Source organism: Hermetia illucens, chromosome 4 (genome assembly GCF_905115235.1).
Source record: "Hermetia illucens chromosome 4, iHerIll2.2.curated.20191125, whole genome shotgun sequence".
NCBI lineage: Eukaryota > Metazoa > Arthropoda > Insecta > Diptera > Stratiomyidae > Hermetia > Hermetia illucens.
In genome coordinates this window covers 34,102,323-34,674,932 of record NC_051852.1, presented here as the reverse complement: position 1 = coordinate 34,674,932, position 572,610 = coordinate 34,102,323, and the positions used below count along the sequence as shown (strand labels likewise).

Below are 572,610 nucleotides of genomic sequence, written 5' to 3'. Positions count from 1 at the left end.
TCACGCATACAGTGAATTACATCCTCCGAAATACCTTCCATGCCTATATTTGATTGCAGTGATATAGGCTATAATATAGAGCATGATCTTACCAAGTTTGGTGGAAATTGCACTATTACTAACAAAGTTATAATACCTCAAATTTGTTGCTTCTTTGAAAATTGAAGACTATGCATGTCAATATCACCCGAAAGTGGATACTCTCACATAATATATGGATATATTACGTGCCACTAAGAAATACACAAAACCTTTCGTACCTGAAGCGTTCAGCTTCCGGTTTCCCGACTTGTTTGTAGTACTAAGCACTATATTTATGCGGTCGTCGTTGCCTTTGTAGATGCAAGGGTTGGCAAGCTTGTCCTTACTAATCCAGATCCTCAGCATGTAGATGACAGTGGACGGTCTTCTGAGAACCCCGTCGAATGGGATAATTTGGAGCCTCACGATCTTCCAGGTGTCACTGATCTTAACGAGGCGCAGACCGGAAAGTCCTTGGAAAACTGGCCCTTGCAGGCTATTACATGATACCCACTGGGTGGGGGAATCAAAATAAAGGATGCATCCTCTCTCTTCTTGCTTGACCTCCTGGAGATGCTTGATAACCAGCATCGATAGCTCGGCCTCAATACCACACAAGTTTGTTGCTGGCGAAGTTATCATTGACCGGCGTTGCTGGTTGCAGATATTGCGCGTCGTCTGAGTCTTTGCAGCCTCTGCTCTTATTGCCTTCCTGTTGTTCGTTATACTCGATTCTATTACAGGATTCTACTTACCCTCCTGGAAGTCCTTGTCGTTGGTTCCAACACAAGGGTGCTACAGCTGGCTTCTCTCTTCCACATTTATTGTTCTTATTGTGTGGTGTTTTAAGTGGATTTGGGATTCTAATAGAACATTTTACAGTGCAAGCGTGACCGTTCTCTTTCGCCCGCCAAACTCGCCTGTGTTCTAAAGGAATTACTAAGCAAATATATACTCGTCGATTGGATGAACCTGCTTCCCACCAGGCCGTACACCCTTCTGGGCCAGACAGTTTCCAGGTGCCCCTGCATGGAGATCGTATCAGGACTTGCCCACTTATGCAACTTTAACTTAAAGTATAGTCGGACTCTACCGCGAGCCAGAATTCCTCATAGCGAAACTTGCTCTTGTTTTAGCGCTCTCTTTCGGGGCCCATTTGTAAGAAATACAAGGACTTTGAAACAATCATCCACATTGTCAGCTACTGCGAGTGATTCCGGTCAAAACTCGCGAATTTGCTGGAACCAATTTTAGATCTGCTCTTGTTATTGGCAATGGTAGTATGAACGTTAGAGCATCCCCGAGCATAGGACCGCAGGACTGTGAAAAGATTACTTTTAGTGTCATTCACGCATAATAACTTTTCTCTTTACTCGCTGTAAAGATTGATAGGAGATGATGCAGTCGAATTGTCCGCAGATCTAATTAAAATTAAAAGATTCTTTTATATTTGAAAAGTTGGAGTTACCAATGGAATTTACCTAGACAAATCGACTACAAATTCATCGTAGTCTCCGCCAGATGGGACAGATGCTGATTATCAGCTCAGCAATATCAAATCTGTTGAAATATTTACAAGCTTTCAAATAAATTGATGTGGTTCATTCAAAGTGACAACATTTGGTCAGCGTGTAGCGAAGGATTCTACTTCACTCCCTAAAATACATAAATCCCTTTTACCCCATTCATTGATTATTTATCTCTAAGAAGGTTTCCCACTGTCAATATCAATTCAACCGAAGCAGTGAAACTCATCCATCCACCAGGATCCCATCCATCTGCTTCTACAATTCAACACTCTATTCCGCCTAGTGCCCTCCTGTGAAAAATCTTTTTTTCATTTGATTTCCAACTTGATGTGTTGATGGTGACGGCGCTGGTTACGGCCATGGTGATGACTTCCAGGCAATTTAACAGACTTTTATTTTGGGATATTTTATTTTACTTCCTTTGAATGGATTTCACCTCGAAAACATCGAGATAGTGCCTCCAATTTTTTTTCTGGTTGCGGTTGATGTGGTTGTTCGCGCGTCGGTCGTAATCCTGATTTTGATTTTCGATCCCTCTGGTTCTTGCTTGCTTTAAGACAAATCCACCAAAAGCGAAGGTTCTTTCGTTAGTAGTAATGGTATTGTTACCCTTGCAATAACTTATTTTGTATTAGATACAGTTCTAGGAAGCTTAACCTATTCAAATTCATCAAACGTAAGTAGAATGTTCTGCAACTGTTTTTTGATACACCAAGGAACGTATCATTTCTTTAAGGAATTTGTTGAGGTCCTATTTCGGTTGTGTTTAAAAGTGTTATTTGAGGCATAGTCACCACCACTGCTAAAATCTATAACACGGGAAAATTTCCATCAATGAAAAGCAAATTTTCCTTTACAGTGAAACGAACTAAAAACACTTCGAACGCTGTATCCATCTACAATCTGAAAGTATCGCTGCGACTGAAAGTTCTAGGCTACCAGCTTCACAACGTCCTATCTTTCATGCTATCCAAATTTCACTAGCAAGAAAACCCCCTAACAAATCCTTTGATTTCATGACGACGATAAAGGGAGTGAGTTGATCCTGATCCTTTCACTAAGATTTTTTCTTCATCGAATCGTTCCAATCCATTCCATAGAAGAGCCCGAAGCAAGAATGAGTGGTATTCCATTCTTTTCCTTTTTCCGGGAATGGTGGTAATTCGTTCTCACATTGAAAGTCAAATAAGGATATAATAAAATCGAAACTACGTGAGAGGAGTTTTTAATGATGGCCGAAATGCTGGAATGTGGCCGGACGACGAGAACAACACGAAGCAGGATGAAAGTGGATATTCAATGAACGACAAACGAAAAGGTCCTTGTTACCGGTGTGGAAATACCGTTTATCTTTCGACACATTTAATGGTTGTATTATGGTGTGCTTAATGAGACTGTAGGGAATAGCGAAGGGAAAGGATTCAATGATAGATACTGGGAAAAATGATTCAGGAAGTGATGTTGGAAGATATGATTTGTATGGATGAGATAACAGGCCATTAATAAATTGACGAATAGGCTGAAGATAATAGTGCTATATTTAGATTAAGAGTGAAATGAATGACAATTGGAATATCGGAATATGCAAGGGGGTATATGCTGTTTATGTATTGGTGATGCGTGAACAGAATATAAGGAGCTGAAAGGCATTAGTAGGAGTAAATCATGTAACTTAGAGAAAAATGGCCACTTAACTTAACTGTTAGACTAGAAAACTAGGTAAATCGCAGAATACGAGTATCTTTTCAACTAACCCATGACGGCTCACATCCTCATTTGTTTCGAAAAGTATACACACTTCAACTCGAATATCTGCATCGCCGGACCTGCCACGTGAGACTACCACTAAAGTGGAATTAAGCCCCGAGGGCCGGTCTTGGAGATTTTCACGTTGATAGCTCATTCGATTGCTTGTTCTAAATTTTTACAATTCCCGAGATATTTCTGTTCGGAGTGTCTTTTCAACAATGTTCTGAGGATTTTTTTTCGCTTTCAGCATTCTTCTCTCAGAACATATTTTAAATCTACCAGGACACTACTGCATTTAGGACATTTAGAAGAATCCAATACAAAACAATGCAGACACTGTATGTACCAGCCTTTGTGTTTTAATTTGCTTTCCTTCACTCAGTCAATCCTTTCGTTATGGTTAAGATTGGGCATCCATTTATCGAACAACAAGCGGCTCAACCTAATGTTGATGATGCTGTAAGCCTACTGTTTTTCTCTTTGATCCATGTTTGTAACTTCTTCCGTCTTTTCTTTCACCGAAATCAAAACACCCCTGTGTTAAAATAATGTTCTTATTCTAATCGCGATTATGATTATTATTATTATTCTGTCGAAAGGAGTAGCACTACTGTTCTCCTTTTACTAGTTATGGTGCACATATTAACTATCACATATCAAGCAAGCATATAACCGGCATTTTAATATATTCGCTATTTTCATGCATTTCAACTTGGCATCTCCTATTAGGTATTCTCCCAAGTGCCTCGGTCTACTATACACAAGTACCGGACGTCCTCCCTCCCTGCTCTCTTCGTGATCAGTTCATCCGCTGATTCATTGCCTTCTAACCCAACATGGGCTGAAATCTAAAGTATCCAGACTTATTGTGCGACCCGGGCGTGCTCAGTCTCTCGAGGCATTCCCATATCAGTTTGGAATTCACCTGATTTGGCCTAAGTGCCTTGATTGCCTTGGCTGTCGGTCAGAATAGTAAGGTTCCTCTCAAAGTTGCAGGAGGCACATCTGTCTATGGCGTGTATTTTCGCCTGGAATATACTTAGTGTGCTTATCTTTTGGTTTAAAATACGCTTTCCTTGGACGAATGACCCTGGCGCCAGCTCCCTCTACTGTGAGGGATCCATCAGTGTACCAGCTGCAGCTGGTTTAAACCGTATGTCCCTGCCACACTCTCCCAGTTTGCCCTGTTACTCCAACGTGTTCCAAGTTTCTTATAGAAATGGAAGTTCGTTGTCATGTTACCATTTCATATCAGCAATTTTGGATAACGCCTAAGGTAGTATCAATTTTCTTTCAATTTAAGTGGCTCACCGCCTCACTGATACTCCCGGCCATTTTGAAGATCGCCCTCCTCCTCCATCGGCATGTGCAGATGTGGTGGTGTTACTCCCAGAAGTGCCTTCAGTGATGCCTTTGGGCGTGCCACTGATGCTGAACCAGTCTTTGAAGTTTGTCTAACCCACTGGCTGTTATGCTGAGTTCAGTACTTTCTGCCTAGATTACCGTCTGCATTCTCATTTTTTCCTTGTTATGAACCTGCAAGTCAGCAGACCCCTCGTAGCTTTCCGACAAGTGTTTCAAACATGCGTCTTCCAAAGCAATTTTTGGTCTAATGTAATTCCCCTCTTGTTCCCCTCTCTGTGGGCAAACTTGATTAGTGACAATATAATTTTTACTTATATTTGCCTACTCTCTAACATTCTGCCCATCCAGAAGACCAGGGGTTTTTCCACTCGCTTGATGATCAGAGCATCTCGTATCTCTTTGTGCCATGTGTTATCGAATGCTCCTTCGATGTGCATGATGACATCCCGTAATACATCCGTCAGTTGATACACCTCCAACTCATCCAATATTCCTCACGCCAACAAGGTACTAAACCGTGTAAACCGCGCTTTCATGTCACTGTACCCTATCCTTCGATTTAATAAACCCATTCCACAAAAGGTCAACATTGCTGCCAGTACAAGCCTTGATATTTTCAAGGAAACCATGCATCGAGCCATTTGTTTGACTTCTTCGTAAGAACTGAAGTGCGGCTCGGCGAGCTAGTGATGCAAACAAGTGGGTCAGAAGGCGCCAAGTCTGTTAAGGGGGTCATCCGTGTGTCGGGTTGGAGAAATCGATTTTTTTTTTTTGCATGAATTGTATCTATATATAGTGGAGAATATGTGGGCAAAGGGATTTTCCGATATTCGGAGTCCTTGAGAAACTACAGGGTTAAACAGGTAAGGAGTTTGCAGCCGCGGCTAAAGTACTCGATGAGAAAGAGCATCGAATCTTTTTTTACCTGTTAGTTTTTTACCTGAGCCTTATAAATTTGAACACACGTATAAACATAAAAAGATGAAAAACCAATCAATTGTCTAAACTTATTTGCTGTTTGGAATAAAAAGGGTAATCCAGTCTAGAGTGAGCACTGAAAGGCTTTCAAGCTATACTCAGTTATATTTTGTTGTAAGTATTGTGCTGTTTGTGTGTTCAGTGATTTTTTTAAATGGATCTTACGAAGGGAGATCGCTTTAACGTTCAACGTCACGCTCGCACTAAAAAACGAGTATTTCATGGGAATCGATAGTTATCAGAGAAGAAAAAGGACTTCGCATCAACATCAGCAAAGAAACATTTAGCAAGCATGAACATGGATGTTCCAATTGCGACAAGTTTTGTATATTGTATATTGGATTTTGCTGGAGTTTTCTCCGGTATTTCTGCAAATTTCTGTATACGTAGTAGTAAAAAAGGAATACGAAGGACATGTCGAGAAAAGAATGGGAACGCGGCTTATAAATGCAAACTTCTTCTTCTATTCTTCAATCACAAACGCATTTGTGGAAAAGGGGCTGGAAAACTTACTGATAAGGACCTCGCTACATTTTCTGGGCTGGCTATTCGCACGCAAAGTCGATAGAAGGAATGAAGCAAGAAATTTTGGAAGCTTTCTCCCATAAATGTTCTACAGACGAAAATCCTCAGCATCAAAATTGTCCAGCAGTCGAGGGCAGTTGGTGCAAATGGCACAAAGCGGAAGCTAAAGGAGAACTGGATAGTTTTCACCAAGGGAAGGCACCTTTGACTGAAGAAGTTCAAACAGTCATCAAACCACTCTATGAAGATTTGTCACGAGATGATCTCTTGAACAGATGTTTAGGAGCAGAGACCCAGAATAACAATGAGTCGTTAAATGCATTAATCTGAACTTTCGCTCCTAAACACCTTCATTCTGGGGCCAAGGTCGTAGAAATAGCCACTTTTCTGGCTGTAATTATTTTCAATGAAGAATTCAATGGCATTCTCAAAATCCTAGTGACAATGGGATGTCAAGTTGGTCACATATGTCAGGTTTATACCGACCGCCGTAATGAAGCGCGAATTTGGCGGTCCGAACGACGATCGACTGACCTCACTAAAAGAGCCACAATTGACACCAGAGAGCAACAACCGGACTTACAAGACTTTGTTGAAGAAACGGAGGGTGCTCTCCATGGACCAGGTATAGCAGATTAATGGTGAGCTAAAATTTTACTGTTGATAATCACATTTAAATTTTCAAATGCGTTTTTCTCGAAACTGCATCTTGAAAATCGGCTGCCACCATAGCTAAAAATCTATCCAACCAAATTCTTTGAAATTTTCACGACTTCTTTAATACATATTTCTACGGTCCGCAAACTAGGATAATTGCAATCGGATGGGTAGTTATTTTTTATTCTTAAAAAAAGCCGTGAAAAAACACCAAAATCCAAAAAATTAAGTTTAAAAGCCCACCAAAAATTTACCTTTTAATATTCTCTAATTATCCTAGTTTGCGGACCGTGGAATATTGTCCACATTAAAATGCCGTTTAGTTTTTTCCCCTCAGATGAACACAGCGCCCTCCAGCGTGGCAGCAGAAAAACACCTTTTTTTGGAGATGGGTGCATAAATTAACACCTATTCCGAAAATAAGCTGCGAAATCAAGCTGAAAAATTTCTCACATATACTAGAGATATCAATAAACATATGATGAAAAAATCACGTTTCTATCTTTATCCAGTCCTTCAAAATAATTTTTCAAAAAAAGGCAAAAAAAAACGGCCTTCACACGGGATGACCCCCTTAAGTAAAATGGATGGGGTAGGACATCCTAGCGAAGGGCAATGGTATCCCGGACTGGTTTTCATGTGTGTGCTGGGGTATTATCGTGCTAGAATTACTTTTTCTTGCCTAATGTCCCATTTTCTCGGTCGTATTGCGTTTCAACAGTTTCACTTGGTTTCAGGAACCCGTAATAGATTAGACCCTTGTGATCCCACCAAACACAGAGCACTGTCTTCTTTCCAAAACAACTTAGCCGTCCAGTCGATGTTGATGGTTTACGTGGATCGACCCATGACTTTTTCCGTTTAGGATTTTCGAAATAGATACATTTTTCATTCCCCGTCACCATTCGATGAAAAAAGGTTTTCTTCCCTGCCTATCGAGAAGAATCTCATATGGCTTCCGTCAAAACCACTCATTGCACTGCGTCTGAGATAGAGAATGCTCTCCGTTCGCCTCCAATAATAAATGCCGACTTCCAGCGGCCCTTTCTTTCAAATGAAAGAAGGTTTTCAAAAATTCCCGCAAAACCATATTTTCTGGTGGTGGTTTTGACATTTTCAAAGCATTGAAAAGCAAGTCGGGAAACTGGAAGCTGGACGCTTCAGGTATGAAAGGTTTTGTGTATTTCTTTTATAAAGACAGTTGAGTGGGTTAGCAATAGTGCGATTTCGACCTAACTTCAAGCTCTATAGTAAAGCCTACATTGCTGTCTACATTGTGGTGCTAGGATGAACTTAAGGGGGTTCTGCAGCCAATTACTGAAAATTATAGTAATATACTATTAACTTTATTTGAAGGTATATCGGTGTGGAAGGTATTTCGGAGCCTAGCCACCATATAGTGGCAACCTCTTGATTTTTTTCAGATTCAGAGGCCTCATTAAATAAATGACTACTTTCAACCCTCGCACTCCCCGCCTTTACAACAAAAGTCAAAACTAAGACCAGTTTCGGAAAGTATTGACCTTTCATTTGATACCCCACATGACTACATTTGGTGAAAAAAAAGTTCGACGTAAAAGGATGTAACTCATTGTATGCGTGGGCGTTTATAGTTCCCACCTTTCCATCAAATTTGGTGTCAATTGCAGCTAGAGTCTCTGAGAAAAGTGCCTGTGAGGGACAGACAGACAGACAGGGGCAATCTTCTTTGGGCTATGGGTGGAGTCACCGGGCAGAAGACCATCATGCCTGAAACCGAGAAAGAATTCAGGCTAAAGCTCTGGATGAGCAGACCTTCATAGAGATGTGGTTAGACCTTCATAGAGATGTGGTTAGACCAACCTACTAAAGCAGGTGCCTCTACGGAAAGAGCTGCCCATGTGGCCCAATGCATCGCCAAAGCATGTGACGCGTCCATGCCTAGGAGGTGCTCATTCCCCAGTAGAAGACCAAACTACTGGCCAGCTTTCGATCACCGAGCCAGAAGAACGGCTCAGAGAGCGGTAGGCAGAATCGACCAAGGGCAAAAAGAGCATGCCTATAAGGAGGCCCGCAAAACCCTCAACCTCGCCATCCAACGGAGCAAGAAGAAAAGCTTTAAGGAGCTCTTTTCGGAAGCGGTCGTAAACCCGTGAGGGAGTGCCTATAAAATCGTGATGGGGCGATTCAGAGGCCGATCATCTCCGCAGATCACGTGCCTTTCACTCTTGTTAAAAATTATCTAGGGGTTATTCCCCCAGCAAGAGAAAGGCATAGACAGCTTCTAACGACCTCTGATTGCGACGGCAATACCACCAGTCACCAGTGACGAGCTGCTGGAGGTCTGCGGTAGGGTAGGCGATAACAAGGCTCCGGGTCTGGATGGCGTTCTAAATAGGGCCCTTAAACTTGCCGTGAAATCCAGACTGGACATGTTCGCTGAGTTGTTCGAAGCGTGCATGTCCGAGGGGATATTTCCTGCATCATGGAAACGACAGAAGTTGGTGCTATTGTCTAAGGCTGGCAAGCCTCCAGGTGAGCCAACCTCCTGTAGACCTATTTGTCTTTTGGAGACTATGGGCAAAATGCTAGAGCGAGTAATCTATAAAAGATTACTCCCGGTTGTTGAGAGCCAGGGAGGCCTCTCAGATCGGCAGTATGGGTTCCGTAAAGCCAAATCAACCATTGATGCCATCAAAATGGTTACTGGCTTGGCCGAAAATGCAACCTACGGAAAGGGCAGTACTAGCAAATATTGCATAATAGTGACCTTGGATGTGAGAAATGCATTCAATTCGGCCAATTGGAGCCTAATACGGGAATCTCTAGCGAAGATTGTTATTCCCGTTTATCTTGCAGCTATTGTCAACAGCTATTTACAAGAACGGAGGCTTTGATATCACACCGATGACGGACCCCATGAGTACGTTGTCTCTGCGGGTGTCCTACAGGGCTCCGTACTGGGCTCACTGCTGTGGAACATCATGTACAACGATGTACTTAATCTTCCTCTTCCGGAGGAAGTCACGGTGTTGGGCTACGCCGACGACATAGCGCTGGTTGTGGTCGCAAAGCACCTCGAAGATGCTGAGTTATATTCATGCAAAGCGATCAGTGCTGTTAATGGTTGGTTAGAGAGTTCTGGTCTGACACTTGCGGAGGAAAAAAACGGAAGCGGTCCTCATCACCAAGCCCCGTAAAAGAAATTTTGCCCGTATTCAAATTGGGAATCATATTGTCACTTCTAAGCCTGCCATCAAATACATGGGAGTGATGATAGACGGTAAGCTTAGCTATAAGCTATAAGCCGAACGTAGGAGTAGCTCCAGTTTGGGGAAAGGCATTGCAGGTTGCATTTAACGCTAACAAACTGAGTTCAGTCTACAGAAGAACAGCTCTAAGGGTGTGCTCGGCATTCAGGGCTGTCTCAGATTATGCAGCATTCGTCATCTCTGGAATGATGTCCATTGACATCTTGGCAGATGAGATGACGAATATATATAATGCGAAGTCTATCTCTCTTTTATCGCAGACGAGGAACGCCGAAAGGGAGAGATCTCTAAATAGATGGCAAGAGCGTTGGGAACGCTCGGAAAAGGGTCGGTGGACACATAGGCTCATCCCTGCCATCAAGGAGTGGTTGGAGAGACGGCACGGTGAGATTAATTATAATCTTACTCAGTTTCTCACGGGTCATGGAGGATATTGCCAGTACCTGCTCAGGTTTAAACTAGATACCTCACCCGGTTGTCCAAACTGCGATGGAGTCCCGGAGGACCCAGAGCATGTATTCTTCCACTGTGAAAGGTTTGTGGAGGAAAGGAAGAACTTATAGGAGAGTCTAGGAGAGGTGCTCGTACCAGAGAATCTGGTGCGAAGAATGTTAGCATGTCAGGAAGACTGGGACGCGATCAACTCCATGGTCGTATCTATCCAGAGCAAACTGCGAAAGGCAGAGGAGACTAGAAAAGCGCGGTTACGTACGTCGCATAGAGATGAAAGGGGACCAAGCTAAAATGAGTTGTTTTGTTTTACACAAAACCTTAATTATGTTGTCGTGGGGCAAAATCTCTCTGTTAAAAAGCATTTAGCCTGCAAATTTGTGGTGTCATTATTTCACAAATAGTTTAAAGGCGTTTTGATTTGAATTCACTCCATTGGCAAACAGATGGGTCATTTATATTTTAAATTATTGTGCTCAGCTACAGCAAAATGCTAGTTGTTGAACTTTGAAAGTGCAAAGACACGAAATAAAGATGGGAAATTTCAGAAGAAGGTGGGATAAAATTAGGAAGAAGATATTTTTCTTAATCTGTATAAAGCGAAAATGAACATAATTAATCCCTAGATATGCATATTAACTGACAAGGAATCCACATGAAATCGAAGGTAGTTAACTTTGAAATAGAGTTAGAAAAGATGATAAATAAGAAGATAAGGTCCTAATCACACCGGGTGGCTTAAAAGCATTATATGAATATCAAATATCTGAGCGGCATTGGAGCTGTCGATTTCAAAAGAGTTAGATTCCAAAAGGTGGCTTTCGATGCTGTTAATGTAGTGGTTAATGTTATGTGATACTATAAATGTGCTCTATAATATTGCCATACGTGACGTTGTAGGCTTTCTAATGAGCATATGGCTGCGCATATAGTTCTAGGCGTCATTCTCTGTATGCCATATATTGTCGTGGGAATTCAGGCTCTTTCAGACCTAAATAGTATAATTAAGTAGTTGCTTAAAAGTTCTTAACAGTGAGTAAATTCGGCATACATAATATAAAATAATAATGCTCACAATTATTCGCCGTTTTACCAGAGATGTTTGCTTGGTACATTTAACTTCATGCAGGCAAGCACTACAATGTCTTAGACGTAATTACTTTGACACCGAAACCAAGAAGTGTTCATATGAAAGCCATAATAACGAGCGCTTCCATAACTAGCCATAAACTAGTTTAATATATCACTTATAATTGTTACCATTATGGAGTATTCGCAGCTTCCCATCTACTAGCGCTCATTTCTACTTATTCCTCCACATATTCATGCGAGCGAGTAATGTTTGCACATCATTTTTGCTTGGTAACGTTTAAGTCCAAGATTTATTTTGTTATAATCGAAACGTACGTAAGTAAAACGCAAGCTTTCCTGACCCAGACTGGAGTGACCTTAGCTTGAACTCTACGAAACAAGTTTCAGCAAGGAAAGAGGTTAAGAGTTCAGCTATGTGGAGTTCTTGTGGAAGCAGTCGAGAGTATGAAAAGTGAGTTTCGAGCAAAGTAGAACACTTGCGATCAGAACTAATTCATAAAGTTCCAGTTTCAATCAAGGTTGCACGAAGATTCATATCACATGAATGTCTGGCTCGAATCAGGCATGTAAAGAAGTTTGCTTGACGGTAGAGGGTATGGTACTGTGCATGATGGAATTTGACAGGTATTTCAATTTCATCAGGAGTAATTAATAAATCTTGAGGTAGTCGTAGATACAGAAAATTGTTTGACAGCAAATTACGTACTGCAATTTACACATTGAACTTACTTCTAGTTAGTTCTAAAGATATTAGGAAGTTTGGTTCTGTTATGAGAACTTTGAGCTGCTTGCAACCAATTAGATTAGATTTTTGCCTGCTGCTTTTAGTCTAGTCTAAAATTGATAGGCAAGGGGTAGTTGCGATTCAATGACTTTATAGGGTGTAGTCCGTTAGCTACATCTGTGGCTCATCTTACCTTAAATGCGTTTCAACACCTTCAGAAGTTTCTCAGACGCCTGTACTCCTCTTTTATTGTTCTGGCGCAGATGCTCTTGGGCAGACCAACTTCTCGCCCATCTTGCGAAAGAAGGTACAACTGCATGGCATGGTCTGTAATGTAATTGTCGACCCTCCTTAATATGTGACCTATCCATTGCCATTTCGAGCTTCCGGTCGCATCTCCCACGGGTGGTGATTGGCCTGTGCGCCGACCAAGTTCATTGTTCGAAATAGTATCAGACCAGTGTGCTCCGATGATACGTCGCAGAAGTTCTCGAGTGGCATTGGTGGTCACTTTCTATGTGCTACTCCCATATAGCAACACAGAATGCATTTTAAACAAAGCAGCGAAAGCAAATCTAGTGCTGTTAGAGCGTCAGGCAACACCCAGTTCGGTGCCACCGGCAGTAGAAACCACACTACCGAAATACACAAATTGATCGATGCCTTCAATCCTCTGCCTTTTAAAACAGATAGAGGAAGTGTAATGACCCGTCAGATTGAGAACTTTGGTTTTGTTGGTGTTAATCTTCAGTCCAACTCTACTTACCTCTTTACCCAAATCTAAAGCCATCATCAGTATAGTAGGGATGTTTGAGGAAGGATATCATACTCCATTGAACTCTACCACGTCCTCTGGACAAAGCCGCATGAATACCTTCACGGATAAGAAGAAGAAATAATATCGGTGATATCTTATCTATCCACTTTACACCTCAAATTTTTGTGAGATTTTACCCCAATGAAGTGTGTGACAATTTGAGCCATCATATGCCGCTCTGATAATAACTATTAATTTCTGCAAAATGCCCCTCCTGTCTAGAGCATGTCAAATATTCTCCCTGTTCACCCTGTCGAAAGGTTTTTCGAAATCGGTGAAGGTGAAGGGTAAGTCTAAACTCCCCCACTTTAGTAAAATTATCCGCAGGCTGTTGTTGTGGTCAATACAGGAAGATCCCAAGCGAAAACCGGCCTACTTTGTACCGATCAAGCTTTCGATATGTTTTTTGATGTGTTGCGGTATTATTTTTTATTTATCTTTGCGACGAAAAAGCACGCAGATACCCCTCCAATTGTCTTCTTGGGAACCATGACGATTATCTCCTACTTTCGCTCTCTAAGTAAGGTCTCGGATCCCTAGGATTCTCGTAAAAATGGAAATAGTTGATCTGCAGGAACTCCTGTTACAGCGATAAATTATTCTGCGGACTTATCGTCGACCCCAGCGGCTTTACTTCGTTTGAGTGCACAGATGGTCGATATAATTTTTTCTTCTGCTTGGAGGAACAGTCCGTATCCGCATGTTACAGTGATTAGCCATTTCATCCACAAGAGGAGGTACTTTGCCGGATATGATACGGCTAAGAACCATGGTGAAATGCTCTTTCAGCAGCCAAAGGGTGTCGACGTTTATGTGACCTTGGTGAACAAGAAAACGGAAGCGCTCTTAATAACAAACGGTAGAAAGAACACTGTGAAAGTGAAAGTGGAAGTCAGTGGACATACGGTCAAAGGCGGCTATTAAATACCTGGAAATGATACTTAACGCCAAACTGAGGTTTAGGGAACACTTAGAGTGTGTATGCAGTGTCCAGATAGCTGAGTGGTTAGAACACAAGGCTGTCGTACGGAAGGTCGCGGTTCGAATTTCACTGGTGGCAATGGGATTTGTATCGTGATTTTACGTCCGATACCAGTCGACTCAGCTGTGAATGAGTACCTGAGTCAAATTGGGGTAATAATCTCGGACGAGCGCAATGCTGGCTACATTGCTTCCTACAGGGTACTTACTGTAATCTTTTAGTGTACCGTTACGGTCTTGAATGAAATGCTTTAACACACTTCAAGGCCCTGACCGTTGTCGATTGTTGCGCCAACGATTATTATTATTACTATGATCACTTCTGAAGGTCTCTCGCATTACTCTACGATCAACGAGCGCTTTAAGCTATCGGCAGATTGATTGATCCCATTCTCTAATTTTTGGTGTTAAAGATCCCTATTGACCGACTCTTGTAACGGGCGAAGATTCTAACTCGCTTTAGTTTACAGGATAATTTCCACTTGTTAGGTGAAAACTTTCATATATTGTTCGCTGGGGATGATTTGATTGTGTGGCTTATTCTTCGGAACGCTAAGATTTCGGGATGGAGAACAAAATGGATTCAATGGTCAGAACGGATGAGGAGGCGATGAGGAAATTCAAAAGGAAGTATTTAATTGACATGTCATGGAGCAAAGGTATTGATTAAGGAGGTCTTCCGTGGTGGATCTTTCTCACAATCGCGGCACTCTAATCACGAATTATTCGGGACTAGGCAGGTGGTCAAACTGACATTTTTTTATTTCCCACATTTAATTCGGCAGAATCTTGACGGTGCGATGATTGAGTGACTAGAGCGCTAGTCTCTCAATCTGGTTGGCCTGGGTTTGAATCTTAGTCATCATGAAAGTTCGTGTTTGCCTTGCAGCTATTAGTTTATCATGTCCACAGGATTAAGTGTGATGATAACAAAACTGAAGCACATTCTCGTTATAAATGGAAGAGGAAAAACACAAAGTAGTTAAAAGGAGGCCAACAGAATGAAGATTACCGACACATAGAAATTTTGTAAATGACATGTGAGGGATTGTAGTATCGAAAGGATCCCCCTCCCCCTCACATTGTCAAGGCTGGCTGACTGGCGTGTAACCACTTGATGCTAGCGGATCTACACGGTCAGTTTTCGCCGTTTCAGTTATTAGAATAACTCTGCTCTATGATCAACCAGGATAATTATTTTGGCCATTTTCTACTCATTACAAATTTACCCTCGAGGTAGCAATAAAGTAAGCCGTAATATGGAGTATATTGCTATAAAGGTTGATAGAAAACCTATTATTATTAGCAAAATTATGGCAAATAAAGTTTGTCACTTTCACGCATATATTGCCAAGTGAGCGTATATATGCTACAATGCAAACTATCGAGCACAAAAATATTTCTATATGAAAAATACACAACGTGAGGACTTGCCTCACGTTCTCCACTTGATATACAAGTAAATAACAGTTTAAAGATAAGTGTTGGTTTCTAGACTGCACTACAGATGCCTTGAGAATTAAAAAATTTCTAGGTTCGGAACTAGGATGTTCTGTCTAAATTTGCCTTAATAATTAACTCTAGACATACAGGTTTCGCGGGGAGATCCACCAATCCAACATCCAAAACATCTTTTGGAGGTTAAGGCCTACATCACCCATCAATCTGAAGCTTGGTCTACCACGTCTTCATTTCAGACCTGATATTGCCCTTAAAGACTTTGCAGTCTGGATTAACCTTACCCATATAGGCAAGGTAAGTCGACTACTACAGTTTATTGACCACCAAACGATCGGCATTCGTTCATAAATTCCATCCTTCTGCAGGGGAGCAAAAGTTTTTCTAAGGGTTCTTCTCTTGAACGTAACTACGAGTTCGCAATTTTTCTTGCGAAAAATCCAAGTCTCCGGGGAATACATGCGGACTGGCAAGATGATTGTTTTGTACAGTAAAAGTGTTAACCTAACCTTTATTAAATTCGGAGGAGAAAAAATGTCATGGTGCATTGACGTCCTCCGCGTTCTTCAGTCAAAGCACCATGAATCCTGTCTGATGCGATTGAGGTTAATTGCAGCTATTATTTTTGCGACTGCAAGGAACACGTGAATATCACTGCAATTGTTGCACTCAAAATGGGTGCCATTCCTCAGAAACGTAACGATTGTCTCCTTCTACCACCCGCTGGGAATGATCTCAGATTCTCAACATTTACGAATGGGTGAAAGTAGCTACCCTATTGAGACGGCAGAGGCATCAGGCCCAACGGCCTTGGCCACTTGAATGCATTGATAGCGGGGATAATTTCACTTTTGTTGGGAGGAGCCGCAACAATTCTCTCCTCTAAATCCGTATTTAGATTCGTTGGACATCACAAATCTTAGCAGACTATCATATAAGGTATTCCCAAGATTCGGGCACAAACAGGCCCGCCACCGCCTCCGTTGCGACCTTCATTTTGCCTTGTCCCTCTCAGGTCTGGTAACGTAGGATGCGTTCCCTTAAGTAGTGCTGAACACACGTCCGGCCATTACCATGATTGAGTGCCTTAGCTCGACCTGCCGTTTGCATTACTTTGATAATCAATTGTCATCAAATCTCTAAAACCACACTGCCTTGACGTCAAGTCTCCTACTGTGTGAATCATATCAGCCAGTCTCGTTTGATAAGCTTCTTGAGCAGCTTCCCCGCTGTGTCCTACACACAGATTTCAATCCTCTACCTTTGCCTTGAAAAATAGCTACTGACAAACCTACGTTGATTGCCCTAAGTAGCAAGTGCAGATTATTACTAAAAACAAGCGTTGGAACTTCGATGAGGATACCATTCCAACCCTAGCGTCGTAAGATTGTTTCTTCTAGTTTCTTTACATTGAAGATTCATAGGGTGCATAGAAAAAGTGCCTGCACGATTTCCTTGGTCTTAGCTGCTCCCATAGAACAACGTTACCAATTAACTCCGAATTTTTGGGTGATAAACTTATAACCGGAACTTCATGGGGTTTCCGATAATATAACCCACTAGACCCTATCAACGCGCCTTTCGGCTATTGAATTTTTGACGGAGTTTCTTCCCCACCATAGATCCATAGAATATAGGATCTGGTTTTGGCCTCTCGTTCACTGATCGATTAATCAAAATTTGAACAGGAATTGCTTCATTGCAAACTAGAAATTTTATTTTTCATCCAGTACGCAGGTGACTTCCCGTTATTCGATCTTCTTTTGAGCATTAAGGGACTTCAAAAAGCCGTGGTAACACTCGTCGTAGAATCCACTAGGATTAAGCGACTGCTCTTTTTTTCGCATCCATGTCTTGTGGCTCATTCACCCCTTTCGAGATATCTTTAGACCTGGGTAAGGCCCTCTAGGACTCCATCGCAGTTTGGAAAATCAGGTGAGGTATCTAGTTTAAACCTGAACAGGTACTGGCGATATCCTTCATGTCCCGTGAGAAACTGAGTAAGATTATAATTAATCTCATCGTATCGTCTCTCCAACCACTCCTTGATGGCAGGGATGAGCCTGTTTGTCCACCAACCTGGAAGCATACCGTGGCCCTCCCAGGCTCGGCATCAGCCTTGCCAGGGCCACACTTGCAACGGATCTTTTGGCATAAACACACTGCACGTGTGGCTTATAGCTAAGCTTCCCGTCTATCATCACTCCCAAGTATTTGATGGCAGGCTTAGAAGTGATGATATGATTCCCAATTTGAATACGGACAAAATTTATTTTACGGCGCTTGGTGATGAGGACCGCTTCCGTGTTTTCTTCCGCAAGTGTCAGACCAGAACTCTCTAGCCAACCATTAATAGCAGTGATTGCTTCGCATGAATATAACTCAGCATCTTCGAGGTGCTTTGCGACCACAACCAGCGCTATGTCGTCGGCGTAGCCCACCACCGCGGCTTCTTTCGGAAGAGGACGATTAAGTACATCGTTGTATATGATGTTCCACAGCAGTGGGCCCAGTACGGAGCCCTGTGGGACACCCGCAGAGATAGCGTACTCCTCGGGGCCGTTACAAACGTTAAGTCTACGATTGAGGTAGACCCCACTTTCTGAAAGGTGTTTACACATCCTTCGTTGGCCAGAATGATATCCAACTGTGCGAAAGCGTCTAATAGACTGCTGCCCCTTGCATTTTTCTCTCTGCTACCCCACGCACGGGCCCAACCCTTGGAGTCACCAGCAATCACCCTTAGACTACTACCCCTTGTGTCGAGATCAAGGCTGTCAACCATTTCCTCGAATTTGGGCAGTGTCAGGCTTGGTGGGGCGTAACAACTGTACACATATACCCCGTTTATTTTCGCCCACACAAAGCCGCTGTATATCTGACCCCCAGTACATTGTATGGCTTGCCTCATGTTTTTGGGTCCGTGCTGTGACATTCTCCCCAAGTGAGTTCTTAACCCGAGTTGGGAAGACATCAGTTTTCCCGAAGCTGGTTTTTTTCAGCTCAAACATGAGGTCATCCTTTTGGGTGACATTTCCGCCTAGATCTTTTAGGTGAGGGTTAGATTTTACCTTTTTCAGTATCTCCGCGTAGGACAAACTTCCATTGCTGGAGTTTACAAACGCTTCTGGGCGAACTCGCACTTTTGCCTTTTTCTTAAATACCTTGGTCCATCCATCGTTTTCATTCTCCATGGATTTTGTCTAATCGATTGCCGGAGCTCGCATTTGGGCGACCTGCTTTCTCTTTTCGGTGCTTTTAGTTCCGTTTTTCGGAACCATTTGTATGGCTTTTTGCCTCTTAGGTGCCTGCTGATTTCCCAGAGGATCCACATCTCTTTCCCGCACTTTCTTGTTTGGTGGCAGGTTGATTGCAATACGATTAGGTGTCACTTGGGTCGCCTGTGACGCCGTTGGGGCAACAGATTTCGACTTGTCGTTGGAATTTCGTTCCTCCTGCTGCGATTTGTTGTACAGCACTCTAACAACTCTCACCATATTTTTTATGGCTTGGTGCACGTTGTGCTTGTCCTCGATCAACTCATACAGCTCCACTATTTTTGCACCAAGCTGTGTGAAGGGTAATTCCTCTGCTCCAGGGCTCTGCTCTCCATGATTCCTAACCAGATTACTACTTTTAAATAGTCCTTCACATTTGGCATTCATTGACCTTGCCTCCGTTTTATCTTTTTAAGGTTTTGTTTGTAAAACAAAACCTTATTAAAATCGGTTCAATGTCTGTCTGTCTGTCCGTCTGTCTGTCTGTCTGTCTGTCTGCCTGTCACAGGCACTTTTCTCAAAAACGGCTATACTGATTGACACGAAATTTGGTGGGAACTGTGGACCCGCAGACATGCAGTCAGTAATAGCCTCCTACGTTGAGATTTAGGGGGGGGCGGGGTCCCCATACATGTAAAAGGGGGGTGTACAATTTTTTTTCAGCAAATATAGTCATGTGCGTATCAAATGAAAGGTCTCGATTAGTACTTTTCGAAACCGGTCTTAGTTTTGAGATTTGTTAAAAAGGCGAAGGGGTCGGAGGGGTAGAAAGTGATGATTTCTTTAACGGAGCCATTCTCAGAAACTACCCAACCGAAAAATCTGAAAAAAATCATGAAGCTGCCTCTATACGGTACCCAGGCCTCAACATATTCTCCATATCAATCTTTTCAAATTAAGTTAATAATGGTATATTACCGTATTTTTGGGGAAATTGAGTAAAACCCCCCTTAAGTTTATGTTAGAGTTATAAAAGTTGGTAGTAGTATAAAACATAATATGAAGCATATTATCTCGAAGTTTGATCAAAATCATACTATTAGTAACAAAGTTACAGTAGCTCAAAGTTGCCTTACCGTGTAAATTTACAAACCGAAGTACTAAATCTGATATGCTAAATACATATTCTTAACGGGCTACGTACAAATGGGATAGTTCTACATTCAAATATACTCACACAAGAAACAAACAAAACCTTTCATACCTGAAGCGCCCAGCTTCCGGTTTCCCGACTTGTTTGATGTTTGGGACTGGCGGAAGGGGTCCTTTTCCTGGTCCTGGCGTACCTCCGGCTGCTGCTCCTCTTGAATATGTGTCGGTGTTGTTGGTGTTTTTGTTGTCCAGGCATCTGTTTCCAATTCATCCTTCTTTGATTTTGTTACTCATTTTCTTGGCAGAGTGGTACTTCGCTTGAACATTTCCTTTTCCAAATCTAAAACAATTGTAGTATTAGATGTCACGGTGGCTAAGTTGTCCTCTACCGAGGCCCCAATCCACTAGCTGGGGTCGCGCCTGATGGGAGATCTGCCTCACAGGCAGCTTTTAACCGTTGAGTTGACAGTTCTAATTTGAAATTGGCCACAAATGGGCAGTCCCGTCTAATCAGCTCCTCTATCTCTTATTTATCCATAAAGCAGGGAGAAAAATAAAATAGAGTTCTCCAGGTCTTAACATTGTAGATGCTACATAAATTAGCCTTATTACCCTTTAAAAATTCATCACTTGAGACTAGCCGTCTTTATCCCTAAATTAGTTTCTTTTTCTAGTTTATTATGTTGGAGACCAGCTTTATTTTCTATTGTAAAGTATGAAAATGGCTGCATCTTATACCAAGTTTACCTCAAAACTATTATCTAGCACCGGATTGATTTCGGCACATTTTCTTTTTATTTTATAACCGTTTCGCAAGATATCTAGCTTCAGCTTCATTATATTTAAACAAATCGGAGGAATTTGCTTTCCGATTTGGAAGGCTTTAAGGATATTACGAAACACCTTTAAATACGTTCTTCAAGATTTATGCAACGTTTTAAAGAAACAATAATAGAAGCGTATGAGCAGTAAAACAATCAAATAAAAACGCGACAATATCGAACTTTCATTTTGACACCCTTCAAAATCATTGCTTAAATGGGACTTGCATACTTCCTTCTGTATTCTACTACGTGAAACCTGATTGGTGACATAAACATTGCACTTTCAATTGAGGAAGAAACCCACAACAAATTTTTGCAAAGATATCAAGTATCTGTCACACCTCAAGGGTTTTCACGCGCATTTCGGCCCATTCTACAGATGTGACTCCACCGCCTGTAGAGGTTTGCCACTTCAACGCATAACACTAACTTAAAAAGTGCAATGACTCATCAAAAATGCCTACTATTATTCAACTTCCGATGGATTCCCATTGAGCCCAACAGATCCGTGTGAACATACACAATGGTCATGGGAAATACACTTATGAATTGACGCTTAAATCCTCACACAACACCGGCCTATTATTTGACCCCATCGACACCTACCCGAAATTCGATATTGACGATACTTCGAACAAAACGGTTTATAATAGTATACTCGAACAAGTTAGCTATTTTTAAGCACCAAAAGAAAAGACAGGAGCCTTGACACCATGAAGACGGTATAATTTTAGGTAAATTAAGAAAAAATTACAGAAAGACGAAAGCAGTTTTGTATGAGCTATTGAAGTGAAAGTTCCCTACTTGAAGCGCGTTTATTGGCATCATCAATGCAAGCGGTAGGAAGTGTTCTTTTAATTATTGTTCATCCATCAAATACCAATGCTTTCTAGTATAAATGAAAAATTAATGAATAAGAAAGTCGTCGCTTACACTTAAGAGTATGTAGGCGTTAACCACACTTTTGGTCAGTATTGGAATCGCAATGTATCTGTCAGAGCTCTCGAGGTGATTTGTGAGTTTTTCAACCGCAAACGTGATTTATGCATGCCAGAAAGTCAAATATTTTGAAAAGTTTGGGTAGATTAAAAATTAATCAATTTTTATAGAGATACTCGCCGGCTATATTTAGAAAGGGTTGAAAAATTGTTTTCTCTAATTTACAAAATTATAAGATGTCTTCACGCATAGAAATGTACTTTCCGCAGAAAAACAACAACAGTTGGAAATTTTGGTTATTGTAACGTCATCGAATATAGACAAATTTAAGATTCAATATGACAAATAACTATCTGTTATGGGAAATTTTTAGTCGAGTAGGCTCTGAATCTTAGAACCACTGCATAAAGCTCACAAAAGATGGCAACTCACTCAACAGTTAAAAATGTCTTCGAGGTCGATGTTCGGCCTCCTCTACATTCCTGTGTGTAAGAACTTTAGTTAACCTACCCACTTCGAGGATCAAATGGCGGCTTCACTGTTGAAATGGTTATATTTCGCTTTCGAATTCCATATCGCCTGAAAGATATGTTATGTGCATTCGGGAAAACTCCCATTTCAGCTCCATAGTCCATTTTTTCATCAGCGAAAGGTACTGTGTCACAACCTTGCAACTCATCTCCTGTCTTCTTCTTGTCGCTGATTACGAATCATGTCGCAAAGTTCCTGCTGAATCTCAACCTACCTGCAACGAAGATACCGATAGTCTCCTCAATAGCAGGTCCAAAATCTCGCTATAGCCTAAAGCCGCAGCGCTAGAGATGGAAGCTTTGATGAGCTTCCTAATTGCTCATACGCTGATAACTTCCATACGTGATTATGGAGAGCCTTCAGAAGCAAAGTGCAAGGCAAGGATAAACTGCTCACGATCGGGGTAGATGGCCGATCCCAAGGGGTAATCAAACCTCAAAGTTGTCATGTCAACTATAAATTTGATAACATATCTGTGGACATGCACAGGGAAAAGCCGAGGAAAAATAATCCGGAGGAGAAATCGGTTTGAAAACTTGGTAGGAAGCAAACGCCCATCCGTGAATAAAAATTGGCTACGAGAACAGCAGCCAAAAATCAAACCAAATATGGAGGATAAGAAGGGGCTTCGGAAGCCCAGTACGTGCAGTTTTTGAGAGTGCACAAGCGGGCTCTCGACCGTCGAAATCCAACAACCGCGGTGCCCCAGTAGACGGAAACTTGGCTACTTTGGCATCTAATGCTACAAGAGATCTTAGTGGAGTGGAAATCAGATCTACACCGGATCCTTTTAGCAAAAGCTCAAAACTTGGGAGGTCACCACTGAGGGCAACATTGCCCCTAGGCAGTCGAGGTTCGTTGCGGGACTCGGAAAGGAGCTTGCATAGCCACCGGATTGATGTAATTATTGATGCTTTAAAAGACGAGCGTAGAAGGCAGCAAACTGCAACATAGTTTGTTTCATCACCCGGAGGCGGAATATTCACTAAAATATCAGGACACTGATACGTGACATTAAGTTGTCCTATATTAGGGCGGTGGAAGAGAAAAACACCCGAGCGTTATGTGGCAAGTAATGCCTCCTTAACATAAGGCAAGTGAGAACGCATGATACGCAGCAAGCGGCCAAGAAGAAAAAGGCCTTTTCGTCGAAGAAAGCTGGGCCGGGGAAAGTTCCGGGTAGTTCTTCGACTATGGGCACAACTTTGACAAAAGGGGAAGAGTCTACAACCCGAACAATGAACAAAGGTAGAACGCAAAAGCCGGCAGAAGGGAAAAAAGAAAATTCGCCCGAAAATAATTATTATTTTCAAGAATGGAGATATATCTTACGCCGATATCCTTCAAAGTCAAAGTCGATCCAGAATTGACAGACTTAGACGGCAGTGTGAATCATATCAGGGGGGATCTGATGCCACAACTTAACAAATCCAGCGAAAAGACAGTGGATAGCTTTCGCGGCCAGTTGAAGAAAGTGCTAGGTGAGCAAGCTGAAATAAAACTGGTGTTGAACTCTCTAGCGTCACAACCCTAAAATGATTGCCGGCGATTTCAACTCGTAGGCCTGGGGAAGCGGAGTGACGAACACAAGGGGCCAAATCCTGCTCGAAACCTTCGCTAGGCTCGATCGTCGATTTCACTTACCTGAGTACCTCGTTGGCGAGAGGGATGGTCTGGCGAGTTAGCAAACACTACACCCACAGTGACCATCAGGCCATATTTCTCGACATCAGGAACGGGAGAGGCAACAAGCAAGTGTACAACAGAAGTGGGAAAAGCAGGATAGTTTTCTAGGAAGAGACATTCCTGGCGGCTTTAGAAAGAGGCCACGACCCGAAGGGAACGGCGCTAGCAAAAGTGAGCTAGTTATGTTAACGCGTAACTGAGGCATGCGACTCTACCATGCCATTGCGCAAGTTCCACCACAGTAGGAAAGCAAACTACTGGTGGAACCAAGAAATCTCACTATTGAGAGCATCGTGCCTGCGAGCGAGGAGGTTTTGCCAAAGGACCAGAGGCAAGGGGAACATCGGCAGTCTTAGAAGGAATGCCGCGATCTGCGAAGTAGTCTCAAGAAAGCGGGAAAGTAAACGGAAGTCAGGCCCGCATGCTTCATAAGTACATTTGAATCGCGTATGGTCGACGGAATGTTTCTTGCTCAGGGGAAAAAGTGGAGGTTGGTTCTGCTACCGAAGCCCCAAAAACCACCGGGCCCAACCCTCTTCATATGGTCCTACCTGCCTTTTAGGCACTGTGGGGAGGATGGTGTACAACAGGCTGCTTCTGTTCGTCGAACTAGCGGGTGGTCTATCGGAGCGGCAGTATCGGCTTCGCAGAGCGTGGTCCACGGTCGATGCAATAGTTGTGGTCGTGAACCTGGCTCGAGAGACATTGGTGGTCAGTAAGTGCTGCGCGGTGGTGACGTTCGATGTCAAGAATGCCTTTAACTCAACCAACTGGGGTTAGATTAAGCGGACCCTGGCTAGACTGGGTTTCCCTGGTTACATAACTCGAATAATCGAGAGTTACCTCTCGAGAGGCTTCTTTGATACGAGACGAACAACAGGTCAAAAGAATATGTTGTGACAGTAGGTGTTCCCCAAGGCTCCGTATTGCGGCCCCTTCTGTGGAACATAATTTATGACGGAGTGCTCGGCCTTCGCGTCTATGCAAGTGAAACCATTCATGCTATCAAAACATAGTTCCAAATAGTGGGGAGATACGACGGAGGCTGTCCTGATTCCCAACCGCAGGAGAAACAACACTGTCAAAATCCGGGTTCATAATCACGAGACCGTTTCAAAATCGATCATTAGATTCCTGGGGGTAATGATCGATACCAAGTTGAGCTGCAAGGGGCACCTGGACTATGCGCGCGAAAAGGCAGTAAAGGCTGGCTCATCTCTAGCAAGGATGATGCTTAATATTAGAGGGCCAAAATCTAGTCGCCGGCTGCTTATCTCAGGGGTGGTGAAATAGATCTTACTATAGCCGGTCCCTATTTGGGAATGCGCACTGAATAACACAGTGAACCAAAGAAGGACGGTATCCGGTGAGGCAGTGTGTCACCTCATTCGCTAGAAGATCCAAGGGAATCGATCTTCTAGCGAATGAGGCACACTGTCTCTACCGAAGAGGAGGGGTGAATCCGGCTTGTGACTGCAAGCTTCCGAAAAGTCACTAGGAAGGATCTGCACAGATGATGGGAGCAACGATGGAATAATTCCGAAAAAGGCCGCTGAACCCGTACTGGGTGGATACTTGCATCGCTTCGGTTTGGATTAGTCCCCAGACTGTCTGCGTTGCTACACCCGAGAACCCGGAGTATGTTATATTTCACTGTCCGAGATTCGTGGTCGAAAGAAGGAGATTAAACGACGTCCTCAACGCAATTATCGGACCCCATAATTTCGTGGAGGAGATGCTGAGGTTCGCAGCAAACTGGAGTACAATAATCGCAAGAGTAACAACAGGAAAAGCTGCAGGAACTGGAATGAGCACGGAAAGTGTGACGGACGTATGACTTAATTGTGTTGGTGTAAACCAGAGCCCTCCTCGCGAAGTAATTCTTGACGGTGGTCTCGCGGGGATAAAGGCGGAGAAGTGGGGTGGTTTTAGTGGGTGCTGCTACAACCTTGTGCAGTAGTGTCATTTTAAGGTTTCCACCTCCATCCATAAAATTTATGCATATATATACATATCATTTGTTGATTGGAGACCTTGTGGTTCCACTGGTAGCCAGGAGAGGAGAGAAAATTCGGGAAGCAGTTGTGGCTTCGGGCTGCTTTTCAGGAGACGATATCCGGATCCCATCAGAGTTAGCCGTTAGACTGGTGAAGTTCTACGAGAAGAAGGCGCTTCTATTTCTCCTGGACTACGACGTCGACGATCATCACGTGGATAAGGTTTCGACTGTTAACGTTTTTCACAGATCATGGAAAGATTTGTGACCACACTACGTTGGACTTTCTGCGATTTCGCAAAGCATCAGAGATCAAGCGCGTCAAGCCCGCCTTCAACCCCTTCGTTGATCAATCCACTTTCATGATTCAGCAGTCACCTAGATCTTCTGACGCCCCTTCGAAGCGTAGCCGACGACCTACGCAGCAGCCGAGAAAAAAGCATTTTATTCAGTATATCTGTCGAGCGTCGATTTTGAACGTGGGGCGTCGCAGCTCTCCTATTCTGAGCGAAGTGACGGACGTAAAACGCAGCGCCTCTCTTGTTGCGTGTATCCAGAAAACAACTCCCAAATCTGCTGCTGATTGCAAACTGATCACTCAGATTGCTCATACGGGTGTCGATCAGTTGAAACCTAACTGACCTTATGGCGAACTCTGTGCTCGAACAATGTGATATCAGTGACGAGGCGGTGATCACCAACTGACCACGGTTACACGGTTTAGTACCTTGTTAACGTGAGTAATATTGAATGAGTTGGAGGTGATGGTGACGCCTAGATAGACGACTTATTTAACAGTAGGAACGGGAATTGAATTGATACTGAGAGACAGGTTCTTGGCAGCAGAATACATTTTCGGAGTCATCCTCATTCTATTCCGGCGGAAGACAATCGTTTGACATTTTTGAGGATTGAGGGTTAGGGTAAAGTAGGAAGAGAATTTTCTGCTAAACCATCTAGAAAGCTAAAGATTATCTTGCAGAGGTGCGGGTGGAAATTAACGATGTTGCTGAACTTATAGCCTAGTCCATATTGCCATATGGAGTCGAAAGCTTTCTTTATATCCAGGGGACAGGTTTTGCTGTTAATACTGAGCAAGATATCGGCTTTAAGAATTAAGAGGGCGTGTTCCACCGAATGGCCAGTTCGGTTGGCCAACTTGAAATCTGGGATAGTATTGTTCTTCTCACGTGTTCATCGATGATTAATTTGATGGTCCGCTCGAAGATTTTGGCGGAGGTTAAAAGGATGGAGATAGGCCTATAGCTATCAGCAAACAGTGGTTAATCAGAGAAGAGGGACTGATGGTTGCAGAGCATTTTTTGAGGATAATGGTTGGAATTTTATCAAGCCAAGTCGACTTTTTGTTGTCTATTGAATGGACATTGTGACCGTTTTGAGTTTAACGAAGTTAATTGGTGAGATCGAACCAGTGAGTTTGGGTGCAAATAGACCGAATTAATTGCTTGTTTGGAAGTATGATGATGTGGATTTAAGGGAAGCAATTGATGTATTAACTTCGGTTTCCAAGTATTGGTCACGCATGTTAATTGGGAAATGAAACAATTCGAGCTCAATCATTCTAACATCCATGTTCATATGGAAGGTTGATCATTGTGTTGAATATCATCTTGAACTACTGCGTTTGTTCGACGGTATGACGTAGATCTGGGGTAACTTAGCTTGGGGGAGTTTGTGGAGGTGGAGGAATTGAGTTGCTGCTGCGTAGCCCATCAGCGAATAAGATGGATGGTCAAGTGAAAGATGGCGTTGAGATAACGCCAGGCTTGTTGGGTTGGATCGCGTTAGCCCGGGATGGAGTGGCTCGTTTTTGAGCGTTACTCATTGCCAAAAAACCTTTTATACTTGAAGCGCGATTTGGAAATATTTTAAGGAGCTTCTCGCAGGGGCAGATTTGAATCTTTGGAAGATAAAATACATGATTATTATGATGATGTTGAAGAGACGAAAATCGCTGTTGGTTCCGCAGAAGGAACCGTAAAGGATGTAGGCCAGCGCTGAATTCCATTAGCATAGCAGCAATAACAAAGTTAAGTTCATTATGAATACAGGCTTGATGCTGAAAGGAGTTTTTCCCTCTTAATGGAAGACATAAATGCTGGCTTTGTTGCCGAAACTTAATAAATAAGTGGGAGGTATGGTTCTTCCATCTGATTTGCCTTGCATCTACGCTATTTAGAATGCTTGAGGGTTCATTTATACCAGGTTTTCTTTCTATCAAACATTTAAAGACCACCTATTTACATATATTGTCAATTGGCTTCTCAGTCAGCTCATTCAATGGTATCTATTCTCTCTTTGCTTTAAATGTAGCGAGATCCAGAGTCAAACGCGTTCCACTGACGGATTTCATCCAAAAAAGATGGTGTTTGGGAGACGCTTTTGAAGCTAGTATAATCTAATAAGACGTTTTCAGAGAAATGCTGCAATAAGAGAAAAACTAGGTCACGATAATAAAAAGCTCTCACGCCCTCAAGCGCTGCCTGTCGAAAACGGCTTATGATTCTTCTGGAATGTGAGAATGCTTGCCGACAATGTTATGAAGTGCCCCTAGAATGCTCGACTTCCCCAGTTCGAGCGAATATTCTACCGATATAGTTGGAAATTCTAGCCCCATGCGAAATGAGTCTAAAGGACTTTGTATATTCTATGCCAAAGAGGACTCCGACAATACATTGCTCGGCCAAGTGATGAAGAGCGTTGACCTTAGTGACCTTTACCGCCCCGTCATTGGTGGCACACTGTTCGAGTACAGAGCCTGCCACCATTTCATTTGTGTTTCTTCTACGAACATCTAATCAGATCGAGGAAATAGCTATCAGCTGTAGATTCAGGAGTTGTTTTCTTAATGTGCAGAACAAAAAAGGAATTGACATTCGCCCCCAAAAGAACACCATCTTATGGTCGCAGGTGAATCGAGCATTGTTCTTGCGAACCGGCTGTCGTCAAGCAGTGGGAAAGCTTTTTTGTTACGCAATCGACACAAACTTTAAAGAGTTTGGAGGATATTGATAAGCGCCGGGCCCCCATCAAAGGCGTCGTTTTTCAAAACCTGGTTGACTGATTGTTAGTAGCTACAAGTGATAGAGGGCATGAAATGTTGGGTTTTCGCTATTGTGAAAAAGTGCGAGAAGTGAAGCATAACATACATCGAGGCAAACGAAATTCCACTATTGCGTTGGCGAGGGAAGTAGAAGTTACCGCAAATAGTAATGATGTCGCTATCACATACCACAACGTGAAACAGCTCTCAGGTGGGCGTAAGCCTTTCGATGGTCCTATAAGGGACGTTTACGATAGGTCCCTCATTTACGATGCTGAGCAGTTGAGAGGCCAAAGAAGCGCTTCACCAATAGAGAAATCATTCATTTGATCATCGGATAACAGCTGCTCGACAAATGACGCCGGAAAGGGATTAATCCTTGCTCTGCATTGTTTAACCCACCTCATAATTGATGGAGGAGCACTTTGAGTTTTCCAAGATGGTCGCTGGTTAGCCTTCCAGAAAAGATGTAATTTGAAACGCAGAAAATACTGATCGGTAACATGCTTTGTTGTTGTGCAGGCTTTTGATATGGTTTCGCACGAATATCTCAACAAATTCGAACATAAGCTGCCTACGAATACTCATAAAACGTTCGAGTCGAATCTCAATAGCATTCAATTTGGCATTAAAGAAAGACATTTTATTGGACGTGAATTAAACATTAAAATAGGTTTAAGTTCCATTTGGAGTAATATCATGAATAAATCGAAATATTCCAGGGTCGATTCATGTCCATTTTTAGATCTGAATTTTCTTGGAGCATATGTTCTCAAAGGACCATCCTAATTTCCATGGTACCCCTCTGGTGAGACTTGGTGGCGGGACCCACTTCAGATGAGTCCCGTTCAGTTTCGGGTCTGGTCGCCCTCCTCGTGTATGTGGCGATGGCATTCCCAACAGATTGAGGAACGCGCTCCCAAAATGTCAAAAAAATACCGATCTGGTCTTCACTTCATCCGTTCAGTGAGTACCGGAAGGGACTCAGCTGCTGACTTGGAGCACCTTTCCTTTGATAATTTGCTATCAAGTGCGGTTAAAGTTTCTCCGTGATCCATGTTTGCGTTTTTGGACTTTAAACCATTAGCATGCTGCCCGTTTAGGTATCTTTACCCTGTTTTGTCTTTTCAACGTCGAAATGATTATAGAACCGAAAAGAAGATAAAAATTTCTTTGACCGTCTGATGATTCTGGGAATTTGCGTCGGTGTAGTAGGAGATTTATTTTCGACGATGAAGAAATTGGTAACGAAGTTTTGGGATTATTACCCGATTGACAGTCGTTTTAAAACTATGAATAAGACGGTTGATGAGTTGAGAGCATTCCTGTGAAACCGAGACGAGAGGAAGAGTTGAGAGCACTCTTACGAAATCGTTGGAATTAAATGCAAAGCGTTTGCTATTTTCTCAAAGTGAAGATAAGTTCCAAAAATCTGAAATTTTAATGTATCGCTGAAATTACAAGGCACGAATTCTCTTCTTATTTTGTAAGCCAATCAGAACAGAAACGTATATTTTTAATGTACTGTAAATGACCATTAGAGATAATGATTTTTTTTGTGTCTTAAAGCTGCTCTTGGAATTTCCCTTCGGTGTTTATCGATTCAGGGCACTATATGATTCGAATATCATAAATCACTGTCCGGTTTAAGTCCTACATCGGAATATACCTTATTTCCAAAAACTCGCACTATCATCCTCTGAAATCTCCACAATGAATAAAATTACGTTTATCGCACAAGGTATGGACCATATTATCCGCAGCATTTTATTGCGTCCACAATCACAGCCAATTACAAAATAATTCCGAGGAAACCGTGACTTGGTACTAACCACCGGCGGCAAATTCGTTACAAAGAGAATCTGAAGTTTGAAGTTTTTCAAGAAGGTCCTTCAAATTTAATTTGCATATCTTTACACGAGCGATTTCTAGTGTCTGATATACTCCAAAACTCCAAAGTGGTTACCGGGTCATGCTATCGAAGAAAGAAACGAAAAGAGAATAATTTGTTAACCTTGGAGAAAAAATGGCTGGCTGCATATTTATTTTCGTTATCTCAAGGAGGATTCCCCATGCAGCCAGACGGTTTTCGGACGTATACAGTTTGTTAAAAAGAAATGATATTCCATCATCATTTCTTGGGGCAGAAGTTTTTTAATTTTTTTTGTTTTTATTTCCTGATAATATTGATATTTCCCATATCTGGCCCGCTATTAGGTATGGAGTCCAATTCATTCCTTCTTAATAATTAGCTAGCAATCTTGACATATTTTCCTATATTCTCTGGTGTAAATGACATTTGAGAGGAAGGAGTCGCCAAATAAACTTGTCTCCGCAGTTAGGGTTGTTTGTTGGTCCGCCCGTGTATTTGAAGAAAGTGTATTTATAGTGTAGTTGCAAGGAGATTATCCCCCGAAAAAATGGTGAAGGCAAAACCAGTTAGAAACCGAATTACGGGTGCAATCTGGAAATTGGGAATTGTACGTAATGCAACAGAGTTCAGACACTGGTTGATAAGTTTTTACTACCAAAACAATAAAAACACCCGGGCTATTCTCTCCATATCTCCTATTTTATATGTTAGGTAGTTCAACCTGCAAACGTCGTGGATGAAAGAACTGTTGAATAGGCACACATTTTAAGTCCTTCCCATTCCTCTATGTTTCACCCAATATCAGAAATATTTTCGAAAAGTGCTAATCGAGTCCTTTCATTTGATACCCCACATGGCCATATTTGGCGAAAAGCAAATTTTACATCTTTCCTTTCCTTGTGATTTCGCTCGTTATCAGAGTTTTAGTTTTAGCCATCATTTTGAGCGGTCAATAGAGCCGTAAACCTCTTCCGATCATCGATCCGCTTCCCCGATTTCCCCGTCAGCCAGATTTTATGCCGCCTTTTTGGAACAAGGCCTGTATTGCAACCGTGGAAAAAAAACATTTTTGATTGTCCCCCAATGCTTATCGGTATTTTTTGTAGGTTACTAAGTATATCTGCCAACCGATCTCCTACTTCCGGGCGACAGCTAGATCATACAAGCGGTCGATGTTGAACTTGGGGGGTCGAAGCTCCCCACCCCTGCGACAAGTGACGGGTACAATGCACAAGCGAACGTAGTCAACCTTCAGATGGTCCTACAGTTAAAGTGCGCTGGTGGTGGTGGTAGCCGAGAAATGCAATCCGACACCGGATTCATAATATTAAAACACATTGTCCTAAGTGTGGCTAGAGGAAGAGAAGTACTCTTCAGAGTCCCACCATCTTACTTCGCTCAAGTCCAGAATGTCGTTGGAATCTCTGCTCAAAGTTGGAGAAAGAAATCTTTGTGAAGACAATCGCTACCGTTATCGAAGAGCATACGCACATTCCAGAAAAACAGTCATAGTTCGTTATCGATAGTCAAAGTTCGTAGTCGTGATCATGAGGTCAGTCCCTATCCGAGGCGTTGTCGACGTTTCGGTAGCAATAAAGTTTGAAAATTTGCAAGTTGCTAGCCGGAAAATTTTACGCCCTTTTAGTGGTCTCTTACGACATGCAAGGAAGACTTTCAGTGTATTCTTAAGCTCCATCTCCAGTATATAATTTTTTTTAAATAGTCGAATGTAGGGATTGTCATTTCACTCAGTGGTAGGGAAAGACAATCGTTCAAAGCTCTGATGGCAATATTTTTCAGTATATAGCTGGAAAGGCCCTCGATGGATAATAACTCTCATGACGAATACACCAATAGCAAACTTTCGTGGCATGCTAGCAAAAAAAAAAAAAAAATAGTAAAATCTACTCTACAAAGTGGGGCGAAAATAAGGAATACATGCTGCAAAGAAAATTACACATAACTGAAAACTTCAAAGCTGGAGAAAAGTTTAGTTGATGTCATCTCTATCCGGTAGACCGAAATCTAAGTTGGAGCCAAAATCTAGGTTTAGGGTCGTAGAACCGGACGTAAAGATTTTTAATGCCCTTAGGTGTTGTAGACAGTCAAAACGGTCATCATCATGACTGTAGTTAACCAGGTGGAATGCATTGTCCAGAAAAGTTTTAGTATTTATGGCTACCGAACCAAGTCATCAAATTGGAGGAATAAGAATATATGCAGCGCTTCCATTTATTCCCCTTCTTCCAAAAAAAACAAAGATAATGAGGGGAAAACGTGCAGCAAGAAGAGTCATCCATTGAAGTAATATTTGAACTTTGTTGGAAAAAAAAATAAGTGCAACAACTTTGGAAGCTACCGGGAGATGGTTAGTCCTGATGTGATGGTTTGAATTAGGAGATAATTAGTTAGTTGAAATTTTAGGTGAAAGATTTAGCTTTGAAGATTTTTGCCTTTATTTCTTTTATGTTCTGAAGGCAAAACACTGAATGAGGGGACAATTGGTCCCCGAAATACGTATTAGCATACATTTCAAAATCCTATTAGCCAATAAAGTAAACAAACAAGCATGGTTGTCATGTTCCGATCACATAGTCTACGGGTGTCAGCCGACCAAGTTCTTCGTTTATGATAGTATGAGGCCCTCGTACTCTGATGATACGACGCAGAGACGTGTTAACGAAGGCTTGGAACTTTTGAGTAATCGTGAGGTTTACTTTGTATGTCTGTGTGTGTGCTCCTCTCCCATATAGCAATATAGAAAGAACACTAGCACAGAACAGTCTCAACTTGTCCGTCGTCCTTCTAGGTCAGTAATTTCTAGAACAACAGCGTCCCTTAAGGAACTGTGCCAAGCGACAATCTAATTCTTTTCCGGCCCATTTCTCACTACAAGAGATTAAGCTATTTGACCAGTAGATTTTTGCAAAATTATCTCACCGTTGCTCCCTAGTCCTTCTTAGTGTCTTCACAGAAGTCCGCAGTTGCTTCAGACGTCTTCCTCAATGGCAAACACTGTCTCACCCCATACTACAATGCGTTGCACACTCTGGCTGGTATGCCCAACCCACATACCTCCCATTCTTTGCAATCTTCCTGGCCAGGAACCGCGGGTCGACAACACTTACACGTCTGATATACGTTTCAGCTTCCCCCAACGATTTGCGGAGACGACTGAACTACTTCTCTACTGCTCTGCACCAAGTGTCCTTGGGGTGACCCACTCGCCTGTCATCTTAGGAGAGTGAATTTCACTGCATGACGTCGCTAGCAATGGCATTGTCACCCCTCTTTCCATGACCTATCCACTGCCTCTCCCGCGTTTCGATCATATCGCGAGCGAGTGCCAGGCCTGTGAGCCGGCTATGTTCTTCGTTTGCGAGAGTATCAGGCCAGTGTCCCCGATGATGCGACGCAGACAAGCGTTAACGTTGGCTTGGAGCTTTCGAGTAAGAGTGGGGGTCACTTTCTATGTACTAATTTCATAGATCGCGTGCAAAAAATAGTCTTAGCTTGATCTTGGTGTCGAGATAACTGTATTTCCAGAATTTAGACAGGGCAGCGAAAGCGGATCTAGCGTTGAGAATGCATCGGCCAATATCCAGTTCATTGCCACTGTCGGCAGAAACCACGTATCTTATACGTATATACAAACTGATCGACACGTTTGGTGCTCTGTCCATTAATGCAGATAAGGAGAGTGCGATGACCCATGAGACTGAGAATGTTGGTTTTGTTGGTATTTATCTTTAGTTTAACTACTCTCTCTCTTTCCATTTGAGTCATTTGTCCAAGGTGCATGACCCCGTGAGAGGGTGGTGAGGAAAGATGCCACAGTCTACTAAACTCTTCCATGTCCTCCGGAGAAGGCAATATGGAGAACGTCACCGTTAACAAGAAGATATAAATCGCTGAAAAGATATAATCCTGGCGGACTCCGCTTTCGAGCTAAAAATCCTCGAGATTTTACCTCAGATACGTCAGATATCGGGAAAATTCCGTATGTTCTTTAATATGTTCTAGAATCAGTTTCCCTATTATCTTTACGACAGCACGCAGTTCGCAGATACCCTTCCAATTATTACACTCGAAACGAGTACCCTTCTTTGGAATTTTAAGGATCATCTTCTTCTTCCACTGCTCACTGGGAAAGGTCTCGAATTCCCAAGATTTCCACATGAGTGGAAGTAGCAGATCTACTTCGTTTGAGTGCATTAATTGTCGAAATGATTTCGCTTCTGCTTGGAGGAATAGTCCAACAGCTTGTTAACCACAAAAGGGGAATGTAATAGGTGAAAGACTTGACTTTCCACCTATTTAATTGTTCGTCATGGTACATGAGAAGTTGACCGTTATTGTCCTCCCCGGGACCATCGAAAGATGTGCATCCATATGCAGGCTCTTTCGTGATGCGGTATACACTTTTGAGATAATTGCGTTCTACGACATCTTCCCCTGTTCAGCGCCATAACAAATTTTCTTTTGTTACGGCGCACACTACGCTAAGCCTCTTGGGATTTCGCTCGGTATGGGAGTTCGAGCGCGTTACACCCGTTCATCGCTCGGCTTCCACGATTCTGGAGATTTATGATGCCCCTTTGGGAAGTGGCCCACGCCTGTGTAGCACCTGAAAAGAAGAACAGTTTTGATGGCAGCCCAATGCTCATCGATGTTCTCATGCGGATTACTCAGTATGTCTGCCGTCCGGGTAGCAAGATGGCTCTTTCAATGTTAAGCGGCAGCTGGCTCATACGAGCTGCCGATGTTGAACTTGGGGGCCGCAGTTCTCCTCTCCTGCGAGAAGTGGGGGCGCCTTTCAAGGCCGTTGCCTTGTTACGCACATCCACGAGGCGACTCCAAAATCTATTGCTGATCGCAAAGTGGTCGATCTGCTTGCTCGTATAGTGTCAGTCGGTTGAAATCCAACTGAATCAGGCTCTGTGCTCGAGTAATGTGCTGCCAATGATGAGGCGATGGAAGTTGCAGAAATCCACAAACCTCTCACTATTATGCTTACAATTGGCAAGACTGTGTTTCCCCATCACATGTCCGAGCAAGGTGCTGTCAGAGCCCACTTTGGAATTCAGGGCACCCATCACGATTACAATGTCACCTTTAGGAAGCCTCCCCAAAACTGAGTGGAAGTCGTCGTTGGTGTATAGCAGTGTAGAATTTTGAGGCGAGCGTAATGATGCCCACATTGCCTCCTAGTGTACCGTGACGGTTTTAAGGTGGCGAAGGGGTAGTTTCAAAATTTTAGGCAGGCTGAGTTTCGAAGGCCACTTAAATTATGCTTGTGAGAAGGCGGATCGAGTAAATTTTCAACAGGGAGAGGCAGAGTAAATCCATGAACCAGAGAAGAGTGTGTTTTGTATTCAAGTAAATTCTTATCTGTGATGTTTTATTTAAATATTCCGTCGTTATATGCAACAGTAGAGACTAGTCAACCACCCACATACCATAAGAAAATCAATTATAATGCTAAATGGGCAGTGGTTTGCTAAAACAGAGCGACCGATGTCTCCGTGCCCTGGCATTTTTGGAATTTTTCATTTCACCTGCAGCTTTTCTACAAAATATAAACTTATCTGATGGATCAGAAACAGTAACTTTAAAAACCAATCAAAACAACTAGGAACCCAGAATCTCAATCACGGAAATGCACTCCCCTTTTTCCTGATAGTCGACTCCTTCGCACGAAAGAAATTATACTTATATCCGCTTTTTTCCGATATACTGAATGCATAATTGGAAGGTCTCACAACTACCGCAGTAGACAATTACTAAGCTTGTAACATTCAGTATTCTAACATGTACCCAGTTACCACATTTTTTGCATCGAAAAGATGTAGTGAAGTGGTTAATCGTGAATTCCAATCACGATTTGACACTTCGTGACATCAGACCTAATGTGCTTCAATTCCTTTTCGCTGCTGAATCTGTTTTCCTCTCGTTTGCTAAAAAGATACTTTCAAGCATCAAAGATTGTTAACCTGAAGAGGGTCTCTATTGCTTTTTGTGAAGGTACACTCGTACATCGTCATACATATTTATCTTCATGTATATCTATTTTGTTGCATTCAACGACATCGCAGATTTTTTATCTGGCCTTTTGATGACTGCACAATATGGAGTACCGCGAAAACGAACGTAATACCGTGCAAGGGAGAAAGTGAAGAGGTGCACTTTTTGCAAAACAAAACTTTTTCCGTGATGGATGACGGTTCATCATTGAACTAGTTGTAAACTCGTGATATTTTTGGAAAAAGGTTAGATGTGAGCAAAAGATAGATACATAATTGTAGCAAGCAGAAAAAGTGCTTTATATGGAATAGCCAATCTTCCGGCTTCGTAATTATAATTCAATTAGCGAGCAATACCCAAATCAGCGCGAGAAGACTTATGTATATATGTTTATTCGAGTTTTTTTCCTTTAATAATTTAGATTCGATTTCGAAACTTACACAACGGATTACATATGTGTGAAAAATTGACTTGAAATTAATTGAAGTACTTTCGATATTTTATAGCGAATTTCCTGTTTGGAACTATACTGGAATGTATGTGAATTTTTAAATACGAAAATATATCGAGTAAAACCATGTAAATCTGTGCATAATCATGAAATAAGGTGCAGCCTATTCATCCTCGCAGTCATGGTAAATCTTCAATGAAAATTATAGTCAGGCAAATTACTCGGACCAATGGCCGTAAATTATAGCTGACGAAGGGGTGACACTTTTGAGATATAATAGGGGATACTTTTCAAATAATATGCGATGGCTGCTCTTTAAGCTTGCCCTCTTTGTCTCTATGTAGCGGATTCGAATCTCCGTTGGGCCATGAATGTTTATGTTTGCCTTGTGCTGTTCCTACTGTAAACTTGCAACACTTGCAAAAGCTTTAATACCCATGATGGATTGTCAATGATCAAAGGACCATCCTAAGTGGCCGTAAAACTCTGGATGCGAGTTTCGCGATCGAAAAAAGGATCCACGACGGGTCACATCCTCGATCCATGTTTTCTCTGCCCCAGCTATTTTGTGAGGCGCGGCTCTGAAGCTCCCGCCCAGCTTCAGAAAATATTCGAGGCAGGAGAAATATGGATCGAGGATGGGGTCCGTCGTAGATCCTCCTTTTCGATCGCGGCACTCGGGTCTAGAGTTTTACGGCTCCACGTGCGCGATCGAGCCATTTTTATTTTATTTATGTTATTTTCATATTTAGTTCGCGCGTTGGTTACTTCGTTAGGCACGCGTGAATCCCCGTGTTTGATTAATTTTTCAGATTCCCGTGCGAACCCACGCATTCGAAGAGACACGTGAATTTTGTCAGTGACACGTAGGGGATCGAAGTGCTTAGCGGACGCCCACACATTCCCGAATCTGGTTAGCACAGAGCCGTGGAAGCACCTGTCGACGGAGTGCTTCAAAAGAGCTTCGAAAGTTGTGGGTGAACTTTCACGGTCATTTTCGCCATCCTTTAAGGTTTTTGGGGCAGATGTCCCCTCTTGCTCGCCTCCGGCTACTTAAGATGGTCCTTTGATCGTCAACAATCCATTATGGGCATTGAAATGACGTCCGTCCTTAGTGGCCGGAGACGACCAAGAGGGAAGAGTTATCCCAAAATCCTAAAAAAATTGGTGAAATTGACCATGAAGATTCACTCACAAATATTGAAGTTCCATCGAAGCGCTTGAAGGAACCCGCCCCCCACATCCCCGAGCCTGGCTAGCGCAGAGGCGTGGCAGCACTTGTCGATAGAGTGCTGTGAATAATTGCGTTCCAGTTTCCCTTGCGTATAAGAATTTTCCTGGCTATTCCTATCACCCTGGGTTTTCTCTAGATTCTTGCTTTCACACAACCAGGACAAAGACAGGAGACTTGGTTCGTATGAATGCCGTCGTAGTTACGTTGGTGGTTTTTTGTTGGTGATCAGTCCAATTTAAGCATGTGCAGATATTTGCGGCATCCCCTAGGTCCATTGAGAAATTGAGTGAGTCTATAAGTTTAACCTTCAGTGCTTTCTCTGTGCCCAAACTTACAAATGTTGGCAACCAATTTGGAAAACCGTCGACACTATTCCGATCGTTACCACTGTTGCTGCAATCTACCTAACATTCAACTGTTGGACATTATTCGCTCCAGCATTTTTAAAATGGATGCGGGTCTGTATGAGGATGGTTAATTAGGCAGCAGCATTTCCTTCTGGCATTTGAATAACGAAGAAAAGACACCTATCTAGCATCTATGACTCGAACAGCTTCATACAGGGTGCGGCAGCATAACTTCCTTTTTTCAAAACTCAATAAAAACTATTGTATGCATCGGAAAATATTTATTTATTTTTTATAATGTAGGTACATGTCTAAAGGTTTTATTTACATTGTTTTGAAGATCAAATCTGTTAGGTGACGTCCCCCATTCTCCATACATTGCATAAACCGATTTCTGGCGTTTGTCATGACTCTTGTTAGCATAGCAGGTGTTATGTTGGCAATTTCTTCTTGGATGTTGGTCTTCAAATCTTGTAGACTTCTTGGACGGTTCACATAAACACGGGATTTCAAAAAACCCCATAGAAAAAAATCACAAGGGGACAGATCGGGAGAGCGTGCCGGCCAAATCGCCTCTAATTGAGATAAGGCGCTCTGGAAAGTGTTCCCTCAAAACAGCCATCGATGCTCTTGAAGTGTGTGCTGTTGCACCGTCTTGTTGGAACCATGTGTCCCCCAAATCCAAATTTTTTAGCCGTGGGAAAAAAAATTCTGTAGCATGTTTACATACCGGTCCGAATTCACTGTCACTGTAACCTCATTTTCCTCAAAAAACCAGGGACCAATAATTCCAGCTGAGGAAATTGCACACCACACTGTGACTTTGGGTGAATGCAAAGACTTTTGATGCAATTATCGAGGGTTGGTGTCAGCCCAGTAGCGCATGTTTTGTTTGTTAACCGACCCACACAAATGAAAATGGGCTTCATCGCTAAAAAAAACAATAACCGAACATCCGCTTGAAAAGTAAACCTCAACGGGAAAGGCACGCTCCTCACTATTCCAAAGCATGATGGCGACTGAGCCGTGTCGGGACAAAACTTTACAGTATCCCCTCTTGAACGAGACCACTAGCGCTCCGCTATGACATCAACTAACTGAGTGGCGCGCATTTTAAAAAAGGAAGTTATGCTGCCGCACCCTGTATGTCAGACGTCGCCTGTCATAAGGATATTGATTTATGAGGCCCGGCAGTTGTCCGTGTTCTATCTTGCTGAAAATTTTCCGCACCTCTTTCCTTGGTACTTTCGATTTTAATACTACCTACAAGGGTCTTCGGAGGCAACTATCTCTAATAATAATTGTTGGCGCAACAATCCATGTTGGATCAGGGCCTTGAAGTGTGTTAGAGCACTTCATTCAAGATCGTAACGGTACACTAGGAGGCAATGTGGTCAGCATTGCGCTCGCCCGAGATTATTACCCTGATTTGACGCAGGTACTCATTCACAGCTGAGCCGACTGGTATCCGACGTCAAATCACAAATTCCACTGCCACCAGTGAGATTTGAACCGCGACCTTCCATACGACAGCCTTGCGCTCTAACCACTCAGCTATCCGGACACTACCTCATTTAACCCACAAAGATATAAACTCTAAACGATTTCCAAAATGAATTTAGTACTGCTGCAAGGTTCCTCGTAAGCATGCTCTTTCACCTACTAGCTAGTCCTACCAATTGTTCTCTGGGCTGCCTACTTTGGATGGCGACATGTCGACCGAAGAGTGGACAATTTGCTCTTTCTACCGTGGAATGAGTATTGTCTCAGCTTGGATGAGTTGTGATGCACCATTTTATATGAAGATGTGCCTGGTGTACTATTCTGCTGCAGACAAACCTGCATAACGTTTCTGCATACCAACATGATGAGGGGAATCCTCATTGTTACGTCTTCAAAGTTCCAGTCTTGAGCTTGTTTGACAGATAGGGAACAAGACACAAGAATAACGATGACCAAAGTAAACTTGCCTTTGCGCAATGTATAAAAGGTCATCTAAAATGACCTTAACTGCAACTGCAATTATGAGGTTTGGGGAAATTTAGTGGTAAATGCAAATATTCATCACACGACCACAACTGGGCCTGCCTTACACATCCCTGTATATCTTGATTGCCGCACGGCAACAATGGCGCTAGTTTGTGCCCACCTAGAGTCTGTTTGCAAGGTATCCCAATCCTCCTGTGTAACTTACTTGCCATACCATAGTATTGCTTGACTGTCGAACATTTTCTAATATACTATTTCTAATATTGACTGACTAAGTGTGGTTGAAGCTGATTTGACTCAACTTCATTTCAAGTCAACGTCAACCCAAAGTGATACAGATATTGCTTGTAACAACCACCGTATCCCGTGAGCAACTGGGTAATATCGTTGTTTGTCTTCCTATGTTTCTGCACAAGTTACACCCTAATTTTGGGAATGCGCCTGTTCGTCCAGCGATCCTTCGTAAGCCCGTCTCATCTGCTTTGCCAGAGATCACTTCGCTCCGACTTTGCCACATTCCTGTCCTCCATATGTCTTCCACGGTAGAAAGCACTCATTTCTTTCGCCGTAAAATGAATTCACTCTCTTCCGTCTATGAGAGTTTGCAAGCGCCTCTTCCCACACAGGTGACGCGTAAACTAGAATGGATCGCACCACTTCGGCTAGAATCAACCTGTTGTTGGGGCTGCCAAAATTCAGTAACATTTTTCAAGTGACGCAATGGCACTGGCTGCTTTTGGTCATGCATACTCTAGGTGGCCCCTAAAGCTTAGTTTGACATCAATTACCACCCTCAGATATTTTATAGCTAGCTTTGAAACGACCATATATCCACCGACTTCCACTTTCACAGTGTTTTTCTCTCTCCGGTTCGTTATTAAGACCGCTTCCGTTTTCTCATCCGCAAAGGTTAGTCTGGCTCTTTCTAACCAAGACCATACCGTTTTTACTGTTTCTGTCGCGTACACCTCACATCCTCCACATCCTCTGCATGCTTTGCTGCAACAACTACAGTCAGGTCATCCACAAAGCCAAAAATCTCTGGGACGGGAGGAGCAAATACCCTTCAGCATATATGACATTTCACAACAGGGGACCTAGTATCAAACCTAATGATAACTTTGCTGTAACGACGTGCTCTTTAATGCCCTCATCTGTTCCGAACCACCTCTTTTCTGAGAGGTAATTTTCATCAAGGCTCCGTAAATATCCGGGAACACCTATGTCGTCCAATGTCCCCTTAATTTGGTGCTAGTGGACGGAGTTCAGTGCGTTTTTGACATTCGATGCCAACCAGAAATTAGTGCGCCAGAATGGCCTCATCTTGAACTTGGTGTTGAGATAACTGTTTTTCCTCATTTTTGGCAAGGCAGCGCAAGCGAATCTAGCGCTGTTAATGCAACGGGCAACACCCAGTTCAGTGCCAAATAGGGAGAGTGCGATGACTTGTCAGATTGAGAACCTTAGTTTTGCTGGTGTTTATCTTATCTACTTACGCCTCTTTGCAAACCCAGATAAATCGGCTAAGGCTCATGAAGCGGTGGAAGCGTAAACAGATGGCATCAATGTAGTCGAGATGTTTGAAGAAAAATGTCATTGTCCGTTGAACTTCGTCACGTTCTCCGGACAAGGCAACATAAGGAACGTCAAGGACAACAAGAAAAAATATTATCAGTGATAAGGGTTATACTGGTGGACTCGGCTTTGGACCTCAAAATCCTCCGAGATTTTACCTTGGTGCAGCACGTGACGTTTTGAACCATCTGTCGCTCTGATAGTAACTATTAGTTTCTCTGAAATACCCCTTTTCCGTAGAGCACTCCACATACACTCTTTGTTCTCGCCATTGGAAGCTTTCTCGAAATCAATGAAGAGCAGGTGCAGCGAAAATCTAAATTCCGGGCACTGATTCAAAATGATCCCTAGGATGTTGATGTGGTCAATGCAGAAGAATTTGAAACGAAAACCAGCATGCTCCCTGCCGATCAAGCCTTCGAGATGTTCTTCAATCCATTCCAGGATCCAGCCATTGTCTTGACGATGGCATTGAGCTTGTCGAAGTGTTCTTTCTATAATATCTCTTGAGTTGCTCGGAATTGTGGGTGAGAAGTCGACAGTTAACGTGCTTCAATCTCTTTCGTGATGCGGCATACATTTCTGAAATCATGGCGTGTTGCGGCATCTTCGCTTCCTTGACCAGCATAATAGCAAATTCTCTAGGGATCATACAAGCGGTCGATGTTGAACTTGGGGGTCCCAAATCTTCAATCCTGTGAAAAGTGGTGGACGCAATACGCAAGCGAATTTAAGCAACCATCAGATGGTGATCCCTTTCGAGCCCGATGCCAATGCCTATCTTGTTACACACATCCACGAGACAACTCCTAAATCTGCTCCTGAACACAAAGTGGTCAATCTTACTGCTCGTGCGGTGTCGGTCAGTTAAAACCCAACAGACCTTATAGCAGGTTCTGCACTCGAAAAATCTGCCTCCAAAGATGAGGTAGTGGAAGCTGCAGAAATCTACAAACACTATCGGTACAGTCACTAAGACCGAGGATAGTCCGAAAACGCAATACGCACAACTTTCACACACTTCGAGTTGATTAGGATTACTTTTGGACTGTGCAATGAAGTGCAAACATTTTAAAAAAATCATCCACACTGTGCTACGAAACTCCACTGTTGCTTCACTTATTTGGATGATGTTCTGATCCCGCTTTCCTCTGAGTTCGAGCATTGAGGGCATCTCCAGTGCATTTGCCAACGTTTGCCTGAGGCCAGTCCAGTACTCAACGCTGAGAAATGCAAATTTTTAAAATCGCAGGTGATATTCCTCGGCCATCTGACTACCATGTGAGACACCCAATCGGACCGAGTCAAAATGCAATCGATTTCGAGCTTCCCGCTTTCGAATACAGTTAAGAATTTAGGAAGGTTTCGTCGTTTCTTGCCCAAGGCCGCCCAACATGAATCGATCCTTAACGTCTATTTGTCTAGGCCGAAGACCAGAAGTTCCAGGCCTTCAAGCAACAGCTGGAGGAGGCAACACTTTTGTCATTGCCTCAGCAAAATGCAACCGATATTGCCTTGGGTGCTTTCTTTTACCAAAAGGTGGCCCAAACCTGGCAACTGTTGAGCGTCATTACCAAATAACCGAAACCCGTTCTAGAGACCTAGAATACTTTCGATCATCAGTTCCGATGTTCCCATGAAGGTAGGCCGTTCACAGTGCTCACAGATCTTAAGCCACTCACCTTTGCTTTGAAAAAGAAGCCCGACAAAGTGTCTCCCGCCAGCTTCGGTACCTGAACTTTATCAGCCGCTTCCGACATTCAAAACGTACCTGGAAAATTTGGCTATCTAAAGGGTTCCATCCTAGCTGACGGGCTAAGGAGATATTTGACTAAGTGAACCTAATCGGGTCCCTCTTCAGAGTTTCTTATTCCCCTGGTTGCGTGAGCTATTTTGATTGCTTACTTCTCGTATCAGTAAAACTCCATAAGGTGGCTTTTTCGTGGGTTTGGCCCCTTGAAATTTATGGGGCACACATTGACAGAGCTACGTTTTCACAGAACGCAACACGATAAAGTTGTTTTATCTTGGGAGCCGTAGAAACTAGATTTCATCGAAGAAACCAAGGAATTATATATTATATTGATTTCTGGTGAATTGTTGATTTGGTGTGAATTTACCAGGTATTTCGTCTAGGTATGTTAACTGATTAATAGGTGGTTGTTTACGATTTTTTAGTTATTGCTAGCATGTCCCATTCGACACAGCGAATGAAATTTAAAAGCAAAATTCAGGGTTCTAACAACAGTCATTAAACAGTTTTAGTTGGAGTATATTGTGAAAAACATAACTGGGCGGCCGTAAGTTTGTGGTCTATAGAAGTTCGACCGAACCCACATAGTATTGAAAGTGGAACACTAAAACCATTTCCTTTATAGTTATTTCGACATTATGAACTTCAGAGCAGTGCTGACTGGTCTTCTAATTGTTTTAAATATCCTGTGTTCCGTAAAGTCGACAGATGAGTATCATAGCAACTACCCTCAGAATTTGACAGCGCAGGATCCAATTCAAACTAGTTCGAGCCAAAATTCGCGCCAGAAGCGGTTTATTATTAGCGATGCTTTAAGGAGGCTCTTCGAACCAAATAATAAAGTAAACGTGCACGTACACTCTCATCCAACATCATCTAATGAATCTCCTGAAAATAAGGCTCTAAGTGAACACTCTCAGTTGGCATCCTCTCATGAAGAAGAGTCTGAGAATGTATACTCGTTGTTGCCATTAATTATTGATCAGTTTTATCAGTTGCCATCAGATCTCAGAGAAAAATTTATATCCAGATACCTAAAGATGATATCAGCAGACTATGGAAGTTCTGAAAGCAATGAAAGCGAAAGAAGCGAAATTAATAAAAAGAGTAGACGTCGAAGACACAGTGAAATGGATAGAGAGGATAAAAACAGGAATGATGTTGAAAAGGACGAAACTTCAGAAAGTTATGAACCCTATGAAAGGGATGAAAGCAATGACAGCGAGAAAAGTGATGAGAGCGACGAAATCCATGGACACGACGAAGCTAAAAACCATAAAAAACACAAAAAGAGGGCGCATTCTGAAGGGGAGGAAACTAGTGAAAGTTTTGAAGACTACGAAAGGAGTGAAAGCAACGAAGGCGAGAGAAGTGATGAGAGCCACGAAAGGGGTGAAATTCATAGACGCGATCACGTGAAAAAAGATAAAAGGAGGGAGGAGTTTGAAACTGATGAAAGTTATAGTGACTATACGGGGGATGAAAGCAACGAAAGCCACAGAAATGATGAGAGTCCTGAAAGGAGTAGAAGCCGTGGACGCGATAAGACTAAAAGTAATAAAGAGGACATAAAAAGGAAGGTTGGTGAAAGCGTCGAAATTGGTGAAAGTTATGAGAACTATGGAAATAACAAACGCGAAATAAGTCGTAAGGCAAATGGTAAAGGTCGTAGACTTGGTAAGGCCAAAAACCATAAGAAAGATAAAAGAAGAAAGGGTGGAGAAAGCAACGAAGTTGGTGGAAGCGATAAAGGTGAAATAAATGATTCAAACTTTACGGGCGATCGAGCGGACGACTAAGGAGAATAATTATTTTCAAAAAAGGACAACAGACGATGGCCTGCAAGAGGGTACAATAGAGAAAAATTAAACTATGAGAAGACTTTCGATTGAAGACAGCAAATTCAAAATAAACGACAGCATGAATGTTACTATTACTAATAAATTGAATCATTTCTCTTTGTATGTTTTTATATTGATAATTAATCATCATAACCAACGGCGCAACAACCGGTATCCAGTCTAGGCCTGTCTTAATAAGGAACTCCAGACAATTTGACATCCCTAATAGCGGTCTGCCGTCCTGGCCTACGCTGTCGCTTCATTTGAGGCAGGGACCATAGATATTGCCCTTATAGACTTTTCGGGCTGGATCATCTATACCCATACGGATTAAGTGACCCGCCCACTGCAACATATTGAGTCAGGTTTTGTCCGCAACCAGACGATCGTGGTACCGCAATTTTCATGCTAAGTTTCCGAGGAATAAATGAGGACTGGCAAGGTCATTATCTTGTGCGGTAAGAGCTTTCACCCTATTTTGAGATGTTTCGGAGCAGGTTTTGTAAGGAGAAATATATTCTGTAGGCTGCCAACAACCGTGCCCGAACTTCATCGTCATAGTTGTTATCGGTTTGGATTTTCGATGATATATAGGAAAAACTATTGTCATAGTCGAACCTCTACGGCTCATATCGGGCCTGGAACTTCAGGATGTTCTTCCTCCTACCATTTGCGTCCGTCTATCTCTAACAGGTCTTTGTCCTTCTGTCCTCTATTCGAATATCCTTTTTGGTAATGGACAACATGCGTTGAAGCCCATTGCAACTTCCGTAGTCTTATTAATTTGGAGACTTTAGAGCCGCCAAATAGTTGGTGTGACTCGTGGTTGTATCTGATGCACCATTGGTCTTCCTCTCGTTTAACTCCTACTACTCTGCTCAGGGCCCGCTCCTCGAAAATACCGACCAGTTTTTCGGAAGTTTGTGTTAGGGGTCCATGTTTCACATTCGTAGCATAGCACAGATTATTTTCCGTCAGTAATGCTCCTAAGTATAAAAAGTTATCTAGATTTTTCAAGTTGTACTCCTCAATCGTTATAATTTGTCAAGAGGGTGTCATTTTTCTTATACAGCGGCGTGACTTTTCTGTCCACACCTAACTTTCGTACAACCTGCTCCAGTCCAAAATTGATCAGTAGAGGCATCTTCTTGACGTTTGCCCCAAACGCATCTCTCAAGCTAGTATTGACCATGGTTTACGCTGTTATGTGGCACATTGTCATTCTGGTAAGGCTTACCAACCAGTTTTGCTGGAATTCTCAAGCGAAGCATTACTTTATATAGTACATTTTGGTCAATACTATCATATGCCTGCTCAAAATCCACGAATATTTGATGGGCATCGATGTTGAACTTCTAACTTTTTCTAGTGCTTGTTTCACTGTAAATAGCTGGTCAATGGTCAATCTTCCAGTCCGAAAACCTTCTTGGTATTCACCAATCCTCTTTTCGACGTATAGTCTAATTCCTCCCTCTAGACATACAAAGTAGTGAGATGTCTCCGTAATTGTCATATGTCAACTTGTCACCTTTTTTATTGGTAGGGCAAATCACACTCTTTGACTATCCTTACGGGATCTGTTCGTAGTTCCAGATGGAGAGTATCAAATTATGGATAGTTTTCATGGTGCATGGACCGCTTGATTCGATGAATTCAGGGGAGGGAGGATGTCATCTGTGTCCGGCGCCTTGTTCACGTTTTGACATTTGATTACTGACTCTATTCCTTCCTATGTTGACGGTTCAATGTTCCCATTATGTTCGATCATAATTTTTGTCCGTTCTGGTGACTAAGTTGCGTGTAAGGGGTTGAGGAGTTCTTAGAAATAAGACGCTTATCGCTCATGTGATCCACTTTCGTTTTGCCAAAATATTTTGCTTGGCAGTCAAAGTCCACTATAGCTTCCAAGGTGAAAAGTAGATTGGTTCCCACCATGTAGCACAAAACCTTACAAATACCGGCTCCAACAACTCAACTACCAAATTTTACCTCCAGCTCCACATAGTGATCGCTGGAAGTTCTTTCTTAATGAAAAACAGCAGAGGGAGAAAAATGAAGACGAGTCTCCCGCGCTTAAAAGCTGGACAAATTGAACACTTCTGATCCTCCAGGTTGGGAGTTGGGTAGGGTTGACAACCCGAATTCAGGCGATGTGTCGGTTCCCATAGCTCACATAAAGATATCAATGATAATGGACTGCGCATTATTCAGTTAGTAGTGTTATCATACGAAACGGTTGCTGGAAGTATCTGGTTTGCGCCGAAAGTGTTCCACAAACATACATGGGCCTCTCTAGACCGGACCACCTTCAAATAAATTGATCACGTGTTGATTGAACGCTGCCACCTTTCACCCTTGATTAATGAGCGAACGTATAGGTGGCCAATATAGTCTTGGATCAGTATCTCGTTGGCATATTGCTCCGGGCTCGAATTACACATACAACACCGCCTACAATCTTCTCTGACAATCAGCTGGGAGTGAATACTGAAGTCATCTACAACACAGCCCTCCATAACGCCGAGAGTAATGGATGTTGCAATAATCGCAGCTAATAGATGTCCTGAAGATGAAGCATCAACAAATCATTGATACGGTCACAAACATACTTGGCCCTAGCTGCAAGAAAAGTCAGAACGGCTGGTTCAATGATGAATGTAAGGTAGCAACGGGACGGAAGAATGCTGCATACAGAGCACTGCTGCACTCTCAACGGGCACGTTCAGAGGCCTAACACCAACTCCATCGGGTGGAGAAATGACTTCATAGACGGAAAAAGGAAGCCAGTAGGTCTGTGAACTCGAGAAGTACAGGGAGACACACCTCCAGGCGCGCAAGTTTTACCAACACGTCAGCAGAATGAAGCCTTATATACCTCGCTGCTCATCCTGCCGAGGCAAAGAGGGAAATCTGATTTCCGATAGAATGGGCATATCGGAACGATAGATTGAGTATTTTGACGGACTGCTAAACAATCAAAATATCAGTGAGTTGGAGATCTCGCCAACTGAAGACGACGGATAAATGCTGCCACCACCAAGAATAGAAGAATCAGTCCACGAAATCCACCGGCTTAAAAATATAAGTCGCCAGGAACCGATGGAATTACAGCCGAATTGGTTAAATATGGGGGCGGCCAAATACACCAAGTGGTTCATCAACTGATGCTCAAAGTGTGGGACAGTGAATTAATGCCTGACGATTGACAACCAGGCATTATCCGTCCCATACATAAAATGGGGGATATCACACAGTGCAGCAATTATAGATGTATCACGTTGACCCACGATGCAGATGTCAATGCAAGAGGCATCATTCTCTTCAAGTTCACCCAACTTCTCCATATTGACATCATGGGAAAAACTACCCGAAACGTAGAATCTACCTCCATTCAGATGGAGCACATGACCGAGTACATGATGTCAACGTCAGCACTAAAAACTAAAGAACGATTCGCACATCTAACGAGAATAACATTCCTTATGTATTCCTCGGAGACCTGGGTTCTTATCAAGAAAAAAGCGAGATCTTGACCGCTTTCAAGTTAAGAATCCTCCGAAGAATTTTTGGCTCCTTACATGAGGATGGACGATTTCGTAGCCTACATAATGACGAAATCTATGAGCTATACTACGACCGTCTGGTTGTGGATAAAATCCAGCTCAACAGGTTGCGTTGGGCGGGTCAGCTAATCTGAATGGATGAGGATGATCCATTCCGGAAAGTCTATAAAGGCAATATCTGTGGTAGAAAAACAAGACGGAGCAGACCATGTCTGAGATGAAGTGATGGTATAGGTCAGGACGCCAAACAGCTTTTAAGGATATCGAATAAATGGACCTCATCGCAAAGGATGCCCAGAAATGAAACCAAACTTGGGGGAACAAAAAAGAAATTAAGGTACGGTACAGGGCTTTGGAGACCCAGTGCCTGTGGTTTTTGGGAGTGGGCAAACGGGCTCTCGGCGTCGATATCCAACGGGCGTTGTGCCATGGTAGTGGGAACCTTGGCTGTTCATCTAATGTCATCATCGCGGGGAGGGATGAGTGACCCGTTCAGCAAAATCTCGACTCTTCGCAGATCCCCGCCCATACGAAACAATCGAAAACGCTACACCCAATGGGGATTGGGTAGCCAGGGGATATGAAAAGAAAGCAAGTTGGAGTCAGCAGCCAGTCGGAGGCTGCCTTCATCGCACTGGGTAAAAAAATAACTCCCAAAAAAAGTGAGGCACATCAGAAGGACGGCTGAAGCTTCTGGCTGCGTCTCCGGAAGTGAATTTTTGAAGGCGAGTGAGGAAGCCTGGAATAAGATGGCACCTTAAAAGACCAAAGATCGAAGAACGGTAATACCGGAGGTCACAATCATCTTGAAACAAGGTGAAGGATCATGTGCTGACATTTGCGGGAAAGTGAAGATAGACCCTGAACTCGCGACTACTATATCAGCCAGTCCTGCAACGGAGACCTTACGTTGGAGCTCAAGAAACACAGGGATGTAATCGCGAACAAATTGTTGAGCCAAATCGGGAAGTCGTTAGGGCCGGAATCCGCAAGGAAGTAGACGAGATCACTATGAAGGAGCAGGCTCGCCAGACCTTGCTAAAGCAATCTGGTCTTATGGGACTGCAAGAATCAGCGGTGAAAACGCTACAGAAATCCTACGGTGCATGGAAATCAAGGGTGAATCGGGCTCGAAAAGGAGCCCCCGCGGAATGCCGTGGGATATGTTTTCCGCGTCAAGATCGATGTATCCCACGAGACCGGTGGTGGTTTAGTGCGTGAGATGATCTCCAATGATCCAGAGAGCAGGCGCTTAGAATATAATGTTTCTAAACCCAAAGAAGGGCTTTCAGCCCATTTGCTCCAGCAACTTCATTTTGCTCACTTTCTAGACATCTGTAAACAAGAAAACTTGTGGCCTATTTTTTCATTAGGGTTAGTAGTACGCTCTTCAACAATATATTTTTTATAATTTTTATAATTGGCTAAAGACTTCCGCCTCATGCAACACGGTCTCAGATTGAATTTAAACAAAACTGAATTTTTGACGACCGATCCCCATGAAACAGGCACAATCACTGTCAGCGGCAGTGATCTGCCCAGAACTGAGCGATTTAAATACCTCGGGTCAACGCTATCAGCCAACGGAGAGCTGCACCGATCGTGGAAAAGTTGCGAGAGAGGCGTCTTCGATGGTATGGTCACGCAATTCGTGCAAACGAGAATTCACTTGCAAAGATTGGTCTGAACATCGAAGTCGATGGTAAACGACCAAAAGGCAGACCTAAGCAACGGTGGCTTGATACGCTGGATGGGGATTTGAAAGCCTTGAGATTGCACCCAGATCAGGCATTCGCTAGAGCCAAATGGCGAAGCCGATCACGACGAGCCGACCCCGCTTGTGAACGGGACAAAGGCTGAAGAAAAAGAAGAAGAAGAATTGGCTAAAGACTTCTAGAGAAAGCAAGTTGACCTCGAAAGAGCCACATTTCATTAAGACAAAATAGCTTGAACTTCTCGATACATCATCATATTTTGATACCTCTGATCACTTAGTTCCATCACAACAGTCACACTTTGATTATTGCTTAGCCTGAAGTTTTCCACGGAGTTCCCCCGGCGGTCTTCATAGAATGCATACCCGCGGCACAATATAGGTAATCCTTTCAAAAATGTTCATAGGGTATACGGAAGGAGTAGCTTCCAGATTTTAAACAAGCGTATTTGCAGAGAGTTTGTTCTTCTGATTGATTTCACTTGAACGAGATACAAACTTCTAGAATCAACTCTGATATGGGTATTTGCTATTTCCTGGTCATTGTAAATATGTCTCATTCGACACAGTTTCGGTTTAAAATACCAAGCTTTCATGCAACATTAATTGAACATGGATGGAGTCCATTTAAGGCGAAAGGCAGTTTCTTATTAGTAGCCACCAAACAGTTCCTGTTGAAGTAGGTTAGAGAAAAGACAATTAGGTGGTGGCTCCACACAGGTTTTGATATCATTTACAAGGTATTGAACGTGGAATGCTAAAGTCGTTTTAGTTATCTCGTCAAGTTCATCAAAGCAGGAATGGGTGGTTTTTTGACTCTTTTAAATATTATGTTGATCGTGCAATTGCAAGCTGAACACCACCACAACTGTAATCTGAATCGGGTATTTCAGAATCCCAGTGCAAGTAGCGCGAACGAAAAATCAAATTCGGAGAACACTGTGCGTCAAAAACGGGGTCTCATTAGAGACGCTTTAAAGCCTTTAGAGAATCTTTTCAAACCACCAAATTACGATACAAGCGTGCATATACGAGTATATCCATATCCAAAATCACCTAATAAAAAAAAGTCTGTATTTGCTATCCCTGAGGTATCACCATCTCCTAAAATAAAAGTTCTATACAGAGACCCTCAGGTACAATCACCTCTCAAAGGAATGGATATATATGGATACCCTCGATTTTTACAACCTCGCAAACAAAATGATCCATATAAATACCCCGAATTACCATCACCTACAGAAGGAAAGGTCAAGGATGTATATCCTCTGCACTCAGTATATGGCGCGAAGCATCGACTCCCTCAATTTCCACCGGAACTCAGAGAAAAGTTTCTAAGCAAATTCCGTCATCAGCAATCACCTCCGGAGAAAAACTTTGGAAGTTTCGAGGCGATCGAAAGGGTTGACGTCGACAAAAAAGAAAAAGTTGACAACAACGCTAAAAATAGTAAAAGTCGTAGATGCCATGGTAAGGCCAAATATAAGAAAAGGGGTAAAAGTTGCAAGCGCGGCGGTAAATCTACAAATAATAAAAGGAGGAAAAACCGTAAGAGTGGTCAAAAGAAAAAAACTGGTAAAAGTTATATAAGCAGCACCACTGATAGCAGCCTAAAAAACGAAAGGAATGGAATGGACAGGAAGGGTGAAAATCCGGAAATTCTTAAAAAGGATGATAACGGAAAAGACAACTCAGCCAAGGAGAAGGACCTTTTGGATGGGTTTTTAATTTATTAAACCAACTAAAACGGGGATAAAACCGATGATAGAATGAATGTGTCTAGGAATAAAATTGAACCTATCTTTGTTGGTACGCATTTATATTACTACTAAATAATTGGTTGTTTTAATAAACATTTAATATTGTGGCCTAAAAGTGAAGTATTCCTAGGTAGCAAGAGTCTTAGGGTGGATGCCCCTGATTTATACAAATGATTGGTATTCCGACTCCCGATTTGTAGAAGTTAATCCTAGAGAATACAGAAGAAATATTCACAAATACGTCTTCTGAAACTCTGAAGATGCGCGATAAATTAGGAGCTGAAAATTTAGTACTTTCTACTCAATGTATACTGTGATAAGGTTGATAAAAATTGTACTCTCTGCCACTTGTACTCTCACCACATTTCCGAAAGACTCAAAAGCTGCACAATTGAAAACTGAAATTTGGTTCGGATCTTTTAACATCAAGTATGAGCATAAGGATCCGTATTGCTTAACTCCAAAAGCTGCAGTCTCTTAGCGGGTCGCTCATGATACGGAAATTGGTGAACAGAGAACTCTAAATTGGCAGCTAACATTATATCTGGGTCGTAGATAATAATCTTGAGAAATTTTTTTTTCTGATACACACTGGGAGCCCCCAGAATCAGCCCTCTGACCACGTCCATGAGGTGATGTGAATCTGAATACACTAAGGTTGTACTTGCGACGTGTACAGGAGTTAGACCCTTTCGAGTGAGAGTAGTGTACGTTCAATACGAATTAGTAGACTGCGTTGCTCCGGGTAAGCGGCGGAGGTTCGAAGCCAGGTGAGCGTAGGTCAGGCTGCAGGTAACCAGGAGAAATGCTTTTTCCTAAAAGGTATACCCGCTGTTGCTGCTGCCATCCTTGCATACGCTGCACTGGTATAAATTCCACGGAAAAATGAATGCCAAGAAGATATAAGTTGAAGAGAAAGTACTGGCATCTTTGGGGTGCCTAACCAAAATACGTCGCTTGCTGCAGCATTTGTCAGAGAGGCTCCATGGTACGCACGGCCAAATACAACGGAAGGCTCGCAAAGCAATGCAACAGCCGGTATGGTACTCTTCCCAGAAACTAGGTTTTGCCCCACAGATGTATTATACATAAACTGGTATTTATAATTGGCCGGACTTACAGCTCAGCGATTCAACGCTTATCTAAAGGAGGGTATTTTTCTTTGAAAGGGGCAAATCATCCGGTGTTCAGTGCAGGTAAAAGAGACTCTGCACTTCTTCTTCCTAATCCTCTCTACTTAATGACTGTGTCCGCCTGTTGGTTATACCTTCATTATGTCGCCCTATTGTTTTCTCAGCTTCCTAAAATGTCTGGGGCCAACGTTCTCCCTGTGAATGTCCCTTTAATTATTCTCGTGTCGGCCTTTCATTCAACGTCATCCTTCACCATCTCGAATTGCTTCAAGGACTTTTCATAAATTTCCTTTTAAAAATGTTTATCAATTTTTCAGAAGTCTCAGTCAAAGGAGAATTTCGCATCCATAACATAACACAGGTCCCATCATTGTTTTATAGAACCGGTGATTCGTATGTGTATTTCAACTTCATGATGGGGAAGATAGAATTGTGACGGCACATCGGAGGGGTGAAGCTAGGCGATCTCGAGTTCACTTCTGATATCCAACATATGTCTGGAAAAGACAATGTTGTTGCAGACGCTTTGTCTCGAATCTCGGAGGTCGCAGTCCCCGCCGCAGTCGATTATACGGTAATCACCGAGGAACGAAAAGACGACCCAGAGCTTCAGAGCCTGAAGGCAAATTCCAAATACAAGTTTAAGGAGTCTTTTATTTTCTGCTCACACTCTTATTTACTCTGTGAGACCAGATAATGGACCCAGGCCATTCATTTCGGCTGATTTTCGCGATTCTGACGCAATACCCGATCTTGCGCACCCAGACATCAGGCCGACGAGCTCCTTGGTTTCAAACGGCATAAGACTGCTGCATAGCATCCTCAGTCCAATGGCATGCTGGAACGTTGGCATCGGCCGCTAAAGGCCGCAACGATCCGTCGTGGTCGCGGTTCCTGCCTTTCATCCTCCGTACAGCCCAACGACAGGAAATCTCGGCCACCCCCACGGAACTGTAACCATTCGCTCGAGACGCCAAATTTCTTTGCCGGTCCCAATAAAATTGTAAGCGGAACTATCAAGTACTGCTTACGGCTTATATCGGTAAACCGGACATGTTCCCGTGGTGAGCCCATGCTAGTATGCAAGGTTTTGATGCATCATGCATTTTGCCTGGTGGTGTATTGCACCGGTGCCATAACAGTGCAACCAGAAATGAGGAGGTCAAATGTCTCTAACGCCGAACCCCAAATTCTGCATTGGTCGTTTTCCACGTGTTCTTTCATGATTAGCTTTTTATGAGCTCGAGTGGCCACAAATGCAAATCGACACGTGTTTGCCGTGCATTGCCTTCAATTTCCATTCATCGATCCGCTCTTGGTCCAACTTCACCCCGCTCAGAGGATTGAAAGATTGATCCTTCACGTTAAGTGGGGCCCACAGTGTGCCTTACAAACAGCTGCATGCAAGGGACTAGCCTGCTATTGCTGTAAAAATAAGCGCGCAACGAGTCGACTTTGCGGTGATGTTGAGCAGCCACTTCAATCACACCCCTCCGATGTCACGAGCCAGGTTTATCCGCACTTGTCTAATCCAAATTCCATCCGAATATCATGGCTGAACATGTCTATTATTCACAACAGACTTCAAAAGTGGTCATCAGTACCAGTATACAGCTTGATGTCATCTAAGTACATCAAGTGTGTCAGCACGCATTTAGCACGTAGCCCATATTTGATTACGAAACCAGGCCCTCTAGCATCATTCAGTAGGCAGGAAAAGGGGGTTTGGTGCCATGCATAATCAAAGGGGACTTAACGAATCCTCCTGGAAGATACATCTCCATAAATGGATGGGCTCTGAGTTACTAGCACCCTCAGATGAACGCACTGATAAAGTGGTATGCCACCCTTCCATAACTGTCGCCAAGAACTTTATTAGTTTGAGATCAATGCGATACAGGCGTAGGATATCAATTAGTCAGGTATGCGGTACGCTGTCGAACGCCTTGGCATAATTGATATAGCAACTGGGAAAATAGTTTCCCAAAGAAAATTAATATTATTATTTGCAAACCCGTTATTATTTCTATGCATTTCGTATGCGTTCTTCGGTAGCAGACTCCCTAAATAAGCAGATAGCATGAGTTTCCTAGTTTTGGCCATAATCATGGTTTTTTGTTCATTAGTATAGAATCATATCTTCTTCGCTGCGTCATTGAGTTTCACCAGCTTTAGGTCCAAGGAGGCAAAGCGATAGACACTGATGTCATTGATGTACGTAGTCCCAAAGAAGCAACGTACCTTTGATATCAATAGGACTTTTTCTGACCGCTTGCTCAATATTCAAGTCCAAGTTGAGGGCACTCCATATAAAAGAAGGTCAGTCGCACTGTTGTTGCTGTAATGAGACGAAGTAGTTATGTGCCAAACTTTAAAACGACGCCATAGGTACTCCGTTATTCCCATTTCAGGAATTCGTGAATCCCTTCGAGACCGAACAAAACAGTGAGATTCCTAATAATTGTCGCATGCTAGACTCTCCAATTCGAGCGGGAATACAATCTAAGCTTGCCATTCTGGGCCTAAGAGAAGTAAAATGGTGGACAGTACTCCTCTCCCTCTTCCCATACTAATGACATTGTGCTTTCGTACTCTGGAAAGCCAAGTGGTAGCAGACGCGAATCCAGCATCGGGTAGTTTTTAACCTGAGAGCCAGTTCCTGACAGACTTCTTGCTGCAATGTTCCGCTCCAAGTTAAGGAACACTAAAATTGTACAGTGCTATGCACCAATGGAAATTTCCGCAGCTCAGGGGAGATTTCCAACAGGTGACATTGTGATTACGATGGATAATTTGAATACCAAGTGGGTTTTGACAACATTCTGTTCGGACATTTGATGGGGAAACACGGTCTCCACGACCGTAATGATAAGAGGGGGGAGGGAGATATGTGGATTTCCGTAGCTTCCATCGTCTCGTCATAGGTGGCACTTTGTTCGAGCACAGACTTGCCATAAGGTCGGTTGGGTTTCAATTGTACGAGCAACCAGATTAACCACTTTGCGATCAACAGTAAATTTAGGGATTGTCCCGTGGATGTGCGACAAGAGAGACGCTGACACCCGTTTCGAAAGGGATCACGATATGATCCACCGCTTCTCGCAGGGTTGGTGACTCCTTAAGTTCAACATTGACCGCTTGTATGGTCCAGCTGTTCCTCGATAATGGGAGAGCTATCTTGCTATCAGATGGCAGATACACTAAGTAACCTGCTGAGAATATCAATGAACATTGGGCTACCATCACAGCCATAAGATCTGGCTAATTGCGGAATCGTGGAACCGAGTCGATGAATGGAAGGAATTGATAACTTTATTGACGTGACGCGCTTGAACTTCGATGCCGAGCGAAATCACCAGAAGTTCAACATCGTGTTTGCCATGGTAAGAGCCTCCAAGCAGAAGAGAAATCATTTTGGCCATCAACACTCAAATGGAGCAAAGCCGCTGGGTTTCACGGTCTCCTCGCTCCACCTGCAGTTGCTGCAGATCTGGTATTTCCACTTGTACGGCAATTTCAGGAATCCAAAACCAAAGAAGGGGACCCGTCTGTGAAATTTAGAGGCGTATCTGCGTACTTCCTTCCGTCGCAAAGACAATAGTTAAAATAATCCTGTATCACATCAAAGAACATCACGAAAACTTGATCCTTCAGCAATGACCCCATCCACATTCTAGGGATCATTTTGAAACAGTGTGCGGAGTTTACATTTTCGCTGATTTCGAGAAAGCGTTCGATAGAGTGAATAAGGAGTGTATCTTGGGCGTTCGACGCAGGAAGGGCCTCTAACAACTATTATCAGAGCGACATATGATGCCGTAAAATGTCACGTGCTGGACCGAAGTAAAATCTCGTAGGATTTTGAGTTCCAAAGTGGATCTGCCAGGGCTGTATCCTCCCACCGATATTATTATTTTGTTGTTATCGGTGATATTCTTCATGTTCTCTTGGCCGGAGGACGTGGAGGAGTTCGACGGATGATTTCATTTTTCCTTAAACACCTCGACTATGCTTACAACGTCTCTCAGCGGGTCACAGACCTTGGCCAAACGGCTTGGATTTGGAAAAAGAGGCAAGTAGAGTTGGACTAAAGATAAACATCGGGTCATCGCACTTTCCCTATCTGCATTAATGAGCAGAGTATCGAAATAGTCGATCAATTTGTATATCTGGCAAACGTGTTTTCTGCCGATGACGCATTAACAGCGCTAGATCCGCTTTCGCTGTCCTGTCTAAAATCTGAAAATGCAGTTATCCATGATCATCAAGATCAAGTTGAGACTGTTTTGATCAAGTGTTTTTTCTGTGTTTATATATGGTAGCTGCACATAAAGAATGAACTCCGAGCTTTGGTCAATACCTGTCTGTGTCGTATCATCAGTGTGAGCTGGCCTGACATTATCTCAAACAAAGAACTTGGTCGGCGCACAGGTTTGGCACAGCAGTGGGTAGGTTATACTTTAGGGAGGAGTAGGTCATCTCGTGGGCACGTGGCGCGGATCAATAGAGGAGGAGTGCGAGCGTCTCGAGAAGTCATGTGGAGTGCGGAATGGCATTTCAGCGATGGCACGTAGGTGTGGTAGACGCGGTATACCCCACTTAGGGGTGAATGGCAACCATATTATATATTTCAGAAATGTTAAGATACTTTAGATCAGATTGCCGTGGACTGTGCACCTCCTTTACTGGTCTTGAGAGCCGGAATTGATAACTTGACTACCCGACAGTAGAGATGCCGGTATTCGAAAGAATTCCCATCCTATCAGTTCTTTTTCCTGCTTTGCTGTCCGGCTGCATCCGGATGGTAGTGTTAAGGTTGTTCCAGAGCCGGAAGTTAGAGAAAGTACTTGCTGTGCCCTGCATATGTACGTAACTTGAACGTTCTCACTTTCCAAATAAAGGAGGCCATGAGTATACAATTAACAGAACAAAATTTGCGTTACGACCTTGATAAGCTCATTATTAATGGAACCCCAGAGCGAGTCCTTAGCTCAAATTCAATTGAAAATATGTAGCACAGTACAACAATTAATTACACCACCTCCTCCTAACGTGAAACATCTTTCGTTTCCGCTCAAACTTTCCTTATTAAAACAATTAATCAGTATATCTTGCACTACATTTAAGTTCAAACTTAATCGAAAAATTCCACGTCCAATTAAAAAGTACAAGGCAAAACATTATATAAAATCAATAATTCAATTATTTTTCCCACCCATGCATCACTGGAAAGCTTCTGGTTCTGGCCACTTATGGGGATCTATACTTGGTGCCCGCGATCCTTATGAAATAATCGAGAACCCATGCAGGCTATTAGTGAATGAAAATGCAATTAAGATATCAATAACGACTGCATCAAATCGATCCCACACAATGTGTTCGAACGTATGTGCTCGCCTTTTTAAGTGTTTACTGCCCATGACGCTAAATATCGAAAAGTCGTGCTAACGCTGTGGGCGTGAATAATTGAAATATAACCTTTCATCGGACTCACTGAAACTCCATATCTAATCAAACAATCTTCACGCTGATTCCCGGCCGATATAGATGCTTTTTCCATGTATTTGAACTTCAATTCAGTCTGCTCCAGTGAAATTTTGATGCATGCATTTCATTATGCAATTTCATTATATGCACACATACTTGCAGGTAACGGTTGGTGTTACAAATATCCGTGAGAAGGCAAAGATTGAGACCTGTTACGCCTTCAGTGATTCAATACGTCCAGTCTACGACCTTCCTCGTTTTCGTCTTCGTTGTTAACAATAATAACAATAACATCATCATCCCATTTCGGCTTTTAATCGTCTTTTGAATATTGTTTATATGGCCATTGTGCTGACCGCGTTCGCTCCTCTGCTTCAGATAAATTATGCAATGTTTGGCTTAATCTCAGCACCTTTCGTCAGCCAACCTGCAACTTGCTAATATCTTTTTTGTTTTATGAGTACTCGAGATGCTCACAATGCATAAATAATAACAGCGATATGTAATTTGAGGAAAATTAGTGCTAGTAATACTTTGCAGCGTGCTAACTAGTTCGACCAAAGTCCAAGTTACATAGGGTCGGTCGGAGTTTCTCATGAAGGTATCTTATGAAACGTAGCTCCACTTTGGGTAGAAGAATATCAGCAGTTTTACAAAAATCAGTTTTTACGGGACACAACATGATTGAAAACTAGAGCAGAACCTTATTAGCTACATTGCAGTTTCCTCTGCAGACGCTGCTCAGAAGCTTCTGTGAAGGAGCAAGCGCGCAGATCGTCATTGAAAAAAACATATCCGACGCATATTCGTCAGAGAGCTGCATATAGTTTTCAAGCGTATCTCATCCTTTTGATCAAATTAACTACAAACAGCTGAATCCATTACAGAGATTTTCTCTAGATTTCAGTGTAATGTTCAACGCCTTGTTAGACGCCTTACTAAGGTAATCAAGTCTACCTTCTTAAGAGAAAATAGCAATGCCATTTTGTCGAAAGAAATTTAAATTATCCTATCCTATTACATGAATTCATTGTAAAGTTAGATCTCTGACGGCTGGCGTTTATCCTACAGTCGCTGCATTAGCACCACCGCACGCTTCCTCGTGTGTATCATCGATGCTCGCCACCGCGGAACTGCAGACATTTCCGACCTCATGTCGCCAGAGCGACCCCAATTGAATGTCGCCTCGCCACCGAAACAGTTGTTCGTGTCAAGGCTAGCGTACTCCACCACGCCCGAGAAATTCTGGCCTATATCAGAAGCAAAACCAACTCAACCTTGTCACCTCTTTCATGTGTGAAGCTGACGAAGGATGGCTCTCCTGACCAAGTGATCCTTCATTCCTTCAAAGTGACATATCCCCACGATATCGATGCTATCGACCAAACTTCCTTTTGGCCACAGGGGGTCTTCGTCAAGCCTTATCAAAGCTTAAGCTTCGTGAGAATTTCCGGCCCGCCCGCCTACCTCGCCGGACTTAAATGATTCCAATAACTATACACTATTTTATCAAAATGTAAGGGGTCTAAGGACCAAGCTGTCGGATTTCAAACTGTCTGCCTTAGTATTCGAACATCATGACATCTGCATTAATAAAACCTTGCTGGATGAGAGGATTTCAGATTCTGAGCTCCTCGAAGGTTACTTTGTCTTTCGTTATGACAGAGGCTGCGCTGCGCAAGACAACTGACCCTAATAGCTGTTAAGTCCCCTCTCCGTGCCGAAATAATCTTTTCCTTCTCCTCCTCCTACGATTCTGTTACCATACGTGTCATTCCGCCAAATGTATGTCCCTTTATCATATCGTGTGTATATTTTCCCTGCTTAAGCCCGCCTTCTCTGTACGAGGATTTCTTCGACAAATTATCAGAGGCTGTAATCGTTTTGTTTCCCTCACTTCCTTTCATCCTCAGTTGCGACTTTAATCTTCCTATGTTCTCGTGGCCCATTACTCCTGGCCTTCCTTTTCTCCTTAATAGCTCGACCCACCTTTCCCTTCCTATATCCACTTTCATGTACACCTGTGGCGCCCTCCAGTTTAATCTTTCTAGAAACCCCTTAGATCGCACTCTTGACCTTGCCCCCTCTAATCTTCCTGTGCGTTATCTTTCCCAATCCCTTCATGCTCCGTCTTACGTTGCCCTTGACGCCCATCATCTTGCTCTCAAGTTCGGTGTTCAGATATCCCGACTTCACTCTCCTGTCGCTCGCAAGCCTACCAAGTCCAACTTAAGTAAGGCGAACTTCGAAGGTCTGAACACAGCCCTGGTGTCCAGCGTGGAAGACTCACTAACGCGCGGAAACCTAAAACCCCTCTGGTCCCACATTCGCAACTCCCGCTGCCCTGCCCAGTTATCCCCTCCGTCTATTAAATTCTCTGGCTTCTCAGCTAACTCCCCCAACTATCTTGTGATTTACTCTGCCGCTACTTTTCGTCAGTCTATATTCGCCCTCCTTTCTACGAATCCCTCCCTATAGGGGATGTAGCCTGTCCCACATGGCCTATCATTTCCCTTCTTACCCCTGTCCTTGGCTACGGATGGTCTTCCAAACCTCTTTTTGCTCAAAACGGGTAAGTCTATCTCCCTTTCCCTATCTCTTATTTTCAACAAAAGCCTCGAAGAAAATCATTCCCCGGCTTGTGGAAAGAAGCTCTCGTCATCTCCATTCACAAAAGTAGCGATCGTTCGCTTGCCGAGAATTACCGTCCCATTTCCTTCCTCTCCTCCTGTTCCAAAATCCTGGAAAGATATTTCAGCGACTGGTTATACGCCCTCTTTGGCTAACACCTAGTGAAAGAGGACCACTACTTCGTTAAACGTAGGTCCACTGCCTCCAACCTGGTTGACTTTACCAACTTTGCCGCCAAATGTCTAAATTTACGGCAAGAAGTGCATACCATTTACACTGACTTCGGTAAAGCCTTCGACACTGTAAATCACAAGATACTTCTATCCAAATTCTCGTCTTTAAACGTTCCCATACCACTTGTTTTATGGCTTGCCTCTTACCTTTCCAACCGATCCTGCCGCACGTCTTTTGACGGCTGTACTTCTCGCTCCTTTTCCCCCTCTTCTGGCGTCCCACAGGGATCTATTCTGGGTCCTTTGCCCTTTGTTATTTTTATTTTTTATTAACGACCTTCCTCCCTTCCTTACTTGTCCTTGTTTGCTCTATGCAGACGACCTTAAGCTGTTTTCCGCTATATCGTCGCCTATGGACTGTGTTTCCCTTCAATCTAACGTGGACACTCTGATTCGTTGGTGCTGGACTAATGAGGATAGATATTGTCTTCTATTTGTAGTTAAGTCTAAAATTGATAGACCAGTAGCTTACTCCAAACTACAATTTTTTTTATTGTGTATATTTATATTTCGGGAGCAAGTTGTAAGTTGCATTTATGGTGTTAAATAAGGTGTGCCAAGCAAGCCTATAACCAGTATTATATTGCTTACTTCATAAGTATTTCAACTTGGCATCTGATATTAAGTATTCTCCGAGGTGCCTCACTACACTCACAACTTTCTACAAAAGGGGTTTAAACAATGCTTTAAGCGCTTGGGTTGGTATCCTCCTATGAATTCACTAGACCGCTCCATTTCTGGTCAGTTCACCCAGTATAGTTTGGGCAGCCGTCCCACTACATTTTTCAACATTGCAAAGGCCACTGCGACGCTATCCCAGCCTGCCCTGTTATTAAAACGTGTTTCAAACTTGTTATCGTAGCGAAATCTCCCTGAAATGTTACCCCCTAATAACACTGGGTCGAAATTGTCTATGAAGATTGAACCCTCACTGCAGATGCAGCGCTTGCATGGTGGTTTACCTGGGCTATTTCAGTACTGGCCATTGGCTCCATTAATGTTTGGAGTTCCACTGTTGGAATGTCATCTTCCTCATCCGACATGGCACTCCTCTGCGTATTGTATCGATTCAGGTCTAGGTCGTCCAGCTTCTCCACTCCACTTGCTTCTGAAGACTCTCCATAAATTCCAGCAGGTTTCTAGGTTCCTGCTTCCACCATTGGGTTAGCGCTTGAATTTCTTGGGAACATTTCCTCTGCCTGTCTCTTTCTCGAAGGCATCGTTAAAAACTAAGGTCTACACTGAACCTTCTGGCCCTCTTTAGATTCCAGGTCTTCCTTCAGATAGCGCAGATACCAGTGATCACATGCGCGACTGTGGCTTCTCTTCTCCTAACGTCCAACATCGTGATTTCAAACGTACTTTTGCTGGCCACTGTCTTCTAAACAAAGACATTTGTTGGATGTCGTCTTCCCAGTAGGCCAAGGTTGAGCTTAGCTGCTTGACTTCTGAGCTTCTCAGTATTGTGGAGATGGACCGGTTTGGGTATGGTACGCGGTCCCTCTTGTTTGTTGTTTATTTTTTTAGGGTTTTTAGTAGGCGTATTCATTTGATTCAATCGAATATAGGGGTTAAAAGCTGCGCCATGTCGTGAACCCCACAGCATGGTAAGGGCAAGCTCACTTATTGAAGCGACCAGATATCACCGCAAGACATCAGGTTTTGCTTCAAGTCAGCAGGTGTAGATAGATAGATGATATAGTGCTCTTCAGAAGCCTCATTTATCAAGACTGTTATTGAGAGCTGACAGCCACAATAAATAATAAATTTGCAAACTGAACGGGTCAGCAAAAGCGGCCTACGATAATAATTCCTTTTTGATCAAGGTGAAGTGTTCAATTTAAATCTAATTTAATTATTCACCCATTCTGCGTTCAATTGTGTGGGCACAGAGGAATATAAACCTGCATTCTATAATGCAGATTAGTTTTCCACTGTATGAAGGACTGGATAAAGATACAAATACCATTTTTTCACCGCATATTTACTAATACCTTGAGCATGCATAATAATTTTTCCTACTCGATATCGTAGTTCATTATTGAAATACAGCGCCAATTATACACCCATCTCTAAAAACAGGTGTTCTTCTGCTGCCATGCTAGAGGGGGGTGTGCTCATCTTAAAGAAAATAATAAACGGTATTTTAATATCCTGGAGGCCAAGGGTCAATTTGACCTATCGTGCCATTGAAGAAGAAGAATGTTTGATCACATTATTTATGCACTTTTTAAGTCTCTTCTAGGATTGGCTTCAGCTCTCAATAGTCTTAGAGCGAGTTCCGCGAAAAGCAAGACAAAATATAAGGTGGAAACATTAGCACCAAAAGCCAACCAACCAACAACATCAAACTGCTTTATACAAACGGCAAGAATAAAGATAGGAGACTACAACTTTGGGACCGTTGATAATTTCTCCTATCTAGGGTCGAAAATCACAACTGATAACAGCTACGACGATGAAATCGGCGCACGGTTGTTGGCTGCCAACAGAGCCTATTTCAGCTTACAAAAACTCACTATAGGGTCAAACCTTTTACTGTACAAGACAATGATCTTGCCAGTCCTCATATATTCCTCGACGAAATCTATGAGCAATACCACCACCGTCCGGTTGTGGATAAAATCCGGCTCAATAGGTTGCGGTGGGTGGGTCACTTAATCCATATGGAAGAGGATGATCCACCCCAGAAAATATATAAGAGTATCTATTGATCTATTGAAGAACACGAGGCAAACCCTGTCTGAGATGCAGCGATGGCGTACTTCAGGACGCCAGACAGCTTTTAGAGATATCGAATTGACATTGGCGCAAAAACCGGTATGTCTAGAGTTCCTTATAAAGGCAGACCTAGACCGGACACCGGTTGTTGCGCCGTTGATGATGATGATGATGAGTTCCGCGAAATAGCATTTTGTATATTGAGAATATAACCCACGCCTCGTCGCTCTTTGTCATGCGCTACATAGCAACTCAAAAAGACATGTTTTCTGCAAAAACTACAACTGACCGCACTGACTTGTGAAAAATATTCATTTGTAACGCTGACTTTCTCATGTTGCTACGCCAATTGGTGGGGACCAGCTCCTTTATTTCATCAACATTGTCGCTAATGGACGACTAGATTACGGGAATTTGCTAACCATGCTGTCACTGCATGACCTGTCCTTATTGATTGAAAAATAAACCGGGAGAGGGCGACAGGCGACCGTTACCCATTTTATGCAGGATGACCTCATTTGATGTCATTACCAGAAAGTATTCTTTTTGCATCAATGTAACGAGAGTCCTGTTGAAATCTCTTCATATTAAGTACTAACTTCTAAAAAGGGGGCTCCTGTGGACCAGAGAAGTAGGGAGAAAGTTGTTCTCCATTTGGTGAGGTCCGATATTAAGTGAATGCAAACTTAATGCTCCTATCGCTCGCTGGTATCGAAAATATGATTTCGAGTAAAACACGCTTGAACTTTAAAAACGCTGCTACTTTTCGAAATAATATTAATATGGTCCATAATTTTTTTTTTAATTTCGCTCTACTATCCCAGCATTAAACAGTTGCTCCACCACAGCCGTATGACGAAGTCTCTTTGCCATATCGGAAAGTGAGTTCTCAGCAGCTTGGATGCGGTTTTCTTCTTCGGGGTTGTATCAAAAAAATTAGGAAGTTGTTTTTATAAAAAGAGATTATTAATTATGACTCTAGGGATGTTTTAACGAATCTTAAGCAAAAAAAGCAAGTCGGAATTCCGGAAGCTAGGTTCGGGTATAAAAGTTTTGTGTTCATTTTGTATGAGAAATTTTCTTTGCACGGTTTCATATTCGTACCTGCCAAAAAAATTTTCATTGATCAATATGTATTTCCAAACTCCAATTCCTATGAGTACACTTAATACGAAGATGACGTCCTACGCATTTTAGAACGCGATAAATTCACAACTTTGACCTTCCATAACTTTATCAATAATAGTAACTTTCTAAAATTGTGTACTACATTATTACTCAAAATGGTGGAAAAGTTTGTACTTCTAAAGCGAACTTAAGGGGTGTTTTTTGCTAAAATTTCTAAAATATGATAATATACTATTATTAACTTGATTTGAACAGATATCGGAATGGGTTGTATTTTGAGGCCTAAATATAGGTATACCATTGAAATTTTTTTTCGATTCGGTTAGATAGGTTCTGAGAACGAGACCTGCTACACTTTTTCTATATTTTGAGCCCTAACTCGACTATGTTTCAGCCAGTATCAAAAGTACTAAGGCCTTTCTTTTCGTTTCATACCCCACATGACTATATTTGGTGAAAAAAAAATGTACATCCCCCTTTCGCATATATGAGGAGCCCCCTCAAAACTTAGTGCAAAATCATGCCACCCGTTGTATGTAAAGGATTCATAGGCCACACATCTTCGCCAAATTTCGTGACAATTGGTTCAGCCGTTTGCGAATAAATTGGGCGTGACAGACAGACAGACAACCGATTTTAATAAAGTTTGGTTTCCCACAGGGGGGGGGGGGGGGGACAAATTACAAACAGATGTAACCTTGAAGTTAGGAAGAATTCAATATGGTGAGAAGCAAGGAAACGAGGAAGCCGGTTTTTATTGGCCAAATAACTTATGCGTTTCAATGTTGATAACTTACTAAATCAATTTATCTAAATTTCTCACTGTTACTAAGAAAATATTTACTTAGGAAGCATCCACCAAAATCCAGACGGCTACAATAGAGGTGTAAGCTTGTTGAAGCTTCCTAGGAACCCAGAGGTCAGTTACATTTATTTTTTTGTCTTATTTTATTTTATTTATTCATAAGTTAGAAGAATCTGAAACCCACATATAATAATCAAGAAATTCCATTCACTATTTATTGTGTGAAAACTTTCATCTCAAAACATCACCTGCTATGAGAATAACACGTGAGAACTATTTTAAATGTAGGTTCATTAATTACCTCATATTTTATCTTCAGATATAAAATTCAGACGTCAGAAAACAAAATAACTTGTTTGTGATGAAAGCAAATTACACACATTTGCGTGTAGATATTTTATCATTTTTCCGCAATGAGATAGCACAAGATTTTTGAGTATAAACGAAATTCTGTGAATATTTTGCCGTACGTTACACTACTAAATGAATCACTCATTGTGTGCAGATATGTCATTATGGAAATTTGTAAGGCATCACACTATGCAATAACGCTAAGCTTTTGTAGAGATCGCGAAATCATAGACAGTTCGACTGAAAATAGCTGAACTGTCGCCTTGCCTGCAATTTTGGTCTAAAGTCACTGAAACTGCGGCTTTAATGAGCCGACAAATTCTTTGAAGAAAAAGGATAATAAAAACAAATAAAAATGTGTTGGCTTGTAGCTTTGGACTTTTTGGTTGCCCTGCGTTTCAATGAAACGAGAAGATTGTTTTTTAGTTAGGGGCAACTCTATTGTTTTAATTTGCGGATATGAACCGTCCTTTGATCGCTTCGATCCCTCACATGTCATTTCACAAAATCCACGTGTTTACACCGGATAGTGAGAAACGAACACATAAACAAGGGGATTCGCGTGAGTCTAACGAAATAAACAACACGCGAGCTAAAACCTGAAAGTTAAAATAAAAAAAATAAAACGCCGGCTCGATCGAATAAAAATAATCAAGTAAAAAATAAAAAAGCAAAGGACAACTCATTATCGACTCGGCAGTTGTAGGACAAGCAACTAGACGCTAAAGAAACCATTTTAGTTGCTATATCGATTATGCCAAGGTTTCCGATACCGTCCCGCATACCTGGCTAATCGATGTCCTAAATCTGTATCGCACTGATTCGAAACTAATAAAGTTTTTGGCGATAGTTATGGAAGGGTGACATACCACTTTATCAGTGCGTACATCTGAGGGTGCTAATATCTCAGAGCCCATCCGTATACGGAGGGGCATCTTTCGTTGATTCGTTGGGTCCCCTTTGGTTTTGTATGGCACTGAACTCCCTTTCATGGCTACTGAATGATGCTAGAGGGCATGGTTTCGCAATTAAATACGGCCTACGTGCTAAGTGCGAACTGACACACTTGATGTACTTAGATGACATCAAGCTGTATGCTGGCACTGACGACCATCTTGGAAGTCTGTTGCGAATAGTGGACATGTTCAGCCGTTATATTTGGAGCGAGTTTGAATTAGACAAGTGTCGAATCCAAGCCATCCACAAAGATCATCACGAGCCGCATGCCGGACATAGCGTTGATGATCTCCACATCGAAGCTATGACCGAGACAGACTTCTACAAGCACCTAGGAATTCTGCAAGGAAGCCATGCTCAAGTTGATGATCTGAAGGATGCTCTGCTGTCCGAATTCCTGCGACGTGTAAAGCTGGTACTGAAATCGCATCTCTCGGGGAAGAATGAAATAAGCGCGTTGAATGTATTCGTTATCCCTTCACTGGCCTATGCAGTCGGAATATTGCCGTGGACGAAGACCGATCTGGAAAACGTCCAGCGGTGGATACGGACAACTATGTCCAAATTCCGAATGCATCACCCAAAGTCTGCCGTGGAGCGGATGAACCTGCCTCGTGACATCGGAGGTAGAGGCGTGGTTGACGTGGCAGCACAATATCATAGTCAAATGGACTCGCTGTGCGCTTATTTTTACAGCAAAGATCAGGCGAGTCCCTTACTTGCGGCTGTCTGTAAGGCAGACTGTGGACTGACTCCACTTAACTTGAAGGATCGATTTTTCAATCCTGTGAGTGGGGTGAAGTCGGACCAAGAGCGGATCGATGTATGGAAGTCGAAGACAATGCACGGTAAACACGTGAATCGTTTTTGGCAGCCATTTGTCGATTTGCATTTGTCGAACAGATGACTATGTGCTGGAGAGCTCTTTGCTGAGACGGAGGGATTCATGTGTACCATTCAGGACGACGTTGTCGCCACCCGATCTTACGAAAAGCTCATCAAGAAAGAACGGGTGGAGAGCGACCAGTGCAGAATGTGTGGTTCGGCATTAGAGACGTTGGACCATCTCATTTCTGACTGTACTGTTATGGCACCGAAACAAAACATCATCAGGCATAATGCTGTATGTAAGGTTATCCATCAAAACCTTGCATACAGGCATGGGCTGATCACGGAAACATGCCCGGTTTACCGATATGAGGACCGGTAATTTCTGACTGATCGCCATACTCTACATAACAAGCCCGACGTACTGTTAGTTGAGGCGCTAAATCCGGCCTTAAACTTCGAAGTTTATGCCGGTTCTGCGTTGACAGCAGCGTACACAGTTGTGTTGACGGATGCAGCAGATCATTCCCCTCAGTCATGACTAATTTGCCTGCCTGCATTCAAGAATGTGCAATATGCTATGAATTTTAAGGTACATGAACCGGTGGATGGATTGTTGTAAAAAAAGATAGGGAACAAATTCAATTAATTGAAATATATATTTAAAGGAACGGCAGGATGGGAATTGTATAAAAAAGGATAAATAGGAACAGCTAAACGAGTAGAGAAAAACGTCAGGCTAGAGGGATTATTACACATGATCGAATGCATTATTTGGTCAAACTGACCCCGAAAAGGCGAATGAAACTCCGCTCCCGTCGCTGATCCGCGGCCACCACACTTTCTTTAATGTAACCCATGCTTTTTCTCTGATCCTGGGGGCCGCCAATCTTTTAGTTTGTCCAACGTAGACTTGGTCACGTCCCGGATAATCGATTTTGTAGTTCTCGCTCTCACTCTCATTCTATTGTAGGCAGTTCTTTGGGGAATCCAGTTTTTTTAGTTGTTGTTTCCCGCTCGTAGTTATCTGCACCACGTTTGTGTTCTGCATTAATATTTTAAAGCTTCGCGTTGCCCTGCAGTGGAACCTTTTTCTGCATTCTGGGTTTTCTTGTTGTTATTCGCTTAAGTGCGTTAGTTTCCTATTCTCCAGTTGTCTTTTTTCGCCAAATTATATGCTTCACTTTGTCTTCCTTGTAGCCGTTCATTTAAGCGGTGAACATGGATCTTGGGAACGTTCCATAATGGCTCTTTACCCTAATTTGAGGAAAAAAATCGGGACTGCGGCCACCAGGATCAGAGAGCATATAGGGGAAGCACGAGTTGCACTGAACAAAGGACGAGCAGCAACCAACATAAACTCGACAGTAGCCAAGCATATGGTGAACAGGAAACATAACATCACTGTAGATAACCACGAGATGCTTACGGGGTTTTCACTCAATTTCCAAAAAATAGTAATAGTCTGCTATTAACTTAATTTGAGCAAATATCGGTATTAAGCGTATTTTGACTTTATACAGCTTTGTTTCAGATTCGGTTTGGTATTTTCTGGGAATACCCTGTCAAATGTGTGATTATTTTCCAGTCCCGCACTCTCCATTCCCCCCTTTACAACTAGTACTGGCCTCAGGAAGTACTAATCGAAAGCTTTGATTTGATACGTCACCTGCTTATATTCGATGAACAAAAAATTTGTACACTCTTCCCTTCGATTCATGGATGAATTGGGTAGTTTCTGGGAATGGTACCTTAAAATATGTAACCTCCTTCTGAACCCCTTCCCCCTCTTGCAATTGGTTCCAAAACGTCACTTATTCGCTAGCTGTTTCCGTCGCTTGATCTCATGAGTCTCATTGGCGTCCTTTGACAGGCTGCCAGATATATAAAGCTGTCTACGAATTCGATATTGAGGTCTTCTACGCTGATGGCCGAATGAGCTGTCGTCCTACTTCTTAATTGCGTCATAATTTGTTGCTTTGTCCTCATTGATGCGCAGTCCAACTTCTTTCGCAGCAGTGTTAAGAGTATCCAGAACTTCCTCTGTGTCGATCAGTTTTGGGGACATGTTGATGTTATCTGTATCGTCTGTATATTGGTATCCATTGCTCGGATAGCGTATTCGAGTATTAGGTTGTAGAGTGTCGGCGCCAATTCGTCGCCCCGCTTTAAGCCAGTACGTGTATCAAAAGGATCAGTCAACCTGTTCTGGATCCTAACCTGTGAGATGGAGTAGGTCGTCAGTTGTCAGTTGTCCGGCGGATATACACTTGCTTCTGCCAGACTTTCTGGTGTACATAACGAACTTAGTGCCACAACAAGGAGAGCTGTAGTCTCCGGAATCCTGCTGCTTAATTTTACTCAATCCCTGGTAACGCTGCAACTCTAGCTGAAGTTGGAGAAAGCGAGCATTCTTGGGGGCAGTGGATGTCGTTATCGATGGATGTACGGACATTTCAAAAACCGACTCGTGTCCCGATATGACAACCGAACATTTTTACCGGCAGGTCCGTCCTTATCCAAGGCATGGATAATGTTTCTATAGTAAGAAAGTTTCGAAATCTGCTGATTGCTAGCCCACAGATTTCTATTCCTTTTTGTTGCCTTCAGTGGCAAGCAAGTAAATTGAATTCTTAATCCCCAACGGGGGACCACTATCTCAGTGGGATGAAGATGCAATAAATTAATAACGAATACTATTAACGCCCCACCTATGCCCTGAGATGTCTGTGTGTTACACAGCCATTCAGATTATAGTGACTCGTTTTTTCGCCTTTCTCAAAGGGACTTGGGACTATCTTTATCGTGTGAAAAATCAGCTCCAATTCAGTGAAGATACGATACACACAAAAGAGTATTTCTTGAATTTTTGAACTTCAAAATCCGCCATAGTGTGGTAATTAGTTTAGGACTTTATAGTGGTTTCATTCTGTCGTGATTGGCATTTCCATGTTTGGTTGTTGCCCACAAAAAATTCTAATGGAAATTGCTTAATTCTTTCCTTATTATATTTAATTACCAAGTAAGACCCTGCTTACGTGTGAATACATATTTAAATTAATATGCGTAATGACTGAGTAAAATATAGAAAATCTCAAAGATACAAATTATCACGATGACCTATTAAAAATGTATACAATCTATAGACTGGGCTCATAATTATGGATGCATAAGTTCTTTTCCCATATGAGTATCTGTTTTGACGGAAGTTGCAAGTTGAAGGTCGTTCTGAGCTGCTGTGCAAAATAATTAGATACTACACATGTTCATTCATCATCTATTGGACTTCATCGCGCATGGCTGCATCTTAGAAATTTTCTCAAGTATCAATTTTTTAGAAAATCATTTTAAATGGAAACTTTTTCCGTGTAATTATGGTCTTCTTCAGCTGAGTGCTCTTGAGCTAGTTATGTTGAGTTACTTGCAAAAGTGAATTTAATGATGGAAACTGCACGTGATATGCGACATGAGAATCTGATGCACCGAATACGGATGAGTTGCAGCTATTATTTCTGTGGAAGATTCATTCTGGATAGATTGAAAAGGAGAACTTGAATCTTATGGAATAATTTGAGCCTCGTTTGGTCGACACTCAACATGAATGGTATTCTGAATGCATTTTGCTTGTATGTTAGAAAAGTAGGGTTTCATTCATCAAAATCTGTCAGGTTGCAGAAATCGGCTTGTTAGTGACAAAAGAGTGCTCCTATTTTCTTATCCGGTCCGGATTGCCTCATTCTTCGACCTAGTTGATATACGCATAAGCGTAAAATTGTTACCACCTGAAACCCATTGCACCAAGTCCGATTCTAATCACGGGCACGAGGTCTTAATTTATGAGTTACCCAAGAGGTCTCCAAGATTGGAATCAAATCATACAATGGCCAACCACATATGTTCGTACCTTGCCCATTATCATGGGGTTCAAAAACAACGCATTTGAACTTGAAGTTACCTTCTTGGCTATCGTGTTTTTATACGTGCAATTCGGTTTACGTTTTAACAGCACCTTTCGGAAATAGCAACAGCTCTTGGTCGATCTTAGGCCATTACGTAACCTATGTGACCACAGTAGGTAGATATTCATTCCGCACATACTTACATATGTATATCAGCGCACATGTACGACATATGATCGTAATTACGTACATATATTTCGCGAGCGTTATTGTACAGTAGCCAGAGTTCATGTGCGACTTGAATTTGAATTTTTCAATTATCTAGCAGCGGGCGCCTTGTCTAATCTTTCAGCAATCCAACAGAGTCCAGGTAATTCCTGCGAAGGCGCATTACCCGCTAGTTTACTGTTAGTTGTTCAGCAAAAACTGGTTGTTGTTGTTATGGTTATGGTTAATGATCTTTGCTAATCGTGATCGTTTGGCGGTTATATTGATGCTTGATACTGAGTGGGTGGGTTGGTCATTGCGAGATAAATGTTTCAGTTCACTGTTTGTTCTTAAAATGTCAGTGCCTGAAATGATCTTAATGGAATTAATGTCGACAGTTTGATGGTGGGCATAATAAATGAATTTGGAATTGGATATGAAGTATGTGTGTAGCGTATATACGGCTACGGCTATACGGCTTGATGTTTTGAAAATTTGATAATTTCTCATTTTAATGGCAAAGTTTATAAACTTAATATTGAAGCGGATGCAAATAGAATAAATAATCTTCAAAACCATTATTACACTCATGTAAGGATTTCAGGTCTGTATCTTTTTAACAGATCGCTATTTTAGCCTACGTCAATTACTGGATACAAACCATACCAGCAACTTGTAGTCTCCAACATTTGTAGAGGTTTATACGAATAACATCTCGCCGTAGCTACATAGTTACTTCAATTCCAATTCTTGTGGGTAATTATCCAATAACTCAATATGTTGAACACCAGGTTTTGACGAGTGGTGACACATCTAGATTTTTCAAATTATCTGGTAGGCTATGTATGCATATATTCCCGAGATGTTCACACTTCTCCTCTACTATTCTGCACCAAGTTATCTTGGGGCGACCCAGCCATCGGATCTTGGAAGAGTGAATGCCACTGCATGGCGTAGCCAGCGATGCAATTGTCGCCCCTCCTTAATGTTTGACCTATCCACTGCTCCTTTTGCTTTCTGATTATCCGAGTGCCAGACCTGAGCGCCGATCAAATACTTCGTTTGAGATAGTGTCAGGCCAGTATACTCCGATGATACGACGAGACAATTACTGACGAACGCTTAGAGCTTCTGGCTAACAGTGCAGTTCACTTTCCATGTGCTGCTCCTATCTAGTAACACAGAAAGAACACTAGCACCGAACCATCTCAACTCAATTTTGGTGTTGAAATAATTGCATTTCCAGATTTACAACAAGGCAGTGAAAGCGAATCTAGCGCTCTTAATGCGTCGGGTAACATCAAGTTCGGTAGCACCGTCGACAGGAATCACGCTTCCTAGATAAACAATAGGAGAACGTTACCGATAACAAGAAGAAATAATATCGGTGATAGGATGCAGTCCTGGCGGAATCCCCTCTGAACCTCAAATTCCTCTGCATTCGGTGTATTCCGTCCTTACATGTCGCTCTGATAATAGCTATTAGTTTCTCTGGAATCCCTTTCCTGCGTAGAGCACACCAGATACACTCCTTGTTCACGGTGTCGAAAGTTTTCTCGAAATCGATGAAGAGCAGGTGTAATTATAGTCAGACCAGTTGCTTATATATGGTTCCCATTGAACCCTAAGTGGGGTGTTAACCTTAACTATGCGTTCGTGGTTACATGAACCGCCCTTCAGCTCCCCCCCACGATTTCCCAAGACGTTGGAACTCCTCCTCTGGTGTTCTGCGCCAAGTGCCCTGCCCTTCGGGCGACTCACTCGTCGCCCATTTTGGGAGAGCAGATTCCACTGCATGGCGTAGCCCGCAATTCAATTGCCGCCCCTCCTTAATGCGTATCTTTGACCACATCGCATACGAGTACAAAGCTTGTGCGCGACCAAGTTCTTCGTTTGAGATATCGTCAGGCCAGCGTATTCCGATGAAACGACGCCGTAAGGTATTAACAAAAGCTTTTGAGTAACAGTAGAGTTCACTTTACTACTCCCATATAGGAACCCAGAAAGAGCACTAGCACAGAACAGTCTCAACTTGATCTTGGTGTTAAGGTAACAGCGCTTCCAGAGCAGTGAAACTGAATCTAGTGATGCTGATGCGCCGGCAACATCCGGTTCGGTATCACCGTCGGCAGACACCACGCTTCGTAGGTATATAAATTGATTGACGCCTTCGATGCTCCACCCATTAATACAGATACAAAGAAGCGCATTCTCTCAATCTACAGAATGCAGCACGTGACATTTTACGTCATGATAGGTAGGTATGATATGTCGCTCTGATAATGGCTATTAGTTTCTCCGGAATGCCCCTCCTGCGTAGTGCACTTCAGATATACTCCCTGTTTACGTTGTCGAAAGCTTTTTCGGAGTCAATGAAGAGCAAGTGAAGCGAAGATCTAAAGTCCATTCACTGTTCATCATTCCCTTCGACCATTCTCTGGGAAAGGTTTTGGAATCCCAAGATCTCCGTACAAGTAGAAGCAGGGAATGTGCAGTAACTGCAGGTGCAGCGATAAATAACTATGCGGAGACACTGTCAAGTCCAGCGGGTTTATTCCATTTGAGTACATTGATTGCTGAAATGATTTCTCTTCTGCTTGGAGGAACAGTTCATAACCGTATGTTACGGTGACTAGTCATTTCATCCACAAGACGAGAAACCTCACCAGATGTGATACGGTTAAGCCATATAAACTATGAAGAATAATCGCCGGTGTCGCTGAATGGGAGATACAATGCGAAGACCAATGAGCGTAGAGTAGTAGAGACGAAACCTCTCTCTATGTTCGTGATTTCGCTAACAAACTACTGTTAGTGAAAGGTTAAATAAAATCAAACAAGTTGGTCCTTTATTGGTAAGGTCGGTCCTGTTTCGGTGAGAAAAACAAATACTTTATTTCGAAAAATAAGTCCCTTTCTTTAGTATATTCTGTTTTTGAATTTTTGGAATTTCATACATACACGTAAATCTCAAAATATCACAAATGAAGTTAACAATTCCCCTCAAAGAACAATGCCTTGGGGGATGCTGTTGATCCCAGGAATTCGACATGTCTGTAGAAATGCTGACAAACGAGAACATTAAAGCCTAAGGTTTGGAACGTATCATCATCATCAACGGCGTAATAACTGGAAACCGGTCTAGGCCTCCCTCAATAAGGAATTCCAGACATTCCGGTTTTGTGCCGAGGTTCACCAATTCGATATCCCTAAAAGCTGTCTGGCGTCCTGAACTACGCCATCGCTCCATTTCACGCAGGGTCTGCCTCGCCTTCTTTTTCTACCATAGATATTGCCCTTATATACTTTCGGGGCGGGACCATCCCTACCCATACGGATTAAGTGACCTGCCCATTTTGAGCCGGATTTTATCCACAATTTGACGGTCATCGCTCATAGATTTCGTCTTTATATAGGCTACGGAATCGTCTATCCTCATGTAGGGGGTTAAAAATTCTTCGGAGGATTCTTCTCTCGAACGCGGCCAAGAGTTCACAATTTTTCTCGCTTTGACGGGAGCCGAGCAGTTTTTGTCAGCTGAAATAGGCTCTGTTGGCTGCCAACAACCGTGCGCGGATTTTATCGTCGTAGCAGTTATCGGTTGTGATTTTAGACCCTAGATGGGAGAAATTATCAACGGTATCAAAGTTGTATTCTCCTATCTTTATTCGTTCCGTTTGACTAGTCCGGTTTGCTGCTGGTTGGTTAGTGTTTGGTGCTGATGTGCAGGCCAAGATTTCGCACCGCCTGCTTGATCTGGATGAAGGTAGTTTGTACGTATCGGGTCGTTCTTCCCAAGATGTGGATATCGTTAGCATAGGCCAGTAGTTGAGTGGACTTGAAGAGCATTAACCTCAGCATCATGGATCACTTTTTCAGGGCCAGGTGAAAGAGGACGCATGATACGGCATCCCCTTGTCGTAGACTGTTGTTGATGTCGACTGGTCTTGAGAGTCTTATACATTTCGTCGGGATACCGAATTCTTTCATGGCCACGTACCGTTTGACTATGGCTATGCTATCATAGGTGGCTTTAAAGTCGATGAATAGATGGTGCAACTGATGTCCATATTCCAACAGTTTTTCCATCGCTTGCCGCAGAGAGAAAAACTAATCTGTTGCTGATTTGCCTGGAGTGAAGCCTCTTTGGTATGGGCCAATGATGTTCTGACCATATGGGGCTATTCGGCCTAGCAAGATAGCGGAGAATATCGTAATAACGTGATACCTCTATAATTGCTGCACTGTGTGATATCTCCCTTATGTATGAGACAGATAATTCCTCTTTGCCAGTCGCAGGCTGTCCCACACCTTGAACGCAAGTTGAAGAACCACTCGGTGTAATTGGTCGCCTTCATATTTAACTAATTCGGCTGTAATTCCAACGGCTCCTGGCGACTTATGATTTCTAAGCCGATGAATTGCACGGACTGTTTCTTCTGCACTCAATGGTGGCAGTATTTGGCCGCCGTCTTCAATTGGCGGGACCTCCAATTCGCCGACGTTCTGGTTATTTAGTAGTTCATCAAAGTACTCAACCCATCGCTCCAATATGTTCATTCTGTCGGAAAACAGATTTCTCTGTTGACTGCGGTCATTGCGGCATCCATTTCCCTCTTATAGGTATTGCGGAGGTTCGTGTTGTAGATGGCTTCAGTGTTAATCCTCATCTGATTGTCAGATGGGATTCTGGGTGGTGTTGTTATTCGAGCTCGGAGCACCGTGCCAACAAAATAGTGATCCGAGTCTATATTGGCCCCCCTATATGTTCTGACATTCATTAAGGATGACAGGTGGCGGCGTTCGATCAACACGTAGTCAATTTGGTTGCAAGTGGTCCCGTCTGGAAAGGCCACGTAATAATTTCAGTGTTTTCAAATTATAGGCAGTTTTTGAATTAAGAGATGAGCAAACAAAAAATATCTCTTTAGAAGATTGGCATTTCATACAAACATCGAATTCCTGACAATCAAATTTTCCGATCATCAATAAAGAAATAATTCAAAAAATACAAATTCCAAAAATACAACTTCCTTGCATTTGACCAACTAACCCCGCCTTCCGCACTCCGGGAACACTAAGGTAGTGAAATCAGTACATCTTCCAGTCACCTACGAAGAAAACCTAAACCTGTTACCATAATTAACAAACTCAGAAAGAACTACAACATTTTCCAACGATATCTATACAAAATCATTGATTGGAGGGGATCCTTTGACATAGAAAATATGGTTTATTCAACCTCAAAACTGAACGCATTTAAAATAGCACTCACCTCCTACACCTCCTGGTGAAATGTAAGTAACATTCCATCTCTCTGAGAACAAATACTTCTTAAACTTATTTATCCTCAAGGTTACTTAAATTACAATGAAAAAACTAAGCATCTTTTCTTCTCCAAGAAATCTAAAACTAACACACTAAACAAAGGGGCCATTAAAGACGTTTAGGATTTGACCAAGAAGTTTATACACAGGAGGAGCAAGTCAAGTGAGTTATCGACGAAATAATTACTTGCCCGTGCCCCTTGTGGTAATGGCGCCTAGATGATTTTCTGGTGTGAGGGCTCTCAGCTATGTGCTTGCAACCACGTGGCCGCAAACCAATGCGCTGCATCATGTACACTAACCCTAGAGTAAACGCGCGGAATTTTTTCTCGCGCACGTGTCGAAGGAGGTCGAACATGTGTAATGATTCTTCCCCACCATACAAACTCAACCAATGCGCCGGGGATAAATCTTCTGTATATAGGTCTTTTTGGATTTGACCAGCACTCCAATCCCGTAGAAAGCCTGTGCCTTCAAACTACCTCAGATATCCTACGTTCCCTAATAATGCCAGTTACCTGTAAGCAGCAGCAGCAACTTCTAGTAACATAAACAAAATGAAATGATTTAAAAATGATTTTCCCCCCAACTCTACATAAAAGCTCAAACGGGGGGTACCATGCTTGAGGCCTTGCTTTAAAAAAATAGGACAACCCAGTCTTTTGAACACACATGAATATCGGGCAGCAATCTAATAAATATCATTCAGTTGGAAGCATCTCCCACCAGCCGCCTTCCTCCGTTAGTCAAAACTCCTTGAAACATTGACAGACAAATAATGAACTTCCTTTCTGGTAGAATTAGAGTTATTAAAACTTTGTTAATAATGATAAGGTTTTCACTAGGATCCTAAGATAAACGTGAGGTTCATTCTCTGGAATAGATACATATTTCCTGCTCCTGAAAAGTAATTTCCAAAAACAACTACTAAATTGAATTATTTTAGCCTGATTTCGACCAGCCATCAGCCAACAAAATGATATCATTGCACCATTGTCATCACTATCGTGAGCTAGTTGTTCAATTATGTTAATATTTCACCTTTGTTTTTGGTAGCTATTATCATGAATATCTGAGAGCAAAATCAACCATGAGGAAAATAGCAGTAATTTATAATCGTGTCACCTTTGAAACAAATCTGCTTGCAGACAGATTTGGGTCGCTGCTAGACAGAGTAATGCTTGGGGCTGCATTGATCATTTATGTACAGATTATATGGAAAAACTGTATCAGAAGTGCACCCTCGCCTTTCGATAATTTAAGGAAGACTGGCCAGATTTCAAGACCAGTAGGAGCAAAACCTTACAATTGGCGGAAAAAGCGCAGTTCTAGACAAGCTAAATGCTAGTGGATTTCTTTTGAAAAGTATCAAGAAGTTTTGTTTGGAAAATCTGTAATAAACTGTATACTACGTGCGGGGGTGAGTTGATATTATGGGATGATCTTTAAGACCACATCAGGCTCATTTAAATCGTATGTACAAATAATCATAGGATTTTTATCCCTCAACCAATTACTGTAGGGCTTGCCAATAAAATGCTAATTCTTTCTCAATTGTTTGGAAATCTATCTATATCTTTTCTTTATATAACATTGGAAAGTATACATTGTTTACCCTTTCTTTTCTATAGTTTTTCTCTAGAATATTCAGATATATCAACAATAGAGTATCACTTCCAACTACTTTTTTGTTCAGTTTAACAACAATTCCTACACAGACTTTATCTGTGGGTACCCACCGGCAACCGAGAGTCACAATTCCTTGACAAAAGTCAGCAGCACCTCCATGACTCGACCAGAAAATTAGATCCGGTGGTGGACAATGAGTAATATAACTTTTACAATAAACGAAGGCGCAACTTTAAATTATAAGTTTAGATTTATGAAACAGTCAAATTGTATTATAGATACAGCCATCAAGACGTTAGATACACAGCTCTCTCAGAGGTACAGCACAAACTATTCTATGCAGGCGATGCAATTACTTGGAAGAATGAAAGCAAAGCGAATTGGTCATATCGATTTCGTAACAAATAGATCTTTTTTGCAAGTGATTTGTGGGCTAATATTATGTTCAGGAGTGGGTATAGTGGCGCACAATTAGGGAACACATGCAAAATGTTCGTAATTGCTTTCGCCTTCATTTGAGATTTTGATTTTTCCATTGATTGCGATTTGCTCTAATGAATGGATGGGAAAGGAAGAAAGTATATCTACAGATATGGAGATATTTGCAAGTTGGATCATTTTTTCTTGGATAATTGTGAAATGTTAGATTGGGTAGTGAAGGTTGTGATTTTTAAAAGCAGATAGATTGGAATGTAAGAAAATATGTGTAATCGTATATACAATTACTTCATTGTTTGCTTAGAAAATAAGAGGCAACCAATAATTTCGCTTTTGTTAGTTCTTTGTGGTTACAGCATCTCACGAACTTATACAGTTTTTCAGGTTTTGTGTGAAACAAAATCTTATTAGAATCGATTCATTGTCTGTCTGCCCTTCAGTCTTTCAGTTTGCTTTGTTTTTAATGAATAGAGGTGGAAATCTTAGAAAGACACTGTCGCAGTGTGTGGTTTTCTCACCCACCAAAAACCACCCCAACCCGCTTGTTCCTTCTTCCACTACCCACGAACGCCCCCCCCCCCCTCCCCCATATTCTGCGGGCTTATGTTAATTTGCAGATTGTCTTCAAGACTCCTCCTATATGAGCAAAATCGTGGACAGTAGAACATGGCATGCCCGGGGCCTTAATTGCGCAACAATATTCAGAGAAATTATCCAATCTGAATTGCTGCAGACAATTCCTGAAACAACCATGCCCTGACAAGAATTGGGTCAGGTGGTAGCTAATCTTGCCGTATCGTTGGTGAATCCGCGCCTCAATACGGTGAATCAAAGTGTGGATCCCTCTGCAATGAAGCATGCTCGGTCATTTGCTAGAAAGTCCGTCGGGATCATTTCTACAATAACACACGCTAGTGCTTCCTCCCAAACCGGTACCCCACATAATATTGTCGACCGAAACACTCTGGCCTCAAGTAATCTGCGATTGTATCTTGGCCTTAAAATGACACACTACCTGCTTCCTACGGTCTACTATTGTGTACCGTTTCGGTCTTGAATGATGTGCTTTGACACACTTCAATGTCCTGATCCAATATGGATTACCGCGCCAACGATTATTATTATTATACTCCAGGTGTCCCTTGAATTGACCTTAGCGTTAATCATCTCCCTCAGGTATTTGATAACCGGATTGAAGTGATGATGTGGCCACCAACACGAACATTAATCAAATTCCTTTTCCTATGATTGGCAATCAAGATCGCCTTCGGCTTTTGTTTCACAAGGTCAAGCAGAACAATCTCCCGCTAACATCTTCAGGTTGGTTCGCAACAATCACGGCTAGATCATCTGCGAATTCGATTATTGTGGCCGCCTTTGGCACAGGAAAGACCAAGACCCCATTGTGCATCACGTTCCACAGGAGAGGACAAAACACTGAGCCCCGTGGTACTCCTGCTGAGACGGTGTACTGCTTGGGTCCCTCATCGTTATTGTAACTAAGTGCCCTTTCCTAAACGTAACTTCCGAGCTTAGTGAAGTAATTACGGACATCCTTTTTAGCCAAGGAGCTTTATATCCACTCCCAGTTGGCTGAATTGAACGTATTTTTGGAGTTCAACGTCGTCAGAGCATAGTATTTATAAGACGACATCGCTTCTCGAGCCAGCTTCAAAATGACGTCTACGGTATCGATCGTTGAGTGGGTTGTGGAAATCAAATTGTCATTCCAATACGTTATATTCTATGATAGGGAGACGTTTATTGTAAATGAACTTTTCAAGCGGTAGGAAAGCACTTCGATGTCTCAGTTGCTTATTGAACTTCTGGAAGGAAACTAGTTTTTGCCTCTTCCACCCATCGGGGAAAGCTCCTTTTACCATGCATGCTTCAAATACGCTAGTAAACGAGTGGTCTTTGGTCTGGCGAGTTTAAGAGCTCTATTGGGAAAAGCATCCAAACTAGGACCTTCATTATCATCGATTCTCCGGCAAATCTCCGTAAGTTCCTCCTCAGTTACCGCAGGTATGGTGTAAATGTCCACTGTGTGTTCATTTTTTATATATGCTTGTCCTTTCTCGTCGTAGTCTGGTCTTCCTCTAGATCGTGGGCAGATTCTTCTGCAGCCCGCGATCTCTTCATTTTTGCAATATCCTGACCGCCTATTTGCGAGATTATGCGTCTCATTATTGGCTCTACCTTTTCTGAAGCCACACCACAATAGCATCTATATGAATGCATCCTTTTAAAACTTGCTCATGGCCCATATTTGATCTGGAGAAAAATTGCCTGGTGGTCGCTCTGAGTATATTGTCAGTGAGCAACCAGATCATTTTCCTCGCCAATGTAGTACTAACATATGTCAGATCGACTATTGAAATGTACCTGTTCCGAGAAAGGTGGATACATTTCCGATCTTTGCAGGTACAAAGTTTACCTCTGCGAAAGTTTTGAGAAGGATATGGCCCCTGGTGTTCGTAGTTCGGCTGTCCCAATTCCAGGTTGGTTTCAAATAAACTCCTTTCTTTACTGCATACAAGGCTCTCCCAAAAACACTGCTGCTGCTGGCTGCAGCGTACAAACATACATTCAGGGTCAGTTTTGCACTCCCTGATCATATGACCTTCTCCCCCGCAATTTCTGCACCCTTTTGACCTCTCACAGTTACCGGTGCATTTCACCAAATTCAAGGCATCTAAAGCAGCGCTTGAGGGATACCTGTTCTGTAAGTCGACCCAACGACCCAACTTATTTTTACTTTATCAGCTGCTAACAGCTTGAACGCTGTTTCTGTTAGTTTGCTTCATTAATGCCTTTACATTGTATCACAATCTCCTATTTTTTGCCTAGTACTTGTGCCTCTTCCGCTAAGGACTTTTCCACCATGTCGAGGAAACTTTGGGCCGCTTTGCCCGGAGACTACTTCAGCTGCAGCAGTAAATCCCCTTTTTGGAAGCGTCTGATTCGGTTGACACTTTTTCCAAGGCCCATCAGCTCCGCATTTGGGCCGTATTCTTCTTTTAGGTGTCGCACTTTTCTTTGTACCAACCTTACCCCATGTTTCTCTAGTTTATTTTTGGAGTTTTACCTGCCTTGGGTCGATTGAAGCCGGCGCCGCTGTTTCTATCATTTTGGTCACGTTTTTGGCCTTCCTTTTTTATAGTGAGAGGCCTTCTGCTGTATACAAAGTGATCACAAACTTAGTGACAGTAATTTTACGTTACATACTTAAATAGTCGCCTGATTCGAAAGTGGAGATTGTCATAGTTAGGGATGACTGGAATCATCGAGGGTACACCGATGGATGTAAGATCAAAAGCGGTGCTGAGAGAATGATTCCCAGGTGCATAGCCTCACAGTCTGTAGGCTAACATTCCATCCTTTTCCAGACGAATGTGCACAGGTTCTGCAAATTCTGTTGACAGATGTTTGCCAAGCTTTATCTATTCTTAACCCCTTTGTAAAATTTTTATCGTTCCTAGTGAGGCACGCTGGCGAACAATTGAGATACAGGACAGGTTTTTCGGGAAGTTCTGAGATCTGAAGCACATTAGCAGAAACTAACAAGGATAGCGTGTGGCCTTTTCACTTTAAGAATAACAATAAATTCATGGTGGATACCACAAAAACCGTGGGTTGTTGGTGGGGTAGTCAGGTAAACTTCCAACATGCTGACCTGTTGTATGCCAATGGAGGCGATCGACCCCGCTCCTGCATGGTAGTCTCAAAAGACTTCCAGGCTAATTTGGTTAACGACCTATGTAATGGCGACACCACATCAGGTTATCAGGTGCTGCTGAAACTTAGCCTATAGGACGAAACATTCCTGATGTGGGTGTCGGGGCACTTTAACATCGCTGGTAATGAGTAGGCTGACAGACTGGCTCGCCGAGGGTCTGGATCCACAATGGTGGGGTCAAAACCAGCTGTTGGAATCCGACCATCTACTGTCAAGTTTGCTCTGAAGGGTGAAATTGCAAGGATTCACGCAAGCGAGTGGAGAAATTTGGACTGTTGTCGGCAAGCGAAAATCCTTGTGAAAGAGCCTAGGGCCACTAGAGCGGCATTTTTGTTGGGGACATGAAAACCCTTGTAGGGCTTTTGACGGGGCACTGCCCCTTAAACTACCATATGGGAAAGATTGGGGTAGTGGTTTCGGCTATGTGCAGCCAATGTGAGGAGGAGGAGGAAACAGCCCTGCACATTTTATGCAGCTGCCCGGCATCCTCAGATCTCAGACGAAGACACCTTGGCAAAGTTTTCTTCAATAAGGAATCTGCACACTCTCTGCCTCTGGAGAATGTTCTCAGATTCGCTAAAGCCTGCGAACACCGTAGGCGGACAGCCATTGAATAGGCGGTTTACGGAGACAGTACAATGGGCCTAACAAGGGCCTCAGTGTTCGGAGCTGCGGCTCTCCCCAGTAAACCAAACTAAACTAAACTTCATGGTGGAATTTTTATAGTAAAATGATTTATTAGGCGTCTCCGAAATTTGACAAATTTGAAATATTTCAACTTGATTAACGAATTTCAATTTGCAGATTTTTTCAAATATATATCTACTCTGGGAAATTGGTAATATATTTGATAAAAATATCTAATTCTTATCTTTATTGAGAGAGCTACATTTTGTTTTCAGCAGCTGATTTGACAAAAATAATTTTCTTGCCTTATATTTTTGTGTTTATACTACGAATTAGAGGGGCTTTCAACTAATCCTAGAGTAAGTAATTTGTATACCTGTTCATTTGTAACAGAACCACGAATTTCATTGAGACAAATTCAAATTTCACCTCAGTAGGAGCAATTACCCCTTTAAAACCGTATCTGTATGTTATAAAAAGACCATTAGATTAGGTTGGTGCTATCAGCAAAGTTGAAAATGAAAGTGATATTAACAGGTTAGTTGGAAATTCACATCTAGAGTGATCGGACGAATACAAACACATCATTCATCATCAATTGCAATCATGGATAAATTACAAATCGTCCTAATATTGGCATTCTTCCTTACCTACTGCAATACTCAAATTCGATATTGTGCTCCTGAGTTATGTCCTAGTGGTGTCCACATAGCTTGTCAAAACCAAAACAGAGTAAGAAAAAATAAATAATTTTACTTTTGATGGTAAAAGTGTAAACAATAAATATCTTTCTTAACTTAGTTATTCAGTCCCGACTGCAAGGCACCCCGTCACCTAGTGAACATAACTCGGTTCAAAAATCTAATTGTCTACAACCACAATTTGTACAGACATCGTGTTGCATCAGGAAGTATGAAGCGGTTCCGTCCAGCTGAAAGAATGACCACAATGGTAAGACGGTGATAGTGCTGCAGAATGCTGGGTAATCGAGGGTTCGAAAAAGGAAAAGTTTAGAGTTCTAAAATATTCTGACATTTTTCAAAATAATTATTGCGGTGATTCATATATCCTTTTAGAAAAGGGTTCGCAAGACCCATTGAAATGAAGAATTCATCTCCATTTTTCCGAATCAATTAAGTAGAGACTAGTGGTGTTATCTCAAACCATAGATATATGCTACTCACACGGATACAAAATGTATCTTGGACACTTTCAAAATCAAAACAAGTCCTCGAGAGAGCTTTTTAGTTATTTTTCGTTCATGTTTTTCTAACAAAAGTCGTCAGTGATGTATTCGCTTGCTTGAATTCGATTAGACTCACGCATCCACGGTTGCAATCCTTTTTAACATTTTCGTCTTTATTGACATCATAAATGGTCCTTTTCGGTTGCAAGCTCTGCCTTCATGAGAACGTTTATCTGTATGCCTTCCGATCTTAACGCTGGTTATAATTGTTAACACACTGAAACCATAACTCTTTGTTACTCCATAGTTACCAAATTTAATTGATCTTTAGTGAAAAAATTATTCTATTCGACAAGCTTCTTGCTTTATAGCTATGTAGAATGTAACCGATGCGAAGAGTCAGTAGAGCTTTTCCAAGTCGCTGGATCCCTTCAGATCATTCAGATAAAACAATATTGGCATGAACTTTGGACACCACATGCTTGTCACCTCGATCATACTAAGTCTACTCTATCAGAAAACTTCTTCAAGCCATGATAGCAAAAACCGGTATCTTCTCCGCTTAAAATATTAATTTTATGTGGACACATATTTCGGGAACTACTTACTCCTTTCTTCAGCAGTTTGGCTAGTTCGGCCCCTTGACTACTTTACTCTCTACTCCCAATTCCCAGTGAAAGTATTCTGTTGACCCGGCTTAGATTTTAGTGAGCACTTGTCGCGATATCAGGCGTTGATGGCTGATGGTGGTTGATAATGGCTTCCTGCCTTATGATTGAGTGTCGCCAACTCAGATTCCTGAAATATTCTGCTTATTACTCCGAACCCATTTAAATTGTTTTCAGATCAGAATAAAATCAGTATTTCAATGGGATTCCAGGCTCCCGGTTGGCCGCGATTTTGAACATAGTTGTTACACGCCAATTCCCTGGTAACCAATATATCATACTTTGTCTCATCCTCTCCCATCTTGTACAGTACAGTTTTCTATTATTTCCTTTCCAGTAAACTTCAAAAGTTGTATATTTGTCAGTATGTTCGAAATGCATTCTGAGGTTGATGTTGAAGGTTACACAAAAAGAGCCTCCCAGAACCAGAACTCAGAACAGGACCTTGTTTCCTTGCTTATAATAATTATTATATTGTCAAGTGAAGTCAAACTGCGTCCTAAAAGAACTATTGTGCCCATTTACTGGTCATAGTATACCTATAAACTTTGATACATCGTTTAAACCAATAACTGACAGAAACTTTATTATGTTCCCTACTTCCAAGTGTTTCAATGTGGCATCTGGTATTAAATATTCACTCAAGTGTGCCTAAATCTACTTTGCATAAGTGCCGGACACTGTTCCAGAACATGAGTGGAGGTCTCATCACTCTCCTCACAGAATCTGTAGACAGTGTCCATAGATATCCTTATCTTCACCAGATGATAATTTAGCCTACAATGGCTAGTGAGCGTTCCCACTATGATACCGAGGCTCTTCTTGGTAAGGTTTAAACAATCTTTCAAGCGCTTCGGTTCGTATCCTCTCAAGAGCACTGTGGACTCTCCCACTTCTAGTAAGTTCGCCCAGTAAAGTTCCCTCAGCCGTTTCTCGTCATTTTTCAATGAACCTGTCTCTAACTCCACAGAATGGCTCTGGGCCGTATAGCGACGTCGTTGATCTTTTCTGGCCAGTTAGTCTGCTGCTTCATTGCCTTCTAACCCAATGTGGCCTGGAACCCAGAGTATACAGACCTTGTTGAACGAAGCATTCCCATACCTGTTTGTAATTTATATGGTAGGACCTAACTGCTTTAATAGCCGCTTGACTGTTGGTTAGAATTACAATGTTCTGCCCAATATAATTAATTTCGAGGTTGAATGAGGCGCATCTGTTTATGGCGTATATTTTCGCTTGAAACATACTGACGTGCTTACCCATGGGTTCATAGTGCGTTTTCTTTGGATCAATGACCCCAGCGTCTGCTACCCCTCCTATAAGGGATCCATCAGTGTACCAGGTAATCAGTTGCTGGTGTAAGCCGTATGTCAATGCCATGCTCTCCCAGTTTGCCCTATTACTCCAACGTGTTTCAAATTTCTTACTGAAGTGAAAACTCGTTGTTATGTCTTGACATCAGTAATTCGCGATGCCACCTAGAAATAATATCAATTTTCCTTCGATTTAGGCCGCTCTCCGCCTCACTGGTGCACCCGGACATTCTGAAGGTCGTCTTCGTTGTCTGCATTTGCAGATGGAGAGGAGTTAATTCCAGAAGGACTTCTGGGGATGCCATAAGTAACCATTCGCCTTACTGTTGCAGTGTATATCCTGTGCAGCAGGTTATCTGAGCTCTTGTGGATTTCCGACATATTTTTTCAACATGGGTCTTCCAGAGAAGTTTTTGGTCTGGTTTAATTATGAAATATTTGATCTCTGCTACTAGTTTTACCTCTATCCCATGTAATCTAATGGCTTTCAGGTGATCAATATTGCGTTTCCTAGTGAACACTATGTTGGCCTTGACTGGGTTGATGCATAGTCCCGTCTTCATGCACCAGTTACTGGTGATTCGCGGTCCGATTTGGATTCTGTCACATAGTATATCCTCATATTTGACTTTAAAAAAAATAAAACAATGTCATCAGTGTAACCCTGGATCTGTATTTCAGTGTTTGCTAGCTCTCCTAGGAGTTTATCAACTACCATGCTCCATATTAACATTAGACAACCTTGAGTAGTGTTCATGACAATAGAATTTGTACCTGTTGGTAGTTCTATTTGCCTACTCTCTAACATTCTGTCTATCCAGAAGACTAGGGTGTTTCCCACTACCTTGCTCCTTAGATGTCCAAGAATGCACACAGTGCAAGTTCCTTTGTTTCTGTGGCATCCCGTAATACATCCTTCAGCTGATACGGTGTAATTTCTGTTTACCGTCCTGCTCGGTAAGCGTGCTTACATGGAAGTGGAGGATTACACATTAGAAAGTTAGTTCTAAAATAGTTGTCTATGACCTTCTTCATCTTTTAAGTACGATCGATGTGAGGCAAATTTATCTAAAAGATTTAGGGTGAAAATGATTCTTCTTACACACTTTTTGAATAAAGGCTAGTTTCCAGTTCTTCTCTCTTCCCCTTTTGTTTCTTCTTGAGGTGTCAGGCAAAATATTATCGTAAATATCCCATCTTGCTGTCTTTGGCTATAACTGGATTTTTCTGTAGTGTGTTCTATTTCTTCACAGAATTCCCTTAAGCTCTTTCGTTTTGCTTTCCTAATCGCGTTGCTATACACCGCCAGTGCTCTTTTTTACCTCACCCAATCCTCGGTTTATTTCGTCCGGTTGAAGAGTTTTGGCACCTCCTTCTCATTCTGGCTGGGTTCCGGTTCCATCAGGCTACGTCCCTTGATGACTTGATTTTTTTAGCTGGACACCCCACATGCGTCAATAACAACTTTGTTTAGGCCTGTTTCAGCTCTATTTCGTTCCTGATGTTACCCCTCACCTGTAGATGAGCCATGTCACTCACTCACGCGTCTTGTATAGAGGATTCCTTATCATTTTATCTATTTCCGAATTACCCGCAATATCGAATCTGACTATTCTGTGGTCCGACATAGAAAGCTCATCTGACTCCCTACAGTTCTTGACCCAGCCGCTCATCAGAGTGGTCCCTAGAACTATGTCTACTACCCTTTGCCTGGTGCTGGTCACGAATGTAGAAGTGTTCCCTACGTTATGTATTTCTAACTAGTTACTGAGGATGAATTCCAGAAAGTATTCACCTCACCTTGCCCAGACTTCATGGTGAGCGTTAGCCTTGCAGCTAAGAATAAGTGGTAGCGCCTTCCTCTCTTGGCAATCTAATAACTAACTGCGGAAGGATCTGGGTGTCGTCTCCTGGAAGTATCCTGATGCTATGACTGCCTTTCGAGTTCTTCCCTCGGCTTCCAATGAGAGTTGGACAGTCACGAGGTCTCCAGCTAGAAGCTCTTAAGTTTCTTCTGGGAATGATACAAGCTCTTAGTTTTTCATAAGAGGAATCCCAAATTACCTGCATACTAGCTCCTCGCATTCTATAGCATCCTCGATTCCTTCGGGAACCTTGGTAGGATGTTCAGCCGATATGTCCTCCGAAGTATACTTTGTTTGTTTCTCCCTATGCACGTGCACAAGTATGCTACCAAATCTGTAATTGATGAAGCAGTTACGACTTCGATCGTGAGGAGTTTGCCTTTGCCTTCTCTTTCCTTCTAAAAACTCTTAATAACCGTGCGTGGAGATCCATGTTTTGAGTAATGACGAGGCGTAGAAGCTTCGCCGTCTGTGTACTCCTGATATGTTAACCCCAACACATGATGATAGTTCTGCTTAATTCCACCCTGGCAGTCTAGTAACTTTTGTCCTAAACCAGTCCCCTGTATCCTCCGTCGCTTAGTCTACCAGTATAATATCTGGTCGAAAACGTATGCCATCACACATCTCAAGTCCTCAATTATTTCCTACTCGAGTGAGTATTTGCTCCGGAGATACTTTCACCAGTATGGCCAGTCAAATACTCTTTACCTCATAACCATAGCTAACGGTGGGTCAGCTGGTTCCTGCCTTCATCCCTGATCGGCATGAGATTTTCCCTTCTCTCTATTGCTTGGATTTATGTGTCTTGGGAATATTTCCCTCTTGCGGGTGATTTCCGCTGCTCCATGCCTTCTTTGTTCGGATACTGAAGGCTTAGGTCTGTCTTGAACCCTCTTAAGGGTCTCTTCTGATTTTATGGCATTCTGCCGGATAGCGTAGATAGTATTTAGCACCTGCCCCACTGAGGCCTGCATATACTTGAATGCCTGTCTGTGAGTATTAAGATGTAAGGAGTAATGTAGGGAGGTGCTGTCGTTCTCAATGCTTGTTTTTTGGTCAAGTCTTCTGAATCCAAACAAGCGCAGATTGTAGAAGTCTAATATCTGTTCTGAATAATTAATGGAAGGCCCATCTGGGCCAGGGTTATTGACCTCCGTCCGCACAGTGTACGTTTGAGAAGCTCTCTCTCAGATCTTCAAGTGAAAGTCACGCTAGGTGCACCAATCTGCGACTCAAATTGAAAGTATTTTGTACCACTAAACAATCCGTTCGTTCACGGGATAGGTACTGGCTAGGATTGAGACGCTAGTTTTCGGTAGTAGTGGAATTGTTCTTACTACAGATGTTGGTATAGATGGTCAAAGGTTTCCTATGCATCACCTCCTTGTCCCAACGCCGCGAACAGTCATATGTAGATATTTATTGTTGCAAACACCGATATTTCGGAATCCACTTGTTCCCTTCATTAGTGCTAACAAGTCTAGACCCCGAAATATCGGTATTTGCAAGAATAAATATCTACACCAGCGAAAGAGAAAATACAAGTTTTTTATTATTTCAAATGCACTTGAACTTTCTCTGCTACAATCAGTCGACCTAAAATTTGATAATTACGGGGGTAACTTAAAGCCAGTTCTATTCAGACCTAAACATTTCCCCAACTATGTTCTGAAGGCATACATGTGCCTTCGGTAAGCTTTTTTGCTTCTTTCTCCTCAGTGCCAAAGATGCCCTGTAAGTCAGCTAACCACCGTCCTGTATGCGACATTTCACTTACAAGTAATCTTCCGGTGAGTTTCATTCCAATGACATTCAGTAGCTTATTTGGAATTGCCGCTTTGACATTGACCACTTTTTGACAGGCATATTCTGTGGATCTAAGCTATTTGATAGCCATTTTAGTAGTGTTTTGCCTGCGATCCTTCATCATGACAACTTCCGTCTGCTCCCTTGACGAAGAAATTTTTCCCAATTTGAACTTCATCGTGCTTACTCAATCATGACCTCCTAGGGGACTGGAAGTATAATGACTCCAATATAAGTCATATTTCAGAACCTACTACTGAACCTGCTGTCACGATATACTCTCTGGTCTCTCAGGAAGGTGATTCTGAACTATACACGCCAAGTACACAGAGACACATATTTGAGCCAGTGTAACTTTGATTTGGTAGCAATTTGTTGAAGCATGTAGCCTGAATACGTTGTTGCTCTTTTCAGAACCATGTTTATTATATTCAGGGTGAAGTACACAGGATTGCTAATATAAGCCTTTGTTGTTTTGAAGGAAAACTAATAAATGATCCGTTATTTTATCTGTTGGGCGGCGACTGTTCTTTGTGATTATGATGAATTCTACATAGCTTCAGAGCTTTGTTCGAAATGCCATTGAAATATAAAGCCTTACTGCCGTTGATTCTCCAATATATTCCCTAACGTTACTCTGTGTTCAATGAAGATGTCATCACTTGCAGTCTTCAAATTTGGATTCAGTGAAGTAGTCCGCCGATCCTCTGATACAGCCGTCGGAAACAATTTATTTTGCTCGTTCCTTATGGGTACTCTATGCTGACTTGCAGTTGCAAATGTTTGCGTCCTCTCGTTCGATACCACTGGAACTCCGTTTCAATCGTTGACATAACCCCTTGAGCCCTAACTACATAAGGTGCTACCAAAGAAGTCCTCTCCAATGGTATATTGATAGCCAAGGCTTCAAAAGACATATCTTCATCAAAAAATTTTATCAGGCAATCCGTTAAGTATTTTGTAAATATTCCTAGACTTATTTCTGATCTGTATACTGATACACAGCTTGGTAGTTACTGTACGTGTGCTGCATGTCTAACAATTTTCTCCCCCACTAGCCTATGGGGGTTTGAATTGGTGCACCCTAGGCTTCTCCCTCAGAAAATGTTTGTGTTCCCGAAATTTTCAAGTGCCCCTTTCAACTCCAACCTTTGTCATTCGGCCACTCCATCCAAAGATCCATGCATTAAAATTGCCAGCTACTAAAGTGTTTAGCATCTCCTGGCTAGGAGGAGATCAGCAATTGCAGATAAGAATTCCCTCCAACTTCGCCCTTAGAAGCCCGACGTCTGAGTGAAGGGTCTTCTCTCTGATGTCCCACATTTTCTGCCCTCAGCATTGTATAGCGCATACAGTTATGCATATTCTACATAGCTTGGATCTACTGTCCGCGATTTGACACGTAGTTGCTATGCACTGCACAGGGATCTTTTTCGAACAAAATCAACTCAGTATTAATTGTCAAGCCTACCCCTAATTGAATGATATTAAATTAGAAATCTAGATATAAACGAGGTCAATACAACTCGGAATGTATTTCCAGCTTTGGGACGATGAACTTGCGTACTTGGCCGCACTTAACTCGATTACTTGTAAAATGGAGCATGACGAATGCCGTAATACATGGCGATTCAAATATTCTGGACAGAATCTGGCGCGACGATATTCCAAACCCAATATCTATACACCACGCGATATTATTGTCGCATCGATAGATGGTTGGTTCAATGAGTACAAGATAACCACCATGGCAGACATAAGAAACTATCAATCCAGCTCGTATGAAACTTCCAGCCTCGCCATCCTTTATTTAGATTTAATTCGTTGTTTCATTTTCAGGCGAATGATAGGACATTTCACTGTTATGATGAATGACAAAAATAATAGGGTCGGCTGCGCATTGACTAAACATAGCCCACATGGAGGTGCCGAGTATTATTTTGCCTGTAACTATGCCAGTACCAACGTAATCAACAAACCGGTGTATAAGGAAGGACGGGCGGCTTCTAAATGCACAACAGGAACCAACCATTTATTTTCGGGCCTTTGTAGAAGCTATGAACCGATTGACGTTAATAGATGGTTTTAGGATTGATTGTTTTATTGTATTTTTCGAAAACTTGCGACAGTTTATTTATTGAAATTCGTTTATTTTGATGTGATGATATATGTCGATTTTCTTCTTGTGAAAGCAAGTAATTATCCACTTTTTAGAAACTGACTACACTAATCCAATCTTGGGAACTCATTTCTTTGTCTAACTTCATTTTCATTGAATGACAAACATAGACTGTTATAGTTTGCATGTCTAGTCACAGGGTAGTATAGGTCCCAATGCGTGGATTGATACCCAACTACTCTGGTAATAAAACCTATCTCTTTATCCCCACCCGGTGACCCCTGGGAGTCCTTTCTTCACGAAAAAAGACAGAGAAGGATGAAGGTGAGTTTTCAACGCTTGAAAATGTTGCAAATTGTCTTCTAGGTTAGCGGTTGGGTAGGGCTGACAAGCATACCCGGGAAAATTGCCTGGTGCGAATCTACTGAAAGAGCCTCAGATTCGATCACGGTGAACCTGGCGGAGAAAATGGGCAAACGATTTGCGCGCCTTGTTTATGCAGATAGAAAGCTGCTCAGCAACAAGTCAATATCCTGTCCAAAATATAAGGCTTATGTAACTGCTTAAAGTGTTCAACACCTGCTTGAAGGAGGACATTTTTCCTTGTCGCTGGAAAGTGGGCCGACTCGCGTTGATCGGTAAGGGTAAAGGAGACCCGGAGCTCGCGCCTGCATACCGACCGCTGTGTATGCTTAACACGACCGGAAAAGTACTCGAGAAGCTCATCCGTGCTGCCGGGGACTTACCCGCAAGGAAGTTCAGGTTCAGAACAGGGAAATCTACAGTCGATGTTGTTATGGAGGTCGTAGATACGGTTAATCGTGACGAGGCACACAGCCGCCGATCTTAACGGATAGTGCTCCTCATAACGCTTGATGTCAGAAATGCCTTCAATTCCGTAAGATGGACAGATATGCTAGGAACACTAGAAAACTCCTTTCACGTGCCAAGCTATCTCTTGCGGATATTCTGATATCTGAAAGGCCGCTCCCTGGTCTATGAGACGCTAGAGGACCAAAGGAGGATGGAAATCACGTCAGAAGTAGCACAGGGATCCATTCTAGGGCCGGGCCTCTGCAACGCTTCCTACGATAGTCTGCTAAGACTTGATATGCCCGAAGAGTCGCGCCTGGTCGGTTATGTACACGACATTGCGGCACTTGTTGCCGGACGCACTGTTGAAGAGGCACAAAGCAGACGCACCAATATGCCAGATGCGACGGGTAAGCGGATGGATGACTGCTCATGGTTTCAACCTTGCGCTGGAAAAAACCGAAGTAGTCATCCTGACCAGAAGGAGAATCCCGACCCTGCGTCCCATATCGATCGGCGAGCTGACTATAGAGTCAAAGCAGCGGTTAAATATAATACCATAGTTTAATGCTCGACTCGAAGATGAGCTTCTTCGAGCAAATCAAAGCAGCAGCGGCCAGGGCTGCAACTGAAGTCGCGGCCTTGTGTCGGATAATGACGAATGGGGGGGGGGGGCCTATATCAACTAGGAGACGTCTCCTTATGGGGTATGGGCTAATGCCCTTGACAAGGAGGTGCATCGTAAACGCCTCGCTGTAGTGCAGAGGCGGGGTGCTTTGCGAGTGGCGTCTACTTATTGCACTGTCTCCGAACCAGCTGTGATGGTGATCGCGGGAGTGATCCCCGTTGCCCTCCTTGCCAAGGAGCGTAAAGCTATCTACCGCCGTAAGGGCGAAAACTTAAGAGAGGTGGTTGTCCGTGATGAACATCAACGCACCCTGACCGAGTGGCAACTTTCTTGGCGAAATGAGCCAAGGGGCAGATGGACTGCGCGACTCATCGACAGATTGATTACTTCCTTACCCAGCTTCTAAGTGGGCATGGAGGTTTTCAGTCTTACCTGCACAGGGTTGGGATTGTGTCTTCTGCAATGGAGTGGCGAACGACGCTGAACACACCTTTTTCTCTTGCGAGAGGTGGGACGGCTTCCGTTAGCAGCTTTATGCAGACACAGAGGAGCTCCCTCCAGATAACATTGTCTGAGAGATGCTGAAGAGCACTGGCAGTTGGAATCGTATTGTGCATTATGTTCGGGCTCTTTTTATCGCGAAGAAGATTGAACTCGACCGGCGAGGGATCGGACGGTAAGAGGTTTCCTGAACTAACAACAACTCCCTTCCTCCCCTCTCTTCCCGTTGGTGAAAGGAATTCCCTGACTTGAAGGCTCCCAAACCCGGGAGAGCGGGAGGGCTAGCCCGAAGTAATGTGTCAAACGGTTCCAGGCTAGTTCTCTGATGACAGGGAGGTGTTTAGTTGGTAGTCCACCCGCGTGCTGTTTTGGGGGGTCCAACACTTTGTGCGTAAACACATTCACCTACACTACACCCAACAAAAAAATGTAATTGGGTTGGAAGAGAAGCAGTGGATACCTATTGGATTTCTGGAGAAGACTATTTTAGCGGCCATTCAATAAACAATGTGTTCGGAGTAGATTTGCTAGTTAGTCAAAAAAAGCCAAAAAAATAAATCCTACTGTTATTGGTTTAAACCTACTGCTATGGGTTAAACGTTTTATGAACCAAATTTCGGAACATGAACCCCATTTATGTTGATGACCTTACATAGGAGGCTACGGGGTCGGAAAAGAATATCTTCTACTAGGCAGTGGACCCATCCCTCGAAGCCTGTCCCAGGTATGATATCCAGATCGTTTTTGGAGATTTTGACAGCCACAAAGGCATGGAGGCCATATTTGGGCGGTACATCGATTTCCATAGCTTGTATTAAGTTACCAATGAAAACGGACTACCATCGGATTCTCCAACTAACATTTCACACGAACTGATTGTTGGGAGGACTTTATGGGTTTTATGGAGAAAGAAATTCACAAATAAATGTGGCTTTCCCCAGAGGAGACTTTTTTCAATCTAATTGATCATACGCAACCTTGATGGACAATAACACCTCTTGAGTACGGTTGAAAATACGTTTGGGCCCAGTCGCAAAGAAAATCGAAACAACTGGTCCAATGATGATTGTAGGCTGGCAGACCAACTGAAGAATGCTGTATACGCGGTAATGCTGCAATGAGCGGAGAAGAGTTTTCACAGAAAGAAAAAAGGAAGTCTGGGAGGTCCAGCAGATCTGTGAACTCGAGGAGTACAGAGAGTAACCACACAAATCCCGATTACCACCTTGTGAACATAAAGAATATAGATGTGTGCTATTCATCGGCTTAAGAACTATAAGTCGCCAGGAGCTGATGGGATTGCAGCCGAATTGGTTAAACACGAAGTTGACCGATTACACTAAGCGGGTTGTCAACCTAAAGGTTAGGGACAATGAATCAGCACCTGATGACTGACAATAGCACATACATAAAAGAGGAGATGCCATTCAGTTCTACAATTATAGAGGCATTACATAACCGAGTTACATTTATAAGCTGTTCTCCCCCACCTTTCCAGGACAGATATTCCCATATTACCATCATCGGTCTATACTAAAGAGACTTCACTCCAGGCAAAGCAGCAACAGATCAGATTTTCTTTCTCTCTAAAAGAAACTGTTGTAATATAGCCTTCCGTCGCACTGTCTTTTCATCGGCCTCAAGGCCGCATATGATGGCAGCGCCAAGGAAAGTCTATACATCGCTATGGAGAGATCTAGTATCCCAAAAAAATGATAAAACTGACTAAGCTGACTCTGACCAAAGAGCAAGGCCAGTTAAAGGCACCAACAACGGTCTAAGGCAAGGGGATGCCCTATCATGCATCCTTTTTAACCTGTACTTGTAGAAAGTGATCGGTGAAACTGATGCAAATGCAGGAGGCACAATCCTCTTTAAGTCCACCTTACTGTTGGTCTATGTTGATGCCGTGGGAAAAACAACCATGGAAGAGTAGACATAGTGGCAAAGTAGCGCCGCTCTACTTAGAATGATAAATACAGCAGAATACTCTCTTTCCTATCAAGGATCGTAAATCGCATCCTGTAACAACTATGAGGATGAAATTGGGGCACAGTTTTTGGCAACCAATAGTGTCTATTTCAGTTTAAAAGAATTGTCCCGCTCTAAACGTCTCACTATAGAGCCAAAGCTCTTACTGTACAAGACAGTGATCTTGCCAGTCCTCATGTATTCCTCGGGGGAGCAGGAAATTGCCGCGTTCAAGAAAAAAATTTTCCGAAGATTTTTGACCCACAAGAGGCTGGACAATTCCACAGCCTATATAATGACGACATTTATGCGCGATAGCATAGTCGCGGGTAAAACTCGGCTGAATTAGCGGTGGTGGGTCGATCACCTAAACGGTCGGAGGACGCCCCAGCCCGAAAAATTTATAAGGACGATATATTTTATAGAAAAGAAAAACGTGGCAAATTCTGCCCCGGATGGAGCGATGAAATACTGTAGGGGTATGTTATGGGTTGTCTTATGCCGACGATTTAGTCATTTTGGTGTTCCATTATGAGCGGGCATGCTAGGAAAGATGTGTTTGCGGTCTGTAAAATGCGAACAAAATGCAACAAAACCGGAGTTGATGGGATTTACCAACGAGTTTAAGGTACCCGAATTCCACCTGTCGTGGCTAAATGGACAAAGGTTGCCACTTTCTTCCAATGTAAAAGTTCTGTAATTCTTGAGCCTTAATTAGGTGTACACAACCGTGATTTGCACCATATCAAGGCAGTGGACTTCAAGAGGAAGTTTGCTCTTTCCAGCCCGAGAGAGTGGAAACCCAGCGATGTATTCCAAGCGAAGGTATTGGCGAAAGTAGAGACGTATTGAAAACTGGATAATGATCTGGGTTCCATTCGAAAAATAGTCTTTTGGGCAAGACGCAGACAACCGCATCCAGTATTACGGTATTTTGCACAAGCCACTGGACTATAGAGGATCGTGCCGCCATACTCGGCATACCTTACAATTCATGTTGCCGATGTGGGGCGGGATGAGAGAGGAACGAGGAGCAAACATCAAGGCTGCATGTCCCTCGGGGCGACTACTGACACCTACCTACCTACTTAACACTGTTTATGTGTCCAGTGACATCAAGTTCCGTGCTCCCTATCATCTGGAAAGACGCTACCTGGATATAAAAATCGACATTCTCCATATTCTGCCCATAAATGGTGATTCATGAAAACGATTTTGTTAGTATTTATCATCAGTTCGATTTTCAAGACTTAATGAGAGAAAAATGTTAGTAGTAGATGTTAGCAGGATAGTCAGGGTCTACTATTAGGTCAAGGCAACATAAAGGACATTACCTGCAACAATAGAAGTAACATTGGTGGCCGAATATAATCCTGATGGGGTTTTGGCCTTCAACTTCCTCAATAATTTCATCTTGATGTAGAACGTTAAATTTTTATATCACAATGATCTGAAGGATGATAACGTGCTCAGCAAAAGAGGATTCAGAGTCTGCTCAGGTTGATAAGCCGCTCAAACGGTTGCAGGTACCTTTGCGACAGCAGGGATCATGCGAATACCCTTTCATTATCACACTTACAACGAATAACTTTTTTCGCTACAATCACTCCCTTATAACTCCCACTGGGGTTCTCAGTTGTTCTGAATAAGAGAAAAATTACCTCTGCAAGAGTTGGGGACGCTACAAGGAACGGTTCCGTGAGAACATTGATTAAACTGCAACATTACTATGCTTGAACGCATCAACGCCAGAAATGATTTTTGTGTTGAAAAACAGTGCGTTTCCCTAAGCAGTGGCTTTTCATTTTATCTATACAAGAAAGACACTTATCGTATATTATACGATTATGAAGGGAAGCAAAGTAGTCATTCCACCTTTTAAGCTGATAATTATCATGTTTGAGAAATTTCCCCTTAACAATACTGGGCTCATTTTTATTTCCGGGAACTTTAGTCCTCCTTTAGCGGACTTTTGGAGCGGTGCCACGTCCCTGAAAGGGTGCCAGGGATTCAGTGTCTTGCTTCGCCAATTCTTTAATTAATAAACCAAGAGAAATGGGGGTGTAGGTGAACTTTTCTACAGTGGAAAGACGCAGCCCTACCATGCGGGGGAATGCAAACAGTATACCATGAGGTGTCGGGTAGGCCCACCATGTTCTGCATAGTGGCTACTGACGCCTCGTGACGATTGTGGTTGGCATCAAGTACATAATGCATACTGTTGCGTTTTCCGACAGTTACGTTCTCTAAGATAATATTCAGGGACCTTTATCCTTCAAAAACTGCGTCCTCAGAAGAATATTTTTCATTGTGGGGCGCCCGTTTTTGGCGTGATGCCAGTTTTTCAAATTTAAATCAATTGCCTTAAACCCCCAAGTCTTATCCAACTCCTTAATGCGCAGATTGACATTTAGAAAGCCTCTTCAGGACCACTTGGGATCATATTAAAATTCAGCATTATCCAATTACCTTATTTGTTCAATTGATAGTCCTTCATCTATAAGTCTTTAGTAAAGTCGGCGCAATGCACCAAGATTCGAGACCTCCCTTACATACTGTTCCAGTTGGATGCCACACTAGAAGTATTGGCGGAAATATCGCAAATGGTGTAAATCTACCGGTGATAAGTCTTCCGTTGGTTCAACGGAAACCTTTCAAATAATAAAGACGTCAAAGAAGACGCAGGATACCAACTTGGAGCTAGCATTTCATTATTTGGTGAAGGCGACTGTATTGGTTCAGGTAGATCCAAGCGGTAGGCAAATATAGTCAAGCCATTAAGATGAGGGTAGTCTGGTTAAGCGTATTAAAATAATAAATGTTTACATAAGCAATTGTATTGTTTAATTTAATTAAATTTAATAATTGGTTTCCCTATGTTCCTTCGAATATCATCGCATGGTATAATGAACTCAGTTGAAGTTGTACCTCAAAGGAAAATCATATTTACATTTTTGAGTGTATTCTTAATGCTTCTTTTTAACTTTTTTCTTTGGTTTTTCCTCTATTTTACAGAATATTGCGGTGGTGTACCTGAATATGTAGCTGTCACAAGGCCCCTCTGAATGAGAATCTGAATTTTGTTGAGTTCCTGCAATACCACGAGTTCAGGTGAGTTAGTATTATACTATATGTTTATGAGTTGATTTATTGTTTGATAAGTTAAGAGTTAAGCGTTTCTGAACCCAGTTCTAATACGGACTTCGGTTTCTTGGAGCTATATATTGTATGTAGAACGCATGAGCCGCTGGGTTTTCTGGCATTGCGGATTCTACGCCTTTTTATTATCATCCCCTTATACACGGACGTAGTTGTTTATTAGAGGTTTTGTCAGAGACCCTATATCGATTGCAACTTAAATCGGAAATTACTTGTCAGTTAAGGCTCAAATCTCATTGGAAGTGATGGACAGAGAGTCAACTATGATGCATGATGCTCTATTTCTCTTAGCTTATTTTTTTGCACAAGTAAGCTGTTATTGATGGCGGGATGGTTGAGGGAGGAGAGCATCAGTTTCTTAATCTCGTTGTTCTGGGATCGAATCCCAGTGGTCATGGATGTCTATGTTTATATTGTGTTGTCTCGCTACTGTGAGCTTGTCACTTGCACAATATTAAGGTGGTAATAATGAAACTGAAACAAAGTCTCATCAGAAACTGTGTAAATACTCTACCCTCCACTAAGAAGTGAAAAGGAAACTAAGCTGTTATTAATGCTATGGGAAGGGCAAGGAAAACAGAATTCTGACGGATGAGAACTTCAGAACTAGCAAATAGCATTTGCGAAGGATAGCTCGTCTTCCCCACCTTGCAACTAGAGATTTCTTTGACGTCACCAATTCGGCAATGCGAATTGAAGAGTATGCCGAGTTTGGCGGGATGGCCTCCAAGAAAACAGTGCCCCGTGCAAACTGCCGTAATTCTGGACGTATTCGCAGGCGTCTGGCGTAAAAGCGCTGCCGATTGGGTCTTGTTATAGAAAGATTTCAACCAACAGAGGAACCGCTCTTGAAGCATGTAGGATATTGTGGTATAAGGCCTTAAATTGATGTTAAGTAACAAAGACTCATCTTCTCTTCAGGGCCCAGTTTGAAACGCTTCGAACTGTTTAGCTGAAATTTATTAGCTATTCCAAGGCTACCATAACTGTACAACAAAAATTTCAATTCCAAGAGGGGTAAACGTGGCGTTAAAACGGGGGCAAAGGCACTCAAAAAATGGAACGGTATTAGAACATTTACCTTAATTTGAGTTGGTTTGGTCTCTAGAACGACTGCATTGTGAAGGACTTCATGCATATCAACTGACAACTGGAAACTTCACTTTGTATATGAAGAATTGCTATCAACTAGAACAGCAAATCAATTGAAGGACAACAATAAAACATCATTAAAAATACAGCTCCTACATAATGACTTCTTCCTTACTTAAGCTGGCAGCCCTTTGGAACAAACATAGCTAAAGACCACTTTTAGTTTCCACTTCCATCTTTAGCACTATGCTTTTGTTGACCACCATGTCCCCTGGAACTACTGTTTCGCCCCACTTGATGCAAGTGCCACATTCTCCGTTCTCGTTCGGCTTTCCACCGTTCATATATTCACCACGCCCCTCACGATCCACTTGAATATTTATACGTTGCCAGCATCACTAGGCCCTTGTAGTTGCGCTACATCTTCTTATTTTACTTCTTCACCAAGGCGGTTACTGCGTCGTTGATGACGTTTTCACCAAGTTGATGGTTCACTAAACTTCCTTATAGGATAGTCCGATTTTTTCTTGTATCTTTGACCTTACACATGTTGTTCTTAGATGTTTGCGTTAATGCACTGTTATTTTCTGCATTGGTCAACATGAATTGCCTTACATGCCATAGAAGTAACTGCGTCGCAAATATATGGTTACTGTTTATCTCTTGGTAGGGTGTACACGCCACAGTTCGCGGATCCATAAGATGTGCTTCAGCTCCTTCCAAAGCTTTCCGAGACACCCCACTCCTCCTTCACTGTTATGCACCATATATTCCTGAGGTGGTCAATTCGTCGGCCATCTTAGGATAGAAGATTCCATTGCATAGCATAGCCAATAATGTTATCGCTCTTAATCAATGTATGAGTTCGGTGACATTGTCAGCAGAAACCACGCTTTTTAGATAAATACATTGTTCAACGCCTTCGATGCTCTGCTCATTAATTCACATAGGCAGATAACGATACCCCTTCCGACTGAAAACCTTGGTCTTCTTTGTGTTTATCTTTAGTCTAACTCTACCTGTTTTTGAGCCATTTGACCTAGGTCCATGATCTTTTAGTGAGTAAATGGATGCCATGAGCGTAATCGAGGTTTTTGAGGAAAGGTGTCATCGTCCATTGAACTCCTTCACGTAATCCGGACAAGGGAGCATCAAGAACATCATCGATAACAAGAAACAATACCGGTGACAAAATCCAACCATGAGGCACCCCGATTTGAATCTTAAATTCCACTGAGATTTTACCTCGATGCAACACAAGAGATTTGGCACTATCATATGCCGCTCTGATATTAACTGTTAGTTCCTCCGGAATGCCCCTCTTACGTAGAGCACCCCAGATACACTCCGCGTTCACGGTGCCGAAAGCCTTCTCGAAATTGCTGAATTGATGAAATCATCGAGCCAAGGATACTTTGTCTCGCTACCCAATTGGAAAAACTTTTTAAAGTCGAATTGCTACCGTACTGTCTTTGGTCTCCCACATACATTTGAAGCGCCGCCACTTGAAATTCATCTTTGAAACTTCGTCAACAACTGATAATACATTTATAGAAAGATTATTAGATCATATATTGAAAAATCATCGGAGTTAACGATACTCCAGAAGAAATTCTTACGGAATCCCACGTCAGTAGCCTTTTGTGCGTAGATGCATTTTCTTTTCAAGATGTTTCATCCGTCAGCAGCTGCATCAAGGCTTTTCTGCCTTACCGTTAAACACATGAAACAACTCCCTTGGTCTTGGTAGCCAATGGAATTGGTTAGGATTTTCAACTATCAAACATGGATTTTGATTAGTTATTGGAATATATGCATCCTACCCGATCATGATATCGAGTGTACCCAGGATGCTCGTTTTCTTCATCTTGACTGTAAATTTCAGCAGAGGCAGCTGGACGCAGCACAACCAACCTCTCCCTCTTCCATTGAGTGGGAAATTCATACGATTCTTCCACCATGCATGATTCAAATGCCTTTGTGAATTATATGGGTCTGATTTATCCTCAATTCGATCACCGCCTGCAATGTGCGGGTCGTCCTCTACTTTTTCTCCTTTTCACAACATACATCGTCGAACTCCAATGTATCTACCACCCAAGTCGCTCATTTTCCGAAGAATACAGGCATAAGACAAATCTCCTCTCTTGGAAATACCATAATGATTGCTTCCGAATGAATCTTCTTTTTCTTCTTTGACTGCTTCTTGTCCATTACTCGGGTTTGCAAACTGTCGATTCTTCCTCTTTCTCTCTTCCTCTCTCTGTGTCCACTCGTTCTCACCTACCTTATATCATCTGCATTTCTCACAGAGTTCATTTATGCGAGCTTCCAGTGGAGAAAATGCTTTTCGAGTTTACTGTCTTCCATGTTCCTCTTTTACCACAGTAGGATTAATCGATCCGGGGATTACTCCTGTCCGAGTTTAGGTGTGAACCACCTTTTCACTTCAATATTATCCCTAGTGGCATTAACTGCCAAAGTAGCCAAGTTTTCCAGTACTGGGACACTGTGTGGCATTGTAAAAGAACTTCCTTTTTCGTCTTCCATGTTTAGTCTGATCCCATAGCTAGTTTTTATCCAAGAGTGTGCGTTTGTTTCCACCTTCGCGGTTCTGGCATGAGCATTCCCGCATCCGCGGAGCTTCACTTATTCGCACGATGGAATGCGCCTGATGGGAGATTTGGTATATCCAAAGAGAAGACACTATGCCATTTGCGCTTATGATTAGCGGGGTACTAAAATGGTTTTTCCACCACGTTATAACTGGGGTATGCTGCTGGGTATCTACCAATTTGGTTCTACTTGGTCGAACTTCTACACTTTTCAGCCAAACCAATTTTATGGTTTTACTAATCAAACTTACGGAAGCCAGATTGTCGTTCTGACAAACTTTTAGGCCGCCAGTATGGAGTAGTATGTCTAGAAGATATTATGGGATGGTAAGGCAATGGCTTGCCTGAAGCTTTACTGGCTTTGGGTATCAAAACACACCTTTTCCATTCCCATTGTGCCGGAAAATCGCTCCGCACAATTCAGTAAACATTAAAAGTTTTGTCTTCACCAAAAGCGAACTTGAAAACCACATTAGACTTGCTTAGTGGGCCCGGCTTATCTTTTCTTTGATTATTGTGGCTACCCCTATTGTCTGCTGGATTTCTGATAGCGATCGATCCTTTGCTAAGAAACTACCTAACCTTTTAAGTGGCCCAATCATACTCCTCCAGGGGTCACCAGTGACCCAGTTCGCTTCTGAAGAGAATCCCTTCAATGCTCTCTCTTACTTTACGGTTCAGATAGCTGAAGTTCTGGAAGCTGGAAAGCTGGCAAAAAATGAAGAAATAATTATCATCAACTACGCAACAACAAGTATCTAGATTTGGTCGTTCTTAGTAAAAAAAAACTCGAGACATGCAGATTTTACGCCAAGGTTCAACGTCTTTCAATATCCCTGACAACCTATGCAATCGCTTGATTTAACATAGGCTACGGAATCGCCCATCCTTCTTTAAGGGGCCAAAAATTGGAAGGATTCTTTTTTAGAAGTCTCAAGTGTCCGAGGAATACACGAGTATTGACAAGTCTTGCTCACTAGAGCGGAACAGTTTTTGTGAGCTGATAATATCAATATTGTCAAGGAAAGTCGCACTAAAAAAATTACCCTTGAAACTTATAACCGATAGCAACTTTATTATGTTCCCTACTTCTAAGCGTTTTAACCTGGCATCGGACATTAGTATTTTCCCGGGTGCTTGAACCTACTTTGTACAAGTGCCAGAAACTATCCTAGAACATGTGCGGAGATTTCATCACTCTCCTCAGAGAATCTACAGACAGTGTCCGTAGATATCCCTAGCATTCCCAGGTGATAGTTTAGCCTGCAGCGACCAGTGAGTATTCCCACTATGATCAGGAGGTTCTTCTTGTTGAGGTTTAAACAATCTTTTATGCGCTTGGGTTTGTACTCCGCCATGAGCACTGTGGACTGTTCCATTCTTGATAAGTTTATCCAGTAAAGCTCCCTCAGCTATTCCTCTTCATTTTTCAATATCGTAAACCCATTTCCAACTCCACAGAATGGCCCGTATAGGGGCGTCGCCACTCCTTTCCTCAACAACCCGTCGGCTGCCGCAATGCCTTCAAACCCAATGGGGCCTGGAACTCAGAGTATCCAGACGTTATTGAACGAGCCGAGCATGTTCAGTTTGTTAAGGCATTCCGATACTAGTTGGGAATTTACTTGGTACGACCTAAGTGTCGTAATAGCCACCTGGCTGTCGGTTAGAATAGCAATGTTCTGCCCCCTATAATTCCTTTCGAAGGTGAAGGGGCACCCCATTTGCCCTGTTGCTCCAACGTGTTTCAAATTTTTTATCGAATTGCCTCACTGGTACTTCCGGACATACTGAAGATCACTCTCCTTGTCTACATCTGATGGTTCATTCAGATGGAGAGGAGTCAATCCCAGAAAGGTTTCCAGGAATGCTGGATTGCCATTGTGGAAGTACCTGGCTTTTATGCAGACAAGGGATTTCATAACCAACATCAGCAAGTAGACTCGCTCATTTCCTTAAGGGATATTGGTATTCGTCGACACATTAATTTTGTAACGGCTTGCGCTCCTGTTTCGTTCTAAAGCAGCCAGTTAAGTGGAATCTCCCTTCAAATATGTGGTCTATCTTTTAAAAAGCAAGGGTACTTTATACCTAATGTGAATCAGCGATTGAATTTTGAAGCAGGACTGAAAATTACAGCGTGGAACAATACAAAAATTATCAGATGAACAAAGAGTGTGACCTCTTCCAGGATTCTTTTGCAAATTTTTCCCAAATACTTGGTAAAACCCAGTTGCGAAATCCACAAGTATTGTTAGCAATTCTTAGTTTTTAACTTCTTTCGCGGTGTTGGGTTATTTAGTTAATTGGTTGCATGTCGCACTTGTCGTAGTTCTACTTCAGAAATCAATTCGTTTTCAATTTATTTGGTACACTAATTCAATTCGAACAAAACAAGCCAAACTTCATCATGCGATCTCAGTTCAGCTTATAACGTTCCCTTTTAAACTCGTTTTCGTGAATATAAGTCAACTCGGTAATATTTTAATCATTCGTGGTAATTGAGAAGTCAAAAACAACAAAAAAACTGGAGCGACTTAAACTTACTCCGGGAAAATCATCCAATATTGTGGACATCTAGATTGGATTTCTTCATCATGGATCTAGTTGCCATCCTGTGGCTTTTGCTCTTCCTTTCCAAGGTGACATTGCCTGTAGCCTCGGGCATCAAGGAGGGAAAAGAGTTAGATATGAAACGTTCTATACGTAGTGTAGCAGATCGACGTGCTCTGATTCCATTTCGCAAAATACTAGAGGCCATGTTACGGAAAAAATCAACAATAATACCGGTCATGCCATACATTGGAATTGACAATGGTCCCTTTTACGATAGTATGTCTGATTATGACTATTCCGAAAGTGATACAAATTACAAAAGCCCTAAATATGGAAAAACAAGAGAATCAAGCTTAAAGGGCCAGGAAGAATACGACTATAACGACCTCTACGAAGACAATGCCCGAGTCAAAGACAATAGCAAAAAATATATCGAATCTTCACGCCGGTGGCCACCTGTCAGACATGACACCAAACAGATCAGAGATGATGAAGATTTTAAACCTATCGGAATACCAGGCCGAAACTTCGTTCCGGTCGCAGCAAAACCATCATATATGACAGCCGAACCCGAAGATTATCCTGATTATAGCGACGAATTATCACAAAGCTCGGAAGAACCTGACACAACTACGACTACGTTGCAATCTGAGGCTTCAACAACAAACATTAGTTCAAGCACCAAACTCGATTCGGTGGAGGCAACAAGTTCGACCCGAATATGGAATCAAGCACAATCCAGCACAAAGGCAGCTTCAACAAAGTTTACGAAATTCTCCAGTCTCTCCGACTCTCTTTTCCAAAGATCCACGGACGGCACTGTTCCAGACGTAAACCCAAGCACTCAAACTGTCAAGAATCGCGAAAAAACATTATCACAATTTGAAACTACAACAGAGAAAAGAACTACAGTAAAAAGCCTTTACTCCAGCACTCAAATAGTCCCGAATTTAATTGACAAACATAACGAATCACACTACACACATTCATCGCGCTACGGATATTTCCAGGAGGTTACCACACCAGGCACTGCCACTAAGAGTAGAATCGAATCCCGTTCTACTGAAGATAAGAGTCTTTCCGGATCAACCAGAGCTGCATCACATACCACACAGTCCACGGGAACTAGTAGTTCTGAAAGGCACTCAAATGGTGAATCCGTTTTAGAAGAGAACCAACGCCTGAAATCGACATACAGCGAGAAAAAATCCACATCCACTGTTCCAGATATTAATTCAAAACGGCTTGGCACGAGTAGAGCAACAAGTTCACAACACGTCACAACAAGTCACTCCCAGCTCAAAGAGCGAACTTCACCTTCCCGAGAACTTCCGGTTGTCACATTTACTGGTGTCGATTCAAGTACCAAATATAGTCCAGAAGACCTAACGGGCATGGTAACAAGTACATCGACAGAAAAGCATTTCTCGCCATTCTCGAGTGCAACCGAGAAAGAACTCAAGGATTCTGCTACCCAGGAAATTTCAGATGCAACAAAAAGTCGCTGGTCTCCATCAACTACCCAGCAGTCAGATTTATTCTCCGGCACCTCGCACTACATTGAACCCTCCCGCAATAATGTATCAATTATGGTTCTCACCAGCACAACCGAATCCGGCTCTACCCACGGTATGAGTCACTCAACTTCAAGAACAACTGCGTCACACACCAAACGACCGGGGGGAAGTAGTAGTCCTGAAATCAATACAAACACTCAGATTATTCAGGAAGAAGAAATTTCTCCAGTAGCTACATCCAGTGGAAGTGAACCAAGGCAAGCCATGACACCTACGTCTATCAACGTCAATAGCCTCACATCCACCATGGAGACCAATGCGCATAGGTCTCCCTCAACCATCGGACAATTGAATCTAGTCTCAGCTTCGTCACATTCCAGTAAGCCCTCCAGCGATACTCTATCAACCACGGCTCCCACCGTTGCAATCGAATCGAGCTCTAGCCAGAGTCAGAGTCATTCAACATCAAGAACACCTACGTCACACACAGCAACACCTGGGGCAACTAGTAGTCTACAAATCGCTTCAAATGCGCAGACTATTTTGGAAGAGATAGAAAGTTTGCCAGTAGCTACATCCAGGGAACCAAAGTCAGCCATGCCACTTACGTACAGCAATGCGAATAGCGTCAGATCCACTGTTGCAGACATTGACTCAAGTAGGCAACCAGACACGAATAGGTCAATTACTTCACACACGAGCTCAATCCCAGCAAGTCACTCCAGTCCCACGGAGAAAATTTTGTTTTCACGGGTACCTTCGAAGGTGACAGTTGCTGGCATCGCAAGTCCCAAATCTGATATTACAGGCATCACAAATTTGGTCGCAAAAGAATCAACAAGCAGATATTCTTGGCCGTCGTCAAGTGTTTCCAAAGAAAAAGTCACCAAGGGCATCACAGTTTCTACTTCCCATAGCATTCCAAGTATAAACAAAAGTTCGCATACGTCTCCATCCACTGTAGGGCAGTTGCATCAATTGACAGCATCGTCACACTCCAGTGAACTGTCGCAAGTTACTCTACGAACAGTGGTTCCCGTCAAGGCAATCATGTCCAGCTCTAGCCAGAGCCACAGTGATTCCAAATCAAAACCAACTGTATCGCACACGGAACAAACTGGAAGACATAGTACCTTTCAAACTGGCTCAAATGGTCAGATTGTTCTCGAGGAGAGAACAAATTCACCAATAGTTACGTTCAGTGGAAGTGAACCAAGGTCAGTCACGACACCTACCTACAACAATGCACATAGCTCCAAATCCACCGTCATTGACTCAAGCACGCAACCCGGTACCGCCAGAGTAACTACTCCACACGCGCGCTCATCACCATCAAGTCTCTCTAACGTCATCGAGAGAATTTTACCTTCCCACGAACCTACGGGGGTGACAGTTGGCAGCGTTCATTCAAGTACCCAATTTGGCACCACAGAAGATACAAATTTTTCTACAAGCAAATTGACAGAAAGACATTCCCCGTCTTTCTCGTCTGTGTCTAAAGAAGAAGCCGCAAACGATATCAGCGATTCTACTCCCCATAGCATTCTCGGAATAGAAAACAGTCCGGGCAGGTCTTCCGAAGGTCAGTTGGATTTATTCTCAACTTCATCACACAACACTGGTTCTCCCAGGATTACTCCACTTGCCCCCAGTACAACCGAATTTAGCACTAGCGAGGATCACAACAATTCAGAATCAAGTACAATTGCATCACTTCTCGAGTTACCTTGGGGAACTAGCAGTCCTCAAATCGACTCAACTGTTCAGTTTCCTCTAGAAGCAACAAAATCCTTACCAGCAGCTACGTCCGGGGGAACTCAACCAAAGTCAGCCATGACACCTACGTACAGCAATGCCCTTAGCACCAAATTCTTCGTCGGAGATATTGATTCAAGTAGGCAACCTCATACGGGGAAAGTAACTACTTCATACGAGATCTCGTCACCAACAAGTCGCTCTAACCTCACCGAGGGAACTTTGCTTTCTCAAGGTACTTCAAGGGTGATAGAAACTAGCGCCGGTTCAAGTACACAACCTGGTATCACCGACGTTACAAATATGATCGGAAGTAAAGCATCAGAAAAATATTTCTCGTTGTTCTCAAGTTGGCCGAAAGAAGAAAGCACCAGGAAGGTCACTGATTCCAATTCCCATGAGAGAAAAAGTTCGCCGATAGTTACGTACAGTAGTAGTCAGCCAATGCCAACCATGATATCAACGTACAGGAGCACACATAGCCCTAAACCAACTATCTTCAACATCAACTTGAGTAGACAACCAAACAGAGGTAGAGTAACTACTTCACATGCGGTCTCGTCACCAACAAGTCATCCGAGTCTCGTGGAGAAAACCTTATCTTCCAAAATAGCTTCGCCGCCCTCGGTTACTGCCGCCGAACCAAATACCCAATCTAGTACCAGAAAGGTGATATATACGTCGTCAGGAGGACATTCCTCATCGTTCTCAAGTGCATCCAAGAAAGAAGCTACCGCGGAAATAACCGAACCTACTTTCCACGGAATTCCAAATACGAACAGCTCTCCCTCTACCATAACGCAGTTGATTTCATTCTCATCATCGTCACACTCTAGTGAGCACCCCCGGGTTACTCCGCCAACTAAGATTCTCACCAGTGCAATCGAACCCATCTCTAATGAAGGCCAGAGGCCTTCGGGGTTAAGCACAAGTGTACCACACACTGACCTGCCCGAGAGAACTGATAATCTACAAATCGACTCAAAAACTCAGATTATTCCCGAAGATCTAAAAATTTCCCAAGTAACTACGCCCAGTGAAAGTGAACCAAAGTCAGCCACGGCACCTATGCTCAGTAATGCGCATAGCTTCCCATCCACCGTCGCAGATATTGATTCAAGTAGACAACCTCACATGGGAAAAGTAACTGATTTGCACGCGGTCTTGACTCCCGCAAGTCACTCAAGTCTCATCGATAAACGATTGCATTCCCAAGTACCTTCAACGGTGACAGTTACTGGCATCGGTTCAAGTACCCAATTGAGTAACACGAGCCAAATAAATTTGATCGGAAACGATTCGACAGAGAGATATTCTTCGCCGTTCTCAAGTGTGTCCAGGAAAGAAGCCTCCACGAAGATGATCGATTCCGATTCGCATGTTACAGCCGATATAAAGATTAGTCCCCAGGAGTCTCCCTCCACCATGGGTCGGTTGCATTCGGTCTCACCTTCGTCACACTCCAGTGAATCTTCTCGCATTACCCTACCAACCAAGGTTTCCACAAGTGCAATCGAATCTAGCACTAATGAGGTTCTGAGTCATTCTGAATCAAGCATAACTGCATCATACACTGAATCACTTGGTAGTAGTCCTCAAATCGATTCAGTTGCTCAAATCGTTCGGGAACAAATAACAAGTCTGCCAGTAGCTACGTCCAGTGAAAGTGAATCATGGCCAGCGATGACACCTCCGTACAGTAGTGACTCAAGTAGGCAACCTGACACGGGCAGAGTAACTACTTCACACGCGATTACGTCATCAGCAAGTCGCTCTAACCTCACCGGGGGAACTTTGCCTTCCCGAGTACCTTCGATGGTGACAGTTAGTAGCGCCATTTCAAATACCCAAACTGATACCGCAGGGCATACAAACTTGATTGAAACTGAAGCGACAGAAATACTTTTCCCGTCGTTCTCAAGTTGGCCGAAGGAGAAAGCCACGACGAAGATTACCGATTCCAATTTCGACGGCATTCCCGGTCTAGAGAATAGCGCTCATGGGTCTACCTCCATCGTAGGTCATTCATTTACAGCTTCGTCGCAGACCAATGAGTACTCCCGAGATATCCTACCAACAGTGGTTCCCGCCAGTACAATTAAATCCATATCTAATGAAAGCAAGAATCATTTGGAGTCAAGCACGACTGCATCAGACACTAAACCACCTAGGGGAGCTAGTAGTCCCCAAATCGACTTAAGCAATCAATTTAATCAGGAGGAGATAATAAATATGTCAGTAGCCGCGATCAGTGGAAGTCAGCCAAGGCCAACCATGACACCAAAGTACAGCAACTCCGTATCGACTATCTCAGAGATTTACGGCAGTAGACAATCAGACATAGGCACGGTCTTGACACCAACTAGCCATTCCAACCTCACAGAAAAAATTTTGCCCTCTCAAGTACCTTCGGTGGTGACAGCTACTAGTGCCGGTCCAGACATTACAAATTTGATTGGAAGTGAATCGACGGCTCGTGGCATTTCCGATATAAATCAAAGCCTGCATAGTTCTCTCTCTATCATCGCTCAGTTGCATTCATTCTCTACTCCTCGGGTTATTCTAACAACCACGGCTCCCACCAGTTTAATCGAATCCAGTTCTAGAGAGAGTCAGGGTCATTCAGAATCAAAGAGAACTGGATCACCCACTGAAGCAGCTGGGGGAACTAGTAGTTCTCAAATCGATTCAAATGGTCAATTTGTTCTGGAGGAGAGAAAGAGTTCGCCAGCGTCTGCCTCCAGCAATAGTCAACAAAAGGCAACCATGACACCAATGTACAGGAACGTGCATAGTACCAAATCAACTATTCCGGAGATTGAATCAACTAAGCATCCAAGCAGAGACAGCGTAACTGCTTTACACACACTCTTGCCACCAGCAAATCATTCGAGTCATGCCGAGGGAACCTTACCTTCCAAAGTAGCTTCCACGTCTATAGTTACTAGTCTCGATTCAAGTACCCAATATAGTCCCTCTGACATGATACATTTGATCACAAGCACATCGACAGAAAGACGTCCCTCAACGTTTTCTTCAAATATATTCAAGGAGGAAAGCACTACGGAAATGACTGATTCCACTTTTCATGGAATTCCAGACACGCACGGGTCTAGCTCTATCATAGGCCAGTTGGTTTCATTCTCAGCCTCGTCACACGTCGGTGAACACTCCCCGGTTACTCTGTCAACCAAGGTTCCCACCAGTGCAATCGAATCCATCTCTAACCAAGGCCAAAGTCCGTCGGGGTTAATCACAACTACATCCCACAATGGAGGAACTAGTAATCTTCAAATCGACTCAAATGCCCCGGCGATTCTGGAAGATATAAAAATTTCGCAACTAGCTACTTCCAGGGAGAGTCAACCAAAGTCAGCTATGACACCTACATACAGCAATGTCCATAGCTCCAGTTCGTCGATTGCAGATATTGATTCAAGTAGGCAACCTGACACAGGCAAAGTAACTGCTTCATATGCGGTCTCGTCACCAGAAAGTCGCTTTATCCTCACTGAGAGGACTTTGCCTTCCCAAACTACATCGAAAGTAACCGAAACTAGCACCGGTATAAGTACCCAATTTGGTATTAGCGTTAAAAATATGATCGGTAGTGAATCAACCGAAAAATATTTCTCGTCGTTCTCAAGCTGGTCAAAGGAAGAAGGCGTCACGGGGGTCACCGATTCTAATCCCCACAGCATTACCGATCTAAATAAAGATCTGCACTGGTCTCCCTCCACCACAGGTCAGTTGCATTCTTTCTCAACTTCGTCAAACTCCAGTAAGTCCTCCCGGGTTATCCTACCAACCACGGTTCCCACCAGTGTAATCGAATCCAGCTCTAGAGACAGTGAGAGTCATTCGGAATCACGGAGAACTTCATCGCACATCGAACCACATAGGGGAACTAGTAGTCCTCAAATCGATTCAAGTGATCAATTTAATCTGGAGGAGAAATCAAGTTCGCCAGCATCAACGTTCAGAAGTAACCAACCAAGGGCGACCATGCCATTAACGTACAGGAGCCCGTATAGCCCCAAACCAACTAACCCAGATATCGACTCAACTAGGCATCCAAATAGAAACAGAGTAACTACTCCACACACAATCTTGTCACCAGTAAATGATTCAAGTGCCATCGACGGAACTTTACCTTCCGAAGTAGTTTCGATAGCCACAGTTACTAGCCTCGAATCAAGTACCCAATCTGGTCCCACAGACATGATACATTTGGTCACAAGTAAATCGACAGAAAGACATTCCTCGTCGTTTTCAAGTGTATCTAAGGAAGAACCCGATTCGAAAATCACCGAACCTACTTTCAATGGCATTACAGATATGCCCAGGTCTCCCTCTACCATAGATCAGTTGGTTTCATTACCAGCATCGTCACATTCAAGTGAAGAATTCCGGGTCACTCCGCCAACCAAGTTTCCCACCATTGCAACCGAATCCAGCTCCAACGAAGGTCAGAGTTCCTCGAAGTTAAGTACAACTGCATCACACACCGAACTTCCCGGGAGAACAGATAATTCACAAATCGACTCAAATACTCAGATTATTCTGGAAGATGTAAAAATTCCGCCGGTAGCTACATCCAGTGGAAGTAAACCAAGGCCAACCGTGACACCTACGTACAGCAATGTGTATGGCTTCAAATCCACCATCGCAGACATTGACTCAAGTAGACATCCTCACACGGGAAGAGTAACTGATTCGCAAACCATCACGCCTCCAGCAAGTCACTCTAGTCGTATCAAGGAAACATATTCACGAGTACCTTCAACGATAACAGTTACTAGTAGCAGTTCAAGTAACCAATTTGGTGACACAAGCCAAATAAGTTTGTTCGGGAACGAATCGGCCGGGAGGCATTCTTCGTCGTTCTCAAGTTTGCCCAGGAAAGAAGTTACTACAGATATCGATTCCACTTCACATGGCATTGCCGATGTAAAAATCAGTCTGCAGACATCTCCCTCAACCATGAGTCGGTTGTATTCATTCTCAGCTTCATCACCCTCCGGTGAGCCCTCCCGGGTTACTTTACAACCAGTGGTTCCCACCAGTCCAGTCAAATCCATCTCTAGCGAAGGTCAGACTCAATCAGCATCAGGCAAAGGTGCATCAAACACCGAATTACCTAGGGGCACTAGTAGTCTTGAAATCCATCCAAATGCGCAGATTACTCTGGAAGCTGTAAGAAATTTTCCAGTAGCTACGTCCAGTTTAAGTGAACCAAGTTCAGTCATGACACCTAAGTACAGCAATGCACATGACCTCAAATCCACCATCGCAAACATTGTCTTAACCAGCCAACTTGACACGGGAAGAGTAACTGATTCACACGCGATTTCGTCTCCTGCAAGTCACTCTAATCTCATTGAGAAAATTTTGCCTTCCCGAGTACCTATGACGGTAGCGATTACCGGCGTCGCTTCAAGTACCCAATCTGGTACCACAGGCACCATGCATTTGGTCGGGAGTGAATCGACAGAAGGACGTTTCTCGTCGTTCTCAAGTTGGCCGAAGGAAAAAAGCACCACGGAGATCACCGATTCTACTTCCCATGGCATTCCCAATGCAAACAAAAGTCTACACAGTTCTTCCTCCACCGTAGGTCGGTTTCATTCAGTCTTACCTTCATCACACTCCAGTGAGTCTTCTCGGACTACTTTACCAACTAGGGCTCCGGCAAGTGCAATCGAATCTAGTGCTAGTGAGATTCAGAACCATTCAGAATCAAACACAACCGCATCGCATACCGAATCACCTGGGGTAACTAGCAGCTCTCAAATCGACTCAAGTCCTCAGATCATTCTGGAAGAAATAACAAGTGGACCAGTAGCTACGGCCAGTGAAAGTGAACCAAGGTCAACCATAACAACTCCATACAGTAGTGCGCATAGCTTCAAATCTTCCGTCGCAGATATTGACTCAAGTAGGGAGCCTAACCCGGGTAGGTTAACTACTTCGTACGCAGTCTCGTCACCAGCAAGTCGCTCTAACCTCACCAAAAGAACTTTGCCTTCCCGAGTACCTCCGACGGGGACAGTTACTAGGGCCCTTTCAAATACCCAATCCGGTATCACAGACTATACAGATATAATCGGAACTGAATCGGCAAAAAGACTTGTCCCGCCGGTCTCAAGTTGGTCGAAGGAAGAAGTCACCACGGAGATTATCGACTCCTATTCCAACGGCATTCCCGGTGTAGAGAACAGTGCTGACTGGTCATCCACCACCATACCTCAGTTGCATTCATTCAAAACTTCGTCACAGTCCAGTGAACGCTCCCGAGATGCTCTACAAACAGCCGTCCCCACCAGTGCAATTGAATCCATATCTGACGAAGGCGAGAGTCATTTGGAGGCAAGCACAATTGTATCAAACACCAAACCACGTGGGGGAACTAGTAGTCCCCGAATCGGCTTAAACGATCAAATTGTTCTGGAAGAAATAACAAACGTGTCAGTAGCTACGACCAGCCGAAGTCAGCCAAGGCAAACACCAAAGTACAGCAACTCTGAAACCACTATCCCAGAGATTGAGGCAAGTAAGCAACCAGACATAGGCAGAGTAACTACTTCACATTTGATCCGGTCACCAACAAGTCGCTCAAGCCTCACCGAAAAAATTATACCTTCCCGAGTAGCGCCGGCAGTGACAGTTACTAGCGCTACCACAAAAGTTACAAATTTAATCAAGAGTGAATCGACAGAAGCTGCCATAGAGGCCACTGATTCCACTTCTCATGGCATTCCCGATGTAAATAAAAGTTCTCTCTCCACCATAAGTCAGTTGAATTCATTCTCTACTTCGTCACACTCCAGTAAGCACTCCCGGGCTACTCTACCACCCACGCTTCCTACCAGTATTGTCGAATCCAGCTCTAGAGAGAGTCAGAGTAATCCAGAATCAAAGAGAACTTCATCACACACTGAACCACCTGGGGGAACTAGTAGTCTTCCTATTGATTCAAATGGTCATTTTGTTCTGGAGCTGACAAAAGGTTCGCCAGCAGCTACGTCCAGAAGTAGTCGGCCACGGGCAACTATAGCATCAACGAACAGCAACACAGATTTCCCCGAATCAACTTTCCTCGACATCGACTCAAGTGGGCAATCAACACAATCAGACAGAAACAGAGTAGCTACTTCACACACGGTCTCATCACCAGCAAGCCTTTTGAATCTCGCCGAGAAAACTTTACCTGCCAAAGTAGCTCCGGTGGCCACAATTACTGTTGTCGAATCAAGTTCTCAATCTAGTCCCACACAGGTCATACTTTTGGTCCAAAATCAATCGACAACAAGACGTGCATCATCGTTTTCAAGTGTATTCAAGAAAGAAGCCACCACAGAAATTACCGATTTTACTTCCCATGACACTCCCGGTGTAGAGGAAAGTGTTCGCAGGACTCCGTCCACCGAAGGACATTTGGATTCATTCTCAACGCCGTTACAAACTAGTAGGTCCCGCATCAGTGCAATCGAATCGAGCTCTAGCGGGGTTCAGGGTCGTTCAGCTTCAAGCACAACTGCATCAGACACCGAACCACTTCGAGCTAGCAGTCTTCAAAGCGACTCAAATGGTCAGTTTATTCTAGAAGAAATAATAAGTTCGCCAGTAGTTACGTTTATTGGGAGTCAAAAAACCTCGGCCATGACACCTACGTACAGCAAGACACATAGTCCCAAATCCACCGTCGTAGAAATTGACTCAAGCAGGCAACCAGACAAGGGCAGGCTAACTACTTCATACGCGATCTCGTCTCCGGCAAGTCGCACTAACCTCATCGGAAGAACTTTGTTTTCCAGAGTACCTTCGACGTTGACAGTCACTAGCGCCGGTTCAAGTTCCCAATCTGATACCATAGGTATTGCACATTTGATTGGAGTCGAATCTTCAGAGGGACATTCCTCGTCGTTCTCAAGTGTGTCTCAGAGAGAAGCCACCACGGAGATCATCGATTCTACCTCGCATGGCATTGCCGATTTAAAAACCAATTCGCATAGGTCTCCCTCCACGACAAGTCGAATGGCTTCATTCTCTGCTTCGTCATACTCCAGTAAGCCCTCCTTGGTTACTACGCTAACCACGATTCCCAACAGAGCAACTGAATCTAGCACTAGCGAGGATCGGGGCTATTCAGAATCGAGCACAACAACATCACGTACAGAACTACCTAGGGGAACTAGTAGTCCTCAAATCGACTCAATTGTTCAGGTCCTTTTCGAAAGAAAAACAAGTTTGCCAGTTGGAACCCCCAGTGGAAGTCGACTAAGTCCTGTCATGACACCTAAGTACGGTGATGTGCGTAGCTTCAAATTCTCCGTTGCAGATATTGATGCGGTCAGAGTAACTACTCCCTACACGATCTCGTTGCCGGCAAGTCGCTTTAACCTCACCGAGAAAAGTTTGCCTTCGCGAATACCATCAGCGGCGACAGTTACTACGAGAGGTTCAAATACTCAACCTGGCACCACAGAAGTCACAAATTTGATCCGAAGTAAATTAACAGAAAGGACAGGTGCGCCCAAGGAAAAGGTCACCACGGAGATCATCGGTTCTACTTCCCATGGCAGTCCCGATGTAAAAAGCAGTCCGCGCAGGCCGCGTTCGACCATAGGTCTGTTAGATTCATTTTCAACATCATCACACTTTAGCGAGCACTCCTGGGTTACTACACCAACCAAGTTTGATCTTGAAGAAATAACAAGTTCGCCAGTAGTTGCGTCTAGTCGAAGTCAACCAAGGTCTGTCATGACACCTAAATACGCATATAGCTACACATCCACCGTCGCTGACATTGACTCAAGTAGACAACCTGGCACAAAAAAAGTGTCTACTTCACACGCGGTGTCTTCACCGGTAAGTCACTCTAGTCTCATCGAGGGAATTTTGACTTCCCGAGTGCCCATGGCGGTCAAAGGTACTAGCCTCGGTTCAAGCACCCATTCTGGTGCCAAACACGTTACAAATTTGGTCGGAAGGGAATCGACAGAGAAACATTCCTCGTCGTTTCCAAATGTCGCTAAGGATGAAGCCACAACGGAGATAATCGGTTCTTCTTCGTCTAGCATTGCCGATGAAAACACTAGTCCACACAGGTCTTCCTCCACAATGCGTCGCTCGGATTCATTCTCAGCTTCAACACACTCCAGTGAGCATTCCCGGGTTACTCCACTAACCACTGTTCCCACCAGTGCAATCGAATCTAGCATTAGCGGGGGCCAGAGCCTTTCAAAATCAAGCACAAGCGCATCGGTCACCAAACTACCTGGGGGAACTAGTAGTTCTCAAATCGACTCAATTGCTCAATTTGTTCCGGACGAACTAAGAAGTCTGCCAGTAGCTACGTATAGTGGCAGTCCGCCAAGGTCAGTCATGACACCTACGTACAGCAATTCGCATAGCTCCAAATCATCGGTGGCAGATATTGACTTAAGTAGGCAACCTGACAGAGGCAGAGTAACTACTTCACACACGGCCTCGTCACCACCAAGTCATTCGAGTCTCGCGGAGAAAACTTTACCATCCAAAGTAGCTTCGACGGCTGCAACTACTAACGTCGAATCAAGTACCCAATCTAGCCCCACAGAAGTGATTTATTTATCGACAGAGAAACATTCTTCATCGGTTACAAGTGTATCCAAAGAGGAAGTCACCACGATAATCGCCGATTCTACTTTCCATCACATCCCCGATACAGAGAGTAGTCTTCACAGGTCTTCTTCCACCGAAGGTCACTTGAATTCATTCTCAACACCGTCACAGACCAGCTCTAGCAAGGTTCACAGTCAGTCAGAGTCAAGCAGAACTGCATCGCAGACAGAACCACCTGGTGGAACTAGCAGTATTCAAATTGAGTCAAATGGTCAGTTTATTCTGGAAGAGATAACAAGTTCTCCAGTAGCTACGTCTAGTGGAAGTCAACTTAGGTTAGGCATGACATCTACTGCTCCTAAGAGTGAAATCAAATCCACGACAACAACAAGTCATTCCAGACTAATCGAGAGAGCTCCGAGTTCCCCGTTTCCTATGTCGGTCACATTCACTGGTATTGATTCGGGTAGTCAGCCTAGTCCGACAGGCGTAATGGACTTAATTATAAGTACATCGGGAGGAAGGCATCCCTCGTCGTCCTCAAGAATTCCCACGAAGATAGTGACCCCAAAGAGCATCGATTTAAGTACTCGGTACATTTCAGATGTCACAAGAAGTTATTCCAAGTCTCTGTCCACTATTGGTCACTCAGGCTCAGAAGACGAATCCACGTCGATCAATGGTCAAAGTGATTCTGGGTCAAACGCAACTGTATCACATACCGAACGACATTTGAGAGCCAGTAGTATCGGAATCGACTCAGGTGGTCAGTCTTTTCCAAGAAAGGTGACATATTCCCGACTGATAACTTCTGATAAACCTCATACCAAGGGAGCCGAAACCTCATCGGATGTCAGTGAATTTTCTAAACTGTCTACCAAAACAGTTGGCACATCTGAGCATTTAGTCAGTGAACCTATTCAATTGTCCCATTCATTGGGAGGTCAGTCAAGGTTAAGCGAAGTGACAAATGCTTCGCCCAACGGGACGTCTTCCGGAGCCTCTACTTCAACTTCACCGGTTGGTTCTATTTTACCCGCTAAATTCGCTTCTGATGCGAGGACTCGTGGAACTTTTTGGAACAGTCGTGCTGTCCTAAATAACACAGCAAATGTTTCCACGGTTAGCTACAGCAGGAATCGATTTGCATCAACTACTATTCTTCCACATCTCACAAAAGTAGCGGCTGCGACTCGTATTGTTTTTTATAATTGCACATGTGTTAAAGCTATACCGCTGATTGGAGCTACTAAAGCCATGGCGACCTCCGTATCTACCGAAAGTCCTGACAGTGCAAGCGTTGTTCCGCAAGAGGAGAACGTGAGTGCGAGTACTATTGACTTCTCCAGAATGACTGTGAGAACAGCTAGTTCCAAGTTTGGAAGCATCAGCGAACCTGGCCCTTCCCTGAATGACATTGTAGCTTCGTCGAGAAATTTAGAAATAAGCGATTTTCCCAGCACGATCGTTTTGAAACGCCATTTGACGGATGAAAGTATCCTCTGCTTTGGTAGCCTGATCACTTACAACTTTGTTTTGACAGCTGCGTCTTGTGTTGTAGATAAAGTACATCGCAAAGGTACGTTCAAAAACGGTTATTTATTGGCAGGGACTAGGTCCCAAATCGGATGCATTGGCCCTTGTCAATACCGGCGGGAAGAGAAAACCATGGTACAACCTGAATATTGGAAGCGAAAAATGGGGGTGAGCGACGTGGCGTTAGTTATGTTGGGTAGGCCATTTTGTCCTAGCGAATACGTACGTCCCGCGAGCCTTTCGATCAATTTGGGAGAATTAGGATCTCCAGTCGAGGTAATACGCAATTCCCCTTCTAGTTCTCATCTCGTCGAAGTAGTTAGTAGTAAAGTGAAACGCTGTACAGTTCGCCTATCGTCTGAGCACAGATTCTGCATTCCACTTTCCACAGGAGAGGTCGGCAGTCCAGTTTTCTCTAACGGATTATTGAGTGGAATAGTGACAAAGCAAACTCGGGTGGAATTAGTCGTGTTCAACTTGGTAGACTACCAAGGCTCCGTGCTTAACCATATTTATGAGTACGATGCGCAGAAGTTGAGTGGACGCATTTGTCATAGGCATAGACGAATCCGTAGGTCTATTTTAAATCTGTGAATCCTTATGTGCAGAATCAATGTAACTTAATGAAAATATAGATAAAACTGATTAATGAGGGTTTCAGCGTGGGTTTTCATCACCATTCTCTGTACAGAAGAAGGAGAAGCTGTCTTAGTATCTAGGAGTAACATAATTCATGGGTAAGTGAAAATTTTTTGGCCACGATGTTCAGATATTGTGGACAGAATATGATTGGTTTTCGGAATATGCGCGGTCTTTGTTGATAAACGTGCGCGATTTCAGTTCAGTTTGAGGAGTACCACAAGAGTACAGTGGATCGCCCCATAGTAGACATTTGCTTCAAAACAAAAGCAAAGTTTTTCTGGGGGCTCAAGTGACAGGTAGAAAAATAAAACAAGTAGTAACAATCAATGTTAGGTTAGGTCCAGTTAATTTATCGGAGGGAGCAGCGCTCAAAACTGTTATAAGGCCTTTGTACTATCACTTAAAATCGCCTCTTCAACTGCCTCCAGTTGGTAGTGTTCACAGACTTTGCGAAGAATCTCTCTGAGGGGTAGATGATGCACAGATTCTTTATCGAAGAAAACCATTCCAAACTATCTCCGACTAAGGTTTGAGGAAGCCGGATAGCTGGATGTGAAATGCTGGGCCTTAAATTGACTGGCCGAAATATATGTTCATAGTTGCCATTTATCCTTAGGTGGGGTATATCGCATCAATCACACCTAAGCGCCATCGTTCATGGTTCGTTGAAATGTACTTCAGCTCCTCTACGACTTCCGGAGATTTCCGTACTCCTCCTCTAGATTCTGCGCCAAGTGTTTTTGGGGCGACCCACTCGTCAGCCACCTTGATACAGTGGGTTTCACAACATGGCGCAATTCCTTCCAATCACACCGCGTCCGGGTGCCAGGTCTTTACACCGACGAATTTCTTTGTTTGAAATAGTATAAAGCCAGCGTACTCCGATGATATATCGCAGACAGGTGTTGATAAAGGCTTGGCACCTGTGAGTGGCAGTGTCCTACTACCATATAGCAACACAGAAAGAACATTAGCACAGAATAGTTTCAACTTGATTTTGGTATCGAGACAACTGCATTTCCAGACTTTTGACTAGGCAGCGAAAGCGAATCTAGCGCTGTTAATGTGTCAAGCGACATCCAGTTCGTTTCTACTGCTGGTAGAAACCGTGCTTCCTAGATACACAGATTAATTGACGTCTTCGATGCTTTGCCCATTATTGCAAAAAGGGAAAGTACGAACATCAGACTAAGAAGCCTGGTTCTGTTCGTGGCAAGTAGAGTTGCCTATCTTTCCAAATCACGAAACATTTGGCCAAGGTCCATCACCTGGTGAGAGAGCGAACAGATATCATCAGCATAGCCAAGGTATTTGAGAAAAGCCGTCATGATCCCTTCAACTCTTCCACGTCTTTTAGACAAGGCAATATAAGGAACGTCCCCGATAACATGAAGAAATAATACGAGTGATAAGATGCAACCCTGGTGGATTCTGCTTTCGATCTCAAAAGCCTCCGATATTTTATCGCGGTGCAGCGCGCGGCATTTTGCGCCATCATATATCGCTGTGCCCATAGCTATTAGTTAGCCTTCCCGCATAGTTACGCCAGATACACTCCTTGCTGACGCTGTCAAAACCTTTCTCAAAGTCAATGAAGAGCAGATGAAGCGAAGATCTAAATTCCACGCACTGTTCCAAAATGATACGTAGGGTGTTGACGTGTTTAATGCAGGAAGATCCGGAGCAGAAACCATCTCGCTCTATATCGGTCAACTTTTCTAGGTGTTTTTTGATGCTTTCCAGGAATATTTTAACTATTATCTTTGCGATGGCAGGAGGCACGCAGGTAACCCTCCAATTGTCACATTCAAAATGCGTGCCCTTCTTTGGAATTTTAACGACCACCATTCTTCAGCTCTATGGGAAAGGTCTGAGATTCTCAAGATTTCCATACGAGTTGAAGCAGCAGATTTGCAGTAACTACAGTTACGGCGATAAATAGCTCCGCGAGTAGATCGTAAAGCGCAGTGCTTTACTCGTTTGAGGGGGGGGGGGGGGGGATTAAGCTGGGTTTCGGAGCGCGTCACACTCGTCATTACTCGCAGCGGTCAGTAGAGCCTTCAAGCCCTTCCATTCGCCGATCGGCTCCCACGACTCCGCAGTCTGTCAGATTCTATGATACCCTTTGGAGACGTAACCGGCGGCCTGCTTAGCGCCCGAGGAAAAAGAATTTTTGATGGCGGTCCAATGCTTATCGACATCCTCACGTTATTCGCCGCTCGATCACCACGATAGTTCTTCCAATGCCGAGCGACAGTTGGCTCATACAACCGGTCGATGTTGAACTTGGGGCGTCGCAACTCCCCAACCCTGCGAGAAGTGGCGGACGAAACATGCAATCGAACATAACCGACCATCAGATGGTGATACCTTTACGGACATTCTGAAGACAACTCCTAAATCTACTGTGGTGAAGTGGTCGATCTGATTCCTCGTAGGGCTTCGATTAGTTGAAATCCAACTGACTTTATGGCAGGCTTTGTGCTCGAACAATGTGCTACCACCGACGAAGAGGTGGAAATTGCAGAAATCTACGGACCTCCCACCATTACCGTTGCATTTGCCAAGACTGTGCTTCCCCATCACATGCCTGAGCAAGGTGTAGTCAAATCCCACCTTAACATTCTCCAAATGTCACCTCTTGGAAGTTTTCCCTGAACTCAGTCCCACCATCTTACTTCGCTTAGGCCCAGAATGTGCAGTTTATATCGCTGGAAAATCCGCTCAAGTTGGAGAAAGCGAGCATTCTGAGGGCCCTCGATACCGTTGCCGAAACAAATCATAGTCCGTTTTCCACAGCTAAAGGTCGTTGCCTTGAAGTCAGTCCTTAACCGATGCGATGTTAATGTTTCGGTAGCAGTAAAGTTTCGAAGTTTGCAGGTTGCTAGCCCACAAATTTCTATCTCTTTTAGTCGCCTCTTAGGATAAGCACACAAAATTTCGAATACATTTTTAAGCCTCACCTCACACGGCACTGCTCATTGATATTCGCAAGTAGGTTACTCAGTGTAGTTTCCGGCCGATCAGCAAGATAGCTCCCCTACAGTGGAGCTGGATCATACAAGCGGTTAATGTTGAATTTGGGGGGTTGCGACTTTTCAACCCTACGAGAAGTGGCGGACGCAACACGCAAGCGATCGTAAGCGACCATCAGGTGTTGATCCCTTACGAGGCCGATGTCAGTGCGTATCTTGTTAGGCACCTTCAGAAGACAACTCCTAAGTATGCTGCTGATCGCAAAGTGTCCTCTGTCCTTTCGAAATAGAGCGGCTAGAAATGAATCCATGTTCATGATAATATCAATGCCCTTATGGTCTGAAAGAATGATAACGTTCGACATCCGTTGTTGTCCGACAAAAACCGTCATACCAGGGGATGCCATCGTGATGTCGACGAATTGACTATAATGAAGAGTGGAAGTTCACTACGTAAAGTTGTGATCTGCAGTTGGGTCATGTAGTCCAGAAGGGCGAGTCTGCAAAGAGCTCATCTTAAGTAGCTCTTGTCACAAAGCCTCAGAGGAGGTAATCTGGTAGCATGGGAATTGGCATCCCCCTCTGAGAGCACATGCTCCAGGAGAATTGCTTAGAGATGTGCTCTCGGCCCGGTTATTTGCGATTGCCCCTTGTCGGAGTTTCGTGCTGGTTGCGTCCAGATTGCGGGCAGAGCTCCTCGTGTACACAAGCGTGGAATTGCGCTGTACAACTCGGGCGCCGTACTCATTAGTTGCGGCATAGCTGTTAGATAGGCCTGAATACTGAGCCCCCACTCAGTATAAACCTGTACCCCTGTGACAGTTACGGCGGGGCTCTAATTGCGGGTTTACTCTTGACAAACTAGATAACTCTTATGTCTGTTCTACTGAGAATTTCGTGCTCATTCTAGAGAAATTAAGCAACGCCTCAAAGAATCTTCTCATATCTTCGTTTATTTTTTATTATTAATTTGACTGTTGTAATGTCGTCATCACATGACCAAGATTGGCTGAATTTCTCTTGAAATCATCATGTCCCATAAGTCAACATATCTTAAGTTTAAGCCCCTAATTTTCGCAGAGGCAACACGTCGCTCTTGCATGGTGTCTGTAATTGATTCGATAACAGGTTAGTGCAGTTATCACCTTACAATTGTACAAATTTATTTGAGAAATATTGCATCTCGCCTGTGCTAAGAAGTCTCTCCATGGAACGCTTGACTTAGCGGGTTGGCCTAGCCACACCTCTATGAAGGTTTGCTCATTCGATACCGTGTTGTATGCTGGTTGCCTACGTAAAATTCTTTCCTTTGTTCGAAAACAGGTATCTGGGGGTCACTGTGGATGTTGTTCTCGGTAATCTGTCAGGAGATAACACATTCGGATACAGGGTTGACAAAAATCAGTTCCGCAATTAAGCCAGTCCCGCTTTTCAGAAGGTGTTTAGATCATCTTCGTTGGCCAAAACTTTACAAAAGCTTCTCATAGACTTCGGCTTCTTGCATTGGTCTCTTTGCTTTCCCACTTGAGGGACCATGCATCCAAGCACCAGCAGGCTCCGTCCCTTGCGTCGAGAACACGATTGTCTAGCACATCTTCAGACAATATGAGACTGAGTAACAGTAGCAACTATACACGTATACGTCACATGATACATTATATGCCTTGGGGGGCGCATACCCATCGACATACCGGTCGAATCTGTGACTCGCACACCATTGTCACGATTTCTTCAGGGTTCATTAAACCCCTAAACGACCCTACAAGGACTGAATTTTATTAGAATAAACTTTACTTTCTCTTTGCAGTTAACGCCTTTCAATAATAAGGGCATCTACTGCTTTCGATAATATGCCTATTATCCCGTCTGTCTTTTCCTTCGCACAATATGCATTTGGCATCCCTGTTGCAACCCTTATCAATGTGGTCTTTCTCTCCACACCTTCTGCATCGATGGGACCGATGAAAGCCACTGGTTCCTGCCTTTGTGAAAAGTCCAAATTTGACGCATTTGAAGCTCTTCATTAATGAAATTTGCTCTCTCTGGCGGCAGACAACCCATCCGATTGGAGTTTTCCGGCCTCCAACAATTTTTGCACTGCCTCCTCAGATAGTCGCATTGGCTTTAGGCTTCTTTCAGGCTCACGATGGATTCTTATCGAAATTCCTTCAACTTAAATTGTCATTTCAAGGCATTTCAGATTCTCTGGATGACGAGGTGAGATATTTGTAGCATAAATAGATATTTTTAGAAATATACCGCGACATTCTCTCTAGGAGAGTTGGTTATACAAATCGTCAATTTTTCTCAAGCTGAATTTTTTAAGTCAAATATCAGATCCCCTTATTGAGTCCATCAGATCTTGTTGACATTTCCACCTAGTTCTGTTACGTCACGGTCAGATTTGATCCTTTTTAGTATATCCTTTGCTGGAGATGAAAATTGGCTCTGGGCGAATTCGCACTTTTAGCTTCTTCTTCCCCTCTTTCTCCGCGATTTAGGTCCATCCATCGGTTTCTTTTTGCTTGGGTTTTGCTGCGCTAGTGATTTTTCTCTTTCGAATTTTCAGTTTTTTCCTCCTAATCGCGCGCTGATTCTCTAGATGCTCCTTTTTTGTTTTTTCCGCCCCCTTTTATTAGGAAGGATATTGATGGCAGTACTACTTCGTGTCACATTTGTCGCTGTAACACTGTCGGGGCGAAAGATTTGAGCTTTTCCTAGGCCTTTTTTCTTCTTCCTGCCAGCTATTATATAGGACTCTAATAGCTCTCACCATGACCAGGTGCAAGTTGTGCTTGTTCCTGATAAACCCGGATACCCTAATTACTTTTACTCCACGCTGTATCAATGGTAGTTCTCTCGGATCGTGGCCGTGCTAGCTCGACTGGGCCGATGACATCTGGTTGCTTGGCCAAATAGTTATGGATTAAAAGGTTCTCAATCTGACGGGTCATCGCATCCAAGGAAGTGCCAGCTTGTGACAATGAGAAAGCGCGATAACTGCATGCAATGAAACCTAGGTTGCTTGGTAAGTGGGTCGCCCTACAAGTAGATGACATGGAACAGTGGAGGACCCAATAGCCACGGCACATCATTAACTATGCACCGCACATGGTTTTTTTTGTAACAGGTTCGATATGATCCCTGGCAATAATCCACTTCTTACTGATAGTATCCTTCGCTGACAGTAAACTAGATTCCAATTCTTCAGCGTTTTTTATTGCTGACTCTACCCTTCAGTAACCGAACATGAAAATCTGTGTCACGCTGAGGCTTTTATTAAAATGATTCGCGCTGGTAATAAACGGCATGGAAGCTGGTTTTGCCGTGAAATAGTATTCATGGAAATGCAACATTTCAATGTTGCGGAAACTATATAAACTGATAACAACGAAAATTCCTCTTTGGACCATTCCAATTGAAATAAACGCGAAAAGTTGAAACCCGAGCCATAGAAAGTGAAGCGGGTTTGCTTGTCCGGTTCGGTTTAATTTTTTTTTAATTCCAAAGATGAAGTTCACAGTACCGATATTTGTTGCAATCCTCTTGGTTACTGACGTGCTGGCCATCGATAATTTCGTTCGTAAGAGATCCATGGTTAAACCACTTTATTTAGGTAGTTTACCAGGAGTTGTGTTGCTGAAACATCACCTCAGTGATGATGGAGTGGTTGGCCTTGGTCACTTAATAACTCCGCACCATGTCCTTACTTCCGGAGCTGCTGTAGCTAATCGAACCGAGAAACGACTTACATTCTCTGGATTCGTGATCGGGGGGACAATTTTGCGCTCTCGACCGTCTTGGCCTAGTCAACATCGTGGCATTGTGAATCTTACAGTGCATCCAGGGTTCTTCTCAGATGATAACATTAACTACGACGACATCGCGATAATCACTTTGAATAAACCGTTCGTAGAAGATGCGAACATTAGACATTCACCGGCGGCCTTCCGCCCAGCAATCCTAAACAAGAGAGTTTTCTCACCGGGCTTTACTCTAACAGAGCAAATGGACTGGAGTGTGGAAAAATTGCATGTTGGTATCACCCATATAGATGGCAACTGGGGTTGCTCAAACGAACACATTAGTGCTGACAAGTACTTTTGCATTCACCTACGTACTGGCGAAATAGGTGGACCCGTTTATGAAGCTAGACATTTAGTAGGAATAGTATCTCGGAAAGAGTCAGATACAACCTTCGGAAACATTGTAAGTTCGTTGCATTATTATAAGGAATTCATAGAGAATAATACGGTCGTGGGGACTGGAACCCCTAATGAAATAGATGACTGGGTGCCGCAGTCAAATGATGAGTTTGAAGTAGTTGAATTGTAGATAACGTTTAATTGGATTTATATGATAATAAACTACATTATGAAAAGTAAGTGTGGGCGTGTTAATCATTTACTTAAATAATTGTTTGGTCTTTGGCCTCCCGAAGTTTTCGTCTTCATTCTTCTCGGTCCAGCGACTGCGGCCTTCAAATTCGGAAACCGAGCAGTCTGTAACTTGCACTGTCAACAGAGTCTGCTTATCTCTGTGGAAGTTTCTCAGCTGATCGTTTATCTTCCACCTTGCCTTTGAATAGGCTCTTGGAAATTCTTCTGACATACGTACACTCTACATGACCTGCTCACTGGAGCTTTCGAATATTAATACAGATACCGGCTGTTGTTTCTTGTTGGCCTTAAGCTGTCTATCTTCACAGGGTCTAAGACTCTTTTACGGACTGGAGATTTTTTCATGGTTCACGCTTTGCTATATATAGTGTGAGCTGTTGTTGTTTTGTTTTCCTACGTAGATTTTGATGTTTCAGAATTGGCAGTACAAGGTATCTTTCTTTGTTGGCAAGCATGATCCGTTTGTTGATTTCATCTATTTCGTTGTTGTCTTTTCTTCTAGTTTGTGGCAAGATATTAGTGTTCCCTTCATTTGTTTTCAGGCTAATTTCCTTCGCTACTTCGTGAAGGTTTACGGGGTCTCCTTCGCGCTCTCTTTCGATCATACCAGACTATTTATATAATTCACATGGGCCGTTATTTCAGATGAATTATACAGTGGCATCGTATAGTCTATGTATTCCAGAACGATGTTAAGTAATGTATGCGCTGATACCTTTCGTAAGTCAAGTGAAATAGCAAAAACAAGGTAACACCTCACAATATCTAGACTGAGGCCAAGTGAGTACCAGGCGGTTGAAGCCAGCATAAAACACATTCCACAGTAATTAAAAGAAACTGATCGTATGAGAAGGTTAGTCACGTTAGCAAAAGGAGTAACATTTGCTAGGTTACGAAAATTAACCAAAACAAGGTATCAACTAGTACTCAATAACCCAGGCTCGTTGAAGTCCTCCAACATAGTCGCCAGGTATCACCTAAAAGTGGATAGTATCTTCACAAGTTCTGCTATTGACAAACTGTCGATGAAGGTGTGGAACAGTGTGGAAACCAATCTGCCTGAAATTTAGTATATCCTTCATCATCATCAACGGTGCAACAACCGATATCCGGTCTAGGCCTGCCTTCATAAGGAACTCCAGATATCCCGGTTTTGCGCCGAGGTCCACCAATTCGATATCCCTAAAAGCTGCCTAGCGTTCTGACCTATGCCATCGCTCCATTTCAGGCAGGGTCTGACTCGTCATCTTTTCCTAGATATTGCCCTTATAGACTTTCCGGGTGGGATCATCCTAATCCATACGGATTAAGTGACCCGCCCACCGTAACCTATTGAACCGGAGTTTATCCACAACCTGACGGTCATGGTATCGCTCATAGATTTCGTCGTTATGTAGGCTACGGAATCGTCCATCCTCATGGAGCGGCCAAAAGTTCATAATTTTCCTTGCTAAGTACCCAAGTCTACTTGGGGACTGGCAAGATCATTGTCTTGTACAATAAGAGCTTTGACCTTATGGTAAGACGTTTCGAGCGAAACAGTTTTTGTAAGCTGAAATAGGCTCTGTTGGGTGCCAACAACCGTACGCGCATTTCATCATCGTAGCTGTTATCGGTTGTGATTTTCGACCCTAAATAGGAGAAATTATCAACGGTCTTAAAGTTGTACTCTCCTATCTTTATTCTTCCCGCATATCCTTGGCAGTACATTTTATCAGGGAAAACATATTCTGTATAACCTCCTCATAAGTGACCCACCTACGGTAGCCTATTGAACCGGATCCATGACCAGCCGGAGATGGTAATAATCCAGATTAACCTACAGCTTTCGAGATATGCCTCCGTTAATTTGCTAGTTCTGCTTAGGGTGAAAAGCCTCGACGTCGCCGGATTGAAGTAGGTATGACTACAAAAAGGGTTTCAAGGCAAAGAGTACAATATACCCTACAGCAAATGTCGATACGAAGGCGTCTAGAATCTGTGACATTACAAAAATAGCTTACACGCTTCACTGTGTCCTGATCTAAGTTCCAGCGATGTCACCGTGATTAGACGGAATTCAGTGGGAACTGACGGCTTATATACCTCTTGGTATATACGGTTCACACTTGCATCTAAAGCGCGATATGAACTATAGCATCGTAAAAACAAAGAAAGCGATTCTGCCTATAGGTTTGCGTTGTCAACACAAGGCGAACTAGACCAGATGATGGAAAAAAGGAGGACGCTTGGGTAAAATCTTTTTGAAGGACAGGGTATGGTCAACGAAATAGTTAGCGTGATCTGTGTGCACAATTTTTCTCTATCATGAACTCATCAAATAAGGAGCATCTGATGGCATTCATCAGAAAGACAGCTGCACATACCGTCATTTAGTTAAAACCTTGCGGTAAGAAACTCAGGGGAATCTTCAGGCTTATGTGAGGGCTCCAGAAACTGCCATAATCGAAAAGTAGATGACGGTAAGAGCTCAAGGTATCCAACCTTAATGAGCAGGCAACTGTTGCCGCTGTTCCATCGCCACGGATTTTTTGTCTTTCCCGTCGGTGTCCGCTGGCCGTGCCCTACGAGCATAACCACAACAGACGTTTACCCTGTCGTAGAAGTGTAGCAGCGCTATCCTCTGATATGGCCTAATTGATCTCATCAACCAAGCAGTGATAGTCAGGTCCTCGTTGTGACAGACAATTTAGCCTGCTGGTATCACATGATTCATAAACGCAAAAGTGCTGCCATCGCCTCACTAATTGTCATCTTCGTCACATATCACCTTGGGATCCACAACCTATCCATTGCTAGCAGCTCATCGTTACAACTGTCTGATAAGTTATCATTGATGCAAACTTCCTATCTTCCAACCGACACCCGAGATAAGAAGGTGACCGACCTGGCTCCGAACGGTGACTTTTATGTTCCATCTATCATCGTCACTGAAGTTATTACACCTTTGGAAAAACTCGTTACTCCGCTCTACCTTGTTGGTACCACATACACTCGTACTTCACGCGGTTTATACCACAGACCCTTTTATTTTTGCGTGACCACGGAAGTTCGTCAGCCCTCCTTTCAAGGCCACCAAGCAAGCATGTCCGAGCCCCACCCCAGCAAAGAATTAACCATGGCCTAGCCTGGCCATCTCGTGTCGTAGGTAGGCAACACATGGCGAATCACCGACTTATACGGGTGGTTGCACGCCTAAATGATTCCGGGCGATTAAATCCAGATTATCCTCAAATACTTAATCCAGGAGGTAAAATATAAGACTTGCTCTACAAGTCTTTCGACTAAACTGCGGTAGCAGAGAAAACCATCACAATAACGGCTACTACCACACTATTCGAACATGTTGCTAAGTTGTTTCAATGCATCAAGGACCATCCCTTGAATTGTAGATACTTTTCGTGTTACGTGGGTGACATTTTCGTAGCTACAGGTAACCAGAAGACGTACCTCCAGTGTATACGGTAATTTGGTACTCTATGGAATGACTGTCAACAAGATTTGTGTTTGAAAACTAGGAAGCGGACCTATGTGGCATTTTACAAAACAAAAGGTTGTTATTTGCACGTAACCAAGGCTCTTCGTCTCGATATTACATACCTGGACGCTTTGAGTGAGTCAGGGCTTAAGAATATATTCAAAGTCCTCCCTACGCGTCGTAAAAGGTAACAACAAGGATTTGAAATTTGTGGGTTTGCATCCTGCAAATTTTAAGTTTACTACTATTGAAACGTCAGAAACGTTTTTGGTTGGGACTGACCTCATGGCTGCGACCACTGCCTATCGAAAACGGACTATGATTGGTTGCTAGAATATGCGCAAGCTCCTCGACAACGATAACGAGGGTTCTCAGAATGTTTGCTTTCTCCAACTTGAGCGGGAATTCCAAAGATATAAGCAGTAAATGCTGGGTCTAAGCGAAGCAAGATTGTGGGAATCTGGAAAGTACTCCTCTCCCTCTTGCCGCACTTATGGTAATCTTCTTTTATACTCTGGAAAGCCAAGTTGTAGTAGACGCGAATTCGGTGTCGGGTTGTTTCTTATGGCTATTACAAGGTGTGCTCTCTTGATCTGGAAAGCGATTTTTGACAGACTTCTGATTACAAGATTCAGGTTCAGGTTAAGTAGCATCACAATTCTACAGTGCTATGCACCACCGGAGTTTTCCGGCATAGGGGAGAAGAATGTTTTCTATGGGCAATTACAGGCAGTTCAGCATAGGCTTCCTGAAAGTGACATTGTAATCATGATGAGTGATCTGAATACTTTGGCAACATCTTGCTCAGACATGTGATGGGGAACCACGATCTTCGCAACTGGGACGGTAATGGTGAAAAGTTTAAGGATTTTTGCAACTTCCACCGCCTTGTCACTGGTGGATTATTGTTCGAGCACAGAGTCTGTCCTAAGCCCAGTTGGTTTTCAACTGACCGACACCGCACGAGCTGTTTCACTCACACGGAGCAAAGCCATTGGCCACCCCGCAGAGCTATTTAGTTCAGTAACTGCGCTACACTACTACGAAAGTCCAGGGTATCCGATACCTTTCCAGAGAGGGATGGTCGTTAGGATTCGAAAGAAAGGCACTTGTTTTGAGGGTGACAATTAGAGAGGTATATGCGTGTTCCCTGCCGTCCCAAAGATAATAGCTAAAATAGTCCTGGAAGGCACCTAAGAGCATCTTGGAAGTTTGATCGACAGAGGGCGGGCTATTTTCCGTTCCGGATCCTCATGTATCGACCACCTCCACACCCCGGATCATTTTAGAACAGTTCGTAGAGTTTAGATATTCGCTTTACCTCTTCTTCATCGATTTCGAAAAAGTTTTGCGATAGTGTGAAGAGGGAGTGTATCTGGCGTGCCGTGCGCAGGAGGGACATTTAGGAAAAACTGGTGGTTGTTATAGGTGCAACATGTAATAGCACCAAATGTCACATGCTGCACTGGGGTAGAATCTCGGAGAATTTTGACGCCCAAAGCGGAGTCAGCGGAGTTGCATCTTGTCACCGATATGATTTATTCTTGCTATTAGTGACGTTCATCATGTCGCCTTGTACCCTCCGCTGCGCTGATGACATGATAGCAAACGTGGTTTCAACCGATCATGGCGCCAGATCACCTTTTGATGCCTTGTCTGAAATATAGAAATCCAGTTATCTCAACACCAAGATTAAGGTTGAGACTGTTATGTCCTTATGTTTTTTGTGTTGCTATATGGGAGCAGCACATGGAAAATGACTCCCACTGTCAGTCAAAGCTTTTGTCAATACCCATAGGCGTGGTATCATCGAAGTACGCTGGCCTGGTACTATTTAAAAGAATTTAGATTTTAGGCGCACCCGCCTGTCACCCGTGAGTAATGTGGTCGGAATGTGGAAGTAGCAGTGGATAGCATTACCCAGGGGCGACAATTGGTTTTCTAGCTACGCCATGCCATGGAACCCACTCTCCCAAAATGGCCAACGAGTAGGTCGCCCCAAGAGCTTTTGGTTCAGGACGGTAGAGGGTTAGTGCGGACGTCTCAGTTGAAAAGCGCGAAGGATAGCACATGGGCGTGGTTGACTCGACAAGGGTGAATGGTAACCATATATATATTCACTATCACCCGGTACTGGTTGACGACGTTCTGTTCCGGAACATGACTTAGCTCCGGAAATCGGGTTATGAACGCGTCATGTAGTCGATGTCTGTACCCTGATGGATTCCGTTCCAAATCCGTGACACGGTAATAGGCGCGGACGATAAATTCGTTGAGTTGGTTCGTCCAAACCATACGACGCCTAGGTCTCCCGTCCCTGGTGGTTGACGGCATAACCGCCAAAACATCCAAGGGCGAAGAGCCGCTCTGATGTTGTTGAACGACCCTTAACCGTGTTGGGTACTGTCTTCGTGTCCCTGGGGTCCCATTAAGAGAATTTAAATTGTTTTCCCCAATTTTTATTCCCACGAGTATTGGGGAAGCAGTCAACCCTGCAACAGAGCCCCAATGTTGCAATGCCCCATGGTTACCTCCAAAGGTAGGGAAGGTATTTGGAGGGGAGCCGCTGAAATACAGTGTAACGTCACTGCAATTCATCCGATAGGCGCGTCGATCCCTTCACCCCGGATTACGGATTTGTTAAGGAGGTTTACTCCCCCTGAACGGGAAGAATCGGTAAGGGAGGACGAACACAAAGGGAAACGTTCTGCTTGTCCGCGGCTACTTATTAACAAGATTAACTTGCGATATTCGTAGCTGACCCGGTGGGTCATGTCATTATCCGCAACCCATGACACGCGCCTGGTCGCATGCAGCTCTGCGTTTGCAACTCAGGTGAGGATAAACCTGGTACGCCAGGGATATATATATATTCTCCAATGAACAAGTCACTTTTGAGGATTGTTTGAGCCAGCAGTAGATAGTTTCAGGTGATGCTTGAAGAAACGATTATCAGTGGCAAATCTAGCGTATATTATGATGTCTTTTTTTGGGGGAAGTCATCCTCTGTTAGATAGCCATCAGGTTCTGATATCAGCAGATTTGTTAATTCAGCGCGGGCTCTTAATTTGCAAACGACATGATGGATCAACGAGCGTCGCGTCTCTTAGCATAGATAAAACCTATATGTCATGGGTAGAACCTTGCCTAGGGACCGCGTTCAAAAGAAACGTTGGAAAGATCACCATAGTTAGTAATAACAAGTAGTAGGAGCTACGGTTCTCTATCACTTTAGTGGATTTGTCATCTGAATGTAACTAGTTTTAACGAAATTGAGTTTCCCGGGAGTACTGGAATGAATTAGACAACCATTTCAAATAAATTCTCCCAAACAGCCATCATTGAGTAGTTAAGTCGCTTTCTGGAAGATTGATCTTTTCACAGAACATCTACCTCTAGTACACGCAGTGCATAAACGATCGGACAAAGTCTCGCTTAAACATACCTGCAGCCGTAATTCTAGCAATACCAGGTAACAACGGGATAGCTCGGGCACGTGCGTCATCGGTATGCCTTCCAACAATGGATACCTTTCCTAGACTTTATATATTCTTTTCCTTCTTTAGTTAAATAAAACTAGATGAAAATACGTTTCATTTTCTTATTCATCAACGTCTTTCGTAACAAATACGAAATCACATTCTTTTTCTTAATACTCATTTAAAAACCGACCATAACAGTCTTTTCGAGCTTCATGCGGAGGATTCAGATTTATTATATCACGGATCGCGGGTCTCAATAAAACGGTATCGGCGATTATGAATTTGCTAGAAGAATTCACAATTTCGTAGGACACCAAACCGGCTATTTCTCCGACTTGGTTAAAGATCGGGCTGCCAACGGAAAGGGGCACTGCCGGAATGCAAACTTCTTTTCGTTCTCTTCGTTGCTGTATCTGGTTTACATCACACTCTGTTGCCTCGAGTTCCACGATTCGTAGCACATCGTTGACCTCCACTAGTTTGACTGGGTCACCGATTCTTATTTGCTTTGATGTCAAGGATGCCGGCCGAAGTTCTTTAGTCATGCAGAAAGGTTTTCTAAGAACAACTATACTAACATCAGAATGACCATTATGATAGTTTCGGGATATGAATGCTGTTCTCACTTTTCGGGAGGGACACCCCGCGAATTTCCTGCATTGGTTTGGGTGGTCAGCCGCTGGAACAACGTCGCCCTGCCTAATTAAGTTCTTGTTAATCGTGACACAAGTAGCTGATGATAGGAAGTGAGTGTAGGTAATCAAGGCACCGAGGCACAAAATGTCTTTATCCACATGGTTGCGCTTGATGACAACCATGTTTGAATGTTTCTCCGGTGATACTGCGCCAATGTCATTCTTTGAATCAACTGGTGCTCTATTGTCAAACTCGCTGTCTGCGTATTCTTCACTACTTCTTGATAGTGGAACAGCTTCATAATATTCTTCGTCACTTTTGTCGTATCTGGTGTGATCCCCATAGTTTTCCGAATGGTTCGAATGGTCACCTTTTACGGTCCGTGATTCAGTTGAAGGATAGTCCTCATCATTATCTTGGTAGGAGTCGTAATCTTCTTTGTTAATGTCATCTTGCCTGCTAGGTTTTTTCATACTCACTGGCCTCTCAGAGAGGAATCCGTCTCCGCTACCTTCCCCTACAAGGGGGACAAAACGATTCTTATCAATGCGATGTAATTGAGAACCATGTAACCATAAACTAGAATCTGGACTGATTGGCGTTGCGGATTCCAGATTACTATCACCATTAGTTTTATTGAGTCTCAAGTGCCTTAAAATGTTCGGCGGTATTTGCGAATCAGTTGGATTGTTGAGGACTGCGGCGGCTCCCCACCATTTAGGCGCGGAGTCAGGAAGGATTTCACTTGCATTCTGTGCCACTTGTACTGGGACTGTTTCATTTACATCAACTCTGGCAGTTGTTTCGGTTAAGTTCACTGTAGTCGGAGAAGATGTTGCTGACACTAGGCAAAATAAGGTGCTGCAGAAGACTAACGAAAGCAAAATGAACCGCTCGAAGTGCATGATTGATTTATCTTTATGAGAACTACCGAATGTACACCTCGAGGCCGCCCTTCAAACTTTTTTTCGCGCGACTTTAAATGGAAATATCTTAACTCTAAAGAGTTACTGCTAGTCTTATACTATATTTATTCCGTCGACTTTTCGCTGTGAAACTCGCAGCACTACTCGGAATGCCAGCATCTGCGTCACTATAGGAAACTCCACCTTTGGCAACCACAACACTTTCAACTGCGGTAAGTTTACTTTTCCAATTAACACCCAGTTCATCCTTCAACTACAAAACTGATTGCATTTAGAAATCTAGCATTCATCTGAGTTAATAGCATTTTCCAGTTTATGGGGCATGTAATGAGAAAACGGTAGAATCAAGTTCCTTCTAATTTAAGGTTGAGCAAACTTGCCACAACCAGCGATCACCGCTTGGCACGAACTACGTATTACTTGAGAAATAAGCTTCGACAATTCTACTTCCTCCAGTCCCTAGTTCAGTTGAGTTCCAGAAATGTGAAAATTGGGTGTCATTTGTTCAAAGGCTTGTTAGTGGTGTCCATTGTGCACGAAGTTTGTCCCGGAGGGATAGTGAATTAAAAAAAGAAAATGGACCAAATTAAAACGAACAAAAAGTCCTATTTTATCTTAAGCTTCGGGATACAGTCGTTCATTTCAATTCCAATTCTTGTAATTGTGAACTGGACTGGTTTATAATTCCGCAAAACTCAAATATTGAAGCTATCTCAAGGAGCAAGTATTACAGAACATTTTTTTCACAGTTCATCGTTTACCAATGTGTCTGTTCACGGGGCTCTCTATTCGTACTTTTCTTTACGAGGTATTGGAGTCTGATAACCATATCTCTTCGCCCATATTCCCCCATTGGAACTACCTATTAACCAGCCATGATTCCCCCATCAGTTCCTCGTCATTCTTTGAGCTTAATATCACCTTACACCTCGTCATCTTACAGCTTCCGGATTTCCTATGCAAAGATGTGAATAGGTTTTCTTATGTCTAGTAAGAAGCTGTAGATATGTTAGCGTGAACGTATAAGATAAAGCGGAACCGCCAAACTTTTCTGCTCCGTATAATCGAAGAGTGTTTGGAGGCAATAAAAAAGGCGGATCACAAAGTGTAGTTTGAAGTCAAGGGCGCCAAGTTGAAAGTGTTCTGCTCCGCAAAGCCGAACGACGACCGGGATCCAATCGACTCCGCCAACGAGATGTTGGAGGAGATCGGCAGTCCAATGGAGCGCGAGCCCCTACGCAAATGAATTATTCTGAAGCTCGCCTCAGTTTATATGCACATCTTCCTCCTAGAGGAACACATCGACTTCGTATTAATACAGAAGTCCTATATCGGAAGAGACGGAACCATCAAAGAGCAAAGAGCTCCAAAGTAAATATTATAACTGATTCCACAGCACAGAAGGCTGATTGTAACAAACCTAGAACATGCATCCTCGCAGGAAGAGCCTGCACACTTTTCTGTGTCCGGACCTGAGTTTCTGCGATTTAGCCGTGGTCAAACTGGAGCAAGCAGGAGTGGAGGACGTGTATATTTCCTCAACCTACATGGCTCACGACCGACCAGCTCCGCCGTCTGCGACGCCAATGCAAGGCATATGCTTGATGGCAGCTCAGAAATCACCGAAGCTATTGGTGTGTAACAGGGGCAGTGCATCAATGTTCTATTTCCCCAACTTGGGGAACTGTGACGGTTGGGAGGAGGTCCCTGATGTCACCCTACTAACCGACAATGGGCTTCTTAGGGTCGAAAACTGGGGAATGTCCTCAGATTAAAGTTGGATATTTTTCAGTCTAGATCTCATTGTAAAGATCCAGCCCTTTAGGAGACCCCAGGAGGATCGACTAGAGGAACTCTGGTCAAATTATCAAGAACAAACTCTCCGGTGCGGAAATTGGTAAGATTGGCTCGTCAGACGAACTGGAGTCAAAGGTCGAGAATCTGGAAAAGACATTCAAAACCGCCTTTAAAGATGGAATAAAGATGTCCATCTTTTGAAAACTGACCAGGGAGATCATCAACATTTGCTACAGGCACAAATATTTTTCAGATATACATGGCCTGCCTGAAAAAGTGCAAGCTACCATGAAGACAGACAGAACATTGAAAGCACCAGCGAATGTGGAAGCCCCACAAAATTCTGCCCGAGGGACAAAGGAACCCATCTTTTCTCAAAAAGTTGGAAGGCTCCTGGACGGAATTTCCTGGTAAAACTCTAAAACTGCTGATTCAGACGCACTTCCCCGCCAGCGAAGAGGGGTACGAATCATAGTCTTGCTTGCAGGGTATGCAGCCCCGATCGTGACTAGATTTTCGAATCGGTAATTACCCAACACAAAACCGGCTAAGCTATAAACAGCTTCTCCGTATATAAATCTCCGGGCCCAGATGGCATAAGTCACGTTACATAAACAGCAAGAAGTGATTGTACCGTAACTTGTCAAAATTTACCGGAGTTCCATCTCTTTGGGATGCATACTACTCTCCTGGAGATTCGCGCATGGTTTTCATACCAAAAGCGGGCAGGCGGGCCATGGGGCTGCGAAGGACATTCGACCAAACAGCATCATCACTTTCGTGTTGAAGACTCCAAAGCCCGTCGTGGACATTCACTTAAGGACGATTATGGAGACAACACTTTCTCTAAGTCCCAGCATACCTACCTCAAAGGAAATTTACAAAAACTGTTCTCCGCAAGGTAATTTGTACGGTTGAGCGGTCACTACAGTACAAGCAGCACACTCTAACCGGCTCCCTGGATATAGAGAGAGCATTCAATAACGTTAGTACCTATGCCGTCATGGAAGCTTTACCCAATATTAAAATGGAAGGGTATTTTACGCATCGAATAATATCCATGCTTAGAACTACGAAAATCCAGTCTGATCGGGGATAGCCACTTGACCAGAGCTATGAATAAAAGTATGTACCAGGGTGGCACAATTTTCCCGGTGATCTGGTTAACAGTGATGGACGAAATTCTAAACATATAGGGCGGAAGCGATGTGGAGGTGGTGGCGTGTGCCGACGACTTGTTGGTATTTGTGTCAGGGATGTTTCCCTCGATTATGAGTGACATGAACAGAACGTTGAGAAAAGTGTGCCTACAGTTTCTAAGATGCAGACTTAGCGTAAACCTATCAAAACTGAGCTAATACTATTCACAACCAAGACAAGGGTACTCTAATTCCCCCTCCCGCGGCTAGAAGAACAAAGGCTGGTTCTTTCCTCCAATGTAAAGTATCTGGGTAGAATCCTGGATCCGACGCTAAATTGGAGATCGAACATAGAGCTGCGGGCCAAGAAGGCCTTTATAGCCTTAAATGCCTGCAAGAGGACCTTAGCACGAAAATGGGGCGAGGATGGTTTTCTGAATGTATACAGCCGTGGTATGTCGCATGCTAACGTATGTTCCATTGTGTGGGTGGCAGGCGCTTGGCAAAAAGTACAATAGAACAAGGCTGCTACCGGCGCTCTGCATTCGTGCCTGGGAGATGCTCTCAATGTATTCCTGAACCTGATTCCTCGGACCTCCACATTAAATTCGTTGTAGTGGGCAGTGCTGCCATACTATGTGAGTCCGAATGTTGAACAGCGCAGCCCTACGGCCATAATAACATCCTAAACGAAGTACATCAGGAACTCTGGGCATTCTCCACGGAATACGCCGCAGGTAAGCCGAACTTCATGGGAAATTTCATTGTGGACTTACCAACCAGAGCAATGTCGAAGACCGGTGGCGTGTTGCAAGGCTATGATGTAGTATTCTTTAGCAACGGATCAAAGATGGTTTGTGGAGTGGTGCTAGGTTTCGCTAATGTATTTCAAGTGGAAGTATTGGTTTAGTATCACCAATACTTCCACTTGGAATGTTGATGGCTGAAGCTCCAAGATAGCCAACCGTCCAAGCCATCCTGATCGTCAGTCAAGCGGCCATTATGAGCTTGTACTCAACGGCGACATCCTTCAGGCTGGTGGAGCAGTGCAGAATCGCGCCCAATAATGTGGGCAGGCGGCTCACTATCACTTTCCTCTGGGTTACCTGGCATAGGAAAATAGAGGGCTGACGGACTGGTCAGGCGGTCTCGGCTCTTGGTAGTCCTCCATGGGGAACAGTCTGTGTTCCGCTGACGAATGTTAAGGGTGGAATCTACTCGTACTACTTAGCAGCACGCAGAATCTGGGCCTCCTATAACAAAACCCAATCGCGAGAGCAACCGGCATTCGGTCTAGGCCTGTCTTAATAAGGAACTCCAGACACCCCGGTTTTACGCCGAGGTCCACCAATTCGATATCTCTAAAAGTTGTCTGGAGTCCTGACCTACCCCACCGTTCCATCTCAGGCAGGGCCTGCCTCGTCTTCTTTTTCTACCATGTATATTGCCCTTATCGACTTTCCGGGCTGGATCATCTTCATCCATACGGATTACGTGATTCGCCCATCGCAACCTGTTGAGCAGGATTTTATCCACAACCCGACGGTCATGGTATCGCTTATAGATTTAGTCGTTATGTATGCTACGGAATCATCCATCCTCATGTAGGGGCCAAAATGTGGCCAAGAATTCGCAATTTTTTGCTAAGAACCCAGGTCTCTGAGGAATACATGAAGATTGTCTTGCACAGTAAGAGCTTTGACCCTATGGTGAGACGTTTTGAGTGTTGGTAGGATGATAATAGTTGCCCGTGTCCTAGCTGTAACCTTTTTGACACTTATCTCTGAAGTTCCATAAAAGTTTAATTTCCTTTTTTATGGTGATTTCATCTATAACTCTCAACTGCATACCGTTCTTCATTATGTTAGCCCATATTTCTGCTTCCTGCCCTAAAAACTTTTCAACTTAACTCAAGGTTAAACCCTTCGATTTGTGGTGTTCCAAAATAACGTTTCCTTCCTGGTGCTGTCTGATACGGTGAACATATCGCCCAACTTGGTGAGCTCTGGATTTGCCCCCTTTTCCTGAAAAGCTCAACGTATCACCCTGTACATATGAAAATGCCCACAGAAGCATCCAAGCCAAGGAAGAGTATTGCAAGGAACTCTGCTCAAAGGCCGACGTAAATCGGATATCGCTTTTAGCCGATCATCTTTTTTTGCTTTTTTGTTGATAATGATCCAAGGATAATTCCTCCATAAGATGCTGTTACTGGTCCCTAAGATTGGTAAACTTCTAGGCGCGGCATCCCCCTAACGACTCAATTGTCTTCGTGATACGAGAGAGGAAACGGTGGGGCGTGGTGGGTGATTTGAATGCCAAGGTGAACTCTGACAACTCTAACATGCGATGGGGAAACATAGTGTTGGCGACTTACGACAATGGTGTCATGTTTGTGGGTTTGTGCAACTGCCACAGCCTTGTCATTGCTCAAGCGTAGAGCTGTCTTGCGAGGGGGGCGTGTCACGCTCAAACTCCACTATCGAGAGAAATTCTAAGAAACGTGTGCGCTGTGGCAGGGGAATTTCATTGCGCAGAACGCAATGATTTGAGAAGCGTACCCCGCATCACAAAAAAATGCATATGGTCGCAAATCTTTCGATGGTCCTGTGAAGGATATCCACGATCGACTTCTCATCTATGGTGACGAGCAGCTGCAGAGGTGGAAGGAACACTTTACCACGGTTGTTAACTGTATCACATTCGATGAATTTCCGCCTCTTGTAGATGAAGTGACCAGTCACCATAAGGTACGCATGCGGACTATTCCTCCAAGGAGAAGAGAAATTCAGCTCGGCCATAATCAGCTGGGTTTTCCGGCAAGGTTATTTATAGCTGCACCTGCAATTTCTGCAGATCGACTACTTCCACTTGTACGGAGATCTTGGGAATTCGAGATCTTTCCAAGAGAGTGGAAGAAAAGATGTTCGTTATAATGTTCTCTCTCGCGAAAGCTTGATCGACAGACAGCAGGTCGGTTTTCGCTCTTGATCCTCCTGCATTGACCACATCAACACTCTACAGATAAACAGAACAGTGCCTGGAGTTTACATCTTCGCTTCTCTTGCTGCTCATCGATTTGTAGAAAACTTTCGACAGCTTGAATGGGGAGTGTATCTGGCCTGCTCTACCCAGTATGAGGATAACTATTATCACGTTCCCCATCGAGGTAAAATCTCGGAGGATTTCGAGGAGCCAAATCCGCCAGGATTGCATCCTGTCACCGATATTATTTCTTTTTGTTATCGGTGGCATTCTTGATGCTTCCTTGCTCGAAGAATGTTCAATGGACGATGATATCATTCTTTAAACACCTCAATTATGCTGATGACATCTGCTTAGTTTGAAAAGTGGTCAAGTAGAGTTGGACTGAAGGCAAACGCCTAAAAAACCAAGGTTCTTAGTTTGTCGGATCGTCGCACCCTCTCTATCTACATCAATGGGCAAGGCATCGAAGTCGTCGATCAATTTGTGTTTCAAAGAATCGTCGTTTCGGTGGTGATAACAAACTGGATGTTGACCGTCGCATTAATAGCGCTAGATTCGCTTTTGCTGCCTGGTCTAAAAGCTCGAAATATATACCAAGAACAATTCGGGACTGTTCTGTGTTAGTGTTCTTATGTTGTTATATGGGAGTACCCCTTGGAAACTGACTCCCATTGTCCCACAAAAGCTCCAATCTTTGGTAAACACCCGCTGCGACGTACCATATTATTTCAAACGAGGGAATTGTTCGGCACAGAGGCCTGCCACCCGCGGACGATGTGATGTGATGAAGTTGCGAATAATAGGTTGAAAATGAGAGAGGGGGCAATTGTATTGCTGGCTACGCCATGCTGTGGAACCCATTCTCCCAGGATGGCCGGCGAGGGTGTCGCCCCAAGTACACTTGGCGCAAAACAGTGGAAAAGGAGTGCAGGCGTTTCAGGAAGCCTTGGAGGGAGTTGAAGTGCATACAGCGAACCATGGACGATGGCACGTAGGTGTTATTGACGCGTTATACCTCACCGAAGAGTGAATGGCAACCATATATAATTGTTTTAGGTTCAGATGATTAAGTAAGGTTAGGTAGTTCTTTGCAATAAGAGGTGTGGTTTTGGATTGATGTCTTTCAGACCAGCCATTTCCGTTATGCCGGGATTTATATTTAACCACTTCTTCCGCTGTTGTTTTAATAGCGCATTTTTGGTTCCACCAGGTGTCATCTTGCACATCACATATTTTGGTGATGAGAACGTGAACTGATTGACGGTAATGTCATTTGGGGACGCCCATGTCCTTTTGTGAATCCGCTAGCGTTGAAATCGCTTAGTAAAAAATTCGGAGGAAATGGGTCGTACAGTCTTTGCAGGCTATCCTGGTCTTTTTCTTCAGTTGAGGAGTGTATGTTGTGTAAAATTTGAAATCAATAACTTTTAACGATGAAAGTGATGTACAGCTAGAACCCTAAGGTTATACTTGCTGGTATGTTGGATAAGGTCATTGACAGCACGCGATTTGTTCAGTGATCTAATATTCCAGGATGCAAGAGTCGTTAAATCGTTTGTACGGTCATTTCTGTGGTATCAATCTTGTCCGAGGCTTTTCAGCCTATCTCTGTGCCTGATGTTTGGTTTTTTTGCTGAATGACGGGCCTCGGTTTATTTTTACGATTGTTTGTACTATTTATTTCATTGGCTCAATTGGAGGATGTGCCTAACCCGTATATTGTGGAAACAACGACCACACACTTTTCTGGTCCCCTACAAGAAGATGGAAAGATGGACGATTTCGTTGCGTACATAATAATAAACTTTATATGCGATACCACGACCGACTGCTTGTGGATAAAACCCCGCTGAATCGATTGCGGTGGGCGGATCGCTTAATCTGTATAGATGAGGATGACCTAGCCCAGGAAGTCTTTAAGGGCGATATGCATATATAGTCGAAAAAGAAGGCGTAGCAGATGGAGCGATGGCATACGCCAGGGAGCCAGAGAACTTTTAAAGATATCGAAGCGATGGACCCCAGTGTAAAGCTGGGATATCCGAAGTTTCTTACTAGGGCAGGCCTAGACCGGACACCAGTTATTGCGCCGTTGATGATTATGACGGGTGTTCAGCCCATTTCTTTGAGTAACCCCTTCTCGATGGATTGTCATCAGGCAGGATACAGTATGGTGTAATTATTCCAACTAAACTAGGCCCTCGCCTCTGCTATTTATTCACCTTCCCCGAGCAGGGGTTTTTACTGAAGATAGTGCTTACATTAAAGGCTACTTATTAACTGGGAGTCCCAGGGAAATGTTGTAAATTTGCTCAATCCCAATGAGGCAATAATATCCGCTGAACCTAATCTGAAATTAAGCCGGCCGGCTTGATCAAAAAAGAATGCAAGCGTAATTCTTATTTGTATTTCTTCAACTTTACGATATTGCAGTAGTCGCGATAGGCTTGCAGCTCGATTTTATATTGAACTTTTGCGGTTGGGGTTTTATCGTTTCTATGTTCAAGCCCCCTTACCTTTCCAGGGAGTTGCTAGATATTAACCTATGCATCAGAGAATACCGGAATATCTTATTCATTGCCACCTATTATACATAAGTATCGCTTTTACAATATGGACAGAATTAAAAATATTGTGATCTTGATCCAACAGTGCTTTTTCTGAATACCCAAAATTCTTCCACCGCTCAGTGCCATTCGTTTAGTATTTTCTACTTTCACATAATCATCAATGAAGGAACTATGGTGCAGAATATCAGTAGCAATCAACCCATACTTTTCATTTTCAACTGAAAAGGAGGCCAACCCTACAATTAATCCTTCATAGATTATTGGTCCGCCTCCTATTGTGAATCTAGAAGACAAGCAGATCAACTTCTCGTGATTTGTCGTGCGAGTATCAGCGCAAAATACGAAGGGCAACACCTTAACGATTCCGACCTGAAGGGTATCAACCAGTTTATTTCTATCGTTCAAAAAACCAAAACTAATCGCGAAATCCCAATTATATGGTCTTTCGTACGCTAAAGGTGATGACTCGCTTCCTGTTGCTCCTGAGAATCGTTCCATTAGCTTTACCAAAGCAATGTCGTCACTGCTGTTTGATGACCCTTTATAGAATCCTCCGTGAACGTGTATTTCCCCTACTCTTCGATATTCACAGCTATCAATGCAATTTGGATTCGTCCTTGACAAGGTACCACTGAGAATGTATCCTGTGAAATTGACACAACGGCACTTTATATCAGCAACACAATGAGCCGTTGTCAGAATGTACTCCTCAGTTACCAATGATCCCAGACAGGATACTTCTAGATGTAACTCCCTCTTGAAGAAGACGATACTTGGATATTCTGCGAAATCTGCGTCGTGAGTTTCCATGAACATTGAGTTTACTATGAAAGACTTTCTTAGAATTGCGGATATGCAAGAAGTGAGTAGAATAGGTAAAAAACTCATAGTGAAGGCAAATATCGGATTTTACTTGTCAATTTAGAGAATGCATGACTACTTTTCTAAGGAATGTGATAATGACCTTGACAGCAATTTGCCTAGATCCTTTTTGGAAGGCAATAATAAGAAATAATATTCTCTGCTCATATTCTTGGGGCGAAATTCGATCTGTCAGTTGCGTTTTGAACCGAAGAGCGTAAGCCACATCCTTATTGTCATAAGCCTTATTAACATTGGAAAACTTGAAAACGTTTCCAATAAATCAAAGTTGGTATGGAGACTGATAAAACTGACAATCTTCTGGGTGTTTGTCTTGTTCATTACCCATTGTAGCCCCTTCCACCATAATGGATAATTCACCAAACTGCGAGGACTTTTGCCTCTGGAAGCTCTAAATGCTGGGTTGTCCTTTGACCTGACGTGGCCCTAACTCCAGGAATATCCTCCAAGAGCTTTTAAGCGGTTCACCTTCTAGCTAACTGCACTATCCAACTTTTCTGGACTTCTTTTCTATCTAATCTAAGACTATCGTCGAATCATACCAGCAATTCACTGCTACCTCTTTCAGATCCATTACGGAAATCACCTATTACCTCCAGACACCTTTCCATGACTATCTTCTGTATTGCTATAGACCACCGCCGCATGGACTGCTTCTGAGGCATGACAAAAACCATGAAGCTAGCACCGGTACTTGTTTGAATAATGAATCCAGCGCGCCATCTGAATAGATTCCAGCTCTGGAAGCTCGGCTTCCTACCGTCGCCACTCTGTCAATATATCTTCCGGAGGAGCTTCAGGTCCCAACCAACTTCAGATTGCCCAATCTTTTGCAGGAGGATTTTCATTCATATCGTCGTTGGTGCAAGCCACTGCAGTGGATCGTAGATTACAGTAGTATTTGATAACATTTTCCGCTTGATTAGGTTTCAGTTGGACTATATTTCGCTGACATGAATCTGAGGTCATCCATCGATGGAATGGTTGCTTTTCACCAGATTTCATAAATGCTGGATAAACATAGCTGCTTCCGTCTTTGTCTCAACGCCGCTTAATAAATTATCATCCAAAAAACCCTTCTAAAATTTCTCCGGTGCACTAGAGAACCTATCCCCTTCATATAGTATATCGCCATCTGATACAATGTCTTGACTGAGAGGAATGTGCCGGAAGTTTCACTAACTGAAATTGCTGTGAGAATGAACTTCTGAATCGCTCTAGCCTTTGATGGCATATATTTATCTTTGATGGTCTATATAGTATATTTGTACTTCCTCCATCTCAACATTATCGTAGGTAAGTAATCCTGCATCTTGGGCCCTGCATGAAATCGGTTATTCAAACTGATTCTGGATGAAGTCTTCATCGAAGCGTCGAACAATGGTCGGACCTTGGTTTTAGCACTTGCTTTTTTGACTGCTGAGTGATGGCAAGGTGGTCTTCTCCTATGAGTGGACTTGCCGGTTTCATATGTCCTAAGTCAAGGTATTCTTGTGTAGCTTTATGGTATGCTATTCGCAATTCCTCGTCCTTATCAAGCCGCTTCTCTAGCTGTCTAAAACGTATCAGCGCCCTATTTCTAGAGTTTCCTAGCTGAGGAATGCTAGGATCATCCTCGGATGATAGAGTAACTGCATATCTTCCATCTGTTTCACGGCTGATCGTACTTTCATAAATGATTTCGCACCCGTTAGCAGACGGCGTTCATCTGGAACGTCTTCCATGCCGAAGTAACCTAGTAACCTTTAAGGACGACTTGGAATTCTATCGTATGGTACATATGTTGGATACTAACGTCGTTAAATCGGCCTCTATAATCTCCTCGAAGCCTTCAGCATCTACAATTAGATCTACGACCGATTTGATGTTGTAGGTTTGGTCTTCAAGTTATGACCTCTTCGTCCATTCAGGTTTAAGCTCACTCAGACTCTCACTTCGAAGAAATTTTGTTAGCTCCTCTAAAACGCATGCTATGACTGTAAGCCCCAAAGGATACAAATTTCGGTGTAATTCCAACTTTCACTGTTTTCCGAACGGTAGTGGCATGAACGTCACCAATGGCTGAAATCGAAGCCAGGTTATAGCTTTTTTGCAAGGCCTAATTCGCTGCCTTCAAAGAAATAAATGACGTTTGAAATCCGGGTCAATTAATGCGGGTAGAACAAACATTTTTCCGGATAGACCTGCCACCTTGACAAGTGCTATTCCAAGTAAAACATTATGCAGATCAGACTTTCGTGCTGGCTGGCAGTATTAGCGGTTAATTCTTTTTGGAAATGGAGCAAAGTGTGGTAATCCTTACTGTATTGGAGACAACGTATCTTGCTACCGCACTTCTGCTTTTCACTATGTGATAGGCAATTTCGGCATATCTTCTTTTTCTTCGCAAATCGACATCTTTTCCTTATAGAAAGTTTTTTGTAGTCACCACATGCGTATAACACATGAATTCCCTTGCAGTAAACGCATCTGTTATTCTTCAATATCATGAAAGATTTTTTCTTGAGGGGCTGAATAGGCGGATGACTGAGGTTGAATCGTCAAAAGCAGCTTGTATTTCTTTAGAAGGAAGTCACAAAACTTGTCGGCGAAAGGTAGCACCTGACTACCTTCAATGGACTCTTCAAAAGGCGGACAGTCTTTTTCCCATGACGATTCGGACTACCAATGGTTAGGTAATCCGGTTAAGCCATTTGGCAGTGTATTGTAGACAGTAATGATGTCACTGGCAGACTTGTCAATCATCCGTGAACTCCTCATAAATGTATGCAGAATTCGGCACTATGTACTTCTGCATGGCTTGAACCAGGCTGTGTGAAAGACCCATGAAATGAAGGGAGTCGTAATTGATTTTGGTACAATATCTGCAACTAGTAATATTATAGAAGCTGTAACCACCGGTGAGATGGGAAATTTACTTAGTTTTCAGACTCAGTAACTCATGGATAACCTTGTGCTACAAGTGTTTCTTTGACAGTGTTGTGATCGTACGTTTCAGTCTCAAGTTATAGCGCGTCAAAGATGGAGTCCACCAAGCAAGAAGTTCGTCATATTTTACGTTTTTACTACCTGAGAGGTAAAAATGCAACGAAGGCAAGTTTATCGGCCTGATACTGTAACGATTCGTACAGCACAGTGTTGGTTCGATCGATTTCGTTCTGGTGTCGTGGATCTTGAAAATACACCCCGTACTTATAGGCCAATCGCCGTAGAAACCGATAAAATCATCCTAGTAGATCGGCATGTGAGCATTCGCTCGATTGGCCAGGAACTGGGTAAGGATCATAAAACCGTCTGGAACCATTTGCAGAAGATTGGATTCCAAAAAAAATTGGATTTTTGGGTGCGACAAGAGTTGACGTAAAAAAATTTCTTGGACCGAATCAATGCCTGCGATGCACTGCTGAAACGGAACGAATTCGACCCATTTTCGAAGCGGATGGTGACTGGTGATGAAAAGTGGATCACGTACGATAATCTCAAGCGAAAAAGATCGTGGGAGAAGCGCGGCGAGCCGACCCAAACCATCGCCAAGCCCAGATTGACGGCCAGGAAGGTTTTGCTGTGTGTTTGGTGGGATAGGGAGGGAATCATCCACTATGAGCTGCTCAACTATGGCCAGACCCTCAGAATTGGTCAATAAGAGTGGTGTTGTGTTCCACCAGGACAACGCTCGGTCTCACACATCTTTGATGACCCGCCAGAAGCTACGGGAGCTCGGATGGGAGGTCCTATCGCACCTACCGTATAGTCCGGACCTGGCATCAAGTGATTACCATCTCTTCCGGTCCATGCAAAACGCTCTTGGTGCTACTAAGTTGGCCTCAAAAGAGGCTTGCGAAAAGTGGCTGTCTGAGTTTTTTGCAAAAAAAAGGGGGGGGGGGGGGGGGGGGGGGGGTAATGAAGTTGCCTTCTAAATGGCAACAAGTTTGCGAACAAAACGGCGTATATTTCACTTAAATCGGATAATTCTAAGTATGTTAAATAAAGCGTCAAATTTCGATCACAAAGACGACATTTCTTTATCCCCAACCCAATATATGCAATGAAATTTCGAGAGACTCAAAAGCCAAAGTTTGACACATAATCGGAAACTGTAAAGTTATTGAAAATATTTGATTGCTGTTTCATGCGTCCAAAGGAATACTGAAAATCGCTTAATGATAGGATATATTTATTTGGCTTTAATTCACTTCACTTCACATTTACATTCTCACTTTTTATATTGAATCTTCTCTTGAGCTTTCGTCCGCAAAATTAATATTAATAATAATCGTTTGTGCAAGAATCCAATTGGATCAGGGCCTTGAAGTATGTTAGAGCATTTCATTCATTTCATAGCCTGTAGGAGGCGCTCGCCCGAGATTATTACCCTAATTTGACTCAGGTACTCATCCACAGCTGAGCCGACTGGTATCCGACATCAAATCACGATATAAATTCGACTGCTACCAGTGAGATTTAAACAGCTCAGCTATCCGGACACGACCGAAAAATTGTATCTCCTTCAGAAAAGGTTACGTACATCTGTATCGTCAGCTGAGCGAAATATGTCCCTAGGTGTTCTCAAACTGTGCCGAGTTGAATTCAACTGCTGAATTGAAATCAGCTGAGGATGGGATTTATGTGCGCCATAAATTGCATGCACACACGGCCAGAGCTGCAGAAGTCTCCCTGCTGTAGCGCCCAATGTGGGATCATCGTGTATATCTCAAGTTGTGAGTTGCCTTGTAAAGGTCACGGAAGCGGGTGGTAGGTAATGATTACATGGTTGTGTTGCCATAAATTTCTTTTATCAATTGAGGTATTTTGTAGATTTTTATGCAATTCACGGAATTTACAAATTTCAACTGAACTACCGTTTGTTGAGAGTAAAATCATAGATGACTGAAGATTGGCTAAAACTAGCTGTTAGAAGTAGACATATTAAGCACAAAAATTATTACTGCAACAATCCTTTAGGTAGCAGGAAGCCTATATAGTGGTAGTATCGTGGCTCTTGAAATTGAAAATAATATGGACAATCAGGATAAATTATCATATCTTTGCTTTTTTTTCGTGGGGTAGGGTAGGTGGATGCATTTACACACTTAGTGTTGAATTCCCGGTTCGGTACGCCGTCGGACTACAAAGAAAACACCTCCCTATTGTCAGAGTGCTAGCCTGAAACCGTTTGTCACGGCTCTATGTGTCAGCACTCCTCAGCATCTCTTCGACAATGTTGTCTGGAGAGAGATCCCCTATCTTTAAATAGAGCTGCTGGCGAACTCCATCTCACCTTCTACAGGAAAAAAAAGTGTGATGGGCGGCGTCCACAACTCTATTGCAAAACACACAATCCGGAGATCGCGCCTTTTCAGTTTTGTGCAGATAAGATTGAAAACCTCCATGCCCACTTAAAAATTGCGTAAGAAAATAGTCAGTCTCACCAGGCTCCCGATTCAGCCGCGTACCTAAGTTGCTAATGAGCCACGCAGTCCATCTGCCTCTAGTTTCATTTTGCCAAGAGAGTTGCCATTCATCTAGGGTGCGTTGCCGTTTTTCGCGAGCAACCACCTCCCTTGCGCTTGTATATAGCTTGACGCTCCTTACCAAGAAGGGCAACGGGGATTACTCTCGCGATCACCATCACGGCCAGTTCAGAGACAGTGCGGTACGCAGACGCCACCCTTGTTCACTGCAGCTTTGATTTGCTCAAGAAAGCTTATCTTTGAGTCAAGAGTCAGCCCGAGGTACTTTACCGCTGGTTTCGACTCGATTATCGACTTACCGAACGATATAGGTCGCAAGGTCGGAATTCTCTTTTTAGTCACGATGCCTATTTCGGTTTTTTTCCAGTGCAAGGTTGAAACCATGAGTAGTCCATCCGCTTACCCATCGCATCAATATGCCGAGTATGCTTTGCGCCTGTTAGACAGTGCGTCCAGCAACAAGCGCTGCGATATCTTCTGCATAGCCGAACAGGCGCGACTCTTCTGACATGTCGAGTTTAAGTAGACTATCATAGGTAGCGTTCCAGGGTTCCGGTCCTAAGATAGAACCCTTTGCTACCCCCGACGTGACCTCCATCCTCCTCTGATTCTCTAGTGTTTCATAGAGCAGAGAACGGTTCCTCAGATAGTCCCTCAATATCTGTAAGAGATAGTTCGGCACGTGGAAAGTATTGTCTAGTGTGCCTAGAATGTCTTTCCATATTACAGAATTGAAGCCGTTTCTGACGTCAAGTCAAGTCCCTCTGCTCGGCTTAAGTGAACAGGGTTTCCGCAGAGCCCCGATTTTTCGGGTTACCAGATTTTAACTGAGCTTTTCGGATTCCCGGTGTTCACTTTCGCGACGTTCCATGCACAGAAAGAGCGCCCGGGTGGCACCCATTAAGAGTTTGTGTCCACTACTTCATAAGCAATGTATTGATGGTCGCTTGCCGAGATGTCTTCTAGAGCTCGCCAATCGTCCACCAGCGAAACTAGTGACTCCGACGCAAAGGTTACATCTGGAAGGCTTCCCTCGCAGCCTGGGCGCCAGAACGTTGGGGTGGATCCGGTGCTTAGAATTACCAGTCCTTCTCTCGCCGCCATTTCCAGAATTCGTTTCCATCTGGAGTCTGTGTGAGGCATGCATCACCCCCGATCAGGATCCGCCCATCTGTATCTAAAATAGTGTCCTCCAAAGCATCAAGCCTGCGTCGAAAGTCCGGCCTCGTCTCATTCGGCGGAAGATAGACACTGAAAAACGTTATCCCTGAACACCGCATCCAGACAAAGCCGTTTCCTCGGCCTTGGGTAAGAACTCTAAGGAGGGTGCAACCCGAACCCATATGGCCACGGTACCCTATATGTCAGGGTGCCATGAAACTGGGTCCTTGTTTCGGTACTGCTCACTGTTGAGTACTAAATCAGCTTTGGTCTCCGCACCGAACTGCACTAGCCCGCAGTGTGCGCAACGTTCTCATCAGTTGCGCCACGGTGCCTGCATAGGACGCAGCTTTCCTTTTCATTGCAGGTGTTCGCTGTATGGCCTGCCTGACCGCATTTACGGCATGTTGTCCTTCTGTCAGGTCCCCGACAGGTTGCAGATATGTGCCCATAATCTAAACATATGTAGCATATGGTTGGGGCGGCCCGGATTTGTATTCTACACACTACCTAACCAATTCTTGTTTTCTCGCTGTTTAGAAGCGTCCTCGCGTATTGCTCGGCAATACGGCGGCGCGACGTGTTGTTGTCTCTTGTTCCTCTTCGCCTTCTTCTTTTGAGCCCTGGAGAGTACCTGAGTGAATTCTCCTTCAGAGGTCCCTTCTTCCTTTGGTTTTTTCCCCACTTCGCACTGCAATGGGCTGTCTGCGATCCGTTTGTTACTCGTAGTGTTCTCGTCGGGAGAGTCGGTTGGTTCTGCTTCCTGTGGATTTTCTCTTATTCTCCATGTCCGCATATAATATGAAATCCTGTCCAGGAGCTCCTCCTTTTCCATTAGCCCGTTTTTCACTCCTTTTCTTACGTTTTTCTGGGGGAACCTCGCAGATCGCATGCGCTTCACAACTGCCGCGCATTTCCCAATAAGCCTTTCTGCTTTAGCTTCCGCCAGAGTAGTCAATAGCCTTCCCACTCGGCTTGTATTCGAAACCATTTGGTTATTTTCGGCATTTTCCACTGTGCCTCTTTTCGCATTTATAGCACTACGTGGTATGGTCCGGGTTCCCGTCTCCGTTGCAAGTGTACTTCACTTTGCGAGTCCTTTTCTTCGTCTGCGCGTCCCGGTGTCCTGTCGGATATTACAGCCCTTGTTGCGTCCTTCGCTGGGCGCTGCGGTTACCGGCGCATTTTCATGCTGCGAATAAACGCTCTCTACTTCCACTATCTTTTCGTTTGATTTGCTTTTGTCAGCGCATTGTGTGCATGGGAGTAGGTCGCAATAGTCAGGAACGGGTATACCCTCGGGGATAAAGCCCCTACCCCAGTTCATCATCATCATTATCAACGGCGCAACAACCGGTATCTTGTCTAGGTCTGCCTTAATAAGGAACTCCAGACATCCTGGTTTTGCGTCGAGGTCCACCAATTCGATATCCCTAAAAGCTGCCTGGCGTCCTGACCTACGTCATCGTTCCATCTTAGGCAGGGTCTGCCTCGTCTTCTTTTTCTACCATAGATATTGTCCTTATAGACTTTCCGGGCTGGAACATCCTCATCCATACGGATTAAGTGACAGTGTACAGTAAGAGCTTTGACCCTATGGTGAGACGAACAGACGAGCAGAACAGTTTTTGTAAGCTGAAATAGGCTCTGTTGGTTGACAACAACCGTGCGCGGATTTCATCATCGTAGCTGTTATCACTTGTGATTTTCGACCCTAGATAGGAGAAATTATCGACGGTCTCAAAGTTGTATTCTCCTATCTTTATTCTTCACGTTTGACCAGTGCGGTTTGATGTTGTTGGTTGGTTGGTTTTCGGTGCTGACGTTGCCACCATATATTTTGTCTTGCCTTCATTGATGTGCAGCCCAAGATCTCGCGCCGCCTGCTCGATCTGGATGAAGGCAGTTTGTATATCCTGGGTGGTTCTTCCTATGGTGTCTATATCGTCAGCATAGGCCAGTAGTTGGGTGAACTTAAAGAGGATCGTACCTCTTGCATTTACCTCAGCATCAAGGATCACTTTCTTGAGGGCCAGGTTAAATAGGACGCATGATAGGGCATCCCCTTGTCGTAGACCGTTGTTGATGTCGAATGGTCTTGAGAATGATCCTGCTGCTTTTATCTGGACTCGCACATTGGTCAGGGTCAGCCTAGTCAGTCTTATCAATTTCGTCGGGATACCGAATTCTCTCATGACCGTGTACAGTTTTACCCTGGCTATGCTATCATAGGCGGCTTTAAAGTCGATGAAGTGATGGTGCAACTGATGCCCATATTCGAACAGTATTTCCATCGCTTGCCGCAGAGAGGAAATCTGATCTGTTGCTGATTTGCCTGGAGTGAAGCCTCCTTGGTACGGGCCAATGTTGTTCTGGGCGTATGGGGCTATCCGGCCTAACAAGATAGCGGAGAATATCTTGCTGGGCTGTGTGATATCTCCCTTTTTATGAATGAGGTAGATAATGCCTCTTTGCCAGTAGTCGGGCATTGATTCGCTGTCCCACACCTTGAGTACAAGTTGATGAACCACTTGGTGTAACTGGTTGCCTCCATATTTAACCAATTCGGCTGAAATTCGATCAGCTCCTGGCGACTTATGATTTTTAAGCCGATGAATTGCACAGACTATTTCTTCTATACTTGGTGGTGGCAGTATTTGTCCGTCGTCTTCAGCTGGCGGGACTTCCAACTCGCCGATATTCTGGTTGTTCAGTAGTTCATCAAAGTACTCAATCCATCGCTTCAATATGCCCATTCTGTCGGAAATCAGATTTCTCTACCCCAGTTGCCTGATACCTAACCTACGATTAGCTGATCTCAGAGCTGACGGACGCATCAGCGCCCGCTCGGGACAACGCGGTCTACTAATACTGGTTCAATGCACACTACCCGACAAGGGTCCCGAAGGGACTGACTCCTGATACACGCTACAACTAACACCTTGGTAGAGCGAACCTCACACCACTCCACCTTTCGCCGACGATTCTGCTCCCTTGCGTCCAATTTCTCTAAATATTATCGCATCTGGTAATGCAGCCACGTACATGCCCCCATCCCCAAAGTGATTCATCTTCGTCCGCAGCCTTCTCCGGTGACCGAGCCGCTTGGCTCCATTTTCACGTACCGGCGTTAAACCAGTAGCGTCCACGTCACCAACTTCACTTTCTTCCGCTCTTCTAAAAGGCAGGATTCAGCAATGGGTTCCTTCCACCCGCCCCCCCCCCCCCCCTCTCCATATTGGCTGAAGTTTCCTTCTGCCGAGCCTTCTTCTTGCGCTTACAGATAGATGTAGTAACGCGGACGGGTCGGCCGTAGTTGGATTTTCAGTTATTCCCAAGGTGGGAGTTGTTGTGCCTTCCTTTCCGGCTGGATTAACTGTAGGCGAGTTTGAAAGCATGCCTTTTACAGATTGAAGAGAATTTAGTGAAGCCTCCTATATCCGCGCTCATGTTCGCGAGTGGAGTCGAAGTGTGTGACTTCTTACCACTTTGAGAGTCAAACTGATAGCTTCCATATTCATGTTTTTGAACAACCTTGGTATAGTACGGTCACGGTGGTGTCCGAGTGGAAGTTTTCTTCCTTTAGTTACCTAGGAATTGGAGCCTTCCTGCCTGTCTAAATGGCGGTGTCCCAGTGTTAGTTGGATTGCGTGATCATTGATTGTCGTTGTTTTGTATTATTGGTATATTGTCGCACAGAAAACGGTTCCAATCTCAGCACATTCCTCCTTCTCCAGTAAATTTCAAAGCTGTTTTGGAAGCAGTCTAAAAAGTTAGCCTTTGAAGATGTTAACTCAAGGCAAAAGTTCAAGATGGCTTTTTAAAGACTACAAGGGTATACTGTTTATGTATACTTCAAGGATATACTGTTTATGTAATCACATAAAATCCAAAGAGTGGCTTGCATGTGTATCAGTAGGGCAATGAGGACATGCCCAACGGTTTCCCTTGAGGTACTTCTGGGATTAACCCCTCTCTATCTGAACATACAGATGCAGGCAAAGAGGGCAATATTCAGGATGGCCAGTAAGATGGGTGAGGCGGGGAACTGTCTAAACCGAAGGAAGATTGATATTCTTTTTAGGCGGTATCCCGAATTACTGATACCGAGGGATAACATGACAACGAGGTTTCAGTTTGACAAGAAGTTTGAAACACCTTGGAGTAACAAGGCAAGCTGGGAGAGCGTGGCTGCGACATACGGCTTAAACCAGCAACTGATTACTTGGTACACTGACGTATCCTTCACAGCAGAGGGAGCGGGTGCCGGTGTCATTGGTACAAGGAAAATGTACTTTGAGCCAATGGGCAGGTACACTAGGATATTCTAGACGGAAATATACGCTATAGACAACAGACAGGGGGCAGAACATAGCTATTCTCACCGATAGCCAAGCAGCGATCAAGGCACTTAGGTCCAACCAGGTGAACTATAAACTGGTGTGGGTATGCCTTGAGAGACTGAGTACACTCGGCTCCTCCAACAAGGTCTGGATACTTTGGGTTCCAGGCCATGCTGGATTCGAAGACAACGAGGCAGTGGACGAACTAGCCAAGAAGGAAGCAGGGACGCCTTTACACGGGCCAGAACCCTTCCGTGGAATCGGAAACGGTTTCATTACTATGACGCTAAGAAATGAAGAGGAACGGTTGAGGGAACTATACGGGGCGGGCCAACAGTCCAGGGTGCTTATTGGGGGATACGAATCATGCGCACAAAGGATTGCTTAAACCTCAAGAGAAGGAACCTTGGAATAATAGGGGGAATTCTCATTGGTCACTGTCGGCTAAACTATCACTTAGGGAAGGTAGGGATAGCTACGGACACTGCCTGCAGGTTTTATGCGAAGGATGATGAAACTTCTATACACGTCCTGAGACAGTGTCCAGCACTTGTGCAAAGTAGGTCGATGTATCTAGGAGAGTACTTAATACCAGATGCAATGTTGAAAAATCTGGAAGTAGGGAATATACTAATAGGCTTGCTTGGAATACTATGATTAATAGGTACACTATAACCAGTAAAAAGGCACAATAGTTCTTTAAGGACGTGGTGCGACTTTCCCTTAACAGAATAATAATAATAATAATAATATTCTGGTTCTGGTATAAGAAATTTACCAGCGTACACAGTCGGTTGGCACGCAGTATAAATGAGGTCATGAGTCGGCCGGAGGAATTTCCACCTTTCCTCACTGCGGGAATTACCTACCTTATCCCTAAGAAGGACACGGTGCAGGACCCCGCAGACACAAGACCGATCACTTGCTTACCAACCCTCTACAAATTCATCACGTCCATTATTAGTGGAAGGATCAATGCGCACCTCGAGACCAACAACATTCTGACCGAGGAGCAGAAGGGCTGCCGAGTTGGGTCAAGGGGTTGCAAAGAGCAACTCATTATCGACTCGGTAGTTGTAGGACAAGCAACTAGAGGCCAAAGAAACCTCTTCAGTTGCTATATCGATTATGCCAAGGCTTTTGATAGCGTTCCGCATACCTGGCTAATCGACATCCTACATCTGTATCGCATTGATCCGAAACTAATAAAGTTTTTGGCGACAGTCATGGAAGGGTGGCATACCACCTTGTCAGTCCGTACATCTGAGGGTGCTAATACCTCAGAGCCCATCCGTATTCGGAGGGGCATCTTCCAGGGGAATTCATTGAGTCCTCTTTGGTTTTGTATGGCACTGAACCCCCTTTCATGGCTACTGAATGATGCTAGAGGGCATGGTTTTGCAATAAAATATGGCCTACGTGCTAAGTGCGAACTGACACACTTGATGTACCTAGATGACATCAAGCTGTATGCTGGTACTGACAACCATCTTAGAAGTCTGTTGAGAATAATAGACATGTTCAGCCGTGATATTCGGATGGAGTTTGGATTAGACAAATGTCGAATCCAAGCCATCCGCAAAGGTCATCACGAGCCGCATGCCGGACATAGCATTGGTGACCTCCACATCGAAGCTATGACCGAGACAGACTTCTACAAGTACCTAGGAATTCTGCAAGGAACCCATGCTCGAGTTGGTGATCTGAAGGAAGCTCTGCTGTCCGAATTCCTGCGACGTGTAAAGCTGGTGCTGAAATCGCATCTCTCGGGGAAGAATAAAATAAGCGCGTTGAATGTATTCGCTATCCCTTCACTGGCTTATGCATTCGGAATATTGCCGTGGACGAAGACCGACCTGGAAAACGTCCAGCGGCGGATACGGACAACTATGTCCAAATTCCGAATGCATCACCCAAAGTCTGCCGTGGAGCGGATGAACCTGCCTCGTGACATCGGAGGTAGGGGCGTGGTTGACGTGGCGGCACAACATCATCGCCAAGTCGACTCGCTGCGCGCTTATTTTTACAGTAAAGAGCAGGCGAGTCCCTTGCATGCGGCTGTCTGTAAGGCAGACTGTGGACTGACTCCACTTAACTTGAAGGATCGATCTTTCAATCCTCTGAGTGGGGTGAAGTCGGACCAGGAGCGGATCGAGGAATGGAAGTCGAAGGCAATGCACGGTAAACACGTGAATTGTCTTTGGCAGCCATTTGTCGATTTGCATCTGTCGAACAGGTGGCTGTGTGCTGGGGAGCTCTTTGCTGAGACGGAGGGGTTCATGTGTGCCATTCAGGATGGCGTGGTCGCCACCCGAGCTTATAAAAAGCTCATCATGAAAGAACGGGTGGAGAACGACCAGTGCAGAATGTGTGGTTCAGCATTAGAGACGTTGGACCATCTCATTTCTGGCTGTACTGTTATGGCACCGGTGCAATACATCACCAGGCATAATGCTGTATGTAAGGTTATCCATCAAAACCTTGCATATAAGCATGGGCTGATCACGGGAACATGTCCGGTTTACCGATATGAGCCGCAAGCAGTACTTGATAGTTCTGCTTACAGCATGTATTGGGACCGGCAAGTTCTGACTGATCGCCATACCGCACACAACAAGCCTGACGTACTGCTAGTTGACAAGACGGGTCGCTCCGCGTATATTATTGATGTTGCTATCCCCCATAATAGCAACATTGAACGGAAATACGTGGAGAAGAAGGTGAACTATGAGCCATTGGCTCGTGAAATCAAAGAAATTTGGCGTCTCGAGCGGGTGGTTGTAGTTCCCATAATATTGTCAGCTACAGGTATTGTACCTAAATCCCTGACGGCTTCCCTTGATGTCCTGGGACTTTCGCACAGTCTGGTTCAAACCATGCAGAAGTACACCATTCTGCATACGTGCTCGATGTTGCGGGGGGTACTCGACGGATTCTCCCACTGACCTACCACCGGCTACCACCACCAGTGCCCCTTTAGTTTTTAAGTAGGCAGGATCGTCCGAGCCTAAATGCTTGGCACTTAGTGCTAGTATTAGGTAAAATCCGGCATCTGCCGAGATTGTGATAACTCGGAAATAATAATAATAGTTTGGGGCATAGCACCCAAGCATTCAAAATTAAAAAAACAAAAAATGACTGACGGTTTCGTCCAGGGCAGAGGCAACTCTTCAGATGCTGCCTCACCTCTGCCCTGGGAGCAGCGTGACCAAAAGTGCCAACAAGTGGAAAAACGCTCTCTTATATCATCGCAAAAACACAAGAAGGTTGCGAATTATATTGGACTAAACCGTCAGTTGTTTTAGTTTAAGCTAGACTAAAGCTGGGTAGTTGTTTAGGATATGCGGGATCCTAAGTCCACATCCACATGATGGTGGACTGGACCAAATGAGGAGCAACTTAACTCTGCCCTGGACGAAACCGTCAGTCATTTTTTGTTTTTTGTTTTTTAATTTTTAATAATAATACTGTTTATGTATCAAAAGACTGGGATTTATTCAGAAAATTCAACTGGGAAATATCCATATTTCTGCAACTTAGTAATATAGTAAAGTTTGAAGATTTCAGAAAGGCAGGACACCTAAAATCCTTGCTGAAAATCACCCTCTCCATATATTTGCTGAGAGTGCACCTTGTTCAGTTAGCGTTGAATAATTCTTTTGTATTTGGCTTGAGTTAGAAAGTCGTTTGTTAACTTAGATTTAAATAAAATTAAACTTGTTCCAGGCAGTAACTTCTTTACTGGCAAAGGTTTTTGTCAAGAACACAAATGCAAGTATTTCGGGAATCAATTATCCCCTCGCTTCCCGATACACTGTATTTGTGTTCTTTATAAAGAAAATCCCCAAAAGAAAACTCTCTAGAACCTGTTCAATTTTATCTTTCGTATTGTTTTCCCAACCATCTTAGATTGAGGTTTTTTTTGCAATGGCTTACGTACTCCTGATGATACAATGACCAAAAGGGATAAACAGGAGCCCTTCAGTCCCGTGCCACGCCTTTGAATCCTGGTTGCGATAGTGAATATTTGTATTTGCCTTTGTACCTGCTGCGTTGCTGTAGGCTTATTATTAGCACGGCATTGGGATGAGCCAATATAAAAATAGTGAGTGAGTCTCATTAAAAAAGAAATGTAAGAAATAACCATCTTATCCAACGTTCCACAAATGAATGAACACAAGACATTGTTGAACATATCTTCAAGGCATATCTACCAGTGAGGGCTTGTCAAATTATACTGAAATGACTGAGTTCAACACCTGTGATGCCACGAGATCCTAATAGTATGTCGTCCCTGTCTGGAAACGCTTAACTCTCAACGCTTCTTCTGGATTTCCACTTGGCCGTGCCTGCATGTGCCATAGAAAACCATTCGCCTACTATGAACGGCAACACATCGCGCACTCTCCATTTCAACTCTGCAACATCTTTCAACTTTCCTATTACAGCACGATTCAATTCAATGCACTGCTCAGTTGTTCGCCGGCATTCGAACGCATCAGTTAGTCTAAGGGGAGATTCGCCATTTCGTCTTGGCTCGACACAGACGGTACCGAGTGGATTCTCGTCCCTGTGCAGTGAAAAGTTTCCCTAGGTCGCTATCACCTGTTGACGATAGTCGTTGGCAAGGACGACGTCTATGAATAGAGCCTCCAGGATCAAGTGAAATTTCCCTTTGCGTGTCAGAATCGCATTTACATGAATTTTTAATTTTTCTGATATTTTCCGGTGTTTTTTGTTCGTTCGTGTGCAGTAATATAACAGTTGAATGAATTAGTATAAAAGCTACATCAGATATTCCTGAGAGTCAACGGTAGTGATTTGACTTTTTTGGGAAGCAGTGAAAAGGCGTCGAGGGCCTTCTCGATCCCTTTCGCTAGGTCGCAGAGAAGTGGGAATAGAAAAGAAATTTTTAGTCAGATGTCATCCGTGAATCAAGTGCTTCTGAGAGAATAATTCGAGTGTGCCGGGGTGAAAAGTGTTTGGCGTTTTGAAAAGATTTCGTGGAAACGTGCCGCGCTGAACTGCGACTCCAATTACTTCAGTGCGGATCACAGGAATACCGCATCTAATTTGAGTGCAGATTGCAACCTTTGCAAGGAAATACTCTCCCGAACCCGAGGCAAACATATCCATGCCAGGTAAGTGCATGCTTTCGACAGGTTTGTCCCTCGAACACGCGAAGGCACGATTGCGTTCGTACACTCACACGTATTGCAGTACGTAATGTGCAAGCCAAGCACAATATCGAGTTACGCGACTTAACCAAGTCTTTCGTTTTTTCTGCCGTTGTCGCTCGACGTCTCGAGTTTGGCGGTCAAGTTGCAAAGGGATTCCGACTCCTCACTCACTTGTATTTGCTCGAGGAAGGCTGAATTGACTTTTCCACTTTTCCCTCGCATTCGTGGGGCTACAACGACCTGCACCGAATCCGTTCATTCAACAGCCAGAGGGACAAGAACGTCTTGAGGAACCGGTTCCTGACCTTCTTTGACTCGAGTCTCAAGACGTGATCTCCTGGTTGCATTGAATTGGTGGCAGTTTTTGCTCGGATCAAAGGAGAATGGGAAGAAATGATGCACACATTTACAGGCGAAAGAAGTTGCCGGGATAGAGGTGCATTGTTAGAATGGCCCCGGGGATTTCTTTGGCTTGGATGTTGCAGGGAAGCATTCACTTGAGTGGATGTTCAATATGAGTTTTTCGCATTGTGATTTGGTAGCAATATTTTGAAATATCATTTGAATGCATGACGGATGATGTGGAAGATAGTGCTTAGACAAAGGACCTAGGACTCTGTTCGATAAGAAATTGTTGAAGTTGAAGTTTTGGAATAGGTGAATGGTCGATGACATAATTTCTGTGATTTTAATTCTATGCTTGTTGTGGGGATTTAGTCCCAAAACTGCAATTGCTTTTGCAGATTTTGATTGTGATGGATTTGTGTGTTTCGAAGTCATTTCTTACAAAAATAGATCCAGCTGATGACAGAAGGCACAAATTGGGAAGAAAATGTCTGCCATGTTTTTGGTGCATCCTTCTTATGGACAATTTGTTTTTAAACCAAATACGCTTTATATCTGAAAATAGTCAACCTATGAGACGCTGCTTCATTTCAGTCATCATCATTATCAACGGCGCAACAATCGGTACCCGGTCTAGGCCTGCCTTAATAAGGAACTCCAGACATCCCGGTTTTGCGCCGAGGCACACCAAATCGATATCCCTAAAAGCTGTCTGGCGTCCTGACCTACGCCATCGCTCCATCTTAGGCAGGGTCTGCCTTGCCTTCTTTTTTTACCATAGATATTGCCCTTATAAACTTTCTGGGTGGGATCATCCTCATCCATACGGATTAAGTGACCCGCCCACCGTAACCTATTGAGCCGGATTTTATCCACAACCGGACGGTCATGGTATCGCTCATAGATTTCGTCATTGTGTAGGCTACGGAATCGTCCATCCTCATGTAGGGGGCCAAAAATTCTTCGGAGGATTCTTCTCTCGAACGCGGTCAAGAGTTCGTAATTCTTCTTGCTAAGAACCCAAGTTTCCAAGGAATACATGAGGACTGGCAAAATCATAATCTTGTACAGTAAGAGCCTTGACCCTATGGTGAGACATTTCGAGCGGAAAAGTCTTTGTAAGCTGAAATAGGCTCTGTTGGCTGACAACAACCGTGCGCGGATTTCATCATCGTAGCTGTTATCGGTTGTGATTTTCGACCGTAGATAGGAGAAATTCTCAACGGTCTCCAAGTTGTATTCTCCTATCCTTATTCTTCTTCGTGTTTGACCAGTGCGGTTTGATGTTGTTGATTGATTCGTCTTCGGTGCTGACGTTGCCACCATATATTTTGTCTTGCCTTCATTGATGTGCAGCCCAAGATCTCGCACCGCCTGCTCGATCTGGATGAAGGCAGTTTGCACGTCTCGGGTGGTTCTTCCCATGATGTCGATATCGTCAACATAGGCCAGTAGTTGGGTGGACTTAAAGAGGATCGTATCTCTTGCATTTACCTCAACATCACGGATCACTTTCTCGAAGGCCAGGTTAAAGAGGACGCATGGTAGGGCATCCCCTTGTCGTAGGCCGTTGTTGATGTCGAATGGTCTTGAAAGTGATCCTGCTACTTTTATCTGGCCTCGCATATTGGTCAGGGTCAGCCTAGTCAGTCTTATTAATTTCGTCGGGATACCGAATTCTCTCATGGCCCTGTACAGTTTCACCCTGGCTATGCTATCATAGGCGGCTTTAAAGTCGATTAACAGATGGTGTAACTGTTGTCCATATTCCAACAGTTTTTCCATCGCTTGCCGCAGAGAGAAAATTTGATCTGTCGCTGATTTGCCTGGAGTGAAGCCTCTTTGGTATGGTCAATGGTTATGTGTTGGGTCATCTTTTGGTGGTTTTTCTTCACAACTGCCCGGTTCTACTTGGGTCAGTGTAGCCCTTAATTAAGGGGGTCATCCCGTGTGAAGGCAGTTTTTTTTGCCTTTTTTGAAAAATTATTTTGAAGTACTGGATAAAGATAGAAACGTGTTTTTTCACCATATGTTTATTAATGTCTCTGGTATATGTGGTAAATTTTTCAGCTTAATATCGTAGCTAGTGTTCGGAATACGTGTCAGTTTATGCACTCATCTCCAAAAAAGGTGTTTTTCTGCTGCCACGCTGGAGGGCGCTGTGTTCATCTGAGGAAAAAAAACTAAACGGCATTTTAATGTGGACAATATTCCACGGTCCACAAACTAGGATAATTAGAAAATATTAAAAGGTAAATTTTTGGTGGGCTTTTAAACTTAATTTTTTGGATTTTGGTGTTTTTTTACGGCTTTTTTTATGAATAAAAAAAGTACCCATCCGATTGCAATTATCCTAGCTTGTGGACCGCAGAAATATATTTTAATGAAGTCGTGAAAATTTCAAAGAATTTGGTTGGATAGTTTTTGAGCTATGGTGGCAGCCTATTTTCAAGATGCAGTTTCGAGAAAAACGCATTTGAAAATTTAAATGTGATTATCAACAGTAAAATTTTAACTCGCCATTAATCTGCTATACCTGGTCCATAGAGAGCACCCACCGTTTCTTCAGAAAAGTGTTGTAAGGCTGATTGTTGCTCTCTGGTTTCAATTCTGGCTCTTTTAGCGAGGTCAGTCGATCGTCGTTCGGACGCCAAATTAGGCTATTTCTACGACCTTTGGCCTCAGAATGAAGGTGTTTAGGAGCGAAAGTCCAGAACAATCATCTCATTGTTATTCTGGGTCTCTGCTCCTAAACATATGTTCAAGAGATCATCTCGTGACAAATCTTCGTAGATTGGTTTGAACTGTTTGAACTTCTTCAGTCAAAGGTGCCTTCTCGTGGTGGAAACTATCCAGTTCTCCTTTAGCTTCCGCTTTGCGCCATTTGCCCCAACTGTCTTCGCCCGCTGGACAATTTTCGTCTGTAGAACATTTATGGAAGAAAGTTGCCCACATTTCTTGCTTCATTCCTTCTATCGAATTTGCGTGTCGACGAACAGCCAGGCCAGAAAATGTAGTGAGATCCTTATCAGTAAGTTTTCCAGCCCCTTTTCCACCAATGCCTTTGTGATTCTTCTTTGCATTTCTAAGCCGCGTTCCCATTCTTTTCTCGACATGTCCTACGTATTCCTTTTTTACTACTACGTACATTTTATTATTTGCAGAAATACCGGAAAAAACTCCAGCAAAATCCAATATATAATATACAAAACTTGTCGCAATTGGAACATCCATGTTCATGCTTGCTAAAAGTTTCTTTGCTGATGTTAATGCGAAGTCCTTTTTCTTCTCTGATAAGTATCGATTCCTATGAAATACTCATTTTTTAGTGCGAGCATGACGTTGACCGTTAAAGCGATCTCCCTTCGTACGCTCCATTTAAAAAAATCACTGAACACACAAACAGCACAATGCAAAAAATATAACTGAGTATAGGTTGAAAGCCTTTCAGTGCACACTCTAGACTGGATTATCCTTTTTATTTCAAACAGCAAATGAGTTTAGACAATTGATTGGTTTTCCATCCTTTTATATTTATACCTGTGTTCGAATTTATAAGGCTCAGGTAAAAAACTAACAGGTAAAAAAGATTCGATGCTCTTTCTCATGGAGTACTGTAGCCGCGGCTGCAAACCTCTTACCTGTTTAACACTGTAATTTCCGAACGACTTGGAATATCGGAAAATCCCTTTGCCCACATATTCTCCACCATATATAGATACAATTCATGTAAAAAAAATCGATTTCTCCAACCCGACACACGGGATGACCCCCTTAATTAAGCGATATAGGTTTCGTTATAATTTGTAATCGTACCATATTTGTGAATTTAAGGAAACAAAACACGTATTTTCACCGTTGGTCTCCTGGCAAAGGTGCGTCCCATTGTCAGTAGTTGATTTTTAAGGTTTTGTGTAAAACCTTCCGGCGTTTGAAGGTTCGAAACCTACAGCTGGTTCCTGCCACGCAGTTATGTGAGACTTCTACTCACTAAAACCACCTCCTTCTCATTCCACTCTCCCCGCGGAACTCCTATAAAGTATTGCGTCGCGGGACTGGATCAGCTTTTAACTGCGGCTCATTATGGTTCTCTCCCTTTCTTCTTTTCGTCGTAGTTCTTCCTGTCTAAACTTTTGGTGAATAGCTTGCAGTTTCTTTGCAACCTGGTTCCTGGCATCCGTTGACTCCAGCATGTTTTCAGGTGTTAAACGCCTGTCTGTCATCGCTTCCATTCTTGTTCGGTGCGCGGTGAACCTGGGGCAATCAAATATGACACGCTCCGCATTCTCACCCACGTTACTACATCTTGGGCAGCACGGCCATGACCAAATCGATGTAAATAAGCACGATAACCTCCATGTCCACTTAAGAATTGTGTTAACTCGTAGCTTAATTCCCCATGGCTTCGTTCAAACCATCTCCGAATATCCGGAATGATACGATATGTCCAACGACCAGTTTGTGGCTCGTCCCATCGCTTTTGCCACCCTTCAATAGATTCCCACCGTGCCAGCTCCCGTCGAAATGCGCTAGACTCCCCAGCTGCATACGTTTTGTCGTAGAGTCGCCGGCCTTCATTCGCCAATATGTCTATGGGGAGTATCCCTGCTAGTACATATGCTGCTTCCCCTAATATTGTCCGATACGCACTGTATACCCGGAGTGCACTTAGCCGATACGCCATTCCCAATTTTCGGCAGTTCACTTTCTTATCCAGAACAGTTGCCCAAACTGGCGCTGCATAGAATAGTACGGAGCTGACTACCCTAGAAAGCAGAAGACATCGACTTTGTCTTGGCCCACCAAAGTTCGGTAGTGTCCTCGAGATCGTTGCAGCGATGGAAGACGCTTTAGTTGCGGCGTACTCAATGTGTCTTTTGAAGTTGAGTCTTCTGTCAATAATTACTCCCAGTTCACTGTTGTGTTCTTTCTTCTCGTGCTAATGAGAACTACTTCTGTTTTATGTTCAGCAAGTGAAAGGCCAAGTTGATCTCCCATATCGCTTCATCTGCATAGATCTCGATCTCGTCTTGGTGCTTTGCAACCACTGTTATTCCGATATCATCGGCGAAGCCAATAGTTGTCACGTTGTCTGGAAGGCATAGCGTCAACACTCCATCATACATACTTAGCCACAGCAAGGGGCCCAGGACAGAGCCCTGTGGCACCCCTCAAGTTGTCGGGAATATTTTTGGCCCATCGTCCGAGTCGCAGTAAAGTCTTCTTCCAAGGAGAAACCCAACCACAATGCATACAGCGTACTTCGAGGCCTGTAACTTGCCGAGTGCCTCGATAATTTTTTTTTATTTTGCTTTTGCTTTTGATTGTGTCGACAGTTGATTTCGCCTTACGAAATCCGAATTGTTTGTTGTTTTCCGCAATTCAAATAGTTTGCCGATGGTATTGACCAGACATATCGGTCTATATGAGGAGGAGTCACCCAGTGGTTTACCTACCTTCGGAATGAGTATGAGCTTTTGTTGCTTCCATTGCTCGGGGGATTCTTCCCTAAGGCATACCGCTAAAAATTTGGGCAAACATACCTGGCGCTGTCCTGGCTGCTACCTTCAGGGTAATATTAGGGATTCCATCCGGTCCTGAAGCCTTTTTTTCAGTCAATCGTTTCGCTGCGTCTAGAACCTCCTCACTTACCACTACCGGAACTTCGTCGGGATTTAAATGTACTGCAGAAAGACATTTACAGTTCACATCTACTGGGAACAGAATGTTCACTATATTCTGTAACAACTCTGGGCAAGTAATCGGTGGGGTGCGCTCGCCTTTTAGTGATAACATCACCGACCTGTATGCGCCACCCCATGGGTCAGAGTCAGCTTCAGTACACATCCGCTTGAAATGTTCAGATTTGCTTTTTGCGATAGCTACCTGCAATTTTTTCCTCGCATTTTTATATTGCGCGTGTAGTTCCTCGAACTCAGGTCGGTTTCTTCTGCGCTGGGAGCCTCTCCTTGCTTTGAGGCACTTTTTCCGGCACTCCTCAATTTCCGAATTCCACCAAAAATTAGGATTTCGTCTTCGGAAAGTGCTAGCGCCGAGACATAGCGGCATTGCATGCCCGTTGCAATTTTTCCACGACCTGTGAAACTTTTTTTTGTCCGCTTCCCGTCAAATTTCTTGGTTATCCATAGATATAGAGCTTGATCTTACCAAGTTTGGTGGAAATCGCACTATCACTAACAAAGTTATAACAAGTCAAAATTGTCACTTCTTTGGAAATTCAAAATTTTGAATGTCAATATCACGTGTTACGTGCTAATGGGACAAATTTACACTCAAATGTCTTTATAAAAGAAATACAAATATGGAAGAAAAACGGATAGACTTCTTTATAGGGGACATCCTGAAGTGAATCGGTATGAGCCTACCACAAACCAATTAAAAATGGGGGAAAAAATAATCGATCTATACAGTTGCTGAAATAGAAACGGTCTTGTTTGACTGACTGGACAGACAAATAGACGAAACTCTAACCGGCGAGAATGCCAGATGCAGAAAGTTATGCGAGTGAAAATTCGTTGGTCTGTATCCTGAAGAACTCTGCACTATGTATTCGAAGTACTGCAGCAACTAGAAGTGAAAGTGACGTATTCTGCTATTAGTTAGCATTTTTATTTAAGCAGACCTGAAATACTGAAGAAGGGGACAAGTGGTCCTCGAAATATCCATGTTTCCAAATTTTAAAAGAAGATATTTGCTAATAAGCCTTATTAAAATCGTCTATCTGTCTATCGATTTTTTTCTCGTTGATGGTAAAATGCTTCAAAAGCTGCCGTAGACTCCTGCCTGATGGATATTCTCCTTACATTCCGCGGGGCTACCACATGATATTATGTCACGAGGCTGGATCAGAATTTATCTTGCACTCGTGTTCGCGCTTCGATTTCAATTCAACATGTGTTCAGGAGCGAAGTACTCTTCAGTTTTAACTTCTATTGAGGCTATTGAGGGTATTGCCCGAGCACATTGGACAATATGGCGACTCATCACACCCAAATCGACGGATGTATGCTCGATAACCTTTGTGTCTGCTCAAAACTTGTGTTAGGTCGAAACATATTTCGCCGCGGGGTCGCTCGATCGATCTCCGAATATCTCCCTCCATCTGTGTCTCCATCGGCCTTCCTCTGACTTGTTCCAACTCTCCTGTCACTGGGTGATAGTTTCACTCCGCGCGGACTACCACTTGTGGGCAGAAAGTTCTACCATGAGATACGTTCGATCATAAAGGCGTTATCCTTCTCTCGCCTGAATATCAATTGGGATCATCCCTGCTATAACGCAGGTCGCTTCGTAGGATATTGTTCGATAGGCGCAACATGCTCCGAGTGCAGCGAAGTAATATGCAGCTCTTATTTTCTTTGTATTTATTTTCATTCCCCGCCTACACTGGGGCTGCATATAGTAGGATCGAGCTGAATACCTTTGAAACAAGGAGGCGACTAATCGGCCTTGGAAAACTTGTATTCGGTAGCGTTTTCGACACCAGTGTTCCGAGTTATATGCCCTAGTTGCTGCACTTTCCACATGTAATTTGAAATTTAGTCTTTGGTCGATCATTACGTCTAAGTACTTGAGCGTAGGCCTGGAATGTATCTATGTCCCAACTTTGATCTTCATGCTTAGTGATAACTACTACTTCCGCCTCTGCAATTGATAGGGCTGCGTTCTCCAACCAGGACTTAATGTCGTGAACTGTTTCATTGGCGTAAATGTTGGCTTCTACGTGTAGGCGTGCAACAATCGTCAGCTCAATGCTCTCCGGAGAGAGATCTAACGTCAACACTCCATTATACATAATTATCCACAGGAGTGGTCCTAGGACGGACCCTTTTAGAATTCCGCATGCTGGTTGGTATGATTTAGTTCCTTCATCTGAATCGCAGTACAGAAGCCTATCAATTAAAAAGTCGCCAATAATTCGCACCAATTTAATTAGGGCCTCTAGTATTTTGCTTCATCTTGCGGAATTGAAGGAATTTTTCATGTCAAGTGTTACCAATGCACAGCATTTGTCCTTTTCGAGAACAGTTTTAGCTGTTTCTCAAACCTTTTCTTTCGAAAAGGATGAAGAGGACAACTATTCCTCGAACTACCGGTATATGAGGAATAAAAAATTCACTATTCGGCATTTAAAAAAATAAAATTTGTCCTTATTTTTCATTATAAAATAAGCCAAAGAAACGGCACACACAGCCAAAGAAATCGCCATTATTATTTAGATATGCTTATTGATCTGTAGGATGAACCTGAGGTTTGTCTGGCTTGGGGATGACAATCAGTCTCTGCCTTTTCCACTTTGTGAGAAACGCTCCTTTTTTAGGATATGCGGTAAATACCTGGGCAAACATATATGGAGCTATATTCTATATGCTATTATACCTTAAGGGTTTTATTGGGGATACTATCCAAGTCATTTTCTGTTATTTTTTTGCAGTTTTCAAGACCTCTTCCTCGCTTACCATTGGAATTTCGAGGGGGTCCACTTGGACAATAGAAAGGCTAGCAGCATTCATATTCTCGTCTAGCAGGTTTGGGCAAGTAATCGATGAAGAATGTTTACCGTTGACTTTGGACATCACTGATTTGTAGGTCCCGCCCCAAGGGTCCGAATCAGCTTCCTTACACAGCCGCTTGAAGTTTTTGCTTTTACTTCTTACTATAGCCACATCTGAGTGTAATTTCGCGGTATTTCTAGCGATTAATTATTTGAAATAATAAAAACTTGTTTTTTCCTATTCGCTAGTGTTGATTTATATTTTGCAAATACCGATATTTCGGGAACCACTTGTTCCCTTCATCAGTGCTAAAAAGACTAGTTTTGCTCGTAAAATACTGACATTTTTTAGCAGGAACCTTCTTGCTCAAACCTTCTCCAAACCGATTGTTTAGCTGTTGTATGTTTTTCATGGCGTTTTTGTCATGGACGTGAAGGAGGCGCAATGTGTTTGCGTGAAATTTTGCATTAAATTGGGCAAATTATTTACGGAAACTTTTCAAATGCTGCAGGAAGCTTTTGATAATGAAGTGGGTTGGTTATTCACGATGTCACCACTGATTTAAACGGTTCAAGGAAGGCGGAACATTACCCTCGTTTAGGAAGGCCTTCAACCTCAATTGACGACTTTCATGTGAGCAAGGTGAATGCGTCCCAATCGTCGTTTGGCGATTTGAGAGGTACCAGTGGAGTCGATATCTCGTTTGGGTCATGTCAGGAGATTTTGACCCAAAAATTGGAGATGAGAAGGGTTGCTCGTCGCCTGGAGGTTTGTCAGGAGCTCTTAGAAGTGACCAATACTAATGGAAACTTCTTCAAAATGTGTAATGTGACGAGTCTTGGGTGTATGGCTACGACGTGGAAACCAAGGTGCAGTCGTCCCAGCGGAAGGCGAAAAATTCACCAGAACCAAAAAAAGCTCAACAGGTAAAATCAATCGCTAAGGTGATGCTCACTATTTTCTTCGATTCGAAGGGTGTCATCCATCATGAACTCCTCCCACAAGGTGAAACAATCAATTGTTATCGATACTTCCAAACCCTGAGAACTTTACGCCAAAAGAAGGAAGGAAGAGGCCAGAATTATGGGCAACAGGCGAGCGGTTTTTCCACCACGACGCCTTGTCATACCGCACTCCTCATTCGCGAGTTTTTTGCTGAAAAGTCGATGACAATCCTTCCTCATCCCTCTATTCCCTTCGCCTGACTTCGTGTGATTTCTGGCTTTTCCCAAAACTGAAGTACCCAATGAAAGGACAACGGTTTCGAACGATAGAGGAGATCAAAGAAAAAATGCTGGAACAGCTGAACAGCATCCATGAAACAGAGTTTTCCAGATGCATGGAACAGTGGACACACCGGTGGGGGGAGTGTATTCGCTCTCAAGGGGAGTATTTTCAAGAGGATGAGTTCGAACAATTGTTAATACTTGTAATAGTTATTGAGAAAGTCCTGGAACTTTTTGATTAGATTTCGTACTTTCGCTCACGTGAAGCCATTCTTGGAGATCTCCATTGCTTCTTATCGCCATTTTTCCGTTCTCATTCGCAACCAAAATTACACTGTGTAGATCTTTGTACTGTTCGGAGACATGTCGATGTCGATTTGTCGATGTCGGCTGGGACAGCAGGTCCTGAGCTAATGGCAATGGTTCAAATTTAGTTGCAAGAACCTCATTCGCGCATAGTGTTGATCGCTTTTTTAAACATCAGGCATATGTTGCTGCCTGTGTTGTGACCCCTATTGATGTCATTCATTTGGCTGCAGAGCAAACAATTGATCCTTTGATTGCTAGTCTTAGCAATGTTCAAATTCAAAACACAGCTGTCAGGTACCCCTGCACAGTTTTTAGTCATGTACCCAAACTCCAGACACCCAAGGAATCTTTTCACTGAAATCTGCTCACACAGCCTGCAGACGACCCAACGGATCCGAATTTTGCTGGCAGTCATTGTTCTGTCGCCACTTCAAGAAATGGCCCTATCAACAGTTTGCGTACCACCATACGCTTTCCGTAGCAGCGGAATATCAGCCTCCTGAATTGTTGGTTTACCTAGCTGGGACCGTAGAACTTGGCAAATTTTCTCCTTCGCAGTAATGTCGTCTATGTCCTTACATTCAATGAGTACTTGAAGTCTACTCGTTTGACTTCTGTTGCTTCCCCCATTGATGACTGAATTTTCTTCTGCAAGTTTTCTAACTTTTCGCGTGGTTTACTTTCAAGTTGCGCTTCTGTGTTCACTTTATATGATTCACACCTTTACTGTCAACGAGGTTTGTCGTGACCTTGCACGGTTTTTTCGTCATGATGAGGACATTGGGTCGACTTTTCTTCTGCAGTTTTCTGCTGCGTTCGATTTTAGTGGAAGTGAAATCTTCAATATTCTTATCACCTTTTGCCGTAGGAACTGGTAGTCTTCTTGTTGGACAACTTTCTTGGTTTATCTGGAGGCGTTTTTTCAATTATTTGTTTTCAGCTTCGTTGAGGACATTCTTTTCTCATTAGACTCGCTCAGTCTTTTACGGCATCCGAATTTTTTTTCTGTCTGATGTTATTTGCATGGTTGCATCTAAAAGAGTGCTGGAGCTTCTCCTAGATAAGAGTGCTCTTGGCGGTAATTGCACCACTGCAATTTCTGCTATCTGCCTGTCCGACTGTCACACACACTTTCCTCAGAAACGATGATACCGATTAACTCGAAATTTGATGAGTGCAGTTTATTACATTTTGATGGGAGAATAAGGGGGGGGATCCTTATACATGCTAAAGGGAGGATGTATTATTTTTTTTCACCAAATATAGTCATGCTCTTAAGTTGCAGTAATGTAGACTATAGTATGCAGCATGATATCTCTAAGTTTGATTGAAAGTTACAGTAGCTCGAAATTGTCGTGTCCGTGTAAATTTACTGCAATCCAAAATATTAAATATGAAAACCACCCTAAAGTGCTACGTGCAAATCGGATAGTTTCGCCCTCAAATATACTTATATAAGAGGCAAACAAAACCTTGCATACCTGAAGCGCCGAGCAAGTGACGCAGTGTTGTGAATTTTTTTCACAGAATATGCTCATGTGGGGTACCAAATGAAAGGATTCGTTTAGTATTTTTCGGAACTGATCTTCTTTCTGATAATGGGTGAAACACAAGGGAACGAAAGCTGAAAAAGTTTGAAAATAATGCAACTATTATGTATTAACAAAGTTACAGAAGATCAAAAGTTTTGTATTTCACGTGAATTTATCTCAATTTAAAACGTGAATGACATCACGGTCATATAAAGCTAATTCATATGAACGGCGGAGTTAGATATGTCAGGGAATATTTTGAATTTGTAGCTAGCTATGTACGAATAGAGAAATGTGCATAGGAAATTTCTTACAAAAGATGAACACAAAACCTTTGTACCCGAAGCGTCCAGCTTTCAGTTTCCGACTTGTTTAAAAAAGGACGACTTGCAACCACTTTTGGTTATGGCTTTTTTTGCGAAACTTCAGTGCCTATACCAAAGAAAAGGATCTGCAGACTCCAGGAAAGTTTCTCTCCGCATCCTCCCAATTCTTTAACGAAGCAATTATCGCTGGGGCAATTCTCACCGGAGGTCCTACAATAAGGAATCACTTAATTAAACGCAACAGGTACTGTACTTGAGACTCTTTAGTCCTGCTGCCAATCAAACACTATTTTCGTTACTGTGTCCTTCCTAATCAGATCGTTAGATCATAAGGATTGAAAAAAGAAAAATCATTTCACATGTATGTAATCAAAGTAGTGAAGTCTTCCACATCATGGCTTGTACCACGAACCCAAATCATAATATGGCACTTCACTCCTCAGGAAACAAATGTAGAAATTTACCTTAGGGTAAGCAGAAAGTGGCATCACACTTGCTTACAAAAAAAACACAGCACACAAACGCTTATGTAGAGAATAAAGCGACTGATCACAACTTTGGGGTTACCTGGCAAAAAGGAAGTTTTCTTCTTTTTCTTCAGCCTTCGTCCCGTTCACAAGCGGAGTCGACTCGTCGAGATCGGTTCCACCATTTGGTTCTATCAAATGCCTGATCTGGATACAATCGTTAGGCTTTCAAATCCCTATCCAACGTTGTTTCGTCCGGCATTTTGGTCACTTACTATTGACTTCGATGTTCAGACCAATCTTAGCGAGGGAATTTTCGCGAATTGCGTGACCATACCATCGAATTTCGAAATTTTTCCACAATCGGTGCAACTCCATATCGATCGCAGATATGTTCATTTCGGCTGTGATCAAAACGTGTCACGCTACTAGTCCAACATAACATCTTCGTCTCCATTACTGCAAGACACCATTCATTGCCTTTTATAGTCGGCGAACACTCAGAACCAAATATCGCTCGATCGATGGTTACCTAGCATCCCCGTGTTCATCACAGTACCAATAGGGGTCGGTTCACAAAAGTTTGATTTCACGTGGATAAGCTGCAGACGCTCATCTAAAGTCCGAAAATCCTGAATTTCAAATGAAACGATTTAAAGAGCCAAGATGGCAACGTCGTATGTAATGTTCAGGTTCTCCTAAACTATCGCTGCCATGCTAATACAATCTGCCCACTTTTTTCATTTCCTTTGCGCATTTTACAAGTTTGAGCCAATTAGAACACCTTCAAATTACCCTAGACTAGACGATTTGCATCTTAACGGCTAGACTTTACAATGTTGGACACGTGCCAATATCGTCTCATCAGATCAATGTTTTTGTACTCACAATTAATTCTAATGTTGTATTCAAACTGAATCGCATTAAGTCTGGCAAATTCAGTCTGTCACGTAACCAAAAAATTCTTTAAGAATTCCGCCCGTGAAGCTCCTAATTCGGGTCCCATGAATTTCGAAGTAGAGCTTGAAGAATTCCCCTGGCGGCGTTTGAATTGCTTAGAGGAATTCAACGTCTCCTCTGCATCTAAATAGAAACAGATGTTAGCTCCCAATGCATTGTCAAGACAAATACTTCGCGGCAATGGGTAATGGCCTATCCCATATTGTTTTGAAATTCATTTTGAAAATAGAAGAATTGAAAGAAAGGTTGAATTCATGATGAATGCATAATGAAAGTGTGATCATAATAAAATTGTGATGATCGTTCATTAAAAAATGTATCTTTAAATATGTATTTCCTGAGATCATTAGTATCGTTTTATTTTATGGTATTTATTTGTTTCTATGAAAACTCTCCTCAAAAGGTTGGAGCCATATATCCATTACCGATCGAAACGATAATGATGCTAATGGCCCCAAAAGCTAGTAAGTACGAGCGCCTAGAAAGTACACATGACCGTATTCGAATTATACTAGATTTTTTCATTACATCTCCGAGATCTTCAGCAGTTTGCACGACAATACGGTATCTACCGTGGTCCGCGGAGTTATGCTATATGCTGCTGATTATGTACGCTGGAAATTTTAAGATAAAGATGATATTCAAAGAAAAGATGATCAGATAGTGATGCGATGGTCAAGAAAATCCGCATCATTTCTCGATCGCCACGATCATGATCAGCATCTCGAATGAATGTCAGATCAACAGTTTTGTGAAAGTTTTGTTAGCTTCGATTCAGTGGATTTTTTTTCTCCATTTTGTTAACAAAAAATGAATCAGCTTATAACGAGGGAACCGGTCGCCGTATAGTATATAAACAAACACTCATCGAAGAATTGGGAATGAACTTTGGTGGAGATTGCGATTGATAAAGATCATCAGTATCTTTTTCATCGAATTGAATTTTTGTTTACTGAAAACAATTAGTTTGTGCATTCGGTATTCAAAAATATACAATATCGATTTGCTTTTTAACAAGTTGTGAAAACTTTTACTTTCAACGAAAGATTCATTTGCAGTACGTAGTTGACTCTCTCTCTGGCGTGGTCTCTTCATGAAACTGCGATCGTATGGTACTTCAGTGGTTAATGATTGTTATTGCAAGACGGAATAAGAAACTGTCTGAAGGTATCTGCATATCTGAAGTGCAATATTAAGATGTATATTTGTATAACAATAGCACAAAAGGTGTAAGATCGTAGTGAGTGGGTTCAGTTTTGAAATTCCAGCGATCGTAACCAGTTTTTCATTATTAGTCACAGCTGTATAAGCATATTGGTAGTAGTGTGATATAAACCATGAAAACGGGTTCAATCTCGATAAACTTCGCAGCTGATCATAGACAATCGTGACTTTAAAAGACCAAGTTTCAAGATTGTGTATGTCACTGCAGGGTGACTTTTCATATTTTACCCAGCTATGCGGAATCCAATCGATACAAAATCATGGTAAAGGGCAATCCAATGTTCCTCTTATTTACCAAAAGAACTGTTATTTGACTACTTTATCATGTCAGTTACTCTGTGCTTTTAAGCTTGGTTAATTACAACATAAGGTCTTAACGATATCTATTTCGCGTTTGGTATATATTGACCGTTGACCATACAGCTGAACTGGTAGCTAAGTGTGATGTAGGCGCGTGCTTGCATGCTATTACGCTCGAAGTTCGAAGGTATGAACGGTGCTCAAAGTACTTTTGTCCCTCAGTATAATTCTAGAAAAAAATATATACAAGGTGAACCTAGAAAACTCGAAACGCCAAAACAGACAATTGTTACTGGCTAGACCAGACAATGAAGTTGAAAGTTGTAATTCCTAAATGGATAGGCTGTGGTTAAATCCAGGTAAGTCATATTTAAATTGTTGGACCGCTTTAATATGGTAACCTTTGGATTTATTGTGGAAGACGTCTTCCCAATGCCTTAGCAGTCACGTGCGTCCGAAACAGTAACGCCCTAATGAATAGGACTAACCTCTGAAATTCAAGATTGTGGACATACGGATTTGCGCGTGTTCAGGATCCTACAACCACAACAGAAGACTTTGGGATCCCCCCAACAGACCTCAAACAAATGTCCAATTTGCCGACATTTCCAGCAAACCAAGTCAGTGCTACCATCTTGATCATTAGACCCAGGATTTCCTAAGATATGCTTCATGCCCACCTCCTCCCTAGATTCCTAGTAGTTGGGTAGAGAACCTGCTTGAGAGACGCAACCCAAAAATTTCGTTCTGCTGGACTAACTTACGCAGCTCGCGAACCATACTAGCCGAAAAATAGAGAAGGTGCCTCAGAGCGTCGGGTTTCAGTAGTAGCAACTCTGCCAATTTGTCTTCCGTTAAGGAATTTTTTAGCCTATTGGCTAGAGAACGCAAAGCGTAGTAGCTGTGAAAATCTTCGGTTGGACCTTGCTTGCGGTCTCGCATCAGTTGAATGACATTCTAGTCATCTAGAGAGTCCTTAGCCTGCTGTTGAAAAGGAAAAGAGGTCGATTCGTCTGACAGACTGGTGGTAGTTGCAGTAACGATTTGCTGCTCGGTCTCTGAAAATGGTGTGTACATAAGTGCACAGCGGACCGAAATTCCCCTGTTGGGTTGAGTGGGTCAAAGTCTCCCCGCGAAAGAGGAACTTGTTTGGCAAAGATGTTGAAGAGCTATAAAAATCCAGCGCCCAGGATGTCATAATAGTGCAGACACTACCTACTGACATGTTATTAGGCGGTCGTGCTTGGCATCGTCGTCCGATTTATCAGAATTATGCATGTATTTAGATATGAATATGTCATCATGTCCGTATAAATTATCAGATCCGGACCTATCGTAAAAATTCACTTTACGTTTATCGTCATGCCTGTAAAAGTGGTTTATATTCCGTCCTTCGTCACGTCTGCCATTAAAATGTACTGCACGGCCTGAGGCAGGCTGATGTCGGGGTGCGTGATGGACTGAGTGCATATGTGGGTACGAGACCAGGAGCGCAACCAATCGCTCTCGGACCAATCATTCAACTCGTGAAGTGACATAGTCGTCGATCGCCCTAGCATCCTGCGTGGAAGGATTAATCCAACCCACAGAATCTCTCCTCGTGGCCTCATGTCACCATCAGTCCGTGCGATGTGCTGAAGGGTCAAGCTCAGCAGAGCTCGATTGACCTTGCAGGGCCTTGGATGGTGACATTGGCCGCGTCCAAGTTTATCTCGACGATATGACAACCAAGCAATTAAAATAATGTAAATAACTAAAAAAGTCAAATAATGTAATCAATCGAAAATAGCGACCAACCTATCAAACATTAGAAAAAAAACAAAATAATGAATTCCGAAAACTCCTCCATTCATAAATGTTCATGGCCAGACCTCAAAAATTGTTGTAATATATGCGCAGGAAAAGTCCCGCCTACGGTGCTTATCAACGGAGGAATATCAATCCAGTCGTTCCCGTCGCAGAGTGTTAGGTAAATAAAATCCAAAAAAAGGAATCGCGGAACTCCATCTTCTTCGTTTGAAATCAGAAAACAAAGTGAGGATGAATCATTGAGGACGGACGACACAGCATTTAACCGAATGCCTCCATATTGCATCGAAGATTCCTCTCACCAGTCCCTTCATCCCAATGAAGAGGAAAGAACATTCAATTTTGCCATTATCAGCGGAGATACTGCCTTTTTACATAATGGTAGGAAAGGGCACTCCTCAGAAGCTCGGATGGCAACATCTTTCAACATACAGCCGCAAAGGTCCGCAAATCCACTGACTTCTGGAAAACAATCACCCACGAGACACTAAGTCCCAAAGAAAAACACAAGAAACGATCAGCTCTTAAAGTATATTACCGAGGATACTCTACAAGTTGGGAAGAACAGCTGAAGCATAGGAACACTTGCTTCTGGGGAAAAAGGCGTAAAACCTAAAACTGAAAGATGAAGTTAAGTTCACGTCGAGCCTAGCCGGGAGCAACATCGAGAAACTTTTTGCTATCTGACACAACAAAACGAAGTTGTGAGCCGCAATAGGCTATCTTCAACTGGTTCAAGTAATTGGAACCTAAGAAATTTCATGTCTGAACCTTCTAGGTTCTGGGCCTCAAATGCACTTGAACGGTGCCGTGCAACTCTATATTGGATGTGCCCACCCAAAAGATGAATTCCGTAAATCCAGGTTGGCATTATGATGGTTTTGTAGAGTGGGCGCTGATAGTCGACTCTTTATTGCGAAGCAAAAACATTTTGTTTTGATTTTCGGCTCCATTTGTGTTTTTTTCTCGATATGTTTATTAGTCGTCTATCCAGGTGCAACCTCTACCCCATTCTGTTGAGGAACCATTACACCACATCACAGTTTTATCGCTCCAGAGTGAAAATGATCTGACAACATTGCTTTCGCCCACGCGAATTCTCTATTTTGTAACCCTCTTTTTAATTCGTCCTAGGTGGCCAATCAGGCAATAAGGCTCGGCTCTAGGACGCTGCCTTGGGAATCCCGAATTGTGTGTTATACTGTTGTGAGATGGGAGCTTTGGTATTTCACCTTCAATTTACGTTTTAATCAAAATGATTTCAAATCTCCATAGAACTGTTTTGGAAGCAGAAACTTTATTTTAAAAATCAGATCCTTGTTGCACACAAAAATACCGCTGAACCATGCTGTTATCCTCCACTGCACTCCTTTTCTGAGACGTTTCTATGGATTTGCTGATTATACCAGCTTCCCTCGAAAGTCAAATTGGCATACACGGCCTTTTCAACATACTATCCCTGTAAGAACCGATGGCATCGTTAAATGCAGACGAGCGACCGACTAAAGATTTAAATTGTGTGTTCGACTGACTGATTGTTGTTAACTCTAAGACAAATTTATCTCTTTTTGCTTGCAGCCCTTCATCTTCACCACGATGTAAAGAGTTAAACTTTTTAACATGAGAGCGATTACCAGTAGATCACCTAATTTTTGTTCCTGGGTTTAATTTCAATCCCGGTCGGTGAATTTCACCAGAAAAACTTTGTGATTAGATTATCCTTAACTGAAACCGCAGTCAAGACGATTTAATATTCACCTGAAATGTGGCCTAAATTGTTTCTTAGAAATCTAGATGATTTTGACTAGTCAATACACTACATTTATCCATGAAACCAAAGATTCTTAAATGTTCTGATCTTACGTTCTCAGCTGGCAGAATTCTATACAGTGCCCATGAAATTCGCTAGTTCCACTGTCAACCCGATTTATTTTGACCACACTTCATCCTCCTACTCTTTTTTCTAAATGCAAACTATTCCCATAACTCTTAATTTTTTTCTTGGTGAACCACCTTTATGTCAATATCTAAGTTTTGTGTTTTTTGCTGCTTTTTTGATAAACATTACACCTCGCATCTCCTTTCTTCTCAAAAAAGTGGCTCCCTAATCTTAGAAAAAGAATGCCTTTTCTGAGAGTTATCGCTGTATGCCAGTGCTCTCCCCTTGCTTTGAAATTCTTGAAAGATACACATGTCAATATGTTGACGGTGAACTATGGCCATTTAATATAAAACGAGTAGCATACGCTTCACTACCTTCAACCCATGTGGTTTTATCGGCTTATTTGTGTCAGCTTGCAGGAGTCACTTATTTAACCCGTACTTATCTTAGGCTGTGATTCAAACATTCAGGATGTATGACACTGAAAAAAGGAACAAGTCAGTTCCGAAATATTGGTATATGCATACCAGAATAAATTACCACTAGCGAAACCGTCAGAGCGCGCTTCACTTAACTATTCGCTATAATTTATCACGTGGATTACCTGCTACCATTCTACTCGATCTTACAGAATTTTTTACGACGACTATTCATCCCTTTTCACTTCTATGTACTAGGCAATATATTGTTTTTATTTTTCAATAATGTCTTGCACCTCCGCTGTAGATCTCAATTTGTTTGCAGCTGTTTCATCTCCATTAGATCGTGCCAAGAAAACTACATACAGTGAAGTCTCTGCCCCAATGCTTGAATTTGTATGGTATGAGAAAATCATTGCAGCTGTGTATCTTCCTGACTCATTGACATACCTATGATGCCCAGCTGCGGTTTTGGGCATCTTCATTTGGAAGGATTGGCGTCGTATCCGCGATAGTGTGCGATCATATGGTTGGGTGCCTATGGCTGCATGCGTCACAATGCACAGCTATTTATGACTTGCCACATGATTACACATCAACCTACAAGAAAACTATATTGGCGCCATCGGCACAACGGCATACCAATGCATGCAAAATATGCGCAGAACCCACGACGACTGCTGCCATAGTTAGAATTGGGTCTCCTGTCTGTAGTCTCCTTGGATTGTGCTTTCCGAAAATCAAACTTTAGACATTTTCCTACACTGGAGTTTTGTAGTGGATCCATCAACATGTGCGACTCAATCAATACTTAGTTGAATCCTCCTCTTCTAGAGGAGGCATACCCTAGCATGGCAGAGTACAGACCAGCGGCAAGGGTACTCTTCATCAGGATAAATTAAATCGTTGCTACGTTGGAGCTAGTCCATGAGGTGAATGAGTATTCATGGGGACTCTGTTATAAACTGATGAAAATCGGTACCCCGCAGGCTAAGTTCATTAACTAATGTCCCACCTTCCGCCGGACTTACTGCTCGGTGCATTCGACGCTTGGGTGAAGTGGGTCATTTTCCCTTATCACTGGATAAGGGGAAGCTGAAGTTGATCGGCAAAAATGTAGGGAACCTTGAGTTGCCATATGCTCGACGCAGCCGAGAATTATCCACAAAGGGGTTCGGTTTTAAGAGCATAGAGATTTATGGCCAATGCTGTCGTAGAGGTCACAGTGGCGGTTCATCGAGTAAAAGCGCACCGGTGTCTATTCGACGGGTAGTGTTCCTCGTAACGCTTGATGTCAGAAATGGCTTCTGCGCAGATAACCTAGGCGCATTAGGAAATTTATTGCATTTGTCGATTGCAGATTAAGTGAAATATTACCACTTTGTTGTTTCGCTTTAAAATATTTTTATTCTTTTATTAATTTAAGAATTTGAGGATTCCTAACTCCGCATCCACTTGATGTCGAACCAGACCAAATGAAGTGCAATTTACTCCCCATTCTTTTTAGTCCACTGACTATCATCCAAGGTTCAAAAATTAGAAGGGGTCGAAGACGGATCACAGTTTTGTACCAGGGAGGGAGGGAGTAAGTTGCTCTCAATTTGCTGTGGTCCGACATCAGTTGGATGCGGAGTTAGGACTTTTCAACCCCTAACCTAACATTTTTTCTAGATCCGGCCAAGCTTTGGTCTAAAGTGGGCGGATTTACATTCAAAATAATTCGGACTCATGTTTTCTTTTACGAATTATAAAAAGAGCGTAAAAAACCTGCGTTCCTTTTATATGAGACACTTTCTATGCACGTTTCATATATAGATAAACATTCAAAATATTCCTTCATTTCTTTTCAAACTCAAAAATACATATTTGTACATATTAGAAATATACGCACATATTATGCTCACCCTAACCAAACACACATTGCCTATTACCGAATACTGTACATGCACATATATATACAGTATTCGGTCATAGACGTACAATATTCGGTAATGTATGTATACGAGTTGATCGTATATTTTCGATTCATTTCGTGCACAAAAGTATACATATGTGTGCGCAGATGCGTATATTGAATACCGCTGATACTAACGTACATATATCTATCTGTTCATTAGCATATACATACATATGTCCGTAATTGATGCTGATATACAAATGCTTGACAAAAGGTAATGAGGGAGAAAGGATGTTTCCATTGTTGGTGTTCATCAAGGAAGCGCCATCTCACCACTCCTCTTTGTTCTTGTTATGGACACCGTCACACGGGACATCCAACGTTCAGCGCCCTATACACTGCTTTATGTAGATGATCCTTTCCTAGCATCTGATAGCAGAAATGATCTCGAGCAACGTGTCCAAAAATGGAATGACCGCCTCATGCAACACGGTCTCAGATTGAATTTAAACAAAATTGAATTTTTGACGACCGATCCCCATGAAACAGGTGTAATCACTGTCAGCGACAGTGATTTGCCCAGAACTGAGCCACTTAAATATCTCGGATCAAGGCTGTAGAAAATGAAGAACTGCGCTATGAAATTGCTTCACGCATTAACGCAACCTGGATGAAGTGACATTCCACAATTGTTGTTCTTTGTGATCGGCATATCAACGAATGTCTCAAATCGAAAATTTACCGCAATGTGGTCCGCCCTGTCGCTCTCTATGGTTCTGAGTGTTGGCCGACTATAAAAGACAATGAACGACGTTTTGCGGTAATGGAGACGAAGATGTTGCGTTGGACTAGTGGCGTGGCACGTTTTAATCACATACGAAATGAGGATATCCGCGATCGTTATGGGGTTGCACCGATCGGGAAAAAATTGCGGGAGAGGCGTCTTCGATAGTATGGTTACGCAATTAGTGCTAACGAGAATTCACTTGCCAAGATTGGTCTGAACATCAAAGTCAATGGTAAAGGACCAAAAGGCAGGCCTAAACAACGGTGGCTTGCTACGCTGGATGGGCATTTAAAAGCCTCGAGATTGTATCCAGATCAGGCATTTGATAGAGCCAGCTGGCGAAACCGATCATGACGAGCCGACGCCGCTTTTGAACGGGGCAAAGGCTGAAGAAAAAGAGGAGAAGATTCCATATATTATCTTTCAGATTGATTATGTACTTTTAAGATGAATTTAGGGGGGCTTTCAACTAAATTTCCAAAATATGGTAATATACCATTACTAAGTAAATTTGTGCGGATATTGCGGATTTGCAGCTTAGATTTTGATAGGTTTTGATAACGAGCCCTGTCTTACTTCTTGAGGATTACGCTTTGAGCCCTCACTTTCCTAAGTTTCACCCAATATAAAAAATAGGGCCGGGTTTGAAAAGTTCTATTATAATTGAGCCATTTTATTTGATACCCCACATCGCCATATTCTATGAAAAAAAGTGTTATACCCCTTTTCGCATGTATGGGGAGCTAGGAATGACGTCAGAAGTAGCACAGTAATTCATCCTATTATCGAAACTATGGAACATTTCCTATGCTATTCTGCTAAAACTCGACATGCCAGAAGAGCAGTACCTGGTCGGTTACACGGATTCTGTTGCTACGCTTCTTGCACTCTTGAACAGGCGCAAAGCAAACTAGGCACATTGATGAGACGTATAAAGAGATGAATGATGGATGATTAGTTGCATGTGAAGAATGATTGGCAACTCTTGTGTACGTCCTGTGCAGGTACTTGATGCCAGGGGGTTATTTGACCAAAAAAAAGATTCTTTCTCCTCTCGTCCCATTGGTAAAAGGTACGAGTATTTCCTTACTTGGAGGCTCCCTAAGTCCGGGGAGGGGAGGGTTTAGTTCGAAGTAGTATGTGAAAAGGTTCTAAGTTGGTTCACTGATAACGAAAAATTGTTTAGTTGGTAGTCTAAAGTCTTACCGTTGTGCAGCTCCAACACCCAGTGGGTAAACGTCTTACCCACCCTATCCAAAAAAAATATATATGTTGACGCCGAATGATAACATCGATTTTGATGAAGCAACAAAAATAGTCGATAACACCTTGAAATTCACTCATTGCATGAGAATTTCATATATCTAGACTACATGAAGAGCAAAAGAATGGAAAAGCTACTATGGAGTCGAAGCGTAATTGGAAGGCGAATAAGGCCTAAACCTTTAGATAATCTCGGTATACATTTCTAGATGATGCTCCTCAACTGACCCTAAAAGTCGTTCCATATTTGATAGTCCGTTACCAATGTGAGTGCGAGAAAACTTCATTAGATACTAGATAAAAGTATTTCGGTAAGTCAAGGACCTGCAGTGCCCCGAAGGAAGAATGGGTAGCGGGAATTTCAATTCAACAACCATTTCCTTTGTACATTTACCAAAGAGCACATAGCTCGGGTCAAAGCGTGGGTCCCAAAAGAGGTAAGGTCGAATGAGTACCTTGTGCTGCTTTACCAAAAAGGATCGGTGGATTAAGTTAAGAAACAATAATTCGATAGACCACAGGTAGCTAAGGTAACATATCTGTCTCAGCTCAGTATAGCTATCATCTCTTCCTTTTTGCATCTTTCTTTTTTATCACTTTCTTGAACTGAAATGTCCATCTCTATACGATTCCATACATACCTTTATGATCCAAATTCATGTCTAGAAGATACCTTCAGTTGAAGGTGCTTTTTGTACAATTCTAACCCCACGCACTTATAAAGGCAGATATGGGTCTGGAAACGTTGCAAGCAGGTGTTCAATGCAAAAAAATATTAAAACTTCAAGGTGCGAACAATATGCGCCCTCAAGGTATAATGTGGTTTCTTCGTTAAACAGCTGTCTAGGCCCTTTCCGGAATAAATAACTAAATTAAAGCAAACATAAAACTATCATCTATCTCTCATATTTCCCATACAACAGACTGTATTACTGCAAGAGTACAATTCCATGAACAGTGGTGGCCTTTTTTGTTATAATGCCAAACAAAGGTTGTGTATTCCATCGACTCCAATTCAATTTTGAGTTAAAACCCTCAACGGTTATGACCGGGAACGCGTGTCTCTATTATTTGTTCACATGTGTATATTCTATAATATTATTTGGTTGTCGGTAGTTTTCACGTTGTTTTGTTATTGTTAACATTTTATCGAGAGGAACGATCAGAAAGGGTGACTTTGATGAGTCCGACGTCCCCCTCATTATACGGATTCTATATGATTTATATCGTTCGAGGGATAATAGTAGCCGAGGGTTGTGTGTACAACTTGCTTTCCTATTCAACTCCTCTTGAGATAAAGTGCCAGATATTTAGTCGACCATTAGCAAGCGGACACGAACAGCCCATTAGATTACATTTCGGATATCATTCCATCTATCTGGATCATGTCGTGAAAAGTAATATTTCCTGGGAAAATAAAAATGCACTTTCCCCCGGACCCGTTGCGACCTAATGAATTTTTAGACTTGTCTGGGAGTTGCATCAGAAGTATGCCACACGTGTATGCGTTTTACATTTTCCCCGGTAACTCCAGAAAGAGGAAGTAGCTAAATTAAAATTCACTTAGTCGAATTCACCTGAAATCAAATTTTCGAAGAGTCATCGTCCGCACCATCATTGAAACCAACGTCAGCGGAAAATCGACCAATGATGGGTCTTATGCCTGGATATTTCAGTTTTCATAGGAAAATGTGCCAGACAAATCTTATTAGTATTGAACAATTTTTAATGTTTTTTTCTGCTGAATCTTCTTCAATGAATTATTCCGCGAAAGTGTTACACAATCGATTAAATGTGTGGCTTCCTTTCTATTTCGGTGCGGATTCAGATGGGAGTCGAGGCTTAGCATTCCGAAAACGATGCAAGATTGCGTTGTAAATTTTTGTAATGAAAGCAAGCTGAATTTCGTATCGATGATGACCTTAAGCGGACGTGAAAAATCGAAGGCTGAATGTGTACCTAGTTTAGTTGCAACAGATAAATCAGAGTCAATGAGCATGTTCACTGCAATGCTGCTGATTTGCCTTGCTATGACTTCAAAGCACTTCTGAGGTGATGCTACTAAACTGAATACAAATCGGACGATATTAATCGAATTTTATACCCAAATCACTTGGTTTTACTTCGTAATTATTTACGTCAATTGACTAATCTGCTAAGCAGGGGCAAGCACAGCTTATTCATGCTAAGAAGTCAATGCCAAAAGTGAAACCATTTCTTTCTTCCCCAATTATGTACTTTTCAATACAACGTTTGACTTCCATTACCGAGTTGCGAAAAAATCGTTGTACGTAAGTATGTCTGTTCAATCAAGAAATTCAAAGACACCATAATGTGCGCTACATTTAGCGATTTAGCCGAGATTAAAAACGAATGGCCTCCGGTTCAATCAGATTTCATACATTTCCGAGATATTTCATAAGATTATAAAGGCGAGCAAGCGAATGGATTTGACGGCTCAATTATGAACGGAAAAAGGTGGTTGATTGTGATGCACAGAAAGGTTACCAAGGATAAGTTGCTTTGAAAAGTTAAGGTGGGGCCCACCCGCTACACACTCTATTTACGTGTAATTATGATTGACTTCAATTGTTGCATAATAAAAGAAAATGTTATTTTCTCCTGAACAAGGAAGTAATAGCACAGCTGGAATTATAGAGATGTTGGTTGCATGAATGCTTTATTAGGCGCGGAATGTTCAGATACATCTTAAACTTGTCCAACTAGCTCCAACATCTAAGCATCCTCCTATTACATTTCCAACCCACCTGCAATCACTTTCAATTGCTCACTCAACAAGCTGTCGAAGATACTCTCACCTAAATTACACATTGTTATGTGTTGCTAACGAACACCTTATTTGACCTAAGCCAGTCCCCAATCGAAATTCAAAACTTGATCATTTACATTTTCTGTTTCGAGGCCGGCGTGTGGCAAGTCATGGTTGAGATATAGATACTATCACTTGCACTGTGCATCTCTGACGCGTACCAAACGCCATGGTCGAAAACTAGAAATTTCGAGTGCATTTACTATTATACTTATTTCCTGGAGTTTGTTTTTATGGAAGGTGAGATTTAAATGCACTTGGTAACTACCTCAACTGACTTGTAAGTGTTGCGTTGAGTTCGCTTGTTGCAAGTATTGTTGCAGTCCCCCGTCACTTTTTCCACACATAAATAATGAATGATTTCAGCGATCGTTGCACTATTTGTATGAATAAGCTAATATATATGCACCTACACAAAAGTGATGGTGCAACCTAGTGATCTTCCAAACTTTGGCATTATGTGGTTGATTCAAGCCTTTAGATACGTAATATAAATTTCAATGATACAGGGTGAGTGTCGAGGATTTAAGCTAAACAGTAGAGTTGTTTGGAACTACGTCTGGTGCTAGATCTTTAGATAATTTTGCATTCTTTTCATAGATACTACGTCGTGGACCCTGGCCAATTATAACCAGCACTGGTGTTGATGTGCCTTATTTCCTTTTGAAACTCTTTTTAACTAAGAGAACTGTGGATCGCCTTTGTGATTTTTTCGACCAGTTTCACTCCCTTCCGAAGCTTACCAAAATAAAGTGCTTCCCATATCCGTGACGACTTCGAATTTTAGAAAATATAGTAAACCCTTATTCCACAACTATAAAGAAATGTTCGATATACCCATTTTTCTCTCAGAGATTACTTTTCCACTTTAAAATAACCCCATAAATTTAGGGTATCCTTGTGAGCTCTCTTCCTCTCCAAAATAATATTAAGAGAGAGGTATTCTATTTATTCGGCATACTTTTACTTTTTCCGCGTGGAAATCTTCCCGCCAGACTCGGCAATCCCTAATATCTGAACTGGCTAGATTTTACTCCCCTTATCCTTCTCACAGCAGTCTTTGTCTGGTATCAAGACCGCGTAACATAGCACTAATTGAAATCTCCTCCTTATACCTACCTATCTACTTGTTCTACTTCGTCAAATGTCGTCCGATAGGCATAATATGCTGTCAGTACACTTATTTGATATGCGACCTGATTTTTCTTCGGTAAAATTCCTTTTCCAAAGGTCACTTTACTTTGAAGAATAACATCGCGGAGCTAGCCAAAAGCAATCTATCTTCAACCCCCTTAATAAGTGGTACTCGCACCAAGATGGACCTTACATCCAAACATTTTGAAGCAGTCAGGAACATACCACGTATTTGAATACGTCCTTTTGTTTATAATGCCAAAGATGCCAGCACATGCAACTCGGTTCTTGGAGTTGCTCTTTTTCAGGTTTTGTGTAAAACAAAATCTTATTAAAATCGGTTTACTGTCTGTCTGTCTGTCTTTTTTTTTGTGGAGGTGGAAATCTTCAAAAGACGCTATGGGATTTTTATCCACTAAAACCACCCCCGGCTCCCTCCTTGCCCCGTGGAACCACCATAAGGTATTACATCATGGGACGGAGTCAGCTCATTCTAGCTTAGTCACCTTTCTTCTATACGCGGCGCACGTGACCGCGCTTTTCTCCTTCTCTCTGCCTTTCGCAGTTTATTTTGGATAGATGCGATCATGGAGGTGACCGCATCCCAATCCTCTTCGCAATTTGGACAATCGGGTGAGGTCTCCAATTTAAACCTGTGCAGGTATTGGCGATGTCCTCCACCTCCGTGAGAAACTGGGTGAGATTATAATTAATCTCACCGTGTCGTCTTTCCAACTACTCCTTGATGGCAGGAATGAGCCTGTGAGCCCACCGACAATTTCCCAAGCGTTCCTTCCACCGCTCTTGTCATCTATTTATCGATCTCTCCCTCTCAGCGTTCTTCGTCTGTGATAAGGGAGAGATTGGCTTCGCATTGTATATATTCGCCATCTCATCTGCCAAGATGTCAATGGGCATCATTCCAGGGATGCGGATGCTGCATCGTCTGAAACAGTCTTGAAGGCAGAGCATATCCTCAGGGCTGACCTCCTGTAGACTCCACTCATTTAGTTAGTGTTAATTGACATCCGCAAAGCCTCCCTCCAAACTGAAGTCGCATCGAGCATGATTGAGGACACTACCTTGGCTATAAGCAACCTAGAGGTATGCCGTGGCCTTCCTACGTTCGGCACCATCCTTGCCAGGGCCATACTTGCAGTGAATGATAAGTCGCAAACATACTGCACATGTTGCTTATAGCTGCGCTTCCTGTCTATCACCACCCCCAAGTATTTGATTGGTCGGTTCTGTTGGCTGACAACAACCGTGCGCGGATTTCATCATCGCAGCTGTTATCGGTTGCAATTTTTGACCCTAGCTAGAAGAAATTATCAACGGTCTCAAAGTTGTAGTCTCCTATCTTTATTTAACCCGTTTAACCGGTGCGGTTTGATGTTGGTTGGTTGTTTTTTGGTGCTGACGTTCCCACCATTGATGTGATTGATTGATGTGAAGCCCAAGATCTCGCGCCAATTGTCGCCTGATCGATCTGGATGGAGGCCGTTTTTACGTCTCAGGTGGTTCTTCCCATGATGTCGATATCATCAGCATAGGCCAGTAGTTGCGTGGACTTAAAGAGGATCGTACCTCTTGCATTTACCTCAGCATCACGGATCACTTTCTCGAGGGCCAGATTAAAGAGGACGCATGAGAGGGCATCCCCTTGCCGTAGACCGTTGTTGATGTTGAATGGCCTCGAGAGTGATCCTGCTGCTTTCATCGTTGGTTTGGTTAGGGTCCGCCTAGTAAGTCTTATTAAAACTCTTCGTCGGGATACCGAATTCTCTCATGGCTGCCTTAAAGTCGATGAAAAGATGGTGCAACTGATGGCCATATTTCAACAGTTTTTCTCAACTTTTGCGAGACTTGTGGTTACGTGAAGAAAAATGAGCCTCACAATACTGGCATATACCCTATAACTCGAACGATGCAATCGTCTGGTAGTTTTTGTGGTCCAATTTTTAGTCCAGAATTTGGTATCATTCTATAATAAATTGTTGTTAGAGATTTTCAAAATGAGCATTCAAGTTCAGTATTGCCAACTATCACCATCTCGGCTTTACATCTCATGGGATGAGTCCTTAAATCGAAGGAGAATTCAAATTATTATTGCTCTAAATACCTAGGTGACAAAAGCTTTACCTTTCTAACAGATAAGCTGATTGCTGCATTGAACGTCTTAAAAAGAACCAGTAACTGTGTGGTCGTTAAAAAATTTAATTTGGAGCGGTCCGTGATTTATTGAAGCTGAACATTAACTATGACATCCCCCGTCAAGCACACAAAGTTGGACTTCTACAAACATCGAAATAGAAATGTCCTATTGTATGCAATGCTTTGCGACAATGTAGCGTGCAGTGCAGATTTTCCAATTGTTTAACGAATCCTATCAGAACGCCCAGATAGTTTTAACTATCGGAAGGGAAAGAATATTAGGGTGAACTTCTAGGACGCAAAGTATGCTGAGTGGATGGCCACCGAGGGCATCCACTACGTCATTGTTTTAGCAATGAAATTGGCGGATTTGCAAACGCACTGAAGCTTCAAAGAACCATTAAAAACTGAAAGGGTGCTGGCTTCGATCGGATGTAGAACTCGTGGTACAAGAAATTCACCAGTATAGAGAAACAAGGTCATCAGTAGCGTGAAGGAACATCCTCCGTTCAACGTTCGTCCTAAAAGAGAAATATTACAGGATCCTGCAGGTAGGAGACCTTTAACTGCAGATCCCCTTTAGATTTCATAACCCAACGATCAGTGGACAACTCAAACCTCACATCGAGTGCTTTCAAAGAGCAACTCATTCCAAATTCAGTATAGTACTGGCTGACAAGTAGAGGGCAAAGGAAATAGTTTAGTTGCTATATATACCTTGCTATAATGTACCGTATATCTCCATATTTAATCGACTAATCCGTGCCTAACGTGTATATCGCATGGATCCATAGTAAAATCTTCGGTAACAATAATGGATGGGTGGCCTTTGATTCGGATAATGCGAATGACTCAGACAATATTATGCCGCTGTCAAAATATATGATTACTGAGTTGTGCAAAAATCATTCTCTTGGCTTTCTAGATAAGTAACGGACTGACGCTGATGTTGGCGTCCAGAAATATCTTGTACTATTACCTTTATGATATTAGGCGAACAGACTTCGGAATGTAGCTGATAGGCAGGGAGAAGTTGGTTTCAATTGCGAAGAAGGATTGATGAAAAGGTTCTAGGAACTCTTGTCTAATTCCTACGGTTAGAGATGTGTAAAACAAAACCTTATGCAAACCGGTTCAATCTCTTTTTTATTTTGGTGGAAGATGGAAAGCTTCAAAAGCTACCGTTGACTCCTGCCAGATGGTTATGTGGAATTGTAAAATTTATCCTGTATTCATGTTCGTCGCTTGTTTCTTCTTCAGACTGATTTCTCCTTGTCTAAGCTTCTTATGGATGCCTGCTGATTGCAGTCCATATCCTGCTCGATTTCGGCGTATGATGCACGATGTTCTCGAGTGTCAGGTTCTTCCCGCTTGTAGCTTCCAATGCAGCCGTTTCAGCTGCGAACCTGCCCGTAACGTTTGAGTTGCATCTTTCTATGTTAAGTTTGAGTATGATTCATGCAAAAGGAGGGTGTAAAATTTTTTTTTCACTGAATATAGTCTGGTGTGGTATTAAATGAGAAGCCTCGATTATAACTTAATTTTGATATTTATTCGCAAGGTGGTGGAGTGCGAGAGCTGGAAAATGATCTTTTCTTTAACAGATCCATTCTCGGTTGGGTAGTTTCCAACCGAAAAATATGAAAAAAAAATATAAGGCTGCCTCTATATGGTGTCCAGGCCTCAATACGAGATGTGTTCAAAAAGTAAGGTAAATTTTCAAATTACATGGGCAACGTACAGATAGAAAAGTTAGACCTGTTTTAGTGTGCTCGGTGATTTTCCATTATTACAAAAAATGGAGCAAGGAATTTGCATCAAATTTTGTGTAGAAACTGGAATCAACATGCGCTGAAACACTTAAGGTGTTGACAATAGCATACGGTGAGTCTGCTCTAAGTGCAAAAATTATTTACAAATGGTACAAGCTCTTCCAAGATGACTGAGAAGATGTCAATGACGAACCTCGTTCTGGACGCCCCAGCACATCGACAAGAAATGATAACGTCAAAGCTGGAGAGAAAATTGTTTTGGAAAATCATCGAATTACCGTAAGAGAAGTTGCTGAGGATATTGGCATATCAGTCGGATCGGGTCATAAATTTTTTTCGGATATGTTGGGCATGAGACGTGACAGCGAAGTTTGTCCCAAAATTGTTAAATTTCGACCAAAAGAACCGTCGGATGAGCATTGTTCAGGAGCTGGTGAATGACATCAATGACAATCCAGATATGCTCAAAAGGGTCATATCTGTTGGATTTGGCACCTTGCGACTTTCCCCTGTTCCCAAAACTGACCTATGAAAGGATGGAGATTTGCAACGAATCACAACATAAAGACTGCATCATTGGAAGTGCTCAAGGCTACTCCACCTATTGATATTTATCATTAAATTACTATGTTTTGGGGAATTGACTAGCACCCCCCTTAAGCTTATTTTAAAGTCATAAAAATTTTCAGTAATGTAGACTATAGTATGAAGTGTGATATCCACAGGTTCTTATTATCTTGGTATATACAAAAAGAATAGTTCTACACTCAAATATACTCACACAGGAAATATACGAAACCTACGAAACAAATGTCAAACTTCGAAAGATTCAGTCTAATGTGATGGAGAAGTCAAAGGCTATCTATCTGACTGCTTGGTTGGATGGTTCTTTTTTAGAACGTAGTAATAATCTAACGTGTGTTTATAGGTAGTAAATTCTTCTCTTAAGTATCGCTTTCCCTCGAATTGAATCAGAATAAAGATCTGATTGCAGCCGCATTAGCGCCTAAAGAGTTCAAGGGCTGGAAAAAGCCGCTTGTCAAGGAAAACATGTTGATGAAACTTCTCCCACATTCAATAGCCTTAAGACGAAACCAAAACAATATCATTAGCTTTGGAGCATGACTTCCATTTTAAACTTTTTTTGTTCCTTAATTTATAGGCTGTATTCTAAAATGTTTATATTTCACCATCTTACCTTTCCTACAATGTTTCATTCATATCACATCGCATGCATGCATCGTACCTTGACACAGTGCACCGTCAGCTGCATATTGAGTAAACGCAGCTTTGTTCCACTGATTTATTATCAACAAAATGCATATTTGCATTAATTACTTCTAATGTGAGCAAAATTGTTTATTCCATTTTAAACATTCAAATTGTTTTACTGCCATTCAAATGGATGCCAGAAGATAGTAATATCCGCGTAATCATATGCATTTACCATAATAGCACAATGAATAATTCATCGATGAATTGTGGGATGTATTCCGAACCAGAAACGCACATTTGAATTGTGCAAGTAAATAGTTCAGATCTGCGTCATAATCTCAAGACGAGCAATTAATCTGACTTTGAATAATTAAACAATAACGAAATTTACATGTTTATGCACTTCTTTCCCGAAGTTTTCTTGAAAATTGTAGCTTCGAATTACATCAGATCAAGCTCCAATAAATTCCAAACATTTCACCTTAATAAATACTTTTGTGTAATTCGAAAAAATCATTACCTCGGAAGTACGTAATCATATGAAATAATAATAACTACGATACCGTGAATACCAGTATATATTTTAATAGATTAGTGAATTAAATAAAATATTGCTAGAGTAGAATTTGAAAGATACAAGTCCGCAATTATGCAAAATTCTTCCATGGAAAATGATGTCAATAAATTTATAGGCTTTTTGAATGCTATACCCATGATAGATACATCTAAACGATGGGAAAACTTCCTGTCATTCATTGTCAGACGGGCGTATTACAGATTCATGCGAAGATAAGGCAATCTTCCTATCTTTTCCAACCCCACTTCGAGGAGCTTTCCACATTGCGACCGCTTTCTGTCCCTTCCTTTCCAATTCATTCGCAATGTCTGATGAAAAAAATCCGATACGATTCACCTGCTTCAATATTTGATAGATGTTGTCGGAAGTTAAATTGATGGTTCCTCAATTCTCAGTCTACTGCTTCTTGTGTTCATACACACAGAACATCTCATTTCTCACTGACTCCTTGTTTTTTCCGTTGATTTTTCTGAGAGCGTTCCGGCTCATTTCATTTCAAGCAGCTTTTGCACAAGGCACAAAGTGTAGTTAAAAGAGTCGTTTTTTATTTTCTTAAAACATGACATTTTAGAGAAAAATTCGGGGTGAATGTCGACAGCGCTGTGGAAGTGGGAAACGTCAGGATTAGCGCGCAATGAATGACGAAGGCACGATTCAAGGCCTTCGGTGGGTTGATATGATAATCTCCTGACTAAACATTGATAAATTTGTAACTTTTTCTTTTATCTGACATCGGTGTATAATGAGGATATTTCCATTTGAGAAATTTTGTTATGAGGAACGCGCCGGTCGCATATCAATCAAATGAAAGATATTCTGTCCATTTGGCATTAGATTAGGGTTAGTTAGTGAATGACACGGAAGTTCTCTAATGACACAAAAGGTTTTGTAATAAAAAATCAAGCTATCGAACGGCAAATAGGGTTTCAGGGTGAACACTAATGAAAGCATAGAAATGACCCTACTTTCGAAGCCTACTCTTATCTCCCAATACATTGACTGCTGTCGTAGCATCTGGACTGCACATTAGATTAATGAAAATACCTTACATCTGATTGTGATTAGCAGGAAGTTCCACGTTTCAATGCAGATAATTACTTCCCCAAACTTACTTATGGTCTCCCTCTTCTCTCTTCTTTTAATTTATGATCAAGGGTTCGAACCAAGACGAGTACATACAGGAGATTAGTTTCCTTCCCCATTGTTTGAATTTGTATGGTAGAAGAAAAGCACTGCACATATTCGACGTTCTACAATCACTTGCGCGTGAATAGTTCTGCGCATAGTTTTGATGTTGGTGGTGTGTATATGATGTGATGTGATGTGATGGAGAAACATGAACAAGAAAACCATCTAGGCGTACCTAATCTGCATATGCATTATCATATTCTGTGCCGGCTAGAAACTCGATTTGTTCCTCCTATATGTAGTTTTCTTGGTATGAACCTGTCCTATTGAATGGTATTCTGTCAAACATTCTTTGCCTAGAGGCACTCCAATTGTTAGCTTAGTCTATTAAGTTGTTATTCGCAATCTAACCGCATTTTTGAACTGTTTGGAAGTCTTCAATTCGATGCGATAGCGGATATTGAGACAAACTGTCGATATGGTGGATCGTAACAAAGTAAAAAAAATAAAATGGTTCGTTGGGTTATTTATGCTGCTGGTGCTTGTGACTCTTTGAAACTCAGACATCGTGATAAACATGATTGAGAAACTGCAGGGCAACCTGAAGATACCCTGATACCCTCATTTCCCTATCTATCTCAGTAATATTCCTCCGTACAATTCTTCTCAAACATGGCTTGCTTTCATTAAAGCCAATCACCCTCATCATTTGTGAATAGAATAACCATTTATAAACATCCTTCACACTACCCCCTTTTAAACAAGAACTTAAATTTCATACAATTCCCCTTATTTAAATTTGGAGTAAAAATTGTTTACGTTTTTCACGAGTTTATGAGACAGCAGTTAGTTAGCAGTAATCAGCTGAACTGCTCGATTGCTGGTAGGTTCGCCTAGAAGATTTCTTTCTGCCAATCTTTTTAATTTTTCGACGCCGTAGCCATAAACCCATTTGCGATTCCACAGGAGGGTTCTGATCCGTGTAGAGACGTCCCTGTTTCGTTTCTGGCCAGTTCGTCCGCTGCCTCATTGCCTTCTAACCCAGTCTGCCCTGCAACCCAGGGCGTTCAGTCTCTTAAGGCATTCAGTTTGTAGTGCCCCTGCTTGGACTTAAGTGCCTTGATCGCCACTTGACTGTTGGTCGAAATAGCAATGTTCTGCGCCCTATAATCCCTTTGGAGGTTGAAGGAGGGAGATCCGTCTATGGCTTATATTTCCGCCTGCAATATGCTAAACGTGCTTACCCATTGCTTCGAAGTAAGTTTTCCTTGGACCAATGACCGCGACATTCGCTCCCTTTGTTGTGAGGGATCCGTCAGTACGCCAGGTAATGAGTTAGTGGTTTAAACCATACGCCATGGCCACGCTCTCCAAGTTTGCCCTGTTACTCTAATGTGTTTCAAATTTTTTATCGAAATAAATTCTCGTTGGCAATAATAATATGCCAAGAAAGAATATCAATCTTCCTTCGACTTAGCAGCTACCCGCCTCACTGGTACTCCCGGCCTTTCTGGAGATGGAGAGAAGTTAATCACAGAGGGATCTCCACGGATATAGTGGGGCATGTCTTCATTGTCACAATGATACACACGCAAGCTAGTCTTTAAAGTTTGTGTAACTCCCTGGTTGTTGTGCTGAGTTCAGTTCTCTCTGATCAAACTACCATCCATAGGTAATAAATGTACGAGTATCTTGGAGGTGCAACCCCAGTTTTTCTTGCTATGGACCTGCAAGTCATCATCGTAGCTTTCCGACAAGTGTCTTCGAGAGTAATTTTTGGTCTGGTGTAATTCAGAAATTTTTTACCTGTGTTTCTCGTTTCCTCTCAATGCCATGTAACCTAATGGCTCTCAGGTGATCAAGACTACGCTTCCTAGTGAATGACATTTTGGTAGCTTTGGCTGAATTTATGCGCAGGCCCGCCTTCCTGCACCAGGCACTAGTAACTCTTAGTCCAGCTAGGATCACATAGGTTGCCTTCATATTTGTCCCTACAGATAAAAACGACATCATCAGCGTAACCCTCGAAAGGTATTCCAGTCTTTTTTAGCTCTCCTAGCAGTTTTTCAACTACCGTATTCCATAGGAGCGGGGATAGTACCCCACCTTATGGACAGCCTTGAGTAGTTCTTCATGATAATTGGATTTGTATCTGCTGGTACTTCTATTTGCGAGTAGTCTCTAACATTCTGCCCATCCGGAAGCCCAGGGTGTCCCCCAATCCCTTTGCCGATTCGAGCATCTTGTATCTCTGTCTGCAATGAGTTATCGAACGCTCTTTTGGTGTTGCTATTTGGATTGTTTCACCCGGTTGAAAAGATTTCGGATCTCTGTTCTCATTCTGGCTGGGTTCCTGTTCCACCAGAGTAACCCCTTGATGACTTATGTTAACTGGCTTGTTCGGACAATTGGCCTCATCTGCATCAATGACGGTCCACACTCACTGACTGCTTCTTTGTAGGTGAATTATGTTGTTGCATAGGAGTCCCAATCCGTTTGGAATTCCTTACTATTCTTTTTATTTCGGGGTTGCTCTCATTGTCGAATTATTGACCAGCCCGTTCATCAGACTATTCCCTAGATCTATGTCTATTACCTATTGTCTAATACTGGTTACCAATGTTGGAGTGTTCCCAATGTTATTTATTTCGAACTTATCACTAAGAACAAATTCAAGAACGTTCTCATCTCTTCGATTTTTGTCCCTACTTCCCCACAGCAGCCGAGGAGAAGTAGTAGCAGCTTCCTTTCGCTACCTTTGATTGCCTGTCGAGTTCCAACAGCCCCCCCGAAATCTATAGTTGATATGACAATTTTTACGTCTGATTGCCTCCAAGGGCCAGTACCCCGATGGTGAGGAGCTTAACTTCGCCTAAGGCCTGGCCAATTCTCGTCCACGTACGGTCATCATGGGCCGGAGCAGAGAACTTAACTCTATCTGTTAGCCTGTCGGGAGGCCAAACGACAATTAAAACCTACAACAACTTTGCTCTCCACGTGTGGAAATTATCAATCTGAGCAATTAGGAGACTCCTCCTTCGTCCTGCAGTCCAGCAGTATGTGACTTGATCGAAAGCTTATGCCGGTGTAAACGAGCACTACATCCCTCGCACATCTGCCTGACGACAAGGTCTTCGATAATTTTCTGCTTCTCATGAGTGAGTGTTTGTTCCGAAAATATTTTTGGCAGTATGACCAGTCGAATGTCATTAACCGCACTAACATAGCCAATGGTGGGCCTCCTGGCTCCTGCCTTCACACCTAACCTACCCGAGATTCCTCCCCTTTTGGCTTCAGGTTTGGGTTTTTTGGGAGTATTAGCCTTATGTGGGCGAATATCCACTGCTCCCCGCTTTCTTGGCTCCGATAATGATGGCTTAGATTTGTTCTTAGCCTTCTCAAATGCTTCTTTTGGTTTCAGCGCTTCCTTGCACAACGCGGGTACCTTGGTTTTGTTTCGGATACTCATGTATTGTTCAGCATCTGCGCCATTAAAATCTGTCTCTTTTCTGACGTTTGATATACTGATCCTAGACGTGCTTTTGTTTGTCCCTACTTTTTGAGCAGTGGGCTTTGTTGGTTTCAGTCCTTGCAGTAGGCCAGCTCCATTGCTTAACGCTCTAACTTCTCCATTTTTGGATGTAATTACTTGCTTTTTAGTGTTTCGGGGATGTGCCTCCGTCTGGTGGGCCAATTTGTGTGTGGTACGGGGTCCTGCTTGATTGTTATTAGCTCTTTAAATATTTTTGACTTGTGTACTCATTTGGTTAGAGGATGGAGGTTAGGAGATCTGCCATGCCATATCCGCCCCTAGCACGGTAAAGTCGCACTTACTCACTGCGGTGACCAAGTATCAACGAGACTCCGTTGAAATACAGTCAGTTACCTCCGACTGCAAACTATCCAATTGGCACGGTTCGCATGAAAGCCTGGATTGGGGAAGATGTTTTTTGAGATGTCCGGTATAAGATGAAAGGCAGTATTTGAGATCTATCTCGAGAATTTTTGGCGTAAAGTAATTTAGCCATATAGCGCAACTGATTCTGAGAGTTACGTTGTTTTAAAAAAGACGTTAAAAAAACCATCAGGACGACAGCAGCCAAGAAAATTGGTAGGCATATGAGGCGTGTACCACGTACATTTCTAGACCTTTTTTGCTAGATCTTGCATTAATTTCTTTAGGACACAATTCACGTGGCTTTCTCTTTTTAGTTTAGCAAATTATCTAGGGAACGTTCATTCAACGCAATCGTTGTTAATTGTACGAATTAAATAATCTGTGGATTTTATCCTCGAAGTTCTAGGCCGTGCTTGACTTCTTAGGTCTGGGCTTGAAAGGGGTAACTATTACAGGAATACATCTTCCCGTGCTTCCGTTTTCTTCTGTCATTCTTTACTATTTGTAGGAACAACAAATAGTTAGTGAAATCCGATAGATCCCTTTTTCCAAAAAAAATTACATAAAAGAGACCGACTGCTTCCACTCATCTTATCCGGCTAAGTGCAATGTATCGCTGTTGGTTCGCCTTTTTCATTATATGCTAAATCGATAAATTTGTATAAAACTATGTATGTCTTTTTCCAGTAAGAATGCCTTTGATATGACGCCTTAGGAGAAGAATCACCTACCAAGTTTCCGAGACCCTACAAATCTAATATCATAGAATCAGTATCATGAATAAAACTAGATGAAACAATTTTCAGACTTGTTTTCAATTTCCTACACCACAACCATAGCTGGTTAGTGACATTTCGCTACAAAACTTTACATTTACTTCCCAAACCACAAAGTGGTTCATTCCGAGTCTATACACCTAACCAGAAAAAAAGAGTAGTTGTAACAAGCAATATAATAACTCTCAGCAACAGAAGCGGAAATTCTGCACGGGATGGAAGCATCCTTTGTAATGTAGGAAAGCAAAACACTGCAAAGAACTCCTTAATGGGTATTTTATCTGTTTGTGTATCCAGACAGGTAATTTGCAGATGCATATATGGAATAGTGTATCAACATATTTTTTAAATGCATCATGCGTGGATATGCATATTTTATAAGCACAGACATGCATATTTACTAGCATTAGTCGATTAATTTTCTGAATCGATTAACTAATCAATGAATATCTAATCGATAATCATCAGTCGTTAATCGCTGTTACATTTTTGCTAACATTGATTTCTTTAGGAGTTGCGGAATAAAAAAAGGGGCACGTATCGAGTGCAATTATTTTAACAACCAGTATCTGGGTTAGCCTACCAAGATGCAACTATATATACTATACGCGATTAAAAACAGCTACCACATAAATACTAGTTTCATGGACATTTACATAATTAAGATTTACTTTCCTCCTCTACTTTTTCTAATGCACTGCAGCCTGAACTCCTCTCAGTATCGATTTTCATACTAATTAGTCGAAATCCATACCTCACCGTCCAATTCCGATTTACTGGTGCAATCTATTGTAATTAAAAACCCAATAGATTGTATTGTTTCTATTTACACTTTACAGACTACGTTCCATACCTCATCGGCTTTTAATTATCCGAAACTTCTTCACGATGCACAAAGTTTAACGACCAGCACTTTCCAAATTACTTGCCAAAAGCTGAAACAATGTATCAACCATCAACATACTATTTTCTGTTAAATTTTGCGATTATTCCAATAAATTATTGCACCGACATCATCAATCAACCGCCTATCTACTGTTTAATTAAGTAATGAGAGTCTGATGAATTTGAACCTTTCACTATTTTCCAATGTTTGTATCTGCATCTGAATTTCCTATTAGATAGTGCAATAGATTGACGTAGTAAGTACTTGCTGAAAAATTCATCAAAATAGCGGTAGCCAAATTATAAAACCAATTTTAGGATCATTTACCGTAAAGAAATTTATTTTTGTTAGAAAGTATAATATAAATAAGTTGATACTGGTTGGCGTGCAGTTTTGTATCTTTTTATGATTTCGTAGCTTTTTCAACTGTTAATAGATAGTTTCGTAATGTTTTTAATTTTTCATTCAAGCAAACCATGATATTATTACAATGTTTGCATCTTAATGCAATAATTTGAGGCATTGAATGCTGAATGCAATAATCTTACACAATTTACACAATACTCGTACATGAAATATATACATCTTTCAAAAATGAAAAGAAAAAGGATGCGAAATACTTTATTTTGAATTTATTCCCTCAATTTTTCTTCATGTATCGTTAAATGATGAAGGTTCACACAAATGATTTACAAACTTTGAAGTGACCATCAAGGAAATGTGTAAATTGAAATGAACCATTCTCTTAAGAGAATATTAATTGCATCTGAGTGGAGAAAGATGTGAAATGCAACAAAATGAATTAGAAATGATGGGAAAATGGAAAAAAGATTTTATTTCCTTATTGTTTCCGAAGAAGTGAATGGAAGTTTCGAGGAACTTGTACAATCTTGTTTCTTGGATTTTAGAAAGATGCTATATTTCTATGGTTTTGATTAGGCTTTATGGATTGACTGCCGAAAAAATGAACAATACTTCCGTACAAAATCTTATGTAATTCATTTAGTGGCCGAGAGGCTTGGTGCTTAAAGCGTTAGACTGTCGTGGCAGAATGTCTCGATTCAAATGTCATTGGTGGCAGAGAGGTTTTTACCGTCGACACAGCTGTGAAGGGTTACCTGAGTCAAATCAGGGTAATAATCACGGGCGAGCGCAATGCGGAAAACATTAACGCCTACACTGTACTGTAGACTTGAAGAGTATCGTTACGGTCTTGAATAAAGGGCTCTAACACTCACCAAGCCTCAGATCCCACTGGATTGTCTCGTCAATGATTATTATTGTTATTATTATTAATCCATGCAAGTGTATAGTTTTGTGCAGGTTTCAGTCGTAACTAGAAGTCCTTTGTGTTCCTAATATCATAGATCCTACATTCCTGTAAACGGCTCTTGTACCTTTTTTCGAACTTTTGGGTATATTACATTTAATTGTATTGAATACTTTTCGGTTTTCAGAAAGTGATCTGAAACACTTTCCTTCTTCTTCTCGCAGAAAAATTTCAAAATACTCTCAGCTACCATGTCTGATCGAATAAAGTTAATAATAGTATATTTTACATTTTGTAAATTTTCTGTTAAATTTATTCTAGATCCATTAAATTGCAGTAGTATAGGCTCTTATATGGAACATCATACTGATGAGTTTGGTGAAAATCCTACTCTTGTTATAGTAAATCGAAGCTGCCTCTTTCGCGTCAAATTACTGCTCCTTACGAGTATCACATCGAATTGAATATTGATTGAATATCAGGGATATTCGACGCATATATACTGGCAACTATGTGCAAATGGCACCATCGTGTACTTAAATATTCTCACACAAGAGAATTCAAAAAATTTTTCATATCTAAAGCGCCTAGCTTCCAATTTCCGACTTGTTTATGCATGGAGTAAATAATGCTCCGTTGTCAATCATCTTTGATTTGCTGTCCAAAGTCATAAGCATAAGGTGATGGACAGTTTAGTGTAGTTGGTCGCTCAATATTTAACCAGTTCGGCTGTAATTCTATCAGGTAACACCATCCCAACTCGCAGATAGTCAACCTGACTCTCTCTTCAATATGCCCATCGATTGAGGTGTATGTGGTTTCATCCTTCTGTCTTATTGGTGAAACGTGGCCGTGTGGGGGGGGTTACTCCTTGACATCCGCAGCTCATAAACCTGTTCTTCTTCCCAGGCTCCTTTTTTCGTCTGTTAAGTCGTTTCTTCGTTCGACGGAATTAAGTCTCGGCGCAGGTTTGCCTTCTTTAAGATTGCTGCATGATTTTTCTGAAAATAATTTGTGGATCCTGCATCCATCCATCAATTTTCCCCTTATAGGTGACTAAAACTCACTGAGAAGGAAGACAACAGGTCCTCGAAATATCTATACGAAAAATAAAAAATCTTTTTTCGACACTCTAAGAAAATTCAGACTGTTCTTGGTTCTCTAACTGATTAGCCCTTATACATAGGTGTTTCAGAGGAATTTGTTATGGATGGCTTCAGTGTTTCCTCTCTACTGATTATCAGAGGAAATTTGAGATGTAGTTGCTATTCCGCCGCGAAGCACCATTCTAAAGGGATAGCGATTCGAGAGGTGGTAGCTGTCAATTAATACGTGTTCAATTTGACTGAAATCGGCCCCGTCTGGAATGACCCACGTTTGTGTACTTTACTTTGCAGAAATCGGGTATGAACAAGGACAATTTTGGAAATTAAGAAGTTTTTAATTGTCTAATTATAGGGTGAATTCCTCCAAATATAAGTTCAGATTAGCTTTAATATGCGTTTGCGAAGGTGTGTACATGTTGGAGAATCAGTATTTTCTTCCGATTCAGAGGTATATTCAGCAAAAATGCCTCGATTATTCGTAGTTTTTGCTAAACTTTTGCTTGGAATCGGCGAGGATGGGGGGTGTGACTCCAGGGTCCCGGAATGTTGATATAATTTTCATTCTTCGCGCGGGTCTCTGCAGCGCTAGCGTCATTTCGTCTACCGTTCTAGGGCATTAAGATTCATTTAGAGGTCCTATGTAGGACGTGATTTATCAAATTCTGCATAATCTTTGTCAAATTGCTCTGAACCTTACTTCCCTTTTGAAAAATGGAGGGGAAAGCCCTATCTATCTTTCATGGATTACTGCGAAGAAAGGGTAATCTTTTATTTGTTCCTCATAACCGATGAGTGCGATCAGAGTGCTGTTGGATAGGCAGCAGATCAGGGGCAGTTATCTCCTATCTTCCAGAGCACGAAGCCACACCTAAAATGACAGGATGCCATTTCGCGCAGTTCTTGTGACTTCCGAGCAGAGTCAGAGGTTGACAATCCCGGTCCTTGGTGAAAATTATGCCATCCCTCCTTCGCTCCCATCTTGAAACTAAACAATCAATATGATTTTGTTAGTCTCCGGAACACCCCTTTCTTGTCAGCGCGTGTTTAGATATCCTTCTTGCTTTTTTGGTAGCTGTTGGATTTTCACCCCCTGAGATGGCAGAGTTATGTTTTCTAAAGTTAAGAAATGTGTGATACTTATCTCAGTATGGATGATCTTGTTTTTTGCGCGCTGCCTGTAACTATCAGAAATTAAAGAATTCTCATTCCTGTTGGGAACGTATATGATCCACGAATATTTCAAGTTCCTAGCGATTGTATTTCAGGAAATGTATGTTTCCTGTATACTTCTTTGTGGAGTATAGGTCAACAAACTTCTTCGCAGGTGTCGATACAAGTGGCCTCTCAAGATGCTGTTCCATCCTAGAACTATGCTCTGGAGTGGCTTCCTACATCAGGGTTACTTCAACGGGTTCTGCATCAGCGGTTCAGGATCTATACGCGACGAGTTATAAACTCCATAGCAACTTCATTTATGCGCCATTCTGCCCCCAAATAACTCTTAGTTTTAAGATTGGCATCAAGAACCTCAACAAATCTGAAATGCAAAATTTATCATGCAGTCGTCTTCTAGTTTCATAATACATTTAAAAGACCTACTTCTTTTGTTCCCTTCGGTTTACCAGATGATTGCTTGTGTTCCTAACACCAGTCTCGGTTGCGATTCCGTCGTTAGGTACTGCCGAAGATCAACTTTGTAGTCTTAAGGTCGTCCACTAAAACTCTTATAGAAAAGCGCACAAACTCAGGTCACTCTGGTTATATATCCGCACCTCTCATTCCTCGCCTGATCCTCCCGCTGCTGCTCTCCAATTCGACGATTTTACTGCCAATTCTCCTGAGCTTCATCATCATCAACGGCGCAACAACCGGTATCCGGTCTAGGCCTGCCTTAATAAGGAACTCCAGACATCCCGGTTTTGCGCCGAGGTCCACCAATTCGATATCCCTAAAAGCTGTCTGGCGTCCTGGCCCACGCCATCGCTCCATCTTAGGCAGGGTCTGCCTCGTCTTCTTTTCCTACCATAGATATTGCCCTTATAGACTTTCCGGGTGGGATCATCTTCATCCATACGGATTAAGTGACCCGCCCACCGTAACCTATTGAGCCGGATTTTATCCACAACCGGACGGTCATGGTATCGCTCATAGATTTCGTCATTGTGTAGGCTACGGAATCGTCCATCCTCATGTAGGAGGCCAAAAATTCTTCGGAGGATTCTTCTCTCGAACGCGGCCAAGAGTTCGCAATTTTTCTTGCTAAGAACCCAAGTTTCCGAGGAATACATGAGGACTGGCAAGATCATAGTCTTGTACAGTAAGAGCTTTGACCCTATGGTGAGACGTTTCGAGCGGAACAGTCTTTGTAAGCTGAAGTAGGCTCTGTTGGCTGACAACAACCGTGCGCGGATTTCATCATCGTAGTTGTTATCGGTTGTGATTTTCGACCCTAGATAGGAGAAATTGTCAACGGTCTCAAAGTTGTATTCCCCTATCCTTATTCTTGTTCGTGCTTGTGTTTGACCAGTGCGGTTTGATGTTGTTGGTTTATTCGTCTTCGGTGCTGACGTTGCCACCATGTATTTTGTCTTGCCTTCATTGATGTGCAGCCCAAGATCTCGCGCCGCCTGCTCGATCTGGATGAAGGCAGTTTGAACGTCTCGGGTGGTTCTTCCCATGATGTCGATATCGTCAGCATAGGCCAGTAGTTGGGTGGACTTAAAGAGGATCGTACCTCTTGCATTCACCTCAGCATCACGGATCACCTTCTCGAGGGCCAGGTTAAAGAGGACGCATGATAGCGCATCCCCTTGTCGTAGACCGTTGTTGATGTCGAATGGTCTTGAGAGTGATCCTGCTGCTTTTATCTGGCCTCGCACATTGGTGAGGGTCAGCCTAGTCAGTCTTATTAATTTCGTCGGGATACCGAATTCTCTCATGGCCGTGTACAGTTTTACCCTGGCTATGCTATCATAGGCGGCTTTAAAGTCGATGAACAGATGGTGCAACTGTTGTCCATATTCCAACAGTTTTTCCATCGCCTGCCGCAGAGAGAAAATCTGATCTGTTGCTGATTTGCCTGGAGTGAAGCCTCTTTGGTATGAGCCAATGATGTTCTGGGCGTATGGGGCTATCCGGCCTAGCAAGATAGTGGAGAATATCTTATAGATGGTACTCAGCAACGTGATTCTTTCTCTTTCTCCTGAGCTTCCCCAAGATTATTTTTCTCTATTTATATTTCTATTCATTCGTGTCACACCTTTCCCGACTTAGATGATCCTTCCATATTCAGCACATCTTCCATTCCTCTTCTAAATCCTTTCATTGTTGAATTTTTTGTCGACAGTTCTGATGCTAAAGGTGTTTGCGGTCCTGACGGCCTATCAAATCTTCTCTTAAAAAGCATATGCCTTACTTTTCTCGACTCATTTTTACCATTTTTAATAAGAGTTTTTTCGAGGATATCTTACCGCACAAATGGTAGGAGACTCATATTATCCCTTTATATTCTTAGCTTCGCTTTCCTTGATCTCCAAGATTTTCGAGAAGTATGTAAAAAGCTGGCACTTGTATTGTTTCGAATGCTTTATTGTTAAGGAACATTATGGCTTTAAATCGAAGAGCTCAATTGTCACTAATTTGTTTTGCTTGTCTAACTTTATCGCAAAGTCTCAGAACAAAAGAAAAAATGACTCCCAAAAGCCTTTGATTTCGTTGACTATTCACTACTTCTGAACAACTATTCTTGCCTGGATGCGGTCGTACGTAAATGCTGGGTTCTGTACAATCTGCTTCAATGGTTTCAGCTTGACTTCTTTTGTTCCTTTATCTGAGGTCTTCGAAGGGTCTAATTTTGGCCCCTTCCTAATAAATTACTCGCCTTATTAACTTCCCCCGGTCTTCTATATCCTGACGATTTAGAACTATTTTCTGTCGTTGAATCCCCTACTAAACAAAGCTTCCTTCTGCCAAACCTGGATATCCTATTTCTGTAGTGCGCTTAAAATAAATTAGCACTGAATAGGGGCAAATGTTATACGTTATATTATTCATTGAAAACTTTCCCTCCGACACCCACTTATTTCCCTCATGGTCAACCTTCAACAGCGATTGAGTCTCACAAGGATTTTGGGGTGACGTTTGATACCAAGCCGCATTTAAGTCTGCATTATGTCGATATCTTCAGCTGAGGTTCCAGAATGTTTGACTTCGTCTTTTTTTCTTCTCGTCAGTTAGATATTCATTCCCTGGTTATCCTTTTTATTTTTTTGTCGGTAAGTTTCTCGAGTATGCTTCCGTCATATGGTTTCCTATCACAATTGTGGATGCCATACAATAAAATCAGCTCAAAAGAAGTTTTCATGTTCTCTCGCCTTCAGAAGAACTTTTCCTACTCATCTTGTTCCGATCATCTAGTTTTCTTTAATAGTGCATCTCTACAACACCAAAGTACTTCAATAGACGCTGGCAACCTGTTCAAGCTTTGTAACGGTCTGATGGAGAGTTCAATAGAATCCGAGATGCGTGACCGTGAATCATTGTATAACGTCTGCACCCTTAGGGAGCGCGCTCACTGGGAACGACACGACACATTGGCTAACGCCTACTGCCAGAATATTGTCTAGTGTATTTGCAATATGTTTATTGAAAACAGGATCATTAACTTATGTTTGACGTAGGAAAATGTCTTACCTACGACAATAGACAGAGTAATGTTTGTGCATACTTCAGACATCAGACAGGCAAATATATGTGTCTGTTTTACACATGAGACAGATATTAAATGTCTGAGTTGGCATCAGACAGACAACTGTGAGTTTCTGTTTCAGACGAATGGCTGGGTGTAGCTCTGATATTCGTCTAGCTGATGTGTCAGACAGACGCAGATATTTGCCTGTCTGATATCTGAAGCATGCACAGATATTTCTCTCTCGGTTCTCTGAGGCAGCCGGAGACATTTTCCTACGCCAAACATGAGTTAATGATATTGTTTTCAATATGTTTACCTTGCAAATACACTAGGCAATATTCTGCCGTGTCGTGTTATCCTCAGCGGGCGTTATCAACATTTTCGTGTTGTGTCAATCTTGGTGGGCGCGTCCCTTTAGTGTTTTCGGGGTGCTTTTCGCGTAGCTCTTGTGTTACTTTTATTCTTCAGTAGTTTGGCCGTTTCACGATTATCATCGCTTGTAAGTTGGTCCTTTGGCTTCATGCTATTCCTCATTTAAAAATAAGGTTATGGCTGCATTGTAAATTTTGATTGTACTTATGTTGGAATATGTGATTGGCGTTCCCACCCTTTACTGCATCATTTAATATAATAAATGATTTCGAATAAAATGATATAGTCTTTTCCTTATTATTCTTGTCATTTTTAAGGTTTTGTGTAAAACAAAACCTTATTTATTTTTGTGTAAAACAAAACCTTATTAAAATCGATTCAATGTCTGTCTGCCTGCCACACGCACTTTTCTCCAAAACCGCTAAACCGATCCGAACGAAATTTGGTGGACAGATGGGAAGTATAAAATCCCACGCATACAGCGGTGGAAATTTAGGTGGACTTTAAAGGAGGCTCCCCGTATATGCAGAGGAGGGATTCAAAAAATTTGTTCACCGGATATATTCGTGTAGGCTATCAGATGAAAGATCTCGATTTTCTACTTTCCGAAACTGACATTAGTTTTGGCGTGAATTGCAAAGTGCATGAGTAAGGAGTCACAATGTACGCACTTAAAGTAAGACAGGATTGATTTTCGGAAACTATCCAACCTAAAAATCGGAAAAAAAATCTGGGTGGTGCGCTTAGATGAAATCTAGGCCTCAAAATATGTCACATTCCTATAACTGCTCAAATAAACTTACTAATAGTGTATTACTGACTTTTAGAAATTTGCTGAAAACCCCCTTAAATTCATCCTAGGACTTCCGAATTTTGCACCCGCATAGAGGACAATATTTCGTATATACGTAAATACGTAAATTTCATGTAAATCTTGCCCTTATCGCCAAAGTTATGGCAGTTCAAACTTAGCAATTTCGCGCAAATTAAATGTTTCCAAAGATATGCAAATAAGACGCTCACGTCATAATTAACGGGAATAATTGACATTCGCGTGAAATATTAAATAAGGTTTTGTGTAAAATACTTATGTGAAATCTAATCTTCGAGAGATGTCTTATTCCGGTATCTGCTCAAATAAATTTACTGATAGTATAATATATTATCAACTTGTAGAAACTAACTAAAAACTCCCCTTAGGCTCATCCTAGGTGTACTAAATTTTGCACCGACATAGATAGCCTCGTGCATACACTAGCCAAGTTTCATGAAAATCCAACTATTAGTGTCAAAGTTATAGCAAATCAAACTTCAAAATCAATGCGAATTAACAGCATCCTAAGTCACACAAATAAGATGCTGACGTCCTAATTAACGAGAATAATTGACATTCGAGTGAAATATTAAAATTCCATTCAAGAAGAATCTAATTCTACCCAGCCTTTTTCTATATTTGATGTAGGTTACATTCTTGGCATTTGCTAATAATATTAAACTCAGAATGTGAAGCGTATGGAGTTGACAATTATCAATACAGGGGTTTCCATCCATTCCATTCCATTTAAAACGCTTTCTTAAAAATAGAGGGCAATGGAATTTTTGGCTATGTAACATGGAGCTGTCGTGCACTCGTCGCTCCTCACATTCTTTTCTTCGGCCTTTGTCCCGTTCACAAGCCGCATGATCGGCTCGTCTTGATTGGTTTCGTCATTTTATTTTATCAAATGCCTGATCAGGATGTAATCGCGAGGCCTTTAAATCCCCATCCAGTGTATCCACAGTGCCATCGTTGTTTCGGCCGGCTTTTTGGTTGCTTACCATTGACTTCGATGTTCAGACCAATATTGGTAAGTAAATTCTCGTTAGCGTGAATTACGTCACCACACCATCGAAAACGCTTCTCTCGCGGTTTTTCCACGATCGGTGCAAATCCATATCGATCGCGGATATTCTGATTTCAGACATGATCAAAACGTGCCAATGTGCAATGCGTGCGTGCAATGCAACATCTTCATTGCAGTAAATTTTAGATTTGGGACGTGCGTTGATACGTCGATCACAAAGAACACTAGTTGCAGAATGCAACTTCATCCAGGTTGCGTTAATGCGTGAAGCAATTTCATTACGCAGTTCTCCATTGGCTATTTATATATATTTATATTTAATTCTGGCAATGGCAGTAACCTGCCCAGAACTGAGCGATTTGAATATCTCGGGTCAATGCTATCAGCCAATGGAGAAGTACGCTATGCTCCTTACATAGGGAAACACAAAACATTTTATACCTGAAGCGTCCAGCTTTCGGATTGTTTTTAATGAGACTATGATTCAGTTTCAGTATTCAGCCAGTCAATGATAGGCTCGCAACGGCGGAGATAAGTAGAATGATGTACATGAACAGTATAGGATCATCTATGACGACCCGGATTTGAACTAGGGGCAGTGACATTAAAGATCGACGCTGCACCAGTTCAACCACCGCGACGTCATTCTCAGGAAAGGGGCACCCAGAAACTAAACTAAAAGGATAGCAAATAGGAACGAAACTCCCAGTTTGAGAGTTAGAATTGGCCTGTGTTGCGTTCTTCACTATCGACTGCGCTATTTTTTATTTCTAGTGGTTTTGGTGAATTCCTGGCCATTAATAAAATTCTTATTTTTCTACCTTTCGTGCTCATTATATCCCTCTGCTTTGTGTAGTTCTATTTGATTCATACCTTCCGGTGTGCGTTTTGAATAGTATCTTACAGGATTTTATTATCAAGCAAACGGAACTGGTGCGAGCTTGCAAATAGTGGAGTTCTAAAGCTATAAAAGGAAGGTTCATAGCATTAATGTGCAAAATCTAAGGTGACAATCACCTCACACACCAGCTGTTCAAGATATTAAGATTAAATTTTCCAATATAGGCTTAAGTTACATGCACACTTCAAATCCCTTCTCTAATACCATAATTTCTAAGCCACCCTCTTGAAAGAAGTCTCTGACGCAACATTTTTCAACAATACATATGTTATTGCCACGAGAAAATCTACCCCTGGCCTGTCCATCTGAATCCATTGTACAATGACACCAATCCCCTAACGGAAATGGCGTACGTTGCAATGTATTTCTTTAGCATTTTAATGCAAATTCGAATCATCTACAAGTGAAACGAGTATGCAAATCCGTTTAGCATAACCATTATTCAACAAAAAGTCATGACATCCACGATTAAATAACACAATCTCTTCTTTTACTATCCGCAGCAGTGCTGCATCGTTATTAGCGCCATTGTTTTTTCATTGTGGCGAATATTTCTTTTTTTTCACATAGTGCAGAACGAAACGTATAAACTTTGTTATAAATGATTATGTACACAAGTTTGTTAGTGCGTTATGTCTATCTTAGGAAGTTGAGTGTTGTTTAGGAGTAGATGAGTACGGGTAATTGGCGGATAGTGCGATTTTATCGGTGTATCATCGAAATTACTTGTATCTTATTGGATAATATCCGGGCAGAGAACGGAGGTATCGATTAAAATTCTATCGGAAAAGCAGAACCCAGGCGTGATGTCGGTTTATTATTACTACATCCACTACTGTTAGTGACAAGCACGTGAAATTCTGACTTTTAAATTCCTACGTTAGATAGAAATATCGGCGTCGTAAAGATTCGCAATTCTGGCTATTAGGAAGTAGCGCTACAGACGGGATATGGAAACCGGAATTTCTTGTTTCTTTTACTGGGTTAGATTAAATTATATTTTATAAAACGTGGCCGCATTCTAGTTTCATTCACAATATTTTGCTAATTAAATCGTGTATTCCTACTTGAGGCAATTTTTGTTGGGGAAATTCTCCCAAGAAGTCACCCTGCTTTGAATGACTGCAATTTAAGCCTTTTCTGGGCTCGTATGGTATAATGCAGACGGTCACTACCAGTCCTAAGCATCTATGCATTATATCTTTTGTGAAAGGCGTATTTTGGCTGGAAATTCGCGTGCTCATGCAAAATGATAATAAACATTTTGGAGCCAATTTAAAAGCCGAGGACGCTGTAATTTGCACCATTGGTCATGCCTACTGCAGTTGAGCGGAAGCAGCCAAAAAGACGATGCCACTGCAGAGATAATATCTAAATATTGCATCGTATACGCTGGCACTGGCAACATGATAAGGAATTTAATTCAATTTACAATGCTCCTTCACTTTCCTCTCGTTTGTTCGCAACATGTATCTGATGATGCATTAAATTAGTGTTAAACAGCATCCATGCATTGAAGCGAAGAAATTTATTTTGATTTCTTTAAGATATTTAAATTTTTCGAATTTTTTGGTTGCCTGGGTTTTGATTTGTTGTTTTCATTATGGCCTTGGTTTTGGCGGGGCGCATCTGATTGTTACATGGTTACCAAGATAAAAGATAAATCAGCTTTTTGCTGTCTGCGATGAACTTTCTCAACAACTTTTCTTGTTCGTGAAATGATGATGATGATAGTAGCGGTTGTGGTGATTTTTTAGCATATTTTTGAATTTATATGGGAAATTTCGGCTTCGTATTTGGCGTGCATATTTTTCAAAGCGAAGAAAACTTTTCTTTATCGAAAACCATAACCAGCTTCATCAAATCATCCGTTTTTTCCGGTTACTTCAATTCCAAAAAAAAATATTTATTATTCATTTTACATATCAACATAGTCTATTAGCATATCATCGACGCTTTGCAACAATTCCTGTTTTTTTTCAACCTTTCGTATTTTTAGTCATTCTTGTCTCAATGAACTCATCCACTTAATATTTTGCAGATGATTCCCTGCTGTTTTTCGATTTTCTTTAATTTTGTATTTCTTTCTATGTTTCAGGTTGAGGCTGATTTGTTATTATGGACTGCGATGTCTGAACGACCTTCGCGTTGGCACATATTCGCCCCCAGAATTTTTTGGAAGTGCTTATTTTGTAAGCTGATGGCGTAAAACCGCAAAATATTCGATTTTTTCCATGCAACCATGATTTTTTTCGGCTTGTAATCGATTATGCTTCTTACTATTGTTTTAATTGAAACACAGTTCGATCGGATTAGTTTTCGGTAGGTTCGGTAAACCTGATACGAGTTGTTGATTTTACTTTATTACTCTGATTTTTCAAAGTGATTTTTGCAATTTCACGGAATAAGTGATAAAAAAATTACAAATTTGTGTCCCGAAATTATTATGTTCAGTGATTTAAGAAGTGAGTTTTGAATTTTCGATAAAAAATTATTGTCCTTCCTTCATATTGTATGGATTATTGTGCAGCTGAAACCTACGTTGTCAGACTAACTGAATATTTATTAAGACAGGTAAGAATAAGCAATTGCCATAAAAAACTGAATCTGAATTTATTTTGAATTTGAATGAAATTTACTCTGATTAGTGGCTCCCTACTGAGGTCATTAATTTTTATCCATTCTTGGTTAAGTTGTGACGAAATAAATTATCAAATTTTTGGTAAAACATTATTAATATATTGACAACCAGTCTGGTGGGACGAATATGTATATGGATGAATGTATTTGAAATTATTTATGAATGTATGCACATTTACAATGTCGTGTATTAGCATTTTTCTGCAAAATAATTTCAAGAAGGAGTATCTGCTTGTTTTGTGTGTATCACGCTTATTGTTGTGCCGTCTGGAGAAATGACAATGACATTTGGTTTCACTCATTCAGTTATTCTTTAACCTCAGATTACTTTGTTATTTCGTCGTTAATCGTGCTTGCATCTTCCTTTGATAAGAAATTCAGGGATCAAATGTGACTCTTTTAATTAAATCTCCTCGCATTTTTACTGTGTGGAAATTCCCAGATGGATGAGATTCTATTCCTATATTACATTCGTATCATATCTATATTTTAAAGTCAGTCAAGACCATTTGAGTGCTTCATTGCTATTTTCTATCTTGCGCTCATTCCAGGGCTGTAGAAAGAAATTCAGGGCCCACGGCGAAAATTATGCAGAGCGTCTATTATCCTTTTAGCTTTCCAGGTAGCTCAGTGGTTAGAGCACAAGCCTGTCATACGGAAGGTGGCGGTTCGAATTTCATTGGTGGTAGTGGAATTTGTATCGTGATTTGACGTCGGATACCAGTCAACTCAGCTGTTAATGAGTACCTGAGTCAAATCAGGGTAATAATCTCGGGCGAGCGCGTTGCTGATCACATTGCCTTCTATAGGGTATCCTGTAGTGTATCGTTACGGTCTTGAATGAAGTGCTCTAACACACTTCAAGGCCCTGATCTAATATGAATTATTGCACCAACGATTACTATTATCTAGCTTTTTCGCTGCATGTTCCTCCCAAGCCTGAGGGAGTTCACTTCCTGTTTACCTTGTATATTGCAGCAGTCCACAGATTGGCCAACTTAAAGTAGGCGATGTGACTCTTTATGCTATTGAAAACTCTGCGGTTACCCGTAAAGACAATGTCCTCTTTGAGTTTGTCATCAATGTCGTGCCAGAGCCATGTTCCCTGGGGGTAGCTATCTACAAAAACGTCAAGATAACTAGGAGTATTGGTCGCCGCGAGAAATCTTTCAACCTAGCTCCAGTTGCCCGAATTCGGTGCATTCCTTACATCCACAAATTTTCAGTCAAGTCGGTAACCAATGTTGCGATTTCAATAGTGAAATCACTTCACGGAAATCAAACTATCAGTCTGAAAGCTTCCAGACCGTCAACTAATTAAAGCAATCATTACTTGCTTCAACACTTTCTCCTCTAATGAGAGGGAGGCATATATGGTACAACAAGAGGTTGGCTAGCCTGAAATTTTCCCAGGCCCAGTTCGTACTGACACAAGCTTCTGCCACTCCCATAATATTGGAAAGATTTGTTCCAATACTTGATCGACGTTTTCCGTCTGAGGTGAGGCAGCGTCTGTTGAGTTGCCTCTGCCCAGGACGAAACGGTCAGTCAAGATTTTTTCTTTTCTGTTTGAACTTTTTTTAATCCAAAAAGAGGAGTCCGTGAACCACAAGAGAGGAAGTAAGTTGCATCCCAAGTGGCCCGGCCGGATTCAGGACTCCGAGCATCCTCAACAGAAAAAAAATTCACTTCCGCCTGGTGCGGGTTTGAAGTTAGGATGGATTTGTTGTTGTGATTATATATAAATGGAGCGATTACCACCTGTCGCCACTTTCGGTCACGCTGCTCCCAGGACAGAAGTAAGGCAGCGTCTGATGAGTTGCCTCTGCCCTGCACGAAAGTTTCAGTCAAACATTTTTTCTTTTCTCCCTGAGTTATTCTTCAAAAATCGAATTAATTTCATTTTCCCATTCAGTTAACACCTATCACGGTTCTCGGTTTTAGGGGTATGTGTACGTGCACTTTATCCTCAAAACTTCTGCATTGAATGGACCAATCAATACACTTTTGTAAGATTCTACGAAGTATTCATATAAACACAAAATGCAGGCCGCTCCTGGAATACCCTTATCTGATCTTTTAACTCTTTACTCCGGGTCCGGAGAAAACTCCATGTTCCGGAGCAATTATTTTATGCTTTAAAAAGCATTAAGTAAAAAGTGCATACACGCCAATAAATGTGCCTTGAATAGAAAAATATACGAACTGTGCCGCCTTTTCTGAGCTTTATTAAAATAGTCTCATATTTATAGCCTTCCTCCGAAACTAGAAGTTTTGAAGTTATTATGTTTAATAACTTAGTACGGGGTCGAGTGTGGCAACCGTCGAGAGACAGTTCTCCATGTATTCGTCATGAGCGGCATACCAAAGACTTCCTTCCTTGGGAATACCAATCTTTGCTAGAATTTCCTTAAGATTCCAATTAGTCTAATTGATTGGGTATTTAGGGCATGGTCCACCTCGAAGTTTGCTAGTTGTAGGCAGTATAACCCAATTTATGCTACTCCCATCATGCCTCGAACAACTCAGCCAATACATCTGATCTGAACTTCACTGCATGCTGAAGGTTTTTACCCAGTATGTCATTCAGCTTTATTGTCCTCTACTCCGCTGCAGATTCTCAGCAGTTTATTTCCATCGTTTTCATAGATTTCTGGAGGCCGTCAATGCCCTTTTTGCTGTGAGAATAACCCGTTTTCCATTTTCAGCAAGAGTATGGGGACGCGATCTACGGATATGAAAAATATTTGAGTCATCCTGTAACAATCCTAGAGAGACCCCCGCGAACTATTAGCTTGAGGTTTTGCTGGCTTACCCATAGGTCTACTTTGTTTTCCTTTGATAGGTCATATGTACCGTCCTTTGAACCGTTTGTCTGGTCTGGTTTGGTGGCGAAGTGTGCATTTCTTAGTCATTGGCCCATCACATGCTTTTGGGATGTATTGAGTCAGGTCCTTTTTGTGGAGGCGCCTATCTCATTGGGTTGATCTAGCCACACCTCTATGGAAGTTTGCTGGTTGTTGTAGTTCTCGCTAAAGTACCAGAACATATCACGCACCAATGTAGCGATGATAAAAGTCAGGTCTACAATTAAGCCCGATCCCACTTTCCGAAAAGTGCTTATATCAATTTTGTTGGCTTCTAATGTACTTCGTTGTCGTGCATTAGTCTTTACTCAAAGCCCCATCATCTTCAATCGCCTTTGGACTTCGTTCCTCTTCCACGTAGCATGTCCCCAAATTCGGACAATGTGTGACTTGATAGCAGCTTCATATATAAACATTCACTACTTTCGTTCACACAAAGCCAAGTATGTTACATTGTATGGCAATTGACTTATATTACATTGTAGCGGCTGCACGGCAGAACGGCGTATGGGCCGTTCTGGGGCCGATTTGGGTAGAGTTCACTCATAATACCAATTCCATTGCGGATTAAGTAGTCCGCGCAAGTAAAATATAAGTGATACTATAATGATTTGAGTAAACTTCATTTTGTCATTGCCGGGAACGCCTTTTTAATTCCAGGCATCCATCACTTCCGGCAACATGCCGGCTAATCCGTCTCTTCTCTCCTTCACACAATACGCATTTGGGATCCGTGTTCTGCACTCTCACCACATTTACTGTTTCGATCGGAGGATCAAAACCCCTGATGCATAACTTAGCAAATTGTCCATACATGAGGCCCTTGAAGCACATGAGATCCAGACAACCTAGCCAATTCGAGCTTTTCCGCCGGCCAACAACATCTGCCTTGTCTCCACTGGTGGTCGCATTGTGGCTGTTTGAGTAGTACCATAGGTTTCTCTCAAACTCGCAATGAACTCGTCTGCAAGTTTTTCCAACTAAAATTGTTCTTCTTTCCTTGGATGTCACTTCTTTGCCTTTATGTTCCCGGCCTTAGTTCATTCATAATTTTATTTTTTCTCGGGTTTCGCTTCGCTGGATTAATTCAGACATACAACTACTGGACTGTATTGTCTATGAGCCCTTGCTGGATTACTTCTTTAAAGACACTTTTGGCATTTATTGAGCTTTCCGGAGTTTTATCTTTTTCAATTTTGGACATTAATGGCGATTTTAAAATTGATTGGAATTTCCTGAATGTCCATTCTTGAATAAATCCGGTGGATGTCAAAAATACCTTAATGTGCTACTAATCTCCTTTCAATCCATGTTATTTGCCTTTGATATTGGTCTTCTTGGTAGGTCATGATTCGCTTGAAAAACTCCAAACCTAAATCGCTGATAGAATTATATGCCTCGGTGGTCAACGTATCTACGACCAACGCATTGAAATCGAGAGATATCAACGGCCGACTGCGAGCCCCTATGTTCCCTTGTTGACACTAGAATTTCCATGTGCTGCCTCGTACATTTTTTCCCGTTTTCAACTATCGTTTTACTTTCTTGGCATTCTTCACGTAGACATTTTTGTTCACGCACCAAACATGAGCAAACATGCACAAATGCACAGCTGAAAAAGAGAATGAATACACCAGGGGATGCAGTGGAAGAGATCTGGTGACTCCTCATGTGTCTCTGCCTGCTACTCAGAAACGATGATAAGCACGACGCGAAGTCCATTGGGAAGGCTGAACTTGTTGGACTAGGATATGTTTACTTTAAGGGAGGAGTAAGGAGGGAAGGCATATATCGTTCATCGCAAGTGAGGAGTTTGCTACTATTGAAACATATATCACTATCCAGAAGATCAGTGGAATTCCTATAAAGGAAAGGCTGTTTTTCTTTAAAGAAAGGGCAGTAACCTCATTTGAATTGGTGATGGATAATAATACTAAAGAAACACCGTTTTGTAGGAGAGAATTGCACGTCTTTTTACAAGAATTGAAATTCTTGTTGATGTGTATTGCCTGAGACGTAACTTCTCCTTTGTTTATAAAACAGAGAGTACATCGCAAGCATTAAATTGTCTGCCAAGTCTGCCTTAAATCTGTTGAGGATCTTCCTGTTTTTCGTTTAGGGAGCGATCTGTAAGAAATATGGCAATGGCTTTCACTTCACAACTTACGTCAATCGTAAGGAACTAATCAATGCCATAGTGAACCCCAAGTTTATCTTCCTCATTGAAGATCATCGGTGCTTCTCCAAATATTTGTTTTGCCTAGTCTCAGGTCCGCAGCCTTGTATATCGACTAGCTGCTACTCTCTGTCTTTCTTATTACATTGTTCTTTGATAAAGGGCTGTCACACGGCTGCGTTCTATCTCTTTGTTAAAATTACCACAGCGTCTTTACCCTCTAAGATCTCCATAAAGTTTGACATCTTCCTGGATGAGGAGGTGGTTGATCTAGTTTGCGGAGGTGACAATGAAGGCTATCCGGAGCTAATGGCAAACCATCAAAGGCACATCAGAAAACAAAGATAAATCACAAGAGACTGATGAGACTGTGTTTACCTGACCAGTAAGTTTTTCCCGAACAGTAGCATCTGATGCCTGGGGCGTTACCCGAAATCAATTCCATGGAGAGTGTTATAAGGTGTGCCAAAGGATCTCGTTGTCCAAATCCAACCCCATTCTGAGCACATCTAAGGATAAAACCCTTCTTCTTTTCTTCCTCTTCTGTCTAATCACAAATTTTCATATTTTAATTCCTACTGGAACAGTACTTTCGGTGAATTGTATGCTATTCTGCAGAAACTGATCAAAATACGGAAACAATTCCAAATAAAATAAAGAATTTGGTTTCCTGGCGACTCTTTTTTAAAAAAAAGGACTCGGTACACTTGGAACATCTAGCTAGCATGGCAGGGTCTGAAATTAAGCTCTAAAGGCCGATGCATATTAGAACGTTTGCATACATACTACGAACAGGACGGCTAAAATACATCTTCCTCACTCGTTTCGCGCACGTCACATTCACACTAAAGAAGCATACTTGGTTAGATATAAGTCTGTCATCCGTCTATACGGGAGTTATCGTGAGCGTTATCAGTGTCCCACTGCTCCCGATGCCCATGCTTTCCCAGGAACGGGATAACAAAACAAGCATACACCGACGATAGTAAGATATCCTGACTGGACGTTCTTTCGAGTGAGAAGCTATCAAAACTAAAGCGATAATGGTTAGTCGGCAATTTGAAAGACATCAAAGCTTCTGTTGCGGCTACCTCCTTTATGCTAGACTTTAAAGTTTCACTCCGTCCTTCAGGCATAATCAGGAACATAGTCACCGTTTCCATAATCATATGATCACTCCTGACTCTTCTATGAAGCGTAGTAGGTCGACCACGTCTATGTGCGGTTTCTGCCAAATAACTTAATTCGAGAGGAATTTTGCTTCAAGGGATAAGGTAGTTATGTAGCTTATTTACTGATGACATTTTCGAACGGTTAGTAACTGAAGACATAAAATTTGGAAAAAACTATTTTATGAAGGTCCTATGAATATTTTATACGCTTTTCTAGTCACAGAGTTTTCCCTCCATCAAGTTGATCGCTGACATTTTTCTCCGTAATCCTCTTTTTACTACCACTCAGTTCCCTGACACAGCATTGGTGGACTATTCTACACAAAAATACGAATCAATCTCGTTACTTACTCTACCAAATGTCCCTTAATCTGTTTTATGGCTTCATAATTAATTGCTACCAGCACCCTACCATTTGCAGTTCTCCATTAAATTCAATATATCAAATTGCTGCAATTAGTTTCGCAAGGATACTATCATCATCCGATACACTTAACTATTAATTATCGGAGCAACTGTTCAACAATTTTCTCCAGAAGAGATGAGTTTCCCGGTGACATTCTCTCTCTCTGCTCGCCATGTACACACGCCCACATCCGTATCCAGAAAGGATAACGATAAGCCCACTTAATTTCTATTAATTAACCAAAACTGTTAAGTGGATCAAGTGACCTCTTGGAAAGTGGCTGGCAATTGAGTCTCGTGAACCACTAAAACTTGAACGAGACATATTCCAGGAAGCCACAAGAACCATCATCAACCATCAGTACTCACCTAACTACGTACTAAGATTGTTAGTTGTTGTGCTGGTTTCAGCCGTATCACAAGGATATGATTATGTGCTGACTATAAAACTAGGAAAACGGCAGAGCTTCGGTCTATTGTAATCAAGTCCTCAGTGGAGCATGATGTGAATGGATTTCTGGGTGGCAGGCCGCAATGATGTTACTCACGACTATATAACAAGATTGTGTGAATAATGGTTGGATTGAATAACGCCAAGGAGATTCTAGTTTCATCAATTTATTGATAGTTTTCTGCTGGGAAAGGATCAACGTGCTTCAGAGACTGTCTTGAATAGAACGAGTACTAATTGAATCGTTTGCCATGATTGGTTTCCGATAGGTCGAAGAAGTTCTGGGAAATTGTGTTTTTATTTCAATGCCAGACATGCTTGGAAGTTATTTGTTCCGACGAGAGTCATTATAGATAACCCAGTTTGATTCAGTTTAGAGGTTGCTAAAGAGTCCTTCCGAATTCTGATGCTGTGTTCCCATCTCCTGTCAACTTGTGGTTTAGTTCACTATTTTCTAATGCACCAGCCGAAAATTTGACAAAGGGGTTGGTAAATGGCGAATGGCAAACACCGTAGCTTGTAGAGACTAAGGAGGTAATTTTTTGTCACATGATTAACACTAAGGTACTATTATAAAAGTCGATTCTCCAAACATTGCTTGCCTTAAACAACTTTGCGAAGAATTTGATGAACGTGACCTTTCTGACAAAGGAAATGAGGACGACATCCCAGGCCTCGTAATCACTGCGTCAAACGATAACGATTTTCTCTTAAATTCACTTTGAAAACCCATTTTTTGGTTTCTAATAAAAACTGTTCGGATACTTGTTGTTACGCCCAATACAACCCAATTTTTTAAATTCTATTTTCCTTCTACCTGCAAAACAGAATAGAAATTCACTTAAATTTTTCTGAATAGCATTTAACGTGAAAGCTTTTTACCACCCCCAGCATGCATATTCAGTCCTCCTAGAAAGTTCCTCGCTCCTGTACCATTGCAACATCGTCCCAGTTTCGTCACAAACTAAATTTCGAGAAAACTAAAATTTTACTACATGAGAATAGGGCTGAGGCGAATATTGTGCCAACAAACTTTAGGCGCATTACTTCCCTGAACCTTTGACCTATTATTATCTCATCCCTTGGGAGAACGAAAACCAGGCAAAAGTATGTACTGCCATAATTCAACGAAATAGAGTCATTAGCAGAGCGCGTCAGTATGGAAACTCTCACCCAACGAATCCAATCCACAATGAGCGTGTGAAAAAAATCTCCCCGACAAAGGACGACTCTGAAAATCAAGTTAGCGTGAAAGGGATCCTTGCATACTTACCCACTCCTACCTCGATTGCTTCGTTTCCTTTCTTGTGAATTTCTCGGATTGTTATTCAAAAGTAAATGGGAGAACCTATAATTTGATTTGTATCTTATTAAGTCATGTGATTTATGACTTCCTCGGGGAGGAGGCCAGACTGGATCCGATTCTCTTTCTTGGTTTCTTTTGGGTTCGGATAAGTAGCATTACGTAGCTACTGTATGATTTTCGTGAGGGATTTTATATGGTTATTATTTATGGCTTATCTATAATTAATCTGATGAGAGGTTGTTTGTGTGTGAACGTGCTAAGGCTTTTTCTAAGGTGGAATTGTTACGGTTTGATTTATTAGGGAAATGAACGAATGGGGCGGAGATGGAATGACCTTATAATTTTCTGATTTAATAGTTAAGTGGATTAGTTCAAGTACTACATTTGTCGGAAAGTGGAGTAATTTTTTAAATGAGCTGTTGTTCATTTCAGAATCTAGGATTTTTTCGTGTAATTAAATCTTCATTAATGAAGTAAGGTGGATACCATCTGAAGGCTTGAAAATTGACCTAGAAAATCCACTAGTTAAGAGTAATAAGGACCTAATCATTTTTTTCAGCTCAATTGATTAATCTGTAAGGATGGGAATCGGTGAAAGTATAGGGGATCGTCGAGGTAACTACGAAATAAGTTCATGAAATGCATTCTAGTGACAGCTGTGTGTAATCCAACGGTTAGACCACAACGTCACCTGTTATCGTGGTGTTAGGAGTATCGACTTAGAACAGGACGGAAGAGCGCCTATCCCTCGAATTACATGGCACCGGACAATCGCCGAATGAGATTATTCGAGTAACGCCACAAATTAATGTTGACAGTTACATTCATGTCTTGGCTCGCTCTCAATGAACTTCGTGGTACCAGAAAAAACATAGTCCTCTCGTAATATAGGATTCTGCGGTGTCTCGCAAGACGGGGAAGATCTAATCATGGCCTTACAAAACTGCTTCACGATCGGCCTGCAGATTTGTGGGCACCATCTAGCCTAGATTCCAATACCATTAAGTATTATGTGTGGGGTGTACTTCAAGCAATGGTCAATGTAAAAGCTCATAACACTAAGGTCTTCCTAAAGGGTAATAGCCAGCATGGGCAAGGAAAAGTTGAAAAATGTATGTGGTTCGATCCGGCGCAAACAAGCAGGTCGAAACTAATTGCTGCTGCATCGAGTATTCGCCATGAAAAGTTATCCTTGAATTGGTTTTACCGGGGTTGTGTGTTTTTGCCCTTAAGGTCATAAGGAAGATTTTACATGCCACATCTCTAAGATAGGAAAGTAATCGTCGGGCTTCTTAAGGGAATTTTAGCTTTTTGTGAGCCTACTTAAAACTATTCGCGTCCATCATTTTTGCTGTTTACTGTGAGGGCTCTGCATAGTGTTAAATGAGCTTCTTGAAAAATACATGAAAATGGGTTTCCACCACTACTTTTGCTGCTTCGCTTGAGGAGGCACAGATCAAGTAATATATGTAACTGAAAAAGTTAAAGCATGTCGCACGCGAAAAGTATCACTTAATTCTCTCTCGTTCTAGGACCTTAATGAGGTTGATATAGTAAACAATTTTTTGTCTCTGTAGTTTCCACTGCTTCAGCTTCCAAGATGCTGATAGTTCTGTCGAATCATAAGATATTTGATTGAAGAGAGCTGTCAGGATCTTCTACAATGTGTATATAAGAACTAAAGATATAAAATTACTTCTGCCTTTCATGTCGATTAATTCAAGCTCACATCACAAAATTTGTTTCAACTAATGATGGACCGAAGGTCACCTGAACTGTAACTAAGAATGGACGGTCCTCAACTTGCTTCATTGCTTATCGGGCCGATGAACATGAAAACCCTGTTTGAGTCGCAATATCGACATTTTTTTTTGTATTTCAATTAGATATTAAAGGCTGTAATTCTCTCAAGGAAGGCGACGTCTTCTGTGGAAAATGATTTTGATGATGATGATTTTGCTGTTTGACCAATGTTGAATCTTAAAATTGTTACTTTGGGATTGAAGGTGTCCTGAGTATTTTTGTTAGCAAAAGTCGCTGACGTGAACGTTTCACGATCGGAAGATCCGCGTTTACCTACCTAACTACACCTTTGCACCTTTCAACCACTCATCCGGTGGAACCGCCATTAAACTGTCGGTTACCTTTCCCTTTCAACAAATGTGCAAATGCGACTATGCCATTCTGTCCGATTATAAGATATGCTTCACCACAACACTCGGAATGTTGGCCTTGCACCCAGCGAAGCCACTGCCAATTATGCTCTATGTTATTTTCCAAGCCTAGAAAGATAAGATACGCTACAGAATCATCCTACTTAAAGCTACATATGTAGATATTCGCGATAATTACCATGGCCACGTGAGGATTAACCCAAATGCTGATGATTGGAATTTACTTGGTGCCCATCGCCCTTGCGTTGAGCTCACATTTGTTCTGCTATTTAAATTGACACTGCCTTTTCCTAGTTTTTGATCATTTTCACATCATCTTGCGTTGTTTTTGTCCTGGTATAGATTCGCGACATCTCTTCAGTCAAAGCAACAGACTGTCTATGACTAACCCTGCGTCTTCCGATATCGACTGTAACCCGCTAATTGCGAGAAGCTTCCTTTGGATTCCTTGGTCGTTAATGTTGCAGCCTACCAAGAACAGCATAAAACGATTTACTGATTTAAGAGAGCAGCACTCTGCTGACATATCTAGGTCCACCGATATTTGGTAGCAAAAATTACGCCTTTTCTTACGCATTTCACGTCGGCAATACTGTCGAGTATAAATTCTAAGTATTTAACCGTATCCTTGCTTTTTGTGAAGTGGTTCCCATTTCGTGATGAATTTCACAGTCTTCCAGCTTCTTATTAAAATTTCTTCCGTTTTATGATAGTACTAGTCCGGTTTGAAGCTAACCTTGAATCCTCTGAATTGCTTCATTCGCTACTGACTTAATCTCGAAGATGTGCTTTCACATATCAATGGCGAACTTCTTTTATTTCTTCGGGTATAGGCAGGCATAAGACTTTATACTAGAGTGAACACAGTACCGACTCTTGAAGGACCTCATTCAAAACATGGTAGTAATCTGTGCCTCTATAGCTTTCGTATTTTAGCTCCTTGCCCGTGAAGCTAGTTACTATGCTACTCATTATATGGACAGCTTCGTCGTCCCTTCCTGATTTCAAAATGGATATCATATCTTCACTATTAATCGTAACATTGTCGAACAAGTTTCTTCCGGTGACTTCTTCCCCTTTATTTTAGACATCACCACTCTCTAGGCCGTTCCCAAAGGAATCATTTCAGCTTCTGTGCAGAGGTTTTAAGGCTTTTGTTTTTACTTTCTTTGATCGTTTACTGCAGATCATGCCATAGTTGTTTAAATATAGCGAGCTGCTCTCGGAAGTACAGTCTCCTTAACTATCATTGGGCGAATCTTTGCGCTTGCCGACATTTTGTGCTGAGTGCCTTTATTTCTCATTTCACCACCGGCAAGTCTGTCCTGCTTGGTGTTTTTCGTGACATTGCTGCATCGCAAGTATTGACTGAATTAACTGTTTGGAAAACTCTTCTGTTGATTCTTGCTTCACGCTGATGGAATTCGTCATCAGGTGGCACGCTTCTTATTCGAGGATGCTATCAATCTGCATATTTTGGACGTGTCACTTTGGGCTTCGGCGCCATTGTGTGTGTGCTCTTTGATTTCGAACATTACCGTCTGGTGATCACTAGTATAAATTCCTCACTCGCTGCTACTAACCTTTTGGTTACCTAATGTATCCATGCGATGAAGTCAACGCCGATAATCATGGGACCCCGTTTGTGTAAATCTGTCACTACTTTATCTTTCCCCTGTCTGGAGTTCATCTATTTTCCAATTAAGTCTTGCATAGTTATTGTCGATATTACCATTTATCAACCCTTTAATGGTAGAGCTGCCACAAAAGCCGGATTTCTGCTAAAAAACTGGGAGTTGTAATCATTTCAGTTTTTATCTGGCTTGCAGTGCTTAAAATGAGACAAAAATTGGGTAAATTTAATTCTCAATTGGCACCGAATGTTCTAGCTCTTAGCCTGGGCTCTAGCTCGGATTAAAATCGACACTACACTCTGCTTCAATTTCTGAATGAATAAAGAATAAAAGTTGGTTCTATGTCATTTATTTATTCAAGATGAAGTGACGTTGGTTAAAACTTGTATCTGAGACTTTCTAGGTTTGTCGGTCAAGCTGTCAAAATAAAAATACATTTGGAGTATCAAGTTATTAACTATACAGTGTCGATAGAAGGAAGCAGCAGGAGGAGGTGTTCGATACATTCCTCGCAGAAGAAAGCGTGATAACATACAATAATAACGTAGAGTTGGGTGTTGTTGAGTATTTCCAGAGCTCCGCTAAAACATGTTAAGGTTTCTCCAGTTACTATCAAGTATGGAAACTATAAACTTTCAGTAAATCAGTTCGAAGGATGCAGTAAAAAAATCAAGACTATATTCGGGTCGGAAACGACTTATGGTACAGTGAAACCTTAAACCCCAGACGTTAACCAATACAAGAAAACCTTACACAGGTTAGCTATTTAACTTGGATGCAGCGGCAACGGGTTCTCAGGTTCAGCCTCATCTGGAATTCAATACTCCGGATTTGAAGACATTAAAAAAAACTTCTACCTAGGTTAAAGTATTTTTGGTAAAAGTTTTCTTTTAATTTCTTTCGACCGTAAAATCTGTTTTTGTGCTTTAATTGGTGTTTATCTTAAATTCCTGTGCGGGATATAGTGTGTTGTACACATCTATGCGCCACCAACATCGAGAAGCTTGTATTTTTTCTCCACTCCTCTATGGCATGTAGTTTTACGTTGGCCTATCATAACAGTTCGTACGAGTGCAGACCTGTTTTTTCGTACACGTTCTAAGTTTGAGATTGTATTAGGCCAGTTTACTCCGAGGATATGATGCAGACAGGTGTTGACGAAGGCTTGGAGCTTTTGAGTAACAGTGGAGTCCATTTTCCATGTGCTACTCCCATATAGCAACACAGAAAAAACACTACAAAGCATTGAACAGTCTCAACTTGATCTTGGTGCTAAGTTAACTGCATTTCCAGATTTTAGACAGGACAGTGAAAGCGGATCTAGCGTTGCTAATGCGTCGGGCAACATCCAGTTCGGTGCCTCCGTCGGCAGAAACCACGTTACCTAGATATACAAATTGATCGACGCCTTCGATAATAATAATCGTTGGCGCAACAATCCATATTGGATCAGGGCCTTGAAGTGTGTTAGAGCACTTCATTCAAGACCGTAACGGTACACTAGGAGGCAATGTGGTCAGCATTGCGCTCGCCCGAGATTATTACCCTGATTTGACTCAGGTACTCATTCACAGCTGAGTCGACTGGTATCCGACGTCAAATCACGATACAAATTCCACTGCCACCAGTGAGATTTGAACCGCGACCTTCCGTACGACAACCTTGCGCTCTAACCACTCGGCTATCCGGACACGGGACACGCCTTCGATGCTCTGCCCATATATGCAGACAGGGAGACTGTGATGACCCGTCAGGCTGAGAATCTTGGTTTAGTTGGTGTTTATCTTTAATCCAACTCTACTTGACTTTTTTTTCAAATCTAGAGCAAACATATGTCGTTAGTGTAGTTGAGATTTTTGAGGAAAGATATTACAGTCCCTTGAATTCCTCCACGTCATCCAAACAAGGTAGCTTGAAGAAAGTAAGACAACGCTGAAGACCTCTTAGTTGATGAACAATTTTAATAAGTTTTTGAATTTCCTCGGACCTAGTAGAAGATGAAGGTAGTTTAAAACATAAATTCTACAAGCTCTCAGGGGTCTCCCAATTCTGTTTTGGGGCTATTTAACGTATTTCTTTTTCTGCAAACGATGATGTCATCATTTAAAATGACCATTGGCGTAAGTGTCCGGATAGCTGAGTGGTTAGAGCACAAGGCTATCAAATCTTACTGGTGGTAGTGGGCTTTGTATCGTGATTTGTATCGTGACGATACCAGTCGACTCAGCTGTGAATGAGTATGAGTCAAATCAAGGTAATAATCTCGGGCGAGCACAATGCTGACCACATTGCCTCCTAGTGTACCGTTACGGTCTTGAATGAAGTGCTCTAACACACTTCAAGGCCCTGATCCAATATGGATTGTTGCGCCAACGATTATTATTATTATTGGCGAAAGTAATTTTAAAAGTCACGAACATATCCATATTAACAGTGTAATGTTCCAAAAGTTGGATGATGGCTCCGAGCCAATCTATAAATAATTCCCTACGGTAGGAAATGTTCACAAATAATTGATAATAACTGTTGTTTTGTCTTTGCTTCGGAAGACGATGAAATCTTCCGAATTAATAGAGTTTTAATCCAGAAGCAGCATTTTTAGCTTTCAAATGATTGATCCTGTTGGGACAATTTTCTACCTTTTAACCTTCGACATTTGCATTCACCTTTTGATTTTATAGTGCATGACCGACTGACCTGATAAGTCCTACTTTCCAGTCCCTCTAAAATGTTCACTCCTTCTGTCTCCTTTTTAGTATTGGTCTCGCTTCTCGCTGGGGTCAGCCAGTAAATTTTCCTGGCTATGAGGCTACCATTTTTCCCTTATTTTCGGTTAATTTATCTGTGCCAACTCTGTATTAAAAATTCTTTTTCGCTTCCCGGCACCACCTGAGTTCACACTTTCGCGACGATCTCAGTGAATATCCTGGCATTTCTTCGGTACTTATTGCAGAACGTTTCAATGGATTATCGACATTAAGTCTTTTCTCCTGGTCCACATATGTGGAACATATCCTTAGGAAAAATAAAGTAGAATTCGGCATGGTGAAGATACACTACCTACACTTTATCTTATTTTTCTATCATATAATAATATCGAGTACGTAACCATAAACTCTCCTTCTTTACATGTGCTTAGGATCAAGATCCATTTTATCTTCAAGAGACAATTTTTCCGTTCCTTTTAGGTGAAAATCGGGTCATACTGATAATAGCAAGGGAGAAAAGGAAAAAGAAACTTATGTTTGGCCAGATTTCTGTACGAAGAGCTTGTTTAAGGATTTGGAAGTCCTAAGTCCACATCCACTTGACGCCGCACCGGACCAAATGGGGAGGAACTTACTCTCTTTTTTGGTCCACGGACTCCTCGTTTTGGACTTAGCACCCAAACTTCAAAAAATAGTGGGCGAAGGCGGATTTACAGTTTCTTACTAGGGCGGATTTATGCTCAATATAATTCTCAGTCAAGTGGTATTATTCGAATTATATATAGGAGGATTTACCATTTGCGAGCTGTTTTGGTCACACTGCTTCCAGGGCAGAGGTGAGGCAGCGTCTGACGAGTTGCCTCTCGCTGGTAAGAAACCGTAAAGCCATCTTTTCCTACTATATTATAATAGTCTTTTATTGACTCTGTTTGAGCGAGGCGATGGCGAGAATTTTAGGGTCTAGGATACCACATACATGGACTACCAAAACTTTCTTCAAACTCTTCGGATGTGTAGTTTGAAACTAATGTCAACGCTAACATTTGCTTTAAAACATACTAACCAATACCCCGCATGTCTGTATTCGGTGAAAATTGTTGCACCTCCTTTTTACGTGTATGGCCTTAAGTTCAACGTTGGACAATGGAATTCACCGTATATATTGGGGTTCACAGTTCCAAACTTATTACTAAATTTGGTGACAATAAATGTAACCTTTTCTGAGAAAAATACATGTGACAGACAGGCAGACAAACAGACACAGACAGTGAACCAATCCTTATAAGGTTTTCTTTTGAATAAAACCTGTTTAAGTTCGAAAACTCTCGAAAACACAACAACACACAAGTATCAAAGGTTTCGTTCATTTCTTATACATTTGAGTGGATATTTGTCCCTAGCTCGTACTTTGTGTTGTTAACTTTATTTAAACAGGTGTCGGTATGGAGGGTATTTCGAGGAGGAGGTTTTGACAACTTTCTGAGAATAGGTCTGGGAAAGAAATGATCATTTTCCAGCCCCGCGCTCGCCCCTTTTGCATTAAATGTCAGAACTGACGTAATAGCACTAATTAAGGCCAAGGAAAACATTCATACCTGCCTTTTGCATGGATGGTCCTCCATTCAACTCAACGTAAAAGGTTATTGCCTATTGCTACGATAGGCTTTACAGTTCCCGTTTTCCTATCAAATTTCTTATTAATAGGAGTAACCGTTTCTGAGAAAATGCGTGTGACAGGTAGACAGCAAGTCAATTTTATTAAGGCTTTCCTTTACACAAAACTTTAAAAATAGTAGAAGCGGATCTCATGCATCTCTGCAACATAACCAATTTCAGGCTAATGCCGCTTACGTAATCACAAATATGTAAGAAAGTGGTCATTCTTTTTCCGTTGGGAACTTCTTTTAGGGATTAACCTTCCCTTAACTTTTTCCTCAGAAACTGAAGCAGTTTTCCCCCATTCCTTTCCTTTTTTTCACACTGGAGAATAGTTGGGGGGTCCATGTGGCGACCTTCTCTTAATATTGCTGGCAGACCCCAGAGTGCCCCTTTTGTTCTTGACTATTTTTTTGAGATGGTGAAACATGGAATAAATTCAATACCTTCAGGGAGTATTTACCTCACTTTTAAGTAAGATGAGCTTAAATACGAACCGAATCACAGGTTTATTCTCGTAGGAGAGGAGAAATAAGGCGCACTTTTGCGAAAGACCTTTTGCGCGATTTGTTATCTTGATGGCGAAGAAAATCCTTTAATTCAACACTTTTCTCTTCATTTTTAAATCTGAAAGATGCGGAATTCATGAGCAGCCCACGTTGGGCGCTGGTTTGTGAATTCTCAAATTCTTTCTATATTGAAGCATTGATAGGTTTCTTAACTTTTTCTTAATGACGAAGTAGAGCGATGTACTTGTTGTGCTAAAAAAGAAAAAGGGAAAATACTTTCATCATAGTAAAACGGTATTTTGATGATTCACAGAAATGTATGGAATATTTAAAGCAATATGGGTTTGCATTTTTTTAGGTTCACTTTCAATTTTATTTCATTCAGCGAGAAGACCATGTTCTAGTGTAATTCAACTACTATTCAAGTGAAACCTGCTCGAATCAACTAAAATTCGGCATACTTTCAACCAGTTCTCGCGAAAATGACTTCCAACTTCCAACAATTTGACCCCAAAACCAGCAGCCAAATCCAGAGAAAACGTGAAGGCTTCCCAATGGACAATATATCACCGCATTGTAGTTGTTCTTGGAGCTTACCAAAACCATTTAAATGGTATGAATGCTCATCTTCTTGCCTTTTTCCCATGACTTTTCGAGCTCATCCCAATGCCTACGTACTCTAGCCCTGTTGGCGGCCACCATATGTTTACTCACCAAAAATTCATCCCAAGCAGAGAACACATGTAGCCGAGCCTACAGACATATCGTTTGAAAATTTATTGCTCATAATCGCATGTCGATAATTTGAAAAACAACAAGCGGTCGTGCCGACAACAAATCTACCGCAGAATTTTGGTATTTAGAAAAAAGATACCGCCAACCTATCTTTTTTCTCTCCTCTAGAAAGACCGGTTTGTCGGAAAACGATTGACCGGCGAATGCACGACCTCTGAGGGGGGCCGTGGGCTCTGTTAATTTCTTCTTCTTGTTTTCCGGTGAAGAATGTTTTTATTTTCAAATCGAATTTTTGTTTGAGTTTTAATTCTTTTTTTTTTTGTGAAGGTATTTTGAGGAAGATACGAGACTTGAGCCGGCGGCGGCTGGTACTAATAATCGGTTGGTAGGTGATTCTGGGTCGTGAAGTTTGTTTTCTTTGTAATTTTAGAAGAAAGGAGAGACGACCTATTAAATCTGTTTGCTTTTTGTCATGTCTGGATTACTGGTCTTTCAGTGAAAAAATTTCGTCCTCTTTTTATTGGATCATTGCCATTGTTATGAATTGCTTCAAACTGAACAAAGTGCTTAATGTTTCGCACAATTCCAAGTTCAATGACTGATTTTTGTGTGGTAATTGCTGTATTTCTTTCAATTCTTAGAAATGTGCAATTACTCACATCAGGCCTCGCAGCCATGAGTCCAGCGGTTGTGAATGTGCAGGTCAAACTTTCGAGCCCAATTGAGAATTTTACCTGTGTTTTTCCTTCGTAATGCAAGGAATAATGTAAAGTGTCAGTGAATCCTCCCGAAAACCTATCTCATTGTACTGTCTCACATTTTACATACTCATGTGTAATACTTTGCAGCAGAAGTTAATTGGTGAATCTACACTGCTAAACTAAGCTTGCAAAAAAGGTTGCAATTTGATACTTTCGCTATGGTCATTTGTAACATCGCAAATATTCTGATCCCCAAAAGGCGAACGAAGACCCAGCCCCCAGATAAAACCACACTTAAAATTCATCAAATGTGGTCTTAACGAATTGTTAGAGGATTTTTTATCTTATTTAGATAAATTTATGGGAATACACATCATTATACAATATATAAGCCGGGGGTTCAGAGGGACTACAAGAGATCAGTGTTGCGTGTAAGCTATAAGAACGGAAACTGCTGTCGGAGCTATGCAAAGTAATTAAGTTGATCTCCGCACTGATAAATTGGTTGCTACTGGAATAATAAAATCGCAAATTACTTGACGTTTGATGGAATGAATTTTAATTAATTCAAATGAAATGAGAGTTTTGACAAGATTAGCGTGAAAATTACTTGGATCAAGGCGCCTTAGGTGTTTTGCAAGTCGAATCCGGTCTTCAAAAACATTCACTTTGATGGAATGCTCAGCTTTCTTGAATGATGATAATAAGATAATTTTTCGGTAGTTTCGGATTATTTTTGACTGAGTTACTAGAATCTTAGAAAGATATCAATGATCTTAGCTGGTCTAAGCTGATTGTTTGAATAGCCGAGATGAAATCGGTCTCCCGGAATGAATAATCGGGCTTACATTTCTATGTATGAATTACGAAGAAAATGGACCTAAAATTCAGTGTTAATTGAAACAAGGAATGTACAAATATCCTATACATCACATTGGTGTGGTTTTCTTTGCAACCGTTATTGCTTTCAATCAATTTTCATATTGTCTGGTCACCTGCTACAATAAACTGAAAACATAGTTGCCTCTAATGGGGGACCTAGCAGGGTTCTAATATATTTTCACTCAACTGTACTATCAGTTTTAGTTTTTCGGACATTAAAGGCACTACACATCTTGTGTGTGTATGCATGGGGTGGGCAAGAGGCATAGCTCCTGAGCGATTAGACTGTGGTGGACTACTATAGATGGAGGAACTGGTCTGCATTCTCATTACTAGATAAGGACGTGTCATCCTGTAGAATTTCTGAACAATGCCCATATATTATTATAACCAACCAGAATGTTCACCATACTTCCGTAAGTTTTCATGCGACTAAACGGACTTTTTTTTCTCACAAGAAAAGTCTAACATGTCTAGCTTTATTTAAGCTCTGCCACTTGTCACAGTTTTTATTAGCAGCATTGGCCAATACTACTGCCTGTGTCAGCTTCTACATAGAGCAAAAAGTTGTTAGGTTTCTTCAAGTTGCTTTTAACGTCTGTAGGGATAGAGTTCTTTCGGTTTCATGTCTAATGCTCTAAACTAGGAAAGACGTAAAAACTATAATTGGCCCTGAGTCGGGGGCGTTTTCGTCCGATGAACCTCTTGAGCTCATCAGCCGGCGTTTCTCGGACATACATAGATTTTATTCGAAATTTGCAACTAGCATGCTTATCTAGCCATGGATTTTAGTTTTACCGCTGCCCCACACTTTAAAGTGGTTGCCTTCTACATCATCATCAACGGCGCAACACCTGGTCAGACCTGCGTTACTAAGGAACTCCAGACATCTTGGTTTTGCGCCGAGGTCTACAAATTCGATATACCTAAAAGCTGTCTGACGTCCTGGCCTACGCCATCACTTCATCTGAGGCAGGGTCTGCCTCGTCTTCTTTTTCTACTATATGTAGATATTGCCCGTGCAGACTTTTCGGGCTTTATCATCCTCATCCATTCGGATTAGGTGACCCGCCCACCGCAACCTGTGGAGCGCGATTTTATCCACAATCTGACGGTCCTGGTATCGCTCATAGATTTCGTCGTTATGTAGGCTACAGAATTGTCTTCGGAGGATTCTTCTCTCGAACGTGGCCAAGATTTCGCAATTCTTGCTAAGAGCCCAAGTTTCCGAGGAATACATGAGGACTGATAAGATCATAGTCTTGTACAGTAAGAGCTTTGACCCTATTCTGAGACGTTTCGAGCGAAACAGCTTTTGTAGGGCTCTATTGGCTGACAACAACCGTGCGCGGATTTCATCATCGTAACGGTTATCGGTTGTGATAGTGACCCTAGATAGGAGAAATTATCAACGGTCTCAAAGTTGTATTCTCCTATCCTTATTCTTCCCGTTCTACCGGTGCGGTTTGATGCTGTTAATTGGTTGGTTTTTGATGCTGACGTTCCCACCATATACTTTGTGTTGTCTTCTTTGATGTGCAGCCCGAGATCTCGCGCCGCCTGCTGGATCTGGATGAAGGCAGTTTGTACGTCTCGGGTGGTTCTTCCAATGATGTCGATATCGTCAGCATAGGCCAGTAGTTGGGTGGATTTAAAGAGGATCGTACCTCTTGAATTTACCTCAGCATCACTTTCTCGAGGGCTAGGTTAAAGAGGACGTATGATATACATCCTCTTGTCGTAAACCGTTGTTGATATCGAATAGTCTTGAGAGTGATCCTGCTGCTTTTATCTGATCTCGCACATTGGTCAGAGTCAGCCTACTCAGTCTTATCAATTTCGTCGGGATTCCGAATTCTCTCATTGCGGTGTACAGTTTTACCCTGGCTATGCTATCATGGGCGGCTTTAAAGTCGATGAATAGATGGTGCAACTGCTGTCCATATTCCAACAGTTTTTCCATCGCTTGCCGCAGAGAGAAAATCTGATCTGTTGCTGATTTGCCTGGAGTGAAGCCTCTTTGGTGTGGACCAATGATGTATGGGGCTATCCGGCCTAGCAAGATAGAGGAGAATATCTTATAGATGGTACTCAGCAACGTGATACCTCTATAATTACTGCACTGTGTGATATCTCCCTTTTTATGTATGAGGCAGATAATGCCTCGTTCCCAATCGTCAGGCATTGACTCGCTGTCCCATACCTTGAGCATCAGTTAATGAACAACTTGGTGTAACTGGTCGCCTCCAAATTTAACCAATTCGGCTCCTGGCGACTTATGATTTTTTAGCCGATAAATTGCACGGACTGTTTCTTCTTCGATACTTGGTGGTAGCAGTATTTGTCCGTCGTCTTCAGTTGGCGGAACCTCCAACTCGCTGATGTTCTGGCTGTTCAGTAGCTCATCAAAGTACTCAACACATCGCTCCAATATGCCTATTCTGTCGGAAATAAGATTTCCCTCTTTGTCTCGGCAGGATGAGCATCGAGGTGTATTAGGCTTCATCCTGCTGACTTGTTGGTAAAACTTCCGTGCCTGGTGCGGTTTCTGCCTGTTCTTTTCGAGTTCAGAGACCTGTTTCAGCGATCAATAGGAGCCTTCAATCTCTTTAGCTCCTCGACTTTCAGGCTTTCACGATTCTACAGTCAACTAGACCTTGTGACGCAATTGAGAACCTGAGTAGAATCCGAGAGAAAGCATGGTTCATTACTTGCCAATATTCTCAGCCAGACTACTCAGGACATCTGGTTAGCAAAATTGGTCTTCATTTTCCCTCTTTTCATCATTCGAATGACAACAGTGTCTTATAAACGGTCTATGTTGAACTTGGTGGGCGTAAGTTTTACGATCTTTCGAAAAGTTGGGGACGCAGCATGCAAACGAAGGCAATCAGGTGACGGTCCCTTTCAAGGCCGATATCAGCGCCTTTTCCGGTTTCACGATTCCGCAGTCAACCAGATTTTGTAACTCGACCGTAGACCTGAGTAACCTTCGAAAAAAGAACATGGTTTAGTTATTATCAACATTCGCAGCAAGACTATTCAAGGCATCTGCTGTCTGAATGGCAAGACAAGCCTTCCTCTGTCGATGACAACTGGATCATATAAATCGCCGTTTTAAACTTGGTGTTTGGATGTTTTCCAAGCAACCAGACTGCTCAGGACATTTTCTGTCCAATTAGAAAAATAGGCCTTCCTTTTTCGAATGACAACTGAATGATGTAAGCGGTCAACGTTGAACTTGGCAAGTTTTCCAAACTTAGGAGAAGTCTCGAGACCATCACGTAAACGGAGCTAGGCGACCGGTCCCCTTTGAAGCCAGTGTTAGCACCCCTTATGTTACGCATATTCTGAGTTCTATCTTCTGCCGGTCGTAATGTGGGAAATCTGACTCCTCGTACATTGCCGGTCGGTGGAAGCTCATGAAACACGTTGTGCTCGACAAATTTGCCGATAATGATGAGCTTCAGAAACTCATAAACCGCGGTCACTAAGACCATGTTTCCATATCATATATTCGAACAAGGTATTGTCAGAGTCAAACTTGGTATTAACGAAGCCCTCCTGGGCTGCATTCAGTTGCCTCCGTCTACTCCGGAATCGGAACTCTCCTTTGGTAGGTTTTGAAATGAGTCTCGCAGTCAGTATCCCTCCCGAAATTGGCTTCCAAGTAATAAGGACGTGCCCTGCGACTATTAATATGGCACCGGATTCAAGCTTACTTCCTGCAGGCTTACCGCAGTAAAGAAGAATCAAAGAATTTTCAGGTTGCTATCCCACAAAAATTCTGCCTAGAATCTTTTTTAAGTAAATTTCTAGTTACATATTCTAATTGGAAGTAGGAGCAAAAAAGTGGCTTAACTTGCTTAAAGTTAAACAAGGAGACAGAGCCGAAGAACCCAAGCTTCAGGGCGTTGTAGGACCGGCATAATCTGGGGATCGTAGAATATAAGTAGTTGTCGGGTTCCGGGAAGGGGGAATATAATATCGGAATTGGCAGAGCAATCCATCAGGCAATTACAGGCTTTGAAAAGGGTACAAATGCAGGAAAGGGAGATTGAGGATACGAACCTGAGAAGGACAGTTGACATGGGGAAAGTTCTTTTTCGAAAAAGATGGGTCGGATGAATTTGCACTATTATGCAGTTTCAAACGCGCAGCAGCTTCTATTGCTGAAAAGGGACCAGGCAACACATCGATATTCAAGGATGTTTCCAACAAGTTGAGTTGAAAAGCGTTATGGAGGGCTGGATTAAGGGAAAGTCGGAAGAGTGGGAGTTGCAATAGAGTTTGTCATCGAAGATTGCATCCAGGTATTGAGAGGAGGTCAGTAATGATAAGAGTTATCTACCAGGAGAGAGGGAAAAGGATTTTGGAGAGAGTTTAAGCGAATAGCTCAACTGGGGGCAATCGCTGTCATTTAGTGCCAGCTTGTTAACTTAGCACCAACGGACTAGATTACTAGGTTGGAAGAGAGCACAGTCCAGCAGAGACGAAACAGTGGCAAATAATTGCAGGTTGTCTGCGTAAAGCAAACACGAAGGAGCAAATGGGAAGGGAGGTTATTATTAAAAAATGCGAATGGTAGGGAGCGCAATAAAGAGTCTTGGGGAACACCAAAGGAAGGAAAGAAGGAATGGGATGAGTAATCATGAAAATAAACTCTGCAGGACCGGTTTGATGGGCAGGATGAGAGCCACGAGATGATTGAGGAGGAGAAATTGAGTAGAAAGAGTTTGGATCAACCAGTCGCTGATGTGTCTATCGAGGATCATAGAGCAAGAGGGGCGGTAGTTCATTATCTTGGTAACGTAAAGATGCGTTTGGTTAAGAGTGAATATTATTATACGCCTGAGTATAAAAAGGGTGTTCAGGCTGTAATGACTCCGCTCTCCACCTTTTCCCAACCAGCTTGGCTCCCGAATTGAAACGTATTGTTCACAATAGGCAGTGTAGTTGTAGGTGGCGTATAGCTGCTCACTTTTGGTCTATATTTTTAGCAGATGGGCGATAAATCCTCTACAGGAAATCGAAAATATGAACCAATATATCTATAACGTTTGCAAAGCTTTCCAGCAATTTTCTAGTCTGATAAACTACTTACAGCATACACCGGACTAAGTTTGTACTCATTATTTTCCAAGAATTAGACAATTTGGAATAGGGTCAAACGCTCCTAATCGGGGTGCGTGGGTTCAGCTACATCCATTCCGTCATAGATAAATTCCGATATTATTTACATGGTCTACTAAACTTTAACGATCATATTTGTATGACCTTAATTAACTTTCCTCACAAATGAATGCTTCTTCAAACATTGTCCAAAACGAAATAGAACTACGAAAAATGCCTCATTTTTCGATGGCCTTAATGATGTCTTAACTACTTCATAACAATACAATATCGTCTTTCGATAACAGAATATTTCGAACTCCATATCTCAAATTACCTTACCATTTACTTTATCGATAGGGTCATCGACATTCGCCGATACGTCCTGAAAATTATCTGACAGCATCGAACCCCCCAATGGAAGTCGGTCACATATGTACATTTTCAACCCCAAGTTCCTTGATATCAAAATGACATCTATTAGGTCTACCTTCGAACCATTTTGCCTAGCGATATGGCCAAAAGGAAGCGATAGGACAGGTGCACATTTTGGGAGTTATGTTTGCCTCCAAAGGAAGTAATTTGGTGGTCATATGTTGATCGCCATCAGCGCCCTCAATGGTTGCATTGAGTATCCTTCACCTACAAAGGCGGGGAAATTCAATATTCTAGTTTCGACCACATAATGTTCTTTGCTGAAGGAAAGTACCTACTTGTGAGAAATGGAAGCAATATTGTACAGTGGGTTTTGAATCTTTATCGAACGAATCTAGAAATAGGGAACATCAAAAAAATCAATAGGACATTCTACTCCTGTGCTGGGTGTAATATGTGGCATTGTTTGCAGCCCTCTATTGATATTTTTCATGACTTGAAAGTCTATGTAAGTGATTGGAGGTACAAAGGCATGTCTACGTTGAGAAATTTCGAACAACGTTTCTTAATTCTTGGTCCCAATCTATCAATTCGTATCAACCATGCGTAAATGCAATTTTTAAATTGAGATTGAAGGGGGGAGATTGACTTGTATTTGCCATCTACAAATTCTTCTCTATTCATTTGCTGATAAGACCAAACTAACCATCAGAGTACGAAATGGAATTCATGTTTAAACCACTCGAGCAAATCCTCAAGGGTAAAATTGGAGTGAAGACAATATGATTTTGCACCCAATGTGCACCAACCCTTAACCAGGTAAACATCTATTCCAGGTGAGTGAGGCGCAATGAAACTAGAACTCCAACAATTTCAAGCATCACATACGCTACGAACATGCATCATAGTAGCCTTTGCCACGACAAAACACAATATCGAGGCTAAGAGAAAACGGGTTGATTCCCAAGCCCTACGTACACATATCGGTGACGAGGTAATTTGACAACTGCTTATTGACTAACGTCGTATATTTCGGGTCTTGTGTGGTTTCATCAGATTAAGGTCGTTCTCACTGCCGTCCCGGCTGCCTGCCTGCACCCCCTAGTCAATTGACTGAATAGGGTAAGATTGGTGACATAACAACACAAGACATAAATTTCAAGTTCTAAATTGAACAGAAGGTTCTTCTCATGTTCTTCAAGTGGATTTTCCATACTGGAAAATTTATTTGCCCTGTACGTATGCAGTCATGTAGCCGGCTGACAAATACTCGTGACACGGGACTGAAATTTCTAGGCAAATTCTGGAGTGTCATGCTGTCATTCCTCAATGCGGACTTGAGGCGGACACCCAAGAAATCTGGAGAGTGAATTAGAGGATAACACATTTAGCATTCCCTAAATTTTTCGACTGATAGTTTGTCTTTGTCGCATTTTAGATTTGGTTTATTATTTATTTTTTGGGGCCCATTGTCAAGTTAATTTAGTTGAAGATGAGCCTGCATCAGAGATAATTGACGTGATACATGGAATAACACTTGATTTGCTATTAGCTTCCGTGATATGGAGGGCATAGCTCGATCTTATGGGGTTTGTCATAGTTAAGCGAGGCAGTCATTTCAATATATTATTTTTGGCTGGAAAATATGAGAGATTGATGCTTTGGAATTGGGAAGACAAAATAGTGAGAGACTAAATTAATTAGAGTTGATTGATACCATTTATGTTTTTAACACATAGTGTATGGCAGGCTGTGTGTATACACACAGTATCTTCTTAATTTTTGTGACTTTTGATTTCGGTGACATCTGCAAATAAATAATACTCTAAATAATGAGCGGCAATTTTACGTTCCATTAAGAGAGGCAATGTAGACTATTGGATTCCCCCTTTTCAAGAGCGACTTGGATGTTCAAAACAATTCTTCTATTGCAATTGGTCCAGAATGGGTGCACCCCATGCTGATGGCGGATATGACGACATGATCATAGCATGCTATGCTACTGATCAAACGGAACATTTTCGTTTCCATTATTGCGAGGCAGCGTTCACCATATTCGGCAGTCGGAACGCACTGGGAACCATAGAGAACAACAAAACGGACAACACTATAGTTGATTTGGATTTGAGCTGTTCGTTGATGCGATGATCGTGAAGGGCGCCAATTGTGGAAAGCCATTTCATCCAAGATGTACTGATGCGTGAAGCAATGTCATCGCACAGTTCACCACTGACTGAAAACATTAATCGATAGATAGATAGTTAAATCACTCAATTCTGGGTATGTTGAGAGTGTCTATATCACTGAGGCCACAAAAATTCTTTTTTATCTACATCTAGTCGCAAACTATGCTGCCCAAGGAAGCTGTTGCATTTGTGACAATTTGCTCGAGATCAGTCGAGTGGTGATTGCTCTGTAGCTTCCGCATGGCAGTACAGAAAGACTATTGGCACGGAACAACCTCAACTTGATATTGGCGTTGAGGTAGTTGCAGATTCTGATCAAAACAGCGATAGAGCGAGAGAGGATGTGATGGCCCATCAGACTGAGAACTTTGGTTTTGTTGGTATTTATCTTCAACCCGATTCTGCTTGCCTCCTTCTCCAAGTCCACAGCGATTTCAGCAGGGCTCATGAATCGGTGAGAGAAACAGATGTATGTCATCGAACCTTCGGCCAAGGCAGCATAAAGATAATGAAAAGAAAAGGTATCGGAAACTACATGTGACATTTTTCGTCATCATATATCGCTTTGAGAATAGCCATTATTTCCTCTCTCTCCTGCTCCTCGTACGCAGACACACTCCCTCGACAGGGTGAACTATTGAAAGTTTTGTCGAAGTTCCGAAATGATCCAAAGAGTATTAATCTGGTACAGAAGAATCGAGAGCCGAAACCAGCCTGCTCTCTATCGATCACACTCTCGAAGTGTTCCTTAACACGTTTCAGGATACTGTCATCTATCATCTTTGCATCAGCAAGAAACATGGAAATACCACCTCCGCTATGGTACTCTAGAGATCAACCTCTCCTTTTCAAGTCCCAAACATTTACGGTTAAGTGGAAGTAGCGAATCTGCTGAAATTCCAGAGGCTGAAAGGAACAGCTCTACAAGGAGACCATCAATCCCCGCCGCTTTATTCCGCTTGAGTGCACTGATGGCGAAGATGATTTCGTTTCTTTTTGAAAGGGCAGTCCGTATCCGCATGTAACGGTGGCTTGCGATATCTTCGACAAGAGATGTACTCTTGACCGTTCTTCAGCTGCTTATCATTATACCGTTACCGCCTTTCACAAAACTATTAAAAGGCCTATGACTGCCTGCAAGCTCTTTCTTGTTGCGGTATACGATAGCAAAGTGAATGGCTTTTGTGACAGCTTCTGCTTTCCTCACTAACGAAGTACTGAGTTTCTTTTGTCACTATGCATGATAAGCTGTGCTCTTTGTAACTTGTCGCTCTATTGAAGCCCCAACGCGTCGTCCGTCGATAACAGAGCCTTTGATATCAGTCCTATGCTTATCATATCCTGTCAAGGTGTTGCCAGAGGCCAGGCTACCATGAAGATCATCCATGGGGACCACACCTCCCCTAAAGTGCGTGTACATAGTTGCTCAGAGAATGTACTTGTACTTATAAGAGTGTTCTTATTCACAATCTCAGTGAGCGAGCGAGAGGGTTTCTTTCATTTGCCGGCTTCTGCTGTAGAATTTTCGGATGACTTACAACGTAGCTTTGCAATTTCCTACCAAAAATAATCAGTGTTTGCAGAAATGAAAAGCTTCTTTCTGGCTATATTTTTCGTTAAATACAACTTTGAACTGGTAAATCATTTCATAATGTGTAAGAGACGCTGGAAATTGTGACAGCTTTATGGTCTTCTCGCGGAAAACTCTAGAGAAAGCGAAATAGAATTGGGGTAAGTTGACTTTCAGAATGTCCTCCTTCAACCATCTCGATTGCGTCCTCCCATTTCGAAATCCGAGCAGTGATTTGCCCCAAAGTTTAATTAATTTGGAGACTTTATGGTACAGCTCATGACTATATCTGATTCGCCATTAGTTGCCCTCTATTTTGGCTCTCCTCAGGACCCTCCTTTCGAAGGTATTCACCAGATTTTCGGGGATTTGTGTTACGGTTTCACATCCGTAGCATAACACAGACCTTATTATCGTTCCGTGTCCACAGGCAACTTCCGCTCCAGATTGAACAGTGGCCCGTCTCTGTGCATCAATCTGACAGGTTGTCTCAAACGCATCTGTGATACTATTATTGCCGCTGACCTGCGTTGTTGTCTAGGACATTGTCACTCTGGTATTGCCTACTAATTTTGCTGGAACTCCTTAGTCAAGCATTACTTTGTACTGTACATTTCTGTCAATATTGTCATACGCCTGCTTGAACTCCACGAATATTTGATGGATATTGAATTGCCAGCATAAATCTAGTACCTGTTTGACTGTAAATAGCTAGTCAATGGTCGATCTTCCAGTCCCAAAACCTACTTGGCATTCATTAGAAATCATACACATGTCGTGTTTTTGAATGAATGTAAGGGAGCAAACGCCAATTTGTAACCATTTCGGTCACGCTGCTCCCAGGACAGAGGTGAGGCAGCTTCTGATGAGCTGCCTCTATCCTGGACGAAACCGCAGGTCATACATTTTGCAACTTGGGTGCTTGTTCAAGAGTGAGGGTTTGCTTTCCAACTGGCCCGGTCCGCCATTAAGTGGATGGTGGACTTAGGAATCTCTCTATTCTCAAACAAAACTCTATTTAGAATTTACTAATCATCTTATCGGCGTAGAGTCTTAATTTTCTCTCTAGAATTTTTTTGTGAAGGACGTACAAAGTAATGAGATGCCCTTTTTAATTTTCGCATGCCAACTTGTCACTTTTTTGTTGACAGGGAATATCACTCTTTTTGACCACTTTTCCGGAATCTGTTCGTGGTTCCAGGTGGATAGAACCAAATTATGGATAGATTTCATGGTCCATGGAACCCCTGATTAGATGAGTTCAGCGGGGCTGTCACGCATGCTCCATGCCTTGCAATTTTTTACTTTTGATTGCTGACTGTGCTTCTTCCAATGTCGTGGGTCCAATGTTCCCATTATGCTTGACCATCATTGTTGTAGGTTCTGGTGAGTGAGTTGTGTGTGAGGGGTTGAGGAGTTCTTTCAAATATGACGTCTATTTCTCATGTGTGTTACTTTCGTCCGTTTTTTTTACCAAGGGCGGTTTTGGGTTGATATCCATGCCTCAGTCTCCTCATTACTCTATAGGCTTTTCTTGTGTTGTTGCTCACAATGTTGTCGTAAATTTTCTTTGATACCTCTTCAACATGTTTTTGCTCCTTTGGCCTTAATATTTTATTAGCTACTCCCTTCATCCTTGTGTTTCGCTCTATATGTTGCTTGCATTCCTCGTTTTTCTTATGAATGGGACTTATTCGTTCTTCCAGTTTTGCCATGTGTTCACTTTTTAGCTCAGTTTCAAATTTTCGAAGTGGTTTGGTTTTTATTCCTTGAGTCCTTCACTTTGGCACCAGTAAACGGTTTTTACCGGAGTTCGTCGATGTTCTTCCTCGTTCCCATCCTTGCGGTGAAATCACCTAGTAATATCTTGACGTCATTCGGAAGCAATGGGTCGTACAGCCTTTTCAGGTTATTGTTAAATTGCGATGCTGATTTCGTTATCTTTTCTTTCAGTTGACGGGTGGATGTTGACAACCCATATATTAAAAGACTGCACTTGGTGCAATGCACAGACAATCTTTCGTGTGTAGATTTGAACTCGATAACATTTGCTTTAAAGTCCAGATCCACGATGAAGGTGACTCCAAACTTACATTTTCTTGCTAGCCTCTCACTTTTGAAGATTATTTGCGACCTCATGTCGGCTATCACGCAAGCATTCCAATATGCTTCCTAGGCTGCTAAAACCCCGACCTTGTACTTCCTGGCCGATTGAAGTTGGCCCTTGATTGCATCGAATTTGTTCAGTGATTTAACATTCCACCGTCCACCGTCCCTTCCGTGGTACCAATCCTGTCCGAAGCTGTTCATCCTGTTTCTATACATGATGTTTGGTTTTTGATGGATTACGAGTTGTAAGCTCATCGCTCATCTTGGAGAAGCAGATCCATTACATTAGACCCCCTTAATGAAGAGGTGTGAGCAGGTTCTCACTTTTCCCGATCACCAATTTTATGTTGTGGTGAGTAAACATAATCTCTTGTTTTGTAACTATACAACGGAAAAGTTTGATCTTTCTGCAGCAACACTGCCCCATACGTCGTCAGGGACCATCAGGACCTTGAAGTGAGGTATTTTTCCGTTCAAACTATGAATATAGGTGGCGCTGATAGACCATTTCAGCTCCAGTAGGTTTCAGTGGCCTAAGCGATAGAAACGCTAAGCTATCGATTTTTGGAAATGTCCGCTAACTTCCTACACACCACATATAGCAGAACAGGGAGCATTAGCACATCATCGTGGTGCAACAATCACTGGTTATTTGCTCACATGCTTAAAGCGGTGAAAATATGCGCAACATCCTTTGTGGCCACTTAAGAATCAGGTTAGATCGTAGCTAACCCCTTAATAGCGTCCTTTAATCCAATCTGCAACATCTGGGTTAGTTCTATGAGTCCAGGGTTTTTTAAGAGAATCGTCCCATCTCTTCTGTCATACTAATATTCTTTTAAGTCGGGTCAACTGTCGATGATAGGTGTAGAATTCACCGATTGCGTATTTTCGATCATAGAGTGGTCGACCCTCGTTCGCAAAGATTTCGATCGGGACCATGCTGCTTCGTCAGATATTGTACGGTATTTGCACGATTCCACAATGCATTTAATCGGTATGGGTGTGTAATCTTCTTTCTATTTGCTTCGTGTTCCAATCTCGAGGCCAGACAGGAGTTGCATAAAGCAAAATCTAGCTAGCGACTCTGGAGATAAGGAGCTGACGATCTTGAGCCGCCCATAAACGGGAACATTTTCAACAATAATTTAGTTGTTTAACTTTTAAAATGTGGCTTCGAGTTTAGTTTTTGGTCAGTCATGACTCCCAGGTATTTGACCGAGGATTGCAAATGTATGGTTTGTTCGCCAATTCTTATCTTTATCCTTCGTTTGGTGATGAGAACTACTTCCTTTTTATGGTGTGTGAGTAGCAACCAACATCTTCTAGCCAGGATCTGATTTGCGAAGTTGGCACGTTTGTCGAAATCTCGATCCCTTTGCTGTCATGTGCCATATGCCGGTAACGGTCACTCCAACAGCTTCTCGCGGAGAAACTTTATAATTATGCGCACCAGGTATTTGGGAGTACCTAATTTGACGAATGCCTCAGCCATTTTCAACCAGTTTGCAGAATCCTCACATTGAGCACAACTACCGCGCAGGATTTATTGGCCTCTATTGCTACCACTGCAACTTTCGTCATCGCACTGATTGCATTGACAGTAGATCTCATCTTCTGGAATCCAAACTGCCTGTCCGTCACACGGATTTTTGTTAGAAAGGGTCATACCAATTGAAACCAAATTTGGTGGGAAGGTGGGAATTGTGAACGCCCACCCATGCAGTGAGTTACATCGGTTTATGTGGAAAATAGCTACATGGGGTATTAAAATGGAAAGTTTCGATTAGTATTTTTCAAAGCTGGTTTCAGTTCTGACATTTAATACACAAGGCGGAGGGCGCGGGCTGAAAAGCAGTCATTTATTCCACTGGCCCATTTTTAAAACCTAGCCAACCGAAAATCTGAAAAAATTGCCAAACTGCCAACTAATAGTATTTTATTATAATTTTTCATAATTGACTGCAAGCCCCCTTAAGTTCATCCTAGAATCAAAGTGTCATCCTACTAAGTTTGGTGGAAATCGCACTATTACTAACAAATTTATAAAAGGGCAAAATTGTCGCTTCAGTGCAAATTCTAAGACTTCCCTCTCCTTCTCTTCTTGGCAAAGCCTTATGTGCCTTCGCCATTAATATTATAGATAGTGGATTTAAACACTTCTTTTCAAAGCTGCTTGTAACATTGGATGCGATGAGAGTTGCCCATCCAAGAAGTACTGCAGGCTACAGGCTACATGCTAAGATACAAAGAGGAAGAGTTTGTTTGTCCATCCATAAAAGCCGTCGCTACTGGACTTCTAAGCATGTGCACTGCAAATACGAGAGGTTCTATACGTCAAGGTATTTTGTCTTACTGTCTACTACCTTACTTCATTTTTTTACAGATAGTGCCTTTTTACTTTCAGTCACATGTTACATTTTGAAGCGACTGCATTTTAAATTCGTTTAGGTGTCATCATTCTTACTTCGCAAATCATTGTACAATACACTTATAGGCCACGCTACAATTGTTTGTGTCAAGGCCACTTACTTTACAAAACTCTCGAAAAACGAAACGCATTTTTCGCCCTATCTGATCGTTATTAAGCTCAGAGTCAAATTGAGACCGAAATCTCCTAAAACAACACCGTATTTCATAATTTCCTGTAAATTATGCGATTTTCTCATCATAATGAATTTCAATTACTCCGACTAGCAGACGCCATCACTTTCAATATCTTCTTCAACAGTGAATATAATTGATAACAATCTGAAGTGTATTTTGTAACTTAAGCTCAATAATCTCCGCGCTCAATGGAGCTTTAAGTGATTAGAAGGGTTCGCTGCGAAAATATTTATATTCATGGCTCTGCTTAGCCTCTCTAAAAACCATCCAGCACGAGCTAATCGTCTTTTAATCACTTTCTAATATTAACAACACCATTCCGTCAATTACACGCATCAAATTACGCATAATAGGCATATTTCGTTTGGCTTTAGTATCGTAAACCACGCGAGTACTTCTGCAATGAGCAGCCACAATATCGTAGGAAAACACATAAGGAAGCCAGCAGAGGACCATAATTCATTTGTAACTTTATCTAGTTAAAACTTCATTGCTAAAGTACTTAATGTTACATTAAAAAGAAGATGTAGCTAAACATCTCAAACCATCAGATACAACCAGTCCCGAGTTTATTACATGGCGCTACAGCTCGACCAGCCTCGAAGCTTTCATGGATTTCATGCATAACATTCATTACAACCAAAAGGTTGAATCAAAATTACATTTTTTACAGGTCATGTGCTCATTTTCTGCGTTACATTATGTTCGGAGTCAAGCCGTCAATGAGGGACAAAAGCGCATGTTGTAATGGGTAGGGTAAGGTAGAACATGGAGTGAATAGTAGTGGGAAAAGTGGACTAGAAACTGTTTCGCTTTCATTTGAATTCGAATTCACTGTCACGCACAACAGTGTACGATATGCAAAGTAGAAGATTGTTGGAAATGCTTCACGGGTTGGCAATGCAAGGAGTGGGTTTTCTTTAGAAGGACGTCCGGAGCCCATTTTTTGCTGCAAGTCTCATTGCATTCCTGGTTGTGCATATGTAGGTGCATACCAACCTTCCTGAAAAATGCTTATCCTTGAAAAATAGAGGATTTATGTTCCTGAATAATGCTGGAACTTAACAATTGTGCCCCAATATATAGTCCTTGGCACATTGCCTTCCTAACCGTCAAGGTTCAGTCTAGTCAACTTTTCAAAAGAAGCAGGAGTCCTTCAGGGATAGTCCATCATTCTGAGACTTAAGCACAACAAACATTCCGCAAAAGCCTACTAAAGCGACCACACTAACCTCTAAAAGCTACGACCCATAGTCCCATAGGGGCAGACCGCAACACCACAAACGTCAGTAGCAACACGAAAAACATAATCTTTCCCATAATCTATGATGTCACACTGGGTCATGATACTCCACGGCACAATAATAATGCTGGCAACAATTTAATTATGCTGTGCGCGTTATACAAATTATCTTTATCTGCACCTTCGAAATGCTTACAAAATGTTGGCGTAATTGACGTTTTAATGGCAACGATGGTGTCTACATCGGAATTAATATTATTGTCGCGGTCATTTAATAACAATAAGGTGTTAGCGTTGTACTTTTTTCGGAATGTGTAGCTTTTAATGGTCAGTGACTTAGTAATTTTGTAATGCAATTGTCAAGGTTAGTGCGGAAGTCATTTTAAGGAGATTCATTATTTGGTCTTTGGTATACATGGGGTCGCAAGGTGTTTCTTATTCATAAGGAAATTGAAATAAATGCTTGGCTACTGAATGAAGCAGGGTAGAAGCTAACGCCTTTAAAATGTGATAAGTAATATCTGTGTTAGCATATTGTGGGGGTAGTGTCGATTTCCTAAATCGAATTCTGTCAGCAGTATTTTCCAACATTCACAAGTGTGGGGTCAGCCTATATTCGAAAATCTTTGGCAGGTATCAAGCGCTACTAGGCAGTGAGGTGTTTTACTCTCGAATTCACACTATTTATAAAAGCGGAAATCTACAACATGAGAATGTGACAAACCTTTGGTGATCCCCAAAAATTTACATACATAGAAGGCCTAAGACCAATCAGTGATGGAACTGGTGAGCTTCGAACTAAAACTAAATTTTCTAATGTCTGACTAATCAACTCCTATGCTAGTACGGAAGACAAACACAACTCAGTAAAAGACGAATTCAATAGCCGTCTAGAATCAGTATTTGAATCACTGTCTCGGATGATGTGAAAACTTTGCTCAACGTCTAAAATCCGAAAATAGCTGGGACAACTGAGGGGCACGGTCTTCGCTATATGACTAACGAAAACGCAAGCTTTCCTAATCGCGAAATCCTCACGAGAGCGTGGGCCTTACCAAATAGGACGGTATTCAGCCAGATTGATAATGTTCGCAATGAAAAAGGAGCTACATCCTTAACGTGCGTTTATACTGAAGAGAAAATGATGATAGCGATTACTACCTTATCAGGACAAGATACTCATGTCGATGTTGAAACGCTCCAGAATGAAGAAATCATACCAAAATATGTACAATATTGGAGCGCTAGAAGAATAAATCCTACAGACACTGAACCCATACCAATAAGCTAATAGTATTGACATATAGTGAAGTCAGCTGGAAAATGTCATCAGGACCGCCTTAGAAAAAAAAAAGTACACGAACTTCGGCTCGAAAGCAACGAGTAGTTTTAAGAAGAACCCCAGAGCTGCATATATAAACAAAATGTAGAGTGATTCACAACAGCCCAACAACACAAATATGTTTAATTAAAAAGTACCGTAGGCAAGAACTACAAGAAAAAGAAAGAAGAAGGAGGATGAATGACAATAGGAATCCAATCCATGACCATATTTTGCAGGAATGCAGCTGGGAATCTTACTAGAGACATTAAGCAAATAAAAAAAGATGAGCTCAATGTTTCACACGCACATTAAAAGAATAGAGGCCCTATAAGCACCTGTCTCGTCCCCTGTACTCGAATAAGTTAAGCTTCTTCTTTCTCTTTAGCCTTTGTCCACAAGCGGGTTTGACTCGTCGTGATCGGTTTCGCCATTTGGCTCTATCAAATGCTTCATCTGAATGCAACCTCGAGGCTTTTAGATCCCCATCCAGCGTATCAAGCCACCATTGTTTCGGCCGGCCTTTTGGTCGTTTACCATCGACTTCGATGGTCAGACCAATCTTGGGAAGTGAATTTTCCTTAGCGCGAATTGCGACACCATACCTTCCAAGAAGCCTCTCTCGCAATTTTTCTACTATCGGTACAAACCCACAACGATCGCGGATATCCTCATTTCGGATATGACCAAAACGTGTCACGCCACTAGCCAAATGCAACATCTTCGTCTCCATTACCACAAGGCGCCGTTCATTGTCTTTTATAATCGGCCAACACTCAGAGTCATAGAGAGCAACAGGACGGACGACATTGCGGTAAATTTTAGATTTGAGATCTTCGTTGATATATCGATCACAAAGAATACCAATTGTGGAACGCCACTTCATCCAGGTTGCGGTAATGCGAGAAGTAATTTCATTATGCAGTTCTCCATTGGCTGATAGCCTTGAAGTATTTAAATCGCTGAGTTATCGGTAGATCACTGCCACTAACAGTGATTGTGCCTGTTTCATGGGGATCGGTAATCAAAAATTCAGTTTTGTTTAGATTGAATCTGAGACCGTGTTGGATGAGGCGATCTTTCCATTTTTGGACAAGTTGCTTGAGATTATTTTTGCTATTAGATGATAGGAAAGCATCATCTGCATAAAGCAGTGTATAGGGCGCTGGACGTTGGATGTCCCGTGTGACGGTATCCATAACAAGAACAAAGAGGATTGGTGAGAGGGTGCTTCCTTGATGAACATCAACTGAGACACGAAGCACTTTTGATACATCTGCCATACTTCGAACTTTACTTCTTGGATCGTGGTGGAGCATTTGAACCCAGCGCACGACTTCTTCTGGCAATGTTGTCGTAAAGCATACCAGATGAGTTCGTGTGGCACACGGTCAAACGCTTTTTCTAGATCCAGAAATGCAATGTAAAGAGGGCGATGCTTCTCACGGTGTTTTTCCATGAGTAACCGCGCAGCGTGCATTGCGTCAGTATTTCCGCAGCTTTTGACAAATCCAACTTGATTCACGGTTATTTCAACGATTTCGCGGATACGATTGTCAAGAATGCGTTCAAAAATCTTCATGGTATGGGAAAGTAACCGAATCGGACGTTAATTTGAACATTCCGCTGGATAACCTTTCTTTTTCCATATTGGAACAGTGGTACTTTCTTACTAGGCAGATGGTGTTCTTGCTTCCTTAGTAACCTGATAAAAGAATTCACTGAGCCACAGTGTTGGGTGCCAGCGGCAAGTGCGTTCCTCACGCTGCTTTATCATTTACCTGATTCGCAGGACGGCAATCAACGGCCGATGTTGAGGTGCGATGGTCTCATAGGGAACGGCTTTCAATCAGTGACAGTGGTAAAATGCGTTTGAGAAAATAGTCGATTTGCGTTTTACTCTCCCCTCGCCCCCCTATAAAATGTAGGAAGATGAGGCAATCGTTTGATGAACCATATATTCATAAGTACAAGATCATGGGTGTCCTCAAAATCGATTATACGCTCGCCACCCTCATTGCCCGCTTCGAACCCCTTTGACCCATGACACCTGTAAGCGTCTGCCTTTTAACCCACATGACCATTAAGATCGCCGGCCGTAATGATATAGTCGTCAGCAGGCACGTGAGAAGTCTTTTCATCGAGAAGTTGCCAGAAGACATATTTCTCGGCATCAGGTCGACCTGTCTGTGTGTGGTGCGTTCGCGGTGAAGAAGTGAAAAGTGCGATCAGTTGATATAATGGTGAACTTTATCACCCGATCATCAAATCGTTCGACTTCTTTAATGGCATCACGGAAACCCTTTGAGTGTGTGGGCTACCAGAATAGAGAAGTTTATAACCATTTCGTTCGCATTCAATGTTGCAGCTTTTGGCATCAAAACAACGGGTTTCTTGCAAAGCGTAGATATCAATGCGCCTTCTTCGAAGGGCTCTTGCGAGTTCGTCGGTCTTTCCAGCTAGGGTGACAACATTTAGCGTGCAGACACGTATTTGTTTTGTTCGTTTTGTTTTCGGACTAACTTGCTTATGTCCTGACGCAGTCAAGAACCCTTGCTCATTTCTCGATAGCACCGGGGCTCGTCCTACCGCGTCTACTGAGGTGGACGCCCTAGCATTTTTCCGAGGCTTGTGACTCAATCCGATCATCTTGTTTGTAACGACATTGTATGTATTTTCTTGGTAGGCCTGTCGCGGGACTTGCCACTAAGGGGGATCAGGTAGAATTTAGCAATTGAAATTGAAATTTAGAATAACTCCAACTGTACTCTATTTATCTCTGTCCCTGATCTCAGCATTTTATTTTTGTTTTACTGAGGATAGTACAGAGTACGTTGCCTCAAACCCTTCTCCTTTACCTCTGCTTAGGATCAGCATACTATGTTAATGGCAAGGCGGAGTTTACTCGAAGAAGTTAAGCATGCACTTAAAACGCTCAGAGACAACACGACGGCAGGTATGGATGAAAAGAAGGAGTAGGGTGTGGCGAGTAAGCTTCCTGAACTCCCAAATGCTCTGATCTGACAAAACAATGCTGGTAGATTGGCGTAAAAGTATCACTTTGTTTATTTATAAAAAAAAGTGACCAACTAAGCTGTAAGAACTATAAAGGGATATCGTTGCCGTATACATACTACAAAACGTTGGCAAAAGTAATCGGAAAAAGGCTTGAAATTAGAGGAAACTATAGCTGAAATGCTATCACTGAGAATTTTATCCGGAGAACGGTAGCTTGCCAGGAGATTGGAATGCGATCAACTCCATCATCGCAACTATCTAAAGTAAAATGCGGAAAGCGGAAGAGTTCTGAAATCCGCGGTTATGGTCGCCGCAGAAGGAAGGAGCCCTAGCTAAAGTTAGCTGTGTTCGCTAGTCGGAGGCGGTTTTTGGGGTAAAAACCCCCACACACAGACGAATCCTGATCGGTGCCTTTTGAAGATTTTCACCTCCTCGAAAAAAAAAGACTCAGGCACAGACAAGCAGATAATAAACCGATTTTAAAAATAGCACAGGAGAACCAAGTTCATAATATATAGATCTTTGGGCAAGTCATATGACGCTTGGATAAAGAACCAGGGCGGAGCGCCAAGTTTCAGGAGAACGTCAATGGAAGCGAAGACTTCGGGAAGTCAAGGACCGACATAGGATTAGATCGTCATAGAAAAAGAGTACTTTCCGCAGCAGGTTTTGGCATCAGCTGCAAAAGAAGAGAGTGCACGTGTTGAAAAATGGTCACTTCTTTCAAGAACCTGTTCTGATATTCTCGGGTGAAAAATATTGGCACGGCAACTAGGTCATATTCAGCTTTTAGTCTGAACACACGCAGCTACATACCGATGTTTCGAGAGAACATTTTTGGTAAAATACATCGCTCGCAGTATCCTGGCGGTCGCATCACTCTTTGGTAAATTCATACAGCCATCCCTGGTTAAAGAGTTCACCGGATGGGTTTGCTGGTACTTTCTCTTTTAGGAAAGTAAAAATTACCAGATACAGGAAACTACCTCATAGGAGCATTGGAGTTCCCGACCCTCGATACAGCCACATACACATCGTAATTGTCGATATCAGCTGGGAAGACGGAGGCGACATTTATGGAAGCAATGTTGAATGCGACAAGGATAGATCACACAATTTGCGAGACATTCACATGTCGTAGAAAACTACATAAAATCTGTTTCTCACCTGAAAGAAACTGTGTTTTTTTTAGAGTACTTGCTCTGGGATAGACGAAGGTTTTTAGGATTTATTATTGACGTGAAATATGATGCATGTATAACGGTATGATAGCGGCAACGATTTCTGCCCTTATGGACCACTTATCAATAATGATTAGTCACTGCTATAGCCCGGGGATGTTTGGACTTGATTTTCGAAGGAATGACTGCTCAAAATATGCTCTCTTGAAAACGGTAAACATCTCTTCTCTCTCAATAATAATTCTAACTAGAATAGTATATGGGTCGGCACGTTGACAAATCGCTAAAGCTGAAAATGGGAACTCCACCAAAAACGGTCCCAAGGCCTCTTCGAAAAGAAGGGGGGGGGGGGTAAATCATTATAGTTTGAATGGCTCTATTACACCCAGGCGTCTAAGAAGTCGCTAAGTGTCCTATTAATAGCATTTACAGTTAATATTCTGCATTTTTATCATATTGAAAAAATGATTCCCCTTTGATCTGGGAATTAAAAGTTTGTTTCAAGTAATTCCTGTTTGTTCGAAAAGGCGACTGAACAGAATAGAAATTTATGGACTATCAAACAGGACACGAATTGGTTTCTAAAATGTGCACAATCTCTTAGCCACCGGTTTACAACCTTGACATCCTGGACTTACATAAGATTAGATGGTAAGACTTCGGAGAGATATCCTCACCCTCTGGCGTTGTTGTGCTATGCTGTGCTATTGTACTTCGGATAGCCTTACGGAATTAAGCATAAATCCGGTGTAGGATTGATGTTTACGGCAATCGCAAAGCGCGCCCTCATTACTTGGAGGCTAGTTTCGGACAGGATGACTGCGTGATTCCGGCAAAAAATGAGAAACAATAAAACACTGCTATGCACCAACGAAGACTTCCGATACAGAGAAGTAGACAGCTTTCTGCGATCAGATGAACGCAGTCCACGAGAGGCTTCCTAGTGGTGACATTATAATCCACCTTGCTCGGGGAAAACACAGTCTTGGTCACCGTAATGATAATGGTGAAAGATTTGTGGATTTCTACAGCTTCGACCGCCTGGTCATTGGTAGCATATTGTTTGAGCATAGAGTCTGTCATAAGATGAAATGGGTTTCAACTGACCGGGAATGCATAAGCAATCTGATTGGCTATAGTGTTCGAACCCGACGAATTATCAGTGTCAGGTTCGTCGTTGCTGATGTGTCCAAAATGTGGAAATGCAGCTATCTCAACACCAACATCAAATTGAGACTTTTCTGTACTAATGCTTTTTCTGTTCCGTTATATGACTTTAGCACCGGGTGGATGAACTTCACTATTACTCAAAAATTCGAAGCCTTCGTCAACACTTGTCTGTGATGTATCATTAGGGTACTCTAACCTGACACGGTATCGATCGAACAGTTTTATTAATGCGCAGGCCAACTGCTCGTGGATGTCTTGTTTAGAAGACGCAAGTGGAAATGGATAAAACACTCAATAACGAAGGGCGATAATCACATTGCTGGCTAATATCATGCTTGCAAGAAGACTGCAACCTCCTGCGGCAAAGGCATTTCAGCAAACCATCAGCAAGGACACGTAAATGTCGTAGACGCGCTATGCCCTTGTAGAGTGAAGGGAGACCATATTTGCGAATATCTTTGTCGTTGTATCTACATGATTGGAGACAGTAGGTCTCAATTCAAAATATAAGGTTGTTTGAGCAATAATCGCATATGTTGTGAATTTCCACTTAAAACTTCGTATTGATGGAGGCTGCTGTTTCAACAAAGTTGCGCACACCTTTCACAAAAAAATTATTTTGAGAGAAATGCGTTTGAAGTTTAAAGTTGTTAAAGCTGAATAAATATTGTATGAAACAACTCACAAATATTGTATTAAACCACTTACTTACGTAACTCCTACCTCTTTGCGCCGCACAACCATCGTCATTTTTACGTAGTGTTTCTTGAATTTTAGTTACCCTTATGGGGGTCATCCCGTGTGAAGGCCGTTTTTTTTTGGCGAAGATAACACTATAATTTCCGAATGCCTCCGAATATCAAAAAAACACTTTGCCCATATATTCTACACTATATCTAGATACAATTGATGGCAAAAAAAAATTCGATTCCGCTGGTCCGACACACGGGATGACCTCCTCAACCCTCATACAGATATCCTCCTTTGACAAATATTTTGCGTACTGATAGCGTTTTGAGTACTATTGGAAGTTAATTGAACAACTTACTTTGAAAGTTTTGTCCATGCTCTGCAAAATCAACCTCTGAAAAATTTTCTGCCATTTTGCTTATATATTATTTATATTATTTGTCCGCAAGTTAAATAAGGACAATTTAATTAAACCTGGAACTAAAAAAATGTTTTTCTTTCAGGTATGTACAGATTCGTTGGAGGTTAATGCATGGGAACTCGTAAGTAACAGTCAGCAAAAGTACTTTTCGCTTTATAGGACGTCATGTTATTTGGAAGTAAATTTATCTCTTAGCTTAGAAATCTTAATGATTATATAAAGACAACATACCTCATCAAGAAGCTTATACGTCTAGTAGGCGACGTCTCCTGAAGAGCTCAAGGCAGTCTGTCCTGCTCTACGGCGCAGAGGTATGGGCTGGCGCTCTTAAAAAGGAGGTATGTCGTAAACGCCTCGCGCAAGTACAGAGACGGGGAGCTTTGCGGGTGGTGTCTGCGTACCGCACTGTCTCTGAACCGGCCATGATGGTGATCGCGGGAGTTATCCCCGTTGCCCTTCTTGCTAGGGAGCGTCAGGCCATATACAAGCGCAAGGGAGATGAGCCAAGGGAGGTGGTTGCTCACGAAGAACGGCAACACACTCTAGACCAGTGGCAGCTCTCTTGGCAAAATGAAACTAGAGGCAGATGGACTGCGCGGATCATCGGCAACTTAGGTGCGTGGCTGAATCGGAAGCATGGTGAGACTAACTATTTCCTTACCCAATTTTTAAGTGGACATGGAAGCTTTCAGTCTTACCTGCACAAGATTGGAAAGGCGCGTTCTCCGGATTGTGTGTTTTGCAATGGAGTTGTGGACGACGCCCACCACACTTTTTTTCCTTGTGGAAGGTGGGATGGGGTTCGTCAGCAGCTCTATTTAAATACAGGGGATCTCTCTCTAGACAACATTGTGGAAGAGATGCTGAGGACTGCTGACAGGTGGAACCGTGTTGCCCATTACGTTCGGTCCCTTCTCGTTGCTAAGAAGATAGAACTCGACCGGTGGAGGAGCCGGATGGCAGGGGGGTTCCTTGAACTGACAGTGCCCTTCCTCCTCTCCCCTCCCGTTGGTGAAAGGAATTCCCTGATTTGAAGGTTCCGCAAAGCGGAAGAGTTCGGGGACTAGCCCGAAGTAATGTGACAAACGGTTCCAGGCTAGCTCTCTGACGATGGGGAGGTGTTTAGTTGGTAGTCCGACGACGTACCGAATGGGGAGTCCAACACTGTGTGCGTAAATGCATTCACCTACCCTACCCCAAAATAAAAAAAAATATTTAGAAAAACGAGTTAGGAGGAAGTATAACATAGTGTCTTTTTGATGCCATTATCAAGAAGAATCGGAGAATGTCTAACTTGACGGCTAGATAACTTTTGACATTAATTCCCCAACTTAGATTCCTAAGCTGGGAAGCTGACTCCATTAAAATTGTCAGAAATTATTATTTGGCCTTGATACTCCTGTTTTGCGCAATTTCATTAGCATTGTTTCGATAATATCGTCCTAACATCCTACTTATACCCCTAATGAAAGTATTCAGAAACTGCATTGTAGACAGACAGACGGGCTTTCCCTTCGATCAAGAAGTCTGACATTTCTCATACCAAGGCCCATGGAAACATTTATAATTACTGGGTGGCGTCATGAAACCAACGAATCTGCTCAAGTTGACTCTTCCGACTGATCAGTGGGAAAACCGACCAAAATTAGTCCTTAGTATCGGAGGTAGTTTTGATAGATCCCGTCACTCCGTGGTCTGGAAAATTTTGTGTTATCATTGCGTAATATTATTGGGGACGAACGTTTTAGGCGTTTATCCTGGCTTCTTTCGTATTGGTCCTCATACAAAGGGTGTATAAAATAAAGTACCTTCTAATTAAAAGTGGGATTTGCGGCTTTCACTTTGCCTGAAAAATAAATTTATACTAAACTCTTAGGTTCGTCTTTCAGCACGTGTGTAATTGATGACCAGATAACCGAATTGATTGATTAACGACCTTTCAATCTCTTTATCCGGGTTGAATTAGGGGCAAATAGTGGATATTGGCGCACCACCCACAACGCGGCGATGCACGTTTTATTCTGCAAAATAGGCTCTCGCGGGGACAATAATCTCTTTCTCCCAGGGAAGCCTCTGTTCCTTCAATCCAACTTTAGAATCAGTAGTAAGAAATACACACAGGGGGCTAGACGGCTCAAGTTCAAAGTATAATTGGTGAATTTTGGCCATAGCGCCCGTTTTCTCTTGTGAAGGTCCCGTCAGTATACTAGTTAATCAGTTACTGGTTTAAGTCGTCACTTTTTTCCATTTCGCCCTGTTGCTCAATCCTGCTTCTAATTTCTTATTGAAAGGGAAATTCCTTATAACGCAACCACTTAGTATCAGTAATTCGGGATATCACTGGGGCCAATTTTAATCAGTCTGTCCAGACTTCCAATCCATAGGTAAACCTTGGGCTTACCATTGCAGTATATATCCAGCGTAGTATTTTCGAGGTGCACCCTCATTTCTTCCCCGATATTGATCTGCCAATCATCATAGGTCTTGTAGCTTTCCTATATATGTTTGCGTCTTCCAGTATAGGTTTTCATCTAATGTAATTCGCATTTGTTTAATTACTATACCGTGTAGTCCAAGATTTTATTCAAGACAACGGAATTGATACCGCTTGATACTTCTAGTTGCCGGTTTTGCAACATCTTGCCAATCTCGAAGGCTAGGCTTTTTCTGACTCCTTTGTAGATTAGGGCATCCTGCATTACCGCATACAATGTGTTGTCGGAAGCACCTTCGATATCCAAAAGCGCTCAAAAGGCTATTTTCTTTAAGCTTATTTTATATATATGTAAGTGACTGCATTAGAGCATTAGTTCTAATCTAATTGTCCAGGACCTTCTCCACAGTTTCTAGTACGAAGGATGACAAGCAAGTTGATCTGAAAAGTCCCGTTCAGAAGAATCATTTTTATCCACTTTCGGGATGAACACCACTTTGCCCGCCTTTATGCTCTTGGCATGCGTTCCAAGAATATGCTGCCGTTACCACCCTAACCACCGGGCAATTTTAGTAATATAAGGGCTCCCATACTCATCTTACTCTAGCTTCCTTTCGTAACTATTTTACTATTCTCTAGTTTGCTTTTTTCCACCGTTTGTGTGTCAGTGAGATATGAGACAAAATGTTACTGTCCTCCCCAGTAGGACTCGAAGAAATGAGTGCCGAGAAATATATATATCCTCTCCGTTGGCATTACAACCAGGAACAAGCGGTAGCATATTTCTTTCGCTGTACCTTTCCAGTTTAATGACTTGAGAGCCTAGGTGTCGTCTCCTGGGAAATAGTTCGATGCCACGTGTGTCTCCTAAGTTCTCACGCCGACTTCCAGCCACGAGATCTTCAATCAGAAACTCTGAAAGATTACTATATATATTTGAATTTCAATTTAAGAATGATGCAACCGTTTGGTTTTTCGCAAGAGTCCATTAAGTGTTTTTCCCTGCAGGCCTAGAATCTACCGCCGCTACAGCCACAGTTCTTGAGTTAGTGCTATTCCAATATCATCCTTTCAAATTACCCTTCCAATGATCGCATTCTTGGGGTTTACCTGGGCTACCTTAGTCCTGTCCTCTGGCTTCATTAATTTTTGGAGTTCTTCCCAACTGTTAAAGTACCTTCCTCTACTTTTACCATGATACCTTCATGTAACTCATTGTCCGCCTTGGATCTTACGATATCTACGTCCAGATCGTCCAGCCTTTCCTCGCAAATGAGCAGCAGGTCCACCGCTCCTGCCTCCATAATCGCCATGATTCCTCTAATAATAACTGCAGATTTTTTACCTTGTGTTTTCTGAAGTATCCATGTTCCCCTAGTGCGCGGCACTGGTTATTTTTAATTTTTCACCCCGATTGTGAGGGATTTATTTTTGCTTTCCGCTTTGTTTTGCACTCTACACACCTTTATGTGCAGACTCTCATTTTAAGTGATTATAAAATTTAAAAGGTCTGTTTTCATCGATGTATTTTTGAGAAGGTAGACTATCGTCTTATTTTTCCGTAGTATTTCATCCTCTGTACATGTTGACAGTTCTGCTCCCTTCCAGCCCACCAATTTAAGGACTATGGTCCTGAGACATTCCATGTCCTCTGTCATAGTTTACTACTACTACTAGGCCCGATTGAAAAATATATGCCATTGAGCGGCACATCATGCTTCAAGTATCTACCCCACGATATGGTTCATGATATTTCGTACTCCTTGCGCGTGCGAATTTGTTCCAGAAATGATGTAAATAGAATGGCAAGTTTTACCTTTTACCTCGCCAGCATTGCTAATGCTGGATCTCCGGGCTTTTCGCCCTCGACTTACACGAGTTTCTCTCTCAATTCGGTTCGCTCTTCTTGCCTTCTTGTGGGTTTATCCTGCTGCTCCCCACTTTTTGGGTGCCATTGCTGAAGATGTAGGTCTACCCCAAGTACCTTCCCTAGGTCTTCCTTGAGATAGTGCAGGTATCATTTGATGACCACTGAGGCCTGTTTTCTGTATGGCGTCTGATATAACAGACGTGCTTTTATAGGTCTCGGCTTTTTGATCCCAAGGAAGACCGAACTTCTTTTTTCTTGATTGTTATTACCTGGTTAATATTACTGCGGAAATGTGCATCCATTCACGTGCGAAATGGAGTCTCGGGTATTTGTTTTGGTTTTTGTTGTTATCTTTAATATTGGTATTCATCTGTATTTCACGATTTTGAGAGTGAGGAAGTCCAATAGTAAGGTGACTTATTGAACCAACCAGGTATTAGTGAAGCTCGGTCCAAATACAGCCAGTCCGACTTTACCCCTTAGGATACGGACTAGGTTAGCGTAATTCGGGCGATTTTTGAAGAAAGTACCATTTTCGAAAAGGTCGATATTCGGCGTCTCGGAGGGGAATTATTAAATTATCGCATTGTTCAGGAAATTTTAAATTGATTTGGAAAAGAGTGTTTCAATTGGCGAATTGCAACCTAATATAAATTAAGCTGTCGGGTTAGACTAAAACGTCCGCATACTGACTGTACCGTGAGGGTTCAACTATGCAATGAGCACGCTTCGCATATCGTCTTGGATTGAGGGAAGAGTTTTTGACTCCCCAATCTAAATCCATAACCGTTGGATACCTCTTTGGTAAACATTAGAATTTCAAGCTTTTCAAAGATCAAATTATTTTTACTACTTGTTAAAGGCTGTTTTGAAATAACGAAGGCTAATCACTGTGTCCAGATACGAGGACTAGTTAAGCTAATGCTCGAATGGAAGACTTCATTAGAGCGAACAGTATTAAATTGGTGATTTTCATGCGTGGGCTTTTGAATGGGGCAGCCGGACAACGTGAGGAGACGTGTTCCGCTCTTAACATTCGTAGAGCTAGACCTAGTGCCTGAGAATGTTGGGACCTCTAACACTTTCAGATGAAGGGTCCTGGGGTCTATAGTGGACCTTTAGTAATTACCAGGCGATCTGCATGGAAATCAAGGGCGATTGTAGCTCGAAAAAGAGCTTCACAGAATGCCGGATGGTTTGCTCGACTGGACAGCGGAAGCGTTTGAGGGCGATACGTTTCCCACAACGCCCAGAACCCGGCCGCTCGATGGGTGGTACGGAATTACACGGTGGGTAACGGAAGCATGCGATGCCCAGAAGACGACTGCTTCCTAGTTGACAACCCAACTACTGGTGGAACAAATAAATCGCAAGTTTGCGAGCGATCATGCTTCCGGCAAGAAGGTTTTACCAGATGCTCAAGGGAAAACTCGGTAGTGATACTCAAAAGGAAACACACAGGTAAGTGCGTGGTCGCTTAAAGGAAGCCATTTGAAGGAGTAAGAAGAACTGTTTGAAACAGTTGAGTGACCACGACGATATAAACCTTTGGAGTGGGGACTACTGGATGGTAACAAATAGACTACAAAGATCGCCCCAGGTAGCCTGTTTGCGCTTCCTCAGAGAAAATGTTACCACTCTGTTACCTCACCACAAAAACAGCCGTAGCAAACGGTTGTGCAGCTTGCGGTATACTACCTCCAGCAACTATGGAGGAGCTGCGGAAAATATTTGGTATGATGAGCGAAAACAAGGCCCCAGGTTTGGGTGACATCCTCAACAAAGTTTTGCAGCTGTCTGTGAAGAGTAGGCTAGTCCGTTCCACCTTCAAGACGTGCCTAAAAGAAGGATTATTCCTTGCTAAATGAAAGAAGCAAAAGTTGGTGTTTGCTTGCCAAACTTAATAAGCCACCTGGAGACCCAACATGAAATGGCCCGATTGGCTCGATTGAATACATTAGGGAAGATGATGAAGAGAGTCATCTATAACAGACTCCTACCTACCGCCGAAAACATCAATGGCTTGTCGGAACACCAGTATGGTTTTCGGCGCGCCCACTCTACGGATGCAATAAACATGGTCGCGAATCTGGGAAAAGGCCCCTTGATTTCTGGCGGTTGGTGTGCCTTGTTGGCATTGGATGTCAAAAAGGCATTCAACTCGGTTATGATACAGTTAACTGGAACAAAATTAGAGGGGCGTTGACTGACATAGGTGTTGCCGAGTATTTAGTGAATTTGGTCTAAAATTACCTCTCAGAGAGGACTCTCTGTTACGGGGCAGACGGAGGGCCCCAAAGAGTGTATTGTGACGACAGGAGTACCATAGACATCCGTAGTGGGTCTTCTGTTATGGAATGAAATACCTGGAAATGATACTTAACGCCAAACTGAGCTTTAGGGAGCACCTAGATTATGTACGCAGTGTCCAGATAGCTGAGTGCCAATAGGATTTGTATCGTGAATTGACGTTGGATACGAGTCGACTCAGTTGTGAATGAGTACTTGAGTCAAATCACCGTAATAATCTCGAGCTCAGTGAAATGCTGACCACATTGCCCCCTACAGGCTCTCCTGTAGTGTACCGTTACGGTCTTGAATGAAGTACTCTAACACACTTCAAGGCCCTGATCCAATATTGATTGTTGCGCCAACGATCGCCATCACGGCAATTGCAAAAATTTTGCCGAATATTGCTGGACCGAAACACTGTGGGAGGATGGTCCTAGCCGTAGTGGTGCCAGCCATCTGCTTTACTCGTCACCTGTGTGGGCAGACGCACTTGCAAACTCTCAGAGATAGAAGTGGGTCAATTCGATTTACCGGCTGACGGCTTTAAGGATTTGCAGTACTTTTAGAACCACGTCAGATGAGGCAGTACTAGTGGTGGCGGTTATAATCTCTGTTGAAATTCTGGCAAAAAAATGAGTTTGCCTTACCATGCAAAGCGTATAGAGAGCTACACAGAACGTAAGAATGCGGCAAGGTGAGAGTCGAATGATCTTTGGCAACGCAGTTGGAACAAGCCTACGAAGGGTTGGTGAACGCACAGGCTCATCCCCAATATTAGGGTATGGCTTGAACGGAAATTGGGGAAGACCAACTAGCGTAGTGTTCCCCACGGTGCACGGTGGTTGCTACAGGGAGTATCTCCGCCACTTTGGGCTGGATGATTTCACTGAATTGTCCTAGATGCGGTGCATGCCAGAAGATTCAGAGCATGTGATGTTTCACTGCCCAAGGTTCGCAATTGAAAGAAGGAATCTGAACCAAGCGCTGACCAGGAGTGGTTGATGTTGGTTTTCATTATAATACAGATGATCCCTTTTGAAGAGAAGATGATAAAACGATTGTGAATTATTTGATCGAAGCATTTAATTGTACCTAACTACTGCATTTTTGGCAAATATTTTTGTGTTATATGAAGGTATTCTGAGTTCAATATTCTTGTTAGACTTTAGGAGGTGCGTCGAAGCCTTTGGATTAGCGAAATGTCGATATTGATAGGCAATGATCACAAAGAGTAACTTTATTCGACAATCTTTACTTTCATGTGTGCAACTTAGCACCTTAATTTCAACTCTCTGACTACCAATGTTGGGTCATTGCTACTCAGTTCATCATGGGTTTCTTTCTTGGATATTTCTGTCCCTAGCAACAAAACTCCCCGATAGTGTCTGCTATTATCCATTCAACTCTAAACCATTGATATGGTAAAATATACCACCCGCTGTAACGGATACTCGGCTGTGAGTATTCCCAATAGAGAGAAATGCTGACTTATTTACATTGAGGCTTACGCTTGATATCCGTACCCTCATATGGACGAAGGATAACATGATTTCTTCGAAATTTTGTACGTTTCTCCAAAAGAATTCTACTGAGCCGCACGCAAGTTTATTCAAAAAGGATAATGACTGTATAATGCGTTCAGTGGCTTTCCAATCGTTGACTCGTGCGTATAATTTCTCTTCCGTTTCGTATAATAACCCGACAAAACAATTTCTACAATTTCTGTCAACAACCACCATAAACTTATCTCTGGATGTTTGTCTCCATTTTCCTATGACACCAGAAACATAAATAGCTGAAAGATACTTTCTAGGAATTCCCCTGTCAGTAGCAAATAATCCGGAGGAATTCCTCACTTGTCAACAAGATTTTCTTGTCGAAATTGTCTGTAGCATTTTTTATTGTTGTCGATAAACATCCATTGCTATTCGCCGCAATCGCCGGTACTGTGAGCTCCCCGAAGATTTCCTGCTGAGCGGGCGATATGTCCATTAATTCTATACTTCTGGTCTCTGTAGTGTCTCAGAGCATCGTTGAACCGGAGATGGAACAGACGACAGCTCATTAGTAAGCAGATCGACATTCCGCCACGACAGGCATAATACCTGCCATCCACTTAGCACTCACTTTTGAAAAGGATAAGTGCCGGAAATGTGTTGTCCCGATGCGGTAATGCCATTCGATGGTTGAAGCAGTAACGGCAGCACGTCTTCATTCCAATGAGGGGAACTGAAGCGTACGAGCACCAAATTGATCCGAAGTGAAAAGTGACATTGAATGCATTGAGGCTGTGCTGGTTGAAATTTTACTAAATTAATGCATGGATGAAGTATGCAGAGGAGTTTGCATGATGATGCTCTTTGTTCGGTCGGCAGTGCATGTTTAAGCTGATTACATCATGGAAGAGGTATGCAGGTGTCAACGTTGTCATATATGGTCCTGTTAGAGGCATACGTGCATGTTCTGTACTTTTCGCATCGTGGCATCTATGTCCCACACCTTTATTGTATTATATATATTCGCGATCAATAATTCACACCTGTCTGAAGGCAAATAACGTGAAAAACATATAAAAGCAAGTGGCTTTCTTGGAAAAAACAACCCTCTCACGAGTCAACATTTGCATGCGGTTCCAATCCAAATAATCGAGCCAGTGAGTCGTTTCATTGAGTCAATGAAATTGTTTTAACTTCATTTTCATTTCATTTCAATTCGGGCCCCCCTGCTGCCTGTCCGTCCCTCTGCAAATAATAGTGAAACTGCGAAGTGTGAATAATACAGCACTTGGAATGAAAATTAATCTTCTATGGCCAGCGGACCTGGAAAATGGTCCGAACGTCATGGATTGAAACATTCTGAAATGGAGGAGAATAGCAAACGGGACGAAGTGTTTAATAGCCACACCCGGAACACTACGGTGGTGGAATATATTAATACATTATGAGGGCGGTGCGGATGAGAACAACTCATGCAGACGGAAAATCCTGGCAAGTTGGGTCGAACGTCCAGGTTTGGGCAGGAATCGATATACTAACAAAAGCTTCTGCAACGCCATCAATGGATACATGGGCACAAATATTTTGCATTCAATTTTAATGGATTCAATAATGGCTGCAGTCGGATTATGGCAAAGAATTGGAGATACATGGTGTTGTGTTCAACTGTTTGGAGGCTGGCTATGCTTGAATAACTTTCAACATTTTTACATAAATATGAGAAAGTATGTTTACGCGACCGTGTGCCGTGTGATATGTACTCGCTTCGGGAGTCTTGTGGAAAATATTGACACTGTTGCTCAAAGGGGGGTTGTTCGGTTTAAGAAATTTCAAATTATATGTATGTTGACTTTGTATCAACACCCACATACTATATTTTCTGTCCAGAAAAAAACTGGAAAATTTGCTGAATTCGGGAATAATTTTAGCAACTGTGTATATTGTAATAGCAACTTTATCTTATAGTTTTTTACTGACGGTATAAGCTATGCTGTCGACTTTTAGCAGTGTTTGGAAATACATTTTCTTTCTAAAATTTATCCCAATTTGAAACCTAAATTAGGCTGAAGACTGCCTTGTCCTCTCAGTCCTCTGCTCTTTTTGATGGAAGTGAGTCGTGATCCTCCATTTTGCATCTACGATACTATTCTGGAACCATTTATCAGCACACAATCGGTTCTTTAAGTAGTCTCAACTATTCCGAAATTTCTCCTCCTCCTCATATTTTCCACCTTGGGAATGTCTCAGTCAGTGATCCATCTCTCCATGTCCTCACTTTTCCGCGTGATCTGATTTAAGGTGTCTGGAATTAGGGGAGGGGGTTACTCTAGAAAAAGGAAAGTTTAACAGGCATTCTCAATCATCACCTCGCAGTAAATACAGTCTGGGTATCATGATTTCCCGATCTTGTAAACGTAAGGCAGAAAATATCTGCATCTGCTGATTTATTGGGTTAAGTAATAATCAATCTGTTTGTGCCTTCGGAAGAATTACGAGTGCACTTCTAGAATTAATTTGTCTATCCATCGATTCACTCTCCTAGAACCGCTGCCACGTGTTGAGAATGCAGACCCTGCCTTCATAACAGCCGCTTCCTTGACCTCCTTACCTTTCCTCGGATATGTAGACCTTCGCATCGAAATAAATCTCTGCAATACCGTTGGCTCCGAGACAGTTCGGTTAGTGCGCTACTGGTAACGCTTTGTAATAACCAAATTGGTTGAGGATGGTAAATAGAGCATCCTGGATGACCGAAGACGACTTAGAGGAAAGAGCTATCACAAAAACCTAAAAAAATTAAGAAATGGCGCCCAACGTGGGGGTCGACATTTCCTAGTTTCTAATAACTTGGATCAGTGGAAGGTAGCCTATTCCTGCTCACAACTTTGACTTCATCTTTTAAGTTTTAGCTTTCACGCCTTTTTCCCCCCAAGAAGCAAGTGTTTCTAAGCCTCAATTTTCCTTTTCTGCCCTGTAGAGTTTCCTGCCCTAACCTTGGTAGTATACCACAAGAGTTAGTCGTTTGTTGTATTTGTTTTGGAGACGTAACGTTTCGTAGGTGATTTCCATCCAGAAGCCTCTGGATTTATGGGCCTTTGCGGCTATATGCTGAAAGGTATTGCCGTCCGAACTTCTGTAGAGTGCGTACTTCCCTACCTTTATGATAAATGGCTATCTCTTTGTTTCAGAATTTGGAAAATTTAATATTCTTTCTTCTTCGTAGTGATGAAGTTACGGGTGAGATGCAACTTGATGAAGTACGGAGTATACTACATGCTGTGCCATTCCATCCTTAATGATTCATCCTCACTTTATTCTCTGACTCCAAACGAGGAAGACTGAATTCTCATAACTCCTTTTGTTTGAATTGTCCTATCTCATTCTCTGCGACGCGGAACAACTCGATTGTTGTTCTTCGTTAAAAAGCACGGTGAGCGCAAGTTTTCTGCCCATTTGATGCGAACAATTTCATGAGGTTGGGATGGCATTTTGGTAATGCATGAGTTTTGCGGTGTTTGGATAAGAAAGTTGAGCATTTAGGGACATTCTCTAAAATAATGGCCTGAGGATGTCAAGGAAGGCCGGGAACCTGAGAGGCGCGCTTCGCTAAACATCTGAGGCAGGAGGGGCAATGATCGAGGTTGTGACCCGTCGTGGATCCTCCCTTCCAATCGCGGCATTCGGATCCGAAGATTTACGGCAGTCGAGCCGTCGTTTTTAATTTTCTCTAAAACGGCTTAACCCATCCGAACGAAATTTGGTTGGGAAACTGTGAAATCTCACGCATACAGTGAGTGACGTAAATTTAAGTGGACTACCATACATGCAAGGGGGGGTGGTTGAATTTCAAAAAAATTCACAAACATAGTCGTGTAGGGTATCAAATGAAAGGCCTCAATTAGTACTTTCCGAATCTGATATTAGTTTTGACGTCAACTGTAAAGTGCACGAGTAAGGAGTCAAATTGTACACATTTGAAGTGAAACAGGACTCATTTTCGGAAACTGCCCAACCCAAAAATTCGAAAAAAATCAGATGAAATCTAGGCCTAAAAATATGTGCCATTTCGATATCTGCGCAAATAAACTTACTAATAGTATATTACCAACTTTTAGAAATTTCCCGAAAGTTCATCCTAGGAATACCAAATTTTACAACAGCGTAAAGAGCAATATCTTTCGTACACGTGCCATTTCATAGAAATCTGGGAATCAACGCCAAAGTTGTGACAGTTCAAACTTAGCAATTTTGCGCGAATTTACTGCTTCTAAAGAAATGCAAATAAGATGCTGACGTCATAATTAACGAGAATAATTGACATTCGGGTGAAATATTAAAGTCGTATTTATGAAGAATCTCCTTCCCGACAGCCCTTTCTAAGGTTTTGTGTAAAGCACTTATGTGAAGTCTAAGTCTCGAAAGTAGTCCATTCCGGTATCTGCTCAAACAAAATTACCAATTGTCTATTACCAAGTTTTAGCAGTTGACTGGAAAATCCCCTCCTATCCTCCTATATTTGTGTAAAACAAAACAAAAATTGTCTGTCTGCCTGTCTGTTGGCCACTTGCATTTTTCTCGCAAGGGATTATACCTATTGACACCAAGTTTGGTGGGAAGGTGGGAATTGTTAACGCTTACGAACTTACGTAGAATTTAATGGAGGTCGCCATACATGCAAAAATAGGGTGGACAATTTTTTTTCATCAAATATGATCATGTGGGATGTCAAATGAGAGGTCTCAATTAGCACTTTTCAAAACTGGAATCAGTTTTCACATTTAATTCACAACGAGGGAGGGCGGGGGCTGGAGCAGGACCATTTCTTTCACGGGACCATTCTAAGAACCCAACCGATGAATCTGAAAATAATCAGGAAGCTGTCAATTTACGGTGCCTGGACTCCGAAATACCTTTCATACTGATATCTTTTTGAATAAAGTTAATAACATTATATTTCTATAATTTTTCGTAAGTTAAGTTAATAGAATCATGAAAAGCAGTAATATAGGCATGATCCTACCAAGTTACACAAAGTTACACAAAACTTTTCATACCTGAAGCGTTGAGCTTCTGGTTTCCCGACTTGTTTTAAATTTCGTTAGTAATGAGGCTGCATTTCAGTTCATCATCATTCTTAGTGCTGCGTAAAGGCGAGTACGACCATCTACAACCAACGGAATTCAAACAGTCTGACGGTTAATCGACTCAGCTAACGCATTCTCCTGTTGAGTTTTCTGCCCTTCCGTTATCGTTTAACACCATTAAAAAGCAATACCAACGGGCATCATGCTAGCGGCAAGATAATGTTTCTGTCTGGACAATTATCTACTCCCGACCTAGTAACCATGTATCCCTTTAAATCTTCCTAATCAAGGACACTTTAACTTCAACCAAGACTACCCAATATCATGCCAAATGTAGTTAGTATCACGATAGACCAACCGTTTTTAAGGTTTTGTATAAACACAAAATCTTATTAAAGTCGGTTTACTGCCTGTCTGTCCGTCTGTCTGTCTTTTTTTTTTGAAGAGGTGAAAATCTTCAAAGGATTCTTACCCACTAAAACCACCCCCGACACCCCCCAAGTCCCGTGGAACCACCGTACGATATTACATCACGGGGCGGAGTCAGCTCATTTTAACTTGGTCCCCTTTCGTCTCTACGCGGCGTACGTAACCGCGCTTTTCTGGTCTCCTTTGCCTTTCGCAGTTTGCTCTGGATAGATACGACCATGGAGTTGATCGCATTCCAGTCTTCCTGACATGCTAGCATTTTTCGCACCAGATTCTCTGGTACAAGCACCTCTCCTAGAGTTTCCTCTAGGTTCTTCTTTTCCTCCACAAACCTTGAACAGTGGAAGAATATATGCTCTGGGTCCTCTGGGACTCCATCGCAGTTTGGACAATCGGGTGAGGTATCTAGTTTAAACCTGAACAGGTACTGGCGATATCCTGCATACCCCGTGAGAAACTGAGTAAGATTGTAATTAATCTCACCGTGCCGTCTCTCCAATCACTCCCTGATGGCAGGGATGAGCCTGTGTGTCCACCGACCCTTTCCCGAGCGTTCCCAACGCTCTTGCCATCTATTTAGCAATCTCTCCCTTTCGGCGTTCTTCGTCTGCGATACAGGAGAGATAGACTTCGCATTATATATATTCGTCATCTCATCTGCCAAGATGTCAATTGGCATCATTCCAGAAATGACGAATGCTGCATCATCTGAGACAGTTCTGAATGCCGAGCACGCCCTTAGGGCTGTTCTTCTGTAGACTGAATTCAGTTTGTTGGCGTTAAATGTAACCTGCAACGCCTTTCCCCAAACTGGAGCTGCATAGAGCAGGATCGGACTCACTAGCCTAGCTATAAGCAACCTGGAAGCATGCCGTGGCTTTCCCACGTTCGGCATCATTCTTGCCAGGGCCACATTCGCAGTGGATAGACATGCTGCAATTGTGGCTTATAGCTAAGCTTCCCATCTATCATCACTCCCAAGTATTTGATGGCAGGCTTAGAAGTGGTATGATTCCCAATTTGAATCTGTCTGTCTGTCTTTCTGTCCGTCACACGCATTTTTCTCCGAGACGGTTACAGCGATTGACACTAAATTTGATAGAAAGGTGGAAACTATGAACGCTCACGCATACAGTGAGTTACTTCCTTTTACGTTGAATTTAAGGCGGGGGGGGGGGGGTGCCCATACATGCAAAAGAGGGGTGTACATTTTTTTTCATCAAATATTGTTATGTGAGGTGTCAGATGAAATGTCTCGATAAGTACTTTTCGAAGCCGTTCTTAGTTATGACATTTGCTAGAAAGGTGGGGAATTTGGGGGGGTTGAAAGTGATCATTTTTTTAACGAGGCCGTTCTCAGAAACTACCCAACCGAAAAATCTGAAAAAAATCAGAAGGCTGCCACTATATGGTGCCTAGGCTCTGAAATACCTACCCCATAATAATAGTATATTACCATAATTTTTAATAATTGACTGCAAAACCCCCCTTAAGTTTTTCGTAGCACCACGCAATTTTGCAGTAATATGGGCTACTCTATGTTGTAGATCTTATCAAGTTTCGTGAAAATCATACTATTACTAAGGAAGGTATATTCAAGACTATAAATGGCAATATCACCCGAAGGTGAATACTCTCCCATAATATATGCATATATTTGCGTGTTACGTACTAAGAAATACACAAAACCTTTCGTACCTGAAGCGTCCAGCTTCCGGTTTCCCGAATTGTTTTTGTAGTTTTTTCAGCTGGATGGCCGACTAAATGTGCCCTGAACCTCCGAGTACTCGTTTTCAGCCAGATCAAGTTAGTGGCCGAGGGAACTAGTGAACTCAATCCAAACGACCTCGCTAGCGAGTGGGAGAAAACCTCAAGAACAGAAATGGATGGGTACTTTGTAGCCTATAACCTAGATTATAGTTTTAGATTATCGCTCACAAACCTTCTACAAATGAAGCGAGTCGTGTTTTGAGTCTGATTTTAACCAGGCTAAGCTATTTGTTTTCAAAAGCAACCTTCTCCTATAATTAGTACGTCTCCATAATACGATCCAGAACAAATTCGTTCATTTTGCGTTGGGTGTCTACTGCATCGCTTGTAAACAATATTCAGGAAGTCCACTTACGTCTGTCGACAACCTTGAATCAAGAGCTTAGTACCAACTAATTGAAATAACTGGATCGATTTTTTCTCACCACACTTGAACGTACGTAACTTTAATCAACCTATTGTAATAACGCCGAAAGCGACGGAACTCTCTAATGAGTACTCAATCAAATGAAAATAATGGACCCTGTCCCTGAAAACCCCACTTGATATCTTTTACAATAATACTCCCAATTCCCAGAAGAAACAGCATAAAATTGATAGCAGTCGTTATCAGAGCTAATAATGAAATTCCGAACCATCGAACATACGTTTCTCTCCCAGACTTTCATCACAATTATAATGATCATGGCATCTTCATCACGGAATATGAATATTCGTGGTATACTGGCCGCTACCATTAATATCACGGCATATAATGGCCAGTATAATGCCGATGAGCCTCATAACATGAATCAAAATCAATGATCAAAGGAATTTTCTCCATAATGGAATGTCACTTGTTGGTTTCTTGTAGCGGCCGTCACCAAACAAGATCACATCACATATGCATGCATGATCCCCTCGGTGGGGTGAAAACTAGTCAGACCGGGCTTATTAGGCTCACCGATCACTGAGCTGGCTTTCAAGAAATATCTAAAAAATGCCGGTCTTGCCATTTACATCTCTCGCTCCGTATCTGAATTGATTGTAGTCTGTGTGTAAATAGACACAGTGCACCCATTCAGTTGATTGCATTCAAAGATATCAATCAGTGGCTTGACCAGATCTTTAATCTATTGAGTTGTTGCTAGATCGGTTCATTTGCATAGGCACCTTGTGGTTGGTGTTGTAAAATTGACCGTGAGCATCTTCGGCAATCTACAATGGTTTCAACTTTGCTTTCAGCGGCTGTATCTGCATTGATATGAGGATCAAATCCACACACGCGCGCGGATGTTGGAAAATCTAAATTCGATCTATTTAACGTTTACGGAATGGATAAAAGATCGTCACAGATCCACAAGATTGATGCCATCGCGGTTGGTTCAATTGAAATACCTGAGCATTTAACTGTACCTTCGCTATGCTTGCTATTATCATTCGCACAGTGGCTATGATCGCTTCCCAATTTCCGTACATTTTTCCATAAAACTGATTTTACAGTTGATTCTGTAAGGTCTGTTGGATGTGCGAAGATCTATCGATTCGCAAAAGATACGTACGCACTCCGATCTTTATATGTGAGAAATAGTTGGATGGCTCAGTTTACGGAGTGAGTGGCTCAGATTGAATGATGTGAATATCAGGCTGTTCGGTTATTGGGTCAGCAGTTTCTTAGATTCACATTTACTGGCTATGATTGCGCTGGAGGCTAATCTCTGGAACGGCCTTAACGTTCTTTGGGAATTCCTTTCGTGTATTGTAATTGGGTAGATAGTAAGATTGATTTGGATTAGGCACGAATTGAAAGGCATGTGACATTGCAAATATTGTGAGCCTTGTCAATTAAAGTGTTAACTCAAGACTTTTGTCTGGATTGAAGTGATGAGAGTCACGCTTTCTTGAGGAGTCGAGCAATAGAAAATGTATAATATTATGTTTAGGTATTTTGGTCTCTTATTAGTAAATACCAATTGAATTCGAGTTTTTTGTGGTCTAGCAAAGCTATTCGGATGAAATTTCGTTAGAAGCTGTCAATAAGATCGTAAGTGTGGAAGAGAGGATTTTATGGAATACCACCAGGAGGAGCTAATGAGGGCTTCGGTTGCTTCTATGTGCTCAACAAATGAAGCATAGCGTGTGCCACCTCAAATGAGAACAAATTATTATACTTTTAAGAAGTAAGCTACTTTAGTCCTGTGTGCTGCGCCGTGAAAGCACTTGCCTATGGTTTAAGCCTGTCGAGAAAATGAGAAAGCATGTTTACTGCAAGTGGTCTATGCATTCAATTGATTCAATTTACCTAGTTATGGTGGTTGCTATAATATTGGTTCCGCTACCCTTCCAGTGTAATTTTCTGCTTTCAGCTGAATAATCCTTGGATGAATTTCTTCAAAGCTGGGCTAGAAAAGAGGAGATTTATTTACTTTTCAGATTTCCTTGCGATGACGACTTCAACACTACTCAAAAATGTGTGGATCTTACATTCAGAGTATGATCAACATCATTACCAGAAGAAAGTGCTTTGGAGTACTTTGTATATTGGAGGATCAGTCTGGCTAAGTTCGAAGTTACCCTCGTTGCGACTTCTGACGCAAATTTTCATATCGCTCAAATTTAATCTTCTCACGTATAATATTTCTTTTTGAGTTTGGTAATGTAGGTAGGTATTTGGTTTGGTTTAAATGACGGTGTATTTAATGGCCGATGACAAGTGCCCCTTGATTTCTAACTGAGTCTTAGACTTTGGTAGTTTCATGCACCAGTACCACAGATATCTTAAAGGGAGGCGCATTGGCGAACATTAACAAAACCCTCTGATTATTATTGTGTATTAAAAGTGGAAGGGGATGTATAATATGGCTTGGACCAGGGTCTGAGAAATAGGTTAGGATTAACATGGGTCCTGTATTTAAGTGGTAAGATACGTATATGTTTGACATAAAAGTAGTAATCGCAGTATAGGAGTACGAGCCTCTTTCCTTGTCGAACAGTCGGATATCACGACGATCTTAAGGGGCTGGTTTGAATTGACTTCGTATAGGATTTGTATTTTTTTACTATCCTTGTTATTCAATATGTCAATCTTGTGGCAAAAGATTTGCTTCTCCCTGAAGAATAGTTTTTCTATTATATATGTCTTGGAAAGATATAATCAAAAGGCCAATTAATTGCTACTGCAGGAAAGGTTTATTGTATTATAGAGATTACAGACAACGTTATCAGATTTTGTGCTTCTTTAATGCGGGAGATATTGGGTTGGGGAAAAAGAAATGTCGTATTTGTGATCGAAATTTGACGCTTTATTTAACATACTTAGAATTATCCGATTTAAGTCAAATATGCGCCGTTTTGTTCGCAAACTTGTTGCCATTTAGAAGGCAACTTCATTATCCCTCCTTTATAAAACCCCCTCTCCTTATTTACAAAAAAAGCAGACAGCCAGTTTTCGCAAACCTCTTTTCAGGCCAACTTAGTAGCCAAGAGCGTTTTGCATGGACCGGAAGAGATGGTAATCACTTGGTGGCAGGTCCGGACTATATAGTGGGTGCGATAGGACATGCCATCCGAGCTGCCGTAGCTTTCGGCGGGTCATCAAAGATGGGTGAGGCAGAGCGTTGTCCTGGTGGAACACATCATCATTCCTATTGACCAATTCTGGCCGCTTCTGGTCAATCGCCTGTTTCAAACGGTCGAATTGCTCACAGTAGAGGACCAAATTGAGGGTCTGGCAATAGTTGAGCAGCTCATAGTGGATGATTCCCTTCCAATCCCACCAAACACACAGCAGAACCTTTCTGGCCGTTAATCCAGTCTTGGCGATAGTTTGGGCCGGCTCGCCGCGCTTCGGCCACGATCTTTTTCGCTTGAGGTTGTCTTACGTGATCCACTTTTCATCACCAGTCACCATCCGCTTCAAAAATGGGTCGAATTCGTTCCGTTTCAGCAGTGCATCGCAGGCGTTGATTCGGTCCAAGAGATTTTTTTCCGTCAACTCTTGTCGCACCCAAACATCCAGCTTTTTTTGGAATCCAATCTTCTGCAAATGGGTCCAAACGGTTTTATGATCCTTACCCAGTTCCTGGCCAATCGAGCGAATGCTCATATGCCGGTCTACTTGGATGATTTCGACTATTTTATCGGTTTCTACGACGATTGGCCTATAAGTACGGGGTGTTTGTTCAATATCCACTACACCAGAACGAAATCTATCGAACCAACGCCGTGCTGTGCGAATCGATACAGTATCGGGCCCATAAACTTCACAAATTTTATTCGGCCGCCTTCGTTGCATTCCTACCTCTCAGGTAGTAAAAAGGACGAATTTCTGGCTCGGTGGACTTCATCTTTGACGCGCTATAACTTGAGACTGAAAGTACGATCACAACACTGTCAAAGAGACACTTGTAGCACAGATTGTCGTCTTCCAATCGCCGTATAGTGTGACCCGATGTGATAAGTACAACACAAGATATGTTTAAGTGTCGTCATCTATTGACAAAATACGACATTTCTTTTTCCTCAACCTAATATTTCAAAGGTTGAAGGCAATGATGATGTTTAAGTACACGATATATTTTACAGCGATTTTTGGTGCTGGAAAATTACACAGTTGGTAATTTTTGAGATTGAATATATTTCGAATATAATTTCAGTCTGGCTTTATTACATACTTTGCCTGTCTTGAAGATGTCATGAGATCATCGGTATATTGCGAGAATTTGAGTGAGGTGGGCGGTTGAATAGGAAATGGAATTGCAGTCAAGATGAGATCTTGAGAGATCCCATCGCTTGTCTGCTCCATTTAGGAGATAAATGCTCGTCTCCTTATATGTATGCTCCGAGTGCTACCCTAGGATAAACGTAAACCTTGTACATCCATCTGGATTCCTTTTAATTTTGTCCTTACAAATCTAGCTTCAGATATCTTTCAGATCTCGTGCAGTGTCTGTTCTCTGCAGGTACATACAAAGTGTTCCACCTACGAATCATTTTCGCAGTTCTAATCCGGGTCGCTAGTTATGACCATGTCGTTATTTTTCTTGTGATTGGCTTACGAGAATAAATTCCTTTTAGCCTCGCAATGGTTGAGATTAATTTGTAACAGTTCCATTTTTAATTTGCGTTAAGGGCTTTTTTTATATTATTGCCTATATACTAAGCTACTGACAGCATTACCCCAACGACCCTCATTCTTCTTTTTTCTGATCGTATTTACGCAAGTCGTGTGACCAAAGCAATTGTGATATCACCTTTAATGTTCCCGAAATTCATACGGAAGGCTTTTATAGCCGACCTTGCGATTTCGTTTTTTCATGATCTCCTGCTGGCTAGTCCTTCCGCTCGATTCTGGCAGAAATCGCGCCTTTTATTCTCACAATTTTACTTTTTAACCTAGAATTCCGTTTCTCAGATTTCTGGTTGACGGTTTTTCCGATTGACGTGTTTTTATGAAAGGGAGAACCGTAGTTCCAGCACTCAGGCGTTTAGTAGGTCTATTGTACTATCCCTTTAGACTATCACAAACATTTATGACTATAGCCAGGATTCGAATACAGAGCACGACATTGAAATCGTGAAATTGACCCCCCAACTAAACGACCCCGAAGAATACTGGTGTACATTGCCTTTCTTTGTTTGGAGATAATGATCCCTTTTGATCTTATTCCCATTATATTTACCTTGTACTTGGCGGCTATCTTTCATTAGCCCTGCCTGCCTTCCCTTCGAAGTTGACTTCCAAGAGATATGCTGGGGCTATTTGTTCTTCTCAAAAACTTCCTGGCTGTTCTGTGTTGTTGGAAATGGAGACCGTTTATCCTTTGGAATAGGTGCCGACTGGCTTTTAAACATTTGGTTGGTATTCCTTTTTTTTTAATTTTGATTTTTAATGAATATGCTTCATTTTCTTTTTCATTACATTTAATACTGGCCAAGTGATGAGCATTCAGTTGCAGGAGCAACTCACAGATGAACACAAACATCCATGACGAACCGAGACTGGAACCTGGGGTAACGCGATTGAGAGACTGATGCTCCACCAACTAGGCCATCACACCGGAACTTTAAAGAGAAAATCCTGACCCGAGGAAAAATTATGTTGGTAAATTGGGCTGGGGTTGAAATTATGCGCCGCAGCGCTGTAATATCTTTTTCTATTATAATCTCGATTTCAGCGCTTCGAGAAAAGTGTGGGCCCTGGAGAATTCCCTATTTTTCCTGATTCTTATTAGGAATGTTCATGTTGTTCAACCGAGGCGATTGTGTTGGTCGATCGCTTTCGAAAAGTCAATCCTTCTTACTTTGGAACTTATTGAATCCGATTTCACGTAATCATTTAATTGCAAAATTCCATTCGATGCTTTCAGTAGTTTAATCCCTTAATCGAAATGTTCTTCATGTTCCATTTTATTTTAAATATTCATTTCCTATAAGTGAATGTCTGCTCGTATACAATCGAATTTAATCCTTGTAAAATGATGACTTCACGGACAACACCAATGCCTTTACATAATTTCAACCCAACCCCGAAGCAACAATCAGAGCAGATTTTCCGGATAAAATCCAACAATGTGGAAAACAACGTTCCACCACTTAACGACATCCTTCCTAATCCAAGGATTACGTTCGCTCCAACCACTGGGTTGTCTTTCACTCACTTACTTTCTATTATACATCCTATTACGCCGCATAAAAATGCCCAGCCTGAGTGTATAATTAGAGACACAATCAGCATGCCACCAACTTTTTCGTTACAGAGCCTTGAATTCTCCTTATCCCACCAGGTTTGAGCAGGCAGAGGAGCGTCTATTACAGTACACCCCTTCCTATCCAGACCCCTTTTGCATATATAATTAAGTCATTATTCACTCGTTTACTAGATTTTCCCACCGCCGTAATATTTCTCTGGCCGAAAAAAAACCCACAATCGACCTAAGGAAAAACGAGCGACGATAAAACCGAGAACTCCATCATTGAGTTTAGCAAAAACCCCAACAAGCACACATTTCTATCGAATTGTAGCAATCAAGAGCTCCAACAAGTTTATAGTCATCAGGAATGGAATTGGAGTTGAATATGAAAGTCTTTTTGCGCGTTCAACACCCATTGCCAGCACAACACAGCGCCAGGAGTATTTCGGTTGCTCGCTTTTCCGGCAACAGACGAAAAAACATATCCTGACGCCTGGCAGATAGGTTGGAAAACAATTCATGTGCTATGTATGTTGGGGTCGGGATTGTTATGAGAGTTGTAGAAAGTTCTCGAGTGAACAGAAAAGTGGAAAAGGTCACAGAATGGGTTGAAAGTATTGGGCGAAGGCTTTAAGAATGAAAAGCTTTAAATGTGTGAAGTTCCAGGATTGGAGGGTACAGAAATAGATTTCAAATGCTGAACCTTGAGTGGGTTTTATGAGTATGTCAATGAAAGCCACGATTGTGCTCAAATTTCAAAATTATGTGATTTGTCTAGAATGCTTTTATTCATTCTCATTAAACTTAATTCAATTAGAAAATAGATTGAAATTAATCGGTTGAGTCCTGATGAGCTTTACGATTATTCCCTTCCTATTTAATGATCTAGGGGAAGTGCAGGCTCCTCGTCTCTTCAAAAATGGTCAGCTACTTCCCTTAAACGTTCTACACTATACCCTCCTGATTGAATTACCAACCACCCGCTGAGACAACCGTTTGCTATATGACGGCGACTGAACCCTTCACTTAAAGGACAACGATCATCCTCGATATGCCGGGAAACGCTTTTGTTATTTGCTTCAATAGCGGCATCAACAAGCCCCTTGTTCTCTTATATCCTTTTATTCGACTGCGTTCTTCTGCTTATACCGTCGACGAGTAGAAACACTCATCCTCATGTAGTCCTAATAGTCCTTGTATAACTGTTTCGACTCTATCATGAATTTTCGGTTTCTATACCGTCGGTTTCCTCTCTTCACATTCAGCGAATGGTGCTTTCAAGTGGCACATGTCGTGCCGCGCCATTTGTGTCCTTTGATTTACGACCAAAAACGGACGCGTAGTCGCTAACTTTGTTATACCGTACATATGTACCTACTTACAGCGGCTGTTGAAGGATATTTAACATTGGCATGTTGAAGAATGTACGCATATGTGGCATATTCGCTGCCAAAACATGGTTCCCTTCTTCTCTGTACGTTCCTAATGGGAAGGGAGATGTGGAAAGACAAAAACGGATATTCGCGTCGAGAGCAATATATCCTTGTAAATCTGACGTGCAAAAAGTATAAGGGTCGAGAAAAAACACAAAAGATCCTTTCGCCACTGATGGAGATGTATGCATAGTATAGGCTCAGCCGAAATCAGGCTCCTCATTCACTTAACTCTCGAAACCAGTACAGTATTGGACGGTTGTAATTAAAAGCAGCCAACTAAAATCACTAATGAAAGGGGCATACTATTGTACATCCGGTCTGAAAGCGTGGGAGCTAAGGAAAAAAGGGTCTCTCTGGTATGTGTTCGATAATGAGATTTTTCTTGAGGCCGTTCAGGTCATATTACCAAAAAAGGATACGATTCAAGAGGGAATAGTTTATAGCCTGAAGTAATTTCGTTACGATTGTTCCCTATTCCATTCTTTTCCAGGACTAACTAGAATATCCTACAATGCTTTTTTATTTCTTTCATTTCAGAACGTCCATAATTCATCCGGAGAGAGAGTGTAATCTAACACAGCGGGCGTGTTTAGTTGGTTGTGCAATGGTATCTGTGCGATTTCCATTAATGATTGGCAGTTGTTAAGCCCAGGTGAGTTTTTTCAAAAATAATTTTTTTTGCTAAGATGAAGTGTTCATTAGTTCGCTTCTCCAGATAAAGAGCTTAGAGAAGTTTACTGTACTCGTATGTATTGGCATAAAGGGCTAGGACTAGAACTAATTTTGGGTAGTTCAACGAATGACGAAATATTGCAGATGAATTTTCCGTTGCTAGTTAGTGTTTGTTTTGTTATGTACAAACATATGATTTCGGGAACCACTTTCATCTTTCTTTAGTGCGGAAAAGTAAGCTAAGATCGGGTTCTTGCTACAGTTAAGGAACAAAATAAGCTTTTATTTGTAACAGCAATCATTCGGGAATTGCTTCAAGATCCAACATTTTCCTTTGATTCCGCCGTCTTCCAGGATCATTCCTCCGATTAGTGGCTACGACTGGCAACTTATAATCAAATCATATAATTGGCTCCCACATAAGAAGTGAGGAGTAGTACCAGTGAGCCCTCGAAAGGAGTTTAAGAAAGGCGCATAGAACAGCTCTTGAAGATGTGGTTGGCAAAAAGCCGATCAATAGGCCTAAGGACGAACAGGGAGCATAATTTTGGAAAATTAAGCGTATAACTATGCCAATTGGGGGGGCCATTAGGTTAGTCGAAATCGTCTAGAACGAATGAACATACGGCAATTGTCGTTGGAAAACGTGAATTTGGTGTGAAGTTACATTCTTATTAGAAAAAGTTGGCGACTATTCCGGAAAAAATGAGCGGTTGTAAATAAGCTGTTAAAGAACGGTCAACCAGGGGAAAAGGGCTCTGAATTCTACAAAATACAGAACTAAGATCATCCCTCGATAAGAAGTCGGTGTACATTTTTTTGTTAGATATTCCGCCCAGAATCCTTCTCCTCCCTGACAAGTATGGTGGTAGGGTTATAAGCATTACACTCAGATTCCTAACCCTACCTGACGAGGCAGGGAATAAGACAAAAGCAATATCGGCCTATGTAGAGAGTTTTCACCGTGTCTGATTGAAGGGCTGAGACACTCAAAGGAACATTGAGAGGAGGGTTGCAACGCCTTGGTTAAGTTTGTTGAGTGTCAGTCTTTCGATCTAGTTGATCTTATTTCAAATCCCGATTATGGTCAAGGATGTTTTTTGTTCTTTTTAGTGCTTACCTCAACACTAACCTTCCACGTTCTCTAATTTGACGATTCTGTATCACAAGGGTCCTTGCTTCATCAACGGAAATATCATTTCAAATGTGTTTCACTGCTTGTCTCGCTACTGGAGGCTTACAGTTTGGACGGTTAATATGTATGATGATAATAAAACTGCAGCCCAGTTGCGTTGAAAATTAAATATTAAAAAAATAGCAATATAGGGAGCCCTATACCCCAGAAAGGATTCCTCTTGAGTCGTTACACACTTTCTTCAAATGTTTGCCACGTTCAGATGCAACGTTGGAAATCCTCTTTGAAAATAGGCCGCAGATGGCCAGTCTCAACTCATATTTCTTCTGTGGGCTGAAATTGGGACCCTTTCTTAGGCATTTCTAGTTTAGGGAAAAGCGAAGGAACATTATATTAAATCCTTATCCTTATATTAATACCTGTTGTCTTGACAGTTAAGACATTCTAAATCGTGCATGAAGAATATGTTTTCTTGATGAACTTGTCATTTCCCCACGAATTCAGCCATTTGTGCACGGCAACACAAAGCCATCGTTCCGTGATGTGACGCTACACTCTCCATCACAAATGCCAACAATAAATTCAATAACAGATAGTATGGAAGATTTTCTGATAAATGGTAAGTGTTAGGCTAGGATTTCGGACAATCTAAAGGGAACCCCAAGCGAAACTTTGATTGTAATGCTAAAGGCTGAACGGTCACTGGGGTTAAGCTGGGTACCAGACATTCTGCAGTTTCTGTTCATCTAGTCTTGGTCAGGCAACTCTCCACTTCGAAACTATTGCTTTGGGAGCTACCTACGCAAAAATCAATTCTGAAAATAAGTCTATTTCAATCGCTAGTATCATGATCTGATTGAGGGGGCAATTCTAAGCTCATCAAAGGAAAATCTGATTTTAAGCTTGGATTTTTGACATCCAGTACTAATTGTAACCAATTAGACGAAGCAAAGTAGGCCCCTTCTGTCAGGTTAGCTGATACAAGGCTCCAGCCTTCGCCACCAACTATTATTATTATTATCCCCAGATAAACACTTCCTTAAGGCAGAACAAAATTTCAAGTAATGCACTTCTAGACAAACCTCAATTTTCTAATTGTACTAAAGCTAGAGGAAAAGATCTACGACCGAAGCTCAGCCCAAGCAACAGCGGTCTTCTAATGATCGCAAATCATCCGCTTATACACTGGCGAAGGAAACTAGCTTTCAACGCCGAAAGATTCATTGATAGCCAAAACGATGGGTCTTTCAATGTTAACAATATCTGCCAGGTTGTTATAGCGAGCGACGAGAACAGCTAAGGGCAAACTATTTTGCCTCTTAGAACTGCCTTAAGGCTTGATATACCGTAATATGCTAAAGCCGAACTTTGCCGGCTAAAAGCGTGTAGTTCAGTTAGCCCTGCCCTTTCTTCAACGATATGTGATTGGGTGCATCAATAACTCTAAAAGGGTTTTTTCGCTGTCATCGTTAAAGTAACACTCTTTCTAATTTCCGGAACAAGAGCGGACTATCGTTGAGGTTTCCGAAGCGCGTGTGGGCCAAAACAATGGATTCTACTAGGTTAGGCCGGTAAATAGAGCTGTGCTTCTTTTAATTAGCCGAGGAGGTAACCTTCCAATCCTTTTCAGGGAAATACAGAATTTCACCTGAAGTTTAATACATTGGTCATCACTTCTGCTAGCCCCGTCTAAAGAGCTTAGGTGCTTGGGGCAAGCGAAACAACCACTCTATCGCCCAATGTTGAATCCTAATTGTAACAAACCTGAGCGTGGTATATCATCAACGACATTCCCTAGCAACTACATTAGTCATTCAACTTCAATGCTGAAACAGCTCTCCTATGTTGACTTTTCTCCTATCTCGGTATTCGCTCCTGCTTATTATCTCCGCTTGTTTCTTTGCTATCTCCCTTACACTGCGTATTTCCCCCTTTTTCCCTCTTCTCTTTCCGAAATGCTGCCTCCTCTCTGATCTTTATATGATCATCTTGCTCTCTCATTGTTGAGAAGAAGTTGGAGTCGCAATGGTAGGAGTGGTGGTGATACGTGATGCTAATTCCTCATGGTCCTCATTTTGACCGCAGCATCTTAAATGTCAAAATAATTCAGACGATTTCCAAGCCTGCTCTCGTTCTTGTAGGTTGTTGTTGTGATTAGCCACACAAATTCAATCTTTTAAAGTAGTTGAGTTGCTTGATCGCTTTGAGATACTCTTCGATCCTGATTGTGATACTTTTTGAAGTTAATCGAAATTTGAAGATAAACTTAAATTGAGTATTTTCAGCAGTCGACCTATAATGAATATATCGCTGCATTCACCTTTTAGTGGGGTCTAGCGCGTCAACCACAGCTACACGCCATTGTTCGCGGTCCAGTGGAATACATTTCTGTATTTCCAGATTTTAGAGAAGGCAGCGAAAGTGGATCTAGCGCTGTTATTATATCGAATGACATGCAGTTCGGTGCCACCGTCCCCAGAAACCCCTATATCGATCGACACCTTCGATTCTCTGCACATTAATGAAGATAGGGAGAGTGCGGTGATCCAGAACCATTTGGTCAAGGTCCATGACCCGGTGAGAAAGCAAGGAGGAATGACGCCATCATTCATTGAATCCCTCCACTTCCTCTGGACAAGGCACAATGCAGGACGGCATCGACAACAAGACAGGGTGCAACCCTGCCGCGTTCCGGTTTGGACTTCAAATTTCTCTTCGATTTTACCTCGACACAGCACGTGATGTTTGGCGGAATGTCCCTTATTATACAGGAGGCAAGTTGAAATCCAATCGCCAAGCTCTGACAAGCTATGTGCCACAATGACGAGGTGATGGAAGCTGCAGAAATTCACAAAACACTTTCCACTGTCGTTACGATCGTCAAGATGTTTCCCCATCACTTGTCGGAGCAAAGTGTCATCAGCCATCATGATCACTATGTCACCTTTGGGAAGACTCCCCTGAAGTGCTTTTAATTGCTGGTAGAAAGCATATTTCTCCACTATATCGGAAGTCTCCGCTGGTGTATAGCACTGTGCCATTTTGATGCTCCTTAACCTGGATACAAGTCTGTCAGAAACCGGCTCCTTGATCAAGAGAGCACGTTTTGCGATGGCCGCCAGAAAAAAACCGACACCGGATTCGCGTCTGCTACCACTAGGATTTTTAGAGTGCAAGCGTACAGGGAAGAATTTGAGTGCATTCTTTTGCCCCAAATCACACTGTAAGTCAAACTTTTTAGAAATAGCGCCCAACGTGGGGCGAAAATGGTGTGACCCACGAAATTCCTTGTTTTGCGAGTAGACCATTTGCCTTAAAATTGTCTCAGTAAGGTGGCACTAGGTCTTCAGATTTGACTCTAGCCTTGACAGACATGACGTACATTTTTATTGACTTTTGTTGAATAGAAGACTTGTGGCAAAAGAACATTCCCTTGGCCACATATCCAATCCTATATACTAGAGTTTCCTGTTCTCTTCCTTATGATATGCAACAAAAGTTTGTAATTTTTAGGTTGGTTTAGAGGTATCACATTTCAATAATAATTGCTTTCAGAAGTTTCTGTAGATACCTACAAATTTGGCTAATCGTCAATAAATTTTTCCGTCTTCCTGGATGATCCTTTCCTATCTGTTATCGAATAACAACTCGTTAGTCATTTTTTTTCTTCAGATATAAAGAACAATCTAGTGGGTGTGAACTACTGATGAAACTTTGAAAATAGATGGTTGTTACTTTAGTTGGGCCGCCACCGTTTTTGGGGATTTTAAAGAAAACCATAATTGTGGATTAGAAGGGTAGGGCTCAAAGCTCACCAGAATTTACTCCTCGCTTATCAAGGTCACGGTCTAGGAAGAGCAGAGGTGTCAAAATGGCGCGCCACAGCGCTAATTGTGTTTTCTTTCCCGGAACGAGCAAATTTTACCTACTTACCTACCCGCACGTATTTTAGGGGTTAAAACGAATTCATCATCATCATCATAAGGAACTCCAGACATCCCGGTTTTGCGCCGAGGTCCACCAATTCGATATCCCTAAAAGCTGTCTGGCGTCCTGACCTACGCCATCGCATCCATCTGAGGCAGGGCCTGCCTTATCTTCTTTTTTTACCATAGATATTGCCCTTATAGACTTTCCGGTGGGATCATTCTCATCCATACGGATTAAGTGACCCGCCCACCGTAACCTATTGAGCCGGATTTTATCCACAACCGGACGGTCATGGTATCGCTCATAGTTTTCGTCATTGTGTAGGCTACGGAATCGTCCATCGTCATGTACTGGGCCAAAAATTCTTCGGAGGATTCTTCTCTCGAACGCGGTCAAGAGTTCGCAATTTTTCTTGCTAAGAACCCAAGTTTCCGAGGAATACATGAGGACTGGCAAGATCATAGTCTTGTACAGTAAGAGCTTTGACCCTATGGTGAGACGTTTCGAGCGCAACAGTCTTTGTAAGCTGAAATAGGCTCTGTTGACTGACAACAACTTTGCGCGGATTTCATCATCATAGCTGTTATCGGTTGTGATTTTCGACCGTAGATAGGTGAAATTATCAACGGTCTCCAAGTTGTATTCTCCTATCCTTATTCTTCTTCGTGTTTGACCAGTGCGGTTTGATGTTGTTGATTGATTCGTCTTCGGTGCTGACGTTGCCACCATATATTTTGTCTTGCCTTCATTGATGTGCAGCCCAAGATCTCGCACCGCCTGCTCGATCTGGATGAAGGCAGTTTGTACGTCTCGGGTGGTTCTTCCCATAATGTCGATATCGTCAGCATAGGCCAGCAGTTGGACGGACATAAAGAGGATCGTACCTCTTGCATTTACCTCAGCATCGCGGATCACTTTCTCGAGGGCCAGGTTAAAGAGGACGCATGATAGGGCATCCCCTTATCATAGACCGTTGTTGATGTCGAATGGTCTTCAGAGTGATCCTGCTGCTTTTATCTGGCCTCGCACACTGGTCAGGGTCAGCCTAGTCAGTCTTATTAATTTCGTTGGGATACCGAATTCTCTCATGGCCGTGTACAGTTTTACCCTGGCTATGCTATCGCAGGCGGCTTTAAAGTCGATAAACAGATGGTGCAACTGTTGTCCATATTCCAACAGTTTTTCCATCGCTTGCCGCAGAGAGAAAACCTGATCTGTTGCTGATTTGCCTGGAGTGAAGCCTCTTTGGTATGGGCCAATGATGTTCTAGGCTATCCGGCCTACCAAGATAGCGAAGAATATCTTATAGATGGTAGTCAGCAACGTGACACCTCTATAATTGCTGCACTCTGTGATATCTCCCTTTTTATGTATCATCATCATCAATGGCGCAACAACCGGTATCTGGTCTAGGCCTGCCTTAATAAGGAACTCCAGACATCCCGGTTTTGCGCCGAGATCCACCAATTCGATATCCCTAAAAGCTGTCTGGCGCCCTGACCTACGCCATCGCTCCATCTTAGGCAGGCTCTGCCTCGTCTTCTTTTTCTACCATAGATATTGCCCTTATAGACTTTCCGGGTGGGTTTTATGTATGAGACAGATAATACCTCGTTGCCAATCGTCAGGCATTGATTCGCTGTCCCATACCTTGAGCACAAGTTGATGAACCACTTGGTGTAACTGGTCGCCTCCATATTTAACCAATTCGGCTGTAATTCCATCGGCTCCTGGCGATTTTTTAGCCGATGTATTGCACGAACTGTTTCTCCTAAACTTGGTTGTGGCAGTATTTGCCCGTCGTCTTCAGTTGGTGGGACCTTCAACTCGCCTATGTTCTGGTTGTTCAGTAGCTCATCAAAGTACTCAACCCATCGGTCCAATATGCCCATTCTGTCGGAAATCAGATTTCCCTCTTTGTCTCGGCAGGATGAGCATCGAGGTGTATAAGACTCCATCCTGCTGACTTGTTGGTAAAACTTTCGCGCCTGGTGCGATTCCTTCCTGTACTTTTCTAGTTGACAGACTTGTTGGTTCTCCCAGGCTTCCTTTTTTCGTCTGTGAAGTCGCTTCTCCGCTCGACGGAGTTCGTGATAAGTCTCTGCGCGTGCCCGCGTTCTTTGAAAATGCAACATTACTGCGTATGCGGCATTCTTCCGTTCCGTTGCTAGCTTACATTCATCGTCAAACCAGCCGTTCCGACTTCTTTTGCGGCTGGGGCCAAGTATGTTTGTGGCCGTATGAATGATAATGTTCTTCAGGTGATTGTGAAGATCATTTGTTGATGCTTCATCTCCAGGTCCTCTGTTGACTGCAGTTATTGCGGCATCCATTTCCCTCTTATAGGTGTCGCCGAGGGTTGTGTTGTGGATGGCTTCAGTGTTCACTCTCACCTGATTGTCATAGGGGATTTTAGGTGGTATTGTTATTCGAGCTCGGAGCACCATGCCAACGAGATAGTGTTCCGAGTCTATATTGGCCCCCCTATATGTTCTGACATTCATCAAGGCTGGGAGGTGGCGGCGTTCGATCAACACGTGGTCAATTTGGTTGAAAGTGGTCCCGTCTGAAGAGGCCCACGTATGTTTTTGGACCGCTTTCCGCGCAAACCAGGTACTTCCGACAACCATTTCGTGTGACCCTGCTAATTGAATAATCCCCATTCCGTTATCATTTGTTTTTTCGTGTAAGCTATGGGAGCCAACGTATCGCCTGGATACTGGCTCCTTCCCTACTTGGCTGTTAAAATTCCCAAGTATGATTTTAATATCATATCTGGGACAGGCTTCGAGAGTTCGTTCTGCTGCCTCGTAGAAGGTATCCTTCTCCGACTCTGCAGTCTCCTCTGTAGGGGCGTGAATGTTAATGAGGCTTATATTTCTAAACTTGCCTCGCAAGCGCAGGATGCATAGCCGTTCGCTTATGTTGAAAACGAATTAATAATAAATAATTGAGGTGGTCAAACCATCATTGTATGGATGTAGTACACCGTTACTGAGTCAAATTTACAGTACACCACATCTTCCCGATATCTTCTGTGAAAACAATATTATTCGTCCCCCTTAATAGATAGTCAGTAATGATCGCATCTTGTAAGACACTCATCCCTCCGAATGATGTAATTCCTTAACTCAGTGTTCATTTTACTATTATAAGACGGATTGTTGAAAATTATAGTTACAGTTTTTTGAAAGAAGTTATCAAACGTAGATTTTGCGAAGTTCATTGAAGGAACTCTACGAAATTTTCCGTTTCTTTCGCAATAACAAAGATAAAAGATTCTGGGATGACTTTTAGTTCCCGTGGCATCCCAAACAGACAATCGATTTCTTGAGACTTAATTGTGGTAAATTAAGTTCTGATTTAAAATCAAGATGAAGTAATTCTTGATTTTTCTGCTCGATTCGATACCTAGCGTATTCTTGATTCATTCAGTAATTTGAACTAGAACTAGAAATCCAACCAATCTTAGCGCAAATACGAATTATCTTTAATCGGTTCACACTGCATGGTAGCTCCTGTAGTTTTTATCTGATTTGTTTTCGAGAATTTTTCCCTTCTATTCCAGACAAATTACTTATTTGGGTTCATCCATGATGAATCGAAAACATGGAGGTCACTACACTCGACCCGCTACTCTTAGCACTGGTCCACTATCTAATAATAGTAATAATGGTTTTCTGCTTTTTTCCTTCTATCAAACAAACATTTCTGCATTATCTCCCGCTCGAGATCTAAGAGGTTATTATCTTGTTAGGTATGTAAAAAGCGGCCCAAAGTGCCCGCACGCACACCTCCATTGATTATAAGAGTCCAACATGTTATTACTTCTGGTTGCAAGAAGAAATGACCGTAGGATCGTAGTCACTCGTATTCGTACTACAGTTGCTAAATTTTTGTGTACAAATTATCTTTCAATGACCCCTTGTGCTTTTTCGAACATACCGGCCGGTTTGGAAAGGTTGATGTACAAGTTGTTCTGACAGTTGGACGGTAGCCCCATTGGAGGTGGTTAGATTCGGAAAAAAGTTAATGATGATGGGATTCAGTTAGATCTTAATGATTAGAAATGATCGAGTTCCGGTAAACAAAGTCATCATCAGGAACGATCTATAATAATATATGATAGTAGATGCAGTTTTACCGGGATAAAACCGATGGGCCAAGCATAAACCAGATAAGCAAAAGGGTACCTCATTATGAACGGTCCAGTCCCACTGGAATCTAATTAGGGACAGGAACTGAAGCGGAAATTACTGTGCTTGAGATAAATTGGTTCATTCACGATTTCACGGGCAGTGTAAGATATAAAAAAAGATTAAATCAAATCAGGAGCTTGGAGTCCAATTTCTCTTTTGGCGCTTGTGTAGCTGATGATTTTAAATTTCATTTCCTGTCAGTTATAGATAATTCAGCTTCCTAGCATTTTTCAGAAAGTCACAATTAGAGCCCAAGGACATAAAGCAGACCTCAGCAATCCTTGAACCAAAATATCTAATCAAAGCCTAAATTTTCTGATTATGTAAATGATTTCATTTAAATCTTTCTTAAGTACCTCTTCCGAGTCAAATTAACTCTATCCCGCGCCAGATACAATCAAAGAGCTTCATTGACGTTCAAGCTCTGAGCGGCCATGGAACATCCACGCTATCTCTCGAAGGATTCAGGATTGGAAAGGTTGTAGAACTTTCATGACCAAAAGAGTTCACTAGGATGGGAAGGCACGTGTTCTCTTCAAAGTGAAAAATGCACAAATCGATTTTGGGTTCATTTCCTTTGATACTTCAAAGTGACAGCCATTCGATTACTTTCTTGATATAGTTTTCGAAAACTGTTGATGCGCTACTAGCGTTGAAGTTTGAACTTGGTATGATGGATTATCTGCAAAAGTGGATATTAAAACTTTGCAGTCACATGGGATGTTAGTTGTACATATATGAAAGATGAAAAAGCTGGCACATAATATTTCTCTGAGAAATGTTTGATTGGATTTCAAAGTGCTTAGTCGTGAAAGAGTTCTATTTGATGATAAATTTCCTGGAAAATAGAATGCTCTTAGGTTTGAATTTGAACAAGACTATGTTTTTCGAATTATCAGACAGAATATCAAATATGTATTTGCATAGATGCCACCTCCTTTAGCACCCTTGGAAAACATTTTCTATAACACGACTGATTCCAGCGTGCTATAGTTATTCTGAAATTCAATTAGGAGGTATATCGTATTTTCTCCATGTGCAAACACAATTTTCATACCGCATTGTCGACAGCAAAAACAAATTCATCCTGCCCATTTTCCCGCCCAGAAAGTCTATAAGGGCAACATCTATGATAGTAAAAGAAGACGAGGCATACCCTGCCTGAGATGGAGCGATGGCGTAGGTCAGGACGACAGACAGCTTTTAGCGACAACGAATTGGTGGAGCCTAGATCGGATATCGGTTTTTGCGCCGTTGATTATAATGATTTTCCATTGCAAACAGTTGAACGAGTATACCCTCTAGAGTAGTTTAATAACGTTTACCATGTCCAAGCATTAACAGTTCCTTTTTCTCTTTTCCTGCAACATTTCGAGATGTTTCGCAGGCTTGGTCACCCGTCCTGTAGATCGTTGAGGTAGTCGATTAAAAATCATCCAGAGTTCACAAGGGTACTGTAACATATCACCTTGAAGACAACACCTGTAGGTGTCTTCGGTCACGCTGCTCCGTAGAGCATCGTCTGATGAGTTCGATCGCAATGAGTTTCCATGTTTTGTCCAAGGTCAATGTGATAGATTAAAGTCGCTCTTGAAATATCACACCGTGATTCAAGATTATAGTTGATGGACGACAACCTACCATCCGGCCAATAGTAAGCAGTTTACCCTTTTGGGGTCCTTAGCCTAAGTAAAGCGTAGCGGAAGATAAAGTCTTGTATACGACATCTATATCCTAGGCAAGAAGTCGTCCCCTCATGATTTACGACGGCTTTTTAGACCAGCAAAACTATAATGGCATCGAATTGTCTGTCTAATGTTCCCTCTAGCCCTCATATGCAACAAGAAAAACGATCGGGACAAGTAACCACTTCTGAAATTGCCTCCATCTAGAATAAAAAATTACGAAGCTTTATGCCCTTGTAACTCATCTCCTGTGAAAGCCCTTTACATACCTGCATGTTAAAGAACAATCAACTGATGCTCAAGGGGGGGACAGGGAATCAATGCCTGATGACTGGCAACGAGGCATTGTCTGTCCCATATATAAAAAGGGAGATATCACGAAGTGCAGCACGTTGCTGAATACCATCTATGAGACATTCTCCGCTACCTTGTTTGGTCGGATAGCCCCATACGCCTAGAAGATCTTTGGCCCATTCCAAAGAGGCTTCACACCAGGTAAATCAATGTCAATGCAAGAGACACCAGCCTCTTCAGATTCCTTCAACTACTGGCCTACGCTGACGATATTGACATTATGGGAAGAACACCCCGAGATGTGATGTCAACTTTCATCCAGATCGAGTAGGCGGCGCGAGATCTCAGTCTACACATTAATGAAGGCAAGACCGAATACATGATGGCAACCTCAGCGCCAAAGCGCAAAGAATGAACAACATCGAATCGCTGCTCAAACGAAAACAATAAAGATAGGAGACTAGATGATATCCGACCACGCTTGTTGGCTACCTGCCTATTTTAGTTTACAAAAATTGTTTCACTCGAAACATCTCACCATAGGGTCAAAGTGCTTACTGCACAAGACTATGATCTTGCCAGTCCTCATGTATTCCCCGGAGATCTGTGTTATTAGCAAGAAAAATTGCGAACTCTTGGCCACGTTCATCAGAAGGTAGGCTAGGACGCCAGACAACCTTTAGGGATGTCGAATTGGTGGCCCTCGGCACAAAAGCCAGGTGTTTGGAGTTCCTTACTAAGGTAGGTCTAGACCGGCTGTTACGCTATTGCTAATGGTGAGGTCAATGAATTTGCTGTTCTTCGTTTTCTTCAGCCTTTGTCCCGTCCGCAAGCAGGGTAGGCTCGTCGTGATCGGTTTCGGCATTTGGTTCTATCAAATGCCTGATTTGGGTGCAATCGCGAGGCTTTTAAATCCCCACCCAGCATACCAAACCTTCGTTTTTTCGGCCGGCCTTTCGGTCGCTTATCATCGACTTCGATGTTCAGACCAGTCTTAGCAAGTGAATTGTTGTTGGCCCGAATTACGGGATCAAACCATGGAAGACGCCTCTCTTGCAATTTTTCCACGATCGATGTAACCCCATATCGATCGTGGATATCCTCATTCTGGATGTGATCAAAACGTGTCACGAGACTAACCCAAGTACCACCTTCGTCTCCATTACCGCTAGACGCCGTTCATTGTCTTTTATAATCGGCCAACACTCTAACTCTCTCAGGAATGCTTTAACTCGGCCAATTCGGGTTGGATTAAGAACACCCTAGCTAAATTGGGTCTTTCTGGTTACTTAGCTCAGATAATCGAGAGTTGCCTCTCAGAGAAACTTCTTTGGTACGAGACGGACGACGGGCCGAAGGAATATGTTGTGACACCAGGTGTTTCCCAATGTTCCGTATTGGGACCTCTGCTGTGGAACATAATTTATGACGAAGTGTTCGGCCTTCGCGTACCAAAGGAGCCAAGGTAGATCGATTTTGCAGACGACCTAGCAGTGGTAGTAGTTCGAAATACTACCAGGACGTGGAACTGTATGCAAACATGGCTCGAAATGGTGAAATTGAACCTGGCGGAAGATAAGACAGAGGTGGTCCTTATTACCAATCCCAGGAAGAATAAAATCGGCGTTGGTAATCACGAGATCGTTTCAAAATCGATCATTAGATACCTGGGGGTAATGAGCGATTCCAACTTGAGCTTCAAGGGGCATTTGGACGCGAAAAGGCAGCAAAGGCTAACTTATCCCTAGCAAGGATGATGCCTAATATTGGAGGACAAAAATCTAGTCACCGGCTGCTTAACGCAGGGGTGGTGAAATCCATCCTGCTATAGTCGGCTCTTGTCTGGGCGTGCGCACAGTGAACCAGGAAGGGTAAGTTCGGCATGCCGACCAATGGCGTTAGGGGTGTGCAGTGTAAATAGGACGGTATTTGGTGAGTAGTGTGTGTCATCGCGGTGGTGATTCCCTTGGATTTTCTAGCGAATGAGGCACACTTTCTCTACCGGAGAAGGAGGGTGAATCCAACCGAAATGACTCCAGGCTTCCTAAAGGCCACTAAGAAGGAGCTGTACAGGAAATTCCGAGAAAGGCTGCTGGACCCATATACTGATCTCGTGTATTGAGAGATGGGTCGCGTGAAAACATGGAGAATTGAATAACTACCTAATGCATTTCCTCACGGGACACGGTGGATACAGAAAGTACTTGCATCACTTCGTATTGGATGAGTCCTCAAACGGTCCCGAATGCGCCGCTACACCCGAGGACCCGGAGCATGTTATGTTCCCCTGTCCGAGATTCGCGAATGAAAGAAGGAGGTGAAACGACGTCCTCAACGCAGTTATCGGGCCCCATAGTTTCGTGGAGAAGATGCTGAGGTTCGCAGCAAATTAGAGTGCAATAAACGCAAGAGTAACTGCGATACAGCAAAAGCTGCAGGAACTGGAACAAGCTCGGAAAGCGCAACGGATGGGTAACTTAGTTCTGCTGGTGTCAACCAGAGCTCTCCTCGCGAAGTAATACTTCACGGTAGTCCCACGGGGATATAGACAGTAAAGTGGGGGTGGTTTTAGTGGGTGGGGTTTCCACACACTGCTGCAACTTAGCGCAGCAGCGTCTTTTTAAGGTTTCTACCTTCAATCATAAAAAAAAAAATCTTGAAACTCATCCCAATCAAACATCGGGGGGGCGATCATAATTTATTTATTTATTGCCAAACAAGATATACAATATACAATAATACAAAATACAACACACGTCAGGTTGCAAGTAATACATGGAATTACTAAATAGAAAGTAATAAGAGACGTTGAGATCGGAGAATGGATCATTATATGCCGTGGATAGGATTCTGTCATATTGCAGATTAAAGCGCCATTTGCTGTCCAAAACTATACCAAGGTCGATGACATGATCGACTTTGTTCAGTTTCACGTTATCGACAGAGTAGGGATGAGTCGTAATTAAACTTTTGCGAGAGAAGCTGGGTGTGTTGCTTCAGGTAAAGATTATTATGGATACAGTAACGTTCCAGAGATTGCAGCTTGGATTGAAGAAAGTCTACATCAGATTGACTGCGGATAGTATGGTACATTTTCAAGTCGTTAGCATAGAACAGGTGAGGGATGTGAGGCAAGATACGAGATAAGTCGGAAATGAAAATGTTAAATAGAAAAGGACCTAAATGACTACTTTGCGGTACTCCAGAAGACACGACTACCCTCTTGGATAGATTTCTTTGAAACTTAACGAATTGAGTTCGATCCAGAAGATAGGATTGAAGAAAACTGAGTAAGGAACCCAATATACCGAAGTTACGTAATTTGCTCAATAGAACATGGTGGGCGACCCGTTCGAAAGTCTTGCTGAAGTCTGTATATATCGCGTCCACTTGGTATCCTTTTTCCAATTCATAGAGGATTAGAGAGAATGATGGGATGATGGGATGAGTGGAGGTCGACCTACCTTTTCGATACGCATGTTGTTGTTCGTGGAGAAAAGGGTCAATGACAGGAGTAAGTTTATCACCAAATAAGTCACATACTTTCTGTGGGCGAGAGCAAGTTATGCATTATAAGTAGCTTCTTCGCATCGGGGAGGAACGTAGAAAATTTCGATATAAAGATGATGTTTGCCTAAGAGGACCCTTGTAAAGTTGCATTCAAAAGAGAAATTATTAATATTAGTTGAAGCAACCTCACTAGGAAGGGAATTGTGAATTGCGATGAGAACACCGCCTCTCCTAGAAACACAAGCATTAGCATAATTACGGTCAGCTCTATAAATTGACCAATTGCTGTCGAGGATCTTCGTTTTCATGTGAGTCCTTCAATCAGTCTCGGCAATCGCAATTAGATTTAGCCTCCAGGAAAAGCTGGTGCATTTTAATTCTCATGCCACTGCACTTTTGGTATAGGAACCTAGAGGTCATATGGGGAGTATTTCTAAGGGATCTCGGGGAATTTTATCATCACGAATAATACTTCGTTTGGTCCTCGCGCGCCTTTTGCAAGTAAGAGATATGCTTCGAGTTCACAAAAGAACGGTAAGCTTTCAACTCATATTGGGCCTGTTTCTGGGGTATACCCAGCTTGTTATCATGACGGGAGAAGAAGAGTTTTAAGGATTTCACGTCAATGGGTAACCGTTTTTGTTGAATGATTATCCTGAGGTTGGTCTTTGTTTTCCCGTCGGAGCATGTGCTTTCGGGAGCATTGTGCATATAAAAAGGAGTGCACAGTCATAAATCCCATGGTCTCTGAATCTAGACAGAAGATACCTACTTTCTAGATCTTTGCCTTTGGAGCTGCCAGTGTTTTTAAGAACAGGTAGCACTAGAGGGTCAAGAAATTTCGGGGCGGACGGAAGGACTTGGCAAGTGAACTGAGCCCGAACATGGCATCTAATTAACATCACCATGGACAAAATTAGGATATTTAACAGTAGTGGCGGCATTTGCATAGATTCTTTGACGGATTATCAGACGGCTTTTTTGCAATTTTATAATTTTCATCTGAGGATGAAGCAGTTGTAACATAAGTGTCCACCATGCTATTTTTATGACTGTTGGATGAGGAGATGTTATGGTTTTCATCAGAAGATAAATTATTTGTACCGTGAGTCACGCTATTTTTATGAATTTTGAATGTCATAAAAATAGCTTGCCAAAGGACTCTGCTTATACGATAGAACTAGCAGGTTGTTCGTGAGAGCTGTGTAGGTGCTGGCGGCTTTGCGAACTGCCAGTTGTTGATTTTCCAAAATAAGGCATAATTTTGTTCTGACGATAACTAGTTGGTATTCACTACAAAATCGCTTGCGGTATCCTTGCACTTCGATTTAAGACCTTTGTGATTATGCTACTATAGTTAGCTTTCCGATATATTAGTAGATAAATTGATAAATTTAGTCTTGTCAGTATACCTAATAACCTTTCCTATGATACGAGTGCGGAGTGGAGATAATAAACGTTTGCGAATATAATACACAAAAATAGCAATGGTGATTATTGGAGTGTTCTGTTTTGAATCAATATCAAATCAGCGACAGATTTAATGGCTCGCATCCTAGAGCAACCCCCAATTTGTAGGATATTTTGTAATATCATTTCATCACAGACTGGGGGTCTGGGGGTCAGCACCACTGGCGTTTATAAACGCGGTGCTGGAACTGATGACTGTTAATGAATTTGTTCATTTATCTCAACTGAGTGGCTTCTAATTTTCTCACAATAGATAAGCCAAATTAAATTATTATTGACAGCGCTATTGTATTGTAAAAACCCTAATAAGCTTATTATCTCTTTGACAAAACACTTTTAGGGACATAATTGCAGCCTAACAAAAGGGGGTTAGAACCGATAAAATAGCTAATAAAAGATGCAACAAAATCATACTCACATGCAATAAAGAAAAGTGAAAATCAGAAAGCATGTCATGGCTATTTATGCCATTTATAAAGCCTAACAATAACTATCAATTCATGGAGCTCATTCATGGAACATGTGTCACATGTAAAAACCGATACTAATTCCCACACGAGGCTTCAACAAAGCTGGTCCCACTTAATCAATTTGAATTTCTTTTTTGCACTGTAGCGCTGTTTGCAGTAATGAATAAGGTTCTGGAAGACCTCTTTCCCATTCATGTGCAATATAGCAGTATTTTTTAGCCTTTCATGCAGGGAAATTACTGTGACAAAATGACAGTAAAAATTACATTCCAATACGTTGACCCTTTTTTCATGCTTTGGTGAAAAAGTTATGTCTAAACGATCATTTTGCGAATAATGAAAGAAAAAAGTTGTAGCTGACAATCAGGCACGGGAAAAATCATTTAGTTGTTTTTTTGTACTATAATTTAATAATTCCGACATTTGTTGGTCACTTTTTCATTGTCACTTTCGCCGACCCCATTGAAAATTTAATTGGCAATTGAATGTGAATAGCAGCCTAACAATTATTTTATTAATGGTAATTTCTTGTTGAGATTGTTTTTTTTTCTACTGAAACTCATATGGCTTTCGGTAATTTTTTCCTCCAAGAGAAACAATCGAAGTGCAAGGTGTAATTAAGTGAAGATGATACCAGCGATTCTGAAAGGTATGCGATGCACAGAAATTGCAGAGTGCAGTATGGATAATTGAGGAGAAAGTTAAGAAATTGTTGACAGTTTAGATAGAAAATGTACCATTTTGGTTCAATGTGTAGTTATTTGGACGTAATATTCAAGATGTCAGTTCATGCGTTGTACGCTGTACATGATCTAATTGGCCGAATTAACGAAGGAGCTCACTAAGAAAAACACGACACGACACGACAGTTTTGCTAACGCGCACTGGGAACGACACGACAGAATATAGCCTAGTGGATTTGCAGGGTAAACATACAGAAAACACTGTTTTTAACTTATGTTTGACGCTGTCAAACAGCTAAACGTCTGTATATTTTTCAAACATCAAACAGACAAATATTTGCGTCAGACAAATGTGTGTTTCAGACAAAATCTTTGATGTCTGACCCACATTCGTCTGACAGGCAGACACAGGCATTCGGCTAATGCAGAATAAGGGTTTGTCAGAAACAATTGTTGTTGTTGTTGTTGTAGGTTTTAGTTTCCACGACGTGCCGGCAAGCTAACAAAAAGAGCTAAGTTCTCTGGTCCGGGCCACGATGATCGTACGTCTGGGCGAGAAATGGCCAGGCCCTCGGGCTATGTGTCCCAGCTGTCACCCGGTTTTTGGGCATTGGACCCTGTATTGTATTGTACCAACTGATCCCCCAGGTTGGGGGTTGGGTAGGGCGGTACACGGAAAACAACTCGTTACGGTGCCAAAGGAGCCCCGGACTGGATTGACAACACAATGACGAACCCGACAACGTAAACGAAATAACGTTGTGCTCATTTCCTCATGGAACGTGCGCTCCCTGTACCGAGATAGAGCTACAAAGGAGCTAGCCGATGCCCTCTCCGAATATAAAGCTAATGTAACAGCATTGCAGGAGATGCGAAAATTTAGAAATATAAGCGTCATTAACGTTGACACCCCTACAGAGGAGACTGCAGATTCGGAGAAGAATACCTTCTACGAGGCAGTAGTCGAATCCTCGAAGCCTGTCCAAGTATGATAACAACACCATATTTGGGGATTTTAACAGTTAAATAGGGACGGATTCAGCCGATACGTCGGCTCCCATAGCTTACATACAAATAGGTTACGGGTTGCGGGTCACTTAATCCGCATGGATGAGGATGATCCAGCCCGAAGAGTCTATAAGGGCAATATCTATGGTAGGAAAAGGAAACGAGCCAGACACTGCCTGAGATGGAGCCATGGCGTAGGTCAGGACGCCAGACAGCTTTTAGGAATATCGAATTGGTGGATCTCGGCGCAAAACCGGGATGTCTGGAGTTCCGTATTAAGGCAGGCCTAGACCAGATACTGGTTGTTGCGCCATTGATGATGATGATCGTTCCTGCTTCTCATTGTGGTGCTCGGCATCGAAATATTTCTATCAATTTTAGCCTGAGGTGATACCTTTGAAAGACATATCTGTACAATTTTCTCTCGAGAGTCAAATTCTCCCTTCGATGTGTCGGGGGTTATAATTATGAACAAGGAAATGCAGTTCGAGTCCTTCCTTTTCTCGGAGTTAGGCAAACTTCTCGGCTTCAAACGCGACAGGACGCTGAAAACCGTCTAAGACGACCTTTTTCGGACGCATGTTCTGCCAGACGTAAAAACTGCCTTCATCCAGATCGAGCAGGCGGCGATTTTCGCGAGATCTTGGGCTGCACATCAATGAAGGCAAGACAAAATATATGGTGGCAACGTCAGCACCGACAAACAAACAACCAACAACATCAAACCGTATGGTCAAACGGGAAGAAAAAAGATAGGAGACTATAACTTTGAGACCGTTGATAACTTCTCCTATCTAGGGTCGAAAATCAGAACCGATAACAGCTACGATGATGAAATCCGCGTTCTTAGCAAGAAAAATTACAAACTCTTGACCGCGTTCGAGAGGAGGATCTTCCGAAAAATGTTGGACCTCTTAGATGCGGATGGACGATTCCGTAGCCTATATAACGACTATATCTATGAACGATATCTTGACCGTCAGGTTTTGAATAAAATCCGGCTCAATAAGTTACGGTGGGCGGGTCACTTAATCCGTATGGATGAGGATGATCCAGCCCAGAAAGTCTATAAGGGTCTATCTATGGTAGAAATATAAGACGAGGCAGAGGCTGCCTAAGATGGAGCAATGGCGTAGGTCAGGACGCCAGACAGCTTTTAGGGATATCGAATTGGTGGACCTCGGGGCAAAACCGGGATGTCTGGAGTTCCTCATTAAGGCAGGCCTAGACCGGATACCGGTTTTTGTGTCGTTGATGATGATGATGTTTCAATACGTTTTGTGTCAACACTTGGAAGCACAGTTGTGTCCTAACAGGCAGGACACATGTTACAAGTTTAGACACAGCTAACGTTTTTATATGATTGTGGCTAGGTTATGTTGTATATTTCTTATTCTAGATTTTGTATTATTTGCCACTTCACGTTTTGTTATTACGTCAGCTCCGTCATTAGTTTTTGTGATAGTAAGACACAGGAAGATGAAATCGGGGATATATGGGATGGGTGGAATGAACTAGGCTTTGGAGTAGGAAATGCATTGTGGCTCGCGATATTCATATTTTCTCACAGAAGGCAAGGTAAAAGAAATATGAAATAAAGCTTGAAAATAGACGTATAGTCCTAAGGCTTGATTTTTGGTTCTTTTAGGAAATTGATCAACTCCTCAATCTGGAGTTGGTTTCCTTCTTTAAAAAAAAAACTCTTAGGGAGTTGGAAATCTCTTTCCAACTGAATTTGTTCCTAGCCACACTGTGTGCCTTACACCCGAAAATAAGCGGGTCTATTCTTTCTATTCGCCACACTTTAGATAATTGTCGTTGTTAATTATGCCAGTCTTCCGAAGGAAAGGTTTGCTGTAGAGATAGCTTGAGTAAAGCCTATCGAAAGTTTTTACAATTGCTACACTTTTTGTTAAGATGAAAACTGGTATTTTAAGGGGCGGTTCCGAAAGAATGCCGCAAAATCCTTGCCTTTTAATCTCGACGTTTCCTGGTATCCATCTTGCCAGTCCTTCTTAATTTTATTCTGCACCACGCATAGTACATCCTCAGCTGTAAAGGATGCTTCCGCTGATAAGGGCCGCCTTTGCTGCTGAGTGTGCCATCTTGTTCAGCATTTTAGATTCCCTCCTCCTCGAAGTTAGAATTTGCTATTGTGTCAATTATTTCCCAGATAATGGGCCGTCTGATGTCTTGCTTCTCCAGAAGAGTGCAGGTCTTGTGGGAGTCTGTGGTTATTGTTATCTTGTTTTATCTTTCATTTGCCATTTGCGTGGCCATCCTTATCCCATTCAGTTCAGCAGAAAGGACCGTCATTGCTTGTATTCTGTAGCCAGCTTTCACTCGAAGGTGATCAAAGACACCGTACAGCTGGAGGCCACAGTCGATGTTATTGCATGAGTTCTATATAGGGCTAAACCTCTGTGCCTGATTTCGGTTATTTCCTTTTTGGATTTTACCTTCCCAACTGTTTCTGCTTCCATTCCCTCCCTCCAGACTAGCAAGTTTCCCACTTTTCTTTCCTCCTCATAGATCTTGAGGTTATTTTAGGCCTGTTGGAAATTCTTATAAGTTATCGATAGAACATATTTAGTCATGGGATTGTCTATGACCATACTATAGGAGGAAGCAGATCTTTTGAGCCTTATCAGCTCATTAGAGGCCAATAGCGCCTTTTTGAACTTATGTGGTAGTTCACCCGCCAGAGCATGAGTCACATGATGCGGTGAAGACTTAGTAAACCTAAGCATCTTCTCATTTGAGGCGCCACAATCGTGGCTATTCTGTTGCCCAGATATTTGGGCATCAAGAGCGTGCAAGTAGCAGCATAATCAAGGACTGGTCTCACAATGATCCCAAACAGTTTTACGGCTTTCTAAGGTTTTAATCCCCATGAAAAACCTGCGGCAAAGTTTATTAACCTCGAAGCCTGTTTCGCCATTATGATTGTGTTATTGACGTGATCTTCCAGATAGGGATTTAGTAACCGTCCTGTCCAGAAATGTAATCTCCGCTACCTGTTTTAGAGGGGACTGATTTTTACATGGTTTCCCATTATTTCTCCTAAAAGCAATAACGGTAGACTTATCTTTGTTCACTGGGAGTTTCAGGGTGTTACATGTATTCACAAGGAGGTCAACCTGTTTTTGTAGTATCCTATCCACCTGATTATCTCCTGTCCCCATAGCAAGGATGACAAAGTCATCTGCGTATTTGCGTATAGATGTCAGCTTTGTCATTAAGTTTGAAGGGCAGCGAGGTTGTGTACAGATTGAAAAGTACCTGGTTTAAAACACTTCCTTGGGGTAGGCCACTGTTTACCAAGCACGATCACTTATCCAGCTTTAGCTCCCTGTATTCGAACAAAGCGCAGCATACAGGTTTTTCTTTGACGGTTGCGGTAAGAACGGGCAGGTCCACTCTTTCGGACGCTTTGTTGATGTTAAAAGACACCGCTTTCACGACTCTGCCCTTGCGTAGGCTACAGAAATTTTTAGCAACACGTCGTTTAAGCACGGCGTGGTCGATTTCCCTTTTCTATACGCATAGCAGTGCTCTGCAAGAACGGTTTTTTGTTTCCAAGAAAAAGGAAAGTCTTTCCTTGACCATACCGTTAAGAATATAGGCGAAAGTATTAGGGAGATAGATCTGAAGTTCGTGGTATGAGGTTGAAATTTATGTCCATGTTTTTTTACAGTTAATATATAAATTAAGAAAAGAAGTAGGTATTGTTCCTTATACTGTAAATTTTTTTTTATTTTCCTTCCGCATACAATTGTCTCGGAGACCACGTGCCTCCTTCATCAGTGCTAGTACCTAATTAATTAATTAATCTTTTGCCATATTTAACTTTTAATTTTGCTTTTTGTGTTTATTCTATGATGCAAGTTGCCTGGACTCTTCCTGAAAGTTTTTGAAACCCCTAATCTTTCTCTGTTTGGTGCCAGTCTGGTTTGACATTTCTTCCCTTAAGTTATCCCAGAAGTTTCTTTTTGCCCTCCTGATTTTCTCATTGCATCGTTTAGTTGTCTGTTTGGTCCTGAGGAAATTCTCGTAATTTGAAGTTTGTCTGAAACTTCTCATCGCTTCCATTTCTTCCCTTAGAGGGGTTCCTAGCTCCTTATGCCACCAGACCTTGGTCCCCATGGTTCTCATAACTTTGTATGTCGCCAAACTGATCTGCTCCTGCATTTGAACCGTGAAGTTCCCCCCGTGATATTCTTTACAACCTAAAAAAGGCATTTGTCTGATACAGAAAAAGATTTTGTCTGATGTAAGCATTTGTCTGTCTGATCTCTGTCGTGAACTCATACATTTGGCTGACAAATGTCTGATTGATTAGTGAAACGTACACAGACATTTGTCTGTTGCAAAAAAAGTTTTCGGCTCAAACAGAGATTTATCTGCCTGATGTCTGAAACATGCACAGGCATTTGTCTGTCTTTTGTCTGAGGCAGTCGGAGGTATTTTCCAACGTCAAACATAAGTTAATAATAGAGTTGTCAATATGTTTGCCTTGTAAACACACTAGGGAATATTCTATTCTGTCGTTCCCAGAGGGCGTAAGGAAATTTTTCGTGTCGTATCGTCCCCAGTAGACGTTAACAAAACTGTCGTGTCTCGTCATGTCGATCTTAGTGGACGTGTTCCTTTAGGCTTAAAGGAGCTTCGGTTCGAGGTGACTGTGTATTCGTATTAACTAAATTATTCAGAATCAATATAAACCAATCAGGTGTGGTTGGGGCGCTATCCGCACAAATGGGGGTTCATGACAACCATATAGCGTCAAAATCTTCCCTATTTGACGTTTTCTCAAATAAACGGAAATTTGAAAAGCCTAAATTTAACATGGGTGCTTCCTAGAGATTCTAATAACTCTACTTGTTCGTTGTAGAAAACAGAACTCCAAAATGACGAAAATTAAAGGAACAATGGTTTAACACCCATAATGCATTGAGTCAATAGCACAATCTAGACTCCTTCCTAAAATAATCCATAAGATCAGCAACAATGGAGCGCTTCACTTCACCCTAGGAACAATTTCCCCACAAGGACTTCCCACTAACCATCAGCATCAAATCTTGATTACTAACACAATACAATTGTGCTCTCATCGTAAACACTTAATATCTCCCCTGTCATATGTCCATATCTCGGTCTTTCCATCTTATCTGTGTGGAAGGTCCTCTAATTTTCGGGTACCTTCGAAACAGGGTAGCAATCATCATTTACGGTTAAAAGAGAAAACGTGCAACAAAACGATACACACGTACTATTTCGACCATTTGAAATCCTTAATAAGCTCTTCCTGCACCCTAACTAAATATCAATTAAGAACAAAACAAATAGATCCCTTAGTAAGCTTTTTTCCCTTTTGGACTGTGAGGTTCAGGTTATATCTAGAACAAAGAGTCTGGGCGAACAAGCTCGTGTGCAACTATCTGATCTGGTATTATTTCAGTCCTTCGTGTACGAAGTATAATGGGATGTAATCATCATTTGGACCACATGTCGAGGACTATCATACGTCGTTTGCCTTGTTATTAGGAATGGGTTGTGAATGCATTGTAGCCCTTTTGTGTATATATGGGTTCATATATGCAGTACGTGTCTTTCGATTCTTGTAGTGATTTTTGGGGAAATAACCACAGCTTTTATGCTTCCGTTGTTCATTTATACGAAAAACGAGGAAAATCACCTTCTGAATTTTTACTTCCCCGGAAATAAAATTAAGAACAATTTCTATAAGCAGTTGGAAACACATTTGGATTAATAAAAAAGTAGGAGGATGGATGGATATATACTATAATTTTGGATTAGTTATCAAATTAAAGGCAATCAATCATTGTAATGAAGTACGAAAACTACAAAGGTAGGAAATGCGCATGAAAAATGATGTGCAAAATTATCCTTACATGCACTTTTGAGATTTTGTATCAATGTGTGTATTTCTCACCCACTGAAACCATCGCCATTTTCTCTTTCCTCCTTCCTCGTGGAACCACCGCAAAGCATTATTTCGTGGGAAAGGTTGTGCTTTTAGTGTCTAAGCGTGCAGCTCTTCGTGGCCTCCTTGCGCGCTTGGTTTTTCCAAGTTCAGCCTAAATTTTTTTGATTGCCGAGTTCACCGTGCACTAGTTTGCTTCTGATTTTCAGAGAGTTTTCCAGGCTCTTCCTCTGTCTGCAAAATCGTGAACAGCAGAACATGACATGCTCCAGGCCCCTGTGTAACGCCATTCAGGGCAAAAGAGAGAATCATTAAACCTGAACCGGTACAGATATTTGCTCTGACTTGAATTGTGTCATGTGGTTTTCCCTGGCAATGGTGAATCTACTCCTCATTACGCACTGTGCCTGCCCAAGATTGTTCTTAAGACGCTGCACACGCCTAATGCCACTAACCAGTAGGTCATGTTCACCCTCCTCCGATTTTCATTAGACGCTATTGCTTCCTCCTAGATCCATTCCGCGTATAATAGTTTAGGACAAGTCAATTCGCCCACTAGTAATGTGTTTATTGGGCTTCCAATATTAGGCATCATCCGTGCCAACGATGCGCTGGTATTTGCCAATTTCTCACAGGCATAATCGAGGTGTCCCTTGAAATAGATTTTCGCATTAATCATCAATCTCATATATACACGAATACTAATCGCATTCCTTTTCTTATGGTTGATAATCAAGATCACCTCCGTTTTTTGCTACGCAAAGTCGAGCTGACCCATCTGCAGCCACACTTTCATGGCGTTGAAGGTTTCACAAGTCAACACTTAACTTCGCCAGGTTGTTTCGCGACGATAACCGCGGCTAGATAATCTAAGAAATCGATTATCGTAGCGTTTTTGACACGGGAAGGACAAGAATCCTCTTGTACAACACGTTCCACAGAAGAAGATCCAACTCTAAGACCTGTTGTTCTCCTGCTGTGATGGTGTACTGCTTAGTCCCCGCATCAGTATCGGGTCAAAATGTAATTTTCGAGGACCTTAATCAAATAGCTAGGAACATCCGTTTTAGCCAATGCGCTTTTCATCTACTTCCAGCTGGGAGTAGAGGAAAGCTTCGGTAGCAAAATTAATTTTCCCCTTTTCCATCGAGTAGAGAAAACTTATAAACCAGCCAGGTCTAGTCTTAGCTGCGAGTTTACGGGCTTTATTGGGAACAGAATCCATTGATTATCTAGCAAATCTCCGGAACCTCCTCCTGAGATTACTACAGGTTCATAAAGACGTCCAGCACCTATTTATATTTTTTGCACTTCCATTTATGGGAAGGTGAACGCAGTTGTGATGGTGGTGTTCGCCCCTCATAATAACCCTGTACACTGCCCCCAGGGATTTTGTTCTGCCTCCGCGCAAAATTTCTTAAAGCATTTTTGCTTGCCGGTGCTTATAGCGTGTTTGGGCCAAAGTTTCGTATACTTCCTGTTTCTCGTCTGGCCTTCCTCTAGATCGATGGAATATCCTTCTTGCTTGAAAGCCTGCAGCCCGCAACTCCACGATTACTTCGTTCCACCAATATTATAAAAGCCTATTTCCAAGAATTCGTCGCTTCGGCATGACAACATCACAAGCTCTCATTATGCGTCTCATCATTTGTACTAGTTTTACGAAAGCCTAGCACTATCGGAACTCGCATATTTTATATCGACTATTTTGATCAAATCTACTGCCTTCTCTCCAAGTAAGGCGAACAATGATTTGCCCGGATTCGGACACTGTCTCTCTGCTTGGTTTTCTGACTGTGCGTTTGTGTTTGACCCTAGTTGTACATTGTACTCGATTCCCCGTCTAACAGAATAGCCCGGATTTCTTTATGTTCTTTCTATCTACTTCTGTATTACAATATTTCCGGGAGCTTATCTTATATCCTTCCTTTATCTACGTTGATTTCGCGGGAGATCATAGGATCGCCAAGCTTCTCTTAAATGGATCCAGGACCAGTTCCTTCGATATCTCCCGGCATGGTTTTATCACATCGCTGCAAACTGACGAAATGCTCAATTTGCGAAGCATATTTTCGCTTCTTTGCAACAAGAGTTCCCGGGTGCTATGTGCTTCTTTTAAATGCCTCTTTCGTCAGACTAGTTGTAGCATTAGATGCAACGGTGGCAAAGTAATCCACCTTCGAAGCACTGCAGTCGAGGAATATTGAGCCGGATGTTGTTCGCAACCAGACGGTCATGATATCGTTTATTGATTTCGCCGTTATATAGGGCTAGGGATATACCTCTAGAGGAGGTTCATCTTCACATCACTTTTTCTTTTTTGTGCGCGGCATATTCTTTGAAATGAGGCCCTTTCGATACTGATACTCCGCGAATGCCTCTCGGTGAAATTTCGTTTTCCTCTCTCAAAGTAACATCACTCAAAGCCTGCTGCGTCCTTTAATTTTATCTTCCAAGTCGTTTACGGTTCCCTTTGGGCGTTAGATTTGAATTGCATGTAGTAATACAGTTTTGAAGCAGCAAGGGCCGCCATTTATATGAAGTTTTTGGACCATAATGTATGGACATGAAAACATGTAAACTCGGATCAAAGAGTTGAAGGATGGATGTACAGACCTCTTCGACTTCTACGGTTGTGAAAATGAAGAAATTTTTTTTTTTGAAGATTGTCGAAGACCGTAGACGACATTGTGATGAAGTGGCCCGTAGATTGGTGCAGTGCTACAGAGAACAGGGTGAAAAATTTTCGGATGTAATCGTTACTGTGTACGCTGCACATCAGCTGGAACTCAAGATAGCTTCGTCAATGACGGCATTTGAATTCGATGAAGCCGCGAAAGTTGAAGGAAACATTGTCTGCCTTCATTTTGCTCTGGGAGAACGTTGTGCGAGTTTATGTCTACCGGTCGGTGTCTTGAAATTTCGAGAATGCTTTGCCGTGCCATCCAAAATAAAATGAGAAAAATGATAGTGGAAGGCGTGTATTTACATGTCAAATTTTCGATTATCTGTCGCATTTGCAATTCATGACATCATCTGCGTAACTGAACCTTGGCTCCTCGGTGGTTGCACTGTTCTTTAATGCGATCGTTATATACTAATTTCAGATGGTGTTCCAATTACTGTTAGATATAATTTTTATATTGTCATTATTATCTCGTTAAGTGTTTGTTCTTATGAGTACCTCATTACCTCTAAATTCTCCTCCGAAAAGTGTCCCCTTTATAATATCATGTATCTACTTTCCTTGTTCGTGTCTAGTCTATCATATCAAAGAGTTTCTTGAGTTAATTTCGAATGCACTCTCAGCTAAATATCCTCACCCACTCTCAGCTAAATATCCTGGCCTACCTTTCATCCTCCGCAGGGACCTCAATTTTCCTTCCATCGAATGGCCAAGTTCCCCCGGTCTTCCCTGATTACCTCCTTCTTACCGCGTTCATAGATTCTTGTTCGACCTGCCAATTCAATGTTAATCGCAATCATAATAACCGGTTTCTCGATTTGATATTGACAAACAATTCTGGCAATTGCTTCACTTTATTTCCTAATGATTCGCCTTATCTTAAAGTTGATGTTCACCGCCCCTTGAATTTGATTTCCGCGTTAATCGGCCGTGTCCCAAGATGCCTAAGTTCAACTTCCACAATGCCGGTTTCCGAGCTCTAAATAATTTTCTTAAAGCAGTTGACTGTAGTGATGCCTTTGAAAGTTTATCATGCAATCAGGTTGTTTTAGTATTTCATGCTCCTTTGTAAAAATCTTCTTCCCTGCTTCGTTCCACCCTCTCATCTTAATCTGTGTAAATACCCTGTCTGTAATATTCTTCGAGCGAAACACAAAGCTTGGGAATGCCGAAGATAGGGTAAATTTTATAACCCTACATACACCTGTGAAAAATCTAATCAAAAAGGCCCATCTCCAGGCTTTAGATAGCAGAAAACTCACTTAAACAACCGCAATTCAAAACTTTCTGGTCACACGAAATTGCCGTTCTTCGGCCATTTGTCCAGCTGTTACGAAAGCTGACCGAAAATTACTGACCTATTTCCTCCTTCCCCAGCACTTTTAGAAGGTGCGTAAAAGACTTCTTTTCGTCTCGTGTCGATCACCTCATTATGAAAGAGCAGCATAGGTGTCAACAAATTCCTTCGACTGTGACCAATTTAACATTTCCGTTGGGAAGTTTTTAAATACAAGGAACAATATTCCTGACTTCTCCAAAGCTTTCAATTCTATTGACTTTGCTACTCACCAAACTCCGATCGTACTGAATTTTCGGCAAATGTTCTCTCCTGGTTGAGATCTTACTTAGATTGTAGAGTAAATCGTGTCTTCTTTAATGGTTGCATCTAGTCTCCATTTTTTCCCCCATCGGGGATAACTCAAGACTTCATCCCCGACCTATTTCTGCTTTTAAATTTCATGAATGATCTTCCTTCTTTATGAAAAAATAACATTTTTTGAAAAACGACATTTTTATTTCCCTATATCACTACAAAGCTAAATTAACCTAACTTATGGACTACCTTAACAGCTCAGCTTAATCTAAGATATAAACTATGGCCTAAACTAACTTATCACTAATGAGGAATGTATAGAATAGAAAAAGTATTTTGGAGGAAAAGTCGAAGAAAACCTCCGCTCGATGAATTATATATTATATAAAAACGAGCGGGTGGGGGAAGAAGCTAGCGGGGCGTTTGACAGGAGTCGTAGAGAATCTAGTTGGAGATGTATTTCGAGCGGTCTTCATTTTTATAGATGTTGGAAGAGTGGTGTAGGATTTTGCGATTTGGTAAGATAAAGTCTCGGCCCAGAAGATGAAGCCGAAAGTGAGGAGGAGACGGATAAGCTGTTTGTAGCAAAACAGCTTGACTTTCTGTGGCGTTGGGTTGCTGTATTTTAGGATTGGGTAAAGGGATTTGAAGGCACCAGTTTCATGGCTTAGTGCCTTCGTATATGTGGAAGGTGGGATTGACGGGAATTCATTGTGACCCCGGGTTGTGGCATTGTGGATTTTGAGGGATAGGGTTGATATGTTGCTCCTTATTTTCGGCGTCATCTTAGCATTAACACACAATACGAGTGGACGAAATACCTGTAGAGTTCGTCCAAATAGGAATTCAAGCGCCTTGGATGCTTCTGGTAGAGATGTAGAGAATAAGGACATCCGCGTATTGAAGGATTCGGATTGAATTTGGGTGTGGAGTTGGTTTGGGTAGGTCTGCGGTGAACAGGGAGAAGAGGGTAGCGGAGTAGACTGATCCCTGAGGGATACCAGCCGGATTAGAATATGGAGAAGAGAGGTGTTCATGGAGTTGGACTTGGGATTTCCGCTCGTCAAGAAAGCTAAGGATTAGCTTGCAGAAATGCGGATGGAAATGGAAGACTTCGAACCTTTGCCTATGGTCGGTCAGTCCGGAAGAGGTTGAAATTGGGAAAGGAAGGATTCTATCTATAGTTCAACCTAGCTTCACATAGAAGAACTATATCGGGTTTGTGCTCGCCAAGGAATAGCTCGAACTCGTGTCTGCGGGCTCGGCCGATGATGGAGTTAATGTTCAACTCGGTTATCTTAACGTCCATTAATGGATGCTAAGATACCGAACATTGAGTTGAACATTTGCAAGAATTCTTGCGATTTCCTGGCAAACTAAAGGAAGTCTGGATTGGAGATGGTGGAGGTTCCTCTTCGTGCCGCGTCTTCGAAGGACACAGACGAACGGGTGAAGGTTTCCTCCTTCTTTACTTACCTGTCCTTGTCTTTTATATGTGGAAATTTTAAAATTATTTTCTGCTGTCAATTCACCTACTCATCAGTGCAGTCTTCAGGCAAACCTTGACACATTATATTGGTGGTACATTCAGAACAAGTTGCCAACTAATGTGAGGAAACGCTACTCATTATGGTATTCAGTGTGATTGCTCTTTACAAGTATCTCGGTATGACCTTTCACAACGAACTTGAATTTAGTTTTCATTGTGTCAGTCATCTTATATAATTTTTTCGTTCGTAATATCCTTGAATATACTTCCGTTGTCTCTTATTCCTAACCTTGACAAGGAACCTCCCTTACTCAAGTTATCCTGATCGTCCGATTTCCCCGAACATGACATCTCCACAATCTCAAAGATCATTGACTGCCGCATGTTCCCTTTTCAAACATTGTAATGGTTTGATAGGCAGCTCTGTAGTCTCGTAGATTTAATACAGTTACACATCACATACTATTTTACCTTAATTGTTTGCGAACTTTCATTCGCGGAGCTTTTGTGATACGTGATTCTAACCATTGGATGGATTTCTAGCTTGCGTAGCCACTCACATTGGCGAACTGTAATTTTTTTTGTAGATACTTATGTATACGCAATAGGTAATTGGAGTATTCTCCGTTTATTGTAAGTCAAATGAATAAATAAATGTCTACCATAGTAACGTTCTCTTCATATCGTCTATGCAGAGGTAGATATCTCAACTCAACTCGGATAGGGGCTGAATTATCCTCTTGTGATTAAACACAGTATGTCCGGATAGCCTTTTTGTCCATCCCCACAAAACCTCTGCCAATACCGATCTGCTAGCGCAGGAACTGAGGTAGCCTGCTGGAAGTAGCCCGCCGTGTCTTGCCACACAGGTATACGAGGTTGGTCCCCTGTGAGAATTTTCTGCTGGTTGCGTATGGTAGTCCAATAGTAGGTGGGCGCCTGTGTCCAAAAATGGAATTTACCCACTGGAACTGGCATGTCAAGATCGGTACTTTCACCTCAATATTAGAGGATATTTGGTGTCTATGATTTTTTCTAAGATAAGGGCAAACAGTTTCATGGCAGATCTGTCACTTCATGCTTTTATGTTTAGACGAACGGAAATGAAAGTATTTTCGTAATCTTAAGATAAAACAATGAATTAAAGAGTACTAAACAATACTTTCTTAACATACATACTACTGAAACAGGAAAGGAATATGATAGATTCGAACTAGTAGTTTTTTGCCACTACTAACTAGTAATACTAGTGTTCTGACGTGCTTGGATAATGTAGAGATTCTAGATCTAGTCCTTAGACTTAGACTCTATCTTAGACTATCTAGAATCAACTTGTATCCACGGACACTTAAGGGCGATTAGTAGATATAATATTGCTCTGAATTTCTTCTTGAATTGGTTTCGAAACATATTAAAAACAAGTTGTGCTCGTCACTTCTTGTATAAAGGTCTTGTGCTTGTCTTATGTGACGAACTCTCTTTGCACGTTTTCCCAATCCTGTATAGCTAAAAATGCGAAATATTCCTTTATATATTACCAAACTCCAAGACCAACTTTATTTGACCAGATATCGGAACGAGATGTATTGAGGCATAAATTTCATATAGACGCACCATTGGGAAGTTTTTCGAATTTTTCTGTTCAGTAGGTTCTAAGAACGAGAACTATTTCACTTTTCGGGCTCACATTTTGGGGCCTCACTCCCCTTTTTTTCACCCAATCTCAAAAATAAGACCAATTTCGAAAAGAACTGTTCGAGCATGAGCATTTTATTTGAAAAAGTTACACCCCCTTTTGGCATATATGAGGAGCCCTCCCCCTCCATTAATCCCAGCACAAAATGATGTCATTCGCTACATATAAAAGGACACTCAGACAAAATGTTCACACCAAATTTCGTCACAATCAGTTCAGCCGTTTTCGAGTAAATGGGGTGTGCCATACAAACAGAGAGACGGGCAGCCAGATATTGAACCTTGATTCATTTGAATCAAGTTTTATTGCACACAAAACCTTAATAAGCACTGATTGCTACTATATAATATATCTCTTGTCCTCCAGGTGTATCTCCCTAAAATGTCTTTCCATACAAGAAATCGCCACACATGGGTTTGATTTGACGCAATCTAAGATTTTAGTGGGGGCTATAAAATGGATTTAATACGTCCCTATCCCTCTTTTCATCAATCAATTTATCAGAATATTTTTTTTATTTTTTTTTTTATTTTTTGAAAAGTTCAAAATTAAAACATACTCATCCCATGTTTATTTCCAGGAATTGCGGCCACGGGCATGTGTTCCAATTGAGGTAGGTTCACTTATAAATTGTTTTAAGCGTAATTGGCGCAAAGTACTTTTCTTAATGTGGTTTTTTTGCCTCTTCACGCCTCGGTATCGCGTACTCGTACATATATTCGCTATTTCAACACTTTGCGCTAATTTTTTTGCACTCCCCGCGTAATTATAGAAAATTAGGCCATAATACTCAAGTGGAAGCAATTATAGATTAATAGAATGGAATGTTGATGATAGTACGGATGATCCGGATTAATTCGTGGTATACAACGCAGGATTGTCTGTTAAATACTTCATACATATCTAAACATATTTTGATACGGGTTTACGCGGGGGATATGTTGCATCATCCTCTTAGTATCAAAGATTTCTTCCATAATTTTCTCCGTAATTTTCTTTTTGATATTACAACTCTTTATGCTCTTTTATCTCTTTTTCTGTTTACATACGTGTCTGGTATTGCTCTGTATGGCAATGGAGAACGTGGAGCGCATATAGCGCTAATTCACTGTGGAATGTTCGGTCTGGAAGCAGAGGCAAAAAGAAGAATGATGAGTGGATTGTGATGAATTAGATTAAGTCAATTGAAGACGTATGGCTACAGCACAATTGAGGTGTTTGCAAGCTTTCACTTGCTCCAAACACGCGTATCCTAGTGTTATATTGTCGGAATAGTACAAATTGTTGTAGAACAGCTTAACAAACTACGTGATTGAATAGGGTAACGAGTTAATAATGATGAGGTGATATATGTATATATGTAGATGGGAGAATTATGTAACAGCTTCCGATGAAAGGGTGTTGTGCATTATGTACATATCGAAGGTGTGAATCGATCAGTACTTATTTGGCTTGATTTATTAGTGATACATTGAACTACTGGTACGGGCCCCGAAAATGAAAGAAATGAATTGGAAAATCAAGTATTACAATGAAAATAAACATAGAGAGAGTTCCTTGAAACAGCAATAACTACCAACGGCTTTTAATCCATATTTAAGATTTCAGTGAATTAGAGATTCATAAGTTAGCAGTATTTTCGGAAGTACGGGGACTTGGCAGGCACTGACAAGTTGTTCCCCAAATAAATGACATGACAGTGTCATTAGATAACTTAACAGTACTTTTTTCGCCCACTTGAATATTGTCACCTCGTTCTAATTTTTTTGTAAACAAACCCTTGTTACAATCGGTTCTATTGTTTGTAGAGGAGGAAAGTATCCCCTACCGAACCGTCGCTCAACCCCCTTCAATATTGTCATTGACATCACACATTTTTTTACGGGCCTGTTGTGAGGGCCATAAGCTCTACCCCGGTTATCGAAAAAACTCCTTTAATGTACATCCTTCTTCCTCCTTCCGCGGAGTTCATTGTGAATTCAGCTGATGGTTTTATTCACTACACTCAATACTTGCTTCGACTCTAGCATCTCTCGGGTCAGCGTTTCAAACCTCAGTGCGCCGCTCAGTCCCGAGCGCAGTTCTGGAACAAAACGTATTTGTGGGTCCTTCCAAGCATTATTGTCTGTTTCATAAGAAGAAATATTGTTATGTCTTAGGCATTTTAAATAGCTCTTTTAACTACCATGTGCAGTGGCCACTGCATAATTTATTGGCGATAATTTATTACACCATCTTTTTGCATTCCCCAGGGCGGAATTTTTCAGATCAGCTCATATATACATCTTCCTTTCTGCGCTGTGTCCTACCTGCTTTTCCCCATTGTCAAAGTGACTGGACATCATCCTCTGGCTTGGTACAAGCTCGAGAATGTCGATCGGTATCATCGCGGCCACCACACAGACTGCGTCTTCTGATTTCGTAATATAATTGTCTGCACTCCAGCGATATACGGTTACCAACAATCTTTTGCAGGACCGGCATTCAACTGTTTCTGCACAAACTAGTGCCGCATACAACAATATCGAGATGACCACTTTAGACAGTGGTGACCTTCTTAGTTGCTTTGGTCGACCTGTATTTAATATTACTGCTATTGCCTCTCCTGTTTGTTCACTCGCCGCTAATCTTTCATCTGTCAGTTCTCCAAGATATTTTATGAAGGATTTTGGTAAGATAATATATTCTTCTACTTTTACTATGCAGACTTCCTTCCCCCTTTGCCTCCTGATAAGTGCTGATACAGTATTATAAATTGCTTGTCGTTAGCAATCCGGAAGGATTCGATGCCTGTCCACTCTACATCCTTCCTGTAATCGCAACCACTATGTCGTCCCAACGGCCGCCATCCCGCTGAGTTCCGGACGCAGTATGCCATTTTACAAAATATTCCACAGAAGTGTTGCTAATGTTCCCTATGACACTCCGGCTGCAGTAGTTCGTAATTGCCTTATTGTGGCGAAGTATAGCTCTCCATCAGGTTCTCCGAAATATCTAAAATGGAGGCATCCAGACATTGATTATACCTCCCTGCACTACTATTTCCTCGTGCTCCGTATTTCTGTTATATTTCTTGCCAAGTGCATAATCGTATTGATTGCAGCAACGGTGGACCGCGCGATTTTCAGCGCTTACTGATATTTTGATAGGCCACCTGCGCTTTCAACGAAGAAGGGAGTACTTTACTATAAATAATCCGCTCCAATAACTTGACGGCTATCCTCGGTGAGCATATTGGGTTACGTAATGATGCTTTGCCCATAGGTTCCACGTTCAGAGATAGGAAGGGAAACACAATTGAAAATAGTCGCCTTTCTGGCAAACAACGAAGGCGCCGATAAATGTATCCGTTTTCTTTACAAACGTAACTTTCACTGCTATGTAGGGGACTTCAAGCAAACCTGGAACTTTATTATTTTTTACTCGCTGGCATGGGCAAGAAAGTTCCTCCGCAATTATTAAGAGAACCTTCTCTATTGAGTATACATCCTGCTTCTGAGCAACACTGTCTGGTCGCCGAAGAAATATAGTATTTACTGTTTCCGCAGCGGTGTCATGCAGCGAATTTGTGGTGACCGATTCTCTTAAGTTTGGCCATAACCATCTTTATTCCAAGGGTTGTTGTTCGCCTCATAATATAATTGCCTGTGGCACTTAAGTTTGATCTCCTCCCCCTCCTTTATGCTTTCGATCAGCCTTAACGGTCTGTCGTTCTATTTCTGCGTTAGTCCGTCCTTTTTTAATCTCAAACATTCAACGGTTACCTTACTGATGCTACCACTTCAACAGTAGATAGGCAATTTATGCTAGTTACGCCTCCGTCTAGTCACAGATGCATCAGAAGATCCCGTAAGCTTCCTGTTATATATGAGCATATTTTCTTCCCGTTTTCTGTCAGACTGCAGTATTCTTTTAGGGATCCCATAAGAACTTCCCCAATAAAGGGTTTGGAGTTTCACTAAATTTCACATTGATGTTGATTATTTAATGAAGAAGGGTACAACTGACACCCGAAATAATAATTTACCAATAAAAAAACAAACCCCGCTTTTAGGAAGAAATGAACGAGCCTATTTTTATTTTTGATTTCACCACATTATTTCCCGTTGCAGCTCTATTTTTTTCTTATATCTTGTTTAGAATCACCTAGTGATGACAAGTTTTCATTTGCAAGTCCAGAATTGAGCTCTCCCTTCTCTTCCTAAAGGCAAAGGAGTTTCCTCCATTTGAAAACTTTGTGTTACTCCAGTGTATCCTGTAGCAGTAGTTTGCTGTGGTTTGATGATTTACTGACCCACTCAGTGGACCAAATATTCGATTCGCCTTCAATTTTCCAGTTTTGCTATGCGGAGTAATGTAGCCACTAAAAATACAAATACTTCCTACTTTCTCTACAAACATCCATCTTTTGTGGTTGCTAAGAGCAGCTCGTGAAAAGGACATTTGTCCCTTAAATTCTTTCTGTAATCCAGACAAACTTATCTATTGTGTCGTGGGCTTCACTAATAACTGCAACATCTATATCCCTGTATTGAATCAACTGTCTTGCAACGGTCTTGCAATCTTTTTTTCTTCAGCCTTTATCCCGTTCACAATCGGCCTTACAATGATCGGTTTATTTATATGAACCTCATCTTTGCATTGAGTAGATTGCTCCCTCTCTATGTGGGCATAAGTGGCTTCCTGCAATATAATCACTGACCACACAGACATAGCCTTCCTTTCACTTTTTTATGCAATTTTTTTTATTTGCTCGCTTCACCGGCAAGCTTATTGCAGCTCCCTTTCCCATCGTACGTCTTTCTAATAGCTTTAAGGGTCCCTCAGTTCCTGTAAGTTAAACTTTCTATGAAGATCATCTTTGATGGGGCTTGTATAAATCTTTACCCTTCAGTATCTTCTGTCCCTTAACGTTTGCCTCTTCTCCTAAAATGTTTTCATCTCGGCTTTACATGTTCAATGTTTCCTGTTGTGCAATTGCTTTGAGTTGGAAAGTAAGGCGCCCTTCTGCGTCCTGCTTATTCTAGGGCCTATATGTCTGCTAACTAGGAATCATAGGATATCCGCGTCAGAAATATTATCAGAAATTTTCTTGGAAGTTAGGATAGCACCTGGTTGAGCCCTCTTTTTGGTGTTTTTTCTTCTTTCCTTAGAAATGTTTAGCTTTTTTGGGAACGCTAGTGAAATTGGATTGGCTTTAACGGTTTAAAATCTAACAATGTTTTCAATACTGGACTCGTTTGGGTAGAGAGAGAGCGCTCATTTTTGGTAGCATCATGGTATTTGTTTCTTTTTATTTGGTTATTGTCCGTGATCACTCGACTCCTCTATTATTTATCTCCTTTCCTTTCGATAACATCTCTTAAGAACAGAAACTATCGTTTCCAATTATCCGTGTATATTGGGCTTCGGGGCAGCAAACTCACGGAGATTATCAAACATGCCTCTTCATAGCATTTAGTTGCTTCTTTGTTGGCTTTACTTTTGTCTTTATGGATTGTTCTTTTCCAAGTTTCAGGCTCGTTTACATTCACGTTTTCCCTTTGTGCACCTAGTGGTAGTGCTCTCATGTTCCTAGAACTGCGCTTAAAAGTTTCTACCTTTTGTATGGTTTCACTTAGCATTAGATGTCATGGTGGCCGGTTTTTCCTTAATGCAAGATGGAAAACTTCAAAGACTATCGTTGATTCCGCGCAGACGATTATGTGTAGTACTTAACCACAAGAATCCTTCCACTCTCTTCGAGGGATTTCCATATGGTATTATGTCACGGGGCTGGACTCGTGTTCACTTTCATATTTCTCTCTCCCTCAGTTAGAAGAAAACTGATTTCTTCCTGCCTAAGCTTTGTATGGATTACCTCCTTAACTTCCGTCTATTCCTCCTTCGACTTCAACATATGTTCCATGATGTTTTTTGTGTCAAGTCCTCCCCGGCTAGTACCCTTATAACTGCGGACTTCATGCTCGAATCGATATAGTTATGTCCAATAACCTTTGTGTCCGTTAAAAATCTATGTCAGGATGAAAGTTACTTTGCCGTGGGATCGCCCGATTCACCTCCGGGTATCCAATATGATTCTCCTGCCGTTTTACTCTGTGCGAAGACTCTCCGATGAAGTACACTCGATCATAAAGGCGTTATCGTTCTCTCGCCAAAATGTCAATCTGGATCATTCCTGTCCTGACGCACTCTGATTCGTCAGATATTTTGGGAAAGTGTAGCGTGCCATTTTTCTTCTATATTCCTTCTTTTCTAGTGCATTTATCCGCAAGGGGGTATAGTAGGATCGAGCTGGCCCTCCTTGAAATAAGAAATCGACAGTTCAGCCATGGGCCATATATATTTGGTAGCATTCTCGTGATATTATTGGTTGCGCATTGCATTCCATTGGTTGCGCGCACATGTAATTTAAAATTTATCCTCTGCTCGTCCATTACGCCCAAATACTAAACGCAGGCTATGAATATAGGACTTAGGTTCTAGCTTTACGCTTTATACATTATCCTCTTTCTCCGCTAAGCGATTAGCACCACCTTCGACTTATCTTTTGCAGGCGATAGATTAGCGTTCTCTAATCAGGACTTAATATCATTATCTGCTCCATTCGCGTGAACTACGAACTTTTTGGGGCTGCGTACATCATTCGTCGGTTCAATGAGGCCACATTAGTAAGGTGATCTGGTGTCAGTATTCCGCTGTACATAATTATCCTCAAGAATGAGCCTAGGATGGGCCCTTCTGGGACTCGCAAATCCCTCAATATGATTTCGGTCCTTCGTCTGAATCACAGCGCAAAAGGCAACAATACTACACTAGGTACTTCAGCACGCTTAATTTGATGAGGGACTTTAGTATTTTGCGCATTTTGCGAAATTAAAGTTATTCTTCACATTAGGTATTATCATTGCACAGCATTTACCCTCTTTGAGTGCGGTTTTATCTATATTACGCACAAGCCATTTTAGCTTCGATCGTAGACCACCTCCTGATTCTTGTAGGGACCTAACTTTTCGGCAATCGGAAGTAATCTATCTATGAGAAGAAGGCATATCGGTCTTTAGGACGAAGATTCATCCAAAAGTTTGCTTTGCTTGGGAATGAGTATTAGCTTCTGCTTCTTTCACTGTGTGGGAAATGTTCCTTCTTTGAGATATGAAGTAACTACTTCGGCACTCTAAACCAGACTAGGTGCTTCATTTTTTCGGTATTTTCTTCGTAACTCCAAGGGCCTCCTCGTCATTTACCATTGAAATTTTGAAGGGGTTTTTCTCAACAGTGGAAAGGTTAGTGGTACAAACATTCATCGCCTTTGTCTTTAACTTTCATCTTGTTTTGTAAGCAGCTCTCCTTGAGTGCGAATAAGCTTCCTTACATAGTTGCTTGAAATGTCCACACTTACATTTTATGATGATGGAATCTTTTAGTACCTCCTTGTATTGTCCATGTTCGTTGCTGCTCGTATCCAGACCGGTTTCTGTTTCGCTGACTATGCTTTCTGGCACTGAGGTTGGCTTTTTTTAATTCCCTGATTTCAGAATTCCACCTAAAGTCCGGTGCTCCTTTCTGGAAACCAGAACCGTTTGGCAGGAACGCATCACATTCCCGCATATTCATTGATGTGCAAACTCTTATCATCTACGTTTCCTTCCAGCTCCTCCAACTTCCTTGAAAGTCTCCTCCTCACCCTTGTTGGCTACTTACCTTAAATGTGCCATCTCAATCCAATTTATTCCTGTATTGCCTGCTTTAAAAAATTATGGCATGATGCTCACTGTTTTGTGCAGTTTTCACTGACGTGGTATTGGAGGTCCTTAGCTAAAATATCACTAACAAATGTGACATCTACTGCTGACCTCATTGCCCTCCTTCAGAAAGTGTTGACGCATATATTCTTCCAAGTAATACACGTCCTCTTACCCTCTTTTCTAGACAGCCCATGCGTTGAAATCATCAGCTATTATTCTATCGGTTATGGTTTTTTCGCCAGCTTTTCGGTATTGATTGGAGGTCCCCTATCATAAGGCTTAGTGTCGTATAGAAACTCTAAATGGATATACCATCTATTTTCGTTCTCATGGAGTTAGACCTGTGCGCTGCCTGTGTTAAGGTGCAATCGCTGTCATTTTTGCCTGTGAAAAATGATTTGGGGCTTCGTTCATACTCCTTAGCAATATGACCTTGTCATTCCCATTTGCGGCGCACCTTCTAACTGTCGTGTACAATGGTACAATTTTTTTGCATGTGCGCCAATTCTACACTTCTAAAGCATCATTTTAGATATATCTGTTCTCGCCGTCGGCAGACTACCTAATCAATCCGATGTCACTCGGTCTCTTAATCTGTCTACCGCACGCACTTTGCACGGAAACTGTTGAATTTTTTGACAGGAAATTTGCTGAAAATAATGGAATTGAGAACTCTCGCGCATGTGTCTTTTCAGGGTAGGTTACCAAAAGCGGGGGCTTGATTTGTACATCTCGAAACTGTCTTAGCTTTGACATTTTAAGCAAAGGGGAGTGAAGGAGTTAACAGGTGCACGCATATACTAAAGTTCAATTCTTCCAAACTATTCAACTGATCTCTTTGCTTTTAGGGTGGTTCGATCTCTGTTCTACAAAACTCCTTTCTTTCAATTCCGTTACGTTTGACGTATCGATAGCCATTTGATTTTTGAATAACGAAATGAAAACTCATGAGAAATTATTCAGGCATATAATTTGCCTTATATTCCCTGATTGATTATTGCCACTGATTTGACCCCGTCCTTTTAGGAAGGTATTTCCGCGACCTCAATTTTAAACTTTGGATTTGTTTATTCTTTCTCCATTTCTTTCAGGAAACAATTTCATTTCTTTTCAAAAAACAATTTAACATTTACAATACCGTTCTATAAATAAGGGGTCATCGCCTCCTTCTAATCAACTTGCTTCTCGGCGTGAAGTAAGCATACCTTCTTTGCATGGCATCGAATTTCATCAGAAAATTCTTATCCAAAAATTACTTTGGCAGCCACATAATTTATAGATTTGAATATAAATTAGGATTGATTTTTATTACCAATTCGAAAATAATTTTCCCAGATGCAAAGTTCGCTTTCATATCAATATAATTTATTCATTATAAATAGAAAGAATTCCACTTGGCGAGCTTCAAGTTCAAACACTGTTGACCCATCCAGTTATTGACCTAAGTCGGCCAATCAAATCAGCCATGAAAAAGTTGGAGAAAGAACTGCAGAAAACCATTTTCAATTCAACTTCCCATAAATTGAATATCTCCACTTAAATTCTACTTAAATTTCAATGAATTCTACCGCGAATTTCGAAAGCAATCCATTTAGAGAGGACCTCGGGTAGTAGAAAAAGTATGCTAAACTCTCTCTTCATCTCCGTTCCGATAAAATCGCCGGGCATGGTTGGAAAATTGCTCAACTTTCAAAACTTCCAAACACTTACCACAAACAACCGAATAAATAAACATTCCCTTCTTGTGTAGTCGCCGCCACCTTTCCTCCCATTCATCGACTTGAGAGCTCCTTTCCTCCTTCAGTCCCATCATTTCTTTGGTCCAAAACACAGGAAAAAGGGATTTTTTCGCCTCAAAGCGTGTTCTAGGTATTTCCGCGTGATAGCGTGAAGGAGTTTTGCCATTTCAATGCAAATATATTTGCATGGCTGTATCCGGGGCAATCGACTTATTGAGAGCATTTTAAATCGAACAAAGATTTACAGCAACCAACGTATGGACCGCGCCACTGGAGCTTCACAAACAACGGTGAAGTCCTTGCTCGTGGTCCTGAATAGAGCTAGAAGAGGTGTTGTCAGGAGTGGAATAATCCTCGGAAGAGGACGTAGACGGTGTGTAATTTCCTGGCTGATACGCTTTACTTTTATTTGTGCTTTCCAGTTTTTTCCCAATATGTTTCGACTTCGAAATTACGGTCCCGTTCTGAATCTTCGCAAGCAAAACTTTCCGAAGCTGAAAAGGAAGATATCCAAATGTAACGACGTAGAGTTTATGAGTTATCATATGTTGAAAATTCAATAGCCCGAAATAACGAATTCAGGAAAGGGTTACTTTTTTCAATCCAGGAGCACTTGAAGGGAGTTTGAAGAATTTTCATACATTTTTGTTGGACCGGATTAAGTGACCTTCAAATATGCCTGGGTAATTCATGGATACACTTGCTTTGCCAATAGAGCCAATAATTGGATTGTTTGCAGGTAATCTCTTTTGGAAATTTTGTTGGCATTGTAGTTGAATGAAATGCTTGTGGGCCTCTTTGATGAACTCGAGGACTGACCTGTTAAGCTCATCATACTCAATATATCATACAATATTTGATTATCAATGCGTTGTTTCATTTAAAGTACTTTATCTACAAAAGAGTTTTGCCAACCTGAAATTAATATAAGGGATCTTGAAAATTGTTCACATCTTAAAATTGTAAATCCATACTTTTTCTGACTATGCGCCATAGGAATCCCCCCCTATTAAGTTCCAACTGGTCAGGTTAAATGTACTCCGCATATCAGAAATAATTGCTGGAATTATCCATTCATGTATTCCTAAGTGGGCAATCCATTTGCTGGTTTCATTAGTAGATTTGATTCTTCCGAAACTAAATTGTTATTCTGATAAGCCCCTTGGACTTTCTGCAATGCGGAACAATCGACTACACATTTTCGCTGCTGTTCGATCATAGTATTAAAAATCCATCTAAGGGTGAACATCGTTAACCCTTTCGAAGGCCAGACTTAGCTCTTGGTGTTTTCAAGCCGACCAACCATAAATATGTCCAAACAGCTAGGATTTTAGTTGGTACATTGTCGAGGTCAAGTGTATAAAAGTCCCTAAGGGCAACTGCCCACTGCCCGCCTGAGGGATTCATCATCATCAACGACGCAACAACCGGTATCCGGTCTAGGCTAAGGCAGGCTAGGAACTCCAGACATCCCGGTTTTGCGCCGAGGTCGACCAATTCCATATCCCTAAAAGCTGTCTGGCGTCCTGACCTACGCCATCACTCCCTTAGGCAAGGTCTGCCTCGTCTTCTTTTTCTACCATAGATATTACCCTTATAGACTTTCCGGGCGGGATCATCTTCATCCATACAGATTAAGTGACCCGCCCACCGTAACCTATTGAGCCGGATTTTATCCACAATCGGACGGTCATGGTATCGCTCATAGATTTCGTCGTTATGTAGGCTACGGAATCGTGCATCCTCATGTAGGGGGCCAAAAATTCTTGGGAGGATTCTTCTCTCGAACGCGGTCAAGAGTTCGCAATTTTTCTTGCTAAGAACCCAAGTTTCCGAGGAATACATGAGGACTGGCAAGATCATAGTCTTGTACAGTAAGAGCTTTGGCCCTATGGTGAGACGTTACCAGCGGAACAGTTTTTGTAAGCTGAAATACGCTCCTCTGGCTCACAACAACCGTGCGCGGATTTCCTCATCGTAGCTAGTAGTGATTTTCGGCCCTAGATAGGAGAAATTATCAACGGTCTCAAAATTGTATTCTCCTATCCTTATTCTTCCTACTTGATCACTGCGGTTTGATGTTGTTGGTTGCTTGGTTTTCGATGCTGACGTTGCCACCATATACTTTGTCTTGCCTTCATTGATATGCAGCCCCAGATCTCACGCCGCCTGCTCGATCTGGATGAAGGCAGTTTGTACGTCTCGGGTGGTTCTTCCCATGATGTCGATATCGTCAACATAGGCCAGTAGTTGGGTGGACTTAAAGAGGATCGTACCTCTTGCATTTACCTCAGCATCACGGATCACTTTCTCGAGGGCCAGCTTAAAGAGGACGCATGATAGGGCATCCCCTTGTAGACCGTTGTTGATGTCGAATGGTCTTGAGAATGATCCTGCTGCTTTTATCTGGCCTCGCATACTGGTCAGGGTCAGCCTAGTCAGTCTTATTAATTTCGTCGGGATATCGAATTCTCTCATGGCCGTGTACAGTTTTGCCCTGGCTATGCTATCATAGGCGGCTTTAAAGTCGACGAACAGATGGTGTAACTGTTGTCCATATTCCAACAGTTTTTCCATCGCTTCTGGCAGAGAGAATATCTGATCTGTTGCTGATTTGCCTGGAGTGAAGTCTCTTTGGTAAGGGCCAACGATGTTCTGGGCGTATGGGGCTATCCGGCCTAGCAAGATATTGGAGAATATCTTATAGATAGTACTCAGCAACGTGATACCTCTATAATTGCTGCACTGTGTAATATCTCTCTTTTTATGTATGAGACAGATAATGCCTCGTTGCCAATCGTCAGGCATTGATTGGCTGTGCACAAGTTGATGAACCACTTGGTGCAACTGGTCGCCTCCATATTAACTAATTCGGCTGTAATTCCATTGGCTCCTGGCGACTTATGATTTTTAAGCCGATGAATTGCACGGACTGTTTCTCCTATACTTGGTGGTGGCAGTATTTGTCCGTCGTCTTCTGCTGGTGGGACCTCCGACTCGCCGATGTTCTGGTTGTTCAGTAGCTCATCAAAGTATTCAACCCATCGCTCCAATATGCCCCAAAGTCTCGGCATTTGAGCGGCTAGTCTTTCTTCTTAGTTTCCGAATTTAGAAACCCAACTGGTTAACTCTCCTACTATGTGGATATCTTCTACGAAGAGAGAAAACACTAAGTCTCGCCGACGAACGCTACTGTGGGAGACCCTTGTACGATGGAGTAGCGTTGGTCTACCTTTTTAAGGTTTTGTGTGAAACAAAACCTTACTAGAATTGAGTCGATGTCTGTCTGTTCGCTTTTTTTTGAAGGAGGTGGAAATCTTCAAAAGACTCTGGACTGAGCACGCCAGAGTGTGGCATTTTTACCAACTAAAACCATCCTTTGTGACTGGTCTTATCGCTGTTGCCATCTGGTTATGGATCATTCCCTTTCGGCTTTTTTCACCTGCGATAAGAAAGAGATGGGCCTGGTATTATAAATGTTCATCATTTCGGTTGCCAGAATGTCAATCGGCATCATTCCGGAAATGACGAACGCTGCATCATCTGAAACGGTCCTGAAAGCAGAACCACACCCTTAAGGCTATTCTTCTGTAGACCGTACTGAGTTTATGTGTATTGCCTAATACATGCAGCACTTTTCCCCAACCTGAGACTGCATACAAAAAGATAGAACACCCTGACTATGAACAGTTGAAAGTATGCTGCGATCCTCCTACGTTTGGCTCCTTGTCAATGCCATATTCGTGGTGATGCTTTTTCGCAAATATGCTCGATATGCTGCTTAAAATTGAGTTTCCGGTCTATCATCACCCCCAAGTATTTCGATGGTCGGCTTGGAAGTGATGATACGATTTCCGATTCTAATGCAGGTGCAATTTCTCTTGCGGTGCTTAGTGATGAGAACCGCTTCCGTCTTTTCCTCCGCGAGTCCCAGTCGAGCACTCTCTAACCAAGCCTTAACAACTCTGATTGCTTCGCTTGAGTACAACTCAGCATCCTCGAGATGCTTTGCGACCACAATCAGTTCTATATCGTCGGCGGAAGGAAGGTTAAGTTCATCATTATACATGATGTTCCACAGTAGTGGGCCCAGTACTGAGCCCTGTGGGACACCCGCGGCACAATGTACTTCTTGGGTCCATCATCGGTATTACATTAGAGCATCCCCTCTTGCAGGTAACTATTGATAATAGGGACGATTTAGGTGGGAACACCAATCGTCGCCAGAGACTTTCGTATAACGTGGCCGAGTTGAATGCATTCCTCACATGCCACACAGATGTCGGCCAAGACAGTAACCATTTTGATGGCATCAAAGGTTGATCTGGCTTTACTGAACCAATACTGCCTAGCTGAAAGGCCCCTTTGGCTCTCGACGACTGGGAGTGATCTATTATAAATTACCTGCTCCAACAGTTTCCCCACAGTCTCTAGAAGACATATGGGTGTATAGGATGTTTTCCTGGAGGTGTGCCAGCCATAGGCAGTAGTATCAACTTCCGCCGCTTCCATGGTGCAGGAAAGATACCCTTGGACATGCATGTTTCGAATAGCTCCGCGCACATATCCGGTCTACATTCGACGGCAAGTTTTGAGGGCCTTATTCGGTATGCCGTCCAGACCTGGGGTTTTGCTGCCGCCTGTTCGACTGCAGATCTCCTGCAGATCGTTCCTGTTGGCTAGTAGAATCGGCGTCTCACTCAAGGGACGCCGGAAGTTAATAGCCTCTGGGTCTTCTAGTGGGGAATGAGCACCTCCTAGGCATCTACACGTCTTAGGCTTTAGAGATACTTTGTGTGACATGGAGAGCTCTCTCCGTGGAGGTGCCTGCTTTGCTAGGCAGGTCTAACCACACCTCCATGAATACTTGCTTATCCATCGCTTTTGCAGACCCTTCTGGTGTTCTTTTGGATTTCAGCTTCCGGGGTGCAGGTCTCCTGTCTTGTGGATTCGTCCTTAGTTCATGGTGATTGCCTGGTGGTCGCTGAGAGCTGCTCCCCCGGGTGGTTTACTTTCAAGAGACTATATAGACTCAGCTTTGGAGTTCGTGAATGTGCCATTCGGTTTTCTAAGAGAGTCTGACTTGGCGGACTCATTACTTATTACAGACTCTGCACAGCCTGGAAGCCTCCGTTCCACCTTCCAGTTTCTCACATTATGTTCTAAAAAAGTCTCGTTTCGAACGGTTTACGAGCGCTTTGTATTCAGTTCATTTTCAGTCTTCATCCTTATTACTTTTGCAAGCACGATTTAGAAGTCGTCCGGTTGTAGTTGCGGTTCTCAGTTCCACAATGGAACTGTTTTACCACGTTGGCTTCGAGAAATAGGGCAAGACTCTTCCTTTAGACGCTTACTATCGACTTCGATGTTCAGACCAATTTTGCCAAGTGAATTCTCGTTAGCGCAAATTACAGGACGCGACCGCGAGACGTGGTTCACTCTCCTTTAAAGACGGTCAACACTCAAAACCGTAAAGGGTGACAGGACGGAGATTTGAAACTTTCCTTGATTAGCCAATCACAAGGAACACTATTTGTGGAGCTCCACTTCATTATAAATCTCTCGCTCGCTCTTTCATCTAATCTCCGTATATTAACCTTCCCTCATGTTCTTCGCTCTCCAAGTATGCAAGCATTTTTTTCACCCTCCTCTTCCTTTATTCGCTTTTATGAGCACCTGCGCTGCTTTCGAGCTTAGTCTCATAAGAGCAAAATCGCACTCTTGATTTTGTCCTCCCCACATGTTTCTTTTCATGTCGTTTTCGATGCCCAGTATCCTCTTATTAAATTTGGTAATCAAATTGCTGTTCCTAAGTTCAACTTTCGTAACGTAAGTATCGGAAGTTCGAACTCAGCCCAAGCGACTATCAACTAGATTCCTATCTTCATTTTTTTAAACGTGCGAACGAATCTTCTGCGCTTTTTGTAGCATTCCATTCGACATACTTCTTTGTAACGTCCCTGGCTCCGTCAAATGCCTATGCTTCTACTTTACTACTAGGTTGAAATAACTCCGAAATCCATCAAAATTTTATCCTGAACCTCGCAGAGATCGCCTTAGCTTCGCTTAATTCATACCATTCATGTGATCTAAATTACAATTACTTCTCCTTGATGGATTACTTCGTCCCTTCTCTTTCTCTGTCTCGTGTGGGTCCTACCTGCCCCGTCTCCTCTGCAGTATCGCTCCTCATAGACAATTTTGACACCTCTTAAAATCAGTGTATTTCCCTTTAGCTGTAGAAAATTTTTGATAAGTCTTGAAGAGTGTCATTTTCCCAGCCTGTGGGATAAATTAATAAAGGTTAGACCATAAGCCAAATGACTTTCCTAGTAGAGATTCCTTAACCTACTGGAGTTTCGCCCGCGATAAGTATCATGAACCATGCCTATAAAATGTGAGGTTTTCCGTTCCTCCTCAGATTTATCTGCAACTCCCTCATTGCACCATCCTCGAATATTTCTTTCTGATTTGATCCCCCACCCCAATTATTATTTACTTTCTGTTGGGAAAGTACAATCCAGATCCATTCTTTAAGCGTCTTTAAGGACAGAGCTTTGCTCGTCTAGACTAGTCTACCCTTCCTTGCTATCATCTTTCTACCTACTAACGTAGGAGCACTCTAAAAATAGATACTTTCTACCAATCCAATAGAGTGTCCAACTCCTAATAGAATCACGACATTTTCGGTGCCTCTTGCGGAGCTTAAACTGTATTTCTGCTCCTAGATTCCGGATTGTTTTGTTTCCATTAATTTATTAATTTGTTTTCATATTATAAGTTGTAAGTTTCTTGCCACGTCAACTTGACTCTATTCTTGCTACTCTGAATAATTTTTCATGCAACGTCTACAAAGCACTCAACAAAACGTTTCCCCGGAGTTTATATTTCCGGGGAAAAGTAATGACCATTGGCATTTATTATTTTTTAAAATTCATCCTTCGTTTTGAAAAGCCATCTCAGACAGTCATCAGACAAGTTGAACAAAGATATTTGCGCAAATAATAAGTAGGGCTACAAAATACGAGTATAAAGGCAGATTTCAGAAGATTTCTTTCACTTGAATAATTCAGAAGATATCCTGACAGTTTGCGTCGTAAGATCGTCATGGAATTTTTGGGAAAAGTCACTGGAATAAAAGTTGGAGCAACCATATTTAAATGTTCATTAAGTGCCTCGTGTATTTCATTAATATTTCCGCATAGCCCACTAAATTTTATGAATATTTGCTGCATTGCAAGGAAAATCTAATATCTGAAGACCGTAGTTTGATTGCATAAATGTCTGACGGTTCAAAGTTTGCGAAAGAGTCGTTACGAAGCAACTTCTATTCGATAGATTTCGAAATCCACTTTCGACCTGAAAACATTCCCCCTCCTATTTGCATCATATACTACGAAATATCCTTCCGTTTTAATTCCCCACCCTTACTGGGCAGTAGCGATGCACCTGAATACCGAAAGGTCAACAAATTTAAAGTTTGAATTACTTTCCTTACCATCCTATCGTCTGTCCAGCAAAGTAAATGCTAATTACAAGGCGTCCAAAGCTCCCTTCGAACATTTTTTTTTCACAACTACCTACCCCGTGTATTCCTAGAAATTCCAGAAATGAGCCTTAATCATGGACACAAGGGCTCGCTCTTAGCTTTGTCGCTACTGTCTGGATGGTTTGGGTGGATGCGGTCGATGTCGACGATACTGCAGAAAAGAAAACCAAAAACTTTATTAAAAGGCTGTCGCAAACAGACTTTGTAATTTCCGCTTGAGGACTTAAAACAAACCCCTTTCAGAAAGTAGAGCTTTGGGGCAGGATTTTCTGACTAGCTTGTTGGCTGACTAGTTGGTTGCATACCTCTTTCTGTCTGTTCGCTTTCTCGGCCGTTTCTAGCAAAAAAAACTTGATGATGATGACGGTGATGAATATGATGATGATGGAAGTCTTGTAAAAATAGGTGGATGGCTATTGTTCATCATATACCTATCCGTGCTGTGGATAGTCAGTCAACCCTCGAAAGTAATGGCAATAGCGACAGTACCAACAGCGAAAAATAACAAAACAGAGTCGAATATCATGTGGGCTTTTGTATTTAGCTTAAGGCATTCTAAATATTTTTTTCCATCGCTACTTGCTTCGACAAAAAAGGGGCAGCCTATCATCCCTTGCTGTTGTTGTTGCCGTTGTTTTTGTATTTTTATTTTTGCAACCATCGTCATCCGCCTGTTCCATTCTTGTTGGCTTGTGGCCGTCGAAGAGATGAAATATCTTTTTTTTCTGAATATTTGGTTGCAGATGGAAAACATTCATGAGTGGGCGAAGGAGTATTTTTTAATCATTCCCTACAGAATGTTATGGACCAAGTGTGCATGTACATATACGCCTCTCCCGTTCCCAGACAAAGTAACTGACAGACAGACATGATGGGTTGACGATAATAAAAGAGATTGAGAAAATGGTTTTAAGATTTTTTTAGTCTTTGAATTTTTCAAATATTCAGATATGATCCAAATGGATTTCCGGCGAAGTGAATAATCACGGTGTATACCCTCACATAAGCGAGAGAAAGGACTTCATTTTATTCCTGCGATGATATGATCATCTTAATTTGAGGTTGTTGTTTCGATTCTGATAATTATCTTTGTCTGCTTAGCACTCTTCGGGCAAATGAGGGAGGAGGCGGAAAATGTCTTTGATCGATTGATTGTTAATAGCATATTCGTAATTGCTTCCAGTGCTATCTTGCCAAGCCAATTTTTAAATTTTAAATTTTAATATACGCTTTGAAAAACTGGCAATCCATGAAGAAAAAATTTTGCATTCGGAAGACTTTCTCTGTTCATTTTTAACGTTTTTAAGACAATGAAAAAAGGGGAGAAATAGTAAAATTGATTCGTAATTGTCATCAAGTTTATTTTTGTCAAGTGGAAATGAGCTGGGGAAAAATTTAAAGAGAAAATACAATGTAAAACGCAGGTATAAATGACTGGAAGCAAGGTCGAGATAAATGCAATACGTGGTTTTAGAATGGGATAGAGGGTCTGCCGATTGATTTTCGCAATGTCCCAGATAAGGGACGAAAGTCGCTACAAGGAAAACGTGAACATCGGTTCGATTATTTAGAGGTCAGTAATCAAAGTGCAAATTGTGGTTGCAAAGTATACTGATAAAGACACGGTTCTTAACCAAACATGAACTCGTGCCCTAATAAAATATATATATCTAAAGAATCTAAAGACGATTATTAGTAGTCCTAACTTTAAAATCGTTTATTCATTGATCTGTGATCTAAGAATAACCTTCCGTGAAGTTTTTGAACGACCTGGAAATATCGAAACTATTTTGCTGCTGAAAGGCCTAAGCTCGCGCTACGATCTCTGGTTATCCAAAATGGTTTATTTTTCATAATTATAATAATCGTTAGCGCAACAATCTAATTGCATCAAGGCCTTGAAGTGTGTTAGAGCAATACATTCAAGACCGTAACGGTACACTACTGGATTACAGTACCCTCGCCCGAGATTATTACCCTGATTTAACTCAGGTATTCATTCACAGCTGAGTCGACTGGTATCCGACGTCAAATCAAGATACAAATCCCACTGTCACCAGTAAGATTTTAACTGCGACCTTCCGTCCGACCACTCAGCTATTTGGATACACATTTCTTTATGGTTCCTGGAATGTACGCACGCACCTTGACAGTTGTCAGTAACGAGTGCCTTCAGAATGCTAACTTTTTCCAACTGGAGCAAGAATTCCAGCGAATATTCTGGACCTAATCATTATGAAACTTTCTCGACCACACCCTTCGAACCTTACACTGCGTCTGTACTCTAGTAACTGCTGACAGCTACTGTGAGATGCGCTGTTGTGACTTACGAGGTGATCCGTTATCAGGAACATCACAATTATACCTAAAGGTCCTGCGAGTTTAACGTATTGGCTGTGTGGGCATTATCCCCAATTCTCTTCGAAAACGAATTGATTTAACGATCAATAACAGAGCCTTGCTGTGATTAGCACAAACACCATGAAATCCTGACAAAGTAGCCAACCAAAAATAACCGGCCCGGGAGAAAAGATGTAAGAGTTATCTTCTAGATCTATATAAAAAAAGGGGCGAAAAGAACCATCATTTGATGGTGACTTACCTTCACTTATCAGTCGCTACTATGACTATCCGCAAGAAAGCATGACGTCCGCTAACTGAATTTATCATCTAGCAATTGTTAGCATTTCCTCATCATCATCAACGGCGCAACAACCGGTATCTGGTCTAGGCCTGCCTTAATAAGGAACTCCAGACATCCCGGTTTTGCGCCGAAGTCCACCAATTCAATATCCCTAAAAGCTGTCTGGCGTCCTGGCCCACGCCATCGCTCCATCTTAGGCAGGGTCTGCCTCGTCTTCTTTTCATACTATAGATATTGCCCTTATAGACTTTCCGGGTGGGATCATCCTCATCCATTCGAATTAAGTGACCCGGCCACCGTAACCTATTGAGCCGGATTTTATCCACAACCGAACGGTCATGGTATCGCTCATAGATTTCGTAATTGTGTAGGTTACGGAAACGTCCATCCTCGTGTAGGGGGCCAAAAATTCTTCGGAGGATTCTTCTCTCGAACGCGGCCAAGAGTTCGCAATTTTTCTTGCTAAGAACCCAAGTTTCCGAGGAATACATGAGGACTGGCAAGATCATAATCTTGTACAGTAAGAGCTTTGACCCTATGGTTGAAATAGGCTCTGTTGGCTGACAACAACCGTGCGCGGATTTCAGCATCGTAGTTGTTATCGGTTGTGATTTTCGACCCTAGATAGGAGAAATTGTCCACGGTCTCAAAGTTGTATTCTCCTATCCTTATTCTTCTTCGTGTTTGTGTTTGACCAGTGCGATTTGATGTTGTTGGTTGATTCGTCTTCGGTGCTGACGTTACCACCATATATTTTGTCTTGCCTTCATTGATGTGCAGCCCAAGATCTCGCGCCGCCTGCTCGATTTGGATGAAGGCAGTTTGTACGTCTCGGGTGGTTCTTCCCATGATGTCGATATCGTCAGCATAGGCCAGGAGTTGGGTGGACTTGAAGAGGATCGTACCTCTTGCATTTACCTCAGCATCACGGATCACTTTCTCGATGGCAGGTCAAAGAGGACGCATGATAGGGCATCCCCTTGTCGTAGACTGTTGTTGATGTCGAATGTCTTGAGGATGATCCTGCTGCTTTTATCTGGCCTCACACATTGGTCAGGGTCAGCCTAGTCAGTCTTATCAATTTCGTTGAGATATCGAATTCTCTCATGGCCGTGTACAGTTTTACCCTGGCTATGCTATCGCAGGCGGCTTTAAAGTCGATGAAGAGATGGTGCAACTGATGTCCATATTCCAACAGTTTTTCCATCGCCTGTCGCAGAAAGAAAATCTGATGTGTTGCTGATTTACCTGGAATGAAGCCTCTTTGGTATGGGTCAATGATGTTCTGGGCGGAGGGGGCTATCCGGACTAGCGAGATAGCGGAGAATATCTTATAGATGGTACTCAGCAACGTGATACCTCTACAATTGCTGCACTGTGTGATATCTCCCTTTTTATGTATGAGACAGATAATGCCTCGTTGCCAATAGTCAGGCATTGATTCGCTGTCCCATACCTTGAGCACAAGTTGATGAACCACTTGGTGTAACTGGTCGCCTCCATATTTAACCAATTCGGCTGTAATTCCATCGGCTCCTGGCGACTTATGATTTTTTAGCCGATGAATTGCACGGACTGTTTCTCCTAAACTTGGTGGTGGCAGTGGTCTTCAGTTGGTGGGACCTCCAACTCGCCGATGTTCTGGTTGCTCAGTAGCTCATCAAAGTATGCTCCAATATGCCCATTCTGTCGGAAATCAGATTTCCCTCTTTGTCTCGGCAGGATGAGCATCGAGGTGTATAAGGCTTCATCCTGCTGACTTGTTGGTAAAACTTCCGCGCCTGGTGCGGTTGCTCCCTGTACTTTTCTAGTTCACAGACTTGTTGGTTCTCCCAGGCTTCGTTTTTCCGTCTGTGAAGTCGCTTCTCCGCTCGACGGAGTTCGTGATAAGTCTCTGCGAGTGCCCGCGTTCTTTGAGAATGCAACATTACTCGCTATGCGGCATTCTTCCGTTCCGTTGCTAGCTTACATTCATCGTCAAAACAGCCGTTCCGACTCCTTTTGCGGCTGGGGCCAAGTATGTTTGTGGCCGTATCCGTGATAACGTTCTTCAGGTGATTGTGAAGATCATTAGTTGATGCTTCATCTCCAGGTCCACTGTTGACTGCGGTTATTGCGGCATCCATTTACCTCTTATAGGTGTCGCGGAGGGTTGTGTTGTGGATGGCTTCAGTGTTCACTCTCACCTGATTGTCAGAGGGGATTCTAGGTGGTATTGTTATTCGGGCTCGGAGCACCATGCCAACGAGATAGTGATCCGAGTCTATATTGGCCCCCCTATATGTTTTGACATTCATCAAGGCTGAGAGGTGGCGGCGTTCGATCAACACGTGGTCAATTTGGTTGAAAGTGGTCCACGTGGTCTGGAGAGGTCCACGTATGTTTGTGGACTGCTTTCCGCGCAAACCAGGTACTTACAGCATCCATTTTGTGTGACCCTGCTAATTGAATAGTCCGCTGTCCGTTATCATTTGTTTTTTCGTGTAAGCTATGGGAGCCAACGTATCGCCTGAATACGGGCTCCTTCCCTACTTGGCTGTTAAAATCCCCAAGTATGATTTTGATATCATATCTGGGACAGGCTTCGAAGGTTCGTTCTACTGCCTCGTAGAAGGTATCGTTCTCCGACTCTGCAGTCTCCTCTGTAGGGGCGTGAACGTTAATGAGGCTTATATTTCTAAATTTGCCTTGCAAACCCATAGTGCATAGCCGTTCGCTTATGTTTTCAAAGCCGATAACAGCAGGTTTCATTTTTTGGCTGACTAAGAAACCTACTCCGAGCACATGGTTTACTGGATGACTGCTATAATATATAGTGTAGTGGCTTTTCTCCAGGAAACCGGTCCCTGTCCATCGCATCTCTTGCAACGCTGTTATATCAGCCCTATATTGGGACAGGGTATCGGCTAGCTGCTCATCAGGTTCATCTCTGTGCAGGGAGCGCACGTTCCATGAGAAAATGCGCAAATCGTTGTTCCGTTGTCGTTGCCGGGTCCGTCGTTTTAAAATCCGTCCTGTCCGAGGTTCCTGTTGTGGCTTCGTAACAAGTTGTTTTCCGTGTAAGGTTGTCAGCCCTACCCAACCCCCAACCTGGAAAACCAGTTGGTACAATTTGTCCCGTTTTTAGGCGCGGGAGACTCGCCTTCATCCTTCTGCGTCTGCAGCTTTTCGTTAAGAAAGAACTCCCAGCGGTCACCACGTGGAGGTGGAGATAGGGTTTGGTAATAGAGCTGTTGGTGTTGGTTCAGCAGGCATTTCCCAGGTTTTATGCTCCATCGTGAGTACCAATCCACGTTTCGCTCTGGGACCTATACTACCCTTTGACCACTAACTTTTCCTGCTGCCCGAAAAGTAGAAATTTTGAACAACCAATTCAAGAATATTGACGAGCACCAGACCACCATCTAGACTCAATTGCAAACAAACATTTAGATGATGACTTTTCTAAATTTAAAAGAAGGCCACATTACCAATACGGCCCTTTAGAACTATGCAACCTTTTGGCCTTTCAAAAAATGCATCATAAATTACCTGCGTAATTTTTTCTGGCTGATATTGGATCGGCGCACGGTATTTTTAGGGCTCTTGGTCCACCATAGCCATATTCCTAGACGTAGCCTTGCGTGGTGAAGGCTTGCTTGAGCAATTATTATGCTGGCAATTCAGTCCATTATATTTTGGAGTCTCGCTCTCGTGTCACAGTATATTTCTTCTTCTCTGACATAATACTCACGCGAAATCCACTATCTGTCTTGAGACTGAAGAGGTTTTCAGCTCTATTCCTTCCCTAGGCTGAAAGTCTATTTTTTTATGGCTTTCTTCTCCTTTTGTTTCAGTTGCTTTGATGATTTTTTTTTTTGATTTCGATAGAATTGTTACCAGAGCCTCTATGGAAGGCTCTTTCTTTGTTTTTTTATGGACGTGTCTACTCCAGCGACCGATCCACTGCACGACCGGCAGCAGTTCTTTCATAATAGCACATGGAAACCTTCATTCCCTCCGTCACCTATACCCACTGCGGCTTTCGGCGCATAACCTGTTGCCATACGTGCCCTAGAATATCGTCCCCAACACGACTTCTGATGTCAATTGTTTGTCAATTCAGAAAACCCATTGGCCGGCAGCTGTTGCCAGGTGTTCCCACTACATACAACATTGCCGAGATTGGACTCCGTCCGCTCTTATATTTGCAGAATTGCAAGCTGTTGGCCAAAACTTATAGAAGCACCTCACAGATAGAAGGGGTCCTTCAGATTGCCGAAAACAGGAGTCTTATGTAGTTGTGGGCCATACCAGATAGGCCATTCTTTGCCAAATTCATAGATAATCTCAATGCTCTCAGGGTCGCCAAATGTATTTCTCTGCCTTAGCTATTCCTGACTCTGAACAAAATAAAGCAGTCTTGGTTAAAAAATTGGGTTTCATCTTAGTTTCTGCGTTGATGAAGCCGCAGTTGAGGCCAACTAGTTAGGTGAACTATCCTAGCATTTTAAAACGCCTGAGGATGAGCTCCTCCAAGGAGACAGATCTGCGGTAAGCACTGTTTGCTGGCGAATGTGGTGTAGTGTGTACTGCTTGAAACTGAGAGCTTTAAACTGTCATCTTAAACACGTTAGTTCCCTTAAAGTTTGCAGCTTTATTGTCAGGATGTGGTGGTCCATGTCTTTTTCTTCTTCTTCTTCTATATTCTTATCTTATCTTATTACGGAAGTTCATATTGGTATTGGTATTGGAAAGGGAGGAAATCCATTACCATTTTTTGGATAGATTGTTGACCAAAACCTCGGAAATTTATAGATTTGGAAATAACAATTTCCTTTTGACTTTGAAAGGAAATTGGGCGAGAAGCTAAGAAGAAAAGAAAATCACGTTTAGCCACAAAAACCTCAACTTATTGTGTTGCATCCGAGAAAGTTTCTCTAAATCTCATTGTCTGCATCTGTAGTGGATGTCGGTGGTCATACTATCATCGCCACACAGTGATACATAAGCAAACTAGCTCTGAAAGTTTATATAACTTCCTGGTTGTTGTTAAATTTGGTGTTGTCCGCCCAGATTACCACCCCATCAGCGGTAGTCAATAGTCTTACTATTGCACCATGTAACGGGTGTAGTATTTTCGAGTTGCACAAACATTTCTTCATTGCTCTCTGCTCTCTCTGCCTGCGACCGTAGAATAGGGTTCCAGGAGATGACCTTTGAATAGTAGTAGCGTACACTCTGTCCTCATTTTCGATAGGTGTAAGTATAGATATAAGTAGGCAGAGGAAATTGCTACAGTAAAACGAAAATCGGCTTTATTCTCATAAGACTCCAACAATTTATGAGACATCGAACCTCGGCATCGACCGTTGATTGCCGTGTTGTGAATCAAGCCACCGATAAAACTGCTTGAGGAACGCACTGATCCACCGCATTTTGCATTTCGTGAGAAGTAAGAAGAAAGTATCGCTTACCAACCTTTTGCCAGAAGAACTCGTACGCTGGGTTCAACTGCTCTACCACAATCCGAAAAGTAAAGTTCGAGGTATGGCGAGTGTACAAAACCGTTTCGTCTTTCTCTCGGTGTTTCCTCCTCTTTGTTCTGGTTGCGGCCACTATCACACGGGACATCTAACGCCTAGCGCATTATATACTGCTTTATGCAGATGATGTTTTCCTTCCGTCTCAAAGCAAGAATGGTCTCGAGCAACTTGTCCAAAAATGGAACGATCGGCTTATGCAACACGGTCTTAGATTGGATCTGAATAAAACTGAGTATTAAACGACCGATCCTCATGAAATAGGCATTGTCACTATCAACGGCAGTTACCTGCTCAGAACTGAGCAATTTAAATACCACGGATTAATGCTATCAACCATTGGAGAACTGCGTTATGAAATTGTTTCACGCATTAGTGCAAGCTGGATGAAGTGGCGTTCCACAACTGGCGTCCTTTGTGATCAACGTATCAATGAACGCCTCAAATTTAAAATTTACCGCAATGTTGTGCGTCCTGTCGTCCTCTATGGTTCTGAATGTAGGCCGACTATAAGAGACAATAAACAGCGTCTTGCGTAATGAAGACGAAGATCTTGCTTTGGACTAGTGGCGTTACACGTTTTGATCACATCCGAAATGAGGATATCTGCGATGGATATGTGGTTGCACCGATCCTGGAAGGCCCCGTGACTACATCCAGATCAGGCCTTTGTTAGAATAAAATAGCGCAACCGATCACGACGAGCTGGTCCCGCTTGTGAACGGGATAAAGGATAAAGAAAAAGAAGAAGATAGCCTTGACGCCTTGGTTCCTCCAATCCCCTCACAGATTTTGCAGAATATATTTGGCTTTGTTTCTCTGATCGATTTGCTCTACTTCATCAATGGGTTTTTGAACCTTGGCCAGTCCTTGATATTTTTCGTCTGATTGAAGAGTTTTCTGACGTCTTTCTTAATTGTGGCTAGGCTCTTGTTCCACCAGAGTAAATCGCTTCTCAAGGTTGATATGTTTGACTGCTATCTCCAATTGTTCGTAATATAAACGCCTACCTCTAGATAAGCCATGGTCTCGTCCAGGTGTCTGAATCCCAATCTGGTCTCCTGGGATTTCTTAATAGATCGAATATATTTCATAGTTAGTCGCAACGTTAAATCTCATTATACTGTGAACCGACATAGAAAGTTCATCCTAAACTCTTCAGCTCTTGACTTGCCAATTCGTTAGAATATTCCCCAGGGTTATGTCTGAGAAGCTTTGCCTGTTCTAATCACAAATATTGATGTGTGTCCTACTTTTTATACTTTTAGCCTATGGCTGAGGGTAAATTCAAGAAGGTCACTGATGCCGTTGCTTCTCCAAATCTCGTTGTGTGCGTTGGCATCGCAGCCAAGAAGAAATCACCTTCCTCTAGCAGTATTTTACCAGTCTAGCAACGTATCCCACTAGTGTTCGGGTGTCATCTGCTGGGAAGCAGCCCGATTCTGCAACTCCCTCTCGAGTTCTTCAACCCGCGTCCAATGGAACTTGGGTAGCCTTCTGTCAAAAACTCGAAATTTTGGTTTTCATATAACAATGCAGGCTCTTAGAGGAATCGCAAATTCACTGCAGATAAATCTAGAGTACTTGATTAGGCACCATTTAAAAGTCATCCTTGGAAAATTTCCCTTATAAATATACAGTAGATGAAGAAATTGCATGATGTCAGTTTACATGAACTTCTTGGTGCGTTGGCTCCATTTTTGCTAGGAGTTCCTTTCCAGTATCGGAGTAACTATCTCATCTTCACACGTTGTACTTTCCTGTGACGCGCTATCCATCTATCTAGATGGTCCAACTTCTTTTCTGCCGCTCGTGCCTCCTCGGCGTCCGTAATCTGCACGATTCGTTCGGAGATCTCGGTAGATTTCTACTCGGTATCCTCCGAAGTAGTAGGTTCACTTTTATGCATCTGCATCGGAATATTACCGAACCTGTAACTGATGCAGCAAATGCTGCCTTTGATTTCCTCCGGGGATGATCGTGAAGAGATTTTCCTTGCATCCAAACAGACTTCATAGACGGGCGTGGAAACCCTTCTTTCGAGCGATTGCAAGGCTTAGAAACTCCTCTAACTCCAGTGATGCAGTTTTGGGGAGGTCGCCTATCACCAAGTATGTCCCTGGAATATCGGTACTAGTACATGTTGGCAGCTCTGCTCCCTTTCGACCTGGTGCTTTAGCGGCTATGATGTTGAGTCAGTTCACTGTATTCTCCATCGCGCAGTCTACTAGTGTCAAAGCTGGTCGAAAGTATATACAGCCAAACATAAGCTAGGCACTCGATCCTGGACGATAAGATTGTCGAAGATTCTCTGCTCCTTACGAGCAAGGATTTCTTCCGGAAAGAAGAATCTGGGTGGTATGGCGCTGAACCACGCAAGGACAGCTAACGCCTGGTCTCCGGGCTGCTATCTTTGCCTTTGACCCACTCTTCCTTATTCCTTTCTTGGATTAGGGTTTGGGTTGGTTGCAAGTACTCTCTTTTTGTGGACTGACTTCTGCTACTAGCAACTTCTTCAGTTCCGACGTTATGAGCTTGGAGCTTTTCCTTTAGTTAGCAAAGATACCATCTGACACCTGTGCCCTTCATGATTATTTTCTTTTCTTCTTGACTTTAGTAGGCGAACCTTTGTCCCTTAAGGGTAAATCCAAGACACTTTAGGGACAAAGGTTGATGAAAGTCTTTGAAGCACGTCACTGTTGGACTGCATCTCCGTTTGACTTATACACTCTAAATTGTAGGAGGTGTTTCTCAACTTCCCAGTCTAAATTCGTAGTATTTTGTTAAAAGTAGATTCACCTCGTATAGAGTGTGACTATCACCACTCCCCAACCAAATGGGTAGATGAAAGGTTTGGCCTCCAGAGGCCGTTTATTGACTCCCAGAGAGTGCAGGCTGTCCTCCAGAAAGCCATATGCTGGGTTTATCCATCCTGCAGTTCACTGCTTGAGAAAAATCTGACACGTGACCATCGAAGAAGCCTCTTATTCTACCACTTAGGTAAAGCTATTTCAAGCAGTTGGAGAAGAAGTAATCAACAGAATCCGATGTTTAGTAGAAAACAGTATAGATTGTATGCGTATTTTCTCCTTCATTCGAAGTCTTCGCAATTAGTTTGGTTAATTTTAACAAAGTAGTCACAGTGGAACACTTTCATTAAAACCGATGCTGTTCCTTCACAATAAGATGAGCGAAACAAGACGAACGGCATATCGAGGTCTAGATGATGAAAAGCTTAAAAATTCATAAATCTGAGCTATTCAGAAAGGTTCTCTTACATTGAGTTTTTATAAAATGCGCGTGATCCACCAGTTTGAACCATTTATTGTTAGACTTTAGCTCTAAACAACGGATAATGTAAGTTATGAATTCGCTATCAAAAAAGCTATTAGTGGCTAATATTGGAAATGACGCAAACAATTACTGGTGTAAATCATAGAGAAACCTTAATGAAGGCTGAATTATTCATAATTTGAATGCTCCCCCATACGAAGGCTAATTTTATTTTTAGAAAATCATAAAGAAGTTCATATTGGTATTGGTATTGGAAAGGGAGGAAATCCATTACCATTTTTTGGATAGATTATTGACCAAAACCTCGGAAATTTATAGATTTGGAGATAACAATTTCCTTTTGACTTTGAAAGGAAATTGGGCGAGAAGCTAAGAAGAAAAGAAAATCACGTTTAGCCACAAAAACCTCAACTTATTGTGTTGCATCCGAGAAAGTTGAACGATTGTTTCTCTAAATCTTATTAATTAAGACCCCCAACGAAATAAAAAGATAAAACAATTGAAAGAAGTGAAATTGCTATTATCTTCATGAAAAAGATTTTTTTTATCTATCGTCATGCACATTTTATAGACTGCTTAAAATGTATCACTTGCTGCTTATCGGAAAGTAAATTCCTTTTGAGAGCATATGCCAATTAGTGTTAATTAATGTCGAAGTGTCACAATGTACTTCTGATTTGTAAAAGCTTCGTTGCACTCAATAGAAAATTGGAAAATATTTTATCTAACTACACTCAATTCCAATGTAAGAAAGCAGGTTCAATATTCGGTTAGAAATAAGCTAACATTTCTTTTAGTTCTTATTCCGTTGGTTATCTTGAAGTTTTTTTCTTGTAGTCATATGACTTTCTCTTAGTATTCTTGGAGATTCCACCGTGAGTTGATACTAAAAATACTGGACGCTTCAGGTATGAAAGGTTTCTGGTATTTCTTTTATAGAGTGGACATTTGTCCCATTAGCAACTAACATGTAATATTATGTGATAGTATCCGCTTTCCCGTGATACTGGCATTCAAAATCTTGAATTGACAAACTTTGACCCATTATAACTTTGTTAGTAGTAGTGCGTTTTCCACTAAACCTGTTAGCATCATACTAGGCACCGCTTGTTTTTTTTCAGATTTTTCTGAACTACTGGGTAGTTTAGAATAGGTCCGTGAAAGAGTTGATCACTTTCAACCCCCGCATTCCCCATCCTTCCAACAAATGTCAAAACTAAGACCGGCTTCGGAAAGTATTAATCGAAACCTTTCATTTGATATCCACTTCATCGGCAGTCGTCGTAGCGTGCGGACGTTTTTTCCAGGCTGCTCGTATTTTTCGCGCTTGTTTGGCTTTTCTTCGTTGTTCGTTTTATTTGCTGTAGTGCCATGCTCGCGTGGTTGTTTCGCAGTTTTTGTTCCGTGGTTTGCCAGGGAGGCCCATTGTTCTTCTGATGTGTTTTTTTTCCGTTGTGAAATTCCTTTGTTTGGCGCGGTGAAATGCCATTAACTGCGTGTTTTTACGGTAGATTCTACCGTTACCGTAACGACTTTTGAGGCTTTCTTCCAGATAACTGTAGATAATCAGATTCTAGCCTGCCTCAATTCTGTTTTTGACTTTTGCACGACGTAGCTAGGACTTTTTCAACATTTCTTGACAAAGAATTGAAGAATGGAGACTCAGGAGCGCCTGCTGAATCTTCCGCCTGAGAAGACTTCGGCTGAGGTTCTAAGAAATCCTGAGAAAACAAAGGTGGTCAAAGTCAAATCGGTGGCAAATGGCTCAAAAACTAGAAAGGCTACTGATCCGAGCTTAATGCCTGCACAAAGGAAGGAATACTCTAACACTGCCTTGCTTCCAACCCAGTTTCTAAAGTTGCACTCAGTGAGCCAACGACAGCTGTGGCGAATTCTATGGTGGGGCATGAGGTTTCTGTCAACCCCCCAAAAACTGCCACTACCACTAATCCCTCTGAAATCTCTGTACCTACCTCTGGTCTCAACACTGACAATGTTTCTTGTCAGGGCATTGCCCCTCCACATTCGGAATCTGTTCCGGTGGAAGCGCTAAAAGTAACTTCCCAAAATTGGTGGACTAGGCTCCTGCTAATAATGTTTTTGTACGATCTCATAACCCAGAGGAAAGTTATCCGGGCTTAGTGGAAAGAATTAAGATTGCAGAAAATTCCAACCTATATCCTTCAAGAGAAGCAGAATAACACCCCTGCTCGTTAAAATTAGTAATCTTATTCTTGTCCATGTCAAATCTATCACCTTTTTAGGTAGTGAAATAATGAGGATGTGTTCGGTCAGAGAGTACTTGAACTTCATTATTCCTAGAACCATAAAGGCAGGCAGGTTGATTAATTTTTTCAACTGGTTTGAAAACAATCTGAACCCAATCTCTGTTTGTGCCCTATGAAGATGATGGGGGCTGTCTAGAACCACTGCATTTCACCATATTTTTGCTTTGGCCAACGAGCCTCCTCTCCGTTTCAGAAAGGTGATTCTAGCAGCCAAAAAACTTCTTAAATTACAGAGAAGAAATCCCAAAATCTATCGTTTGGTAGCCCGGAGCCCGGATGCTGAAAATGGTCTCTCTTCGGCCTATAAGTCATTCCGCAACTTGTTTGACACTGTAATTCCCAGTGTTGTTCTCGGAACCTCTAATAAGATTCAGACTTGTGACAAAGCACCCTCCCCCCCAGCTGCGTGTGGCAGGGCGATGGAGGGCCTGAAATCAAGCGGTTTTCTGGTCCTGGCATCTGATGCTGCGTTCATGCGTGGTGGGTCTTCCTGTGCGGGGGGTTGGTCCGGATGGGATGCAAGTCTCACATTTTTTCTTGGGTATCAGTTCGGTTTAGCCGGCTGAACTTTTTGCTGTGTTTCAAGAAATCAAGGTGACTTTCAGGATGGGTGAGGAGAAGGTTGCTATCATTACGGATTCTCTCCGTACTTGTAAATTAATCAAACAAACTACTTCTGGTCCCCTTTTGAAGTCGCGCATGCGGAGCACTCATTAAATAAACTCGCCCATGTAGAGGCTCGTAAGGCTCTGGGCTCTAGTCCCACAAGTTTGATCGAACCCTCCCTTGAAGATGTTCTGAAAGCAATTCAGGAACACTGATGACATTTTGGCGATATCACGTGTCAAAGGAGGTACTTTTCTCTAACATTCACGCTACTTTACCCATAATTCAACCGGAGGCTAAGCGTATGTTTACAGTTTCCAAAGAAAAATTACTGAATCTGTCTTCAAACCAATCACACATATGACAACGTCTTTCTCAAAAGGTTTGGAAACATAGATTCCGACAAATGTAACACTTGCATGGTTAGAGCAACTAACGAATACATGATCTTCAGGTGTAACCATTATGCCAGGCTTCGGGTTAAGTGTAGATGGTATAATAATTTTTTCAACCTTCAACAAATCTTTTTGGGTAGAGATCCTTGCATGATTGATATCCTTTTTTATTTTTTAAAGAAGGCTAGACTCAGATTATAATACATATAGTTTCAGTGTCTTCGCGGCACGGCATTTCCTCCCATCCCCAATGTTATTTCTTGCAATGATCAATCATTACCCATCGGCGTTCGCAATGGCCAGTAAAGTTGCGAAAAAGTACCTGACCCCCACGGTGTCAGATACCTTTAAACTACCGAGCAGCCTCTATATGTTCGGGCGTCAAAGTGCTATCGGTTTTCTGGTCTGGGCTGGCGGTCGTTCGGATGGAGGTTAAAGACCACCTTTTAGTTCACTCGATGGAATACTGAAGCTTAGTTTTCCTGGCCTAAGCCACCCTCCATTTTACAAAGCATCCTGTTTTTCCCGGTATACTAAAACTTATAATGTATCCTGGTCATCATCATCAACAACGATAATAACTAAAAAACCCAAACATGCATTATCGTCGACCCCGCTTGTGAACAGGACAAAGGCTGAAGAAAAAGAAGAAGGACAAGTATTATCGCGTGAATTATTTTTTTCAAAACAATAATGACTGATACCTGTTAAGCTTACAACACGTGTCTGTTCGAGCTGGCTTTGACACGTATGTGTTTGTAAATGTGTCGGCTAATTTAAAAAAGAATCAAAAACCAAACGAATCAAAGGATAAAGTTAACTGGTAACATAAGCTAAGTGTCTGTCCCATCAGTCCGTTTGGTGCACTTCATGGGTAATATCAGATCATGTTTGAACTGTTAGCCTCCCGGGTCAAAAACAACCACATTAACATCATTTGATATCCGGCATGGTTATATTTGGTGAAAAAAATTTACGCACCGCTTTTGCATGTATAGGGATCCCCCCTTAAATTAGACGTAGAATTATGTAACTCACTATATGTGTGAATGTTCACTGCTCCCACCTTTCCACCAAATTTTGTGTCAATCGCTATAATCGTTTTCGAGAAAAATGCGTGTGACAGACAGACAGACAGTAAGCCGATTTTAATAAGGTTTTGTTTTACACAAAATCTTAAAAATTGAGAATGGATGCAACGTACGAAAAACTTGTCCGTGCAGCACTCGAATTTTTATTTTGCTTTGAAATTAATTTCCCAGAATCACATCAAAGCTCAATTTGCAACTTTAAATTGAGGCGCCACTCTCCATTAATATTTATGAATAATAGTATAAATGATAGGAGATAAATCATGATACTAAAAACAGAACTTTTTTGCTAATTCTTTCATAAAATTGTTGAATCACTCGAATTGAAATTAACATTCATCAATACAATAACGCCTGATCATGTCGAGGATATCGAGTTTTCTAATCATGCTGTAGACATCTGTAAACGAAGTGAAGGCATAAATAATACCCGGATTATGCTGATAATAATCATCATCATCATCTTCCTCTTTTAATAATTACACATACGCTGCTATGCAGATAAACACTAAGTGTAACCCTTTCAATAGGAGTACCGAGAACCTCGGGAAAAAGAACATTGTAATATTTTCAGCTAAATGATCTCATCGTAAAATTAAAACCATGAATTTGAAATTAGACATGCGATCAGTTGATTATCTAAACAACACCGTCATGTTATCATTGCCAATATTGAGTGAGAAGAAGATTCTCAATGGATTCCAAGAGATGTAACATAAAAGAAAAATTGAAAAAAATGCGTAGACATGCGAATGGTACTTGTATTGATCAGCGCCTGGAAAAAAAGATGTTGATGGTGAATTTTGGCAGGAAGCCAGGTTAACAACCCACGTTTCTTTCGTAGTGAATTCAAAGGCAACAATTTGTTCCGCAAAAAAGTTTGGGGGATATGATGAACTGTGGACTATCTGTATATGCATGTAGCTCCAGTTGTTTTCGGAATGTACTGCTTAAAGGGTTCGAGATCAAAGTAGTGTTTCAACCTCTGGAATTCCAGGTGAGGTTTGTATACATACCCGTATTCGTAGCATCGAGAATCACGACCAAATTCCAAAATAGTTTTATGTAATGGGTCTCGAGGCATATGGGAATAGACTTAAAAGATACGAAGCATATCCGATCTAGCTGTACTAGCGTTACTTGGCAGACGATATTCTGCCTAAGTTTATTTGAAAAACTGCGGAATTACTTACTTGTACGGGCGACCAGATCCGAAGAGGACTCATCTCTCTTGCCACGAAGTTTACCGGACGTTATCCCATACCATCGGAACCGGAATGGCCGTCTGAAGTATATGCTCCTGAAGAATTCTCGAGGGATGTGCTCCCGGCCCAATTAGTTGCGGTTGGGCCTCTTGTGGAAGTTTCAAGCTGGTCGTGCCTATATCGCGAGTAGTGGGTTATAGTGTAGAGCTGTACAACTCGAACGGCGCATCCCTTAGTTGGGACAAAGATATCAGACAGGCCTCTCATACACTCAATATACACCAGTACCGTGCTAATTTCAGCGGGACTCCGTGCCTCAAGATGACTTGAGAGTTCAGCTTCACCACGTTGTATGTCTTGGGAATTGCAGCAGTTCTGAAAGTAGACACTTTTGCTATTAGGTTTTTTATGATATGGAAGGGGAGGCTCCCATTTTCAACCCGATGAAAATTCTTTGAGGTAAAAATTTCGTAGCGTTCGCCCCTTTTAGAAAGTTAGGACACTGAGAATTTCGGAATATTTTATTATGATCCTATCTTGCACATCGCGACGATGACTGCCTTACCAATAAGCTCATTAATGTTACGAAGACAGCCCCTTTCACGGCGCAAGAACCTTTCACTGGGGACAGCCACAATTTTTCGACGATGTTTAAAAAGGGACCTTTTTCTGCTTACTGCATACCCTCTTCTTTTCCTTTCTCTAAGGGGCGGCGTTGACAAATTGAACTTTACCATAATAATAACAAAATACTTCCCATTTGAAGCGCCATTACTTTTTAAAGGGGGGGGGGGGGGGCGGGGATTTCTAAGCGAGCTTTGAGAGTGAAGATTTTCCGCTTTTCATTGATCCTCCCCTCTCGGCCAGGGGGATGGGGTTCAGAGCCCCTATTTGCAGCGGGAATGATCGCCGCAACTTTTGACAGGAGTTCTTCTTGCAAACCTCTTCATCCTTTCTCCTTAACGCGATAAGGTTGAAAATTAAAATATTACCATGCCGACATAATAAAAACTCACTTTGGAGGGTCATAAATTTCTATAAAGTAAAAGAACGGTGACGAGCTTTCATCAGGATTGAAAGGGAGCCGTCCCTCTATCTCTCTGTCTCCATAAACTTGTCACCCTTATGGGAGTGAGGGTGAAAATTTAACCTTTACCAATTTTCGTGGTGATCGGGTGAACAGAAGTAGAAGTTGATCTGTCGCAGCATCATTTAGTAGCGAGCTACAGTAAATTGGATGGAACCAAAGTATTTGCAATTGAAAAATACATATATATACCAATTTTCATGGTGATCGGTTGAATGATTTCGGGGTCCATCGGTAACAAACAGATATGTATAAAATCACTTTCAGTTTCATATAATGGACTCGGTAGACCTTGTTCTGCCTATGTATGTTTGTAAAAAATGCGAATTCTCTTCAGGTAATAAAGAATGAACCAATCTGATGCCACCCTTGTGTTTTCGCTTTGAAATTACCAAATTTAGAAATATTCGTCTGTCTAAACGGCGGATTAATCAGTGGTGGCAAATTGGCCTTGCCAGTAGACCAACATATATCAGGAATTTCTTACGGCAACTTCAAAGTGCAACGATGTAAGCACAATATAGCCATTAGATCAGTGAGGACATTTCGATGTAGTTTGCAATTGTTGTCCTTAAGGTCAAAAGATGGCGAACTTTTCGAGGTGGATGATAATTGCCATGTTAGAAAGAGGAGACCTTATTCTTCCTTCTGCGTACCCCCTTTATCCCTTTCCTTCCTGAGGTGGCGCTGATAAACCAAACTTGGCTATGATGATGTCACAATACCCCCTCCTCCGCTTTGAAGCGCCATTCCCTTTGGGGTGACCGCTGTGATTTTTCAGCGGGCTTTGATATAGAAGGGATAGGGGCAGGTGGTCGCCATGAGATTAAATGGAGGACCACGCCTCTCCCTCTCCACAAACTTTTGACCCCCAAGGAGGATGAGGTTGAAAATTCAAGTTGAAAGTTTATACCCTTACCCCAATTTCCATGCCCATCAGGTGAGTGGCTAGTGTCTAGCTACAACAACGTGGACAAATATGCACCAATTTTGAACGATGTAGAAGGTAAGGCTTTACAGCAAGTTGGATAACATAAAAACCTTCTCCGTTAAAAAATACAACATATACTAATTTTCATTGCCATCGTTTGAACGGTTTGGGAGTCCATGGATCCCAAAGAGACATGTATAAAAAACAACTTTCATTTTTATATAATAGAATAATCATAGAGAGCTACCTGAAAGAACTGACTTTATACATATTCGCTTCAACAACACTGCAAGGCATCCCGGCGAATCTTTCTCCTAGCTGCGTACTTGCGACTGATAATTCCCAGCCCTCGACACGGCGGAAATTACACTGTCAAACTTACCGTCGCTTCTCTAAAACACAGAAATTCAAGCATCTCATCCCATAGCCTTGAAGAGCTTCTGATTGCACTTATTACACTGCACTATCAGTTTCACTAGTTTCAAGAATATGTCTCATGAAAAGAACTTACCACCTATTGAAGAAGTTCTCCAGCATGGCATCAAATCGATTTCTTGTTACTAGGAATTTTGACGGGAGTCCCACATATGAAGGATCCAAGACAGATGGTTATGGGGCTCACTAACTCAAGTTATTAGTCCAAATATGGATAGTTCGGCTGGATAGTCTATCAATGGAAATGTTGGGTCTGGGGGTGATCTTTGATATGCCAAAAAAACTCATAAGTTATGAATCATTTCAGACTTTCAGGAAGTCAATTATTAAAGGGCGGCAATGAGATAGAACAAATTTAGCTCAGCGAATCATCAAAGCAAATGAAGCGTACTTTTATTCCTTTCAAGGGGGGTATGGTGTTTTTGGAAAGACTGGTAGGCACAAGGTAAAAGATCGGGCAGATATGGAGACTATTCTACATCTCTACGTCAGGAAAATGTTGTTTTAAAAAAAACTCTTATTGCTCTTAGTGTGTGGCAAGTTGTATCTTACTGGATTACCAAAATTGTTAACTTTGTTTATGTATCGTTCGCGATGAATGTAAATGGTACCCATCACTCATAATCAATACGAGATCATCTATCAGCAACTCTAACATCCTTTCTGGATCTTCTCTCTAATTCATTGCAATATAAGTCTTGAACAAGTGGTTCGTTGAAGTAATTGATTGAATAGCCGAAGGTCCAGAGCACGGCTTCGAATGTTTTCTGGGATTCGTTTCGTTCGATCTCTTCACACAACATCGGTAGTTCCACAGATCCTGTTGTTTGAAAATTGTTCAAATAGGGGTTAAATTAGGAGGTAGTTTTTTAGCCAACGGTTTAATGAAATTAATCGGGTTCTGAAGAGTAGCCAATTAATTTTATGTATTCACCTACTTCATAATATCCCGTGAGAGCAGTCTAAACAAAGACGAAACGACCACCTCCACCGAAATAATAACTCATCATCAACGGCGCAACAACCGGTATCTGGTCTAGGCCTGCCTTAATAAAGAACTCCAGACATCCCGGTTTTGCACCGAGGTCCACCAATTCGATATCCCTAAAAGCTGTCTGGCGTCCTGACCTACGCCATCGCTCCATCTTAGGCAGGGTTTGCCTCGTCTTCTTTAGACTTTCCAGGTAGGATCATCCTCATCCATACGGATTAAGTGACCCACCCACCGTAACCTATTGAACCGGATTTTATCCACAACCGGACGATCATGGTATCGCTCATAGATTTCGTCATTGTGTAGGCCACGGAATCGTCCATCCTCATGTAGGGGGCCAAAAATTCTTCGGAGGATTCTTCTCTCGAACGCGGCCAAGAGTTCGCAATTTTTCTTGCTAAGAATCCAAGTTTCCGAGGAATACATGAGGACTGGCAAGATCATAGTCTTGTAAGAGCGGAACGAACGGAACAGTCTTTGTAAGCTGAAATAGGCTCTGTTGACTGACAACAACCGTGCGCGGATTTCATCATCGTAGCTGTTATCGGTTGTGATTTTCGACCCTAGATAGGAGAAATTGTCAACGGTCTCAAAGTTGTATTCTCCTATCCTTATTCTTCTTCGTGTTTGACCAGTGCGGTTTGATGTTGTTGGTTGATTCGTCTTCGGTGCTGACGTTGCCACCATATGTTTTGTCTTGCCCTCTTTGATGTGCAGCCGAAGACCTCGCGCCGCCTGCTCGATCTGGATGAAGGCAGATTGTACGTCTCTGGTCATTCTTCCCATGATGTCGATATCGTCAGCATAGCCCAGTAATTGGGTGGGCTTGAAGAGGATCATACCTCTTGCATTTACCTCAGCATCAGGGATCACTTTCTCGAGGGCCAGGTTAAAGAGGACGCATGATAGCGCATCCCCCTGCCGTAGACCGTTGTTGATGTCGAATGGTCTTGAGAGTGATCCTGCTGCTTTTACCTGGCCTCGCACATTGGTCAGGGTCAGCGTAGTCAGTCTTATTAATTTCGTCGGGACACCGAATTCTCTCATGGCCGTGTACAGTTTTACCCTGGCTATGCTATGATAGGCGGCTTTAAAGTCGATGAATAGATGGTGCAACTGTTGTCCATATTCCAACAGTTTTCCATCGCTTACCGTAGAGAGAAAATCTGATTTGTTGCTGATTTGTCTGGAGTGAAGTCTCTTTGGTATGGGTCAATGATGTTCTGGGCGTATGGGGCTATCCGGCGTAGCAAAATAGTGGAGAATATCTTATAGATGGTACTTAGCAACGTGATACCTCTATAATTGCTGCACTGTATGATATCTCCCTTTTTATGTATGAGACAGATGATGCCTCGTTGCCAATCGTCAGGCATTGATTCGCTGTCCCATACCTTGAGCGCAAGTTGATGAACCACTTGGTGTAACTGGTCGCCTCCATATTTAACCAATTCGGCTGTAATTCCATCGGCTCCTGGCGACTTATGATTTTTTAGCCGAACTTGGTGGTGGCAGTATTTGTCCGTCGTCTTCAGTTGGCGGGACCTCCAACTCGCCGATGTTCTGGTTGTTCAGTAGCTCATCAAAGTACTCAACCCATCGCTTTAATATGCCCATTCTGTCGGAAATCAGATTTACCTCTTTGCCTTGGCAGGATGAGCATCGAGGTGTATAAGGCTTCATCCTGCTGACTTGTTGGTAAAACTTCCGCGCCTGGTGCGGTTGCTACCTGTACTTTTCAAGTTCACAGACTTGTTGGTTCTCCCAGGCTTCCTTTTCCGTCTTTGAAGTCGCTTCTCCGCTCGACGGAGTTCGTGATAAGTCTCCGATGTCTGGAGTTCCTTATTAAGGTAGGCCTAGACCAGATACCGGTTGTTGCGCCGTTGATGATGATAAATATTGGGACTAACAAAAATTACCATCTGCATGGAGTTTAGGAAATCTCCTTTTTCGTATTGTTATTTGTTTCTTTCTTCTTTTCTATTTAATTTTCAGTACTACGATGCTTTCATTTATTATCATCAGATTGAATTCTTACAGTAGCGAGAGAAGCATATAAACAAACACAAATATCCACTGCTACTGAAGTTCGCATCTGGAGCACTGAAGGCGTCGCTAAGCGTTTAGACGTGTAATGGCTCTGGCTGAAATATCCAAAGAAACCGACCTACTAGCCCCGGCTAACTACCGAAAAGGCAAGCGAATGTCCACGGGACATTTCATTTGAGCTAAGTTGGGGAACTTATTCGCTTTGCATAACTGGACTACTATAATCGGTTGACTATGGTTGCTCTGTTTCGTCACCATTGCCATCCTCAGCATCTACGTTCATTACTAAGCGGTAGTTAGGCCCCTCTACATCCCGCACATTTCACAGGCTCTTGGCAATCTCTCGGTGGGCCATCCAAACCTGAGCCTTTGTTGTCACCGATGCTACCACATATTTCCCGCAGTTTTTCGTCAGTAATTTGAGATACTCCGTAATCATTGAGCTGCACCACCATTTGGCTTTCGCTCCCAATCTCAATATTCGGGTAGAATATGTTCTCTCACATTTGCTGTCCGGCAGTCCCAGTCAAGAGAAAATGTGTTAGAATCCTTCGTTGTGATTTTCGGCCTACGTCCTTTTGCACTCAAAACTAGAGCGCCTAACATCTACAAGTGATGGAGCTTTCCAGCTACCAGCTCCTTTCACCTTCGTTCTAAGGAATCAATCCCTTCTCCGGTTAGTCCATTATTTAATAAAAAACTTGTTCCCGCAAATCGATAGTGCTGTTTGCGGGTTTAATCATTAACCCAAATGCCACTACCGTGATTTTACTAGGACTTCCTTAATTATGGCTCTCGCGGTTGATTTGTCAAAGTACTAATCGTTGAAGTTGATTTGTATCAACCTCATCTGCTATTTACAAGGAATGTTCTCCTATATTCCGGGCACCTGCTGTTGCAACACATGGTCCACACTTTCCTTCTCGTTCCATAATATGCAATAATAACAGCGCGAAAGATAAGTAGTAAGGGCATATCAGGACGAATTATACATTGCTTCCACCTGCCGCTCCCATTAACGACTGTGAATGACCACTAACACTTACCACACCTTGGACACAGTGTATCATTGGAATATTTGGTTTATTATCTTCATTTTTGATATACAGGCAGTTTTCGTTTACAGCCTAAAAATATGCTTTTTTTGCAGTATATATCGTCGTACTGGAATCAGTTTTTTCTTTCTTTGATGGTTAATCAATTCGATTGCTGCCAATGACACCTATGTTTGATGTTCTAAGCTACGTAAGTACCTAAGTAGCTACGTCCATCAGACGCTGCCTTATGTCTTTCCTGGAAGCAAAGTGACCGAAATGGTTCCCATCTGTTATTAACCCTTTTCTATAGATCCACTAATAAGTAAAGGCTAAAACGGTCAAAGCAGAATTAATTTTTTGTTTAACGGTTGACGGAAGCTTGATGGTGCCATCCCCATGCTTCTCCTAGGGCAGAGGTGATTCAACATCTGATGCCAGCCTCAGTTCTCGATGAAACCGCAAGTGGCCACTTCTGTTATTTTCGAAAAGTTCGTTTGTAAAACAAAATCTTATTAAAATCGGTTCAATGTCTGTCTGTCACACGCACTATTTTCAGGAACCGCTATATCGATTAAGACAAAATTTGGTAAGAAGGTGGGGTCTATGAACGCCCACACATGCAATAAGTTACACCTTTCTGCGCTGAGTTTAGGGGGGGGGGACCCTCATACATGCAAAACGGTTATGTACAATTCTTTTTTCACAGAATGTAGTCATGTTGGGTGTCAAATGAAAGGTCTCGATTTCAAAAAGCATTTCTTCAAATTACTGCAATTTGCTTTGAACTTTTAAACTATTTTTTGAAGAATGAATGAACAATTAGCAGATAATGAGAATAGTGTTAAGGATTCAGTGTGCTTCGAATAGAAATGAAAAAACGATTGTAGTACTGCAAGGAAAGCCAATTATTTATTTGTTGGAAACATCTTAAATTTCTTATTATCGTAATGCCGATTACTGGCTCGGCCTTCAGATTTCTCTACAACATATATATGATCAACCATTGCGGTATGCATACTCATCGAATGCAGCTGTTGAAAATTTTAAAGTCAGCATTTTCCATTAGTGTCTATTTCTAGAGGAAAAGTAAATATTTACGTAATTCTAGTATGTACACCTTGAACTCGGTGAACACCCAAGAGCAGGATATTGCACCTTAAATTTGATTCCGTTAACGTACACCGTGCGAACATTCTGCAACATTTACATATGTAAACAACCTCTCATTGCGGTTATATAATCAAATCATCGTCTGCCTTATCTCTTCCCCATCCTTGATGATCATTTATATTCACATAATTACATCGAGTTAAGCGAATAAACAAAGTATCTATTTTCGAAAACACTTTTGCCTTTTTCCTGAATGAAGTACATACGCATGCATTCAAATAAGATAAAAATTTAAACAGATTATTTATCATCTGAGTACTAAGTAGAAGCACATTGGAATGCCTATAGTACAGCTAGTGCTACATAATTCAAGAAGGTCATAAATTTCATTAAACGCATATTGTGTGAAGATAAAATTAGCGAGAAAATTGTAGATCACACAAACATTTCGAATGAATGTAAGATATTGGGATTTAGTACTTATTCCACTGAAACTATGTAATAAAATTCTGCATATTTATCTTTCTGATAGCCAATAGTGTGTAAAACAGGATTAAATGATTTCCGTTTCGAATTATTCACATGATTTATTGGATCATGAATCAATTTGAGCGGATGCAAGTGAACATGAACCCAGATGTATGTTGAATATATCTAGTTATTTTGCCAACCGGATAAATGATTTACCTCTAATTGATCAATAATCGAGCAATTCCCAGATGTTTATCGTCGTCCGCACATTATTTCTATAATCCTAATTGCAATGATTCCCCATTACAAGTGAAAAGGGGAAACATTAAATTTATAAACCCCAAAGTTTTTAAGTGTGTTTGCTTTTATAATCATTAAATTAAATAATATTTAAATATTCGTTGAATGTGTAGATATTCAAGAGGTAGGAATAATTAAAATTTTTCGTAAATTATCCCAGAAGTAGTTTTGCCATAAAAGGCAAAATTTATTTTTAGGTTTAGCGAACTCGACGACGTAATCCAGTACGTCAGGCAGTTATTAGGGATAACGAATTGGTGAAATTGGAAGGAGCACTTCATCATGATTCTGAACCGTGAATTTCTGCTCCTCTGAATAGAAGACAAATCATTTTGGTCATCAATGCATTCAAACGGAATAAAGCTGCTGGGTATGACAGAATCTACTCCTGTATAATGCGTTACGGATCATTTTAAAACAATGCACAGATTTTAAATCTTTTAAATCTCTTCATCGATTTCGTGAAAGCTTTCGATAGTGTGAGCAGGGAGTGTATCTGGCATGCTGTATGCAGGATGGGCATTCTAGAAAAGCTAACAACTATTATCAGAGGGAAATATGATGAAGCAAAATGTCACGTGCTGCGTCGAGGTAAAATTTGAGATGAATTTGAAGTTCAAAGCGGATTCCGCCAGGGTTGCATCTAGGCACCAATATTATTTCTACTTGTTATCGGTGACTTCCTTAATGCCGCCTTGTTTGAAGGACGTAGACCTTGACAGTTTCTCTCAAACACCTCGACTACACTCTCTCAATAGGCCAAGGACTTTGCTGAAATAGCGCCCAACGTAGAAAGAGAGGCAGTCTATTTAATAATGAAGCACTGCATTTTTGCTTGTGATGGAATCTTCATCCTTCAACAATTTCGGTAGAAAACTCTCAAGGAACTTTGTGATACTCACGCTGGTATATCAGGAATACAGTTTCCCGGCTGCAAACGACGGTATCGCTCGTCGAATTCAGGACTTCATTAAGCGCTGCGAAAAATGTTCAATGGCTGCGAAGTATCCACGCAGGTCCTGGAAACACATTCACTTTGACTTTCACTTCACTTTCTTCCTGCTTTTCAAACGTATTGCGGTCCATCAATCGATTATGAAGCGGGAGAAGGAGCAAAACTAGACTGGGCCTATTGTGATCCGCAGTATGGTTGGTGCGAATAGTGGGATCCGACAGTAGTTTGACCCGATCATTTTCCAAAATGAGGAGTATACTTATAGAGGTGATGGTAGTTTGCAACTAAGTTATACTTCAAAGTAAGGTCTTGCTGGTGAACTTTGCAAATAAAATTATGACGACTGGTATACTCGATACTGGTCAACGTCTTCACAGTTGCGTTGCCTACAACCAGAGTTGGTACTCGAGAAATCATGAAGGATGTACCGTTTATATTTTTTTTGTTGGGAGTTAAGTATCCTGAATTGAAGTGAAGAATGTCTCGTAAAATAGTACACAGTTAGTCAACCATTAGTTGGAGGTTTTGGTGGGAGATCCTGGCAAAAACAGATTTTTATGACCTTCGTGAATGGAGTTTTCTTTCCGCATGTTAATATTCTACTGGACTGAAGTTGTATTCGGCATGGGATCCTATTCCCTGCTTTTCAAGTTCAAAGGAGATAATTTATTACCTGCAAATGACGGGAACCTTCTTTGCTTATCAAGCTTGAAGTAGACAATTTATTATTTACTATAATAGGAGCCTGATGTAATGCACTAGGATTGTTTCTCAACCAAAATTCAGGAAGAGAATGCATTTGACTTTAGCGCAAAGTTTTTCAGTCAGGCACCCCTTCCTTCTGATGACGCCTATTGGCAGATTCTAAATCAGTGTTACTTCGAATGTATACGTATAGAAGGATGGGAATAGCAATGGTGTTGCTTGCGGTGATTTTATTTCTCCCGAGCAACTCTGTTTCCAGGACAAGTTTCAGACGCCGCTCAAATTCCTCCAGCAACTTATATTTGACAACTACCACAGTAGGTGTTGTTGCGACATACGGAGGAATTTGTGTAGGTCCTTCGAATCCATACCCTCGATTTGGATTTCCTTTCTGCTCCATCCTTCATTGTTAGTGGATTTTCCTCCAACAATTCTTATCTTGGGACATTTCTCCAAACCTAACTGCCGGTACTGAACAAGATGATAATGTCTTACACATTAGCTCGCAACCACTGTATCGATTATTATATTATTATATTCAAACCCTGATGTCTTTGCATCCTTTTTTGCTCCGTAGCTACTAGTTTGTCAACATCCAGATTTTTTGGGATGTTCGCGTAGTGAACTGGCGCGAAAACCTCTTAGATGGTGAGAAAACAAATTATTGGACGTTCCTCTGGGATTAGATAGGTTACCCAGGATAAACAATGATCTAACTGAAGCTCCTACCAGCTCCAAATTACGCACCTTTTGAATGACTGTCAACTTCAGTTATATCAGGCACGGCCATATGGGGGCGGCAGCGAGAGTCTTGCATGAATGCCTAAGGTATGTAAGTCATTGCAATGGCGTGGCCCAATTGAGGGTCTTGCATGAACGCATAAGGTATGTCAGCCATTGCAATGGCTGGGTTTGTTCCAAACACATCTCCAGAAGTTTGTCGTTTGAACCAGATTGAGGTTGCTTTCGCCACCAGAGTTGGTGAAATTTTAGTAAGAGTCAGTGCACCACCTGAAGGTTTTCAGTAATTGGCATATCGCTGGACAGATAGTATTTCCAACGATTTCAAAGATGCGCTTCAATAACGCGACCCATTTTCTTTGACTAAACGATGAAGTTATTCATTCCAAGATGTTGATTGTGGAAATGAAATGGCAGCCAAAAGGTAGATTAAGCTATGAACCTCTGTCGCAGAAATCTTTAGTCAAACGATCACCCAAAATTTTATCAACAGCAGCAATGATATTGGCAGTTGCCAAAATAAACTTTAGTTACGGAATCTCTGGTTTAGTGTCTGGGTGAATCTTAGCATATTTTGTGAATGCTTCGTGGAGTGTGGTGAAGGTTTCATTCTTCTCTAAATTACTGGCTTAATGGAGTGCTTTACAAGTAGATTACTGGAGTTGCTCATTTGATCATTCCGGTAAATCGACGACTTGGCACGGAGCTCAAGCGAAATTTCTTGGCAAATTTGTCGCCTGGGTGCTAGGACAACTCGATTATTATTTGGTAATGGTCTGATCTGGAACAATACTTAACTAGTTCCGGGAAACATGTTAAAAAGCGTCTAGGAATCGATGTCTGTACCTTGTTGGATTCCGTTTCAAATCGGTAATAACCACGGACGTAAATTCATTGAGTTTGATCTTCACAATCATACGATTCCTAGATCTTCCGTCTCTGGTGGTTAACGGCATAACAGGCATGATTTCCAAAGGCGAAACCCATTTTGTTGTTGTCAAGGAACCCTTAAGCGTGTTGGGTACTGTCTTCGTCTGACGTCTGGAGTTCCATTACCAGAATTTAAGTTTCTATTCTCAATTTCTTTCCACGAGTAATAGAAGAGTAGTCAGCTTTGCAACAGAGCCAAAATATTGTGTTATCCCATGGTTACCTCTAAAGGTAAATTATCCGTGAGCTTTGTACACCAAATAATAAATCTATTACTTTATAGATGGTTGCGAGCACCTCGACTTCCGGGACACCATTTTACTGAAATGTAATTAATTTCAATCGGAATATTGTTATCAATTCTAATTTAACAATATATCTATGTAATGATATCATAATTACTATAACGCTCCCATTATGGTTTCAAATAAATTCAGGCAATAAATACAATTAAAACCCTCTCGCCAGCGTTAATCACTCACGTTTGCTCAGCTACTCTATAATTTTAAACTAATTAATAAGTTTTTATGAATTCAATCAACGACCACAGTCGTTACTCTGACAGCATGTTGATTTCATTACTCATATATCACACACTATCCACAAATTTTGACATATTTTCCCAATTATCCATTAAGTAGTCACTTGCATCAATCGTGATCATTTAGTTTCAATTTAGATTTATGCCCAATGGTGACAGGGACTCCTATTTGTTTTGATTGTTATGCTGAATTATACATTTTTGATTGTTCTTTTATCACATATCAATTTTCAGTTAAGTCGAACCAACAAACTCAAATTTAATCACTGCTCGGAACTCTCAAATTCCACTCGTATTTTGTCTCAATTGAAATTTAAGCATTTTAAACAATACCATCAAATCATCACCATTTCAAACATTCAAAAGTCGTTTTGGAGAATAATTTAATTAAGCCATCTTTGTAAGGTCCATGTTCCAATGGCTCTTTTTTCTGTTACTTTGTCCGCTGCAGCCTCTTTGTGAATAAAGGTCTTTTCAGTTCGCCTGTTGACTGTCTCCTATTTCGCAGAAGTGATTCGACCTTCACAAAAACTCTCACATTTCATTTGCCCGAAAAAGTGCTTTCATTCTTTTTCTTGTTGGCTTTTTTTGCTCTAATCGATTTTATTCATTCTCGTGCCTGAAACGAATACTTTAGATGTTGACTGAACCTTTCAGAGAATGGACGGCCAACAAATGACCGAAAATTTCAAGTGAATGTTTTCATGGATAAGGATGATGGCATGTCGTATAGGTTACAGAGATCCTCTTGAAAATGTAACTGACTGGATTGGTTGGTACGTTATTTTGTTTTCTTTGATCACTCAAGCTCGTTGTCGGAACCCTTTCTCAATGCTTTGAAAAAGATCAGTCTATTATTCTGATGGAAAGCCTGTGTTGAGGATGTTTTTCTTTTCTCCCGGCTAAGAAATTCAGATTTCAAAAATTTCGAAATAAACGCATCTTTTCGTATCATATCTATGTTTTGTATCTTTTTCAAAAATCAGCTTAAATATCTAATTAAGACATATTCAGTAGAAACTTTTCGATGAAAACAGTCAAAAATGTAGAGGGGATGAATTGCGTTGCGTGTGCAGGAAAGAAATTGAAAAACAGAGCTTCAGTAGGAAAATTGATTTTCAAATAAAACTTATGGACGTCATTCCTTGTAACGGGTTGATTATTATTGTTTATCTTGGAATTCTCGGAGCCAATATTATCGAGAAAAGATTGATTCATTTGATGAACTCCAGTCACGTAAGAACAACGAGAATTTATTGATTTGAAATCTCTTCATATTTCATTCCTTTTCAACCAAATTGTTTCGGCCGCTATTGAACAAAAACGTTTTCTAAAATGTTATCTGAAGAAGAGTACGAGACTCTAACCGTGGTTACAGCGGAATTCATCTTTAAAATAATTAACCCTCGCCACCAATGCAGCTTCAATCATTTGTCAATTAAAGGCTGGGACCTAAGGCTGTATTAAAGTCTACCTCACACTGTTCAATAATCAGACTATTTTTCATATGAGGACGAAGTTAAATTTACGACTCTCCTGGAAAGATAGTGAACATTCGGACCCAACCGAACTATAATTTAATCGAAACAATCCACGCCCTAGAGGGGCATTAGTTTCTACATTTAAAATTAAGACATATTTATTATCTCAGAAACCGTTACCTCTATTAATACAAAATTTTATAGAAAGGTGGAACCTGTGAATTCCGTTGCATGCACTGAGTAACATAGTTCCACGTTGAGTTTAAGGGGTGGTCCCCATACACGCAAAAGGGGCAAGTAAATTTTCACGGAATGTTGTCATGTGGGTAATCAAATTAAAGGTTTCGATCAGCACTTTCCTAAGTGGGCATTAGTTTTAACATTGATGGCAAAGGAGAGGAGTGCGGAGTCCGAAAATGATCAGTTACATCAAGGACCCATTCTCAAAAACTACCCAACCAAAAATCTGAAAAGAATTATGGTGGTCCATGGACATGGTATCTAGGCCTCAAAACATTGAATGTCCGTGTCATACTAAAGTGAATCTTCTGGTAAATTAAATGCATAAACATTACGAGCTTAGTACAACTGGGACAAATGACCATCAAATATGCTTATGTAAGCAATACACGAAACTATGAAAGGTTTTGTGAAGAAGCGTTCAGCATTACGCAACATTCCCAGCTGCAGAACTTCTTTTCCCTTAGTCCCTTTCGTTACCTAGATCGGCTCGTCCAGATTAAATTCAGCACTTTCCTCGCTAATAGGCTTAGTACGGGGGAGTCGCCAAGCTATCCAGTGTATGAAGCTATTGCTGCTTCGGGCAAGATCACTCGTTGCAAATATAGTGAACTCACTCTTTCCTTCGAATTTTAGCATTTAACTACAATCTCACTCCTAACAAGATTTGTGGTCTAAACATTTGGTAAATTGCATGTGGGGATTTCGTTGCTGTAGTTTAAAGGGGGAGGGGATCCCCATACACCTAAAGAGGGGTGCAAGTTTTTTTTTCACCGAATTTAATCATGCCATATGGGGTACCGATTAGTGCTTCCCGGTATTAGTTTGCTACAAAGGGAAAGAGTGCGTGGCTCCCAAGCGGTCATTTTTTCGACGATCCGTTCTCAGAAACAATCCAATCCAGCTGAAATATGATAATGGTCCGTATATATGGTATCTAGGTCCCGAAATACTCTCCGTTATAATAACTGTTCAAATAAAATTAATAATAGTACATTATTATATTTCGAAAATTCACTAAACCCCCCGCCTTCTTAAAGTCATCCTAGATCCGGAAAGTGTAGTAATATAGCTTTTAATGTGAAGCATCATCTTGGGAAGTTTGATAGAAATCCTACAATTATAATATTAACAAAGTTATATACATTGTCACTTCTGCGTCTAATTAACACACCCTAAAAGATAAAATGTCAGTATCACATCGAATTAAATACCGGATGTATTCAATGTATATACGAGCTACGTATAAATGGAGCCATCGTGCAACCAAATATTCTTACATAAGAAATCAACAAAACCTCTAATACCTGGTACCCCGAGCTTCCTAGTTTCCGACTTGTTTACTCTACGAATTTACAACTGTTGCGTATAGCGCTTCCCTCGCGATCGGTTTTGATTTCTAAATAATAATAATAATAATCTTTGGGGCAACAATCCATATTGGATCAGGGCCTTGAAGTGTATTAGAGCACTTCATTTAAGACCGTAACGGTGTAACTACAGTACACTGTAAGAGGCAACGTGGTCAGCGCCCGAGATTATTACCCTGATTTGTCTCAGGTACTCATTCACTGCTGAGTCGATTGATTTCTAGCTACTGAAATCATGGCTGGCTAAGAATATAAAAGTTTAAAAAATTCACTGCAGCTAATTTGGAGAAAATATGGTAACTTGTTTTCTTTGTGACATTATAAGGGGCCGCTTAAAGTTCCAAACGTAATCTGGTCTAAGACCGTAACTAACGAAGAACTTGGTAGCCATATGGACCGTAAACCTGCGAGCGTATCGATTTGAAGGCGGAAGTGGCAGCGGGTAGATCACATATTGAAGGAGAGCGGCAACTCCGTTGCGAGCTATGCCATATAATGGAACTCACTGGCCGACGAGTGGGTTGCTGTATAACTACTTCAGATAGATCAGTAGGGGAAGAGTGCAAACTTTTCGGAAAATCTTAAAGGCAGTTAGAATGCATTGTCAAAAATCTACAACAATGGCACGTAGCTATGGTTGACGCGCTATGCTTCACATAGGGAACAACCATAATAGTCTTAATTTCGCCTCTCGACGCAAAAAGGACTACCCAAAAGTGAATCAAAATCGCTTCACTTGGGAAACAGTAATTAAAAAGCCTCTTGAATCGAATCAAGTTTACGACCAAAAGAACGGGGGAACCGTTTCAAATGTGTCGTCCCTCCCTCCCCCTGCCATACTGGTCCGAATCTAGAGAGGAACAAACAAATTATACTTGAAAAAGATAGAAGCTACTCCATGGTCATCCAGTCTTCTTCTATTCCAAACTTACTCCATCCCGCTATAGAAGATGGCTTCTGCCGTAATGGCGTAAATATCTTGATATATGTCAACTTTTTGCTATTATTATCAAGATACAAATTTTCCTCACCTCTAAGTCGGATCTACAAGACTTCAAACTTCATCAGATGCGATGCGATTTAAAATTATGCAGGACTATCCATCTGTCTCAGTGATATGTGCTCCTAATAACCAGCCCGTTTTTAACAAACTAACCATTTAATATTAAATCTAATTATTATTTTTCATTTATTTCAGATTCACGGTGAGTTGATTAATAGTAATTGTGGTAAGCAGTTTATTTTATATTATTTGTTAGTCTGTGTAGAGGCAGAAGTTCGTTTAAGATCATAATGAGTATTTATTAGATATCAAAGTGAGAACGAAAGATCGGCTACCCAATCTGTATAAGAATCCTGGAATGACATTTATAGTATCCTGTTTCTTCACCCTTCCTCGCTCCTTCGTCGGTCTTCGTTCCATTTATAAGCGCGATTTGCTCCTCCTCATCGGTTTCGACATTTTGCTCCGTCAAAGGCTTGAACTGGATGGATTCACGATGCTTTCGAATCACCGCCTTTGTTTCGACCGGCGAGAGTCCCCCTCCGCGCGAATTACATGTCCATGCCATCGAAGACACCTCCCTCGTAATTTCTTCACAATCAGTGCAACCCCTTCTTGACTGCGGATATCCTCATTTCGGGTGGGATCATGGCATTTTATGTCACTGGTCGAATGAAACACCTTTGTCACTATTATGGTGAGGTGCCAGTCATTGCCCTTTTATAGTCAGGCAGAACCATAAAGAGTGGAAGGGGAATGAGACTGCGGTACATTTTGGATTTGAGACGCTCGTTGATACTTCGATCACAAAGAATGCCAGCTGTGGAACATCACTTCATCCAAGTCGCTCCGATGCGTGGTGTCAAAAGTCATCCCGGGTTAACTTTTGACAGTTACGGCGGTCGAGATGAATTTTATATAGAAGAGTAGCGAATAGATATAATGTAGCCTCAATCTCTCCTAGGTGCGGAAAAATTGCTGCACAATCGCAATCATGCAAATTAAATTGATGGTAGTAAGTCAGCTTCAGCTTGGTTTGGGTAGCAATCTAACAATTCACAATTGTTCAATAATGACTCTCTTATTCACTGATTCTAAAGTGCTAAATATGTTGGCCATAGTACTGTGTTTACCATTGCTCTTAACGGCGTTCATCCCTCCTGTAGATCGTTGCCTTCCTATATCTAAAATACTGATCAATTGCCGTTGGATCCCGTGTATTATTATTGCAAGTTTTCCTATTAAGATAATTTTGTAACGATCAGAATAAGTGGAAAATGGAAGTCGCGAGACCAGGGGAATATCCTAAATTAAAAGTTCGTTAAGTACCAGTTCACCAATACTCCATCATATACGTGATATTATATTCTTTCCATGGAGAAGTAGTTTTCCGGTGAAGAACGGAGTAGTCAGTTCAATATTGCCCCATACCAACTCTTTGGAATTCATCACGAACCTCAGCGGAATCTTCAGGTGAACCGATAAAAAGAGTGCTGAAACTATTCCCGCAGTGCGGCGTGGTGGCTCCCACCGACTCTTGGTCACTAGTTTCCGAAATGTCTTCAAGTCGAACACGCTCCCACCTAAGCAGTACTGGACCCCCGGCACAGTCACGTGCTCGCATTGCGGGAAACTTTCGACGAAACTCTGGTGCAACAAGTGGCGGTAAGATATTGTTGTCTTCGTAAATTTTTTTGTTGAGGATCCTGGGAGTCTTGAGGAGGAAGTAAGTTGCTACGCAAGTGGTTCGGTCTGCCATCAAGTGGATGCAAATCCAGGACTTCCAGCATCCTCAACAAAAAATGTTCTAAAGAATTGTTTATCAGAGTCATTTAGCTGAAACCAAGGGCGGGAAAAGCTGGAAGCAAAATAGAGTCTACCGCGCTCCATTGTTAGTCGTTGATATATTGACAAAAGTCATTACGTTTACATCAACAAAATTATTAGAGCTGTGGTTTCTATACTTAGCATCTTCAACAAAAAATTCACTTCGGCCTGATTAAAGTCTGAACATGAATGAATTCCACTTCAATATAATTCGCAATGACATCGTGTTTACGATTATATATAAATGGAGCGATCACCACCTGTCACCAATTTCGGCCACGCTGCTCCCAAGGCAGAAGTGAGACGGCGTCTGATGAATTGCCACTGTCCTGGACGAAACCGTCAGTCAACTTTTTTAAGTTCTTTAGTGGCTGTCAAAAAATTGCTTATAAAGGTGATGACCGACTCTTTCCAGAGCGTTCACAATCGCGTGCATTCGTCACGCAAATTACTCGCTGTGCCACAGTATGCCCTTACGCTTAGAGGAATTAGCCGTCCGTGTCTGGTGCTATGAAAAAAAGGAAATGCGACAATTGTTGATTCATTAAACAAAAACTCTTCTTAATTTCAGTTGCGTTGATCACTCACTAGCCTTTTGACAAACATGTAGAATGAATACTGATATATGTCAAAATTTTTAAATAAAACTTAAGAACGGGACACCGGCTAATTCGTTCCGATTTTGTTTAATAAAAGCAGTACTTTTTTTGATAGCTAGAAGCTCATTAAGTTAATATTAAGCCTGATGTGAGGGTGCTTTGTGTACGATGCAGGGCTTATTGTATGTTTTTCCTAAATTAATGTCTGGGTTCCATATATGTGATCGAGCTCGTTTTCAATGTTTCTTATTCCACAGGAGGCATTTTTCCACTGCAATAATGTGGGATAGTCCCATATAAAGTGAAGAGCTTTAGTTCATCGTGGGACGATGTTTTCGAAGAGGACAGTAGCCTTTCAGTGTCGCTCTAACTACTATCAATACTTCTATGATCCGCTTTTTATTTCAACGTTATTTCTTTTTTGGCGGTCAGGGCTTCTAACTTCTGATGGTATTCCCATACTAGTATAGATCTTATTTCAAGTTATGCGTTGGTTTTTTGTTCCACCTATCTGTCCGAGAAAATACGGATTTAAGTGCGTTTGTACTTTCCCCTTAGATTTTCCCTGACATAAGAATTTATATATACACCTTTCCCCTTAGATATAGGGATTGAGTTATGTCGTCGTTGAGTTCAGTCCATGTGCCCCAATTCCAGTCCTGATTTAAATCCATCTATGTACCACATTACGTCATTTTTCAGGTAGTTATCATCCCAATGGTTCGAGTCCCCCGGAATTATGGTGAAAGTCACTGCCCACCTCAACGGACGAGTTTGTTATTAGTTGGTGATTCTGCTACACGTAGCCACACGGCATGCTGAAGCCTGGACGTTACTAATCTCGCTCGTCTTTTACTATGAATTCCAAAGCGTCTGTAATGCTAAAGTGGGTGTGCTCTTCATTGCAACCACAGTACAGAGGCAAAGGATCCTCTGAATCGAGGACAGTTTTTAATAGCCTGCCTCCGCTCCACTTTCGTCAACAATACTAGTACTTTGCAAGTAAGCCTGAGCTTCACCATGTCTTGGTATATCCAATATACCATGTGTGATTCTAATCTACGTGTGCTACTTATGATCTTTTTGTGGCTTGACAGAGTGGAGCATTTTTCAGTGCGTTAAATTTTTGTCTTTAGTAAGTTTTGAGATAGCTTATATTTGGTTTGTATTTAAGCATAAAATTACGTAGAGGGACATCTAGATGGCTGACGGACCGGAAGAATATGTTGTTACTGGAGATATTTCCCAAGGCTCCGTATTAGGGCCCCTAGTGTAAAATATAATGCATGGGGTACGCTTTCGCGCGCCAAAGGAGCAACATTGGCTGCCTTTGTAGACGATATAACGTGGTGGTAGTTCCAAACACTCCGTAATTCCATGGAAATGCAACCATTGCGATGGTTAAACTGTACCCAATAAACGAAAAGACGGAGGTGGTCCTTGTTACCAATTGCCGGAAAAACAATACTGTCAAAATTGGGTCTGGTAATCGGAAGATCGTTCCGAAAACGATCATTAAATACCTGAAGGTAATGATGGATGCCAAGTTGAGCTTGTAGGGCACCTAGACTGTGTCCGCGAAAACGCAGTAAAGGCTAGCTTACCTCTAACAAGGATAATGCCTAATATTGGAGGGCCAATATCTAGTCGCCGGCTGCGTATCGTAGGGATTGAAATTCATCCTGCTATATGCGTATTCTGTCTGAGTGGAGCACTGGACAAGACATTGAACCGAAAAAGGGTGAGTTCGGCGTACCAGTCAATCGCTGTGGGTGCCATCACGGGTATGATTCCCTTCGATCTTAATAATAGATAGTTCCGAAAAAGGCCGCTGGTCGGATACTCTGGTCCCGTGTGTTCAGATATGGGCCGAGCGAAAACACGGAAAATTGAATATCCATCTTATGCAGCGGAGACTTCAGAGTAAACTTGCATTACTTCGGTTTGGACGAGCCTCTATACTGTACCGAATGTGCCGCTATACCCGAGGATTCAGAGCGTGATATGTTCTACTGCCCGACTCCGGCGAACGAAATAAGGAGGTTCACGATGTCCTCAACGTAGTTGTCGGAACCCATAATCTTGTGAATAACCGATGCCCGAAAAGTGAAGCACGGAAAGAGCCACGAACTCGTAACTTAATCATGCTGGTGTAACCCAGAGCTCTCCCCGGAAAGTAATACTTCATGGTGGTCCCTCGAGGATATGAGCGGTGAAGTGGGGTGGTTTTCGTGGACGAGAATCCCACACATTGTTGTAACGTGGCGCATCGTAGACTAACGACGGCGGCTGACAAGCGAAATTGAAGCTGAGACTAGTCAATAAAATTATATACTCTTCCCGTTCAGAAGCTAACATTCCATTTGGATAAAAGCTTTTTAGTTAACTGTTAACTTCTATCATCTAAATTATGCGAAATTCTCTCGAGTCGAGCAGAATAGCAAAATTTTCCAGCCAGTGCATTTTTTAAAAGAAGCGATAGTGCATTATACTATATTGAATAGACTGCGGTAATCGATAGGACCCTTGATGTCTGCATAGCTTAACATTTTTCATTCTCAAAACCCTCTTTCAAAGCTTCTCTCGCATGCATGACTCCCTTCGGTGAATTCAGCCCGAACCCAACTCAACATATTCTTTTTATATTCAAATCTCAATGGCCTTGTAACATCAATAACTGCTTCATGTTCCAATGATTATTCGATATTTTTTGTGTGCTTTAAAGCCACTCAGCGAAAAACGCAAAAGTCTCTCAGAAAAGTTGATCCGTTTCGTTTCAAATACGGTGCCACGCACGGATGGGCAATTCATTCCCATCCATCGATCCGCATTCAAAATTTATGAAAATTGCCTCGATATCCTGCTAACCAAGCACCACCACCGCTCGCTTGGTTGCCATCGTGTAACTTCAATCTTTCCCGTTTATTGCCCACAATATCCGAGTTACTCGTTCAGATCGATGTAAACGTTGCATCGCATTCGTCCCGGATAATATTCAATTCAATTTCCATATAAGTGCTAACATATGAGACAATAAGAATAGAACAGAACAATGTCGACAATAGAAGACCGAATAGTGGAACAACCAGTCAACAGGAGTGCTATGTGGGAAGACTGTCGACGACAACGATGGGAAGACTCTCGCAATGTGCCCGCTTCCCTGGTGAAATCCCCCAAGGTACAGTTTACTCGAAACGATTGTAGAACACGAAAAGACAATTCAGCCTCGTTAAGGACTCGTTATTAGCTCTCCTGTATAAAATTCAAACTGGGAAAACTCTTAACGCATTTAAGAACAACGAAAAGATCATCCCGAACCCATAAGACTGTTGTGTCTTGACTTTGACTTACTCGCTAAGAGGTTGAGTCTACTATTATGAGGGGTTCGTCCTTGACAAGGCCAAGGAAATCAAAACTTAAAATTGGTTGAATAGTGAGGGGAAAATTGGAGGATGAAAAAGGGCTGGAAAATATATAGTGAGAATATTTGTTCTTTGTTCCTTCATGAGATCATCATCAGGAGATGACGTATAACTGGATTCGTGCTTCTGTTGGTGTTGAGCCATATAAAAGGCGAAAAGGATACACTCAGCACAATAATTTACAATTTACGGAGCAGTAAGGAGAGTCTTTTATGAGGTTTGCGAACATGACCAAGAATGTGTCGGCGAAAAGTGCCGAGACTTCATGACGACCGCCATTTGCTGTGGGATTACAGCAGCACTTCAGCTCGTACGACACGGTTAGAAAGCGATAAAATGTGAGGTTTCAATAGACACCCTGCGTCATAGAACTTCATTTTGCATGGAATGGAATCTCGTTTCCCTTCTAGTTTTCCATTCAAGCAATCAGATGCAATGGACGAGCAATCTATTCTGAGAATAATGACTTAGATGCTAGTATGGTTTCTGTGAGATGATGAAGAGCAGAGTTCTCTGAGGAAGATAAGATAACGCATAGAAGTTTCCATTTGAATGGGTAGGAGTATCAGAATATTTTAGAAAACAAGATAGCGCAACCCTTTATTCCAAAGTATTCGGATTATAGTTGGCAAGCTATCAGACTCCAGGAGAAACAAAAATTCTTAGAAGGTCGTATCTGGATCGGTTTCATCCTTTTATAAATCAAATTCACCGTCCCAGGAATCTTACAAGGTATAGATTCCTTTGATACGTTGATAATGCGACCGAGCTCCATGACTGCCAGCCGTAACGAAAGCATATACTTTCCGATAACACTTTAGTATTCAAACAAGTTTATGGTCACGATTTCTTGCAAAATTCCTTAAGGACTGCAGGCAAGAGAAACCAGACTCGAAATGGAAAACAACTTATGACATACCTTCCAAACGTACTGGGAAATCGTTTAAATGATATTCGGAATGGAATCTTGTCGCCTCTGGAGAGTTATTCTCTGCTCTACGTTATCATGGCCGTCGCTTTCTTTACGACATCTATTCCAAGCAACAACCTCAACTGAAGTAACCACAACTCTTCGAGGAATGTAGTCGTATAATGACATCGTTCTCGTAATGCATACTCGTGTTTGTATTTTGCATAACACAACGATGGACTATCTTTGAAAGTCATAGGAAACGGAAAATGATGACGGAAACCTAAGATTCTATTTCCATTTGCTCAGGTCTCGGGACAATCTTGGATTTCGTAGTAGGAATTATGCGAGAAATGAGATCCAACGATGTCGTCTCCCTTCTAGTTCAATGGCCTGCAATTTTATGCATAGCTTGGTGTACGGAGTTGTGGAGTTGGTAAGTCGGATCGGATGTTATTCCTCCATGGAAGATGCTTGCGGTGACAGATACGTGACTCGGTGTCATACGTGTAATTGATATCCTTAATTAATGAGTGATAGCATGGTAGTGTGGTGCTACCATCTTGACTCTGCAGTTAGTATTCATATGTGCGTGCACATATGACCTGATATGTATTTGCAATAGAAATTCTGAGTTGTACCAAAGGAATCTTACGAGATTAAAAGCATCTTGTCCAAGGTGAACTAGGTCTTGGCAACCATATTGAATGAAAATAGCTGTTCTGGGTTGAAATCAATGCAATGATGTTTGTTATTGGCAAGAAAATTGAAGGGTTTAGGAATATTCTGTTAACCGTAGTCATTCACAGTTCAAGAGAGGGAACAAAGAATATCAAAAAGCTTGGACGTTCCAAGGTTACTTTAACGTTACGCATGAGCGATGCATTGTAACAAAAACTGCTGAAAATTCTTGCATCATCACTTCAGGTCTGAAGTAGAATACTTCTACCTCCTCTCCTGTGCTTTTTCCATCGACATTAAATTCCCAAAAGTGAAGCATATTGGACCAGAAAAACATGAGCTGGAAAATTTAAAACCACAAAAATACAAAAACTGCCCGGCCGCCGGTTGAAAATAAAAATGATTGTGGTTTATGGGCATGAACTCAACCATTTTTGCTGGTATGGCTTTGAATACAAATGGTTACTGGAAGCAAGCCATTCCAACACTTCTTCTCAATTGCTTAAAAGAAAAGAATGAGCAGATATTCATGTATCTACACAAATGATGGTATTCACCCTACAAAACTAGCAGAAAACGGCCTGGTTTTTACGCATGTTACACAGTAGCAGGTTAATTTGATCTGGTTCGAATTGGCTTCTTTTATGCATCTGAAATGTGTAATTTCCGTAAGATAGCATTCAGATCAGGGCATTTTAATGTAAGAATTGATCATTGTGAAGATTTTGTTTTACATTTGCCAAGTGAACGGTATTATGGAGCCTGACCGGAATGAATGCAGAAGTGCTTTATGGAGGCAATGGGGAATATTTTCTTATGATAAGAAATGCCAAATTATTTTGATTTCAGTTAACTGAGGTCATGTTGAGAATTCGTAAGAGGTATTTCTGCACATGTGGATGAACTCACTAAACAGTTCCTCTCCCCTTGTGTAAAACTATTTTAGGAGCTGTTCCATTTTGAGTTGCATTGCCAACACAATCGATGTGGGACAGTGGAATTTGAACCTAGTTCCTGAAGTCTAAAACACTTTATTTCGAGAACATCATGGTATACTAAGATATTACACTGGCCCATTATTACTGTCTTGACTTAATTCAGGTACCCATTCAGAACTGAGTTAACTAATATCCCTCGTCCTGTTTACCGTGTAAATCTCGCTGGAACTAGTGATATTTAAACCACTACCTTCTATTTCGAAAACCTGGCCTAAGTTATCCGGAGAGTTTATCACAATTAAATCAGGTCCTCCCTAACCAGTTTTTACTATAGTATAACAAGGTTGGATTCCTTATGGAATATGGTACAATTATAGCCTAACGATCACGTCCTTCAAATTATCATATTTCGCGTTTCTATGGAGCCTATCAGCCCACGTTCGGCGCCAAAGAAAAAAGACGAAATGGGTAACTTATTCTACACTTAAAACCAAGAAAAGAGATAGAATCAAAAGAACCAACTTAGAACATTGTAAGACCGGCATAATCCCGTGATCCGCAACGTCCCGAACGGCCGCGCTACGTATTTTATAGAAAGCAAGGCTGAAGATAATATTCGAGGAGGCATAGCTGTTTTTCAGCCAGGTAAGCGAGATTACGATTGTCGAGTTGCAAAGAAGAAGGATTGGGGGTATTTGCGTTGTACAGATTCTTGAACAACAAATGCCAAAGAGAGGTCAATAACACATCAATATTTGAGGATCTTTCTAACAAAAGTGTGGAAAAAAGTGAGAATTGTCAAGCCTATCGTCAGAGCTAAAACATGATAGAGGATGTCAACCAAGAGAGCAGAAAAGGGATAATTTGAGGGAGTAAAACATCGAATGGTATTTGCTGACTTTTGGTATTAAATTATTCATCGATCATAAACGCAAGTTCATCGAGATCAGTTGCAATATTTTTATCACAATTATTAAGGATTGTAAATAATCGACAGTTAGAGGAAGCATAGGGTAGGCAGGGGATGAGGACATAAACATTGAAGAAAAGTAAAAACTAAATAAATTAAACTAAAATATTACGCATGACAACAAAATCATAAAATAAGCCAGAGAAGAAGAAGATGTGATTGGAGAGAAAAGGATGCTTGATTGCTTAATTGTGATCTACCGCCAATGACGCAGTCCTGCCCCTATCCTGAAGCATACTTCCTGGAACTCGAAGCTTATTGTTTTATCATCGAGCCAGGCTTATGCAGTGCAGATGATATGAGGCTGTTCATCTTATAAAAACAAATTGAAGGGCCCCAGCTTAGTTGTTGAACTTTTGAAATTTTGGTAGAAAGTGACGAAAGGACCAGACGAGACATGGACAGTTTGATAAAAATCCCATGCAGCCAGGCAGAAGGATTAGTGATTAAGTTTAATTGGTGGGGATAATTCTGATTAAACAAAGTTTTCTATAAATTTGCAAGCCACCACTAATGTAACATCAATGGAACAAACTTTGATTAGATTAATTTTATGTTTCATCACATTTATTTCGGTTACCAGTGATTTCTTTACACAAAAAAGCACTTAAAATGAGGCATGATGTATTTCAGTATGAAACTCAAATATTTCGATCACTGCAGTGTTCAAAGCGAGAAAAATTGCTCAACCTAAAGGAAGATCAAATCAATGCGCCGACTAAAACCGGAGTGCTTCTCACCTTTGCTCGAAACTTGATATTGCATCTCCTCACTTTTCCAAGTATCTGAAAATTATGCCATTCGCGGCTCCATACTTTCATTAGATTGAGATTATGATACCTGCTTTCGAATAAATTCTGAGCGATAGACAGTTTGGCGGACGAACTTTAGTAATGAATTGGTTTGGAATCAATTAAACTGGCAACCGAGTTAATTGTAAAGACAATGCAATCGCGAAGGTCCAAAGGACAACTCCCTAAATTTAGGTATAGAGAAATTGAGCTAAGGGGAGGCTTCATACGCTGCACTTCATTGCCCTGCAGGGTCGACTGTAGATGTGATCCTTCGTGCGTCTTCCATCTCTCGATCGCGATATTTATATTTTGGAGTTTTTGAGCACTATGTATCGTATACAAATTTCCTCCCTTTCTAGCTCCGAGTTAGCCTAGGGCTTCCTGGCATGTGAACATGATGTGCATGCCTGAACTAAATAAAATGTTGGTCATTCACAAGGTAACGTAGTCGTCACACCAGATGTGCTTGAAGTTAAACGTACCCGAATTTGCGAAGTGCCTGCACTCTTCAATCTATTTAAAAATGCAACGCGCTGAAGGAAGATACAGCTGATTCCCGAAATGCAGTGTGTTCAAACACAAAATTTTTTTAAGCTAAAAACAGAAAAAACATTCTTTTTCTTCGAATTCTCAACTCCATACTGTTATTGAGATAAACGCATTTCCAGGTTATAGACAAAATATCCAAGGCAGATTCGGCACTACTAATGCACCGATCGAAGAACCTGCCTACGATCGGCAATAAATTCAATATCGCCGCCGGCAGAAGCAGCTCTCCCTGGATATACAAATTGCAAATAGGTAGAGTGCAATGACAAGTTATATTGAGACCCTAAGCTTTGTTGGTGTCTGCATTCAGTCTGACCCTGCTTGTCTCCTTCTTCGAATCCAGAGCCACCTTGGCGGCTTCCATGAATCTATGAGAGAGCAAGCAAATGTCATCAGCTTAGTCGAAATGGTTGACGAAAGATGACATCCTCCATTGAACTCCTCCATGTCCTTCAAACAAGGGAGCATAGAAAACGTCGTCAATAACAAGAATAAAAAATATCAGTGACAGAACGCAATCATGGCAGACTATGCTTTGAACTTTAAATTAATTTTAAATTTTACTTCTTGACATTTTGCGCCATCATATGCTTTTATCTAAGCGGCGTACCTTCTTCCGATAATCGTTCTAGATTTACTCTCTATTGAGCAAAACCTCATCACTTAAACTTCCGAGGGTATTCTTTGATGCATTCCAAGATGATTTTGGGTATTATCTTTGCAACAGTAGGTCATACTCCCCCCCCCCCCCCCATTTATCGTACCCAAGCTCCTTCTTCGGAATTTTAATGATCATCCTCTTCTGTCAAGCAGCAACTCAACAAAAATTACAGCAGCTACCTAGGAAAGATCATCAAATCCGCGATTTTACACCGCTTGACGCACTGTTGGTAAAGATAATTTCTCTTAAGTTTGGAAGTGCAGTTCTTTTCCGAATGTTATGGATGCTTCTCAAATCATCTTCAAGAGATAGAGCCTCATCCGATGTCATACGAATGAGAACTGGTGAAATATTTCTCCTTCTTTTCAATTGCTCACCATCAAATGAGAAGCCTACCGTTACCATCCTTCACAGAAGCATCAAAGAATCTACACATATCAACTCTTTCGTGATACGATATTACGTAGCGAAATCGCCTTTATTTGCGGCAGCTTCTGTTTTCGTCGTCAATGCTATGGTGAAATTCCTCTTGTCGCATTGTACACTTCTCGCATTTTTCCGCGCTCCAGCACGGCGGGTTCACTTCTACTTGTAGCCAAAAGAGCTCTCTAATCCTCGTTTTCATTGAGCGTTTTCCCAGTCTGCCAGATCTTGTGAGGTCCTTTCATAACGTGGCCGACAACTTCATCCACACTAGAGATACTTTTTTGGCAGCCCAGTATTCAAGTGGGATGGCAAAATAATCGCGGAGAGAGCGCGCCTCGCTTTCCTGCGAACAGACGTAGTAGCGACACGCAAGTGAAGATAGTCGACCATCTCATGTTCAAGATGGCTTCTAAATTTACCGTTGGTCACCTTATGATCGATCAGGTTAGTTCATTGCCGATTAGTCGAAGGAAAAGTGATCTCTTGACAGACCTTGTGCTTGAAAGAGGTGCCTATTTTATCAGAGCTCACTTTTTAATCCAGATCGCCCCTGTAGATTAAAATATAACGTTGTGGAAGCCTATCCTGAACTGCATCAAAAAGGTCTGCTCCCCTGAATAATATACTTAAAAGACAGTTTGAGAGAGTGCCATTTGGTTTACTGAGAGTGGTCGTACTATGAAGTTTTACGGCTCCACAGTTTTTGGGATAGCTCCCCTCTCCTCTTGGTTATTTCTGGCTACTTAGGATAGTCTTTTAGACCATCGCCATTCACATTTTTGTCATTACAATTGATTTCAAGAAAAGACAAAAGAAATGAATTTAATAAGAAAAGTGATAGGTAAGAAAAGGGCAAATACGAGGTTCTAAAAGAAAAATTGGAGGACCTTCCATCCCTCGAAACCATCTTCAAATCTCCTACAAAACTCACTGGTAGTAAAGTGTCATCACAACCTCATAATGTACAAAACCTACTGAATAGGAAAAACATCTGTGGAGTTGTTTTTAGCCGCAGAATGGGAAAATATATAAGGAAAACCCTGCTTTTCTCAAAAAACAACATTCTTCTCGTCTCTTTAATCACCATGAGTGTGAGTTTCTGATGATGTATGATGTCAGAATTAAGAACGAGCGAATATTAGAAACAAACAGGTATAGTACCTCGAAGCAAGCCTTTTTTTCCAACCGAATGCTTGTTCTCTCCAACCGAATGCCTGTTCTCTCCGTTTTCTCAATCTGACATAGAAGTAAAAACGTTCTACTTTTCACCTATAAGCTAATCGCATGGAAAGTACTGTGGACTGCCGACCATAGAACCTCGCTACAGTTCCTTGTTTCCAACTATATACCCCTGCTTCCATGCCACACGAAAAAGAGTTGTCTTTCGCATAAAGGCAAGAAGAGGCAGTTGTCAAAAGTTCAGACGGCACAACCTTACAGCCTTTATCCAACAAGGCCCGTATTCCACAGACTTAAGAGGCGCTCCCTTGCCCCGGTCCGAGTCCCGCTAATTTTTGCGTTGGCTGACCCCCAAAGGCCCAAAAATATTTTGAGGATAACCCTGCTTTTCTGAAGAATCTGCCCGTATTTATCCAGCTCAAGCAACACAATAATAGTGTAAAGCAATAGAGAAGGGAGAATGACTGATTAGCTTACTTATTATACCTGAATTCCATAGACCACAAATCATATCAAAAAGGGCTTAAAATCGATAAATTCCTTACTCAAGGTTGTAGGGACGAATAAACGGCCTCAAGGTGAAAATCATGTGCTCCTCGCAGAAAATGTGTAACTGATTTAATTTTATGAAAGATCTTCTATTCCCCGAGAAAATTCCGGACCCCTTCCCTTTTTGAATAGCCGGGTTTTACCAAAACACTAATAATATGAAAAAAGACCACTTTGAGGTGCCATCACTTTCTTTAAAAGGAGGTAACAGCCAGGTTGAAGGGGGAGGGGATCTTTCCTCTACCCTATTTACTCTTCTCCTCCTGTGGTGTCCAAGTTTCGTTGTTTTAGCATTTACTCTGAAAGAAGAGGAACAGTCACAAACTAATGCTTGTGATTTAAACTGCAACTTAATTTTTGGTATCACAGAGCATGTGTGACAAGCAGACTTCCGTATCTCTGCGATAGTCAGAAAAGTTTTTAGTGGAGAACTTACGCAAGCACAACACTTAAATTTTTCTCATTTCTTTCCCCCATAGTTAGTTTATAATGCATTTTTATCTATATTTTTGAAAACTGTGAATTAATGAAGCTCTCAAATGAAGGAGGTTGAAAAAAGTGTCCTCATCGCTTCACTAAATTATGAGTTTCTTACGCTTCTTAATGAATAATCAACTAGTTCCCGAAAGGGCTGTTCCTGTAAGTGTGCACTTCACTTAAGCGATTTCAGCTGGGCTTCGCATAAAATTCTTTATTGAGAGACCAGAAAAGTTTAAGAGATAGAAAATGCATTAAGTCTTTAAAGAGTATATAAAACGGAAGTCTGAATCTTTTTACGAAAACAAGAGAAGTATCTACAGAAACGTGAATTCATAATTATCACTCTTGTGATTTCACTTGCCAATTGCACTCATCTTCGCACTAGATAAATATTTTATTCCACCGCCCGCTTCCTTTACTTTTCAAATTAGCGCCATTGGAGTCTATTTTTGGTATTAGATTTTGAAGTTCAAAGTAGGAAAAATCAAAGTGAAGCGGAATCTATTTAAAGATCAATTTCCGTTAGATTGTGCTCATTTAAAAAATTACAAGTCTTCTTTTCGTTAACTTGTTATCGGCAGAGAATTTTTCTGGGATTTCACCTTCGCGAATTTAATTTTCTGATCTTATTCTGAGACCAGAAACAGCAATTCAGGTCCTAGTTACCTTGTAATTTCATTATAGCCTCCAAAAGTGTAAACCTTAAGTGAAAAATTCTGTGTACTTCACTGAATTTAACACGTGTACCATGTTTATCGGTAATAAGTACTTAGTGCTAATTTCAGCCCGTAAAAAAACATCTGCCTCCCTAAGAAACGTATCTGAAAAAGACAACCGACTAGAACATAGCAATTACCAGGCGACCTTTTACAAACAAATATCTGCGAAAATTGAGCACTCCTCCAAGCGCTTTCTATAAGATTTCATCGGATTCTTGGAAGACAGCCGGTAGTCTATCAAATCCGTGAAAAACAGCCAATGTTTGAGATCATAGAACTCAAGTAGCTGATATAAGAGCTTCCGTCGGTCTTGAATCCCTAAAAATAGATACGCTCCAGAGATTTATCTCATTGACGTTTATTCCTGGATTTTTTTTGGATGACGAACAATAGAAATGGGAGAGTGGACAGAGGAATTGATTTTTTCTGTTGTAGCTTTATCCCAGGCAATTTTTAAGGCTTTCACACATCATTCTAGGTTGTTTATATGGAAATTTTCAGTTGATTGCTTTCGCTATGAAAATCCATGAACGGATTCGGATGTACATATCACGGCCTGTTTCACGCGTAGATATGCAGATTTTACTTCTGGAGAATCCATAAAATATTCAAATTTTTGCAATGCATGCATACGTTATGTGAAGCTTTCTGAAATGCCAAAAATAAATATTGGGATTTTATGTTATAAAATAAATTTAAAGCTTGGAGCGTGCTTTCTGTATCTCTTTTGATAAAAAAAAATCTTAGTTGTTTCTACTTTTATTTTCACTTTTCAGACCACGCCGCCAGGTTTCATATTTCATTAATAAATCACAACACAAAAGATAGTAATAATCAATATGCAATTTTGGGTTTTATTGCAACAATGCAGCCACACAAAAACCAATTTTTGGTTGAGTGCAATTTTCGTAATATTTTCCACAAAAATAATATTTTTGGTTTCTCTGGGCTGCTGTTATTTGCTTCTCGAATTCAATTCAATTTTGCTTTTAATTTATGAATAATTTAATTTTAATATTTAATGGCGCTATGTGGAGGAGCATATGAGAAGATTTAATTGCATTTAGATTCATTCTCATCTACATAGCTACGTATATGTGCATAGTTTGTAGCCTCCACAATTACCTACATACCATATATATCCGCATTCATTGGATACTACAGAGAGTAATGCAATGGATACCCTAAATAGTGGCCGCTATTACCATGCTTGGATTATATCCTGCTTTTGGAATGCAATTTTCCTCATTGATTTTGGAGTGCAGCATGATTCTAACAAAAACCCACATTCACAAGGCAAAATGCAGATAATTGAATTTAAACTTATTTGGGCTGGTATTTCCACAGCGTCCCTTCCATTTCATTCAATATTTGGAATAATTTACTTAGCATCAATATCAGTGTTTGTCCAGATAGAGTTAATTATGCAATCAACATAAAGCGGTGATAAACCGATGCCATTATGCGTTAAATTTCCAATATAATCTCCAATCGAGCGGAAAAATTTATCATTTCAAAATCATTTGTGTGAAAACTGACAGTTTAAATAATTTGTCCGCTCAATTGATATGAAGTGCGTAATAAAACCCTGAAATTCTTTATCTTTTGCGTTAATCACACAATGTTATCGTCCGGTGTTATCTCTGCATTACTAGGCAGAAAAACTGTCACTTTACCTAAAAAAAAACAATCTATTTCCGGCTCAGTATTTTCCGATGGTAATCACAAATGCGGTGATAAACGGAATGGAAAAGTTAAGTAAGGCTATCCCCTAACAATGGTCCATAAAATTTCGCTGTAAGCTAGTATCAGAGACTTAGATAGACATAGAAAGGAGACTTAGATAGACATAGAAAGATGCTGCTTTACTCAATGTTTGCCTCCCATAAGAAGGGATACTTTCGTCAAATTCCTCTCTTATTATTCATTGGCTTTTCAAGCAAAGCCTGGAGAACCAGGTATACGCCTTGGAGACAACTACTACTGTCATGGAAAGCAAACCTAATGATATTAACTCTAAATAATTGGAAATCACAGATTTTAATTCCACCCATGACTTTGAGCAATCAATCCGCGGTCGAGTTGCGGATTTGGAGCCCTTACCGCCACCGGGTAACGTGTTCGATCTGTGTTCATCGTGGAAACTGGTGACCAAGGGTCGATGAGGCAGAGATAGCGGCATCAACCCCGCTCTTTTTAGGCAACAGTCCCAGCACCTGTCAAAGCACTTTTCTCTACCGTCCGGCTGAAGTCTCCACTGAAATTCAGGAAAAATTCCAAAGAGTATCGAATTTTCGGAAATGCATCTTTTGCATAGACCAACTGTTCCAAGACTCTATGCATCTCCATTGTGTGCCAATATGCCAAATCAGCATTGGCTTTGTTGGCCGACGCGTAAAGAATAAAGTGAAGAGGATTTACCGGCACTACACCAGTCCCAATCAGACATCCGTAGTTGCAATTCAGGACATACTAAAGCAGAAACGGTCAATCGAGGAAGAAGAGGGCATATGCCAGTACAGCAGCCTGGCCATTGTCGTGGGGGGCAGAGCATGTCGAACATTAGATAACCGGCCCTCGAAGGAATCCAGAGGATATCATTGGCATGTGTGTTAACCAAGTCATTTAGCTTGAACATTGCAGGGTAAGACGAGGGCTGAGAAGAATGGATCCACACATGGGTTTCAGTTTGGTGTTCTAACAGAATCAAAAGAATCTGAAAATCATCGGGACACCAGGGCCATAGAGAGGGAATCCTGGTCCGTTTCAAATAAAACTTTATTCCTAAGTTTCGATGCAATTTCAGAACCAAAAGAATTACTTTCTCTCTCACTTCTTGTTAGGCCTACCTCTATAACGAAGCACTTTAGACGTGATGTTGATCCTCTATACCCTTGACTAATAGGGCTGGACTATCTTCTGAATAAAACAAATGGGTAGCAGGTAACAAAAGAAAATGATCCAGATGTGACTAACCCTAAGCTAAGTGTCATACACTTGTTAAATTTAGAAAATATAAATCGGCACTCTATCTCGTTCTGGAAAAATGATCACACAACTCCACAAAAAGCAAGGACTAAAAGTCGAATAGATAGTTTAGTGCCGAATAATAAAATAAAATTAGGTCAGGAACCCAGCATAATTTTTATTTCTGGCCTTAATTTTCACGAAGAACCTACCCATGGCATATAAGTACTTGGCAAAATTGCTTTGTAGGGTAGGCTTTTCTCTTTAATGATATTGGCCGTCAAACTTGGCAAATATGTCTGCGAATTGATTGCAACCAAACTTTGCATCACAATTGTTAGTGTCAGTCAGACAGGAGCGGTAAGCCGCAGCAGAAGTGCTGGCAGAACCAGCGCATTGTCTTCCGAGATAACTAAAAATCCCCAGCGCTCTGAAGTCTATCTGAAACATTGGAAAGGCTTATGTAAGCAGATTTGTCGAAGCTTTTCTCGAGACCTGTGTGCAGATAGAAGCAGCCCATGGATTTCAAATATTTCTATTCAATGATCAGTTAAAGCTGCTGGTAAGTCCACCATGTGGGAAGAGAGGAGAAGACAAAGTATGATTGACTTTGCTCTTTCGATGAAACCACAAAATGGTCACCCCGGGTCTCGATTTTCTATTTCTTCTCGGTTCATCTAAGAATTGCCATAGATTGCAGTAGATCGCGCTTCATACGAAATCCCAAAACTGAACGAATTCATTGAGCGAGAAGAACATGGAGACGTAAAGATGTATGTTCAAATGTTAAATAACATCACAGACTCAATCATCCAAATGGCCAAGTCTGAAGTATACCTAGTTTCCCTATTGCAGTAAATTGCGCGTCGGACAAACCATCGACCAGTTTGAAACAACTCTCGACGAGCACCTGAAGTAGGCAGAGTTAGCCCAAAGGAAGGCACCGAATGGTCTTTGATCAAAGGTGGTGCAACGCAACCACACCAACCACAAAATCGGAAAGAAAAGATTTTAGATGGGATGAGTCGGTAAAGCTGAACTCTTTCTCAAAATCGGTACCTTCACAAATTCCTTTCATTCAGTGCTGATTCTCGTGATAGTTCGTCATCCTGGAGAACATGTGATTAAATTTCCCGGAAGAGAACAAGCAGTTTCTGTACTCCCTCCAACTGGGAAGTTTTACAGGAGAAAATGGAGCACTGCGAGAGCAGCAAAAGCTGCTCTGGCGAATCTTGGGTCTTTCGGCAGCCAGTTAGGTTAGCATTCACAAAAGCTCGAGAGAGATTAGCTTAACATCATTCTCTCTATTTGAACTTCACATTCGCGCAAAAACGATAAAGTTATATCCTTTTAGGGAAAACCAAAAGGCTTACCAGAAAAAACTGGAGAATGTCAGTTCAGGGATCCTCCTTGGACGACAGTTGGATACTTTTCAATTGACTAGAGGTAGCTTCAAGGAAGTTGATCGATTAGAAGCAAACTTACCGATGCTTCCAATGGTAACATCCGCACGTCAGACGAACTAGAGTCAAAAGTCGAGGCTCTGGGGAAGACATTTAAAATTGGCCTTAGAGTTCCGTGTTCGTCAAAATATAGCAAAAAGTCATTCTCACCGTAGTGACCAGACCTGCTTAATCTCAAGAAGCTGACCGAGGAGGTTTTCAATATATGCTACAGGCATTAATATTGACAGCGAAACGGACTAGATTACCTGAAAATGTATAAGTAGGCCATCATGACAGGTATTGTCGGAACATCGAAAGCATCAGCGATTCTGTGAGTAAGATTTCAGTCAGGGAAAATTGTAGTCCATTATTTCTGCATCTGGACATAACGTTCTGGTGAGATCCCAAGCGACGACGATGACTTCTGCAGATAAAAATCTCTTGGTCCAGGTGGCATTATTGGCAGTCATTCCTCAAAAACAAGAAAAAATTGTGCTGTGATCTGTGGAGGTCTACCCAAATTTTACTTCTCGCAAACATGGAGTCATTGGAGTCACCTCTTGCGTGCTGTCGTCGATATTGACGGATGAAATTCTACAGATACTGAGCAGGAGTGGATTGAAGGTGGTGGTGTGTGCCGAAATCTTAGTAATACTGGCATCAGGCATATTTCGCTTAGTTATCAGCTTGACTAGGGAGGGCGCAAAGTGCGGATTCGGCATCAATTCAACCAGAACAGAGTTGATATTATTTGCGTGGCACAAAAAATTGTCACTTTCTTCTAATGCAAAGTATCGGAGTGTGATTCCGAATCGAAAGTTAAATTGGAGACTAAGCATAAAATTAACAATTAAGAAAGTCTGCATAGTGCAGAAGAAGTTCTTCGTGAGAAAATGGGGTCCACAGCCGAGAAGGGTTCTGTATATGTTCACGGTCCGTCCCATCTGTCAGTATTTCATTGAGTGGTGGCCAGTGCTGAACAAGAAAAAAAGGAAAAAGCGTAAAATGATCCAAAAGGCCGCATGTGCAAGAGGTAGTATAGTGGCTGTGCTGTACTGCCCGCTAGAAGCCATTAATATAGCTTAAGTACTGAGGAAGAGAGTAAATAGCTTTCGAAATACGTATTTACTAACTATTAAAATATATTGTAGTAGGAGCAAGCTACCTAGTTTTATTTTTATCATTAATATACTGCTACACCTATTTCCTCTAGAGCCTCATATTAAATATGATATATAATTCTGTCTCCCTCCGTGAGTCTGGATACTGCACATCGAATCACAACGGCTATATGATAGTAACATCCTAGACGTCATACGCACGCTAAGCTGGACAATCAATTTTATTGCGGCACCTCCAACTGGGGTCTGCCCGAGAGTCAACCCGCATATAAGCCCTTGCAGTTGTAAAGGAAATGCTTCAGGCTGGTGTGATAGTGCAAAGACGCGTTGAACAGTCTGTACAACATGGCACGTTAGAGAAATGAACAGGCCGATGGACTAGCCAGGCGGGGTGTTGTTCTTGAGATTTCGTCGAAGAGCACGGCCGGCGCTTCAATAATGACAGTGTAGGAGCAAAATCTACTGGCACTAGAGACAGATTTTAGGCCAGATACTCGCAATCGCGTACAGGATTACAGTGTATTGCATAAGGCACTGGCCTATAGGTAACCATGTCGTCAGGCTCGACATATCCCACATTTCGCATTTTGAAGTTGCAGAGATGAGGGAGAGACCGTCAATCACCTACTTTGTGATTTCCTGCCCCCAGACTGCGGATACTAAGTAAAAATTCTTTGTCAACCTCAAAGAAATCTCCACGGTTTGACCCCGAAGATCTGGGCTGACTTAATAATTGTTTTTCCGATACCAGTCACGAAGGCATCAAAACGCTAATTGGGCGACTCTTATCGATCACTTATACCCAGCCAATCCACCTTTCAGAGAGGAAGCAAGTATAGATAACACTTTAGCAAAGTGAATATATGCTACGCTAGCGCGAAGATTGCTGTTGAAGCAGGTTTCAATCGCCCCGTGACGACAGAACCAGCAAAGCAGAATCGTGTATAGAAATATATATCGTGCCATTGATTTATGGTAATTGGTAGGCTTTCAGAAACTCCAAATAAAGTTTTTTGAACAAGCTTATCTTCCAGCCATATCTACATATCCTGTTGTCCGCACTGTACCTCCTGTTGGCTAACAACATTAATTCAAAGAAGATATCAGTGTAGGTGCCTTTTTTAGTATTTCTATACCTACTGATGTAATGTGGTCTAACCACGTTTTCTCTGATAACCCTGTTGGTTTCAATGCAAGGGGAGAATACCAACCTCTCGTTCATGCGTATTTAGCACAGTGCAACACTAATTCTATAGATTGTGACTAGTTACTCCTCCAGAAATGCAATCCACTGCTGCAAAAAAATGGGGTAAACTCCGTCTGGATCAGGTGATTCACACGGTTCAAATGACCCGCCCCTTCATTTTGTTCAATGTCACGATTTGGTTCGCGAGTTTCCAGTAACTTCTACTCGCCCTGTTTTCCAAGTCGATCTCACCACTCATTATTATTCCAGAATGTAGATTCTTGGGTTTCCTTTCTAATTTTTGTGACTGCTACTTCGGGTTTTTTTAGTGTCCTTTCTCAATTAACTTAGTCTTCTGTTTACTTTCAGAATGTCGTCTATGGGCCCTTCATGGCTTTCTGGATCCGTTTGATAATCTGGGTAAGTGTTCAGTCATCATTCCTTCGTCCCGTCCTCTTTGCCCTATTGAATAATTATCGAGCCTTGTGCAGTAGATCTACAAAATTATCATTTCACTAGCTATACCTTCTGGGGTGCCCTTTCTGTGTCAGCTTACGGTACTCTCATATAAGATGCTGGTTGCTTTGCTTACATCATCGACAGCGCACACACACGTCTTTTTAAGCCACATCGTCACGAAGGTTCAGTGTCATTATTGTGTCTAATAATGAAGTCGTGAAGGTGGTGCGCGTTTGTATCAGGATGCCTGCAGATTGTGAGCCTAGCAGTAGTTCTCAAAATCCTCTAGTTACTTTGAGGGTGACGCAAGTGGGAAACAGACAATCGCTACTAAATATTCCTATACATTCTCATTTGGCCTTGTAGTCCTAATCCGTGTTGACATCAAGTGACAAGAAATAAAATCGCATGCTCGCAGTATCTGAAAAGGTAAATATGCATGTCCTCGGCTCCTTCAATCGTTTTTGAAACCAAGAGTTAAGCAAGCAGTTTCTATAGACCATAAGCCTATAAGATGTCTCTATTCGGTATCTAGACCAGCGCCTAGTTAGTTTTGATAACCTTCGTAGTCTCGTCAACTCGGAGAATGGAATCATCCAATGAGGGTTATCGTGGTCTATAATCAATTTTTAATCCACTGATTTGATCAGTTTGTAAGCAAGGCTTTTTTGACTAAACAGCTAGTTATGAACTGAAGTCCTGTGAAGGGTTTACACTACAGGCAGAATAGCCTTTTGGATCGTCTAGTTTTGTTCTGTATTTCACTTTTCCCACCGCACCTTTCTATTAGTACGGCTGTCTTTAGAAGGACTAACGCTTTCCAATAGATTTCTCCAAGTGCTGTTAATCCATTGGGTCTTACCTCCGGCACGCTTTCGCTCCTCGGTTGTTGGAAAGGACAACTGTCAGTCCATGGCGTCTATGGTTCCAGACTTCCTCCAGCCCCTACTTGGCGAAGGTTACAATCGCCTCGGCGTTTGAATAGTTTCCACTCTTTTCCTCTCACGTTATGTAGCCATCTTCTGCTCCTCAGTTCCAGACAGTCTCCTTTCGGACATGCTTAGTTTTCCCATTTCAGACGTGATTGCAGCCACGGATTTATCTGGAAGGTTTCTCTTTCCACTGCTCTGATCAGTTAGCGGAAATTAGGATTTTGTTTTGCTCTGAATTGCGCATAAATTTATGTGTGCCTCTGTTTTTTTGGGCGCTAAGAGTCTGAGCTCGTCCTGCCCTCGTGTCATTTTTTGGTGTTTTGTGCGAATCACATGTCGCTTTGCAGGTACGGCGACAAATAACAAAAAACGGGGTCGTGATACCCAAAAGACATCGTTCGCAACACTATTTGCCTCTGGTGCCATTCATCCACCATAGGTCTCTCAACATTTTGAAATCTTTTAGCTCCAGTTTGGAGTACTTCATAATTTCTTAGCAGATAGTCTCACTAAGTGCAACTTCCACGACAAAGTAGGTAATTTCATTGCATGGGAATTCAAGTAACTCCGCTACAATTCAGAAGTGTAGTCAGTTGCCGTCTCCTTCAATTCCAATTACCCGCCCTTCGGAAGGTCTAAAACTTATTCCAATTAGAGAAGGCATGCGTATAAAAATTAGTGCGTTTTGATTTCGATTTCTCTACCCTCAAGTTATACATTGTTTCACAAGTTGAAAATCCAACTATTGGCATCTATCATAGAGGTTGCATCGACTCAATTATAGTCCTGGAAGTCTGGAATAAGAAGGCTTTATCCATTTTCGATTCAAAAAATTCTTGTGGGAATAAGAACATGCTTCACGCACTCTACGCTTTCAGCAGTAGCGAGATTTCTCTAGCGTTTATTTTCAAACCCAGAATAAATCCAGTCAATGATTATTCAATTTTGCACAACAACAAGAATAAGATTAACTGCGTAAGTAAATCAAAAGTTATTCTACGATTAGCATTCATCGCAGAATTGAAGCTGGAGCCAGCATTCAAAGAAAAGGACAATAAACTTTCAACGAATGAACAACAAACCCCAGAGGCTTAACGTAAAAGCCGGCTGATGTAGTCGAAATAAAAATGTAAATCCCGGCCTTAGTCCATTGTGATTTCGCCCAAATACCTCTCTGAAAAAGCACCATATCCTTCGGTTCCACGGAGGATGAGTTCCGATCGTCCGAACAAAAGCATTATCAAACAACAGTAGCTTCTACAAAAACCACTCTGAATCCCGTCTTATGATAGAGAGGCAATCCTTTTCCAAATTTCGATTCGAGTAATGGTTGCTTGTTGCGAAGAAAAGCTTGAACATTTTCTTACAGTTCCCGGTTGGCTAGTCCCTCTTGTCAGCTTTTTAAGTCCGTAATGTAAATGCGGGAATTGCAAAGACAAGACACGAGAAAAGCTTAAAGATAAAATCCTTTTTTTTGTTGTATTTCGGATATAGTCGAGGGACTTGGGGAATCGTCAATGCACCCTTCTAATTCTGCTTGAGTTGGACTACGGTGTTCTGTTCCGTCTTTTTATTTTATTCAAAACAAGAACTGGGACTATTTCACGACTATGAAATCATTTTTCCCTCCATCTTTCCTGAGGAAATATACTTTTACATATGGTTATACGTTTATGCATTATAGTCGTATAAGAGGTAACAACTCGTCTGGGACTTCCTACTATCAACGTTTTTTGTACGAATTTCCTTTCAGCACATTCTACTACGAAGCCAAACCACATTTACCTTTCCTTCACCGGGGGACAGCCACGGAAGGTGTAAATGTTTGATTATGCTAACCGAAAATAAATTTTCAGATGGTTTATATAGAAGTACAACTGGTCCCAGGTGAGTTTCCCTAGTCGTCCGGGTTCTTATCTTTAGTGGCGGCTCAGGAAATAAGAAGAAGGCAAGAAGTCCTTTCCTACATGTTGACTGCTTCTTGTTGCTGTACATTCTGAGGCAAAAAGGTGGAAGGCATAGAAGAGAAGTTGAAGGGTCTATAAAGTTTGTTAGTATAAAAGGAAAACCTTTCGGAGCTGTTTCTCGCCAATTAATTGATGAAGCACCACACATCCACATTTCAATTAACAAGAATTTACTCATTCTCTAGACTACCTACTAAAAGTTTAGCGTATTCCTCCAGCTATTTCCAAAGCACAACACTCAACTCCTATTTTGCACCACATCGTATGGCCACACAATATTTTGGACCAGAACTAGGGAATCCCTGAAGAAATCCTTTCTCCTTTTTTGTCGAGATTATCGTCGAAGATTTAGTGTCAATTACGAGTAGCATTGCCTGACAGTGGTAAGTGTGGACCATTCCGCAGTCGACTTGAGCTTTTCTGCGGTTTCACGATATGATTTATACCGAAAGATTTCAGCCCCGTATCTAGCCATGATTGCATGTACAATATCGTAGTAAATATATTTGCAACAATTTTCCAAGGCAAGGACGACGACAGGGAAGAAAAGATTAAGTCTTTGGAGACATGATAGCGAACCTAGGATATTATTGCTTGAATTTATCTAGACACAATTATATTGTTGAAAGTTAATCACTTTAAGACCCTCTATCCCCCATTTAAGGGTTTGTATGTTATACTGCTAATTAGTTGAAAGGAGCTTTTATGTTGAAAGGAAAAGAATTCGGGTTGTTATGGAAAACGAGTTGCCAGTTGAATGGACGTCGGGGAGTATCAAGGTTGTTTGCTTATACAAATCAAAACAGTTCTTAGACAACATTGCGAATCAAGACCAAACACATCAGAGGAAGCGCAGATTCCTTGTTCAATGAAACTGCTAATCACAACTGTTGGTCGAAGGTATCCTCCCAGAAGACTCAACAAATTCGACAACCCTCCGTCCTGCAATAATCCTTCAGCATTTTCTTGCCACTCAACACAAAGTTAGGAACACAACCCCTTCGTATCCTTTATGGGAGTTAATTATCATCTTGTTCGTTAATTTCAGAGGTAACTCTAAGCGGATTATGCTCTAGGGTGATCCGGACCTATCTGTTGTGCTAGTTACCTTGTGGTAACTTTAGTCCAGATGGGGTAGTCTAGTATAACCTAAAGTATCCTTCTTTCTCATTGTTTATTCTTTCTGCCACAGACTTGTTATGAAACATAAAAACTTGAAGCTCAACCCGTTCCTTGCTTTTGTGTTGTGCAAGTCACTAAAGTTAAAGAACAACACAACGATAATTACAGCCAGGCGGTGTGCCATGCTAATGGGGTTGACGCCGGTGGTATGGGGGATTGTGTAATGTTTATACTCGTTTTAACAAAGGGAATTAAAGCACCTGAGCCCCGGATGTTTTAAGAAATTTTTGATGGACAGCTGGTTGGCAGAATGCTGAGCTTCACTAATTTAGGCATAATCTCTTTTTAATTGGTATTCCACCTCGCACTAAGGGCTCGTTTACTGTGTTTGGGGATAGTGTAGTGGAGATAAGTAGCTTTTTGTCAAGTTCACTTTGGGAAGGATTAACATTTCAGTCCAACTTAATTGAGTAAAGCTTATTAACCTTTCTTTCTTGCTGTTTTAATGATCCAGGTGTGTTATTGGAAAATTTCTATGGTTTCTAAGATGATGACATGAGAATTTTTCCTAAAGGGACTTGTTTTAATTAGATAATAAGTTTCAATTGAAATTAGTATTACTACCCAGCAAATTGTTCAGGGACGTATTTGTCAGCAATTTTGAACGTAAGCTCCAACTAATGAAGGGTGTTTGTTTTATGGGCGGATATGGGAATCTTATCTTGCGCTACGGTGCGACATTATGTGAAATTCGCCAAAACCAAATCCTCTCTTCTGCCTGTATCACCATGTGACCACCATAAATTATTTATCCCGGGAAGGACCTATGGTCTATACCAGCATGTTTAAGTCACGTGACCGATGCAGTTCTTGTAACTTTTTTAAAATACAGTTCTTGTTGCGTTTGCTGCGTTCCAATTCATTTCACACATGGACTTGAGAAAATGGTACGGAATCTGCTCGATTTCTGGGTATAGCCATTCATAAGAGAGTCAGGTAAATCATTCAACCCAAATTGACATGCCCCTTATAACCACCTTATCCTGTTAGGAGCTACATCAAATGATAATTCAACGTGTCATTGTTCAATTCTTCCTCTTTATTCCCAATTGTGGGGATCAAAATCCAGTGAGCCTTTTTAGAATTTTCACGCAGTTGCTTCTATCGTCGGCACAGCTCCTTTCTAATGGATTGTCTTAATTTTGCCATTGCCTTTTTAGTCTTGTTAAAATAGCATTCTCATTCGCTAAAAGATCTTAAAGAATCATAGCTGCGTTGTCATAGACCACTTCACCCAATATTGTTTTCTGAAAGCTGCACACCATCAGCGCGATTGGCCAGTATGCCAATCTTACGCTTTTTCGATTCATAGCGTCGTCCACTGCTGTGGCCCAGACAGGAACAGCATATGGTAGGATGCATTTCACCGCTCCTGCGATAAGCAACCTGAAAATATGCATATTCTGACCTCCGCAATTTGACTTGCCGTCTTCGGAATTATCACTCCGAATTTGGCAGCACTGTTTTTCCAGCTGGTTCATAATAATAATTGCCTGTCAAATTCGGTTTGACTATTCCTAATCATAATTTGGTAACACCAGTAGTTTCACCTCCATATAGTTCCACTTCCTCGTGTTGTTTCGTAATAACAATCAAATCTAGCTCGTCTACGCAATAAACCCCCAACTGGAGTCTCAATACAGGACTGTGAGGAACTGCTGCTGTCACTCCATACACTTTTAGTCCATCGATAATCTCATGCCAGATGAGGATCTCCGAAAGGCAATTTTCGATAAACCCAGTTTAACTAAAGTGACTACGATCCGACCCCAGCGTTTCTGATAACCACCGTCACCACGCTGCACTAATTACCAACAACCAAAGCTTCCCAAGCAAAATTCACAAGCATTGTTACCCCATTGACAGTAGGGCCAACTGGCTAAAACCCATATTGTTACTCTGATACACCAGCTAACTCAGTGAACGGCAGCAGCCTATTGTAAATTGCCATAGTGTTCAAAAGAAACATACAATGAAGGCACGGCGGCAGATTCTTTGCAGTGATCGAGAAACGTCGGTTGGATCCATTTCTTCTCCTGTTGCGGAAAAAAGTGGTAATTATTTTCAGCAAAAACTGCGGGAACATACCTTGGGGTGGTTTTTACAAATTTGTGGACAGTGTACCACTGGTTCGTATTGACCACAAAGCAGAGGTGCCTATACCAACCCCGCTTGTCCGTATTGCACTTTTAAGGCTACTTCGGAGCTTTTTAGTGATTTTTTTCTCCAGCCTTTATTGTTGCGGCTTATCTCTTGGTCTTTGGTTAAATTCTATTCCCTCACAGATAACATGGCCTCAACGTCAAGATTTCCTGACTGGATTAGTGGTTGAAATGGTAGTGTAAACACCATCCTAGCATTGTAACGTCAGATACTTTAGTTCCATGCTGGCACGGGGGATTCTCATTTTCGATAGAGAATTCTCTGTTTCGGAAAATGGGAACACTCAACGTTAACTATTACGACGTTCATCTCCAAAAAGTTTCCAGAAGAATTTGGCCTCCAGTGTTCGCCACTCGACTTCTTCACTTCGAGGCTCATATGCTGAAATCGTCAACAATTATTTAAGGTTTGCAGTTTCTGACGCGAAGTAAGAAACTGTCTAGTGCCTTCTCATATTGTGCTATTATTGCAGAGGCCTTTGAAAGACAGTCCCCAGCAACACTATTCTTTCTTGTATTTCCCTTGCACAAAATGCAGGTCTTGGATCTCTTCAACTAGTATATAGGCTCGCTCCCCACCACCTCCCGGTGGTAATCAATTTAACCGTTACTTCCACTGACAGAATAATCATATCTATCTGTGTTCTTCCATGTGATTTCTTCATCCCTTTTGTGTGACACTCTTCAATACCGCTAAGATTAATTTAGGTTTTTGGTACAAGATAGATATTTTTCCGTAAAGTAACCTCTGCTTTCTCTCCTAACCCTTTTCCCACCAGGCCCAAAAATGATCCGTTGAATTCTTGTTGGCTCTGTCTAATTTTAGCATCAAATTGGCTTTCTATGTTCCTGTTCTGACCCACACCCTGGATCTTGTTCGTTAATTTTGAAACCGGCTTCCCTCTTTCAAGGATATCCATTAAGAAATCTTTCCTTTTTTGGATATAATAATTATTCTTTCTATTCTTATCCACTTTTTCGCAACAACCAAAATTTACGCGTAATCAGCGTCGATCAGAAAAGTATTTTAGCTTTCTTCAGGTCGTCCCGAAAAGACTACACTCCTTCTATACTATTCTACACCATCTGTTTTAAGGACGACCGACTCGGCTACCATTCTCATTGCTGGCATAGACAGCAAGACAGCTGTTGTCTCTTCTCAGAGTGGGGTCTACTCCCTACATTTTCCGACTTGTAATTAAAGCGTCTACCAGTATATGATCATATGTTGATGCAGCTTTCCATTCGAGATTGTGTCGAACTAGAGTATCCTGATGACACGGCGGAAACAGGTGTTAAGGGCTGGACCTTTCAAGTAACGATCACCTTCCATTTACTACTCCCATATAACAGGACAGAATGTACGTTGGCGCGAAATAACGCCAATTTGATGTTAGTTGTTTAGCGGTCTGTGGTCTTTCCAAATTATAGACAAAGCAGCGAAGGTGAATCTAGTATTACGTCAACTAACACCGAATTTGGTATCAACATTAGCAGGAACTACCCTACCAAAACGAAAGAAGTGATAGATACCTTCAATATTCTACCTAAATGCAACTAGAAACAGTGCGACGAATTATTAGACTGAGAAAGACTGTCCAAATTCAAAGCCTCTTGGTCAAGGTCAACGCTACCGTTTGCATGACGCAAGTTACCGATAATGGCAATTGTTCGAGTGACAGAATATAGCCTTGGCGAACTTCTCTCTAAAAATTCTGTCAGAATCATTCTTTCGATAACGGACTTTATCTCAGTCTAAGTCGACAGTCTGCATTCGGTGCAAGTTATGTTGGCAGATTTTGCAATGTACCTAGCAGCAAGCCGACCAACATGCTCCACAAAACTGGCGATAGCACAACTTTCTACGGACAGCGTTTCGTTACTTTAATTGTCAGATAACAGTCAATACCTGCGTAAACATCGCTTAGATCCATTTAATTAAGTAGTCATCAACACGTTGTGAGGTAAACTGTCAAAAACTCTTGCCTTTTAGATGACCAATGAATGGGGAGTAAACTAACCAGATACTCCACGTTCGAACATGATGGTTTCCATTTAACTTTAAATAGCCTCATCCTGGCATTCAAAGACCCGCCACGAAGACGTCGGTTATTGCAACCAATTGAGGCTTCAAAATTGTTTTGCACGAGTACTCCTACCGGTCTCCGAACCGAGTTGATTCCAGTCAATGTGATAGAGTGTGCTGTCCTCCCGTACTCGAGAAAGACGACCTTTGCTTCGGAGGTTATCTGGTACCATGGGAACCGGTCCTCTGAGAGCAAATTTTCTAGGCGAATCTGCTCTCGGCCCGGTTATTTGCGGTTGGTTCCTTGTAGGAGTTTCATGGCGGTTGTGTCGCATCGTGGGCAAAGCTCCTTGCAGGCTTAAGCGCGAAGTTGCGCTGTAAAACTCGGGCACCGTACCACTTAGTTGCGGCAGAGGAGTTAGATAGGCCTCGCATCCAATGGTATAAATGCTGAGCTTACACTCTGTATAAACTAGTACCGCTGCGCCAATTACGGCTCTGATTGTAGTCTCCAAATCAATATGTATCCGAAGAGGACCGTCTGATTATACCTACACGGTAGGTGCTCACTTTAACCCCCCAGGACCTTCAGTACTCCTACCGGATGGTAAATTGTTCCTCTGGAATTTTTCCAGCCATAGAGGAACCACCCACAGCATCGGTCGGAAATGGGGCTGCAGCTTGAAAATATATTCTAGTAGGCTTTAGTACGTTAGCCACCATAGATGCGATGATCTACCGCTTCTTGCGTGCATTACTGCCGACGAAAGAGTCTGTTGTTTTCACCACGAGTCTGACCGAGATTTCTAGCTTGTCTCCACCTTCTTTCGCCGTTATTTTCTCTGTCCTCGCTCGGGGACTTCCCAAATTTTTGGTGTCCGGTAAAGATGGATCTGTTTCCATATCTCAGCATTTGGACAGTTTCGTTATCATCACCAATTTCCTGCTCTTCGGTGTTTCGTAGTAGGGGGAAGGGAAGGTTCTGATACTTAATCACTGAAGTTTCCTTTTGTTGAGCCTTCTTGCACTTTCTGGATGATTAAGATAGTATTGTCGGACGGTTTCCTGTTTTTTTACCAGAAGAGTTCCCGCACTCGCCTTTCTGGCTATCTGAGCTGCAGACACTAAATATATACTTTCCATTGAAGAGGATATCCTATTTTCCACGGATTCCAACGCGAGCCAGCAAGAATCTGAGGAATCCCTCAAAAACCGCGCTGCGGCCGCGACTTTTGCTCTATGTGCAAAGGTCAATATCCTTAGATTCCATATTCATGATTGGCCCTTCTTAGCGTATTATATTATTACAGCCAACCCCACCAAAGCAAGGCGGTGTCCTAGAGGAATATAGTCGTCTACCTAATATCCATACTTGGGGCGATATTCGGGGCAAGGATTTTACGGCTGTTTCACCAAATTTGTAGCATACTACGGAGGGATGGGGTACCACCTTCATGTTCCTGAATCTCATCTTTGACGGAAAGCCACGAGCCTACGACGAGGGGCTATATACAGGACCGCACAAGTTAGGATGGTTTTATATGTCTTCGGTTGGTGGATAAAGGAGCAAATTCGTGCTATTGCGGTTTCTAATAGGTATGTCCTGAACTATAACAGTAGCGTTGCCCAACATACATTCTCCAAAGACTCTGATCTTAGCAGAATTCTAGAGATTGTCCACTTTCGAAACTTTTGACGATCCTGTGAACGGGTTCCACGTCATTTGATGGACATAAATCCAGCGCCAGGACCCTTCGTCATTTCCTGTTTACGACAATTATTGTGTGAAATGATGTCCACTGCCTCCTGGTTGGGAATGTGAATTTAGAGGCCCTTGACATTAGGAATAGAATCTAACGAATGATTTTTTCTCCCGAGGGAGCATAATCATATTGGAAAGATTTTGTTCTCGGCGTGGTGAATGGGCAGAAGTGGTTTCACTTCGCAAGTTGGTAGGACCCTTTTCGTACCAACTCTAAAAGAATTTAACCCAAAAAGCACGTTACAGGACAACTGTCTAACTGTCGAATACCCTCTGCGAGTTCAGATTTTGTGTCTCCGTTTAATAACTACCATGTTAAAATCAGTAGGAGTCAGATAATTCTAGATACTGATGAGAGAAAAAGTTTTTCTCCCAAATTCATTGCACCTACAGCTCTCAATTAAGTAAGCTCTTCATAAGGATTAAAATTCCACAGGATATTATCGCCACTCCTACTGAACGACTCATAAAACTGAATTTAACATCCAATTACTTATACTCTTGTCCATATTCCGGTATTAACCTCTCCACCAAACACATTCCTAACGAATACAATGCATTTCAAATTCCTGTAATCTGCCCTCACTCATCTCCAGGTGATAAATGGTACCAACAAGAAATGCATTAAAATCACTCAACTCATGTAATGCATCTCCCACAGGGCACAGTGCGAGGACGCTGACGAAGACAAAACGTTTCAGATAAATAAACGAACTAATGATGAACTTCAAACCTGACTACGGATCTCTTGAAAGCAACAACAGTCCGTCGTTGTACCTAGATAGCCGCAGCGACCCTCCCAAGACCTGGAGCCACACAGGTGGGCAGCGCACCGTCGCAATGATAACATTCAGGTTCGTACTGCAAACTCCACTAAAAAGCAACAGCAAGAGCAGGAACTTATCATTAATCTCACCGCGAAGGATGGATAAGTACTTGAGATACCGAAACTACTATTGTTGGGAATGTTTTCATTCGGCTTCTGAACAGTCGGAAGACTGATGATGACTTCACATGGAATCCATTCGGAGCTCTTCATCCAGCACTTTGGGAATGCCCAGCTGATAATCTCGGAATCGACTGGCAGTTCCGAGGTATTGTAGGTACTAGGCCAAAGCTGATGAACCTCCTCGGCTCAGGGTGTGCTGCAAAGTGTTGCTTTTCGTACTATGCCGCACTACAGATGTTCACGATAGGTACTTGCCGCTCTCAGATAGTTAAGTGTTTTGTTACATCAGCTCTCGAGTATGTGGTACTTTTGTTCGTGCTCATCATTGTGCCTTTGCTCATTTGTTCATTATGTTTCGGAACAAAAACTCGATTGGTTTTTTATAAACACAAAGTCTGGAGTGTCTAGAAGCGATGAGTAACGTCTGGATAATGGTACTTTTTCTTTGACGAGCGCCTGGTAGCTGGCGGAAGCCACCAGGAAGGAAAAAACCTGCTGAAGCTCGGATGCAAAATAGAACGTGAGACAAACAGTTTCACTATATTCCAACGAACACTCGAAAACTACATGATTTCTGTTGAAGTGGGTAGAACTCGAGATATGACTTCAATTTGCAAATTTTTTCGTGAATCAAATGCAGAGATTTTTGTACATGCTCAGCAAATTGTACGTCAATGTCGCCCTGTTTCTGTTGAAAGGAAATGGAAAATTGCAGTTCCTCGGAAACGCCATACGTGAGTGCCCGGCCCAGCTGTACTTTCCAATGCTGCACTGCTGCCAACAAATCGATTAAAAAATTATGATTATGATCGACTGGTGCTATTCCTCAGAACAAGGGAAATCCCAGTAGACGTTCATTGTCCTCACGAACAAACTATTATTAGCTCTGCATCTAGCCGAAGTCACACATGGGGTGCTGCGACACATGTGTGCATATTTCCAGCATACCAGTGGCAGCGCTTCTAGGGTGACAAGTTTTGCATGTAGCCACCAAACTAGATGATCATTCTAGCCATATCGTAAATTAGTATTCTTTGCTGGTACTCGCAGTTATTGCTATTTTAAAATCGAAAAAGAGACAGGAAGGCATTTATTGCAATCGCACAGTCATGGGTGCTTCCACCCATAGAAATGAGGATTCAAACGCATATGCCTGCCTGTGCTCGGTACCCAATTAGAATCGATGGTAATAATAAAGTGCACATTTTCCATTAAAAGACCATATGCGAGGCCAGATCCATTTGGGAGGCTCGTGTTTTACGCTTCTGCAGACTGCACCCAGTTTACAGAAAAACAGCTGCATTTGGTCTTCATTTCCAATCGAAGAGTACTTTATTATGATTTCCGCAGACGTTCCATTGTTGTTTGCCTTTGCACAAACTGATTATGATTTGTTTCCAGTGACTGCCACTAAAGTATCTCTGATTACAATGAGAACCATCCAACGTCCGAAAGCAAACACTGCAGTGACCCGAATTGGAGGCTACCATGACCCCGAACTATCCTTTTTGAGCCCCCCGTACTTACGCTAATAATCCTGATTGATGAGAGCGATGGATTGGGGTTAATGTTTCTGCAATACATCAAAGATGAACGAGTACCCGGTTCGCATACAACTTCCTCTCCCAGCATGTCTTGTTCGATTTCATAACACTTTCGAGCCCGGAGAATGGACAAGAGCACAAACTGAAATAACACATGACAAACATGTATCTGGGGAAGAAATAAAGTTGGAATCAATCCGAATCGATAGTGAAGCATGTCTGTACGTTTAAAAAGTTTTCAAGACGTGACTTGAAAAATGATACACAGCGAATTGATTAGATTCTTTGGACGCTAAACATCTTTTCCCTTGGGAGATATGCAGTGTAGATGGTGCTAAAGTTAGCACTGCATGTGACTGCAATTTTGCAAAGGTTCCCAGGAAGGGTGAAATGAATGTTTGTTATTCTAGAATTGGCGTGTTGGGTGAAATGCTCGGAAATATTAGGACTTTGTGCAGTTTCTTTCATTTATTGGTGTTATGATGGTCATGAGTTGCAATTCGCTGGAAACGTTGCTCTGGTTTTTGTTTTTCATGGGAGTTTTTGATTGAATTTCAAATAATGTGTTGCATTCGAAATTGCTGACATGCTAGCCCGAAAGGGCATCGGTATTCAGTGGGTTTTAGCTTGAATTTGATTTCTAGGAATACCAAAGTTAGTTAAGAAGAAAATCTTGATGTCTGCGGAGTAGCAGGCGGAAGCCATTCTCAGAATCGATTTTGAAGGGTTTTCGTAAAATAAAACCTTATTACAATTGATTTACAGTCTGTCTGCCTTTTTCTTCCATGCAGATGGAAAACAACATTGCCCCATTTCCTTCTGCTCCCGTCTGCCTCGTGGAAGAAAGGTTTCAATGTGTAAAGTTTTTCCTCCTACGTCCAGTCCGAGCGAGTGCTCCCCTTCTCGAGGAGCTTAAAGGGGCCTTCGTATGGCAGCTGCATGGTTGGGTGGCATATGTTCTGACTAGAGCGTGAGTGCAGGCTTCGAGCTCCTTCTGGTGTTAACGACTGGCTGAACATAACGGCATGGCGCAGGCTCCTTCAATTTGGCAACCGCTCCCGTACCAAGCGCAATAATTTGTTTTCTCAAAAAACGTCTCTCTTGTGGAGGATCAGGTTGCCGGAATTAAATCTTGAAACTTATGGCAAATTATAAAAAATACTTTGCGGAATCTACTTTTTGCAACAGGTCAAAGCACATGACTGTACTGTAAAGTCCTTCAGAGGTGTTGCCTTAGGCCGCCGCGCAAGCCGGCCAATAATCGGGAAGCAATATTTGTTGCCGTGCGAGTCTCGCAAAATGCGTACATTGTCGAGGTGTATTGTATGAAAGCGCTTTGTTGACCTAAGGAATACGCCTACGTCCTTCCTAGAATGCCTCGTAACCTTGCACTACTGACACGAGTTGCACTGTCTGGCCCAAGAATTCACATCCTTGTTCATGGATAAAATATTTGCTGGATACTAGCCAACTCGTTATCGATGCATCGAGCAAAACACTCCCTTAGGAAAAGCGGTCAGAATGTATGGGCTAGGTTTTTTTTCGGGGATGTCGTATCGGATAGAGGAGAGTGAAGTCTTGAATAGGAACTTCTTCAATTTTTATTTGAAGTTTGACTTCAGGCTTTAAAGGACTGCCTCCTTCTTCTAGGCCACAGTGATTGCCAAAAATGAACTACGGCTGAGATGCTGATCTCAAAGATCCGAGAAAAAGCGTCTGCGATTAAATTAATCTCTAAAGGAAACTAGCTAATGAGAGTTAAGTGCTGAAAGTGACGAGGGAACACTTTTTCAGAGTTTTACCGTAAGGCAAAACTGACAGGTTTATGGTCCCTGAATAAGGTGAAAGACCTGCCTTCTAGGAAGAATTTGATGTTCAGATATGCGGCTCCTGGATCACGATCGTAGGCGCTGTAATTCCGTTGAGGGGATTTAACAACGGCCAACCCAACGGCTGCCAGCTTTGGTTCACCATTTGTTGGATAGCAGCGCCTATTGGAATGTCTGTATCTGCCGAGAGAATGCCAAAAGTCTAGCGTCTACTAGCTGTTACTTGGTAGTTTCAAGCGTTTGGACGGCTTCTGGAGACCACATGTCCACTCGTGATTTCTTGCTTCTAGGACCAAACAGGAAGGTGTTAAATAGGATCTGATGGTGAGCGGCTTTGGACAGGAATCGATGGTAATTATAGTAGTTTAGCCGTCTCAGGCAGTGGAAAACTCGCGATCGGCTGCTCCTTGTATGGGTCGGGTTGGTCGCCGTCAGGGGTAATGGAATAGCTTAGAGATTTCACCTGTTGCTGGATAAATTTTCATTTTTCAACTTCGATAACTACGCCATTATCAAGGAGGCGTTTATAATTCCATTCCAGATGCGCAAAATTATCCGGTCTGGTGGAAGCGACGACCAAAACATTTTCCGGTTAGACGAAGTAGTACAGAACGAATGAATCTCTTGCGTCACATTGCATAGGTCAAAAGCATATGAACTCGAAAAGTCCAAAAGGTGTGAAATTGGCTGTCTTTGGAATATCTTTAGGAGCTACAAGGATTTGGTGGTAAGCCTCGGCGAGATATAAGGTCGAGATAAAACGACACATCTCCACAAGGTTGCCATTCGTATTAGGCTTTGGGATCAGATGTAGCGGAGATGACCAACAGTTGTTGGGAGATCTGCAAATACTTTGCTTAAGTAACTCTTTAAGCTCTTTTCACGCAGCAATGAGCTTTTGATGCGGTTGTGGGTGCACCTTCAAGGAGATTGGGGAGTCAGTAGTGTTTATTTGGTGGCGAACGTTATGCTTAATCAGCTGGGAGATACTACATTCGGTATTAATGTTGCGGTATTTTTGAAGGAGTGCGCGATTGTGTAAGTCGTCACAGTCCTCAAAAATAACGGAGAGAGTGTAGTTCTTTGGGCAGATTGAAAATTTTCCGATAATCCAAGAGAGGTTGTGAAGTCTATCAGGGACCTATGCTGCATAACCATCAGCAGACTATAGCGACAAATGAATTCTGCGCCTTATGTGGAGACAATGACAATCTGCTCAAATGAAGGGCCACGAAAAAGTACTCCGCAAGTCGCAGACGTGCGCGTCTACTTGCCTATAACACTAAAATCTTTGGTAATAGCTACAATCGTTGCCTCTTCAACAAATATAATATTAAGGCCATCAATTTACATATTATAATATTCGATAGCATTAGGTCCTGCACAAAAACCTATTGGTCGTCTGTAGAGATTCGTTAGACCGTCATCAGAGTCGTACCAACGCGTACCCTTTTCAGGTAACCATCGACAAGTGCAGCCTTGCAGAGAGGTATGCCAATCGACTTGAAGGCATTCTCCATATAGAAGGCGATCGCCGCTCAATAAGTGGTAGACCCCCCTTTCCCCATAATAAATGTTCGTCAAAGGTAGTACCTAGACTTATGGTATCAGCGGTTGATCTAGTTTTCCGGAGTTCAAGTTGCTAGTCCGATAAGCTATTTTTCAACCATTGGGAGCAATCCGTTGTAGATTATACACAGGATGTAAGGGACATATGGATCATGTTCGCCTAATGGCTTACCAGGTTTAGGCAATAGCTTCTGGCGCTTCTCTCACGTTGAATCTGTCCCATCTACCATACTTGCTTAAGAAGTCCTCGAGTATGTCCTGCTTGCCTTTGACTGCCAGTTTAATGGCCTTATTTAGCACTTAATTTGCCTTTCCGGCGCCTGATTGCCACATATCCTGCTGCAAATTTCTAGCAGTTCCTACTTCATTATTGCAGGTACTATTACCACTCTCCGATGTCTTTGGAGTGTGGCAGTACTCCTGTTCTCAAAAGGATGAACATTGCTAAATGATTGTTCAAGAGGAGCCACAACGGAAGCGTAGCCCTGGACAGTGACGCGAGCAGCCGTACTGGGGACTGAAGGCAGAAGCGGTTTGGGTAGTACCATATTTTGCGAAAATCCCTTTTCTAAACACTATAGAAATATTTCAGTCTAATTTCCATCTTTGTGGTTTGAGGAAGAAGTGCCGCTAATCTCCTATAGGTATCAGTATAGCCTTGTTGGCTGGTTCAACTTTACTGCTAGCGACGAAATATCTACTACACCAAAGGCCATCTAATTACCCGATAACCCTGCAAGTTGTTCTTTGACAATCATAGGTGCTTTGAGTCAAATCCCCTACTAACGTGTAAAACAGTCAATTCAACCTGAAGAGTGCCATCATTTGATGGACTGGCAAAAGCTAACTGTTTTTCTAGAATTTTCTTCATATTTAGAGCATTTCAGATACACTCCTTGTTCCCACTATCGAAAGCCTTCTCGAAAAGCAGTTGGGTTGGGGATCTAAACTCCGCACACTAGTATACAATGATCCGCAGAGATTGTACTCTAGCATGTTAGACGGTAAAGTTGAGAAAACGATATCCAAGAAAGAATATATCTGAGACACATTGATGGATACTTCAACTACGCCACGTTCGCGGCGATCTGCGACGTGACAAGTCAGGAAATGTACATACTGCTCAGCGGCAGTCGGTTAAGGCAAGGTGTTTTAGGAACATCCCAAATTGTTCTCCTTTCCCAACCAGTGGCGTCTGTAGGACAAGAATCAAGACAGAAGGTACGTTACTTGTTTATCGAGGATAAATTGCAACTGGTAAAGATCATCTATTTCAGAGTAAAAATCAGAAAATAGCTGAATATTTCTAGAAAGAAGACAACTCTTCAGACGCTGCATCAATTCTGCATTAGGAGCAGCGAGACCCAAACCAGTTAAAGATGTCGATTGCTTCATTTTTATCGATTCTTTTTCAGCACTATAAGCTACTCTATATTTAACATCTATTTGATGACACGTACGAAATCGGTACCATTTGCGAGTGGAAGAGTAACCAACCGTGCTACTATATGTATTTGAAAATCGCTTGGAAAATCGTAGGTGACTCTGTTGACCCTATTATCTACAGATTTACCCTCAAGAACACATACATGCCAAATGAGAAAAATAGTCGACATTGGCCACTTGTCGTTTGTGATTACGGACGTAATAATATTCACAAACGGGTCAGCTACCGTCAGGTGCTCCTTAAGCTCCCTCGATGGGACAGAATATTTCTGATATTGTTGACAGGCGGCCTATTGTAAAGTTTGCTCTCACTAGTGCAGTCGCAAGAGTTTAAACAGTCGCGTAGAAAAATTTGAACTCCTATTGGCATGCTAGTATCTTCGTCAAGGATCCTAGATCAGCATTTTTATTGTCCATTGAGAAAAATTCTAGTAAAGATTCTAACACTATTCCCTAATATATCACATAGATAAAATCGGGGTAGTGACTGCCGTTACAGGATCCCCACATTTCCTTAACCCAATATTAAATGTGAAAAAACTCTCTTGATCGTAATTAATATTTCGGAACTTGCGGCCTGTCCTGATTCTGAAAACCTTAAAAGTAATTTTTGACGTCCTTACGCGACACAATATTGAAGTTCCCAGTCTGAGGATAAGAAATATCGATGGAAAAATGTTTTCGATTTCGTAACATATATACGATTGAGTAATCAAAGGAGATAGATATAATTTTCCAAACCGACCCTTGCCATGTCGGACACAGAGGCTTGTAAAGTGACATTTTCTGTGATGTTCTAGTAAATCCTATAGGTCAATACGAAACCGTGAATTAAATTCCTTTTAATACTAATCATAACCACGTTTTTCCCTCAGAAGGAAGGGAGATGGCAGACAACCCTATTCGATGTATTATATTTGCTACATCTCCAGTAACCGACTACCGAGTTGCGGATGATGTGTGAATGGGCCACTACTAATAACGCTCATAGTTTGAATTGCACTCCTAATAAACTTTGAACTCGGCTGTGAAAACCAACACCAACTTCTTCCAGGTGAGCTTTGAAGACGGAATATTTGCTTTAAAAAAAAGTAATTTGGTGTAATTATCTACATCCAATCAACCCATAGAAGATTGTAATACCTGCTTCTTGGATACAATGGGGTTCATAATAGGAAGAGCAACTCGAAATAATTTGCTACTCAATGTAGGGGACAGTAGTAGCCTGTTGGGACAATATTATGGTTTCCGGGAGCTTACTTCAATAGCTCAGCCGATGTCAAAATTATATAAAACTACGTCCGGGGGAAAATGGGAAATGGGTTAAAATGCTTTGGTCACAAATTGCCTTGTTAGGTACTAGGCGAGACAATTCAGAACTTCTATTCTACGTTATTAAATTATGTTCAATAATGTCGCCGTAAAACTATAATTCATCCGTATTGTTCTGGGAATATTACCGCTAAGTACGTATGATCCAGCCAACTCAAAAAAGCTTAACACTATCGGCTCATACCTCTCCTTTCTCTATGTCCAAAATTATGGAGGAACATGTCAAAGACTGCCCTTTGTCTTGCTTCGGATATCTCACTGCGAAGGATCGGCATGGGTTCAAAGAAGCGCTCAGTAACTAATTGGAGTTTACCAACTGTGTTACCTAATCTCTCAATAAAAGGAAAGACGTGCACACCATTTCCACTAAATTCCCAGTACCTTGCTGTTGAAGAAGCTCGGTTCATACGGTTTTGCACCATCTGCTCCCTCCTGGTTGAGGTATTATTTATGCGATAGAGTGAGTAGGGTCTCCTTCAACAGTTCCAACAGTTCCATCCTTTTTTCCTGCATCTAGAGTCCCTGGAGTCCAACCTTGGTGCATCTCTATTCTCTTTCTTCATTAATGGTTTTCCTTTATTGTTTGCTACTCCTGTCTTCTCAATGCAAACGATTTGAAATAATTTGCCTACAGAAGTTAAACGCCTACAATCAAACCTGGAAACTCCGTCTCGTTGGTGTGAATATTATATATTGGCGCTTAATACTAGCAAGTGTTACGCGTAAGTTGCTTCTTCTTAAGGATCTTGGCGTAAAATTCGACAGCAAGCTTCCACTCAATCGTCACTATTCTGACATCCTCACCCGAGCTTACAGAATATCTCGATTCGGTCTTCACACTTCTTACCAAGTGAAGGATATCCATTCACCACTCATTGTGTATAACCCCTTCGTTCGCAATGTTTTTAAGTAAGCTTCAGTAGTATGGTTTCGTTATTATTGTTGCCAAGTTTACTCGCTCTCTATTTTCACTTCTTTATTCATGTTACTTCGACTGTCTTTCATTTCTTATTATTTGGTCTACTCCACACGGCTGGTGCATGTGCCCTTCAACTATGCCACGGTTTAATGTACAGCTGTTTACCTGTGAGATTCATTTCCGAGGCCCTTTATATGGTATCCGCACTGCTACCATTTTCGAGGAGCCTTTCGCGGAGCTCTTATGCTACTTTCACTCACCTTGGTCCTTTGTTCTCATGATTAGATACGTTTAAAGAAAAAGTGACCCCTGAGACTTCCTTTCTCTAACTTAGCGAGCATTTTATTAATTTAATTTATTTTATTTAAAATACCGCTCTGCCAATTGCGGCAAAGTCCCTGGCCTCGCCAAATTGGAGAATGGCACTATTCTACGCAGTAAAAACTGGTGTTGTAGCTCTCAGAAAATTGTTTCCCACTCACGAAGCTCGTTATATAGCTTATGTTGCCACTAAGCTATCCACTTAGCAGGGAATGGTGATTCGTTTCATTTTGATCTGTTTATTGGTTCATGTTCCCTTCCGCTCAAAGCACCGAGGTTAACTTGATCTGTATGCCTAGTCATTCCTATAGGCATGCAAAACTTCTTGCTCTGGATGTTCCCCAGAAGCTTCATTTATGACACTATTTAGCCCTAGTACCACCTACCCATCAGAGCGGATCTCACATCACCTTGGGTTGAGGCTTTTTGATTACCGTTTAGCCTTAGGAAATTGCGTAATAAGTTGACATGGTTAATGACTGTTCTATTCTGATCAATGAAAGCTGTTACTAGATGTTAGATAGAGCCTTAGCAAATCTAAATTTATTTCGACATTGAAGCCCAGATTCATGTCATTTTGCAGGTGATAAACGATAACATGCCTTCATTTTACAACCTCACAAGACTGGATTTCAAGTTCAGCATAATATTGAAAATTTCCATTTAAGTACTTCAAATAAATAAAAACTGCATAGATAGATAATTGGGTATTTGAAGTCTATACGCACAGTTGAACTTTCCTCAATTTGAAATCACCATCACATGTAATTTCAAATTCCAATTATCGAAAGATTATAGAACCTAATCTGTTGCCACAGCTGCCTATTCCTTCGTCCACCATCACAAGGGCTCATTTCTGACAAAGTTTCTTAGAAGTAAAAACTATTTCACTGCTTTATGTAGCAACGACGCTACGATATCACGAGAAGCAGATTGTATCCATTGGAGCGTATGTAACTAAGCACCATAGTTGGACCTATTCAGAACCCTCGGATGTGTGTGAACTTATCTCCTCTCATGGAGCCTAATGCACCGACTAATAGAGCGAAATATGCACTTTACACCGGTGGTATGAATCTCAACACTGCCGTGCCACATTTATGATAAAGTATCGTATCTTTTTACTACCATTCTACATAAATGCAGTGTCTCTGCTATAGGATGCACTTGCCCAAGTCCTTTCTCGAGCGCGATGTTCACTGCTTGCAAAGATGAATGACTTCAGGCATCATTCATTCTCTCATAATTTCCCTATTGAGACCGCACCGAGAGTGTGTGCAGGGTATGTGATTTATTTTGACATGTACGAGTAAACCATTAATTCCGAGGAATTAATGATAGATAGAATTTGAGATGCTAAATGCTGCGGAGTACTTTTCTAGCAAGGATAGTATTGCCGTTATATATTTAATTACAGAGAAGTGAAAAACTAAAATGAAGGTAGTATCTGAGTGTGTGAAAGTTATCCAACGAAACTTGTCCTTTAAATTTTCGGCTTTTTATATCTTTTTTCTTCAGGGCGACATTTGATGTGAATGTGAAAGGTTTTCAGCAATAAATCGCAGCAAATATTCGCGGATTCATCGATTGACCCCTGCTAAAAGACCATTTCCTCATACGGCAACACACCCAACTAACTTCATTTATCTTTGAAGACCACCTTTAACTCCAGGAATTACATACTTCCATAAAATACTGCAAACTAAATTGAAGCTCTTCTCCTTATTCCCATGCATTGACTACAGTCAGAAATCTCTTCTAATCTCAAACTAAAACACATTTAGTTCCACATCTGATTTTCTCGTTCCTGTCTAGAAACCCCCATGAAAAATAATTAAATTTCAGGAACGATCTTGAGAAATAGAAAAGATTTCTTACACTCGACCCTTTAGGTCAAAAATTAAATGTGGGCGAATAGACATGAGGAGAGGAATGTTGTTGAAATTGGGTTTTGAACTTGAAAGGGAAACTGGCAAATAATTGGATTTATCTGAACTAACGAGAAGGCAACAGTTAGATAGACTTGTTTCACGATTTGTTTAATTGATGATTATTCTGCCGTTTGAAATGTAACAAATTTGTCTTATAATTAGGTGGCCCAATTAGTAAGTAATAAGCATAGATTGATAGGCTGGAAAGTTGGAAAGTATTTAGGTTGGATTCAGTTTTAAGTGATTATTTAGATTGTCTGCTAAATTTGAATTGAAATAAATTTTGTCGGAGCTGATTTAGTTCAGATGATAGATACTTCAATTAATGAAAATTAGAACTTATGAGAAACATGGAGGAATTGAATTTGAATTGTTTTGAATTTTTTGAAGAATGTTCAAGGGTGGGTGTATACTTTTTTGGTTTATTTTTATAGGAAAGCCTAAGCGCTAATATCAATGGAAATTCCTTTCAAGATCGATTGCTCAGTACGTTATTAGACTCTATTAGATTTTTATTCAAAGATTGAGGGAATCAAATTTAAGACGAACCGGACTAATTTGAGAGAAACTTTCTCCCGTCTTTTTTGTCTTCCCTTTACCGAGTTTTAGGTGTTTCGTCCATAACAGAGGAAACTTATCAGACGCTGCCTTATCTCTACCCTAACCGAAAGTTACTATGATGGTAATCACTTCTTTGTATATAACCGCAAACATGATGCGAATTCGAATTATGTCTAGTGTAAAAATTGTCTTGTTCAGGCCTCAATTTGACCAAAATGCCTGAAGAAGTTCTAAGTTCATACCCACTTGATGACGGACGGATTGGGAAGGAAGTTACTCCCGCTTTCCATAATATGGTTAAACATGTGTTTCAGACTTGTATGGCTGAAAACTAAAAAATTCTTTCGGGCATCCGATTTTATATTACTTCATCGGACTGATCCAACATCATACTTCTTCTTGCACCATGTGTGACTACTTTTCTTGAATGGGGATCGTCTTTGTAACTGATTTGTCTATTTCAACTTCGCCATCACTGCGAAAACCACGCATTCTTTCCCGCTTTAAAGGCGATCCTAGTTCCATCCACAGGTATCTCCTTATACCTGCAAACCTTGGAAAGAAGGCGTGTTCCTCTTTTCCATTGAACCTTCACAAGAAGGACAGAATGGTAACTGATTCCAAGCAATTTGGTAAAGGTATTTTCTATAGGATTAGTTTATGTAGCTGCAGCTTTGCTTACTCTGCTTGTCTGGACCGGTACATATTGAGACACACCGGAAGCTTCCAGAGCCCTCGACAATTCTCTGTTGTGATGTCAACCTAGCTCTGATAACTACTTTGGGACCCTGGCCGGGTAATGTCCATTGAACCAGTATTAGTAAATTATGTTGCCCCGAACAAGCGTCGATCCGTCCATGAGTTCCAGAAACAGCTATGCATAAGTCAGGCCTCAGGAAAGTGGAGTAAGGACTTTATCCCCGACGGTCTACCCCTTCCTCACTATTGCGGCCCGCTTCCTTACACACGATGCGCTGGTAAAATTCTCATGGGGAATAATAACAAAGCAACTGAAAAAAACGATGAAATAGCTGGCAAGGCGAAAGAATTGACTGCGTTTGGATACAGCACGAAAATGCCTCGCTCACCACAGCATCTCGCAAAAAAGGCACCGAGAATTGAAGCACTCGATGAGATATCGGAATGCCCAAATGAAGCCTTACAAAGCAACGCCATTGCGAGAACAAAGTACCCTGCAATGTTGCTGTTCCGGAAAAAAGCCCAGTCAGATCGCAAGACCTGAGCAGGTGACTTCTGACATAAACCGAATGGAAGTGCAGCTGACTGTCCAAGGTAAAGCCAAAGAAAACATGCTTATCAGGAAATCACCAAAGAGGAGGACACGTTTGAAGGAAACTTCGTCCAATGAGTTTCGAGGGGTCTAAAAATAAAGCAAAGAAATAAATGGAAACAACGGGTTACGCCATCAGAAACCAGCTTCTGCTCATCAAACCAGCGGAAGGCAAGATATTTGCGCAGCAGAAGTGTCCTTTATACAGAAAATGAAGGGTGGAGGAATTCTCGTTGAACTAGGCCGTACGTTCTGCGAAGAAAACTCCTTAGCGGCATGAAAATCAAATTTGAATAAGTACTACTCAGGGTACGGATGCGGATAATCCCCACCAAGTGTTACAGGTACCAGGACTATGAACGCGCCTCTGAAACATGCCGTAGATGCGGTCCGGTAGTTCCGAGGGCTTTGTCTGGTTTCGGTGTTTAGGGATAATGCTTCTTAGTGTTCAACACCGGATGAGACGATGTCGGACTTTCAACGCAGGCTCGATGCTTTAGAGGACGCCGTTATGAACACGGAGTGGTGAAGCCTTGTAGGAGGTGACTTTAATGCTAGGGCCTTTGAATGGGGCATGCCTCACTCAAACTCTAGAGGGAAAGAAGACTTTTTGGCAAGTGACCACCAGTAAATTGCGTTCGAATTGGTTGACTCTGTCTGATTGCGTGGTTCAACCCGGCGTTCCCCCTGCGCGTCGAACGTCGTGAGGGTGGACATCGGGGGATTCACCGAAGCATTTGGAACATGAAGAGTCGCATTTGAAGGCATTTGATTTGCGACGGTAGCGTTGGCACTGTCGTAGATTCAGTGATGAGCCTGATAACGACAACCTGTGAAGGGTCGATGTCGTGACAAGCTTTATACGACGGGCGGCGAAAATCGCCGACTTACAGAAGGACTGTTATCAACTCCGTCGTTTGGCACAACATTTAAGAACGCTTCAGCATCTCATAGTGTCCTAGCGGAAGTTTATAAAATGGTATCTCGGTTGGTATTCGGTGCATTAAGGCCTCATACAGCAATCTGCAATACATTTTTATCAACTGTTCCTGAAAGATCCCATTTTCCATCTGCTTTTGTCGGTACGTTAAAGCCACCGGAAATAATCTCTGATTTTTTATGTTTCGTGTCTCTCGGCAAGTCTGTCTAATACATTTGCTGACCCTGGTGTTGTCATACTTGATGCACAAAGAAGGTAAAAATGCAGACGCCATCGATTTGAACCTTTAAAAAATCTCCTTTGCCATTCACCTTCACTTGCTAGACAGCTAAGGTTCCCCAGACCTTCATTATAGCTGTTCTGTTTTCTTGAACCAAATGTGATACCAGGTCGAAGGCAGCTTCAGAATATACATACGTATATAGTTGCCATTGCCCTCTGTGTAGTTTAGTTTAGTGGGGGAGGCAGAGCTCCGAGCACTGAGGTCTTTGTCAGGTCCATCGCACTATCGAAAATCGCCTGTTCAACGGCTTCCCGCCTGCCGCTGTCTCAGGCCTTGGTGAGCCAGTCTGTCAGCTTCCTCATTACCAGTGATTTTTGGGTGTCCTGACACCCAAATCAGAAAAGTTTCGTCTAGTGGACCAAGTTTCAGCAGCAACTGGTGGCAACTCCACGCCAACTAGTTTGATATGCCGTTGTTTTTAAAGCTTCAAGTTTTGTCGCAAGCCTTCTTTTGCTACGCAACCAATTTCTGCACTCGATTTTGACAGATAAAAATCATATATCAAAAGACACCTTGCGGCTGGCGGCCGGAACCTGGAATTGCTTCGGTCATAGATCTCACCGTTAAAGCATTTTAATCCCTTCATCAGGGGCCAGGATACTGTAAGCGTTAAGTAATCAATTTCCAGTTCTAATATACGATAATGGGATATCGAATTTAAATTGTCTGATATAATCTCAATAACGATGAGACATGGCATGATGATAACTGATTCTTAGCGTTTTTTGTTCACTGGTAGAATATAGGGCACCCACAGTTAGATTTTGCTTCAGTTTCACTATTATCACACTTAACGCTATGCAAGTGCTAAGCTCACAGCAGCGAGACAAATTCAAAACGAACACAGACAACAATGGCAACTGGGATTCGAAACGAGAGCAGCGAAATTGGGAGGCTGACCCTCTACCACCTCAACCATCGCGCTGTTAAGATTAGTGGCTTGCGATCCGTGGTGATAAGGCATATGATGAAAGTGTTTTATCGTCAGACAGATAGCTAACAGTTCCCGATCCTTTGTTTTGCATTTATATTCCACTAGACTGAGCTCCTTTGTGAAAAACCATCTCAAGCTCTGGTTGTTGGAGGACTGTTCCAAACGCGAAGCTCGATACTTCGAAGAAAGTCAAAAGTGTGTCGAGTTTCTGATGGACAACTTGCATTAACATATTCCAATATTGTTTTGGAAAGCCGCAGTGAATTCCTAGGTCCAGATAATCTTCGACTTTCACGCGAATAATCTCGTTGAGTGGTGCCTGTACTCCTGCTTACGAAATCTGTAGTAGGCTGAAAAAATCTGTTCTGAATATAAGATTGAAAAGGCATGCTGTTATGAATTCTGTAGAATACCGGATGGAGTATCAGGTTGACGATTCCGTATGATAGAATTTGTGTTACGTTACCCCCCGAAAGTTCGAGCGGTATCTTTTATAAGGCCCTTGGATTCTGAAGTGCAGATAAACGCATACATACTATATGGGCACATTTGTCTATAAAGAACTAACTACCTATTCGTATTTTTGTTGAACTAAGTAGATGGCGTGAAGGGCTAGAAATAAAGTCGTTAGAAATGACGAGGCTCCGGTGATGCTAACACATACCCTAGGGTTGCAAACCTGTCCTAGACCAACCGTGCTGACTTTGCCGTCAGAATACATTCAAGAAGTCTTCCTCCTGTTTAACTGCATATAGCTCTGCACACAACTCTAAAATTTGGGACAACATCTGTTGAACTAGATGTGTTAGGTGTGTTTCCGCTGCTGAGTTGCTGGTGTTGATGTACTAATCAATGTTCGTGCGGTACTTCGCGTCAACGAAAATGTTCCGTTGAGCTTGTTAAATGGATAGGCTGTAGTCTTCAGTTTGCAATGGAGGAAGGCTGAAGAGCAGGCGTCGGAACTGCTTCATTTGGAATAGTAAGCAGACACCCAACAAGAAGAAAGGAGTCGGAAGTTTTGGAAAATAAATTTATTACATTCATACGATGTTAATCCCCACAAGTAGGGAAAATTCGGGTGAACGAACTTTATTTTGTATTACTTCTGAGGTCTTGAATACAGATCCTGTACACAAGAATTTCAACCTCCAGATGCGTAATGAGAATGTCAGTGCCAAATTTTTTACCATACATTGGATGCTATCTGCCACCTATTTTTTGAATTCAAAACATCAAATATTCCTGCAGACAAAATATCACTTAGTCAAACAATGTTTGACTAGTTTTATCCTACCTAACTTTTACTTTGCATTACGTAGGAAGTGTCAACGACGAGAGCAGGGGTTGCGAGAAAGATTGTTAGTGTTAGGTCAACTGTCCCACTCAGTCTTCTATTGTGTCTATTCCGTAAGCAAATCTAAAACACATGCAAACTTTTCCTTAATTACTGGGTTGAAAATGCAAATATGAAGGAAACTACAATGCCGGTCCAGTTTTGATGACAGTAATAAACTTCAGACTATGGCTGCCAACTTGTTCATCTGCTGTTCAGTGCTATTTTGAGCTGTTGCCTTCGAAATACGCTCAAACCTACTTCTCTTTTCAAAGTACTTTGCAATTCTATTTAACTAAGGCAAGCTGAATATGCACACTTTTTTAATTTCAAACCAACAAATTACAATATCACTAACTTATTCCTTTCCTTCTATTTCAGATTTGAACAACCAAATTAAACGAAATGACATCAGCGAGGAATCGCGCAAGTATGCCGGACGTTAATTAAGCGAGCCGGGAGGAAGCAAGCAAATGAACAACGAAAACGAGGAACATCCAGTTCAGAAATAGCCTCACAGAAGCAACAAGACTGACTGGACATAATTGAAGAGTACACAGAAGTACAGAAACTTCATCTTGAAGATAGACACCAACGAACTACAACGGACGTCCACAAGCAACATTGTTAATTGCTCGGTGAGTTGAAGAGCAGTTTGCCAACTGCATATTGCACTTTGAATCCTTGCAGTGTTCGGGTACCGTCATCAAGAAATAGTTATCGTTTTGAGAAAGTTCTACAGACGTGAATGTACGTTGTGTGCCTTTATTTGGTAACAAGTTTGCAAACAGACCTTTGTTTCCTCATAACTCTATAACCGTTATCAGTCGTCAAACTCTGAGAGTTTCACAAAAGGAGTTTGCGGAATGTATGCTCCTCAACCATTTGTTTTAAAATAAGCACCTGGATCGTCTCAGAAAGCAGATATATTTCGCATATCTACAATATGCATGCTTGACACCATCTAACTGAGCATGGTTCACGACATGTAATATGGTCACATATCGCTAAGTTCTGAAACTATTTTAAATTCAAAGCACCTGTCCTCTAAACCTTTGACGAACAAACAACAGATAACATAATCTAACGTCTGGACACTTTTCCCTATCTACATGGACATTTTACTCTAATTGAATCCAAGCAAACTGAGTGCATTTCCTCTATTTAGCCACGCTTTTTGCTCCGTTGTATTCACATAGATGCATCTACATTGGATAGAAACTAAATTAAAGAGAGAGCTCTCTACAGATAGAAAACCTTTCAACAGATGGCTTCCTGGCAGTAGAAACCTAATTGAAAAGAAGGAAATGCTAAAAGTTTGATATTCGACCATAGCGACCGGTGCCACTGACGACTGCCTGAAATGCACTTTGTTTGAGATGCACTTAAACATGTTGTTTGTGAAATTTTATGAATTAAATAAGCGTGTGTCTGCGGTAGATATTTCCAACGACTTGTTTAAAGGAATTGAGGACAATTTCATAACTGTCTCCAACAGAAACTTTATAAATTTTTCATCTAATTTTGTCGAATTGATTGAATGAAATTTACTTTGAAATTGAAATTGAGTAGGTCTGTTCGCGTCACACACAGATTCTTTCGGAGTGACATCATTTTCCTGAGAAAATGTGCTTACCCTGCCAGGAGTTGAGTACCTTTCAACTCAATCCACTAAACGAATGGTTAGCAGCGCGTGTTGGACTAATGCGAAAATAAAGTTAGGAAGTACAAACACTCGTTTGGTTGGAAGGGATTTCTTTACAAAAAAGTACAGTGAACGTGATTTCTTTCGCTTCACACTTGACAAAAGCAGTATCACAGAGACAGTCACATCGTCGCTTCAGATACCGTCGTTTCGACTACCTCCCCTCCTCTCCTCGCTGGAGTTTTTCCCAACTCACTCAGCGGGTTCATTTTTTTCCCCTTCCATTTGTACTTTTCACGCAGGATGCTGTACGTTCCTCTATAAAGCGATTTCGATGGAGCCTGACATGACCCAACCGGAAGGATACTTGTAAACCGGTCTTTGGTAGATGCTGGTTTCGCAAGCTAGCGAGGAACGAAGTACTTGACTTTCTGTCTGTCTGTTACCCTCTGTAAGGAATATGGTAAAGTGCATCTTCGTGTTGGTGCTCGTAAAGTGAATAGCACTTTGAAGGACCCTTATTCTCTACCTTTGATTGCAATGGTTCTATCAGCTTCCGATCATGCCGTTTGGCATCTGCAAATTGCCCACACTATGCAGCGACTAATTGAAAAACTCCTTCCTACTCATTCGCTCCATCAAGTATACCTTAATGACCCAGCCATTTCGATTAAGACCAGAGACCAGATCGAAGGTCCTTTGAAAAGCACTTTCTGCTCGTAAGCGAAGTGTATTCCTGTGTGAGAGGCGCTGACCTGGCACTGAACATCTGCAAGAAGGAAGCTCGATACTTGAGACAAATTATCGGTAATGGGACGATCCTGACAAGGTACGTGCGATTCGTGCGCGAAAACAATCAAATGGGGCAATCCGTCGAAATGCGAAGGTGGTATGATGGTGGTATGATTTATGCAGAAATATGTTTCGTTGATTACACCGCGTTTCGCTTTCCTTTAACCCTCAATGCTCTTCCATGTGCTCTGACATTACGGAGTCCTGTCTTCTCTAAGGCATACATTGTGGGGCAAGTTATCATAACATACGGACATTATTGATGCAAGTGACAGAGGAAGCAATAAAAGTTCCGACTGCGACTGCTTTCCAGGATTATTTTAGCTATTATAATATTTTTACGACGTCAGAGAGAACGCAGATACCCCTCCAATTGTCACACTCAAAACCTGCCCTTCTTTGGAATCTTGATAACCATTCCCTTTTTCCACTTTCTGGGAAAGGTCTCGCATTCTCAAGATTTCCGTACGTGTGGAAGCAGCAGATCTGCAGATGCAGCGACCAATAACATCGCGTCGAGCCCAGCGACTTTACTCAGTTTGAGTGCATTGATGACCGATATTATTTCTCTTCTGCTTGGAGGTACTGTCTGTATCCGCATGTTACTAGCCATTTCATCCACAAGAGGATGAACTTCACCGGATGTAATACCGTTAGGAACCGTGGTAAAGTGTTTTTTTCCAGCTATTCAATTACTTCACAGCACCATAGAAAGATTGATCACCTCAATATCAAACGCAATATCAAATTCCCTTTTGTCACGACGTACACTACGCTGAACTTCACGGGATTTCGCTTGGTATCGTAATTCGAGCGCATCATGTTAACCGAGTTCATCAATCCGCTTCCACGTCAGTCAGGCAGACCTTATTATGTCCCTTCGGGACATGCTCAACGAACTGCGTAGTATCCGAGAAAAGACCATTTTTGTTGGCGGCCCAACGTTGGGGGTGGGCTACTCAGTATATCTGCCATTCGATCAGCAACACAGCTCACCTACTGTCGAGATACAGCCAGATCACACAAGCGGTTGATGTTGAATGTAGGGGAGTAACTCCCCTACCCTGCCAGAAGTGGTATACACAATATGCAAGCGAACGTAAGCGACCATCAAATGTTGCTCTTTTTCGAGCCCGACATCAGTGCTGCTCTCGTTACACGTATCCAGGTGATAGCTCCTGGATCTACTGCTGATCGCGAAGTGGTCGATCTGAACGCTCACACGGCGTCAGCCAGTTGAAATCGAACTGACCTTTTGGTATACTCTGTATCCGAACAATGTACCACCAATGACGAGGCCGTGGAAGTTTCAGAAATCCTCGAATCTCCCACTATTATCGTTACGGTCGCCAAGACCGGACTTCCCCATCACATGTCCGAACAAGGTGTTGTCAGACCCACTTTGGCATCAGTTCCAATCCGAGTCGTTGTTGACGTTTCAGTGACAACAGAGATTCAAAATTTCCAGTTTGCCAACCTGAAATGGTTTCACTGATGACTATCATGTCGTGTTTGGGGAAAATGTGGTTACTCATGGAAATACCTACACCGTTGAACGCATTATATATTTTGACACCCCGGTCTTCTGATAATAGACAAATTATTTTCTGGACACAGGTTAAGAGACGCATCCCACAAGCACAAGAGACCTAGCGGAATTAGAGTGCTCATGAAGTTCATTGTCGAGGATATCTTGAATGAGTGACTCTTCAGTCAAAGTATTGACAATGGCACAATAGACACAATACAAGTTTGTGAAAGCAAGAGCCATCCAAGAGTTGAAATAGTTCAATACGAGTTAGAACATATGAGATCTTTGTAATCTGGGTGTAGCATATGCTAATTATTTGCAGGCGTAACCAGCATCTTAGTCTTAGCTAGTTTTCCCGCTGTGCACACGCGGTCGAACTCCTATTTTTTATTTCCAAATTTATTCCGCCTTTTCTTGGTTTCCCAAGCTTTTATAGAGTTCAGACCCATCCTGATGCGATCCAAACGCACTATGTATAAGACACATGAAACTTTGTGACATATATGACGTGAGAAGAATAGAAACATCCAAAGGACCCGCCTATATTTCCGAACATGACTAGCATAAAGGCATAAAAGGAAGTGTCGATATTTCAGCAGAGTTGCTTTTAGATCCTGGCGGTCAACTTCGTCCACTTTCCTGTTTTTGTAATGGCCCTGCCATCTTGGCTACCCATGTTCAATCCGTGTGGCCATCTCCATCAAGATTGGTGTCAGTATTGGTTTTTACAAAAAATCTTCTAATAATCGGAGATATTCTCTGGACAATATCCACGTAGGACCGCATCCGAGGTCTTCGTTAAGGAACGTTCTGAGTCCTAGAAACTCCGAAGTGCTTCGAATAGGGCTTTTTCAAATTATCTATTCTGATCGGTCGGAATGCCAATATATTCATTAATAGTGCTACCCCGGGCAACGACCGACGTTGGAACGGACAAATAAAAGTTATTTAATGTGGAGGTGCGGACTTCAACGCCCTGGGATCTTATTTTGGTGATGAATTTCGGCTCTCTGGCACGCCACATACTGAAGATTTATCTCCCCGGCAGTTTGGTTCTAGAGTAGGGAGATCCACAGTAGATGCTGTCACGCAAGTCGTGGATGCAGTTCGACGAGAGGAGGTACATAGTCGGCGGTTGGTGTTCCTCGTCAAGCTTGACATCAGAAACGCCCTTAATTCCGTAAGATGGAATGGCATTCTAGGCATACTAGACAATACTTTCCACGTGCCGAACTATTTCTTACGGATATTGAGGAACTATGTGAGGAACCGGTCCCTGCTCTATGCAACGCTAGAGCGTCAGAGGAGAATGGCGATCACGTTGTGGGTAGCGTAGGTATCCATCCTAGGGCCGGACTTCTGGAATAATACCTATGATAGTCTACTTAAATTCGACATGCTACAAGAATCGCACCTGGTCGGTTATGCAGATGATGTCGCGGCGCTTGTTGCTGGACGCACTGTCTAACAGGCGCAAAGCAGACGTGGCATATTGATGCGACGGGTAAGCGGATGACTACTCACGGTTTCAACACTGCACTGGAAAAAACCGAAGTAGTCATCCTGACTAAAAAGAAAATTCCGACCCTGCGTCCCATATCGTTCGGCGAGTCGATAGCTGAATCAAAACCAGCGGCTGAGTTTTGACTCAAAGATGAGCTTTTTTGAGCAAATCAAAGCAGCAGCGGACAAGACTGCGGCTGGAGTTTCGGCGTTAAGTTGGCTAATGGCAAATATTGGGGGTCCTACGTCTAGCAGGCGACGTCTCCTGATGTTGAACTCATCATGGTGCATAGGTATGGGCTGCCGCTCTTGGTAAGGAGGTATATCGTAAACGTCTTGCGCAAGTATAGAAACAGAGAGCTTTGCGGATGGCGTCTGCGTACCGCACTGTCTCTGAGCAAGCGTGATGGTGATCACGGGAGTGACTCCTCGTTGCCCTCCTTGCTAAGGAGCGTCAAGCCATATACAAGCGCAAGAGAGAAGAGTCAAGGGAGGTGGTTGCTCGTGAAAAATTGCAACGCACCCTAGACGAGTGGCAACTTTCTTGGCAAAATGAAACTAGAGGCAGATGGACTACGCGGCTCATCGGTAACAGGTGCATTGCTGAATTGTAAGCATGGTGAGACTGACTATTTCCTTACCCAGTTATTAAATGCGCATTATCTGCACAAGATTGGAAAGGCACGATCTCCAGATTGTGTGTTCTGCAATGGAATTGTGGACGACGCCCATCACACTTTTGTTTCTTGTGGAAGGTGAGATGGGGTGCTGACAGGTGGAGCCGTGTTGTCCATTACATTCCGGTCCTTCTCGATGCCAAGAAGATAGGGCTTCACTGCTGGAGGAGCCGGAGGGCAGAGAGTTTCTTGAACTGACTGTTACCTTCCTCCACTCCCCTCCCGTTGGTGAAAGGAATTCCCTGACTTGAAGGCTCCGCAAGGCGGGAGAGTTCGGGGACTAGCCCGAAGTAATGTAACAAACGGTTCCAGGCTAGCTCTCTGACGATGGGGAGATGTTTTATTTGGTAGTCCGACGACATACCGAACCGGGATTCCAACACTGCCCTACCCCAACAAAAAAAAACACTTCTTTCATCTTTGTTTTTCTAGCGCAAAATTTCCCCAATGAAGAGGTTGGGTCCCTCGGACCACATTCAGTACTTCTCCCTATCGACAGCTTGGTACAGATGGGGTCGAATGGTCTAGTAGCTGAATTTGTCAAACAATCGCCTTGTCCGGTGACTTTGTAGTCGAGTTTCACTAATTTCACATCAACGTGGCTGATATGGCCGTGCCGCCGAAAATATTTCTCTAGGAAGTTTGCCATTTTGGATCTGGTCACAAAAGTTGTTCGACTAATCCTATTAACATCTTCGTCTCCAAAATCGCAAGACGCCATCAAGTGTCTATAATTGCTGGTGTACATTTTTGCTTGAAAGTCAAGGAGGTATTAACGGTACCACTTCATCTTAGTCACATTGATTCAATAAGAAATTTCATGGCAGAATTTATATTAAGAATGAGGAGAAATGGTTAGAGGGCTTTTCTGCATCCGCCATTATTCTTGCGATTTTATTGCCGATTTCACCGATTTCAAACTCCCAATTGGGGCGGGACGGTCTAAACTAGTGAACAGATAGTAGGACAGATTTTTTACTTACTGTCAGAACACTCTCGGAATTAGACGTGATAGTAGTCGATGAGGTTCCGATCGTGTCCCGATGGTCTAACAAGTCAAAAAGTTAACTTCTGGAAATCTTTCCTCAACTTTCCTCAACTCATGACGAGTCGACCACCTTCTGATAACTTGGCACAGTATAGTTGAAGAATGTACTACTCTTCGCAATTATGGGACCCATAAAAATTAGAATTTTCCTGGAATCAAATAATATGCGGAAGCTAAATAAACACTTGTAAACTTATCCATTCACAAAGTAAAATGTAACGTCCCTAATTTCGAATTTCTGGGAATACAGGCTTTGTTTACACTTATCCTGCGAAATTCCGAGTATTATTTTACTTTAACCAAAATCCACCCCATTGACGTGTTACTCCTAGGGTATCATTAACATAAGTTTAATCCAATGCATTCCATTCACCCAGAAAACTCAATATTTTCCCGCTTAATTACTGCATGCTTATCACTCGATAAATAGATTTCTCACGAATAATCTAATGCAAATCGTTTGTAATTCAATATGGATGTTTGGAATATTTGCAGTTCATGTAAAAGTACACAATAATTGATTCGATAGCTTTCAATAAATATTATCATTTCGCCGAACTTGACTTTCGTAATGAACGGTTTAACAATTCCGATATCATGAAACGATGGAACGATAGATATTTGATCCAATTCAGATTGCCGATGAAGCCAACGAGTGCAATGAAAGCTGAATGGAATAATGAAATTATTATTATTGTTTATTGGTTTTAAGTGCTTCCATTATTGTTGGTAGATGTTTGAACAGTGCCATCTAAACACTTTAGAGCTTTCATATTCAGTAATTAATTTTTGATTGTCTCCAATATTATCCCCGATATTTCGGATAATATATAATCTGTATGGTATCTATGTAGTGCGAATTTGATAGTATCTCTTGATAGATAATAAATTTCTTTTATGTGTATTTAAATTAGATTTCGATTCAAATATTAAATTCTATATTGAATTATGATGAGGTAGAAAGGATACCTAACACAAAGCTAAAATATTCTGGCATTTCAAACGCATGGAAAGGCAGGGATTTCATGAACAATTATTCCTGACCACCTATGGAAAATCAGAATAAATAGATTAGAAAAGTTAATAGATTCGTTTTATATATTTTCATTTAATTTTGATTATTTTAATGAGTTAATAGAATTTATGCTTTTGGCTTTTGTACAGCCATTAGCCCGACAGCTATTAAATTGTGGGCTTTGATGCAGAAATTGATTCGATTTGTATTGTCACCGTTTTTACTGTGTGATCTATCCACTGTGATTTCTGTTTATAATTAATTCATTAACAAAGGGCGATGCTTCAAAATAATGCTTAAAAGTCTGAAATTGGTATCTGAACGCTTTATTGGGACAGTTGATTAGGAACTTGTTTTACTCATTGCTTATTACCGTTTTTCAGTTCTATCGATTTTTGGAACTGAAAGACTTTTTGAATTCAAATGTTCACCGTATATACGGAGAGTCTAAATTGACATTTTAATTTTTAATTAAGGCAATTTCAAAAATTGTAGGTGGTTTGTCATAAAAAAGTTGGCTGACGGTTTCATCCAGGGCAGAGGCAACTCATCAGACCCTGCCTCACCTCTGCCCTAGGAGACTAATTTTAGACCTAAACCAGTGAATTTTATGTTGAGGATGCTGGGAGTCCTGAGTCCGCATCCACTTGATGACGCATGGTTTGCCATAGTTTATCGATATTTTATGCCAAATTTCAGAAAGTCCAGTGAAAATGGAGGCCAGAAAACGAACATTTGGTGATGCTAGTCTTGCATAACGACCGCCATCAGTACAACAAGAAATCGATGCATTATTTACCACAGTTTTTAACGTTAGTTGAGGCTCATCCATATTTTTAATCAACACCAAAATGCATATGAGGCGAACGCACCCATTCAAAAAACTGTGTCAAATTGATTTTGAAGATTCCAGACAGGAAACTTTCTTCTGGAGGACGAACGGCACGTACCAAATCTTCGAATATGAATCGAAGTAAAAGAAGGAAATAAACGAAGATTCCAGCTTGATGCAAGAAGTGGATACCAATGAACCGAGCATCTATTTCATGGCCATGTAAACAATATTTGATCACTATTTGGGATACGCGAAAAATCTCCTCCATAGGTTAGATTTAAAATGACGCTCAAAATGAACCACGCGTTCATTACACTAAATATTTCCTTCCGACATCTAAAAACGGCCAGGGTAGCATCTTCTACAAAATTGTTACAGGTGACGAACCTTGGCTCTATAAGTATGGTCCGGAAACTAAACAGAAGTCCATGGTGTAGAGCTCAGTACGAGCCAATGCGCCCGTAAAGGCAAAGCAACAAAAGCGTCAGCTTATTTCACCAGAGCCGATATTGTAACATAGCTGCTGATCTTTTGGCAACTGGTCAAATAATAACAGCGAAGTTATACAGAGAAACGTGCTTAGCACAAGTTTTCAAAAATCGGCATTTCTACACCATTTCAATGGACCAGCTCACACTGCTAAAAAGACCAAAAATTTTTTCGTGCTCTCAAGCATTGAAAAAATTTGTCCAGCTCCATACTCCTCTGGTCCAACAACGTGACAGGAAGTGGCTTTTGGTTCTAATGAAGAGATTATAAATGCAATCAAAGTCAAAATTCAGAAGCTTCAAAGAGGCAATTTCAAGAAATGCTTTGAAACAGGCTCTAAAAATACATTGAAAACAACGGAAATTACCTAGAAACAGGTCGTGAAATCGAAAGATCGTCGCTTTAGATATGAAAGGTTTTATTGATCTTTCATGTTATAGCTCGTAGTGTATATGTGTTAAACGTACGCAATATTGAATTCGATATCTCTTAAGGAGTACCAGTTTGGCGCAAAAGAGGCAATTTTGACTTACTTTTGCTTTGTTAATAATAGTACGATTTTCAGAAAAATTTTCCACTGTGCTGCTCCACATCAGCCTATATTAATGCGAAATTTTAAGGGTCTAAGATGAAGGGTTCTCAGGAAATTTTAAAAATATATTGATATACTATTTTTAACTTTATTTTAGTTGGAGTAGAGGAGGAGGGTATTTCGAAGCGTAGATGTCATATAGAGACATCATTATAATTTTTTTTTCTGGTGGGTAGTTTCTGAGAATAGCTCCTTAATTTAAGTGACCCCTTTATGACCCCCTCACTTCCCCATCTTGCAATCGACTTCAAAACTAGGACCTGATTTGGAAAGAACTAATCGAGGCTTCTCATTTGATATCATGACTAAATTGGGCGACAAACATTTTACACCTCACTTTTCCCCCTCTTAGATTCCACATAGAACGATGTAACTCACTACATGCGTGAGCGTTCACAGTTCCCACCTTCCTCCTTGTAAAGTATATTTGCGAGTCCCTTGGTGGATTCTTGAGTAAAGCTCTGAAGAAAGATATTCACAAGTCCCGTGATACCAATTTAGGAGGTCATGTGTGCCCAGTTCTTTTGTGAAAAGGTTTCTGTTTGTAAGAAAATCGTCCGTAAACCGTAAGTGCATCAGAGGCCCGAGAGCATTACTTTGAGGTATCTCAGCCTTGTTGCACGTGGGATCAAACCATTATATTTGATGATGAGCCTTAATTGATGCCAAAAAGAAAAATTCGATTCCGCGGATCTGGCACACGGGATGACCCCATTAAGTATTACTTGAGTCTTGGTAATAAAATTTATTCAAAAAATTTCGTGAGGACGAGCAAAATGATCATTGGTATGTAAGATGGACAGCAACCGATGGAGTTTGACTATTTTGTCCGAAATCAGGACTTAGTTAAGCAATTGTTCAATGTTTCTAGATACTTGAGGTTTTGAGAAGTGAGGTCTGGTTTTACAAGAGTTTTTATATCATCTTCTTCGTAGACACTGTAAAATCCTCTGAATAAATTGCATCATAAGGTTTTCTATATTCACTGTAGAAAAAGTATCACCAGCTGTGTGATTTTAGGCAGGTCCACTTCTGATCCTTTTGGTGTAAATTTTTTTTCCGCAATCCTCCAAACTTATGACTAGTAATCAGCCTACATATACACCGAGAGTTCCGGTTTGTGGAGATTGCCTATTTCTAAAGGGACCTGGAAAAGGTGGACTTGTGCTGGCAAACTTGAATAGAAAACTACGGAGCGGTCATTTGACCTGATAATTGCTATGTTTCTAGCTACCTTGAGTATCGGCCCATCATTTTCAAACTATATCTGGAACCAGTGGTTGGGATTTTTGCCTCAACTAAATCTATTTGCGCATGTTGAAATCTGCCGTCTGTCACTGTGAAAAGCTGATACGTATCAACTGTATATTTAAAAAAAAGTCAAGCGACGACGGCTTTACGGTTTCTTACCAGGGCAGCGGCAAATCGTCAGACGCTGCCTCACCTCTGCCCTGGGAGCAGCGTGACCGTAGCGGCTCGCAGATGTTGAATGCTCCATTATATAATTCGTAAAACACGACATGCCTTTGAATTATATTGAGCGCAAATCCGCCTTATTGACCAAAGCTGGCCAGGGCTGAAATATTCGTTTTGAGAATGAAGGGGGTCCTAAGTCCGCATCAACTTAATGCAGGACCGGACCAATTGGAGAGCAACTTACTCCCTCTTTTCTGGTCCACGGACCCCTCGCTAGGGCTTGCACCCAAACTTTTTTAAAAAAAAGTCAAGCGACGACGGCTTTACGGTTTCTTACCAGGTCCGGTCCTGCATTAAGTTGATGCGGACTTAGGACCCCCTTCATTCTCAAAACGAACTGTATATTTTCTGATATTTTTCAGCGATGACTCCAACTCTGAATGTTCTTGGGGGTTCTAGCCTCATCTTCCCAAATTTCCATGCGATTACTTTGCGAGTTAGTCGCCTGCTGGCGTATAATAGTTCGTGGAAGGCATTGAAAATGTACCTACACTAAACTCTCAGAACGAAAGGTCGGCATAGTCCTAGGAAATTATCGCTAACTATCTCTCTTTCAAGCTTCACCGACTCTCCAATTGATTTTAGCAGCACCTAGAACCCAGGATCGAAGATTCTCTGATCGAATGTGCATCTCAGATTAAACTTAAGTATTTTGTCATTGATGAGGTTGGCCATTCTGTCTTCGAGTTTTAAAACTAGGTAGAGATTCGGTGTGCAGCTGCATTAAGGCAACGGGAATTACGGCACAGGCGTCAGCCTCCTTCCTTTGGTTCAAAATGTAGTGGGTTTGCACAAGCATTTGATGATGGTCCTCAGAGCCGTGTCATGTACTTGACGGCTTCGAATTCTCTCCACGCGTTTTGATCTCTGAATCTTTTTTGGCATAGAGTTTTTAATTTGTTGGACTTCTCTCTGCGAGTTAAGGCAGATCCGTTATCAGGTAGTCAGTCACCTCTGAGTGTTTCCAACGATTAATTATTTGAAATAATAAAAAACTTGTTGTTTCTTTTTCGCTGGTATAGACATTTATTCTTGTAACATCTACCTAAAAAGTCTTCTTGGCACTGATGAAGGGAACAAGTGGTTCCCGAAATATCGGTGTTTGCAAGAATAAATATCTACACCAGCGAAAAAGAAACAAGTTTTTTTTTATTATTTCAAATAGTCAGTCACGCCTGAACAGTTCAGAGTCCATCTAGCCACCTGCTCGACTGAAAATAGCGTCCACATACCAAAAATTGTGAAAGGCGTTGAGACGTAAATTTGAGATATTGTGCGATGAAGATACACATGCAATTTTCGCTCACTACCCTCACTACACTGCAACAACCGTCCTTCCTTTCCTTATATGAAGGGCCGAATCATTTTTCAATCGTTCACTGGCCAGCCCGATCCCACTCACGTTTAGATCACTGGTCAACTGCGAACTGTTCATTTTTCATCCACAATAGTATATGTACAGGGGATTGTTTCCGACTGAGATTCCTGCCTATTCCATCAGCGACTTTACCGAGTTTTCTGCCAGGCAACGCAGTTGACAGTTCCGCCTTGAAAGTGCAAGTGAACGATGCATCTCATTTTGCGCAGGAGCTTGATGACCTTGTTCATCATGTTCATGTTTATAGTTTTGTATGGAACTGAAAGTCTTAAATCGCAGCATAAGGGTGCGTCGTTTGTGTTGCTTTTAACTTCAGAGGTCATCAAACTTTACTTTTTAAATTTATCCAGAATCGATATTCATTACATAAATTTCTTGTAGAAGACCCATTCTTGATGATTTTAAGTCATGTGAATAAGCTTGTTTCAGGACTTCTCAATACGCCTAAAATCCTCCTCAATTGCAATGCTTCAGAGAGCTTCAGGACTATCCAAGCGTCCACTGAAGCTACCGGCGAGTTGAATTGATGGCATCGTATTTTTAGTAAAAAAATTGTCGGCAGTGCTTAATATGTGACCTATTGAATACCACTTTCACCTTTTCGGCAACACGTCCAAGGGTATATGTTCCATGTGCCGACGCAGTTCCTTATTCTAAATTGCTTCGGCTGGACTACCTTCCATTCACGATAATATTATAATAACATCGTCAAAAGAAGTGTGCTAGAAGAGTTAATGTGTCCATTTATGGTTATAGTACGCCTACTAACTGTAGTATGTCAATCAAATATATAAGTAACAGCAATTGTATTTGATAAACCATCTTTAAATAGACGCAAGAGAGTTCTCGGTGGGATATTCATTTCGTTTACCAAAACGATGGCTATCCACGCGTTTGATTACAGTTGATGAGTGAAAGTACAGCTTCCTCCACTCGTTTACTACGAGCAGAATGGGGCCGCCCATTTCTCAGTCGATTTCGGAACGTAGTGACGCCAGACTAAGTATTCTCCCAGGTGCCTCAACCAACTGTATGGAGGTTTCGTCACTCTACTTACAGAATCTGCAAATAGTCTAATAAAGCCTCTCATGATCGGTGATTATTCCTTCTATAATCTTCAGGTTCTTCTTGATGAGATTTAAACAACCCTTTGAACGTTTGGGTTTCTATCCCCAATGACCACCCTGGGCTGTTCCATTTCTGGTAGGTTCGCCCAGTACAGTTTCCTCAGTCGTTCCTCTTCGTCTTGACTACGGTGCATATGCTCTCTGCTGTGAGGGATCCGCCAGCGTAAAACAGTAAAAAAGTGTAAAACAAAACCTTATTAAAATCGGTTTATTTTCTGCCTGTCTGTAGGTCTTGTTTTTGAAAGGAGGTGGAAATCTTCAAAATATTCTGGCCAAGGTACGCTAGAGGGTGGGATTTTTACTCACTAAAACCACCCTCTTACTGCCCCCTACCCTACCTACCCTTTAGGTATTACATCACGGGGCCAAGTTAACTTAAATTAGCTAGGTTTCCTTCCGTCTACCCGCGGAGTTCGTGACCGCGCTTTTCTCACTTCTTTTGCTTTTTGCAGTTTATCCTGGATTGCTCCGATCACGGAATTCATGCACATGTCGAACAGTTCCGCGAACATACCCGGTCTACATTTGATGGCGCGTTTAAGGACCTTGTTCGGTATGCCGTCAGGACCCGGGGCTTTGCTGTTGCCTATTCGACAGAAGAGCTCCAGCAGCTCATCCCTAGTGACTGGTGGAGTGGACGTCACATTCAGGGGACGCTGCAAGGTGTCAATACCCTCCTCTTTTCGGGAAATATCCCCTGGATCATTTTCAACAAGAACATGAGGCACGCGATCCGCGGAGATGAATGGCCTCTGAGTCGTCTTGTTACGAATTTATAGACACTACCCCACGGATTTATATTCGCTTCTGAACAGAGCTTCTTAAAACATTCCCTCTCACTACGCTGGATGGCGAGCTTGAGGTTCTTGCGGCCTTCCCTATAGGTATGCTCCTTTTACCCTTAATCGCTCCTGCCTATTGCTTTCTGAGCCTGGGCGAATGCCTCTACAAAGCAGCGCGCCTTTGCGTTAGTCTCTTTGCTGCCGCACTCGATGGCCACATTAAAGTCACTGGCTATATATTACCTTTGGACTTCGTCCCCTTGCGTCGTGAGCAAGATCGTCTAACAGGTCTTCAAACTCAGGCAGTGTTAGGCTCGGTGGGGCAAAGCAGCTGTATAGGAATATACCGCTTATTTTTGCCCGTACAAAGTCACTAGCCGCCTGACCCATGCTCCACCAGTCGAATCTGTGACCCATATACCACCGTAAAGGTTTCTGTACGGTTCACTAATGACATCAATCTCCATCGCGGATTCGTAGGTGGTCTGCACAAACAAATCCTGTGCTACCCTGCAAAGATAAATGAACCTGTCTGTCACATTCATTTTCCTCGGAAGTGGGTGAAGCGATTTACACTAAATTTTGGTGGAAATCATTCTACGTCGAATTTAAGGAGGTCTCTATACTTGCAAAAGGAGGGTGTAAAATTTTTTCACCGAATATAGTCATGTGGGGTATCAAATGAAAGGTCTCAGTTAGTAGTTTCCAAAGCCGGTCCTAGTTTTGATGAGGAGGGAGCCCGGGAGGTCGAAAGTATTCATTTCTTTTACGGACCAATTCTCAGTAACTCCCCAACCGAAATATCTGGAAAAAAAATCAGGGAGTGCCTAGGTTCCGAAATATCCATCCACACCGATATCTGTTCAAATAAAGTTAATAATAGTATAGTACTATAATGTTTAGAAATTGACTCTAAAACTCCCCTTAAGTTCGTCCTAGAATCACGATATTGCAGCAATGTAGGCTATAGTATAAAGCATAATCCCACTAAGGTGGAAATCGCATTATTACTAATGAAGTTACAATAGGTCAAAGATGTCCCTTCTTTGCAAATGCAAGACTTTAAATATCAGTACCACCAGACAGAGGATATTTTCACATAACTTAGGTCAATAGATTGCGACACTGAAACATATCTTGTGTTGTACTTATCGCATCGGGTCATACTATACGACGATTTGAAGACGACAATCTGGGCTACAGATGCCTCTTTGATAGTTTTATGATCGTACGTTTCAGTCTCAAGTTCTAGCGCGTCAAAGATGGAGTCCACCAAGGAAGAAATTCGTCATATAATATTTTACGGTTTTACTACCTGGGAGGTAAAAATGCAAGGAAGACGGCCGAAAAAAAACTTGTGAAGTTTATGGACCCGATACTGTCACGATTCGCACAGCGCAGCATTTGTTCGATTGATTTCGTTCTGGTCTAGTGGATGTCGAAGATACACCCCACTGGTACTGGTACGCCAATCGTTGTAGAAACCGATAAAATCGTCGAAATCGTCCAAGTAGACCGGCATGTGGGCATTCGCTCCATTGGCCAAGAACTGGGTATATACCAAAAAAAACCGTTTGGAACCATATGCAGAAGATTGGATTCCAAAAAAAACTGGATGTTTGGGTGCCACACGAGTTGACGCAAAAAATCTCTTGGACTGAATCAACGCCTGCGATGCACTGCCGAAACGAAACGAATTCGACCCATTTTTGAAGCGGATGGTGACTGGTGATGAAAAGTGGATCACGTACGACAACCTCAAGCGAAAAAGATCGTGGTCGAAGCGCAGCGAGCCGGCCCAAGCCATCGCCAAGCCCGGATTGACGGCCAGGAAGGCTTTGTTGTGTGTTTGGTGGGATTGGAAGGGAGTCATCCACTATGAGCTTCTCAACTATGGCCAGACCCTCAATTCGGTCCTCTATTGTGAGCAACTCGACCATCTGAAGCAGGCGATTGACCAGAAGTGGACAGGATTGGTCAATAGGAATGGTGTTCTGTTCCATCAAGAGAACGCTCGGCCTCACACATCTTTGATGACCTGCCAGAAGGTACGGGAGCTCGGATGTCCTATCGCACCCACCGTATAGTCCGGACCTGGCACCAAGTGATTACCATCACTCCCGGTCCATGTAAAACGCTCTTGATGCTACTAAGTTCGCCTCAGAAGAGGCTTGCGAAAACTGGCTGTCTGAGTTTTTTTGCAAATAAGGAGGGGGGGGGGGGGGGGGTTATAAGAGGGGGATAATGGAATTGCCTTCTAAATAGCAACAAGTTTGTGAACAAAACGGCGGATATTTGACTTAAATCGGATAATTCTAAGTATGTTAAATAATCACAAATACGACATTACTTTTTCCCCAACCCAATATATGCATATATTAAGTGTTAGGTACTAATGGGACAAGTGTCGACTCAAATGTTGTTATAAAAGAAATACACAAAACCTTTCATACGTGAAGCATGGAGCTTCCAGTCTGAACTTAATACTGGCTTCGAAGTGCGTACATTTCTAGAATCTGAAGAATTGAGCGGACTAAGTGCATCCACTGCTTTAGATGACTAAACTCTATTTCCCTTGCTCTTTGTATATATTGTCCCGTAATTCCTCCTATTCGCCATGTTGGCTCTTTACTTAAAATTTGATATTGCATAAGGACATAATCATTTCTTACATAACAACAAAACGAAAGGAAAGTAAGAGCAGGAAGAAATCGTTTCCATTCCTATGAGTACTTGCTTAGCGTTGCTTACTGCAAGATGTACAACACCTTCAAGAGGGGACCTTCTTCATCTTCGGGCATGACAAGTATCTCGCCATTATTCAGATGCATCGCTATTCATAGCGAATAGCGTTGTTCACAACGTTTACTCGACTCTTCCTGTTTCTTGTTATTTGGTAATCGATATCGTCTTGATGAAGACTGTGCATATTGCGGTGTGTTATTTGGCGTCGAATCCGACAGTTGCTAACATAGTATTCGATAAAATGTTCAAGATTGTGGCCTGCGTGTGTTGATTTTCACAACTATTGATTTGTTCTTCTATCTATGAATTGTCTATTGCAATCTATAAGAGTACACACATCTCCGATGAAGATTGTGTATCGCAATTATCTGGGGACATCATTTTTTATATCGGAAGACAATCAACAATCTATTTTTTGGTTCGAATTCTAAATAACAAATTTTTGAATGACGAAATATGTAGTTTCTCCGTTTCAATTTTCTGTCGCTCGAAGATAGTGCTTGTTGTTAGCAAGTGTTTAAGACTTACGAACAGTAAAACTGTTTCACGGTGGATGTAATTGCCAAAATGTTACATGCTTACATACGAAAAAAGAATAAAGAATTTGCAAACTGTTCAGTATTGGGACATACTTTTCCAAAAAAAGCAAATAGGGAATTTCTGTCTCAATACAGAGGTACGCGACCTATGACTACTGGGGCTGTTTGTAACAGTTCTGCACGCTGGACCAAATGACGATAATTAAATCGTTACCTTGATCCAAATGTCGTCTTTAGAAAGACAGAATAACAAAATATCTGAAAATTCAATATCGGAATTTTAACAAAAGCGTTTAGTTTAAGATATATAAGATAATGATTATAGAGATATCACGTTGCTAAGAACCATCTATGATATTCTCTCCTGTCTTGCTAGGCCGGATAGCCCCATACGCCCAGAACATCATTGGCCCATACCAAAGAGGCTTCACTCCAGGCAAATCAGCAACAGATCAGATTTTTTATCTGCGGCAAGCGATGGAAAAATTGTTGGAATATGGACAACAGTTACACCATCTGTTCATCGACTTTAACGCCGCCTATGATAGCATAGCCAGGGTAAAACAGTGCACGGCCATGAGGGAATTCGATATCCCGACGAAATAAATAAAACTGACTAGGCTGACCCTGACCAATGTGCGAGGCCAGATAAAAGCAGCAGATCACTTTCAAGACCATTCGATATCAACAACGGTCTACGACAAGGGGATGCCCTATCATGCGTCCTCTTTAACCTGACCCTTGAAAAAGTGAACCGTGATGCTGAGGTAAATGCAAGAGGTTGGATCCTCTTCAAGTCCACCCAACTACTGGCCTATGGTGACGATATCGACATCATGGGAAGAACCACCCGAGACGTACAAACTGCCTTCATCCAGATCGAGCAGGCGCCGCGAGATCTTGGGCTGCACATCAATGAAGGCAAGACAAAATATATGGTGGCAACGTCAGCACCGAAGACGAATCAACCAACAACATCAAACCGCACTGGTCAAACACAAACACGAAGAAGAATAAGGATAGGGGAATACAACTTTGAGACCGTTGATAATTTATCCTATCTAGGGTGGAAAATCAAAACCGATAACAGCTACGATGAGGAAATCCGCGCACGGTCGTTGTCAGCCAACACAGCCTAATTCAGCTTACAAAAACTGTTCCGCTCGAAATGTCTCATCATAGGGTCAAATCTCTTACTGTACAAGCCAATGATTTTGCCAGTCCCTATGTATTCCTCGGAGACTTGGGTTCTTATCAAGAAAAATTGCGAACTCTTAGTCGCGTTCGAGAGAAGAATCCTCCGAAGAATTTACATGAGAATGGACGATTCCGTCCCGTTGTGGATAAAATCCGGCTGAATAGGTTACGGTGGGCGGGTCACTTAATCCGTATGGATGAGGATGATCCTGCCCGGAAAATCTATAAGGGCAATATCTATGGTAGAAAAAGAAAACGAGGCAGACCCTGCCTAAGATGGAGCGATGGCGTAGGCCAGGACGCCAGACAGCTTTTAGGGATATCGAATTGGTGGACCTCGGCGCAAAACCGCGATGTCTGGAGTTCCTTATTAAGGCAGGCCTAGACCGGATACCGGATGTTGCGCAGTTGATGATGATGATGAAGCTAATGATGTTCACGAACTATCTTATCTGCATCTCCCAGAGCCAATCCATTGTCACTATGAATCTCACATTTGTGTGCGTAGAGGTATCTTATCATGGGATAAATAAATCGATTTTCACAAAACATTTCCATAATTACATTAGTTAAGAATTTTATAGCTTATGGTCACTTTAATCACACATTCTGTGAGCAATTCACAGATTATACAACGATCGAGGGGCGTAATTTGAAAATTACTCACCATTTGAATGGTCCATGTAGGAGTAGATATAAAATCCGGATAAAAACTTTTCATATCGTATGCATTTCAGCTGTGCTCAGATGAAATGAACTGAATTAAAATAAATGGAAATGCTGCTGAAAATAGTTGAAAACTTTAAGTTTAGTAAATATTGTTTTTATTAGGAAATTTCAGTTTGTTGTTTTAAACTTTTAATCATCTCTATAAGAGAGCCTCGAGAGCAGCATATATGTTTGTTAAAGGGTTGGTAGAGAGCAGGTTGAGTATTGTATCGGGCTTATACGTAGCAGATTTGAAAATTTCAGATGAAATTCCAGGTTAAGGATTTATTGTACGAGACTTTAGAGCAGTTTGAATTATGGGGAATTTGGTATCCTCGACCTTGTTTGCATTTTGTGATTCCGGATTGTGGTTGCTTTTATACTATCGTATTATATTCTGTTCTGGGTAAATTGTACTCGGAATATATCTGGTTCCCTAGCAAACAGAATAAGCAGGTTATCAATGTTTAAGACTCCCATTATCCAAAGTTTACTAAGGTTTTATTTGGGGGTTTTAGAGAATATTGTTAGTTGTCCGTTTCAGATGGTGTTCCGAATATGGATATTATCTAAATGCACGTTTCAGAACCAAAATGTAGTAATGTTACTTGCCTCCAGTCAGCCAGTTATTTGAGTGGGATAGAAAAGATAATAAAGGTTCAAAAGAAATTTACATCACATCCCCGATACGCAATGCAAACCAGCTTTGCAGTGAAGGTAATGAACACGTTATAGAAATTGTCCATTGTCCATTGCTTGTTAAAAAGATATACATTGCATAAGTACCTTTGGTAAGCCTTGCCCTAGAAAAGGTTTTCAGCAATTGAATACGTTGAAATGATTTGGAAGGCATTTCAGGGTATTAGAGTAACTTATTGCTTTAATCCTAGAACGTAATTCTTCTTAAAATTGTATATTTCTGATGGCTTACAATATTTGGAAATAGTGAGTGAGTGAGTGACTAGTGGTGTCACACGTTAAGATCACAGCCGAAATGGGGATATCCGCGATCGTTATGGGGTTGCGCCGATCGAGGAAGAGAGGCGAGAGAGGCGTCTTCGATGGTATGGTCACGCAATTCGTGCCAACGAGAATTTACTTGCCAAGATTGGTCCGAACATCGAAGTCAATGGTAAACGACCAAAAGGCTTTAGGCCTGCCTGGCTTGATACGCTAGATGAGGATTTGAAAGCCTCGAGATTGCACCCAGATCAGGCATTCGATAGAGCCAAATGGCGAAGCCGATCACGTCGAGCCGACCCCGCTTGTGAACGGGACAAAGGTTGAAGAAAAAGAAGAAGAAGTGAGTGATTTCTCTACTATTCCGATAAATTTTGCAGGCATCGAAACATTTGTTTTAGGCAACACCTTTCAAGCAAAAAAAAATACCTAAAATGCAGAATTTGAACTTCATCAAATACATTGCATACTTAGCCAATTTGCGCTTCTGCCAGAGTCAATCAGAACAAGACATAGCAATTTGTCCCTCGCCATCTTTCTTTGTGCACGCAAAGCCGTAGTTTTTCAATGTGAGGCTCTTATTGGACTCATCTTTAAAAACATCGCGATTTATTAGGCGAAGACGGCTTTACCGTTTCTTACCAGGGAGTCAGATGCTGCCTCACCTCTGCCCTGGGAGCAACGTGATCGAAGCGGCTCGCAGATGTTGAATGGTGGAGCAAAAAACAGGGAGCAAGTTGCTTTCCATTTAATCCGGTTCGACATCAAGTAGATGTGGACTTAGGGCCCCTCAATCGTTAAACAAAACATGGAACTTTATTTACCGGGGTCATCCTTTGAGGAGGCCGTTTGTTACTTCTTTTGTGATTTTTTTTTTTTTTTTTAAAACTGGATAATGATCCAAATGAGAATTTTTCACCAGATATTTGTTAATATCTTTAACATATGTTATAATTTGTTCAAACTTATTCACCCATCTCCTAAAATTGTATTTTCGGGTGGTACGGTGGTACGCTTGAGGGCGCCTTTCGCATCTTAAAGAAGAAAAAATAAACGTCATTTTAACGTGCGGAGTATACCACGGTGCAAACTAGGATTATAACAAAAAAATATAAACAAGTCGGGAAACCGCAAGCTGGGCGCTTCATGTATGAAAGGTTTTGTTTGCTTCTTGTGTGAGTATATTTGGGGGTAGAACTATCCCATTTGTACGTAGCCCGTTAAGAATATGCATTTAGCATGTCAGATTCAGTACAACAATTTACAATTTACAACCCGAGTAAATTTACACGGCAAAGACACCTTCGAGCTACTGTAACTTTGTTACTAATAGCATGATTTTGATCAAATTTGCAGATCATATGCTTCATATTATATTTTATACTACTACCAATTTTTATAACTCTGAAATAAACTTAAGGGGGGTTTACTCAATTTTCCCAAAAATATCGTAATATACTATTATTAACTTAATTTGAACAGATATCGATATGGAGAGTATTTTTCGGTTGAGTAGTTTCTGAGAATGGGTCCGTTAAAGAAATCATCACTTTGCACCCCTCGCACTCCTCGCCTTTTTAACAAATCTCAAAACTAACACCGGTTTCGAAAAGTGCTAATTGAGACCTTTCATTTGATACCCCACATGACTATATTTGCTGAAAAAAATTTACACCCAGGTACCCTAAATCTCAACGTAGGAGGATATCACTCACTGCATGTCTGGGGGTCCACAGGTCCCACCTTCTCACCAAATTTCGTGTCAATCGGTATAGACAGACAGACATTGAACCGATTTTAATAAGGTTTTGTTTTACAAACAAAACCTCAAATGAAGATTTTTGATGCCTTGTTAAACTTTTTTTTGTAAATTTAAGTATTTTTCCCATCTTCTTCAATGTTTACGTTAGCGTGCCATTAACGGGGAAAATCATATTAGAAGACTTATTTTCACGCACTTTTTTGAAATTGTTTTTCTAGTGGAAAGATTTAATTGAAGTTCAATCAAATTTGGAGTATCAACATTATTTCGAACAACTTTTAAAAAAATTTTCGAATAATTTAAGACGAAACAAAGAAAACTACGCGGCATTAGCTTACTTAAGGTCGTAGCTAGAGTTCTCCAATTACGAGACGTGTAACGTTTCTAATTTTTATCCGAAACCAAAAAAGTTTTAATTTTACGTTACTAGCTTATTTTCCAAGAATATGAACTCCAATTTAGGTGAAGGCTAGGTATGTATGTATCAGTGGTCGCTCCGAGGAGCCTAATTAGCGCTGCGTGTGCCGTTTTGAAGTCACAAACTCCTAAATCCATGACTGCTGTTATGGGAGCAATGATGCATCCGAGCGACTCAGATGTCAAAAATCAGCCCGTAGCATTCACGAAGGAAAGCAGCTCTCCCACCCTGAGATCTCTCTGGGGCCCTTAAAGTATGATTTACCTAGGGTCTAAAGCCTGGCTCCAGCTAGAGCTGGACATTCGGAAAATAAGTACCTGAGGGTTTCCCCCTCTTCTCTGCAGCTTTGTTAATCAAATTGCAGGGTATACCGAATCTGCTGTAATCTTGCATGCATTTGCACGCGTCTGGCACAGTAGCTCTTGCGATCAGGTTTTGTTATAAGCGAGACAAATCCTCCTTGGCTTAGCATAGGTGTTGAACCTTCGCCATCTGAAGTCCGGGGCTGTTAAGTAGTCCGAGTATATTTCACCCTTGACAATCGCCAGCGGGATACATACCGTACCCGCCGAAAGAATTCCAAGAGCGGTTCGCTCATTCCCCTTTAAGTTCCTATGACCGAAGACCCAGAGGAGGGTGACCTTGTGCGTGTCGCTCAGATTGTTCAGCGCGTTTCTGTACTACCCACCAGCCTGCAGGATGTCGTCACTGAGTATAAAGGCTTAATGGCCGCTTGACTGTCGGTCAGAATGGCTATGTTACCCTTGAGGCTTGGATCATACCCCAGCCATCGATAGAGTTTAAGTATCCGCCGGTACTTCCACTAGCGAAATCTGAGAGACCATACGACTGGAATACACTGTGTGTATTCGAGAAATCATCTTTGATAAGTCGGTGAATAATATTGCATCATAGCCTTGCAACACGCTATCGGTCTTCTACTCTGCTCTGGCTCGAGAGTTCACAGCAAAGTTCCTCGTGAAGTTTAGCTTGCGCGTGGCATAGTCCGTGAGGAATGTGCAGATTTCCCGAGCCAGTTCATCTGCAATGTTACTATCGTAGTAGGTCTTCGCTGGCCAACATCCACAATCACGTACACAGCGTATTTAATGTGGAGGTCTAGGGGGAGAAGGTGTAGGAGTACATTGACAACATCTGCCAGGCAGGATTGCAGGGTTCCGGTAGCACCTACACATGCGGCTATTTGAATCCTATTAAGCTTTGTTCTACTGTATTTTTTGCCTCAAAACCACGATATGATAGAGCCGTACATTAGGATGGTGTGCCCCACAACTTTGTACGTCCAGAAAATATCTCGTCAGCCGAAGACACAATATCTTTGCAAAGGTTTTCTTACTGGCATAGAAAACTATACATATACATACATATATCTTCTTAACCATCACCCTGAACCTTCTGGATTCAATCTCCAATTCAGCTTTGGATCCAGGATTACACCCAGATACTTTACATTGGGGGAAAGAATCGATCTTTATTCATTCAACCGCGGGAGGTAGAATTGATGGTGAATAGCAACAGCTCCGTTTTGGTTTGATTTATGCCGAGTCCGCATTTGGCGGCCCATAGGCACACCTTTCCCAACACTCCCTCCGAATTTCAGAGAATTTCGGCAAATATCATGCAATTAGTTTAAAAGACATCAATTCGGAACGTGTTCTACTTTAATGGATCACCCTCATTTGGGCGAACTTCGCTGCTCCCCGTTTCCTTTTCTTTTATGGTTTTACCTCCTTTCCAGTCATTAAAACCGGTATCGCTGCTGACTTAAGCTTTTTTCCTTTTTCCTGTGGTACTCTTTTTGGATTTTGGCATCCTGTGAAGGCTCGGATAATAATCGTTTGATCCCACTGTTTCGCTTTTCGACCTTATCAAACTTTGAATTTTGAAGGAATACGTGTAATTTTTTTTCCTGGTCTCTCTAATCCTTGGTAGGAGCGTGTCTTTCATGGTCTTTAACACATTATGTTTGCCTTTTATCAATTTCAATGGCTCAATTTTGTCTCCTTCGAACAGAGTGCCCATTTTACAACACTTTCTCCCTACTTCGTTTTATATTAAGACCCGCTTATATTTAGAAGTTTTATAAAAGCTCTGGTCACTTCTAACTTTTTATACTCATGGCATTTGAATAAACCGGAGGATCGTGGAACAACTTCTAAATTTGTTTTCTTTGGAGTATTGTCGAAAATCAATGTATATCGGTATTGGTATTTTGATACGCCTTCCAGGACGAATCATGGCTGATTTTTTGGATAACGTAATCGGATAGTTCTGTAAAAGTCTCAAGACAAGGAAACATAATTAGGTTTTAAATTTATTTTAGCTTTCAATTCAAACTGCTACATTATTTTTCGATATAAATAATCTTAACGAATTTTTTCTTCTCTTTACAGGTGAGTTTTGTTCCTATTTAATTATATGGTAGTATTTGGTAAGTAAGCTATAGAAAAGTATCATTCCTACAATATGAATACAGGTAAAAGATATCGAAAACAAATATTCTGCGGAAATAAACGGATTTGTGAACATTTGTTTGTTGACTACACCTATCGTCATGTGCAGCATTACTCCTTGAGCAATCATTACCATTATTAACAGCGCAATAACCGGTATCCGGTTTAGGCCTGTCGTAATAAAGAACTTTAGACATCCCGGGTTTGTATCGAGGTGCACTAATTCCATATCCCTAATTGCTATATGACATACTGGCCTACGCTATCGCTTCATCTAAGGCAGGGTCTGCCTCGTCTTCTTTTTCTGCCATAGATTTTCCGTGACCCGCCGACTCTATCCTATTGAGCCGGATTTTATTCAGAACCAGGTATAACTCAAATATTTCGTCGTTATATAGGCTACGGAATCGTCCATCCTCATGTGCGGGGCCAAAAATTCTTCGCAGGATTTTTCCCTCGAACACGGCTTAGAGTTCGGTTTTTTTTTTACTAAGAACTGAAGTCTCCGAGCAATACATAAGGACTGGCAAGCCTGCAGCATACACAGGAAAGCAAAACTCCGATGGCTGTTTTTCTGTTGCCTCATATATTCAAAGTATGGGGGTTAAAAATAATCTCACCTCGCGCTCGCTGTATTTTTGAAAGGAGTATCCCGTCCATCCTCGTTGGCGTGGAATTTCCTCGACAACATGCAAGGCATTAGAAAAGGTTACATCAAGGGAGGGTGCGGAGTAGATAACCAAATTCGCCGAAATTAAGGATAATAGAAAAGATACCTAACAACTATGATTTCCTGTATGCCTAACGCAATATTTGAAAGAATTGTACCTAAACTCCAGTTACTTAGGATCCCAATGTAACAAATAAAACGCTGCTCACGAAAACGCCCAAATTTTAGAACTGGCTTACTATAAATAACAATCCTTCTCTTTAAAATCAACTCACTTTCCTTTCATCTATATGTAGCGCTTCCCTGGTCTCCTCAGCCTTTTGTAGTTTATGCTGGATAGATCTGATCTATCTAGAGTCTTACGAGCATGACAGCATTCCCCGAGTCAAATTTTCAAGTACCAGCACCGCACCTAAAATATCCCCTAAGTTTCTTTAAGCATCTATGAAACTCGTACAGTCAAAAAATACATACTCTGGGTACTCCGGAATTTCATCACAAATTGGGCAATCAAATTGTGTCCGATTTAAGCCTGGAGATACTAGATGAATAGTTGATAGTTGATATCCCCATGCTTCCTCTACAACCACTCCTTGATGGTAAGGATCAGCCTGGACCCTTTTCTGAGTGTTTTATAGATTGCTCCCTTTCATCAGTGGTAAAGGACAGATGGATTTTCTGTTGTCTGTGACCGTCACCTCGCCGGACAAGACGTTATTTGATATCATTTACCTCCACGTAATATTTGCTGATGCTACATACCCTTTCAATAAATCGCGTTTTCGGCCAAGCCAGTAACCAATTTGATGGCGTCCTTGGTTCCCGCCAACTGGCAACTTCTGAATGCAATTCTATAGAGGGTTCCCCATAAAGAGATCCTTAAAATATTTCCTTTTAGGAAGTCAGCTTGAGATTTCTGTGGCACTCCATATTTGTATGAGTGTTTGGTTCGTCTCTGGTTAGTGCTATCTATCGTCTCCTGAGCCAGTCTTCTTGCTCGGTGTCAAACTGATTGAACTCTGCATAATAGACTATTAGAGCAGTAATTGGATCTGGCAAAATCTGTATTTGCTTGGCATGAACGCGTTAGATGATTTGGTGATGCATTGTATCACATGAAGAGTTCTTTACGAGGAGGCGCCAGCTTTAGCAGATCAGTTGAGCCATGCCTCCATGACGATTCATCGAAAGAATTTGCAAACTACTCTGATGATTTGAAATAATAAAAAACTTGTTTTTTCTTTTTCGCTGGTGTATATATTTATTCTTGCAAATACCGATATTTCGGGAACCACTTGTTCCCTTCATCAATGCTAACAAGTCTGCTGCTCACTAGACTTGTTAGCACTCATCAGGTATTTGCAAGAATAAATATCTGCACGAGCGAAAAAAAAAAAAAGTTTTTAATTATTTCAAATAATTAATCCCTGGAAACACCGCATAATTACACTCCGATACTCTGATGAACTTTTCGATTTCGGGCACGCTGGTCTCTTGCCCTGTTGTTCTCTTCATAGTTCGAAAATAATTGTCCGGTGTGTGTGCAATCCGCGGAAAAATGCCAGGACATACGCACAAGTGTCACGCTAAGATAACCCAGGTTGATAATTGAGCCAGACCCTTCTTTCCGAAAGGTGCTTTCATCACCTTTATTGACCAGAGTTATGTCGAACTTTGCAAGACCTTGTAATAGACTTGCCCTTGCATTAAATCATTCAAGATTATTTTGAGGAAATTGAGGGTGTTAATCATGTTTTAAAATTCAGATAACGTTAAACTGGATGATGCTATGCATCGCTTATTTTTGTCCACACAAAGACACTGGCCCATATGACTACTTCAGTAGTCGAATCTGCGACCCATACATCACCGTCAATGTTTTTTAGGGTTCATTTATGATGCGCTCTACCTCCGGTCCGTAAGAAGCTAGCAAACCCTGAATGACTCTACAACGATAGAGGTTTACTTCACATCATAATTCAGACCTTTTTAAATTCCGGGCATTTGCCACTTCTGCGATGCCTCAACTGGTAATTGAGGACGTAGATCTTTAAACGTGAATTATTCGGTCAAAGCAGGCGGATTTCTTCTCCAGATATCACATTATCAAGATAAACATAGATCTCATATTTCTGATCATGCACTGCAGCATTCTTTCTACGGTTACGCTGGCCATTAGCTTTGTCGACGATTGGTTTTTTCAACTTCAACGTGACAGCCCCTTTCTAGCTTCTTTATCAGGTTTGACTTTAAGAAGGCGTCGTAATAGTCGCTATTGGTAATTTTTCCCTTCTCAAGATAGTCAATGAATATTATACCATGTACATCCCAAAAAGATTGATGCCATAACCTTACTTGCTGACTGTGGCGTCTTTATACCGTTTGGAGTCGATTGCATGCAGTCCACTCAGATGACGATCGTTTTAGCTAAATCGATCAACTTCACTTTGCGATCACCCAAAATTATTTTTCTGACTTTCTTGATATTTTCGACGATGCGATGCGATGCTTTACTAACAGACGAAATTCCTTTTTGTCCATTTTCTTGCTTCACTCAAAATGCTGTGTCCCACAATAATCCGAGAGCTGTCAAATTTGTAGAAATGTTCTTTGACACCATCGGTGTGTTAGCCCAATTCTCACCTTTTTAAGGTTCAATTTCTGGCTGTCCATCTATCTGTCCCTTACATGAAATTCACTCTGTTACTTCTGGAACTATTATCACAAAATTTTGTGAGAATACGTGGTCTATGAACCGCTTTACTAATAACGAGTACCGTCATTTTGTGTCGTGTTTAACGGGAGCTATATATGCGAAAAGGGATGTACATTTTTTTTACAAAACAGAGGCATTTAGAGCATCAAATGAAAAAACTCAGTTAGTACTTTTCGAAAAAGATCTTTGAAAATGTTTTCTGACACTGAGTGAAACACATAACGAGTGAGGGCTCAAAGTATCAGCGCCAAAAAGTGAAGCAGATTTCGTTCTCAGAACCTATGCAACCGAGAAATCTTAAAAAAATCACAATAAGGCAATTACACGAAATCTAAGTCTCAAAATCCAATTAATAATAGCATATTACAATATTTGAGAAATTTACCCGAAACCCCCTTAGTTAAATTCTGAAAAATTTGAAGCAAATCCAACTATTATTAACAGACTTATAGAAAGTTAAAGTTTTGTATTTTACGGGAATCTCTTGGTGTCATCGTCGTATACAGTGAATACATGTGAATGGATACACTGCTCACGCCATGTTTTTGGTGGATTGGTATAGGATACCTCAGTGGTTAGAACGGTAGGGTGTCGCACGGAAGATCGCGGTTCAAATCTCACTGGCATCGTGACTGCATGTCGGATACCATTCGACTTAGCTGTGGATGAGTATCTGAGCCGAATCAGTGTAGTAATGACGGGCGAACATACAGGATACTGTAATCCTGAAGTGTATCACTACGGTCTTGAATAAAGTGTTTTAATAAACTTCAAAGCACAGATCCAGTTGGATTGTCGTAATAACGGTTATTACCATTATTATTGTCATATCATGCATCAAATGAAAAGTCTTGATTAATACATTCCGGTACAGATCGTCGTCGGTTGTAACAGGGCGATTTGTGGGGCTTTGAAATCGGCCATTTATTTCAGGCCCAATCTCAACTACCAAACTAAAAAATCTGAAAAGAAAAACCATGTCGGTCCCCGTATATGTCACCTAGGTCTCAACATACTTTTCATTTTATCATCCGCTCAGAAGAAATTAATATATATAATATTCTGTTTCGTAAAGTCGCTAAAAAACTCCTTAAGTTCATTCTAGAACTAAAATCGCTAGCATAGGCCATAATATGGAGGCACGGTAGTGGAAAGTTTGGTACGAAGCCTATTCTTATTAACAAAGCTCTAATGAGTCAAATTTGTCTATTTTGAATGAAATCGCTACAATCTTAGAGATAAAATATCTGTGGTATCTGGTAATGAAGTCAATACTTGAACATGCTTAACGCATATGTACTACGAGCAACTATGTAGAACTACTCGTATTCTGGGTCCAAATATTCTTACCTAGAGTACTCATCATACATTTCATGCTTGAACCGCCGAGCTTTCGGTCTGCGGCTTATTTGATCCTACCTTGTCAATAAAATATAGTTAGATATAGTACATACTCTCGAAATCGAATATTACTGGCATTAGTTGTAATTTGTTTACTTTCAGAGTCGATATAACAAATGAATCAATAAACCATGCATTATCGTGTTTGTTAAGCCCTTGACGGCCAATTTGTTTCAATAATTTCATTGAAGATTTAAAGATTAACGGCTGACTAACGTAATGAACGAGATGTGGAGGGAAAGTCTTGACTTTTAATTCAATTTTGCCGAATAACCATTAGCTGAGTAAATTCTGGGAAATATTCTTCCTCAAAGGATGACCTTCAGATAGCAAAGTAGGAAATATTGGTTTTTTTTAATAGGCCTCATTTTCCATAATAAATTAAATTTTCAATAAACAATCAAATTTATTGTCAAACGGCCATTAAAGCAAACGCGTGCCACCCATCAATTATCTTTGCTATTGACCTTTTCAATACTTCATTGCTTAAAATTTCCACGGAATGCAAATCATTTATTGAAATCGTGGGTACAACAATTACAATCAACATTGACCATGACAGAAGTCTGTCGTCCCCAGAAAGGTCAATTGATATATGCGTTCAAACAGTATTCAAATATCTTTCCGTAAAAGCCTCACGTATTCCAACATAATGAGTCTGGATAGATACACCCAACGGAAACTAAAGCCTCGGCCCCACCGGACATTGTTTATCGATAATTGGAAAGCAGTTGCCCGTCAAATAATATTTCATGTTACGTTGAGTCTCATTAATGAAAAATGGCTGCACAGCACGATCCATTGGTGATCAAGAGTCGCCAACGTATGAATGGAAAATCGTCTAATTGGCTTTTCTGAAGGTTCATTGTATCTTCAAGTGATTTGGTTAATGATCGATTGTGACGATAATGATCGTCTTGTTCCTCTCCAAACATGCTAATTGAAGGTATCACCCAAAACTCCATTGGATGCGCTGACGGTGAAGAATCGACCATATGACATTGCTTTCTCTTGCATGCATGGATGAACGAAAGCCTGAAGTTGTCTTCGCCATTTGGAGAGAAGATAGCTGAAAGTTTCTATAAGATCGTTTAGCAACAACATGAAACGACCTTGAGTATCTTCCCCACGGCTTTGGTTGCCTATCGGCATTGCGCTTGACCCAAGTACATCATCGCCCAGATGCCCACCCAAACAATTACGTGGTCATCGAGATCATCGTTCATGGTCGTAACTTTAGGGCGGATTAAACCCGGTTAGACCTTTAATGAAGATAGAAACAAAGGGGCGGGTGGGTTCTCTGCAAATCATAGGTTCTTGAATTCCTTTCCTGTTGCTTTTTTACTTGCCACTGAATGTGTTAGCATCTTTGGTCTGAGTCATGCTTGACTAGAAAAATACTCGTCATTCATGACCGCATCAAGACGTGATCAGTATATTTGGAAAAAATCACAATACAATAAACTGTGACGAAGATGCTTACTTAGTCGTTTCAGCAGCAAAGATAAAAAAAGTTAATTTTTTCTCTCTTAACAGAATGTTATGAGTAGAGGAGCGTTCTATAAGGCAGACCAGCGTCTAGCCGGACTGTTGGCATTGAGCAAATATTGGTTGATCATTTGCTGTCGGATCCATCGATTCAAGGTGCAGCTCCCCCTAAGCATCAGAACCAACTTCCCACTTGCTGTTCGGCCTAGCTTCCTGGAATTTTTTCTTGTCGCGGAAAATTTTTATCAAATTTTCAAGCTTTCCCATCATAGAAAAAGCTGAAGACCACAAGGTACAAAACGCAGTAAATATGTACACTTTGATATGACAATATCGAAAAGTTCCAAAAAACTTCCAATGTGGACTTAACACCACCGGAAATCACTTTGAATATCTCATCTTTTACTCAAAAAGATAAGATTAGACAGTCCAAATATCTAATATCGTCTTAACGCAGACATATCTCGGCTCACCTACGTACGTTGTTTATTGTTTCTCCAAGTGCTGATTATATTATTGCTGATCGATGATTGACGATCTGCGATCAAAGATATGTCGTGTTGGGTATGACTAACTCAGATCGTCCAACTACAAGAAATATTGTTGTGAGGAAGTTTATCAGCATGAGAGCGTCTTCAACACGAGGCTCGGTCCTCTGCGTTGATCAGATTTACACACTGAGCACTGCTAAGTGAGGAGCTTAGCTGAGACGAGCTCGGCTAGATCGGTTTACGAGTAAGCTCACCAAATCCACGACGCGATTCATAATCATCTTGGGAATTTTTTCGCACTCATCGCATATTATTCCGAACTTAATTGACTCCCAAGTCCAAGCTGAAAAGTTTTGTTTAGCACATCATTAGTATTTTTAATGAAATCGTTGAGACATGATCATGGAGATACGGCTTCGCGGATTTTAGTACGCCTTCTTGACCTCAGCCTACAATTTCGTGTTGTGTAGTTAGTTCTCTGGAGTCGCAGCGGTTGAAAGTGCGAGTAGGAACCATCCTAGCTACAGATAAAACGGTTCCTAGTGACGAAGTAACCACGTGCGTTGCGTTCTACTTAGTGAAAGTGCTAATCAAAAGCTGGTTTTTGAATACAAGGCTGTTGTCGGCGAGAAGATCGCTGGAGATTGTCTTGAAAGTGCAGCGTGAGCATGGTGGTCCATCAATAGGCAGTTTGAACCCTATTGAGATTTGTGTGAGTCGATTGTAATCGAAATTGTTCAAGTGGACAATGTAATTGCAGATTCCTCTTATTAGTTCTATCAACATGATCACCGAAGATCACTATTGATTTGGCGTTCAATCGGAGCTGATCGTTCTGTTGATAATAATTGTGCAAGCGGTGTCAATTTGGTGTTGGTGATTGTGCTCTACTTTCCGAAGTTGTGTAACGTTTTTATTGCGTTATTTTAATTGCCGGAGGTTAAGTGGAGTATTTGGCTCGGATTTAAACCCACACGAAGGGTAAGAATTTCACATCAATAACTTACGTTGAATTGAATGATAAATGTAAATATTATGCCCTGGCTAAGTGGTGTTATTTTTGGTGCGTGAATTTCTCCCTGAATAATTGACTTGTATGACAACAACATCCTAGCACTTTTCTAATATATACCGGTTGTTCTTGTGAACAAATAACTAACTTCTTCTTTGAAGGATACCAGTGCCCTCCTCCCCTCCCCAATGAATTCAAAATGTATTTTTAAAGTCACCTGTACCTAGACCTGACTCCTGATTGAACTTATTGAAATTCCATGAAAGTGTAAGCCGTGGACACTAGGAGTGTAGTGAATGTAAACCAGTCACGTTGCCCTTAAAGGGATTGGGGGTTGAAATATAAGGCAACAAATAACAGAGGTTAATAGGACTTTGCGGACATTAACACAAGTTTTAAAATCATCGGAAAGGAAGATCAAATTTTCAGTTTCCTAGTTCTAATCCCAAGAGATAAATATAGAAACCATCTCTGAAGAAACTGCAGCGCCTTTAAATTCGACTATTTTTAACACAAAAATAACCTTATTATTGGTAAGACATTCGTAGTCACGATTTGCGAGGGGAGACCTTCGTTTTGCTCTGGGAGGAAAATTCTGCCTTTACTTTCTTAAGGTTTTATTGAAAGCAAAAGCTTATTAAAGTCGTCTCCTTTTTTTTCTTTCGTTGGAAGGAAGAAAGGTTCAAAAGCTATCGTAGGCTCCTGCCAAATGGTTATGTGAGACTCCTACCCACGAAGACCATTTCCTTCTCTTTCCACTCTCCTGCGGAACTACCATGTGTTATTACGTCGCGGGGCTGGATCTCAATTTATCCTGCACTCGTAATCGCCTCCGTGCTCCTCATTCGCTTCTCCTTCTGACAGTTTAAGCTTCCTATCCCTATTCCTCCCAATTCATTATGACTCGTTCCACATCTCCTGCCACTTGGCGAGAGTTTCACTCCACCCGGACTGCTACCGACGAACAGAAGGTTCTTCTGAGAGATACGTTCGATCATAAAGGCGTTGTTCTTCTCTCAGCAGAGTGTCAATTGAAATTATCTCTGCTCCAGACTACTTCGCCGGATATTGTTCGACAGGCACAACGTGTTCAGAGTGCGGTTAGGCGATATGCAGCTCCCATTTTTCTTCTATGTACTTTCTTTTTCAGTGCATCCGCCCACATTGGGGTTGCATATAGTACGATCCAGCTGACCACCCTTCATACAAGGAAGCGACGGCTGGACTTTGGGCCACTTATATTCCTAGTTGATGCACCCCCTACTTGTAATTTGAAATTTAACCTCTGGTCGATCATTACTGGTACGCAGCACAGAAGCCGATCAATTAATAAAAAGTCGCCAATAATTTGCACCAGTTACTTCGACCCTCTCAATTAGTATTTTGCTCTATTTGGCGGAATAGAAGGCATTCTTCACGTCAAGTGTTAGCAGTGAACAGTATTTGTCCTCCTCGACAACTGCTTTAACTATATTGGCCACCACGTTAACTGATTCGGTCGTAGACCTTTTCTTTCTAAATCCAAACTGGTTCTCAGACAGACCACCTTCCATTTCGGCAATCTGTTGTAGATTATTAGTTAGCCAGTATTGTTTAGAAGGCATATCGGTCTGTACCAGAGGTTTGTCTAACTTGGGCATGGGAATGAGCCTCTGCCTTCTCCACTCTGTGGGGAATACTTCTTATTCCTTAAGACAAGCGGTAAATACCTCGGCAAACATATTTGACGGTCTATGCACTGCTGCCTTAAGAACTTTGTCGGAAATATTATCCTAATCTGCTATTTTTTTTGAAGCTTCGGAACCTCTTCCTCACTTACCATTGGAAACCACTCGGGCACTAGAAAGTTTGTTCACATTTTATGGGAAAAGGCTCTTCACTATCTCGTCTATCAAGGGCAAGTAATCGATGGAGAGCGTTTGCCTTCGATTTTGCAAATCACTTTTTGTAGACGCGTCCCAGGGGTCCGAATCAACTTCCTTACACAACCGCCTGAAGTGTTCGTTTTTACTTTTCACTATAGTCACATTTTTTCCACGGCTCTTTGTATTGTCCATATAGCTGCTCATATCAAGATCGGTTTTTGTTTCTTTAACTGCGTCTTCTGGCCTTGAGGTAGGTCTTGCGGCATTCTTCGATTTCAGGGTTCCACTCGAAGTTGGGTGCTCCTTTCTGTGGAACAGAACGCCTTGGCATGGATGCGTCGCATGCTTGTCGTAACTTTTTGCGAACCTGGGAAGCCTTATCGTTTGCCTTTCCTTCTAACGCTGTGTTTTGCAACAGGACCTCTTTAAAAAATTTCCTCGTCAAGCCTGTTTACTGTCCATTTTACAGCTATCTTCCGTCTGTTTGTTCCTCTGCCTGTTTGTCATACGCGCTTTTCTTAGAAACGGCTACACCTATTGTCATGAAATTTGGTAGATAAGTTGGAGCTGTCATGTGGTGAATAACATTGTTTCACGTTGAACTTAGAGGAGCAGAAATGTTCAATTTTTTTCCACAGAATATAGCCATATGAAATATCAAAAGAGGGTCTCATAATTAGTATTTTTCAAAGCAAAGGTTAGTTTTGAAACTGGTTAAAAAGGGGGAATGCGGGTGTCCAAAAATTGCCAATTATTTGAAGGAACCGTTCTCAGAAACTACCCAACCAAAAAATCATGTTAGTTCATTCACATAGTATCTAGGGCTGAAAATCCTCCCTTGTTGCGACATCTACTTAAATAAAGAAAATAATAGTATATAATTTTGTTTGGAAAATTTATTACGACCCCCCTTAAATTCATCGTCCGTCAGTAACAGCAATGTAGCTCTTAGTATGAGGCTTCATACTATTATACTATTATTAACAAAGTGGTAGTGGGTCAAAATTGCCTCCTTGCCTTAATCACAAAAGCATTCATATCTGAATCGCCAAGCTTCGGGTTTCGAACTTTTTTGATTGTTCAGCGTATAGCTCCTATCATATTTTACGTTTACTTAACCTTCATATGTTTTTCAGACTATTCATAAAAATTATCTGTTTTTGCAAAATACTAAAAACAACTATAGTTTAGATTTAGCTACACACTTTGGTTACTTAAAAACCATGTGTATTCAGCTAAATGAGCTCAATAGATGGAAGTGGAAACCTTGAAGATAACAATTATTTATCGTCGAGGCGTAAGGGCTGATTAGACCGCAGCTTCCCTCATTTTCCAATCGCTATCAAAACTAAAATTTCAACCAAAAAGGGTGAATTAAGACTATGTATTGGTGTATATTTCTGCAGTAGAAAGAAAAAATGTCCATGTTCATGCAGTCCTCCTCCCGTGCTAGAAGGTCCATTAACATAAAGTTATGGCATTGGAGATACAAATAGAATATCACAGCTCACAAACCAGCAAATTTTCTGTTACTAGTTTTAACGTAAATCGTGATGACTGATAGGTAAAAGGGGTTGCTTTTCGAGAATTCTTACGTACCATACTGTTCTAAGTGAAATAAGTCTCGTTCCCAAAAAAATCTAAACTTTAAATCTGACCAAAAACTTATAATAGTGCTTTTTAAGAAAAATCTGAATCTTTAAAATCTGTACAATAAATCTCCGTCCCAAAAAATCTAATTTGTCCGAACAAACAAACAAATTCTACTTTCCTTTTTGTCAACAATTTTAGTTTATTTCCCCGAATACGTATTTCGTCACCCACTTGCTGCCTTCTTCAGCAGATTATTTATTATTCATAGAGTCTACACATACTGTCGTCCTCAGTAATTTTCTACTTCCCCGGACTGTAAATTATCCTGCAGTGGCCTGTGAGTCACTATGATTCTAAGGCAATTATTGGTTAGGTTTAATACGAAACCTTCGGAGCGCTTTACTTCATATGTTACCATAAGCATATTGGGTCATTTTATTTCTGATGGGCTCGTCCAGTACAGCTCCCTCAATTCCTCTTCCTTGCGTTTTATGGCCGTGAAGCCCTCCTTAATTCCACAGAAGGGTTCTGATCCATAGTTCTCTTCTTTGCTAGCTCATCTGATGCTTCAATGAAGGTAATGACCTCGCATGTCAAAATTTTCCGGGATCTGGAGTATTTCAACTTATTAACACCCTGACCGAACGTGTTTACTTAAATAATCAGTGTAGAACTCGCCTAATTACTTTGGGCATCCTGATGGGCACTTGTCTGCCGGTTAGAATTGCAATGTTTTGCTTCCTATAATTTTTTGAAGATTGAAGTAAACCCACCTGTCTATGGCATACATTTCTACTTGAAATATACTGGTGTTCTTCCCCACTCGCTCAAAGTGAATTCTCCTAGATCCGAAAACTCCAGCACCTGCTTTCTCTACTGTAAGATACCCGTCGGTATAATATTATTATTCGCTGGCTTAAGCAATAAGCTCTGTCACACTCTCCTAGTCTCTCTCATTGCTCAGAACTGCTTAAAATTTCTCCTGCGTCTTCCATAGTTGCTTCCTGATCAGATTTTTCTATATCGTTGATCCATTTCTATGTTTTTCCAGTCCCTGATTCGTTTCACCCTGTTGTAGTGACCTCTAATAACTGGCTGCCGTTTTTATGATTTGTTCCGGTTTTGGTGTTCTAAATCAATTTTTGTTGATATTGCTTAAGAAATAGAAACGCATAAACAAAGAAAGCTCAAAACTTAATAAAAGGGCGTTCTCTGGCACAACAAGTTATTCTAAAATAAGAAACACAGGATTCCTCGAAGATATAATTCTTTATACAACTATTTTAATTATCGTATTTGTATAAAATGATCCGGAATTGGTAACTGTGTAACCAAATAACTGTGCTCAAGTTTTATAGGCTAGAAGAAATTAAGCAAAAGTACCAAATAAACAATGACAAAATACGACTCTCAAGTGTTGAGTAAGAATCAATAGACGTCCGGTATTCGAATTGGTGACTCGCGCAGAAGTTTCTTCATGGTTGCTTTTCAAACCTTATAAACCTTAAGCCAGCCATACACGACAGACCTGTGGACTACACCTGAACAGTCCACAGTCGTGGACTGAAAGCACTATTCACTATTCAACTCTCATTGTGAAAGGCGTGGACATACATATATAAATATTACAAGTCTGATTCAGAATTTTCCAAATTAATTTCAGATCTTTCCAAATTAACTTCAATCCCTCCTTAATTTCAGAATTCTGCATTCCAAATTCAGACTTTTCTCTTGCAAAGCAAGAATTTTCCTTTCAAATTTGGAATTGTTAAGGTTTTGTTGGAAACAAAACTTTATTTAAATCGGTTTACTGCCTATCTGTTTGTCTGTTTGCCACACTCAGTTCCACAAAAACGGTTGCTCTTATTGATACGATAATTTAGTTGCAATGTGGGAACTGTGAATCCCCTTGCATCCAGTAAGTAACGTCGTTCTACGTTGAATTTAAGAGGTTGTCCCTATACATGCAAAAAAGGGATGTAGATTTCTTCTTGCGGATTATAGTCGTGTGGAGTATCAAATGAAAGTTCCCAATTAATAATTTTCCAATCAGATATTAATTTTGACATTGGTTACAAAGGGGAGGCGTGCGGGGGTTTGAAAAGAGTCAATTATTTGGAAAACCCGTTAAATCTTAAAAAGATCATGGTGATCTGTGCATATGGTACCTAGGCGTCAAAATACTCCCCACTATCATATCTGCTTAAACAAAGTTAATAAGACTATATTATCATATATTGAAAATTTGTTGCGAGCCCCCCTTAAGTTCATCCTAGATCCGTGAAAACGTTCGAAGAAGCGATAGATATAAGTGAAACCATCGTATACTCAAATAAAAAACCAACAAAACGTTTCATACCTGAATGGTCGAGCTTCCGGTTTGACACCAACTTCTTACCACTGGATAAGGATGGAACGTGAGCGACTCTTTGAATCAATTTTACATCATTATTTATTTTAATGGACCGGTCTGCGCTTTTCATGACCTCTCTATATAAAATCGTGTATATGGAATTAAGTCCGCCGTTGCGTGTAGAACCTCATTAATGTGCACTAACAATCGAGAGAACTTTCCAAGTATTAAGAAGTTTAATTTGTGGCGTTGCTAATTACGTTCCGACTTTGGAATGGAAAAGTTTGAATTTGAAATGAAAAATACTGAAATTGATTTAGAAAATTCTGAATCAAGCTTGCGAGTATATTTTTGTGTGAGAGCATTTATAACACTCTCTGTCTAAAAAATCTGTACGGCGGTAGTCAATCTGGCGCGCGGTGCATGGAATGTATTTGAAAATATACCTAAAATCGAAACCATCGAGTTTGTGGTTTATTTGCATAGGTTTTGTATACATGGAAATTGCAAATTTTTTGTCATGGAATATGGATCTTCTTTCCAAAGCTCATTTTTGACATTTGATGCATCCGGGTTGAAGACGGGGACCGGAAAGTGATAGTCTCTTTCGCGGGCCCATTTTCAGAAACCGGATTTTTTCTTCGATTGATCTACCCTCAATAATGAGCACAGTTTTGGCCTATCTAACACTTCTGCCGCAATTAACGTCACTCGAGTTGTACAGCGCAACTCCACGCTTGAGCCTATGAGGAGCTCTGCCGGAAATACGGGGGAAACGCCAACCACTATGAAACTCCTACAATGGGGCCAACTGCAAATAACCGGGCTATGTATGTAATATGTATCTGCCAGGAATTTTCCGGGAAAATACGCCCCGGTTACCGTTGCAAAAAGTACAAAATGTATTTAAGGTTTTTTTGAAAGCTTCTTCACGGTTAAAATTTTAATATTGCTAAGTATTCCAATATTTTAGACCAAGAAGAAAATAAAATGACTAAAAGACTTTACCACGAAAACAGTATTTGTTTGACATTTTCTTTTTACCATCAAATAGTAAAAAACTCGTCAAACTATATTTTGTTTGTCCATTGGACGATGCATTATGTGGCGCCTCAACCTACATACGTACCGGTTTGCGTGATCTCCTTTTCGGCCAGTCAGATAGTCGATTCGATTCACCGTCTGCACATATGGTTCAAACTGAAAGGCTGGCAAGCTTTAAGTTTTTAAACAGGGCAACATTACTCTAGATCCTTAGTACGGATGTTTGGCCTTGGATTCCCCAGCTGTAATAAATCTTCTATCAAGCCTGTTGAGAAATCTTACAAACTATTCCGCAGAGGTGGTGAATCTCGTAGGGCAATATATTAGGTTGTTGCAAATTAAATGGCCGTTTTGGTACTAAAATTTGAAACGACACACAAGCTTACAAAAATTTATTTATTTAATCAAAATAGATGCCAGTCCATTCAAAACACTTCTCCCAGCGAGATCAAGAGCATGTATGCCAGTTTCGTAGAAGTCCAACTGTCGAAGGCAATTTTGACAGTCTCTTCGTTCCTAAATTGTTTTTCCGCAGAAAAATGATCCAAATGCTTAAAAAAGTGGTAGTCGGTTGGCGAAAGGTCCGGTGAATATGGTGGATGTGGCAGAGTCTCAAACTGTCATTCGGTCAACTTTTGAACAGTTGTTTTGAATACATGAGGTCGGCATTGTCGTCAAGGAGTATCACACTATCTCTGTTGGCTAATCTCGCCGTTGAATACTCAATTTTTGGTGCAGGTCCTCGAGTTGGGCGCAGTATTTCTGTGCATTTATCGTTTCTCCACGTGCCAAAAAAGAATAGTGGATAACTCCAGCTGTAGACCCCCAAACAGTCATCATTACCTTCTTCGGATGGAGCCTCGGTTTCGGCATATGCTTCGGTGGCTCATCAGCATCTAGCCATTGTGCTGATCGGCGACGATTATCGTATAATATTCACTTTTCATCACATGTCACTACTCGGTGCAAAAAGAGATCAGTTCTGTTGCGGGTCAGTAAAGAACTGCAAATTTCCATTCGAAGCGCCATGTTTTGCTTCGTAAGGGCATGCGGAACCCATTTGTCGAGCTTTTTCACCTTTCCAAGTTGTTGCAAGTGCCGGAAAACTGTCAAATAGTGTGCGCCCAGTTTCTCTGCAATTTCTTATTTATACTTCATTATCCGACACCAACAGCGCCAACTGGTGGTGGTTTGATACAGCAAAATCGCAACTAACTTTACTTGATTACCAAATTGGCCATTTCATGTGCAACAACCTAATCCAACAAAATTATGATATGATCTTCACATTCTACTAACCATCGATGACATTGCGTTTCATACGATTGTTGATGAAAATTCCAGAACCTCCATGACCTTTATTGTCAGGGTTGTTTGTAAACGCTCACACTTACAGTAAGTCGCACCATTCTACGTGGAATTTAAGGGCGGGTCACCATACATGCAAAAAGAGCGGGGATACAATTTTTTTCAGCAAATATAGTAATGTGGGATATCAAATGAAAGGTTTCGATTAGTGCTTTGCAAAACTGGTTTCAGGTTTGGCATTTAATTTATATAGGGGGTTGCTGGAAAGTGGTCATTTCTGCCACGGACCCATTCTCAGAGCCCGCCCAATCGAAAAATCTAAAAACGACCTAATATTCTACCACTTTATGGCGCTTAGGCTCCGAAATACCTTCTATATCTTCTATACTATATAAAGTTAATAATAACTATTATAATTTTTAGTAATTGATTGTAAGATCCTCCATTAAGTTCACTCTAGAATCATAAAATTTTGCAGCGATGTAGGCTGTGATATAGAGCATGATATCAAGTTTGCCGAAAATCGCACTATTACTAACAAAGTTAAATAGGTCAAAGTTATCGCTTCAGTGCAAATTCTAAGACTTTGAATTACATGACATAATATATGTATGTACATTACGTGGTAGGTACTAATGGGCGGAATGTCATTATCATCATTTGAATGACTAGAAGGCATCTGACAATTTTGTCCAAGGCAGAGGCAGCGCATTAGACGCTATCTCATCTCTGCCTTAGAAAGAGGTACCCGATAGTTGCAGCCAGACGTTCATTTGAAAGCATAAAATAGGTACAAATCGTAAGGAGCGACCTGGTTCAGGCCTAAGCTGATCGAAAAGGAAATGATAATGTACATCCAGTTGTTTTTTTATTTTTTAAAATTTTGAACATACGCTTATCGTCGGTATTATAACCGACACTAGTTTATCCTCAAAATTAAGAAATACATATGTATGTAGATGTTTCAAATTTCATGGAAGTAAAATGCGTCGAGGATAAAAGTTCAAGCAATCATCGGAAATGTGTCCGATCCCTCTTATGTAGAATTCCCATTGACCTAGAGAAGACTATTCCTCTTCGAACGAATTAGTTCCTTTTAAAACGCATTTTTATCATATCTGCAACAAACAACATTCTCATAATTACGCAATCTAAAAGAACAGTTACTTAAGGAGAAGAAAACAAAAGATATCAACACTAGGTAATAATTTTCATAGCATTCGGTTATAAAACGCCGCTACTACTAAGTTTATTTATCCATATTCTCGCAATGATCAGGTTTTCTATTCTTTTCTATTCTTTTGAGAGAGATTTTAGAAAAGATTTTAATTTTTTAGAAACAACATACCATGCTAACACGGCTATAGAAAAATAATAACGGAAAGCTATTGAAATATCTTTAGCTAATTTAAAGTAGAAGAACAGCATTGAATCAAATGGTGTCGTTAGATCACAGTAAACCAATTGTATTCATTAAATTTCGAATCTGTCCAATTGTACATTTCTGCTTCAATAAAGTACAAATCTGTTCGCAAATTAAGCTGGACGTCATCCACACTCTCCCCTCGCAGTATGTTTCAAGCTGTGGGGCCTAAAAACAGAAATACGAAGTCTTAATTGGGCATACACTTCAGATAAGAGCTGAAAAATTGGGAATAAACCGATATTTTCATACAGAATTTCATAACAAATTTTTTTGCATATGTTCAGAATTGAATTATATAAAAACCCATTGGTTGTCACTAAATGTTCAGATTTCTCCGAAGTTCAACTGGAACTGAGAGTTGACTTCTCCTGCCTATGAATGAATCGTGGCCTTTATCAATGAACCGTAAACAGATTGGCATTTGATAAAAACTTTGCCGATTACAAAGAACCACAACAAGCTAAGATGCAAAATATTCTAGGTCATAAATTGAGAAGACACAAGTTTGTTGAACCGGATTTTCGCATTATAAAATACGAAATTTTATTATCTACAAATGTCTTGAATGTCTCTTTTCTCAGTTGGCCTTAACAAGCCATCGTTGGAAAATGATATGTATTTGGAAGCGCCTACATGTGCATTGTCAAGACTTGAAGTGACTATTTTTGGAACAGATGGAGAGGAATTCAAGTAAGCACTTCGAAAAATGTAAAAATAAGAGGATTTGAGCGACAAGCAAGAATGATTTCCTAGAAAAGGAAATGGTTACTTCCTTGCAAGATGTTCAAAAAGCAGAAATTGTAAATAAGTATATAAAGAGATTTGCAAAATTATACAGAAACGCAATCCCAAGATGAGTAATATTTCCTCATAAACCAATTATTTTCTGTTGCTACTAGTTTCAGGAGAAATGAATTATTTGTCCCACTTAAATTTGAAAACAGTTAAAGACTGTTGAGAAGAAAAGTTAGATGCAAGATTCAATATGATAACAATAAGTTTTCCCCTACTAAAATCCTTACAGATTTGGATTCACCGGATCAATATCATTAACGTCTATTTTGTTGAAGTCCCAAATTACCATAGCTTAATAATTTCGAAAAATACAAATGAAGGGATAGGGGATGAGATTGCAATGCTGGTCATCAAGTCTAACTTTACCCGGGTGGGTTGCTATTTACCTCTTGTGCCAAGTCACGATCTGTGCTTCCATGCGGAACCTAGTACACACTCTAGGTGGACCTTCTCTTCTATTTTGATATGGATTATGTTTCACGCATTTGGGAATAGTTGATAATATATAATAATTAAACTTTGCAGCACGAGTTCGTGATATGTTCGCTTTTGTATTATCACGACGGAAAAATCGGCGTCCGCGCTTTCCCAAAGTCCTGTATCCATGTCTTGTCTTTTCATCTAGTAAATTATTTCTCCTACCACCTACTTTTGAAATGCGCTGAAAACTCCACGACTATCTTCTAATTGGCGAGTGGATTATGTTCTTTGCTCGTTTGGAATATTCTGAGCTATACCTTTCCCTCTTTTTAAGGTTTTGTGTGAAACAAACAATTTTATTAAAATCGATTCGATGTCGGTCTATCCATCTTTCCGTATTTCTATAATGGTAGGTGGAAAGCTTTAAAAGCTACAACTGACTTCTGCCATACGGTTATGTGGGGCCTTTACCCATTAAAACCATCTCCTTCTCCATCCATTCTCCTCGCGGGACTGGATCAGTATTTAACTGTTATTCCAGATGGTGATCCTCTCCCTCCCTTTCTTGCTTCTAAACTCCTCCTGGCGTACCATTCCAAGCATGACCAAATCGGTGGAGGTATTCTTGATAACCACCATGTCCACTTGAAACTATGTCAAGTCATAACCTACGTTACCATGCCTCCGTTTAGTCCAGCTTTCAACATTCGGTATCAATTTATGAGTCCAGCTTCCTTTCTTGATCTTGTCCCATTGTTTCGGCCATTCTACCAGTGCGGGATCCCTTGCCGACTGTCGTCGAGCGACGTTAAGTTCAACAGTTTCCCGAACCCGTAAGTCTTCAATCGTCAAGATATCGATAGATAAGCGGTTGTCGTTCGATAAGCGCAACATGTTCGGAGTACACTAAGTCGATAAGCCGCTGATATTTTTCTTTTATTGTTAATATTACCTAAAGCAACACACAGGCACTGCGTACAGTAACACTGAGCAACCAAGGTAGCATTTTAGCGATCAACGAGCTGAGGTTAGACGCCTTTGTAGCTGCATATTGCAGAAATTGATTGAAGTTCAACTTCTGGTCGAAAATCACCCCGAGATATTTGATAGCGGGCTGGAATTGTATGATTTCGTCTCCGACTTCAATCTTTATGGATGCATTCTCTGTGCGCTTAGTGATCAGTACTAATTCTGTTTTGTGCTCTGCGAGTGATAGTCCAACATTTTTCAACCTCGAATTTATCTGCGATATTGCCTCGTTGGCGTTTATTTCGACGTCGCATAGTGGTCTGTTCTTACTTTGCGCTGACTAATTTAAATTATTGACAACTTCTTGATCTCCAGCGGATTGTGCTTTTTTGAAGTTCATCTTACAGTTGAAATTTGGAGAATATTATTATTAGACAGTGGTTGAAAAAAAGTCAAGTTAATAGGGAATTTTCAATACTTCGGAAAGCAGGTGTCCCTTCTACTAATGTACTTTCTTCATGCAGACTAATGAAGAGGACAGCTCGTTCCCGAAATATAGTATTTGTCCACCATCAAGCGGAGGACGGACTTAGGAAATCCTCGATTCTCAAACAAAAGTCTAGTTCAGCCTCGGCCGGCTTAGGCCTGAATTTTACAAGGTGGTTTTTGTCCTCGTTATAATTCGTGTTTTGTCATATAACATTTGTGCTACTTCAATACACAATTTTAACCAGTATAGGAAATCCTCTTCTAATGGGGCTTTCTTGCTCACGATGAAACTTTGGTGCGCTGGTGTTGGCAATCATGGGATTAATTACTAACAAACGTTATTTCAAATATTATTCACTAAAAAACTTTTGATTTCCCTTCGCCTTATCTCTAGGTGGACAACCCCTATTCCATTTGCATTCATTTCAAAATTTGCGCGTATTCTTTATCAATTGTGTATTTAGAATGTCTAGGTTCTTTCTGAATTCTGACTGACTTTACCAAACCTTCTTAACTCTTTTTCTTTTTTAGAAATATCCTCTCGCACTTGAGACAGTATAACGTCATTTCGCTTCATTTCTCTTCTTGCCAGCTCATTTTCAATATCCCTGGAATTTAGAGCTTTCCCTGATACTTTTTAAATTTTATAGCAACTTGAAGGAGATGTACTCCTCCAATGATTTTGTCGTTTATAGTTCATCATAAGGCATACAGACCCAAACATACATATTTGTAGAACTTCGAATCAACTTTCACTCTGGAAAATATTTTGGCATTGTAATTTTTCGCAGCTTGGTTCTTTCTTTCTTTTTTTGATTCAAAGGATCTCTTCTCTTTTGTTGCATGTTGCATTGTAGTAAAATGTCAGAAAAAAATTGCTGTTCAAAGTCGGGGCTACCAAGGCTGCATTTCGTCACTGATAGATTCTTTATGCTGGCATGGCTACAGAATGGGAATGGTAGTTGGTAGGTCAAACATTGAGAAACTAGAGCAACTCTACTGCAGGCTATGGCATGCAGTGGAACCCACGATTCTGGGAATGCCGACAAGCGAGTCACCCTAGAACTAGATATAGCGGTGGAAGAGTGCAACCTTCTTGGAAAATCATGGGGGGCTAAATCATATTGTCAGGAATTGGAAGCAATAACCTTTATATGTGGTTGACATGCTATGCACTATATTGGGGTAGTGAAAAATAATAATTCAATATTCAATAAATTTAAATGTTAATTGTGATGTTTTAAATTAGAAAAATATCTACAAAAATCCTAATATGGGATAGAACATTCTCAATATCAGTAGCTCCTTCAATAAGTCAAAATCTTAGTAAGGAATTGGAATTCAATATCACCGGACCCGAGTCGCGGAAAGTCGTGGAAACCCTATAGACAATTTTAAATGACGTTATCTCTGTAAATTTGTCAAAACTGGAAAAAATTATGAAAATGTACAATCACTGTTTGCTGGCGATCAAAATAACTAAAAGTGTTATAAGGTATATGGAATTGAAAACGTAGATGACTGGGTGGAAAATTATATTTTATATTATATCTTTGATAGACTAATTGAGGTCGAAAGTGCAGAATTCCTGGTCAATGGTTTCGCAAGGAAGTAACAGCGAAATTCAGAAGGGGGTTTTCAACCCTACATACCCTAGCTTATGTTTGGCAAGAATAATGCCTCACAGCCGAGCGGAAGGCGGTGAAGGCAACGTTAGTTCTAAGTAGTCAATATGGACACGGTCTAAACTGTAGCCTCCCCTTCTCCTTGGTGGTCCGACGAGTTGGGCAGACGAAAAGGGGTATGGTTTAAGGAACTCTATACACTTTCGTTTTTTGATTTACCAATAAATATTACATATTTTCATTACCACCATAAAAGAAAAAAAAACAAAAAACAAAAGAAGCTAGGATAATAAGAGCGATTACTTAATTTTTAGTTGCATATAAATGAAAGAAGGATACGGCTAGTTTTTAAAATATATGAAAAAATCATACTATACCTGATGCTCCAAGATATCGGTTTATTATTTATTTGAGCAATTTATAATGAAACTTCCCAAATTAACTGTTCATAAAACTTATCTCTCTTAATATAAATAGCATAGGAATATTTCGCTAGCCTCTAATATTTGGAATTAGCTTAATCAGGGATGTTGTTAATGCTACTGAGAATCTACGGCTTCGTTCATAAAAGCTTTAATATTATGTTCAGATACACAAGAGTGTGGGATTTCTATCCACAAAACCTTTTTTTTGGAAGAGTTTGCTTATTCTAGAAAGGTCTTGTTTTGTCATTGACGTCAATTCTCCTGTTACTTTCCCGATTTCCTCCGCTTCTTTCTTGAAAATTTAACAGTTGAAAAATATTCGATTCAAGTTCTCTACGATAGTACCTAGTACAGAAATGGAAAGTTTAGTGAAAATTCTTCTAAATTCAAGAAAGGTTAAAGTTGCCTCTCTGTATATATATCATAATCATAGGCAATTGATATCACATTCAAATGAATAGAGAGAGAGTTATATAAATACAAATCAACTCGTTATTACCCATATTTTTTTCAATAAGAAATTCACAAAACCTTCAATCAATTGTAGAGCATTTACTTTCGAGCTTATTAAATTAGAAATTTATTTATTTGTAAGAAATCGAACAAGCAAACGAATTAGATCAATAGGACTTTTACAACTCTGTCAGTTGCTTCAAATATAAAACTCCAGAGTTGGATCTTATTCAGCTTTAACCAAGCTGTTATGCGTTGTAATTTCGGCAAAGCCTAGGAATCGAGGAATGCGAGTAGGCTTCGAACTCTGCGAAGGGCACGTCGAAAATGTTTGCGTTACGTGTATTATAAGAAGCCGGACGGCAGGTGATGTCGTTAGCGACGGAGCAGGAAAGTTAAAGAAATGTGCATAAATCCTGATAGGATCTACGCTGTTGCAGGAAGGTAAGGTTCAGAAAGTGGAGTGGGGAGGGGTAGTTCTCACGAGGGACGCTTTTCTTAAAGAAGAGAGAACGGGTGGATTAACGTTGCACATTTTCAAGGGCAACACAATCACAGTTACGGGAATGTGCCCAGATCACGGAGCAGTACTCGAGAGTATTCGTCACGAGCGAATTGAAGAGAGCTAAGGAGAGTTGGATGGAGTCAAAATCGGAGGAGGAGCGAAGTATAAAGCCTGACAATTTTGCTGTTCGATTGGTGACTTCGACTCAATGGGTGCCAAAGCGGAGCTGATTGTCGAAAATGACTCCGAGGTCTTGACTGGAATTTAAGAAAGATATCCATTAAAAGAGTAGGAGAAACAAGTGGGTGGGGATTTTAGGGAGTAGCACATAGAGTGACACTTTCTGACATTTAGCGCTAAACCATTAGTCGAGCACCAACGAACCAGAATGTCTAGGTTAGATTGTGTCTCTCAAATCAAAGTGTCTCATAATCAGATGAACTTATGATAATTTTGTAGGAATTTTTATTTGTCAAATTTGTTTGCTTGATCAACCTAAGCTAGAAAGGCAGCTCGTTATGTATGAGTCTACACCTAGTAAATCTCACTGGCGTTCGGTCCTGCTACCTTTGAGTCAAAATCACACCTCTCTGGAAACTATCATGCCCCATCACAAACACAAAGATGTTCTTATGGTGATTTTTTATTGCTCTAGAAGTATTATCGATCAAAACAAGTTTGAATCAGGACTGATGAAAAATTGAGCCTGACTGCCCCAATTGGAGAGAAAAGCTCTGCCATTTTTCTTTTTGTACAATTTATACAATTTTTCAAAAAATTGGTACTAGTTTCACCCAGAGTAGTCAATTTCTGATGAGTTGTGTCAACTTTATGCTGTTTTCTATAAAATTCTCCTTTTTCCCAAGGCAAGAAATGTGGCAGAATTGAATTTCTGCCACCCTCCAAATGATCTCTTTAATATCTGAAATTTCCTCCTCCTCAGTTTCATTAGTCCTACTTTCAGCGATTTCTCATATTCAAACTACTCTTTTTACATGAATGAATGAATTGAGGACTGAACGCGCAATGAACCTTTTATCTTTCCCAATAATCAATGCTCATCACAAGCTCTTGACATGTACATGTCCTTGATTTTTACCACTGCTGCCTCTTAAGTTTTCCGCTGACATTTTTCCGTGTAATTGACTTTGAAATGAAATTCAACATATTCGGATGAAGCTTAAAATGGAGCATTTTAACGTTTCTGGTTTCATCATAGAAACGTAGGCCATCGTATGTAGCAGACTAATTAGAATAGAAAATCTGCCTCGATTATTTGGTTACCAAATTGTTAAAGGTGGAAAGGAATTCCGACTTGTTTCCATTGGGAAACTAGAGCGAAGATGTGTTCATAGATTCCGTTGTTTAATTCGTAATATTATTTTTGTTGAAAGATGCAATCTTCTACAGATTGCACTATGTGTAATATCCTAGTGGTTGTTAGACCTATGTATATATATCTCTTCCTTTCTTTAGGTCCAGGCAAAAATGGCCGCTGTTTATTTTTTCAAGAGAATTCACTCATATCTATCTCAAAAGATGTTCAAGCATGCCTAATTAATAACTATATTATCATCAAAACAGATAAGAGCTCTAAAAAGGGCAATGAGATTCATATTTTGATTCCGAATTTCTTATCTGGTAGATACACTAAAGAAGAGAATATTTAGTTTCCAAAATATATTACAGAATACTTCTTATCCCTCTGCCTGGGAAGAATGGTGTCCGAAATGAGACAATTATTTCTTATTCGTTAAACCACTTTAACATTTTTTTTTTATGAAATCAGGCAAACAAGAAGTTCGGAAATTGTTTCCGTCAAAATTCAGTCAACACATAATGATCACTTCACGGTTTGATTATAATTAACGTTCTTCAAATATAACACTAATCATTCTGAGGCTAAATCCACAAAAACTCTCAGTATTTTCACCACACATGGTACGAAAAAAAAAACATTCACTAAACCCTGACGCTAATCAATCTGCATCGTATAGTTCCAATTAATGATCAAATGCATCCAAACGAACAAATAAATAAACCACATAAATATTAACATGCAATTGGGACTAGTTTTAAATGTAAATTTAACCACTACCCCTGTCCGCATATTTACCACATCGTACTATTAATTAGTAATGAATTCGTCCATTTCTGGTTTTCCATGTAGTTACTACCTACATCTGTAAATATCCGGTCTCTGGAAAATTCATTTAAATTTACGCTCAGTGTAATTTCAATTACAGATTTAACCTGCGTGACCCAAGTACTTTGTCATTAAATATTCTTTTTATCGGTTCGGAGAAGAAAAATCGACTTCTGCCCATATTATGTCATGATTGGTGAAATGGAGAGCCACAGCAGGTTAATTGGATCGTCGGCTTTTAGTAGAGTCCTTTTTATGTATAGAATGTGAAAATTACTATTTAAAATGAGATATTTATGAGAGTTTAGTAGTCAAGATTTCTGATCGTTTGAACGAAGCACTTGCACGTCCTCATGCATATGAATATAAGCAGAAGTTCGAGGGGCTTCTAGTAGGACTGGTTTTCTGGGAAATATTCAAATTTTCTAGGAAAATTTATTTAATATATCTGAAAGATTATTCCGAGCTTTAAGTCATGTGAACACACAAAGTGTATGAATTATTCCAATTGGGCCATTCGAATGTGGAGAATTTGTGAATATATTAATTGGGCGGCATGATCAACTTTATTGAAAACACAATTTCCACTTTCACTGTTAATTAAAACAAAATATGCACATAACTTTCCAAATTGTTGATAATAATTGTTGTGATTAAAAAATAAAAGCTTCCATAATATTTTAAGACATTTCTGCAGAGAAATTACAAGAGAATGCCATTTGTCATACTTCTGGGCTAGAATGCATGTAGGACGGTTTAGCTCCGGTCCCAGTTTCAACCCTTACTATAATTAAAATCATTTATTCATTAAGCATTTGGCGTATTGGACAGAAATAAGGTTGAATTCCTTTCGATGATATGGAAGAAATTTTAAAATGTTTTACGCCTAGAATTGGAAAAACCATAAGTACAAACCTAATTCTGCAGGATATTTTACAACTAAAGCCAAAGCTATCTTTAGCATGATTCACTACCGAAGTTTGTTGAAGGTTAGGTATATCGTTCAATATAATGTTCCAAAAAAGTACGCGCAGTAGAGATACCTGTGTATATAATATTTATATATAATTCTTAACTTCATCGTCAATGTTATACTGAACCAATCTTTCCTTCAGGCAGACGCCGAGTGAGGCAACAAGTTAACTAGTAGTTTCAGCGTTTTTATCGCAGGATTTAAAGCCTTATTAGGTTTTCCTTCCGAGTTATTCGTTTATTTCCATTAGTTTTCCTCTACTATTATCTGCCAAGTCTCTTATGGTACGATCACTTCATTGTAGAACGTTCTTTTTATCTGTGTAGCTGATTTCACTTCATCTCTACAAAAATTCACTGCACTATCGCTTTCACTAGTAGTTGCTTCAGGGGACAGTCTTCAATAAAATGTACAAGCAAGGTATGTACTAGCGCAATGCTAACAAATATCAGTTCCATAGCTATTTAATTTTGCAAAACTTAATAATTGCTTGTGCCTTTTTGGGTTTTTGTTAGTCATCATCGACTCCATCAAGGTGAGAGTTGGGGTAGCAAATCAGCGCTTGACATATAGACCGCTTTCATAGCATAAAAATTACTTCTCACAATCCTATATTGATTGGCCATCAGGCGCTCATCGTGCGGCTTCATCAGTCTACTCTATGATCTATACATCATAAAAATGATTGCTGTAGAATTCACTTCGGAAGTAGTATGGCCAGTCAGTCAAAGATTTATGGGATTACAGAGATGTCATGTTAAGGAAAGCCAGACGTTCAGGATATGTCTAATAGGGAGGTTGTTTTTAAAGGTTAGGAATCGAGTAAATCTCCTCCTAAGACCGGTAAACAAGGAAGAAAGATCATTGACGAAAAATGAAAACAGAAATGGACCGAGGATGGGTTCTTGAGATACACCCCATGAGGGAGAAAATGGAGACGAAATGCAACCATTGAAGAAGACAAGATTTACTCTACCATCTAATTAAGATCTCAACCAAGGAGAATACTTGTCGGAAATCCATAAAATCACAGTTGGAAGCAAGAAGTGGTCAATGGAATCGAAAGCTTTGGGGAAGTCAGTATAGCTTGTATGGACGTCGTTTCTTATATTTAATAACTTCGCAACGAAGTTGGTGAATACTAACAAATTGGTCACAGTGAAGCGACTTTTCTCAGTTCAGAAATATAGCGAACCCTCCTTTCTCCCACAGAAAATGGGATTTGAGTTCAACACTCCTTGGCAACACCAACTTACTAATCAATACCGTTAGTGCCAAAGTGAATGGGACCGATCTATATCACTAAAATATATACTTAATTTTGTTAAAGTCTTCATTTCGGATGCCTTTCCCTTTTGTCATGCTTGGTCATGCATTACTTTTAACTGAGTTAATTGCATCCTGCATTGCCTAGGGTTTGTTTCAGAGTTTGGGTAGTATTAATTTCAACATAATTTGGTGGTGAACTTTCAACACAAATTTTTGCTAGGCATTCTAGTATATTCTCGACTTCCAGATCTTTCAACTTTACATTTGATATATTTGAAATATTCTCCCAGGTGTCTCGACCTACTTTTCACAAGTGCCGAATACTGTCCCAGAATGTGTATAGATGTTTCGACACACTTCGAAAAGAATCTGCAAGCAGTGTCCGTAGATATCCCTAGCTTCCCTAGGTGATAGTTTAGTCCATTCCTCGTAAGCTTGCCTAGTATAGTTCCCTCATAGCCATGAATCCGTCTCCGATTCCACAGAAGTGTTCTGGGCCGTGTAAAGGCGTCCTTGCTCTCTTCTTGGCCAGTTCGTGCTCTGTCTCATTGCCTTCTAATTCAGCATGGCCGGGAACCCAGAGTATCTAGACATTATTGTGCGAGCCGAACGCATTCAGTCTCTAAAGGCATTCCCATACCAGTTTGGAATTCACCTGGTTGGATCTAAATGCCTTGATCGCCGCTTGGCTTTCAGTCAGAATAGCAATGCAATTTCTTTGTAGATTCCAGGCGAAATATGCTGCTGTATTTACCTATTGATTCCAAATACATTTTCCTTGGACCACTGACCCCGACACCCGCTCCCTCTGCTGTGAGGGATCCGTCAGTGTTAGTCAAGTAATCATTTGCTGGTTTAAGCCATATATTACAGGCACACTCTCCCAGTTTGCATTGTTACTCGTACGTGTTTCATACAACCTTATCGAAGTCAAACCTCATCGTCATGGTATCCATTGGTATCGATAATGCGGGATAATGTCAAGAAAGAATATCAATTTTCCTTCGATTTAGGTTAGGCAGCTCCCTGCCTCACTGATACTCCCGTTGCCTTCATCTGTATTTAAAGATGGAAAGGGGTTAATCCCAGAGGGACCTCCATGGATGCCGTTAGGCATGTTCTCATTGCACTGATACATATGCAAGCCAGTTTTTGGAGTAACTTTGCGTAACTTTCTGACTTGCGTGCTGAGTTCACTTCTTTCTGCTCAGATTACCACCCCATAGGTAATAATCGGCCTTATTATTGCAGTGTATATCCAAAGTAGTATTTTCGGGGTGAGTAATTTTTGGTTTAGCATAATTTTCAAATATTTGACCTCTGTTTCTGGTTTCACCTCCATGCCATGTAATCTTATGGCTCTCAGATGATGAAGCTTGCACTTCCTAGTGATTGATACTATGGTGGTTTTGGCTGGATTAATATGCACCCCCGCCTTCCTGCACAGGAACTAGCAGCTCTCAATTCACTTTGAATTCTATTACATAGGGTATTCTCATGTTTGCCCCTACAGATTAAAACAATGTTATCAGCGTAATTTTGGACTTGCATTCCAGTATTTGCAAGCTTGTCCAGGAATTCAACCACTACCATACTCTCCACAAGCGGCGATAGTACCCCGCCTTGTGGACAACCTTGTGTAGTATTCATGGCAATAGAATTTGTACCTGTTGCTACTTCTATTTGCCTACTTTCTAACATTTTGCCCATCCAGAAAGCCAGGGTATTTCCTCCTCTCTTGCGGATCAAGGCATTTTGTATCTGTCTGTGGAATGTGTTCCCGATCAAATCCTCCGATATCGAAAAACCTACATAGTGCTCTTTCTCTTGTTACTCTGGCATCCCGTAATTCATCCGTCAGTTGATACCGAGCAGTTAGAACTTTAGTTCTAATGTAGCTGTCTATCACCTTCTTCACCATTTTGAGCATGAACGATGTTAGGCAAATTGATCTGAAAGATTTAGGCTGAAAAGGATAATATTTACCCGTTGCAGAATAAAGATAATTTTGTCCGCCACCATGCTCTTGGTATATATCCCCGCGATATTTTGACCTTTACCACCCTTGCAAGATGATTTCTAGGCGTCTCTTGAGTATTGCTGAGAAAATGCCATCTACTCGGGGTTATTTCAGTTGTTTAAAAGTTCGCTTCTCTTCCTTCTTCAGACGGGCAGAAGATATTGTCCTGTCTTTAGTTATAGCTTTGTGTAGCCTGGTTGCTTCTGTGCCTTGTTCGATCCCTGAAGCTGTTCCGTTTTGCTTCTCTGACGTCAGTCAGTGCATTTTGTACCTCGCCCAATCTCCGGCTTGTTTTGCCCGGTTGAAGAGTTTTCGTCCCTCTGTTCTCATTCTAGCTAGGCTGCCATTCCACCAGGGTATATTCCTCGATGACCTAACTAGAAAGCTGTCCGGCTGAGACAGCTTCGTTCTGTTTTTTTTTATGATTTTCTTTTCGATGAAACTATGCGTTATACTAACATCACAGTACAAAGACGAACACAAATGTATGTGTCAAACCAAAATTCGAATGAAGGCTACAATACCAAAATGCTGCTTCTATGAAGCTTCACTATTGTACCGTCAGAAAAAGAATTGGTTAGTTTGGAATCGAAGACAATTTCGTAACGAAACGAAAATTCAGTGCCGATTGCTTGAAAATGATCGAAATCACAAATTTCGTCTCTTTTTTACGAAATATGCTAATCTTCGCAAGAATCTCTCCCTCAATAAAAAACTCAAAACAACATGATTTTGCTCCGAGGTGTACCAATTCGATCTACCTAGGCCAAAAAGAGTACACACAGGAAATTTGTCTCTCGGCATATAGCTTGAATTCGTATGTTGGAAAAAAATGTTCGACGTTCTTCGATCACTTGCGCGTGAAAAATTTGACGTATTTACTCTGGTGTTAGCGCCTTATATGTGATGCAGTGCATTGATGTGCGACCACGTGGTTGCGAGCACATATGACTGCGAGGACGGGGGTTTGTGGTTTGCCACCTGGATAGAGGAACGCATAAAAGAAAATCATCTTGGCGCCTTCGACATACCGACACACCAACACATGAACCACAAAGGCCATAAGCCAGTTCATTACCCTTCTCCATGAATACGCAATGATATTCCTCATAGAAACCACCTGTGTGCCGTCTTTTTTACCGTTTGTGCTATCGTGTCACCTGAGGCAACGTCTGCTAGGTCTACTTTCCATGCGGAAATCTCACCCCTTTTAGAAAATTCTGAGACAGGTTTTTCTTCCTTAGAAAAGAAATAAAATACTTTTTTTTTTAAGTTTATCAAAAGTACGCATGAATATCAAATTTAACAAATTGCTGTTTGGTTATGCATAGAGGCCGGAGCAGATGTTATATGAATATATGGAGAACATACATGCTAGATTAACATAACAATGATTTTCACGAAGATCAATCTTATGTGGACGTACTTCCAATTCAATGAAACCGATAGTATCTTGTATATTGACTGCATTTTAAAATCAAAAGACCATGTACCGAAACGATATGTTTATTCACTTTCATATCTCCTTTTTTACCAATTACTTCGAACAACATGTATGCATGCCCACATATATTTATCCCTTTTACTTTGTATGCATAGCACATACCCTCCTTGCACTGATGGTTTCAACAACGTAAATATAAACAAACATTTACAAAATCAAAAGCTTTTTTCTGGCATGAATATGTAGCCACAAATTCAAGCCGTGATATCTAACATGCTGCAGCGTATACATATGTACATATCTTGTTTTCCACACTGAAAATGTGCTTTTAGTAACTATGGGTGCTATGAAGGTTCCGATAACCGCCTAAATATGAATTTGTTTTGACCAGGTGTCAAATGAAAAATCACGTTTAGATAGCATTTGGAGTCTTTCACTTTGAAGTTGAACATATCAGTGAATTTGCTTTAAGTACGTAATGTAATCGCTAACAGATAATATCAACAGCAATTAGGAATTCAATGTCGAAGATAAAGTAACGATTAACCTAAGCGTGTGTTAAGATAGAGTTTAAATACGCATATGTATACATATCTTTAAGTCTACATTTATCACCAAGAAGATCCATAGTGGATTTGTTGGAAGGCATATTATTTACTATCACCGACATACTATATGCGCAAGTCAACGTGCTGGCTGCGAAATTTAGTTAATACTTCTGTTGTGATTACAGAGTGTCCCTCTCGTTCTTGAAGCATAATATCTATGATAGTATTGAGCGTAGAGAGTAGAACCACACAACCACTCCAAATACGCAGGCTGAAAGAATATCCTTAAAGGTTACTATTAGAGCATAGGTCGCCAGTGGGCTTTTCTTACTCCTATCGCGCCAGATAGCTTTTGGTGATGATCTAGGTCTGATTGTCTCCCTTGAATATGTACGCGGAAAAAATATTTCCCAAATAGCTGAACCTACGTGCGTAAAATTTCGAAAAGTACCATTGGACTTGCCTCACTGCTTACTGGTTCCAACTAAAGCTACGCAAAATATCACGTAGTAGGTAATGTGATATCATATCACTTTTTAAAAAGGGTGATATTACAAAGTAATATTACAAAATAATATCACAAACATAACTTTTCATTACCCTCACCTTACATTGCATGTTCTATCAGCAACACTGAATATTGACACTTGCCGGCCGAGAGTATCAAATATTATTTATTACGAGAATAATTTAGCCTGCACTTATTACATTTATAACGTTAAATACAGGGTGCGGCAGCATAACTTCCTTTTTTCAAAACTCAATAAAAACTATTGTATGCACCGGAAAATATTTATTTATTTTTTAAAATGTAGGTACATGTCTAAAGTTTTTATTTACATTGTTTTGAAGATCAAATCTGTTAGGTGACGTCCCCCATTCTCCATACATTGCGTAAACCGATTTCTGGCGTTTGTCATGACTCTTGTTAGCATAGCAGGTGTTATGTTGGCAATTTCTTCTTGGATGTTGGTCTTCAAATCTTGTAGGCTTCTTGGACGGTTCACATAAACACGGGATTTCAAAAAACCCCATAGAAAAAAATCACAAGGGGACAGATCGGGAGAGCGTGCCGGCCATTCCAAATCGTCTCTAATTGAGATAAGGCGCTCTGGAAAGTGTTCCCTCAAAACAGCCATCGATGCTCTTGAAGTGTGTGCTGTTGCATCGTTTTGTTGGAACCAAGTGTACCCCAAATCCAAATTTTCTAGCCTTGGGAAAAAAAAATTCTGTAGCATGTTTACATACCGGTCCGAATTCACTGTCACTGTAACCTCATTTTCCTCAAAAAAACAGGGACCAATAATTTCAGCTGAGGAAATTGCACACCACACTGTGACTTTGGGTGAATGCAAAGGCTTTTGATGCAATTCTCGAGGGTTGGTGTCAGCCCAATAGCGCATGTTTTGTTTGTTAACCGACCCACACAAATGAAAATGGGCTTCATCGCTAAAAAAAACAATAGCACCCTCCGGAACGACATCAAGAAGAAGCTCACACGCGTTCATCCGAGAATTGAAGTCACGTTCTGAAAGTTCCTGCACTATCGGCATCTTATAGGGATGAAAATGAAGATCATCATGAAGAATTCTTCTCACAGAACGATCGGATAGTCCAAGGGCAGATGCGTGTTTGAGCGCAGAACGCCGTGGCGATCGCAACATTGACGCTCTCACTGCTTCAATGTTCTCAGGTGATCTAACGGGCCGAGGGACTCCAGTTCTTCCTTTTGTCGCACTTGCAGTTTGTCTGAATGTAGTGACCCATGTAGCAATTGATTTGCGGTCTGGGACGAGAGCCAACGGGGCTAAATTAAAGCGATTCCGAAATGCACGCTGTGTTGCAATAACCGAACATCCGCTTGAAAAGTAAACCTCAATGGCAAAGGCACGCTCCTCACTATTCCAACGCATGATGGCGACTGAACCGTGTCGGGACAAAACTTTACAGTATCCCCTCTTGAACGAGACCACTAGCGCTCCGCTATGACGGCGCGCATTTTAAAAAAGGAAGTTATGCTGCCGCACCCTGTATATACTTAATTCGAAAAAATATCTGTATATAGTGTATTTTGGAGCCTAGGCACCATAGAGTGGCAGCCTTGTGATTTCTTTTCAGATTTTTCGGTTGAGTAGTTTCTGAGAATGGGCCCGTTATAGAAATCATCACTTTTAATCCCCCTCAATCCCCACCTTTCTAATATCGGCTTCGGAAAGTATTATAGTAATCGAGACCTTCGATTTGATATTCCACATGACTATATTTGGTGAAAAAAAATGTACACCTCCTTTTGCATGTATGGGACCCCCCCGCCCCCTTTGCATGTAGTGGGACCCCTTTAAATTCGACATAGAATAGTGTAATCACTATATGCGTGAGCGTTCACAGTTCTCACTTTTGCACCAAATTTGGTGTTAATCGCGATATCCGTTTTCAAGAAAACATGCGTATGACCGACAGACAGATAGATTGTAAACCGATTTTAATAAGGTTTTGTTTTACACAAAACCTTAAGAACCATAAGCCCATAGGAAATAAAATAAATGTTTGTATAATTAAACCTCAGAGGCTGCATCTCACAAAACATCTGAGGCAAGGGAAACACTGATGGAGGATGTGATCCGTTGTGGATCTCTCCTTTCGCTCCCAGCACTCGAGTCCGTCCTTTCTTGTATTTTTCATTTGATGTACGTACGTACATTTCGAAAAGTACCATTAGACTTGCCTCACTGCTTACTAGTTTCAACTAAAGCTACGCAAAATATCACCTAATAGGTAATGTGATATAATATCACTTTTCAAAAATTAATAATATTACAAATATTACAAAATAATATCACAGACATAACTTTTCATTACCCTCACCTTACATTGGATGTTATATCAGCAAAACTGAATATTGACACTTGCCGGCCGAGAGTATCAAATATTATTTATTACGAGAATAATTTAGCCTGCACTTATTACATTTATAACGTAAAATATATGGCAGCATCAATTAGGTATCAATGAAGAATGAATGAACCTTTCCTGCAAGGAAAGAGAAAAAAGTAAAAGATCCATAAGGATATAAAATAATAGATTGTAGAATATTTCCACGTGCAAAGAGCAGGGAATCATGATTTTTGTGGACGACTATTACTTCACTTAGAAATTGTCTTTGCTTGGCATTATTCAAAGTTTGTTTAACAGACACAAAATTGGAATCATTCTTTTACATCAAGGCCAGTCGAAAGAACAGATTAGCAACCGGAAGTCGGCACAAGCACTCCATATTCACCTCCCGCGCTTGTACTGTGAAATATACTGTATATTACGTAGACCAACGACATACACACACAACCAGAAGCCGACATTCATTCCCACCTATCACATTACAAATCATTTACTTGAGACGAAGAATCTGCCTCCGTATTTTCACATGCACAATCATTTTCTAGCCCAAAGCCAGCCCAGAAATCAGCCCGAGACTAACCTAGAGCAAGTCCAAAGCTAGGTCGATACCCGCCGTCGGCATCTATAACTACTACCACCAATTGTACGACGAAGAATGGTAATGCTAGGTGATTTTTCTAAATGTGATATCATACTACAACATCACTTTTGTAACACGGTGATGTGAGGTGATGTTATAATGTTTGATTCAATACGTTGCGGTGGGCAGGTCACTTAATCCTTATGAATGAGAATGATCCAGCCCGGAAAGTCTATAAGGGCGATATCTATGGTGGAAAAAAAGGCGAGCCCAATCCTGCTGAGATGGAGTGATGGTTTAGGTCAAGACGCCAGACGGCTTTTAGGGATATCGAATTGGTGGACTTAGGCGCAAAACCGGGATGTCTGGAGTTTCTTATTAAGGCAGACTTAGACCGGATACCGGTTATGTCGTTGATGATGATGATGCAATACATAAAAATTCAAGCCTGTGATATTAATTCTGCATCCCAAATTATTGGCTTAAGTAATGCATTTATTTCCAATATATCACCACTAATGCCTTCTTTTTTTTAATTTCCTCCATTCTTTGGCGCTATCTCATGTCGGAATGTGCTTTATAGCTTTATACATTTTAAATTTTTTGCTGATTTTTTATACGTTTTCCAGTTTGAGATTCCAACGTCTTGAAGTATTATGGTTTCTTCTCAATATAATAAAACCAATAATTTTATCTTTCATTTGTTAGGAAATATTATTAAAGATAGTGATTCCATTGAAATTCAATTCGTATGGGATTAAAAATTTAATTAAGAAAATGCATATTTGCGTTTATTGATCGTTCGCTTTATTTTTTTCGTGGAAATCAAGAGTTTGATAAAAAAAAAATAGCGACTGACGGTTTTGTCAAGGGAAGAAGAAACTTATCAGATGCTACTTCGCCCTTTTCCCCGGGAGCAGCGTGAACATAAGTGACAGTAAGGGTTTGGTTGCTCTCTTTCATTCGGGAAAAAATCGTCTGATCAGTTGTTATTTTGAAAAAGGCTCCTTCATCCGAAAAGAGGAACCTGTGCATAGAAAAGTCGATCCACTTTTTTGCAAATCGGTGCATTCTATCATCAGCTAGATGCGGATTACGAACACTCTTAATCAACAAAAATGAAAAAAAAAATGGTTTTCTGCTGGAAGTTGAGTGTGGTTGCATAAGTTCTATAGATCTAAATCTGCAGCTCTTTAATACAAGCGTTATTTTCTCGAACCGTGCATATTGGAATCAGTTCAAAATATGATTCAGATAGCTTCGGGATTCCTCCTTGCTTTTGGTGAAAATTCAATTGCCTACTCACTTCTATGCGTTCTTGTTGCTGGTCTAATGAATTCCTGCAGCAAGCCAGCTGGAAAATGATGTAGCTTGATATTCGAAGTAAACATTGAATGCGCCGCGAACGGACGTAATATGTAAGTCAGAATGGGGGACTTGCGAATCCATTCTAAAATTCAATTGTAAATGCTTTGAAAAAAGAGAAGCAAAGAAAATGGAGGAAGGAAGGTCTTGAAAAAACTCAAAGGGAAACGTCTGGCCTATCACGGTATTATTCCATTCATTTTGAAGAATTTGCAGCACAGTTTTTATTCATTTTGAAACTTAGGGCTATCAGAACTCCTGAAAAGCTGAAGATTCGAATCTTTCAAGCCATAAAATTGGAGTATCGTCGCGAGGAAAAAACCAGCTTTAGTGCTTTAACAGCAAAATTTCTAAAAAAAATGATTTTGGCTGCATTTTGGGATTTTCCTCTTCTTCTTTTACTTGAAAAAATAAGTAGTAGTAAGTAGCCGAGATTGATTCAAGTAAAAAACCATTGTGGAGTTCTTTGCATCTGATTGGTTATTAGAAGATTCTTCTGCTGAAAACAAGGCTTAAATATTTTCTATTTATAGAATAAAATAGTTAGGTATGGTAGGGAATTCCGACCATCTATTTTTCAGAATGGATTTAGTCAAAGATGAGGACAGAGCTATATCAAAAACAGGCAACTGACGAATGTTGACCGTCCACGTCCCCCAGCACCTAAATGCAGTTTCATCCAATTATCCTGCCAGCAGGCGTTTGTATGCCTCTCTTCTCGTCCGGCTAGAAAATGTGGGTGGATCCGTTTGGACACTTAAGTCTTATTCTCGGGAAACTCCCGAAAAATTGTGTAGACCTAGTTCGATGCTAAATTGAAAATTAACCAGGAAAATAACCGCTCGGCCACGCGTGGAGTCAGAAACCTTGATAGCCGCGTGCTGCGAAAGAATAGGCAAAATTTGTGATGAATCGTATCCGAGACTTCTTTTGTCTCAATTGAGGGTGAAATTGGGCCTTCGAGGTTCCCACTCTAACTCTGCTTCGTCTGGCCATCAAATATGGAGGCGCCCAAAAATAACAGTCGGTTATAAAGAGAACTAGAAAGAAATTAAAGAATTGTTATTGTCCTAGCTAGAAAAAGCTACCATAATAACCAAAAGGATAAAGTAAAATGTCGTGTGGAATGCCTTAGTAAAAGAGAATGAAAACAAGTCGGGAAACCGAAACCGGGACACTTCAGGTATGAAAGGTTTTGTGTATTTCTTATATAAAGGGTGACCATTTGTCCCATTAGTATGTAGCATGTAATATATGCATATATTATGTGAGAGTATCCACTTTCGGATGACATTAACATTCATAGTCTTGAATTTTCAAAGAAATAATAACTTTGACTTAATATAACTTTGTTAGTAATAGTGCGGTTTCCACCATCTTGGTAGGATCATGGTCTATATTCTAGCCTACATTATTGAAAAATTTCGTAGTAGTTCATTCTAGAACTTAAGGGGGCTTTGCAGCCAACCACTAGAAAAATATAGTGATATATTATTTTTAACTTTATTCGAAAAATATCGGTATGTAGGGTACCATACAGTGGTAGCATTGTGATTTTTTTTCAGATTTTTCGGTTGAGTAGTTTCTAAGAATGAGCCCGTTAAAGAAACGATCACTTTTGTCTCCTCATCCCCCACCTTTCCAACGGAAAGTACTAATCGAGATTTTTCATTTGATACCCCACATGACTATAATTGGTGGAAACATCTAACGAAATTATCTTTTACATTTTTTCCCCATAAAATTTGCTTTTAAGGCGATAATTAGATCCTGATGTCCGTCTCATTACTACATACCTTTTATGTAATTTTTTTATAAATATACTTCTAACTCCATAATCACATTCCAGTCTGAGCTGTTTTTTTTTTAAAGGTAACATTTTCATATACAGGGGTAAAAATTGTCGTAAAGGATTAACAAATTTTCTGAGAACGACTCTATTATCTCCAATATGTTGTATCTAATTCACTGGAATGTGTGCTAATAATTAAATAGTCCATCTGCCTTCCTTCTTACCATCATAATTTTTCAATTATTTTTTATCAATTTTCAAGTTACTCCGGTCTCGTCGTATAGTTTTAAGTGCTGGGAATGCTCCCTTGCCTCATTAATTCTGGTAAGAGTCCAGGATTAAGTTTCGTTGCTCACTTCATCCTTCTCAATAGCTCACAGGAATTTCTTACTTTAATTGCTGAATTAAAAGAAAAAAAACCCCCAAAATTCACATTACAGAAAATAAAAGGGCAAATGCTGATATGTACAAACATCAGAGGCTCGTCAGCACGAAAAATTCGCGAAATCCTAGGTTGAAATTTTAGAGCTATGCTGGAAGACAAGAGTCTAATGACCTCTAGTCCCAAATTTTCCAGCTAAATGGCGTCTTTCAATTTTGTTGTACTCTTTTTTTAAATTTGCGTCGTTTCTAATAAAAAGCCTACTCTAAAAACAAATGAATTTTTCATTGTATTCAAATGCATGGATATGAGAAAAAATGTAATAACAATCAAGAAGAATCAATTGAAAGTCGAGTTGACAGTCTCAAATTGGCATTTGTCTTAGATTTTTGGTTTTTTTCCAGTATCCAGTTTTTGGTGTACGTCAATTAAAATATTTCTATGCGAAATTTTGTAGTTTGTCGTGTATAAACGCGTGTGTTTGTCGGATGAAGCCCCGTGATTCTTCGGAAATTTTAATTGATTTTAAGACAGCCAAATCCGCTTACGACAGTTGAGGGATCTTTACCCGAAAGGTGATTGTGAAATCGAATCGGCTTTATAGTGTGTCAATTAGAATATCTATAAAATTCGAAGATTTAGTTGAAGGGGTACAGGATTCTTACTCCAATTCAATTCCAATTCAAACCTATCATCGAATATATTACCCATATCGCGTGAAGAGTTTTTGACCAAAAGTATCATTGCCTGTTGAACCCTTACTGTCATCCAGGAACAGAAAGTAGCAGAAAATTAAAATCACCATTTTCGATTGAATGCATTTTCGTCAAGAATCATCGAATCGAGTATGCAACCGAAATGAATTCCTAAACGCTTGTTCATAGAATACTTTTGTTGCAAAAATGAATAAAATTGTATCATTACAGTGATTGATTCAGTGCACAGTGCTTCACTTGATTCGTGAGTAAAGTTCCAATTTTTCATTTTTTTCTTATTCTTCTTATTAGCGGGTGCAGTATATAATCAATGCCATTTTCGGGCTCCGTGAGAAAATCAACATGGATGCGAAACTCACCATTGACGTATAGAATTCTGGGAGTTATAGTACAGTATGAAATCATGATAATCATTCTCCTGTTGCTGAATTAGTGCTCACAATCATAATTAAAATTTTCCTTCAAATCGAGCTTTGCATTGATCAATCGCGAAATGACAATCCTGTTCGTTTTATGTTTGTGGGTTATCAAGGCCACTTTCATTTCAGCATATTTATTTTGATCAAATACACCCGAACATCTTCAAATGCCACTTGAAGATAACCATAGCCAACTTATTTGCGAAACCAATTATCGCAGCCTCCTTTGTCAATAGACAGGCTAGAACTGCATGTGTATGAAGTTTGTCAGGAGAAAGGATTACATCAAGCCCTGCGCAATGCTTGCTATGGCGGTATACTCCTCAGGTCCCTCTTTGTTATTGCCCCAAAGCATCCTTTCGGAATAGTAACTGTCAGCCCAGTTTAATAAAATATGTTTAAGCCAATAATTCATCCGTAGTTAGCTAAGCTGAAGGTATGTTGAAGTTCAACCCCACATTGGTACAGCACATGCTGCAGATTATCCCCTCTAAGGGAGGTGCCACGATTTTCTGTAAGAAATTCATGGTTGTTCTTCATTTATCCGAAAGATGAGCCAGCAATTCTTTTATTAAGCCCCTCATATATCATTAGTACTTCTCGACTTGATTCTACTTTCGATATCGGTCGTACATAGTGAACCTAGGGCTCAAAATGTACGTAGCCTAGATTGTAACAGCAGTATATATATATCTTATAAATTCTATAACCTACATATGTAGTGAGTGACCGCCCGAAAATGAAGTTTGACATCGTATAATGTCATTGTCGTTTGTTATTAACTGATCTTTATATTGACAGATCCTGAATGAAGTGGGTGAGTTGCGTTAAAGCTCGCAGAGTTATGGCTGTAAGTTAATGATGGCCACTGCCAGGAGCCTAAGTCTCTAATGTCAGAGGCAATTGAATGGCTAAAGAGAAAGTTCGTTAATAAGAGTGGGATTCTCGTCAAACCTAGTAATATCACGCTATATATTACAGGTTATATTACCGCAAAATTTGATGATTCTAGAAGAAAAGTAACAGGGTTTCCAGTGAATTTTTAAAATATATAGTTATAATCAATATACTATTGTTAACATTATTTTAATAGTTATCGGCGGGATACTTTGAGGACCAGATAAAATTCTTCACCCGAAGTTCGTACCTATTAATAGGAATAACCGTTCCTAAGAAAATGGATGCGACAGACAGTAAAATTTTTTGTCGTCAAATATGGTCATGTGGGGTATCAAATGAAAGGTCTCGATTAGTACTTTTCAAATCTTATTTTTGACATTGTTGTAATTTCTTCAACGGTCCCATCCTCGGAACCTACCCAACCAAAAAATCTGGAAAAAATGACAAAGCTATCACTATAAGCCTAGGCTCCGAAATACCTTTCCTACTGATATCTCTCCAAATTGCATTACCCTAATTTTTAGCAATTGAATGTAAAACCCCTCTTAAGTTCATCCTCGAAACATGAAATTTAGTAGTAGTGTATCTAGATCTACCAAGCTTGATGGAAATTGTACTATTACCAACAAAGTTATAAACGATTCGGTGCAAATTCTATCACGCTGAAGTGGATATTCTGACATAATGTAAGCATATGCATTACGTGCTAGGTGTAAATGAAAAAAATGTCCACTCAAATATTTTTACATGAGAAATACACAAAACCTTTCATATCTGAAGCTTCCAGCTTCTGGTTTTCCTATTTTTTTATGGATGAAGGTAAAAATCTGAAAATGTGGTGTGAAAATGTGTGGGGTAAAATTAACCCGACTTCTCCGCCCATAACCCCACAACACCCCTGCAAAGTATTGCTTCCCTTGGAAAGGGTCTAATTTACACCAGCATGATTAAGCCACGCATCTTTTGCACTTTCCGGGCGTTTCGTGTGTCGGTTATTGTTGCTTCCCACAATCGCCTCTCCTGCATGAAATTATGGGGTCCGATAGCTACATATGTTAAGAGCGTCGTCTAACTTCCGTTTCCGTTTCCGACAATGGAAGATAACTTGCATCAATTCAAAGCGATTCACGTGCTTCCTGTATCACCGTGTCCCTTGAGGAACTTCATTAGGTGGTAATTCAGTTCTCCTTTTTTTAGCTCGACCCATCTCGCAATGCACGGAATCAGTGTAGGGCCGCAGCGGTCTTTTCCGGAATTATGCCACCGTTGTTGACATGCCATATATACCTTATTAGATATTGTTATTTATGCGCTGCACACCCTCATCGCGATCGACCGGTATGCCTAACTAACACTTTTTTGGTTCGCCGTGTTGTTCAGTGTTCCCGCTCAGATTCTAACTTCCATAAAGTTCCACGTCCTCTCAACTACTACCACTGCCACGTCGTTTGTACGTTTGGCTCGGAAAGGCCAAGCACTTGGTCATACATAATGTTCCAGAGGAGGTGCCCGAATACGGAACCTGCTGTCACCACATATCCTTTCCCGCTTTATCCATTTCCTGCCAAAGAAGTTTCTCCGAGAGGTAACCCTCGATTATACGAGCTAAATAAGCAAAGACACCCAGTTTAGTCAAGATGCCTTTAATTCAACCTCAGTTGGTCAAGTCAAAGGCATTCCTGATATCCAACATCATCACCGCGAGGACCTCAGGCAGTTGCTAAATCCATCGTTTACTTTTTTTTGTTATGTCGATAACAATAGCAAAAATGAAGGAATCATTCTTTTTTTAAATAATCGCTACATCAACTGTCCTCTATCTTTCGTGTCAAACGTCTCATATTTCTAATAGAAGCCCATCTCCAAATATGAAATATACTGTTCAGGGTATAGACTTTCAAATAATATTTTTGAAATAAAATGTCAATAAGTCCTGCTGGCTTGTAAAGTTAGAATAATTACCGTTATTAAAGTTGTAATTTTGGAGAGGCTTTTAAAAAAATCTCCAAATATCCTTTTGTACTTTTTGCATATTTTAGTTGCTTCATGTATACGCCGTATAGTTGTGGACGTGTGAAAGCGACTTTCGAGGTTATATCATTTGATAAGCTACCATAACAGAATGACATCTGGGGGAGTTGTTTTGAATCCAAGAAGAATAACTGAATAAGCACCGTTTACGGAAAATTACGCTTTTTGGTTCCTACGATATGGGCAGTTGCTAATTGAGCCTACAAGGAATGTAACGTAGCCTGGATCAGGTGGACTTTATGGAAGACTCCAGACTTCATTCAGTTTTGATAAATGAAGACGCGAGTGAAAGAGCTTTGTCGATAACATGATTGCAAAATTTTCAGCTAGTGATTAGCAGTCATCTTAGATTACAAAGCGGTCAAAAAACGAGGGCGAACTTTATGTTGATCCTTAACTTGTGAACTTCATATTGATCCTTAAAATTCAGTCCAGAAGGCTAAACCAATGCAAATAAACGACAAACTCGATCATTTTAATGTTTGGAAAAATTTTCCATACATTCAATGCACTGCGCGTCGGCAGCAGAACAAACCTCTGCCTCTCCCTTCTTCTACCATGCATGGTCCAAATGTGTTTCTAAACCATGCGGACTTAATTTTAGCAGCGAATTTCAGAGCCTTCTTCGGAATTCTATTCAATCTCGAAGCCTTATTATCCCCAATTCGTCCACAGACCTCCTGTATTTTCTACTCCGGCACCCCGTGCCGTTGACTTCTTCTTCTTCATCTTGTGGAAAAAGATTATTTTGAGCAAAAGTGGAGGGCATGTCACTTGGTGTGGTTTTTGGTCACGAGTCCTGTTCATTGCAACCTTGTTGGTAGTCCTCATTTGCCTCAAGGCACAGTTGCTTCTAGCAAAACTTTCTCAGTGACCCGCTTACATTGCTGACTCACTTTTTCGGCAAAGCCTTAAAAAATGGCAATGAAGTATTGGTCGCTTTACTTTGTGAAATTTTCGATTGTTCTATGCTTAATAAAGGTTATTTTCACATAAAATCAGCTTGGTTGTGAAGAGTGTATGGCTGAAGATTTGGTTGTTTTTGCGCATGCCCGAGTTGACCCGTTGACTTTCCCTTCAAAGTCCTCGTTAAGGGGAGATATACACTTAGATGGTCGGTCGAACAATATCTTTTCATCGCATTTTCTTAGAGTTTAAGGTCTACAGAATATCTGGTGAAAATGACGAAGTAATATTTCGATAAAAAAGCCAGTTATAGCCAAGAAAGTGAAACGTATTTTGCGAGAGCTTTATTCATTCCCAAATTGTCAAACAGATTTTTCTGAAACGCACATTTTTCTCATGGGTATCCAGAATTTCTCGAGAGCCAATCAACCAATTGCCTTGAGGTTTCTCGAGGTCATTCTGTGCACCATTATCTAGTACTTGTCCAAGGATTTTTTTCCGCTATTTAGTTCTTGTTTTATAGACAAAGTAGTAACTAATAATTGGCCCAAAAATCAATATTTATGTTCAACCCATCCGCCATTTTGTCGTAATTTGATATTTTCAAAATCCGCTATGACAAGCTCTAGATTATAGTATCTAATTTGATCATTTTTTCGGTTTTTAAGGTTTTGTGTAAAACAAAACCTTATTAAAATCGATTCAATGTCTGTCTGTCACACGCATTTTTCTCCAAAACGGCTAAACCGATCCGAACGAAATTTGGTGGACAGATGGGAGCTATGAAATCCCACGCATACAGCGAGTGGCATAAATTTAGGTGTAGTTTAAAGGGGGGCTCCCCATACATGCAAAGGGAGGATTCAAAAATTTTTTTCACCGGATATAGTTGTGTATGGTATCAAATGGAAGGTCTCGATTTGTACTTTCCGAAACTGACATTAGTTTTGGCATAAATTGCAAAGTGCGTGAGTAAGGAGTCAAAATGTACGCACTTGAAGTGAGATAGGAATCATTTTCGGAAACTACCCAACCGAAAAATCGGTGCGCCTAGATGAAATATGTCCCATTCCGATATCTGCTCAAATAAACTTACTAATAGTATATTACTACTTTTTAGAAATTTACTGAAAAACCCCCCTTAAATTCATCCTAGGACTTCCGAATTTTGTACCAATATAGTGGACAATATTTCGTATATACTTGCTAAATTTCATGGAAATCTGGCAATTAACGCCAAAGTTATAGCAGTTCAAACTTAGCAATTTCGTGCGAATTTACTGCTTCCAAAGCCATGCAAATCAAATGCTGACGTCATAATTACCCGGAATAATTGACATTCGCGTGAAATATTAAAGTCGCATTTATGAAGAATCTATTTATCTGCAGCCCTTTTTAAGGTTTTGTGTAAAGCACTTATGTGAAATCTAATCTTCGAGAGATGTCCCATTCCGGTATCTGCTCAAATAAATTTACTAATAGTATATTATCAACTTTCAGAAATTGACTAAAAAACTCCCCTTAAGTTCATCCTAGGTGTACTAAATTTTGCACCGGCATAGACGATAGTCTCGTGCATACCCATGCACATGCAGTTCCATGAAAATCCAACTATTAGTGTCAAAGTTATAGAAGTTCAAACTTATCAATTTCGTGCTAATTAGCAGCATCCTAAGCCATACAAATAAGATGCTGACGTCATAATTAACGAGAATAATTGAAATTCGAGTGACATATTAAAATTCCATTCAAGAAGAATCTAATTCTCCCTAGCCCTTTTTAAGGTTTTGTGTGAAACAAAACCTTATTAGAATCGATTCGATGTCTGTCTGTCCGTCTGTCTGTCTGTCTGTCTGTCTGTCTGTCTGTCTGTCTGTCTGTCTGTCTGTCTGTCACAGCCAATTTATTCGGAAACGGCTGAAGCGATTGTCACGAAAATTAGTAGGAGTATGTGATCTGCCGTTCCCTTTACATGCAGCAACTGACGCCATTTTGCGTTAAGTTTAAGGGGGGGCTCCCCATACATGTAAAAGGAGGGTGCAAAATTTTTTTTCATAAAATGTAGCCCCACAAGGTCTCAATTAGTACTTTTCGAAACTGGTTCAATATTTGATATTGGGTGAAACATAGGGGAGTGAGGGCTCAAAATATGACCCCCAAAAAGTGTAACAGGTCTTGTTCTCAGAACCTATCCAACCGAAAAATCTGAAAAAAATTTCGGTAGTGCATCTCTACGAAATCTAGGCCTCAAAATATATCCGGTTCCGATATCTGCACAAATAAAGTTAATAATAGTATATTTCCACATTTTAGAAATTTACCCGGCACCCCCCTTATGTTCATCCCAGAAGTACAAAATTTGGTATGCATATAATGAAGAACATAATGCACAATTTGGTCAAGTTTGAAGAAAATCCTGCTATTATTAACAAAGTTATGGAGGGTAAAACTTTACAATTTTTTGTGAATTTCGTGCACTCTACAACCTGCATGACGTCATCATCACATATTAATTGGTCAATACCACAACGAAGTAAGTTCGTATAAATTGGATGGAAAAGAATTATTTTGTTTTAGTTCTTTAATCATTTGTATATGAATATCAATTATTCCAACGAGACATGTGTGTATGTAGGTATATAGTATATGCGTGCTAATGAACTTTGCGGGTAGAGCCTAATTCAGATAGATATAAGAAGTAAATCGGAAATATGGGTACGATCAATTTATATACGTGCCTATATGTGTACAGTATTCGAAAATAGGCAGTTTGTTTGTTTAGGGTGAGCGTAACATCTACGGCTGTAATATGTACGTATGTCTCGTAGTTTTGTAGCTGTATAGGGGTAGAAAAATGTGCGTTGAAATTTCTTACATAAGATGAACACAAAACCTTTATACCCGAAGCACGAGCTTCCGGTATTCCGACTTGTTTATATTTGATGTTGGTTAAATTGTTAGCATTTGCTAATAATATTAAACTCAGAGTGTGAAGTGTATGGGGTTGACCATTATCAACACAGCCTTCAGCCTTCAGTTCACAAGCGGGGTCGGCTCGTGGTGATCGGTTTCGTCATTTTACTTTATCAAATGCCTAATCAGGATGTAATCTCGAGATCTTTAAATCCCCATCCAGCGTATCAAGCCACCATTGTTTTGGCCGGCTTTTTGGTTGCTTCCGTTGCTTTCGATGTTCTGACCAATACTGGTTGTTGAATTTTCGTTAGCGTGAATTACGTGACCACACCATCGAAAACGCCTCTCTTGCAATTTTTCCACGATCGATGCAAACCCACATCGATCGCGGATATTCTCATTTCAGACGTAATCAAAACGTGTCAAGCCACCAGTGCAATGCAACATCTTCGACCGCATTACCGCAAGACGCCGTTCATTGTCCTTTATAGTCGGCCAACACTCAGAACTATAGACAGCGGCAGACGGACGACATTGCAGTAAATTTTAGATTTGGGACGTGTGCTGATACGTCGATCACAAAGAACACCAGTTGGGGAATGCCACTTCATCCAGGTTGCATTAATGCGTGAAACAATTTCATTACGCAGTTCTCCATTGGTTGATAGCATTGACTCGAGATATTTAAATCGCTGAGTTCTGGCAATGGCAGTAATCTGCCCTTCGAGATATTTAAATAGCTCAGTTCTGGCAATGGCAGTAACCTGCCCAGAACTGAGCGATTTTAATATCTCGGGTCAATGCTATAAGCCAATGGAGAACTACGTTATGCTCCTCACATAGGGAAACACAAAACCTTTTATACCTGAAGCGTCAAGCTTCAGGTTTCCGGACTTGTTTTATTTTCGGATGATTTTTGAAGAAACGCCAGTGGGTATCGTGTAGGCCAATTTTTTCACGGCGCTTCAAGGATTATACAATATCCTTGTATATTTTTGAGATTTTTAAATAAACAAAAATTAAACATATTTTTGAAAATATATACTTTTGGATAATGGCAACAGTTACATTTTCCCTAGATATCACCGTTGACAGTTGCTATCGCTGAAGAAGCAGCTCGAAATTCGATTGCATTAAGAACCGGAAATATTTAGGATCGTCGATACACTGCCTCTTATCCTTAAACAATAAAACTCAATTTCCCTCATGCTAAGTTAGCATCAGTAGCAATAAATAAAATAAACAAACAAAGATATAATTTACTAAACCGCAATCTTCCTTCTCCTTTCAGATTCATCCGATTTATATATTTAAAATTATATATGACATCTTCACGAGTAATTAGAGTACCAACAACCTTTATGGGAATTTGGTCAGCTGGTTGATATATAGCAAAGGTAAGTACATGCGTTACAAAGATGCATCGCTTTTTGCAAAACTCTCTGTTACACCAAAAGATAAAAAACATGTTTAACCGCCAATAATTGCTACATTGTGTACTAAGATCTGTGCATAATTGGAACGCAGATGAAATGCAACAAGAGATTTTTTCTTAAGCAACATCTATTTAACCGTTTCGAATGTTTAATCAGGAAAAAAAGTCTTACCCACAGACATTTTTCAGTAATTTACCACAAAGCCCATCCAATATCATGTTTGTTTCTTTGTTCAATCTGTTCACTGTTATGATTACACACACGCCTAAGTACGAAAGCCTTCAATTACCATCCAGTTCAAACAGCTGAAAATTGCAAGCAACAAATTATGTAATTCGGTTTTAATTTTTAATTGAATCGATCAAAGTACGTGTGCGCATGATGTACACATGTTTATAAATTTATGGGAGAATGCATTGTTTATAATGGCAATTGTTGGGTGGAAAATGGACAAGATAATTTCCTTCTATACCGCTCGCATAACGGGCATTAATGACGACCTGGGCGTTGCAGAAACAACGGTAGTGGTACAGGTTAATCGAAACTATCTAATTATATTGGTATTCGATTCAGTCATCTGACTCTTGATTTAAGCAACCTTACTTCGCCTCGGCGGTGATATCAGCTATGCAACACACACAACATATCAATTTTATCTTTGATCTTTTCTAGCTGGTGCACTAGATAATCCTGTTTGGCCACATATTCACCAGCCACTGCATCAAGCTAAACTTGAAAAAGCCGTTAGACGAATGGGGTTTCTTTTTGTTGTCGTTGAGGCACAAAGAAAATGGATAGGTCTCCTCTTTCTCTGCAATAAAATGTAGTTTTTACCTATACGCCATCAATAGTTTTCACATGGGTTTCCGGTATCACGGATGCAGTCATGCATATGTAAATGGGCACGCGGCTGATAGCATGCGTTCGAGGAGAGTCAGCTATTTGTGTTAAGATGAAAGATGCAATAGGTTCTGTGGACCATAAGTGCATTGACTTCTGCAACTGGCGAGTAGTGCGGGAGCTAGAGGAATCTCTAGAGCGAAGGTTCAATAAGCGGCATTCCAATCGATATGAGTTAGTTATTGGTGGAATTGAGTTGATTCTGATTGAAGGGGACACGTTCGGTGATGCAAAAATTGAAGAGATGCAATCGAGCAGACACTGTTTCTGCGAACTGGGGTGAATTGAAGAAGCAGATTTAATTGACTGGGAAATAGAGCAATCAATTATGCCATCTGGGAAGCTTGAGGTAATCGAATCACAAAATGTTTCCTACAATTTGCATTTTGATTCCATTATTGGCTGCTCATTGTTTTAAGTAAAATCAGCTCCATTCTTTCGGCTATAAATAGAATTGAGTTGTTAATTCTCAACGCAAATGGCACAAAATGAATTTTACAAAAATATTATTACTTATGCATTCCACCAGTCTCACCCAGGTATCCGGCTGTAGATGGTCAACTTGGTATTTGAGGTGGGCTGTCTTCCCGCTACCGTTTTTGAGTACATGCGAAGGTCAGATACAAGTGTGCATGTATCAGATAGTATTCAGTCTAATGCACCACTTCATTTTTGCGGTCACCCACCTTCTTCCGTTTTATAGCAATCGAGTATTGAAAATTTGCATTGAATTTATAGTCGAGTGCTTGCAAGTGTGTCGGTGGTTTGCATTGGAGGAATTGTTTCTTGCAATGACTACTGCCAACGCCTTTTTCTTGTTGATATTGCTGACAATGCGGAATTGTGGGGATTTGCTGAGCAGATTGAATCCATTTATAGTGAGAAGTTTGGATGGTATGACTATTGGATAGTCTGGCTGCTGCTAGTTGCCACGACCGTAGTGAGGCATACGCATATATGCAGAATAAATTGACTATTTGAAAGTATCAATAGAAGTGATTTGGGCTGTTCTTAATGACCTTTCATGACGGAATGGAATTATACACTGATAGCTTCAATAAATTAACTGCAAAACCTCTAACAAAAGGAATGCGATAAGAGGCAAATCGATGGAATTTGCCTACCTGTTAGTATCAATGATATCCCTCGGAACTGTTAGATGAAAAGCACGGTTAGTCTCTTAAAGTATTCTCTACGCTCTGCTCTAATAATAGTTGGATTCACTTGTAACATAATAGAACTGAGAAACGGAACAAGTTGCCGCCCAAATTTCGGTGTGCTCGATAATAAAAAAATATACTAGCAATGGAAACCTCCCCTCTCCCTCCCTTCTCCTTACGTGAAAGTTAGTTTTCCCTACTGTTTTATAGTTCACCTTGAAAATTTCATTATATGCTATATTCTTCCGTGGTTTTGGATTACAATTACGCTGCAAGATGCTCTACAATGCGTTGACGGTATTCTTCACTTTCCTTACGCCACACCCACCCTCCGATACCGGATAGCCGCACTGCACGTTTTAAAAAATATATACCTTTGTTTCCGCCTGGATCGTTATCCTTCTATTCATTGTCGTTTAGTCTAGTCGTCATTGTGTAGTCACTCATTTTCATGTCACCTCTGTCTTTTTATCAACATAGCTCTCCTCATATCTACTGGTGCATACGCTGACAGCCTCTGAAGATACTTTCTTGCTTTTTTGGTCGTTCATTCCTCTGGGATGATTGACCAGGAGACACTTTTCGAATCGCTTTCTGAATTAGGGGCTTACTCTCTTTTCGTTCTTTAACAACCACGGAATAAGCGAAGCTTGAACAAACATTTACCGCTGCCCTTTCAGGCGCATCTTTCATTATGCAAACACCAAATGGAATTATTTTTTGCTTTTTTTTGTTTCGGGATTGAGGAGTCCTAAGTCCGCATCAGGCCGTCGGATTGAACCAAATGGAGAGCCAGTTACTCCCCCGTCGACTACAAAAAGTGAGAGTAGGGGGAGCCGAGGGAACCAATTTTTTCAGAAACTTCTTTCCGGCTTAATTGTTTGTAGTAGATTTCTTTGTAAGAGCTTCGATATTCTTGGGGCTGATATGTCAAATTGCATGAGACTATAGTTCATGCCACGCATTTCACCATCATCATCATCATCAACGGCGCAACAACCGGTATCCGGTCTAGGCCTGCTTTTATAAGGAGCTCCAGACATCCCGGTTTTGCGCCGAGGTCCACCAATTCGATATCCCTAAAAGCTGTCTGGTGTCCTGACCTACGCCATCGCTCCATCTTAGGCAGGGTCTGCCTCGTCTTCTTTTTCTACCATAGATATTGCCCTTATAGACTTTCCGGGTTGGATTATCTTCATCCATACGGATTAAGTGATCCGCCCACCGTAACCTATTGATTTTATCCACGACCTGACGGTCATGGAATCGCTCATAGATTTCGTCGTTTGAAATGAGTGCAGATTGACTTTAGGTAAAGTTTACGCAATATTTCCGCAGATCTATAGATTTCTGCTCTATGGAACAATCACAGAAACCCTTGGATTTTGGGAACTGTTTGGGAGGTAGATTCCAAAACAGGTGATAGAACAACCCACATTGAATCAGGTGTAAACACCCGAACAGCTTTTGAAGCTCCACAAACTAGAATCGTCTGTCTTCCTCCCCGGACACTTTTTGAGGAATATTTAAATTTTTTTATAACCAAAATGGCAGCTGGCACGTCTCTCCCGAGTTACAAAATCAGATCACTGTGGAGGTAAAACTGATCTAGTGCTAATCAACGTGCAATACCGGAATAAGGCCCAGTTACATGGCGCCTCGATTTATCAGGTATCGCTGCCATTTGGGCTCAGAACAGCCAAGACCGGGGAGATGGCTTTATCTGGATTTTATGCTTAGGGGTAACGTTTCTCAGCGTTTATCTAATACCGATAAGATGTCGAATTTTCGACATAGTCTTGATGCTATAAGGGACACTGCGCTGGGCGTGGAGCGGCGGAACTTGGTTGGGGATGACTCCACCGTGAGGTTACTTAAATGTGGCATGCCTGATTCAGACTTCAAAGACAAGTCGATTCTAATAATGGCACCGAGAACCGCGCTCATAGTTTCAAGCAGCAGAACCACACCAACATTCCGGCGGCTGCAAAGGAAGTAGTTTCGTAGTGTCTTCAGTGGGTCACCCTATTACGTTCGAAGTGGTTAACGTTATCTTCCGGTGCGCACTAGCCTCACGTTGAACCTGCGCGTGAAATGTCGCGAAGGTAATTCTCAAGAGATTGGTCGAAACCTCTTGGATCAAGCAGACTTGCAATGGAGGACACTTCAGGCGGGATTGCGCCGTAACTGGCACTTCACACTTCAGCTATAAACCTTGTAACAACGGCCTGAGGAGCGCCCATGCTCCGGAGAGGTACAGCGAAAATTGGTGGCCTGTGGAACATTTAAACTGTCGGAGGGACGCATGCGCCACAATGACAGGATGCAGATCAGCTAAAAAAAGAAAAATCGAGGCTCTATGGGAACCGCGTTCAACTAATGCCGAGCAGGTGAACTGAATTGTGCATGGCATTATTCCCTACAGATCCATTTCAGGAGTGTTTCATAGTCGCTGGTGAACCTGACCTCCCATCTACATTTAAATCAGTGTATGCTTGATATAGCCGGGAAAATTTACGAAAAGCTTCATGAGAAGTGAATTGCTGCCGATGATTATAGAGCAGGCAGATCCATATTGAACGCTGTTATGGAGGATGTTTTTACTGGTTATTGGGCTGAGGCGAGTAATGCTTGATGTCAGATATACGTTCAAGTCAAACACCTTGGATGTAGTCCGGTGTGCTCTATGGCCTCTATGGGGAAGTATATCGAAATGCCTTGCGCAAATGTAGACACCGGAAAACTTACAGGTAGCGTTTGCATGTTACGCTGTCTGAAAACCGACTGTAATGGTGATCGCGGGGGTTTATTTCCGTTTCCTTCCTTACCAAGGAACTAAAATCGTCTACAAGCGCAAAGGAAGGGGCGAAGAGAAGGCACTCAGGGGAGATGGTTCCTCGTGTTACGCAATAGTTCAGGCTCTTGTTTTCAAGAAGATTGAGCTTGGCTAGTGGACGAACCGGATCGCAGAGGCTTCTTCAGATTTACAATTCCCTTCCTCCTCTCCCTTGCTTTGGCGAATGGAATTCCCGGAGTTGCAAGTTCGTTAAGGCAAGTCTCTGAAAATGGGGTGATATGTAGTTACTAGTCCGATGGCTTCCCGTTTTGGGAGTCCAACTTCATTAGAAAACATAGTTTAAACAAAAAAATTCAGAGCGGCACATATTAATGAACTATTTGTTCCATTTCCTAAGCTTTTCTAATTTCAGAGAGTTCTAATTTTCGACCGGCTGTTATAAGTGGATCACTGGAGCGTCCTACATATTTATAGCTCCAGCAGGTATCCAAGGATCGAAAAAGATAGGGTATATATAGGTAGTTAATATGATATTCTCCTTCCCTTGAAGATCTTCAACAGGTCGCCCATAATAATAATAACAATCTTTGACGCAACAATCCATATTGGATCAGCGTCTTGAAGACCGTAACCGTACACTACAAGATTACATTACCCTGTAGGAGGCAATGTGGTCAGCATTGTACTCGCCCGAGATTATTACCTGGGTTTGACCGAGATACTCGTTCATAGCTGAGTCGACTGTGCTCTAACCACTCAGTTATCCGGTCACCAATACGGCGTTGATAACGCAAGATATAACGCAAAGATAACCATCTCTAAATTCCCCAGGAGCCGGAAAACATCGAGGATTGATGATGCGATCGTAAAAATAATCAAAACTTCAAAGGCTAAGGGTCCCCCTCAAACCCGAGGGAAAATCGCAGACTTTTCTAGCCTGGGATGGATGTAGGCAAAATAAAACTGATGGATGAGGTTTTAATAGAAATTAAGCATCTCTAAAAAGCGGTGACCAATAGATTGGCTAAACTTGGCATCGTCCTCAACCTTGCTCAGTTGGAGTTAGATAGGGTTCACGCTCCGCATAGCATTGTGCTCAGAAGAGAGTATCCCATCACGTTGTCGAGAAAACACCAGCTAACCTGACAGAAAATTATCCTCACTTACCAGTGTTCATTGTGGATGTCACCGGGCTTACTAGCTTGTCTTCACCTTCCACCGAAAGTTCCGCTTTCTCGCGTCCAATTTCTCTGGACATCGCTACACTTAATGGTGTAGCAACGACGATGTCTTCATTCCCAAGAAACTTTACCTTCTCTCGCAATGCCTTCCGTTATCGTCGGCTGAAAAAACACTTGGGCTAGACTGGTAATGCCGACAGTGCGAGGAAGTGATGCGACGCTCATTGTCGCGGTGACTAGCTAAAAAGTTATCCATCCCTAATCAGGAAGGATTTTGCTGCTTCATCAGTGCAAAAGTGTTGTCTGTATTGGCAGGGAACATTGCTTATAATAAATGACGCCAATATATTGTTCATCGCCGAAATAGTTATATATATATTAAAGAAAGTTGACGCTCAATTTCTTCAATGGAAATTAAAGCACTCCTTTCCCACGCACTTTTCAATTTCTATTAAAAGTTCATCCGCCAGTTCGTTCGGTCAACATCCAGCCCGCGTTAATTTGTCTTAAAAACGGTTTATTTGTTTGAAATTAATTTCATTTGTTAAAGAGTTAATTTCATTTAACTATTTAGTTAAGTTCATTTATCAAAGCGTTGATTTAATTAAACGAATGCTAAATTTGTCTTGCAACCGGTATATACCCGGGAGATATGAAAGGACCTAAAAAGAGAAAATGCGTGCGCGGTTGCTTGCGCGAAACGTATTCGATCGAAAGGGCGAAGCAACTCAGATATGGTATTCAATAGTTTTGACGACGCACCAATGGGGAAAGTGACCATTTTGAAGCCATATAAAACTTCTTCAGATTACATGCCTCCAATTCATTCCTTTGGGAAATATAGAGCCTTCTACAAAATCTTCCTTCTTCCAATTTTCAATCAGACTACTGCGCAATTGAAAAGCCTACCATAGCAAGATAGAAGAATGAAAAATGAAGACAGACATCTATAGCGACTGGGAATCCAACCCGGGATAGCGAGATCGAGAAACTGATACTCAACTAACTGCTGCTGTTACTTATCGCTACTATCCTGGATCCTGGATCCGTAGCCTACACAATGACGAAATCTATAAGCGATACCATGACCGTCAGGTTGTGGGTAAAATCCGGCTCAATAGGTTACGGTGGGCGGGTCACTTAATCCGTATGGATGAGGATGATCTAGCTCGGAAAGTCTATAAGGGCAATATCTATAGTAGAAAAAGAAGACCAGGCAGACCCTGCCTAAGATGGAGCGATGGCGTAGGTCAGGACGCCAGACAGCTTTTAGGGATATCGAATTGGTGGACCTTGGCGCAACCGAGATGTCTGGAGTTCCTTATTAAGGCAGGCCTAGACCGGATACCGGTTGTTGCGCCGTTGATGATGATCCTGGATAAAGTAGCTTCTAATTCTAATTCTGACTGCCCTGCTGAATACTCTTGCATAATTCATAGAGGTCTGTAGTATATGCTTTTGGAGCAATGCCTTCAAATAATGGAAAGCTACTCATGCCCGGCGATGTTTAGGCCTAGCGAATGAATTCTCATATTCAGTATTCATGAATATTTGACATTAATACAACAAACATGACGCACGTCTAGTGTCAATATAATCATTGAACATCCGCAAAAAAGACTAATTGAATATCGAATTCAAACGATAAAATCCATTAAAACTCTGGAAACAATTTACATCCTAAATCCTCTTTCAACTATATTATGACTGACCTTCTATGGGTGATATCTGACATAGGACCCCCGATTTATAGTTTGTTTATACAACTTTTCCCAACTTGATATCCAAATCTGTTAGCTATTATGCATCTATTGAATGCACTCTCATTGATCCCGACAACATTCGGGGCAGTGATTGTTGGAAACACTATAAAATGCATCCGTTCATGGAAGCCATAAATACGCTGTGTTCATCAAGAGTTATACTCAACCATATGCAGTGCAGATACTGGTCCATATACACTGATTTTAGTATGTCCGTTTAGATATTCCTTCCAGGAATATCAATGAACAGATACCATATGAATTTTCCTGGAAATAAACTGAATTGGACTTTTATTTTGACATTGGGAGGCAATTATATTGGGTATAATATCCAAAGATATTTCCTTGTAAACCGATAAACAAAGGAAAACTTCACAGAAGTACTCTAATTACGTAGAACTAAACAAATATATCTTTAATTTCTTGTATTCTTGTGTGTAAATATTCCCAATAGCGCAACTAAACAATAACGTATCTAATCCCAATGTTAACATGTACCTTGCCCAAAAGTAGGCTTCAACAGAATAGTTAACTTCAAGGAAAAATTAACTTCCAAAAATCACTATTCTTCGTCCTTAACATTTCACTCTTCAAATAAATTTCCACCTTTGCTTCCAGTTAACCATCATTTGTGAACAAACTTTCCGATATCAGCCATCCCCCCTGGATTATTTGGAAATAATTTAAAATATCAACAGAGTTCTTCGAAGTAGTAAACTTTCTCCAAAATAATTCTATCTTAAATCAATAGAGCATAGTGCATTCCCCTATACGAGTACAGCTTACAATTTTATCTTACTTGGTAGATACTTTGCATACTTAATGCATTCCTTAATTTATTCATTAGATAAACTCATATTTTCATAGGAGGAAATGCAAGGTTCCCATTCGAAGTTTTCCCCAATTTAAAGTGTTTGCTGTGATGTAACTTAAATGCAATCTTTATCTTTGGCTTTGTGAAATGAATACATAGCAGAGTAACGAACCAGAACTATTAGTGAGAGGGAGCGGTGCGTACTTGTATCTATTCTCAATAATTGTCTTGAAAATCAATGGTAGTGTAACTATAATAGGAAGATGCAAAAATAAGTTTTGTTCAATGAATCTGATCTTCATTAATGGGGTAAAATCTGTGTACGTCTATAAATAAGGAGAGAAGATTTGTAAAAAGAAAATGAGTAAGTTGAAAGGAATTCATTCTCGACTAAATTCTAAAATTGAAAATACAAAATCAAAACTGCACTCTCCCCTATTCCAAAGTAAATTACGAGAGCAAACTTTAGATAGTTTTCGTCCAAGTAAAGATTTTCAATAATAGAATCTTTCTGATAGGTGGTGCTTGAGATAATTCAGTTTTCGCTAGCAGACTTGTACTTCCCATCGTTCCTACTATACTTGAGGTGCTATTGCAATGGAACATGGAGCTGCTATGTTTCATTCTTCTGTCCTGAAACAATAAGTCCTTCCAACAAGGGCTTTTCTGAATCCTTTCGTTTGGAATACTGAATTTCTTATTTTCTTGAATGAAAGTGGAGCAGGAAATTAAGATGAGTTTGTAGATCCGAATCGAAAGTGGACGGGAAAGTAATAGTTGTATAAACTCTGTTAAATGGAATACAAACTAAGTAATTGGACTGAATTTAGATATTTCATTCATGCCAGAAGAGTGGAGCCGGAGACTCGTTTGAATTTGATTTATATTATAATAATATGATATGTGTGTATATACTGCGTAATGACAGGAGGTGTTTAGGTGGGAGTCCGACGACTTACGGTTGCAGCAATTTCTCACCAAAAAAAAAGTAAAATACGTTATCAGTTAACAGAAAAAGATAAAATGTTGATTATTACTGTTTTCATCTTCAAACCATTAACTTTCTCTTTTGATGGAATGGAAGTTATTAGCTTATAGGCAGATATACATAACGCAGTTGAATTCCGTAATCCTATCTTCGTTTTTGGACAGCCTTTTGTAGCGAATTTTTGTAATTGGAGCTTGAGTCCTTGATTCTTAACTACATTTATGGGATTATTCATATGAAAGTCCCGGGACAGAGTGCACATCCGTGTTGGCGATTGTCAATTGCTAGAGAATAATTATACAAAATTTTCGAAAATTGGCGAAACCGTTTGGGTCAGCCCATAGCAGATCGCAACTCCGCTGAAGTACTCATCGAGAAGCGATTGCTTCGGTAGAACCATATTTGAGTATGCGCTGACTTGACCGGTAAAGTTTGGATATTTCCTGACGAAAGACATGATTGTGAAAAATAACGTTTTTTTATGGTAGATTAATGCGTTTACGTATGGATTATTGGACACCTGGAACGCTACGCTGTAGGAATACCAACCAAATACATCTACGTCCACAAAACTAGTCTGAAACCGTTTGACACACTACTTCCGGCAGTCCTAACTTAGTTATCCTTCACACTAATAAATTTCTCTGCCGGAAGGGGGAAGGAGCGAGGAGGAAAGCAATTATTAGTTCAAGGAACCCAGGGAGCTAATAATCCCATCCGGGCTTTCACTCCATTTTAGAAAATGCAGTCACGAAAACGTGCCCTCTCATTATTGCGCAGGTAAGACTGAAAGCCTCCATGTCCACTTAGAAGATGAGTAAGGAAATAATCAGTCTCAGCATGCATTTGATTCCGGCTCGAATCTAAATCGCCGATGAACCGCGCCTCTTAGTTTATTTTGTCAAGAGAATTGTCATTCATTTAGTCAATGTTGTTGGTCTTTACGAGCAACCATTTCTCATGAGTCTTCTGCTTTGAGTCGGCTTTACCTTCCTTAAGAGAGGGTAACGGAGACTACTCCGCGATCATCATCACAACTGGTTCTGACGTTCTGGCGTGATAGGCAGACCCAAAGCTCTTCGTTTCTGCACTTAGGCAAGGAGCTTATGATACACCTCCTTGGAGGCGTCAGCCGTATAGCAGGACAGCAGCCATAGAGCAGAAGGGTCTACATTGCACACATAAGAATACATATCTTGATAGATGTAGGACCTGCAGGGTTTTTCATTAACCTACGTACGGTCGGGACTCTAGCTGTAGCTTTGTACGGTGCTACTTTGATTTGCTCGAGAAAACTAATTTTTGAATTGAGCATTGATTTCAAATCGCCGATCTATATGGGGCACAGGATCGGGACTCTTCTTTTAGCTAAGATGACGACTTTCGCAACCATATGCCAAGTTCGCTTTTGCGCCTTTTTAACAGTGCGTTGTTGTGGCAAGAAGTGTCGCCAGATTGTCTGCATAACGCGGAACTCTTCTGGGATGTTAGATCTGACCATTGAGTGGAGTTCTGTTCACCTCCGAGGTGATCGCCATCCTCCTCTGGTCCTCTAGTGTCATAGAGCAGTCTCTCAGGTAATCGCTCGATATTCGTAAGAGATAGCTCGGCATGTGAAATGAATTTTCTAGTATACCTCGCATATCCGCTCATCTTCCGGAATTAAAGACATTCCTGACATCAAGCGTTACGAGGAGCACTACCCGGCGGATGTGAGCCTCAACTCCAGGAACAGCACCCACGACCTCCATAACATAATCAAACTGCCTTGAAGATAAGTGCCCGACAGCTCATATCACTTTAACGAATCTTTTCCCAATAAGATTTTCGAGCACTTTCCCGTGTCAAACATATACAGTGGTCAGTTTGCAGGCGGAAGCTTAGGGTTTCCTTTTATTTTGCCGATCAACGCAAGACTCGCAAGGAAAAACGTCATCCTTCAGACAAGCGTTGAATGCGCCGAGCAGTAAATTTGGCCGATGTTGGAATACCAGTTTATATAGTTCTGCCGGGATACTATCAATATCTGGTGCCTTACATAAAAAATAAGGTTTGGGTACAATAATTAGCACATAATGTAATTGCCAAGTCCCATGTGCGTTCTGTTTGAGAAGACGAACTTAAATCCATTCTAGCCTATTTGACTGTTAAAAGCGGCAAAAAATAATAAGATAGTTAATTTCCTTTCGCATTTTGACGGAATTCCGTAATGTCCCAGTAGCGCCGGCATTATTGGGTTCGTCGCATTATGTCACGTTTTTAAGGTTTTGTTTGTAAAAAATCGGTTCAATGTCTGTCTGTCTGTCCGTCTTTCCGTCTGTCCGTCTGTCCGTCTGTCTGTCTGTCTGTCACAGGCATTTTTCTCAGAAACGGCTATACCGATTAAACGAAATTTGGTGAGAAGGTGGGAACTGTGGACCTCCAGACATGCAGTGAGTAATATCCTCCTACGTTGAGATTTAGGGGGGGGGGGGGGGGTCCCCATACATGTAAAAGGGGCGTGTAAAATTTTTTTTCACCAAATATAGTCATGTTGGGTATCAAATGAAAGGTCTCGATTAGTACTTTTCGAAGCCGGTCTTAGTTTTGAGATCTGTTAAAAAGGCGGGGAGTGGGAGGGGTGCAAAGTGATGATTTCTTTAACGGGGCCATTCTCAGAAACTACACAACCGAAAAATCTGAAAAAAAATCATGAAGCTGCCTCTATACGGTACCCAGGCCTCAAAATACTCTCCATATCGATATCTGTTCAAATTAAGTTAATAATAGTATATTACCGTATTTTTAGGAAAATTGAGTAAAACCCCCCTTAAGTTTATGTCAGAGTTATAAAAGTTGGTAGTAGTATAAAATATAATATGAAGCATATTATCTCTAAGTTTGATCAAAATCATACTATTGGTAACAAAGTTACCGCAGCTATAAGTTGCCTTACCGTGTAAATTTACAACCCGAAGTACTAAATCTGATATGCTAAATGCATATTCTTAACGGGCTACGTACAAATGGGATAGTTCTACACTCAAATATACTCACACAAGAAACAAACAAAACCTTTCATACCTGAAGCGCCCAGCTTCCGGTTTCCCGACTTGTTTTCAGTAATAAATAATGCTAGTATCCTATCAGACGGTATGCTTTTTTAAAATCCTCAGTGATTTTCTCCTGCTCAATTTTGTTAGCCCCGAGTTTGTGAAGAAGTGCCTTAAAATCAAGAATTTACTCTTTTCGTTCTGTGGTATCTTCCATTATTCTTTAAGTGTGAAGCTTCTTGTAATAAAGTGTGTGAAATAAAAGTTGGAGAAAGTGTATCATGTCAACCAGCCGTTAGAGTCTATAGTCCTTTGTCATTTCTCAGACCATTCGAGGATCCCAATAAGAAAGACGCTTGTTGACTAAATTGTGACCTTATTTTTAGAAAAGTGCTTGCCACTGAAAATGTCGACATAGGTGGTAATCTGAATTTCAACTTTCTATTTAGATTTCCCGGAGAAATCCCCAAAAACTCACTTGTTTGGATTCCAAAATTAACCAAAGGTGAAAATTTTCGGGCAGCCAGGCATTGCAATTAGAGTCATTATGGGTTCCGCATATACGAAAAGGCTGAAGTATATCAGGTAGTGCCTTTGAAAAGATGATGATGGCTTTTGAATTTAAAGAGCTGAAGATCACCACTCCTGTCAGCAGTTCTAAATGTATTTCATTTGGTATTGCACGAAGCTAATGCAGAAAGTAAGTGTACTGGGTATCTGATGTTCGTAAGGAATGGTTTCTCGGAATTCTGACAAGATTGTCATAGACCAACTCGAGGATAGTATGTTGAAAACTCTCGACCCAGAATTATATCTTGCTGAAAATATCGGCCAAATCTTCCGCCCAGTGTGAAGTCCGCGCCGTCACCCGCGAAATTTAAAATTGAGATTTTTAATGTTTTTAATGGGCTTAAAGCTGTTTATCCGGGTTATCTACTATACGCCTGAAATAAAAGCATATCCTCAATAGTTGCGTCACATGTTTTCACCCTACGAGAAAAACGGGAGTGCATGCTAACAAAGGGATGTCTGTTGAATGACAATTCTAAACCTTACGCAACTAATGCCAGGAAGTAACTTCTGGACTCCTTTGGGTGGAACGTTGCTCTGACTTCGATTTCAGATTACTATCTGTTTACTTCTCTGAAGGAAGGAAGATAGGAAAAAGTCAAGTGTCGGAATCAAAGCCAGTATCCTCTTAATACGAACACAAAATATAGAATTACTAGTGAGCTAGAAAATCGGCTGGGAAAGCAGTCTTTTGATGGTCAAAGTATTGTAACTGTAGTTCATATGGTTATAGGTATTTGCTAGATAACGAAATAAAGATATATTCACAAAGGTTTGACTCCAGAACTGACATTTTGTCGTTTATTTCGTTCGTATCTTAACATTCAATCTTGTCCTGCCATCCAATGTGCCACATAAGGACTACTTTCAATGAATGTTGTTTCAGGAACTCCTTTTAGATGAATTGCATAAATTAGGGGAGTCAGTCAAATATATTTGGAAGACCTCCAGTTTTCCTACGAATTGTCCTGACTTGCTTATTCAACTTCCAAACTTACTGCGAATTTTATTTTCATTCAGTCACAATAGAAGCTTCCTCCGTTCAGTGAAAATTTTTCGATCACAAAAGAAGTGCAACCTTCAGAAATGTTATTATTATTCTGTTAAGGGAAAGTCGCACCGCGTCCTTGAAGAACTATTGTGCCCCTTTTACTGGTTATAGTGTACCTGTTGATCATAGTATCTCAAGCAGGCCTGTAACCGTTAGGAACTTTAGTATGCTCCCCACTTCCAGAAGTTTCAGCTTTGCATCTGGTATTAAGTGTTCTCCCAGATGTATCGACCTACTTTGCACAAGTGCCGGACACTGTCCTAGGACGTGCATAGAGGTTTCGTCCTCCTCCTCACAGAACCTGCAGGCAATGTCCGTAGATATCCTTAGCTTCCCTAGGTGATAGTTCAGCCGACAACGACCAGTGAGAATTCCCACTATGATTCGGAGGTTCTTTTTGGTGAGGTTTAAGCAATCCTTTGTACGCATGGGTTCGTATCCCCCAATAAGAACCCCGGACTGCTCCATCCCTGGTAGGCCCGCCCAATATAGTTCCCTCAACCGTTTCTTAGATTCATAGCCATGAAACCGTTTCCGATTCCACAGAAGGGTTCTGGCCCGTGTAAAGGCATCCCTGCTCCCTTCTTAGCTAGTTCATCCGCTGCCTCATTGCCTTCCAACCCAGCATGGCCTGGAACCCAAAGTATCCAGACCTTGTTGGACGAGCCGAGTGTATTCAGTCTCTTAAGACATTCCCATACCAGTTTAGAGTTCATCTGGTTGGATCTAGGTGCCTTGATCGCTGCTTGGCTATCGGTAGAATAGCTATGTTCTGCCCCCTGTAGTTCCTTTGCAGATTAAAGGAGGCACATTTGTCTATGGTTCAGAAATGTTAACTCATCTATAAATCCAACAAAGTACGAAACTCAGTCAAATCCACTTGTGCCAGTGTTCCAAAATTTTTTCGGATAGGTGAGAAATGGGGAAAGGTAAGGAAGGAAAGGTCCTCGAACTCGCAACACAAAACAAATATCGAAAAAAGTGGAAAATTTTAAGCTGAGGTATCATCGGTCACGAAATTTCTTCTTCAGTGAATTTAAATCAAGGGAAGTTCAATTTGATAGTGTCCTGATTTTCAATGCGATGGATTACTAGGCCTCTTTTACCTGAAAAAGAAGCTCGTTTGAAGATTTACCAGGCTTCTTTGACCCACTTTGCAGACAAATTCTCCTTTTTCGGTCTCAGAGTTTAATTCTGAGTAAGAGTAAGACATGTGTCCGGATAGCTGGGTGGTTAGCGTACAAGGCTGTCATACGGAAGGTCGCGGTTCAAATCTCACTAGTGGCAGTGGGATTTGTATCGTGATTTGACGTCGGACTCAGCTGTGAATGAGTACCTAAGTCAAATCAGTGTAATAATCTCAAGCGAGCGCAATGCTGACCACATTGCCTCTTACAGGGTACTGCAATCCTGTAGTGTACCGGTACGGGCTTGAATCATGTGCTCTAACAGACTCCAAGGCCCTAATTCAATATGGATTGTTGTGCCAACGATTATTACTATTATTAAGAGTAAGACATGAGGCACCACCAATTAAAACCCAAATGCGGTTTTGCGTAAAATAAAACCTTATTAAAATCGGTTTACTGTCTGTCTGTCCATCACACGCTTTTTTTCGGAGACTCTAGTAGCGATTGACACCAAATTTGGTGGAAAGGTGGGAACTGTGAACGCTCACGCATACAGTGAGCTACATCCTTTCACGTCGAACTCATCAAATGAAGTCATGTGGGGTATCAAATGAAAGGTCTCGGTTAGTACTTTCCGAAGCTGGTCTTAGTTTTGACATTTGTTGGAAAAGCGGGGAGTGTGGGGGGTTGAAAATTGTCATTTATTTAATGGGGCCATTCTCAGAAACTGCCAAACCGAAAAATCTGAAAAAAATCAAGAGGCTGCCAGGCCTGCTAGGCTCTAAAATACCTTCCATACCGATATCCCTTCAAATGAAGTTAATAATAGTATATTACTATAATTTTCAGTAATTGGCTGGAGAACCCCGCTTAAGTTCATCCTAGCATCACGAGCAATGTAGTTATAGCCAATAGAACTTGATTCTACCGGGCTTGGTCGAAATCGCACTTGTCATTTCTTTGGAAATTCAAGATTTTGAATGTCAATATCACCAGAAAGTGGATATTTTCACATAATATATGCATACTACATATTACGTGTTACGTACTAATGGGACAAATTCACACTCAAATGTCTTTACAAAAGAAATACACAAAACATTTCATATTTGAAGCGTCCAACTTCAGGTTGATTTGTTTTCTTTTTCAACTGGTGTATTCCTATAGTAAAATTTAGACACTCTACTACTCTGATGTTCTACAAATGAGGTGGGATAAAACGTCAGTTGGCACTTAGCGTCAACAAATGCTATTACATGCGCTATTCTCTTAAATCTTCTTGCAGTCAGTCTTCCTACCCCGTCGGTGACCCCTCTTTATCGTATCGTCGCCCCATCCAAGAGTTTGATGTAAATTTTGCGCACCTCTTCTAGCTTCGAATTTGTCTAACTCTCGTTAGCTAGCACTCTTCAACTTCCTCGCTGGAAGTAGCTTTGACTAATATTATTACCTTCCGGCGCTGTGAATGGCTTGTCCTGGAAAAAATGGAACGCAATCTCAAGAAGAGGGATTTCTTGGAACGGAACTTTCCCCGTGTGGATTATTCTGCCAATCTAAACCATTTTAATGTCCCTTACGTAAAACTAGAGAAAATCTTGCTGTGTGTCGGTGCTTGGCCGTCCGAGTCTTCCTCCTACTATAGTTTTCCATTGTCTGCTCATTTAAAGGAGGTTATCTCCAGTTATTGTTCCCTTTGAATAAGTATAAGTATAAGCATAAATCGAATATAGGAAACTTTGATAAAAATTCTGGCTTTGCTGCTTGGAATAAACTACGGGATAGTGAGTGTATAATGAGTTTCAAAGGAAATAAGGTTTCATTCCCCAAAGTTTCCATAAAGAAATACCACTGAAATGCTAATTGTCCGGTCTCTGACATGAGTGAATAAGTGATAATTCACTTGATCAACTGTTTGATGACCGGTAACTTCCTCCCTGGGAAGTTTTTTTAGTCCTGAATTACAGGTTCGAAATCGAATACGTTTATAAATGACACCTGGAAGTTTCCATCTCACCATGGACTATGCAATATAGGGCCCGTACCATCTCAGTAAAATTGGATGAATGGGATAGGAAACTACTTCGTCGTAATACCTCGTTCTGACAATTTGTCATTTAACTTCATTTTATGTCATTTAAAAATTTTCAACAAACATTTTCTTGGACACAATATTCGTTTCTTTTGAAATTCCATCAAAAAAGTAAAGATGGGAAAATTAAAATCTGAAAACTTTTGAATTTTTCATTTATAAAATTATCCTGCTCTTAATTAATTTTACTTGATTTAAAAAGTATTTTTGTCGCTTCCACTCCTTGGCTTGTACGGATGACCTGTTCATCCGTTATTACTAAACAAAGAAAAAACCGGAAGATACTCAACCTCCATAGCACTTTTACCTCCTCTGAATGTTGTAATTCAATTTTCGACTCACTACAGCATCCATTCAATGGCAAACAATTTTCCTCCTCCTTTTTAAGTCGCAGCAGACCCAGGAAACGTCCTTTGAAAATAAAGAGAGAATAAAATCTGAAAAAAATCCTTTCGACCATTGAAAATCGCGAATTTAATTTAATTTCGCATTCAGTGTCTGACATTAACTGCACAACGGCAAAACACATTTTTCACCCAAATGGAACTGCATCCATTAGCGTTTTTCCCTGCCCTAAAGCTCTCACTTCGTTTCGATAGACCGAGCCCAATTCGGAAGCCTTTTCACTTTACATATAGCCTGGGAATTCGGTCAACCAAGACCAGAAATCCTCTGTTGGATGTTAGTTGGCTTTTTATAGCCTTTTGTAGCCTATGCGATTCCCTACGAAGCCCTGTACTGTGCTATTGGTAGATGGTGGCGAAGAGATGGAGAGTTGGCATGATTTTAATGTCGTTGGAGTGCTGCATTTTTAGGATTTCTTGTTGGGAAATTTGCAGTTGAGATTCCTTAGGAAGAATTTCTTCGAATTTCCATAAATTTTGAATAGCAGGTTGTGCTTGGATACTTCAGCGTAATCTTAGCCAAAGGAGTCCATTTTTTTTCCTTACGTTGGTTACGTGAGGCCTTGTGTTGTCATGAACAAGAATCACACTTCCGACGGATTTTGTCTCCCTTTTTCCGTTGAATTGTCAATTTCGGGGCATCCAGCATTTCGCGCCAACTCACCGCTCTTTCTCCACTCCACACTGGTCTGTTTCGGCTCGGGTATGTAATAGTGCATCCAAGTCTCATCACAGGTAACGATTCTATCCAAAAATGCGTCTCCCTGTTGCTGGAATCGTCCGAACATCCGCTGAGGAACTTCCAATCCCTGCCGCTTGTGGTTTTCCGATAGGAGACATGGCACCAATCTTACGGGGACTTTACGAAATGACAAGTCATCTGTCACGATTTTCTGCACGCTTCCGTAGTTTATGTTGACTTCCTAAATGATTTCGAATAAGGTCAATTTTGTCCTATGAGCTTGCGGATCGACTCGATGTTTTACGCGGTAACACTTGTCCTTGGCCGGCGATCGTGGCTCAGATTCTCAACTTCTTCACGCCCTTCAGAGAATTTCTTATACCACGCAAACACTCGGATCTTCGGGTATTTTCTCCGAAATGTGCGAGCAATTCCTCCAAAATTTTGGTTGGAAAAAACTTAATAATAATTCTTTACTCCACGAGCACGTGCAATTCTTTCTCATTCATGGTTTCTTTTGATACTAAGGGGTAAAAGAGAATTGCGCACCCCCTCCTTTCGATAAAAGTACCGGCTACCTGCATATCAATCTTTTTCAGGTATGAGACCCTTTCAGTATCTTAAAAAAAACTCTGAATCCGTAGGTAGGTAGGTATCAGTGGGCGCTCCGAGGAACCCAATTAGCGCTGTGGTACGCCATTTTGATGCCACAAACTCATAACACTGCGATTGCTGTTATGAGAGCAAGGAGGCAGAATCCAGCCGGCAGTGTCCGTAGCCTGACTCTAGCTATAGCTAAGTAATCGGAAAGGAAGTGCCCGAGAGTTTCCCCCTCTTCTCCGCAGCTTTGGCAATGCGAATTGTAGGAGATGTCGAGCCTGGCCAGTGCCCCGCCGTAATCTTGTATGTACAAGGCCTTAATGGCCGCTTAGCTGTTGATAAGAATGGCTATGTTACGCTTAGTGTTCGGATCATATCCCCGCCATCGACAGGTTTCCAGTATCGCCAGTACTTCCATACGGCTCGGGTATACTGCATGTATTCGAGAAAACTCCGCATCGTCTCCACAGACCACCTTTGGTCCGCCGGTGAGCAATACTGTGTCATAGTCTTGCCGTCTTCCACTCTGCCCTAGTTAAAAAGTCCTTAGCATAGTTCCTCGTCAAGGCATTCTTCGTGGGGAATGCTCAGATTTTCGAGGTACTTCGTTTAGGATGTTAATATGGCGTAGGACCTCACTATCCAGCATCCAAACTCACGCAGTCTGACGGCACTGCAAGCTACAACGTTTTCAATGTGGAGGTGTAGAAGAAGGAGATACAAGAGCATTGAGAGTATCTGCCGAGCAGAACTGCAGAGCCCCGGTTGCACCTGCGCACGTAGTTTTTTTTAATCCTTTTAAGCTTCGTTCTACTGTACTTTCTGCTCAAAACCTGTCACGCACCACAACTGGGTACATCCAGAAAAGCATCCTGGGTCGGAGACCCCATTTCTTTGTAAAGGTTCTCTTGCAGGCATAGAAGACTACACAGGCCTTGTTAATCCGCAGTCCTATGTTCAATCTCCAATTTAGCTTTGGGTCCAGTATTACAAAGAGATACTTTACAATTGGAGTAAAGAACCAATCTTTGTTCACTCATCCGTGGTAGATGGAATCCGGCTACTCTTATCTTGGTGGTGAACAACATCAGTTCTGTTTTAATAATAATAATAATCGTTGGCGCAACAATCCATGTTGGATCAGGGCCTTGAAGTGTGTTAGAGCACTTCATTCAAGACCGTAACGGTACACTAGGAGGCAATGTGGTCAGCATTGCGCTCGACCGAGATTATTACCCTGATTTGACTCAGGTACTCATTCACAGCTGAGTCGACTGGTGTACGACGTCAAATCACGATACAAATCCCACTGCCACCAGCGAGATTTGAACCGAGTTCGGTTTTGGTTAGGTTTATGCCGAGTCTTGCGGCACCTTTCACGATGCTCCTTCCATGATGTCACTCATAATGGAGGGAAACATACCTGACAGTAATATCAACAAATCGTCAGTATACGCCACCAACTTCACCCGTGCCTGTCCAATATTGGCAAAATTTCGTCATCACTATTAGCCAGAGCACCGGGGAATGGCGCTACCTTGGGTCGTGCCTCTGTACACAGCTCTGGTCAAGTGGTTGCCTCCGTGACCCGACAGAATTATTCTGGTACTTAGCATGGAAATAATCCAATGCGTAAGATACCCCTCCAATCCAATACTGGTCAAGGCTTCCTTGATGGTGTTGGTACTAACGTTATTGAATGCTCCTTCCCCAGGCAGCTAGAGTATACTGCTTGTACTGCGATGACCACTCAACCGTGTCAATTACCTCGTGGAGAACGATTTCTGTGGATTTTCCTGATGCTGCTGGGACTTAGAAAAAGTGTTCTCTCCATAATCGTCCTTAAGTGGATGTCCAGAGTGCGCTCTAGGGTTTTAAACACGAAAGAGATGAAGCTGATTGATCGAAAGTCGTTCGCGGGCTTATAATCGCACCTGTCCGCTTTCGGCATGAAAATCGCTCGTACGCGTCTCCAAGACCATGGTCCGCATCCGAAAGAGATACAGCTCCGGTAAATCTCGATAAACCACGGCATAACCCTTTTCTGCTGCTTCTATAGCACCTCCAAGGTTTCATCCGAAGTATCCGTTCAGGAGCCCTCCAACTTTTTAAGAAAGGATGGGCTCCTGTGTTTCTCCGACGGAATCTTACTGAGCCTTTCGGATTCGCTGGTGCTTTCAATGTTCTGACAATAGTAAAATCAGGACTACTTCTTGATGGTCTTCATGGCCAACGTGTACTTCCTCGGGCAGTTCTTGTATGGCTGCCAATATTTATGCGTTTAGCAAATGTTGAAGATCTCCCTGATCAGCTTTCTGAGGCTGTAAAGATCTTCATTCCACCATGGTTGCCGTGTCTTCTTGCTGAATTTAGCAGAGCACGAAGCTTTAAAAGCGCTATCGAATTCCTTTTCCAAAGCTCCAGCCTTTCACCTCAGTTCGTTTTTCGTGCCACTCTTGCCAATTTACGCAGTACGTAACTTTCATTTCTAGGGTTCGCCAGCTTAGAGGATTTCAGTCACTTTTCGTCTAAATTATAACCAACATAGGAGAAAGCCAGCGTTCTGTTTGTTAGTGATTTGCCTAGTTCCCTTGCCCCAATTTGATTGTTTCCAGTTGGTGCTGTGCAAAATTTATTACATCCTATCCATAATTTCAGTGTATATAAAGGGGCTTAGGACTTCCTAATATTTCTTGAGGTACCTATTTACCTCAACCTCAAGGTTATTTTACTGTTACCCTACGTAAAGGTTAATAGTTTTCCGCTAAAAAAGTTCAAGATTGCAATATCACTTACGACTGCCTTAATAAGAAGTACAAAATCCACTTGTCTTTCCTTCATCACAAGGTTACGTGTTCATTCGGAGTACACCTTTCCATCGTGTTCCATAGCCCGGAAAATATGCCATAAAGATATTTATATTTCTTGCCGGAAGATTCATTCTTACTAAGTCACGAATCACATTAGACGTTATCAAGTTACATCTTAAACCATTTTTGTTTGGATCCTGCCTTTGCCGTGCCCATTTCAATTATGCCAGAAAACAGCGTCAGTCACACTTTTCTCCGGCAACACTGACCTATTCCGCAATCACCGCTGTTTAAGTCCTTGTTATCATCTCCACTAACAATAACCAGTCTCTTTGCCAATTCTCAGTGTGGGCGAAAAAACAGAGGAAACGCCGCAGAAGAGGAAAATCAAGTGAGAGTTACAAGTCATGATATCCGGAATTTTCATGATACCAGTTGCCACAACAAGAAGCTTCTCACTGGTATATCCAGGCTTCCCCGCATACACGCTCGCAGGCAATAGTGGCGTTGTCATTGTGCATGAAAACCACGACAAAGGACTAAATTCCTAGCCCGGAACCGCAGGCACCCGACTCCCGTTGTGGCCAGGCACTTTATTTACGGGAGCCTTGCACGCAGTCATTTATATTGGCCCCCGTTAGTGCTACTCCAGTAGTTCGGAACGGAACATATTTGAATGCCGCAATGTTGAATTGAGCCCTGACTGAGGAGCGTTTAGAGTGCGGTTGTGTACAGGTGAAACACAACTTAATGCCATTTGGCATTTTTCGGAATTTGCCATGGAAAAGTCCTTTCCGTCCGCTCGTATATTCGTTCTGACTTAATGGTGCTAGAGATATCGGTTCCTATGAAAGGCTTTCGAATGAAAAGGGTTATTCGAATGGATTTCTGGGGTCGACGCGGTGGCGGCATTAGGTTCAAATGGGTTTCAAATTCACAATTCAGTTATTTGGAAATTGAGCTTTCAAGCCTCACAAATAGCCGATAACTTGGCTATAAAGGACGTTTTGTACAATTTTCTATCATTGGGGGTTTACCCTCTAATCTGAATAATGTGGAAAAAACTGTAATGGAATTCCCGTACGACTAGGAATGTTTTATCTACGTGATCGCCTAGCAATGGAATTCATCCCATTGATCCTATCGGTATTGAATAGAATTACCGCCAGGTCACATTCGCATTATGGGGCTGCAGGCATTAGCTTCTATTTACCATATTGGGGCTAGTAGATCCAGGCAAAGATATTATTACAACTGACCCGGTTCCTTTTCCGTAGTCCATATATGACTGACAGTAATTATCGTCCAGCGACTGATTGATTGGAAAATTGGTAACGTTGCCAGGAACGTCGGCGTCGTCCTGTACTCAGGAAACATGTTTTTTTACGTTAATTGAGATGAGAACAGCATTGTCCTTTCACTGAGCATAATGGGTATTTCCATTAGGGCTTGTTACATTTTCACGGTAATTTCACCTCATCGCCATGACATGACAACGACAAGCGCGCATTGTCCCTATTATTTGTCCTTACATACATTTATTGTTGGACTCCAGAATTTCCCTTTTATTGTTATTCGTTATTTGTTTACCATGTCATTTGGGGGTAGCACGAATAAAATGAATATAAATGAAATGAATGAACAAGCAGAATATTGAATGCGATGTGGTCGGATTTTTTCTGTCAACCTGATTTTTTGTGCCGGTATTTCCGTGGATGGGGTGAAAGGAAAGTGTAACGTTGCGAGTGGGTTTATGAGGCACAGACAACACTAAAATTACTGTTTATTGAATTGATTTAGTTGAACATAGAATTAAATGTGAAATTTGGGGAAATCAGTTCCTTTCCGAGGCCATAAAATTTATTTTAAAATGAACTGGGTGTGAGTTTCCTGACTAATTTTGAGTTTTCACCCTTTTTAACTGCAAGAATTGTTTGTTTAATACATGGCACGTCCAGAAAGGAAGGATACTTGACTTTTTTATTTTGGAGTTAAAAGGTAGTAAAGGTCTAGAAAACGAATTTTTTGGGAGCAGAACAAAAGGCCGTAGTGGAATACAAGTGGGGGTGATAATTACGTATATTCTTAAGGAATTACAGTAAATTTTTGAAAAGATATGTTTAAGGATAACGCCACTGCAGCAATTATCCTGAAGCCTGTCGAATTTGGGTAGTATAATTAGTCCCATTTCAAAGCTAGACAAAATCAAACAAATTATTTATAATACATTTATTATTATATTCAGTGTAGCTAGAGAATGACGTACGGAATTTTAGATTTATTGATTTTCATACATTTGGCGAGTGTTTGTCTAAAGTTGCTCAATTATCACAAAAACAAAAAAAAAAAGACTTTTTTGGCCGGTCCGGGATCATAAGGAGTTCTTGAATGCCTGGAGTGATACGAAGGATCTCGTCTTCCTAAACCTCATGAAAAACCATTACGAGACCGGTTGCGACCTTTCTCCCTTGGCACAGTTATCCCCTTACGTCACACAAACCTTCTCCACGGACGAGCTCTACGATGTTCTTGTCAAGCACAAAAGGTGGTCTGCCGCTAGTACGGATGGATTTATATACGCTTACATCCCTTAGCCAAGTGTAGCGGCGCGGGAGGTTCTCCTTGAGGCGCTGAATGAAATCTTGCGCAACCAGACATCTCCGGAAGACTGGTTTGAGTTCAAACTGGTCACGATTTCGACGAAAGAAAACACTCAGAGTGGTTTAAACAATATCAGTCTGATCTCGCTCATAAATGAGTTTTCGAGTTTCATTCTGAAAGCCATGCTCAGTCAGTGCTTCGAGAAATACTACACTCTCCCAGCAACTGCTTCCACTGTAGGCAAAAGTCAGCACATCTCCATTGAGAAGAGCCAAGAAAAGATATCTTCGTTTTATCCATCGATATCATCAAGGCCTGTGAGAAGGTGCATCTGATCCTCCTTTTAAACGTGAATTCGACATTAATATCCGCCTGACATCACCCTATGGATTTAGTGGATCATGTGTGATAAGAGAATTCTTATATGCGCTTATCATCATCATCAACGGCGCAACAACCGATATCCGGTCTAGGCCTGCCTTAATAAGGAACTCCACAAATTCCGGCTTTGCGCCGAGGTCCACCAATTCGATATCCCTAAAAGCTGTCTGGCGTCCTGACCTACGCCATCGGTCCATCTTAGGCAGGGTCTGCCTCGTCTTCTTTACCATAGATATTGCCCTTAAGTGACCCGCCCACCGTAACCTATTGAGCCGGATTTTATCCACAACCGGACGGTCATGGTATCGCTCATAGATTTCGTCATTGTGTAGGCTACGGAATCGTCTATCCTCATGTAGGGGGCCAAAAATTCTTCGGAGGATTCTTCTCTCGAACGCGGCCAAGAGTTCGCAATTTTTCTTGCTGAGAACCCAAGTTTCCGAGGAATACATGAGGATCGGCAAGATCTTAGTATTGTAGAGTAAGAGCTTTGACCCTATGGTGAGACGTTCTGAGCCGAACAGTTTTTGTAAGCTGAAAAAGGCTCTGTTGGCTGACAACAATCGTGCGCGGATTTGATCATCGTAGCTGTTATCGGTTGTGATTTTCGACCCTAGATAGGAGAAATTGTCAACGGTCTCCAAGTTGTATTCTCCTATTCTTATTCTTCCTGTTTGACCAGTGCGATTTGATGTTGTTGGTTGATTCGTCTTCGGTACTGCCGTTGCCACCATATACTTGATTGATATGCAGCCCAAGATCTCGCGCCGCCTGCTAGATCTGGATGAAGTTAGACTGTACGTCTCGGGTTGTTCTTCCATGATGTCATTATCATCAGCGGAATGGTGTCGAGAGTGATCCTGCTACCTTTATCTGGCCTCGCACGTTGGTCAGGGTCAACCTAGTTAGTCTTATTAATTTCGTCGGGATATCGAATTCTCTCATTGCTGTGTATCGTTTCACTTTGGCTATGCTGTCATAGGCGGCTTTAAAGTCGATGAAAAGATGGTGCAACTGATGTTCATATTCCCAGTGTTTTTCCATCGCTTGCGGTAAAGGGAGAATCTAATCTGTTGCTGATTTGCCTGGAGTGAAGCCTCTTTGGAATGGGCGAATGATGTTCTGAGCATATGGGGTTATCCGGTCTAGCAAGATAGCCGAGAATATCTTATAGATGGTACTCAGCAACGTGATACCTCTATAATTGCTGCACTATGTGATATTTCCTTTTTTATGCATGAAACCTAATAATGCCTCTTTGCCAATCTTCAGGCATTGATTCGCTGTCCCATACCTTGACCAGAAGTTGGTGTAATTGGTCGCCTCCGCTTATCAGGTTTGGCCAAAAAATGGCTTGGCCCTAAGGTTTGTTTTAAGCCCAGTGCTGTTCAATATTTACACTTCCACCCTTCATGAGAAGTGCTCCAAAAAATTGGAAACCTTCCAGTATGCGAATGATTTCCTCATCGCAGTAATAGGCGAGCAGTCACTTTACTAACGAATATAGTAGATTTAAATTGTTCCTTAATTTTGAAATATCTAGAAAACACTAAACATCAACAGCGCGCTTCTTATACTAAAAACAAATGCATTACACTCTTTTTGGGGAACGATCTCTTTTAGCCTCGTTAACCCCACCCCAACTCATGTCGTCTTTACTCTAGCTTCTCTGGAAGAACGCTGCTGGCGGAGAGAGAAGCTCCTCCCTACTCTCTCATCAAAGGCAATTATGTCGCCTGCAAGAATTTAACTGCAATGTTCAATAAATTCCATTCAATAATAGATAACATTGTTGCTGATAGAACACCCAACATTTTCAAAACTTTCACCATTTTAAATCAATAACGGGAGGACCTCTTTTACGACAAGAATGACCTTGCCTCCCGCTGTGATGAGGAAGCTCACAAATGGGAAGCCATAGGTTTCCCAACCTTGGCAACCGATGCTTCGGTTAACCTCATACCAACTATGTAAGTGGTCACACGGATGTATAATGAAATGAGGAAAGTTTTACTTAAAAGGGGCCTTATCCCCCGGACATTTTTAAAACGAAAAGTGCAAAAGAGGCTTTTAAACCAACACGGATAGCTATCCTCCTCTTCCCTCCTCTCGTTCTCAGGTACATCGCGTACAGTGCAAACAGCATTCGCGTTTAATGGAACGAAGAATACAAACTGACTTCTTTGGTTAAAGGTAAGTTCTCTGCTGGGACCTTCAAGACATTTCTACGGAGTTTTGATTCAATGAAACATCCCTCAGTATAGAGGACGTGGAGACTCTGAATAGATTGCCCAACAACTTTTCCCATAGCAGAGCTTTTCTCGCCAAAATTGGGGTGTTTCTTTCCTGTAGTTACTGTGGGTTAGAAGAAACAAATGATCATATCATCTTTCAGTGTGATAAGTTTTCGAAACGCAGGGCTACTCTCAACTGGACAAAAATCCTGAAGTTTTGATTAGACCTTTTTGCTGCGGGCGACTGGTCTCTATGTAGAAACATAACCAGGTTTATAAGAGAAGTTGGTGCCAGACTCTACCTTTTCTCCTTTTGTTTTTTATGTTCTTTCAGCGCATGCTGCCCAGCCAAGGTCTCGGCCTATAACAGCATGCCCTTTCTACTTTTTTTTTGTATTTTTCTCGCTTGCTTTCCTTTTTTGTTTGCTTTTGTATATGCCAATCACACACCAGATTCACATATCAATGTACATTAGCACACTTTTGTTTTCACATCCAAAGAACGGGGAGAAATTTAGACTTCAGTCATCCAATCGCTCCTTCTCAACTTCATCAGCGAATGATTGAGTACCCAAAAATTTTATTTTACAAAATTTATTGAACCCCAATTTCATCCCCTTCAAAATACTCGCTCTTGAATGTAATGGTACTTGTCCCAGCTTGCTTCGCATTGCTCATAACACTAGATTGACTAGATCGGTTCACCGAAATGTGTTTCATCTCCTTTCATGTTTCCCCCAGAAGTTTGCCCTCTCTCTCAGTTGCTCTGCAACACGTCTTTTGAGGGCGAGGGGGATCTCTCTGGGATAATCCAGCTGTCGATCTTTCTTAACGTGTGAACTAGGCACTGCCACTTCCGTCCGCTAATCAACACGGTATCTAGCACGCTCGCCGATGTAGTCCCAACGTTCTGGATTGTGTCGGGAATAGAGTCCTCCGATGATACGATAATGGCAGTTGTTAGTGAAAACGTTAAGCTGTAGAAGAATAGAGGTGGTCACTTCCCAGTTGTTACCCCTAAATAGAAAGACAGAGAATATGATGTAGAACAATCTCAAATAAATGCTATTATTAAGGTATTTGCATTTCCAGATTTTGGACAAAGCAGATAAGTATCGTCGACAGCAGAAACGATGCTAACATGATAACTAAACTGATCGATGCCTTCAATGTTCTGCCCATTAATATTAATGCTTAATAAGAGGGCGACGGTCAGTCAAGTTTGAAAGATCATCCCCTTCTTCCATCCACTGAAAAGATCCCAGAATTCGTATATTCTGAGTGGAACTAAAAAGTCTGCAAAGTTGTGTGGAATATTTGAACCAACTAAGCATTTCAAAGATGTAGCTAACACCCAAGAGCATCTTGGAGCTGAAGATCTATCGTTAGCACCACATATACCAACCTAAAATTGGCATGTGAGCATATTTGACCAGATTTTGCCAAAGGATGAGGAAAATTATCAGAGAGCGGTTAGTATTGAAGAGCAAAGTTCCGGTAATATTGCAAAATGGAAGTCAGAATTCAGAGTCTCAAAGATTGAAGAAGCATCTCAATTCACGGCTACTGCGTTTAAGACAATTGCCGCGTAAACGCTGAAGTGGTTTTCAACGAACTTCACTGGTATTCTACCAACAAGCCAAATCTCTTCTGCTGGGGTCCCTAGCACTAATAGATGAGAATGGATTTTATCAAAACCCGGTTTTGAGCTGCAAGTTGCACCAAATGGTTCAATGGTTCAATATCACCGTTAACAGCTTCATCAGCGATTTTTTGGAGGGCGAAATTATCACTAGTGCCAAACGTAACTATTCAGATCAGTACTGGATTTCCCAAGAATATTGAGCGCATTTCCTGATGATCATTTAATGGAAAATGTACTATCGATGTTATGTTGTGGGGATAAATTTCACTCATTCGTTAAATGCTTTTACTAACCGTCATTAAGCATTATATCATTGGCCGTTGATTGCCGTCTTGCGAATCAAGCCACCGATAAAACAGTGTGAGGACCACACGCGCATTAAATGGTGGCGATTTCGACAGAAGAAAGAATAAATTATCTCACTTACGCAATTGCTAAGCATTAAGAATGTGGAAGACGCGTGGAAACAAATTAAAGACACGATCCACAAAGCGGCCTCTGCAACTGTCTGGGTCACCAAACCAGGTTATCGGTTATCGGTTCATCAACCGAGATACTTGGCTTTGGAATGACGATGTTGAAATGAAGGTCCGTGAAAAGAAACGCCTCTACCACAAAAATAGGGACTAAAGGTTTCGCCCAGGGCAGAGGCAACTCATCAGACGCTTTCTCACCTCTGCCCTGGGAGCAGCATGACCGTAAGTGGCCAAGGGTGCCAATTATATTTAAGTGAAACCGGCACGGGTTTCAACCTAAGCTAGGCTAGAGCTAAAGTATTGTTTAGGATAGTGAGTGATCCTAGGTCCACATCCACTTGATGTTGGACCGGATCAACCGGAGAACAACTTACTTTCACGTTTTCGGTCCACGGATCCCTCGTTTGGGGCATGGCACTCAAGCAATCAAAAATAGGGACCAACGGTTGGCGTGTTTTTGCGAATATATAAAGGAGCGTATCCCAAAACCTAAAAAGAAAAGGAAGTTGGTTTCGCCCACAATACACTGAAGCTCCATCGTGTTCTATCGACACGCACTTTCTTGCCTCTTTGTTAGCCAGAAAATTAAAGAAAAGCGGTTCGATCGCGCGCGTGATGCAAAATAAAAAATCAAAGCAGAAAAAAACTAAATATTTAAAACAAAATATTACTAAAGCATAAACTCGAAAAGGTAAAAGTATGAAAGGATATAAAAATTCCCTCTCTCTATACTTTTTCAAAGTCGTTAATTAGGATGCAATGAGTACGGGTGGCAGCGATCGATCGCGCACATTAATACCTCTGTTTGTCAACAGCACATAACTGCAATGAGGATAATTAAAAAAGGCCTAGAGAGAATTCACACGTTTATCATATTTTGCCTTCGACTTCCAACTTCCAAGTTAAGCGGAGTCAGTCCGCAATCTGCATGCAAGGGACTCGCCTGCTCGTTGATCTAGAAATAAACGCGTAGCTAGTCAACTATCGGAATGTCAACCACACTTTTGCCTCTGATACCATGAGGCAAATCCACCCGCTTCATGACAAAATTTGGACGATGCATTAGGAATTTGGACATAAAAGTCCGCATCCGTTGCAGGACGTTTTCCAAATCGATTTTCCTTAGAGAATTCTTGGGAGTAGTAGAATTTGTCTCGATCATGACATATTCTTCCACTAATCCACATCAACCTTTTTTTTGATAATTGTCAATTTATGAGGATCCATAGCGTACACTTTTCTTTTACAGCTAACCCGATGGTCATAGGTAGTGGCAAAAAACTCCGAATTCTACTCAAAATGGGTTAAATGTATCTGCAGGCTTTCTGTGGTACGTGGAAAAAAACGACAACTGGAAATTCTAATGGATTTAGTGCATTCAAACTAAACAGCTCCCATGCATTGTAAAAATGAATGAAATGAATGAATGAATGAATGAACTAATAAATTTCACTCAATTTGAGTGAAAATAGTTTACTCAGATAATTACTCCCTGTACCTATTGACACCTTTTGTTATTCAAAAGGATGTTCCATATGACTTACTTTTTGCGAAGGTAGACTGATCGAATTATATACTAATTGTTATTTGTTTATTTCCAGGTCAGTAAAACACTCAAACCACATATTTAGTATGAAGGTAAGATTTTAATCAGCTTTTTATTGCTTGTGGCATTCTATGTATATGATACATGAATAGACTAAGATACAAAGAATATCTTTTAAGGTAATTATGCACATTGAAAGATTTATCTGCGATTTCGTCATTTACAGAACAATGCTAATGGAACCAACCACGTGCCAACGGTTATTGGTATACAATCTTGAGTTCATAAAATTCTTTGACCGCAAAGTACGATAATTACATTCTCTTAAGTCACTAACAACTGTCGGCAGACTTTCATGCATATAATATATAATAAAAGTTTGTCCATACTATTTATAAGAAGGCACAATCTATTAATAGGCACCACGTACATAGCGTGAATACATCTATTACACACGATTATGGTATTGTTATTATTTACGCCGTGACCGATAGTTCTTCGACCTAAGCGCTTGAAAATAAGAAAAGGCCCTAGAGCGCATCCATCTGGTTTGCAGCAATTAAAGAAGCTACCGCCTCGACAACATGCTACTGAATAGATACTATGTAGATAACTGACGGCATGGTAATGTAAGACGTGACATGAAACAATAAGCCACCCATGAATCCAAATGATGAGAGTTGATATTTTTAAATTTGATGATGATATCGGGTATCTGGGAGCATTTACGTCTTTCAATTTGTGATCTAGATTTTGATCAATTCTGTCTAAAAGTTATGAAAGAGTCAAATTTTTTTTCGTTCCAAATCCCTTTAGAATTTTATCAAAAAGCCACAAAGTGCTCGTCAGCACGCACATCTTAGTTTCCTTAGGCTTACATTCAAGTGAAGTTAAACTCATTAACTACTCTAAGATTGCCATATCTAACATACTATACTCTTATGAATGCGCAATTGGAGAAGGGTTAGATAAAGCAGAAAGGCCCTTATCGCCTCTCGTTATTCAGCACATCTTTTACTGTATAATTAACAGTGCATTAAGGATGATGGTTCACGGCTCTATGAAGATCATTAATAATGTGACCATAGTGCCGACATTAAGATTGCATTTAATATCACACGCTCTGGTAGGCTTCACCCTTTGTTTACCTTTTTTTGGAATAGTGCCCCCGCACATCGCTAAATCTACAACCATAATTGCTGCAAGCACCAGTGAAAACACTGGATCATCATCATGCCATCATTGTAAATTATACCGAAGCAATGAGTTTGATGAGACCAGTACATTGCGGTATTCTTTGTGATATTTCTGGTTTTTGTCTAGCCTCTTTCAATGTGCATCATCTCGTGTTAAAACATCGCCACTATGATTAGCAGCAATAAAATAAATTGGCATTTCGAAAAGATGGAAACATGTTTTTTTATAGATGCAGTATCTTCTTCACAAACGAAAATTTTATGGAAATATTAATATACAAGTGGCGACTTAAATTAATTTGGATGGACATAATCAGTGGAGGATATTTAAAGACTTGCATTCGGATGACTAAGAGAATTTAGATCATCCTCATATGTAGTATCTACGGAAATTCTCGCTAATTTGAATAGCAAAAGTAACTTTATAAATAATAAGATTTATTAATGTTTTGACAATAGAAACTGGTTGATGTCTTCCAGTTTTAGCTTTATATATTAAAAATGCATTCAAATAATGTGGAAGTGTCGCCTTATGAGCAGGAATATATTATTAAAATTGTTTCCTGGATGTAGCGTCTGCCGATGATATTTGATATGTTTTCAGAACAAATTGCCGGATTTCTTGTCATTGCCCCAGGAAAAAAATATCTTGTTAACTTTAAGATTTACACTTACAAGGATCATAACTGGTTATTTTTCAAGACCACTTGATAATTCGAATATCCGGGGAAACAGTTTTGAGGGTTAATCGACAGGTTTGGCTTTTAAGTGTAATTACTCTCTTACCACATTTTCATCATCAGTTTTGGATCTTATTCAGCTGATAATATAATAGAAAGAGACTTAAATTTCTGATTCGCAATGAATTAATTATTATGAAATTTTAACTAAATTACAATCAGAGTTTATGCGTGTAACTCTCAAGATCAAGAAGTGGTGGAAAATCATCGAGTCTGAAAACCCCAAAATCATTTCTGAATTAAACAAGTTTTTGTAGGGAAGCCGCGGCTTGCATTATATCGAAATTATTTCTTTATTTGATCTAAGCCGTGGGAACGCATATTTCATAATCAGTGAGGAACCTGCCCTTCCCATTGCGAACTATTTCTGGGCTTCCTTGTCCTCATAAAAGAACGCCCATTTCGAGATCTGCCAGAGGCTTTTGGAACGGCATGATAACAAAAACGAAGGCTTCTCCATCTGTGATAAGACAAGAGCTTACTACTAGATGTATGGTACCTGGTGTATCTAAAAATAAACAGGTGAGCAAAGTAAGATATAATGTTGTGATCAAAAGCGTATAGTGGGTGACAACTATTTATTTGGACCATTGAAAAGAGCTTAGCATGAAGGTCAAACACTTTTTTCTAGGCAATTACTTGGAACCGCATTCTTGATCTTCTTGCGATAACTACCTAAATGCTTGAAAAGATGTATTTCAGTACAAGGAAACGTAGTTTTATAATTATTATCGTTCTTAGAAATGTAATAAAAATATCTTCGTTCATATTTGACTGATCCAGTTTCCATCACGATAGGCTAAACAGGCTCCAGTGAGCCAATACACGACTTACTGGAGACCAATGTATAGATGACTCTAGGATACTCGAGAGTGTATTCAAGAAACTTTATTGAGTCAAACCAAGCCGGCAAGCGGAGAAAATAGTGCTGGTAAATATAAAGGACTGTCGAACACAATCACTGAACTGAGAAAATCGGAGCCAGTCGAAGCTTCAAATGGGCTATAGTGGTATAGAAAAGTATTTTGGATCTCTAACAGTTTTATTACGGATAGATAGTAGTAAAATAAAAAAAAATTCTAAGAAGAGTTATCGTCATGGTCTTATTATGGGTTCAGCATCGACAACAAAGTGAGCCTGTCATCTGCATTTTGACAGAGTTTGTTACCGTACTATAAAAAACTTTGAGTAAAGGGTATATTTTTCCTTATTTTGTTTCTAAATTCGGGCCAGCTTGTAAAGAAGCCTTTACGCTGTTGGGACTCCTTTGTGAGCTCTGTATAGAGTTGAGTATTCGGATATCCATGGAAAACATGGCCGTATCATCGGAAAAGCGAGTCGTGCTTCTCGCGATGCTCCTCTATGAACAACCTCTTTCATAGCATGGGGCAGCAGCCAAATCGGCAGTTTGAGCATTCCATCGGCCCAACTTTTCTATCATATTGGCGCCCTGAATAACGCGAATTTACTAAGCCATAACATTGTACTCCAACTCTCCTTTCCAAAGCTGAGTCAATACTCACCAGGTACTGCTGCTTTTTCTGACTTCACGCGCTTGGCTACTTCTTTGATTTTTGTGACGCTGATGGGTATAATTATTTCAAATACTGGCTGTGCTTGCAGAAGTGGTGGATAAGAAAATTCTCTCTTTCTTGTCAGCTCAAAGTGTCCCCCTGTCCATCTGTTGCTGCTCGCTGGTGGGTAAGCACATCAGAAGGGTTCGACATCCTAGCTGAGTTGGTCATCTAACTAATCGAAGTAAATCATGTTTACTATTGTGGACTGACGTTTGTTTGCACTGGGTTTCTCTGTGGGTTAACCTTTTTTGCACTGGGTTTCTCTGTGGGTTGACCTTTTTTGCACTAGATTGCTCGGGCAACAGTGATAATTTTTTCCCGCGTCGGTATTCCGGATACCGTCCCCTTGGTATCTACATAAACTTGGCTGTGGGCCTGCAATTTATCATTGAAGAATTGGCAATAGAGACTTTTGTGCATGTTTATTTCTGAGCCAAATATTATGGCTGAAAAGGAGCTTAAAAACTTTGGCTTGCTGCTTCACTTTTCCAATGTCCCCTTCTCCTCTCACAAAATTACAACCATTCAACTCCCGTGGGTCAATGTGTTCTTCATTTGGTTTTCCAGTTTGATGCGGTTTGACAGTTTGGTGAAAAAATGAGAATTCAATGCTGAGTCGCAATTCTGGTAAATATGATTCCCCAAATGGATTTAGGAATAAAAGGAAAAGGAATAAAGTGAAAAGATATGGACTGAGTATATTTGTCCATATTGTTTCAGAAAACTGTAGCTAGAACTCTACACGTCACTAGAAAGAGATCATATAACTCAAAAGATTTTCCTTATTGGCTAATAATTATGTCAAATGTATACATATACGCATTTCGGAGACCCACTGTCCCCTTCCTCAGTATTTTATCTACTACTAGGATCTCCTGATAAGATAAAACACTGAGGAAGGGGACATTTGGTCCTCGAAATAAGTATTTGTATCTGTTTTACGTAATTGTTAGCCAATAAAGAAAACTACCTTCCAAATCAGTATTTTACTTAAACTTTAGCTAACTAGCCATCTCGTAATTCAAACCATGAAGAGTCTTTCTCAATTTTTACGAAAAGTGTATGTCCCCAATGAGGTTCATTTGGAAGTTTGATAATATCAGGAGTTAATGTAGAATCCTTTTTCCTATGAGCATGTATGCGCAAATAAAGTTAACAACTTTTTAGATATATCCCATATTATTGTATTCAGAAAAGCAGGCGTCTTTATCTTGTGTGTATGTTTATTATGTTCCGAATTTCTGTAGGGACCCAAACTGATGATTTGGAATTATTAGTTTTTTTTTTAGGTTGTCGGTCAATTCTAGAATTAATGCTGTTTTAAATTATATAAAATTGAGTCGAACTAGTCTTGACCGTCAAAGGGTGCAGTATTATTCGACATCTTCTGCCCCACTCAGAAGGCTGTCTTAATTTCCTCAACTGAACTATTGATGAAGTTGAAGTACAATAATAACTTGCACAAAGTCCATTTTTATTGTGAATCAATGGAAATTGAATGAAGTAGTGTTTCACAACTGGCATTCTTTGTGATTGAAGCATCAACTAACGTCTCAAATTCAAAACTAACCCAGTATCGTTCGTCTTGCCATCCTCTATGTCTTTGAGTGTTGGCCTTCACTTCAAAAATGAGGATCTTTGCGATCGAGAGACGTCTTCGGTAGTATGCACTTGTAATTCGCGATAATGAAAACTCAAGATTAATCTGAGCATCGAAGTCGATGGGAAAATATCAATGGGCCGTTCCAAAACAGTGTTGGCTTGATACGCTATATGGGGATTCGAGAGCCTCATGGGAAGTCAGCTAAGTGGACGACTATAGTCATTTAGAGTTGGGATGAGTTATACTGGCTACCTACTTAAATAACACGAATGAAATGTAAGAACCATGATAACTTGAGGTAAGAAGAGCCTTTACAGATGGACTCGGAAAACCTGGAGTATAAGCTTCGATATTGTGTACATGCAGGTGTATCATTTTTGACAGAGTTCATTAAAGGTTGGAGACCATTTTTTCATCACGAACCTGAAGTAGACTCGGCAGAGTAGGTTTTGGTTATCATTTTGCTTATGAGAGTAATTTTATCACTCAGTTGCATTTAGTAGTTTATCTCCACTGCCAATAAAAGAGAAATGACGAGAATGTCCGATTAAAATAGTGGATCGCACCATTCGTTACTGCTCCGACAGTCAAGTGGCCTTATCAGCACTAAATAGTAACGCCATATCAACCAAATTGGTGTGAAACGTTCTTGACGTGGCTGTCTATGTACTCGAATGTACTGAGGAGGCGTTCATACTAGCTAAGGATGCAGTGTTGGTTCTTTGAAAAAAATCCGAACAGCTCCTTAATTTTCTATCATTATTTGTTTTCATCCACAACCGTATTCGGTCTGGAAGAAAATCTAATCCCCTCAACCTGCTATTGTCTTTATGAATTTCACATATAAAATCGTGCACTTGTGATTGCAAACAATTCCGCCGTTTCCTGGAGAACCTTATTACGTCCGTTGACAACCGACAGGACTATGTAAATGTTAAGAAGTCTAAATTGCGGTGTTGTTATTACTTTTAGACACTTACCTATCCTAGAGGACCTCATTGGACCATTATATCCTCAGATCGGTTCATTAGAGCACATAATGACAGAAAATTGAGGAGCAGCTCAGATTTTTTCCAAAGAATCCCAGCTCCATTCTTATCCAGCGGTAAAAAGTTTGTACAAAACCTTACAGTAAAATATTGAAAAAAATCTGAATTAGAAATGGAAAAGTCTGAATTTCAAATGGACAATTCTGAAACTAATTCTGGGTGCTGGGTGAGTGGGTACGTTGTCATTTTTAACTATTAGATATTTAGAGATTCAAACGTGTGCATGGAAATGTACGATTTGTGTATGGTTAAGCCTTTTGCGCTATTCAATAGGGACACGCAGGTTCTTCTGTATTCGAAACCTTTTTGGGTGCATCTTGAGCAGCCATTTCCTCTCAAATTTCTCCTTGTCGAAAGGAAGGAAAAAGGAAAGTAAAGATATCTATTGTCTGGAAAACGTATAGTAATACAAGCTTTAGCGTTTCTGTTTTTGATTTGCCTAACCATGTGATGAAGAACATTTAGGTCAGGTTTGATTCCCGCAGCTCTTCAGGTAGTTTCGTAATTTTTTACAATCTTTCTTAGATTCGAACACCAACCGAAAATTAAAGTCTATATTTTCAAAGTTGTGTAAAATTCGCTTGAATTGCAGCGCCGCAGTAGGAACTGCAAATATTATAAAGTTGATCAAAACATTCAATTTCAATATAGACATGATACTTTCCTCAGGATTGTGGTTGTACATAAATTAGTGAATACTAAATTAGGCCATTATTGCATTACATGTTCGTTAATTGTCTAAAAATCTTGATCGACGTTGTGAGATTCAAGAGGCAAGAGCAACAGAAAACGTTAATTTGGGACTGCCTCGTCAATTTTCCAAATAACTGTCGGCTAGGCCCGTAGTTTCGTTACAAGGATAATGCAAGGCAGGCAAAAACTCTCAATATCTTTTTTGAGATCCTGTCAACGAAGACCAAATATGTTACTTTCATTTTATTGAAGCTCATATGGCACTTTTCCGTTTAAGCCTGTGAAAAAAACCGCAGGGGCTACCGGATCGAACGATCATTCGCATTGTTTTTAATTGCTATCGACCAAATAACGAAAACAACTAATGTAGTGTCGGCTTGCCATCACCTCAGTCTTAAAATTAACTACGGAATACTATCATTTACCCAGAGAATCATAACTTGGTTTCGTAAAAAGCTCCACCGTAGGCCAAAGCTTGAGCGGAGTTCCGTTTCATTTCCGTGGCCTTTGTAATGATTCAAACAGTGAGTTCACCGCTGTAATTACACAAGCTCAAAACAGCGGGGGCCTTTTCCGCTGGCTCCAAGCTCACAGTCCTTCACAGTTCTCAAATAACCAGAGGAAACGCTTGTTATTCGGGAACTTTCTAAATTGTGCAACCCGACACCGCAATGCATGTTTAGCTTGGTGGCCTTCTATTGCTGAAAAGGCTATGATGCATGAATTTAAGCTAAATGACATTTCACTCCAAGTGTCGGCGTCGAGCCTCTTTGAGTCGCTTTCACAATATCTCCTCGAGAAGATTCATTCCGTATTTCAACCACTGAAACAGGATCAACATATACTGCTGGGAAAACTTTCTGAATACATCAATTGAATTCTCACGTTTAGGTCTATATCCTTCGTACTATGGCAATGCCTTATGACGGTCACCTTGTTCTATCAATATTTTCAGAGATAAGAGCTCGATGCGGCTAAGTGTCGTTTTATCGGAAATCCCTATCTAAACCGTATGACTGGATGAGCGCGATGGAGGTTCACAATAAGAATTGGCTACAACCGCTGCCTAAAAAGCACTTCATCAGGTTGGATCTGTGCTTGGAAATCCATTAATTGGTATCGCCAGAGTTTTAGTGAGAGGCAAGTGTGATTTTCTGTCTTCTGATCAGTGGAAAAACCCTGAAAGGACTTATTTTGGGATTTTTGAATACTTTGCCTTGGCTTCCAATTACTTTGAAGGCTTAGTAGTTAACCCATTACTACTGCTGGATTTATTTTAGTGTCTCAGCATTCGGTACATCAATGTCTCAGACATCAATGAGGAAAGCCAAGAACAATATATGGGATTCTTCAAATCAGCACGAAAATTCGAGTTAATCCATAGATAGTCCAAAAATAAAATTATTCGTCTTATTTTTTTATTCGCTGCTGGCAAAATCCTAGGTTTTCTTGAACAGTCCGCCTTTACGACTATTGCATTATACATAATTGATCGCACCGGGCTACACCCATCGATCCGGCCAGATTCCGAGAGCATCTAGTTGTTCATATGGCTGGCAGTACATAGCAACAATATTAAACGCAATGAGATGCAAAGTGGGTGAAACGAATGACTAATAGATTAAGGGAAGCAGAAAGCTGAGAAAGCGTCAAAATGGCTCAGTGGTTAGAGTGTTAAGCTGTCGTAGCGTGTTAAAATTTCACTAGCGGGAAAAGGATCTGTATTATAACTAGATCTAGGATAGTCGACTTAGCTATGAATGAGTATCTGCGTTAAATCCGGGTAATAATCATGGGCGAGCGCAATGCTGACCACATTGCCTCCTACAATGTTCTGTAGTCCTGTAGTGTACCGTCACGGCCTTGAATGAAATGACCTAATATGCTTCAAGGCTCTAATCCGTTATTATTAACAGGCGGGGAGCATTTTTCTCTGGAATAAAAAATAGATTTCACTGGTTTTCGAACTCAGGTACTTCAATCTTGGTCGAAAATTTAAAGAGCAGCTTCACATGGAAGCAATTATTGTAAACTGTTTTTCAAAGCATAATATTGCTCGAAAAGTTGAAAAAAAGAACTGGCCAAAATTATCCACAGGCTGGAGTATTCCTATCACTCATCTCATAATAGATACCACCGTCTTGTCTCTACCATGTTTTGATTTCCGCTGGAGTGCCAATGATTAGAACGCACTTTTCAAAAAGGACTTGAAGGTTCAGCTACTGATGGAATAATAACCTCTATCTTATTGTAAGAATCAGGTACGGAGTGATTTATTGGATGCAAGTATCCTCAATATTTTCCAAGACAAAAACCAGCAAACAGTCCCCACTGGGCTCTTCAAGAACTACAAATGATTTACAGATTTTGAAGACAACGTGAAGATTTCTGTCATTTGAGGTTCGCCCACTTTTTATCGTGCCAAGCGATAGAGATTGGGTTTGAAGAATCCTATTATTCTTTCCTTGAATAAAATTTGTTAATTCATCTTCTATTTCATTGTTTATTCTAAGAAAGGTGGGTGCTGTGTTAGAAATTCCAGCTTGACATATGGCAGTAAATCATCCTGTCTAGAATAGGCCAATGTACTGTTAATTGAATCAGAATTCCGCAACAATATTTTTAGTTGATCGGTAGTTTACCTGATGAATCACTCTCTTTTATCTTTCATCAACGACTGCGAAATTTATAGTAGCAAACAGTAAAGTCTCAACATCAACAGCTAAATAAATACCAAGTCCAAAGAGTCATTAATTAACACCTTAAATCGAACAAATTGAAACTGAAAATTGTACCATTGACCCTATTTTCTTTTTTTTTTATTTTTTGTTCGTGGCACAAAATCGTTCCAAACGCTGAACAACAACCACTTCAAAGATAAATTTATTTTCCCTCCAGCTTTTCAGTTATTGCAATTCGTGGTGTTCTTTGCATACGTGTCGAATGTTCGCATGTCATGTTTCTGACGTAGTGGTTGATGTCAGTATTAAACTTATTTAAATGGAAAATGCTGACATGATTGTTAACAAGTCATTTAATATTTACATAATCCAAAATCTGGATGAATATTCAATGAGCCTGCGATTTTGGAGAGTCTCGTGTCACTGAGCTTTCAGTGGAAAATAAGTGAATCACAGTGCATGTACTTGATATCTTTTCAGAACAAATTATTTGTTATTTGCAGTAGGAGGAAGGGAAAAAATTCAATGAAAATAACAGGATATGTTGAGTTGCAATTTATTAATTTCAATAGGAATATCCCGTTGAAAGGAGGACAATGGTCAGAAACATGAAAATTGATTTCACTATTCAGATTCGATCATCCTTTTTATCAAGGATCCACTTTAACTCGGGCCAGTTGTCGATAATTGAGTGTAGATACGTATGTATATAGAGTCGGAACAAGATATGCACTGTGGGAATAGCACTATGCACTCCCATGCGAATATCCTTAATTGTGCATTGAAGTATATATTTTCATTCAATAGCCGCGTGGTTGAATGAAAATCATTAAGAGCTTTGACCTGGAAGGATGAGTTATCAATTTTCATGCCTCCCGGTTGTGCATATATGAACTATTTCCCCAAATATTTAGTGCATAATATTGTACTTAATTAAGTTTTATTGAAACCGATTACTTTCCCATTCAATGGGTAAGAAAAGCGTCGTGATTGGTCAGTTTTTCAATAGTTTTTAGTGCTTATGCGTGACCGAAAAGGAAAATGGTATGCTTAAAATATAGCTCCAAGGTAGCCCCGGTGTCTTGTGCGAGACTGAACGGGACGATGTACCATCATTGATGGATTGGGCAGGCCGTCGTTTTGAAGCCTGTCATTGGGTTCATATTTTCTGAAAAAGTTTATTCAGTTTCTTTTAATATCTTCATAAAGTTTAAAGCCGCACAAGTTTCGTCTCTATTAATTAAGCGTTGGCGTTCTTATCGAGTCTGGGGTATGTTTACTACTCATCCTTTTTTTAATCAACACAATTGGAATTCTTTCCAAGCTAAGGTATTTTATTCGGATACATATACTACATTTCGGGAATCATTTGATCCCTTGTTCAGTGTAAAATGAGATGTTAAAAGTAAACGCTCACGCGTAGAATGATTGTGTTAAGAAAATTGTGTTTTTTTTACATTTCTTGATTAGTGTTCCACTATTACCTTCTTATTTTGATATCTTTTCTATACTACTAGAATCGATTTGTATCTGAATTAACTTATTATAGTATTGTACCATCCTGGATCGCGATTTCAAGATTTTTATCTCTGGACAAAAGATGGGCATTTGCCCTGCTGTTTCTATCATCATGTTGAAGCCCCTACATTGTGTTCGGTTCCTTAAACATCTTCTTTACGGATGAGAAATATTGTGTTGGGGTTACATGTCATCTGCACATATCAATATTTGGCCGCCAATTTTGCATGACATTAGACCTGAAATAGGCCACCGTGCTTCGTTGCGACAAATGTATTCATCAGATTGCTATTAATTCTAATCTGCACTATTATAGTACAAGAGTTACTACCATTTTGTATATCATATAAGTTTCGCTGGAAATCTGAATTGTTTAATAATATATCTCATTTAATAATGCTCACCGGTATTTTCCGAGGTACCACGAAAATTAAAAATGTTCGTCATTTTTATTTAATTCTTATTAGTCATCATCATCAACGGCGCAACAACCGGTATCCGGTCTAGGCCTGCCTTAATAAGGAACTCCAGACATCCCGGTTTTGCGCCGAGGTCCCTAAAAGCTGTCTGGCGTCCTGGCCTACGCAACCGCTCCATCTTAGGCAGGGTCTGTCTCGTCTTCTTTTTCTACCATAGATATTGCCTTTATAGACTTTCCGGTGGGATCATTCTTATCCATACGGATTAAGTGACCCGCCCAATGTAACCTATTGAGCCGGATTTTATCCAGAACCGGACGGTCATGGTATCGCTCATAGATTTCGTCATTGTGTAGGCAACGGAATCGTCCATCCTCATGTAGGGGGCCAAAAATTCTTCGGAGGATTCTTCTCTCGAACGCGGCCAAGAGTTCGCAATTCTTCTTGCTAAGAACCCAAGTCTTCGAGGAATACATGAGGACTACCAAGATCAGTGTCTTATACAGTAAGAGCTTTGACCCTATGGTGAGACGTTTCGAGCGGAACAGTTTCAGCAAGCTGAAATAGGCTCTGTTGGTTGACAACAACCGTACGCGGATTTCATCACCGTAGCTGTTATCGGTTGTGATTTTCGACCCTAGATAGGAGAAATTGTCAACGGTCTCAAAGTTGTATTCTCCTATTCTTATTCTTCCTGTTTGACCAGTGCGGTTTGATGTAGGTTGTTTCGTTTTCGGTGCTAACGTTGCCACCATATATTTTGTCTTGCCTTCATTCATATGCAGCACAAGATCTCGCCCCAATAGCCGCCTCGGGTCGTTCTTCCCATGATGTCGATATCGTCAGCATATGCCAGTAGTTGGGTGGACTTAAAGAGGATCGTACCTCTTGCATTTACATCAGCATCACGGATCACCTTCTCGAGGGCCAGGTTAAAGAGGACGCATGATAGTGCATCCTCTTGTCGTAGATCGTTGTTGATGTCGAATGATCTTGAAAGTGATCCTGCTGCTTTAATCTGGCCCCGCACTTTGGTCGGCGTCAACCTAGTCAGTCTTATTAGTTTCGTCGGGATACCGAATTCTCTCATGCCCGTGTGCAGTTTTACCCTGGCTACACTATCATACGCGGCTTTAAAGTCGATGAATAGATGGTGCAACTGTTGCCCATATTCCAACAGTTTTTCCATCGCTTGCCGCAGAGAAATCTGATCTGTTGCTGATTTGCCTGGAGTGAAGCCTCTTTGGTATGGGCCAATGATGTTCTGAGCGTATGTGGCTATCCGGCCTAGCAAGATAGCGGAGAATATCTTATAGATGGTACTCAGCAACTTGATACCTCTATAATTGCTGCACTGTGTAATATCTCCCTTTTTATGTATGTCATAGATAATGCCTCGTTGCCAATCGTCAGGCATTGATTCGCTGTCCCGTACCTTGAGCACAAGTTGATGAAGCATTTGGTGTAACTGGCCGTCTCCATATTTAACCACTGTTGTGTGTTTAAGTAGTATTAAAGTATTAAAGAACTGACGAGTTGGAAGGAGATGGCCTGATCCCCGCGGGGCCGGAGTTTTGGAGGCCTGGATTGGGGCCAGGTACATAGGGACCACTGTTCGCCCTAGGCACACATTTTCTCCCTTCAGTCCTATTGGCATATTTTCAAGGAGTGCAACATGATTTTTAATCCATATTCTGCAAACAAAAGTCTACATAATTGCTGTTACCACAAATTCCTTGAATTGCAATAGGTTTCAACTGGAAGGAAGAAAACACATTTGAAGTCAACCTTTGAGAAGTCGTTCATAATTCGAATTTTCAGGCCATCTTCCAAGTGGCCCCTATACGAATTTTTCCAATTATTTATGATACATGAATTAGGCTGGCGAAACAGGAACACAAATCTCCGGTGACCAAACCATTCGAGATTATGTAAGGTAATTTTTTGCCAGTTATGGTAGGTGGTGTACTTGTTTATAGCAGCTACACTCCACCGAACTTTATTTTGGCAGCAGCAGCTCATGTTTGATTTTGCGAAATGGGAAATACTGAAATGAATGGCATGAATGAATAGCACCGTATCGGAGCATAACTGCCTTACCGCTTTCATGAAGATGATTTTCATAGCAGTTAATTTTATTGCAGCTAAGGAGGGAGTCTATAGAAAATTCGCAAGGCCCTAAATAGGGAGACCCTCAAGTCATTCACTTGAAGCGATAGACCATAAATCTTTTGTAAAGGTGGTGACTGAATCCTGCACAAAAAGCGTTTTCCACGTAGGGAAATGCTCTGAAATGCTAAAGACTATCTTGGCATTCCCAAGCAGAAAATGTAGCTATTGCTGTGATAATGAATCATCCAAAGCTGACTCAACGAAACCGGATTGGTTTACTAAATTCTACGGAACATGCATTGCTGAAGAGATCTTTCAGCATGATGAGTGTGGCAGACGCTCGTATTGGTACCTAAAGCTGGTAAATCTTGAAGGGAGGTATTTTGTTATTGTTTCATACATCCTTTAGGCACTAAATGGAAAGTGCTTAAATATAACTAATAATTTTTTTAAGTAGTTGATGGCGTGGATGTTTTTCAATTGGCAGTCTAATGTTTAAAACTGATCACCGGCTTGGTTAGGAATGTATGGATGTGATTAATGCATCAATTTTGGCCAAGTGGAACAACATTTTGAGGTCCCTAATGATGACTGGTATTTTCAGTTATCTCGTTGTTTTTGTCAACAGCAACCCGAAAGAAGGATGGCGCCACTGGCGATGGGCGCCCACTGTTGTGAAATATCATGTAGTCGATTTTCAGCAAGACTTGGTAGTCGACCATGCCAAAGATGGCATTGATTATAGCTACAATACATTTTAAGGATGTTGATATGTACTCGACTTCCAGAGAAGGAAATATCATCATAATGCACTATAAGAGAAATTATCTTTACACATCGTAAGAGGCAATGGGGTCAGCATTGCGCTCACCCGTGATTATCACCCTGATGTGACTTAGGTACGCATTCACAGCTTGATCGATTGATATCTGGCATCAAATCACGATACCAATTCCACTACTGTCAATCAGACTTGACCCGTGACCTTCCATAGGAAATTCTAGTGCTCTAACCACTAAGCTATCTGAGCACGGCAGTACCCTCGTTGCAAAACATGCGTTGATCCATACTATTACCAAATTTAGAAGATTTTCTCTCTATGGTCCTGGATTGAAGTAATACAAATTGTTTGGTCCCGGTCGATAGACTGCGTTATTTATCGGTATAAATCGGCATTCCAACTTGTAGTATATTCTGAATAGTTTTTATTTCCATTTTAAGCTTTATCAAAAACCACACGATGCATCAAATTCCCCACTTTGGAATAATTAACCGGGAGTGGGTCGAACCCATTGATACAGTGAGCATGCCGATACGAATCTGTGTGGGAAGTTAAAAAAAAATAGAAATGGGATTAAGCAGCACAAAAAGCGCAGTAATATGGTTCCAGCCTTTTTCGTCAGTGTCCAAAATTCGGTAGACTAAATAAAAAGAAACAATTCAGAATACTGTAAGATAGTGCAGGATGGGAACAAAAGTTATTTGGCAGGTAGTGCTCAATGTGGGGTCCACGTCTATAGTTCTGAAAATTAACATCTAATGCAGTTAGCTTTGTCAATAAAGCAAATTTTTTTAAAGGTTAAGAGTTCACTCCTGCACATTAGCATTCAGCAGATTTCTCTTCTTGCATCCTTGAATTTACCAGTCGTGAAAGGTTAAGGATTTCCTAAAAAAATACATAAAAAATGAATAAGACTTGAGAGGCAGCCACTGAAACAATTTTGTAGATGTGTTTTCCAGCCGCAGCGAAAAAATCCTGCTGCTGGCTTTTATGATTCGAAGTTCCGAAAGGCCACAGTTCGGGTAGAAGTTCAATTTTTTATTCACCGGAAAGTCCCTGCTACTTTGGCGTAGGGCGGAGACCCCTCTTCTAAAAGTATAGGAATATTATGGTATTTTGTTAGAGGTGGGATTTACTCTCCTTCAAGGAAGGAGAAGGGATTCCTATCGAAATGTCTAATTCGACCGAGCACAATTCGCTGTTATTATTATATTTATTAATTCTTGCAACGATGAAAATTTTCCTTAAATCTAGTCTATGATCTTCAGTTATTATATGTCTGGTACTGTTGAAAATTTGCCTAATAGGGGCACATATAGGCTCAGAGACACGTGTTCTAAAAGTTACCCTGGCATTTCTGGATGTACTTTGTCCTTCTTTATGTTCTGCATGTCCCTGCTAAAATTGGTCCAAACACCGTGGATCATTCCTATTCCATATTTAGAAGTACCTTCTCCAATCTACATATATATGTGTAATACTTTGGAGCTTGTTCCGACCGTTCATAACGTCAACCAGATGCACAAAATGATCGATTTGTTCGAAACGCTTTTCAATGGTTTGTTTTTCTTTTTTGTCATTGAGGCCCATATTATCATTGTCATTCGGACCGGTGTAGCAAAGTTTTTAAAATGTCCTCCCTGTGTTTCTGAACCATCTGAAATTCAATATATTTCAGATAATTTTTTACATGACCTACAGGTTTTTGAAAATTTCTCGGTATTACTGAAGTTTTGTTTTGAATTTACTGAAAGCTTACCGTCTCAGGTATTGAACCGACGTCATGATTGGTCTTAGGAGCATACCTCGTTTTTGGGTTTTATAGCGTGTTGACATTTTTTGATTTTCTTATCGCTAATATAAATGGACTCTCCGCCACCCCTTTATCAGCCATTTGTAACGAAATAAAATCCCCAAATTGACTACTCGGGTTGGCTGCTACCAACCATGAGGGAAGAGCTATCTGAAATACCTAAAAATCGCTGGAAATAGATCATAGAAATACGAATCAGTCAGCAATCTACCGCCTCTAAAAAGACTGCCTGCGGACTTGGTCCATGATCTGTGGGACCCGTACTGCAGTCTAGCTGGAGTGACGTTCCGGATCTTTTGGCTTGACTGGCTTGACGTAGAGACGAAGTATACCAGGGTGGACTTGTTTAATGAGCGAAAGCACTTTGCCGCATATTCCGGAGGTCTCCAACAGGAGCTCGTACACTGGTCTGTTTTCGCTATATAAATGGTCCTAGGCTGGGTATTGATATCCAAAATAATGCACAATTCATACCAATAGGTAGACAACTTCTTACTGCTTCCAGTATTTCCAGATCCCAAGATCTTTGCCAGCCAGTTTGTTAATTGCTGAAACTAAAATTCGTCATTCGATGCATGGTTAACGTCTTTACTATTTAACTGCTTCAGAAAATGCTTTAACCAAAACATAGAGGAAATGGAAAATACTATCCAATAAAGAAGGATTTAGAAAAAATGGTTTTGAATTTGGATAAAAGGAGGCAATTTATTCGATTTTCTGCTTTGAATCTGACCTTCGGGTCACATTTTGTCACAGATTTGCGTCACTTCCAAGAAGATCGCTTGGCAGTACTTATTCAAGCGCGTGCTTTATCTCAGGGAGGGTCCTGTGAACTTGTTCGATCATGCCTACTTCTCTCGCAAACCATAGTACTGTTGATAAATCACTTTGTTCCACTAGATATGGTGCGATTTTTGACACCAACAATTTTTTGAATGCCTTTAAAAGGATGGTTAGCAAACATATAACTTTTTCCATATTTTAAGCGCATCACGCTCGTGGTTACGATCGGCAAAATTGCCTTCAACATTGTCCCGTCAGGGAATGACTGTTTGGCTCAAACTGAGAAGCTCTTATTGTCGTATCGTTGATACTTTCGGACGTCTTATCTACATCTGCGATAAATGAAAGGAAAATAACTTGTACCGGTGTTTCACAGATGCCGCTCCCTCTTCGGCATCACTTCCTGCTCAGTTACCGTCTCCTGATCTTAGCGGAAATTGCCATTGAGCAAGTCTCTTCAACCTTTTAGTAGCTTTAAACACAAGAGGTATTGGAGGTATTGGCAAAAATGTTTGGGCCATGAATCGGTAAACGACCACTTTATGTTGATATGAGTGGTTAGAAGTGCTGACGATAATACGTTGTGCACCAATATGGCCTATAGACTTTTTATCAACACCGCTTACCAAAGAAAGCCTTGAAATACAAAAATCATACATTGTGGATACAGCCATCAAAAATGGATTTCGCCAACTATAATCCATAGCTTAATAGGGAAGATGCAAGATACGAAGGAACGGAATCGTTCGAACAAGATAGGATGAAGGTTACCAATGGGGTAAATTGTTTTCTTGGAAGATTCTTATCAGCTTGCGCTCCAGGATTTATCGTCGTTCTGCTGGTCAATAAGTTAGCTGTCCAGAGGAGATGATGTTCAATCTAGCGTCTCTGGCTAGCATGTTTTACAGCTAGCTTCCATTGGATTGATCAGTGTAGATCTATAATTATGTTAGTGTGTTTAACTTTAAAGTTCTGAGGGGCAAAAAACTCAAATCGACCCTCCTTATCAAAATTGTTCTAAGTACTTACTTGGGAACTTTGAATTTTAAAAGAATATTTGCCAAACATTGTGATTCTGCAGACGGTCTGCAGACGGTTTACTCGGTCGGATATTGCTAACAAAATAAATTGATTTTATTTAAGAACAAATGGCATGGGAAGGAATTCACATCAACTCTGGTATTCCTTGCTTATCGTAAAGGGCAACTAAACCAGATAGAAACCTGTGGAATAGCAACCTTCAAATCTCGAAACCTTGCTACTGAAATGTCAGCAACACCTCACAGCTACAGGCTTTGGCGGTCGAAAACGATTAATGATTTTTCTAAAATGTGTGCATGTTTCTTGGCAGAAGTATCTAAGGACGATGGTTGTTCCGAAGGAGTTCAAACGATAATCATTCCGAGTCTAATCCAAGTGAGATAAAAAGACTCCTCTCTTTGGAAAGTCAAGTGGTAGCAGTTTTAAATTTGATGGCGAACTGTTACTGACGGTTACCACGAAGCGCTCCCATTCCCTGGGTTTTAGACAGGATTTGAACTAGGAAATTCCGGTCCAATGCTGCGTACCACCAAAGATTTCCGATATAAAGGACAGACATACTTTTTATAAGCGAAAATATGCAGTTCAGTTGTGATGTATGTGATAGGTAATATGGAAACCAAGGTGGTAACAAAAGCTTGCTGTTACATATGGTGAGGAACCCTGGTTTTGTTGAAAGTAACAACAGTGAAATGATTGCAGATTTCTGCAACTTTCACGGCCTCGTCATCGATAATACACTGTTTAAGCAATAGAAAGGCAACAGACATTTTAATCAGATCAGCAATCAGTAGTTGATTTAGAAGTTGTCCTTGCGATCCAGCTGGCGCCCAGCAGTGGGAAAACTTTCTTTCTGCAAAAACGACATAAGTTCTGGACAGCAAACCCGAGAACATTGAATTGCCATCAAAAGTGTCTTTATCTCTGCCGTCCCTGAAAATGTCCACCACGCTTCACTTACAAGGGAAGGACATTCGGGAGTTGCTAAAATCTGTTGTCACAATGAATTATAACGACACAAAAGGACACGTGTTGTATTTGAAATCCAAAGCAGTGTCCGCCAGAGTTGTCTGAACAGAACTGTCACTGATACACTTTCTTCATGTTATCGGTGGCTTTCTTCATGCTGCTTCGGCTGAAAGACGTGGAAAAATTAAATGTAACAATCGTCTTTTCTGGAACACTCCGCCTACGTTGACGATATCTGCTTGTCCTCTCATTGAGTCATAAACCTTAACCAAATAGCCCTGTATCTGAAGGAAGTGAGAAGTAGATTCCTACTGAAAGCTAAACACCAACAATATCAGGTTTCTCAGCATGGCTTGGACAAGAAGAATGAAGAGCTTCGCCAACATAAGGGCCAGTCGATAGTGGAAATATTGAAAAGAATGCGGGAGGGCAGCATATAATTCACATATGTCATGCAGGGAGGCCAATGTTGTGGAACACTCTAGAAGCGCTGTGCAGAATTAGGGAGGAAGAGTCCAAACTTCTCAGAAAATTGTGGGGGAGCTGCAGCGCTCTACAGTAAAACGACAACGATGTGGACGCGTTGATGCGCTGTGCCCAACATGGTCGTTTATGGCAACTTTGCATATACCATTCAAAATGGGCATTTATTTAGCCTTCCTTAAACTTTTACCATCACTTGAATACGCACGTTCGGTTCATAACAACCGCGCGATAAAAAATGTTGACTCTTGAAAAAATTTCCGTCAGTGTTTTACCTTTATTGAGAATGACAGCGCACACCTCGCACTCACATTCGTCGGTTTGCTATCGTTTCTGTGGTCATTTAGGCTTAACCACGATTTTTGCTTTTGTATCGAGATATGCACATTTTGTCTGGATCTGGGAATTAAAGGGAAGATTCTAGATTCTAATCATAAGAAATACAATGTACCATTTTTGGTATTCGTATAGACATTGGAGGTTTATCTTCATTTCTGTCAGCTGGTGGTTGAGTGTCTTTCGGAAATGTTTTGCAAATGCAGCCAACCCTTTAGCATCATTTCTAGGTTGGCACCTCGTGACCTTAATGAAGATCGACTTTTTCGCAAAGAATATCCGATGGATGCAATGTGCATCAAGTTTTCTAGGCAACATTGCACATGCTGAAGTACTGACCTTTAGGGGTTTCATGAGGCGGACTAGTTTCCCCAGTCTATTGATCTACGTGTTTACTATTTCCTTCTTAGTTTGCAATGTTTTGTATCTTTATTCAATCTTTTTTCATATTCACTAGACTGGTTCGAAATTGCATATTATTATTTACCTCCAATTAACACTCTTTTTACTTGTAGCGCACGACTACTAATTTATAGCGATGTATTTACCAGAGTCATACGGTTGTAATACAAATGCTAGGGGATATATGCAAGTATCTTGCCACAGTTTCACTATCAGTTTAAGATCAGATAAATCTTACCGATTCTGTGTTACATATGTAGATTTTTTTCGTGCATATGAATTACTCATTACCCTCGATAATACAAAATTCAGCTTGGGTTGACTCAATTCCGAAAGTAGATTTTCCAGCTTTCCATCGATAATCATACCAACATATTTACAATTTATGTATTAATCTCGTGAAATTCTCACTTGGATTTTTCATGAAAGCGGGCTACCCATGCATGTATTCATATAAACAAGCCTTTGCTGAGTATTTGCTTAATTTTCCTACAGTTTTTCAATTAAAATGTTGATTTCGAAACGTTTCAAGTTTATCCATTCAGTTTTTAAAAGTATTTATCATAAGAGAGAAAAGCAGGGAGCCGTTGGTAGAATGCTCGCTGGTTGCCTTGCCTCCATGGGAATGTACTTGTATGGATATTCTGCATAGTGCAGATACTTTGCAGTGTTTTATTATGCTCCAGTTGTCGGCCGCTATGTGTTTATATCAGTATCGTATGTGGCTGCCATTATGCTGATATGTTACTCTATCCCCGTACTATTATCTACTATCTAATAATATTCGTATCTAGTGCAAATATGTACAATGGAAGCCATTCTCTGCCGGCCCAGTGGTGGCAACAGTGCAGCCTGTTCTCTGGTGGATTCACCTTTCATTGCACATTTCCATTTGAAATAAATAGTGCGTGCAACGCGCTTGACACACAGCAAGCGTGCATGGCGTGACGAGGATATATGTTTATAGAGTGGTGAAAGGAAGTAATTATCTCAGGAAATTAAAGCTTTGATACTTTTCCATAAAGTGCCCCAGAAAATCGACAGCAAAATGTATTAATAAGTGTAGGAGTCAGGGATTGTTCCGTCAAGAAATAATGGCTAAATGCAATTATTCCACCCGATAAGTATCGTTGGATGGAAAATTTCAAATCGCTCAATTGAAAGAAAATGTGCTTTGATCCTTGCTCGAAAAAGTCGGACGAAAAATACCAGAGTCAATGTCCGATAAATCTTGATTGTTACCTTCCACTGAAGGGGGCTAATGATACCCTTCATATTATGATAGAACCAAAAGGCAGGTTTTATTTTCAGCTTTGTCGGCTTATCCATTTGGAAGCTATCGGCGTTCATTTCGTTTATTTTTTCCATCAATTAGAGAATTCTATGACAAATTGAAAACAATAGTGAAATGGAAATCCAACGCTCTTAATTGTTTCTGCACCATATTGTGCATTGGAAGCCTTCCATGTTCACCGTGAGGCGAACGCTCTCGTTTTCCCTGTTGTGCCCTGAATAATAGCAGAAGGCTGGCGTGTTAAACACGAGCCGTGTCTAGTTGCATAGGTAATGTACCAAAACTGTGTTAATCGCAGTAATCTGAAGTTGAACCAGCTGAATAGACAGCTAGCGAGGCGGAATTCTACAGGTGGATAACTAGCAAATATGTCTTCTTGTATGCAGGTAAATGGCTTTTGACAATAGTATTAGCAAATCTGTATCAAGGTTTATTGTGTAATGGAGGCGTGGCTGGGTGTTGATTTATGGCAATTTGCGGAGTGGATTGCGGAAATGGTGGTATTGGTTGAGGTAGTCATAGCGAGGGAATTTGTTTTGTTTGATTATTGACAAAGTTCGCTTTAAAATTTCTGACTTTAGTAGAGCGGATCATAGATATTCTTCATTGTCCTGTATACAACTGGTAAGTAGCCTCGGTGTTTAAAAAAATGACTATTATTTGTTGGGCATCCATGAATATGGAAGCGGTACGTCTCATTAGCGATTTGTAACGAGGCATGATACCATGAAGTCAACCCACTGTTGATCATTTGCATTCTTCAAATGGAGGAAGACTCTCATCATAGTCAGAACAAAGCTAATTGAGACAGATTGTCTTAAAAATGGTCTACAGGGTGATGTTTCCTTCCCAAATTATGGCTCGTGAAAGTAGCTAGCTTACTATGGTTTTTAAGGGACAAGAAAGAGGCTTTTGGGCAAGCATTTACGGACGATCTAGCAGTAGGAACAATCGGTAAAGTTATACTACACAGTATGTAATGGTAAGAGCGTAATTTTGCACGTGGTATACAATTAATGCTTCCAAAATAGACTCTTTATGAATACTAGGTAGACTGAACTAGCTGTGTTCATTAAGATCGTTAGGGGAAGTTACACACTACGCACTTTGTCAGGGGTAGAAATCCAATCCAATGTGCTTCATGATTCCTAATTAATATGGAAACATCATCATACTCATCGTCAGATTGATCTGAAATTGTATTCCTTGCCCTGAATTTATCTGATTGCGATAGGTAAGACCTCGGAGTTTTCATCGTAACAGTAAAAAAAACAATTGTGATATATATATGCATCACCTGTTGGCCAAAGCTGAATTCCTCTAACAGAAAGTTGGTAGCACAGTTCCAAAGTCTTACTTGTCTAAGCGTTTCCCGAGTGATGGGAACTATTAGGCGTACAAATAAGTTCTGTCGGTTTTCACCATAGATGGCGTAGCTTGTTTTTTATTCCATTGATCCACCTTTCCAAACATTCATCGGAAAGCTACTGTCAATAGGCACAAAAGTCAGTATAAATTATTTAATTGAAGTGTAAACAACAATACTTTTTTCATCAACGAAAATGGCCAATTTTGTACCAAATAATGTGTGTTCTACTTCATTATTTCAATATTAAGAAAAAAGCAACCGAAAGTCATCGCATTTTGGTGGAAGTTTATGGTGACTATGCTCTATCTGAACGAAGGTGTCAGAGGTGGTTTGGACGTTTTGAAAGTGGCAATTTTGACTTGGAAGACGAAGAACGCGCCGGACGGCCAACAATTTTTGAAGATGAAGAATTAGAGACATTGCTCGACCAAGATTCATCGCAAACGGAAGAAGAACTTGGAAAAACACTTGGAGTCACTCAGCAAGCCATTTCCAACCGTTTAAAAGCAACGGGAATGATCCGCAAGGTCGGAAGTTGGGTTCCGTATGAACTGAAGCCAAGAGACGTCGAACGCCGTTTTTTCACGTGCGAACATCTGTTCCAACGACAAGAAAGAAAGGGTTTTCTGCATCGAATAGTTACTGGCGATGATAAGTGGATCCATTACGATAATCCCAAGCGTCGGGCAACGTGGGGATACCCCGGCCATGCCTCATCATCGACGGCCAAAGCGAATATTCATGGTGAGAAGATCATGCCGTGTATATGGTGGGACCAGCTGGGTGTGGTATACTATGAGCTGTTAAAACCGAACGAAACGGTCACGGGCAAACTCTATCGACGTCAAATGATGCGTTTGAGTCGCGAACTCAAGAAAAAACGGCCGCAATACCAGCAAAGGCATGATAAAGTTATTTTGCAACATGACAATGCTCGTCCACATGTTGCACAGCCCGTTAAAACATATCTAGAAACGTTGAAATGGGAAGTCTTACCCCACTCGCTGTACTCTCCAGACATTGCTCCTTCTGATTACCATTTGTTCCGGTCGATGCAGCATGGCTTGGCTGACCAGCACTTCTCCAATGACGACGAACTCAAAAAATGGGTCGATGAGTGGATAGCGGCCAAACAGGCCAATTTTTGGCGCGATGGTATCTATGAATTGTCTGACAGATGGAAGAAAGTTGTGGCTAGCGATGGGCAATACTTTGAACAATGAATGTATAACCAATTTTTCACAATAAAGCTTCAAATTTAAAGAAAAAACCGACAGAACTTATTTGTAGGCCATACATCGTCTATGCCACCCAGAATTGTTTAGCTTGCATTCACTTAAAAGTGAAATGAAAAATAGCAAACGAAGTGCAGAGTGAGTTTGGCATTATTATTGAGTAAAGAGGCTATTCCTTGCGAAAATGTCAAGTGACTCTGACGACGATTTTTCAAATTGTCTTCGAGGATGTACACTCTCCATAAATCGTCAAAAGAGAAATATAGTTGTCAGATATCATACGTTTTTAACGTTTTGTGTGAAACAAAATTTTATTAAAGTCGATTCAATATCCGTCTGTCTTTTTTTAGCGTTGGAAAGTGGAAAGGCTCAAAACCTACCACATGCTCCTCCAGAATCATTTTGTATTTCGTGCAATATGGGGAGTCGTCATGCCTAAAGCGATAAAGGTATGCACGGTACCCTCCACTTAATAATTGAGTTAGGTCGTAACTAACTTCACTACACTTCGTTTCATCCATTTTGAGACATTTGGAATAATCCTGTGAATCCATCGTCCTTTAGGTGAATCATCTCATCTATTTTGCCACTTCAAAATAACTCCGCTTTGTGCTAATTGCCCACGATAGTTACAGGACTCACCGATTGCATATGCTGGGTCATAGAGGCGTCGACCCTTGTTCGTCAAGATGTCAATAGGGGGTAAGGGCACGACGTTCCCAGTGCAATTGGTATGGGACTGCATTTTTTTACTTATTTGCTTCTGGCTTGTATAACAATGACCAGACTGGGGCGGCTAAAGTAAGATGGAGCTGATGACTCTCGAGATAAGGAGCTGACGGTTTTGCCTACGCCCACCTATATTCGGTAGCGTTCTTGCCAACAATGTGGCAAACCCGCAAGCTTTTGTTACTAAATTCTCAAGATATGGCTTGAATTTCAACCTTTGGTTGATCGCGACTCTTAGATGTTTAAGCGTTGGCTGCGCGCGTTTGAAGCCAATTCTGATCTTTATCAGCGTTTGCTTCCTTCGTTTGGTGATCAAAACTACCCCGGTTTTGTGCTCTGGGAGTGTCTGTTTGTCACACCCGCCTTCCTCGAAAACGGCTGAACAAATTGTCATGGAATTTGGTAAGAAGATGTGCAAGTGGTGCCATTTTGTATCTCGTTTGCGAGGGAGCCCCCATACATGTGAACGGGGGGTGTACATTTTTTTTCATCGAATATAGTGATGTGGGGTATCAAAAGAAAGGCCTTAATTACTGGTCTTCGAAACTGATCTTCTTGTGTGAAATATAGGGGAGTGAGGGCTCATAATGTGTGCCATCAAAAGTGAAGCAGGGCTCGTTCTCAGAACCTATCCAACCGAAAAAGACGAAATCTAGGCCTCCGTTCGATATCGTTCGATTATTTAGGATTCGCACAATATTGGTAGGTTAGCAATTAATTTATTAATATTTTGCATTTTCTCCTATGTATGAATGGAAAACCGTGCATAGAGAGTTCCTCATACAAGATGAACACAAAACCTTTTACCCGAAGCGCCCAGTATCCCAACTTATTTAAGATTTTAGACATATTAATCTTCATCGATGGGTCAGTTTCGGAACGGGATTGTGACCAGGCATGCCTTCGGAAAATCCTAATTATAAAACTGATTCAGCTCCTCGGAAAATGAGTACCTTATTCCGAATGGCGATAGTCCCATATATTGTACTACGCTGTAATCGAATGAATAGCTAGAGAACCAAGTTACAAACGGTTGTGCTCACGCAAAATTCTAGGCACGGGTAAATGAAAGTAGCATCAGAGCTGAGGAATGAATGTGCACGATTTGATAGGAGGAACCAAGGATGAAGTCAGACATTCTAGAAGCTTGGTCTAGGATGTCGATAAAATGACGATTAAAACAAAACTTTGCGTCAAATTTCGCAAAGTGATTATGTAAGACGTTCTGAGCGTATTCCTCATAACAAGTGCGTTGGATACCTGGGTGTGCGTCTTGACGAGCATCTCCAATTTAACGAGTACGTTAAAGTCGCGCTAGAAAGCGCTCGCAAGGCATTCATGTCTCTTCGAAGACCCTTTTATGCTCCACATCTTAGCCGGAAGGTTAAGATTATTTGCTATCTTACTTTGGTTAGACCGGTGCTCACCTGCGGGTATGCTATCTGGTTTAATTTGAGTGGCAGCCAAATGGTTATTTTCTCCATTTGTATCTTTGAAAGGAAATATCTGCGTGCTTGCACGGGGCTTAATAGGACTGCTTCGTCAAACTATGAGCACTATGTAACTAATGAAGTGATGTATGCTACTGCCGCTGTGCCGAGAATCGACATAGTTATCGTCAGATTGATTCGGAATCATATAGTGCGAGCTGCTTCGCATGGCGAGAACCCTTGGGTTTCGCAGCCGTTCTACCCAAATGATGGGTATATTGAGAAAAATCTCACGACAGGCTTCATTCCTCCCGAAGCGTTCATGTATCTAGACAGGAATGGTCTAATTCTTGATTCTGCCGGTGATCCGGTTATATATCATATATATAGACGGGCCACGGACAAAAAGGATAGAATACCCCCGAACTTGACTGTGGGGGCTCCAGGATTCGACTGGAGGTACTCCAGAGCGAGAGTAATTGATATTAAGCGGGATGAAAAAGAGAAATCCTGGTACTGGTTGATGCGGGATGCCGGTTAGTGGCATAAGGAGAGTCGTCATCGAGAAATTGCTCGTTTATTCCGCTACGGTGGCAATAGTCAAAAATGCAGATAATAGGCAGATTCTAATACTCAGTCTCTATCAACATCAGATGTGAATGTGAACGTGACGCACTGGCCCATAATTTGAAAGCCTTTGGCAATCCCTCATTTTCGAGAGCAACTTCAACTCTAGACACACTTCCTGGGGCGATAAGATTCCAGAAATGGAAAAATCCTACTGAAATGGATCTATTACTCTTTCACGGGAATCGGTTTTGATATGGCCTTACCAAATTCACCAATAAGACCTTCTTGCCAATCTACTACCTAAGGATGCAATAGATCTTCTTCTTCTCCTTCAGCCCTTGTCACATTCAAAAACATGGTCGATCCGCCTTGATCGGTTCCGCGACTTTGCTCTGCGTCAGATTTGCATCATTTACGAATGAGTGGAAATAATAACTCTGCAGGGGATGCAAGGTGCAACTACGCTGCTCATCACCATGCATGAGAAACTTACCGCTAACGTTTAGGAGACAACTCCTAAATCTATTGCGAATCGTGTTATGGTCGAACCTATAAGATGTTCGTAGTCGGCCAGTCAAACCCGATTGACCTTGTGGCAAAACCTTCCTAAAATAGAGTGTTGTTAATCACGATGCGATGAATGCTGTTGAACTCTACCAACCGTTCATCTCTGTTGTTACGGACACTAAAGCCATGCCACTCTATCGCACGTCCAGCAAGGTGTTGCCAGAGGCCGCCTTGAAATTTAGATCATCCACCACGATCACAATGTCACTGTTAGTTAGTCATCCTTTTTCTTCTTTTTCTTTAGCCTTTGTTTCTTTCCCAAGCAGGATCTGCTCGTTGTGATCGACTGCGTCACTTTGTTCTCTGATTTTCCTGATCTAGATACAATCACGATGCTTTCAAATCACTATCCAACGTACCAAGTCAAGCTTTTGTCCTTTCGTATCGATTTCGATCCTCAGATCTATCTTGGCAAGTGAATTCTCGTTAGCGGGAACTAGGTGACCATACTATCGAAGACGTCTCTCTCACAATTTTTCCACGATCGATGCAACCCCATATTTATCGCGGATAATTTCATTTCGTATCTGATCATGTCGTGTTACGCCATTAGTCGAAGGCAACAATAGATCTCCAGTAAAACTATGCTAGGCATAGCCAAACATGGAGTGGAACTCAAAATAGAATTTCACTAAACACTGCTAAAACGAGCAATTACAACAGTCAAATCCCTCGACCACACGACCTAGGCTGAACTTGAAGAAACTCACAACCATCCGTGACTCGTCGAATAATGAATAAATCCGAAAATGGGATCTAAAAGCAAGGAAGACATACGTAGTGACGCTCGAAAACAATAATCCTTCGAGCAGTAGTTCAAGGCATCTGCACCACACAAAAACTTAACCCTCTTTGTGACTTCCAAGGATCCATGTTAAAAACTTTGTAAACTCACCTAGACGAATGGCTCAGTTAAACCTACGACTCCAGAAATTTTCCGAGTTTATCACAACTTAAACGTTGAGCGGTCAGCATCACCCGGGTATGCCGTTTTATAGTTTTAGTAGAGTTTCTTCATGCAGTCTACAACAACTGTATAAATAATGACTGTTTTCGTTATTAGAAAAAGGGTGCCTCTACTGCTACTTCATTTTAAACTCCATTTTAAATTGCCTGGACAATTGGGCTCCATATCCTGATAATGAGTCTTGCGATAAGCTTCATTAAAGATAGATACATTTTGTCAGCGTTGGGAATGAAATTTCTGTGCCGCAATGATCCACCTCCGCTCTAACCTTTTATAACATTTTCTCGGCTAACTTCCCGTCTGCTGAGATCGACACCGACAAGGTTCACTCAAAAAAAGGCTAAACGTTCATAAACGTATGGCAGGTTCTTCGAAAAAAGCGGAAGACATCGAAACCTCGTCGTCTGTTTCATCGGGGTAAAACAATTTCATTGGTCAAATTCTTTAAATCTCACCTAGCCCAAGTTCATATCCCTTCGACACCAGCCTGGTAGGAATACATTGACGATAAGCACAATGAATATAACTAAATGTAGAGGAAGTAGGATTACCCAACCAAGTGGAACAATCGTCCTATATTAAATACGTTGAGATAGGTCTGACTAATTATAAACTACTGTTAAGGGCAATTTTGTCGAGATGTAAGAGAACAAAAACGTAAAGCCCAAAACTCCAGAATGCCCCGTTTGCGTAAAGTATTCGGGATATTCTTGGTGTTTGCGCTGTCTAAATTTCTCGAAATCTGTGAAAAGCTAATGAAGGTGAGGTCTAAACTCCGCGCGTCCTCCTTGATCCGCGTGGTATTGCAGTGGTTGGAGTAGGAGGATCCACAGCGTAAATCCATCAAGCTTTCAAGATATTGTTTAATGAGTTCTTGGCCCACTTTTATTTTTGTAAGGTGCACTAAAATATCCTTGAAATCGTTGTATTCATGGATGATTTTCTGCGAAAGTTTAACGATCATTCGTTTTCCACTCGCCAAGAGGCGGATTTCAGATTTCCAGGATTCTCGAATAACGGGAAGCAGTTCTTCAGAAACTGCAGGGTCTGCATGGAACAGTTCCCCGAGAAAACCTCATGGTGAATTACTTTGATCCGATTGAGTGATAGTAGTGATGATTACGTGTATGGGTGTGGAGTATGAGCCTCCATTCGCCATATCATACACCAGAAGTGTAACTTCAAGGGGGTTTTATGCGGTTGAGGATCATCTAGAAGTACTACATTCATGTCCTAAGCTGGTCGCCATCGTGGATGGGGAACCTACCGTGAAGGCCCTCGTGATGTAGTGTAGGAAAGTGAAATCATTATTATTCATCGAGGATTTAGTATATAGTTATACGTATGCAGTTGCAAGTGACCCTTAAACGCTGAACCCTTAAGATCGCTGAAAAAACCACAATTTCTCTATCACTCTTGCGACACTTACGTGATGCGGTAGGTTGCTTGTGGTTGGCCGGCCCCCTTGTGGAAGGTTCATGGAGGTTGTTGATTACGTAGAAGCGAACAAGAGACCTTCGGGCCTCAAAGGTGGTGTTGTGCTTCAGCCCTACTTCAAAGTTCGGTAGAGATATTTAGGTTGCCTCCACCAGCATTCTGAACAGACTGGAATGCTGTGTTTCTTTCAGCGGGGCTCTGATTGGGGCCACAAAATCAATCTATGTTTTAAGAAGACCGTGGGATTAGTCCACGGAGCAAGTGCTCACCCTTAAAGACATAACTGTCCCTTCTCCACCGTCAACCCGTTGGAGAGTGCCGTGGCCACGTACTCGAAGAGGGCAATCAGACCCAAGTCTGCAAAGGACTCATCTGAGGTGGCTTTTACCACGAAGCTTCACCGGAGCTAAGCATATGCTTCAGGAGAATTCCTAGAGGATGTGTTCCCGACCCGGTTATTCGCGGTTGGCGTCGTACCCCTTAGTTATGGCATAGGTGTTAGATAAGCCCCGCACTCACTAGTATGAATGCTGAGCCTCCACTCACTATAAATCAGTACCGCTGTGCTAGTTATGGCGGAGTTCTGATTGCGGTCTCCAAATCAATTCGCGGCCAAAGAGGACCGTGGGAGTACGTCTACACGGTAGGTACTCAAGCTAAACCCCCAAGACTTCCCCTCCATGTTCCTTCTCTACCTAACTGTTAGCAGGAATGTCCATTCTTAAGGATATCACTAATATAATAGACTAGAGATGGCAACATACTGTTTAAACCCTAAAGGGCGTGCTAATTCATAGTTTGCTGTTACTTCCATTGTGGCACCTACATGCAAAAAAAATCGGCACCACGCTTTAGAGTGAGCCATTAATTTCGCTCGTCCTTTCGTTTTCCTGGCAATTTGTATGCAATGGATGTGGTTTCAGTTCGTAGTACTTCTTTCCAAGTCAGATATGCTGGTCATAAAGCACCATCACAATATTATGTAAGGTGTAAGTTGACCAAGGACACTGCCCGCATTATCGGAGTAGCTACCACAGTAGAAAGCAAGGGTTTAGTGATAGACACTTGTGTGAAGACGAACCTAAGCACGGTGGATCTTAACGGTCTATTTTGTATTTAGAGTTCACAACGACTCTTGATGGTCATCTATTATTCTGTAGCGCCCTAGTTCATTGGAGGTTTTGGAACATTTGGAGAACGTACATAAATTCTATATAGCACGTACGAAAACCTCCAATCTCTCCATGACCATCAAGAGTTTCACAAATAAGACATTTTCGCCAAATGTCAAAAACTGATTCCTTATGGTATTTCGGAAACAAATAAAAAAAAAGTGCAGTATAATTTCTATTCTATGATGATTTCTATACTTTTCTCCATAAATTTAGCACTCACTATTATCAGAGGCAATATCTTTATTGTTTATATGAAAATAATTTACTCTAATTCATCTCAACTATGAAATTCAATTCACTCACATAAATCTTCTATGGTCTAACCTTTCCAATGCCATTTGCCATTGCAATCGGAAATTCTCATCTCGTCCTTGCCAAGCCTTTGCTTTTGCTGGCTTGCATCCGTAATCCAAGGGAAATAACCCTCTCCACAGCAATAAAAGGCACCAGATAGTAAGAGTGTTCGGCTTGCAGCGAAAAACGCTAACGGTCGATATCAATAAAAACGCAATTTATTCTGTTGGCACCTGAGGTGCTTCTCCTGCTACACCACGTCATTCTGAAACGTTTTCTGTTTTTAATATTGATAGGTTGCCTCTCGTCCTTCTTTCTGAGCGTGATTCTATTCCTTCGAGAAAACTCAGATATCTAACTTGCAAGATTCACGCTCTGTCGATATGTAGCCGTATCGATTTGTGCCTGTCTGAGCTTAATTCAGTATTCTCTATGAGATTGCAAATTGAGTTCAATTCTTTATTCATCGAGGGAGGCTGTAGCTCGTATCTGATCTGCGAGAGGAAAAGACCCATCTGTGGAAACGAGCATATTTGTTAAATGTTTTTCCTCCATTTTCTTGATATAGAGTAAATGTATCTAGACGAACTCATTTGAAATTGAGACCCATCTGAGTCGTGCCCCATATGGTGAAACTGTATCAGCAGAAGTAGAATAGAGTCAGAAAGTCGGACAGCTTACAAATTCACACCAGCTTTTCGCCATTAATCACAATGCCTGTCAAAGTCTTTTGACAGCCACAATCAAAACATCCTGACATCGATAATGTCGCGTTTTTCCGCCTGTTTTGAGTCCTTGTAATATATGCGATTGTCATGCTGTGTTCCGTGGCGAACAGCAAGGGTGTCAAGGGTTACCGGTTAGTAGGTAGAAGTTTCAATTTGTGGAAGTATCTACCAAATAAAAAATATATAGTTGATTTTGTATGTCCCACATTGGGCGCCACTTTTATAGAGGGTTCTTATCGGAGGAATTCCACTTCATTGAACGAGGCGCTTACATCTAAGGACCCTATGTATATTCCCTTACCTGCATCTATCGTAGAAAAACCACAATGAGAAACATTGAAGAATTTGCTAGAACCGAAAGGGAGTACCAGAAAAAAGACCCTGACAACCCCATCACCAACCACGTCAAGAAAGTCGTGAGGGAAATTTCTTTATGCAAAATGAATTATAATGCAAACGATATGAAAAACAACTTTCGCAGAAGAAAAAATATTGAAAATCACTTTGGATATGACGACATTGGCCGTGGTGCCATAAAGAAATAAGGACCATTGTCGCTGTTGGAAAAGTCGTGAGAAAACTACGACCCCATGTCTACTGTGTGTATACATTTGAATATGGAAAAGCGTTCCAGGATATCTAATGGCATCTTCATGACTTCATTTGCATTTCGGTGGAAAGCGGCCTCCATCGTTTCATGGAATTGCTGTGCCAAGTAAGAACGGACGATTTGTTACTGCTGCTGCCAATGGGGCTGCAAAGTTTTAACTTGCGTCAAGTACGTAGCAATACATTATCGGTTTTCATGGAACACAATTTACATACACGGACGAGTGCTTCAACATGCACTCACCTCTCTTGAGTGACCATAAATCATTAGGGCATTATGGAAGCATAAATTTATGTTGTCGTTAATGATTACACCCGAAATTTCCATGAGACAACAATGTAGCGGATTTCATGATTGGTACCCAAATGTTGCGACGGCGAAGTGTGGGGATTACCTCCCGTTGTCAGTTTAAGCTTCATACATTATTCGGATGGGATTATAAATTCATCATCCAGCACAGTTCTTATTGTCTTGAGATTTTCGGAAGAGATACAGATGTCTACGACTATGCGACTTTTGAGTGCGACGGGACGATTGCGCTAGCTCGTTTCAAATCTTATGGCACTTCGAGAAGACATTCAGAGCAATAGTAATATTAGCTACGCGAGCGTCGTTTTAGAGATGATTATAATGGAGATGTGCTGTTTTCAAGATGGCATTTCACAGACAATGCGAATTGGGACATGATTTTCAGTTTGAGTGTCTTCCGTCAGAAGTGGGTTAAATGGATAATTATAGTTGAGAGCTGATGTAATGGAGTACTAATGATGCAACGGATCCACCTTCGTGATTTTATGAGCTATAGAAGGGCGAAATGTGTGATTCTTTAATTTGAAATTACTCAGGGATTTTATATCTTTGGTTATATAAGCTGGGTGGTTTATGGCGATCATAAAGACAAATTAAAGTCATGGTCCACATTTTTCAACACCCATTGAGTAAACTGTGAAACATTATTGACATCCATAGCCATCACTATATATATAAAACCCGCGACGGCATTTACTATCGCATTGACAGTAAGACAGGCCCCCTGAAATCCGGTTTGATAAAACAGCGGCTTCCCTTAAGGATAAGAGCCATCATGGTGTCTAAAAGACTGTTAGCGCGATTTGAAGAGGGCACATCGAGTGAGTTTTGAGATTTCGGTAGAGAAAGGAACTGTGCTGTTTTTTCGACACTTTTCCAACGCACTCGTTATTGTGTGGTATTGGGCCGACCCTAATAACCTCTTTTGGAGCTCTGTTCAGAATTCTATGCCATCCCCAAGTTTCCGGGTTATCATCTTCTGACATGTTCTGCAGTGGAAGCCACTATTCCAGGATAGTTAACGAGCGACTTTCTCTAAAATCCCATAGTGTAGAACAGTTGAGAAGTTGTGGAAGCTCGTGGAGGCAGCTAGCGTACATTGCCAGGAGCCGACAGCGATGGGGCCTGAGTTTGGTATACTCTAAAGCGTATAATGGTTTATGGCAACAACAAAAATATTTTCTACTGTGACTAGTAATGAATTTTCCTCAAATAACCTGACAGACCAGTTAGTATTCCTGGCTATCTTCGTGCAGGAGCATTTCTCTGTGTATGTTGAGGTAAATGATCTGGTGGGCACTGTGAGTGTATTAGCCCCTCATCCGCCAGTATATCCTCGTCGCCAAGGAGGCGATCACGTACTTTAAGCCCCTCTCTCTCAAGAGGTGAACATGTCATCATCGTTGGCCTCATTGATGTTCACCAACTGACTGGCCCAAACCATCACCTTGAAATTGCCATCTTATTTATTTGTTTTTTTTTTGTTATTACTTTGCAATACCAAACTACCAAATATCTGCCACATTAGGAAAATGTACATGTGGTTACGGTTGATTTTCTCCCCTAGATAGTAGATGGCCCAAAAAAACTCAAGTCTTGAGCAACTGTAACAGAAGTTCAGAGACCATATTGTTTAACTGGGAAATAATGTGATCAACACTGAGCTCGCTGGGATTGATAGTCATTAGTACTTGATCAAATGAGGCTCTACCACATATTCACAGCTATGTCGATTAATATGCAGCATCTAGCTGGCGACACAAGTCCCTCTGCCAACAGCAACTTTTTCCGAAACCAAGGCATCCAAAGCATATCATTCCCTCCTTTTTTGATGCTCTGCTTCAGACGGTTCAGGTCGAGTTACGCTTTGAGTGCAACGAAACGTCTTTCCCAAGGTAACTTATCTGGTTTCTGCGATTCCATTGTTATCTCAACTTTCTTCGGAAAATGCTTTCAACATCTTTCAGGGAAGTTTGGACCACTGCGAAGCTCAAATGGCATCTGTAAACGGATTGGTTGAAATACTTTTTCCCAGTGGGCTGCAAATGCTTTGTCCTCATTATTTTTAGCCCAATTTCCTGCGGTACTTCTTAGCCGGTGTACTCAGATCGTCGCCTATTAACCCTTTTAGCAGCTTCCCACAATGAATTCTGGATTCAGAAGCAGATACCGCGCCCAGGAATCAATGAATATCAAACTCCAGATCCTCCGCCGATTTAAGCTATTTTGTGGTTTCATTGAGTCTGCTTCTTGCTTGGAGAGACCTATGTGGTTGCCATTTCCATCGTGTTCTTGTTTTATCCCGCATAAGCTTTAAAATTGCTGACGAATAGGCTTCTTTAAACTCGACTCTTTTCGAAGTGTTTGGTGTTGCTGAAACATTTTATCGACGTCAGACTTACTCTTTAATCGAAAGTCCAACGAAATACAATTGTTGATTTCCTTTTTGAATGTTCGCCGATTTGTGGATTTGTTTGTCAGTCCACGTTGAGACTTATTGTACTTTGGCTTATTTTGCACCGTAATAATTACGAGAGGGTGGCCTGACGATAACTCGTAAATTGTTTGCGCCGTTGTTCATTGGTGTGAGATTCCTTTGATACCCCAAAGTCGATTATGTCTGGACTTTTGTTGATATAAGCCGGCCAGTAAGTAAGCTGACCTCCTGATATGTGATCGAGTTTGCTGGCTAAGACTGCCTCATACAGTTCTTTACCTTTAGGAGGGACTAACCTTGATTCCCAGTGGGTATACTTTCCGTTGACGTTTCCACTGGCGATGAATTTGTTCCTTAAAGTCTTAAAGAACTGAATAAACTGCTCATGAGTTATTTTATGTCGCGGCGGGAAATAAACCGATGATATGACAAGTTCTCCTGACCACATCTGCAGGCATAGCGAGGTTACTTGAATGAAATTCCTGTTCCAGTGGATAGTGTTTGAGCTGGCGTTTAATCAACATCGCTGACCCGCCTCTAGCTTTCTCTCCAGGGTGTTTAACATTATAAAAAATATAGCCACGAACATTGAATTTGTTACTACATAGATCAATATCATGAGCTTTCGAGAAGAGGATAATTTGAGCTCTGTATTTGCTAAGGCCGTTTGTATTCCAATGAGCTATTTTATGGTATTTATTTTTTATTTAAAAGAATCTGCAACATCATATTTTGGTTCTTTATGGGTTCCTGGATCATGTACTGATAGTATTGATGAACTAATTCAGATTATTGGACCGTGCAGCAATAATCGAAGATAGTTCTTGATATGAACTGTCAGCAATAAGTCCGTCTGGGCCTTGCTTTTTCACCATATCAGTAAATCGCACTCCAGGACAAATAGATGGGGCTGGTTAGTTAACGGACCTCGTAAGAGTTTGTGTTTCATTTGTTCATTTGGTTTTGCTCCCATCTCTGAACAGACAGCGTGTTTTGCTTCAAGGCTTTATACACTTCGCACCCTCTATGATTGTCAGTATGGCTTTGTCCACAGTTACTGCATTTTTTGGTGCATAGAATTGTTTTATGGAATTCCCCGCAGATTACGCACAGACTACAATATGACCTGGACAGGGTCACTGCTCTTATGTGGTCCTTCCACTGTGATTTTCCTGTGCAAGAGGTAACGAAGATTGTATATCGGATAAATTTCTCTTTTTCCCAATTTGCGAGCCTCTGGATTCAACTCAACTTTGAATGAGGGTTGGAGTATTCTGTTTCGATTCATTATCACACTAGCTGATTTCACTGCATATCCTATATCAGTAATTTTCTCTTTTATTTCATTGGAATTACCTTCCGGTTCAAGGTCCATGAACACAACGCACAGGCCTTTGCTGCTCTTAAGCTGGTATGGGTTGTATTGTCGATTTTCCGTAGCGAAATCGTCAGTTATCTTATTAAATCCATCCTCAGAATAGAAAGAAGGAAAGAATAGCATGAAAATTATGGTATACTCGGGAGTTCCAGAGGAATGCGTGGCGGGATATCCGGAAGTAGTAGGATCGCATCCTAAGAGCAGCAAACTGGATGCTTGACGAGCGGTTGAAGGGCAGGCGCATTGCGATCTGCAGTGATAGCCAGGCTGCATTGAGGACGTTGAGTATTCTTTTGATCACCTCGAAAGTCATTTAGGAATACAATACGGTGGAACTACTCTGGATACCTGGTCACTGTGACGTAGAGGGAAATGAAATCTCGATTGCTTTAGCAAAAGGGGTTCAATCTCCCCACTCCGGGACCGGAACTAACAATTGGACTATCAGTAGCATTGGCTAAGGCTGTCTTCAAAAACTGGGAACAGGCTTCTCACAATGACAACTTTTAGTGCCTAAATGCTGCTAGACATACCAAACTTTTGCTGTCAGAACCGAACATGCGTACCACAAAGTTTATCCCGTCGAATAGCAAGAGTATTGTAGGCATTCCGACCGGTCATAATACACTAGGTGGACTAAGGTTAGAGTAGGATTTATTCAAGATGATACGTGTCCCTTTTGTAATGAAGAAGCGAAATCCACGGAGCATTTCTTATGTGAATGCCCCGCCTATGGACGCATCAGATCTTCGGTGCCGATTTTCTCCTGTTGCAACGGATAGCATCGCCTTGGAAATCCTGCGATACGTTAACGAATGTGGGATATTCCGTTAGATGGGGGTGTCGAGTACATGGGCCACCACGGCTTGAGTGCTCAGAAGCTATAGCTTCTCTCCCACCACACACACATGCACACTTGGTCCCTCACGGCAGAGGGAGCGGAAGCAGGGGTCATTGGTCCAAATAAAACGTACTTCGAACCAGTGTGTAAGTTTACCATTATATTTCAGGCGGAAATATACACCATGGATAGATTTGTGGAAACGAAAAAAGGTTAGGAATAAAAAGCAATGGTTCAAGAAATTATATCGGGCGAACTAACCAGGATTAGAAGGCACATAGGGGATACGAACCCAATTGTTTGATGCATTATTTAATCCTCACCAAGAAGAGCCTTAGCATGAGTGGTCATTGAAGACTAAATTATCATCTGCGGCAGCTCGCAATATCTACGGGTACAAGGAGATGCTGAATAATAGTCCAAAGATTCATCATCATCATCAACGGCGCAACAACCGGTATCCGGTCTAGGCCTACCTTAATAAGGAACTCCACACATCTCCGTTTTGCGCCGAGGTCCACCAATTCGATATCCCTAAAAGCTGTCTGGCGTCCTGACCTACACCATCGCTCCATCTTTGGCAAGGTCCGCCTCGTCTTCTTTTTCTACCATAGATATTGCCCTTATAGATTTTCCGGGTGGGATCATCCTCATCCATACAGATTAAGTGACCCGCCCACCGTAACCTATTGAGCCGGATTTTATCCACAACCGGACGGTCATGGTATCGCTCATAGATTTCGTCATTGTGTAGACTACGGAATCGTTCATCCTCATGTAGGGGGCCAAAAATTCTTCGGAGGATTCTTCTCTCGAACGCGGCCAAGAGTTCGCAATTCTTCTTGCTAAGAATCCAAGTTTCCGAGGTATACATGAGGACTGGCAAGATCACTGTGTTGTACAGTAAGAGCTTTGACCCTATGGTGAGACATTTCGAGCGGAACAGTCCTTGTAAGCTGAAATAGGCTCTGTTGGCTGACAACAACCGTGCGCGGATTTCATCATTGTAGCTGCTATCGGTTGTGATTTTCGACCCTAGATAGGAGAAATTGTCAACGGTCTCAAAGTTGTATTCTCCTATCCTTATTCTTCTTCGTGTTTGACCAGTGCGGTTTGATGTTGTTGGTTGATTCGTCTTCGGTGCTGACGTTGCCACCATATATTTTGTCTTGCCTTCATTGATGTGCAGCCCAATATCTGGCGCCTGCTCGATCACTTTCTCGAGGGCCAGGTTAAAGAGGACGCATGATAGGGCATCCCCTTGTCGCAGACCGTTGTTGATGTGGAATGGTCTTGAGAGTGATCCTGCTGCTTTTATCTGGCCTCGCACATTGGTGAGGGTCAGCCTAGTCAGTCTTATTAATTGCGTCGGGACACCGAATTCCCTCATGGCCGTGTACAGTTTTACCCTTAAACTGATTGTTAATCTAAATGCATTGTCAAATATTTCATTAAAATCGGGGGCCTCGAGGTCTTGGCCTCTATTCATTGAATTTGGAACCTCATTTTTGTTCCTTGTTGGAAATAGCATTACTTAATTTTGTCATTGGAAACACGGTGATCAGATGCTTGAAGAATAATGTCACTAACTTCCGATTTGTCGTTAATACATTTGCTTTTGGCCATCTTATATCTTTTTCCTTAGATTGAAGTTAGATATTCACTGATTTCGCTAAGTGGTCTGAAATGAATGATATAATAAGTCACAGAATTGGCTGACTTTTACGTCATTTTTAGTCGATGTTGTTGTTTAGTTTTGTAGCTCAGTACTCCTATTGAAATTAGACAATCTTTTTATGTCGTAATAGTACTATATTCTGTTGTAAGACATCATATAATATCTATTCCGCAAATAATCAATTTTCTTTAATAAAAACGCACAATCTGTTGGTCTTCAATGCAGAAAAGTATCTTGAAAAACGCACTCTCATTTATGGTTCACCCCACTTGATTATTTTCTCATTTTCTGTTGATGCTTTTTCATGTTTCCGTGCTTGAGAAAAAATCACTTTTACCAACGCATCGTTGCACTTTCAAGCCCATCATGCATTTAAGTACGAACTTTATTCCTAACATTATCTGGATAGTTTTTTTCTGCTGATACTTTTCTCAGTTTTTTCCCCTTAGTGCCGGAACACGTACATGTAATTGCAGGCTATCTGAAGGCATTATTTAAGATAATTAGATACACAGCTATATACACACATTTGTCTTAAGAATCCAGAACCTCGCTTTGTGCGCACCATGCCTTTCGTTTGTTCTGTCTTTATTGCTGGGATGCAGATAAACTTTCCATCCAGAGTGAGAATTTTCTTTTGCAAGTGAATGGACAGATAATGGTTGGAATCGTACACTGAGGAATGTGCCCTTTCTTAATGATGGGTGATGGGAAAATGCTGGGCGCTTCAAGGCTGAGAGGGTTTAGATTCTTTTTTATTCTGTGCGAGAAAGATAATTACGTGATGGAGCATGGAGCCGTAGCACTTTATTTTCTTTTAATTCTATTTAATTAGACGTTATCCGATAGATGCGATGCATTATGCACATTAAAAGTTCCTCAATTTCGTTTGATCTTACTACATGCTATCAGAAGATGGGACGAAAGTAAGCATTCTTCGAGCGATTAAAGAAATTCTGGAATTTTTCTTCGTCAATAGGATTAATCCTAAGTGAAAACCTTCCACAGAATTCAGTTGGAGCGTGTGGGGTCTTATACGAGTATGGACGTGCAAAGCATACCTTTGTCCTTTTGAGATTAATCGAAGTAGAAAAATGATTGTTCTCTTGGAAGTATTTAAACATTTTTTTTTATTTCGGAAATACATTTAAAGTTATGTGCACTTCTCTTTGCTTAACAAAATTAATGACCAGAAAATTTAATGATTCGCGGGAATTCAATTTTATGTTAATTTTAAATACAAACTTATTAACAATAAATTATTTCCATTTTCCTTTCAGATTTCCCAGCATCAGTCCAAACGACAAAAACAAAACGAACTCCACGTAGCCATTTTTTAATTAATTCAACTTGGTTGATATCAAATTATCTAATCATTACAATAGCGTACACGCATAATCAACAAAATCACGCATCATTAATTTTTACTATTTAAGTTTTAATTTAATCACGTTTCGGTGTAAGAAGCAAACGAAAATCTATCAAAAATGCCAAAAAGTAGAGTCATACTTAAAATTCTATTCTCGCTGAGTGTATGGTCCTTTGTAATGATTGGACTTTTCAAATTACACGGCAACAATGTGATACTGCAGGAGCATGTACCGGTTCCGATTAGTGGACGCCTTCTACTGCAAAAGGATAATAAATACATGGATCCAACATCTACAACAACCGATCGAAATGTTCCCGCTGATGTTTTGGTTGACAATCGTACAGGTAAGTTACGAGTATCCTTTCAATATTTGTGTTGTTACTCGAATGCCTCCTAGCTTCTGACCATCGGGTCCAGGGACATTTTTGAGTGATTGATGGATGGGGATGGGTGAAGGATAAGGATTGTTTGCTTTTTCTAGTGACAGATTTCGAGTGGTGTGGAGTGTGTTTGCTGGAGTGATTGGAAGTGATTTATGGATGCTTCTTTTGTTTAGGGAGTTTGTGAGGTTAAAAGCTAAATGGGGTTTGAAAGTTGTGACCTCGTTGATAGTTTTCGTCCTTATTTCTGTTTAAAGAAAAGTTTAGGATTATGTATACAAAAGTTGTTGACATACTCTTTTTGAAACAAATTTGGGATATGGAGGGTATACAATTTCTTCGCATTTAAAGGGGATGGTTGTGAAGGGGGTGTGACAATTTGAAGTCTTGACTGGTGGCTGTATATAGAAAGATAGACAACTTCCTTTATACACGATGAGTACCGAAGTTATATGTTGCCATATTAAATATTTTGTAGCATTTCGGAGTGAAAATCTGGCAGCACATATTAGGGCTTGTGATACAATAGTTTTGTATGTCATTTGAGTAGCCATATGGCAAAGTATCTACTATCATCAAGCAAGCAACATTCTCGTGGGACTAGAATACCTTGAGATAGGGAATGACACAAATTACTTTTATTCCATGTAAAGTGCCGAAGTTTCAATCGTGATGATAATTGAAAACAACTGATATTTTGCAAATTATTGTCAGAAGGGTTAGACCACTAAGATACAAACGGTTTTATCAATGATGAAATAGGAAGTGTTTGGTGTGCCGTATGTCTGTGCAATAGTGGAATTAGTTAAGTGGAAATAAGCCAATCTCGCCGTTTCAAGGGAAGTGCATCCAATTTAAACAAAGGGTTGCGTACAGTACACCAACTTCAGGTATTATCATCATCCGTTGATTATTCAGTTATCTACTTGTGATGACGACAATTATACTCGACGCCCTCATCTAATATCCCGGATTCGTTTATGTGTCACAGGATCTTCGTTAGTGGATGTAATGCTCCCCGCTGCAAGTGGAGTACGTTAGCACCAAAGATCTGATTTCTGATGCGTCGAAAGGAGTAGTACCCACATATGTAATGAAACGTTTGATGGATTCTGCCTTCCTCATGGCAGCATGGACTTCTGAACATATGCCCAACTAGTGAATTGTGGTCAATCAGAATGCCCTCCTGAAAGTCTTCCTGCTTTTGGACGGAATGAACTTCGCATGACGTTTGTTTGGGTTTGACAGGCAAAGTGTGGTGTTCACTTAAGTTCTGCCAGAAGTTTCTTACCAGTTTTTGATAGCAACGTTAGCTGCTGGAACTCCCAATTGCTGGTGCCGGTCCCGGTATGGCTGAATTTCAACCTTACAGTGACCGTGTACCCAGGGTAGAGTTCAAATAATTTCTACACTCTACACTTTACATTTTTCAGGTGACCAGAGGACAACTCAAAACCCTCGGAGCAAATTGACTATCGCTTTGTCCTAAGGGAGAAGCCCACTTCTCGTTATTATTTGAAAGATGTTTAAGAACATTGTTCTGTCTTTTGAGCCATTGGAGCAGAGGGCCTTAGTTTATCGCACTACACATTCTTCTGTCTCCTCCTAGTTTTCAGTTGATTCTTTCTTTCAAATCGCAAAACTAGCCTATGAACTACTCTCATTGCAGTGCTTTGAATTACATATTTCCAAGTGTTGCAAATTTAGAAGTGCATCTAGAGCTACGCCGAATGTCGCGCGCTTGGCGCCGATAATACCAGACACATAGTTCTTTTTAGTGATGCAGTCTATTTTTGTACCACTTTGACCAATGGTGCTTTTCGTTGTTCTTAGAAGTATCTGCGTGATTTTTAGGATAAAACAAGCCAACTTATAAAAGTGCTTTTGGCAGCGAAGCCTGAATGTGAGATTTTTTTGAAGGTTACGTTGAAAACTTCCCGTGAACCGTCACTTGTATCACTCCCCCTGGAAACTCGGTGCAGACCGAGTAGGGAAGGTTTTTGTAAATTGAGGAAAATACTCTATCTAGGGCTTGATGAGAGTTTAATATCGGCTGATATACGACGAGTAAAAGGTAAATATGGAAATTACAGGCTCTGCCGGGGGCTTAGAATTCAAATGTTAAGAATAGACTCCCCATCTTTATCTCTTAAGGTTTGTCTATAAACAAGCATCCGCTCAAAAATGTTGCACGATGACATCTGCCGCATCTTTGTTTTCTCTTCGCTTTATCCACTAGTCGGAGGAAGATTGATATTCTTTTCACAAGTAAGTACTGATAACCATAGATTAATATGCCAATGGAATTTTATTTCGATGAGAAATTTGAAACACGCTTAAATCAGGGATTCATTACTTGGTATACCGACGGATCCCTCACTGCAGAATCAATGACGCAAGGAAAAAATACTTGGGTCTAATTGGTAAGCATATTAGCATATTTTATGTGGAAATATACTAAAGATACTTACTTAACCTCCAGAGGAACTTCAGGAGGCAGAATATTACGATCTTGACAGCAAGAAGGTCATTAAAACAACTAAATCCACGCAGGTGAACTATAGACTAGTATGGTAATGCCTTAATAAATTAAATACTGTTGGCTACGTCTGGATACTCTGGGTTCCATGTTAGGTTGAAGTTTAAGGGAACATCGACACTGCCGCCTTTGATGGTAAAACAGAGGAAAAGGCTTAAGAAAATACTTTTTCTCGTAAGTCTTACAATCTCTGAAAACCAACTCGATGTCTGTTACTAAAATCATCAACAAGGATTAGCAGCTGCTTTAGGAGACAGGCATTGAACATGGGCAACAACGTCAACTCCAAAGTGGTCGTAGATAAGCAAGGAGATTTACTTTATCTTAACTTATGTTTTATCGTCACGGACCACATTAAAGCCCAATTTTGGCAAAAGCGACTGGATCATTTCAATGCTGCTGACTGGATCATTTCTCACCTGTACGACGCATTGTTTAGCAGTTTATCGGAATCCCTTACTGTCGAATTCCCCTCTTTCCATTTCTTCCTTGGGGGAATTTTTAACCTCCACACTTGTTCTGCCCTGAATTTCAACACCACCAAAAAACCTTCGTACCGCACTCTCGATCTCATCCTTTCCAATCTCCCCCATCAGCTCTCTTTATTGCCTTGCATATTCCTGGATGAAAAAATTGACCTGAATTTGAAGTGCAGCTCCTCAATTCAATCTCCAGTCTTCTACGGGAAAATCTGAAAAGATCAACTTCCGCAAAGCTAACTTTGACGGTCCCAACTCAGCCTTCGCGTCGCTCTTAGATCGTTTTACAGTATTCTGTTCTAACCGCATGTTGAGCGACGAAGTCACCCTTGTCCGCGGGGACTTCAAACCATTTTGGTCTCTTATTCGGTATTCTCGTAACTCCGTCCAATCTTTCCCTTCTTGCATCCAGCGTCGTCTATGCCACTTTTAGATGCAAACTGCTCCGAATCTCTGGCCGAGCGTGAGGATCTTTCCTAGTTGAGTTCCAAACCTCTTCCTTGTTGACTGTAAAAAATATATTTTCCTCATCTTTGGAAAGAAGCCTTTATTAACCTTCTCTACTTGTGAATTACGTCATATCTCACTTCTCTATTCTTGCTCCAAATCTGCTTCATGCATCTTTTCTAGGTACCGTAATTCACTATTTACATCGGTTTTTCCAAAGCCTAATCTGACTGTGCCTCAATTCAGCCCTCCTTAACACTTTTTAATTCCCTTATCAAAAACATCCTTGAATATTGTCGTGTAGTGTGATCCACCTTCCGCAACCACTGCCATCGCGCTTTTGAAGCTGTACAAAGCAAATTCACCCGAACCCTCCTTTTTAAAAAGAACCTTCCTCGTTTGAACTATCCTTCATGACGCACCCTCAGTCTCCCTTTTCTGCAACAATGTCGCATTTTCGCCTCTCGTAGTGCCCGTAGCAAGGGTCCTATTCGCGAGGCTCGGCCTCTATTTTGAATCCTCGATCCCGGAGCTATGCTGGTCCTACAACGCCCTTCAGCTTGGGTCGCTTGGTTCTATCTCTTCCTTAGCTTTAAGCGTAACTTGAGCCAATTATTTGCTCCTCGCTCTGAGGACAATATATAACTAGAAATTTGCTTCCTGGATATCGTTGATTAAAATAAAAAACTAACAAACTGCCGGCGGTCAGTCTATGGCGGAAATCCATATTACGAAGAACGCAGAACTCTGAATGCAGTTTTGTGTGCGCCGATTATAGAGAATTTGACTCAATAGTCAACCATAAAAAAATATGTAGAAGAACGAGCCCCAATATTTACAACCCTATATTGAGAGACTCAAGCCACCTCCACCTTCCAATCATTTTACAACGTTAGGGGCGGAAAAATGTGAAGGAAGGGTAGAATAAAGATTATGAACTTATTTTTTAATGAAGTGGCGACATCTATAATTGCATGTACTTCAGTCGCAACGCAGAGTTTCAGATTATGTGCGGCGTTTAGGCCCCTGCTTTTCTGCGTTAACCTTTGATGATTACGGAGTTAGGCACTGAATTTTAGCTGAAAGTTCGTCGCAAGGTAGAGTGAACCCTTCAGATGCTTCCTCACCTCTGCCTTGCGGAGCAGCCTGGCCGAAAGCAGCTGCAAGTGGCATTTGCTCCAATTATATTGATTCATTGATTGATGGTTAAATATGAAGCCGACCAATTAGACGAAGTGGTCCATCAATTGATGCTCAAGGTTTGGGACAGCGAATCAATGCCTAACGACCCATACATGTAAAGGGGGCGATAGAGGTGTCACGTTGCTGAGTTCCATTTACAACATATTCTCCGCTGTCTTACTAGGTCGGGTAGCCCCATACGCCCAGAAAATCATTGGCCCATGCACATAAGTTACACCATCTTTTCTTGGCTTTAAGGACACCGATGATAGCAAAGCCAGGGTAAAATTGTACACGACCGTGAAGGGATTCGATATCCCCACGAAATTGATAAGATTGACTGGGCTGACCCTGACCCTGCGAGGTCAGATAAAAGCAGCAGGATCACTCTCGAGACCATTCAGCATCAACAATGGTCTAAGACAAGAGGATGCCCTATCATGCGTCCTTTTTAACCTACTGGCCTATGCTGACGATATCGACATCATGGGAAGAACGACCCGAGACGTACAAACTACGTTCATCCAGATCAAGCAGAAGGCGCGAGATCTTGGGCTGCACATCAATGAAGAAATATATGGTGGCAACGTCAACACCAAAACAACATTAAACCGCACTAGTCAAACGGAAGAAATAAAAATAGGAAATTACAACTTTGAGGCCGTTGATAATTCCTCCTATCTACAGTCAAAAATCACAACTGATGACAGCTACGACGGTGAAATCCGTGCACGGTTGTTGGCAGCCAACAGAGCCTATTTCAGCTTACACAAACTGTTTCGCTTCAAACGTCTCAAAGCTCTTACTATACGAGACAATGATCTTGCCAGTCCTCATGTATTCCTCGGAGAGAATTTTTGGCCTCCTACATGAGGATGGACGATTCCGTAGCCTACATAACGACGAAATATATGAGCGATATCATAACCGTCAGGTTATGGATGGGGTTATGGCTCAATAGGCTGCGGTGGGTGGATCCTTTAATCCGTATGGATGATGATGATCCAGCCTGAAAAGTCTGTAAGGGCATTATCTATGGTAGAAAAGAAGACGAGGCAGACCCTGCCTGAGACGGAACGATGGCGTAGGCCGGGATGCCAGGCAGCTTTTAGGAACATCGAACTGGTGGACCTCGGCGCAAAACCGGGGTGTCTGGAGTTCCTTATTAAGGTAGGCCTAGACCGGATACCGACTGATAACATAATAATATAATATGAGCGAAAAATAATCAGGTGCTGACCTTAACCAATGTAGGCCTAGAAAAATATTTGGTTTGAGGTTTGGTTTTGGTTTGAGTAAAAACCATCTGTAGCCTAATCACGCTGTTTCGCAGAGGAGAGGTGTTAATGATATTGTATGATAAATAATTTGCCATTTGAAAATGCATCTAATATATGTATTCCCCGAGTGATTGTCATTTTAGATTTTCTAAAATGTGTGTCTGCTGGGTGATATTAGCTAGAATATATCGTTTCGCGTATTACCTTTTCCTAACCATATCAATAAAATTTCCATGCATGTTATTTTCCAGATAATTTTGATTTAAGATAGATAAAATAAATAAATCTAATACCAATATTTTTATCATTTTTTTCCTTCGCAGTCATGGATGACGAACAGCTAGTCCGCGATGTGGAATCACGTCTGCCATCCTTACCAATAGCCTACTGGAGTAAAAACAAGAATTTCCTGCAACAGAAGTCATCAACATGTGCCAAGTATCCATCGATATTCGAATTAGAATTTAACAATATCTACTGGCAAACAATGCGAACATCAAACGGAACCTTCCAGCTCTTTGGCGCCTATTACGACATCCGCAAGCACTCCCGGATCGGTCCAACAGTTCGAATTCTTGGTATGATTAATCGAATCGAGCCCAAAGTGAAAACCTTCTGTCAATTCTGGTTTGACGGACAGAAGGAACCATTCATAGTAAAAACATTCGAATATAAGTACATTTGGTATAATAAGTGGGGAAACTATAAGCAAGGTATCTATCAACCATATCTGATAGCATGTCAAATACCAAAGCCTTTCCATCACGTCGTTCCTTCGTCTGTGTCTATGGTGGAGAAGGAGTGTGACACAGCCACAAATAACTTGAGGGTTATTTACAATCGACCACAAGACGATCAAAAGAAAGGATTTGCTGTTTGTGTGAAAGGCCTAGACTTTTTGTATGATGATCTTTCTGTAAGGTTAGTAGAGTGGATCGAACTATTGAATATCCTTGGCGCAGAAAAGATTTACTTCTACGAGCTCCAAGTTCATCCTAATATCTCCAAGGTATTGAGGCATTATGAGCAGATGGGGAAGGTTCAAGTCACTCCTCTAACCTTACCTGGTGGGCAACCTAACGTACCAGGTTTCCAGCATCTGTACCTTACGAAAAAGACAAATCACAAAAGACAGAATGAGGTCATACCGTACAATGATTGCCTTTACAAAAATTTATATCTTTATGATTATATTGCCTTGTTGGATATCGATGAGGTGATCATGCCTAAGCATGATGATATGACCTGGGGAGATCTCATGAAAAGAATCATCCCCAAGGCGGAAAAAATCAAACCTGAAGGATATCCCAGCTACAACGTTCGAAACGTCTACTTCCTAGACGATCATAAACACGATCACGGTTGGTACAAAGAAGTTCCTAAATATATGCATATGCTCCAACATGTCTATCGATCACAAAACTACACGAAACCCAATCAATATGTAAAATGTTTCCACAACCCCGAGCGCGTCCTTACTTTGCACAATCACTTCCCACTCGCTTGTCTCGGTGGCGTGTGTAAATCCTACCCCATTGACACTGAAGACGCTCAACTTCAGCACTATCGTGCCGACTGTGTGAAAACTCTGAAGAAATCCTGCGAAGAATACCGCGAGCATAGTATCGAGGATCGGACGATCTGGAAGTATAAGGACGAACTAGTCAAACGATCAATGAAAACGCTAGACACGCTCGGCTTCTTCAAGAGGTCCTCGGTAACTGGACCCAATGCCAGCGGTAGCGATGGTCGGGGTAGCGCCGGGCTAACGGAACGGTGATTTCTACTCAATTGGTGGAATGATGGTGGACAGTTTATGGATGAGTTTTTGTGACTGAGTATTTTTATGAATTCTTTTTTAATTATTTAATTATACTTAAAAATGGTTAGATGCAAATGATAAGTGCAGAATAATCATAAATTAGGATTTAAAAAGATGGATCTGATCCGGCAATTGTGTATAGTTTTGATCCTGTGATCCTCCCACATATTGTAAAAAACTGGGTGCGGTTTAAGTTTAGTTCATCTTATCGAGGGATTTCATGTTACAAAAGACCTAAGCATTGTAGAAAACACAACACATGTAAATGCGTAATGTGCAAAGATATACAAAGTATTTAATTTCATTGTAAACAATTTATCAAATCATATACTTAGAATCTATTTTTTCGTGTCATTTGTTAAGTTTAGATGAGAAGCGATAGTTTCCCGTGATAGGAAGAAATGGATATCTTATAAACGCTGAGTAATTTCTATCCCAATTTTGTTCAAACTAGTCTCAATCTCATACGGTTGAGATGTTCACTATCATTATATTCTGTAATTTCGAACTAGGTACGGTTTGGGAGGAAACGAAGCGGAAACAATTGAAAAAATGTTTTTTTAGATGACTGTGAATATAGTTATTAATTGAGATAAAATACTAGCCTTAAGGTTTTGTATATTACAGATTTATTTTTATTTTATGAAATAGACTTGCCAGTAGGAACTTTATCAAAAATTTAAAGATTGTGTTTTTGTTTCAAACCTTTGTGTCCTTCTTTGGTTCATCTTTTGTTTGTTTCTATTCTTGGATTTGTTGTTACATCTTTTGTGTTTCTAACTGTTGTGTTCTAAACAGGTAAGTGTTTTCTTATATTTTGATTACTAAATATATAAATTTTGTTCATTTTCTACCACGTTTCTATATTATTTGAGATGCGTGAATAAATATTGAAGCCTTCTGTTGGAAATAACAACAAACTGTAGTCAGATGGTTAGGAATTCAGTAGGATATCCAAAATATTTCCTTTTGTCAAAGTACATGGGGAAATTATATTCGCATGAATTGGTTACTTTAACTATCATAGCAATATCACCGCAATTTGATCGGGAACAGTTGAACCCAGTGCTTCGTGTAGGAGAGTGAAACAAATACTACTAACTAACATATTGTGAAATAAGTCTGACCTACCCTTGGAGGAAATTGAAAATTTTGGTTGACTGATTGAAAATCAGGACAGTTAGGTATCAAAAATTAACAACTGTGGAAGGCCGCTTTCTCGAAAGTAATTGAAATGAAAAATCTTGCTTAAAAAATATGAAACGGATATATACAGGCCGCCCGTAACTGATGCATAGTGCGTCAAAAATCGTTTTTGGGTTTGAACAATTTGCTCGAGGTTTTCCCAGGATCTCCTTTCTGTCAGATTCACGCAACTTTAGGGCTTATCTCGAATAACCCGTCGAACTGAAAATCATGACTTTGTTCTACGTTTAATTTATTGCTGAGAAATAAGAGTTTCTGGGCGGTTTGAAAATGATGCCAAATTTATTTTAGTGATTCACGAAGATAGACCTCGAAACCGTATAAACAACTGGTGAATCCTAGAAATTTACCTACAGTTACCTTTACTGAAATCTTGTTGGCATGACGCATTAAAATTTTGATCATTATAAGCAAAACAAGTGCTTCAACACGTTCACTTTGAGATCCACAAACCACAAAGAACTCTTTGACTCAAATAGTTGCAAAGAGATGAGACTATCGAATCCAAGCTTCTCCTAGTTGTAAGGACTCGATCTTCGGAAGGGACTAAACTACGCTTTGCGTCAGTAGGTATAGACCGTAAAATGTTACAGATAAACTTTCCCGATGACAACACGAACGAGTGACTCAGACAGTATTGCTCCTCCTTCAACGATCTGTAGAAGGGAACGAGGCTGACCCTGAAAAAGGTTTCCGAACTGAAATCGTGTTTTTTCTGGCTTCTATAAGAGGAGCGTAATGGTGCTGAGGTCCTGGAACAACTTGCTGTCCAGAATAACCTCAACACCTCCGCCTGGATGCTGTTCGGCAGCAAAGCAAAACAAGTCGGGCAACCGGAAGCTGGACGCTTCAGGTATGAAAGGTTTTGTGTATTTCTTTTATAAAGACATTTAGGTGTGCATCTGTTCCATTGGTACATGGCACCTAATATATGCATATATTATCTGAGAGTATCCACATTCGGTCTCCAATTTGCACGGAAGCGACAATTTTGACCTATTATAGCCTACTATTACTAGGTAGTTGGTAGGATCGTGCTCTATGTTATACGGAGTTTTGCAGCCAATTACTAAAAATTATGGTAATCTAGTATTATTAACTTTCTTTGAACTGATATTGGTATGAAGCATATTTCGGAGCCTAGGCACCATATAGTGGCAGCCTCAGATTTTTCGTTTGGGTAGTTTCTGAGAATGGGTCCATTAAAGAAATGATCACTTTCGACCCCTCGCACTCCCCACCCTTCCAATAAATGTCAAAACTAAGACCGGCTTCGGAAAGTACTAACCGAGACCATTCATTCGATACCCAACATGACTATATTTGATGATTAAAAAAATTACATCCATCTTGAAAAGAGCCAATAGTCTGGGAACTTTCTTCAGTATCGGCGTCCCTGAACCGAATCTTAAAAAGGTACGGGAGCAAGTGTCGGCTCCTCAAACCATAGAAGGGCCCATACAGCCCATGGTATCTGAATCATAGATGAGGCAAATCCCGCAAAAAAATGTGAAGCATTATAAAGCGGCGACTGCACTCGTCAGTCGTCCAGCAATAGCTGAGACATGTATATAACTCATACAATAACCATGGGTTGTTGGTGGGGAAATTACGGACTTAAACTGTGGAAGTGACAGAACCCCCTCCTGCATCGTGGTCTCAAAAGACCTCCAAGCTATCTTCATTAAAGACCTATGTGATGGCAACACCACAACGATCAAATAGGCCAATAAAAATCAACAGGGATATAAAGCGATTCAATGGTGCTCTACTTATTTCTCTTATGACGTAGCCGAAGTTCCCAGTGGATCACAACTAACCAATATGCCAAAAGTAAAGGCATGGGAATAATAGCGGGATGTGATGCTAAAGCCCACCATATATGCTGGGGAAGTTCCCACAACAATGCAAGAAGATCGAGACTACCCGAGTATCCGGTAGGAAATGAATTGCAGATCCTCAGTTTAGGAAATTAACCCACTTCCTACAATAAGGTCAGGCAAGAGGTCATCAACATCACGGTGGCATCCGCTGACATTACGATTTTCGATCAAGAATACGTCTTAGGCGCATTTATGGACATCGAAGACGCCTTCAATTATGCCTCATTTGCGGCGATTTGTAACACGGCAAGACAGCATGGAATCGCTCCATTGTTAATCATGCTAGAATCGAGAAGGATCCACATATTTTTCGGACAGAAGCCTATTGAGGCAGGGTGTCTTAGGGCTTGCGCACAGGGAGGCATCCTCTTTTGTCTATTATGGTTCCTGATTATGGACGCTTTGCTATGGCATCTGGAAGACACAAATGTCTTCCCTCAAGCATTTGCGGATAATCTAGTCGTAATAATTATTGGTAAGTTTGCGGGCATCATATGTAACCGGTTCAATGCAACTCTGCATATAATCCCCAATTGGTGCCTCCGTAATGGTGAGCGCTAAGAAGACTGGGCTAGTTATCTTCACCAAGAAGGTCAGGTAGGGCAGCTTCACGCTAGCTACCTTAGCGGGGGCGGGAATGCAGCTAGTAGAAACAGTCGACTCCAAATTAAAGCGGAAGCACCATATCTAGGAACAATACCAGAAATCCAGAAAATTATGATAGGTAAGATCTGGGATCTTTCACCAAAGCAGCTGACGACGCATATAAGCTTGATATTATTGGCGCGTAAAAAGGCAGCTTATCATACGTTCATGCGTTCATTTGAAAATTATTTGGTAAACATTAAGTATAATAGTTCTGACGCCTGCCATATGTAGTTTCCAAATTCGTCTTTGAAAAGACATACTCCATACCATCGTAATCATCAAAAGAGAAAAATACTAAAATAATAAAATATATATTATTTCATTAGCAACAGAAGAGTGTTTGCCACAAAAATGGGCGGGTCGCACCATACCAATCTGTTCCAACAGTCGGGCAGTATTATCAGCACTAAACAGCAACGAAATATCAAGCCAGTTGGTGTGGAGTTATCATGATGTGCGTCTGAAACTTGGTCGACTGAACGAGACAAAGCTGGCAGACTGGCTCGCCAGCTTTTGGCTCCGCACCATCCATTGTCAAGTGCACTCCCATAGCCGAATGGCTTTTAACGGGAAACTTCTCTTTAAACTTCAACAAGGCAAAAATTGTTGTGGTGGTCGCGGCTATATGCAGCTAATGTGAGGAGGAGGAAGGGATAGCCCTGCACTTCGGATGCGACTGCCCAACCTCCTCAGACCTCAAACGCAGATACCTTTGCAAGGTTTTCTTCAACGAAGAGTCTGCACATTCTCTGTCTCTGCAGAATGTTCTTAGGTGAATAGACCATCTCCGGGGATTGTACAATGAGCTTTGGTTTACCGGTTTGCCCTTATTTCGAGGAAGGGAATAGTCAAAGGAAATTGGCGCCTTTATGTTACGGGATGTTACGGGTCATTTTGCCCCCACACAAAACCATCCCTCCAGCTCCAGTTTTTTTCCCCTGTGTGCTAAAGTCATTCTCAACTAGACTTGCCCCGCAAGTATACCATTAATCCCAATGTATCCTCCACAATGTTCCCTCCTTCAATAAATCTAGGACTGAAAAAGAAAATATGCTCCAGGCTTTCTAGAATACCGTCATAATTGGGACAGTAGGGTCGAATGCCCACTTTAAACCTAACTGATATCTGCGGTATCCTGTTCGAACCATGAGAGGTTGAACGAGTCTGTAGTTAGTTTCTCCATGCTGTCTCCGTGTTCAGGCATGTTACGTCTTTGGGTCGAACAATGCTCCTCCGATCGTTGAAATTGTTCTTGCCACTTATTACGTGATTCTCTCCTCCCGGCGCTTTCAAAATGGCTACCGATATTATTCCAGCAATAGTATATGTTGTAGAGGCTGCCATGAGGGTACAATGCAACCTTCGATTGATCCTTCCATAAACCGCATTATCCGTTTAGGCATTG

General features: G+C 41.4%; 5 protein-coding genes across 12 annotated transcripts; 4 read left to right on the top strand and 1 right to left on the bottom strand.

Annotated features, from left to right (window-relative positions):
* The first annotated feature begins 44,754 nt into the window (after positions 1-44,754).
* On the top strand, positions 44,755-46,213 carry LOC119655366 (nuclear speckle splicing regulatory protein 1-like). Of its 2 annotated transcripts, none has more exons than XM_038061225.1 (2): positions 44,755-44,800; positions 44,879-46,213. In XM_038061225.1, exon 2 carries the CDS (start codon positions 44,892-44,894, stop codon positions 46,050-46,052), a length of 1,161 nt encoding a protein of 386 aa, XP_037917153.1. In that variant the 5' UTR covers positions 44,755-44,800; positions 44,879-44,891; the 3' UTR covers positions 46,053-46,213. The 2 variants fall into 2 exon arrangements, with proteins under 2 accessions (XP_037917153.1, XP_037917154.1); XM_038061226.1 differs by having other exon boundaries at positions 44,761-44,821.
* A 39,544-nt stretch (positions 46,214-85,757) lies between these two features.
* Positions 85,758-94,233, top strand: LOC119655261 (antigen 5 like allergen Cul n 1-like). The gene is made up of 4 exons (XM_038061057.1): positions 85,758-86,003; positions 86,073-86,222; positions 93,656-93,891; positions 93,952-94,233. Exons 1-4 carry the CDS (start codon positions 85,878-85,880, stop codon positions 94,199-94,201), a joined length of 762 nt encoding a protein of 253 aa, XP_037916985.1. The 5' UTR covers positions 85,758-85,877; the 3' UTR covers positions 94,202-94,233.
* Positions 94,234-107,607: 13,374 nt separating this feature from the next.
* On the top strand, positions 107,608-129,932 carry LOC119653443 (mucin-12-like). The gene is made up of 2 exons (XM_038058035.1): positions 107,608-122,256; positions 129,108-129,932. Exons 1-2 carry the CDS (start codon positions 107,608-107,610, stop codon positions 129,930-129,932), a joined length of 15,474 nt encoding a protein of 5,157 aa, XP_037913963.1.
* Positions 129,933-147,028: 17,096 nt separating this feature from the next.
* On the bottom strand, positions 147,029-147,947 carry LOC119655482. 2 transcript variants are annotated; one of them, XM_038061382.1, is made up of 2 exons: positions 147,731-147,947; positions 147,029-147,679 (listed from the first exon to the last, which is right to left on the bottom strand). In XM_038061382.1, the coding sequence occupies exons 1-2, from the start codon at positions 147,899-147,901 to the stop codon at positions 147,050-147,052; spliced, it is 801 nt and encodes a 266-aa protein (XP_037917310.1). In that variant the 5' UTR covers positions 147,902-147,947; the 3' UTR covers positions 147,029-147,049. The 2 variants fall into 2 exon arrangements, with proteins under 2 accessions (XP_037917310.1, XP_037917311.1); XM_038061383.1 differs by having other exon boundaries at positions 147,029-147,657.
* Positions 147,948-163,335: 15,388 nt separating this feature from the next.
* On the top strand, positions 163,336-568,152 carry LOC119653416. 6 transcript variants are annotated; one of them, XM_038057985.1, is made up of 10 exons: positions 163,336-164,011; positions 215,964-216,439; positions 282,904-283,018; positions 315,415-315,447; positions 365,491-365,497; positions 387,088-387,138; positions 414,772-415,028; positions 487,725-487,830; positions 559,248-559,683; positions 565,970-568,152. In XM_038057985.1, the coding sequence occupies exons 9-10, from the start codon at positions 559,455-559,457 to the stop codon at positions 567,424-567,426; spliced, it is 1,686 nt and encodes a 561-aa protein (XP_037913913.1). In that variant the 5' UTR covers positions 163,336-164,011; positions 215,964-216,439; positions 282,904-283,018; positions 315,415-315,447; positions 365,491-365,497; positions 387,088-387,138; positions 414,772-415,028; positions 487,725-487,830; positions 559,248-559,454; the 3' UTR covers positions 567,427-568,152. The 6 variants fall into 6 exon arrangements, with proteins under 6 accessions (XP_037913913.1, XP_037913914.1, XP_037913916.1 ...); XM_038057986.1 differs by lacking the exon at positions 387,088-387,138; XM_038057988.1 differs by lacking the exons at positions 163,336-164,011; positions 215,964-216,439; positions 282,904-283,018; ... (2 more) ...; positions 387,088-387,138; positions 414,772-415,028 and adding exons at positions 447,015-447,561; positions 447,624-447,830.
* Positions 568,153-572,610: the final 4,458 nt, after the last annotated feature.

Excerpts from the sequence above, each read along its gene's own strand:
- LOC119655366 (XM_038061225.1), top strand. The coding sequence starts at position 44,892 with ATGAACTTCAGAGCAGTGCTGACTGGTCTTCTAATTGTTTTAAATATC.
- LOC119655261 (XM_038061057.1), top strand. The coding sequence starts at position 85,878 with ATGGATAAATTACAAATCGTCCTAATATTGGCATTCTTCCTTACCTAC. Across the intron at positions 86,223-93,655 it reads CTGAAAGAATGACCACAATG|CTTTGGGACGATGAACTTGC; the intron begins GTAAGACGGTGA and ends ATGTATTTCCAG. Across the intron at positions 93,892-93,951 it reads AGAAACTATCAATCCAGCTC|GCGAATGATAGGACATTTCA; the intron begins GTATGAAACTTC and ends TTTCATTTTCAG.
- LOC119653443 (XM_038058035.1), top strand. The coding sequence starts at position 107,608 with ATGGATCTAGTTGCCATCCTGTGGCTTTTGCTCTTCCTTTCCAAGGTG. Across the intron at positions 122,257-129,107 it reads AATTAGGATCTCCAGTCGAG|ATGAAGTTCACAGTACCGAT; the intron begins GTAATACGCAAT and ends TTAATTCCAAAG.
- LOC119655482 (XM_038061382.1), bottom strand. The coding sequence starts at position 147,901 with ATGAGTTTTTTACCTATTCTACTCACTTCTTGCATATCCGCAATTCTA. Across the intron at positions 147,680-147,730 it reads TATCCTGTCTGGGATCATTG|TGCCGTTGTGTCAATTTCAC; the intron begins GTAACTGAGGAG and ends GCTGATATAAAG.
- LOC119653416 (XM_038057986.1), top strand. The coding sequence starts at position 559,455 with ATGCCAAAAAGTAGAGTCATACTTAAAATTCTATTCTCGCTGAGTGTA. Across the intron at positions 559,684-565,969 it reads TTTGGTTGACAATCGTACAG|TCATGGATGACGAACAGCTA; the intron begins GTAAGTTACGAG and ends TTTCCTTCGCAG.